The sequence below is a fragment of the Lepus europaeus genome, chromosome 2, assembly GCF_033115175.1.
Source record: "Lepus europaeus isolate LE1 chromosome 2, mLepTim1.pri, whole genome shotgun sequence".
NCBI lineage: Eukaryota > Metazoa > Chordata > Mammalia > Lagomorpha > Leporidae > Lepus > Lepus europaeus.
Window position 1 is genome coordinate 125,096,011 of NC_084828.1, and position 576,716 is coordinate 125,672,726.

The window sequence follows — 576,716 nt, forward strand, 5'->3', positions numbered from 1 at the left end:
TATTGAAGCCCTAAGCCCCAGTGTGACAACAATTGCAGAAAGGGCCTATAAAGAGGTAATAAATGTGAAGTGAGGTCATAAGGGTGAAGACCTAATCGAATAAAACTAAAGACAGAGGGAGAGACATTAGAGCTCTCCCTCCTTGCTCACAGAAGAGGTCAGCCATCTGCAAACCAGGAGAGGCCTTCTCAGAAACTGAATTTGCTGGTACCTTGATCAGAGACTTCTAATCTCTAGAACTGTGAAAGAATAAATCTCTGTTACTTAAGCCACCTAGTCTGTCTGTTGAGTGTTGTTATGGTGTCACAAACAGACTAACACACCCTCAACCATGGCTTGGATTCCACTCAGTGCTGGAGGCTTCCCACCTCCTGATAAGGGTGTAATCATATCAGAAAAGTGCTATCCATAAAACCAACACTGATCACTTTGAAAGTGAAAGACAGTCTCAGCAACACACATACCTGACAAAGAAGCAATACCAAGAATGTATAGAAGGAACCGGTGCTGTGGCACAGTGGGTTAAGCCTCGGCCTGCAGTGCCGGCATCCCATAAGGGCGCCAGTTCAAGACCTGGATGCTCCACTTCTAATCCAGCTCTCTGCTCTGGCCTGGGAAAACAGTGGAAGATGGTCCACATCCTTGAGCCCCTGCACCTGTGTGAGAGACACGAAAGAAGCTCCTGGCTCCTGATCAGCCAGCTCTGGCAGTTGCAGCCAACTGGGGAGTGACCCAGCGGTTGGAAGACCTCTCTTTCTCTCTGCTTCTTCTCTCTCTGTGTAACTCTGACTTCCAAATAAATAAATAAATCTTTAAAAAAAAAAAGAATGCACAGAAAATTCCTACAAAGTAGTAAGATTCAAAAGAAAAATGTGCAAAAGATATGTCAAATCAAGGAAGAGGAAGCAAGAATGGGAAATATAGTCTTGGAAAGATATTCAGTCTTCTCAAGGGAAAAATAAAAACTGAAACGATAGGAAGATACCTTGCTAAAAGGCTGGCGCTGTGGTATAGGTTAAGCCTCTGCCTCCAGTGCCAGTATCCAATATGGGTGCCAATTCGTGTCCCAGCTGCTCCTCTTCTCATCCAGCTCTCTGCTAATGGCCTGGGAAAGCAGTAGAAGATGGCCCATGTGCTTGGGCCCCTGCACCCATGAGGGAGACCTGGAAGAAGCTCCTGGCTTCAGATTGGCCCAGTTCCGGCCATTGCAGCCATTTGGGGAGTCAACCAGCAGATGGAAGACATCTCTCTCTGTCTTTCCCTCTATATGTAACTCTACCTCTCAAGTAAAAATAAAATAAATCTTAAAAAAAAAAAAAAGATACCTGTTACACACACTAGATTAACTGACAGAAGCAAGTGATGCAAAGGAAATAGATGGATGGAAATCCCTATGCTCCTATACACTTCTATGGAACTGTAAATTAGTACAGAAGATAGAAGATGATTTGATATTATCTTGCATGTCAATTTTACCCCTTGGTGAACACCCAAGATAAACTCCTACACATGTATACCAGGAGACATGCACAATTATCTTTATATTGGCATTGTACATGACAGCAAAGACTAGAGACCAGCCAGAGGACCAATTACAAGAAAAATGTATAATTGTGGTTTATTCATGTAATGTAACACTGCACAGCATTGAAAATGGATCACAGATGCATGCAACATGAATAAATAATAGGAAAATAAAGTTAGCTGAAAAAACTACATTTTACATGACTATATACAGTACAAAAACTACTTTATATGGCACAAAGTAAAAAGAATATGATTTAATGATATACATGTATGTGATAAAACTATTTCTTAAAAGGGTAAGTAAGGTAAGCAGAGGGCTTTGAACGCTGCTTGGGATGCCCACAACCCTTATCAGAATACCTAGATTCGATTCCCTGATCTACTCCTAATTCCAGCTCCCTAAAAGTGTGTACCCTGGCTCAAGTAGTTAGGCCTTTACTACCCACTAGAACACTGGGATTGAGTTCCTAGCTCCCGGCTTCAGCCTGGCCCAGCCCTGGCTACAGTGGGCATTTGGGAAATGAGTCAGCAGATGAGAGATCTCTGTTCATGTGTGTGTAACTGTCTGTCTCTCTGCCTTTCAAAGAAAAAAAAAAAAGGAAGAGGATAATAGATCCAAAATTTAAGATAATGTCTACTTTTGGTGGGGAAGGCAGAGATACAGAATGGGAGAGGACACAGTTGGGTTAAGAGACACTCGCAAAATTCTAGCTACTACAGTGAGCTGGGGATTCATCAGGGTTTATCATGCCATGTATCCTACATGTGGTATATTTTTGTGCAAAATATGGATATTGTGTACAAAAACCAAGTATCACTTTTTTTTTTTTGACAGGCAGAGTTAGACAGTGAGAGAGAGAGAGAGACAGAGATAAAGGTCTTCCTTCCATTGGTTCACCCCCGCAATGGCCACTACGGCCAGCGCTGCGCCAATCCGAAGCCAGGAGCCAGGTGCTTCCTCCTGGTCTCCCATGCGGGTGCAGGGCCCAAATACTTAGGCCATCCTCCACTGCCTTCCTGGGCCACAGCAGAGAGCTGAACTGGAAGAGGAGCAAGCGAGGCAGAATCCAGCGCCCCAACCAGAACTAGAACCCGAGGTGCCGGCACCGCAGGCGGAGGATTAACCTAGTGAGCTGTGGCACCGGCCTCGTCTCATCATATGACTCTTAAAACATGTCGGGTGTTAACTGTAACCTGAATTTTGATTGCTGAGGATATGAAGATCTACTTATAAGGTAGGAAGTTCTGATTTTGTTTGAAAATTCTTCTCTAAATGGTCATATTTTGCATGGATACTGGGTGACTATTTTCTGTGCTGAGAGGATTTTAGCTTATCTACTTTATATTTGTAAACTACTGCAGCCCATCACATATGACGGCATCTTGCACAGGTAAGCATGGAAGCATGTATGTACAGCACATGTGTGTTACTAGTATCAGGACATGTTATTTGATTAATGATTCACTCTGCTTTTTGCTTTTTCCACTGGATGAGTAGTTCTTAAAAATGTGATTTTTCAGGCCACTGGGAAGTTTGGAGATCCTTTTAAGAATTTCCTAAGGCCAAAACTATTTACAAAATAACACCAAAACATGAGCATTTTCACTGAGCTGACATTGTACGGATGGTGCAAAAGCAATGGTAGTAAAACTGCTGGTGCCTTGGCACAAGTCAGGATAGCGGCCAGCTTTGCTGGCATCCATTGCTTTCTTCACCACTATGCTCTTTCATATGTGTGTGTGTGCACAGGGGGAGGGGAACATAGGAATGAGTTTCATTTGTGAATGCCCTTGATGAAGTAATAAAAATGATGACATCTGGTTGTATCTCCTCCCTTGCATACAGGTCTCTTTAACGCCCTATAGGATGAAATGGGAACTACACATAGAGCCCTTCTCTGCACAGCCAAGTTCCTCGTTGTCCTGAGGAAAAGCACTCATGCAACTGACTTGCAGGCTGAACTGCTTTTCTCATGATGCCCGACAATTTTTACTCGGAAGAATGACTGACAGAGAAGCTAAGTTATTCAGAATTGGGTACTTGGTAGACATTTTCTCAAAAATGAACAAAGTGAACTTATCATTTCAAGAGAAACAACTGACAGTGTTTGTTGCTAATAATAAAAGTCAACCTTTGAAGCTGAAATTAGAATTTTTGAAAACTTGTAACCACTACCATGAACCTGACAGTTTTCCAATATTCAAAGCCTCTTCTGATGAGAATGATGGGGATATTAACAAGGGCAATTTTTTTATATTGTAAAATAAAATATGCCATATTTGGCAGGCCAACATTTTCCAAATAACTAATTATGTGACAAAACCATGCATGGGCAAAAGGTCAATTCAAATTGCAAAATAGACCAATGAATTTTAAAGTAACAGAAGAAAAAGGTCATTGATATGGTTTTAGACACTACATTGCAACCAACTTTAAGAAACTACCATTCCAAGGTTGATGTGGTATAATCCACAACTATATACAAAGACTGTAGAGATAATCTTTTCTCCATATCTATATATTTTTAAAGATTTTTTTATTTGAAAGGCAGAGTTACAGAGAGGCAGAGGCAGAGAGAGAGAGAGAGAGAAGTCTGCTAATTCGCTCCTCAAATGGCCGCAACAGCCAGAGCTAAGCTGGTCCAAAGCCAGGAGCCTAGAGCTTCCTCTGGGTCTCCCACAGGGGTGCAGGGGCCTAAGGATTTGGGCCATCTTCTGCTGCTTTCCCTGGCCACAGCAGAGAGCTGGATCAGAAGTGGAACAGCTGGGACTCTAGCCTATATGGGATGCCAACACTGCGGGTGGCAGCTTTACATGTTACGCCATAGCATAGGCCCCTCATCTCTACATTTCTTAGGATGATTTTTCTTTATATGAATCAGCAAAACATCACAATAAACTGAATGTGGACAAAATGAGAATCTGTGTTCTATTACTCTAGAAATCAAACAGCTTTGTAAAACAATACCATTCTTCTTGTTAAATTTCTTTTTGTTTTGGAAAACACTTTTAATAAACGATTTGCTCATGTTAACATTTAATGGGTTTATTTTTAAGTGAATAGCTACATGTTTTTATAACTCTCAATTTCAATTTCTAATAAATATTGCTAGATATAACCCACATAAATAACATCTCTTTGGAGCCCTCAATAATGTTTACGTGTAAATTGGTTCTGAGACTAAAAATGTTTGAGAACTGCTGATATAAAACAGTTTCTAGTCAAGTGGTTTATTTGATGTATTGAACTTGTTTATTCCCTGTAAGCTTGCAGTTCTTCAGGTGGAAAACAAAACCTTAAAATAATCTATTAACAAATTCCTGAGATCCCAGGAAGCCTCATTAAAAAAATATGAATTCATTACAAAAAGAAACACTACTTCCTTCATTGTTTTTAGAGATTGATCAAAATATGAAGCAGAGGGGTCAGTGCTGTGGTGTAGTGGGCTAAGCCTCCGCCAGCGGCACCATATGGACACTGGTTCGAGTCCTACCTGCTTCTCTTGCAATTTGGCTCTCTGCTTCTGGCCTGGGAAAGAAGTGTTTGGGCCCCTGCACCCATGTGGGAGACCCAGAGGAAGCTCCTGGCTCCTGGTTTTGGATTGGCTCAACTCTGGTCATTTCGGCCTTTTGGGGAGTGAACTATTGGATGGAAGACCTTTCTCTCTGTCTCTCCTTCTCTCTGGAACCCTACCTCTCAAACAAATAAATAAAAATATTTTAAAAAATGAAGCAGAATCAAAGTCTCTATGAACCATGTTGATTTTAAGCATCATGAGATGACTGAGGCATGGATGAGGCATTCAAATGTAGGTTGAATAAATTAATAAATCAGCTTTTGAAGGCATGAAATTTATCTTTTCAAACATTTGAAAAAGTTAAACTCTTGTTTTCCAAAAAGATCTCTAAGCCAAAAAAAAAAAAAAAATCATTCCCTGTGATCTGATATAGTTTTAAGAAAGAAGAAAAGTTCTTATAGGTGCTTGTACTCTCTCTGCTAAAGCGGCTCTGGTCTTGCTTTCAAAGAAGGATGTGTTGATGAGCTTATTTTCAATCTAAGCTTCATGAAGGACAAGGGCACACAAATGACTCTGCAGTGACCTGAGACATAGACCAGACTGATGGATGGCAAGAGGCATTTGCTCCTGTGTAGGGCAGGAAGTGAATGGGGATTGGGAGTAGGAGGTGTATGTTTAAGTCTTAATATTAGGATCGCCAGGGCAGACAGGTAAATCTGATATAGTGGAAAATGCTTCCAGGTCAGAGTCCCAAGATGGGAGTTCTCCATGCAACTGCAGCTTTAATCAGTTGTACAACCTTCCCATTTGCCCTATGGGATAAAAGTAATGAAAACTGTTTTCCCAGATCCTTACCAAATCTCTTCGTCTATGAATCTGAATAAACTAATGATAAGCCTCAAATAATCTTGAGTCCAGTAGCATTTCCTACTCCAATACAGGTCAGTTATTAAGTTATTAAGAACTATTGGCTTGTTGTATTACAGCGGTTAAGTTGCTGCTTGCCACACCAGCATCCACACCAAAGCACCAGTTTGAGTCTCAGCTGCTCTGCCTCTGATCCAGCTCCCTGCTGATGCACTTAGGAGAGCAGGTGACAGCCCAAGTGCTAGGTCCTCTGCTTATCATGTGGAGGACATAGATGGAGTTTCTTGCTCCTGCCATCAGCCTGCCTCAGTTGTTGTGGTTTTGGGGGGAGTGAACCCTGGGATTGGAAAATCTCTCTCAGTGTCTTCCTTCTCTTGTTGCTCTGCCTTTCATAGAACTAAGCAAATAAATCTTTAAAAAAAAATTAACTGGTTTTGTTTCTAAGCCTTTCCCTCCCAGTGACAATGACAGAGAGGTTCAATAGCTAAAGTCAGGTGGTAGAGAGACTGGGGCAGAGGGATAAGTGATTAGACCTGCAAAGCTGAGGGACAGAGATCAAAAGCATTTTAAACTTACAATTATTATCAAATTTCTATACTAAGTGAACGTCAACAGACTGCACCCGCCAATTTGACACCCAATCTTCCTTTTTTTTAGGAAGCCACATGGCCCCAGAAGACTGACAAATAACTGATTCATACAAAGAAAAACTGACTTCATGGGTTTTTCTCAACTATGGGGCTGCAAATGTATTTCAGATTGAAGCAGGCTGACCTTTGGAACTAAAGAAAGAAAAGGAACCAATTAACACAGGAACTCCTTTCTAGGACAAGAAGTTTTATGCTCCCTGGGGAGGGGCAGCAGGACAAGAGATTCAGGAAATGTCACCTTTATTGTGCAGAGGACTCTCAGGCAAGACTTAACACTATTTCTGAACTACCAGGTCAGTATGATGGATTTTATAAGCCCAGTTTCATTCTTGAAGCTAAAAACTGAACTAGGATTTTTTTTCCCCTCTGTGATTCAGGTTTTAACAATTGCAGCCTTGTTTTGTTCAGCTACATTATCTGTGGGTCTCTGTCCTCTGGCCAACTTCTTTTGAGGACTAATGCCAAGCTCTTATCTATCCATCATAGGAGTCATGACTGAGCTGCACTAGTCCAGCATCCTGTACCCTGGTACCAAGTGACCACTTTGGAACCTCCTAAGGAGAACAAATATCACTCACCACTCCTGAAAAGACCCAGAATCCTAGGAGCACGTGTACCTGATGACCACACTGTAGGTAATGCCTCCACAATTCCTTCTGCAGTAGCACACCAGAAAACAACTCCACACTCAGCCAGTCTGACTAGTTGGACTGTCAGTCCCAGGAAGAGGAAAGGAAGGGAGCTACAAAGCTCCCAGCTGGGACTGTGGTACAGTAGGTTAATCTTCGCCTGAAGTGCCAGCATCCATATGGGTGCCGGTTCTCAGTCCCGGCTGCTTCTCTTCCGATCCAGTTCTCTGCTATGGCCTGGGAAAGCAGTGGAGGATGGCCCAAGTCCTTGGGCCCCTGCACCCACGTTGGAGGCTCAGAAGAAGCTCCTGTTTCCTGGCTTCAGATGCAGATGCTCAGCTACGGCCATTGAGGCCATTTGGGGAGTGAACCAGAGGATGGAAGTTCTGTCTCTCCCTCTCACTGTCTGTAACTCTGCCTCTTAAATAAATAAATAAAATCTTAAAAAAAATAAAGCTTCTACAAACCACATGCTGCCTGTCTTTTGGTGGCATGAGACTTCTCCCTCGTGTTCTAACTCAGTCTGCTTCCTCAGCTCCCCTGCTCCTCTCTGGGCATCTCTTCTACTCTCCCTGGACCACCTTGCCCTGCTTACTTGCGACATTGCCTTGTACAGGACCAGCACTGCAGCTCAGTGTGTGCAGGGTCACAGGAAACAAAGGGAGTCCAGAGACTCAGGAGAGGCTACAGCCGAGGGGGCAATGTGTACATATACCTGCTACTTACCAGATCACTATTATGTGCCAGCATTGTATCACATGCTGCACCTAAAGGGAAACATTATTGTAGATCTCACAACAACCCTAAGAAGTAGGTACTATTTTCATCACATTACAAGCAAGGAAGAAAGGTTCAGACAGATTACATAGCTCATAACCAGAGAAGCTGGACCAATCACCCCACAGAACGTGCGGCCTGGTATCTCACGTTACTTCCTGACCTGCTTGCCCTGCACAGACTGCCTCTGGCCTTCCTTAATCCATCCCCAGTAAGGCTGGATGACAGAGTCCAGTTTCCCTTTTAAGCACTGATATCTGGTGAAAACTAAGAGTTTGCTGACCCAAAGGCAAGCAATTAAAAACACATATAAAGCACAGAACCCAGGATTCATTATTTGTTGAGTATCTGTGATAGGCCGGGCACTGTAACAGGTGTTGATGGAACACAACCAAGTTTGCAACTGAGTATGACATCATACAAACCTCTGCAAAGAAAGGCAGAACGCAATGAATACCTTAAGGCAAATTATGTCTTCTACAGGAAAGAAAAGAAAAGCCTCAGTGCTGTGACTTACAGCAACTGACACAGGCTTGTAGAAATAGGTGATGTCAGAGCTGGATTTTAAACTATCAGCTGACTTCCTATCACTTCTGGTAGAATATGGGGGGTGGGTAGGGTCACAACAGCCTTGATGGAGCATACTCTGGGCACCTCCACACGTGGCTCCAGAAGGAGGCCTGAAGTTTGAGGGATTCACTGGCTGGTTAGAAGACAGAGCTTAAAAAATAAATAGTAACGTCACCAGTAGAGCAGTCTGGTCATCACTCCTTGGACAATAAATGTTATTAATGAGTTTTGAGCAGAGGAATGAGGAAAACAGAAGTTTCTGTGAGTGTGTGATGTGTGAGGGGAGGAAGCAGGGGAAGAGAAACCCCCCGGCTGCTATTACAGTCAGAAAAGGGACAACTGAGGGCCTGGTGGAAGTGGTGGAAGCAGGGGATGGAAAGGAGCAGACTGCACACATCTCGGAAGGAAGAGCTATTTGCGAACAAACCGCAGTGCGTGTTCGCCACAGCCACTAAGATACCTGCGTCCCCTATCAGAGTGCCTGAGAGCCACACTTAGCTGCACTCCTGACTACAGCTTCCAGCTAATGCAGACCTTGGACAGCAGTGGTGATGGCTTAATAATCAGGTTCCCGACACCCACATGGGAGATCTGGATAGAGTTCCAGGCTCCTGACCGTGGCCTGGCCACAGCTATTGCAGGCATCTGGAGAGTGAACCAGCAGATGGAAGATGTCTCTTCCTTGCGAATAAATAACTAATATCCAATTTTTTTGAAAAACAAACAAAACCAAAACCAAACTGGATACGTGTGTGGGAGGGAGATGTAGGCTGGAGATGGTGAGAGAGCCAGAGTAACCAGATATGATATGCCCTCCCGTCCAGGCTGCAAGTCTGTTTGTCTGGAATCCAGCTCAGGGCTGGCAAAGAAAAACAGTTCCACCAATGGTTACTGCCACAAATGACTTCACGGTAGATGGGATAATATAAGTTAGATACCCCCTTATTGAATAACATAAATGCAGAATGTTTAAATATTATTTATTGTAAATCTCTCTTGCTCTTCTACCACTAAAACACAAAATTAATGCAGCCTGTGACTGTCTCACAATAAGCAGGCCAGTCGGCAGCATACCAGGACTCAAGATAAACCTCAAAAACACCATTAATCTTTATGAGTAATGAACTAAATTCCCCTGCTGCAACCAATGCTAAAAAAAAAATTAAAAGGAAAATACTGAGTTGTCATTGCATAACCTTTTCTAAAACTGCCTTTGTGGTAGAGTCCTATTTATAAGGTTCTGAAAGAATTCACATGAATTTTTAAATGAAACCTGAACTGCCGCTTAACCAGTTTAAACATAATCACCAAGGAAACTGTTCAGGACACCTGAAATTGGGACCACCTGCTCCTCTCAAGTCCTGAGGTACCTGGCTTTCCAAGCAGGGAGGCCCAGAGTCACCCAGTCGCATGAAGAGAGAAGACTGGGGGCTGGCACTGTGATGCAGTGGGCAAAGCCACCATCTGCCACGCCAGCATCCCATGTGTCCCAGCTGCTGCATTTCTAATCCAGCTCTCTGCCGATGTGCCTAAGGAAGGCGGCAGAAGACGATGCAACTGCTTGGGCCCTTGTACCCATGTGGAAGACCCAGAGGAAGCTCCTGGTTCCTGGCTTTGGATCAGCCCAGCTCCAGCAGTTGCGGCCATTTGGAGGGTAGAAGATCTCAGCCAATGGAAGACCTCTCTCTCTCCCTAAATCTGCCTTTCACAGAGAGAGAGAGAGAGAGAGAGAGAGAGAGAGAGAGAGAGAGACTGAACAAATCCCCAATGACTGTGTGCTATTCTTAGCATTGCACTCAGGGCTTTAACTCAAAAGGCTGAAGCTACACGTTGGGAAAAACAGAAGTGGCTTTCTGTTTAGAGATTTCAAGTGTAATCTCAAGTGCAGTAAGGGTACAGGTTGGGTCCCGCCCAAATTCAGTTTTCTCACTTAGTGTCTGACGTTTGGCATTCTATTAGACATATATTCCTTTGAAGTAAGCCTTGTCTTCTTCTTGCAGGTCTTTTTGTAAAAAGAAGAAACTTTTTAGGGGCTGGCATTGTGGTGTAGCAGGTAAGGCGGCACCTGTGGTGCCAGCATCCTATATGTGCGCTGGTTCAAGTACCAGCGGCTCCACTTTCAATCCAGCTCTCTGTTAGTGGCCTGGGAAAACCAGCGGAGAATGGCCCAAGTGCTTGGGTCCCTGCGCCCACATGGGAGACCTGGAGGAAACTCCTGGCTTCGGCCCGGCCCCAGCATCAGCTGCTACGGCTGTCTGCAGAGTAAACCAGTGGATGGAAGATATCTCTGTCTCTCCCTCTCTCTCTGTAACTCTTTCAAGTAAGTAAATAAATCTTAAAAAAAAAAAAAAGGTAAAAAAGCAAAAACTCCTTTAAATAGATAATGAACTTGATCACTCACGCCTCACTGTAAACAAGCTCTTTCATCCAGTTTTCACACTTTTGTGAACCAGGCTATGTTCACAAAGAAGTGTAAATACTGCCTTCAAAAAGTTCAGCTGGTTGTAGGAAATAAAATATAAAAAAGCTGTCATTCAACAGGTCATGAGAGCTCGCAAGGTTTAGTCCATTTGACAGGCATGGGGACAAACTGAGCTGATTAGAGGAAATAAAATATGAAAAAGAACTGTCACTCAACTCAACAGGTCATGGGAGCTTGGAAAGGTTTAGTTCAGTTGACAGGCATGGGGATGGCCTGATGCTTCCCTCCTTAAATTTGACTTGATGTCCATAAAAAGGGATAGGAGAGGGCCCTAGTGCTGGCATGCCATGGGGAGCAGTGGAGGCGAGAGCAAGACATGAAAGATCAAGGGGCATGAAGGGCCCACGAGTAGATTAATGTAGACTTAGAGGGGCAAGGTTAGGTTGCGGGACAAAAACTAGGCTTTGGAGGATCTTAAACACCATATAAAGACTCCTTCTAAAACACATTTTCATTTGAACTAATCTCCACATAATAGGAATGCAAAAAGTTTAGTGCAATTGATTGGACTCACTGTAGTTTCTAACAGATCTTATCTACAGCCAGAGAAGAGGGCTGGTGATTCTTTCAGAGAGTGGCTGTGCTGACATATGGCAGAGCTTCCCTGGCTCTTCTTGCACACCCCATGTCATACCTCCAACTGGTCACAACTCAAACCCTTGGCTGAATCAAAGCACTAGTTTGAGTCTTGCCTGCTCTGCTTCCGATCCAGCTCCCTGCTAATGCACCTGGGAAGGCAGCTGAAGATGGTCCTAGTGCTTGGGCCCCATGTGGGAGACCCAGATGGAACTCCTGGCTTCAGCATGACCCAGTCTGAGCTGTTGCAGCCATATAGGGGGAATGAATCAGCAGATGAAGTCCTCTGTCTTTTCTCTCTCACTCTGCCTTTCAAATAAATAAAAATTTAAAAAGGATGCATGCATAATATCCACAAAGTTCAAAGAAAGTTACCCCACCCCACTGTCAAAATCTTGAAATCTGGCAGAGTAAAAATTTATGACTTGTCCCAAGCACAATGAGGTTATTCATCCCATATCACCCATTTCAAATGTAGCATCAATCTGTTTTAAATAACAGATCATGCTTACACTAGCATCCCTCATATAAAGCATATTCTCATGTACAGATTTTCTTCATAATGTCCATGAAAAGCAATTTCTCATAGTCTTTCACTATCATCATTCCTACATTTTATGCAAGCTAGTGTGATCAGGAGATTGGGGCCTTGCCCAAGTTTACACAGCTCCGTGGAGTCAGTCAGAAATAAGTCAGGTTTTTTGGGTAGCAGACCAATGTTCTCCACAGAAGTAGAAAATATTACAAAGGTTGCCAACATTAGTCCTAACAACTAACAACCCTACCCTGTGTCACTAAACACTAATAAAAATATCATGGTAGATAACTTTTTAAAAAATTCAATTATTTCTTTTGAAAGCCAGAGTCGCAGAAAGACAGGGAGAGAGAGATCTTCCATCCACTGGCTCACTCCCCAGATAGCTGCTATAGCCACTGCTGGGCCAAGCCACAGGTGAAGAACCTGGCCAGAAAGGGATGAAAAGCATAAAAAAACACATCACTCAAAACGTTTCCCATTCAATACTGAGTTCTTAAGTTTCTCTTTTAAGAGAAAATCTGATAGAAAATAAACTAGAGGATTGGCATAATCCTCGAATTACAAGAAAATAAAAACACCCTCCATGTTATCTTTTCTCATTTAGAATGTCTGGGTACTTGTTACTAACTTTGGAAAATCTCAACAATGTTAACAGTCAGTGAGGAAAAGTACTGTTCTAATTCCTGAAACTGAATAATAGGAATGAGGAATAGTGCTAACTGCAATATCCTACTTTTGTGTTTGAAAATTCTGTTAAGATTGTTAACACACGATAAGGATGCATGTTAATTCTTTGTACTTCTCCCAAAATAAACTCTATTATAATTTAATTCACTACATACTCACCACAAAAAAGCTGTTTTCCAAAAGATGGAATTCTCTGCACATCCAAGTAATCCATAACCATTTTTCTCATTTTACTATCAGTCCACTTATTGTAATCAGACAAAGGCATATTGACAAAAGGCTCTCAGGTTCTCCACCATTTTATGAAGTCAAACTAAGTGAAAAAATTTAAGATTTGAAAGGCAGAGTGACAGAGAGGAGACAGAGATAGACAGCTCTCTTGGTTCAATCCCCAAATGCCCAGGCTGATGTCAGTAGCAAAGAAACTCCATTCAGGGTTCCCATGTGGGTGGGATTTAGGCACTTTCTGAGCCATCACCTGCAGCTTCCCAGGAGCACCAACAGGAAGCTGGATCAGAACTGCAGTCATCCCAAGCAGCTGCTTACCCCGCTGCACCACAATGCCCACCCCTAAGTAAAAATCTTGTTAGTTGAAAAAATTTTGGAAGGTTGCATATTATCTACAAAAACTGCAATACAAGGGTACTTTAATAACCTCATGGAAGGGTGAGGGTCTTCAGACACCCACATCCCAAACAAGTCTCTGGGACCAAGTGCTTCCTTCCAGTTCAGCTTCCTGCTAATGTGCATCCTGGAAGGCAGCAGATGGTGGCCCAAGAACTTGATCCCTGCCATGTGGGAGACTGAGATTGAGTTCTTTTTCCCAGCTTCCTCCTGGCCCAGCACGGGCTGCTGTAGGTATTTGGGGAGTCAACCAGCAGACGGAAGATCTCATTTGCCTTTCAGATAAATACTTGAAAAAAAAGTTCACTGAGATATGAGTGTTTGCCACAATGGTTAAGATGCCACTCAGGCTGCCTGAATGCATGAGCTGGAGTCCCAGATCTGTTTCAGATTTCAGCTTCCTGCTAATACTTACCCTGAGAGGTAGAAGGTTATGGCTCACGTAGATGCTCCCTGCCATTGACACTGGAGACCTGCATTGAGTTGTAGGATCCCGATTGCAGTCTGGTCTAGCCATTGCTGTTGGAGGCATTTGTTCTCTTCATCTAATAATTTTTTTTAAACAGAAAGCTCATGGAAAATATTTAAGGTAGATTTCAAAATTCCATTTTTCCATGAGGTTTTTGAAGTATACTCATATATACATATAGCCTTCTAATACGGAAAACAAGCATTTACTGACTCGAAGTTGATACACCATTTGATGACGGCGAGGTTCAGTGGGATTCCTACCTGTATTTCTTAGTATCTCATAAAAATCATTAAAATTATCTCATTAAGCTCATTAATTCACTAGTAATCTGTGAAAGTACAATTTAGTTGTGACATATACAGCTTTTGATATATTTTTATATATTTTTTAATTATTTTTTTGACAGAGTTAGACAGTGAGAGAGAGGTCTTCCTTTTTCTGCTGCTTCACCCCCCAAGTGGCTGCTATGGCCAGCGCATTGCGCCGATCCGAAGCCAGGAGCCAGGTGCTTCCTCCTGGTTTCCCTTGTGGGTGCAGGGCCCAAGGACCTGGGCCACTCTCCATTGCACTCCCAGGCCACAGCAGAGAGCTGGACTGGAAGAGGAGCAACTGGGACAGAATCTGGCGCCCCGACCGGGACTAGAACCCGGGGTGCCGGCACCACGGGCGGAGGATTAGCCTATTGAGCCGCGGCGCAGGCCTTGATATATTTTTTAAACATTTATTTATTTGAAAGGCAGAATTAACAGAGAGGCAGAGAGGTCTTCCATTCTAGCCAGCACTTCAACCAGCACCCATATGGGATGCTGGCACTGCAGTGCTGGCCCCTTTTGATACGTTTTTAAAAAGTAAAATGAGTTTGTAGTTCAAGATAAAAACCTCAGCAGTACTGTTCTTTTGACCTGTTAAAACAGTGAAAACTTTCCAATATTGTTGAACCAATTATTTAGTTTTCTCAGATAATAAGAGACAAAACCAGATCACTGATCTGAAAAACCAGAGCAATCTGGCTGTTATTACTGAATTTAGTTTCTGAACATGTTTATTTTCATTCTCTATATCTGGTGACTCACTAACACATTTACTTCACTGGGTTTGATCAACTCTGATAGTTCTAAACAATTAAAGGACCCAACTTACATGTCAATTTAACCAAAGAAATTCTGATGATTTGAGAAACTGAGGATTTGATAAATGAATATGCTAGAAATCCTGTTTGTATGCATCTATACACACAAGGCTAATTGTGGAAGTGCATCTGCACACACATCCACATACACTTAGCTAACACTGAGCAAAATGCTGACAGCCTCCTATGAATGTAAGGAAAAATGATTAACATCCTTCGTCTTTGTGCATGCTTCTCTGACTTCTGATAAACAGGCTGAGTGACAAATTATGAAAGTTGGGGCCAGTGCTGCGGCATAGTGGGTAAGGCTGCTGCCTGCCATACCAGCATCCCATATGGACACCAGTTTGAGTCCTGGCTGCTTCACTTCTGACCCAGCTCATTGCTAATGTGCCTGAGAAGGCAGCAGAGGATGGTCCAGGTATTTGGGCCACTGCACCCATGTGGGAGACTTGGATGGAGACCCTGACTCCACCCTGGCTGTTGTGGCCATTTGGGAAGTGAACCAGTGAAATGAAGATCTTTCCCTCTTTATGTAACTGCCTTCCAGATAAATTAATCTAAAAATATTAAATATTATGAAAGTCCTCACATCTTCCTTTCTGTAATATACTAAGGACAAGAGAGATCAATCATTTCATATTTAGCAAAGCCATTTTATGCCAACATTATGACATAAACTGGACACTGAAGTAATTCATCAACAATTACGCAATTTCACACTATTCCAATTAATAAGGCTTTTCTTGATAAAAAATACATTCATAAGCTTTATATTCACTTTATTTAATGTCAAGGTTGTAACAATGGTAATATATTCAAGACAAAAAAATTTTAAATCCCTATTTTCCAAAAGCATACACGCCACTTGCTATTACTCAAAGTTTAGGCTTACTTGAAAACTTAGAGGACACTGGAGATACTGACATTAATATATCCAAGAGCCAAACTCTTTAAAGTCTCATTATTTTCTAACCAAGAGCCTTTAATAAGGTCAAAAAATATCACAGGGATAACCAATATACAAAGATCCTAGTGAGTAAATCAAGATGGTGCTGCTCAAGTGATTTTAATGCAAGAAATCAGGTTGCACACAGGTGATCTCCAGTTATTAAAAAAAAAAAAAAAATGAAGTGATGGGATAGGTGTATCAGGTAAACCTGCTGTCCGCAGTGCTGGCATTCCATATGGGCGCCAGCTCAAGTTTCTGTTGCTCCACTTCCAATACAACACTCTGCTATGGCCTGGGAAAGCAGCATAAGATGGCTCTTGGGCCCCTGCACTCCTGGCTCCTGGCTTCAGGATTGGCCCAGCTCCAACTGTTGTAGCCATTTGGGGAGTGAACCAGCAGATAGAACTCTCTCTGCCTTTCAAATAAATAAATCTTAAAAAAAAAAAAAAATCAAATGACATGACTCTAGATTTCTCAGGTTGGCATCATAATAGTTCAATTTCCATTTCACTATCCGGCTAGAAATCAGAATTGGGAGATGACTACAGCACAGGGGTAGACTTCTCTGAGGGAAGAGTGGAGAGAAGGTTGGAAGACACACCTGGGCAGTGCTTGCACAGATATCAGCAAGTGCATTAACTATTATCCACCATCCTAAACAGTACAAATAGTACAAACACCATGGTGGAGGTGGAATCAGATCCAGAATCTGGTACCGGGATCCAAATTCATTTAGCTATGAGACCTTCAGCAAGACACTCTCCACAGCCTGCATTTCTCACCTATAGGATTAAGATTTTAAGCCCTAACTAGATAGGCCAGATACATCCCTCCATAAGAGTTTAGTCAGGCTGAGGGATATGAAATTATGTTTAGATTCTACCTCCAATTTCTAATTTTAATTAATTGGCCATGGTATGAGAAGTATAGTTTTTAACTCCTCAGGTAGTAATAATAGGTATCCAGGTTGAGAAACACTGACAAAAAGATCATAGTTTAGAAGAAAGCCTGGGCCTCTTCAGATAACACTAGGGTTGGGAGTAGGCATCTTGACTCTTGGGTATTCTAGATCTTTTGGGTTGTCACTAAGTGGAGTGTTCAGGAATGTAAGAGCCAACATCATCACCATTACTGCTGTCAAAGCCCTATGGTGAAGAGTAGCCTGGTTCCCTCTATCACCTCGTGTGGTTAACTACCTCAGCGAGGACAAAAGGGCTATTTGCCAACAAAAATCAGTCCCTGATTACATTCAGAATTCTGATGGGAATTCTGAAGAGTGAGGAAGAATATGGATAGTTGAGTGGAAAGGTGGGAGGAAGATTTCCAACATTAACCAAGAGAATGTCAGAAGAATTTCTCAAAGTGTTACTTCCAGAAATTACTCCAAGGAGATGATTACTACTTTGGAAGCGCATTTATCCATCATGGTCATTTACACAAAAAACTTTTTTTAAGCGTTAACTTGAAAGGCCTTAGAGCATTCTCTTCAATGTAGAAGCAGAAAGCCTGGATTCTGGCTCCAGCTCTGCCTGCAGTTAGCTCTACATAACTAACGATGGCTATAGCCAAAGCATATTCTCTGTCACACTTCCAAAGAGACTGCCACCAGAGACACTTTGATGGGTATTTTTCCAAGTGTCTTCTGACCACAGAACACTCTCAAGTGGTCAAATCACAATGATCTAAACCACCACTTCAGAGAAAGAATTAACATTTGATTCTACAATGCATTTTAATATACCCTTGATGGGTATTTTTAAGATCTTGGGGAAAAAAACCTTATTTCTCCATTCTGCCTCCTGCTTTTTTTTAGATTTTTTTTTAAAGATTTATTTATTGGCTGGCAATGCGGCTCAATAGGCTAATCCTCCACCTGCGGTGCCAGCACCCTGGGTTCTAGTCCTGGTTGGGGCACCGGATTCTGTCCCGGTTGCTCCTCTTCTAGTCCAGCTCTGTTGTGGCCCAGGAGTGCAGTTGGGGATGGCCCAGGTCCTTGGGCCCTGCCACCTGCTTGGGAGACCAGGAGGAAGCTCCTGGCTCCTGGCTTCGGATCAGCGCAGTGCGCTGGTCACAACGCACCAGCCGTAGTGGCCACTTGGGGGGTGAACCAACGGAAAAAAGGAAGACCTTTCTCTCTCTCTCTCACTGTCCTAACTCTGCCTGTCAAAAAAAAAAAAAAAAAAAAAAAAAAAGATTTACTTATTTGAAAGAGTTACACAGAGAGAGGAGAGGGAGAGAGAGAGGTCTTCCATCCGCTGGTTCACTCCCTAATTGGTCGCAATTGCCGGAGCTGCACCAATCCGAAGCCAGGAGCCAGGAGCTTCTTCTGGTTCTCCCATGCGGGTGCAGGGGCCCAAGGACCTGGGCCATCTTCCACTGCTTTCTCAGGCCATAGCAGAGAGCTGGGTTGGAAGTGGAGCAGCCAGGACTCAAACTGGCGCCCACATGGGATGACAGCAATTCAGGCCAGGGCATTAACCCACTGTGCAACAGCGCTGACCCCATCTGCTATGCTTTCTTGTTCTTATTAAAAATTTTGGACTGACCTAATGTTCAAAATTTAATTCAGTTCCATCAGCTTCTAAAGAACAAATGATTTTATCAAGTTCACACAGCTACCTACTCTTATGGTAAATATACTGATGGATACCCATGTCTACCTAATCTGAAGGTTTTCATTCTCTACAACTAAGAGTCAAGTTATTCATCAAAACAGGCTTTCAGCAGAAAAGCCCAAACACAGGGAGGATTTATGATGCTTACTTGACCACATGTGTGGAGTTATCTCAAGATTAGGGTGGGGGAAGTGGGAGAAAAAGATCAAAAACGGTGTAACCCCATATCTTGTATGTATCTAGGCTTGTCCCCAGAAATTATGCCAGGCTGTTATTTCTAACAGACCTGATCATCACAGATGGGGCTATTCAGGAAGGACTGGGTATCCAGTTCTTGAAAATTCTTTTGTCTGACATTCTTAAGTTTTCACTCATCTTCTTGCCTCCTATCTAATAGCTACACTGAAACACAACCTATTTAGATACAGAGGTGAGAATGAGAGGTCATGATCTACTCTGGATAACCAGTAATGGTTAGCTAGGTAGCCAACTTTCTAGTCTTGGCCAAAAGTAATCACCCCAGAGGCGTGTGCTGTGGTGTAGCAGCTAAGCCACTCTTTGGGAAGCCTGCAAGTACCTGGGTTAGAGTTCTGCCTCCACTTCTGATACAGCTTCCCGCCCTGGGAGGCAGCAGGCAATGGCCCAAATACCTGGGATCCCTGCCACCGCCAGGGTGGATTCATGGATGGAGTTCCAGGTTTCTGGGCTTTGGCTTGGTCCAGTCCTGGCTGTTGCAGGCATTTGGGGAGTAAACCAGCAATGAAAAATATCTTCCCCCACCCCTCCCATTCCTCATCATCTGCCTTTCAAATAAATAAACCTAAAAAATAACTATCCCATAAATGTAATTTTAGGCATTAGAATACACTTAATGAAAAAGACAATTGGGACTAAGGAAATCTGACATTTAATTCTGAAATTGCTTAGGTGACAGGTAAGCTGAGCTTGTTTCTGTAACTGTACAATACAAGTTCAACCTTAATTTTTCTCAGTGGCTCAGATGAAATGCTGCAGAAGTATACAGTAACACTATATGGTGCAAAGCAAAAAGCGTTGTGCAAAGAAAAACAGTACTAAATATTAGTAAATTTCTGAATTTCAGAAAATCTAGATTCTTTTAAAATTGTATCATGTGAAGGGATGTTTTACAGAAATAATTTGTTCAGTTATCACAATTACATAAAAAGGTATTTAACAGGCACATATCAGGAAAACACTCAGTTAATAAGCAATGTTTAACAACTGTTTTTCACTTCAAAATTTTTGAGCTTTGAACATACAGTACACCATGAATCTCCAAGACAAGTGAGTAGCACACATCAAATTAATGTATAACTATCTAAGCCCTTTTTTTTTTCAACGTGGACCATCTCAGTGGAGGGGTGTTCCATAGGACATACTTCAAGGAAAAGAGATCCCTATTCACTGTTCCTGGACTCCTACTGTTTGCTTGAATATAGAATCAGAAGACTTCAGCTAGAATTTTTCACATAAACATGTACTGACACAGGTTTGTAAGCATTTTATAGGTTGCCTACTCTAGCTCTAAAATAACATGGCTCTAAGCCAGATCACTAGCACATCCTCTTTCCAGAAGCCAATGGCAAGTACCTCCTCATCAGGACAGACAATGAACCCGTCTTCAAGTTTTGAAGAAGTGAGCCACTCCTTTGTCTTGGGTACAGACGTCTGTCACAATAGACAGAAACTCTGCCCTTTGCTGGTCCAGCAGCAGTTTTTTGTTCTCTGGACCAGTCAGAATGAAGACTTCTGCCGAGCATCATTTTGTTAACACTGAATCTCAGACAAAAATTTATATCCGATTAACAGAAAAGACCTTTTAAGCTAAGAAGTGGCAACTGTTATAAACAGGGGGCAACGGCAGCAAGTCCTCAAACATCTGGTTCATCAAATATTATGCATGCATGAAGAGTAGCCAGACTTCTGAGCAGCAGGTATTAAATCTGTCTACAGATGAGAGTAAAGGGTTCATTTATTCTTTAGTAGATGACACGAGCACTTTTCTTCTATTTGTAAACTGTGGGCATTTATCATGGCTTTTGTGGTCTCAGAGCTGCTCTTCTGACCAAACTAGAGATTAAAACTCTCCTCTCGAGATCCAGCTGCACCACACCAAGACATCAATGAAAGTCTCTTCTGAAGAGAGCGCTCTCTATGCATGACTGTAGAAGTTGGTTATACAAGGCTGGGAGGATATAGCACCCAACTAATGGATAAGATGACAACAAGTTAACGTGGCATCTACATGGGACACGGTTTGAAAACATTTTAAGACCATTCATAGATACTTGAGACTGTTCATACTTTCTTTCTCCATGGCTGTGATTTCATAAAACTCATACATTAACAAATTCCTGGTGTGTTGCTATCTTAAGTAGCTTACATTTTATTGTTCCTGCATCCTCAAAACTGGCTGCAGCAGCCCACCTATACCATTATCTGCTATGTTCATCTCTTTCTTACCCACTGCAGAAATCAGGTTACTTATTCAAAAACTCAGATTCTCCAAAAAAATATAGTCACTCTGGTAAATAATGGGCGTGTCTAACACCTCAGAGAAACTGGCAAGCACAAAAAGTCCACTATTCCCCATCCATCATTTGCCACCTTCCCCATCTTCACAGAGACAGCCATAGCAGCAATGAGTTTTACATTAAAAACAGACAGGCAAAGGCAAAAGCAGTATCAATCTGTCTGAACGTAGGCAATGGTGCTTGATTATTTACCCGTACAATCTCTTCAGTCCCTTTAGTTATCCCCAACTCAGCTCTTAAGCTGTAGATGTTTTCTGTAGATAACTCAGATGTGATACAGCTGCTCCATGAACTGTTTTCACAGCACTGCATGTCAGTAATAAGAATGGTGTCTAATCGATTCATACTGCACACGGTACTTTAATACAACAAGAAGTTTATTACTCCCACTCAGTAGTTCCCGGGGGCTTTGATGTTAAGTCATACATAATTCGAGAAATACCAGGAATCTTCTTAATCTCAGTGACCATCTTTAACACCACCTGTTATAAAAACAGAGATTATAAATAGAAGAACCAGGATACACTGCATGTCCAACAGGTTTATATATGTGATCTAAAATTAAGATATGGACTTTTTTCACTGTTGTCCTCCATGTATATGGATGGTTAATCTTATACAGTGAACCTGTTTATAACAGATATCAGTGACAACCTCAGTACTACTAAAAGTATGCTCCACAAACAGGTACTATTTTGCAAGTCATGCTTTTTGTTGGTCCACAAAAAGCGCTGAATAACACAGCAATTTAGCATTGCTGTGGCATCCAAGCATGATTCTTTATGTATGTTCAAGCCAATGCTTTACAAATTATTGTGGCTTGAACACTGGGCCACTAAAGTGGTGCAAAGCACAATAACAATCATTGTCAGACATACAGCAGAGGATGGCCATGACTGGCCAGCTATTAAGCAAATTGGAGCCTAAGGGAAAGTAAACTCTAAGCCACATAGCCCAACATAGCTATCTAAGCATATACAATCATAGCCTCATATTGGAGTAGTGGTCCAACTGATAAAAGTATCAGATTATCATTTGCTATTTATGTAGACAGCTTCTATGGAACACTGACAGATGGATAAAATGAGGAGGAAAAAGTGATAAAAAATGGAATCAGGATTAGTAGTATAGACAGAACATTAGGCAATTCATGTATACTTATTTCTAACAAACTCTTCTTTACTCCTAAGGTCTTCTTTATTGGGGAAAACTATAAATTAGAAGTTGGCAAGTTTAGATAAAATTGCAGACTACAGTGGTTACTTTCTACATAGTAATCAGAAATCTGGAGAGTATATTAAATTTAAGGCCCTTTCCTCATGCACTATATTAAATGGTTAATTATGTAGTTGCCAAAAAAAAAAAAAAATCTTATGAACAAAGAGCCAACTCCAGAAATATCATCAGTATTGTCATAGCTTATTCCATTCATTGTGTTATAAAATTTATGAAGTAGTGAAAAATGTATATCAGAAAAAAATTGAAAAACTACCTCCACAGGGATTTCACTGCCAGGCGTTGCAGGGACACCCGTCATAAAGTCACTAGTAATAAAGGTTCGAATAACCACAGATCTCTGGCATGAAGGCTGCTTCTGAAGTGGGTCCCGATCAAAATGCAGTGGTGTCAAAATCACTGGCATCTGGCTGATTTTCCCAGCATATCCTAGAGGAGGGAAGATGCAGAACCAATCACCACACCATGGAAAAGCACTCTAACTTGGTGCTATTAAATTAATATTAAATTAAATATCTCAGATCACATACAAATATACATCACATGCACTGATTTTAGCTACTATCACAGCATTCCAAGTGGACTCAATCACTAACAAGATTCTGAGTAATGCAGTGACATGATATATACAGGAAGAGTTGATACTCATTATTCACAATAGTTATGTTCTTCTATACTACAAATACTGAATCAGCAAATACCCATTTCTCCTAGGGAAAAAACAGGATTAGGAAGGCTTTGGTCACAACATTTTCATCAACTGATCATACATAACCTCCTTTTGTATGTGTTTCTGTTTAAAGACACCTTATTGAAATTTTGTCAATTCATTAACCCGAGTTCAGAACCAACAGCACTATAACTCATGTATGAATGAAGTCTATTGAACCCACAGATTTTCTCCATAAAGTACATCACAGCCTTCTTGCACTTGGGAATTCAGACAGCACACTTCAGTGCTATGCCTGAGGCCATTTAACATGGCAAAGTCATCAGGGAAAAGTATGAAAATGCAAAAAATATGACACCACGTAGACCACAAAAAGGATCCTTGTTTATAGAATGAGAGTTGAAAGAAGTCCAATCATCATCTTGCTGGACACTTCAGCTGCTTTGTGAGCAGACAACTGAAAACTCCTGCCGCTCTGCACAGGCTGACAAATGGCCACAAAGCTGAACATATTTTATTTGGAAGGCAGCACAAAGGAAGTATTCATTGAATTAAATAAAAACAAAAATATTTAAAAACCAAAAGCTATATTCATCTGCTAGGAATCTTAATGCCAATCCTCCAGAAACTAGTTATAACACGCAGGGATAAAGCCAACAAGCAACTTACCAGACTCCCTGAGAATGTTATGGGCCTCAAAATCAGCCTGGCGTAAAGTACTGAGCACCCCTGTTGTCAAAAAGGTGGGAGTAACATCTGTAGGAGGTTCTTTAACTGGTGGACCAAATATATAGACAACTCTAGAAGGAAAGAGGTAAAAGTTATACAGAAATGATACTTTAGTATAAGAGAGGCACACAGAATGGTAACATTCTTTTCATTTATTTTTTAGGCCTCTCTCCTATTCACCCAACTCTCCCAATGGGAAGGACAAAATTAAGATTACAGCAGGCTCTATGTATAGTCCTCAGAGTGAGTTCTCTGAAAGAGCAGTATCTCACAATGTACAAAACTAAAGTGGGTAGTACAGCCTTCCTTTAGTGTACCCCGAAATGCACATCCACCTAGAATCTGTGGGTGGAAACAAGGCCTTTGCAGATATAATCAAGATAAGATAAAGTCATACTGGATTTGAGGACTCTAATCCAGTGACTGGTGTATCTTCCCAACAAGAGAGAAATTTGGAAAAACATAGAGGAAAAAAGTACAGGTTAAAATGAAGTCAGACAAGAGTTACACTGATTGCCAACCATCTCCAGATGCGATAAAGAGGCAAGCAGGGATCCTCTCCAAGGGCCCTCAGAGAGTATGGCCCTGCTAACATTTTGATTTCAGACACCAAGAACTGTGGGAAAATAAATTTCAGTTGTTTTAAGGCTCCCCATTTTTGGTAATTTGTAATAGGTAACCCTAGGAAAGCAACAGATAGTTAAATAAATAGGTTTATTATGACAAGACTTCCGAAACTATAATCATCCTAATATGCACTGAAATCTCCAAGACTACAATGAATTTCCCAAATTTAGTATCCTTTGTCCACTTTGAGAAACAATGACCCTTGAAGTGAGCGGAAATCTCACTTCTACTTTATTAAAAATGCCACTGAAATAGGACTTAGTATCCTTCTACCTCTATCCCATGGAATGACTCACTACTGCTTTTAAGCAAACATTTATCTGTAAGATATGAAGAGGCACTGCAAATACTACTAAAAGTAGGGTTTGGAATATAACTTGAGGACATGAACATCAATTAAGAAAATTCTAACTTGAGATGAATTTTATCCCTGATTGGAGAGATCTGTTTCACAATCTTCACCCCAATAATAAGAGGGAGCCAGGGTAGATTTAGGAGTGCTACCTAGCTTTCTCCATTCTTACCTCCAGCCAGTAGACAACTGTCCCTTTTCCTTAACCATATTACTAGCAGGGCAAATAAGTCTTTCCTAGTAACTACCATGGTAAAGTTTAATGTTTTTTTCTTTCTTAATAAGTACTTGAAGTGAAATATATACAAAACAAAACAGCATTAGCTCAACACCAGCACTATCACCAATTACTTGATTGCCTCCTTCCAAACATACTGTAGCAGAGGAAGGTTCCTGTCCCAGGCATGGAAAGTAAGGCATGCTTCTTCTAAAGACACATGCAGTTCCTACAGCTCATAGATGATCCTTCACGAGATTATATAATGATTACTTCAACAGAATGCCATGCATCTGCTCTTTTTGCCTTTAAAACAAGAATGATTGCTAGGGAACAAATAGTCATGGCCACTGAAAAGGACATTTAACTGGAAGAGTCCCTCTCTGTACAAAGATTCTCTCAACTGTATTAAGAGGGAAAATGGGAAAAGTTCTAATTTCCAAAAGGTTCTGGGCAAAAACAAATCTTTCCACTAAGATTTTTGAAGAGCTTGCTAGGTTCATATTTTTAAATCCATCCTTTTTTGCTGGTTATTAGGCTTTGTTTTCTTTTTTGAGGAGGAAGTATGGGACGGGGGAATGAAAATGGAAGGCAAAAAAGAGGAAAATAATCATATAAAAGATCAGAAATAAAAATCTGAACAAAGGAAGTACCTTTTGGCTAAACTAAAGGAAATAAAACTAAGAATGTAAAATGAAAATCATGCTATTATATAATTAAAATTTAGTTAAACTTAAAGAAGGAAATTTTCTGTATGACATGCAAAGTTTATACAGTATTAACATTCTTCAGAAGATGAATCAAGAACCACTTTTCTAACAAAGACAATTATTTCCATCAAAAATGGGCAATTACAAATTGACCATTTTGTACAATATAATTTTTTTCCAGTACATGAAACATGCTTCTGCATTAGATCCACTAAGTCTTTTAATAGGCATGTTCTCATCAGTAAAAACTTGGTTTCCCTGTGTCTCCTTATCTCTAACTACACAGACTCTACTAGGTTAATAATAACAGATAGGTTTCTAATTTCTGCAGCACATGTGAATAAAATGAGATCTCAAGTAATTCTTTTTGGCTTTTTAACTGCTTAACAACCATTAAGAAAAACTGAAGAGGGTAAACAACTGTGAAAAAAGAATATTTAATTAGCAATCTGTTACTAAACAAGAAAGATTTTTTAACTGTATATGGGCCAACAGAATGAAGTATCAGGAAAAGAATATGAACCAGCTGTTATACCCAACAAAAGCAATTAATGAACAAGTTAAACTGGATTTGAAACTGTGTAAGTAACCTGTAAACACAGGTACTTTAATACTATCTGGCATCTACTTATTTCTTTGACTTTCTCTGGGAATACTTATTTAAATTTATCTCTATTTTGAATTCTATGATCTGTATAAATTTCTGTCAATCCTCAGGCATAAAACTTATTATAAAACTATTAGCTAACATAAGTCACTTATTTAAAATATATATTTCAAAGCTGTCTTTAATATTTTTATACCAGGGCCAGCATTATGGCCCAGTGGGCTAAGCTAACGTCTGTGATGCTAGCATCCCACATGAGTATCAGATCAAGTCCCAGCTGCTCCACTTCTGATCCAGCTCATAGCTAATGCGCCTGGGAAAGCAGAAGATGCCCCAAGTGCTTGGCCCACTGCCATCGACATCACAGACCTGGGTGGATCCAGGCTCCTGGCTTCAACCTGGCCCAGCCCCAGCTGTTGTGTCCATTTGAGTAGTGAACAAGATCTATCCCTCTAACTCTGCCTTTCAAGGAAAATAACCAAGTTTTAAAAAACAGATTGTGATGAAAGATCAAATACAAAATGATATTAAATATCTGATTAACTATGTTCAAAGTGTGTATCTGAACTGTAAATGGAGAGATTCACTCTTATAAAATATCATCTAATTATATCTACACTCAAGCCTTTGGGTCTCTCATTAACGGAAGAACTTAAAAAACAAATCCTTGGGGCCTGCGCTGGGGAATAACGGGTTAAAGCCCCAGCCTGCAGTGCCGGCATCTCATATGGGTGCCGGTTCAAGTCCCGGCTGCTTCTCTTCCAATCTAGCTCTCTGCTATGACCTAGTGAAAGCAGTAAAAGATGGCCCAAGTCCTTGGGCCCCTGCACCCACGTGGAAAATCCAGAAGAAGCTCCTAGCTCCTGGTTTTGGATCAGCTCAGCTCTGGGGGTTGTAGTCATTTGGCGAGTGAACAGCAGAATGGAGACCTGTCTCCTTCTCTCTGTAACTGTCTTTCAAATAAATAAGAAAACAAATCCTTGGGGCTGGCGTTATGGTGTAGTGAATAAAAACAACTGTGATGCCGGTATCACATATGGGCACCAGTTCATGTCCCAGCTGCCCCACTTCTAATCCAGCTCCCTGCTAATCGCATGAGGAAAGTCGCATAATATGGCCCAAGTGCTTGGGTCCTGGCTATCCATATGGGAGACCCAGATGAAGCTCCTGGTTCTTGGCTCTGGCCTGGCCCATCATTGGCCGTTATGACCATCTGGGTAGTCAACCAGCAGATTAAAGATCTCTATGTCCCTCCTTCTCTCTAACTCTTTCAAATAAATAAATAAATCTTAAAAATGAAAATTCTTTCCATTACACTCATACACCTCCCATTTCCTACAGACACACCTGTTAATATTGTGACACATGCGAGGTATAAGCCTTGCCAAGAAAATAAGAGATTCCCAGTCAGGCTCATCTTTACTGGAGATTCCACACACATAACTGTAGGAACGACAGTCACCCTGAAAACAGAAATATAATCAATTTTAAGTTTTACAGTAGTCCAAAGATAGACTGAAAAGATTTTATCCATAGTAAAACTATTAATAACCATTTTTAAACAAGAATATAAAGTTCAAATAGAAGTACATACACATACTAGATGCTTCTTCAATGATATAAACAAATCTCAGATCTAATTCAGTTCAGACATCATGAAAGTGTCTTAGAAATTTCAAGTATTCAACATATGTCATAGGTCCACTGAGATTGCATTCCAACTACCTGTCCAACAGTGGACAGCCAGAATGATTTAGCACTTATTTTGGCAGAAAAGATCTGCCCAAATTTATTGAGTTGACAAAAAAAAAATCCTTAAGTGGGAGACAAAAATAAGCATTTACTTATAAGTTTGTTTATATATGAGTTAAAAAACTTAATTTAAAATTGAGTGATGCATTAGATAACTATCTGAAGTCTATAATGTCAGATATAAGAACAGAGAATTAAAGTATTTGAATATTAATTTCATAGCATCTATAAAGATTTTAAATATATGTTTTTTAATACAGGAAATGATCCCACAGAAACACGAGTGCAGAAATGCCTACAATAATGAAAAGCTAGAAACTACTGCAGTGCCCATTAGTACAAGAATAATTAAGTTATGGTGTATGTGAAATATGAGAATATGAAACAAAAGTTAAGAATCAGCTACTGGGGCCGGAGCTGTGGCATAGCAGGTTAAAGCCCTGGCCTGAAGCGCTGGCATCACATATAGGCACTGGTTCTAGTCCCGGCTGCTCCTCTTCCGATCCAGCTCTCTGCTATGGCCTGGGAAAGCAGTAGAAGATGGCCCAAGTGCTTGGGCCCCTGCACCCATGTGGGAGACCAGGAAGAAGCTCCTGGCTCCTGGCTTCAGATCAGCCCAGTTCCAGCCACTGCAGCCATCTGGGGAGTGAACCAGCGGATCTGGAGGACCTCTCTCTCTCTTCCTCTGTGTGGCCATTTGAAAAGTGAACCAATGGAAGGAATGATCTGTTGCTCTGCCTTTCAAATAAATAAGTAAATAAATCTTTAAAGAGGAAGAAAGTTGAAGCAAGAGTTCTGTAACCAAAATAGCTGGCTCGATCATTTCCAGGAACTTAAATATTTTGGGCTTAGTTTAAAAGTAGAATTTACCACAGAATTACATGGGCTCAGATAAAGGAGGAATTTAAACTGACAGACTGATACATCTAGAAAAAAGAACACGCTTTTTAAGTTTTAGATGAATAATCTCTAAAACAGTAAAGTTAAATTCTTTCCACAAATAATTCTACACAGGGCATTAAACTAGTAACTGGCACTCATGCCATTTTGAGTTGGAATTACTGACACTTTTTCTAGCTTCTGTTTACCCACAAATCGTAAAAACAAACAAGAACTTTTCCTGTCCCCTACCTGCCCAACTTTTTCCCCCTAAAAAACTCATCTGGAGATCATATAAGAGAATTTAATGTAATCACTATATGGGCAGCACTTTAAAACACAACCGTATCATTCTCACATGTTTTTATATGAATTAGAAAGGCAGAATGATAAATATGAAATACTAGTTGTACTTCTTCACGAGTAAGAGAGAGAGGGCATTTTGAAGATAGGGAATACATGATCTAAATGGTGTGGTACATTCATCTGGGGGTTTCTCATATTTAAAAAATGCTAAAATCACATTATATTTCACACTTTGAAGTGTTAAATGAGCACATGAGTACTTGTACCTGCACTTCAAGCCAACTCCACAGCTAATGATTTTTTAAATTTTTACTTTTGATTAGAATTCACAGGTACTCCAAAACTATAAAGTCTAAGCCTGAATATTCCATTTATTTTGATTAATAGAGAACAGAGTTCATGTATTTCACAGAAACGTTTCTAAGATAATCATACTTCTCTCCCTCCTACAATTCCCCTTCCATTTTTCCTTTAATTTTTGTAATATAATTTTGATTTACTTTATAATCACAGGCTTAAAGAACAGTCTATGAAGTATTATTGCCTTTTTGCTTTTCAAAACATGGTGTACATATTCTTGTATTTCATTTTCCTAAATAATTACTATTTCAGTATTAGTACAAAGAGCAAACTGCAGAAACTATGTCACAGGTCAACAGATTCACATCTCACCTGTACACCCACGGTTTTAATTGGCAGCAAGAAGGCATTCAGCGAATGCAGACTTGTAATTTGCATCAGTTTCTCCTGATCCTCTTCTGTCGTGCAGGCTTTGACTCTTTGTAATAATGTATGAGGCTGAAAAAACCAAAGAGACATTTTTTCAGGTTCTATTCTCTTGGCATCTACTATAATTTTATGTATGTACAATATGACAGCAGCTGGATCACACTGGTACCTCTGTGACTTGCGTGTACTATATACTATTCCAGAAATTTATTCCCAGGAGGAAGGACTATGAGGAAGCTAAATCTCAGGATAAGAAATACAGATTAGCTTTACATACATCAAGGGTTTACCCTGTCACCAGCAGGTAACAACTTTACCTCTGTCAAATACTTTCTGCCATAAAGTCAGTTTTGTCTGGAATTAATATAGCTTCACTTAACTTTTTTTTTTTCAACTTTTATTTCCATTTCTTCTTGTGAGGATTATACATATGAAGAGATTACATTTTTCAGATACTGCTCTGTACAAAATAGATCCCAGTTTTCTAACTAGTCTGGCAATCTATGTATTAGAAATGTTAATTACTTTAATGATATGGCTGAATTTTATTCTTAACATTTTATTCTATCATTTCTATTTGTCCTACCTTTTATGTTTCTTTCTCCTTTCTTGCCATCTTTTGAATTAGTCATTTCTGCCAGCTCATTTATTTCCCTTTACTGGTTTTGAGTTAATCCTACCCCCCCATTTCTATTTTTTTTAGTAGTTCTTAAGGATTAATATGAATGCTTAACAAAATAAAATCAAGCTCTGCCCTTCTGGCAAACAGAAGTATCTTTGAATGCTTTTAAAGCTATATAGTGCTACATTTTTAAAATAAACATTAAAAAGTTGAGGTTATTTTTATTATTTTATATAGTGCATTTACCACCTTCTTTGCTTCCCATTCCTTTTTGTATCTCAGACATTTCTTCTGGGATTCTTTTGCTTCTTCCAAAGTCAGATCTTTAAAATAGTTCTCTGGGGAAGTGTCTGGCATAGCAGTTAAGACATCACTTGGGACACCCATGCCCCTATCAAAGCACTTGGGTTCAAGTCCCAGCTCCACTCTTGATTCCAGCTAATGGGCACCCTGGGAGGCAGCAGATAGTAGTTCAAGTGCATATGTTCCTGCCACTCATATAACGGGCTCAGGCTGAGTTCCCAGGTCCTGGTTTCCAAATGGCCCAGCCCTGGCTACTACTATCTTCTTTTTTTTTTCTTTTCTTTTTTTTTTTCCTTTTTTGACAGGCAGAGTTGGAGAGAGAGAGAGACAGAGAGAAAGGTCTTGCTTTTCCGTTGGTTCACCCCACAAATGGCCGCCACGGCCAGTGTGCTGCAGCTGGCGTGCTGTGCCGATGAAGCCAGGAGCCAGGTGCTTCCTCCTGGTCTCCCATGAGGGTGCAGGGGCCCAAGCACTTGGGCCATCCTCCACTGCCTTCCTGAGCCACAGCAGAGAGCTGGATTGGAAGAGGAGCAACCACGACAGAATCTGGCGCCCCAATCGGGACTAGAACCTGGGATGCTGGCACCGCAGGCGGAGGATTAGCCTAGTGAGCTGGCTACTACTATCTTAGGTATGTACATTTAGTTATTTATAGCAGATAATATTTGGTACCTTTGACTTTTTATTTACTTGAAAAGCACAGAGACAGAGAACTGCTATATGCTGATTCAATCTCCAAATACCCAGAAAAGCTCCAGGCTAAAGTCAAAGCTGGAAGCCAGGATCTCAATCAGGTCTCCCTCATGGGTGGCAGGAACTCAATCACTTGAGTCATGACCACTGTCTCCCAGAGTCTGAACAAGCAAGAAGCTGGAGTCAGCAGAGCAGGGTTTCAAACCCAGGCACTGTGATTTGGGACACAGGTGCCTTATCCAGTAGGCCAAAAGCCCACTCCTGGACAATTTCTAAACACCCATTTATTGTCTTTTCGGCTAATTTTAACTTCAGTTATTTCTAAAACTTAATTTTTTTCAAAATACCCAGTTTTAGTAGTTCCTTGTACCTTACTATTAATAGCTTTCTTTCCATATACTTTATAAATTGGTTTTACAGTATCTGATGTCTCTGAGGGTCTTATTTTTCTCATTATTTCCACTTTCATTTATGGTGCCACACACACAAAAATTACAGAACATATCTATCAGTTCTTATTAGTTAGAATTTACTCAACAGGAATTCTTTGGCCCTGATGAAGATTTCAGAGAGAATTTACCTCGCTTCTTTCCTGACTCCTAGAAGCACTACCAATACAGGTCTATTTTTAAATAAAATTCTCTGTTTTCAGATTATGAATTAAGACTTTTCATTCATCCTGAATTTGGAGCTAAAGTATTGCTCAGTGTGCACACCTCTAATCCAATTTCTAGCCCTTCATGGACCCAAGGCCTCATATTCAGACATCTACGCATGAATAGAATTGTTTGAGCCCTAGACCACATGGGATTAGTAGCTGCCCTCAAGAGTAGCAGATAGCTGTAGCTTTTTGAACTGCTGCTTTCAATTCATTCTTGACTCAAAGAATTCCTTTTACTTCCTCATAATATATATGAAAGAGTATTTTAAAATACTAAATAAATCATTTTATTTTAAAACTATTTTACTTAGTATATTATAATACTTTATTTAGTATTTTTAGGGATTTAGAATATCCACACTTATTTGGCTAAAAGAGGAAGTCTGTACTTTAAGAGTATCTGTAGAATACTTTTAAGTAGTCAATTCAAGGGTCACACTACTCTGAATTTTCAAATAACGAAACCCTAAAAAACTCATTAAGAATCTGTTTGAGTCCCTGTACTGATTAGCTACGTCAAATTATTACCTTTTTAACACTCGCAGAAAAATCAGCTACTATTTTCAAAATATTGTTGGTTTCAGGAAAGTCCTTACAAATGTAAGGCTCCTCAGCACATATTACTCTGATTGCCAGGCCAGGACCTAAAAAGAGGAACAACAGTATATTTTATATTTTACAGAAAAAAACACTTAATTTTAAAAAAGTCACTATTTCCAAAATATAAAGTTCTTCCAAAAATAAAAATCTGCCATGACAAATTTATAGAGTATCTAAATTCAAATGTAGCTATGTTTCTCATCCAACTCATTTCTGGAACGCTTCAATTCTCTCCAAATGAATATTATCTCCTATCTTTATAGTTCATGTATTAAGTATCACAAAATTCTCCAAAATGTATTTTTAAATTCACAACAAACATGCCAATCAATTTTAAATTTTGTATTAAGGGAATTTTCCAACATCACAAAGCTAAAGAGAAAAATATAACAAACCACAATTTATTCATTGTCCAGCCTCAACTATCAAGCTAATTTTAGGAAACGTAGCACACTGTTAAAAAAATAAAAAAAATTAATGGAATTGCTGAATTCTAAAAGATGTGCACTGGTACATCCATCTCATCAAATACTTTAAAAGTTGATAAAAACACAAAATACACATGGGTCTAAAAGCCACCAGATTCTACTGTTTTACTAAATCACTTGAAATGCCTGGTTATAAGCAAATTTTATCCATGTCCATTAATTACTAAACTTTAGAATAAACAGCTTATTTAAATCAGTAGCTTTTAAAGCAGCAAAATCCTTTTTTCCAATAAATCTTAAATGATGGAAAACCCAACGTAAAGAGCAAACTAAAAATTCAAGTGAATCTAGCCAAAGTGATGACCATGGACACAGGACCGGTTGGCCTCCTTTCTGTAAAGTACTTCTCTTGTACATTATATTCCACCCTTTGCCAGCATACAGGGTAGGGACTAAAGATTTAAAATACCAGATTTAAATACTAGGTTTGATAACACACACTAATCACCACACCAGTTATGTGTGTGTGAGTGTAAATATATGTGTGTGTGTATGTATATATATATATATATATATATATGTATATATATTTGTAACACTGTTTATAGTGTTAGCATAGTTAGTATAATATGATGGTTAGGAGTATAAACGCTGAGGCAGAGAGATATAATCCTGGCTCTACACCTTCTAGCCTGCGTAACTTTGGCAAACTAGCTAATGTCCCTTAGTTTCCTCATCTGCCAAGAGTGTAATACTGGTTTGTAAAGTGAGAATCAAATAAGACAATGCTTGAAGTATTCAGAAAAAAACCTAGTACATGACAAATACTCAAGAAATGTCATTATTTTGGTTTTTTATTAGAACATTCTCCCAAATCATCAACCAATCACTATAGGAGACAGCTAGAAACTAAGGCAAAAGACTTGCCCAAGTTCAAGAATCAGTGACAAAAACAGGTAAAGTCTCTTAGTCCTAGAGCCAGCACTGTGGTGCAACAGGCAAGGCTTCCACCTGAGACACTGGCATCCCATGTAAGTGCCACTTGGCTGCTCCACTTCAGATCCAGTTCCCTGTTAATGCACCTGGAAAGGCAGCAGAGAACAGCCCAAGAGCAGGAGCCTCTGCCACAAACATGAGAGAGAGGGATGAAGCCTGGCTTTGGCATGGCCCCACTCTGGTGGTTGTGGCCATCTGAAGAGTGAACGAGCAACTAGAAAATCTCTTTGTGTCTCTTCCTCTTTCTCTATCCCTGCCAAATAAAATTTTTTAAAAATCTTAATAAGAATAAAGTGGTTCACTCATTCAGATAAATTAGACATTGCATAAGGATTTTAGAAAACCAAATTTTAATCCTTACTTCTTTCATCATAGTACATTAACACCGATCAGACAAATCCCAGCTTTACCACCAAAAATTGTGGGCAATGTTATTAAAGTACTTCTATGCCTTGGTTTTATCATCTGGTGGTAACAACATATGCCAGACTCCCACAGATAATACTTAAATACAAATGCAATAGGAAATAAACATTTAATAAAATAAAATACATTAGATATTCCAAATGGTATGTTTGCATCTTAACCATTCATTCTTTTCTTTACCTTGACATATTTCGAGCTGACAAGTTATTTCAGAATTGTTTAAATTGATTTCTCTTAGACATGAAGGACTAAAAACATATCAAAACAACATTCAATTCTATTGTTTACCTGGAAATGGATGCCTTGAAACTAACTCTTCTGGAAGTCCAAGTTCTCTGCCTAAAATTCTCACCTCATCTTTATGAAAATCTTTCAAAGGTTCTATTACTTTTCCCTATAGGGAGGGAGGGGAAAAAAAACAATGAATACAAATTAGTAACAAAAACGACTTGGAAAACAAAGGGTAATAAACGAATGGTATTTCCTGATGTTTTCCTTGAATTGTAAATTTGTTTTTAAAAATGCAACTTTTAAAGTGTTACTCTTATGTGCTTGCAAGGAGTTGGATTAATATTTTAGTGGTATTCTCTGAAATATTTTAGATAGAAACCCTTTAAATCTGAGTAAGTCAGGGTAAACTAATGCACTATCAATGATCTAGTTCTCAACAGCATACAGAGCAAGCGCCATCTTATACTTATGAATAACTGAAGGAAAGGAGCTGGTGGGCTCCAAATATAAAGAAAAATAGGGAGGAAGAAATACTGTTTGATCAGTTTATGCCATATACATGTGTTAACGTAGCACACAACACCTCATAAAAATAGACAAGCATAATACATTAATCAAAAAATATTTACAGATCACGCAGTTAGGGAAAGATTTATAAACAGAATGTTTATAAAGAGCACTTACAACTCAGTAAGATAAATAAGACAGTTTTAACAATGAACAAAATTTCTCCAAGATAAACAAGCAGCCAATAAGCACATGAAAAGATGCTCAACATCATCAGCTATTAAGGAAATACATCATCAAAACCTAAGAGATATCTTCACATACAGAACTAAAATAAAGATAATTCACACACTACACCCTATAATTCAGATCCATCAAAGCAGCTATTATTTAAACAAAAAAAGATAGAAAAAGAAAATAACAAATTGTGGTGAAGGAAATACAGAAATTAGAACACTTGTGTTCTGGTGGTTGGACTAGAAAATGAAGCAACTTCTAAAGAAAACCCCATGGAGGCTCTTCACAAAAACGTAAGAACAGACCTGCAATATGGTCTAGCAATCCTCTTCTTTGTAAATATGCAAAAGAACGGAAAGCAGCATCTTGAATAGCTGTTTGCATTACACTAGCACATAGCAGCACCATTCACAATAGCCAAAAGGTGGAAGCAATCCAAATGTCCATCAGTAAGTAAATGAATAAATAAAATGTGATATATGTGATATATACATTCAAGAGTATGATTCAGTCATAAAAAGGAACGAAATTCTGTCACACACACTTCAAGGATGAACCCTGGAAACACTGTTAAGTAAAATCAATCAGTTGCAAAATGGTAATACTGTATTATTCCACTTATATGGGGGATTTAAAACAGTCACATATATAGAAATAAAAAATAGAATGGTGGTTGCCAGAAATTGCTATTAATAAGCAGAGGTTCAGTTTTGCAAGATGAACTATATACATGTAAAAATGGTTATAATGGGGGCTGGCATTGTGGCATGCAGCACCAGCATGCCATATGGGCATTGCTCCAAGTGGGCCCTGGCTGCTCTACTTCTGATCCAGCTCTCTGCTTATGGCCTGGCAAAGCAGTGAAGACAGCTCAAATACCTGGGCTCCTGCACCCATGTGGTAGACCTGGAAGAAGCTCCTGGCTTCAGACTGGCTCCGCTCGGGCCGTTGTGGCCATTTGGGGAGTGAACCAGCAGATGGAAGACCTCTCTCTCTCTGTAACTGCCTTTCAAATAAATAAAAATAAATCTTTAAAAAAATGGTTAAGAAGGTAAATTTTATGTTGTTTTTTAGCTCCCCACCACCCCCCCAAAAAAAAGAATGGTGAAAATTGGAATCCTCACACACTGCTGATGAGAATTTAATATGATGTGGTCACTTTGCCTACAGTCTGATAGTTCAAAGTGAAAAACAGAGTTCCCATAAGACCTAGCAGTACTACTCCTAAGGTATACAATGCAAACACACTTCCACAAAACTTTTAACCAGGTCTCATAGCAGCATTACTTATATCAGCCAATAACTGGAAACAACCTGCAGGTGGGAGGTCTACCAACTGATAAATATAAGTGGAATATCCATATAATGAAATATTGTTTGGCAGTCAAAAGGAATAAATAAGTGCTAAAACATGGGTGAACCTAGAAAAATTATGGTTAAGAGAAGCCAATCACTTTCTAAAATTCATACATTATGATTCTGTTCTACAGAAAAAAGTCCAGATTGGGTAATATAGACAAAAGATGAATTAGTGGTTGCTGGTTGGGCAGGGCTGGGAGGAAGGTGTGAGGTTCCCTACTCATGTAATGAAAACAGCTGCACAACCCTGTGAACGTTGGAAGGAAGAAGGAATAGACAGGGAAGAAGGTTCTCTGCGCATCTGCTTTATGGAAAAGTTCTCATCAGCTTTTACCTCTTCTCTCAGCTTTCTGATAAGTTCTGTGTCATTGTGATGGGTTTTGATCAGTTCAGCTTTGCCACTTGCAATGAGTGATGCACTTTCAATGAGATCAGGCCGTAAAGTACCTTGAGCAAGGAAAACCTCCTCTGGTTTCAGGTTCATTTCTCCAATCACTTCATTGGCAATCTGTAACCAAGAGGAGTAAAACAGCCTTCTAAGAGATAAATCTTTTTAAAAAGCAAAATTTTATACTTTCACTCAAATTTCTGAGTCCTCCTGCCAACACTGACCAGGACATGAAATCCACCAACCCCAAAATAAAAAAAAAAATTTTTTTTTGACAGGCAGAGTGCACAGTGAGAGAGAGAGAGAGACAGAGAGAAAGGTCTTCCTTTTTGCCGTTGGTTCACCCTCCAATGGCTGCTGCGGCCGGTGCATCGCACTGATCTGAAGCCAGGAGCCAGGTGCTTCCCCTGGTCTCCCATGGGGTACAGGGCCCAAGCACTTGGGCCATCCTCCACTGCCTTCCCGGGCCATAGCAGAGAGCTGGCCTGGAAGAGGGGCAACCGGGACAGAATCCGGCGCCCCAACTGGGACTAGAACCCGGTGTGCTGGCGCCGCAAGGCAGAGGATTAGCCTATTGAGCCGTGGCGCCGGTCCCAAAATAAAATTTTTAAGAACGCATGCTAGGGTCACGCTGCAACACAGCAGGTAAAGCCACTGCCTATAATGCTGGCACCCATGTGGGCACGTGTTCACACATGTTCAAGTCCTGGCTGCTCCACTTCAGATCCAGCTCCCTGACAATGCAACTGGGAAGGCAGCGGAACTTGGCCCAAGTGCTTGGGTCCCTGCACCCACATGGGAGACTGGCAGGAGGCTCGTGCCTCCTGATTTTGGACTGGCCTAACCCTGGCTGTTGTGGCCATTTTGGGGACTGAATCAGCAGATGGAAAATCTCTGTCTCTTCCTCTAATTTTGCCTTTCAAATAAATGGATAAATGTTTTTTTAAAAATGCTTTAACATCATTCAAAAAGCTATAGTAAGGGGCTGGCACTGTGGCGCAGCAGGTTAAAGCACTGGTGTGCAGCACCGACATCCCACATGCGCACCTTTTCGAGTCCTGGCTGCTCCACTTCCAATCCAGCTCTCTGCTATGGTCTGGGAGGGCAGTGGAAGATGGACCGAGTCCTTGGGCCCCTGCACCCACATGGGAGACACAGAAGAAACTCCTGCCTCCTGGCTTTGGATCAGCTCAGCTCTGGCCATTGCAGACATTTGGGGAGTGAACCAGAGGATGGAAGACCTCTCTCTCTCTCTCTCTAGCGCTACCTCTCTCTGTAACTCTTTCAAAAAAATAGAATAAATCTTTAAAAAAAAAAAAAAAAAGAAAGTACGGTGACCACTCTTTTTAAGAATTTGAGAGGCTGGTGCTGTGGCGCAGTAATATAATCCTCTGCCTGTGGCGCCAGCATCCCACGTGGGCTCTGGTTCGAGTCCTGGCTGCTCCACTTCCACTCCAGCTCTCTGCTACGGCCTGGTGGCCCAAGTCCTTGGGCCCCTGCATCGTGTGGAAGACCCAGAGGAACATCCAGGCTCCTGGCTTCGGATCGGCAGAGCTCTGGCTGTTGCAGTCAATTGGGGAGTGAACCAGCAGATGGGAAACCTTTCTGTCTATATATAACTCTACCTCTCAAATAAATAAATAAATAAAAATCTTCAAAAAAAAGAACTTGAAATGTAGTCACCGAGATGCTAAGTGAATTAAAGTTTAGTACCAACCGAAAATATCTATTCTTAGACAGAAAAAAAAAAAAACCTAGCAACAAATACACGTTTTCAAAAATAAAAGTTTCTACAAATTAGTATAGTAACAATACACAGTAGCATTTTCAGCTGCAAATTAAGAAATCAAAATTAGAACATTTAGTTATTTGATATAATGGTAAAAAAAAAATAAGAGATTCACAAACAGTTTGTAGAAAATGGAATTAAAGGACAAATCTATTTTGGTGCAAACATGTTTTAAATTCACACAATTTTTTCATATATGCATTCTGATCCAGCTCTCTGCTATGGTCTGGGAAAGCAGTAGAGGATGGCCCAAGTCCTTGGGCCCCTCCACCCACGCGGAGACCTGGGAGAAATTCCTAGCTTCAGATCGGCCCAGCTCCGGCTGTTCAAGCAATTTGGGAAGTGAACCAGCGGAAGGAAGACATATCTCTCTCTCTCCCTCTCTCCACCTCTGCCTCTCGGTAACTCTGCCTTTCAAATAAATAAATAAGTATTTAAAAATAAAAACTAAGGTATCAGAGCAGGTGTTTGGTCTAGCAATTAAGTGTGTTAAGATGACTGTCCCATGTCAGAGCACCTGGGTTCAACAACCGAGGTTCCAGCTTCCTGCTAATTCAGATCCTGGGAAGGCAGCAGTAAAGGCTCAAGTCCTTGGGTCTCTGCCACCCATGTGGGAGACCTAGACTGAGTTTCCAGGCTCCTGGCTTCAGTCCAGCCATATCTCAGCCCTGGATTTGAAGATTGGAACATCAGATGGCTCCCCCAGAACCTGCACCTGTCAAATAATTAAAAAGAAAGGTACCTTAACAAAAGTATCTCCAATGATTTTTCTTTTCTCCTCAGGACTTGTAGTCATATTCAATGTTTTGCTAATTCTTTTTCGAGGGGTTCTGTCTTCATCTGATATCGGTAGAGTAGTTGTTCCATTGTAGAAAGAATGAGCAGCATTTATTACTAGGGAAAAGGAGAAATATATTAAATTAATAGAAGATTTAAAAAAACAAGAACTCAACCTACAGAGAAAAAACCTAATGGATTCTTTGATCCATGTAAATCTGCCTACATATTCCAGAACTATCAATAAAGCATGAGTAACAGAGTTCAAGTACATACATTCATGGAATTTTGTTCTTCTGAGGATCCCAAGGCATTTAATAACCTAGGGCCAGGATATCAAGAACTATGCTCTGTTCAGTGCTCCACCAGAACACAAAAGCTAGAGCAAGAAGCAGTCTCAAGGTGGTCTAAAGCAGTGGTTCACCTGCATAGAATCAAAGTCCTCTGAACTGCACACTAATCAGTCTCTTGAAAAACTGATCCTGTATGGACATAGGTTTAGTGATACATGGTTGTCCTTTTATATTTGAGGATGAAGAAGTAAAAACCTAGATCTCTACTTAGTAGTAAGGCTACACTACTGCCAGATTTTACTGTAAGATGGTAAGGCATCTGGGTGTTTCACTGGGGAACCATTAGTGAATTTGTAAGTGTTTCCCTTAAGCTGGTCAATTACACCAAAGAAGACAACTCCAATCTCCTGCCAATCAGCTTTCTCACAGATGAACAGAGGAAGTGGTGGCGAGAACTCACCATTCAGTAAGAGATTTTCACTTAATTCTGTTCTTAATCTACAATCTTACCTCCACCCTCCAACTGTGTCTGATATTGCTAGGTCCAAGTTCAGAACCTCTCTGGTTTAACCCCTCTAGAGAATAAACCCCATAGTCTTCTGATGAGGAGGAAGAGCAGTTTGCTCCTGTGTTTAAAAAAGCACTGTGGCTTAGCGGGTAAAGCCATCACCTGCAGTGCTGGCATCCCATACGGGCGCTGGTTTGAATCCTGCCTGCTCCACTTCTAATCTAGCTCTCCGCTATGGGCTGGGAAAGCAGTAGAAAATGGCCCAAGACCTTGGGCCCCTGCACCCACAGAGGGGACAGGGAAGAAGCTCCTGGCTTCAGGTTGGCACAGCTCTGGCCATTGCAGCCGTCTGGGGAGTGAACAAGTGAATGGAAGACCTTTCCGTCTCTCTGCCTCTATGTAACTTTGCCTTTCAAGTAGATAAATAAATCTTTAAAAGGGTGGTGGTGGTGGTGGTAATCTCAGATTTTCTATCTGTTTTAGGCTCACCCTAGGAGCTATAAAAGGAACCCAATGATTCCAATTCCTAATTTTCCCCAGAAGTCTAAAGCATAGATTAGCTTATTTTTTGTTGGCTTCCTTCCCATTCCCAGCCCAAGGTTTTAAATTCCTCCACTCTATGTCAGTTAACAAGGTTTATGTGGGGTTGAAACTTTTACAACATGAACACTCCAACAAAATGTTGGAAGGTACAAACATGGATAAAAAACACAGTAACAAATATGATATTTTAAAAATATTAAGTTATACTGGGATAGCTAACAATAACTTAACCACAGACTTTTAATGATTTCAAATATATACCATTACATACAAACTAAATATATTCCATGATTCAACTTTTTATTTCTGATCCTAAAAAGCCAACAGTCACTCTCCAACAGGACCTGACAAAGAGCAAGCTGGAGTGGAAAGACAAACTACAAATACCTTACTTGCAAACATCATAAAACCATTCGGCCGTGTGAAGATACTTCTAAGTTCCTTCCTTGGACATATGAAGAGACCTGGCTAATGACAGACTCTGAACCTTTAATTTCATGAGCAAACCAGAGAAAATCCACCTTATCCATCTGTTTCCACCTTTTAACATTTTGTTGAAATCATCTGTCTGCTATCACCTCGTCTATTCCTGATCTTTGTAGCATTACACTTGACCTGTGCCTCTACTGTTATTTTAGCGAAGTTTCCCAGGGAGCAACAGACTGATGTTCACTTCATGTTTACTCACAAGTTTTCATCTTATATCTGCCTTTGGCATCAATTCTCATTAAAAATATGTACAATTTATATCATTAAATTATTAATCACACTATTTTTAGAAAGTATAAAAGACAGTTACAAATGGCTGGCACTGTGGCATGGTGGATAAACTGCCGCCTGCAACGCTGGCATCCCACATGGGCACCAGTTCATATCCCAGCTGCTCCACCTCTGATCCACCTTTCTAATGGCCTGGGAAAAGCAGGGGAAAATGGCCCAAGTGTTTGGGCCCCTGCCAATAACATGGGAGACCTGGAAGAAGCTCCTGGCTCCTGGCTTTGGCCTGGCCATTGTGGCCATATGTGGAGTCTGTGGAGTTAAGCAGTGCATGAAAGTTCTCTCTAACTCCTTCAAATCATACATCTTAAAACAAAACAAAAAAAATAGATACAAATGGACTAAGAAGTTTACTAGTGAGATGGGTGTTGTGGAGAAGTGAGTTAAACTGAAACCTGGAATGCCTACATTCCATATCACAGTGTGGGTTTGAGTGCAGGCTGCTCCCCTTTTGATCCAGCTACTTGCTAACATGCGGGGGAAGCAGCAGAAGATCTCAACTGCTTGAGTCCCAGCCACCCACATATGAGACCTGGATGGAGTTCCTGGCTTCAGCCTAGCCTAATCTGGCTGTTGTGGCCATTTGGGGAATGAACCAACAGACAGAATATAGATCAATTTTGATTCACTCTCTCTCTCCCCTGTACTCTCTCCTCCATGCTTCTCTGTCTCTCTGAAACTCTGCTTTGCAAATAAGTAAGTCTTTTAAAAAAGAAGAAAAACAGAAGTTTACTGGCCTTAAAAAAAAAATGTGACTAGAGACTCCTCACTCCCCCTTCTCTACACAAGCTTTTCTGTCTGCAAGATAATCTATATATCCATATCCACTGCAGGAAGTCTTGGGTATTGTCACCCATAGATAACATGAAATGGGGTAGGAAAAGACTGCCTAATCACCAGCAGAGAACAGAATATAATAATAATAACTGAAAATAACATCAATCTAAGTTTAACATTATTAGTAATCAGCGGTTTGAAAAACTACACTGAGACCCTTCTTGAACTAGAAGCAACTGTGATGTAAAAATAAAAAATTCCAACCACAAGCTTATGGGGTTAACTCTGTTAGATCTGACCGAACAACTGCTGATTAACAAATTAACTTTTCTAGGGTTCACCAATACCTTTGACCTGAATTCCAAGCTTTTTGAGGGCTTCCTCAACACTCTGGCTTTCTCGTTTTCTCATAAAGCCATTGTCAATGTGAACAGCAATGACTTGATCTTGGTTCAAAGCACGATTTAGCAAAGCTGTACAAACTGTTGAGTCTACTCCACCACTGAGTAAAACCTACAGGGTAAAATGAAATGGGAAAAAAAAATTGAGTAGAAAGCTAAAAAATATAAAACAGGCAGCTTGACTCAATACCGTAAGGCATTATTTATGTCACAGGTACGTAGCATATCCGAAAAACCACTATATAACAGGGCAATAAACAAAGTGTATGTTTTACCCAGTCAATATTTATGGGTTACACTGAGGAATCCAGTTCTGGGTCCCAACATTATTGACACAATTTTGTAGACTTCCAGATGATAAACTGCTTACCAAAACTTTTGACATGCCTACTCTCTCTTTGATCTCTCGAATGCACTCAAGTTCTCTGTTTTGCACAGTGAAGGTCCCACTGCATCCAGCTATATCATAAAGGAAATTCTTCAGTATTACTTTCCCATTTTCTGTAAGGCCAACTTCAGGGTGGAACTGTGCTCCATATAACTTTTTAGATTCATTTGCAATACCTTTACAAAGAAAATGATCACAAATTAAAATTTTTTCATGCTGAAAAAGACTCAACCAATACCCACAATTTCTTCCTCTGTAACTGTTGAAACTGCTACAGGCAGTTGGTTTTAGCTACAATGGAAGAATACATAATACAAATAAAAGCTCCACTGCCATAATATATCTTTTCAAATATCTCTTAATATAATAAGTAATGAGCTACAGAATGGTGCAGTTAAGTCCTACACAGAGATTATTTCACTCTCATTTTGGTTCTCAGTCCCATAAGGATTTCACATGCAATGTGCAGCTACCAATTTCCTACATGAAATGAATTTATATACCAAACTAAGTGTTTTCTTTCTTGGATGATATATTTTTTGCATAACATCATCTGTTTGACTAATGTGTTTCTGACAATTATTAAGCAGCAGTTGTTAGATGTTTTACATGTGCACATAAAAATATTTTCCCTATTTTATGGCTCTCAGATACAAAGTATAAAGAATCAGGCCTGGCAGGCTCCCAAACTCATAGTCATTGTTCACTATCAGGGTATCTCACATTTCTTTATTTGGCTTCCAGAATTCCATTCTCTTGATTCCATTCTTATTTTACTATCTGGTCCTTCTGAATCTTCCTCATCTTGCCCAGCTTTACATATGGAAGTCAGTCAGCATTTAGCCTTTAAATCAATTCTCTACACATTCCAAATGATCTGAAACTCTCCTGATCTCAAATGCTGGGCAATCCTCCTCCTCCAGCCCCATTTTCCCCTTTAGATAAAGTGCAGACATACACATAGCCACCTTCATGTTGATGTTTCATAAACTATTTTGAATTCAGTATGCAACACACAGTCCTACTCTGTCCCATCAGGTGAACAGAAACTTTGTCTTTCCAACTGTTCAGACCAGAAAACATGGGAGTTAAAACTTGATTCTACTTTTTCTTCCCACTTTGCATTCTATCCAAGAGTATTCTGTCTCTCCCTTCAAAAGGTATCAGAATCCAATCACTTCTACCATGCTGGTCCAGACAACACTGTCTCTCTACTGATTACTACAATACATTCCTAGCTCTTCTTCCTGCTTCAATCTTTGGTCTTGTTTCTTTTCTCTTCACTGGATCACACCTCTCTTTTGTCTGAAGTTTACAATGCCTCAAGGTTCCTGTGCTCTGGTCTCCAGTATACTCTCCCAGGCTTATACTGCTCTAATCATGACATTTCCTTGCTGTTCCTCTAAAACAGTGTCATGGCTTATTTCCTCTTCTCCCAAACACACAGATACAGTTCAGTGCTTTCTTTAAGTCCAGTGCCATTTTATAAGAATACATCTCCTGACTATCCCATATAAAATAGTAACAACTCTAAGCATAGCAGCGATTCTAATCAAACACCTGCCTAACTTTTTCTTTTCAATATAAACACTGACATGACATACCCTATATTTGTGTATTCTCTGCCTTCTGTGCTTCCAATATTAAAATGGGGATTTTGTCTATTTTGCTTTATTACTGTATCCTTGACACCTAGAACTTTGACGCAAAGCAGGTACAAAAATATATGCTGAATCAATAAAAATGCATAAGACCATCTACACTATTTATCTTTTATACAAAATAAAACCCTTTTGGTGTAAAATCCATTTTTGATAATTCCTATTACAAGAGCTAACACATTAGCCTGTTAAGTAACTGCAAGTAGGTTACTCAATTTAGTTTATCCATAATTTTTCTCCAACTTATTATTAGGTGTGGCATCTCAAAAACAGCTACACTGATAATCCTATCTTTTTCTTTAACTGATTTCTAGGACTAATATTTATATTATTATATTATTCAGTAATTCAGTAATTATATTAATTCAGTAAACAAATCAAAACCCCATCATTTCTCCAAAAAGTAGAGAACAAAAATTATTTAGAAGATGGATCAGCAAACTTTCTGCCAAATATAGAGAGTAAATATTTTAGGCTTTATGGGATACATACAGTCTCCCTGTGTTTTATCATAAACTTTAAATAACACAAGAACCATCCTTAGCTCTGGACATAAAAAACATACCACAGGATAATTTGACCCAAAGCTCAGTTTGCCAACCCTGGGTGAGAAAAATGTTTTGAGTGATCAGGCATTTCTCCAACAGACATGCCTATGTGTACCTAAGAAAGGCATAACAATAGGCAACTAAAAATAAATACTGGGGCCAGCACTGTGGTGTAGCAGGTAAAGCCACCACCTGCAGTGCCAGCATCCCATATGGGAGCCAGTTCCAGTTCTGGATGCTCCACTTCTGATCCAGCTCTCTGCTATGGCCTGGGAAAGCAGTAGAAGACGACCCAAGTGCTTGGGCTGGGCCCCTGCACCCGCGTGGGAGACCCAGAGGAAGCTTCTGGCTCCTGGTTTCGGATCAGCATAGCTCCAGCCTTTACGGCCAATTGGGAAGTGAACCAGCAGACAGGTTCGTTCTCTCTCTCTCTGCCTCTCCTTCTCTAACTCTGACTTTCAAATACATAAATAAATCTAAGATAAAGAAATAAATACCATAGTAGGAATATGGGCAGTTCTCAAATTTTTCCTGAGTTGTAAAAGCTGTATTTTATGTTTCAAAGCTTATATTAGGATGAACATTTTAAAAAGTATTTCAAAACAAGAGACCTCTAGATAATCCTTCTAAAATTAAGTTCCCTTAAAAGATGACCCTAACACATTAACAGTATCTTTCAAAAATATGAAAAATCAAAAAACCACATTCAAACACGTTTAATCTTCATATATATTTTAATGAACTTTGCAAAGATTTTAGTGTTCACCTGCTACAATGTTCCCAGAACGTGCCACAACCTTGAATCCATCAGCTACTTTGTCTACACTGTCTCCATGTGTAAGCAAAACAATTTCTTCCTTCTGAAGACCCCTAAGACATAAAAAAAATTAAACATAACACACAAATTTCCTAATTAAAAACATGATTGATGGGTTTTTCCCCTTTAGGAATACAAATTTGCCTTACAAATAAATGAAAAAATAGAAAAAAGTATGGAACAGTATAATACTACTAGAATTTAAATTTATTTTCTTATAAAAGTCAATAAAAGAATATTAAAGCTCAGAAACATAATCCATAAAAATTAAATAACAATATATTAAGCTGGTAGTAAAATTATACACAGAAAGAATAACTTCAAGAAATCACAAAATAATGTCAACACTGTATCTCTATTGTGATTTATCTTAAGAATCTTGCATTTTAAAGACCTTAACACTTCAATCACCAGTATTACATCTGTAGTTTTATGCCAGTATAATACTGAACTGTATATTGCAACTCCACATCAATGTACATTAGATATAGTCATACTGTAGGTTAAAATAATGTAATTAGTAATTGCAACTTTTTAGTTTAAGTGTAAGGAGACAGGATATCAAAGAAGTAAAAACTCTAATTTTTCACTTTAATTGTATACATAATGACTGTTTTCTCTTTCAATAATAGGCATTCTCTTTCACAAATAGCCACTGCTAACTCTGTTCACTGAAAAGTCCTAGAAACAGTGACAACCCAGTAGCGATGTGGACCTCTAGTGTCGAACAAATTAATAACATTTAATTAAGAAATGAGGAAGGGGAGCATTTACAGATTGAGAGACTTAGCCAGCATTAATCAAATGTAATATGTGGACTTTCTCTAGATGCTGATATGAACAATTCAACCATAAGAAGATTCTTTTACATAATTAGAACTTGACATTAAATAACTTTAAAGTTCAAAAACATACATTAAAAATAAAGAATAGATGAATGTTTGGTTAAGAGGTCAGGATACCACCTATGATGTCCCAGTTCCACTCCCGATTCCAGCTTCCTGCTAATGCACCCTGGGAGGCAGCAGGTGATAGATGGTCCAAGTAGTTGAGATATTTGAGATATTTGAATATAGATTCAATTCCTGGCTCCTGGCTTTGGCCCAGCCCAGCTCTAGTGGTTGCAGGCATTAAGGGAGTGAACTTTGTGCTCCCTTTCCTCTCTGCCTTTCAAATAAGATAAACTTTAAAAATAGGCCGGCGCCGCGGCTCACTAGGCTAATCCTCCACCTTGCGGCGCCGGCACACCGGATTCTGTCCCGGTTGCCCCTCTTCCAGGCCAGCTCTCTGCTGTGGCCAGGGAGTGCAGTGGAGGATGGCCCAAGTGCTTGGGTTCTGCACCCCATGGGAGACCAGGAGAAGCACCTGGCTCCTGCCATCGGATCAGCGCGGTGCGCCGGCCGCAGTGTGCCAACCACGGCGGCCATTGGAGGGTGAACCAAGGGCAAAAGGAAGACCTTTCTCTCTCTCTCTCTCACTGTCCACTCTGCCTGTCAAAAAAATAAATAAATTTAAAAAAAAATAAAATAAAATAAAGCCAGAAGGTACATTAATGCCAAAAAGATATTCTGGCATCTTGCTATTGTTATTATTGTTGTTTAAGAATAATGTAGGTTGTGAGGGAATCATAGAATTTTAAAACTAGAAAGACAAAGAAAAAAAAATCTTAACCAGATCACATAAGATTCCTGAAGCAATTCTCAAAGTCACTTGAAGAAAAGTGAATATAAGCATCAACACCTCTTCTCCATGATGAAGTGAAATAAACACTGGACTTCTAATGAACTTTAGCAATGAGTGGCTTCAGTTTTTAAAAATATTTTGAACAATTTTGGTTTATATTTTTATTAATCTTCCCTTGAAAAAAAATTTTTAAAAAAAGATCATCTACTTACTTTGGCCCTTCATCGATAGTAAGAACCAGTCACAGCCAGTTTTGTGTTAAAAAAAAAAAGAATTATACAAAGATATTTCAAAAGTTCATGAAAATAAGTTTGATGCAAAATATTTTAAGCCCATGTTTGCTTTCATAAGACAAATTTTCCATAAATTTTTTTTTAAAGATTTGCTTACTTATCTGAAAGAGTCACAAAGCGAGAAGGGGAGAGAGACAGAGAGATCTCTTATCCTCTGGTTCATTACCCAGATGGCCCCAATAGCCAGGGCTGGGCCAGGCCGAAGCCAAAAGTTTTATCCAAGTCTCCCACGTGCATGCAGGGGCCCAATCACTGGGCCATCTTTTGCTGTTTCTCCCAGGACATCAGCAGGGAGTTGGACTAGAGTAGAGCAGCCGTGACTGGAACTGGCACCCATATGGGATGCTGTTTTTGTCACAGGTGATGGCTTTACCTACTATACCACAATGCCAGACCCTCGTGAACATGCTGAAGACCCTTCGACTCTGCATTTTAGACAAAAATAAGTTCATGGGATGCATCTTGAAATTTCTGATCTATCCATTTTGGAATAAATCATTAAGAATTAATTTAGATACTAATCAATGGAGTTGTTATGTTATAGGGGAGTAGGTGGTTAGCCTTGTATTTACTACTTAACGTCTCACTCTCAAGTGTCTGGGTTCAATTCCCAACTCCTAATCCCAGCTTTCTGCAAATCCGGACCCTGGAAGATAGCCCAAGTAATTGGGGCTCCTGATACCTCTGTGAAAGACTCGGATGGGATTCCAGGTTCCTGGCTTCCTGTTGGTCTAGCCCCAGTCATTACAGCCATTTTGGGAGAGAACCTGTGGATGGAGGATCTGTCTCTCCCCCTTTCTACTTTTCAAATAAATAAATCTTAAAAGAAAAAGTAACTTCATGTACTCACTAATTCATAAACCCATATTTTTATAGGCATAATACAGTTAGGAGAAAAAGTGGTTTTAAAATGAAATTTAGGTTAAAAAACTCTACCATCAAGTGGACTTTACATAAAGCAAAGAAAATCCTCAAAAAACAAACAAATTAAGTGACTAAAAAACATAATACAGAGGCCAGCACTGTGGCATAGCAGGTAAAGCTGCCGCCTGCAGTGCCAGCGTCTTATATGGACACCATTTCGAGTCTCGGCTGCTCCAGTTCCAATCCAGCTCTCTGCTATGGCCTGAGAAAGCAGTGGAAGATAGCCCAAGTCCTTGGGCCCCTGCACCCACATGGGAGACCCAGAAGAAGCTCTTGGCTTCGAATCAGTGCAGCTCCAGCTGTTTTAGCCATCTGGGGGAGTGAATCAGTGGATGGAAGAGCCCCTCCCCCTCTCCTTCTCTCTCTGCCTCTGCCTATAACTACCTTTCATATAAAATAAATAAATCTTAAAGAAAATAATAATACAAACTTTAGGACATTTTAGTTTTTTCTCAGCAAAGCAAAAGATCAATGCTTCCAAAAAGCTAACAGTTTATGCATCAATTTTTAAACAGATTTGAGCTACAGAATCTTTTACCACCAGCAATAAAAATGCTTTCATTATATTAAAAAGACTGTACACCAAGATACAATTATACCTCAATGGAGAAAGAGAAAGAAGGGAATAATACACTCATTTAGTACTGATTACAGCAAAGGGATAGGTCACAAATATCCACGAAGAAGTTAGTAGGCAAACATTTATTCATGAATATTATACTCAAAGGACAGTTTGAAACATTACCCATTTGTCACATCTGGCACACTAATGTTTAAAAATTATACTCCAAACAGTGAAAAGGGAAACAATAAATGCTGGCATGAGAATGAGCAATTCCAACATTCCCACCAATGCACAGATGTTGTGCTTTTAGGTTACTATGTGGGTACCATCCTTATTCCTAAGGAGCATCACCACCATTCTCTGTCTTTGACATTTAAATGGAAGGCAAATTTGACAACTATACCTCTGGCCAATACTATGACCCTAATTTAGTTTATGAATTACAGAAATCTCCAGTTTTGATGCATAACAGTACCAACGTTAACCTCTTTATTAACCTAAAAAAATACCTGAATAATGAGCATGTATTATCCACACTAATGTTGAAGACTCCATCTTCTCTAACACTTTTTTTGTGCACAGTACCTCCAAATACCTTATTCATCATCTGTTCAAAGAGAAAATGAACTGATGTTAATATAAATCAGAAGAAAAAGTCTTTTTTGCTATGCTGATTTAATAGTTTATATTTCTGTTTTCAAAATACTATTAGATTTGCACCCAAAAATTAAGGGGAGTTTGACAAATGTAGTTAACTTGGTATTATGAACAGTTATGCAGCTATTAAGAGGTATGATGTTTTTAAAGACTTTATTTATTTGAGAGGCAGTTACAGACAGTGAAAGGGAGAGACAAAGGTCTCCAATCTGCTGATTCACTCCCCAAATGGCTGTAATGGCAGGAGCTGAGCCAATCTGAAGCCAGGAGCTTCTGCTGGGTATTCCATGCACAGGCCCAAGCACAGGCCCAAGCACTTGAGCCATCTCCACTGCTTTCCCAGGCCATAGCAGAGAGGTGGATCAGAAGAGGAGCAGCAGGGACTAGAACCAGCGCCCATATGGGATGCTGGCGCTGCAGGTGGAGAATTAACCCACTGCGCCATGGCACCAGCCCCAAGAGGTATGGTTATAAAACAAAACTGGATTAGAAATTTAAACCCAAGGGCCTATACTGTGGTGCACTGTGTTAAGTAGCTATTTATACTCCAGTATCTCACATGAGAGTGCTGGTTCAAGTCCTGGTTGCTGGACAGTAGCTAATGTGCCTGGGAAGGATGTTTCAAGTGCTTGGTTCCCTGCTACCCACATGGGAGACTCAGATGGAATTCTTGGCTCTCAGCTTTGGCCTAACCCAGTTCCAGCTGTTGCAGCCATTTGGGAGTGGTCCAGCTGATGGGAGGTCTCTGTCTCTCTCTCTGTCCTTCTGCCTTTATTTATATAAATAAATCATCTTAAAAAAAGAACACAAGAGAACCTTTAAAAAAGTATCTTTTAACCTAAGGTTATTTTATTGTAAACACTACATATTTTCCATTCAATCTATTCTAATTCACCTATTAAAAATATAGGTCTTACATTCTTAAGTACAAGTTTCAGAGGAGGATATCTGGCACAGCAGATGCTGCTTGGGATGCACACACCAAAGTGCCTAGGTTCAAATTCTGGTTTCACTCAGTCACACTTAGAAGCTTCCTTTTAGGAAATTTCACTAAGGGGCCAGTGCTGTGGCTCAGTAAGCTGAACTGCTGTCTGCAGCGCCAGCACCCAATATGGGCACCAGTTTGAGTCCCAAGTGTTCCACTTATCAGCTCCCTGCTAATGGCCTAGAAAAAGCAGAAGATGGTCCAAGTGTATGGGCCCCTGCTACCCACATGGGAGACCCAGAAGAAGTTCCTGACTTCAGCCTGGCCCAACCCTGGCCCTTCTGGAAACCTGGGGAGTACATCAGTGGATCAAAGAACCCCCACCACCCCTCACCCCCCCACACACTCTGCTCTGTAACACTTTCAAAATAAATAAGCCTTTAAAAATGTTTTGGGGCCAGCGCTATGGCGTAGCGGGTTAACACCCTGGCTTGAAGCACCAGTATCCCATATGGGCACTGGTTCGAAACCTGGCTGCTCCACTTCTGATCCATCTCTCTGCTATGGCCTGAGAAAGCAGTAGAAGATGGCCCAAGTCCTTGGGTCCCTGCACCTGTGTGGGAGACCAGGAGGAGGCTCTTCCTGGCTTCAGATTGGCGCAGCTCTGGCTGTTACGGCCAATTGGGTGTGAACCATCAGATGGAAGACGTCTCTCTCTGTGTAACTCTTTCAAGTAAAATAATAAATAAGTCTTTAAAATTTTTTTTTCAATCTACAATGTGATCCCACTGAATATCTACCCAGGTATGCAAATATAAAAATAAAATATGACTACATCAGTGTTGGCAGGAATCGAGAACAGAAGGCATGTACATATAAAACTTTAATAAATTAAAAGGAAGAAAATACCATTACCCAGTGAGGCTGTAAATGCACATAATGAGCAACTCAACATTTCTACTCCCAACTAACCTGCAGTATATACAACACCAAAAGTACAAAAACACTGATGGCAGTACTGTCTGTAATCTCAAAAATAAAAATAAAAAAAAAAACTACACAAACTTGGGATTGTAAAAATAATTTGTGCTATATTCAAATGACCAAGAGCAGAAATGAGTAACATGTTTAAATGTATTCACGTGAATGAAACTCAAACCTAAAAATAATTCAGGCAGTTTGATTCCATTTATATAAAGCCAAAAAACGGAATCAATAACAAAATTCTGAAAAAGTGGTGACCTTTGACAGGAAGAGAGGACTGTGAGAAGAAAGCTATAAAAGGAGTTTCAAAAGTTCTACCTACATTCCATTTCTTATGCTGAGTAGGGGTGGGAGATAAATCAGTAATAAGGGGAGCAATGAGCAGAACAGACCTTTCTTCTGATGTAGCTAGAATTACCAGGAAGCAATCAGAAAGACACACAGGAGAGGCCAATTAATGATAAAACGACTTATTATTTAGTATTTAAGACCACTAAATTACTGAAATTTCAGAAGGACTTGGGGGGGAGTAAATATCCACCCCTTTGGTGCTAAAATTATCATTCACTAACAATGGTAGTCTTTTGGACTCATCTATACTAATATTTTATGGAAGAACATTTTTTGGCCAAAGGACTATTCCATTTTCTGTTATGAAGGTTTAGATGATAATAAAGGCAATTTTTTATGAATTTAACATGAGCAGCTCTGGCTTTGGTTGTCATAAAATACCCCAGTTAATGACATAAAACTCTGGCCTTATAATTACATAGGGAATGTCTAAAAAAGGAAATTCTAAGCCACTCTCTCAAATTGAGAGCATTTTCCAGATGTATTTTATTGTGAGTGTAAAAAATAACACTGAGACTCTTCCTTAAGACTGTTATAATGACTCTCAGTATAATTAAATCAAATGGTTGTTAGTATAAGTAGCACTACATGATTAACACTAACTACTCTGGCAAAGAAAACCAATATGTTACGTGAATATACTTAATCCTAGGACAAAAGTATATTTAAAAAAGCCAGTCAATTTCCAATATTCAACTCAGGATGCAGGCACTTCTACGGTTGGTAGGGAGAATAATCATTTTTTTTCCAAGTCAAATTCATAATTACCAGTTAAAGCTTTTCAGAGAATAAGGGGGGAGGAGAGCCTTTTACTATAAAGTGCTTACTACCAAGAAAAGAAAATACTCACAGTTGTAGCTTTTGTACTTGACACATTTTTAATGACAAGTATTTCGTCTAATCAAAACCATAGCAAGTTATTAAAAGAAAACTAAATCTTGTACAGCTGCTGATCATCTTCCTTCTAATATTCTGTTTGTCTCAAGAATAAAAATAAAAACATTAAACATTCTTAAGCAAACACTTAACCTTTACTGAAAGCTCCAAAGCTAGAGAAAACAAATTGATCTGTTCACTTTCTACTTTAAATAGCTTCCCTTTGTGTGATATTCATATCAAAGAACACTTTCAAAAAGACTGGAAAAAGTGCCGTTTTGTCCACTTATTAAAATTGCAAAATTATCTTCAATCTAAGGAATTAAGGAATTAACTGAATCACTGGGAGAAATGAATATATTTTTATTATTGAGACTTATATGCAAGAAACTGAAAATTACCATATTTATCAATAATCAATGAGGGTCAGAATATCATGAGAAAATTAAGTATGATTATTTTAATTAACACCAACTCCACTTTGGTTAATTAGGTTCTCACAATTAGATTAACTCCATTTCTATCTTAACCTTGTTATCCCTTCCACATTAGTAGATGCAAAAGCCAATAGGCAAAAGGCAAAAGAGGTTAAGATAATTCACAATCTAAATAAATTAATTCAAAGTCATTTATGTTTATTTGTCTGTTCTTAGGAAAGAAGAAACCTGAGATGAAAACAGAACCCTACTTTCGACACTGGAAAAGACAAAAGACCGTAACATCAACTAATAATCTATTATTCAAGAACAGTTCCCTAAACTAACTCAGAAGACCTAGTTAAATAAGAGACATTGTTAAAAATTTTCTTCACCAGATAACCATTTTGCTGACCACCATCAGTGATAACGCTCTTTAAATGTTTCTATTTCTATTCCTATCTCGTTAGTAATTAATCTTACCCAATTAAAACATTTTTATAAGTGAGAATTTAGCATGTTACCGGCTCAGTGAATCTACCAATTCACTTTCCAACTGCCTGCAGTGGCAGAGGCTGGACCAGGGCCAAAGCTAGGGGGTGCAACTCAATCCAGGCCACCCACAGGGGTGGTAGGAATCCGATTACTTATGCCACAACCACTGCCTCCTAGGTCTACATGAAGAGCCACAGCCAGGAATCAAACCCAAACACTCTAATGTGGGATTGTAAGTGTCTTAATGAGTAGGCCAGATGCCCACCCCTAAGAATTTACTTTTTTCTTTTCTTTTCAAGATTGACTTATTTATTTGAAAGGCACAATTATACAGAGAGGGAGAAACAGAACTTTCCCTTTTTTTTTTTTTTTTTTTTTTTGGCCACCGCGGCTGGTGCGCTGCGGCCGGCGCACCGAGCTGATCCGAAGCCAGGAGCCAGGTGCTTCTCCTGGTCTCCCATGCGGGTGCAGGGCCCAAGCACTTGGGCCATCCTCCACTGCACTCCCTGGCCACAGCAGAGAGCTGGCCTGGAAGAGGGGCAACCGGGACAGAATCCGGTGCCCTGACTGGGACTAGAACCCAGTGTGCTGGTGCCATAAGGAGGAGGATTAGCCTATTGAGCCGCGGCGCCGGCTGAGAAACAGAACTTTTCCATCTGGTGGTTCACTCCCAAGACAGCCCCAACAACCAGGAATGGGCCAGGCCAAAGCCAAGAGCCTCTTCCTAGTCTCCCACACGGGTGGCAGCAGCCGAAGCACTTGGATCATCTGCTGCTGCTTTTCCTAGGCCATGAGCAGGGAGCTGGATTAGAAGTAGAGCAGCTGGGGGCCTGGCACCATGGCTCACTTGGTTAATCCTCTGCCTGCGGCACTGGCATCCCATATGGCCACAGAGATCTAGTTTCGGTTGCTCCTCTTCCAGTCCAGCTCGCTGCTATGGCCTGAGAAGGCAGTGGAGGATGGCACAAGAGCTTGGGCCCCTGTACCCGCGTGGGAGACCAGGAGGAAGCTCCTGGCTCCTGGCTTCAGATCAGTGCAGCGCCGGCAGTAGTGGCCATTTGGGGGGTGAACCTACGGAAGGAAGACCTTTCTCTCTGTCTCTAACTCTGCCTGTCAAATAAAAAAAAAAAAAAAAGGAGGAGGAAGGAGGAGGAGGGAGGAGGAGTGAGGAGGAGGAGGGAGGGGGACGGGGGAGGGGGACGGGGGAGGAGGGGGGAGGAGGGAGGAGGGGGGAGGAGGGAGAAGGGGGGGAGGAGGAGGAGGAGGAGGAGGAGGAGGAGGAAGAGAAGGAAGAGGAGGAAGAAGTAGAGCAGCTGGAACATGAACCAGTGGTCATATAGTATGCTGGTATCAAAGGTGACAGCTTACCTACTATGCCACAATGTTCACCCCCCCCAGTATTAACTTTCTATCGTTTAATAACAACATTCTGGGGCTGGTGCTATGGCATAGTGGGCTTCTCCACCTGCAGTGCTGGCATCCCATCTGGGTGCCACATTATGTCCCAGATGGTCCTCTTCCGATCCAGCTGCATATAGCCTGGGAAGGCAGTGGAAGACGGCCCAAGTGCTTGGGCCCCTGCACCTGCATGTGAGACCCAGAAGAAAGAAGCTCCTGGCTCCTGGCTTTGGAGCTTAAGCCACTGCCACCATTTGGGGAGTGAATCAGCAAATGGAAGACCTTTCTGTTTCTCCCTCTGTCAGTGATTCTACCTCTCAAATAAATAAAATCTTTTGAAAAAAAAAAAAAAATTCTACTCGTCTAATAAATCTACACTAAAGTAAATAGACCAAATTCCAGAATGTCACAACATCAAATGCTGACAAGCATATAGAACAACAGGAACTCTCATTTGCTGGTGAGAATGCAAAATGGTACAGCTACTTTGGAAGACAGTTCGGCAGCTTCTTACAAAATTAAACACACTCTTATCACAGGATACACTTATTGCTCATCTTAGAATTTACTCAAGAAGTTGAAAACTTAAATTTGCCCAAACACCTGCAAGATTATACACCTTTATCATATAAATGGCAAAACTTGAAAACCACCAAGATGCCCTTTAGTAGGTGAATGAATAAACTGTGGTATATCCACACAAAGGACTATTCAGTGATAAAAAGAAATGTACCATCAAGCCATGAAAAGACAGAGAATTCTTAAATGCAGATTACTAAGCAAAAGAAGCCACCCTGAAAAGGCTACATACTACATGACTTCAAATTGTATGATATTCTGGAAAAGGCAGAATTGTGGAGAAAGTGAAAAGATCAGTGGTTGCCAGAGGTTTGGGGGGAGAGATGGATACGCAGAGCACAGAGGATTTGTTGGGCAGTAAAAATTCTGTGTGTGACAACATAACACAAACTGCATGTCATTATACAGCTGTGCAAGCTCACAGAATGTACAACACCAAGCGAGAACCTTAACATAAATTATGCACTTTAGGTAGTAATGATGAGTTGTTACACATTCACCGATCCTAACAAATGTGCTACTCCTATATGCGATGTTGATAATTGGAGAAGCTATGCATGTGTGAGGATGGGGGAATATGGGGCAACTACTCTACACTTTCTTCTCAATTTTGTTGTGAAACTAAAACTGCTGAAAAAAAAAAAAACACTTAAAAAAAAGGAAAAGTAAGCAAAATGACAACAAAGCAGTCAAAACAGATTCTAAAACATTAACTCTGGTCCAAGTCCTGGGGCCCCTGCACCCACATGGGAGACCCAGAAGAAGCTCCTGGCTTCAGATCAGCTCAGCTATGGCCATGGCGGTCATTTGGGGAGTGAACCAGTGGATGGAAGACCTCTCTCTCTGCCTCTCCTTCTCTCTGTGTGTAACTCTGACTTTCAAATAAATAAATAAATAAATCTTTCAAAAAAAGGTAATTTGAAAGAAAAATATTTTTTTAAAAATTTACTCACAGGAAACAATACAAACCTTAAAAGCATTTTACCTATTTTCATTTTATTTGAAACTGAGAAAGAGAGGGTAGAAGAGTGGAGAACGAGAGCAAAAGCAAGAGTGAGATGATATAGTGCTTCCACCAACTGGTTTACTCCCTAAATGCCAGCAACAGTCATGGGTGGACCAGGACAAAGCCAAGAGCTTGGAACACAAATCTGGGTCTGCCATGTGAGTGACAGGGACCCAAGTACTTGAGCCACTATCTGCTGTCTCGAAGGGTGTGCACTAGCAGGACGCTGGATCAGAAGAACCAAGACTTAAATCAGGCATTCTAACACTGGATGTGGGCAGCCCAAGCAGCATCTTAACCCCTACGCCAAACACCTGCCCCTAAATAGGAACTTTGACGTCTTGATTTACAATACTCATCTATTACTCATTTTGAGACAACACCCAGGTAAATATATTTATTAATGAGAAACACAGCAGACATCATCTTAACCAAATGATCAAAATTAAGATCATTTTCCATGTTATAAATCAACACTGTGTGCTTCTTGGAAAGACACATTGAAGAGGAGCATAGCATCACTCTCAGGATACTCTTGCTAAAAATGTATAATCCAAAACTAGAAATGATGAAACATTACACAAAAATCGAGGGATAGTGTACAAAGGAACTGGTATGTGCTTTTAAAAAATACTGTCAAAATCAAGATCATAAAAGAAAAGAAAATAACCACCAAGGAACTGTTTTGCTTCAGAATAAAGGAGTCTAAAGAGATATGACAAATATTACACATGGTCCTGGACTGGAATCATGCCCTAGAAGTGACATCAAAGAGAAAAAGAATGGAATCTGTGGATGAGATGGTAACAACGTACCAGCATGAATGTCCTAGTTTTAATAGTTGTATTATGATTCTGTAGAAGAGCATCCGAGAACTTAAAATATAAAAGTAACAGGACATCACATCAAACTTCCTCAAATGGTTCAAAAATGTCAACAATTAGAAAACTGGGCAAAGGAATACAGAAGCTCTGTGTACCATAGGTTAAGTATCCCCAAATGCTTGGAACCAAAGTGTTTTAGATTTTGGAGTTTTTTTGGTGGGGATATGTGCATACTTTACCAGTTGAACACTCCTATCCAAACATCCAAAAACCTGAATATTCAAACTCCAAAACTCTTCAGCATAATGTCAACACTAAATGGAATCTGTGGATGAGATGGTAACAACCTACCATCTCAGATTTCAGAGCATTTTGGTTTTCAAATAAGGGATATTCAATCTGTATTTCTGCAACTTTTCTATAGATTTGTTGGACAATGTTTTGTTAAGAAGTTTACTTTTCTGATGGCAGATTCACTATCGGGTCAATTTGGCCACATTAGTGTACAATTCACACATAGCCGCAGTATATACAAACTATCTCAGCCAAGTAAATATCCTAAAGAGAGAAAATACTAAAAGAGTATGAGTCACAAACAATAAAATGTAAGTAAACTCTTCAAGCAACTTTTCAAGATATACCTGCATGCCATAGCAAATCCCAAGAACAGGCTTGCCAATAGTGAATATTGCTGGATCAAACCAGGGAGCGTCCTCGGCATACACAGAGTTGGGTCCTCCAGAGATTATAATAGCACTGTGGATTTAAAGAAGACAGTTATGAGCCACCTCTACTGCTCACGTTTTCACAAAGTCTATGTTCTCTCTTTGATACTCTGAGGGAAACAACACAGATTCAAAGATTTTGTTTTATCTTTGGTATACTGCAACAGATCTAGATTTTTATCATAGCCAGTTAATATCCTACAGAGCTTAATTATTTTCACTGTATTGTACTGCAATGTCCATCAACTCAGCATTCAATTGTTAGTAAACACAAAACTTCCAAATATATTTAAAAAAACAATGATACTATCTGTGAAAGCATGAATTTGTTATTATTTCCTCTTCAATGAAGTAAAGAAAAATTCTGAAAGGAAATGTAAAAAACACAGGTCCCCTTTGAGGACAAGAGTAACATCAGTCACAGAACAACTAAAGGCATTAGGAATACCCTGGATAGTTCAGAACAAAACACAAAGTATGGGGGCCAGCGTTGTGTCATAGCAGGTTAAGCTTCCACCTATAAAGAGGGCATCCCATATGGGTGCTGGTTTGAGACCTGCCTGCTCTACTTCTGATCCAGCTCCCTGCTAATGTGCCTAAGAAAGCAGTGCCAGATGGTCCAAGTCCTTAGGCTCCTTCACCCACATGGGAGACCTGGAAGAAAACTGTGGACACCCCTAGCCATTGCAATCATCTGGGGATTGAACCAGCACATGGAAGATCTTTCTCTCCTCTCTAACTCTGCCTTTCAAATAAATAAAAACTAAGTCTATGGGACTGGCACTGTGGCACAACGGGTGAAGTCGCCGCCTGCAATGCCGTCATCCCATATGGGCACTGGTTTGAATCCCAGCTGCTCCACTTCTGATCCAGCTCTCTGCTATCGACTGGGAAAGCAGTAGAAGATGGTCCAAATCCTTGAGCCCCTGTACTCACGTGGGAAGACCCGGAGGAAGCTCCTGGCTCCAGATCAGCACAGCTGCAGCCACTGCGGGAAGTTGGGGAGTGAACCAGTGCATGTAAGACCTCTCTCTCTGCCTCTCCTCTGTGTTTACTTTGACTTTCAAATAAATAAATCAATCTTAAAAAAAAAAAAAAAAAAGATAAAAATAGGGGCCGGCAATGTGGCGTAGCGGGTAAAGCCGCAGCCTGCAGTGCCGGCATCCCATATAGGTGCCGGTTCAAGTCCTGGCTGCTCCACTTCCAATCCAGCTCTCTTCTATGGCCTGGAAAAGCAGAAGACGGCCCAAGTCCTTGAGCTCCTGCACATGTGTGGGAGACCCGGAAGCAGCTCCTAGCTTCGGATCAGCACAGCTCTGGCCATTGTGGCCTCTGGGGAGTGAACCAGCAGATGGAACCCTCCTTCCCTTCCCCCACCCCGTCTGCCTCTCCTTCTCTCTCTGTGTAACTGATTTTCAAGTACATAAATAAATCTTTAAAAATAATAATAAATCAACACACACACACACACACACACACAGAATGCCACCTTTCAACTGTGTTCCAGCAGCTGCCACTTTGCTGTCTCCATCTGACCCAGCTCCAGCTGAAGGAGAACAGGTAAGGAAGGAGGTCTCTATACTATGGCTCTTTCACAGCAGACTGCCCACAAACTGCTGGTAAAGCATGCAAGAAACAACTGACTACAAAAGTTGCTTACCAGAGCACACCCTCTACTGGTGAGGTGAAGAAACTCATCATTACAGGCCTGGTACTGTGACACTTAGTGACATCAGGCAGCAAACTCTCTGCCTGGCATCTGGCACGGGAAATTGCTCAGAACCTCAAAACAGATCTGTATTTCCAGAGCACAATGATTGGTACCTTGCAGGAGGCAAGTGAGCCTCTCTGGTTGGCCTTTCTGAAGATATCAACCTGGGCACCATCTGTGCCACACGTGTAAAAATCATGCCAAAAGACATCCAGCTAGCAGGCAGCACACATAGACAACGTGCTTAAGAATCTACTGTGATGGGAAATATTTTATCTTCAAAAAATTTTTTTTTCTTATTAGTATTTCCAAAGTTAAGTTTTTTTTTTTTCCCACAGCATCAAAAGGTACCCAAGTTTATAGCTATGAGTAGAAAAATGGAGGACAGAAATCAGGTATTGGCCGTTTTTTCATTTTCATTTGTGTGTGGACTTTTAATATAAATGCAGGATCTTAAATGATTAAACGGTCAAAATGTGTCAGTGAAAAAGCTTTAGAAGTTCAACCATATAACAAATACAAATAAACCTGTTTAATTTTTCTGAATAATGCCAATTATTTAATTTCTTTAAAGCAAGCACATTTCTTATTGATGGCAATTAAATGGTATTTGTGTACATCTTAATCATACGGTAGATTCCATTCATTTACTAAACTTTTCTGAGTTGTCTTACATGCAAGTACATGTTTTTAATATTATCTGTCTTCTGCACTATTCCTTAAGTTTACTATTAAAATCATCAGGGAGCCAGTGTTGTGGTGAAGCAGCCTAAGCCACCACTTGCAATGCCAGCAACCTAAATCAGAGTGCTGGCTGAGTCCTGGCTGCTCTGCTTCCAATCTAGCTCCCTGCTAATTGTGCCTGGGGAAGCAGAAGACGGCTCAATGTTTGGGCCCCTATTACCCACATAGGAGACCTAGATGGAGTTCTAGGCCCCTGCTTTTGGCCTGGCACAGCCCTGGTTGCTGAGGGCATTTGGGAAGTGAATCACCAGATGGAAGTGTTTTTTCTCTGTCACCCTACCTAAAAATGAAAATATATTTTTCAAAAAAAACCCCATAAAATAAAATTCTATAAAACATACTGATAAAGACTTCCAGAATCTCAGTATATTTAGCTTTATAAAGGATAACACAGGATGGCCCAGCATTCTTCATTAATCTGCTAAACAACTCAAGGCTCTAAGATTCTTAGTTCTATTTTTAAAATGTGATGGACTTAGTGAAGGATAAAAGTCAAGCAGTACTTAAACCAATTATGAAAATTCTTATCTCCATAAATCTTGAGAAGAGCTAATCACTGAAGTCTGCTTCTCATAGTGCTATTCTGAAACTAATGTGTGCTGTTACAAGTGCTATTAGAAGGCCAAACAAACCCTAAGTTATCCCAAATATCAATTTTATGTATCAGGCAAATCAAAGTTCTAAAATCGGTGGGTTAAGATGTCTCTGATGTTACAAAGTTAACATTTATTCTAGAAGAAAGGTGGTCAAACAGGTACTTCAGCCAAAGAATTATGGTTAAAAAAGCCACAGTGCTATACAGTTCCTAATCTTCTCCATACTACAGAAAAGAAAAAAACCTCTAAAGAAATTGGACCTAGGAACTGTTTATGATCAACTAACAGGAAACACAGATTTCTATTGCCAAGTATGTGGTCACCCTAATCTAAAGTATGTTTACAAAGGATGTTTTGTTTTAGGAGGGGGAAAATGGCAGGGCTTAGGTCTGACACACAGCCATTCAGATTTCTCAGTTTATTAAATTAATTCTTGCTAGTACATCAACACAGCTGAATTAGATAAACTCAAAGAGCACATCTTTAAAATTTACCATTTAAAGGAGTGTGGTTTTTAATCTGTATCCTAAAACTGGGATAGAGATCAATTTAAATCTACCTGGGGCCTGTGCTGTGGCATAGTAAGCTGCTGCCTGTGGCGCCTACATCCCATATGGGCAAAGGTTGAAGTCCCAGCTGCTCCACTTCTGATCCAGCTCCCTGCTAAAATGCCTGGCAAGGCACTGGAGGATAGCCCAAGTGCTTGGGCCCCTGCACCTATATGGGAGACCTGGAAGAAGCTCCTGGCTTCAGAACTGTCCAGCTCCAGCTATTGTGGCCACTGGGGGAGTGAATCAACGGATGGAAGACTTCTGTCTGTAACACTGCCTCTCAAATAAATCTTAAAAGAAAAAAAAATGTAAACCTGCCTTTTTTGATTTTCACTGCACTCTACTTTAGAATGAAGAAATCACAGAGAGGCTAGCCCTGTGGCATAGTGGGTAAAGCTGCCACCTGCAGTGCTGGCAACCCATATGGGTACTGGTTTGAGTCCGGCTGTTCCACTTCCAATCCAGCTCCCTGCTAATGTGCCTGGGAAAGCAATGGAAGATGGCCCAAGTCTTTGGGCCCCTGCACCCACATCAGAGACCCAGATGAAGCTCCTGGCTTTGAATCAGCCCAGCTCCAGCCATTGCAACCATTTGGGAGTAAACCAGTGGATTGAAGACTTCCCTCTGCCTTTGCCCCTGCTTCTCTAACTCTGCCTTCCAAATAAATACACAGAACAATATGCACTGCACATGTCTATCAAGTCTTTACAAGTTCTTTTAACCATTTTCTCATTTGTAAAACAATTGTTTCAAAGAAAAGTAAAATATATTCTTGGAGATGCATGGCATGTCTATTAATATTTATGTGCCAGGGCCAGCACTGTGGTCCACTGTATTAAACTACCACTTCCAAAATAGGCATCCCATATCAGAGTGCTGATTGGAGACCTGGATACTCTGTTTCTGACCCAGACCCCAGCTAATGTGCCTGGGATGGCAGTGAAAGAATTGGGGCCCCTGCCACTGATGTGAGAAACTAGAATGGAGTTTCTGGCTCCTGGCCTAAGCATGGAACAGACCTGGCTATTGCAGTCATTTAGAAAGTAAACTAGTAGATGGATTTTCTATCTTCCTCTCCCACCATACCCTACCTTTGAAAGAAAATCTAAGAAAAAAAAAAAAATGGTGGTAGAGGGGTGTTCCTGTGCCAACTAAGGACAAACTGCAATTGTTTGCTTCTAGAAAAAAAAACACTCTAATAAAGAAGAATAATTCTATGTGAAAAAGGTACAGCAGGGGCTGGCATCATGGCATAGCAGGTTAAGTCACCACCTGTGCTACCTGCACCCCACACAGACATCGATTTGAATCCTGGCTGCTCCACTTCCTATCCAGCTCCCTGATGATGTACCTGGAAAAGAAGTGGAAGACTGCCCAAGGGCTTGGGCCCTGTGCCCACATGGGAGACCTGGAAGAAGCTCCTGGCTTCGGCTTGGACCAGTCCTGGCTGTTGAAGCCGTCTGGAGAGTGAACCAGAGAATGGAAAATCTCTCTCTTTGCTTCTAACACTGATTTTAAAATAAATATATAAATATATAAATCATGAAGAAAGGGAGGGAGGGAGGAAGAGGGGAGGGGAAGGGGAGGAAGAACAGCATTAACCAGAAATAGTTGTTAAGGTTTTTGGCACAGTGGTTAAGCTGGCTGCTTAGGATGTCCACATCCCATACAGGAGTTCTGGGTTTTTTGAGTCCTGGCTTTGCTTCTAGTTCCAGCTTCCTGATAATGCATACCCTATGAGGTAGCAGATAATGGATCAAGTACTTGGGTTCCTACTACTCACATGGGAGACCCAGACTGAGTTCTAGGCTCCTGGCTTCAGTCTGGCCTAGCCCCAGCTCCAGACGTTACAGGATTGTGGGGAGGCAGTGAGCAGATGGAAGATGTCTCTCTTTCTGCCTTTCAAATGAATAAACTTTAAATAAATAAGAAAATCTTTTTAAAAAGACATTGTACAGATGTTGGCTGTTTTTCTGACCAGTTCTAAGGGTATAAGCTATTGGAGTTAATCCTTATATTAAGACTTAGGAAATATTTTTCATACTTTAGAACCTAGCCTCTTGGAACAGGAAGCAAAACAGATTTGTTGTAAACAGATTTCTTCTCTTTTGGGTATTCTAGCTAATTTTATGTAATTCCCTTGGATTAAGCACTTTTAGGATGAATAAACAACCTTAACACCTGCATACAACTCTGGCCAACAAATATTCAGATAGGTTCTTCTAACTGTAAAGTTAAAATTAAGGTAATTTTTTTGAAAGAATTATTTTATTTATTTGAAAGACAGAGTTACAGAGAGAAGTAGAGCCAGAGAGAGAGGTCTTCCATTCCACTGGTTCACTCCCCAGATGACCACAACAGCCACAGCGGAGCTGATCTGAAGCCAGGAGTCAAGAGCTTCTTTTGGGTCTTCCATGCGGCTGCAGGGGCCCAAATCTTCTGCCACTTTCCCAGGTCATAGTAGAGAGTTGGTTCAGAAGCGGCACAGTTGGGACTCAAACCAGTACCCATATGGGATGGCAGTGCTGTAGGCTGAGCTTTAACCTGCTGCGCTACAGCACTGGCCCTGGTGATCTTCTTAACTGAAAGCTTAATCCCTCTTTTCCACCCCTCTCTTTCAAATCAGAACCATGGGAAACTTCTCAAAACCATTCTCTATCTTATTTCCATAGAAAAATGCAGTGTTTGGCTGGCGCCGTGGCTTAACAGGCTAATCCTCCGCCTTGTGGCGCTGGCACACCGGGTTCTAGTCCCGGTCGGGGCGCCGGATTCTATCCCGGTTGCCCCTCTTCCAGGCCAGCTCTCTGCTATGGCCCAGGAAGGCAGTGGAGGATGGCCCAAGTGCTTGGGCCCTGTACCCGCATGGGAGACCAGGAGAAGCACCTGGCTCCTGGCTTCGGATCAGCGCGATGCGCTGGCCGCAGCGGCCATTGGAAGGTGAACCAAGAGCAAAAAGGAAAACCTTTCTCTCTGTCTCTCTCACTATCCACTCTGCCTCTCAAAAAAAAAAAAAAAAAAAAAAGAAAGAAAAAAGAAAAATGCAGTGTTCAAGCAAATCAATAATAAAATATCCCACGACCCAAGCTCAATCTCTTCATAAAAACGATAATGAAAAGTCTACCGGAATCCTTGTTCTTTTATAGCAAACGCTGGTGTTTCCAAGGGGAAGATTTCAGACTGCACAAATAGTTCCCTCACTCTTCGGTCTATAACTTTCCCATACTGAGCACCAGCATCCAAAATGACAACAGCGCCTTCATGATGGTGACGGCCATCCTTAAGGTCTCCTCCAGCATTCTCCACCTGCAAATATTAATACAAAAGAAGATTAGGTCTATTTTTAAAAAATGGTGAACTGCTGCCAGCTCCAAAAAGGCACACAAATGAAAACTTATGATGTTCTGAGTTATCAATTCAAAACATTTAATTCTTTATTCAAAGAACAGCAGAGTTACAGAGGAGAGAGGAAGAGACAGAGGGATAGAAATCTTCCAATCCCTGGTTCACTCCCCCAAATGGCTGCAATGGCCAGGGCTGGGCCAGGTCGAAGCCAGGAACCAGGAGCCTCTTGCAGGTCTCCCACATGGGTGCAGGGGCCCAATGACTTGGGCCATCTTCTGCTGTGTTATCAGGCCATTAGCAAGGAGCTGGATTGGAAGCAGAGTAGACGAGACTTGAACCAGTATCCACGTAGGATGCCAATGTCACAGGCGGAAATTTTACCAGCTATACCATAACACTGGCTCCAAAGCATTTCTTTTAAAGGGAAGACTTTAATACATAGCCATACATGGGTACGTATAAACTTTTAAATTCAATAAAACTACCACTTATACACTATGTGATATAATCAACTAGATGTAGAAATAACTTATATGCATTATCTTTGTTTAACAAAAGACTTATGATTTATTTATTTGAAAGATCGTGGGGGAGTTGGGAGGAGGGGGGAATGGCAGTTATCTCCCATCCTTTGGGTTGACTCCCAGATGGCTGCAATAGCTGGGCTGGGCCACACCAAAGCCAGGAGCCTTGAACTCCATGTGGTCTCCCACATGGGTGGCAAAGGTCCAAACTTTGGCCATCTTTCACTGCTTTCCCAGGCAGGGAAATGGATCGGAAGCCCAACAGCCAGGATGAGAACCAGTGCTCGTACAGGAGTTGCTTAACCTGCTGTACCACAATGCCAGCCCCTACATGCATTATCTAGTACTATAATGAATATACAATCCAGCTATGCCAAGATACTGCCCTGGGGCTGGCGCCATGGCTCACTTGGCTAATCCTCCGCCTGCAGCGTCGGCATCCCATATGGGCGCCGCGTTCTAGTTCCGGCTGCTCCTCTTCCAGTCCAGCTCTCTGCTGTGGCACAGGAAGGCAGTGGAGGATGGCCCAAGTGCTTGGGACCCTGCACCCGTGTGGGAGACCAGGAGGAAGCTCCTGGCTCCTGATCGGTGCAGCCAGCGCCAGCCGGGGCGGCCATTTGGGGGGGTGAACCAACAGAAGGAAGACCTTTCTCTCTGTCAAAAAAAAAAAAAAAAAGATAACGTCCTGCTTTATATCTGACACTATTTTTACAGAACCTTTTTTTTTTTTTTTTTAGACAGGCAGATTGGATAGTAAGAGAGACAGAGAGAAAGGTCTTCCTTTTTGCCATTGGTTCACCCTCCAATGGCCGCTGCGGCCGGCGCATCGCGCTGATTCGAAGCCAGGAGCCAGGTGCTTCTCCTGGTCTCCCATGCGGGTGCAGAGAGCTGGCCTGGAAGAGGGGCAACCGGGATAGAATCCGGCGCCGCAACCAGGACTAGAACCCGGTGTGCCGGCGCTGCAAGGCGGAGGATTAGCTTGTTAAGCCACGGCACCGGCCCAGAACCTCCTTTTAATCTCAAAGTGTCCCAGTTTGGATAATAAGTTAGATGGTCACTCTATCTAACAATCACAGCATTTCCATGAGGGATGTCCTTAGGAGGAAGAAACTAAAAAGTTTTCTGCTAGGCTCTATAAGCACAGCCAGATTCACTTGTTTTTTCTGCATTATAGTTTGAATATCCCTGATGTGAAATGCTTGGGACCACAAGTATTTATGATTTCACATTTTTATGGGTTTTGCAGTACTTGCATAGACTTTACTATAGCCAACATGAAGTTTCAGATTTAGAAGCATTTTGTATTTTTGATACTCCACCTGAACCTGAGGAAAATTATATACATGCATCTAACTCATAACATCAGGATTCTCAAAAGATTTTTTAAATTTTATCTCTGTCAAGTATACACTGACAATATTTTTACAGAAAGTAACTTAGCAAAATGTAAAATTCTAATACATATGCTTAAATATTTATCTGCAACTGACTTCAAAAAATGCAGAAGTACCAATTTGAGTCCCAGATCTCTACTAATACACCTGAGAAAGTTGCAGAAGATGGTCCAAGTGCTTAGGCCCCTTCCACCCATGTGGGAGACCTGGATAGAGCTCCAGGCTTTGGTTTGGCCCAGCTCTGGCCCTAATGGCCAGTTAGGGACCTAATCAGCAGATGAAGATCTCCCCTCACCCCGCCCTGCCCTCCTCCCTTACTCTGTTTTTCAAATAAATTTAAAAATTTTTTTAAAAAATGCAAAAGTAGCTGGATATGAATAAGATTATCTATGTTCTAAAGTCACTGAAATTGGGGGAATGGAAGGTTAAAGGTCATTACAGTTGTCTAGTCTCTATTCTGGCAGGGGAGTGGGATGGAGTGGGGGGTGGAGGGGTGGTTTGTGTGTGTGTGTGTGTGTATTTTAAATTTTACATAATTTTTTTTTTTTTTAAGAACTTAATTGAGGGGCCGGCGCTGTGGCAAAGCACTGCCTGCAGTGCTGCCATCCCATATAGGCACGGGTTTGGTCCCAGCTGTTTCAGCTCTGTGCTATGGCCTGGGAAAGCAGTGGAAGATGGCCCAAGTCCTTGGGCCCCTGCACCCACATGGGAGACCCAGAAGAAGCTCCTTGCTCCTGGCTTCAGATTGGTCCAGTTCCGGCTGTTGTAGCCATCTGGAGAGTGAACCAGCAGATGGAAGATCTTTCAAATAAAAAAAAAAAAAATCTGCGTTTCAAATAAAGAAATCTTTAAAAAAAAAAAAACTTAATTGAGATGACAGACAAACTGAGATCCTGTCTGCTTGTTCATTCTCCAAATGCCCACAACAGCTGGGGCAGGCAGGGCCAAGACCAAAAGCCACATGCAATCCAGAATCTCACATGTGGGTGGGTGGAATGAATCCAACTACTTGAGCCATCTCTGCTGCCTCCCACAGTTCACATTAGGGAGTGGAGCGGGGTATCAAATGCAGGAACTATGATATGGGATGCCAGTGTCCCAAGTCACATCTTAACCAGTGGGCCTAATGCCCACACTCCAAAAAGCCTTAAAACCGGTATGTACCCTAAAAATCCACGTAGCAGAAACATACATAACATGATCCCACTTCATTTTGTGTAAAACTGTAATTGTGTACATGTATGTATGCAAAAAAAATATGGGATGATATACACCAAAATATTACATAGGTTGCATGTGAATGATGGAACCAGGGGTAATTTAAAAATTTTTTTCTTCCTGGGACAAGCTTTGTGGCATAGCAGGTAAAGCCACTGCCTTGTGACACTCACCAGCATCCCATATGGGCATTCATTTGTATCCTGGCTGCTCCACTTCTGATCTAGCTCCCTGCTAATGGCCTGGGAAAGCAGCAGAAGATGGTCCTAGTGTTTGGGCCCTTGCTCCCCACACGGAAGACCTGGAAGAAGCTCCTGGCTCCTGGCCTGGCCGTTGTGGCAATCTGAAGAGTGAATCAGCAGATGGAAGATCTCTCTCTATGTCTCTCCCTCTCTGTAACTCTTTCAAATAAATAAATAAATCTTAAAAAAAAAAAAAACAAAAACAAAACACACACTCAACATCCCTCCCAAACTCTGCCCTTCAAAGCAATCTTAAAATTTTTCCTTCTTCATGCTCTTTAGTATCTTCTAAATGTTTACAATAAACATTTTTGGGAGGTCTTCCCCCTTCAGCTGTAAAATTTGTACAAAAAAAGAAGCTTAAGTAAGTCTTTTAGCCACTTGTGTAACTGTTTCCACCCCTCTTCCCTTCTCTCCCCTACCATACCACCATCTCCTTTGTAAGTCACAGTCACCTACAGAAGATATTTATGTGAGGATCTAATAAGCCAAAAAGAATTACTCAGGTTCACAAAAATGGAAGATTTTAGTCATGTCAATATTCAACAATGCAGAACCATCAGAGACAAGCTTTATCCTTTTAGACCTTTACCCCTAGTGTATAAACACACATGCCCCTGATCTATTATAAAGTGTGTTTGAAAGACTACTATATTACTGTGTAAATTTCTCAAACTCAGCAGTCTTTACCATCAACACGATTTTTTTAACCAAATCTATCTACTTCATTTATTTACATTTTCCTTTTATATTTGAAAGGCGGACAGAAAGAGATCTTCCATCTGCTGGTTCGCTCCCCCAAATGCCTACGGCAGCCAGATGCAAGTCAGTGGCCAGTAACTCAATCCAAATTGGTGTTTGGGTCTCAGCTACTTGAGTCATCAGCAGCCTTCCAGGGCACACATCAGCACAAAACTAGAATTAGGAGCAGAGGAAGGACTTGAACCCAGCACTTCGACATGTTGATACAGGCATCACCAAGTGGGTTAATATAAGCTAGGCAAGAAGCTAGTGAGGGGAGAAAAGCTGAAAGAAATGTCAGCAATCTCCTTGTAGGAGCCAGGACTGCTAAAACTCCACTCCTCTTTCATGCTGATCCAACATGGCTACAGGCTTGCCACATGTACATCTCATGAGGCACCTGAGCCTCACTTCCTCATAATGCACGATTTTCTATGACAGACACGTGCTGAGCTCCCTGTGGAGAAGTGACGGTCACCACCTACACTGAAGCCCCACCCAAACTCCACACTATCTATACATTCCATTAGGGCAACACACCCTGGCCCAGAAAGGGGCAACTTGAACTTAGAAGGGCTCAGCAGCAGCAGCTGCCACTCTTTCATCATGGAACGAGTTTGCCCAAATTCAGGTCTGAATGTGTATTACCTGATTACCTGTTTAAATAAATCCTGTTTTCTTTTCTTTTTTTTTTCTTTTTTTTTTTTTTTTTTTGGACAGGCAGAGTGCACAGTGAGAGAGAAAGAGAGAGGAAGGTCTTTTTCCATGGGTTCGCCGCGCCTCCTGCTGGTCTCCCATGCGGGTGCAGGGCCCAAGCACTTGGGCCATCCTCCACTGCCTTCCCGGGCCACAGCAGAGAGCTGGACTGGAAGAGGGGCAACCGGGACAGAATCCAGCGCCCTGACCGGGAGTAGAACCCGGGGTGCCAGTGACGCAGGAGGATGATTAGCCTATTGAGCTGCGGCCAGCCATGTTCTCATTCTTGTACCTTATTTATGTCTCTGCTTTGAATTAGTCTCTTAAGTAGAGATAAAAGCTTGGTATAAACCCAACTGGGGAGGATGTTTCCCACAACAGTATCTTTTTTTAAAGATAAAGAGGGAGAGACAGAGAGACACCATCCATTTGGTAGTTCACTCCCCAAATGGCTGCAACACTTGGGGTTGGGCCAGGCCAAAGCCAGGAGCTTAGAACTCCATCTGGATCTCTTACATGGGTGACAGGAGCCCAAGTATTTGGGCCATCTTCCACTGCTTTCCCAGATTAGTAGGGAGCTGGATCAGAAGTAGAGAAACCAGGACTCAAATCTGTGCTCCAATGGGATGCCCATGTTGTTGCAGGCAGCAGCTTAACCTGCTGTACCAAACTGGCCCCCACAACAGGGTCTTAACTGCTGTGCCAAACACCTGCCCTTCACTTTTTTTTTTAACATCACAGGCAATGTTCTTGTTTCCCATAGCTATGATATGCATAAATTTCAAGTATCACGGTTTACACCAAGGTTTAGTTAACACCGATTCCCCAAGGTCATAGTTCAAATTTGAGTTATGTATTAATTATGAATAACTGCATAAAGAACAAACTTCACTAAAAGGATGATGTCTTTTTCACAAACTTCACAAACAAACCACTAAATGGATATCTTTAAAAAAGATACTGTTGTGGGAAACATCCTCCCCAGTTGGATTTATTCCAAGTTTTTTCTTTTTTTTTTTTTTTTTTTTGACAGGCAGAGTGGACAGTGAGAGAGAGACAGAGAGAAAGGTCTTCCTTTTGCCGTTGGTTCACCCTCCAATGGCCGCCGCGGTAGGCACGCTGCGGCCGGCGCACCACGCCAATCCGATGGCAGGAACCAGGTGCTTCTCCTGGTCTCCCATGGGCTGCAGGGCCCAAGGACTTGGGCCATCCTCCATTGCACTCCCTGGCCACAGCAGAGAGCTGGCCTGGAAGAGGGGCAACCGGGACAGGATCGGTGCCGCGACCGGGACTAGAACCCGGTGTGCCGGCGCCGCAAGGCGGAGGATTAGCCTAGTGAGCCGCGGCGCCGGCGGATTTAGTCCAAGTTTTTGTCTCTACTTAACAGACTAATTCAAAGCAGAGACATAAATAAGGTACAAGAATGAGAGCAGGATTTATTTAAACAGGTAATACACATTCAGACCTGAATGTGGGCCAGTTCTGCAGTCCACAAACCATCACTTTAACAGATTAACACCATGACCAGGGACCAATACAGTTCCTTACTTCAGAGTCTGCTGGTGCTGGTCACTATACTACAAATAGCTACGAACATAGTTGTGGTAGCTTTGTAAACCTAGAGGATATTTCACAAATATTGATTATCTCATGAGGAGATGGGCCAACAAAGATGAAAATACAGCAGGGAAATGAAAAATGATCATGCTGGAAGTGAAATTCAAGTCCTATGCAAATAGAAGGAATGGCAGACTGGCAATGTATATAGACACTGATGGGATTTGAGAGCCTCTAGATATGCAAACAGAGAAATTTAACATCAGCAAGTGGTTGTGATGAAAAGAATGAGGCCATAATAAAGGATGTAAATAGAGGAATATAATTCTCATTAAAGAAATTCTTGATATTTCATGAAGTTAAAAGTATGAAGGCAATGGAAGTCACTAACATACAGAAAAAAGTGAAGGAAAACACTGCTTAGAAACAATTTTTAACAAAAAAAAAAAAACACTTTAATTCAATACTAAGTTTTAAGTTTTACAACACTGAAGTTTTACCATTGTTTTACTTCTCTGCCTAACCCAAATTCTCTGTTATCCTGTTTTTCTACTTGCCCCTTAAAATTTCTTAACATAAAAAAAAAGTTGGAGGCCAGCACTGTGACACATGGTAAAGCTGTCACCTGCATTTCACGGCATCCCACACAGGCGCCAGTTCAAGTCCCAGCTGATCCACTTCCGATCCAGCTCTCTGCTATGGCCTGGGAAAGCAGTGGAAGACGGCCCAAATCCTTGGGCCCCTGCACACATATGGGAGACCCGGAAGAAGCTCCTGGCTTCGGATCAGCACAGCTCCGGCCATTGCAGCCTCTGGGAAGTGAACCAGAGGATGGAAGACCTCTCTCTCTCTCTGCCTCTCTGTAACTCTGCCTTTCAAATAAATAAATCTTAAAAAAAAAAAAAAAAAATTGGAAGTATGGTATAATGAATGTCACTTTTCATCTAAATTCAACTATCAGTAACATTGCTATATCTGCTCTATTTCCATTTAATATACTTTTTTGCCTTAACTATTGGAAAGTAAATTGTATACATTATGTTCCCCCACCCCAAAAACTTTTTACCGTGCATCTTCTGCAAACAGGGACATTCTCCGACATAACTACAATACCACTATCACATTCAAGAAATTGAACACTCATAGTTATCTATACACAAATTTCCCTAGTTGCTGTAAAAACAGTATTTTGGTTTATTAAAAAAAACTCCAGAATCCTAGCCATCATACTGCATACATGCTGCCATGTCACTGTCTCCTTTCGTCTAAACTGCTCACCTCCTTACTTAGCTTTTTGACTTTTTATGACACTGACAATTTTAAAAGTTCATACCAGCTTTTTGTAGAATGCCCCATAGCAAGGACCTCTTGGCTGTGTCATCATCAGACTCTAGATACAACACCTCACAATTCTACATTGGTGAAGTTACTATGCCTTTCTACTGTGGTACAATGGCAAGGGCACAATGTCCCTTTATTTCATTATTGATGATACTGAGTTTGATCCCTTGGATATCACGCCAGTGTGCTTAAAGGAAAAACAGTCCAACTCAAATCTTCCCTCTGCCTAATACCCTACACTGACTTCACCTTGGAATACAGTTAAGTCCAGAAGTAATTTCTAAGATTCATGTAGCCCAGGGCCTTTAGTCCAAACTTTTTAATTCTCTATGGTTCGGGGCCGGTGTTGTGGCAAAAGCCACAGCCTGAAGTGCCTGTGAGAGGAGTCAGGTTAATAGGCAGCCAGGTTGGTCCCAGTGGAAATTTAGGGTGCAAAATGCTTTCTTCCCCCAAAAGTTATCTTTACCCCTTGGCAAATATGACTACAGATCAGGTCTGTTGATGAGTTTTGTCCTTGCCGGGTAAGTGAACGTTGTCTCTCAAGTTTTTTTCTTCCCCAAAATTGTGCTTAAAAGTCCCAGTACCACAAACACCTTGGGGTTTTGCCTCTGTTGGAGCCCCCCTCCTAGCCACTCCAGCAAGAGGTCTCTGAGTTGAATAAACCTTGCTTTTAAATAAATTTTTTCTCTTTGCTTTGTCCACTTGGAATTCTTCTTCCATGTGAGACAAAGAACCCAGGTAATCTTTTCTCTGCCTAGGAAAGCAGTGGAAGATGTCCCAGGTCCTTGTGCCCCTGCACCCATGTGGGAGACCCAGAAAAAGCTCCTGGCTTCAAATCATTCCAGCTCCAGCCATTGTGGCCATTTGGGGAGTGAACCAACCAGAGGATGGAAGATCTCTTTCTCTCTGCCTCTGCCCCTCTGTAACTCTGCCTTTCAAATAAATAATTAAATCTTCTAAAAAAAATTCTCCATGGTTGTACAGTGATATGCTGTCCTCTGACTGAAATATCCCAAAAAGTGGGAGGAAAAAAAAATCTTCGAAATCACAGTATGTCTTAAAATCTCGGCTAGCCCAATGACTCAGCTATCACTGCCATGGTCATAGTTAACCATACTGAATTACAAACAGCTTGAGAAAAGCACTTCCTCAAGGAAGAGAGACTCCCAGGGTGTTTGGGGAATCAATCTCCTTCCCTCTCCCCCCCCCCCCCCTTTTTTTTTGTTAAGGCTTACTTACGTATTTTAAAGTTACACACACACACAGAGGAACAGACAGAAAAAGCCATTTTTCATCTGCTGATTTACTCCCCAAATGGCTGCAGTAGCCAGGGCTGGGCCAGGTCAAAGCCAGGAGCTCCATATGGGTCTCCCATATGGGTGGTAGGGGTCCAAGCACTTAAGTCATCTTTTGCTGCTTTCTCAGGCTTATTAGTAGGGAGCTGGATCCAGAGTAGAACAGCCTAGATTCGAACCAAAACTCATATGGGATGCTAGTATTACAATCTGCAGCTTAACCCACTGAGCCACAGTGCCTACCCTGGAGAATTTCTCTTAAAGCATAAAGATGTGCTAAGGCTTCAGGGAAAGAAATACAGGCAAGCTTAGCTAAGTCATCTGGAACAGACACTCCAGTTTCAATGATTCACCAAGTATGCCATTTCCCTATGCAGTCTATGAACAGTTGAGTAACATTACCCAGGAAAGTACAATGGCTTATTATTCCTACTGTTATGAATGGACAATTTTAATCCCTTAACATTGAATCAGCAAGACACTTAAAAACACATTAGAAGGACAAATGAATCCTGGTTATTATCTGAAAAACTTCTGTTGACATGGTCTGGTAAGATGAAGGAAGTGCTGGCGTCAAACTTGCAAAATGACTTGTCAGCAGCCTAGGGGAAAAAACCTAGAAATAACTGAACACTCTTTAAGAAATACTGAAATCACTGGAATTCTTCTATTCTTAAACTTCTTATGAATTGTTTTTCCTCTAGAAGGTAAAGGGAGATCCTCCTTCTGTCAGCTCACTCCTCTAATGTCTACAAGGGCCAAAGCTGGGCCAAGACCAAAGCCAGGAACTTAGGAGACAGGAACTCAGTATGGGTCTCCTACATTGGCAGCAAGGACTCAAGTACTTAAGTCATCACCTGCTGCCTCCTCGGGTGCACATTAACAGAAGCTGGAATTGGAAGCTGAGCTGGGACTTGAACCCAGGCCCTCTGATATGAGACATGAGCGTCCCAAGCAGTATCTCAACAGTTACATCAAACGTGTACCCCCATCAAAATTCTTAATGGCATAGAAGATGAGTAAACAGAGACAGTTCAACTGAAGTCAAAAAATTATTCAGAAGAGTGATACTAAACAGTAAGAAGGTTCAGAAATACCAAAACTAATTTATTTTACTTTTTAAAATTGATATATATGTAGGACCAGCGCTGTGGCTCAGATTAAAGCTGTAGACTGCAGCACCAGCATCCCCTACGGGTGCCCATTCAAGTCGTGGCTGCTCTACTTCTGATCTAATTCCCTGCCAATGTGCCTGGGAAAGCAATAGAAAATGGCCCAAGTGTTTGGGCCCCTGCACCCATGTGGGAGACTGCTGTTGTGGCCACTTGAGGAGTAAACCAGCAGATGGAAGATCTCTCTCTCTCTCTCTCTCTCTCTCTGTGTGTGTCTCTCCTCTCTCTCTTAACTCTGCCTTTCAAATAAATAATCTTAAAAAAAATTGAATACTATTAAAAATTTACATATGTGGTACAACTCTTAATAATGCTTAAATACATATAAATCTATTTTCATCTATAAGTATGTGTTATATATATAAAATTCCAAGAATAGAAAACATTTACACCATTGTTCAGTTATGTAACAGATATATAAAATGCCTTTAGGAGATGTTTATACCTAGGAAAATCTAGAATCATGAGACACCTCTAACACAATAATATACAATACCAGATCTACATTTAGTCATCTAAGCAATGCTAACCAATCATCAACTGTTTGATGCTGCCTAAATTATCACTACTTTCATTCCCTCAGTCTTAAAAGTTTACCTGTTTGTAGGTATCAAATACTTTAAACAAAAATTTTGATCACTTAGTCGGATTTCATTTTTTTCTTTTCTTTTTTCTTTTTTTTGACAGGCAGAGTGGACAGTGAGAGAGAGAGACAGAGAGATAGGTCTTCCTTTGCCGTTGGTTCACCCTCCAATGGCCGCCGCGGCTGGCGCGCTGCAGCCGGCACACTGCGCTGATCCGATGGCAGGAGCCAGGTGCTTATCCTGGTCTCCCATGGGGTGCAGGGCCCAAGCACTTGGGCCATCTTCCACTGCACTCCCGGGCCACAGCAGAGAGCTGGACTGGAAGAGGGGCAACTGGGACAGAATCTGGTGCCCCGACCGGGACTAGAACCTGGTGTGCCGGCGCCGCAAGGCGGAGGATTAGCCTATTGAGCCGTGGCGCCAGCCTTGATTTCATTTTTTTCTAACTCCTCTAATCTCCCTATGCAACACATGGCTTCTAGGGGAATTCCTTCAACAAAATACTGTTTTTAAGTTTTCACTGTTCAACACATTTGGGTGAATTACAGTTTTGTATTAGCCTTTCACTGCTCCTGGTGTGTAAGGTCATACACTGAGAAAACTTTTCCATAATGAGATTTCAAGCTCGAAGGTACTAATTAAATATTCCTATTTAGTTCTACATTTTAAGAGACAAACCCACCATCAAGCTCCATATTATTTCCAATTATTTCTCCTCCTTAACTGAACCAATATGTACATTTAATGAGAGTGTCATCTTTTAAGTAATCAATCACGTGTCTTAGTTTCTCAAGGTCATCCAAACTCTTTTCCATCTTATCTATAAGGTGCCAAAAGCTCTTTTCAAATTCATGTGGGCTCCATTACTGAGAATAATGAATACAGTCTGAATTACTATCAATTAATTAAAAAGCAGCTGTGGCACAGCAGGTTAAGCAGCAGCTTGGGATACCCACATCCTATGTGGAATGCCAGCTGAGTCCCAGCTACTCTACTTCTGATCCAGCTGCCTGCTAAGGCATCCTGGGAAGTGGTAGAATGATGGCTCAAGTACTTAGGCCCCTGACACCCACAAGGGAAACCTGGATGGAGCTTTGGGCTCCTGGCTTCAGCAAGCCCAGCCCTGCCTGTTGTGGCCATTTGGGGAGTGAAATGGCAGGTAGGAGATTCTCTCTCTCTCCACTTTCTAAGCACATGAAAACAAAAGCAGTTTGGCTTTGACTCAGATACTACTGCTAGCACCATTTGAAGAAAGTCAGATCTGCCTACATACACACCCTAACTATGGAATTAGCTGAGAAATTTTCTGTCTTCTCAGGTAAACTAAATACAGTTGTAACAGATGTAAATCTATACCTTATGAACACTGTGTGAGAAAATAAAATGACAAGGCCAGTGCCACAGCTCACTAGGCTAATCCTCAACCTGCAGCACCGGCACCCCAGGTTCTAGTCCCAGTTGGGGCGCCGGTTCTGTCCTGGTTGCTCCTCTTCCAGTCCAGCTCTCTATTGTGGCCAGGGAAGGCAGTGGAGGACGGCCCAAGTGCTTGGGCCCTGCACCCGCATGGGAGACCAGGAGGAGGTGCCTGGCTCCAGGCTTCAAATCGGCGCAGTGCACCGGTCGTGGCGGCCATTTGGGGGGGTGGGGTGAACCAACGGAAGGATGAGCTTTCTCTCTGTCTCTCTCTCTAACTCTGCCTGTCAAATAAATAAATAAATAAATAAATAAAATGACTATTTTGTCTAACTTGAGAAGAAATAAAGTTTGTCTAGGGCCACAGTTTCAAATCCAATTTTTAAATCTTTAGAAATCAACAACTGGTTTTCCCCCTGAATATCAATTATCCCAAAACATGTGTTTCCAGAAAGTGAAAGCAACATTATTTTGTTGACAAAATAAACACATGTAGCCAATCAAATTAAATAACTGAAAATTTTGCACTGCTGGTTAAAACTGAAGTACACTGTACTTTGTCTCATGATTGTTACATCCCTAAAGGCTTTACCACAGCTAACTTTTCTATTTAATAATAAGTAGCACTAGGCAACTAAGGAACAAGGTTACCACTGGGTAAATTGTAACCACTGTCAATCTGCTTATTTCTAGAAGTTGTAAACACACATACACAAACAAAAAGGGCTAAACATTCAGTAACAACTGCAGTCATACTATAAATTGTCAGAAGGGAAAAAGTTCAGTCTGATTACTTCTGCTCTGTTAAATTCCTCAGGTTTTTTTCTTATAGGAACCTTAGTTGTCCTGATTCTGCACTGCTACTGTGACTGATAATTGTTTTTGCACACATGTGTACAGCCTGTTCGCACAAACAAGGACCAAAGTTTCTTTGCAAAGAAGCGGAAAAATCCAGTATTATACAAAAACTTTCACTTTCTCTCTCATTTGTTACCATACTGTCAATGTTCTAAAGATGACCTCAAGATATGATATGCTTCCTATGCAGAGGTTAAAGATAATTAAAGAACTGTTTCCTAGACATACAGGTTGAATATCCCTTATCTGAAGTGACCGGATCTAAAACTGTTTTGGATTTCAGCCTTTTTTGGATTTTGGAATTTTTATGTACATTTAGATACCCTAAGGATGGGATCCAAGTCTAAACATGAAATTCATTTATGTTTTACACATACCTTACACACACAGCCTGAAGGTAGTTTTATATAGTATTTTTAGTACATTCGCATTTTGACTGTGACTTGTCACCTTAAGTCAAGTGTGGAATTTTCCACCTGTGGCATCAAGTAGATGCTCAACAAATTTCAATTTGAGGTTTTCAGATTATGGAGTGCTTGGGCCCCTGGGAGACCTGCATGAAGCTCCTGGTTTCTGATTGGCCCAGCTCCAGCTGTTGCAGCCATCTGAGGACTGAACCAGCAGATGGAAGATCTCTGTCTCTCCTTTCTCTCTCTTTGAAATAAATAAATAGGGGCTGGTGCTGTCGCATAATGGATAAAGCCTCCTCCTGCAGTGCCGGCATCCCGTATGGGTGCCTGTTCCAATCCCGGCTGCTCCTCTTCCAATCCAGCTCTCTGCTATGGCCTGGGGAAAGCAATGGAATATGGCCCAGGTCCTCGGGCCCCTGCACTCTGTGGGAAACCCAGAAGAAGCTCCTGGCTTTGGATTGGCACAGCTCTGGCCATTGCAGCCAACTAGGGAGTGAATCCGCAGATGGGAGACCTCTCTCTGCCTTTTCTTATCTGTGTGTTGCTGTGGATTCGTTCTGAGAGGAGGAGCGTGGTGGGGGCAAGAGGCACGGAGTCACCACACAGACCCCGGGAGTCGGGTGAAAGCGGGCCAGAGGCAAGCAGCCCATAGACTCGTTTACTTCAGTTGGTACAGCAGCTTAAATAGCCAAGGCAGCCAATCCGGTCAAGGGGCGGTCTATGCCCTAACCAATCACAGTCTGTTGCCAGGCAGGCTCCGTTGCCAGGTGGGTTTCGAAGCCATTCTTGAGTAAATGATGCTCGCTTGCCAGCGGCCATCTTGGCATGGCCTTCTCATTCCACCACATCTGTGTAACTCTTTCAAGTAAATAAATAAATCTTTAAATAAATAATAAATATTTTTTAAAATTTGTAAATATTTTTAAAAATCATTATGTCTTTCTGAAGACATTTCTACCCCCAACTAAAAAACTTTACCAAAGCATCCACAGCAGGTTCTGAATCAATGTATTTCATCAAAACATGCTAAATCCCATAAATATGTCAGAACTGTACCAAGTGGGGCCAGCACTACAGTATAGCAGGTAAAGCTGCCACCTGCCATGCCGGCATCCCATATGGGTGCTGGTTTGAGTCCTGGCTGCTCTACTTCTGATCCAGCTCTCTGCTATGGACTGGGAAAGCAGTGGAATATGGCCCAAGTCCTTGGGCCCTTGCACTGGCATGGGAGACCCAGAGAAAGCTCCTGGCTTCGACAGGCCCAACTCCAGCCGTTGTAGCCATTTGGAGAGTAAACTATAGGATGAAAGATTTTCTCTCTCTCTCTGCCTCTCAAATAAATAAATTTTTATTTTAAAAAAGAACTATACCAAATGGCTATAATCATAGTTAGTTTTTTGTGACCTTGTCTTTTTGATATACATTATACTTATTCTTTAACTTTAGATATTAAAATATAAATGCACACTCCTCTTTAAAAAAAAAAAAAAAGGATGTAACTAATGAACATATCAGAAAAGAGAAAACTACTTAGAGGCACTCTTAAGTAACATCTAAAGAGTCCCAGCTTGCTAACTCGAGATGTGCCACATTAAACAATATGGCTAAAAGACAAACTGACAGAAATTCTTAATATCTGAAACAGCTTTTATTGAAAATACTGCACACACTTGGGGCCAGCACTGTGATGTAGCAGGCTAAGCCACCACCCACAGCACCAGGATCCTGTATGGGCACTAGCCCTAGTCCCAGCTGTTCACTTCAAATCAAGCTCCCTGCTAATGACCTGGGAAAAGCCCTGGAAGATGCTTGGGCCCCTCACACCCAAATGGGAGACCTGGATGAAAATTCCTGGCTCTGGACTGGTCCAGCCCTGGCTGTTTCAGCTATCTGGGAAGTGAAGTCAGCAGATGGAAGAATGATCTCTGTCTCTCCCTCTCTCTGGAACTCTTTCAAAGAAATAGTTAACAACAACAAAAAGTACTACACACCAAGTTTTGCATTTTTTAAAAGCCCAACCTGTTAATGCCAGAACACTTCTGACTCAATTTTTCCATCAGTTTCACTGTCAAATTATCATTTAACTTAAAATTAGTTAAGACTGCTCATTTCTATGGGTACATATATTTGTTGTAAATAAAGTCAATCTAGGCCAGTGCCGTGGCTCACTAGGCTAATCTTCCGCCTGCAATGTCGGCACACCAGGTTCTAGTCCCAGTTGGGGTGCCGGATTCTGTCCTGGTTACTCCACTTCCAGTCCAGCTCTCTGCTGTGGCCCGGGAAGGCAGTGGAGGATGGCCCAAGTGCTTGGGCCCTGCACCAGCATGGGAGACCAGGAGGAAGCACCTGGCTCCTGGCTTCGGATCGCTGCACCAGCTGTAGTGGCCACTTGTGGGGTGAACTAACGGAAGGAAGACCTTTCTCTTTGTCTAACTCTGTCAAAAAAAATAAATAAAGTCAATCTAAAAGTAGTCTGTTTACTCACAAACTGTAAACTTTCCATTAAAATACAGCTGAATAGGGTTCTTTCAAAAATATCATTAAGAATAAAATACTACAATGCATTTTTTTAAACTTCATTTTACGCGGCCAGTGCTCTGCTGTAGCGGGTAAAACCGCCACCTGCAGTGCCCCCATCCCATATGAGCGCTGGTTCAAGTCCCGGCTGCTCCACTTCTGATCCAGCTCTCTGCTATGGCCTGGGATAGCAGTAGAAGATGGCCCAAGTCCCTGGCCTGCACCCACATGGGAGACCTGGAAGAAGCTCCTGGCTTCGGACTGGCGCAGCTGCAGTCGTTGAGGCCATGTGGGGAGTGAATTAGCACATGGAAAACCTCTCTATCTCTGCTTCTGCCTCTCTGTAACTCTGTCTTTTAAATAAATAAACCTTTAAAAAATAAATCTTATTTTACTACACCAAGGTTTATCTCTTCTAGGCATTAGGTAATTTATTATTATCACCTAAATACTGAAAACTGTAAACTATCAAAATCTATTAGGGGCTTATCCTCTGACCCACCAATTCAATTCCAGGTATCTATTGAAGAGAAATGAAAAATCTATGCCCACAAGAAATGGAAACAATTCAAATGGCCATCAATGTGAATGGATAAGCAAATTCTGGCATACAAATACACTGAAGTACCACTCAATAAAAGAGAACTACTGATACGCACAACATGGATAAACCAAAAAGTCTATGCTAAGCCAAAGATGCCAAAATCACTGTATGATTCCACTTACATAACGTTCAAAACCATGCAAATCTAATCCATGATTACTGAAATCATAATAGCTATTGCTGCTAAAGTACTGAATGCCAAGGGTCATAGGGAATTTCAAGAATGATGGAGTTCCTTATCTTGATTGGGGTGGTCAGGTATTTTTGTCAAAATTCAAACTGTAAATTTAAAAGATCTGTGTGCTGGAGCTGGCACCGTGACACAGTAGGCTAAACCTCTGCCGGTATCACTGGCATCCCACATGGATGCTGGTTCCTGTCCCAGCTGTTTCTCTTCTGATCCAGCTCCCTGCTACACCTGGGAAAACAGTGGAAGATAACCCAAGTCTTTGGGCCCCTGTACCTGTGGGGAAGACTGGGAGAAAGCTCCTGGCTCCTGGTTCAGCTCTGGCCATTGCAGCTATTTGGGAAGCGAACCAGCAGATGGAAGACTTCTCTTTCTCAGGCTGGGGCTGTGGAGTAGTGGGCAAACCATATGGGCACTGGCTGCTCCACTCCGATCCAGCTTTCTGCTATGGCCTGGGAAAGCAGTGGAAGATGGCCCAAGCCTTTGGGTCCCTGCACCTGCATGGGACACCTGGAAGAAGCTCCTGGCTCCAAATCAGCTCAAACTCGCCTTTGCAGCCATTCTACGGAGTCAACCAGCAAATGGAAGACTCCCCCACCCCGCCCTGTGCCTCTGCCTCTTTGTAACTCTGGCTTTCAAATAAATAAATTAAAAAAAAAAAATCATCTGTGTACTTCACTTCTGAAAACTTCATCTCAATAAAAACAGACAAGGGGCCGCCACCTGCAGTGCCAGCATCCTATATGGGTGCTGGTTCAAGTCCCGGCTGCTCCACTTCCAATCCAGCTCTCTGCTATGGCCTGGGATAGCAGTAGAAGATGGTCCAAGTCCCTGGGCCCCTGCACCCGCATAGGAGACCCAGAAGAAGCTCCTGGCTTCGGATCAGCCCAGCTCTGGCTATTGAGGCCATTTGGGGTGTGGACCAGTGGTTGGAAGACCTCTCTGTCCCTCCTTCTCTCTGTCTAACTCTTTCAAATAAATAAATAAATCTTGAAAATACAGACAGACAAAACACAATACCTACCCGTAAGCTTTCTCAAAATATCACCTGTGGCGTAGCAGGTAAAGCCACTGTAAAGTACTGGTAAAGCCTGTAGTGCCCCATCCCATATTGGCGCTGGTTCAAGTCCCAGCTGCTCCACTTCTGATCCAGCTCTCTGCTACAGCCAGGAAAACAGTGGAAGATGGCCCAAGTCTTGTGCCCCTGCAACCATGTGGGAGACCTGGAAGAAGCTCCTGGCTCTTGGGTTTGGGTCAGCCCAGCTCTGGCCACTGAGGCCATTTAGGGAGTGGATCAGTGGATGGAAGACTCTCTCTCTGCCCCTCTGTAATTCTGTCTCTCAAATTAATAATCTTTAAAAAAAAAAAAAAAAAAAAGCACCTATCTCCACAAACCAAAAGATACTGCCACAATGAGCTTCTACTACCCTCAGCCTTCAGAAGCACTGAACGGTTCAATGGTCAACCTCTGCCATGGTGTCAATAACAAGGCCAACACAAATCTAAGAGTCAGTCAGTTATCAAACCCCTTCTCTATCAGGTTACACTCACTTTTAACTGAAAAAATTAATCATTATCAGGTTATACTCACTTTTAACTGAAAAACTAATTATCTATTAAACCCTTATACTTTATCTTTAATAATTTTCAATGTAAGTCAAGCTACAGACACTCGAAGTATTCCAATTACCTTTAACTTCTCAGCCTACTGCCCTGTCATATAACCTATTTCACCCATTCAGACGTCAGAGCATAAAACACAATTCACAGTTCATTATAATAAAGCAGCAATATGAACAAAGTCACATCACAAACTGATTACCCAAAGCAAATACAGGAAAAATGAAATCATAACACTCTAATTAGGCCACCATTGTCCTAATATCAAAGATCAGAAGAAAACTACAAGTGAGTAGCTTACAAATACAAATGTAAAACTCCTTAACAAAACTGCTACAAATCAAATCAAGCAGCATAAAAATACTATTACACACAATGCCCAACTGAGATTTATTCCAGGAAATGCAAGGTCGGTTTCACACTCAAAAATCAATTCATATACCATTTATCAATAGAATAAAGTACAAAACCACATGATTATCTGAATAAATGCAGAAAAAGCACCTGACGATTCAACCTCTTTCATAATAGAAACATCCAATTAACTAGGAATAGAAAGGAACTTCCTCAGTTCAACAAAGGGTATCACAAAAAAACCCAGCTAATATCACTCTTAATGCTGCTTCCCTTGAGAGGAAGAATAAGGACTACTACTTGCAGACACTTCTACTCAAAATTACTCTAGAAGTATTAGCTGAGATAGTGTATTAATCAGCTTTTTTTTTTTTTTTTTTAAATCACTGTAATGAAATACCTGAGAGAGCTAGCTTTATAAAAATACAGGGTTTGGGGCCGGCACTGTGGCACAGTGGGTTAACGCCCTGGCCTGAAGCGCCAGCATCCCATCCGGGCGCAGGTTCGAGACCTGGTTGCTCCACTTCCGATCCAGCTCTCTGCTATGGCCTAGGAAAGCAGTAGATGGAAGTCTTTGGGCCCCTGCACCAACTTGGGAGACCCAAAAGACACTCCTGGCTCCTGATTGGTGCAACTCCAGCCATTGCGGCCAGCTGGGGAGTGAACCAATAGATGGAAGACCTCTCTCTCTGCCTCTCCTCTGTGTAACTCTTTCAAATAAAAATAAATCTTTAAGAAAAAAAAAAACCACGGTTAATTCCCCTAATAAATCATCTATAGTGTATAAGTGACTGAATGTATCTAAGTATACAGTGGGTCTTCAAAAGTCCTGTGGATAAAAGAAAAACAAAAATACATAATTTTATTTCTCAACACAAATTCCATCAACTGTTACCAGTCCTTAAGTCCCTGAACTGAGAATCTTGGAAATTTCATCATGTCAATACAGTTGTTACTTTAATCACTGAAGAAAAAACGAGCACCCTTAAAGTTTTAAGATTAGGAAACCAAATGAAGTCAAAAGGAGTCAACTCAGGACTATGATGTGGACACTTAATGATTTTCCATTAAAATTTTCATAAAATTGTCCCTGAGGAATGAGCAGGATCATTGCCCTGGTAAAGGACTGTCTGGTATCTGCTTCCCCCAGGCATTTTTCTGCCAAAGCTTTGGCCACCTTTATCAAAACACTCTGCTAATACAAAGATGATAGCATTCTTTGGCCCTCCAGGAAGTCAATAAGCAAAATGTTTTGAGCATTTCCCAAAACTGTGGCTCTGACCTTTGCTCTGGCCTGTTTTTGCTTTAACTGGACCATTTCTACCTCCTTGGTAGTCACTGCTTTGATTGTGCTTTGTCCCCAAGATTAGGCTGGTAAAGTCACCTTCCACCTCCTGTTGTAACTGTTCCAGGAAATACTTCAGGACCTTGACCCACTTGTTGAAATTTTCCACTGAAAGCTCTGCTCTTGACTGTAGTTGACGTAGATGCAAGTTCTGGTACATATTAGAGCGCACAGGTTGCTCAACTTTAATTTTTCAGCATTGTGTAAGCTGATCCAGTTAAGATGACTATATCGTTGTCTATCATTTCCACTGTTAGTTGTCAGTCATCTTCAATTAGGGCACAAGCAAGGTTAACCTTTTCTTTGAAAATTTACATGGATGGTCAGCTTCTGTGGGTTTTGCCTTCAACATAACTGTATCCCTTCTGAAAATGGGTTATCTATCCATTTGTAAACTCCAGATTTCTTTGAAGCATTGTCCCTATAAACTTTCCATAAAGCAGGTTGTTTTCATGTTATTCTGACAGGAACCATTCCCAAACTGATGTCTTAATTATTCTTTTTAAGAGAGTGAGAAAAAGAAAATTTTTTTAAAGAATAATTTTTTTGACAGGCAGAGTTAGACAGTGAGAGAGAGAGAGAGACAGAGAGAAAGGTCTTCCTTCCATTGGTTCACTCCCCAAATGGCCGCTACAGGAGGCACGCTGCACCAATCCGAAGCCAGGAGCCAGGTGCTTCTCCTGGTCTCCCATGGGGTGCAGGGCCCAAGGACTTGGGCCATCCTTCACTGCCTTCCCGGGCCACATCAGAGAGCTGGACTGCAAGAGGAGCAACCGGGACAGAACCGGTTCCCCAACCGGGACTAGAACCCAAGTGCCGGTGCCACAGGTGGAGGATTTGCCTAGTGAGCTGCAGCACCGGACAAGAATAATTTATTTTAAAGTCAGAGTTAGAGAGAATCAAGAGAGAGGGAGTGACAGAGAGCTCTTCCTTCTGCTGGTTTACTCCCCAAATGGCAGCACAGCCAGGACTGGGCCAAGGTGAAGCCAGGAGATTCTTTCAGGTCTCTAACATGGGTACAGGAACCCAAGAACTTGGGCCATCTTCCGCTGCTTTCCCAGGAGCATTAGCAGGGAGCTGGATTGGAACTGCTGCACTTGGGACTCAAAATAGTGCCTATATGGACGCCGGCTGGCAGTGCTGATGGCGGCTTAATCCACTACACACACCATCCCCTGTCTTAATTTCTGAATGCTTCAAATTAAATACTATCCAGACATGTTAACTAGTATGAGTTTATTTTGATGCAAAAAAAGAAATCCAAGCACAGCTCTCTTATAGCATATTTTCTATGAATTTACTGAAGACTCTTCATCCATTGTCTGTAATTATGTTTATCTATAATCCTATTAGTTTTGTTTCCTCTGGAGAACCCTAGTACACTTAATATAAACAGTATTACAACTCACCATAGCTTAAGAGTTACCTAAGAGTGACTGAGCAATTCTACTCCTACATGTTTACCCAAAAGAAATGAAAATGCATATCTAGACAAAAGTTTATACAGAAATGTTCATTAGCAGCATTATTCATAATACCCAAAGAGCAGAAACAAACCAATGTCCATTAACTGATGAGCAGATAAACAAAAAGTGTTTATCATGCAATGGACTATTATTTGGTACTAAAAGGGAATAAACTATTTACACAGGCTATTAACAGAAGTACATATTTTAAGATTCTAGCCATGAAATGCTCCCAAAATTCACACATTGAAACATAATCACCAATGTGATATTAGAAGGCAAGGCAAGGTCTTTGAGAGATAACATCTTGAGGGTGATGCCCACATGGATGGGATTCATGCACTTAGAAAGGAGACTCCAGGGGCCGCTGCCTGCAGTGCTGACATACAATATGGGCGCTGGTTCAAGTCTCGGCTGCTCCATTTCCAATCCAACTCTCTGCTATGGCCTGGGAAAGTAGTAGGAAATGACCCTAAGTCCTTGGGCCTCTGCACCCGTGTGGGATACTGGAAGAAGCTCCTGGCTCCCAGCTTCAATCAGTACAGCTCTGCCCATTGCAGCCATTTGGGAAGTGAACCAGCGGATGGAAGACCTCTCTCTCTGTAAATCTGCCAAGAAAGAAGGACAGAAGAAAAAAAGAAAAAAGAAAAAAGGAAGGAAAAATGGAGGGAGGGAGGGAGAAAGAAAAGCTCCAGGGGCGAGTATCTGGCATAGTTAAGAAGTCCACATTCCATTATCAGAGTACTTGGGTTCAAGTCCCAATTCCAGGTTCCTGCTGGATGCACATCCAGTAGTTGGGTCCCTGCTAGCCATTTGGGAGACCTTGACCGAGTGCCCAAAAATAGCCCAGCCCTAGCCAGTAAGGGTATTTGAGGGTGAACCTATAAACTGAAGCTTTCTCTCCCTCTCAAATGAGTAAATAAAAATTAAAGCCTCTCTTAAAAAAAAAAAAAAGAAAGAAAGAAAAGAAAAAAGAAAGCTGCCGCACCAAAGAGCTGCTTTGCTGCTTCTACCAAGGTGAGGACACAGGAAGTGGACTCTCACCAGACACTGAAGTTGCTAGCAACTTGACCTTGGATTTCCCCATTTCCAAAATTTTGAGAAATTTGTTGTTTATAAGCCTCCTTAGTTGAGGGACTATAGCATCCCCAACAAATTAAAACAACAGGCAAATTTGTAAGATGGAAAACTGACCTGTGGTTGCCTAGAGTAAAAGGGAGAGTCTGTGTGACAGCAAACCCTCCTCAATCTTGAATCTCGCTCCTCCATTTTGAGGACTGGTACCACTCTCCAGTCATAAGGTTTAAGCGTTACCACAGGCCTTGCTGATTGAGTCAGAAAGACCTGCAAGATGCCTGACAGGAGTACAGTAAGACAAGCTACTACCCTGGCTCCCTACTGATATGTAGGTGCATAACATCTTGCCCCTTCTGTTGCCCTGTGTAGGAAAACAACACCTTGCTGCAGCTTTGTCCAGATCGCCTGTCCACCCTGATCTGAAATCCCATATGTAAGACAGCCAACATACTCTATTCTTTTGTGAAGGCTCCTTCTTCATTTTTTGATCTCAGGATTCCTTCTGTTTTTTGGGGGGTGGCAGGAGAACAGGGGGCATTGCACACACTGCCAACATTCAGACAGAAATGTCTGGAGGAAAACTGAGCAATGATTACTAAGATACAGGGCTTCTTGGTAATAGCTACACAAATCTATGAATATATTAAGAACCACTGAATTGCATACTTTAAATTGGCTGCTATAAAATAAATATTTAAGAAAAATGAATGTTAGAAGACAGGTACTAGACAGTATTGAATAATTTCTTTTAACTTTCTTACCACCACCCCCAAACACAGCATTAAAAAAAAAAAAATCATTATCAATAACATCAGAACAACCTATCTATGAAGTATTTTTGTTCACCTAAAACTTCCCAAATTAATTAGGGGTTGTTCATCTAAAGTTTGATCAAAAAGGATCTTAGGAAGCAGGACTACTAAATTTACATTTAATGTGACCCAGAGGAATTACTGACAATTTCCCAAAATTACAGAAGTGGAAGTGATTTACATTTACACGGATCTCTGAGATCTGAAAAATGTTTCTGTTTTCTCGGTGACAAACAGGAGTTAAGTATCAGAGAATACTCTGTGACAAGGAGGCTCTAAACATTTGGGAAACATCCTTTGCAAATGTTACAGGAAATCAGGGCAGAGTGTTTTACCTTTTGGTCTGTTTCAACACTGTTAGTTTGACTTCAAAAAAGAAAAAAGGTAACTTGGAGACATTCAATTGAACAATTTTAGAATAACTCTTATTAGCATAGTTATTACCTCAGAAAAATAATTCTGATGTATGCAAATTAGGCATCAATTTTAGATACATGTCACTGGAGAAATCAGGTCCAAATTCAGAATGAATGCTAACTGGAGTGACCATATGGCCCTGTTTCCTGATTTACATCTGTTGTTCTGGTAGCCTACCTGGCCCAATACTTGTCTCAGATTTTTCATTTTCTAAACATTATTATGAATAATCACATTAAAGTAAGAAGGAATGGTGCGTTCGACTTTCTTTTTAGATTTCTATCTTCTGCCATGGCTTTGAATAGTGTTATGTGGGTTGCAGGTACAGTGAAGTTTTCACTTTAAATTTCAGAAGAGTCAGAAAGCTAAGCACTTTAAAAAAATCTTTCTTGACATAATGAAATACACTTCAACACTGGCAACCAGGGGTAGCTATCTTTACCCAGCACTGGGTGATGATGGGAGAAATGTCTCAAACTGCTGCTCCTGCCAGCCATCTGTTATACCTGCCAGTAGTGCCATAGTCACAGTTGGATGTGCCAGGCCATCATAAGCTAGTTCATTGGCAAACAAAAGATATTTGTGAAATACGTGTAGGAAAAAAGATGCTATGAGTTTTTGTGCATAATGTACAGAAGAGAACAATCAGAACACTCTTCCTTCAGGAGTACTGCCTTTTATTTATTTTCTAAATTACATAAATCCATAATTATTTAGTTTGCTAACTATCTGTTTTACAGCAATTACTATAAATTGTTTTTCATACTTGCTTTTATGCTAAAGTCCTACAGTTTAGATAAGAGTATATGGTCACTTATTATATCAAACACTTCACTCCCAATTCTATTGTAATGGACGATCTTAAGGAAGGTACAGATAAAGTATTTAAGTCCTCAAAACCATGAACCTGAAGCTATAACCAGGATTAACTGTCATGCTACTACTATAGTAAAGCTATGTTTTGTTTTGTTTTACCACTATGATTCTGGAGTAAACACAGAAACAACTCTATTACCAATAAACCCAGAAAAGGAACACTTCGCAGTTATGTATGTGCTCTATTCTGCATTATCCCACCCATGTGGGAGACCTAGATGGAGTTCCTGGCTCCTGGCCTTGGCCTGACCCAACCCAACCCAATATTGAGGCCATTTGGGGAGCAAACCAGTAGATGCAATCCAATCTCTCTCACTCTCCCCCTCTCCTCTTCCCTCCCTCTATCACTTTGCCTTTCAAATAAATTAATCTTTAAAAAATGTATTAACCCCAAAGCCTTCATTCATTTTAAGTGTCTAACATGAAAACAGAGTTTAAGCATCACAACAGGTAAAAATGTTATCTTTCTAGATAGCAAAGAATTATTAATTATTTCAAACAGCATCCTTTGGAATAGAATTTACTTTTTTATAAAAAAGGTAAGGGGCTGGTATTGTGGTAGAGCTGAGCCACCTGAGACACCATCCTATATGGGCATCAGTATGAGTCCCGGCTGCCCTACTTCTGATTCACTCCCTGCTAATGTGCAGCAGAAACTGTTCCAAGGACTTGGTGTCCTGTACCCACGTGGGAGACCAGGATGAGGCTCCTAGCTTCTGCCTGGGCCCAGCCTTGGCCATTGTGGCCATTTGGGGAGTGAATCAGGAGAAGGAAAATCGACTCTCTGTCTCTCTTAACTCTGCCTTTCAAATAAGTCCATGAATCTTTAAAAAAAAAACAAAGTACAAAAATTGACCAAAAAGTCAATTTGTGAGCTAAGTTCCCACTTCTCTGTTCTTTGCCCACTGAATAACGTGTGCTGTTGGTGCTCAAAAAAAGGTATCAAAAACATTTGAACAAGTGCAAGTCTGTATATTTCTAAAAGTTAAGACATTTTCCTAAAGCCAGTGTCATCCGAGGTCCCCAAAACTTCAAAAATCTTTCTAGTCTAAGAACACACAATAAAAACCATTTGCTTTTCCTGTAGCACCCCTTCCATTCTCAATGGAAAAAAATACTTTTGATTTCTGAAAAAAATTTACTAAGTCATCATATCATACATACTGATACAGATAAGTGTTTAATTCTCAATGTATCTTTAATAAAAAGCCCAAGTTATATTTCCATTCATCTCAAAATTTAAAATTTATAAATCCCAAATTTGAAATTAACATTTGAGGAATGGCCAGTTAAGATACCTGTGTCCCACACTATGCTGCCTGAGTTCAATTCTTGGCTGTAGCTCCTGACTCTAGCTGTCTGCCAATGCAGACACAGTCATGGGTCAAGTGACCAGGTTCCTGCGACCCACAAGGGAGACCCAGGTTGAGCTGCCAGTTACTGGCTCCAGCCCTGGCCAATGCAGGCAATTTGAGGAAGGAAAACCAGAGACTGGGGGCACACATGCTCGCTAGCTCGCTCTCTCCCTCCCTCCACCATTCTACCTCTCAATTCAAAATTTAAAAAATTTCAAAACTACAAATGTAACTAACATTAGGTACCACTGAAGATTTTATATCATTTGAGATCAATATGTGAATATTTATGAAACACCTTTAATCTAAGCAGTCCTCACATGTCAATAAAGGTGATGAGACAAATTATGACCTCTACCCTCTACTCCAACCCAAAGTTTGACACTTAGATGAGGCATCTTCAAAAAAAAAATTCATTTGAAAGGCAGTTACAGAGACTCAGGTACTTTCTCCTGGTCTCCCACATGGGAAGCAGGGATCCAAGTACCTGGGTCATCATCTATTGCCTTCCCAGGCACATCAGCAGGAAACCAGACAAGAAGTAGAATAGCCAGGGCTGGAATAAGTCCCTGCCACCAATGTGGGAGACCCTAATGGAGCTCCTGGCTTTGGCCTGGCCCAGCCCTGGTTGTTGCAGCCATTTGGGGAGTGAACCAGCAGATCAAAGATCTCTTGCTCTAACTCTGCCTTTCAAATAAATTCCTTAAAAAAAAAAAAAAAAAAAAAAAACACAAGTCAGCATTGTGGCCTAGCAGATAAAGGCGCTACCTGCAATGCCAGCATCCTACATGGGTGCTAGTCTGTCCTGGCTGCTCCACTTCCAATCCAGCTCCCTTCTAATGGCCTGGGAAAAGCAGTAGCAGATGACCCAAGTGTTTGGGCCCCTGCCACCCATATGGGAGACCCAAATGAAGCTCCTGGCTTTAGCTGTGGCCCAGTGCTGGCAGTTGCAGCCATATGGAGAGTGAATCAGATGATGGAAGATTTCTCTTTTTTGTAACTCTGGCTTTCAAAATACATAGATCTTTAAAAAAAAATTAAAAATATACACATACTAATTAAGATCCTCTTTAAAATTCCAAGTCAAGGGCAGGCATTTGGCACACTGGTTTAAATGCCACTTGGGATGCCCACATACCAAATCAGAGTGCCTGCCCAGATCAACTTCCTATTAAGTTTCTTAATGTGTCAAGGTGGTTGGGCACCTGCTACTGAGCTTCCAGACCCTGCCTTCATTCAGCCTGGTCCAGCCCAAGTCCAGCTGAGGCTGGCATTTGGGGAGTGAACCAGAGGATGAGAGATCTCTGGCTGCTTCTCTCGCTCCCTGCCTTTTAAATAAAATTTTAGAAAAGTAATAAAATTCCAAGTGAAGAAAAACAAAGATATTAGCCAGGGGAAAAAAATCTATCTTACATACGCCTGAGACAGATAAAATAATTTGGATACTGAATCTCAAATTTTGTGCTATCACTTGATTTCGTGAAAATACTCTTCTCAAGTGCAATGTATTTTTCACAGCCTGTCAATTACACCTGAGTCCATCTAATACCAGTTGTTCATCCACAACGTAAAGAGGAAATCTTTCCAGTGAGATGCAAGGCTGAAAGCTAATGATGGAAGAAAAAAATCACCAGCAATTCAACCAATATAGAGGAAACACCGAGGTTTACACTAGCTTCTGAGGTCAGAAACTCAAAGTTTGAGTGTCTTCATTCAGCTTTATAATGAAGATCCGCTGCTGCTCTGAGCCTCACAGGTGCCTCGGTTTGACTGTGTATCGGCTTCTTCATCATCTTGGCTCGTTAAACGCTTTTGGAACGATTACCAGGTACTAAGCAACCGTTCACATGGAGGACCCACTTTTTTGCATCCTTCTTGCAAGAGACTTAAAATTCTGCCTGAATGCGCTATTAGCAGTTATTAATCGCCATGGAACATCAATTTCCACCCCAAATCTGGAATTCCACACACCAGAATGAAAATTATTTTCGTAAACGCAGGCCATAAGCAGAGTACAAGAAATACATACTGCTTAAGTAAATGACAACAGAAAACGGCAGTTTCCAGCGGACAAAACTGACTTCGCGACGGTCGGAAAGAACTCCACACAAAATGAAACTTCACATGGAAGCGAAAGCGTAGGTGCCCAACTCAGAACCGGGATCGAAGGGGCGGCAGGGTCTGAAGGAAAAAGTGAGGTGGAGGCGAGGAGAAGCGCGGCGGCGGACCAGCGAGCTCGCCCGGCTCAGCAACTTTTCCGGCACGCCGGACTCCCGACCCCAAACCCTGGCGCTCGCGGCCCGGCCAGGGATCCCGACGGCGAGGACGCGGGTCCTCCAGCGACGCGGGAGAAAGCGGGATGCGGGCGGGACTGGACACACGGCCTTGCCCCGGCGGGGCGGGGGGAGGGGAACGAGGCGACCGACCGCGGGCCCCGACCCGAGGGTGACCCGCGGCGACAGGGATGCGGCCACGCGGGTCTCGCCGAAGGCAGCCTCGCCGCCGCGGACCCCCAGGCAGGCGTGGGAGAACCAAGCGGGCCGCATCGAGGGCAGGCGGGAAAGCGGGTGGCGGGAAGACGAGGGGCCGGCCCCGCCGGAACGCCGCACGCGGAGCCCCTGCCCTGCTCTGCTCTCGGCGGGCCCCAGGGCCCCCCAGGACAGGCCCCCGCCTCCCGACGCGCAGGGAGGGGGCCGCGAGAGCCCCCCTCGCCCGCACGCGGCTCGCCTCCCTACCCCCCACCCGCGGCCGCGCTCACTCGCCCGGCGCCCCGGAGCGGCGCGGGGGAGGCGGGGGCCGGCGGGGCGGCCGCGGGGAGCTGACGCCCTCCCCGACGCGCGGACCTCGACGCGCAGACAAAAATCAACAAAGCCCCGCCGCTCCGGAGCAGAAGACACGCCGCAGGCCCCGGCCGGAGACTCTCCGACGCTCCGCTGCCCGGGCCGCGGGGCTGCGCAGGGGGCACTGGGGACGGGGGCGGGCCCCGCGCGGTGGCTCCCCGGCCACGGAGCCTCGCCGCCTCCGGAAGCCGGTGCGGCAGGGACCCTCACACCGGAGACTGACCTTGGAGTCTCCGTTGCACAGAGCCATCGGGGCTAGGGCCTCGGCAGCGGCGGTGGCGGCGAGAGTCCGAGACGGGGCGGGAGGCTGCCCGAAGGGTCGGCGCCGCGAGCCGAGGCTGAGAGGGAGGCCTGCTCCAGAAGCAGCCGGGCGCTCAGGGGAGCCCGCCACGGGCTAAGCGCCGAATCCAGCGAGCAGTCACGGAGCGCGGGCCCCAACGCCGCGGGAGAAGAGACCAGCAGTGCGCACGCTGCCCCCGCCTCCTGCTTCCGCCCCGGCCAGCCACTGGGAGGAGCCAGAGCCGCATACAACCCCCGCGCCGCATCCAAACCCACCAGCCGGCGGGAGGCGGGGGCCGCTGGCCCTGGCTCCGCCCCTGGGCCCGCCCCCCACGGGGAGGAGCCCTCCCTCGAGAGGAGGAGCTAGTGGCGCAAGGCCCCGCCCCCGTCACCAGGACCTGCGCTCGGGAGAAGAAACGTTTCAGCTGTGCGCCTGCCTCTGGCCGGCTGTGCTGGGTAAGGGCCCGAGGCACCCACCTGGGCTACGCCACGCCTGCCCCCTGCACCACAGAGCTCCCTGGAAGGAGGGACCCGGGTTCCTGGCCCCACTCCCACCACTCAAGTCCACGGGGACCCAAATAGAAGCCCTAGCCGGCTCCCGGTGAAGGGGCTGCCGGCTTCTTTTGACCGCGGCATGGATGAGGCCCTGGGGAGGGGACCCTTTTAGCTGCAGTTGCAGCCTTATCTCAAGTTGCCAGGCGTATGCCTGCCAGGCTGCTTTCAAAAGTTTCCTGTTCCTGTCTCAAGGGTCGTCAATGTGTGGATTTGGATCAGTTAGGTCCCTCCACACTTCCGCAGCTCCTGCACAAGTTCGGCAGAGGGTGCTTCTTTCCAGAAAGGGAATTTGAGAGCAGCAATCTGGTGCACAACTGGGCTAGGAGACTGGTTGTGAGCTCTATTTGCAGGGCAAACATTGTTTTGTGTGTTTGTAATTGTTTATGGAGAAGGGACTGTAGTCACTCCAGGTTCCCTTTAGCACTTATCCAGAGAAATAATACATTAAATTTGGTCACCTGGGGGCCTAAGTCAGGATTATGGAATAAATAACACTTGAAACAACTGCCACAGAGCAAAGGTGTTTAACAAATATTCGGTTGTTATAACGCAGCCAATGTTTGCTGGGCTTATACCATGGATCAGGCTCTAGTTCAGGTATTAAGGAACTGGACTAAGATAACCTGACCTCCAAAAGCTTACCTTATTATAACCAGTCTCATGAAAGTAGTGATGTTAGATTGATGTTCTTATCCCCTTTTTACAATTGAAGAAACTAAGGCTCAAGGAAGTATACCTCTTAGTGTTGCTGATGATACAGGGTACCCAGTCCAGGAAAAGATGGACATTATTAGTAAGCTATTTACAGGAATAAAAGGCCCACAACCCCAGTAGGCCTCAGAGTATTTCACTTACTTTTCTCTGAACTGAAAAAAATGAACGCTTGCACTTTGCAAAGCTACGGATACTGGATTCTCTTTGGTAGGTCTGTGTGAGCTATCCAGAGAACAGTGTAGTAACCAATAGGAGAACCTCAACTTGCATAAACACCCACTCTAAATGGAATGGAATGTGATGTAATATACTGGCATTAAGGATTGGCTAAATCTCATTTACATAAGATAATGCCTAGTTTAAATATATTCTGGTAGCCACTTGCAATTATGGCTAAGATTTCAGTATGCAGAAGTGGGCATTTGGCCTACTGATTAAGATGCCTGTGTCTCATATCAAGTGCTTGGCTTTGAGCGCCCGTTCACTCTGGGGGGCAGCAGTGACAGCACAAGAAGTTGGATCCCTGCCACCTAGATTGGAATCCTGGATTGAGTTGCTGGCTTCCGGCTTCAGCCCTGCCCAGCCTCAGCAACAACAGGCATTTAGGGACCAGCAGATGGAAGATTTTTCTCTCTCTCTCTCTCTGCCTTTCAAATTAATAAATTTTTTTTATTTGACAAGTAGAGTTATAGACAGTGAGAGAGAGAGAGACAGAGAAAGGTCTTCCTTCCATTGGTTCACTCCCCAGTTGGCCGCTCTGGCTGGTGCTGCGCTGATCCGAAACCAGGAGCCACATTCTTCTTCCTGGTCTCCCATGCAGGTGCAGGGCCCAAGCACTTGGGCCATCCTCCACTGCCTTCCCGGGCCACAGCAGAGAGCTAGACTGGAAGAGGAGTAACTGGGACTAGAACCTGGTGCCCATATGGGATGCTGGCACCGCAGGCGGAGGATTAGCCAAGTGAGCCACGGTGCCAGCCCCATTAAATCTTTTTAAAAATAAACAAAAATACCCTGAATTGGCTCTGTGTTCAAACAGTGCTCTTCTGAGCTGCAGATTCATATGTCTGTATCTGCAATAAGATGACTAAGGTCTTGTTGGGCCCTAAACTCAACAGGTGCAAACAAAACTTTCTCTCACAAACTTCTGTGCCCAGTCTCACTGGCACCATACTGGGCAGGGGGAGGGACATTCAGTTTTTAACCAATACGCTATAGGTTTCTCATAAGCATTCTGTCAAGCAGAGGGAGTTTCTTTCTACTAAATCAAATGCTCCCTCTATAGCTAATGAAATGATTACAGAGTTTTCATTTTAGAGTTTAAGCTGTCAATGTAGTGAACTACATTGATTTTTTATTAATTTTATTAATATTAAGGTTGGGATCAACCTTAAGAGATCATGATGCAATTTGCTAAAATGCTGGTTTTGAATTTTTACATCTATGTTCATGAAGAATATTGATTTATAGCTTTCTTATGTCTTTAAGATTTATTTACTTATTTGAAAGAGTTACAGAGAGAGGAGAGATGGAGAAAGATCTTCTACCCACTGATTTACTCCCCAGATGGCTGCAATAGCCAGGGCTGGGCCAGGCTGAAGCCAGAAGCTAGGAGCTAGGATTTTCTTCTGGGTTTCCCATGTGGGTAGTAAGGACCCCAGACCTTGGGACCATTTTCCACTGCTTTTCTCAGGCCATTGGTAGGGAGCTGGATCAGAAGTGGAGCAGCCAGGACTCGAACTGACACCCATAGGGGCTGCTGGTGTCACAGGCAGTGGCTTTACTTGCTACGCCACTGTGCCACAACACCAGCCTCTCTCTCTCTCTCTTTTTTTTTTTTTTTTTTTTTTTTGACAGGCAGAGTGGACAGTGAGAGTGAGAGAGAGAGAGAGACAGAGAGAAAGGTCTTCCTTTTGCCGTTGGTTCACCCTCCAATGGCCGCTGAGGCCAGCGCATCGTGCTGATCCGAAGCCAGGAGCCAGGTGCTTCTCCTGGTCTCCCATGCGGGTACAGGGCCCAAGCACTTGGGCCATCCTCCACTGCACTCCCGGGCCACAGCAGAGAGCTGGCCTGGAAGAGGGGCAACCAGGACAGAATCCAGTGCCCCAACCGGGACTAGAACCCGGTTCTAGTGCAGTGCGCCGGCCGCAGCTGCCATTAGAGGGTGAACCAACAGCAAAGGAAGACCTTTCTCTCTGTCTCTCTCTCTCTCTCACTGTCCACTCTGCCTGTCAAAAAAAAAAAAAAAAAGAAAAGAAATTTGTCCTGAGGCCGGCGCTATACCGCAACAGGTCAAGCCTCCGTCTGTAGTGTCGGCATCCCAGTTGCTCTACTTCTGATCCGGCTCTCTGCTAAGGCCTGGGAAAGCAGCAGAAGATGGCCCAAATGTGTGGGCCCCTGCACCCACGTAGGAGACCTGGAAGAAACTCCTGGCTCCTGGATTTGGACCAGCCCAGCTCTGGCCATTGCAGTCATTTGGGGAATGAACCAGTAGATGGAAGACCTTTCTCTGTCTCTCCCTTTCTCTGCCTTTCAAGTAAATAAAAAAATCTTTAAAAAAAAAAAAAAGTGCTCTTTTCACCTAAGTTCTCAAACTGATATACACTGAGGTTGTTAATAGTCTCCCTCATTCTTTTTAATTTCTAGAACTTGTAGTGATATAAACTTTCTCATTCCTGATATGGGTGATTTCTGTTTTCTCCCTGTGCTTCTTTATCAGTCTGGCTAGAGGTTTACCAATTTTATTGACATTCTCAAAGAACTAGCTCTTGGTTTCACTTATTTTCTATTTGTCTGCTTTCTTATTAATTTTCACATTAACCTTTATTATTTCTTCTTCTTTATATTCAATTAGCTCTTCTTATTATAGTTTTTTAAAAAAATATTTATTTAATTTGAAAGACAGAATACAGACAGAGAGGGGGAGAGACAGGACAGAGATCATCAACTGATAGTTCACTCCCCAAATGGCTGCAACAGCCAATTCTGGAACAGGTCAAAGCCAGCACCCAGGAACTTCATTCAGGTCTCATGTGAATGTCAGGGGCCCAAGTACTTGGGCCACCCTCCGCAGCCTTCCCAGGCACATTAGCAGGGAGCTGTATTGGAAGTGGAGCAACCAGGACTCCAGCTCTCTGATACAGAGTGCTGGCCTTGCAGGTGGCAGCTTAACCTGCATGCCAGGACACTGGTCTCTATTGTAGATTCATAAGTTGGAATTGGAGATCATTGATTTGAGATCTTTCTTCTAATATAGGTATTTACCCCTACAAATTTCCCTCTAAGTACTACTTTATCAACATCCACAAATTCTGACTTATTGCCTTTTCATTTCCATTCAGTTTGAAATCATATCTGGTTTCCCCATTGATTTCTTCTTTGATCCATGGGTTATGTAGAAGCATGTTACTTTCCAAATATTTGAGGATTTTCCAGAAGTATGTATTATTAATTTAATTCTGCTGTGGTCAGAGTATGTTTCATATGACTTAAAGCCTTTTAAGTTTATTAAAACTTATTTTATGGCTCAGAATATAGTCTATCTTGGTGAATATTCTGAGTACACTTGAAAAGAATGTGTATTTATTGTGTGGAATGCTCTTTACATCGGAAATCGGTCAAGTTGTGTTGCTCAAGACTAATACATTCTTGCTGATTTTCTGTTCACTTTTCCCACCAGTTATCAAAAGAGAAGGCATTAAAATCTCCAACTATAATTGTTATTTGTCTCCTTATAATTCTATCAGTTTTTTCTTCGTGTATTTTGAAGGTCTGTTAATAAAGGGTCAAAAATGTTTACAACTGTCAACACAAGAAGTAAGTGTCTGAGATGGTAGATATATCAATTAGCCTGATAAGATCATTGCACATTGTACGCATAATCTGAAAATACCAGGAGCATGCACTGTAATGCAGCAGGATAAAGCTGCCGCCTGCAATGCTGGCATCCTATATGGGTGCCAGTTTGTGTCCTGGCTGTTACACTTCTGGTCCAGCTCCCTACTAAGGTACCTGGGAAAAAAGTAGAAGATGGCCCAAGTGCTTGGGCCCCTGTACCCACATGGGAGACCCAGAAGAAGCTCCTGGATCCTGGCTTCGGACCGGCCCAGCTCCGGCTATTGCAGTCATTTGGTTAATGAAGCAGTGGATGGAAGGTCTCTCTGTATCTCCCTCTCTCTATGTAACTCTGCCTTTCAGATAAACAAAATAAAATTAAATATGTACAATTATTTTCCATTTTCAAATTTTACAATGTTGAAAAAACATTTTAATAAAGAAAAAATACAAGTGTTTAGCACTGTTATTGATCAATTTATCATGAAATGATATAAACATGGAATTGATTAATTGATCACTTCATGAGGTATTCTTTATCTCTGGTAAAATTATTCCCTCTGGTATCTAATCTGTTCAAGATTAAAATAAACAGGCCGGTGCCGTGGCTTAACAGGCTAATCCTCCGCCTTGCAGCGCCGGCACACCGGGTTCTAGTCCCGGTCGGGGTGCCAGATTCTATCCCGGTTGCCCCTCTTCCAGGCCAGCTCTCTGCTATGGCCTGGGAAGGCAGTGGAGGATGGCCCAAGTCCTTGGGTCCTGCACCCGCATGGGAGACCAGGAGAAGCACCTGGCTCCTGGCTTCGGATCAGCGCGATGCGCCGGCCTCAGCGGCCATTGGAGGGTGAACCAACGGCAAAAAGGAAGACCTTCCTCTCTGTCTCTCTCTCTCACTATCCACTCTGCCTGTAAAAAAAAAAAAAAGATTAAAATAAACAGCCATGCCAGATTTTTTGACTAGTATAGACATGATGAATCTTTTGCATCCTTTTGGCCTGTTAGTGTTTTTATGTTGTTGTTTAAGATTTATTTATTTATTTGAAAGAGTTAGAAGAGATAGAGAAAAAGGTTTTCCATCCTCTGGCTCACTCCTCAAATGGCCGCAATAACCAGGGCTGTGCCAGGCCAAAGCCAGGAGCCAGGAACCTCTTCTGGGTCTCTCATGTGGGTGGCAGGGGCCCAGGGACAGCCATCTTCTCCTGCTTTCCCAGGCCATTAGCAGGGTGCTGAATGGGAAGTTGGATGGTGGCGCTGCAGGCAGCAGCTTAACCCTCTGTGCCATAGCACAGGCCCCAGAAACTTTGTTTAAACTGTTCTTGTGGGGAGTAGTATATAGTTGGGTATTGCTCTCTTTTGTCAAGTAGGTCAATTTCTTTTAATTGGAGTGTTTAGACTGCTTAAAGTGACTGTGGATGTATTAGGCTGGGTAATTTTATATGAAAAAGATGTTTATTTAGCTCACAGTTCTCAGTGTTCAAGTGTCTGCATCTGGTGAAAGGCTTCTTGCTGGCAGAGTCCCAGGGCAGCACAGGGCAGCACAGGGTAAAAGACAGGGCCTGCTCCTGTGTGTCTCTTCTGGCCTCTCTCCCTCTTCTTATAAAGCCACCAGTATTCAGCCATGGAGGCTTACTTTGATGACATCTAATTCTTTTTTTTTTTTTAAATATTTTATTTATTTATTTGAAAATTAGAGTTACACACAGTGAGGAGAGACAGAGGAAGGTCTTCCTTCCATTGGTTCACCCCCCAAATGGCCGCCACGGCTGGCGCGCTGTGCCAATCTGAAGCCAGGAGCCAGGTGCTTCCTCCATGCGGTTGCAGAGCCCAAGCACTTGGGCCATCCTCCACTGCCTTCCCGGGCCACTTCAGAGAGCTGGACTGCAAGAGGAGCAACCGGGACAGAACCGGCACCCCAAATGGGAATAGAACCCAGGGTGTTGGTGCCGCAGGTGGAGGATTAGCCAAGTGACCGCGGCGCCGGCCTATAATTTTTTTTAAGATTTACTTATCTAGGGGACGGCTGCAGCGCAGCGGGTTAACACCCTGGCCTGAAGCACCAGCATCCCATATGGGCGCCGCTTCTAGTCCCGGCTGCTCCTCTTCCGATCCAGCTCTCTGCTATGGCCTGGGAAAGCAGAAGATGGTCCAAGTCCTTAGACCCCTGCACCCACATGGGAGACCCAGAGGAAGCTCCTGGCTCTTGGCTTTGGATCTGTGCAGCTCCAGCTGTTGTGGCCAACTGGGGAGTGAACCATCAGATGGAAGACCTCTCTCTCTGCCTCTCCTCTGTGTGTGTGTAATTTATTTATTTGAAAGCTAAGGTTTCAGTGAAAGGAGAGGCAGAGGAGAGAGAGGAGAGAGAGACTCCATCTGCTGGTTCACTCCCCGAATAGCTGCAACAGTCAGGGCTGGGCCAGGTTGAAGCCAGGAGCCAGGAGCTTCTTTCAGGTCTCCCACATGGGTGCAGGAGCCCAAGCATTGGAGCCATCATATTCTGTCCCCCAGGGTACACATTAGCAGGAAGCTGGACCAAAAGCAGAGGCAGCACACAAACCCAGGCACTTTGATATGGGATTCAGGTATCCCAAGTGGCCCACCCCAGAATCTTTTTAATGGGTCTCCATCGATCTCAGGAAAATCTCTAAACTTCAAACAGTGCTATGGGGTACTTGGAGATTTGGTAGCCCTTGTTTAGCTTTCAGCCTAATTTCTTATCACTGCTCCCCTCACTCTACTCTCCAGCCACATTAAACTAATTTAGTCCCTTAAACATAACATGTTCTCACTTGATTCAGATCTTTTGCACACAAATATTTTCTGTCTGGAATGCTTTTTTAAAAAATTATAATATTTTAATTAATTAATTAATTTGAGAGGCAAAGAGACAAGGGGAAAGATAGAGAAATAGATCTTTCCTCCACTGGTTCACTCCCCATAATGCCCACAACAGCTGGAGCTGCGCCAGGCAGGAGCCAGGAACCAGGAGCCTAATCTGGGACTCCCACATGAGCAGTAGGGATCAAAGTACTTGAGTCATCACCTCTTGCTTCCCAGGGTATATGTGAATAGGAAACAGACTGAGATCACAGCCAGGACTCAAATCCAAGCATTTCCATAAGGTATGTGGGGTTCCTAAGCAGGCATCTTAACTGCTATGGCAAATATGGACCCTGTTCGAATATTTCTATCCCCAACCTCCAACTCTGAAGTCTTGGGCTGGATGTCACTCCTCATCAGTGGTCCTGTAATCCTTTCCCTTTTGTGAGTACTCACCACCCTCTGCTGTATTTTTGTGTTCACTTGTCTCTGTCCACTGAGGGGCGTGCATCACCCAGTAGCAATGAGCAAACCCAGCAGGCAGATACTGATTTCTAAATGCCATTCTCTAGTAAGAGAAACCAGGCCTTCTTGGAGAAATAGATTTCAGGACTGACAGCAGAGCAAAACGACTAGGAACATCTTTTATGCCATAAAGCAGAAATGTTCAAAACATGTTTTCAAAAAACATAAAAAAAAGTATAATGTTCAGAACATTATGGGACAATGTCAAAACATGGAAGTCAGCTTGAAAGAGCTTTTGCTGGGGCTGGAGCTGTCGTGTAGTAGACTAAGCCCCTGCCTGCAGTTCTGTCATCCCAAATGGGAACCGGTTCTAAAGTCTCAGCTGCTCCACTTCCTATCCAGCTCTCTGCTATGGCTTGGGAAAGCAATGGAAGGTGGCCCAAGTGCTTGGGCTCCTGCACTGGCATGGGAAACCCAGAAGAAGCTCATGGCTCCTGTCTTCAGATGGACTCATCTCCAGCCTTTGTGGCCACTTGGGGAGTGAACCAGTGGCAGAAGACCTTTCTCTCTGTCTCTCCCTCTCTCTGTCTGTGATGCTACTTTTCAAATAAATAAATAGATCTTTAAAAAATGGGGAAAAAAGTTTTTGCTGGCCAAATCTGGGACAATATATTAAAACAGCAATAGTGGGGCTGGTTTTGTGGCATAGGAGTAAAGCCACTGCCTACAATGCCAGCATGCCATATGGGCACCAGTTCATGTCCCAGCTGCTCCACTTTCAAACCAGCTCCCTGCTTAATCACCTGAGAAAAGCAATGGAAGATGGCCCAAGTGCTTATTGGGTCTCTGCTGTCCATGTGGGAGACCAGGATGAAGATCCTGATTCCTGGTTTGGACTGGCTCAGCCCTGGCCATTGCACCATTTGGGGAGTGAACCAGTGGATGGAAGTTCTCTGCCTCTTCCTCTGTCTCTGTAACTCTTTCAAACAAGTAAATAAGTTTGTTTTTTTTTTTTTTAATGAGAGTACACATTATAATCATGAATCAATTAGGACTCACTAGTCTATGCTGATATAAGTAAATGATGAAAGGAGAGATAAAAAAGCTACTCCTTTAATGGAATGTTAACTAATAAAAGTAGAAGGAATAATTGAATTAGAGAATGATCATTTTGCAGCCACCACAAAAAATAAGTCAAACAAGATACATCAATGGGTGGTATAAAATTTGTGGATCAAAGCTGGGTGACGAACATTATCTCAAAGTATCTTTCTACAAAATAATCATTAATTAAGCGAGAAAAAAAGTATAATAGAGACACCTGAAGATACCTCCTTACTCAAGTGAACAAGGTTAAAATAACCAGCAATGTAATAAATGGGCATCATGTGTCACCTGATGGATGTAGTTAGATGAGCACAGTGTAACTTCAATGGTATTCTGCCTAAAATGCACAACCTGAGTCCAATCATGAGTAAACAAACATCAGATAAACCCAAAAGGAAGCACATTCCACAGAATGATTGGTGTGTAATTGTCCCAGTTATGTACTGCTATGTAACAAATACTCCCAAGCCTAGTGACTTAAAAACAATGAAGGCCGGCGCCGTGCCTTAACAGGCTAATCCTCCGCCTTGCGGCGCCGGCACACCAGGGTCTAGTCCCGGTCGGGGCGCCGGATTCTATCCCAGTTGCCCCTCTTCCAGGCCAGCTCTCTGCTATGGCCAGGGAGGGCAGTGGAGGATGGCCCAAGTGCTTGGGCCCTGCACCCACATGGGAGACCAGGAGAAGCACCTGGCTCCTGGCTTTGGATCAGCGCGATGCGCCGGCCTCAGCGGCCATTGGAGGGTGAACCAGCGGCAAAAAGGAAGACCTTTCTCTCTGTCTCTCTCTCTCTCACTATCCACTCTGCCTGTCCAAAAAAAAAAAAAAAAAAAAAAAAAAGATGCTCCAATGTAGGATTCCCAAGTGCAATCTTAATCCCTACACCAAAAATCTGCTCTGCACTAACATATTTAAAATAAAGAGTCATGCAGGAGTGCAACTCACTATTAAATGGTTATACGCAAAAATAGCATAGGAACAGGTGTGTGATATCTATGTCCACATTGATACTGTCACTGACACTTATATCCATCTCTGTATCTATCTGTAGAGAGAGAAAGAGAATGGTGAGCGATAAAGAGAAAGAGAGAGAGAGGTAAAAGATAGTGACAAGTTGTAAAGTGGTTGGCAATTCATTGTAATTTTTGCAACTTTTTCCATAAATTTGATTTTTTAAAATAAAAAGTGTTTTGTGAAAGAAAAAAACAATGATGCTATTTATTTAGCTGTAATTTGGGCAGGATTCAGCAGGAACAGCTTTTTTCTGCCCTATTGTGTCAGCTGACATAGCCCAAAGCCCAACTCCATTAAGCCTCAGACTGGCTCAAAGGCTGGGAGCTGGAATCACCCGATGGTTTCCTCACTCTATATGACACCTGGATCAGGAGACTAAGACAGATGGGATCAGCCTTTGGTCATTTACACTCAATGTGGTGTACCACAGCTGCTTCAGGGCAACTGGATTTCCTGTATCTCAGCTCAAGATGGGGGGCGGGGGCAGCTCTGTGGTGCAGAGGTTAATCTTCCACCTGCGGGCGCCAGTATCCAATATGGGCGCCAGCCCTAGTCCCGGCTGCTCTTCTGATCCAGTTCTCTGCTGTGGCCTGGGAAAGCAGTGGAAGATGGCCCAAGTCCTTGGGCCCCTGCACCCGGATGGGAGACCCAGAGGAAGCTCCTGGCTTCAGATCAGCTCAGCTCTGGCTGTTGTGGCCATTTGAGGAGTGAACCAGAGGATGGAAGACCTTTCTCTCTGTCTCTCCCTCTCACTTTCTGTAACTCAAGTAAATAAATAAAATCTTAAAAAAAAAAAAAGAAGAAGATGGGTGGGCAGTGGACACCAGGTAGAAGCTACATGGCCTTTTCTAATCTTGCCTTAAAAGTTACACAGGTTTGCTTCCCTGCATTATATTCACTGCATGAATCACAAGATAGTCCAGATACCAGGAGATGGTTCTGGAAGAACATAGGGAACTTGAAATATGATGCGATGCTTGGAAAATACAATTAGTCACAGTAAACTTAAAAAATGTAGGTCATGGAAGATGGGGGGAGTGATTCCAGATCCAAGGAGACAAGAAGCTGGGTAAAATACATAATCCTAGACTGTATCCTTTTTATTTAAAGGATATCATTGGGACAACTGCAGAACTTCAATGGTGTTCTTTTTTTTTTTTTAATGATTTATTTATTTATTTATTTGACAGAGTTACAGACAGAGAGAGACAGAGAGAAGGGTCTTCCTTCCGTTGGTTCACTCCACAAATGGCCGCCACGGCCGGCGCTGTGCTGATGCGAAGCCAGGAGCCAGGTGCTTCCTCCTGGTCTCCCATGCAGGTGCAGGAGCCCAAACACTTGGGCCATCTTCCACTGTCCTCCCGGGCCACAGCAGAGAGCTGGACTGGAAGAGGAGCAACCGGGACTAGAACCCGGTACCTATGTGGGATGCTGGCGCCGCAGGCGGAGGATTAACCAAGTGAGCCATGGTGCCAGCCCCAATGGCATTCTTTAATTTTGCTATAAGTTTGGGATCATTTTAAAATTTAAAAATTAAATCATAAAAGTCTTTAAAAAAATCATATTCTTAAGCCTTTCAGGAAGCCACTAATGTTGTATAATAAGGTCCCATATATGATACAATCCATATTTTAATATCACATTTTATTAAAGCATAATGTCATTGAACATCATTATTATTGCTATATTTCATTGATTATCTAAATTATGTTCTCAAATTAAGTCTCCAGCTCTTAGAGTCAAACTGACATCCTTTGGATGAGAAATGACTCAGCCAAATCAAGTCCCTTCTCTATTTCTAGGTAAAAGAATAATACACATTTTGGTATGTTGCCTTTGAAAAGTTTCCAAACTTGGTGACGCATAAATTCTTTAATAGTAGTTGTAAGCCTTATTTAGCCCTTTATGTGTCAAGGCACTACTATAAATGCTTTACATATGTTAAGGCATTTAATTCTCACAATAGTCCTGCGAGATAGGTACTCTTATTGTCTCCTTGTCATTCTTTGAGAAGAGAGAGAGAGAGAGAAATTAACTAGCCAAGCGTCATAACAACAAAAAACCACAGCACTGAGATTCAAACCAGGTTGAGTGGCTCTGGTCTTTCATTGTTTGCTAAAAATTAAAAATATAGGGGCAGGCACTGAGGTGCAGCAGGTTAGGCCACCACTTGGGATGCTGTCAGCCCATATCAGAGTGCCCAGGACAGAGTCCCAGCTCCACTTCCACTCCAGGTTCCTGCTAGTGTGCATCCTGGGAGGCAGCCAGTGACGGCTCAAGTACTGGGTCCCTGTTACTCATGTGGGAGATTTGGATTGAGTTCCAGGCTCCTGGCTTTAGCCTGGCCCACCCCTGTTGACCTAATGGTTACAGGCATTTGGGGAGTGAACCAGAGGATTGGAAGAACTCTCTCTCTTATGAGATGTCTCTCTCTCTCTGCCTTTCAAATAATAAATCTTTAAAAAAGTTAAAAAAAGAAAACATATGAAAGTATATTGTGAAGATATGCAAAGAGAAGTCCAGGGTGGGACAAACAAGTTCACTGACATTGAATGCTCTTCCTTTTACACTCCCCAGTCTCCCACTCACACATTTATTATCCTTTCTTCAACTTCCTCTACCACTTAGCCGACTGGACACGACACACCTTCTTTCATCTGTCCATTGCCATTCTGCTATCTCTCTCTGCCCTTTAACTATTTACAACATATATATGAAACGATTTTGGTTGTGATTGTAAGTGCTTTACTTACACTGAATTAAAAATATATATGGACATCCTTTGTAAATTGTAAAGTGCTTTATAAAGTATTAGTAATTTTCAGAATATGATCTATTATCTAGCACATTAAGAGTATATGGAACTTTGAGTAATTTGTAAATTTTACAACCAATATGTGGTTGTAAAATTATTTGGTAAAGTACTATGAACTCTTATTTCTAAAACTATGCATTAACAGGAAGATGGATCAGAAGTGGAACAGCCAGTATTCAAACTGTCACTCCAATAGAGCATGCTGGTGTTGCAAGCAGTAGCTTAACCTATTGTGCTATAATACTGGCCCCTTTTGTTAATTTCTTGCTGTGCTTAACTTACAAATAAAATTTTATTATAGGGGGCCGGTGCTATTGCACAGCGGTTTAAAGCCCCAGCCTGCAGCGCTGGCATCCTATTTGAGTGCCGGTTTGAGTCATGGCTGCTCCACTTCCGATCCAGCTCCCTGCTAATGTGCCTGGGAGAGCAGTGGAGGATGGCCCAAGTCCTTGGATCCCTGTACCCACATGGAAGACCCAGAAGAAGCTCTGGTCTCCTGGCTTCGAATTGCCTCAGCTCAAGCTGTTGCGACCATCTTGGGAGAGAACTGATGGAAGACCTCTCTCTGTCTCTGCCTCTCTGTAACTCTTTCAAAAATAAAATAAATCTTAAAAAAAATCTTATCATAGATTTGTATATTTAGGAGAAATGTTGGATATATAGGATTTGGTACTATTCACAGTTTCAGGCATCTACTAAGGGTCTTGGAACACAGTCCCTACAGATAAGGGGGGACTACTGTTTCTGATATCCTGAAAAACATAAAGCTACAGGGAGAGAAAGCACATCAGTGAGCTTGGGAATGGGTGGAAAGACTGACTTCAAATGGGCTCAAGAGAAGTTTTTAGAGTCACAGAACTGCTCTGTTTCTTGACTGTTGTGGTTAGACATCTCTGCAACTATTAAAACTAGATCTGTACACTAAAAAGGATACATTTTATTGAATTCTAAATTTTACTTCAATAAATCTAATCATATCCCAACAAAAGCAATTTTTAAGTTCTTAGAAATATATAGATAATAACATTCAGAAGATAGTGAACTTCCTGGAAAACTAGTGATGAAATCTACAACCAGATATAAATAAAGGAAGGAGCCACTAGATGGTGGTATTGATTTTTATAATAGAGCCCAGGAAAAACTGGAAGCTGAGAGATCATAAACCTAGCAGTGGAGTTATTTTTTGGCAAATTTCCTGCATGTACATTGCTACACTGCCCCACCTTCTGCTGTCTAGCCTTTAGCCACCTTGGTTTCTGGGTTTTTGCTAAGGCAGATATCCTGGCCTTGGGCTGACTTAGGACACTAATATCCTTTACTGAAATTCTCCAGTAAACACAATGTAAGTTTACTAGGATTTCCAGGATTACTTAATGAACAGAAAACAAAGGAAAAATCAAAGAAATTATAAGAAAATTTCTCAAAGTTCAAGAAAGACTTGGAACTTTGTTCATAAATGCCCAATATGTATTACATAAAAATTAATAGAAAAACATACATGTATATAATATCATATATCATACATCCTGGTGAAAATTCTGAACTCCAAGAATAAAGCAAAATTTGACAAGCTTAAAAATGGAAGGAAAAAAAGGATACCTAAAAAAGAATGAAAGTCAAATTGATATTAAGTAACCATAATATAATGTTAAAATTATTTTTGATGTATATCCTATTTTTCATAACTATAGTCTTGTAACATGAAAATATCTATTAAAATATACAAGGATATCCTAGACGAAGGATCTCTGGGAGACCCCAGTGGAAAGAACGCCATCAAAGAAGGATGTGCTTTTCTCTGAAGGGAGGAGAGAACTTCCACTTTGCTTACGGCCATTCCAAATACTGATGGTCACAAAAGGCTTCCATAGCCTTGGCAGCTCATGGCAAGAGCCTTGGGTGATCACTGACGTCATAAATAAGAGTGTTAATTGTTAAATGAACAACAGAAGTCACTGTGCACTTTCTCCCCTCATGTAGGACCCCTGTCCTTAATGAGCTGTACTATGAGAATTAACTGCAAAGCTTGTTCTCAAACTGTACTTTATGTTGTGTGTGTGTAGGTGCAAACTGTTGAAATCTTTACTTAGCACAGAGTTGGTCCTCTGTATGGAAAGTTAAACTAAAAATGAACCATAATGAAGAATGAGATGGGAGAGAGTAGGATGTAAGACAGGAGATGGGGTGGGAGGGTGCATATGGGGAAAAGAACCACTATATTCCTAAAATTGTACCTATAAAAAGTGCATTCATTAAATAAAAGCTTTAAAAAAAACAAGGGTACTTCAAAAAGTTTATGCAAAATAGAATTTAAAAATAAGCATTTGTATAGTTCTTTTGAAATTTTCTTGAGATCTTCAAAAAGTTCATGAAAAATATATATAGTGAAAAAAACTATGCATGGATTTCAAAAGTTTTCTGCAACCAAATAAACATCTTTTCAATAAGTTTTTTCCACAAATTTTTCAAGTATGTGTGTGTATATTAATTTGGTACTGACAAAACAATCATCAAACTAAAAAGAACTTTAGTGGTCCTCAGTATAGGACTGAAGGCAACAAGGCCTCACCGGCAATCAGCAGGAGAGTTTTTTTGTTTGGCAATTTCACTTGCTTTACCAGAGCACGCCTGCTAAGGTTTGACTGTTTTGTCCTCTCCAAAACTCAATGCAACAGTGTTGGGAGACAGGGCCTAACTGGAGGTGTTTATGTCATGAGGGCTAAAACCAGGCCCTTGTTCATGCCTTAATCTTGAACTCCAGAACTGTGTTTTGGCCTCCAGAACTGCGAGAAATCATTTTTTTCTGTTTAAATTACTCAATCTGTGGTATTCTGTTACGGCAGTAAAAATGGACTAAGACAACATTGATCAGGAAAGGTCACTTTCTCAAAGAAAAGGGAGAATGTTATTAACGTCTGTTAATAACATTGGGGGGCCGGCTTGGGGGCCAGCACTGTGGTGCGGCGGGTTAAAGCCCTGACCTGCAGCGTCAGCATCCCGTAAGGGTGCTTTTAGAGTCCCAGCTGCTCCACTTCCAATCCAGCTCCCTGCTACTGTGCCTGGGAAAGCAGTGGAAGATGGCTCAAGTCCCTGGGTCCCTGCACCCATGTGAGAGATCTGGAAGCTCCTGGCTCCTGGCTTTGGATCAACCCAACTTCGGCCATTGAGGCCATCTGGGGAGTGAACCAGTGGATAGAAGACCTCTCCCTCTCTCTCTCTACCTCTCTCTGAAACTCTTTCAAATAAATAAAAATAAATCTTTACCAAAAAAAAAAAAAAAAAAAAGGAAAGAAAACAGAAGTTCGTAGGGCCAACACTGTGGTGCAGTGGGTTAAGTCTGTGACACCAGCATTCCATATGAGCACTGGTTGGAGTCTCAGCTACTCTGCTTCCACTCCAACCCTCTGTTAATGTTGCCTGGGAAAGGAACAAAAAGCTTGAGCCCCTGCCACCCATGTGGGAAACCAGGATGAAGTTATTAGCTCCTGGCTTCAGCCTGGCCCACTCCTGGCCATTGTGTCCATTTGGGGAGTGAAACTGCAGATAGATCTCTGTCTCTGTCTCCCTCTGTGTAACTCTACCTTTCAAATAAATAAATAAATCTTCGGGGGAAAAAAGAAGTTAGTAAGGGGCACTAGGTGTGCAAAAAGAGCAGCTATGCATGACATCAATCTGTGGTTCTATGCTGTACCAGTCTTGTTTTCCTAAGTGATAGTGACAGTTATGTCACATTTGCTGAGGGACACAGAGTACCTGTTGGAGATGGGCTCTGTCATGGATTGAATAAGACTCAGTTCCCCAAACTCATGCAAACCTTTAAACCCCAAAGTCTTATGTTAATGGTTATCAGATTAAGGGTGGAGATTTGTAAGGTGGGCCTGGTGAGAGGTCTTTAAGTCACTGAGGACATGCCCTTAGAAGGTAGCTTTCACAAAAGTATTGATTTTATATATATATATATAGGCATAATATACATACTTATTATATAATAAATATAGGTGGGCTTCCTAGTTGCTTCTGGCTGACCATATGATGGTTCCTCCACATCCACTGTTATAGCCAGCCTCCACCAAATGCCAGACTAAGGGGGCTAACTGATCCTGAATGTGAACCTCCAAACTGTGAGCCAAAATAAGCCTTTTCCTTCCCAAGAAGCTCATCTCAGGCCTTTTAGTTAATAAGAAGCTAACATAGGTTCCTGGGTTTGTACAGAAGTAATCAGAGGAGTACCATAAGGTCTTCTGACAAGTCAACAGCAATTTGGGCATGGCTTAGTGATGAAGTCTTGTCTCTGTTTCACCAGCAGAGACATCTGGACTCATCCTATGGCATCGACAGGGGTGGTTCAACTCAGGGCTGGAAGATACACTTCCAAGACAGTTCATACACATGGCTGGCAGTTTGTTGCTGTTGACTGGGAGCTCAGTGAGTGCTGAGAGCTGCAGGCCTTAGCTCCTCTCTGAACAGTCCTTCACTTAGTGCACAACACTCAGTTCCAAGAGTGAGTTCTCAAGAAACAGGGAGTAGGCTGGCGCCGCGGCTCACTAGGCTAATCCTCCGCCTTGCGGTGCCGGCACACCGGGTTCTAGTCCCGGTCGAGGCACCGGTCCTGTCCCGGTTGCCCCTCTTCCAGGCCAGCTCTCTGCTGTGGCCAGGGAATGCAGTGGAGGATGGCCCAAGTCCTTGGGCCCTGCACCCCATGGGAGACCGGAAGAAGCACCTGGCTCCTGCCATCGCCGGCCGCAGCGCGTCTACCACAGCGGCCATTGGAAGGTGAACCAACGGCAAAAGGAAGACCTTTCTCTCTGTCTCTCTCTCTCTCACTGTCCACTCTGCCTGTCAAAAAAAAAAAAGGAAACAGGGAGTAGAAGCTTCCAGGTTCTTAAGAGCTGGATATGCTAATTAACTCACCATTGCCTTAGCTGTATTCTATTAGTCAGCCACAAAGCTTAGATTCAAAAAAAGGGACAAGGACTCTACTGCTCAAAGGAATGAATGATGAAGAACTTGAAGGCCACGTTTTAAAACTGCCTCACCAGGTTCAGGGGAAATTTTTCAGTTATTTATGGATTCTCTACAAAGCTTTGAGAGTTCACATGTGGAATATACACGTGTGACTGGCTGGTTTACTCTGTGTAATATCTGGCACTATGACACATTGTCATTTACATCTTAAACCAATATTACTACAATATTGTGCCATAATCCACATCAGAATTTCATGACCTGTCCTTCACCCCCAACCTGCTTTTGGTAAAAATTCAGCTCGTTTGGGAGATGACCTGATCAAGATAGATTTGGATGCAGTATTAGTTGAATGTCAGCTCTGGACGACTATGTGGGGAGAAAGGCACAAAGAATGCAAACAATCTTAAGTTCTACAGGAGACACATGGAAACTGTTTTGAATTTCATTTTTAGTCAGGCTAGGCCTCACCAGAAAAATAAATTTCTTTTCTTTTTCTTTTTTTTGACAGGCAGAGTGGACAGTGAGAGAGAGAGAGAGACAGAGAGAAAGGTCTTCCCTTTTGCTGTTGGTTCACCCTCCAATGGCCGCTGCGGCCGGCGCATCGCGCTGATCCGAAGCCAGGAGCCAGGTGCTTCTCCTGGTCTCCCATGCGGGTGCAGGACCCAAGGACTTGGGCCATCCTCCACTGCCTTCCCGGGCCATAGCAGAGAGCTGGCCTGGAAGAGGGGCAACCGGGATAGAATCCGGCACCCCGACCGGGACTAGAACCCAGTGTGCCAGCGCCGCAAGGCGGAGGATTAGCCTGTTGAGCCACGGCGCCGGCCAAGAAAAATAAATTTCAAGGAAGGATCAGTTTAGTCCCGCTAATTAACCAAGTGGCCTTTTCCAAGAACATTCATCAGATATTTCATCTATTATACACTCTTGATTGTCCTGTACATAGTCGAACACAATTCTATGGTTTTACATCATTTTAGAGAACACATTTATGTTAGTCTGTGAGATCTCTTACTTTTTATTTGTGTCATAGTTTGATCACATGTTTTAGTTTAGAAACTTCTAACCATAGCAGAATCCTGTACTCTGAACTCCTCCTGGTAAGTTCACTAGACTCTTTTTTTTTTTTTTTTTTTTTTTAATTAGACAGAGTTAGTGACAGAGAGAGAGAGAGACAGAGAGAAAGGTCTTCCTTCCGTTGGTTCACCCCTCAAATGGCTGCTACAGCCGGCGCTGTGCCGGTCTGAAGCAAGGAGCCAGGTGCCTCCTCCTGGTCTCCCATGTGGGTTCAGGGGCCCAGGGACCTGGGCCATCCTCCACTGCCTTCCCGGGCCACAGCAGAGAGCTGGACTGGAAGAGGAGCAACCGGGACTAGAACCCGGTGCCCATATAGGATGCTGGCACCACAGGCAGAGAATTAACCAAGTGAGCCACAACGCCGGCCCCAGTTTTTTAGACTTTTAACAACAATGAGTTACTGAAATGTTTGTTCTGTATACTAAAAAGAGAGGATGACATGTCCAAAACACAGGTCATAGTTCACGTAATAAAGACATGAAGGCTATCAGGATATCAACAACAGTCTTTAGGGATCATGCTGAAGAGACACAGGCTTCTGGTTTATGCTAATCCATAAGCACCAATTACTGTGTGAGCTTAGTTGGTCTAGGTAGATGTAAATAAACTTTGCTGTAACTTCTATCTATCTTTACAAGAAGATAATTGGATTATAACTTATTTGAATAAGTCTATGTTCCTTCTCATCATTGATGTCCCTAGAATTTCTTTGAAGTTCTAAGCAATACCAGTAAAAGTAGCTAGTTATTGTCAGAGTCCAAAGATACACAGAGTAGGTGCACTGAGTAGATGTATAGCCATAACATGTATCACAGTTAATTATATCAATTATAATAATATACTACAGTTATAAAGTGGTATGTAATTATGTAATATACATAATTTAACCATAGTTAAAATTAACTATAACATAAGGTTTAGGGACTTGGTAACAAAAACAGATTTGTTAATTCAAAACAGTTATAGTGGGGCAAGAGCCTTTCATTGGTACCTCCACTTGAGTCAAGCCAGAATTGTACCATTTCCTCCATGAAAAGTTCCCAATTAAAAACGCTTAAGAGGGACCTGCATTGTGGCTCAGAGAGTTAAACCACCATCTGAGATGCCAGTATCCCACATGAACACCAGTTCAAGTCCCAGCTACTCCTTATCTGACCCAGCTCCCTGCTAATGAGCATAGGAAGGCAGTAGAGGATGGCCCAGGTATTTGAGCCTCTGCCACCCATGTGGGAGACCCAGATGGAGTTTTTGACTCCTAGCTTAGGCCTGTCCCACTTCTGGCCACTGTGGTCATTTTGGGAGTGATAGTGGATGGAAGATCTCTCTCTCCCTCTCAAATAAATGAAATCTTAAAAAAAAAACAAACAAACTGTAAGAGCAGGCACATGTGGCATCTTAAGCAGCTAAGTCACTTCTTGGAATGCCTACATTCTATGTCAGAATTCCTTGTTCAAGTCCTGGCTACTTTGCTTCCAGTCCAGCTTCCTGTTAATGCACACCCTGAAAAGCAGTCAGTGATTATTCAAGTACATGGGTCCCTCCCACCTCCCACCCACACGAGAAACTCAGACTGCATTCTGAGTTACTGGCTTTGGCCTGACTCAGCCCTGGCTGTTGCAGGCACTTGGGAAGTGAACCAGTAGAAGGAAGAGATCAGTATATCTCTCTGCTTTTCTAATATAATGAAAATAAATAGTTTTTTAAACTCTAATATACTATAAATGCTTTGATATTCCTCTCTTCAAGATGTAGAACTTAGGAGCAGAACTTTGGTGTAGCAGTTAAGATGCTAGTTAATATACATGTGTCCCATACTAAAGTACCTGGATTTATGTCCTACCTCTGCTACCAATTCTAGTATACTCCTAATGCAGACCCCGGGACACAACAGATGATGGCTCAAGTAGTTCATTCCCTGGCACCCACATGAGAGACCTGGATTGAGTTCCCAGCTTCCAGCCCCTATCACTGCAGGCATTTAAGGAGTAAAGCAGCAGATAGCGGCTCACTCGCTTGCATGCTCTGTTTCTGCCTCTCAAATCAATGAATTTAAAAAATTTGAGTTGGAATTTAATTATCTCCCCTTGGGTGAAGGCTGGACTTGCTTCTGATAAAAAGAATATGGTGGAAGTGATGGTGTGTCATTTTTTAGTATGTGTTATAAAAGCATTGCAACTTTCTTCTCTTTTTCTTGGAACACTCACTGCAGGGTAGACCAGATTATGTATCCGAAAAACACCTAAGTGGTTCCAGAGAGAGATTCACAAGGCAAAGAACTGAAGCCTCCCAACAACCAGGGGAGTTATCTTGGAATTGGATCCTCTGGCATCCAGCTTTAGATGCTAGCACATCTGGGAAGGCAAACAGCAGATGGCCCAAGTACTTGGGCCCCTGCCACTCATGTGGGAAACCCCAGCTCCAGCCCTGACCACTGTGGCCATTTAGAGAGTGAACCAGCAGAAGATATTGCTCTCTCTTTCCCTCTCTGTCTCTCTACCTTTCAAAAAAAAATAATTTTTTTAAAGTAAATGTACCAAACCTTATACCATTTAAAATATAAAACATGTTATTGGTAGTGTCTTAATCTGTTCAGGCTGTTCTAACAAAAATACCATAGGTCTAATGGCCTACCAACAACAGGTATGTATTTCTTATGCTTCTAGAGACTAAGAAGTCTAAGGTCAAAGTACTGGCAGATCTGGTATTTAATGAGGGCTTGTTGAGTAATTCATAGATGATGCCTTCAATGTCTTCAAATGATGGAAGGGGCAAAGGAGCTCTCCAGTCTCATTTAATAAGAATGATAATCCAGGCCCACCGCCTGCAGTGCTGGCATCCCATATGGGCACCGGTTAGAGTCCCAGCTGCTCCACTTCCGATTCAGCTCCCTGCTATGGCCTGGGAAAGCAATGGAAGATCGCCCAAGTCCTTGGGCCCCTGCACCTGCGTGGGAGACCTGGAAGAAGCTCCTGGCTTCAGATAGGCACAACTCCGGTTATTGCAGCCACTTGGGGAGTGAACCAGCAGATGGAAGACCTCCCTGAACCAGTGGAGGGAAGATCTCTCTCTCTCTCGGCCTCTCCTTTTCTCTCTGTGTAACTCTTTCAAATAAACAAAAATTTTAAAAGAATGCTAATCCTTCATGAGGGCTTCACCTCATGACCTAATCACTTCCCAAGAGGCCTCACCTCCAACAGTGTCAAAGGTTTCAGCAAAATTTTGAGGACTACAAACATTCAGTATATTGTATCCTCCTCCACCCTCCCTCCCACCTCAGCCAAATCATGTCCTTCTCACATGGAAAATACATTCATTCCACCCGAGCGGCCTGAAAGAGCTTGTTCCAGCATCAACTTTAAACAGATTTAAAGTCTCATCTAAACTTCATCTAAATCAGGTATGGGTAAGACTCAAGGTGTGATTCATCCTGACATAAATTCCTCTCCAGTTATGAACTGTAAAACCAAATACATGCTTCCAAAAAGAATTGTGAGTCAGGTGTAAGAGACATTCCCATTCTGCATGAAGGAACAGGAAAGAAAGGGGAGACAGGTCCCAGATAAGTCCAAAATATATGGCGAACTACAGGAAATTGTAAGGCTGGAGAATAATCCTCTTTGGTTTCATGTGCTGTCTTTTTTTTTTTTTAAGATTATTTATTTATTTGAAAGGCAGAGTTATAGAGAGAGGGAAGGGCAGAGTGAGAGTGAGAGAGAGAGAGAGAGAGAGAGCTCTTCCATCTACTGGTTCACTCCCCAAATGGGCGAAACAGCCAGAGTTGGGCTGATCCAAAGCCAGGAGCTAGCATCTTCTTCCAGGTCTCCCATGTGGGTGCGGGGGCCCAAAGGTTTGGGCCATCCTCAGCAGCCTTCCCAGACCATAGCAGAGAACTGAATGGGAAGTGGAGCAGCCAGGACTCCAAACAGTGCCAGGCTCTCTTGTGCTGTCTTCTAAGCTGCTGAGTCAAATGTCCAGCCTTCCGGACCACCTGGGGTGGAGGTGCTGCCCTGAACTTGTTCTCAGAAGAGCTCTTGCCTTCAGGGCTGGGCCAGGTAGTCCTGCTTCAAAGGCTCTGGGGGATGTCTTCTAGCCTATTGAAAACAAGGCAACAGGACCCGCTTTGGAAGCTAAGGGGGAAGTCTCATGATCTCTGAATTGGGTTCAGGGTTATTCTTTCCTGGTCTTGAAGAGCAGCACAAGTTCTCAGCCAATAGCTCTATGGTCCTGTAGTTAATGCATTTTTATGCATTACAAGTAATAGTATCTGTTCCCTAAGGTTATTTTCTCCCTTAACACTCAGTAATGCACAGACATTGAATTGAGTTAATGTGATAATTTTTTACCAATATTTGGCTCTGGTAACTTTTCCTGTTCTTTGTAAATTTTGGATCCAGACAAACACGGGTCCAGAGGTTTAACATTTATTAGGAAAACAATTTAATCACTAAAGGGCAATCATTCTTTTTTTTTTGGACAGGCAGAGTGGACAGTGAGAGAGAGAGAGAAACGTCTTCCTTTGCCGTTGGTTCACCCTCCAATGGCCGCCGTGGCTGGCGCGCTGTGGCCGGCGCACCGCACTGATCCGATGGCAGGAGCCAGGTGCTCATCCTGGTCTCCCATGGGGTGCAGGGCCCAAGCACCTGGGCCATCCTCCACTGCACTCCCTGGCCACAGCAGAGAGCTGGACTGGAAGAGGGGCAACTGGGACAGAATCCGGTGCCCCGACCGGGACTAGAGCCTGGTGTGCCGGCGCCGCAAGGCGGAGGATTAGCCTAGTGAGCCGCGGCACCGGCCTAAAGGGCAATCATTCTTACACACAGGAGATATTAGTATTTGGGAGAAGAGATTCTCTATTTAAAACAGTGATATGACATCCACATCATGCAATACTAATCCATAATAAAAAGGAAGAAGTGACATCTGTCACTAACACCTTAGATAGATCTAAAGAACTTTAAGGTAGGTGAAAAAAGCTGATCCCAAAGGTTACATAAGTCTATGATTCCATTTCTGTAACACTCTTGAAATGATTTAAGTATAGACACAGAGAACAGATTGGTGATTGCCAGAAAGAAGAGGAAGAAGGCGGACTGGCCCAACTCTAAATGTAAGGTACTATAGAGGGGCCGGGGGCCGTGGCTCAATAGGCTAATCCTCTGCCTTGTAGCGCCAGCACACCGGGTTCTAGTCCCGGTCGGGGCACCGGATTCTGTCCTGGTTGCCCCTCTTCCAGGCCAGCTCTCTGCTGTGGCCAGGGAGTGCAGTGGAGGATGGCCCAAGTGCTTGGGCCCTGCACCCGCATGGGAGACCAGGATAAGCACCTGGCTCCTGCCTTCGGATCAGCGCGGTGCGCCGGCTGCAGTGCGCCAGCCGCGGCGGCCATTGGAGGGTGAACCAACGGCAAAGGAAGACCTTTCTCTCTGTCTCTCTCACTGCCCACTCTGCCTGTCAAAAAAAAAAAAAAAAAAAAAGGCACTATAGAGGGCTAGTATAGTAAAAGGACACACACAGATACTAGTGCACAAAGAGACTGGTGAAATCTGAGGAAGCTCTGTACTCTAGGGAGTAATATTTTACAGATGCCAATTTCCTGGTTTTGATATTGTACTACAGTTATTTAAGATGTTAGCATTGGAGGAGTCAGGGTGAAGGGTACACAGGACTGCTACATCTGCAATTTCAATGAATGTATAATTATGTCAAAATAAAGTCTTCAAGAAAAAAACAAACATAGAAAATACAAACTCATTGAATACTTCCTTTTTTGGGGGAAAAAACCTACTGATGACTGTGCATGGTTACACAGGGTCCCTCTTTTAACTCTCACAACTCTCAGAAATAGATGTTATAGAGACAAGTCTTGTGTAAGACCCTCTTGGGATGCCCACATCCCATACCAGAGGACTGGTTCCAGTCCTGGCCCCCCCACCCTGTTGTGGCTCCCTGTGGAGTGAACCAGCGGATGGGAAAATCTTCTGGCCGGTGCCGTGGCTTAACAGGCTAATCCTCTGTCTTGCGGCGCCGGCACACTGGGTTCTAGTCCTGGTCGGGGCGCCGAATTCTATCCCGGTTGCCCCTCTTCCAGGCCAGCTCTCTGCTATGGCCCGGGAAGGCAGTGGAGGATGGCCCAAGTCTTTGGGCCCTGCACCCACATGGGAGACCAGGAGAAGCACCTGGCTCCTGGCTTCGGATCAGCACGATGTGCTGCCGCTGCGGCCATTGGAGGGTGAACCAACGGCAAAAAGGAAGACCTTTCTCTCTGTCTCTCTCTCTGTCCACTCTGCCTGTCAAAAAAAAAAAAAAAAGGAAAATCTTCTTAGCCCATCACTTTCTTTTTCAGATAAATACATCTTTACATTTGATCTTAGCGATTAGATGACTAAATCATTTTAAAAAAAGATGTTACAAATTCTATCTTTATATTCACCAAAATTGAGGCTCATGTTAAGTAATTTGTTCAAGGCACACATTTAGAACCATAGGTTGAATCCAGAACAATCTAAATCCCACTCATGGTATTCTGAATGAATCCTGATGTCACTGTTCTTTCCTGTATGCTATTTTTCTCTTTAACAAATATTAGGGGACTTTACAATTGTCATTTTCTCTCTTTTTTTTTACAGGCTTATTTATTTATTTGAAAGATGGAGTTACAGGGAGGCAGAAGAAGAGACAGAGAGAGAGAAAATCTTCCATCTGCTGGTTCATTCCCCAAATGGGCACAATGACCACAGCTGGGCTGATCCAAAGCCAGGAGCCAAAAACTTCCAGGTCTCCCATGTGGGTACAGGGGCCCAAGGACTTGGGCCATCTTCTGCTGTTTTCCCAGGCCATAACAGAGAGCTGGATAAGAAATGGAGCAGCTGGGACTTCAACTGCAGCCCATGTGGGAGGCCAGCACTGCAGGTGGGGGCTTCACCCAATAAGCCACTGAGCCACCCACTTTCTTTGCTTTAAAAAAAAACCCAAAAAATAAAAACAGGGGCTGGTGCTATGGCATAGGTTAAGCTGTGATGCCAGCATCCCTTTGAAGTGCCACTTCTAGTCTCAGATGCTCCGTTTCTGATCCAGCTCCCTGATAGTGTGCCTGGGAAAGCAGTGGAAGATGGCCCAAGTGCTTGGGCCCCTGCACTCACATAGGAGACCTGGAAGAAGCTCCTGGCTCCTGATCAGCCCAGCTTTGGCCTAGAGTGAACCAGTGGATAGAAGACCTCTCCCCCAACCCCCACCCCCGTCCTTAAGTCTGCCTCTCAGATAAGTAATCTTTAAAACAAACAAAAAGACTCTCAAATGTCTGTCCAGAAAAACAGGTAAGTACTTGGAGGAACCAGCTGCACAAGGAAATATAAATGTAAGGTCAGCCTATGCACAGAATAACAATCATAACTGTAAATTTTAAAGTGGAGGGAAAATATTATTGTTAGTAGTGATGTCTGATAACTATTTCCGTAATCTGAGGGTCAATAAAGTTCTTGGAAACCCTGTCTCTTGGGCACCATTGGAATATTTTTTTAAAGATTTATTTATTAGAAAGGCAGAAGCAAAGAGAAAGAGAGAGAGAGAAACAGCCCAAAAGGCTGCAACAGCCAGAGCTGGGCCGATCCGAAGCCAGCAGCCACCTGCTTCCTGCGGGTCTCCCCGGTGGGTGCAGGGGCCCAAGGACTTAGGCCATCTTGCACTACTTTCTCAGGTCATAGCAGAGAGCTGGATCGGAAGTTGAGCAGCCGGACTCCAACCGGCGCCCATATGGGATGCCGGCACCGCAGGCGGTGGCTTTATCCGCTACACCACAGCACCAATCCCGCATCATTTAAATACTAAATCTCATTGCTCAGGGTTTGCAGTTTCAAGGGCTTGCAACAATTTGTAAAGATTCCTAAAAAAGGAATCACTTAAAATGAATAAATGACACCATCAGAGTGGTGGTTTACAAGACGTTTCAAGCAACACAAAAACAGAGATATAATGAGTCTCAGAATTCATCCTAACCGCCCAACGTAACTGGATACCAAGGCTTCTCACACCCCACCGGAAAAAGGGACCGCAGAGAAACCTAGCCCCTCTTAGCCGTTTCATTCATCCCATCAATACGAATTCGTGGGGGACGGAATGCGTGCAACTTCTCCGCATAGCCAGGCCTTTTTCTATTCTTTCGGGGATACAAAATGACCTTGCCTCCTGATATGCAAACTTCGTAAATCTCATTCTCCTCTCCGTTTCTGCCTGGACCACGAAAGCAGCAGCATCACACAATTCCCAGCTTGCAGTATTAGGCACTGTCTCTCGCAGCATAATCACCGACTCTCCTGTCGGCACGCTTCCGGTTTCATAAGGCAAACGGTAAAATCCTCAGCTCGCCAAGCCAGCTTGGCGTTAAGCAAGGTCACGTGACAGCGCAGACCCAATGACCGAGGCCCACGCGCTCCAGACGGCCGCATGCGCTCACAGTGCCGGAGCGCGCGCGGCGCCCCGCCCCCGGCCTCACAGTGCGCCCGCGTTAACCCTCCCCGGAGATCTCGGCCACCGGGATTGCGGGTTCCCACAAAGCGTTGTTTCCGAACTCGACCACGGGAGCATGTCCTGATTGGCTTGCTCTGGAGGTGGGGAAGGGACCTATTTAAGAAACGGACCACTTCCTGAAGCGCGAGGCAGGAAGTTATCTGGTATCTCTGGAGTCCTGTGGAGGGAGAAGGGCTCTCTGCCGCATTGGTGGCGGCGAGAGCGGGAGGTGGGTTGGGAGGCGGGCCGCTCCGTCCCGCTGGCGTTAGGAGCCGTTTTCCAACGCAGCACCACGGCCCCCTTCTCCAGCACCGAGCCCGGCGCGGCTGCCCGGGGGGCTCCTTGCGGCTCCTTGACGCCGCCGCAGGGGGCGGCTACCCAGGCATCGCCTGGGCCACCAGCTAGGGGACTGGCAGCCGGTTTCAGCACCCTGGGCCACAGTAAGACGTGCCCTTGTTGTCCCGCGCATTGCCCTCCTTCTTTAAGCCACCGAGACCCTGGTCCAGAGCGACTGCCTTGGACCTGGGACTAGACGGATCCAAAACGCTCGGCCCCGGCCCCCCGCAGACGGGGCTCTGCATCGTCTCTGATATGTCACCCACCGTCTCCCACAAGGACAGCAGCCGGCAACGGCGGCCAGGCACTTTCAACCACTCTCTGGATATGAAGAGCGGTCCTCTGCCGCCGGGCGGCTGGGATGACAGCCATCTGGACTCGGTGGGCGGGGAAGGGGATCGAGAAGCTCTTCTGAGTGAAAGTGGCGTTGGGGACTTCTCAAAAGCCCCGCGGAACTGCCGGGCCGAGCTAAGCAGCATTTTGCTGCTGCTCTTTCTTTACGTGCTCCAGGGTATTCCCTTGGGTCTCGCGGGAAGCATCCCACTCATTTTGCAGAGCAAAAATGTCAGCTACACAGATCAAGCTTTCTTCAGTTTTGTCTTCTGGCCCTTCAGTCTCAAACTGCTCTGGGCCCCGATGGTCGACGCGGTCTACTTTAAGAACTTCGGTCGTCGCAAGTCCTGGCTCGTCCCTACGCAGTACATACTAGGATTCTTCATGATTTATTTATCCACTCAGGTGGACCGGATGCTCGGGAATACCGATGGCAGAACACCCGATGTGGTCGCTCTCACTGTGACGTTCTTTTTGTTTGAGTTCCTGGCCGCCACTCAGGACATCGCTGTGGATGGTTGGGCATTAACTATGTTATCCCGGGAAAACGTGGGTTATGCTTCTACGTGCAATTCAGTGGGCCAGACAGCGGGCTACTTTTTGGGCAATGTTTTGTTTTTGGCCCTTGAATCTGCCGACTTTTGTAACAAATATTTGCGATTTCAGCCTCAACCCAGGGGGATCGTTACCCTTTCAGGTAGTGTATTTGAATTATTCTGACGCCTTTTTACATGTATGAATCCTTTTGAAAGCATGTGATAGTGGAGGGAAGTTCACTACTTAATCCTCACAGGAGATCCTGTTATGCGAGGTGACTAGGGTGGCTTTCCCGTGTCGTTAAAGCCAAAGTGACTATATGGGTGCGGTTATATTTGATACTCTGCAGAGAACAGCAGGGGCAGCCCATCAGATAAGGAAATTCTGAGTCTAGGAATCCAGGGGTATTGGCTTAAAGCATAGATGCACTTTTTTTTTTTTTAAGCGGTTCATTTGGTTCCCATTTTCTCTTTCCTGTTTCGTTGAATTGAGATTTCTAACTTTATGGTTTCTGATCCATTTCTACTTCTGCTCTTATGGGCAAGAGTCCTCAACTAGCCCTGTGGTGAGTGGAACAGGGCTTATTCATTCAAGGATAATTGAGTTGGCTAAGTGACAGGAGTCTAAGGGCCTTCTATGAATACGGGCTCCACCCACAAAGTAGGAGGAGCCGAACGCTGTGAGTCCACAGTTCCCAGCCTTAACTGCCTGTGGGAGCCAGGCTCCACGTTGCAGGTAGCAATGTTCTGGAGTGATAGATTCCGTGAGGCTGAGATGTGGCATTTTCTGCCTCATTTTCACCATTTGAGAATGCACTAGGGAAAAGTACTACAATGTTCAGAGTGCCTGAAGCAATAATTGTGGAACCGAGTTTGGCAAATGATGCTTAAAGAAAGAAGGCTGTGGTCAAATTAGTAAGATGTTTCTTTAACTGGAATTTAAAGGAATTTAAAGTTTATCCTGTAAGAAGTTGGGTGTAATTTCTACAAAATTTCTTCTTCTTTTTTTTTTTTTTTTTTTTTTGCATGAGTTAAAAAATACCTGTAATAATTTCTGGGGGCTTTTGTGTGTATGTGTGTCACTTTCCTAACTAGAAACAGAAATAAAATGACCAATATTAAGAATAACAATATCAGGATATAGTACAGTTCTTAATTCTGTTAGTAGGTGATTTTGTTTGGAAATTTAAGTAATTAAAGTAATTTAAGTAATTAAACTTACTCTCACTTTTCCTACCTGTCTGCAGATTGCTAAGAGGGTAACAGTTAGCAAGACATTGGTATTGGTGGGGGAAATTATATGGGAGTGGGCTGGGAAGAGCATATCACGAATATACTACACACCTCCTGGAATCTTACACATCCTCACACACACCTAATCCCTGTCTGCTTCCTCAAATTGCTACTTATTATTACTGATGAAATAATGGTTATGCTTCTTCTTCAATTTGTGTGTCGGGGGAATGAGAGATAACTGCTTTGCAACTAGACAGATTTGTTTTTGAATATTCTGGTGCTGCACTCCTGCTTTCTGGATAATTCTCTGCCTAGAAATACTGTGTGACTGCATACTATGGATCCTTTGTTGCCGTTTTATGTCTGATTTTCATTTTATCCTGGGACTGCTGTTCCTATCACCAAGGATGATTAATGAGATGATGTGTTACTTAAGATATGAAACTCTCAAAGAAATCAAGATTGAAGAGGCCATGGTAATAACTTGCTAATTGGAAGTTAGAATTTTATCTTAACAATTATGTAAGAGTGATTGGTAAAACATTCCTGAGAATTCCATGATGAGCTCATGAGCTGTTATATTTTTACTCCTCTAGCCACAACTATTCCCCAGTGGATCAAAATTATGCCATTGGATTTTTATTTAGATTGACTTGTTATTTTGTATAGCTGTGAAAATACTTGTGGAATTTGAGCTTTGTTTTCCAGGAGATTCTAAAAATAGCTTACTTTTTAATTTAACTTTTTGTATCTATAATGAATTCTGGTTTTCATTCAAACATTGTAGTTAAGAATTAAAGAATTTTTGTGTCTTCATTTTTTTAAAAAAGTAATTTTTTCTCATTTATTTGAAAGTGAAGAAAGAGAGAGGTACACACACGAACAGATATCTTCCATCTGCTGGTGGTTCACTCCCCAGATGATTGTAATGGCCATGTCTGAACCAGGGGCCAGGAACTCCATAGAGTCTCCCACCTGGGTGGCAGGGGACCAAGCATTTGCGTCATCTTGTTCTGCCTTCCCTGGAGCAGGAAGCTGGACTGGAAGTAGAGTAGCCCGGATGTGAACCAGCCCTCCAATATGGAATGCCAGAGTCACAAGTGGCAGCTTAATCCATTACACCACAACACCAGCCCCTGGTTCTTACTGCACATACCACAGATATAGCCTTGTACTTTCTGGAACTTAGTAAAACTAAGAAAAAACAGTGATTTTTGAGGAACACAGTGAGTAACATATGCAGGAAGTAGAATTGTTTGGTATTTAAGGAAGACTAATTGCTAATGCAATGTTTAGAAAATCAGAATGTTAACAGACATAATTTTTAAAAATTCTCATATGTGTTCTGTGATTACTTTGTTTTGAGTGTAATAGAGATAAAAAATATTGAGAAAGAACAGTTTTTGACATTGAGAAAGCAGTACTGTAAATACTAAATTCAAAATGAACAGGAGGAGTAAGATAAGTAGAATCCCTTAGAAACAAAAACTTGATTGTGCTTAGATTGGATTTTTCATATTTTCAGGCAGTCCTGAATTTAGAAGTAAGCCTTTTCTGTTCTCAGAGCCTTTGTTTCAAGGATGTCTGATTGCAAAGAGAGACCTTTTAAGATGCAAGAAATGATTAAAGTAACCCAGAAGAATATAAAGATTAAAACAATTTTATTACTTTAAAGGATTATATATTTCTTAAAAAAAGATCGTATGTTTTTATTTATTCATTGTTATAGATGAGGCAAATGAGGTCAAGTGACTAGTTTAGGTAGATATATTTCTACAGCTTAGGTTTCCTGACTCCTTATATCATAATTTTCCTGTGGCTTTTAGGAAACCAGAAAAGCCTTGAGATCTAATTATAATATGTTTGATAGGGTTTTCTGCCTAAAAAAAAGTAGTACTGTGGCTGCTGAAGTCTTAAAAAAGCATCAGCTCACTCCTGAAATACCAGATTCTTAGAAGTGACACATTAAATATTTTTATTATTTTTTTGATGCGCGCGCACACACACACACACACAACTCTCATCCTCGGGCTCATTCCCCAGATAGCTGAGTCTGGGTCTGGAGCTGAAAGCCAGAAGCTGGAAACTCAGTACAGGGCCCCCAACATGGGTGGCAGGAACCCAAACACTTGAGTCATTACCACTGCTTCCTAGAATCTCTCTTTTTTTTTTTTTTTAGTAAATATAAATTTCCAAAGTACAGTTTATGGATTACAGTGGCTTTCCCCCCCTCATAATTTCCCTCCCACTCACACCCCTCCCATCTCCCACTCCCTTTCCCATAGACTCTCTCTTAAGAACTAGGGAAAAAAAAAAAAAAAGAATCAAAAGCTAGAGCCAGAAGTCAGATCCAGGCACTCTGATGTGGAATGTGACCATCCTAACTGCTAGGCCAAACACACCTCTCTATTTCAGTTTTGCAAATGACCTGTGTCATTCATTCTCAGGTGTGAATGCCTATTTGGTGCTAGTCCTGTGATAGCTGTAAAAATTTAAGGGAATTCTCTACTCTCAAAGAGCTTAATTGTCTCTAACAGGTATTTGCAAACCAAAATGACAAAGTGGGTAAATAGGTAATGTAAATGAGTCAGTTGAGTTGGTGCTCAACTGAAGGGATTGGAGGAGACAGTGATGACCTGGGAAACCTGTGCTCCAAGGCGAAAACTTCAACTAGATCTTTTCAGTATTGAACGGAAGCTAGAAATTCCTTACTTATTTCCCTATTTTTAAAAAGAAGCAGTATTTTAAAAATAAACTGTGGCACAGAGGGTTAAACTGCTGCCTGCAATGCCAGCATTCCATATCAGAGAGCCTGCTGAGTCTCAGCTGCTCTGCTTTTGGTCCAGTTTTGTTTTTTTTTTTTTTTTTTTGTAATGTATCCGGGAAAGCAGCAGAGGATGGCTCAAGTACTTGGGCCCTGGCTGGCATTGTGGGAGATCTGGTTGGAGTTCAGGCTCCTGGCTTCTGCCTGGCCCAGCCCTAGCCATTAAGCCATTTGAGGAATGAACCAGTGGATAGAAGATTCTCTCTCTCTTTCTCTCTCTCTCTCTCTCTCTCTCTCTCTCCCGCCCTTCCTCCCTCCCTCTCTCTCTCTCTCTCTCTCTCTCTGCCTTTCAAACAAATACAACATATCTTAAATAAATAAAAATAAGCATTCATTAGGTACATATATTTAGAATACAAGCAGCCTGTGACCTGGTATTTGAGACCCTCACTTTTTAGAAGCGATAGTAACAACCATTAGAAGCAATTGGGATAAGGGGCAGGATAGCCTCTTCAGAGAAGAGAGCTAAAGATATTAGTACTTATAAATCAGTTTGTTGATAAATAGGCATGCACATAGATGAGTTCATCAGAGAAAAAGAGGATATGTTCCTTTGAAAAAAATTGATGCTTTCAGTATCAGTTTTATCAAATTTGTGATGACAGTGAAAACAGGGGCTGCCGTTGTGTTGTGCTGTAGCAGGTAAAGCTGTCATCGTTTCATGTTCCAGCTGCTGGCCCGAGAAAAGCAGCAGAAGATGGCCCAAGTGCCTGGGCCCCTATACTCATGTGGAAAACCTGGAAGAAGCTCCTGGGTTCATCCTGGCCCATCTGGGCCTTAGCAGCCATCTGGGGAGTGCACAAGTGGATGGAAGGTCTCTAACTCTTTCAAATAAGTTAATTAATTGTTAGGAAAAAATGTGAAAACAGTACTATTTGTAAAACATTAATGCCTTTAACTAGGAAGAGAGTAGGACTATTGAGTCCTTTTTTTTTTTTTTTTTTTTGTTTTTGAAAGGCACAGTTACAGGGGGAGAAGAGAGAGAGAGATCAAGGTGGAGGTGGAGATGGAGATGGAGGTGGAGATCTTCCATCCTCTAGTTCATTCTCAAAGTAGCTGCAACAGCCGGGGCTGGACCAATCCAAAGCTAGGAGCCTGGAACTTCTTCTGGATCTCCCATAAGGGTGCAGAGGCCCAAGGACTTGGGCCATCCTCTGTTGTCTTCCCAGGCTCATTAGTAGCATGCTGGATAATGGAAGTAGAGCAGCCGATTCTTGAATTGTCACCCATATGGGATGGCAGCGTCACAAGCAGAGGCTTAACCTACTAGATAACATCATTCCACATGTCTTTGCCTTGCTTTCAGAAGCAGTACTCATTAATTATGTGACTAGAAACGCTTTTTGGAATTTGGGCAGGACTATTTGACCCATTTCTAGGCAGACCAATTATACAGGCTGTAATGTATTCTTTTTTTAAAAAAAAAAAGATTTTATTTATTTATTTGAGAGGTAGAGTTACAGATAGTGAGAGGGAGAGACAGAGAGGTCTTCCATCTGCTGGTTTACTCTCCAGATGTCTGCAACAGCTGGAGCTGAGCCTATATGAAACCAGGAGCCAGGAGCTTTTTCTGGATCTCCCACATGGATGCAGGGGTCCAAGCGCTTGGGCCATCTTCCACTGCTTTCCCAGGCCATAGCAGAGAGCTGGATCTGAAGAGGAGCAGCTGGGACTAGAACCGGTGCCCACATGGGATGCTGGTGCCACAGGCAGAAGGTTAACCTATTGTGCCACAGTGCCAGCCCCTATTATATATTCTTTAGCATCCATATTTAGACTTTAAAACATTACCTGACATCTTCAAAAAGATAAAACTGTAGTTGCTATTGACTGGTGGGGAGCGTGGAGGATAAGGTAGGCATCCCAAGCAGTAGCTTAACCCACTGCCACAACATGTTCACCAGAGACACATTTCTTTTTCCTAACACAATCTTAGAGCTGATTGCATTTTAAAATTTCTCATTAATTTAAAAAAATTATTTTAACATGATTATAGACTCACAGGAAACTGCAAAGAAATGTTCGGGGAAGTCTTGTGTACCATGCTATCAGCCTCCTTTTGTCAACATATTATACACATCTAGTATGATATCAAAACTGAGAAACTAATGTGGGAACAATCCATAGAGATTTTTACATTTTGCTAGTTAAATATATACTCATTTGTGTGCATGTGTGTTTGTAGTTCTGTGCAATTTCATCACCAGTGTAGCCTTGCATAACCAACACCACAGTCAGGGCTATTCAACTGTTCAAGCACCTTCAGATCGCTTTGCATTGGCATCTGTAATTATACCCATTTCCTCATCCCCATCCCTAAACCCTGGCTGACACAAGTCTGTGTTTTGTCTTTATAATTATCCCATTTCAGAAATATTACATAAATGAAATTATGCAGTATATCCTTTGGAGATTGGCTCTTTTCATTCAGCCTAATTTCTTTGAGGTTCATCCAAGTTGTTGCATGTATGAATGGTTTGTTCCTTTTTGATTGCTAAGATTTTTACATTTGTTAGATATACCATAATTTAACCAGACTTCTACTGAAGGAGATCTGTATGGCTTTCAGTTTTTAAAGCTTACTACTATGTGAAAATAAGTTTTCATTTTTTTGGCATTAATGCCCAAGAGTACAAATGCTCAGCTGTATGGTAAGCTGACTTTTGTTTTTTTTGTTTTTTTTTGTTTGTTTGTTTGTTTGTTTTTTGTGGTGTTTTTTTTTTTTTTTTTTTTTTTTTGACAGGCAGTGTGGACAGAGAGAGAGAGACAGAGAAAAAGGTCTTCCTTTTGCCATTAGTTTACCCTCCAATGGCTGCCGCGGCTGGCACGCTGTGGCTGGCACACCACACTGATCCGAAGGCAGGAGCCAGGTGCTTCTCCTGGTCTCCCATGCGGGTGCAGGGCCCAAGCACTTGGGCCATCCTCCACTGCACTCTCGGGCCATAGCAGAGAGCTGGCCTGGAAGAAGGGCAACCGGGACAGAATCCGGCGCCCCGACCGGGACTAGACCCCGGTGTGCCGGCGCCGCAAGGCGGAGGATTAGCCTATTGAGCCTCAGGGCCGGCCTGACTTTTAGTATTTAATGGAACTGTCTGTTTACCAGAATGACTTATCTTGCTACCAGCAATTGTTCCTCTTCTGTCCCTAGTATGGTGTTTGGAATAAAACAGTTATGTACATATATGGCACTTTGAATAAAACAGATATACACTTAAATGTAGATTTTTCTTTTCTTTTAGTTGAGAAGTTTTAAATAGAATTGTTTAGTATCATTGGAATTATGTCATTTCAGAAGTTAATTACAGATTTAAAACATTCTTAATTTCAGATTTTCTTTTTTTCTGGGGAACTGTATTTTTAATAACAACAACATTAGTTGCCCTTCTGAAAAAAGAAAACAAGGAAGTATCAGTTGTGAAAGAAGAAACACAAGGGATCACAGATACTTACAAGCTGCTTTTTTCAATTATAAAAATGCCAGCAGTTCTGACATTTTGCCTTCTGATTCTTACTGCAAAGGTAAGAGATTCATAAAGCAAATTACCATTGTTACTATTACCATATAGAACCCTTTTATGCCTTTTCATTTAAGTTCCTTTCCACTGTTGTTAGAATCTAACAGTGAAAAACATTATTTTCTGCTTATTAAATGTATTTTGAAAGGTGTAATATGTCAAATATAATTTCTAAGTTGAATGTTTTGAAATCTTGAAAAGATTATATCAGTTTAAATGTATAATTTTAGTTAATGACTAAAAAATAGTAGCTTTCTACTGTTACAGTAAATATACAGTAAATATACACTTAGTGTTGGGGTAGTAAAATTATTATCTCAGAATGTTGCGCTTACAAGAATATGGAAGTGTATTAGAAGTTTCTTTAAAAATGATTTTTTAAAATACTAAAAGGAAATATACCATAAAATAAATGAGCGTTACTGTTGACTTTTATTTCATGTTAATATATCCCATTTTTATAGTTCTAAAATATTTTTAGGATTTTATACTAGAACGAAGGTAAGTATATTTTGGTACAATGAACTGCATGTTAATGTTACAATATTCCAAAAATCTAAAGTCTTATAGGATATCTTATATATTTAAATACTTCATGCTTTTGTTTAATAGCTCTGAAGGGAACATAGTATCATTGTTTTCATTTTAAACTGAGCTTTTCCTTTTCTGAATGATTAGGAGAGAAAGTTCAGAAAAATACTGAAAGACTCAAGGAAGAAAATACCTAATTGCACATTTAGAAATAAACATCATTAATACTTTTGGTATATTTCCTTTATGTCCTTAATATGCATTTACACATGCATATGTATTTAAATAGATGCACATTAAGTAGATAATGCTGTATATAATTTTTAATTCCAAATATATTCCTATATCTTTAAATATTATTTGAAAGCATACTTTGAATTATTGGATCATAGGAAATATATAGTATATGCTGGCAAACAGCTTTCCAAAGTGATTGTTCCAATTTTTCCTACCACAAACAGTGCAAGAGAGTTCTAATTGCTTCACATCCTTGGAAACACATGTATTATTTTAGCTTTCCTGGTGGGTGTGTTGTGGCATCTTGTTAGGTTATAAACTGTACTTCCCTGATGACTGAAATACATGAGCATCTTTTTAAATTTTTTTAAGATTTGTTTATTTATTGGAAAAGCAGAGTTACAGAGGCAGAAGCAGAGAGAAAGAGGTCTTCCATCTGCTGGTTCACTCCCCAAATGGCCACAAGGAGCTCAGCTGATCAGGAGCCAGGAGCTTCTTCCAGGTCTCCCATGCAGGTGCAGGTGTTCAAGGACCTAGGCCATTCTCTATTGCCCTCCCAGGTCATAGCAGAGAGCTGGATTGGAAGTGGAACAGTTAAGACTTGAACCGGCGCCCATATGGGAAGCTTAGCACTGTAGGTGGCGACTTTACCTGCTATGCTACAGCGCTGGCCCTGATGAGCATCTTTTTATATGATTATTAGTCGAATATCCAGAGTTGCCTTTTTCTTTAAATTTATAATATGTATGTTTTGTTAGATATGTATATTAAAATATCTCTTACTACACAACTTTTAAGACAGTAAATTTTGAAGTCAATTTGTATGTCTCAGTTTTACAAAGACAGTAAATAAAATATAAGTGAAATTATTTTTTGGATTCAAGTGAAGTAGATGATTTCTGAAAAATTTTAATGGTAAAATTTGCTCCTTGATTCCATTCTAAGGAAGGAAATCATATAGTATTTCTCATTTTTTAAATACATATTTATGTGTTGTACTATCAGAACTCTCATATATCCTTTACCCAGATTCTCTAATTTTTAATAGCTCCACTTTCTGTCAAGTTGTTCTGTCTGTATATATTACATATTTCTGATGAATCTGTCAGAATAATTTGTACATATGTATTTTTATCCATAAATATTTTAAATATGTATACCCTAAGAAAAAGAGTTCCTTTTATAAACAATTGAGTTTTAAAAATCTGAGGCCAGTGTTGTGGCGTAGCAGGTTAAGACACAGTTTGCCACACCAGCATATCCCATATCAGAATTCCAGCTGGCATCCTGACTACTTTGCTTCTGATCCAGCTGTGTGCTGATGCACCTGGGAAGGCAGTGGAAAATGTCAGAAGTTCCTGGGCCTCTGCCACCCTGTGGGAGATCAGGGTGGAGTTTGTGGCTTCAGCCTGGCCCAACCCTGTCTGTTGTGGGTATTTGAGGAGTGAACCGGCAGGTGGAAGATCTCTTGGTAATCTGTCTCTCCTGTCTCTGTTGCTCTGCCTTTCAAGTACATATATCTTTAAAATGTATATAATAAATAATCTAGAAATTTTAAGTCGATGCAATGTTATTATCTAATCACAGTTCAATCCCAAATTTAACCAATCTTCCCACAACAGCCTTTATAACTTTTTCCTGCTTTGGGAGCCAGTCCAAGATCACACCATTGCATTTGTTATGAGTCTTTTTCTTTCATAACCTTGACATTTTTTGAAGAATACAGACCAATTATTAATTATTAATATAGAATGTCTTTCAGTTTAGGTTTGTCCCATGTTTGTTCATGTTTTGGTTCAAATCATGCATATAAAGCAGGAATACCATAGAAGTAATAATTTAATATCTTTAGTGAATTATGTCAGAAGTCATATCATGTCCCTTTATCTGTTGTTTTTAACTTGACTTTGTTAATCCGTTTTAAAGCTACCATTTTTGCTTTTGTAATTAAAAATTAATTTTTCAGGAGTTACTTTGAGTATCTTATTTTGCTTCAAACTTTTATCTACTACTTTTAGTATCCTTATACTTGTTTTGATTTTAAGTTCATCTAGGGGTCCCCATTGTGGTGCAGTGTTGTAAACTGCCACCTGTAAAGCTAACATCCCATATGAGCACTGGTTGGAGTACCTGCTGCTCTGCTTCCAATCCAGCTCCTCACTTAGGTGACTGGTAAAGCAGCAGCAGATGTCCCAAGTGCTTGGGACTCCTGCCAACCACATGGGAGACTCTGATGGAGTTTCAGGCTCTTGGCTTCCTCCCTGCCTAGTCCCTGCTGTTGTACCTACTTGGGGAGTAAACCAGCAGGTGGAAGATTCTTTCTCTCTCTCTCTCCCTCTCTCCCTCTCCCTCTCTCCCTGTCTCCCTCTCCCTCTCTTTCTCTCTCTCCCTCTCTCTCTCTTCCTCTCTCCCCCCTTCCCTCTCTTCCTCTCTCCCTCTCTCGCTCCCTCTCTTGCTCCCTCTCTCTCTTCCCCCCTCTCTCTCCTTCTCTGTCTCCCTCTCTCTCCCTCTCTCTCTCTCCCTCTCTCTTCCTCTCTTTCCCTCTCTCTCTCCCCCCCTCTCCCTCTCCCTCCTCCCCTCCATTCCCCCATCTGTAACTGACTTTCAAATTTAAAATGAAAATATAACTATCCCTTTTTTCAGACTGATTTTACTCACCCTGAAGATACAATGTTTTCCCAGAATTACTTTTTTTAAAATGATTATGCTACCATTTGCTAGGTAATAATGGCTTTTTAAAAAGACATTAATTTATCTATTTATAAGGCAGAAAGATCTTTCGCCTGATAGTTCATTCCTCAAATGCCCACAACAGCCAGATTGAAGCCAGGAGCTCCGTTTGTTTCTCCCATGTGGTTGAAAGGAACCTAAGTACTTGGGCCATCATCTGCTGTCTCCCAGGATGCATTAGCAGGAAGATGGATTGGTAGCAGAGGCAGGACTCAATCCCAGGCACTCCAGTATGGGATGCAGGTGTCATCCCAAGTGACTGCTTAACCCTTTGTACCACAGTGCCTGCCCCTAATAGTGGCTTTAAAAAAAAAAAAAAAAAAGTATTAATTTCAGAGGCAAAGAAAGAACTCCCGTCTACTAGTTTACTCCTAAAATGTTTGCAATAGCTAGAGCTGGGCCAGGCTAAAACCAGGAGTCAGGAAAGAGTCCTACATGAGTGGTAAAAAACCAATCACTTGAGCCATCACCACTGTCTCCCGGAGTCTGCATTAGCAGGAAGCTGAAGTCAGTTGTCAGAGCCAGGTATCTAACCCAGTACTCTGATATGGGATGTGAGCATCTTACCTTATGTCTTAACCACTAGGCTAAATGCCCACTCCCAGAATTACTTTTGAAGCTTTAGATGGCCTTAGGAAATTTTATTATGGTCTGTCCAGAACCATCAAAAATGTGTCTGTGTGTCAGTGATGCTTCATTTTAGCCAGATTTAGTTGAAGTCAACTGAAGGCTTTGTTTTAAACTTAATACAAATTGATAAATGTGGATGTTTGCCAATGTTTATTGTACTAACAGGTTTGACTTTTTTGAAGTAGAAATTTGTTAAGATACAACGAGACTGCTGATTCACTTTCCAAATGCCTAGAATAGCCAGAGCTGGATCAGGCTAAAGCCAGGATCCCAGAACTTAATCCAGGTTTCCTATGTGGGTGGCAGGAACACAAGTACTTGAGCCATCATCTTCTGCCTCCCAGGGTATCCATTGGCAAGGAACCAGGATTGAAAGTGAAGTAGCTGAACCTTGTACTAGGCAGGCACTCCAATATGGGATGCAGGCATCCCAAGCAGTGACATAACAGCTGCACCAAACATTGGCTCCTGAAGTGGAAATTTAGATGTAATTGAACCATCAGCAGTTTCCATGTATAGTAAATCTTTTTGTCTTACATTTTTTACTGAAAATTCTTACTAAGCCATAAAACAAAATGTGCCTTGGAGAGCTTGATTGTTGTATCGGATATAATAATATGATACTTGTATCTGTAATGAGGCAATAATGAAATTGAAGTTCTTGAAGAACTTATATATGTCTAGATAAATGTATTTCATAAGTCACAAGTTAAAATTCTCTTTAATTTTTATATTGCAGATCGGTTTCTCAGCAGCAGACGCAGTAACAGGACTAAAATTGGTGGAAGAGGGAGTACCCAAAGAACATTTAGCCTTATTGGCAGTTCCAATGGTTCCTTTGCAGATAATATTGCCTCTGATTATCAGCAAATACACTGCAGGTCCCCAACCACTAAACATATTTTACAAAGCCATGCCCTACAGGTAAAGATGAATAAAACCTTAATAAACAAGAAAAGTTAAAATAGGGACCATTCATTAGGATCACTAGAGTGTTAGATGGAAAAAGATTTGAAAAGTAACTTTAATTTCAAATCATTTATATATACTTTAAAAAAATTTTTTAAAGGTATATTTATTTGAAAGAGTTACACAGAGAGAGAAGGAGAGGCAGAGAGGGAGAGAGAGGTCTTCCATCTGCTGGTTCACTCCCAATTGGCTGCAATATCTGCAGCTGCACCAATCTGAAGCAAGGAGCCAGAAGCTTCTTCCAGGTCTCCCAAAAGGGCCCAAGGACTTAGGCCATCTTCTACTGCTTTCCCAGGCCATAGCAGAGAGCTGGGTCGGAAGTGGAGCAGCTGGGTCTCGAACCAGTGCCCAGATGGGAGGTTGGCACTGCAGGCTGCAGCTTCACCCACTACCCCAAAGTGCTGTCCCCCATATATACTTTTTTTGAAAAAAAATTATTTATTTATATTTTAAAGGCAGAGAGAGAAAGAGAAGTCTTTCATCTGCTTGTTCACTCCCCAAATGGCTGCAACAGCCAGAGCAAGGCTAATCAGAAGTCAGGGGCCAGGAGCTTCTTCCAGGTCTCAAGGGGCCCAAGCACTTGGGCCATTTTCCACTGCTTTCCCAGGCTATAGCAGAGAGCTGGATCTAAGTGGTGCATCCAGGACTTGAACTGATGCCCATATGGGATGCTGGCACTACAGGTGGCAGCTTTACCCACTATGCCAAAGCACTGGTCCCTATATATACTTTTTTTAAGCCTACTAACTAGTTTTAGGTATGAGGTTCTTTTGTATGGTAGGCACACAGATTTCTAGTTTTGTTATTTAACTAAAATGGGAGTCAACTCAATGTTCCTTTCTATTTCTATAGGCTGTTGCTTGGATTAGAATATGCACTGCTGGTTTGGTGGACTCCTAAAGTGGAGCATCAAGGGGGATTCCCCATATATTACTATATTACAGTGCTGCTGAGTTATGCTTTACATCAGGTAAGCTTACTCTGGCTACAGGAAAGGAAATCACACAAAGGAAATTATTTGAGGGGGAACTTTAAACCTGGTGGCTTTTGACTTAATCAGTTCTGTTAATGAAAAGAGAGTTTCTTGTTCATTTTTAAAAAACTTTTAAATTTATTTAATAAGAATTTGTTACAGTTCAAAATTGATTGGAAAGTTAACTAACCTATTGTTGCTAAGTATCCCTCAGTCTTTCCCAAGTTTGGGTTCTTCCATTCTAGAATTTCTAATGCCTTTTCTTTCTGAAAATGTTGAGATGTAATGATGGCTACTCGATTAGATGTCCTCCTATGCTTCTGGCTTAGATTCTGTGTTGAAAGTTCTGACTTACTGTTTGATTCTGGGAGCTGTGTGTTAAGCTGCTTTTCGTTCTTAAATATGCTTATAATACTTGAAAGAAGTAATCCCTACTTTGCTGCATCCTTACCTAAGCTGCTTGTGCAGAATGAAGTTTTTGTTCTGATACTAGTTATTCAAGCCTCCCTTGACTACTCATGGTAGATTTAATCTTTCATTTGTTTATGCCCCAGTGATACAGTATGTGTACTTCTATTTATAAAAATTATTGCATTTCATCATCATTATTTATTCCTTGCTTTCCCAGCCTAGAAAAAATTCTTCATTAGTACAGAGGGACTATATCTTATTCACCTTTGCTATGATCTTGAATCCTGGCTTGTAGTAGGTGATCAATAAAGGTTTGTTGAATTGGGTTCAGTGAAGATCATAAAAATTAATCTTTATGTTAACATATACTATTCTTCATTTAGACTATAGCTTTATAAGTCTAATCATACTAAAGATGTTTTGCGTTCTCCCTACAGGTTACATTGTACAGCATGTATGTTTCTATAATGGCTTTCAATGCAAAGGTTAGTGATCCACTTATTGGAGGAACATACATGACTCTTTTAAATACTGTGTCCAATCTGGGAGGAAACTGGCCTTCTACAGTTGCCCTTTGGCTGGTGGATCCCCTCACAGTAAAAGAGTGTGTAGGAGCATCAAATCAGAATTGTCGAACACCGGATGCTGTTGAGGTAAGTATGTTGTCATTTTAGATATCATAAAGCTAATGTTAAGATGCTAATTTTATTTTCCCTCTTGAAGTACTATATCTTAAACAAGTCATATCTGCTCAAAGTTTCTAGTGTACAAATTATATAATTTTTTTCTTTTCATCATAACTAAGGCTTATAATGCATTCATGTCAACGAGACTAGCTCACTTAAAGATGCTTATAAATAAAGGAAAGGCGATCTCTCTCTCCTCTACTTTGAGGACCACTGTCTCACATGGTAGGCACTCAATAAATGCATAAATGAAAAAGGAAAAATTCCATTGGTTATTTATATAACAATTGTAGTTAAAACTGAATGATGGGCTGGCGCCACGGCTCACTAGGCTAATCCTCCGCCTGCGGCACCGGTACCCCAGGTTCTAGTCCCGGTTGGGGCGCCAGAGTCTGTCCCAGTTGCTCCTCTTCCAGTCCAGCTCTCTGCTGTGGGCCGGGGGGGTGGGCAGTGGAGGATGGCCCAAGTGCTTGGGCCCTGCACCTGCATGAGAAACCAGGAGGAGGCACCTGGCTCCTGGCTTCAGATCGGCGCAGTGCCAGCCGGAGCGGCCATTTGGGGGGTGAACCAACGGAAGGAAGACCTTTCTCTCTGTCTCTCTCTCATTGTCTAATTCTATCTGTGAAATAATAAAAAAAAAAACTGAATGATGAGTGCTTTATTGACAAATTGTTTAAAGTAATATTAAGCTACTTCTAGAGTTGGTTCTAAGGTCCATTGGAAATTTCTTTACATTTCCAAATATGGAAGATTGCATCTTAAAAATGAGTATTGTTTACAGCAAGAATTGGAAATTATTTTTAATCCTTTTGGTAGCAATAGAGATTAAAATATATTAACATAATTTGCCCCTAGAAGTGAGTGAAATACTTAAACAAATGTTTTAAAACTTTAGCAAAGCATTAGTCCTTTAAATTGCAAAGTAGAAATGTGTTAATTGCTAAATTCTTTCATTTTGAAATTGTGAAACAGTTATAATTTCATTTTCACAGCTTTGCAAAAAACTTGGTGGCTCATGTGTTACAGCACTGGATGGTTATTACGTGGAATCCATTATTTGTGTTTTTATTGGATTTGGTTGGTGGTTCTTTCTTGGTCCAAAATTTAAAAAGTTACAGGATGAGGGACCATCTTCGTGGAAGTGCAAAAGGAGCAATTAATGCATGAACTACTGGACATTCTAGAAAGGTAACTGTAGTTTTAATTCAGAGAGCTATGGTAATCAGTGCACAGGAGTATAAAATATTATTTTAAACAAGGAATTTATTAATATAAAATGCCAAATGTTTGAAAAATAGAGACCTCTCTGTATATCTGATCACATTTTTTCCTTGCCTTGTCGATGTATTTAAAGTTTACTTAAGGTCTGGAAATTGGTTCTAAAGCAACTTTTCTGGCCTTGTTATTTGATTTATACTTTTTTAATTTACTGACCAAAGCACGTTTTAAGCTGTAATACAGTAGCCATGGTTGGTAACCATGCAGTCAAGTATTGGTATCAGTTCCTGTCATTGAGTTGTAATTCTAGCTTTGGTACTATACATTAAATGGAAGAGAGTTTGATAGTCAGTGCTAACTACAACTAGTCTGACCTTACTGACAGTTAAAATTCTATTTTGAATTGTAAATTGGTTAAATTTTATGTGGAATTTGCTGAGCAATGTAAACTAATGAAACATCATTTTAGTTATTTTTCTGACCATAGCCACAGTGTACAAATGCATTTGTGTTAAAAAAACAAAAACTATTTTAAATGTATTTCCTGCTTTTGTAAGCACTAAAGATTTATAAGAAGATTATTCAAACTATTTTTTATAAAATGAAAGTTATGATTTCTAATTTATTGATTCCCCTCCTCAATACTCTTTTTTGGAAGATATTATGATTTCTTGTTAACTTTTACCCTACAGCTTACATGTGTTTTTTTGTCATAACAGTGCTTCATGGCACACAGACAGCTAAAACGGGGATCAAATTTAGTGTTTTATGTATGTTCATGGCAGTTTTGGAAATAAAAATTAAGGTTATTCTGCAAGTAGTTTTTTTTTTTAATTTCTGTGGGAAAAAATAAAGCTTTCTGATTAAATTTAAATTAATAATACCGTAATTTTAAAAATGAATATTTTAAAGAGAGAAACAAAGACATTTTGTGCCTTTGACAAATCATATAATGGAGGGATGTTTCTTAATTAAGCACTTTACTAAGTGAAAAAGATCTCATGTTTGCGCCATGCCACATCAGGTACTGTATTTCCATTTATTAAAACACAGCCTTTTGGTTGTAAACTATAGTTTCCAGGAAAAATTGCTATCCCAGGAAAATTAAACTTTTGAGTACTTCAGCAATTTTCAGCATAGTATATATACCAGTGATAAGGTTTTTTTTGCATATTTTGCATTATTAATTACTCTAACTATTTAGAGATTACATAAATCCACCAGAAGTTAGAGAAAAGACTGTTATAAATCTTAATAATTTTGTCTTTGTGGGAAAATACATACTAATTCCTGATTTTGTTAATTTTATAACATAGGTTGGATTTTAGAGTGGGGTTTTTATAAGTAATGAAGGATAAAATGGGTGGGAGAAAATGGCGCACAGCATCTGAAGAAAGATAGGGGCTGTGGCCTCTAGAAGTCATGCACTGCCATTGGAAAACCTGTATTGGGCACCGATATCAGATCCTGAAGAATCACCTGGAGTAACACTCATCCTAGAGACAAGGAAACTACAGCAAACAAACCAGAGACTACAGTACTTTGTTACATGGTTTTCCACTATCATGTATTATAATCAAAATGTTTACTTGAATAAAGAGAAACCCACAAAACACTCATTTGTAAAATGAACTTTGACTTTTAATTTTTCAATTAGGAAGCTCAGATTGTTATCTTTTATTTCTTTAATTTCATCTTTTCACAAATCAAACATACTTTCAAATAGCTTTAAGCCTATATATCTTTAATGACATGAATTTTTTCATTTACAAAAAGGTTTATTTATTTGAAAGAATGACAGAGAGAGAGCGAGAGAGAGAAAGAAAAAGACCTTCCATTCAGTGGTTCACTCCCCAGATGGTCACAGAAGCCAGGAGGAGCTTCATCACTTCTCCCATGTGGGTGAAGGGGCCGGCATGGCGCCGGCCCGCAAAACATATTTTTAATTGAAGTCATTGGTAATTTGAGGACATGTTTGTAGTGCATGTCAAAAAAGACTTAGTATGGCCAGCGCCGTGGCTTAACAGGCTAATCCTCCACCTTGCGGCGCCAGCACACCGGGTTCTAGTCCCGGTCGGGGCACCGGATTCTATCCCGGTTGCCCCTCTTCCAGGCCAGCTCTCTGCTATGGCCCGCGAGTACAGTGGAGGATGGTCCAAGTGCTTGGGCCCTGCACCCGCATGGGAGACAAGGAGAAGCACCTGGCTCCTGGCTTCGGATCAGCGAGATGTGCAGGCCGCAGCGGCCATTGGAGGGTGAACCAATGGCAAAAAGGAAGACCTTTCTCTCTGTCTCTCTCACTATCCACTCTGTCTGTCAAAAAAAAAAAAAAAAAAAAAAAAAGACTTAGTAGCTGTGTTGCACACATTGATCACCAATGACATTTAAAAGTGATTTCCTTGGAAATCAATAGTACACTGTTTGTTGTTCTTGATTGATTAATCCTAATAAACTCTACCTTCAAATATGGACATTAATTCCTTCAGTAAATGCATTGTATATTTACTGGCTAATATTAGACTGAACATATATATATATATGTATATATATATTTATGTCAGTATCTCCATGTGCACATTGGGTACAAAATGTATATGTTTGAGTTTGAAAAGTTCTTACTAGATTAGCTAAGCCTCAATTCAAAAACTCCCTCTGGGGCCGGCCAGCATGGTTGGTAAAGTTGCTGCCTGCAGTGCGGGCATCCTATATGAGCCTGGTTTGAGTCCCAGCTGCTCCACTTCCAATCCAGCTCTCTGCTATGGCCTGGGAAAGTAGTGGAAGATGGCCCAAGTCCTTGGGCCCCTGCACCCATGTGGAAGACCTAGAAGAAGCTCCTAGCTCCTGGCTTCGGATCAACTCAGCTCTGGCCATTCTGGCCAATTGGTGAGTGAACCAGCGATGGAAGACCTCTCTCTCTCTCTCTCTGCCTCTCCTTTCTCTCTGTATAACTCTTGACTTTCAAATAAATAAATAAATCTTCTAAAACTCCCTCTGATGTAAATATTTTAGTTTTGCCTGATGAGTCATAAAGTTTGACACCTTCAATAGATTTTTCCAAAGTTCTTTTATATTAAACTTTATTGCAAAAGGTTTATTTATCCTAGACAGATGTCATTGCAGCCCTAAGACCTCTGAATTGTTTGCAAACCTTGAATGGCTATAATCCAAAGAAACATAAAAACTGCGGCATTGAATATAAGTTGCTCTGTGAATTGCATCATAAATCTGAAATAAGAGTTAAAATTACTTAAAGTATCCTGAAAACTATTAAAAGAGAAATCTATGATGAAAACTGGAAAATTGCTGCATTTGTAGTATTGACATTGAAGGAATTAGCGTACATAAGACATTACTGGTAATAGAGACTTAGGATAAATTATATTCCACAGAAGACAAATCTTAGTCATTAAACATTTTTTTTTTTTGCCTTGTTAACAGAAACCCAGAAAAATAAGTTTGCTTCACTTTACATTAAGTGGTCCATCACTACTTAATTTAACAGATGACCACATTTGTTTTTGTATTTTGGAGGATCATTTTTTTTTAGCAGTTGAATAAGTAAAGCTATATGATACAGACCTTACTAAAAGTGGAGAAACAGGGTCCAGCATTGTGGCACAGCAGGCTAAGTTGTAGCTTGCTATGCAGGCATCATGTATTGGAGTATGGGTTCAAGTCCCAGCTACTCTGCTTTTGATCCGGCTTCCTTAATGTGCCTAGGAAAGCAGTGGACGATGACACAGGTACTTGGGCCCCTGCCACCCATGTGGGAGACCAGGACGGAATCCCTAGCTCCTGGCATCTACCTGGCCCAGATCTGGCTTCTGTGGCCATTTGGGAAGTAAACCAATGGATAGAATATATTTCTCTCTCTCTCTGTCTCTCCCTATCTCTTTGTCACTCTGTCTTTTGAATGTTAAAAGAAGAAGGCTGGCGCTGTGGCTTAACAGGCTAATCCTCCGCCTTGCAGCACCGGCACACGGGGTTGTAGTCCGGTTGGGGCGCCAGATTCTATCCCGGTTGCCCCTCTTCCAGGCCAGCTCTCTGCTATGGCCCGGGAAGGCAGTGGATGATGGCCCAAGTGCTTGGGCCCTGCACCCGCATGGGAGACCAGGAGAAGCACCTGGCTCCTGGCTTCGGATCAGCGAGATGTGCAGGCCGCAGCGGCCATTGGAGGGTGAACCAATGGCAAAAAGGAAGACCTTTCTCTTTCTCTCTGTCTCTCTCTCACTATCCACTCTGCCTGTCAAAAAAAAAAAAAAAAAAAGAAATGGCTTATTGGAAACATTCCCTGCATTTTCTCAAAATGAATTTTACCTGAGTTTTAGAGAAAGAAAAACTTAGAAAACAATAACAGCTAACATTAATATATTTAATAAGAACCATTTTAGTTACAGAAGGGAAGGTGCTATTATTTTACGTTGTAACTGCTGAAACTTTATAACCAATATGTTTGGTACATAGCAAGCCTAATTTTAATTAACTTGATTTTCTGTAGAAGACTTAAGATACTTTATAGATCATATTCTTCCTACTTGAGTTTATAAATGGGTGATTTGACCATGGTACATTTAATGTGACTATTTGATTTGAGACAGAGCTGATCAAAATTACTATGCAAGTCTTCATTTTACTCCTGTAATGTGTTAGCAGGGAAGAGTGGGCATGGAGAGCATTTAGCTTTCTGGAATTCTGTTTTGGTGGATGCAGGCCCTATATCAGGGCAGACTATTGTAGAGGATCCATGCCCTGTCCCAGAAGTGACTAGAAACTTTTCATTTCACGATTGGATTATAAAGATTGCTTTTAACGAAGTTTGCTTTATTGTGAGGGAGAGAAGTGGACATTTTGTAGGAGAACATAGTTTATGTAGCAGAATGAAAACTATTTGATTAATTATGACATTTACTCTCTAAAAAAATTGACCCAAACATCATGTTAAAATATCAGCTGTATTGGGGGTTCCAAAATGGTGGAATAGAGACAATGGTATGATTTAGGCTGGCCAAAACTAATGTTTAACAAGTGGAGACAGTACACTCTCAGGGTAAAGCTGCAGTACACTCTCAGGGTAAAGCTGCAGGGGAATTGCAGTGGGAGATCCTGTGACAGCAGTAGAAACGGCCCAGACCTGTGCAGAAGAGTAGACACGCAGCAAAAGACCCAGCAGCTTGGATCCAGGGAGGAAGGCGCCTGCTCTGCCAAACGAGGTGAGAATCGGACTCCATGGGCCCACACCGCCGTCGATACAGTGGGAGGGAGAGCTTAGTGACTGTACCTCTTTGAGTCTGACCAGGATCCTGCAGCACAGTGGAGTGACTGCTCACCCAGAGGCGGGCAGGGGATGGGGGGGAGTGGCTTGTCTCTCTCCCTTGCTACAACAGAGACCTGCAGCCAGGGGTGGAAATGCTGGCTCCATTTTTGGACACGGGTAGATAGCAGCCACCCCACCTCGTGTGCATGCACCCAGCAATTATTGGGGTCACCTTCCACCCAGTAGGCAGGGGCAAGCAACCACAGCAGTTCAAGAGCAACCAAGGGAGATGGTCTCCACCACGCCAGCTGCACCCCCCAACAGAATGGGAGGGGAGAGGAAGCCCCATACCTACAGAAGGGAAGTGCTGCCTGCAGGACTCCCCTATGCTCCCAGCACAATTGTGAAGCAAGTGGGGCTGCGGCTGGCATGTATCTTGCACACGTGTGAACCACAGATCTTAGCAGAGAGAAAAACCTGCGTTCCCCACTGACATCGAGTTTGGTTGGGAGGACTGGACTCGATTTAGTTGGCTGGAACACACACGGACAGCAGCTCTGGGAACACCTTAGTTTCTTGCAGACAGGATGGGCTAGCAGGGCGGAGTGGCCCCACTGGCACTTCTTACCCTGAGAGCCCTGGGAGTTGAGACTAGGAAAACATGACTGCATGAGAGGAAGTTACTAAAAAGTAACCTGAGTGCCCTATCAGTAACATGCTCAACTTGACTAGCAACTCTTCTAATCTTGCATGGTCAAGTGTGCGTGTCTTTCAAAGCCATGGCACACTTGACTGCTATTAATGTGTATCCCCCTGCTAAGTGACCAGTGTCTACCTCCTCCAGGAGGGGCAGGGCAGGGTAAGCCTACAGCAGCAATGAGGGACCATAGGCCCGAGGCACCAACTTCTCACCCACTGCCCCCTCCATCCCCACTCAGAAGGAAACTTGCTCAGTTTTACAGCATATTGTTCACCTCCAATTTGGCTCCCTTGACCAGGACGTTTCCCTCCTTTAGAATAACTGACACCCACACACCCATATCATTTTTTTGTTTTTTGTTATTTTTCATTTAAATACAAAAATGCTGTTTTGCTTTGTGTTATAAATGGAGGACCAAGCAGTACGAACTTATGGTGGGGACACCCATCAGTGAAGAAGGCATTCAGCCTGGAGCGTGGGATGCACCCCAGCAAGAGATCAAGGCTCTGCTGCATCAGCAAGGCTCAGTCCTGGCAGTGGCGGGCAGTAAACCAGTGGGTGGAAGATCTCTGTCCCTGTCTCTTTCACTCTTTGTCTCTTTGCCTTTCAGATAAATACAAAATAAAAAAAATTTAAAAAGATTTTGTAGGCCAGCACCGTGGCTTAACAGGCTAATCCTCCGCCTTGCGGCGCTGGCACACCGGGTTCTAGTCCTGGTTGGGGCGCCAGATTCTATCCCGGTTGCCCCTCTTCCAGGCCAGCTCTCTGCTATGGCCCGGGAAGGCAGTGGATGATGGCCCAAGTCCTTGGGCCCTGCACCCGCATGGGAGACCAGGAGAAGCACCTGGCTCCTGGCTTCGGATCAGCGAGATGTGCAGGCCGCAGCGGCCATTGGAGGGTGAACCAATGGCAAAAAGGAAGACCTTTCTCTCTGTCTCTCTCTCACTATCCACTCTGCCTGTCAAAAAATAAATAAATAAATAAATATAAAAGATTTTGTAATGGAAAAGTAGAATGATCTAGCATGTCTTCGGATTGGACAGGGAGACCGATAGCAGAAAGGAGGTAACAGATAAAGGACACTGGAAAAGTAAATGGAGCATTATTAGGAAAATAATTTCCCATTAAGAAATTCATATTTTTTGTATTTACTAATTAAAGGTTTCAAAATATATTAATGCACAGATTTATTTATTTGTATTTGAAATAGTGATTTAGGATTTTGGTTATGGCATGTCTTTGTATTTCAATTTTCTCCAAAATAACTTGGGTTCTACCCTCAGTGGAAAATTATATAATAATTTTTCTGATGTGGCTCCTTGTCTAAAGGGAGGCCCTGTTGAGTGCTGAGACTGAGTCAGCTGGCTAAGTTGAATCCTGGCACAACACCCAGTTTACCACTTCTTGGCTAAGCAACCTTGGCTCTTGCTTTAATCATTCTGTGCATAGTTCTTCAAAACTGTGGTTAATAATAGTGCCTACCTCATAAGGTTGCTGTGAGGATCAAGGGAGTTAACATATGAAAAGCACTTAGAACAATGCCTGGCACATAGTAAGCAGGACCCAAGTATTAGCTGGTTATGCTTACTTTTTATTGGCTGTTCTGAGACTATATGCTCCTGGAAGACACCACTCATAATGTGTTATTAGGAACACAACATATTCTATTTTGATTTTTTAAAGATAGCGTTTGCATAAAATAAGATTTCATCAGTATATCTATGCTGTCCAATATAGTAGCCACCACCCATAGGTGATTATTTAAATTAAGACTGATGAAGTTAAAAATTCAGTTCCTGAGTCAGGCATTTGATAGAATCGTTAAGAGGCTGCGTGGGGGGACTGGCACTGTGGTGCAGGAGATTAAGCTGCTGCCTGCCACAGATGCATCCCATATGGGGGCTCCAGTCCTGGCTGCTCCACTGTCCACCCAGCTCCTGCTACTTCACCTGGGAAAGCAACAGAAAATGGCCCAGTACTTGGACCCCTGCCGCCCACGTGGGAGATCCGGAAGAAGTTCCTGGCTCCTGGCTTTGGGCTGGCCCAGCCTGCTGGCTGTTGCAGCCATTTGGGGAGTGAACCAGTGGATGGACGATGTCTCTCTCCTTCTCTGTGTCCTCTCTCTGTAACTCTTTCAAATAAATAAATAAATCTTAAAAATAAATGTTTCTCAAGATGTTTGAATCGCATATCAGGTGCTTGGTTTGACTCCTTGCTTGTTTCCTATCCAGGCTCCTACTAATGCATTCTGGGAAGCAATAGGTGTTCTTGGGTACCTGCCACCCACATGGGAGATGCAAATTGAGTTTTTTGGCTCCTGTCTTTGGTCTGACCCTGCCGCAGCTGTTGCAGACATTTAGGAAGTGAACCAGCAGGTGGAATATCTTTCCCTCTGTCACTCTTTCAAATAAATAAAAATAAGTAAATTTTTAAAGAACATTCAGCTCCTCAGTTGCACAAGCACATTTCAAGCAGGCAATGGACATAGTGGGCTATCGGCTACTGAACTGGACAGTGCAGATACAGATCACTCTATCACTGCGAAGTGGTCTAATAGGAGCTGGCAGAGAGCGGGGCCTCCTGCCCTTTCCCATGCAAATGGCTCTCTCTGGGACACTGTTAGAGGTTCCTTCTACTGTCCTTCGTGGTTCAGACACGCACAAACATGCTGGGCCAGGCCAAAGCCAGAGGCCAGGAACTGCTTCCAGGTCTCCCAATGTGGGTGACAGGGACCAAGGTATTTCGGCTATCATCTGTTGCCTTCCGGATGCATTAGCGGGCAGCTGTATCGGAAGAAAAGGAACCGGAGGAGCCAGGACTCAAACAGGAACTCTGGTAACGCAGTGTGGATGTCCCAAGCCGTGGCCTAACCACACGGCACCACAACACCTGCCCCAGATATTTATTGCGGTGCAAAAAAGACATTTTTTAAAAATACACATATAGTTTCTTCAGAACGCAGATTTCCCACGACTTTTTGAAGATCCCCTTATAGTTAATTAAAGGTTCAAAGAGTAGAGCATCTGAGACTAGTCTTCCTGAGCAACTCTGAAAGCTTTATAGCACAACTTAGACACCCGCAGTATGCACGGGATCACGTTTGGGAGCAGCTGGAAGGAATGCACCTTCTCTTCATCGACTTATAATCACCCCACCTGCAGGGCCGGCATTTCGCTGCCGCACAGCCATCTCCTCCGCCACGCAAAGCCCTGCATAAACGCGGAGAGACCACCGTTCAGCTGTCTGACACCTGGGACACGGAGGGCAGCCCACGGGTCAAGGGAGGCCGCGGGGTCACCGCCGGGCCACAGGGGAAGGGCGCCCCCTGGCGTCCGCCTGAGGAACGCGCCGCGCGCTCGCTCGATGCCGGGAACATGGCGGGACGTGGCCGGCCCGCGGAGCCTGTTTCGTCATCGCCAGACAGGGAGAAAACGGCGCCCAACGTGGTGGCGGGGATCTCTCAGTGGGCGGACGACCACCTGCGCCTCGTCCGGGTGAGCGGGCGGCGCGGCGCGAGCCTGCAAGTTCCGAGCCCCGCGGGCCTCAGGCCGGCCGTCTCGTCCAGGCCGGGCAGGGCAGCAGGGCCGCGGGGGCGTGGGCCCGGGATGGCGACGCGGCAGGGTCCGCGTGCGGGCCGGGCGGCGATCCGGCCTCATGGCGGCAGGGGCCGGACACCGCAGAGGACGGAGGCGGACTTGAAGCTAAGCGCGGGCCTGGCGGGAGGAGTGCGGCTCAGACCCCGGTGGGGAGTTGGGCCCAGCGGCAGCTGCCACTGGGCTGATTGACGGCGGCGATAAAAAAGATGCCCCTGTGGGGAAGGCGTTGGAGTAGATGGCTTGTTGGGGAAAAGTCTAGAGAACTTTTCGCTCAGGTGCACCACGGCGGCGCACGAATGTGAAGATGTTGGTTAGACTTGGACGCGGAGTTGTGGTTGCGGTTGTAGACAAAAGCGATGGAGTAAAAGGGCGATCAGAACTCGGTGCACCACTTTGGTACTGAGCTTCGGGAACCTTGAGTAGGATTTAAAAGCCGTGGGATTGAATGGCGTCTTGGAGCAGGTGCGAAAAGCTGCTGAAGACACCCTGGGCCCGAGACCTGGGGGATGGGAGGACAGGAAAGACTGATAAGGGAAGAAGAACCATCAAGAAAGCCAGGTGTCCTGGAAACCAAGCGAAGAAGACGCTTTTCAGGAGGACTGGTTAGCTTAAACATTCTGCTGAATGGGGCAGGCGTTGGCGCAGCCAGAGCGCCTGGTTGGAGCCCTGGCTCTTGCACTTTAGATGGCGCTTCCGCAAATGTGGTTCCTGGGAAGCAGCTGGCGATGGCTCCAATCCTTGGCTCCCTGCCACACATGTGGGAGACCCAGGTTGAGTCCCCAGCTCCTGGTTTTGGCCTGGCCCAGCCCTACCTGTTGTAGGCATTTGAGGGGTGAACCAGAGGATGGATCACTCTCTCCCTCTCCCACTCCCTGTCTTTCAAGTAGATGGGCAAAAATAAATAAACATTTTGAAAACTGACCTCATAAGAATTGTGAGAGGAAGGGGTCTAAGACAGCACGTGAACATATTATTCCAAATAAATCAATCACAATACCCACCCAAAGAATGTCCCCTTGTGTCTACTTTCAAACTTTTTTTTTTTTTTTTTGGACAGGCAGAGTTAGAGAGAGAGACAGAGAGAAAGGTCTTCCTTCCGTTGGTTTATCCCCTAAATGGTGCGCTGCGCGGATCCAAAGCCAGGAGCCAGGTGCTTCTCCTGGTCTCCCGTGCAGGTGCAGGGCCCAAGCACCTGGGCCATCCTCCACTGCCTTCCCCGGGCCACAACAGAGAGCTGGACTGGAAGAGGAGCAACTGGGACAGAATCTGGTGCCTCAACTGGGACTAGAACCCGGGGTGCCAGTGCCACAGGTGGAGGATTAGCCAAGTGAGCCACGGTGCTGGCCCAAACTCATTTCTTAAATACCTAGTTGTGTTTATTGAAGTAAAGTAGGTTAGACTATTACTCTTTTTAGAGGGAATTTCATGAATCTTTAATTTTTAATTAAATTCCTTTGAGTCTACTCCGTTTAAATGAAACATTTAAAGACATCTCTAAGGGGGCCAGTGCTGTGGCATAGCAGATTAAGCTGTTGGCCCGGCTGCTCCACTCCAATGCAGCTCCCTGCTATTGCACTTGGGAAAGCAGTGGAGAATGGCCCAAGTACTAGGGCCCTTGCACCCACGTGGGAGACCTGGATGAAGCCCCTAGTTCCTGGTGTCAGACTGGCCCAGCCCTGACTGTTGGGGACACTTGGGGAGTGAACCAGCGAATGGAAGACTATCTGCCTCTGCCTCTCCCTCTCTGTAACTCTGCCTTTCAAATAAATGAATAAATCTTTTAAAAAATTGAAAGAAGGTAAAATTAGTGAGTTGGTGGACACTTTTTGGAAGCAGTGGGCCTTTATTTGAAGAATGAGTTGTTTAAATAGATATAGGGAGGACAGTATTCTTTTCTAGTCCTTCTAATTAGTGCTTTCACTGTTGTGAATGATACTTAATGAGGATTAATCGTTAAATTTCTTTCCATAGAACATCAGCACTGTAATGGCTGTGGCTGGGCTAATGTTACTTCTAAGGAGTGTTCGACTGGTAAGTTGACAAATGAAAAAGACATTATAATAAACAACAGACAGTTAATTTATTCCCACTTCTAAAGATAATTTTTATCTCAAGAACTATATAATTTTGTTATTCATATGAGAAGCCTTTGAATAATATTTTAGAATAATGAGCATAGTATAAAATCCTGATTTAAAAGTAACACATCCATAAGATATTAAAGAAAGCAATTGTATTTCCATAATTACTTTTTTCATGCTTAGAGAGGAATTTGAAAAGTTTTAGTTTCTTAGAATGTTATAATCACTACACTCACATTTCAGATGTTGTGGAATACCTAAAAGATTATTTTCTATGGTGCATTTAGATCTGGCTCACAGTTGAATTATTCCCTTAACACTGAGTAGTTTATGCTTTTTGGGGGCCCCTTTTAATGTTTTTGATAGATATAGTAGATATGCATTTGATAATTCAAAATTTAAAAATGTATTTTTCACTTTTTAAATTTTGGTAAAATGCACATAACAAAATTTATCACGTAACAACTTTTAATTCTATATGTGGTTCTGTGATATTCAGTACATTCATGTTGTTGTTCAGCAAATACCACTGTCTGTCACCAGAACTCTTCATCTTGCAGAACTGAAACTATGCCCACCAAGGTAACTCCCTTCCCTGCCCCCACAGCCCCGACCACCATTATTCCACTTTCTGTCCCTTTGATTTTGGCCCCGTACCTGCTGATATGAGTGGAATCCTACCGCATTTGTCATTTTGTGACTGATTTATTTCGTAGAAGGATATTCTCAAGATTTACCCACATTATTGAATATATTGGGATTTCAGTTTTTTTGAATGCTTATAGTATGCCATTGTATGTGTAGCCCACATTTTATTTTTTGATGGACATCTGGGTTGCTTACACTTTTTTTTTTTTTTTTTTTTTTTTGGACAGGCAGAGTTAGACAGTGAGAGAGAGAGAGAGACAGAGAGAAAGGTTTTCCTTTTTTCTATTGGTTCACTCCCCAGACAGCTGCTATGGCTGGTGTGCTGCGGCTGGCGTGCTACGCCGATCCTAAGCCAGGAGCCAGGTGCTTCCTCCTGGATTCCCATGCAGGTGCAGGGCCCAAGCACTTGGGCCATCCTCCACTGCCCTCCTGGGCCACAGCAGAGAGCTGGACTGGAAGAGGAGCAACCGGGACAGAATCTGGTGCCTCAACTGGAACTAGAACCCAGGGTACCGTGGCGCTGGCCGCTTCCACATTTTTGTTACTATGAATAATGCTGCTGTGAACATGGATGTACAAATATTTCTCTGAGATTCTGCTTTCCGCTTTTTTGAGTGTATACCCAGAAGTGGAGTTTCTGAGTCATTGTTTCCTGTGGTGGCTGTACCATTTTGCATTCCTACCAATAGGGTGCCATAGTTCCAGTTTCTTCACATAATTCTTCACTGTAGAATTATAATACTAATGCTGGTGGTTTTTTTTTTTTTTTTTTTTAAGATTTATTTATTTGAGAGGTAGAGTCTCAGACAGAGAGAGGGAGAGACAGAAAGAAAGGTCTTCTGTCCGCTCTCCAAATGGCTGCAACAGCCAGAGCTGAATTGATTTGAAGCCATGAGCCAGGACCTTCTTCCAAGTCACCCACGTGGGTGCAGGGGCCCAAGGACTTGGGCCATCTTCACAGCTTTCCCAGGCCATAAACAAAGAGCTGGATCAGAAGAGGAGCAGCCGGGACACGAACTGGTGCCCATATGGGATGCCAGCGCTGCAGGCAGGGGCTTAGCCCGCTATGCAGCGGCACTAACCCTAACACTGTTATTTGCTATGTTTTGGATAGTCACTTTTTGATAGCCATCCTAATGAGGGTAAGATGATATTTCATTGTGGTTTTAATTTCTGTTTCTTTCATGATTAGTGATGCTGAGCATCTTTTTACATATTTATTGACCTTCTGTTCCTGTTCTTTAGAAAAGAAAAGAGTCTTTGGCTCATTTTTGAATCAGATCTGCTTTTTGGTTGTTGAGTTTTAGGAGTTCTTTCTGTATTTTCTATATGAATCCCTTATCCGATGTTTTAAAATTATTTATGTATTTACTTATTTGAGAGGGACAGAGGGAAAAGGAAGGGGAGGGTTGGGTGTCAGGAATCCAGCTATTTGAGGCTTTATTAGTGGGAAGCTTCAGTTAGGAGCCAGAACCAGGCATTGAACCCAGGCACTGGGACATGGAATGTAGGTATCTGAACTAGCCTCTTAACCTCTAGGCCAAGTGCCTGCCGTCCCCCATCACTCCCCCCCGCCTCATTAGATACTTGGGTTGCAAATATTTTTCCCCATTCTGTAGGCTGCCTTTTCTGTTGATGCACACGTTTTTAATTTTCATTAAGTCCAGTTTGCCTCTTTGCTTATTTTTGCCTATGCCTTTGGGGTAACATTGAAGAAATCATCACCAAATTAAATGTTGTGAAGCTTTTGCTCCATGTTTTCTTTATAGCTTTAGCTCTTATGTTTAGGTCTTTGATCCATTTTGAATTAATTTTTGTATATAGATAGATTAAGAAAAAAGAGAAAAGATTGAAATTATTAAAGTCAGAGATCAGAGTTAGGTCATTATTACCAGTTCTTTAGAAATAAAAGTAAAAACTGTAAGAGAGTACTGTGAACCCATTGTATATCAACAAACTGGATAACAGTTGAAATGAATAAATTTCTAGAAACACAAAACCTTTCAAGACGGAATAATGAAAAAATATAAAAATTCAAATGGACCTATAACTAGGGAAGAGGTTAAATCAATAATCAAAAATCCCCAGGCAGAGCAAGAGTGTGCACCTGGTGGCTTCACTGGTGAATTATGCCAAAGATTTTAAGAAATAACGTGAGTCCTTAAACTTTTTCTCTCAGCCCCAATTGCACCCTCTTTATTCCCAAGGCATTGACTTAGAGAAACCAAGTCATTTAGCCCATAAGACATTCCACATTCTGGATTGCTCTGCTACATTGCTCTCATTTATGAAAATATGCAGTTCAGGGGCAGCGCTGTGGCTCAGCAGGTTAAGCTGCTATCTGCAGCACTGGCATCCCATATGGGTGTCAGTTCATGTCCCAGCCACTTGATTTCTTTTTATTTTAAAGAATTATTTATTTCTTTGAAAGTCAGAGTTACACAGAGAGAGGAGAGGCAGAAAGAGAGAGAGGTCTTCCATCGGATGACTCACTCCCCAATTGGCTGCAATGGCCGGAGCTGCGCCGATCCAAAGCCAGGAGCCAGGAGCTTCTCCCAGGTCTCCCACAGGGGTGCAGGGACCCAAGGACTTGGGCCATCTTCTACTGCTTTCCCAGGCCACAGCAGAGAGCTGGATCGGAAGTGGAGCAGCTGAGTCTCGAACAGGCGCCCATATGCAATGCAAGCACTTCAGGCCAGGGTGTTAACCCATTGCGCCACAGTGCCGGCCCTACCACTTGACTTCTGATCCAGCTCCCTGCTAATGTGCCTGGAATGCAGCAGAGGATGGCGCCTGCTTGGGGCCCTGCATCCATGTGGGAGATACCTATGAAGCTCCTGGCTCCTGGCTTTGACCTGGTCCAACCCTGCTTGTTGAGGCCATTTGGAGAGTGGGCCAGTGGATGGAAGGTCCCTCTTCTCTCTGTCTCTTCCTCCCTCATTGTTAACTCCGACTTTCAAATAAATAAATATCTTTAAAATAAAAAGTTCAGTTGAACTCTACTGTCTTAGTAAGTTGGGTACTAGTTTATCCTTCTCTTATGTGAGAGAATCATTAGCCATGATTATTGATGAAGGTTGTAGTGTTGTTGTTGTGGAAGATACAGCTATAAAATGTTGCCTAACCTTAGGACCTCATCTGGGATATAGAGATTGAAGCAAATTCTAACTGTTGACTTCTTTTTTCCTTTCTTAACAAAAAATATTATCTTCTATAAGAGAAAAAGGAAGAAAATATTGTCAATTAAAAGTTATAATTTAATTTGACTCAGCTTTAAATTTTTTCAGCAGTATATGCATAAATAGATTGTATATATATAAAATAGAATATATCCATATAAAGAATAGGATTGTACATATGTAGAATGGGAAATAAAGACTGTTTAAACAGATTTGTGTGATGCAACTCACTGCCTTTTGACAGGTGGTGTCATATTTTGATATTGTAAGCTTTTAGAGGGTAGGAATTTGTTTAATGTCCTCCATGCAATCACTTGACATAGAAAAAGAGTGAATAGTGGTGAATAATGAGTTCTAAATAAGGTTTCTATAAATAGTTTGATTAAATCATGTTAAAATATTAGTATTAAGAAAAACATTTTTGATGGATATGTCATCTTGTTGAATGTTTACATAACATTTTGACATTTTAAATTTTAAATGAAAAAATAATTATAATTATTTTTCTCCTTGTAAATCTACAGACAGCAAAATTTACAAGCTCTTCAGATATTCCAGTAGAATTTATAAGAAAGAACGTTAAGCTACGTGGACGATTACGCCGAATAACTGAGAATGGTTTAGAAATTGAACATATTCCAATTGCTTTACCTATAATACCATCCTGGAGAAGTAAGTAAGATACAAAAACAATAAAACTAAATAACTATTGTAGCATTCCTTTTTTTTTAAAAAAAAGATTTATTTATTTTATTTGAAAGGCAGAGTTACAGAGAGGCAGAAAGAGAGAGAGAGAGAAAGAGAGAGAGAGAGAGAGAGAGGTGTCTTCCATCCACTGGTTCACTCCCGAGATGGCCACAGTCAGAGCTCAGGCAGTAAGGTTGCCCTCTGTGGTTGTCCAGCCTGTGTACTGCACAATTCCATGAGCAAGATTCAATAGAAATCTGACTCCTGATATTGAGCCATGCCACAGTACTAAAATTGCTATATATGCTTATTGCTATTAATGAGTTTCGCATCATATTATGTGTTTATATGTCATGGTGCATAGAATCAAAATTTCAGAGCCGAAGGAAACCTCAGAAGGCCTTGTTCCCCACCTTTTCTTCTCTTCTCTTCTCTTCTCTTCTCTTCTCTTCTCTTCTCTTCTCTTCTCTTCTCTTTTCTTTTTTAATTTATTCAATAATCTGAAAGTCAGAGTTACACAAAGAGAGGAGAGCCAGAGAGAGAGAGAGAGAGGGAGAGAGAGAGAGAGGTCTTCTATCCGCTGGTTCACTCCTCAATTGGTCGCAACGGCCAGAGCTGCACCAATCCAAAGCCAGGAGCCAGGAGCTTCTTCTGGTGGGCCCCCAACCTTTCTTTTCTATCTCACTTATTTTAGTGATATTTTCTATAGAGATTATGTGATAGAGATTATACATATGGGGAAAATTAATAATTGATGAAATCTGCCTTTCTAAAACAAAAAAATTTAAAAATTTTAAAAATCATGGTATAGAACAATATTTGTTGAAATTGGAAGATATTCCTGTAATATTATTAAATTAGAATATAGTTTTTACAATTTTATTGGTAGTAACAGCTGATGTTGTTAAAAGACATGTCTGTAGTTTTACATATATATGTATAGAAGTAAATCTTGACAGTTGGTTAAATCTTGTTCTTGGAACTTTACTGAAATTGTTGTTTGAAATTGTTGTTTGAAATTATTCAATTTGTTACATACTTGTATTGTTTTATAACTTGAATATAGAAATAAATGAACCAAAATTTAGAGAGTCTGGGTATTTATAAATAAGCACAGTATATTCAGGTGTTTTCTAAATGGCTTTGGAATTTGCTTTTGCAACATGCTGTTAAAGCTAAATTTTTTTCTACTATTTTTAGAGGAGCCATGTGGTACTTTGCTGGTTAAGTTGGCTGGGGTAGAACTCGCTGAGTCTGGGAAGATGTGGTTACAAAAGGAGCTGAAGCCTTCCCAGTTGCTGTGGTTCCAACTTCTTGGAAAGGAGAATTCGGCACTCTTCTGCTACCTGTTAGTGAATAGGGTAAGAGGTATAAAACGAGCGATATTTCATTATTTATTTGTAAGCACATTAAATCATAATGCCATATATTTATAATGGGCTCTGAATTTTTAAAATATTTTAAAACTGCTACTAATAGTGATTATATATCAAGAACCATGTTTTTATTATATAAACCTTGTTATGAAATTTTAGTTACATATGTAATATATATTTATTGTAGAAAAAAATAGAAATTGACAGGAAAACACTTCAGAAGCAGGCTTTTGGCCCGGCAGTGAAGACTCCCACATATCATATTGGAATGCCTGGATTTTGAGGCCAGACTCTGCTTTTGATTTTTTTTTTTTTTTGATTTTTTTTTTTTTAAAGATTTACTTATTTATTTGAAAGCCAGAGTTACACAGAGAGAGAAGGAGAGGCAGAGAGAGAGGTCCTCCATCTGCTGGTTTACTCCCCAATTGGCTGCAACAGCTGGAGCTGCGCCGATCCGAAGCTGGAAGCCAGGAACCCCTTCCGGTCTCCCAGGCGGGTACAGGGGCCTAAGGACTTGGGCCATCCTATACTGCTTTCCCAGGCCACAGCAGAGAGCTGAATCGGAAGTAGAGCAGCGGCCCCTTCAGCTTCTTTCTAAGGCATCGAATGAGGGCTCAAGTCCTAGGGTTCCTGACACCTACCCACATGGGCAATCCACATTGAGTTTCAGCCTCCTGGCTTTGCACTGGCCTAGCCTCTGCTGTTTTGGGTGGTGGAGAGTGAACCAATGGATAGAAGATCTCTCTCTGTCTCTGTATCTTTGCCTTTCAAATAAATATGGACATAAATAAATAAAAATTATTTTATAAAAATAAAAATGTGGGGCTGGCACTGTGGCATAGCAGGTAAAGCTGCTGCCTGCATCTCATATGGGCACCAGAAGCTGCTTTGCTTCTAATCTAGCTCTCTGCTATGGCCTGGGAAAGCAGTAGAGGATGGCCCACATGGGAGACCCGGAAGAAGCTCCTGGCTCCTGGTTTCAGATCAGCTCAGCTCTGGCCGTTGCAGCCATTTGGGGGAATGATCCAGTAGATGGAGGACCGATCTCTCTCTCCCTCTCTCTCTCTCTCTCTCTCTCTCTCTGCCTCTACCTCTCTGTAACTTTGCCTTTCAAGTAAACTTTTTAAAATTTAGAAAAAGAAAAAAGCTTTCAAATTATTAATGACTGGCATTGTTACTTTAAGAAATATTTTACACATGTGTTTATATATAGGTATATTATAACATACTTGTTATTAGAAATAGCTTGTTGCGTGCAGCTTTCAGCTGGGAACTTCAGAGAGCAAGGGTGTTTTTAGAAGGTAAATATTGCCCAGTCTTGCCAGGTGCTTTGTTAATAGGTATGTCATAGTGTGTAGTTTTTTAACTCTAAATTGAACCTTTTCCAGTCCTATTTATGTTCAGTGTGCGGTCAGCTGTCTGAAGGCGTTGCCTCTGAATGTTCTTACCTTTATGCTTGACCATAGCATTTGTATAACAAGGAGTGACAGTTTGCTCATTCACTGTCTTGAATGCTTAGATGTGCCTTTTTTCATCTTTCTTTCCATGACTGCAAGATAGGCTTACTTCACTTCAAGGCATATGTAGCTGTCACTGTTATAGTTATGAAGATTTCAACAACATGGAAAAATTTGTGACAATTTTTTTTGAAAAGCAGAATACAAAATTGTATCTGGATTGATTTATTTTATTTTATTTTTTTGTCAGGCAGAGTTAGACAGTGAGAGAGAGAGAGACAGAGAGTTATAGACAGTGAGAGAGAGACAGAGAGAAAGGTCTTCTTTCCGTTGGTTCACCCCCCTAATGGCTGCTATGGCCGGCGCTGCACCGATCCGAAGCCAGGAGCCAGGTACTTCCTCCTGGTCTCCCATGCGGGTGCAGGGACCCAAGCACTTGGGCCATCCTCTGCTGCCCTCCTGGGCCACAGAAGAGAGCTGGACTGGAAGAGGAGCAACTGGGACTAGTACCCGGTGCCCCACCCGGGACTAGAAGCTGGGGTGCCGGCGCCGCAGGTGGAGGATTAGCCAAGTGAGCCACAGTGCCGGCCTGGATTGATTTCTAACTTATGTTTGTGGGTGGCTACTGATAAGGAATGTAGAAAAATAAAAGGATTGAAATGTTATGACAGGATTATGAACAGTTTTTTTTTTTTTTTAAAGTCCTTATTATAAGGGCTGACATTCTGGTGCAGCAGGTTAAAGCCCAGACCTGCAGTGCCAGCATTCCATATTTGGCGCCAGTTCGAGTTCTGGCTGCTCCACTTCTGATCCAACTCCTTGCTGATGTGCCTAGGAAAGCAGTAGAAGATGGCCCAGGGGCCAGCACTATGGCCGGCACCACTGCCTGCAGTGCTGGCATCCCATATGGTTGCTGGTTTGAGTCCTGGCTGCTCCACTTTCAATCCAGCTCCCTACTGTGGCCTCGGAAAGCAGTAGAAAATGTCCCAAGTCCTTGGACCCCTGCACCCGCATGGGAGACCTGGAAGAAGCTCCTGGTTCCTGGCTTTGGATTGGCACAGCTCCTGCCGTTTCAGCCAGTTGGGGAGTGAACCAGCAGATGGAAGCCCTCTCTCTCTCTGCCTCTCCTTCTCTCTCTGTATAACTCTGATGTTCAAATAAATAAATAAATCTTTAAGAAAAAAAAAAGATGGCCCAGGTCCTTGGGCCCCTGCACCCATGTGGGAGACCTGAAAGAAGCTCCTAGCTTTGGAGTGGTCCAGCTCTGGCCATTGCAGCCCTGTTTGGGGAGTGAACCAGCAGATGGAAGACTTCTGTCTCTGTCTCTACCTCTCTCTGTAACTTTGTCTTTCCAATAAATAAAATAAATCTTTAAAAAAAAAGTCCTTATTATACAACACAGAAGACTCACTTTAAGGAGAAAACCTTATATTAAAACAATAAGGGCAGGGCCAGTGTTTTGGTTAGCAGGTTAAATGCCCCTTGTGTTGCCTGTGTCTCAGAGGAGCACTGACTTGAGTCCTGGCTGTTCCACTTCTGATCCAGTTCCCTGCTAATGCACATGGGAAAGCAGCAGAAGATGGCCCAGGTACTTGGGCTACTGCAACCCATGTGGGAGACCTGGGTGGAGTGCCAGGATCCTGGCTTTGGCCTGACCAAGCCCCAGCTGTTGTGGCCATTTGTAGAGTGAACCAGCAGATGAAAAATCCCTCTCTGTCTCTCCCTTCTGTAACTCTGCCTTATCAATCAATCATTCAGTCAATCAACAAATACATCTTTAAAAAAATACAAACCTTTAGGGGGCAGGCATTTGGCTTAGTGATTAAGACTGCCTGTGTCTCATATTGGAGTACCTGGGTTTGATACCTATTTCCGGCTCCTGATTCCAGCTTTCTGCTAATGCAGACCCTGGGAGACAGCAGTGATAGCTCAAGTACTTGGTTTCTTGTCACCTACATGGAAGACCTAGACTGAGTTCCAGGCTCTTGGCTCCAGCCCTGGCCCTGACCCTGGCCCTGGCCCAGTCCCAGATGTTATTGACATCTGGGGAGTAAACCAGTGAGTAGAGCTTTCCTTCTCTCTGTGTCCTCTGTTAAATTAAAAATATGTGTGTGTGCATTTATATATGTGTATATATATATATGAATTTTCTAATTCTCAAAAGCCTTTTGAAATATTAATAGAAAGCCTAATGAAATCTATTAGTTTTAAAACTTTAAATATGTCCAGATCATAATCAGTTCTCTCAAAAGTGATCTAAAGCAAACTGTTTAAAACATCTTACATTTTAATTAATACTACAAAATTATATAAAACATACCAAAAGCCTTATAAATATAAAATCTTCTCTTGTAAGTTGAGGAGTATAATTAACACAAGTGAAGATGATTATGTTGATGATGAAGATAACATATTTTGAGTGTTTTCTGTGTGCCAGACCCTGAGCTAAATGCTATGCTTATATTGTCTCACTTTTCCACAAGATCACCTAGAAAGTTAGTGTTGTCATTCCCACTAATAGTTGGGATTCTTAGGGAAGATGTGTTCCAACCAACTTGTCCTGATTCCTGGGCCCACACTTTATATATCTTTACGTTTTATTGCTTCCCAGGTGACAAAACTATAGCATATGCTTATTGTAATAATTTATTTCTCCAGTTTCAATTTTACTAAATGTGTGAGGTTGAATTTTAATTAATCTGACTTTGACTGAAGGGATTGAGATAATAAAATTTAGAAGATGAGAAAAATATGGTAAAACCTTTACAATTGTCATTAACTCTATCTTATCTTCTTTCCTGGAAGCCCCACACCATGTGTTCAGCTACATTTTATTGACCAGACCTTGGTAAATGCCTACCACTGAAATAAAAGCTGAGACATCAATCCTTTAGGTAGATCCAAGCAGACTTTGCCTTCATTCAGTAAGGAAGGATGTAAAAATGAGTATTGGATATTTATTGTTAAATATTTATCAAAAATTTTATTTTTGAAAACTGTATTATTTGAAAGGCAGAGAGAGACACAGAAATCTTCCATCCTCTGGTTTACTCCTCAAATACTCAGAACAGTCAGGGGTGAGCCAGGCCAACGACAGCACCCAGAAATTCCAGCTTGATCTCCCATGTGGGTGACAGGAACCTAACTACTTGGACCAATGTCTACTGTCTCTCAGGAGCATTATCAGGGAGCTGGATTGGAAGTAGAGTAACTGGGACTGGAACCAGGCACTGGGATATGGGATGCCAGGGTACCAAGCCACTGGTTAACTCACTGCATCACAGTTCCATGCACCAAAAAAACACTCTGTATATTTTATTGATTTTAAACTTCTTGGCTTTAGAGATGGATGAGTCTGGAGAATTTTGATATAAAAGAGTCAGTTGACTTTGAGCAAAAAAATCTTGGATTTAGCAATAGCAGTTTTAAGCTGTTGAAGTCCCTTTTGTTTTAAATTTTTGGCTTTTCTTTGGAGCACTAGAATTAAAGAATGATGCTTTTAAAGTAATTTAGATGCTATGGGTATAAGAATTTTCTTAAATAATTTTTTTTTAATTCTAGGGTAGATATTTTACTGTGAATCTAAATGAGGAAATTTTGAGAAGAGGCCTTGGCAAAACTGTTCTTGTTAAAGGGTTAAATCATAATTCTAAACTCTATTGGAGAATTCACAGGAGGTTACTTAAAGCTGAATTAACAGCCCTAAAAAAAGGAGAAGGAATATGGAAGGAAGAATCTGAAAAACAAAGTTATTTGGAAAAATTTAAAGACTCATGGAGAGAAATATGGAAAAAAGAAAGTTATTATGAAAAATTTAGAATGACTTATGAAATATGGAAAGAGAACATGAATAACTATTCCTTAATACTGAAGTTCAGAGAACTTATGAGTCATTTACACTTCCGTAGAAAAGGATGAAATATCCAAGAGGTTTACAGGTGACCTAAGCAGAAGAATAAACTCTGTAAATATATGTACATTCTTCATTGCCTTGAAATGAAAATTTCCCCAAATGATCGAAGCTATAGTCTAATGGTATTTACATATTTAAAAGATAATTATGATAAAATGTTATATAGAATTAATTTTAAGAAATTATGATTCATGTAATATACTTTTAGGAATATACAAAGTCACTGGGGTAAAGGATGTAAATATTGTGGTGCCAATATTTGGAAATAAGGTTTAACTGTTGGCCGTTTTGTTGTTTGAGTTATTTGTGACAGCTGTATTTAATTTTTGTGTAAGGAGAATATTTATTTATTTTTTCTGTCTTACCAGCTTTCATTATTCATAATAAAGGAATACCTACTACTTTATGACTGAGGCTACTCTTTGTCTCCCAGTGCTTCCTAACTGCGTGTGAATTTGGAGCATGGCTACAAGTGAAGGGCACAGAGACCATTCCTGGCCATAAAGAATGACTAACTTACCTGTTGCTAGCTGAGGGCAGAACCCAAGGGACCAGAAACAACTTGCTGAGGATGGCAGCAGGGAGAATAAAAAGACTGGGGTTGTCTTAGGTCATTGTTGAGATCTGAAATAGCCAGTATTGAACTGCCCTGTTTCCCAGTTAATTGCTATGTGAGACTGTGAATTTTTTTTAAAAAGATTTATTTATTTGAAAGACAGAGTTTACAGAGAGGGAGAGAAAGGGCCAGAGAGAGAAGTCTTTCATATGCTGGTTCACTCCCCAAGTGGCTGCAACGGCCAGGGCTGGGCCAGGCTGAAGCCAGGAGCGGGGAGCTTCAACTGGGTCTCCTGTGTGGATGCAGGGGCCTAAGGATTTGGGCTATCTTCCGCTGCTTACCCAGGCACATTATGGAGCTGGATTAGAAATGGAGCAGCCGGGATCAAACTGGTACCCATATGGAATGCCGACACTGCAGGCAGCAGCTAAACCTGCTATGCCACAGCGCTAGCTCTGATCATAAGTTTCGTAATTTTTAAAGGCAATTTGAGTTTGTTAAAGGATCTAATATACACACAAAGTTGCTTCTGAAATCATCCAGATGGTAATAACCGTTCATAAGGTCAGCAGTGATCCTCTAACATCCACAAAGTTTGCAGAATTTTTTATTTATTTATTTGAAAGACTGTTACAGAGAGAGAGAAAGAGACAGAGTGCTTCTGTCCACTGGTTCACTCTCCAAATGGCCTCAGCCTACCTGGGCCAGGTTGAAACCAGGATCCTGGAACTCCATCCAGTTCTCCCATGTGGGTGCCAGGGGCCCAAGTCCTTGGGCCATCATCTTCTGCCTTCCCAGGTGCATTAGCAGGGAGCTAGATCAGAAGTGGAACAGCTGAGACTAGAACTAGCGTTCGTATGGGTTACCAGCATTGCATGCAGTGACTTAACCCACTGTTCCACAATGCCAGCGCCCCCCCCATCCCCTATTCTAAGAAAAGTCAGACCTATTATTTGGTCCAGGTAGCTGACTCCTGTAAAAACAGTACATGGGCCTGCGCCGTGGCACAGAGGGTTAAAGCCCTGGCCTGAGGCACAAGCATCCCATATGGGCGCTGGTTCTAGTCCCGGCTGCTCCTCTTCTGATCCAGCTCTCTGCTATGGCCTGAGAAAGCAGTAGAAGATGGCCCAAGTCCTTGGGCCCCTGCACCCATGTGGGGGACCCAGAGGAAGCTCCTGGCTCTTGGTTTCGGATCAGCGCAGCTCCGGCCGTTGCAGTCCTCTGGGGAGTGAACCAGCGAATGGAAGACTCTCTCTGTCTCTACCTCTCTCTGTAACTTTGTCTTTCAAATAAATAAATAAATCTGTTTAAAAAAATCAACAGTACAAAGCGAGACATTTATTGTTGCTTCAGACCGCTTGTTGAAACATAAGAAAATGGATTCTGGCCAGCGCTGCGGCTCACTAAGCTAATCCTCCACCTGTGGTGCTGGTACCCTGGGTTCTAGTCCCAGTCGGGGCACCGGATTCTGTCCTGGTTGCTCCTCTTCCAGTCCAGCTCTCTTCTGTGGCCCGGGAAGGCAGTGGTGGATGGCCCAAGTGCTTGGGCCCTGCACCCGCATGGGAGACCAGGAGGAAGCACCTGGCTCCTGGCTTCGGATAGGCGCAGCGCGCCATTTGGGGGGTGAACCAATGGAAGGAAGACCTTTCTGTCTGTCTCTCTCTCTCACTAACTCTGCCTGTCAAAAAAAAAGAAAAGAAAAGAAAGAAAAAGAAAATGGATTCTACAGTCTTCAGAGATCAATGATTCTCCATCAGGGCTCAGATAGTCCAAAGGTTTTCTGTGTGAATGCGATTTTATTTCATCGCTTTTCTTTGTGGGTAGGATAGGAAGTTGCATCCTAGCTTTATGTCCTCTTTTTGATGCCTCACAGCTTTTTGTTTCATTTTAAGGGGATGTTTTATTTTGATTTGCAGAGAAGTTAACAAGGTACATTTAAGCTACTCTTGTGGCAAACTCTTGAGCTTTTTGTTCTTTTCCAATTTGGCCTTGTGAACCACAGAATTTGGACCCAGTTCCTTGCTTCCAGAGACATCAGATCTCTTCCTTAGTTCTCTTGGCCTCTAGGAGCTCAGCCAGGGCACGGTTGGCTTTGTGGTAAAGCCACACGAGAGTGGGGCTGACACAGGTCTTGCTGTGACCCCCTGTAACCTTCCTCTCCATGATGTACTAGGGAACTCTGCCCTCATGGACAAGGTGAGCAAGAAGAAATATAAATCAAGTAGACTCCTGTCATGCAATTACCACTTGCTGGCTATTCTTAGTCTCTGTTTACATAGTGGCAGTATTAATACCTAGTTGAAGGTCATGTGGTCTCTGAAGAAAACCCATTGGGCAGCAGCTTTCTTTTGGACCAACAACATCAGCTTTGTTGGTGTTGTCTCTGGTCATATATATACGGTGTATATATATATATATACACACACACACATACACATTTATAAAAGGTTTATTTTGAAAGGGTTACAGAGAGAGAGGGAGAGAGTGATTGAGAGAATCTTACCTCTGCTAGTTCACTCCCCAGATGGCTACAATGGCCAGCACTGGGCCAGGCTGAAGCCAGGAGCCAGGAGCTTCTTCAGGGTCTGCCATGTGGGTGCAGGGGCCCAGGTAGTTGGGCCATCTTCCACTGCTTTCCCAGGCCTTTAGCAGGGAGCTGGATTGGAAATGGAGCAGCCAGGACAAGAACCAGCTCTCATATGGGATGCCAGGACAAAAATCAGCTCCCACATGGGATGCTGGCATTGCAGGCAGCTGCTTTATCTGCTATGCCACAATTCTGGCCCCTCTGGTCTGTGTATATTTTTTGAGATTTATTTAATTTATTTGAAAGGCAGAGCTTCAGAGAGAGAGGGTGAGAGACAGAGAAAGATCTTACATCAGCCAGTTTACTTCCCAGATGGCCACAATTGTCCAGGGCTGGAGCAGGTCAAAGCCAGAACCTTGGAACTCCATCCTGTTTTCCCATCCAAGTACTTGGGCCATGTGCTGCTGCTTTCCTAGGTGTATTAGCAGGGAACTGGATCTAAAGTGGAACAGTCAGGACTTGAACCAGCGCTCATATGGGATGCTAGCTTCACAGGCGGCAGCTTAACCTGATGCCCCACGACACCGGCCCCTGGTCTGTATTCTAGATCCATTTGATTGAAGGTCCAGGGACAAGGTGAACTGGATAATTGCACAAAATCTCAGTCTTTGTCACTGGAGATGGTTAATAGGGCCAAGTGAAGAAGTCCCCTTTAGTCTGAATTTCTGAGCAAAGCGCAGGTTCTCATCTCTCAGAGGATTTACTGCTTGCTTGTATTGGGCTCAGAACACAGCCCAACAAAATACGGCCCTATGGCATACTGAGTATTTTAAGCTAAAGGAAATTGAGATAACATCAGAAGAAGGAAGGCCACTCTCTCCCCTGAAACGGACCATGAAAGAATTCACTCATTCCAGGGGGATCCTGCCCTATACCCAGAGGCCACAGAGAGGAACAAAGAGGCCTAGCTAAGCTCCTCCCAGTTTATTGCATTTAGACCTTTTGTCCTCCAGTCATACTTCTGTACAACTGTCCATAAAAATACAGCTTTCCCTGGGTCTTTGGGTTTTCATTTCTAAAGCCTCCATGCCATGTAAAAAATAGTTATGATGGCCGGCGCTGCGGCTCACTAGGCTAATCCTCCACCTGCGGTGCCGGCACCCCGGGTTCTAGTCCCGGTCGGGGCGCCAGATTCTGTCCTGGTTGCTCCTCTTTCAGTCAGCTCTCTGCTGTGGCCCGGGAATGCAGTGGAGGACGGTCCAAGTGCTTGGGCCCTGCACCTGCATCAGAGACCAGGATAAGCACCTGGCTCCTGGCTTTGGATCGGTGCAGCGTGCTGGCCGTAGCAGCCATTTGGGGGGGGGGGGGGGGGAGGGTGAACCAACGGAAGGAAGACCTTTCTCTCTGTCTCTCTTTCACTGTCTAACTGTGTCTGCCAAAAAAAAAAAAAATTAGTTATGCTTCGGTGGGTGTGTCAGCCATGGACCTTGCCCATGGGATACTACTTTTTCTCCTTTACAGTTTGTCTTTCAAACAGCAAGGTCCATGGCCAACTCTTTTCTCCTTGACTTTCTTTTAAACTTGTTTTCTCTTTAAAATATTTATTTGAAAGTTAGAATGGCAGAGATTGATAGTGTAGCATTAAAAGTCTGCCTTAAGGTGTGGCCGCAAAATTTAGCAGGGCTGAATCTGTGGGCAACAAAGCAGAGATAGAATCATCAGTAATCAGAAATAGTTAAGAATAGAACATCAGAGCCAGTGTTGTGGACTAGCTGGTTTAGCTGCCACCTGTAGCGCCAGCATCCCATATGGGTGCTGGTTCATGTCCCAGCTGCTCCACTTCTGATCCAGCTCCCTGCTGATGTGCCTGGGAAAGCAGAGGAAGATAGCCCAGGTCCTTGGGCTCCTGTACCCACGTGGGAGACCCAGATGAAGCTCCTGGCTCCCGGCTTTGGTCTAGCTCATCCCTGGCTGTTGTAGTTGTTTGAGGAATGAATGAGTGGATGGAAGATACCTCTTTCTCTCTCTCTAACTCTGCCTTTCAATAATAATTAAAAAATATTAAATAATAAAACATCACTCACTGAAAGACATTAATGCTTGAAGTCTAAGGGCTGGGGATTCCTGGAACAGCTTTTTCAGGGTCCCGATCGCGAGGTCAAAGCATCCTCTCAATGGTGAGGTTCCAGAAACTTTTCCTTCCAAGGCCCTTTAAAAATTGTTCAGAACAGAGGTAGCATTCATCCAAGAGTCATTGTGTGACTAGATAGGATGTCCATTCTCTGAAGAACTGGCTAGGGACCTGGAGGAACACATACCTGTCCTTGCTCCATATCTCAAATAAAACCAAAACTTGTGTAGGAAAGCCATGCCCACAAGAAAAACTGCATCTGTAGCTCTAGGATTTTGAGTATACTGCACAAACAAGGACATGGAAGATCTGATCTTTATTTTAATATTAATGCTTCAGAAAGAGATAGAGCAAAGATAGAGATAGAAGAAGAGAGGAAGGGGGAGAGAGAGAGATCTTGCATCTATTGATTCATTCCCCCAAATACCTGCAGCGGCCACAGCTGGGCCAGACTGAGGCCAGGAGCCAGGAACTACATCCGAGTGTCCTATGTGGGTGGCAGTGACCAAATTATATGTACCATCATTTGCTGCCTTCCAGGAGCATTCCCAGCTGCCACCTGGGTGGGAGACCTAGGATGGAGTTCCTGGCTCCAGGTTTCAGCTTGGCCCAGACCTGACTGTTGTGACCAATTGGCATGTGAGCTAGAGGAGGGAAAAATATCTCCTCCTTGTCCCCATTTCTCTCTCTCTCTCTCTCTCTCTCTCTCTCTCTCTCCTTCGCTTGCTCTGCCTTTTAAATAAATCTTTAAAAATGTTGACAGTGACACCAGCTTGATCATAATTAATAATAATGGTGAGCAAACTTTCAGAGAAGAATGGAAACTATGCCCACATATATGATCCACCACTGTCATTGTCTGGGTGCTGAACACACGTTTCAGCAACACTCAAAGAAAGTAGACAACCAAGGGCCCCCTTAACATCCTGCTTTCTGTTTGTTGTCTTGATGTTCTGGGGTTCCAGCTGTGAGGCAGGTATCCAAATGCTGCCTCTTCTCTAGCACATTTGGTTACAGTTACTGCTCCATGCAAGCTCTACTGGGGCTCTCTAATACACACCTACTTCCCTAGCTTGGGAGATTCTTACCTATTTCTCCCCCCACCTGCTTAATTCCCAAGGGAGCCTAGCCCTGCAGCCTGTTACTGCTGTTTCCTCACTCTGAGATGGCAAGGACACAAGAATTTGTACAAGGTGGTTGGCCTTAATCATTCCATCATTGGGAGGGGGCTGGGGTCATATTAGCAAGTCTGCTTAGATCTTGCCTCTTTCTGTGGTTTCAGTGCAATTTAGAGGAAGCTTGTGTATTCTTAAGCTAAGTGATGAGAGTGCTGGCTCTCCTCTAGGCACCTCCTCTATCTTCTTTCACTCTGTTTATCATACCCCTTTCTCCTTGCCTCAGGAAAATGAAGTGCTGGCAGGTCCAGCGGCTTAGCACATTTTGGGAAAGAGATGATCACTGGTTCCCATGTTGGTGAGTTACAAGGCTTCCTTGGTCTGGTAGACAAGGGAGTGAAGTGCTAATGTCAAACATTCGTCCCCTACCTGGCTGTGTGAATGAGAGAGGGAAGGGGTGGTTATCACTCCACAAACTCTTAACTTTCTCTCTATTCCTTACTCCCAGACCTCTTATATCTGAAGCTCATAAAACCTGGATTAGCTGGACTTTCCCCACCCCTAGGAAAGCCTGGCAGTTTAGTTTCTGAAGTGCTGTCTTCTTAAAACTTAGCTCCAGGGAAAATGATGGCCACGGACCCCAACAGTGCTGCTGTCTGATATCTATCTGATAACTCCCTGAATCTAGTAAAGGTTTCAATCAGTATCACACACCAACCTGGCTCACTTGCAAGGAGAATTGCTGCATCTGAGGCAGGCGGATAATGATGTGCAAGAGTTTTATTATTTTCTGAATCTCTCCAACATGATCTAGTCCCTCAACAAAATGCAGACTGCATGTTTGAGATAGGAGTTCTTCCCTTGGGTCAGCTAGCTCCATGCACTGTCAAGGGGCATTTGGTTGACAGTTTGTCCCCAGTCCAATAGTTGTAAATGCTAGATACCATTGACAGGAGCTTTCTATAAAGAGATTATGGGATTCAAGAAGCTAAGAAAGAGCAGCATTTCAGAAGTCTCAGGCACCAACTGAATCATCATTTCTTGGCTGCCATTGGAAGCGTTGGTATGGCTGGCATTGTGGCTCAGTGGGTTATACAGCCACTTGCATTGCTGGCATCTCATATTCAAGTGCTGGTTTGAGTTCTGCCAATGTGCCTGGGAAACAGCAGAAGATTGCCCAAGTACTTGGGCCCCTGACTCCCATGTGGGAGACCCAAATGGAGTTCCTGGCCCCTGGTTTCAACCTGGCCCAAACCTTGTCATTGGGCCTATTTGGGGAGTGAAACAGCAGGTGTGTTTCCCTCTCTCTCTCTCATTCTCTCCCACTCTCCGTCTGTCTCTCCTCTCTGTATCACTCTGCCTTTCAAATAAATAAATAAATAAATCTTTAAAAGAGATGGCAGATGTGGTTAAGGGAGCAGCTTCTGCTGCTCGGATAGCTGGAGAGGAATTGGGATCCCAGCTCTTCTCTGTGGATGGTGCTTCTCTAATCCCACGACCAAGGAAGATATTTCAGTGAAGGTAAAGCACAGTGAGAAGTAATGCAAACTTATGAAATGACAAAAAGCCCCTCAAGATTAAATTTTTATTTTATTTTATTTTTTTACAGGCAGAATGGATATATATAGAGAGAGACAGAGAGAAAGGTCTTCCTTTTTGCTGTTGGTTCACCCTTCAATGGCCGCTGCGGCCGGCGCATCTCACTGATCCAAAGCCAGGAGCCAGGTGCTTCTCCTGGTCTCCCATGCGGGTGCAGGGCCCAAGCACTTGGGCCATCCTCCACTGCACTCCCGGGCCACAGCAGAGAGCTGGCCTGGAAGAGGGGCAACCAGGACAGAATCCGGCACCCCAACCGGGATTAGAACCCGGTGTGCCGGCGCCGCAAGGTGGAGGATTAGTCTGTTAAGCCACGGCGCTGGCCCAAGATTAAATATTAAAATGATTAAGAACAGAAATTTGAAAGTAAAATAGTAAGAAGGCTTAAAAATGAACCAAGGATAGTGTCAGCACCCTGTATCCCTAAGTTCTGCATCTGTGGATACAACAAAAACCAGACTGAAAATATTTTTAAAAAATTGCAACTGGAGCTGGCACTGTGGCGTAGTAGGTAAAGCCACCGCCTGTTCGAGACTCGGCTATTCCACTTTTGATCCTGCTCTCTGTTATGGCCTGGGAAAGCAGTAGAAGATGGCCCAAGTGCTTGGACCCCTGCAACCCCTGTGGGAGACCTAGAAGAAGCTCCTGGCTCCTGGCTTTGGATTGGCTCAGCTCCAGCCATTGCAGTCATTTGGGGAATGAACCAGTGGATGGAGGATCTTTCTCTCTCTGCCTCTGCCTCTTTGTAACTCTGTCTTTCAAATAAATAAATAAATCTTTAAACAAACTTGCAACTGTACTGAACATGTACAGGCTTTTCTTGTCATTTATACACTAAACAATAAAAAAAATACAGTATAGCAACTATTTACATAGCATTTACATTGTATATGGTATGATAAGTAATGAAGAGACATTTAAAGTATATGGAGGGTGTGTATAGATTATATGTGAATACTATACCATTGTAGATAAGGGACTTGAGCATCTGCAGACTTTATTGTCTTTGAGAAGAACTGCAAATAAATCCTTCATGTACAATGAAGAGGGTCTCTGCCTCTCCCCAACCCTCTTCCCCTCCTCCTCCTCCTTCACCCCTCCTCCTCTTTTAAATTTAAGGGAGAGACAGATATTTGCTTCTTCTGGTTCACTCTCCAAATTCTGGAACAGCCATGGCTAGGCTAGGTGGAAGCTAAGAGCTGGGACTCAATCTGGGTTTCTCATTTGGGTAGCAGAGATTCAACTACCTGCTATCTCCCAGGGTGCACATTAGGAAGCTGGAATTGGGAGTGGAGCCAGAACTCAAACTCAGGCACTCTGATATGAGATGTGGGCATCCCAACATGTCTTAGCTGCTGTGCCAAACATTTGCCTCATATGGGTGTACTTCTATTTCAAAAAGGCAGTTTGGGAGCCAGCATTGTGGCACAGGCGTCAGCTTCTACCTGGAACACCCAACAGCCCATTTGAGTGCAGATTTGAGTCCTGGTGCTTCACTTCTTATCCAGCTCCCTGCTGATGCATCTGGAAAAGCAGTGGAAGATGGCACAAGTACTTGGGCCCCTGATACCCACATGGGAGACCCATACAGAGTTCCAGGCTCCTGACTTTAGCCTGGCCCAGTCTTGGCCATTGCAGTCATTTGGAAAGTGAACCTACAGATGGAAGATCTCTCTCTCTCTCTCTCTCTCTCTCTCTCTGTAACTCTGCCTTCCAAATAAATAAATATATAAATCTTTAAAAAAAAAAAAAAGATAAGACCGGCGCCGTAGCTCAGTAGGCTAATCCTCCACCTTGCGGTGCCGGCACACCGGGTTCTAGTCCCGGTTGGGGCACCGATCCTGTCCCGGTTGCCCCTCTTCCAGGCCAGCTCTCTGCTGTGGCCCGGGAGTGCAGTGGAAGATGGCCCAAGTTCTTGGGCCCTGAACCCGCATGGGAGACCAGGATAAGCACCTGGCTCCTGCCATCGGAACAGCGCGGTGCGCCGGCTGCAGCATGCCTACCGCGGCAGCCATTGGAGGGTAAACCAACGGCAAAAAGAAAGACCTTTCTCTCTGTCTCCCTCTACTGTCCACTCTGCCTGTCCAAAAAAAAAAAAAAAAAAAAAAAAAAGATGGCAGTTTGAGCTCATTCATTTAACTTCCATTTCACCATTTAAATTACATTGAAACACCAAATGAACATTAAAATTGAAAAAATTATATCAATGGTGGAAAACAAAGAAAAGTGCCATTGATTAGCTAAATATTTTAAAGTTTTGTAAATTGTGATGAAGAGGAATTGGATTGAGATACTGATGACTTAGAGCTCAGTATTCTTTTTCAGGAAAGAAGGTGAACTTTGTCTAGGAAGTAAAGGGATGGATTCCCAATAAAGTTCCAAAAGGTCCATCCCCTTGTAGGGAATCTAAGTGATATGAGTCCATCCCTTTTGGTTAGGTCCAGAGGTGGTTTGTCATGACCTGGAAGGCTAAGGTTGAACGTCAGTGCATCTAATGTGCAACGTGGAGGGAAACTAGGACGTCAGTAGTTCATAGCACATCTTATCTTGTTGGTCAGGAATAACAAGAACTCCTGGTCCTAGCAGTGTTTGTTCGTCAGTCTTGGTCAGTACTAATTCCTCAGTACTTCCCTCTGGAGATTGTCCTTGTCTTGCATAACCTCTTGAAAAATGGGCATTGGAGCAGATCCACCCTTTTTGTGCTAGACAACTGTGGAAGCCTACTTTTTGTCGATGTTATTTGGGAAACCTGGAGATGGCCATAGTTTTGAGCAAAGACCTTTATTTTTTCAGAGATTTGAAAAGACTTTGACATCTACCTGTTTAATGGGGACTCACTGACCTTGATTATGTTGTAAGTGCTACTGCTTACTTCTTTTTCATTAATTTTTTGATTTTAGTTTAGAGATAGAGAAACAGAGAGACAACTTGAGAACTCTCATTTGCCATTGTACCCCCTTCCTCCCCACTACTCAGCTGAATTAAAGCGAGGAGGCAGGAACTCAATCCAGATCTCCTGTGTGGGGGGCAAGAACCCAATTACTTGAGCTTTCACCTTTGCCTCCTAGGATCTGCATTGGCTGAAGGCTGAAATGGGATGTGAGCATCTTAAACACCAGCCCTTCCTTTTTCATTTTTTTAAAAAAAGATTTACTGATTTCTTTGAAGGGCAAAGAGACAGGGAGAGAGAGAAAGAGAGAGAGAGGCCTTCCATCTGCTGGTTCTCTCCTCAAATGGCCATAACGGCCAGAGCTGGGCCTATCCGATACAAGGAGCAAAGAGCTTCTTTCAGGTGTCCCACATGGGTGCAGGGGCCCATGGATTTAGGCCATCATCTGCTGCTTTCCCAGGTGCATTAGCAGGGGGCTGTATCAGAAGTTGAGCAGCCTGGATTCAAACCTCTTCCCATCTGTTGAGGCGGCTTAACCCGCTAAGCCACACCGCCAGCCCCCAGAGCATTGCTTCTCAACTGCAAGTTATGACCTATTAGTGAGATGTAAAGATGTGCATGGGTTGTAACCAGTAACTAAGAAAGAAAAAGACCAAGGAACAGAATAGAATAAAACATATCAGAGTGATTTGCACATGGCTAAGATAAGTCTTTTGTGTGTGTGTGTGTGTGTGTGTGTGGTTGGTTGGCTGACGGGTTAAGGTGCTGCTTGTAATGCCCTCATCTCATTTTGCAGTGCCTGGATTTGAGTCCTGGCTCAGCTTCCCATCCAGCCTCTTGCAAATGAGTTCCCTGCAGGGTAGCAGGTGATGGCTGGAGGAGCGGGATTTCCAGTGTTTGGGCCTGGCGTGCCCAAACCTGACACTTCCACCCCGGCAACAGACTGTGCCTCAGGCTCAGGGGTTATTGAAGGTGACCACGGAAGGCTCATTGTCCAGCACACTCTTCGGAAGGAGCCTGACGAATAGGTTTCTGTAACTATGGATGACAAGCAATCCAGACAGAAATGAGGTTTTAAAAAAATTGAGGTATTCGAATCATTGTGTTTTCTGCTGAACAGTTTGTGAATACTTAAATTCTGTGAAACTAGCAAAGGAAATTGGTAGTTAGCGCCCTCTTCTGTTCCTCTACAAATGTACACTTATTTCAGCACTTGTCATACTGTAATTATTTCTCTCTCTCTCTCCTCTTCCAAGGTGGAGTGAGTCCAGTAATTGAAACCATAATTATTGTATTTTGGATAATTTCTTCTCTACTGCATTTAGCCTAGTTTGTTGTTCATACTGGGGACCCCGTAAATATTTGTTAAATAAATCAGTGGAAGAAAGAATGAGGTAGACCATTACAGTTTTGCCTCCTCATATTGACCCAAACTATTTCTCCAGTCTAATTTCCCCCATACATCCCATGATGCTACCCAATGAAGAATAATTTTCCTTAAATGACCTGGAATAACATTTTATAATGCCTTTTAAGTTTAAAAGTAACATTTATTGGGCTGGCATTGTCTTACAAGGGAGTTAAAGCCACTACTTGTGACATTAGCATCCCATAGTGGAGGGCAGGCTGCTTCCCATCTAGCTCCCTGCTAACCGGCCTGGGAAAGCAGCAGAAGATGGCCCAAGAGCCCGAGACCAGGATTGAGTTCCTGGCTTTGGCCTGGCCCAGACCCCACTGTTGAAGCCATTTAGAGAATGAACCAGCAGTTGGAAGATCTTTTGTTCTCTCTTAGTCTCTCTCTCTCTCTCTGACACTCTGCCTTTCAAATAAACAAAATCTTAAAAAATAATAAAAATAGCACTTATTTTGGACAAATCAAGCTCTCTACATACATTTTTAGTTTTAATATACAAATAAATGAAACACTTTACTATGTTTGTGTGAGAAAACTTGACCATTTGGTTTCTGGTTAAAGACATGTCAGTAATGGAGAATGGACAACCCATTAGCATTCCAAATAGCAGAGACATAGAAGAGTTTTCTCTTTGGTGTAAATTGCATTTTTACTGTTCAAAGCTTTAACATTTGCATTTTCACTGTTTCACCAGCTTCTTTCCACATCTTTTTTTCTACAAAAGAAGTTTCTTGTCTTTATAAACTTTTCAATGTATATAAAAGTGGTTGTTTTATTAGATGACTGGTCCACAGTTGGATAGATTATGAAGATACACTTTTCTTTTAATTATATTATTGGATTTGGCAAAATGTTTAATGGTGGTATTGGAGTAGGATCCCAGTATCTGCCAAGACCGGAATGCGGAGCCTCACCGTTGAGATATGACCTCTTGGGCTCAATAAAGCACCTCAGTTACGGGGCTCAGGGCAGACTATCTTGTTAGCTGCAGATACAGGCTCTGTGGGAGGTCTTTCTGGAAACAAAACATGCAAAGCTGAGTTGTGAAGCTCTTAGGAGGAAGGAAAAAGGGCTCTGTCCTCCACTGACACTATTGTTGCCTCTGAAATACTTCATTCTCCCCAGTGCAGGAGAAGGCACAAAGAAACACGTTGGAGAAAAGCAGAAAATGGGAAAGGTTCACTTTAATTAGCATACTTTCTGCCTTTAAAACAGTATTCATTCTGTACTGGGAACTAAAGCTCCTGAGAAGTAGACCTGGGGTAAAGAAAATCTTAGCTGAATTGATGAACTTACTTTAGTCACAGCTGATTATTTTACCTTTGTCCATTCTTAGAGTGACATGTTCTGCCGAGGTTATTTGTAACATTTCCGTATAAAAGGAAAACAATCATATAGCCTCGTTATAATAAAAATACAAATAACTCAGTTAAAATACCTCTTTTAAAAATGTTAAGGAATGAAGAGTTAGAGTTTTGTCTTAAATTATTTTCCTCTGTGTGAATACATTTCAATATTTGTTCATTAGTATTTAAAAGCTTTAAGTTGGTTGCCAGTAAGCACAGTAAAAATAAATGACATTTCTCAGACCTCATTTTTGTTACATTCTGCTAAGGGCTTCCCATGCATTTGTCTTGTTTAATTTAGTTACTTTGGGGGCATGATTTATTTCAGTAGCCAAGATTATAGTACTTCCAAAATGTGTTAATTTATTAATATAAGTATGAATATTTCAATGAATTTCCCACATTCCTGGATAACATTGCCATGATATGAAAAATTGTTAAAGCTGGATGACTAATACATAAGGTCTCATACTCTGACTTTCTGTGTGTGTATGAAAACTCTCATGAGATTGGAAAACACAAAACACAACTCCTTCCATTGACAGCTCTCTTTTATGGTCCTTTTCCCCCTCTCTCCAGCTTAGCATGACCACTGGGGCACACAGGCCTTTCCAGCTGGGGAGGGAAGAGGTTGGCACTTACCCTTGGCTACTCCCATGCCCAGTTCTTCCTGATGGACTCAGGAGATTTATCTGTTGACCTCAGTTTTTATCTCTGCCATGCACATTTGAATCTGTACAAAGGTGTTTGTGTCCTTTGGTGGCTGCCTTGGGAAGGGTACTAAAGGGGATACTCATTCCCTTTTTATCTGCCAGAATCTTTTTCTATGTTCATGTGGTAAGAGCAGCCCCCTTCCTCTGGGGGACACATCCTCCCTGATTCCAAGTAGTTTTGATGGGACTGCCACTATCAGTATCCAGCTCTCTGACTACAAGACTGGGGTATATTACCAGAGTCTGGCCATACAGACATTCTACGTTTTGCCTACCATAATAATTGACCTGAGGACAGAGGGACACTTGACCAGAGTCTGTTCAATTAGTCTTTCCAACAATCTCGTTTACAGATGAGAAAAGCCAGCTTTTCCTCCTGGGATCACTCACAGAGATGATTGAAGCCTGGAGCAGTCCCTGGTGTGCTCCCCTTATTCCTGCCAGCCTATAGGAGATGCTGTCATGTAACAGGGTCAAAACACCCAGAAGAGTGGAGAGGGCAAGAGAAGGAGCGAAAGTGAGAAGGACAGAGAGTCTGCATGGCCAAACCTGAGACAGGTTTCAGAACCCTCTTCTAGGTCCATGTGTATATTTTCTTATAAAACAAAGAGCTCTGCTAAGTCAGTTGATCAAGAATCCGGAACCTTGGCTATCTGATCACACTAGAAATCTGATTGGGTCCCTTGTCCTCCACCCTCCACGCCCCGGGTGATGTCTGATGACCCTGGCCTGTCTTCAGCAGGAATCCTGTTAGGTGAGTTTAGCCACAGCAACCCTTACCCTTAGTAATTTTCCATCTGCTGACCCCCACCCTACTATTTGATTATAAATTCCCACTTGCCAGTGCTTTCTTTGGAGTTGAGCCCACCCTGTGTCCCCCACTGCAAGACCTTATGGCATTGGTACCTGTACCTACTGAGGTGGTCCTGGATAAAGTGTTCGTTTAACAAGTATCATTGAATTATTTGTTTCTTTAACAAGAGAGAAATGGCAATTCTGTATTGCTGGACTCAGTCATTTCTGAAGCCCTTGTCTTTGTTCTACCTTAAAGTGGGCAAATCAATGCATTGGCTTTTCTTCTCAAGCTGCTTTGATTAGGGGTTTTGTTATTTGTACTTAAAATCTTAACTGATGCAGACATTAGGACCTTAAGGACATGCACTACTGTCCTCACTACTTTACTTCTGGAATGCAATCTATATTGCAGCTAGGACTTGCTGCCTAGAGCAGTGTTGGGGATATGGCAACACCCAGGAAAGAGGAGTGACTCCTCCTCCTCCTTGATATGCTCTTTGATCATGGTTCACCAGAATTACTGATACTTTGATTAAAGCAGAGATACTACCATCTTCTTCACACTCTTGCTTGTGATTTTTTGCTGCTTAATTTGAGTATCTTAAATATGATGATTTTTGGGGCCAGCGCTATGGCATAGCTGGTAAAGCCACTGCCTGCCAAGCTGGCATTCCATATGGGTACTGGTTCAAGTCCCAGCTGCTCCATTTCTGATCCAGTTCTCTTTTGCTATGGCCTGGGAAAGCAGTAGAAGAAGGCCCAAGTCCTTGAGCCCCTGTACCCACGTGGGAGACCCATAAGAAGCTCCTGGCTCCTGGCTTCGGAACTAGTGGATGGAAGATCTCTCTCTCTCTGCCTCTCCTCTTTCTGTGTAACTCTGACTTTCAAATAAATAAATAAATCTTTTTAAAAAAATGATGGTTTTTGCAACAGAAAGCACCATTTCTGCACAGCTAGACACATCTCCAACAGATTCCTAGTGTAGTTTTCTAACCCCTAAAGATATGCAGCACAGCGGGCTCACCAGGCACATCAATCATCTTACCGCCTAACAGGCACCCCTTACAGGATTTTCTGTGATCCTGATGTCAGAGCGCATTCTGTATCAAGGCAGAGGTGATACATAGAAATCTGGCAGCTATTTAGAAGGGAGGCCAGGCAGTGATGTGCCAGTATAATTAATGAGAGTCATTGCTCAGGAAGTGAGGAGGGTGGGGGTGGGGAAGGATGTCTTTCAGCAGTCCATGGCATTTAAGAAAAATCGGTGCTCTCTTAGCCCTTTTACTGCTGGAAGGAGTTGTGCAAGGACGGCTGTAGAGGGCTTTCTTTACTGTACAGATGGAGGTCCCTGTGCTGTAGGAAGCAGAGAAAGAATCAGCCTTAGACTTTTCAGTGGGGTTTGAGCTACCAACACGGGTCCCTTATACTTGGAAAACTCTTAAGTCCTCTTTAAAAGATTGTTGCTTGCATGACCAAGAGACTGTGCAGACAAGCACTTTACTATATGGTTTGTTGCACCTGCCCAGAGAAGTTTTAATGTGGGTCTCATTTTCTGCAGTTTCCCTTTCACCAGTGGAGGAAGGGGGTATGATTTGTTTTGTTTTCCTATTGACTGGTCGGTAACCATGGAAGGATCTGTGTAACCTAGAGAGGCTGTTTACTACCCTCTGTCTAATTCTTTGTTGTTGTTCCCTCTGATTCTCTCAAGCAGGGAAAAATAGGTCTACTCTGTTTCCAAAAATTTAGCAATGTGACAACAATATTTTCTTGTTTTCAGTTAGTGCTTTTTCTCTGATTAATGATGGTTTTTTAAAAAAGACTCGGAGGGAGAAGCTGTATTAAAAGACTATACATATAATAAGGATACTTTAAAAAGCTCACGGGAAATGGAATTAAAAAATAAATTTTCTGTGGACAAAAGATTGGAAATTTGAGCATATGAGGAATCTTCAAAAAGTTCATGGAAAATTTATATTATGAAAAGGCTATGAATGGATTTTAAAATTTATTGCACCAAAAATAAGCTTATCACTTCCATTTTTTTCATGAACCTTTTGAAGTATCCTCATCCACATGTGTCCTAAACACTGAGGAACGTTTGCAATGATGATTCGCAGAAATGTCAGAATTGTTACCTTTGGGAAGAGGTGGGAATGGGGAGAGCCACAGACCTGTCTGAAAAGATTTATTTATAAAAGAAGGGTCGGGACAGGAGTATCATAATAGTATCTGTTCTGTTTCTGGTGGGTTTGAAATATTGTGAAATTGTAAAATTTAGAAGGCTGGAAAATTATGGAAATTGATTAAAATAAAGAATGCATAGCAAAGAAGTGTTGTTGTTATGAACTGTGCATATGAGTTTATTTCACTTGGTGCATCTGTGGTTTTTCAGATTCCAGAAAAACAAACAGGAGGTTGGGGGGTAGTGAAGGGGATTGCTGAGGGGTTATCTCGGTTGTTTTTGTTTTTTCCCCTTTCCTATTCACCATGGAGATTACCAGCAAAACAAATCTGTAAAATGAGCCCTGTCTACAAAACAAAAAGCAGTTTGAAGGCAGAGAGTTATCTACTTAATTTCGAATTGGGGGGTCTCTGTGTGGAGGGAGAGAGAGAGAGAGAGGGAGAGTGTAAGAGAGAGACACACAGATCTCCATGGAGTGTAAAGACCTTATATCTTTTTTCCTAAATTGATTCCTTCCTGGTACTCTGGCTGGAGGAAATTCAAGTGCCTGTTCTGTGACATTCTCTTTTTTTCTGAGAGTCCAGGGTTGCTTTTGCGGGATAAAGTTTCTTCTTGCCCATGGTGCTTTGCTGTGACATTGTAATTGCCTCTGGTGAATTGAAATAATACAAATGGGTTGTTTCTATGGTATCAGCTAAGTGGGATGAAAAGGTGAAACCCTAGATCTTGCGCTGAGAGGTCACGGTGCTGCCACCCCCTCCACTAAGTGTCCGTCAAAGCGGACGGGCAGCCGGGCTCCCGCTCTCCAATTCCAGGCACTCATTTGTAACTTCCCGAGCAAATTCACGCATGAGAAAAGAAAATGACTTTGGTTTATGTTGTCACTAAGCCCAGAAAATCCCTGCCAACCCCATGCTGCCAGCTTTTCTAAGACCTTCTCATTGGAGGAGAATTTTAAAACTGAAAGGTGAGTGAGGAGCAGCGTCCTCGGTCCCTCCCAGCCAGGCTTTGAACTAACAATAGGGCAGGTTGAATGAAGGCTGATAAATGCAAATCCCGGAATCCGCAAGTCGGATCACAGGGCGGCTGCGGAGGCGCTGCAAATCCTGCCCCAAGCCGGTTGCCGCTCACCGGGGCGCGCAGGAGATGCCACCGCGTCTCCAGCGCCGCAGCGCCCGCCCGGGCGGGACTCTGCGGGCCGCTCGCTCCTTGTGGTTGAGTGCTCGCGGGTTAACCCCAGCAGCAGCATTTGGACCTAGAGGCTGACGGTAGAGGCCAGGTGTTACCCGCTGCGCTCCCTCCTTGATTTCAGAGGCACGCTACCCACAGCAAATCGCCTTGATTCCACACCCCCTGAAAGATGCCATTTTTCTCGCAGAGTCAGCAAACCCGAAGGAACACCAAAATGGGTGGTTCGGGGGCTTTTCCAACAGGTTTCACTTTGGCGTAAGCTGCACGCTTCACTTCCAACTTTGTTTCCCCGATTCCTTTAAACCACCGCCATCGAGGACCCTCCTTCCCGAGCGGAGGGTGCAGGGGTTGGTCCTGCATCTGGGAACCTCTGAAACTTGCGGGGAGTTGCAACGAGGCGGGGGTGCAAAAAGAAAAAAGAAAAAAAAAAAAAAAAAAAAAAGGACTTCATTCTGTGCTCGTCCTGCCCCCGCCTGCCTGGGAGCCCCGCGGGAGGCTGCTGGCCGCAGGGCCCGCCCAGCCCCCGGCCCGGGGCCGGCGGAGGCGACGGACGCTCCCGTCCACGCTCCCTCGCTCCAGTTCCTGATTTCCTCGGGAGCTGCGGGCGGGGAGGGAGGGGGGCTCCGAGGCGAGCGTGAGGATTTGAATGAGAAAGCAGGTTGTGGCGGCGGCGCCCTGCACCGCCCCGCGCGTCTCCGGGTTTCTGCAGGCTGCGGGCGAGAAGTGCCCGTCGCGGGGCTTTACGGGCCCTTGGCACGGGTTTGGAGCCGGGCGGCCCAGGGGCCCGCTGGACGTGGGAGGTTGCGCCTGTGCCGAGGACTCCTTCAGCTGCCGAACCCCCAAAACTGAGGTCAGTGCTTTTTTGGGGGGGGAAAGAGGGTACGGAGAGCGGGGTGGGCAGGGGGATGAGGGCAGTTTGGCCGGCCCAGTGAGCTGGCGGCTGGGACACGCTCTGAGGAACCGCGAGCGCAATCGTGGGCATCGCTCGGTGCCCCGCGCGGGGAACTGCACCGCGGCTGCTCGTGGGGTCCCACAGCTCAGAACCACGGGGACAGGAACGTAACGGGGTCCGCGGTGGTGAGGGCTTTTTCCTCAGTGGAGGGTCCAGCAGCGCTGCAGGATGCTTCGCCCCTCGCGGAGTTCCCGGACCCTGCTCCGTCCACCTCACGGACGCCGCTGAGAGCGCAGGTCTGCGTTTCCCCGCCAGGGGAGCGCGGTATCCGTTACGCTTCAGGCGTCTCAGGGCTCCTCGTGCGCCCGGCGACCCCTCTCACAGTCCCCACGGGGAAGCCTCGGTGCGCGCCGCGCGAAGAGGATTTACACCATTGCGCTCTCCCGGGATAGACCAGGGGCACCCGAGCGGCGCCGGGCGACCCGCTCTGCGCTTGCGCAGAGGTTCCCATGGCGACAGCGTCGCGGGTGGAGACGCCACCCCGCGCGCCCCAACGCCGGGTCCCGGGCTGAGGGTCCCTGGCGCTCCCTTTTCCTCCTCCCTGGGACCTTTCTTCTTGTTTGTAACTAGAAATTAATTTTTGATCTCATTTGCATATTAGGAAGTCAGCATTAAAAAGTCGACTACATAGAAACAGCAGAATTTTTCTCTGCTGTGACCATTTTGATAGGCGCAAGTACGCGGTGAGAAATTGTTTAGTGGGGCAGCAATTACTACCACCCTCCCCTTTCGTAGAAATGGAGACGAATAAAACGTTCACTTCCTGGTGAGTTTTTAAAAATTCAGTCATGTGATTGCGCCTGAGCGTTGAGGACAGACCTGTGCCTCCTCTCCCCACGTGGAGAGTGGGGTGTGTGTACCCGGCAGCACCTGTGTCCCCTTAAGGGCACGCCGACGATAATGAGATGCACTCCTTAACGGACCGTGGTAAAGTGCCAGTGAAGAGAAACAAAGGCTTTCCCAGTGGAGCCCGCTGTTTTTCCGGTTTCCCCTATGTTTTGATGACTTCTGGGGCTAAGATCTTCTGCAGAGAATCTTTCCAGGAGCCTGAATACAAATTAGTTCTCTCAAGCCTTTTGTTGAGGGTCATTTTCTTTTCTGAAAATTGTGTTCTTGACAGCCCTATTCCGTCTTCTAAATCCCATTTGTTGACCCACAGGCTGGTGTTTGGCAAGAGTACACAACCTAGGGGGTATGTCCATAAAAGGAGCTGTGGCTTCTTGTTGCTTATTTTTCGTAGACTGCATCAATATTTGACAGCATATTAAATAAACATTGGTCAGAACTAAGGTAATCTCTAATAAAAGTTTAAAATGGAGCTACTTGGGAACGTGTGGCTAAAGTACCTTGGTTAATGTAACACGGGGGTCTTGTTTTGCTGCATCCAACTTTAAAACGATTTTCTTTGGAGAATAGCAAGTGTTCATTCGTAATGGAAGTTTTAAGCTAATATCCTTACGCCATACGAAAATGAAATCAGCATATTACTTCCCAAATAACCAGCAGATAAAGTGCTGTTAAAGTCCTTTCTCCCATCCCATTTGTCATAAATGCCTAGACGTTGTGCAATCCATCTAGTTTAAATATTTTTAAAAATTTAATTGTTTCCCCCCTCTTAAAAAATAGACTTTTAAATCTTCAGGTTCAGATACTTTGTGACCCTGTTTGGTAGCTTGTAACTGGCTCCAATTCCCTAATTCTCATTGACATGTGTTTCTGCTGGTTCAAGGAGATAAACTGCAGTTTTAGCAGATCACTGGATAATGAGATTGGGAATGCTTGGGGGAAGCCTGGGGGTGGAGTGGGGAGGGCAGTGGGAATGAGACAAAGGGAGGGGAGGTTGGTGGGCAGAGCCAGGATTTATAGTTGCACCAGATTTAAAGAAAACCTGTTAAAGTGACTGTTTCAGTTTGATACATTTTCCCATGTAATAGCTTCAATCAAGAATCTGTTTCTTAAATAATTATTGGGATATATTATAGAAATAGAATATAATAAAGGTGCTTCATGTTAGGTTGCCCTAATTGAAAATACTGTGGAAATTCTTAAATGTTTTCTCTCTAATTTGCTCAATCATTCAGGCATCGAAATGTTTATTGGGAACTTGTATATTTGGCATGGTGAATAAACCAATGAACTAAGAGTCCTGAGTTCTGATACCAATTCTAATGCTCTTTCAGGTCTTCAGGGTAAAGATACTTATCTTTGATACTCTTAAGAGAACAACTAATTCAGGGCTGATCAACCAGAATTTCAGATTCAGAAACAAATGCTCAAACTTTGGTTTAACACAACACAGTTTTTGAGCAATTTAGACAAACATTAATTTATAGGATAGGAAGCATTGAACTCATCCATCTATTCACATTTTGTAGTTGAGACTCAGACCTAAAACTTGTGGCCTTGGCAAGTGCAGTGCTGAGTTTGGGAGAAAAAATAGAACCCCTGTTATTCTCGGGTTTCTGAGATGAAGATAAGGTGAGTGATTCAGTGGTCCTTTGTTCTGGCTCCATGTTTCATGACATAATAAACCTCCTGCAGCTCCCTTCTAAGAATGCTGTGATCTGCATGCTTGGAGGATCATGACTATTATTTCTCTGAAGGAAAAAAAAAGAAGGGGTATTAAATTATGATAGAAGGATAAAAGAAATAACAATCGAGCATTTAAGCAGTTTAATTTTTGAGCTGGAATAACTCCTAGGCATTTTTTATTGAGTTCAAACTCTACTTAAACCCACTGCAGTCTTGACGCACCTTGGCATAACATTGACTAGGGTTGACGAGCATTTCCTCTTGTCATTCCTAGGACACTGGAGTGTAGGGAGATTCTGCTCATCTTGTCTTCACCATCTCTGAAGTCTGATGACAGTTAGAAGCTTGCTGAAGAGCATTCCCCGTTTGGTTATTACTCTTTGTCTAGGAAAATCAGACTCAGCTGTGAATTGTGGACCAAGTGGTGCAGAACTCATTACTTTGAACAATGCCTCCTCTGCCTGGGAAGCTTGTTCTGTCTTCTCACTAGCAGAGGCTTATTCCAGGCTGGCTTTGGTCACAAGGAAAATCATTTAGACACAGTTCAGTGGACACTCACTCACATCTCTTTGACACCCATGACCATTTTTGTTTAAGGAGAAATCCAGTATTGCTATGGTAGAGTATGCCAAATTAGAAGTGTTTTAAGAAGCCTGCAAAGAAGTTTACACAGCTTTGTGTTATTATCATCAAGGTCTCTCTTCTGTGCTTCAAAGAAGAAGGCAGGATAGACGTGAAAGGAACAACCTAGAGAACTTTTATAGCCAAGTTAAAAACGTCCTTACAAACTCTGTGATTTGGATTCATTAAACTAAATCCCTCTGCTTTAGTCATTAACTTAATACTCATTAAGTTACAGAACAGAAAAAGATGAATCAACCATATTTATTATATAATGAGGAAACTGGGCCTCAAGGTTGCTAAATGATTTTTTTTTAAGTCACACAGAAATGGCAGAACTGGGATGAAAATGTATTTCCTGATTTCTAATGATTTTGCTAGTTTCAGAAAATCTAGGCAGGACAGGCAGATATCGAGTCCTTCCTGTAGACTTGCTATTTGCAACTATCTGCAATTTCTATAGTTGTAGGAATGAAGTGGTCATATGTGAGCAATTTCATATGATTTAACCTGAGTGAACTTGACAGTGGGCGCCTTCTGATGATATATTTGGTTGCAAGCAAGTGTATGTCATAAGAACACATATGGTGCACGTATATAAATGCAAGAGTTCTTTTCCAGTTATTAGCTATTTTGCCTGAGGAATTTTGCTATGATCAGGATTTAATACAAGCAAGAATAGTTTTTCTGCTTATTTATTGTCCAGTAAGTATCTTAAAGATTTCTGGAGGAAGTGAATGCTGGGATGTTCCTAACGTGACTAGGCATTTGCTATGATTCTCTACAACTCACAGTAATCAAGGGAGGTCAGAATTATTATCCAACATTACTGACAGGGCTTGGAGAAGTTAATTTCTCGCTTAGGACCTAAGTGAGTACAGAACAGATTTGAATCTGAGCCAAGGTCTCTCTACCTCTGAGGTCTATTATATTATGTTGTCATTTAGTATTTTTCATAAATTTAGTCTTAAATTTCTGAGTTGCTTTTCAAATTCCTCATTTCCTGCAAAGTACAGACAGAAGTGTTTCTGATCAGCTTCTGGTGGGTGGGGAAGCTGTAACCTGTAGATGGAGTTTAGAAGGTTATAAATTGAGGCCTGGTTCCAGAAAACATTCATGACTTTGTTTATAAACTTTGCTGGGCTATTTGTTTAGAAGTGAGTTGTGTTTAGATTCTGTTCTGCAGAGGTTTGCTCCACATCAAAGTGGTCCACTTATCGCTTCTTGATTGTTGTAGCTCGCAGGGGGTCTAAGAGGACCTCTCAAGATTTTAATGTGTGTTTTCTGGCATCTCAAGACTTAGATATCGGTTTTACCTTGTATAAACTTTGCCCACCTATTTTTCTTGAAGTAATATTTTTTTTTGGTAAGATTTATTTATTTGAAAGTCAGAATTAGAGAGAGAAGGAGAGGCAGAGAGAGGTCTTCTATCTGCTGGTTCACGCCCCAATTGGCTTCAATGGCCAGAGCTGCACAAGCCAGGAGCCAGGAGCTTCTTCCAGATCTCCCATGTGGGTGCAGGGGCCCAAGGACTTGGGCCGTCCTCCACTGCTTTCCCAGGCCATAGCAGAGAGCTGGATCGGAAGTGGAGCAGCCAGGACTCGAACTGGTGCCCTTTTGGGATTCCAGCACTGCAGGTGGTGGCTTTACCCGCTATGCCACAGCGCCGGCCCCCTTGAAATAGTCTTAAGAGATTTACTGCTGGGATGAACCACACAGTGCCTTCTGGTAACGTAGTTGGGGCTCAGAACCATCTTGGACAGCTGCTGGAAATGTATGCAGTTGTGCCCAAAGGTGGAATTTTGGCACTCTTTAAACTGCTCTGTGGTGGTCCCGGGAAATTGTGATTGGATTGTACTTAGGTGGTTTCAGATTTGCAGTGTTTTTGAGCTCGTTTACCCACTGAGAAGCTAAGGCTCGGGAATGTCCATGCTCGCACAGCCAATTGGCGGCCACACTGGAACTCGAACCCATGCCAGCAGATGCCTGGTCTGGTGTTCTTAGTAGCATACTACACCTAAAAGCACACCTCCTTCTGGGACTTTTCTTTCTTCTTCACCTCTCTGACTCCAGAATAAAAGTAAAGGCAGAGGGTTTCACATAACTGGATGCTGGACTTCAAACTTGAAATCAGCCTCCATTCTGCACTCTGTACAGATCCTCTATAACTCTCTGGTTTTGGCTCTGTTTGAGTTTTCAGTGGTTTGTCCTATGAAGAGCTCTCTTTTCTCTGTAGCTGGTTCTTCTGAATTTTTTGAGGCTCTTAACAAATTTGTCCAGTCGTTCAGATGTCCATGCCTTACCTGTTTAATTGCCCGGGAAGGCTGAAGGATCTAGTTTAGCGCCGCAGTATGTGAGTTACTTATTAACTGATTGAAAGCACTGGAGGTTTCCCTTTCATCTTTCTTCACTTCCTTGTTACTAGTCCACGGGAACCAAAGATTTGAATTCAGCTTCCCGCTTCCCTCCCTCTTCATTTAGTTGAAGGCACCTGTGGACCTCAGGACAGCTCTCCATGGAGTGTTAATAAAACCTCTGCACAATTACCGGTGGTGAGATCTTGGAAGAGCAATAGAGGTTTGTCAGGGGCCACAATCCTGGACCAGAGTTAAGTGAGTTGATTGGTGATGCAGTTGTATGCAATTTAGTTCTCTAGACATTCTATTTCTTTGTACCAAACAGCTCTCTCTTAATTGTGAGTGAGAAGGGAGATATTGAAAAGAAAATTTACTTTAAAAAGAGATTTCTTTGTAGAAAAGGATTGTGTTCATATGGAGTTAGGATTATGCAAAGGTTCTTTCATTTTTTTTTATTTCAATATAAAGAGTTTTGGTTCCATATAATCATTTGTGTAAAAAGGAGGAGGTCTTGAGCGGGAAAGTCTATTCTTGTCTGCATATAGAGCCCCTTTGGAAGGCTGTGCAAGAAAATAATATTGGCTGCCTGGGGATGGGAGCCAGAGGTAAGCCATTCAATGTATATGCTTTTGTGCCTTTAGAATTTCGAAACTTTCAAGTTAATGAAATTAAAGGAAGAAGTGAAGAACACTTGGGTTTCAGTGATAAGAAATAAATAAATGTCTCCTGGCTCTTAAGTGATAGAAGAAAGAGACTGGGAGGCAATTTTAAAGAAAAGAAAAGCAATTCTCTTTGTGAGTCTCACCACAGTTCACGCTCAGCAATTTTATAAACGAGTGCTCTTTACAGTCTTCTGGGTTTTCATAACAGAGCTGGGAGGTTTTTGCAAGCTTTCATATTTTTCTTGCCTCTCTTGAAGCCTGGCTATTGGCTGCAGCCAGATCTAGTGGGCCAATGGGAAGCAGACCCGTTTGACTCAGGAGCAACTAACTTTGTCTCTCCCTGGCAGTGTGTTTGTGGAGTGAAGGCTGGAAAGTTTCTTCCTGTTTTTCCTTTCTGGTTTTTCTGCCCCCATAGAAATCATTGTCGTGGGATCACTCCTATTTTCCTGAACAGTGTCTGAATGTGAAGTCATAGGAGTCTTTTTCTTCCAAGTGGGAAAAGAAATAAAACCTTGTGTATGCCTGCTTTATGCTGGGCCACAGCTTTTGTTGTTTTAAATAGATTGTGAATTGTAAGTATTTTTCTGTTTACTGGGTAAGTCATTAAAATAGTGTTGGAAGAGGGTGAACAGAAACTGTGTACCAACTTCTGTTTCATTTGTAAAAAGAGAGAAATGTGAAATCTATTATCTGGTGTCCAAGTTTCAGTCAAAAGCAAAAGCTCAAATCCAGACCAGTTCTCAGCACATGGTAGAAGATTTCTCATCTCGAACTTGGCAAAGCAAATGGAAAGTATGTTTTCTCATGGAATTCTTATGGCAATGTTAATTTTTATTCTTTGGGAAAGAATAACCAAATAGATCAGACATATACCTGGATACAAATTTTAAAAACTTAAAAAGAGCATTTAGTGAAAATTCTCTGCCATATCTCTCTTCCTCAGCCTTTCAGTTCTTTCTAAGACCAATAGGGTTATTAATTTCTTGTGTATATTTTTATATATGTGTATGTGCAGATATGTCTTTTTTTTTTTTTAATCTTTTAAGAACTCAAATAGTAGGGGTCAGTGGTGCAACAGTTAAGCTGCCACTTACAACACCTGCTTCCTATCTCGGTATGTTTGGGTTCAAGTTCTAGCTCTGCTCTTATTCCCAGCTTCTTGGTAATGTGTAACCTTGAATGCAGCAGGTGATGGCTCAAGAGCTTGAGTCCCAGCCAACCCTAGATTGAGTTCAGAGCTTTTGGTTTTGGGCTGGCATGGCCTCAGACATTATAGGCATTTGGGGAGTGGACCAGGACTTTCAAATAAATAAGGCCAGCGCCGCGGCTCAATAGGCTAATCCTCCGCCTTGCGGCACCGGCACACTGGGTTCTAGTCCCGGTCGGGGTGCCGGATTCTGTCCCGGTTGCCCCTCTTCCAGGCCAGCTCTCTGCTGTGGCCCGGGAGTGCAGTGGAGGATGGCCCAAGTGCTTGGGCCCTGCGCTCGCATGGGAGACCAGGATAAGCACCTGGCTCCTGACTTTGGATCAGCGCGGTGTGCAGGCCGCATTGCGCCTGCCGTGGCGGCCATTGGAGGGTGAACCAACGGCAAAGGAAGACCTTTCTCTCTGTCTCTCTCTCTCTCACTGTCTACTCTGCCTGTCAAAAATAAAAAATAAATAAATAAAAAAACAAATAAAAATAAATAAATTTTGAAAATTAAAAAAATCAAATAATAGTATTTTAGCCACATGATTTGACATTTTGCATTTTTTTGGTAACAGTATATTTTGTGTATCATTCCATATCAGTGTAAAGAGCCTGCTTATTTATTTTTAAAATGTATCTTTTAAAATTGGCAAATAAAAATTGTGTTTATTGTTTAAAGCATGTTTTGAAATATATATACATTTGAAGTGATTAAATCGAGGTGATTAGAATATGTTTCACCTATACATCACCTCAGTGCTTATTATTATTATTTTAAAGATTTATTTATTCATTTAGAAAGAGAGAGGCAGGGGCAGAGAGAGAAAGAGAGAGATCTTCCATCCACTGGTTCACTCCCAAATGGCCACAACAGCTGGAGCTGGGCTGATTGGAAGCCAAGAGCCATTAGATTTTTCTGGGTCTCCCACGCAGGTACAGGGGCCAAAGGACTTGGGCCATCTTCTACTGCTTTCCCAGGCCATATCAGAGAGCTGGATTGGAAGTAGAGCTGCCGGGTTTCGAACTGGCACTTGTAGAGGATGCTGGCACTGCAGGCGGTGACCTTACCTGCTATACTACATACTTATTATTGAGGTATAGCATTAGGTTGCTTATTTGAGATCTTCTCCTTTTATTTATTTATTTTTAAGATTTTAATTTATTTGAGGTGAGGTAGAAGAAGGAAAAGATGGTGCCAGATGCTAGTTCTATTACCAAATGCCTGAAATGGCCTGTGCTGGATCAGGGCTAAAGCAACGAGCTGGAACTCAATCCAGGTCTCCCACGTGGTTGTCAGGAACCCAGCGACTTGAGTCATGCTGCCTCTCAAGGTCTGCATTAACTGGAAGCTAGATCAGTAGCTGGAGCTGGGACTGGTTCCCAGGCACTCTGGGGTGGGATGTGTGAATTTTAACTGGTGTCCTAACCACTAGGCTAAGTGCTCACTCCTTTGACCTCTTCATTTTTAATAATAATTTTTAATTTTTAAAAAATATTTATTTATTTGAAAGAGTTACAGAGGCAGAGAGAGAGAGAGAGAAAGAGAGAGAGAGAGAGAAAGAAAGAGAGGTTTTCCATCTGCTGGTTCACTCCCCAAATAGCCTCAATGACCAGAGCTGAGCCAATTCAAAGCTGGGAGCCTGGAGCATCTTCTTGGTCTCCCATGCAGGTGCAGGGGCCCAAGGACTTGGGCTATCCTCTACTGCTTTCCCAGGTCAAGGCAGAGAGCTGGATGGGAAGTGGAGCAGCTGGGACTTGAACTGGCACCCATATGATATACTGGCACTGCAGGCAGCGGCTTTACCTGCTATGCCACAGTGCCAGCCCCCACTAATTTTTAATTTTTTAAAAAATTTATAACAGCTAGTCTGGTGTGATTTGTTGGTAGATTTGCTACTAGAGTCCTTGTGCAGACTGGCCTGGTACCTGGGTCAGCAGGTGGGTAAGCCTGGCATCTGGGTCTTTGGGACTGGGTAGGGATCCTGGATCTACTGGGGTGGTAGGCCTGTTGATTATATTTGTGGGTATGGACCTAGAACATAGATCTACCAGAGTGAGCCTGGGACAGGTATCCACAGGGGCTGCCCTGAATCCTGGTATATAGGGATCTATGTAGAATGGGCCTTGAACCTGAATCTGCAGACTTGGCCCAGCATTGGAACTGGTCTGGTGCCTGAGTCCATGGGGGTCGACTGGTCCTGAGGCTGCCCTGAAGACTGACCCTGTGTGAACTGGCCTGGCATTGGGGCAGCCCTAAATCCTTGTGCTGCTTGGGCCAGTCCACAGCCTGGGGATGCTTGGGTCAGCCTGGAGGGCTCCAGACTTCAAGCCTGCCTAGAAGCTGAGTCTAACAGAGCTATCTGGAATCTAGCACTATGGAATCTAACCCAGTGACAGCGCAGGTCTGAAGGCTTAGTTGGGATAATGGCCTGGAATTTGGCACTGTGAGTGCTGTCAGTTCTGAATTTTTCTATAGTGGGCCTAGTGTTGGAGTCTGAGGCTTACTTCCCTCTCCTTGCCCGAGGATGAGGGTATCTTCCTTTATGCCATGCTGCCTGGGATTGTGGGAGGTGTGATGGTGGATAAAGTGAAACTGTTCTTCCTACCCTTTTCAGTGTGTCTTAATTTTTTTTTTTTTTTCTGGGCTACACACAGGGGCTTTGTCTCTGACTTGGCTCCCTTAGCTCTCATGTAGGTAATTCTATGTATGAATAGTTCAAATTGATTTGCTTTTAAAGATTATTTATTTGAAAGGCAGAGAGACAGGGAAAGACAGCTTGTTCACTGGTTCACTTCCCAAATGGCCACAATAGACAGGTCTAGACCAGGCTGAAGTCAGGAGCCAGGATCTTCATCCTGGTCTCCCACATAGTTGGTAGAGATCCAAGTACCTGGGCCATATTTTCCTCCCTTCTCAGGTACATTAGTAGGAAGGTGGATTGGAAGCAGAGTAGCAAGGACTTGAACCAGTACTCTCATATGGGATGCTGACATTGCAAGATATGGCTTACTTCACTATGGCAAAACATCAGCCCCCAGGTTAATTTATTTATGGAAGGATGAGCACTGAGAAGTTCTGTATTGCCCTCATGCTATTACTTTATCTTTTGGCTGCATATTTCCCATTTTATGGATGTATTGTAATTTAATCACATCAATCAAGTAGGTTGCTTTTTATCTTTTGCACACCATAATGTAGTGAATAACCTCATATATACCATTTTTCACATGTCCAAGTACAGCTATGGAATATATTTTTGAAGTGGGATTTCAGAGTCAACGATAATATGTTTATAGTTTTGGTAAGTATCATCAAATTGGCCCAATAGAGTTTTTTTTTTTTTTTTTGACAGGCAGAGTGGATAGTGAGAGAGAGAGAGAGAGAAAGGTCTTCCTTTTACCGTTGGTTCACCCTCCAATGGCCGCTGCGGCTGGTGCGCTGCGGCCGGTGCACCATGCTGATCCGAAGGCAGGAGCCAGGTGCTTCTCCTGGTCTCCCATGCGGGTGCAGGGCCCAAGCACTTGGGCCATCCTCCACTGCACTCCCGGGCCACAGCAGAGAGCTGGCCTGGAAGAGGCGCAACCGGGTCAGAATCCGGTGCCCCGACCGGGACTAGAACCCAGTGTGCCGGTGCCGCAAGGCAGAGGATTAGCCTATTGAGTCGCGGCGCCAGCTGTGCTCAATAGAGTTTTTACAGTTTTTACTTCTATGAGAGTGATAATTTCCCCACATGCTACAGTGTATCATCAAACTTTTAGACTTTTGCTTAACTGATAGATAAAAATCAGCATTTTGGTATAGATGAAATGTGCTTTTATCTCAGTAACTATGGGGTACTTTATAAATTTCAGTTTTGAGTGGAGCCTCAGAATAGAAGATGTCACTTCATTCTTTCTACTATAGATTAAAGATCAACTTTGAAGAAATGGGATAACAGTTTTTGAATACCGTCTGGTAGAATTGGTACAATTATTGGTACAATTATTTTTCCCAGAAGCCTTTTACAAAAGATATACAAACTTCATGCATTTCATAAACACAAATTTAGGAACATAGGATTCTTCCCACCCTATCCTCCCTCCTACCTGTGCTCTCACCCATCTTCCTCCTCCCTCTCCTATTCCATTCTTCTTTTTTACTAAGATCCATTTTTAATTAACTTTATATATATAAGATTAACCCTATACAAAGTAAAGAGTTCAACAAATAGTATTAAAAAAAACCACAAAAACTGTTCTGGGCTATTGCTGTGGTGCAGCAGGTAAAAGCCCTGGCCTGCAGCACCAGCATCCCATATGGGTACTGGTTCAATTCCTGGATGTTCCACTTCTGATCCAGCTCCCTGCTAATGCTCCAGGGAAAGCAGCAGAGGATGGTCCAAGTCCTTGGGCCCCTGCTTCTACATAGGAGAAATGGAAGGAGCTCCTGGCTCCTGCCTTCAGCTCAGCTCAGCTCCAGCTCTTGTGACCATTTAGGGAGTGAACCAGTGAATGGAAGACCTTTTTCTCTCTTTCTACCCTTCTCTGCAACTCTTTCAAATAAATAAATATTTTTTAAAAAAACCTTGTTCCTCAACAGTTGAGACAAGGACTGTTCAATGTCATTACAATTCAGAACGTCAATTTCACTTCTATAGATTACCTTCAGCGTATTCTATACGTTACCACAGATCAGGGAGAACATATGGTATTTGTCTTTTTGGGACTGGCTTATTTCACTAAGAATAATGGTTTACAGTGGCATCCATTTTGTTGTAAATGACAGGACTTCATTTTTTTTACTGTTGTACAGTATTCCATGGTATATATATCCCATAATTTTTTTATTCAGTCTTCAGTTGATAGACATCTTGGTTGATTCTGTATCTTAACTATTGTGAATTGAGCTGCAGTGAACACGGAGGTACAGATAACTCTTTCATGTGCTGATTTCATTCTCTTTGGTAAATTCACAGGAGTGGGATGGCTGGGTCATATGGTAGGTCTATATTCAGATTTATGAGGTATCTCCATACTGTTTTCCACAATGGCTGTGCCAGTTTACATTCCCACCAACAATGGATTAGGGTACCTTTTTCCCCACATCCTCACCAGCATTTGTTGTTTGTTGATTTCTGTATGAAAGCCATTCCTATGGGGGTGAGGTGAAACCTCATGGAGGTTTTGGTTTGCATTTCCCTAATGGCTAATGACCTTAGCATTTTTTAATGTGTCTGTTGGCCATCTGAATTTCCTCTTTTGAAAAGTGGCTATTCAAGTCCTTTGTCCATTTGTTAACTTGGTTGTTTTGTTTTGTTGTTGTTGAGTTTCTTGAGTTCTTTATGTATTCTAGATCTTAATCCTTTATCAGTTGCATAGTTTGCAAATATTTTCTCCCATTCTGTTGGTTGCCTCTTCACTTTGCTGTGCTTCATTTGCACTGCAGAAACTTCTCAATTTGATTTTATCCCATTTGTCAATTTTGGCTTTGATTGGCTGTGCCTCTGGGATCTTTTCCAAGAACTCTTTGCCTACGCCACTATCATGTAGAGTTTCCCCAGTGTTCTCTAGTAATTTGAAAGTATCAGGTCATAGATTTAGGTCTTTGATCCACTTTGAATGGATTTTTATGTAAGGTATAAGGTAGGGTCTTGTTTCATACTTCTGCATGTGGAGATCCAGTTTTTCCAGCACCGTTTGTGAAGAGTCTCTCTTTGCTCCAGGGATTGATTTTAGCTCTTTTGTCAAAGATAAGTTGATTGTAGATGCATGGATTGATCTCTGGAATTTCTATTCTGTTCCATTGGTCTACATATCTGTTTTTGTGCTGTTTTGATTATAACTTCCCTGTAGTATATCTTAAAATCTGGCATTGTGCCGCCTTGTTTTAGTTGATTTTTTCCAAGAGGATTCATTCTGAGAGGAGGAGCATGGTGGAGGCAAGAGGCGCGGAGTCACCATACAGACCTTGGGAGTTGGGTGAAAGCGGGCCTGAGGCGAGCAGCCTGCAGACTTATTTATTTCAGCTGCTACAGCTGCTTATATAGCCAAGGCAGCCAATCCGGTCAAGGGGCGGTCTATGCCCTAACCAATCACAGCCTTTTGCCAGGCAGTATCCGAAGCCATCCAATCACAGCCTGTTGCCAGGCAGGCTCCGTTGCCAGGTGGATTTCAAAGCCATTCCTGCTTGCTTGCCAGTGGCCATTTTGGCATGGCCTTCTCATTCCACCATACCGCCTCAGCTTTGTTTTTGTTGTATAAGATTGCTTCAGTTATTTGGGGTCTCCTGTCTTTCCATGTGAATTTCAGCATAATTTTTTTCTACATCTGAAAAAAATGTCTTTGGTATTTTGATTGGTATGACATTGAATCTGTAAATTGCTTTCAGTAGTATGGACATTTTGATGATATTGATTCTTCCAATCTATGAATATGGAAGATCTTTTTCCATTTTTTGGTATCTTCTATTTCTTTGTTTCATGTTTTATAATTCTCATTGTAGAGATCTTTGATATCTTTGGTAAAATTTATTCCAAGGTGTTTGATTTTTTTATAGCTATTGTGAATGGGATTGATCTTAAAAGTTGTTTCTCAGCTGTGGTACTGTCTGTATATACAAAGGCTATTGATTTTTGTGTGTTGATTTTATATCCTGCCACTTTACCAAACTCTTTTTTTAAAAATTTATTTGACAGGTAGAGAGATAGACAGTGAGAGAGAGAGAGAGAAAGAGAGAGAGAGAGGTCTTCCTTCCATTGGTTCACTCCCCAAATGGCTGCTACAGCTGGCACTGCACTGATCTGAAGCTAGGAGCCAGGTGTTTCTTCCTGGTCTCCCATGCTGGTGCAGGGGCCCAAGGACTTGGGCTATCTTCTACTGCTTTCCCAGGCCATAGCAGGGAGCTGAATCGGAAACGGAGCAGCGGGGACTAGAACCTGGCACCCTTACCAAACTCTTTTATGAGTTCTAATAGCCTCTTAGTGGAGTCTTTTGAATCCTCTCTATATAGAATAATGTCTTCTGCAACTAGGGATAGTTTGACTTCCTCCTTCCCAATGTGTATCCATTTGTTTTCTTTTTCTTGCCGAATGGGTCTAAAACTTCCAGGACTGTATTGGATAGCAATGGTGAGAGTGGGTGTTCTTCTCTGGTTCTGGATCTTAGGGGGAATGCTTCCAGCTTTTCCCCATTGAATAGGATGCTGGCTGTGGGTTTGTCATAAATGGCTTTGTTGTTTCAATAATTGTTCCTTCTATACCCAATTTGCTTAAGGTTTTCATCATGAAAGGATGTTTTATTTCATTTATTTTTATTGTTCTTCAGTTTGTTAATGTGATGTATCACATTTATTGATTTGCAGATGTTAAACCATCTCTGCATACCAGGGATAAATCCTACTTGGTCCAGGTGAATGATCTTTCTGATGTGTTGTTGGATTTGACTGGCTAGTATTTTGTTGAAAATTTTTGCATCTATGTTCATCAGAAAAATTTGTCTGTAGTTGCCTTTCTTTGTTGTATGTTTTTCAGGTTTAGGAATTAAGATGATGTTGGCTTCTTAGAAGGAGTTTGGGAGGGTTCCCTCCCTTTCAATCATTTTGAATAGCTTGAGAAGAAATGGAGTTAGTTCTTTAAATGTCTGGCCCTGGGCTTTTCTTTGCTGGGATGGTCCTTATTACTGATTCAGTTTCCATCTTGGTTCCATCTGTTTAGTTTTCTGTGTTGTCATGGCCCAATTGAGGTAGGTGGTATGTGTCCAAAAATCTGTCCATTTCTTCTAGGTTTCCTGATTTCTTGGCATACAGCTCTTTGTAGTAATTCCTGATGATTCTTTCTTATTTCTGTGGTATCTGTTGCTGTATTTCCTTTTTATCTCTAATTTTATTTATTTGGGTATTTTCCCTCTTATTTATTTATTTATTTTTGGTTAGTTGGGCAATAGTGTATCAATTTTGTTCATTTTTTTAAAGAAACAGTTCTTCATTTCACTGATCTTTTGTATTTTGTTTCAATTTTGTTTATTTCTTCTCTAATTTTGATTATTTCTTTTCTCCTAATAGTTTTGGGTTTGGTTTGCTGATGCTTTTCTAGGTCCTTGAGATGCATTGATAGGTCATTTAATTGGTGCTTTCCAATTTCTTGATGTAGGCACCAATTGGTATAAACTTTCCTTTTAAAACTGCTTTTGCTGTGTCCCATAAGTTTTGTTCTGATGTATTATCTTTATTTGTTTCCAGGAATTTTTTGATTTCTCTTTTGATTTCTCAATGATCCATTGTTCATTCAGGAACCTGTTGTTCAGTCTCCATGTGTTTGCATATGATCTAAATATTCTTGAATTGTTGAATTCCAGCTTCATTGTCGTCAGAGAAGATACATGATATGATTTCAAATTTTTTGTATTTGTTGAAACTTGTTTTATGGCCTAACGTGTGGTCAATCCTAGAGAAAGTTCCATGCACTGGTAAGAAGAATGTATATTCTGCAGCTGTAGGATGGAAAATTTTTTAGATTTCTGTTAGGTCTCTTTTGTCTGTAGTGTTAATTAACCCTGTTGTTTCCTTGCTGATTTTCTGTATGGTTGAAAGTGGGGTTTTGAAGTCCCCCATTACTATTGTATTGGAGTCTCTGTCTCCCTTTAGGTCCATTAACATTTCTTTTAGGGGCTGTCACTGTGGCCCTGGCCTGAAACACTGGCATCCCATATGGGTGCTGGTTCTAGTCCTGGCTGCTCCTCTTCTGATGCAGCTCTCTGCTATGGTCTGGGAAAGCAGTAGAGGATGGCCCTAGTCCTTGGGCCTCTGCACCCATGTGGGGGACCTGGAAGAGGCTCCTGGCTTCAGATTGGCACAGCTCTGGCTGTTGCGGCCATCTGGGGAGTGAACCAGCGGATAGAAGACCTCTCTCTCTGTCTCTACCTCTCTCTGTAACTCTGTCTTTCAAATAAATACATCTTTTAAAAAACACATTTCTTTTAAATAGCCAGGTACCTTGTAATTAGGTGCATATGTATTTATAATGGCCATATCTTTCTATTGAATTGCTCCCTTAATCATTATTTTGTGTCCTTCTTTGTCCCTTTTAATAGTTTTTGTGTTAAAGTCTGTTTTGTCTGATATTAGGATGGCTACACCAGCCCTTTTTTGGTTTCTGTTAGCATGGAATATCTTTTTCCATACTTTCAGTTTTAGACCATGAGTATCTTTGTTGGTAAGATGTGTTTCTTGTAGACAACAAATAGATGGTTCTTGTTTTTTAATCCATTCAGCCAGTCTGTATCTTTTAACTGGAGACTTGAGGTCATTTATATTCAAGATGACTGTTGATAAGTAACAACTTGGCCCTGCCATTTTCCCATACATATTCATGTTGTTTATTTTAGTTTTCCTTTGTCCTTTTACTGTGAGATTTTCTGCCTTCACTGTTTTTCATAGTGCAGACCATGTTTCTGTGTTTCTGTGTGTAGCACATCCTTAAGGATCTTTTGTAAGACTAGATGGATGGTAACAAATTCTTTCAATTTCTGTTTATTATGGAAAGTCTTTTTTTAACTTTAATTTATAAATGGGAGCTTTACAGGGTACAGTATTATGGGTTGACAGTTTGTTTTTTCTCTTAAGAGTTGGACTATATCTTGCTACTCTCTTATAGCCCTTAGGCTTTCTAATATTAAATCAGCTGTGAGTCTAATTGGGGGTCCTCTGAAAGTAATCTGGTGTTTCTCTTGTGTACATTTTAGAATATTTTCTTTATGTTTTACTATGGAAAGTTTGACTACAATGTGTTTGGTGAAGATCTTTTCTGGCCACGTCTATTAGGAGTTCTATGTGCTTCCTGTACTTGGATGTCCCTTTCTTTCTCCAAATTGGGGAAGTCTTCTGTAATTATTTCACTAAAAAGGCCTTGTAGTCCATTCTCTCTTTCCAGGCCTTCAGGAACTTCTAAGACCCATATGTTGGGTCATTTGATAGTAACCCATAGATCTCCAACACTGTTTTTAAGTTTTCTAATTTCTTCTTCTTTTTCTTTTCTTTTTTTTTTTTTTTTTTTGATCTGACTGAAAAATTTCAAAGATTTGTCCTCTAGCATGGATATTCTTTCTTCTGCCTCACCAAATTTACTGTTAAGGCTTTCCACTACATTTTTTATTTGATCTATTGAATTCTTAATTTCTAATATTTTGCTTTGATTTCTCTTTAAAATCTCAATTTCATAAGAAAAAATTTTATTCAAGTCATGTATGGTTTTCTTTAATTTGTGGATTTGCTTCTGATTGTTTTTAAGTAATCCTGTGATTAATTTTTTGAATTCCATTTCCATCATGTCATCAATCTATTTATTTTCATGTTCTGATATTAAAGTGTTGTGTTCCTTTGAGGGCATCATTTTGTCTTCCTTATTCTTGTTTCTTGAGTTTCTGCTTTTATTTTTATGCATTTGTGGAGTTTATTATTTTTTTCCTCTCATTGCTTTTTTTAAAAAAAGATTTATTTTATTTATTTGAAAGAGTTACAGAGAGAAAGAGAGAGTCAAAGAGAGAGGTCTCCCCCAAATGGTCACAATGGCCAGAGCTGAACTTATCTGAAGCCAGGATCCAGGAGTTTCTTATGGGTCTCCCATGTGGGTGCACAAGCCCAAGCGCTTGGGCCATCCTCTATGGCTTTCCCAGACCATAGCAGAGAGCTGGATCAGAAGAGGAGCTGCTGGAACTAGAACCGGCACCCATATGGGATGCCAGCATTGCAGGCCATAGTTTTAACCCACTGCGCCACAGTGCTGGCCCTTCCTCTCGTGGCTTTTATCTTTGAACTATGACTTTGTGGCTTAGTGGAATATCTGCACTTTCAGTGAATACCAAGAGGTGTGTGGTGGGTATGTCCAGGGAGCTTTGGTCAGTGCTCCAGGGTGGGGTGAGTATCCAGGGTAACACCCAAGTTGAGTGTGGTAGATCTCTTGTTAACAGAAGTGGGGGAATTGTCACCTCTGTGGGTGTGATCACCCCCTTATCTCCTCTCCTCCAAGCTGATCAGTGCCTGGGTAGTAGCCCCCAGTGTGTTCAGTACTCCTCCACAGTGCCATATGAACGGCACATTTGATGTGCACAGTTCTTACTATGAGCACGGTTCCTGCTGGAGTGGCTGCCTCAGGCAACCAAGGGGCTCAGCGCCTGTGGAGCTACATCCAGTGATTGCCCAGAAACCCAGCTATACCCTGTACCCTGACACAGTCACAGTGTTTTCACAGTGTTTGCACTCAAGCTGCCATGTTGCCCATACCAACAGGATGGAGAGTGTCCCTGCTAATTGCCTGGTTCACATACAAGAGCTGGAGGAACTGTTACCTGCTTGTGTCCAAAATGGTGCTAGCCCTCCCACAGCTGGCTGCAGGGCACTGATATTGATGGGGGGAGAGGGGGAGAGAGATACATAGCTTTTTCTTTTTTTCCCTCTGAGTTAGCAGTCACCCCGCTCCTCTGAGGGTTCTGGGCCAGACTCAGACAGTCCACTGGGTTCTCCCTCTGGTTGTATCAGCAGTGGCAGGGACCCGTGTGGTCTGACCTCCCTTTGCTCTCCAGTATGGGCACTTTCTCTGAACCCGGTCTGCTGGGTGTTTTGTTGTGCCCGTGGTCTTTGCTGCGTGTCTGCACCTTCCACCCAGGCGCAGACCATTTCCAGTGCTTTAGCAGGACCCCCATGCAGTTTTCCCTGCAACTTTCCCCTGAGAATGTACTTTCTCCGCTTTTTTTTTTTTTTTTAACTAATTTTGTCTAGCCTAGAGCAGACCACCGTGCTGCTATTCTGCCATCTTGGAACCCCTTCTGCTGTGTTTCAGGTTTAAAAATACTTTGAGGACAGTGTCATTCCTAGATTTCGACTAAGTGATTACTTCTTTACCCATTCTTCTTTTTTCTTTTCTAAATCGACTCTTTCAGATGGGGCTCAAGGTAGGATTTATCTCCCTTCACATTTTGTCTGCTGCTCTTTAAGCAAGATCTGATGCCTCCTGGTCATGTCCATTACTCTCTTAAGGTGACACATCCTGCTAAAGCGGTTCTCAGAAAGCCTTCTTACAGCTTCTTTTCTATTTCTGTGTTCATGTATTATATTGTCCTGCACTAACTCCGGGTTTATCAAATCCAGCAGCTTTGTAATGATGTTTTCTTCCCTCCCTCCCTCCCTCCCTCTCTCCCTCCCTTCCTTCCTTCTTTCCTTCGATTTATTTATTTGAAAGGCAGAGAGAGAGGGAGAGGGAGAGAGAGACTGTCTGTCTGCTGGTTTACTCCCCAGATGGCAGCAATGACCAGCACTAGGCCAGGCTGAAGCCAGGAGCTTCATCCAGGTCTCCCACATGGGTGTCAGGGGCCTAGGTACTTGGGCTATTTTCCACTGCTTTTCCTAGGTCATTAGTAGAATGCTGGATCAGAAGTGGATCAGCCAGGACATGAACCACAGTGCCCGCATGGGATGCCCGTGTCATAGGTGGCGGCTTTACTTGCTATGACATGATGCTGGCCCCCAATGCCATTTCTGAATACCATCTAGTCACTGACCTGGTACTGCTTGCCATTTTGACTAGAACTAAACTTTAATTATTAACTTTGCCAGCTTTATTTTAGTCTAAAATCTTTACAAAATTATTGTTTTTATTATCGCTCTTATCATAAAGAGGTGCCTATCCCACGATTTATATTCTGGATAACTTATGTTTAAGCACACATTTTTATTACATCACATTGTATTTAAACAACATCTTAGTATTATCACGGTAACTTTTTCTTTGGTGACTGAAAAACAGTTTTTGAGTATCCATCGTTCTTGTCTACTAAAATGTTCCATTTTCCTCTTTTCTGATCCTTTGATACCTAGCTCTGATCTCCCACCCTCCAGGAACCCTTTTCTGATTGCCTTGGTTTACTTTCATTAAACTCCTATGATATATGCTTCACTTGCTGTCTATCATCTACTTTGCCCTTTGCTGTGCCAGTTGGACGTAAGTCTTCTTGTTTCTGTACCCAGTTCTCCCATTTGGATCCTGAACATCTTCAAGACTGGGACTGAGTTTAGGCATCCTTCCTCCTCTCTGTGGGAGCATGGCCCAGAGCCTACATATAGGTTATTTCATTCATAAGTTGATTGGGAACAATTACAGTCTTTTGCACCTCATGTGCTCTGATTAGCAAAAGGGGGAAGTGTTTCTGCACTTACCCTTCTTTGAAAACGAGAGGAGGAGAGATGATGTTTGTAACTCTGTTCAGTTGCCCAGTCTCCTGATAGCTGCGTGGAAGGGATAGGGACAGCAGCTGAAGGTGAGAACCCAACACTTTCCCCGTAAGGAGCTCCCTTCATTCGCTGGGGAGTGGGGAAGTGGACAGAAGAGAGGGTCAGGTGAACTGGGGAAACTGGGATGCCTTTTCTGAGACTGAATTTTGGGAATCCTTATATATGAATGAATTAGAGGCAGAGCTGTTCTGAAGTCCATTTCTGATATTTAAAAGCTTTGGAAATTGGGGCCTGCATTCTGGCATAGTGGGGTAAGCTGCTACCTGCAATGCCAGCATACCGTATGAGTGCTGGTTAAGTCCAGGCTGCTCCACTTCTGATCCAGCTCCCTGCTAATGAACCAAGGAAAGTTGTTGAAGATGGCCCAAGTATTTGTGCCCCTGCTGCCCATGTGGAAGACCTGAATGGAGTTCTAGTGTCCTGACTTTGGCCTGACTCAGCCTTGACTGTTGTGGTCATTTGAGGAGTGAACCAGTGAATGCAAGATCTCTCTTTGTCTCTTTCTCTCTCTAACTCTGCCTGTCAAAGAAGTAAATAAACATTAAAGTAAATTAAAACATTGGTGCTTAATGAATGCCTGATTGTTTAGTCTGGAGAATTTGTGATCACAAAACCAGATTCAGTTCAGATATGCATCTGGAATCCAGTATAACTACATAGTAAAACCCCAAGCAGAAATTTTGGGTTATAGGTTTCCTCAAATTTGAAATGTTCCTGATACTGAGCAGAAGCCAAATTTTTTCCCTGTTTAGAGAAACTTGTTTTTTTATCTCTGGCTACAGATTCCCCACATTTGAAATTAGAAGACAAATGAATATCTCAAAGTGAAAAACAAACAGGACGAAATAACCGGGGGGAAAAAAAAAAACACCAAAATACTTTCAAAACACGAGATATGAGCTGTGGACTGGAAAGCATAAAGGTTAACCAAGGGTGGGTGTTTGGCCTTGTGGTTATTAAGCTAGTTAAGATGCCTGTGTGCCATACTGGAGTGCCTGGGTTCAATTCCTGGCTGCTGCTCCTGGTTCCAACATTCCTGCTAATGCAGACCCTGAGATGCAGCAGACGATGGCTCAAGTGACTGGGTTCCTGCCACTATGTGGGAGACCTAGATTGCGTTCTTCTTGGCCTTCAACTTTGGCCTGGCCCAGTCCCAGCTGTTGTAGGTATTTGGGAAGTGAAACAGGGGATAGGAGCTCTGTCTGGTGTCCCTTTCTCTCACTCTCAAACAAATGAATACATACACACATAAATACATAAGTCAATGAGTAACAAGAAAATTTGAGAAAGAACCAACAGAATTTGAAAAAATAATAATTGAAAATAACTCAATAGATTAAATAGAAGTTAAATCAAGACAAATAGGGAATCAACTAAAAGTAAAGAAAATTTTAATTATAGCTTGAGAAAATGGGAAGAGGCAACTTGAAAAGATAATGGCTGAGGATTTATTTTATTTTATTTTATTTTATTTTTTTATTTTTGACAGGCAGAGTGGACAATGAGAGAGAGAGATAGAGAGAAAGGTCTTCCTTTGCCATTGGTTCACCCTCCAATGGCTGCCGAGGCCAGCGCACTGCAGCCGGCGCACCGCGCTGATCCGATGGCAGGAGCCAGGTGCTTATCCTGGTCTCACATAGGGTGCAGGGCCCAAGCACTTGGGCCATCCTCCACTGCACTCCCGGGCCATTGCAGAGAGCTGGCCTGGAAGAGGGACAACCGGGACAGAATCCGGTGCCCCGACCGGGACTAGAACCTGGTGTGCCGGCGCCGCTAGGCAGAGGATTAGCCTGTTGAACCATGGCGCCGGCCAATGGCTGAGGATTTTTAAGAAGTAATAATATTTATGAAGGCATATGCATTAACACCTAAGTAAAAAGAAACCTACACATAAACTACATGTAATAGAATTATAGAACCTGAAAGAGAGGCTCTTAAGCTGCCTCTTACTCTGTGACCATGCCATCTTCAAGGATGGAACAGATTATCTTGACAATGTAACCACAGAAGGTAGAAGACAGTAGAGAATTATGTTTTGTAGATTGAGAGAAATTCAAGGTCAGTTTAGGATTGTATTTCCATTAAAATTATTTTTAAAAATAAGATCAGGGTGGGCATTTGGTACAGAGGTTAAGATGCCTCTTAGGATGTTTGCATTCCATAATAGAATGCCTGGGTTTGAGTCCTGGCTCCACTTACTTTTTTTTTTTTTTCCCCCAGAAACCTTTTATTTCAGGAATACAAACTTCATGGAATTCATAAATACAACTTCAGGAACATAGTGATTCTTCCCAGTGTATCTGCCCTCCCACCCACAATCCCACCTCCCTTCCTTCTCCCTGTCTTATTCCCATTATTTTTTTACTGAGATCTATTTTCAATTAATTTTATACAAGTATATTAACCCTATACTAAGTAAAGAGTTCAACAAATAGTATAAAAAAACACAAACAAACAAACAAAAAACCAAACCTGCTCCTCAACAGTTGTTGGCTCCACTTCTGATTCTAGCTTTCTGCTGGTAAGCACGCTAGGTGACAGCAGGTGGTGGCTTGCTTAAGTATTTTAGTCCCTGCCACCCACAAGGGAGACCCCGATTAAGTTCCAAGTTCCTGGCTTTGGCCTGGCACAGTCCTGCACGTTGTGGGCATTTGAGGAGTAAAGCAGCAGAAAGGTCTCCCTTCCCCTCTTCCTGCATTTTTACAAGAAGATTATTTGTTTCTTTGAAAGGCAGAGTGACAGAGCTTGAGACATAGAGATCTGCTATCCACTGGTTCATCCCCCAAATTTCAATAGCTGGCTCTTGGCACTCTACATTTTAAATAATTAAATCTTAAAAAATGCACGCTAAAATTTCTAAGGTAACTACTGAAAATTGGTAAAAAAAATATGGATAGCTTTCTTGGGAAAGATAAAGTGAGAAAAATAATAAAACTCAAGAAAAGTGAGGGAAGATAGAGAATAGGCAAGATAAACAACAATCACAATCTAAGATGTAGAAATAAGTCCTGCTGTATCAGTAATTATAATCTAGAGGAATGTAGTTGAAACATTCACCCACACACTATTTATGAGACATTTTAAGAATTAAGAATGTAGGTAGGTTAAAAGTAAAAATATAAGTGAATGATCAGAAGCCAAAGGAAAGTTGACAGCATAGTACTGACATTACACAATATAGACTTTAAATGATGCAGCATTTTTAGAGGTGAAGAAAGTCACATTGGTTAAAAAGGCTCAAGTTACCAGAAATTTAAAAAAAAGTTAAAATACATTTTTTAAAAAAGATCTATTTTATTTATTTGAAAGAGTTAGAGAGAGAGAGAGAGAGAGAGAGAGAGAGAGAGAGAGATCTTCCATCCACTGGTCTACTCCCCAGATGGCTGCAACATGCCCCAGATGGGGCAGGCCAAAGCCAGGAGCCAGGAGCTTCTTCCAGGTCTCCCACGAGGTTGGCTGGGACTCAAGCACTTGAGCCATCTGCTGCTGCTTTCTGAGACCTTTAGCAGGGAGCTGGATCTGGAGCAGCCAGATGAAGCATATCAGGTGGCAACTTTACCAGTTACACCATGATGCTGGCCTCTTCTATTATACATTTAATAACATCTCAATATGTATTGAACAAAAAGAGAGAGAGCTACAATGGAAAGCACATTTATTCTCTGTGAGATTTTAATATATACTTTCTCATTTAATATATACTTTCTCAGTACGTGATAAAATGGGGGACAATCAGTTAACACATACAAGATTTGAACAATACAACTAATAAGTTTGGGCTGATAAACATACAAAGACCATAGCATCTCAGAACTACAGAATACACATTCTTCCAAATACATATAGAACACTTATGAAAAGTGATGACCTTAAGCTATGTCATCAAGCAAGTCTTGGTTATCAAAGAATTGGTATCACATAGACTAGATCTGTGACCACAGGGTAATTAAAGTAGAAACTATAACAAGGAATAACTGTGAATAATTGAAGAAATATGTTTCAGAATAACCCTTTGGTCCAAGAAGAAATTATAATGGAATTCAGAAAATATTTTTAACTGAATAATAATGAAAATACCATGGATCAAAATTTAGGTTTTGGGGAAGCAGCTACATGCTCATATTAGAAAAGAAAAAGTCTGATAGAAAAAAAAAATAAAGCTGGAATAATTTTATAAATTTTATTATTTATTTGAAAGGCAACAGAAAACTAGGGAGAGACAGATCTTCCATCTGCTGGTTCACTCCCAAATGGCTGCAATAGCCAGAATTGGGCTACTTTGAAGCCAGGAGCCAGGAACTCTATCTTGGTCTCCCACATGGGTAGCAGGGGCCCAAGTACATGGGCCATCTTCTACTTTCCAAGATGCATTAGCAAAAAGCTGGGTCAGAAGCAGATCAACCACTACTTAAACTGGTACTCTGATATAGGATGCCAGCCAAGTGATGGGTTAACCCAGTGCACTACAACATTAGCTCCAATGCTATGGATTTTAAATAAAATAAATAAGTAGTTCAAAAATTTCTCCATGAAAGAAAATCCAAGTTCGATGGGCTTATCAGTAATTTTATGAAATATTCAAGGAAAATATTATTTTAAACTTGCATAAATTCTTGGAGGGAATAGAAACTCATTCTATGTAGCTATGATAGCCTTGCCATAAAACTCTGTTAAGAGGGGCAGGTGTTGTGGCATTGTGGTTAACTCACTGCTTGGGATGCCCGTGTCTCATTTGGGATGTGCCTGGGATTGAGTTCCACCTCTGGTTCTGATCCAACTTCCTGCTAATGTGCTTGGGAGGCAGCAGATAATGGGCAAAGTACTTGAGTACCTCCCACCATGTGGGAGGCCTGGATGGTGTACCTGGCCCCTAGATTCATCCTGGCCCAACTCTGGCTGTTGAAGACTTTGGAGAGTGGACCGGCAGAAGGAAGACCTCTTTATCTATCCCTGTCTCTCCCTCCTTCTCTGTCGCTCTGCCTTTCAAATAAATAGATACATAAAACTTAAAAAAAAAAAACTGTCAAGAGAAATATGATAAATAGACTTTAGAGTCCAACCTTAATTAGAAATATACATGTAAACATCATAAATAAAAAGTAAGCAACCCAAATCTAGTTAATGGATAAAAATGGTAATGTTATAATCAAAGTAGATTTATCTTGGAATTGATTTAACATTAGAAAATTTACATCCACAGACTAATGGAGAAATATGGTCATATCAGTAGATGCAGGGAAAAATGCCTTATAATGTCTAATATTGAATTATGCAAAAACATTCACAAAATTGGAACAGAAGAGCTTTTTTTAAAAGATTTATTTGAAAGGCAGAGTTAGAAAAAGGGAGGGAAAGAGAGAATGAAATTTTCCGTCCACTGGTTCACCCCCCAAAATGGTTACGACAGTTGGGAATGGTCTCAACCAATGTGAGGAACCCAGAACTCCATCTGGGTCCCCCATGAGGGAGGCAGGGACCCAAGCACTGGTCATCCTCTGCTGCCTTCCTAGGTACATTAGCAGGAGCTGGATTGGAAGTGGAGCAACTGGGACTTGAAGGGGGAGCTCATATGGGATGCTTGCATATCAGGGGGTTTGCTTAACCCACTGTGCCACATTGCTGAGCCCCGAAGGGAGCTTTGTTAATATGATAAAGGATATTTCCAAATAACCTTCAACAAACAATACACTCAATAGTAAAACATTAAAAGCATTCTTGTTAAGATCAAGGCCATTGTTCTGTGTAATATTGTTTTTCACAGGTTGGTGTCATGCTATATCCTATTTTTTCCACATGGCATTATATCATGAATATTTTCCATGTCACCTATAAATTCTTTATATACAGTTGTCAATATTTACCCAACAATCAGTGTGGCCACAATAGTTGGATATTTAGTTTTCTATTTTTTCTGAGTCATAAAAATATCTTGTTGTATTCATTTGGTCTGTGTCTTTATTTCTTCTGAATTTATCTCCAGCGGATAAGTTATTGGACCAAAAGGAATGGATATTGTAATGCTGATGGTAGCTCAAATAGTTCATGGAAAATAATATTTAAGAAAGTTTATTTTGCTGCAAAACATTTTTGAAATCCATGCATGATTTTTTCATAAAATACATTTTCCACGAGCTTTTGGAAGACCTCTTTTATGCATGGATTTAAAAAATTTGCACCGAAATCTTTTATTACCCTTTTTAATCTTCTCCTACCACTTTCCATGCACTTGTTGCAATAGCCTCATATAGTATTTTAGACAGCATGCACATGTCTTTGGAAGGTCGATTCAATCTCATCTCTACTGCAGGGCATTTTCAGCTTTTGATTGCTTTAAAGAAAAGAAAACACACCAGTAACTTGGGGTTTAGCGGTGTCTCCTGTGAGCCTTAAAAATTGAACAAAGTACCCTTTTATTTCTTTCCCTTTGTGTACATAGTTGGGAGGGGAATAGGCTGTGGAATTAGCCTGTTTGCAGAGCCTGTTAACAACCAGTTTGATGCTGCTTGGAGACCTGTGGAGAGTGGGGGAGGAGGCCTTGTTGGGGGAACCCATCAGCCTGGTGGCATGGGGTAGCTCTGGCCATAACTCAGCCTTCAGAACTGCTTTAGAAGCTGTCAGCTTTGGCCAAAGGGAAAGGAACCCAGGCCCCTTCCACCTCACCCTCTACTCTGGGTACTTCTCATAAAATTAATGAAGAAATGAGGGAGGAGCAAATTTCTTTAAAATTTTAGCTTTAAATTTGATTTAGTTTGAATTTTCTGCGTTTAGGGACTGTTGGGTACAGCATTTCTAAATGTACTGTGTTATATGTTAGAGGCTGTGAGGTACAGAATCTTGTGTGTGTTTAAAGATTAGTTATTTATTTGGAAGGCAGAGTTAGAGAGGGAGAAACAGAGGTCTTCCCCATCTACTGGTTAATTCTCCAAATGGCTGAAATAGCCAGGGCTGGGCCAGAATGAAGCCAGGAGCTTTGTCCAGGTCTCCCACGTGGATGGCAGGGCCCAAGCACTTGGGTCATCTTCTATTGCCTTCCCAAGCACATTAGCAGGGTCCTGGATAGAAGTGGAGCAGCTGGGACAGTAACCAGCACCCTGGCATTGCAGGTGGCAGCTTAATTTGCCATGCCACAACTTTGGCTACCACACCAATGTATTGTGTTAAGAGAGTTTTCCTTCAGCCCTCCTTTTTCTAAGTGCTTATCAGTTTTTATTGTTTATTTATTTATTTTATTTATTTATTTGAAAGTCAGAGTTACTCAGAGAGAAGAGAGGCTGAGACAGAGACAGAGAGAGAGGGAGGGAGGGAGGGAGGGAGGGAGGGAAGGAAGGAAGGAAGGAGGTCAGTCGGTCTTCCATCCGCTGATTCACTCCCCAATTGGCCTCAATGGCTGGAGCTGTGCTGATCTGAAGCCAGGAGACAGGAGCTTATTCTGGGTCTCCCACATGGGTGCAGGGGCCCAATGACTTGGGCTATCTTCTGCTGCTTTCCCAGGCCATAGCAGAGAGCTGGATCAGAAGAGGAGCAGCTGGGACTCAAACCAGCACCCATATGGGATGCCAGCACTGCAGGCGGCAGTGGCTTTACCTGCTATATTACAGTGCCAGCCTCAATTTTTAAATATTACTGTCAGAGTCTATTACTTTTGCCTTTTATCTCTCAGCAAGGCTTAAAGTGATGGAAAGTATCACTTCTGTATATAAATTAAATGCTGTATATGTGATGTCTGAGAGTTCATTTTGGGATTCCTTAGGGTTATTACAATTTATAGTTAAAGATGAATGGATGCTAATATTAGGGAGGAGTTGCCTATAATTCTTATCAATAGAATGCTGAATATTAAAGTTGGACAGGTTCTGAAAGAGTGTTTTATTCACTACCAGCCCCCTTTTTTGAAGCAACTGAAAGAGTTGTGGAGATTTATCAGAGATGCAACATTAGAGGTAGGACTGGCTACAAATCTGGCCTTTTTTGACTTACAGTTTTCCCATTGCCCCTTGTTATCATGCAACCATGTTGCATGAACTAGTGATTCTTTTTCCAATAGCGAGGTGAGTTTATGCATTAGGTTTTAATTTCTGACTATATCTTCTTCCCTGTTAGCAATCTGGAGAACACATGAGACCCGCAGACAGTTTTTACAATGATGTCTGGCTAGAAAACTTGGCCTTGGTATTTTTGAACTTGGTCCAAGTAGCTCACTCAAATTTCAGTTCAAAGCAGCCTCTCACCATTTGATACCCAAAGGACTGATACTCTACTCTGATCAACTTCAATCCATATACTCTCAAAGGTTCTTGGCTAAAGGAGCAAGGTAATTTTAAATCAATAACGTAAAAATCAATAATATTTTTTTCCATCTGTCTCTTCTCTTTGGTCTGTGGTGGAGTTGGGTTGAATGGTAGAATTTAAAGCTAAAATTTTAAAGAAATTTGCTCCTCCCTCATTTCTTCATTAATTTTATGAGAAGTACCCAGAGTAGAGGGTGAGATGGAAGGGGCCTGGGTTCCTTTCCCTTTGGCCAAAGCTGACAGCTTCTAAAGCAGTTCTGAAGGCTGAGTTATGGCCAGAGCTACCCCATGCCACCAGGCTGATGGGTTCCCCCAACAAGGCCTCCTCCCCCACTCTCCACAGGTCTCCAAGCAGCATCAAACTGGTTGTTAACAGGCTCTGCAAACAGGCTAATTCCACAGCCTAGCCCCCTCCCAACTATGTAGAGTCTTATCTATCGCGAATAATCCAATGCTAGGCCCTTTCCACGGAGTGGCAGAAGACGGGAAGGAAACAGCACTGGACAGGGAGTGCAGCCCTGGATTGGGAGGCAGAGATGTGGCTTTGCTGTTTCCTGTTACTCTGTTAAACTTAACAGTGTGTGATTCACAGGATTATTCTAAGGATCATTTCCACAAGGTCACAAATGGAAATACTGTGTAAACCATAAGGTGATTTACAAATAATATATTATTTAGAAAGTGGAAATGAATGGGAGTGGGAATGTTGGTTGTTACAGAAGAGGGGTGTCAGAAGAAAATGGGCTGTGGTGGTAATAGTCACAGTGCAGAAAAGGAGGAAGAAGAGATGGTAGTCAGTGATGTGGGCAATGGAAATATTAATTTCCAATACAGGTTCTTTTTTAAAATTATTTATTTGAAAGGTGTTAGAGGGGGGGAGACAGACAGACAGACAGACATCGTCCCTCTGTTGGATCATTCTTCAAATGGCTTCAATGGCCAGGACTGGGACAGGCCAAAGCCAGGAACCTGGAACTCTATCTGGGTCTCCCACGTAGGTGAAGACCCAAGTACTTAGGCCATCGTCCACTGCTGCTGCTTGACCAGGCATATTAGCTGAGAGATAGATTGGAAGTGGAGCAACTGGGACTAGAACCAGCGCTCATATGGGATGTTAGCATTGCAGGCAGTAGCTTTCACCTGCTGTGCTATGATACTGACCCTGCTACTCTAGGTTCTTGTCTCCCACAGAGGTAGAAACACTAAGCAGAGAATAGGATCATATGCAACTAGGAACAGAATTTATTTAACAATGAGAGACTAAACATACATTTACCCGCAAGTATGGGCCACCCCACACAGAAATATCCATCATAAGTGGGCCAAAGTGTTGCCCATAAAGGAGATAAAGGAGAAAATAAAAGAAAACTTCTAAGAGTGGGAGAAATCTGTCTGAGAGTGCTAATGGCTTGGGAGAGCAATGGAAGATGGCTCAAGTCCTTGGGCCCCTGCACCCTTGTGGGAGACCCGGAAGAAGCTCTTGGCTTCAAAATTTGTCCAACTCTGGCCGTTGCAGCCATTTGGGGAGTGAACCAGCAAATGGAAGATCTCTCTCTCACTCTCTGTAACTCTGCCTTTCAAATAAATAAGTAGATCTTTTAAAAAAGAGAGATAAAGTTGGACGGGTACAAGAGTTCCAGCTCACCTAAACTTTAACTAACTGCTTAGTTGCAGTTAGTAAGATGTGGTAGAGACATCTCTCTACTTTTTTTTTTTTTTTTTAAATTTTTGACAGGCAGAGTGGACAGTGAGAGAGAGAGACAGAGAGAAAGGTCTTCCTTTGCCGTTGGTTCACCCTCCAATGGCCGCCGCGGCTGGTGTGCTGCGGCCGGCGCACCGCGCTGATCCGAAGGCAGGAGCCAGGTGCTTCTCCTGGTCTCCCATGCGGGTGCAGGGCCCAAGCACCTGGGCCATCCTGCATTGCACTCCCGGGCCACAGCAGAAAGCTGGCCTCGAAGAGGGGCAACCGGGACAGAATCTGGTGTGCCGGTGCCGCTAGGCGGAGGATTAGCCTGTTAAGCCACGGCGCTGGCCGAGACATCTCTCTACTTAACTCCCTCTTACAACATACAACTGTCTTTAAAGATTTTCCTACTTCTTTTTTTGCTTTAGCACAGTATCATAACTGTGATTTCCATGTTTAAACTGGAATATTTTGCCATTTAAGGCATTTATTCAAGTGTCTTGTACAGATCTACAGTGCTTCATAAAGCTCATGTTTAAGCGGTAGTATATACTTGCCTTGCATTCAAAACAGCTGAAGAAATGCTAATGATGAAAATAAGGTTTTGGATTTGGCTCTGCTTAAGTAGATGTTTAAATGGTGTGGAGGAATCCTTTTAACCAGAACAAAGGACTTGAAGGCCACATATCCCTAGGGAAAGCCAAGTAACTATAGTCATGTTTTTGATCTCAGGGCCAGTTAAGAACTTGTCCAAGGTCTCCCCTCCCCCTGCCATGAGTAACTTGTTGAAACCAGAACAGAGAACTTGTGACTATGTGTTGCTAGGCTGACATATTTTACCAGTCATTTTGGTTGCAAGTGACAGAACCCTCAATTCAATATGGCTTTAAAAAAAAAAAGGAATATACTGGCTCACTCAACTACAAGTTTTAGGGGTCACACTAGAAGGACTTGGTTTCTCTTTATTTTTCTGGGTTAGAATCAATCTTTGACAGGTTTTTGCCTTGTATAGACAAGATTGAAGCCAAGAGCTTCGGGGCTTATATCTTCAGACTTCAAGTCCAATAGAAGAGGGAATTTCTTTTCTAATGGTTCAAACAGAAATTTGTGCCTGGGGGACCTGGTGTGGTGTAGTAGGTAGGTGGCCACTTGGAACCTCTGTGTCCCATATTGGAATGCCTGGTTCAAAACCCTGTTCCTCTGTTTCCAGTATAGCTTCCTGCTAATGCACATGCTGGGAGGCAGCAGATGATGTCTGTAACTCATATGGGAGACTTGGATTGAATCTGGGCTCCTGGCCTTGGCCTGTTACAGGCATTTGGAGAGTGAACCAGAAGATGGAAGATTTTTCTGTTTTTCTCTTTGTGTGTGTCTTTCAAATGAAAAAAAATTTTTTTATAGATTTATTTAATTGAAAGAGCTTATAGAGAGAAAGAGAGAGAGAGAGAGATATCTTCCATTCGCTGGTTTACTCCCCAGATGGCCACAATGGCTGGAGCTGGGCTGGTCCAAAGCCAGGAGCCAGGAGCTTCTTCTAGGTCTCCCACATGGGTGCAGGGGCCCAAGCACTTGAGCCATCTTCCTTCACTTTCCCAGGTGCATTAGCAGAGAGCTGCATCAGAACTGGCACCCATATGGGATGCCAGTGTCACAGTCAGCTGTTTAACCTGCTATGACACAGTGCCAGCTCCAGTAAATAAAAATTTAAGCAACATATTTAAAAGAAAAAAAATTGTGCCTGACGTGGCAGTAGTCTGAAATGGGCCATGTGCACCTGTTGCAATATGGTATTGAGAATGCAATTCTCTGATTTGCCAGACTAGGCCACGTGCCCACTTGAAACAGGTGATGGGGCTGATAGCACCAAAATCTCTTGAACAGAAAGTGGGTTGAATTTCCTAGAAGGAAAAGGGGAAATCAGCAGTTGTTTGCTACTGAGGAAGTTTTATTTAAGTAGGTGTAGGCGAGAAGTTTTTTTTTTTTTTTTTAAATTTATGTATTTATTTGAAAGGCACAATCCCAGAGAGAGAAAGAGAGAGGGAGAGATAGAGTTCTTATATCTGCTGGTTCGCTCCAAATGGCCGCAGAGGCTGGGGCTGGGCCAGTAGCCTGGAACTCCTTCCGGGTCTCCCATATGGGTCACAGGCACCCAAGCACTTGGACCATCTTCCACGGCTTTCCCAGGTACATTAGCAGGGGGCTGCATGAGAAGTGGTATAGCTGGAACTCTTGTAAGTGATGCCAGCATGGCAGGTGGCAGCTTAACCCACTGCTCCGCAATGCAGGCCCTGGAAGGATTTTGTTGTTTGTCGAGTTTTAAAATCTTGGCAAATAATTATTCCTCAAAATGTATTTCCTGTTTTTCTTAGTTAAAAGTGATGTGATACCATTGAATTTCTAACAGTTCTTTGTTAGTGGTGTCCTCCTGTCACACTTTCCTGTCTTGTAGTTTGACATTGTCAATTTTGGTCATGAAACCACAAATAAAAATGTAGAATGATTATAAAAATTGCTAACTACCTATAAAATAAGCAGAGGAGCATTTACACTTTTTAGATACTTTTTTTAAAAAAAAGATTTATTCATTCATTTGAAAGGTAGCGTTATAGAGAAAGGAGAGAGAAAGAGAGAGAGAGAGAGAGAGAGAGAGAGATCTTTCATCTGCTGGTTCACTCCCCAGGTGGCCACAATAGCCAGGACTGGGCCAGGCTAAAGCCAGGAATCAGGAGCTTCTTCTGTATCTCACACATGGCCCAACCCCTTGGGTCATCCTCCACTGTCTTCCCAGGCACATGAGCAGGGAAATGGATCAGAAGTGGAGCAGCCAGGATTTGAACCAGAGTCCATGTGGGATGCTGGTGTTGCAGTTCACAGCTTTAACCTATTGAGCCACAGCATTAGCTGACGATGCATGCTTTATATACCTCTTTTTAGTTATTGTTGCACTATAATGTTTGAAGTTTAGTGTCTTTGAGTACGGATCATTATAATTTCTTTTCTATACCATATTTATACTCTATAAAAGTATTTTACTGGCCGGCGCCGTGGCTTAACAGGCTAATCCTCTGCCTTGCGGCGCCGGCACACCGGGTTCTAGTCCCGGTTGGGGCGCCGGATTCTATCCCGGTTGCCCCTCTTCCAGGCCAGCTCTCTGCTATGGCCTGGGAAAGCAGTGGAGGATGGCCCAAGTCCTTGGGCCCTGCACCTGCATGGGAGACCAGGAGAAGCACCTGGCTCCTGGCTTCGGATCAGCGAGATGCGCCGGCCGCAGTGGCCATTGGAGGGTGAACCAATGGTAAAAAGGAAGACCTTTCTCTCTGTCTCTGTCTCTCTCTCTCTCACTATCCACTCTGCCTGTCCAAAAAAAAAAAAAAAAAAGTATTTTACTGATATGACTTGAGTGTCACAATATATTGGTAAGTTATTAGGTGAAAAAAGTAGACTACAAAATAGAAGGAACTAGTTTGTGTTAAATTGAAAGACCAAATGTCCATGTTAGGTACTCTGAGAAATGATATAATGATGAAAGTTTTTAAAGCTCTGTTGTGTATTTTAAGCTTCTAAAAATTAAATTGTGAAAGATAAATAAAACACAGATATATATAGCCTCACTTGTAATTTTACCCTCCATGGATGGAAGGAAGAATGGTATCTATATTAACCTTGTTCTGGAGGTAGATTTTAAAGCTGATTTTAATAATTAATTGGTTCCAGGGCCAGCCCTGTGACATAGCGGGTAAAACTGCTGCCTGCAGTGCTGGCATCCCATAAGGGCGCCAATTCCAGTCCTGGCTGCTCCATTTCCAATCCAGCTCTCTGCTGTGGCCTGGGAAAGCAGTAGAAGATTGTCCAAGTCCTTGGGCCCCTGCACCCATGTGGAAGACCCAGAAGAAGCTCCTGGATCCTGGCTTTGGATCAGCACAGGTCTGGCTATATGGCCAATTGGAGAGTGAACCAGCAGATGGAAGATTTCTCTCTCTCTCTCTTCTCTCTCTCTGCCTCTCCTTATTTCTGTGTAACTCTGACTTTCAAATGAATAAATAAATCTTAAAAATAAATTAACAAATAAATAAATCTTTAAAAAATAATTAATTGGTTCCCTTTGTGGTTTTTTTTTTTTAGTTACTGTAGTTATTACTTTGTTAAGTCATTTTAAGTATTAGCTATCTGTATTTTCTGTAAGGAACATACATCTACATGTTCTAACATAATGGCTGTAGAGTTTTAAATGTAACATGCATGTGTTATTTATACCTCTAGGGAGATAGAGCAAGCATTTTGTAATCCCCTAAAGAATGTTACAAAAACCAAACATCATTTCTTTTCCTGAATATTAACCAAACAGCTCCAGATGGGGTACAACAGAAGTATATCTCTAATCAAAAATAATCAGTGAAAGTTCACACAATTGGGGCCATGAAACTTTGAAAAGAACTCTGCTTTAGACTGGTGGAGATTTATCTGATAGTGAGCAGCATTACTTTGCACATCACATGTTCTTTTGGCCACACCAGGAATGAGTCCCACGGCCTCAGTTTAACCTGGCCACACTAGGAGAGGTTTGGCTTAGCTGATGTCTAAGTTCCCTTTTAAGCAGTGAGCTCTAGGCTATGACTCATCTAAATTTGCCTGAAGCTAAAATGAGGTTTGTGCATAATTCTTCCCTGTCCTCTGCCCTGTCCCATTACTCCTTTCGTAATCTCCTTTTCTGTTATCTGTAATCTCTAAATTTTGAAACCATTTGCTTGGGTTCTGGAGGCCAGAGTAAGTGCGTCCTTCTATCAGTCTCTGATTGGCAGGAATCCAGAAAACACAGCCTCTGATGATGTTCCTGAGGGCCTGCAGTGTGTGCAGAGGCCTGGGTCTGGCACTCAGGCGGTGTAAAGCTTCTTCCTATCCTTCAGCAACAAATATTGAAGGGGAGGCAAGATAGCCAAACAACCAAGCTAGGGTGGTACGTAGAGGCCAGCGGGTTTCTATTACGCATATCTCTGTGCTCCAGCTCAGCCACTGAAGCTCTCTAAGCCCTCTTTCCCCAGCAACATCCATCTGCCAGAGTTTCTTCAAGGAGTACAGCAACAGTTCATATAGGAGTTGTTCTGTTTGGCTGCGCTTTTGACCACGTGTAGAGCTTTAAAACCCACTAATGCCCCAGTCCCAAACCCAGAGATCCTGATGTGATTGACCTGAGTGTGGTTTGGGATTGTCATCAAGGTTGAGACTTACTGATGGAAGGCCTCATCTCGGTGCGTGGTACAGAGCAGGTACTCGCTAATTAGGAGCCAGGGATATGGGCATGTAGTGAATGAAATAATTTTGGTAACTTGGGACATTTCATGAAGGCAATGGCATTTCACCCCTTCTTTAAAGAAAAGGACACACAGTGAACAAAATGATTGAACAGCTGGAAAGTCTGGGCCACTGATGTGAACCAGTGCTCAAGTATCTCAGTATTACATACATCTCTGCACATTTGTGTTTTTGTCCTTCAAGGGTGGAAGGTTCTGACCCTGATTGCATATAGCCAAGGGTATTACCCATATTCATGATCTATTGCTGTGTAACACATTACCCTAAATCTTAGTCTCTTCAACACTAATTATTTACTATTTTCACTGTGGTCAGAAATACAGACAGCGCATGAAAGGCAAGGCTTGGTTCTGCCGTCAGAGTAGCTGAGTCTTGCATGGAGACGTGGGGTTAGCATCAGCCACATGTCCATTCATTCTCATGCTGTCTTAATCCATTTGGGCTGCTCTAACTAAATAACCCTCGACTGGTTTGGCTTACAAATGACACAAATATATTCCTCACAGTTCTGGAGCCTGGGAAGCCCAAGATCAAGGCAGACTTGGTGAGAGCCTCTTCTGCGTTACACCTGACTGACAGTGTCTCACTGTCCTCACGTGGTGGACAGAATGAGCGAGCTCCCTGGGGCTTCTTCTATAAGTCCACTAATGCCAATCATCATGACAGATCACAAACGCTCCACCTGCTGCTACCTTCACATAGGATTCTTCACATAGGATTCACATAGGATTCGCATTCTATGGAAGAATTTTAGTCAGGCACAAACATTCACACCACAGCATGTGTCTGTTTGATGTTGACTGAGGTCCTAAGCAGGAATGCTTACACCTGGGCTTACTTGCTGCGTGGTGGCTGGATTCCCAGGACAAGTATTCTGAGGGAGAAGCTATAGCCATTTTTATGACCTTTGTCAAGGGAGACATAGCATCAACTCCAGCTCAACAATTTCATTGTTAGAAATCAGTCCCAAGCTGGCGCCGTGGCTCAATAGGCTAATCCTCCGCCTTGCGGCGCCGGCACACCAGGTTCTAGTCCCGGTCGGGGCGCCGGATTCTGTCCTGGTTGCCCCTCTTCCAGGCCAGCTCTCTGCTGTGGCCCGGGAGTGCAGTGGAGGATGACCCAAGTGCTTGGGCCCTGCACCCACATGGGAGACCAGGAGAAGCACCTGGCTCCTGGCTTCGGATCAGCGCGGTGCACTGGCCGCGGCGGCCATTGGAGGGTGAACCAACAGCAAAAAGGAAGACCTTTCTCTCTGTCTCTCACTGTCCACTCTGCCTGTCAAAAAGAAAAAAAAAAAAAAAAAAAAGAAAGAAATCAGTCCCTGTCTCCAGTCTACTTTCAGGGGAAGATGAATCTAGATTCCACTTTTTGAAGGGCAGAAGGTGTAAGAATTTGCTGGATTTTTATTTTTTATTTTTTATTTTTTTGACAGGCAGAGTTAGTGAGAGAGAGAGACAGAGAGAAAGGTCTTCCTTTTTCCTTTGGTTCACCCCCCAAATGGCCGCTACGGCCAGTGCGCTGCACTTATCCGAAGCCAGGAGCCAGGTGCTTCCTCCTGGTCTCCCATGGGGTGCAGGGCCCAAGCACTTGGGCCATCCTCCACTGCACTCTCAGGCCACAGCAGAGAGCTGGACTGGAAGAGGAGCAACCAGGACAGAACTGGTGCCCCAACTGGGACTAGAACCCAGAGTACTGATGCCACAGGTGGAGGATTAGCCTAGTGAACCACAGCACCAGCCTCTGATATTTTTTAAAACTGCCGCATTATGTAACAAGCTTGTTGGTCCTTTTGGCCTGTCATGGCTGGAACCTTGGGCTTGGAATCTGAAATTAGGATTTCAAGTCCCATTTCTACCTTTTCCTAGCAGCACAGGTTAATCACTTACTCTCTGTAACACCTTAATAATGCCTGTCTCAGGAGATTAATGAGGATAATGGGCAAAATGAGCATCATGTAAGCACATGTCTTTATTAACTATGAACAGATGAAATTATGTCACCTTTTTTTTTTTTTCAAAAAATTTTATTTTTATTTGTAAGGCAGAGTTACAGAGAAAGAGAGAGGGCCCTAGGTCATCTTCTGATTCCACTATCACCTTCCTTGGATTGGGAATGAGCATAATAGAGTGACAGCTGAAACCACAAGATCACATTAGAAAGGAAGGATGAGCATGAATCCAGAGAGGGTTCTCTTTAATTCCATGTAACTTAAAATGTTTCTAATATAACAATAAATATACGTTTTTGTAGGAGATAGTTATTTTATAAAAATTATGTCTAATCCTTAGTAAAGTTTTTTTTAACACTGTAGAAGTCTTCAAAGTCACTTCCATTTTTGTGTATATAATATATAAGAGAAAGAATTACAGTGATACACACCCAACAAAAGTGGTCATTCCTGGAGAAGGACTTGAAATGAGGGAAGAAGGGACTTCTTTTTTTAAAAATATGTGCTGAATTTCAATGTTTGATTTTAAAAAAACTAGTGACAGGGCTGGCATTGTGGTATAGCTGCCACCTGTGCCACTGGTATCTGATAAGGGTGGGAGCTGGTTCGTGTCCTGGCTGCTCCACTTCTTATCCAGCTCCCTGCTAATGGCCTGGGAAAAGCAGCAGAGAATGGACTAAGTCCTTGGACCCCTGCACTGATATGGGAGACCTGGATGAAGCTCATGGCTCCTGGCTTCTGTCTTGCCTAGCCTGGGCCTTTGTGCTCATCTAAGGAGTGAACCAGCAGATGGAAGATATCTCCTTTTCTATGTGACTCAAATAAATAAATCTTAAAAAAAATTAATGAACATATCTAATTACATTATTTGTATAACTAAAAATACTTTATGGGGCCGGCGCCGTGGCTCACTTGGTTAATCCTCTGCCTGCGGCACTGGCATCCCATATGGGCACCGGGTTCTAGTCCCAGTTGCTCCTCTTCCAGGCCAGCTCTCTGCTGTGGCCCAGGAGTGCAGTGGAGGATGGCCCAAGTGCTTGGGCCTCTGCACCCGCATGGGAGACCAGGAAGAAGCATCTGGCTCCTGGCTTTGGATCGGCACAGCTCTGGCTGTAGTGGCCATTTAGGGAGTGAACCAATGGAAGGAAGACCTTTCTCTCTGTCTATAACTCTACCTGTCAAAAAAAAAAAAAAACTTTAAAAATATTTTATTGGGGTTGGCACTTTGGTGCAGCAGGTTAGGCCATGGCCTGCAGCACCAGCTGCATATGGGTGCCAGTTTGAGTCTTGGCTGCTCCACTTCTGAACCAGCTCCCTACTAATAAGCCTGGGAAAGCAGTGGAGGATGGCCCAAGTGTTTGGGCCCCAGCACCCAAGAGAAACCTGGAGGAAGCTCTTGGCTTCTGACATTGGCCTGGCTTAGCCCTGTCTTCGTAGCCATTTGGAAGTGGATAGAAGATCTTTCTCTGTCTCGCCCTCTCTCTCGGTAACTCTGCCTTTCAAACAAATAAATAAATTTTTTTTAAAAAAAATCTCATTTTATTTACTTGAAAGACAGACTGACAGATTGAGAGGGAGAGAGAGTTATCTTTGTCTGTTGGTATACTCCCCAAGTGCTCACGGCAGCCAGGACTAGCCCAGGACAAAGCCAGGAGTTAGGAACTCCATCCAGGTCTCTCATGTGAGTGGCAAGAACCCAGATACTCGGGCCATCATCATCTGCTGCCTCCCAGGTGCATTAGCAGGAAGCTGCATCTGAAGTGCAGTAGCCAGGATTCAAACCAGATACTATGGTCAGGGAAGCTGGTGTCTCAAGTGGCAGCTTAACTCATTGTGCTATAATGCCTGTGGTTTTTTTTTTTTTTTTTTTTTTTTTTTTTTAAGAGATCTTTGTGTATGTTGTATTGTCTGGGTGAGAATGCTGAGGGATTGTTTTCCTAATCTGTCTTTTTATCTGTTTTTTTTTTTTTTTTTGGTCATATTCTATAATCAGTTCCATACAGTGATGAGACTTCATAGGCCTTAGGGAGTGGGATAAGCAGCCAGACTTGGCTGGAGGGGATGAGGGGAGCCTAAGCTTGGAGCCAGAGAAAGGAGAGTGGGGTTAGGTAAGACCCCTACTGGGGAGGGCTACGGGTGAGTCTGGGCGCAGAACAAGCTCTGATGGAAGGTTTAGGAGCGTTAGGGTCACCACTCTGATCATATTTTCCCATTTAGTGACTGACTTCATCCTGGGATACTTCTACAAGACTCTAGACTGCTTTCATAGGACAGATGACAAATTATTTCCCACCTGTGGGTTTCACTTCATACCAGCCCTGCCTGGTTTTTCCAGGCTTTGTTTTGTGAACAGAAAGGAGCTTGGAATTCTGAAAAGTTGCTTTGGCCAAATCCTATGAACAAAGGGGGCCTTGTTCAGGGCAATGCACATCAGCCTTTGGAGGGGTTGAATTTGTCGGCTGCAATCTCTGCTTTTCAGGTTCTTGCTGTAGTTAGCACTGTTTCTCGGTGTCTGGGAGAGTCCTACCTAGGAGCAGCTCTGCCTGTTCACTCCAGTTCACTCACTTGAGGCCTGTGCCCAGCTCCATTTACACCAATAAGGTCAGCCTAAGTAGTGTCAGTTACTAGTGACCCTCAGGTGATACCCATAATGAGCCACTAAGAGGGAGACTCATTTTATTGCTGTGTTTGGCTGATCTGGGACCATATGGATGCTGTTGTGTTTCTAATCTAAGGTTTCTATGTGTTGATCTCTCAGTCCACCTGTGTGGTACCAACACAGAATTCAGGGATTAGGAATAAGAGTGTCCCTTGCATTAATCACCTCCCTTGTGCAACTGAAATTTTCTGAAAAAGTTAGTGGCATCGACTGGTTTGGGTCCAGGTTGGATAGGGATGAGGCTGTGACAGCTAAATCGGTTATGAAACTTGCTGTCTGATAGTAGGTTGACAAGGGTATGTCAAAAATATAGGGAAGAACGGCTCACTAGGCTAATCCTCCGCCTTGCGGCGCCGGCACACCGGGTTCTAGTCCCGGTCGGGGCACCGATCCTGTCCCGGTTGCCCCTCTTCCAGGCCAGCTCTCTGCTGTGGCCAGGGAGTGCAGTGGAGGATGGCCCAGGTACTTGGGCCCTGCACCCCATGGGAGACCAGGAGAAGCCCCTGGCTCCTGCCATCGGATCAGCGCGGTGCGCCGGCTGCAACGCGCTACCGCGGCGGCCATTGGAGGGTGAACCAACGGCAAAAGGAAGACCTTTCTCTCTGTCTCTCTCTCTCACTGTCCACTCTGCCTGTCAAAAAAAAAAATAAAAAAAAAATTTAAAAAAAAATATAGGGAAGAATGGAATTAAAAGGTAAGTTTAGTTTGGTGCAAAAACTTTTGAAATCCATAGTTTTTTTCATGATACACAATTTCATGAAAAACCTTTATATGCAGAGTTTTTGATTTGTTTTTAAGCACTTGAGCAGGTGTTTTGTGTAGTGATTAAGATACTGCTTAGGATGTGTGCATATCAGAATGCCTGGATGCTAGTCCTGGCTGCACTCCTGATTACATCTTCCTGCTTCCTGGGAAGTAGCAGGTGATTGCTAAAGTAATTGGGTCCTGGCCGGCGCCATGGCTCAACAGGCTAATCCTCCGCCTAGCGGCGCCTGCACACCGGGTTCTAGTCCCGGTCGGGGCGCCGGATTCTGTCCTGGTTGCCCCTCTTCCAGGCCAGCTCTCTGCTATGGCCCAGGAGTGCAGTGGAGGATGGCCCAAGTGCTTGGGCCCTGCACCCACATGGGAGACCAGGAGAAGCACCTGGCTCCTGCCTTGGGATCAGCGTGGTGCGCCGGCAGTAGCGTGCCGGCTGCGGCGGCCAATGGAGGGTAACCGGTGAACCAACGGCAAAGGAAGACCTTTCTCTCTGTCTCTGTCTCTCTCTCACTATCCACTCTGCCTGTCAAAAATAATAAAAAATAAAATAAATAAATAAAGTAGTTGGGTCCCTGCCACTCATATGGGGGTCCTGGGTTGAGTTCTGGGCTCCTGGTTTTGACCTAGTCCAACCCCAGCTATTATGGGCATTTGGGGAATGAACCAATAGGAGATTTCCTTCTATCTCTCCCTCTCTTTCCACCCTTCAAATAAATAAGTAAGCAAAAAAAATTTACAAAGACTGTATTTGGAAAAATGTTTCTTGCACCAAAATACAGTGATGTTTTAATCCCATTTTCCATGAATTCTTTGAGGAGGTACTCTTGTATTTCCACTTGAGACAGCAGTAACTTTGAGCCCTGGGAGGTGTTGTTTGAAATATTGCTGTTTGGCATGCTAAATGACATTCTACCCCCTGGGAAGACTTGTGGTGGGAAACTTCTGAGCGCCTGGGGGAGTGTAGCTCCCGGGTGTGGAGGTGTGGGGAAGCTGTGTGCCGTATGTGTTGCCCCATACTGCTGGACAGCCAGTGGCATTGTGCTCCCTGGGGGAGCGTGTGGCTGCCGTTCCTTCATTTTTGTCTCGTTCTGTTTCTCTTGACAGGGCAATTTGGTGTTGATGCTGTGCCAGAAACCGTCCAACAATGAGTTACTGGAACTTGGAGAAAAGGAACTGTGTGCAGTACCGCAGGCATTTTCTGGTAGATAACAGTGTGTTTCATGGTGAGCTCTCTATTGTATTTAAGTCATTGGAGCTTTTATTTTGTTTCTGACAGTACTTTTATCCCAGAATTCTGGATGCAAATGTAGTATAATTGTTGGATTGAACCAAGAGCTTGAGTTAGCTTGTTTCCAGTTAATTACTTAAGAAGTCCCTAGTACTCATTACAGATCCTTGTGAGCCACGTGCTACCTTCTTACGATGGCTTATTCACCAGTGCCTCCCCACTTCTACTATCTGATACACTCCAGTAATATTCCTTCCAGAAGTTTGCCATCATTTTGGGCTAGGCTCATGGTAAGAGTTCAGTTAATCAGAGGGTACTAAAAAAATGTTCATGAAAACTTGGCATTAAAAGATGGCTTTATTTTGTTGCAGAATATGGAAATCTAGGCATAGTGTTTTATCAAATACATGTTCTACAAAGTTTCTGAAGACACCTTGTATTTGTGGGTTGCTACTCAGTGCTTACCGCCAGTCTGATGTGCATCTTCCAAACTCAAATATGAAAGGAGACTTCTGTCACCTGTGTAGACACTTCCCAAAAAGTGTCCGGTCATTCTTATTGCTGTCCTCGGATGCCTTAAGGCCTATCTGTGTGTCAGCCCACATATAGAAACAGAGCGGAGTCGTCTACAGCACTTACCCATCGCTATCAGGATGGATTACTGAAGCTGTGAATCACAGAGTAATCAATATTAGTCACCTCCCTGGCAAACTAAGAGAAATTGCCTTTCCCCCGCTGACATCTGTTTGTTTTGTAGTATACAGACAGGGATAAGCTCTGTCAATCCTATCAGGGTACTGTGGAGTTGAATTTATTTAAGAGTCAAAGATTTATGTGGCATCAGATGTTTTGGAGTAATCTCTATCAGAAGCTTGTAGAATTGTAGAGGAAAGAGAGACTTCTTTGAGGAGCAGAGTGTAGTTTAACAGAATCCTATAATCTAAACAGCTGTCAATTTTCTAACATCTTTTTTTTTTTTTCTTTCCCAATTTGGTCACAGACTTAAAAAGTATTATTATTTTAATCTGAGTTTATGATAACAAGCTGAACCTTATTCACTGTATTAAGCACTTTAGAGTTTATAGTCTTGTTTCACCATTCATTACACCACCTTGCTATAGGGCCTTACCAGGTAGAAGGTGACTTCATTTTATAGGTGAAGAAATGGGAAGTAGAGATGAAATGAGTACCCACATTCATAGAACTAATTTTTACTATTTTTAAAATTTTTATTTATTTTTATTTGAAAGACAGAGTGAGAGAGACACAGAGACAGGGAGAGACCTTCCATCGCTGGCTTATTCCCTAAAGGCCTTCAACAGCAGGGGCTGGGTCAGGCTGAAGTTACAAGCCAGGAATTCCATCTGGATCTCCCACGTGGGTAACAGGGACCCAACTACATTGTTCTTCATGACTCCATCCCAGGGTCTGCACTGGCAGGAGGTTAGAATTGAAAGCTCAGTCAAGACTGGAACCAGGCCCTTTGGTACAGGATGTGAATGCCCCAGCTGGCCTCTTTTTTTTTTTTTTTTTTTTAATCCAGCTGGCCTCTTAACCACTGTGTCAAATGCCCATTCCCATAGCTAATTATTAGCAAGGTCAAAGTGAAAATTCACACCTTCACCTTTCCAGGTTGGCTTTCTTGAGTTGTGGTGGTGATGAAGGTACCAACTTGGCACAATGCACCAAGATTCTACTCAGGACCGCCAGGGGTCCTGTTCAAATCTTTGCTCTTTTACACAGTTTGCTGTGTGATATTTTCTGTTACAACTGTGAAAAAATAACAAACATGATAATTGAAGGAATATAGGAGTCAGATGATCCAGGTTTATTTTTCTGAGCTTCATTTTATGCCAATTTTGAAAATAGTTCATATCTCATTATATTGATTTTATTATTTTAGAATGTCTGTTAGCCAGAGATTTCAAAGGCTATGGTAATGTAAAAAATAAATATTTTATGTATTTTTAAAGTTGTTACTACCAACTAGTTTGTGAGTACTAGTATATTACAGAATCCTAAGTAAGGGCTGTCATATGAAACTTCTATACGTTTGCAATTGTCATCATTCATCTCATTTCATGGATGGGAAACTGAGGCTAATGATGATGTTCAAGAAGAAATCTGAAATTCAAATCTTGATCTGCATAGCTCCAACACCCCAACATTGCTTTTCTTCCAGGCTGCCATTTGCATTTTAACAGAAATACACACTCTGAGAGGTTAAGTTCTATTCCACAGTAGTTGCTCTGTGAGTAATTAGCAGTGTATGATCTGGAACAAGTTGCATAATCCTTTAGTAACATGGTTCTCTCCTTGGTGAAATGAGTATGCTGCCATTGAAGATTTTTGAGGTTCTTTCTAATTTTGACTTCTGAGGTCCCATTCGAGTATTTCTGAGAAATACAATTGTTATTTTGTGTGCTTCTTTTTCATTAAACACAAGATACACCAGGGGGCAGTATAATACTTAAAATATGAATTTTTTTTTTCATTCTATAACTTTTGAAAAGATTTAGAGGTGCTTAAATCCTCCCAATATTGAGAGGATTGAAGCCAACTCGAATTATGATTCTATTGTGAGAGTTAAGTATTTCTGATAGTGTAATATGTAGTTTTTGGTTTCTGTGTCTGAGGATGGTTTGTAGTTCAGGAAAGAATCATGTTCTCTGCTCTTCCTCTGCATCTTCAGAAGATTTATGTTTATGAAGATAGTAACCCCTTTAACTTAAGGGAGAGTTGGGATAAGTCTTGATATATATTAGGTCAAGGGAGACATAGCAATTTATTGAAGATTTAAGAACATTACAAAGAAGTTTGTTTATTCATTTAAAAAATTTATTTGACAGGCAGAGTTACAGACAGAGAAAGAATCAGAGGCACACAAATAGAGAAAGAAGAGAGAAGGAGCGAGAGCGAGAGCGAAATGACTTTCACCTGCTGATTCATTCCCCAAATGTTTGGGCCAAGCTAAAGCCTGGAGCCAACAACTCCATTTGAGTTTCCCAGGTGTGTGGCAGGCTCCAAGTACTTGAGCTGTTACCTGCTGCCTCCCAGGTGCCTTAACAGGAAGCTGGATAGGAAGCAGAGGTGGGAGTTGATCCCAGCCACTCAGATACAGATTTCAGTCATTGCAAGAAGCAGCTTAGCCACTGTATCATAATGTCTGCTCCTTGAACATTTCCAAGAGACCAGAAGTGACACATGCCTCAACTCAGAAATGTCAGGTTTCTTTTGAGAGGTCTTCTAGTGTGTGGCCTTGCCTTGTTTATGTTGATAACTCCTTACATAACCAGATCAACCTAAACCAAGAGAAACAAAACTATTTCATTATAAACAGAAAAGAACCATGTCCCCTGCACGAAGATAAGCTTTGGGAATATGTAGTGCAAATTGTGTGAGGCAGACTCTTTGCATGTGCAGACTTATGCTGTCTTCCTAGGGGGACTGAGGTGCATTCAAATGAGGACTCTATCAGCTAAAATGTTCAATAGAAGTAAAAGTAAAACATGTAGCATTTGTATGCACTGTCTCACAGTTCAGAGCCTCCTTGCTGCTGCTAGAGGCAGTCTATTCTCACTGGAAACAATTTAGAATAGTTTCTAAATTCTGCAGCACAATTCTGCAAACAAAAGAGAAAGTTGCTGTTAAATTCACTGTTCTTATTCTGCTTCTGTCCAGCCCTTTAACTGCGACTTCATCTTCACAGCGCTTCAGAGGCAGGAATGGAATGCCTGGAAAACTGGGAGATGATGCCTGCTGGCCAACACCTGGCTGAATTGACTTAGTTCTCTGGCGATGAGGGCGACTCTAGAAATTATTAATTTTTGTATTTCCTACTTTTCTGTCATTTACTCAGATTTTTGGGGGAACTTACTGAATCCAAAGGGATCTGTACCAATTACAGAATTCTAATTGCTGGGATTATCATCTATTGGCTTTTATCCTTCTGATTAATTTGTAATAGAGAAAAACCTTGGGAAAGGACTGTTTTGTATAATATGAAGTTTGCTTTAATGGCTTGGACTTTCAAGAATTATTCTGATTTGAAAATTGCCTGTATATCCTGAGTTGTTTCTCTTGGTTGTAGTGTATTGCAGTATTTTTCCCTGATCTGGGACATAATCTTGATTCGTAAGCCAATAATCAGTGTATTTACAATTAATATGTATAATTGCTTATAAGCTTTTCCTAACATTTTGTCTCCTTCATAGAACATACTTGGAGATCACTTAATGGTTGTTTTCATGCTCTGTTAGTTTTAGTTATCATCCCAAGTTCTTATTTTTTTCTTTTAAAGTTTTTTTTTAAAGATTTATTAATTTGTTTGAAAGTCAGAGTTAAAGAGAGAGCAAGAGGCAGAGATCTTCCATCTGCTGGTTCACTCCCCAGGTGGCTGCAATGGCCAGGGGCCAAAGCCAAAGTCAAGAGCCAGGAACTCAAGCAGCCAAATGCCTGCTTCTGTGTAGTATGTCTTTTCAAAACCTTCCCTTATATGCACTTTTTTAAAAATATATTTTTTAAAGATTTATTTATTTATTTGAAAGGCAGAGTTACAGAAAGGCAGAGGCAGAGACGGAGAGAGGGGGGGAGAGGGAGAGAGGTCTACCATCTGCTGGTTCACTCCCTAAATGGCTGAAGTGGCTGGAGCTGTGCTGATCTGAAGCTAGGAGGCTGGAGCTTCTTCCGGGTCTCCCACATGGGTGCAGATGCCCAAACACTGGGCCATCTTCCACTGCTTTCCCAGGTGCATTAACAGGGAGCTGAATTGCAAGTGGAGCCCATATGGGATGCCTGCACTGAAGGCTATGGCTTTACCTGCTACGCCACAGCGCTGGCCCCTTATATGCTCTTTTGCATTGGCTTTAACTACCTTTTAATGAAACAAATTGATGTAGTGAATTAATGAAAAGTGATTTATGTTTTATTCAATCTTCCCTTGCTGGCCAGGGGCCTAGTTGGAGATATGAGGGTAGAAATTTGACTACTAATTCTTAATGGAAAGTAGACTGGAATGAAAACCTGGAGACTAATTCAAATCCCAGATTTACTACGAGTTCTCCAGCTTCATGTCACTCCTGGGGTCCTCAAATTCCCTGCCTTTAAAATGAGGATTGTTGGGGGCTGGCTCTGTGGTGTAGAAGGTTAAGCCTCTGCCTGCTGTGCCGGTATCCCATATGGGCACCGGTTCAAGTCCTGGCTGCTTCACTTCCAATCTAGTTCCTTGTTAATGGCCTGGCAAAACAACTGAAGATGGCCCAGGTACTTGTTCCCCTGCACCCACGTGGGAGACCTGGAAGAAGCTCCTGGATCCTGGCTTAGGCCTGTCCCAGCTCCGGCAATTGTGGCCATTTGGGGAGTGAACCAGTGGATAGAAGTTCTCTCTCTCTCTCTCTTTCAAATAAATAAATATACATTTAGAAAATGTTTCGTTCATTTATAGCAATGAAATTATTAAAAAATGAGGATTACACCAGATTACAAAGTTCCCTGCTAGTGGTAGTGTTTGAGGTCTCTGTGTGGTCAAATGCTGAGATGGGCATGTAGGATATGGAAGTGTCCTAGAGGTCAGCAATATGGGAATGGAAGGCTGGCAAGAGAGCAGTGAGGAAAGGGGGTATGATTGCTTTAGTATTACATTGTGCTGGCAAAATGTCTCCATTTCTCTCTGGAGAGAAAGGAGTGCGTGTGCGTGTGTGTGTGTGTGTGTGTTTTCTGGGTTCCTGCTGATCCAGGAGAGACTGACACACAGGACAAGAGTAGATATACTCAGCACAAGTGTGGTTTTGTTCAGAACAGGGGAGTGCAGAAGTTCTCCGTCATTGGTGTTGCATCCTCGCTGAAGGGAAGAATGCCTGGTCCTGACTGATAAATATGAAAGCAGACGGGAATTATGAAGAAGTGAGTTAGGGTCCCAATTAGTTTAGGTCAGCTTCTTAGTAAGTTAGAACTTAGGCATGCAGTCTGTGTTAGAAATTCGGGGACATCATTAGCTTTTTATGTTAGAGTGGATTTTTTTAAGATTAAAAAATTTATTATTATAATAATATAATTATATATTATATATAACAATATGCATAATATGTAATATAATATATAATTATTATATTATAAGCAGAGGAAGAAAGCTTCTATCTGCTGGTTTATTCCCTAAATATCCACACTAGCCAGAGCTTGGAACTCAGTCCAGGTCTTCTGCATGGGTAGCAGGGGTCCAGTTGCTGGAGCCATCACCTCTGCTTTCCAATGCAGGACACAGTAATAGGGTGCTGGGCCCACAAAGTGGCATTCGTTTTTGTTTTTTAAGATTTATCTTACTGAAAATTGAAGTTACAAAGAAGCATGAATCTGCTTATTCACTCTCCAGATGGCTGCCATAGCCAGGCTGAAGCCAGGAGGTTCATCTGGGTCTCCCACAGTGGTAAAAGGGCCTGACTTCTGCTGCTTTTCCTGGGCTTTTAGGAAGGAGCTGAATAAGAATTGTAGCTGCCGGGACAAGTACTGGTCCCTATACGGGATGCCAGTGTCACCAGCAGCGGCTTTACCTGCTATGCCCCAACTCTGGCCCCAAGTTTCATTTCTTTGCTGAGTCCAAGCCTAGCTTTTCCAGCCAGTCACTTTATAAACAACCCTCTTCTAGGTCCAGAAAATTCCAGTACACATGGGATTACTGTTAACACAGTGATAGGGTTTTGTGAGCATCAATGAGATCAGAAAGATTATCTTTAGATTCTGGGAGGGGCATACTGCAGGGAAAGATGTCAATGATAGGTTGAGAGGACTTAAAAAAAAAAAAAGGAAAAAGTTTGAACTTAAGGGAGAAAATGTACTTGATTCATTTCAATTTTATAAGTTGTAATAGAATGAACTCTGAAAGCAGCAGTGCCCAGGAGATTTCTTTTTTAATCCTACTCTCAAGTCTCTCCATCCCTCAATGATGGCCATTTAGGCAGAAAGCATCGAAGTCAGGTGTCCTTTTAGGTCTGTGGTGTTCAGGTGCATCTTGCAAAGCTTAAAGAGGCAGGCAATGAAGATTTAGGCAAAGGGAGGCCTGGCCTCACCCATGTATGCCATTTTATAGGGGCTGCCCTCCTCCTGCTAGTGGGTGATTGGTTTCATATGAGACAAAGTTTTCCATAGCAGCAAAGTGCTGGCATTGAGGGCAGATGACATCCAAACTCTTTTCTAATGCTAATATTCATGAATTGCCAGTTCCCCTACTTTCCCAATGTGCCCTACTTTTTAACAAAAGCTAATAGGAAAATTGGTTGTGAATTAACAGACCAAATCGATTTATACCCTTTTCTTCCCCTGAGGCAAATCATAGTCATCGACTCTGGCTTTACCAAATTCAATATTTATATCTAGTTCAGAACACAAGGCAATAACCTTGAATGTGTGTTTGAGTGAGACGTAACTTGTTCTATAACCTTTTGGGAATGCAGACTATTCCTTGATTTCTTGGTGATAAAGAAAATTCCTGATGAAATCCTCAGGGGAATGCTAACTGTAATTTAAAATGAAAGTGCTTTCCTATTTTTATTTCTCCAGGGTGATGACATTCTACTTGTAAATGGCCAAATAAACATTTAAAAATCATATTTCCTGAGCCCCTATTGTGTGTATGATAATCCAAGTGCCCAGGGTGACAGACATGGCACTGCAAGGAGTGAAATTTGAAGATGCACCCTTCTCTCTATTGGTGAGCATGGAATATCAATGAAGGCAGACTTTTCCACTCTTCTCTTCTGAATATAATCACACTTGTTCTGAAAGCTTCCTAGCTGTTGGTCTCTCCAAGGTCAGGAGGAACCCCAAACCATCTCTAAACACACAACACACACACACACACACACTTTTGCATATATGCAACAATGCTCAATTGAGCATTCTCAACTAAGTGTAGCTTATGTGCAAATTTTGTTTTTCTCCAATGTATGCTTTTAGAAGTACTGTGTCCTGTTGCAGCAATTTGAGTAGACTATTGCTTTTGAGAGTCTAATCCATTTCATATCATTAATCTCAAACTCTTCTAAGTTCCATGTCCCCCCTCACCCCGAGAATGAACCTAGTGCAGCTGGTAGGGGCTGAGAGAAGGGGTTTATCTGCTATGCTTCTTTCCCTTGAAGAGGAATTCATGGCCCCGCTCCTCAGATTTTGGTATGAGGAAGAGGGATGGGGAGTGAAGGTGGTCCAGCCACACTGGGTACTTCTTTGCCTACCCATGGTGCTGAGGACTCTCTGGTTCCATCTGGATGTTTCATTTCACCCTGGCCGCTGCGTTACCAAGGATTTTTGAGAGAGAACCCGCTGTCTCCCTCCAGCCTCACTTCTTCTTTATCCCAGTTCCCTCTGGTAGGGCATGACTGCTGTTTCCCACATCTCTGTGTCTCTTCACCAGCAGCTCTGCAGACTGCCGAGGGCTGTGGAAGAACACATAGGGTATGAAGTAGCCCCTTCCTGGACTGACTGCAATGTCTCCTCATGCTGTCAGGTGGTGGTGGCCTCCTGAAGCTTCTGCTTTGAGAAATGTAGTCATTCTGTAGCTCTCTCTCCCCTGCTCTCTGAGGGTGAAGGGTGTTTTTTGGTTATCAGAATGCCACCTCTGTCGCCTTGGGCACTTGGGTTGTAATATGCACCAAAGCAGGGGCTCAGGGCATGTGATTAAAATTATTTATTTATTTATTTGAAAGGCAGAAATTGAGAGAAATATTCTACCTGCTAGTTCACTCTCCAAATCCCTGCAACAGCCAGGGCTGGACCAGGCTAAAAATAGAAGAAAGGAACTCCATCCAGGTCTCCCTTGTGGGTAGCAGGGACTCAGGCACTTCAGCCACCATCTGCTGCCTCCCAGAAGCATTAACAGGAAGCTGGATCAGAAATATGGAGTAGCTGGGCCTTGAACCAACACTCTGATATGGGATGCAGACATTCCAAGCAGTGGTTTAAACTTCTGCCACTATGCCCACCCTGGGATTGTGATTTTCAGTGGATGGAATCCCATCCCCCTAACACCCTGACAATTCTCCTTAGACTCCTCTAGAGCCACTTCAGGCAGTTCTCTGCCCACTACTGTTTTAGATTGGGGTGATTTAATCTCTCCAGAGAGATGGAGAGACAGAAGGATCCTACATTTACTGGCTCATTTCCCAAATACTCATAACTATTAGGACTGGGCCAGGTTGCAGCCAGGAGCCCAAAACTCTGTCTGCATCCCCCATGTGGATGGCAGGAAACCAAGCACCTGAGCCACCACCTGCTGCCTCACAAGCACACCACCAGGAAGCTGCATTGGAAGAGTGCAGTAGCTGGGATCCAAACAAGGCACTCGGATATGGGATGTGCTTATCCCAAGCAGTGGCTTAATTAACTGTTAATACTCATCTGTCTAAAGGTACTGGTTTTTTTTGTTTTTGTTTTTAAGGTATGCTGACTTCTTGCAAGGTTGTACAGCTGGATTGGTCAGAACCAAGCAACTATCTGGATTTTTAAAATCCATGTTGAAATATTTCAACCTCTTCCTTATTAGGAATCTAATTCAGAAGGACTCCTGTGATGCTTGTCATGCTTTCCTTGTTCCAGTCATTTACAATCTGTCATGGTGGAGGGCTGAAAGGTACTGTAGAGTGCCTTGCAGAATGGCAAATTAAGGGTCTGCATGTGTGGGAAGCCCAGGTGGATGAGAAAGAGCAATGCTCGTTTTTCGAAGCTTGCACGTTAATCGGGACACACCTATTACCTACCATGAAGTAAGATCCTTAGCTGGCCTTTTCCACTAGACTCTCAAATTCTTTTTTGTAAAGCAGTGGCCAGTGGGAGACATGCCAAACAGAAAGGCGCTTGATTGTGTTATTCCTTTGTGCTTGGGAATACCAATTTTCTAATTACTCAATTTGAAAGAAGAAATAATGTGTCTGATAAACAGTCAACTTCTTCAGATCTGCAGACTTCTCACGTTTTAAGTGGTTACTTAATGAGAATTATTTCCCCCTGGACCTGTGTTACAAATTTAAGCCTTTGTTCTTTAAGCTACATTTCCATAATTATAATTAATTTTCATCTGCTGTCTCATTTCCCCAATTGTCTTTCCCACTCCTGGCCTAATATATGCACTGAGATTGATACGAGGATGAAAATGTCTTCCTACCAGTAGATTCAGAGTTCTTCCAGGGCAATATACTTATTTAATTTAGCTATACAAAAGATCCAGAGTCTTTTATTGGACCTCAGTAATTATTATTAGTGATTGCATTTGTAATCACAACATCCTGTCTCTCATCTGTCAAAACAAATGTGAAAAACTGCAGTTTGTTGCTTCATACCATGTGAATAAAAAGTTATCCCAATAGACCTGTGACATATTTTGTATTTTCTTAGGGCTCCTTCCTTTTAGCATATATGTTTGGTGTTATTAAAAATGCAAATTGTTGGTTTCAAAGGAATATTCAGATTTTTCATTTCAAGCCCACAGCCTAGTGTGACATGGTTTCATCTGTGTACACAGCTTCAACTCCAGTCTATAATAATGTGCTGCTGACTCCAATCCTGCGTTCTTGACTTAGACTTTCCCTCAGTATTTCATACCCACATGTTCACCTGCCTACCTGATGTCCCACTGATGGCCCGAGCCCCAGACTCAACATGTCTGGAGCGCAGCTCCCTCCTCCCCTGCTAACCATCTACCCCACTAGCTTCACCTCCCTCCCTTCCTCTCTCTGTGCACCCCAGCTTCTCTGACCTTCATTCTTTCTTCACTTAGCTAACTTTCAATGCATCCCTCTGATCCCAGAGCAAAGGCCCCTTTTGCAAAGAAGCCTTTTCTGATTTCCCGGATGAGGTCAGCTCTGCCTTATGCTTTCTCATCACTTTGTGTTGCTGCCCCATTGCACATCAAAACTGTTGTCACAAAACAGTTTATTGTAAAAACAAGCTTAATTTCCATCCCTTCACCCTAAGTTGTAGGAGGACAGAGACTGTTGTGATTTCTATCTCCAGCACATAGTATAGTACTTCAACATAGCAGGTGCTCAACAAAATAATGCTGAATGGTTTATTGATAGGGGAGATAAAAGTCACTGATGTTTCATTACTTTGGCACTCTGTTGAGTTTGGGTTTTAATCTTTGCTGTGGAGTGCTTCAGTTCTCTGGCCACAGACTTCCTCCTTCCATGGCCTTCGCCATGGAGAACCCATCAAAGAACTGACACTGTGACACTATTCCTTCCTGAGATTGAGAAGGGTAAGAGGGCACTTCTGCTGAGAATTCAAGTGTGCCTTGGAAAAAATTACTATAACTATGTAAGGCCTCAAAATGCATAAGGACAAGCCCATTTTATTTACCAGAATTTCTTAGGCATTTTGAATTCATTTAGTAATACTTTCTATGTTGGTTCTACAGGGTATTTCAAAAGTTTGTGGGAAACAGTGAATTAAAATACTATGCATGTGTTTCAAAAAGTTTTTTGGCACCAAAGTAAACAACTTTGAATTCATTTTTAAATGAACGTTTAACAAATATGACTCACTTTTAAAGTATTTATTTTCAACTACTTGAAAGGCAGAGCAACAGAGAGAGAGACATATCTTTTGTCTGCTGGTTCACTTCCCAAATACCCACCACGTGTCAGCCAGGCTGAAGCCAAGAACCTGGAACTCCATGCAGGCCTCCATGTGGGTGGAGGGCTGAAGCACATGAGCCATCATCTGCTGTCTCTCAGGATGCATTAGCAGGAAGTTTAATCAGAAAGGGAGTAGCTAGGACTCGGCTGGCACTCCAACATGGGATGTGGGTGTTGCGAGCAGAGGGTTAACTTGCTGAACCTCAATGGCCAACTCTCACGAACCTTGTGAAGTACCCTTGTGTATGTGTGTATTTTTTCAGCTCTAAATTTGCAAGAGTATCTCATTAAAATAGTGCTGTTAGTAAAGACTGCTTAATTGGCAGTAATTGCATTAAAATTAAATGCAGGTTGCCTGCATTTGAAAATCTCCAGTGGTAGAAATGTTGGAGTCATTCTTAGTGCAGAGAGTGTGAAATGGACCTATGCTAACACCAAAGCACGTTTTCTCAGCAAGAAATGGACCTTTGCTAACACCAAAGCACGTTTTCTCAGCAAGAGAAGAGGCAGAAGGCCCGAGGGTACATGAGAAGAATAATCAGTGCAGGGCTTCTTTAAAAGTTAAGATGCACTTATATTTCAGCCTCACAAATTAAAAAAATAACAACCAGGCCTTTCATCTAAGAATCTCAGGCAATATGAGAATATATTCCTCTCTAAAAGGTAGCAAAATTTCTATGAGCAGTAAACATCAATTACAGAATAAATGTGGGATCTGGGAAAACTCAGCTGTCTAGTTTTGTTCTGTCTGTATATGTCTCTTGGTATGTGATTGATATGTGTTCTCAGAATTTCTCTTTTTCAAGAGTAGAAGATGGTTTATGCCCAGTTAAAAAGGGGAACAGTGGCATAGTAGGTAAACCTCTGCCTGCAGCTCTGGCATCCCATATGGGTGCTGGTTTGTGTCCCGGCTGTTTCTCTTCTGATCCAGCTCTCTGCTACAGCTTGGGGAAAGCAGTAGAGGATGGCCAAAGTGCTTGGCCCCTGCACCCTTGTGGGAGACCTGGAAGAAGCTCCTGGGTTCTGGCTTCAGATTGGCCTAGCTCTGGCCATTATGGCCATTATGGCCATTTGGGGAGTGAACCAGCAGGTGGAAGACCTTTCTGTCTGTCTCTCCCTCTTCTCTGTCTATAACTCTACCTCTCAAATAATAAATAAGAACAGTGGACACAGTTATTACTTAGGGTCCTCCTTTTACTCCTTGCTAATTTACTCGGTGCAAATCCACAAATGACCATCACTTGAAATTGTGCCAATGTCAGAATTTCATGTTGTTTTGTTTTCAAGTGCATCAGACTCTTATCTCCAGATGTGGAGATTTGTAATTAATTAATGCTTTAAGCCAATGAATCCCAGCCTGGACTGCACGTTGGAATCACCTGAGGATATTAAAACAAAACAAGATTGTTGCCTGGGTTGTAGCCTTGAAGTTCTGATTTTATTGGTCTGGTGTGTGGCCAGAGCACAGGGACATTTTTGGAACTCAGATCATTACTTTGAGCAGCTAATTAGACTCTGGTGGGTTGAAAACCCCAGACCTAAGGTGACCAGTATAAATTCTCTCAACATAACTATCAAATTCATGAGTTTAATAGTGAGTTTTTTCTGTAATAATAGCCTATGTTATACTGACTTAAAAAGTATGGGTAGGAGCAATCAATTAAGCATGTGGATATATCAGAATGTGTATAGATAAGACAGGCAAATACTGATGGTGAGACATGACTCAAGCTCAGTTATGTCATTTCTAGGGTGTAGGAGCCAGATGTCTTCATTTTATCTGTATGTATTTAAAGGGGTTTTTAAAAATTTTAATTTTTTATCTACTTGAAAGGTAGAGCAATGTGGAGGGGGAAGAGAAGGAGGGAAGAAGGGAAGGAGAGAGTGAGAATGAGTGAGAGAGAGAGAGAGGGAGAGGGAGGGAGGGAGGGAGAGAGAGAGAGAGAGAGAGAGAGAGAGAGATCTTCCATCGACTGGTTTACTTCCCAAGTACCTGTAACAGCCAGGGCTAGGCCACCTGGAAGTCAGCTTCCTCGAACTCCAATTTGATCTCATATGGGTGGCAGGAATCTAGCTACTGAAGTCGTCTGCTGCCTCCCAAGATACATTACCAGGGATGCTAGACTGGAAGTGGCATTCCAGTATGGGATGTAGGTTTCCCAAGTGGCAGCTTAGCCTACTATGCCACAGTGCCCATCCTGGTTTGCTTCTATTTTGTTGAGAACTTTTACATCTCTGTTCATCAAGGGTATTAGTGTGTAGTTTTCCTTTTTTGGGGTCCTTGTTTAGTTTTCATACCAGGTTTGTTATGATTTCAGAGAATGGGTTGGAAGTTTCCTCTTCTTCTTCTTCTTTTTTTTTATTTGACAGGTAGAGTTATAGACAGAGAGAGAGAGAGAGAGAGGTCTTCCTTTCATTGGATCACTCCCCAAATGGCTGCTACAGCCGGCGCTGTGCCAATCTGATCCGAAGCCAGGAGCCAGGTGCTTTTTCCTGGTCTCCCATATGGGTGCAGGGGCCCAAGGACTTGAGCCATCCTCTACTGCCCTCCCGGGCCACAGCAGAGAGCTGGACTGGAAGAACTGCAGCCGGGACTAGAACCCAGCACCCATATAGGATGCTGGTGCCTCAGGCGGAGGATTAACCAAGTGAGCCACGGCACTGACCCCTCTTCATTTTTTTTTTTTTTCGTTGAAAGAAAAGAGTTTTTAAAGACTATTTGCAGAGGGGTGAGTTATACTCATTTTTTTAAAAAAAAGATTTATGTATGTGTGTATGTGTGTATGTATGTATGTATTTGAAAGGCATAGTGGCAGAGAGAGTTCTTTAATCACTTGTTCACTCCTCAAATGACTGCAATGGCCAAGGGTGGGCCAGGTTGAAGCTAGGCGCTAGGAACTCCATCTAAGTCTCCCATGAGTGGCTGGGGCCCAAGTACTTGAGCCATTATCCATTGCTTTCCCAGATTCACTAGCAGGAAGCTGGATCTGAAGTGGAGCAGCTGAGACTTAAACTGGCACCCTGATATGGGATGCAGGCATCACAAGCACTGGCTTAAGCCGTTGTGCCATAGCACTGACCCCGTGCTCATCTTTAAGTAGTCCTTTTTCTCTTTTACTAACAGATTTTTTTTTCACATTCCTTTTAATGTCATCCTTTTTTATTTTTTTATTTTTTTATTATTTTGTTTTGACAGGCAGAGTTAGAGAGAGAGAGACAGACAGAAAGGTCTTCCTTTCTGTTGGTTCACCCCCAAATGGCCGCTACAGCTGGCGCACTGCTCCAATCCGAAGCCAGGAGCCAGGTGCTTCCTCCTGGTCTCCCATGTGGGTGCAGGGCCCAAGGACCTGGACCATCCTCCACTGCATTCCCGGGCCACAGCAGAGAGCTGGACTGGAAGAGGAGCAACCTGGACGGAATCCGGCGACCCAACCGGGACTAGAACCCAGGGTGCTGGCGCCGCAGGCAGAGGATTAGCCCAGTGAGCCGCGGTGCCAGCCTTTAATGTCATTCTGGCTTACTGCCCTTAAAACATAATATATTAGGGCCAGTGCTGTAAAGCCATGGCGTGGGTGCTGGCTCAAGGCCCAGCTGCTTCACTTCCAATCCTGCTCCCTGCTAGTGCACCTGGGAAAGCAGAGGAAGACAGCCCAAGTATTCAGATCCCTGTACCCATATGAGACCCGGAGAAGCTCCTGGCTCCTGGCTTCAGATCGGCCTGGCTCTGGCCATTGTGACCATTTGGTGAGTGAACCAGCAGATGGAAGATCTCTCTCTCTCTCTCTCTCTCTCGCTTGCTCTTGCTCTCTCTCTCTTGCTCTTCCTGTAACTCTGCCTTTCAAATAAATAACCTTTTAAAAAGTAATTTATCTTAACTTTACAGTTAATATATTTGTTACATGATACAAAGTTATTCTTTTGAGCAGTAACTGACTTCAAAGTGTCATCCATGGTCTCCTGATACCAAACAGTAACACTTTGGGAAGGTTCTTGACAAGACAGCAAAACATATTTAATAGTATTTTGTTTTGATTAACCTGTGATAAGGACTACATAGTTCACAGGAGGATAATTTAAAGAATCATTAAATGAATATGGTATGCTGGAATTGAGAGAACAGTGTGATCATTAAGAATATGCCAATTGTAACCTTGATATGTCTATTTTGCTCTTGTAGACATCTGGTCTACCTCCCTTATGCAGCTTGTGAGAAAACTGATGGTTGGGTCTCTGAGCTACTCCTTGAAGATACACAAATTATGAAGGAGCAATCTTGTCTTCTTAGGCCACTCTCATGTTGCAGATAGGATCTTATGGAGGAACACAAAGAGGACTTCTGGGTTGGTATTAAGATAGCTAAGTTGGGGCCGGTGTTGTGGCGCAGTAGGATAATCCTCTGCCTGTGGTGCCGGCATCCCATATGGGCGCCAGTTCTAGTCCAGGCTGCTCCTCTTTCTAATCCAGCTCTGCAATGGCCTAGGAAAGCAGTGGAAGATGGCCTAAGTACTTGAGCACCTGTTACCCGCATGGGAGACCTGGATGAAGTGCCTGGCCCAGTCCTGGCTATTGTGACCATCTGTGGAGTGAACCAGTGGATAGAATATCTCTCTGTCTCTTTTTCTCTCTCTCTCTTTTTCTCTCAAATAAAATGAAATCTTTAAAAAACAAAACAAAAAAACCTGAGCCTGTTTTAAAACATAAGAAGTTATGATTAAGGATATGAGCAATGCCCTGGTCTTCATGGCACATCAGAGCTAGCAAGGACTTAGGAAGCCATCTGAAGAAGGTTTCTGAGCAGTCATTATTTGGTTGGGAAGGCTTTTGTGAAATCTCTGAAAATGTGCTGGGCACTCTATGTATTGGTCATACACATTTGTGTGTCCTCCTGTGAGCAAAATCCTCAGCTTGTGTAACATTTCAAACAATTTTACTCCTTGCCCTTGACTAAAGCTACTCTCCTTTTTATTAGATGAGGCAGTGAGTGACTGGCGCATATTCCTACCAATCAGCTAGTGGCAAGGGTAAATTGAAAAGCCAACATTCTGCTATTCCAACTCAACTGGCCTGATGATCTAAGCTAACTACTATGAAATGCTAAGTGGATTTTCTGTGAGATAAATCTCACAAATCTCTGCATTTTCTGATTATCTGTGAGACAGAGCTCTCCCCACCTGTGACATCCAACTGCTTTTTGTGTCTCCATAGCTAATAGGTGATTGTTAGTTCTCTGTGGGGATCCAGGTGCTGACCTTTGCAGAAAGAGTACCATAATCCTTGTAGGATTTATTTCCAGTGATGATTTCACTATCTGGTAATTTATATCTAGTAAAGAATTAGCTCCCTGAATCCAAAGGACATTTAGATTATTGTTTATTTTTTGGTTAAAAGTTTTAAAGTTGCTGACTAGTGAACCCACGAATGAATATGGTCTTTAGTTGTGAAAGTTAGCTTTTTATTTTTAAATGTTTTATTCAGTTTCAACTTGAAAGGCAGGGAGGAAGGAAGGGAGGGAGGGAGGGGGAGAGAGAAAGAGAGAGAGAAAGAGAGAGAGAGAGAGAGAATGATTCGATCCACTGGCTCATTCCCTAAATGCCTACAACAGCTGGGGCTGAGTCAGGTGGAAGCCTGAAGCTAGGAACTCCAGCCTAGTCTTCCTCGTGGGTGGCAGAGACTCAGACAGTCATCTGCTACCTCCCAGGGTGCACTAGTTGGAAAGCTGGATTGTAAGCAGAGGAGCCAGGCTTTGATATGGGCTGTGGGCATTGCAAGTGGCAGTTTCACCTGGAGATTACTCTCAATAGCTGTCCCTCTGTGTGTATATACTCAAAAAGCATGTGTCCAGGTCCTGTGATTAGTATCAGTCAGTGGCAGGGTGATGGCTGCTTTTAAAGAACAACTTGGCTTCAATATCTCAACTTGCAGACAGTGTTATTGACCATCTTTCCTTATGTGCATGTTCTTGCTTGAGCCCCTAAGAACTCATTTCGTAAATATTCTCATATGCCACTTGCTCTGATCTCTAATTATATTTTTTGATCCCTTAACATTTCTGCTGAATTATATAAATCAGTGCAGACATTTAATATCTGGCAACTGTAGGTACCATGTTTCTGATATTAGTGATGTAAAATTTTCTCTTGGCCAGAGAACAAGTTCTGCATAAATCATAATACTAAATTATTTCTAAATTAGATTAAGTTATATAAAGTGATAAAATGTTATTGCTTTCCCATTTTATCATCTTTAGTATTCATGAGCACAATTCTTTCCCCTTTTCTCCAAGGTCTATAACAAAATTAGCCTTTGTAACCATTTTTGTGCTACTTGACTATGAGTGAGGAGGATTAATGAAGCAGAAAATAAAAATTAAAATACTTTTGATATTTTAATGCTAATCATTAATCTATACTTCAAAGTTATTTCATTGATATATAATGTCTTTTCTAGCTGCAGAGCTTTTTTAGATTTTTGAAATTCTTACAATTTTGATAACATCAAGGAGCAAGAAGTTTGGCAGCTAAAATCAATTTGGTTATTGGCAGAAGGATTATTATATGTGCTGTCAAGCGTTTCACTTCCCTATGTGTACAGGTGGTTTTTAAAAGTTAAAAAAAAAGAGCATCTAGATTATGCTTTCACCTCTAGGGGAAAATGTGTTTGCTGTGAGTATATTAGAGAGTTGGTTTTATTATAATAGTCATAGTTAGTTTTCTAATAAAAAACCCGAGTTTTTGTAAAGATTTTTGAGACCTCAAGGAGCTAAAGAAAATATTCAATGCAGCCAGTTTCTCAACCTCCACCTGGAGTGATTATTTTATAGAACAGGGAACATGGCTTAGCACCTGGCCTATGGGAGATGCCAAGGAAATATTTGGTGAATGAATTAGTAGCCACCCACTTTTGATCAGGGAGGACTCCGAGGCCTGAGAAGTTAAGCAGTGGACCTAAGGCAGGACTCAGCTACAACACTGAGTTGTGAGAACTGTGCCCCTGGACACTGGGGGTGCAGGAGGCAGTCCCTGCCAGGCCACACCACACCACACCTCATGCCTGTGTTCAGGACGTCATGTGGTCCCATGGTCTCTTTCTGAACAGAAAGGTTTGCTGATTTCCTGGTGCTGCTGTGATTGTCGGTCATTAATCCTTGCTATGGTGGCTCATTCCCCGAGTTTGAACAGGGATGTAGCTTATTTTTCTCCCTTACGCTTTGAGCAATTACCAACTTAGGTTCTGTGCTGGTAGTTTACTAATTAACAAGCTAGAGCTGCCCCTATGGATGCAGAGCTTACAACCTGGCCTCTGTTTGCTGCTACTCGCTAACTTCCCTCTTCTCCCTCCCAAGCTCACGGGACCTTTATGTTCTGCTAACACTCACCCCTTTGCTTTCACATTATGTGCTGGCATACCCACTTTCTTTTCTTTCTTTCTTTCTTTCTTTCTTTCTTTCTTTCTTTCTTTCTTTCTTTCTTTCTTTCTTTCTTTCTTTTTTTAGATTTATTTATTTATTTGAAAGTCAGAGTTACACAAAGAGAGAAGGAGAGGCAGAGAGAGAGTTGAGAAACTGGCTAGTTCACTCCCCAGTTGGCTGCAATGGCCAGAGCTGTGCCGATCCGAAGCCAGAAGCCAGGAGCTTCTTCTGGGTGTTCCACATGGGTGCAGGGCCCAAGGACTTGGACTTTCTTCCACTGCTTTCCCAGGTACATATCAAGGAGATGGATTGGAAGTGGAGCAGCTGCGACTTGAACTGGTGCCCATATGGGACGCTGGCACTGCAGGCAGAGGCTTAACCTATGCCACAGCACAGGTCCCAATCCTCTGTTTTTGAAAGATTTTCTTTTTCGGTTGGCCTCTCTAAGGAAAGGAAGTAACCATATGAAGGAAATGTTAAAGCTTCGTAAATGCTGCCAAGTTCTCTTCCCCCACTGTGTTTACCTATTTCTGGATTTTAATTGACTTGTCCTTTCTCTTTTTTTTTCCTAAGAAACTATAGTTTCCCTTGGTACCACAGGCTCACTCTTTGGAAAACTGTAGGAAGCGATAATTTACATCTCAAGGGAATCATCCATGAGTTGCTTCCAACTTCTCCATGGTTTACAGCATACAGGCTCACTGTGATCTTTCCTCAATTACTCTTACCTTTATCACAATTCCAGCAGCTGGTTTTGTGCATGCTCCCAGCTTCTGGTGCTCTTTTGCTGTTCTCAGATTTCTGTGTTTGGCTGGGTCTTCCTGATCTCAGAGCTTCCTAGTGCTCTGTTCTGGGCCCTGGCGCTACATCAGTGAATATGACATTCCCTGTGCCTGCCCTCAGGGAGCTTCCACTGTGTCCCTCCTCATGGTGTGTCAGGATGTCTTGCAGGAAGAACAAAAATAATCTCTCAGGACTGCTGGGGGAGAAACAATATTAGAACTGAGGTTGGGGGCTGGCGCTGTGGCTTGGCGGGTGAAACCGCCTGCAGTGTCGGCATCCCATGTAGGTGCCGGTTCAAGTCCCTGCTTCTCCCCTTCTGGTCCAGCTCTCTGCTGTGGCCTGGGAAAGCAGTAAAGGATGGCCCAAGTCCTTGGGCCTCTGTACTCCCGTGGGAGATCCAGAAGAAGCTCCTTGCTCCTGGCTTTGGATTGGTCCAGCTCTGGTCATTGTGACCATTTCAGGAAGTGAACCAACGGATAGAAGACCTCTCTCTCTTTGCCTCTCCCTCTCTGTCACTCTGCCTTTCAAATAATAAATAAATCTTTAAAAAAAAAAGAGGAACTGAGGTTGGCTTAGAGAAGGGACACTGCCAGAAATATTAATATGTAAAACAATGCACTGCTGAGGCTGTGGAGAGCAGCTCCCTTCTGTTTCATCAAGAGAGAAACAAAGAAGGGGCCGGCATTGTAGTCCAGCTGGTTAAGCCACCTGCATCCCATATGGGCACCAGTTGGAGTCCCAGATGCTCCACTTCTGATCCAGCTCCCTGCTATGGCCTGAGAAAGCAGTGGGAGATGGCCCAAGTTCCTACACCCCAGTCCCCACATGGGAGACCTGGAAGAAGCTCCCGGCTTCGATCTGGTCCAGCCCCAGTTGTTGAAGCCATTTGGGAAATGAACCAGCAGATGGAAGATTTCTCTCTGTTTCTTCTTCTCTCTCTGTAACACTGACTTTCAAATGAGTAAATAAATCTTCAAAGGAAAAAAAAAAGAAGCGAGTTAATTTTTCATTTCTGTAGGATAATTTAGGTGGACTGTTGTGGTAGTGCTGTGAGCTGTGACATACTGAAAACTATTACTGAGGAGTCAGTGCCATCTCTCTCCTTGGTTTTCTTCTACAAAAAGGGTTGATGTCTCTGTGTAGGTTATTTTAGGGCATCCTTCTCCCAAAGGCCATATTTTGTTGTTAGAATGTCCACCCCAGACCTGCTAGGTTAGAAATGCAGAGGAGTGTGTGTTCCTTCTCGGCCTTCCCGGGTTCCTGGCCATCCGGCTCCTGGCAGGTCTGTGTCCTCTTCGCAGGAGAGTCTGTGGTCAGCTTTGCAGAGGTACACAGCTCTGAAGCCCTGAAGCCTGCTGGGGCTGGGTGACCTCTTTGATCTAGAGCATTCTCAGAGTTTGGCCCTTCCTTAGTCAGACTGTGGCTATGGTGGTGGTCTGGAGAGATTTTTCGGACACATGGCTGCTCTCTCTTTGGCCTCACTTTCAAGGGTATTGACTTTGTGTTCAGGGGATCTGAGTTGTTCTCAACTCCCTATATACTCAGAAAAGCTTTTTTTAGGGGACTGGGGGTAGTGGGAAGTTATTTCATAATCTAGAATCCTCTTTTCTTCCTATGTCCCTCTTTATGGTTAACTCTGTGTTTGCATTTCTCATGGTGTCTCAGAATTCAGTATTACCAGGTTAGGAGTTTGCATTAAGACTACACGTGTGCCTCCTATTTGAGTGCACATAATGTAATTCCCATTTGACTGGCTGTAAACCAAGCCATGCGTGGGTAGATAATATCATTTACCTCTTATTAAACTCAGAGATGTCAGATTAAGGCATGGTAAAATGTCCCACATTAAGATATCAAATATAAGCAAGCATGGTTATTATGGAAGCAAACAGTCTTCCCTTAGCTGGAATGCTGGAGACTGCAAACACTTAAGGTTTATTCTAGTCTCTTACATTTCAGTTACCCGGCTCCTCCTCCCAAACAAGGGGGTAAAAGGGCTTCTTTCAGGGGAAAAGTACATCATGAGTGCTGTGGGGGAGTTTGATTATGGGACTACTTAAGTTTTGAGAATTTAATTAAAACTTTAGCCTTCAGGGTGGATATTTGTTTTAATACATGTCACTGTCAACAATCATTAGAGATTCTCATGTGCCTACCCATATCTGGCTAATTCCTCTCTATCAATGTTATAATTAACACTGAACACAACTGATGGTAGATATCCAAGCAGTTGATGCTGTTTTTTCTTTTTAAGTATATGGATATAAGTCCATGAACCTCAAATGTCACTTGAATTGCCACATTTCCTGAGTCTCTGCCAAAGGCAGGTAAAGTGCTTTATGTGTTCACTGGCTGCAAGTGCCTAGGTTTCCTAATGAACCTGTGGGTAAAAGTCTCAGTTGTTTCCATGAGGTCTCCGTTGTTTTCATGGTTTGCTCAGGCTGAAGGCGTGCTCTGAGAGGACCAAATGTTTAATTTCGAATTATACTGACATCTTCATCAAACTGACAGTGATATGCCTGTAAATGTTTATGCCAACCTTTACAATTTAAAGTGACATGACCAGTAAACAGTCAAGTCTTTCAGAAAGAGATATTGAGTCTTGAAAGGGAGATCAACAAATCATCAGTGAAATATTTCAGAGAGGCAGTTGAGCTAAAGAGTGGCTCATCTCTGTCCCATGGAACATAATACAATTAAATGTGGGTAATACACAGCTTATTTTGGGACTCAGATGCTTAAAAGTGTGTGGCAATTACTCTCCACTGATGCATGGCAGGTTTTTAATGTAAAGGAAGTCCAAATTGGTTCATTTGACAAGTATGGATGATTTGTAAGACATGTTCTGTATCATTATAGTTACAACTCACCAGTGATGAATAAACAGCCATGGTAAGTCTGCCATCTGAATAAAACTTTCATTTTAGCCATCCTCAGCATTTGCTTAGCAGGCCCTGGATGGAAACCTGCACCCCTACAGGTCTTCATCTGTTCTTGGCGCAAATTTTTGTAGTACAATGGGTTTGCAATTAAAGTGTTTTTTGTACTGTTGTCCTGTTCTCTATCAATTAATTCTTGCTGGCAATAATATGTTTAGCATGTTTTCATGACTTGAGGAAAGAGCCTTGTGTTTGGATTAGAAAGCTCAGTTTCAGGGGGTTCTCCACCCCTCCCTGCTTCCTGGTTTTCTGATCTTGGCTAAGTCATGGAGAGTTTCTGAGCCTAAGATTCCCCATCTGTGGAAGTGGGATGAACATGGTGCCTCACTGCCTGCATATAGTTGTTGTAATGTTCGTTTGTGGTACCTATTCTGGCAAGACTTTGTAAAAGTACAATATTCATAAAGGTATTTGTAAATATTTATAAAGTTACATTGCACAAGAGTGATGAGATGCTAATTCTTACTGCTCCTGAGCATTTAGGTGTACTGTATGGAATCTCCTAATTTTTCCTTTGAAGATGAACTCATAATAGCATTCTGTTAGTTCCTTCAGGCACAGCAAACGTTCCAACAATTTTTTGGGTCAGACCTGATAGGTTTCTGAGCATCATATAATTAGAATTTCCTTAAATGCATTAGTGATGAATAAGCCACAAGCATAAACTCTGCTGGTTTTGTTTGAATTGATGATATATGATCCATAGTCCCTTTTGTCCATTAAAGTTAAAATTTGCAATGACTGCCGCTTTAATTTACTAAGTGGAGTCCATCCATTGTAAATAGAAACTGAGAGCAGATTTCCAGTCCATTGCATGGATTATTGGGTAGACACGCAGAGGCTAAAGAATCTATCCCTTCAGTTAGCTCCTTTTTTATCCCTCTGATTTGCAAAGGTCAAGAAATGGGATGATGCTGCCCACTGCCTCAGAGCCAGATATTGTCAGCATAGCCAGGGATTTTGATAAAGGGTTGGTGCCCAGTGTCTCCAGAAAGATTTGGAACAGCTTGGAGCTATTTCAGGGGCTCAGACAAGACAGTGCTTCATGGGAGGCACCTTCTGTTTTAGGAAAGGAAATGTATTTGCTCATGCTGAGAACATTTCCCTGGAGCACCCACTTGGAAGCTCTTTGGGTTTGTACATATTTTGGAGGATTCTTGTTGACGTTTCGTATGTCTGTGCAGTCTTGTTTCATGAGGGACACTGAAGATTTTGAATTTCTTGTGTGGTTGAGTGCAGGAATTATGAGGCTTTCTGATGGAAAAAAGGGGATTAAATATTTGAATGACAATGCTCATTTTCTCATAGTACATTATCTGGTGAAAGTCATTGACTGTAGGACCTGACTGTGGGGATTCACGTCCAGTTTATAACTTACTCACAGTGCCATAACAGGGAAGTTGCTTAACCTCCCTCTGCCTCAGTTTCTGGGTCTGAAACTAGAGAAAAATCCTATTTCATTTACTCATGGGGCATTGTAAGCTTTAAATAGACATCTTCAATATTAGAAGCAGTGTCTGCAACATAGAAAATACTTCATAAGAGTGGGCATTTGGCATAGATATTAAGACAACCAGGTACCAAGTTGGAGTGCCTGGGTTTGAGTCCTGACTCGATTTGCAATTCAGCTTCCTGTGAATATGGATCCTGAGAGGTGGCAGGTGATTGCTCAAGTAGTTGGGTCATTGTCACCCATGTTGGAGATTTGGGTTAAATTCCTGACTTCCAGCTTTGGCCTAGCCTAACCCTGACCAAAGTGAGCATTTGGGGTGAACCAACAGATCAGCATTGTCACTCGCACTCTTGCTCCACTTCTCAAATGGTAACAATAAGCATAAGAAGAAAGAGCTTCATAAATGTTAGTAACCATCAAAGAAAGTTAACCATCATTATAGCATATCTTCTCTATAGCTGAGTACTGGTAAAGTAAGCTTTTTTTTTTTTTTTAAATTTGTTTGTTTATTTGAAAGGCCATTTGGTGAATGAAGCACTGGATGAAACATCTCTCTCCCCCCGCCCCTTTCAAATAATTAAATAAATCTTTTTTTTAAAAAAGCCAAAAACTCTATGAGGTTGTACTATTCCCAGATGAGGATATTTAGACTTAAAGGCTTAGAGACATGAGATTTAACAAATGAAAAAATGCAGGAAATATTCCAGGGGACATACCTATCCTAAGCAGTTATTGCTGCTTATATGAAATTCAAATGTAACTAGGTGTCATGTTTTATCTACAGCCCTCCCTGTAGCTTCCCCAAGATCATGCAGTAGGTACAGGAATAGACTGTGACTTAAACCTTGCTCTAGCCACCTTGAAATCCCTTGCTTTTTTACCTATTACCCTGTAATGTTTCTTTAAGAAATCAGAAGTAGAATTCAGATGTGAAAGATGAGGTAAATCTTCATAGATGAGGCTTAAAGTCCTCCACTCGTTAAACTTTGAGAAGCTGAGCTTGGAGGTACCTTTCTGTATCTGTTGCCTGATTGGTGAAGACAATTCCTTATTTGTTCTGATGATTCAAAATGGAGAAAGCTGATAGGGGTCTCTAAGGCATCTACTGTATGCCAAGCCCTGTGTTACAACTAATCTGGAAAATGCCCTATCTTTTCACATGAAGGTTCCAATTAAGAAGTTAAAGACTATAGGGCTGAACTGGCATTGAGGTGACCAATCAGAAACACCAAGGCCTCCCCAGATCCTGTTGGCCTGCTCCTGGCATTACCCATGGCCTTCTGTGGAGAGAAGACTGGGAGTGATTTAGGGAGACATGGCTATTCACCCAGTACCTTCTGGCAACCTTGGGATAGGTGTTTAGGTTTTGTGATTCTTTAGAATGGGCTGCATAAAAGGTTATTTGCTGCTTAATAAGGAATAGGTATTCCGGACTCTCAAAAATTCATGAGTGTTCCTTGGTGGTTAAGTGAATACTTAGGGGCTGAGCCTACTTTTTAAAAGCTTGACCGGCCGCCCTTTGAAGCAGTAAATACTCACCATGGGAGAGTGGATTGGCTCTCAAGGGTGTCCCAAAGCCATTGAAGATAAAGCTGCCCCGGGTTGTGCTGATGGGTTCTGTTCACATCATGCAGGACAGCCTTTTCAGGGAGTAGCCTGTGGAGCTTCAGCTGTAAGAGGCAAGAGGGGTGAAGACACTATTAGGAGGAAGGGATTCCCTGTGGGTGCAGTGAACAATGAACAGTTTGTCCCTGCCCCCTCACCTGACCCTTCCTTGTGTTGATACACAAGGTTGGGAGTCAGGGGTCTTTGGAAGGAGGGTTCAAATGTTCCATGAGAGCACATGGACCTCATTTTCCTGGTTTTTCTAAAGATGCCATATGCTTTGGCTCTGGGCAGCCACTGGAGGTAGGACTTTACGACTTGGTACCAATTTTGTTTTATGGAAACACGATTGTCTTTTTGAGTAAAATTATCTGGGAGTATTAAACATTTGAATCATTTAACAGAAATGGATAATTCTAAGATATCTCAAATTTTGGGGTTCCAATCTGTGTTCAAACTTTTGGTTAACTTCATGTTAAAAAATGAAGTCCCAGGGCTGGGATCGTGGAGTAGCAGGTTAAAGCCACCACCTGCAATGCCGGCATTCCATATGGGCGCTGGTTCAAATCCCAGCTGCTCCTCTTCTGATGCAGCTCCCAGCTAATGTGCCTGGGAAAGCAGCAAATGATGGTCCAAAGGCTTGGGCCCCTGCACTCACTTTGGAGATGAGGAAGAAGCTCCTGGTTCTGGCCCAGTCTAGCCCAGCCCTGGCCATTTTGGCCATTTGGGTAGTGAACCAGAGGTTGGAAGACTCTCTCTCTCTCTCTCTCTCTCTCTCTCTCTCTAACTCTGCCTTTCAAATAAATCTTTTAAAAAAGAAATTTCCCTTAAAAAATGAAGTCCCCTGCTTTTTTGGAGTGATGAACAGAATTTCACGGCAATAATTGTAATGATAATATATAATATCATGGTTCTAAGTAGTTTATATTAAATTCTTAAAGTAGAATAATATTTTGAAGTAAGACTGTTGTTATGCCCATTATACAGATAACAAAACTGAAGAGCAGAGAGTTTAAGTAACTTGCTGAAGATATCATAGCTAGTTGGAGGCAGAGTCAGGGTATGAACCCCAGATAGACTCCTAAACTCTGCATTGCTGTGGTTTACTTGTATGTGTGTATATGTCAGATTCAATGTGGCCAGAAGGATATTCTAATTATATAGACCCCCCCTACACCTTTGAACTGGAAATAGAAAAATTAATGGAAGTAGTTAAGAGGAAATACTGAGATTTGCAACTTAGGGGAAGGGATATGCAAATTGGAAAGCATGGGAATGGGGTAGAGTAGAGGGGTGGGTTAGCAGTCCAGGCTGGGCAGCTCTGATGGGAATGGAGGAAAGACACACTGGCAATTACAGAGTGGGAAATGTTGGGGAGTTCCAGGCACCACGGGTGGGTGGTCAGCAAGAAGCCAGGGAGCAGCACATGGCAATAAGGGTCAATAATTAGGAAGAGAATTTTCTGGGAGTCAATGCTCAGGTGGAGAGACCTAGTTACAACACTTAAATGCAAGACTAATTAAGCAGGACCGTAGTAAATTGCCCATAAATTATCTGTGTGTCTGTATACCTATCTTTTCAATGAAGTGGATGAAACTCTCAATAACGCTTAGATATACTGTAGGAAAATTGTACTATAGTCATGTGCTGCTTCATTCACTAAATCTTTCACATTTTTAAGACTCATTCATGCTATTTACCTTGCCCACAGGGAAGTGTTTTTTTTTTTTTTTTTTTTTAATCTGAGAAATAGCCTTCACTGCATCAAGTGTTTTAAGATTGTAACCTCATTCCTTCTAAGTTGGAAACCTTCCAGTCTTTTCTGTGTTCGTTGCTGTTTGTGTGGGGAATACGGATAAAAACCAAAACAAACAAACCAACAAAAACAAGGAAAGGCTTCCACAGAGAGTAAATATGCGTGACCCCTGACCACCACAGAAGTAGCCTGTAGTGCAGAAGACAGTGTGCAGCTTGTTTCTTAACACAGGGACGTTAGCTTCTGAGAGCATGTGTGTGTCTGTGTGTGCGCATCTGTGTGTCTCTCTGTGTGTGCCTGTTCGTTTCTGCATCCAGCTTGCGTCACGCCATGGTAATCAGTGTTTCTCAATGACTTCCGTAAGTGAGGAGGATTTCTTTGATGGTTAAAGACCTAAACTTCCGAGACATTAAATGTGCATGATGCCTGGAGGGCTTTCAGCGCTGCACTAAGCATGCATGTCTCATACCCAGAGTAGCCACAGCGCCTGCATTCCCACAATAGCGGCAGCCCTGAGCAGATGCTGCCAGAGTGCTTATTGGGCTGTGCTTTTCACTTTGGGACAAAGTTCTACAGTCATATCTCATGGATTGATTTTTCTCCACACTGTCAAGCCTGCATTGTGACGATCTCATCATGCCATAAAGGGCAGCATGAGTCCAGTTTTGGGGGCTGCTAAGGATTTCATTTTTGCCTTTCCCCCCTCTTTCTGGAGATGTGTATCAGAAAAAGGCTCTGCCTTTAGAGAGAAATTTTCCTGCTCTTGCCAATAATGTGTAACAGTATTAAATTTAATGGCAGACCTTGAAGTATATAAAAACTTAAGTCCAGAAAAAGGTAAGATTCATACTACTAATTTTAAGGTAAGTGTGTTAGTCCTAGTAAAAGATGGTAAGCATCTCTTATTTTATTTCCTGTTTAGTTAAATGGAAGACTTGTTTGAATTCTTGACAACGTATTTGGCATATTCTATTTAACATGAAAGGTAAAGATTTTTGATTAGGCAAAAGTGTTTTTTTCTTGTCTGTGTACTTTTATAGTGCTAGAATTTGCATGCTGACAAATTGAAAGTACATCATTATAATAAAGTGGTCAGTGAGGGAATCATTTGTGTTAGGCTGTAAGTCAAGGTTACAGACATGCCTAGACATTTCATTTGTCTGCCACTTGTAAACAGTGGATTTTAATGTAAACACTGTCAAGTTTGAGTAACGATGAATACAGCTGTATTTTAACTTTCTATGGTAATCTGGAGAGAATGATTCCCAATTTGTACCAATTAAAGACAGTCATAGGTAGTACAAATAATAGGCTTTATAAAATGAATGGCAGAAGTATTCAGCACAGATAAAATGGAGGCAGAATCCATGTGTCATGTCCTTAGAGACATTCAGCTCCAGTAGCATGGGAGAAATATTTCAAGGTATGAGTTAGATCAGAAATTTAAAATACATGGAGCTTGTTCTTGAATTCCGAGAAGTGTTCCTGCCTGGTCAGACAGAATAAATGTCAAGAAATGCCTTCTAAACTTATCTTCAGACTGAATTTTGTCTGTCATTTCAGATTATTCATGTGCATCTACTCAAATATAACTTGAGCACCTCAGTGCTTGATCTGAGGGCCTGTCTGGAGATTGTTGTTAGTTTATGCTATCAACTCCAATGTGCCGTGGTCATGGCACCAGCATTGATGCCTGCTTTTCATTCAAAATGCCAGTTGTACCATGGTTGAGATATCCCAAGTATACATGAATTTTATAAGCCTGGGAAGAAGCTTTTATACAGAAATAGGATAGGATTTGGTTTACTTGAGATGTAGTTTGTCAGAAGGATCTGCATTTAGAGTTTTGTCTTTTAATGTATTTATAAACTGTTTTGTATGCAGCATGTGGAAGTAAATGTAATTGCATAGTGTACTGTCAGGATTGTCTGGTATTACGTACCATGGGAGTAATGCTGAAAGCGACTTCTCTCATTTCACTTCATGATGTGGTCTTTAAGATAAAGTTAAAGTAAAGCTATATCTGAACCATTAGGTAACTTGAATGAATTATCTAGTCACAGAAGCTTTTAAAGCTGATAAGTATAAGGTGTATTATTTTTATAGTAGATATTTTCCCTCACAAATGGTTTTACTAGAGTTTATTAATTGAATACTTATTTCAGAGCTTACAAAGAAATATGAATATCACATATTTCATATTTTGTCTTCATAGAAATAGATTTTCTATTTAATGATTTACAGAGTGAGAAATTTCCTTTACTGGCTTTTTTGATATTAAAATTATCTTAGTCACCAGCAAGACTATTCTTCAAATCTTTCTTCTGAATTCTAGATTAATTTTAAGAGGAACATCTTAAATTATACAAACTATGAGTGTATAAAATTAATAAGTTCTGAATTCTACTGAATACTGAGTTCATTTTTAAAACAGTGATATAAATGGACATGGCTTCAATTGACTAGAATACGAAGTTGAGAAATGTGTACACGGGGACAGGAAGGCCAAAGAGAAGAAACTTGAGTTTTGGTGGCATATGCTTAGTCTTAAAATTGTATATTCAGTGTGAGTCTCATATTGGCATAGTAAGTGTAAAATTCATGTTTGCTCCTACATTTTGTACTTAGGTATATACTTAGGAAATTATTAGCCTTAGAATTTACTGTACAGACTAAACATTCTGCCTAGAATCAGAGAATTGCCTCAGTGATTCTTAAATCACTGAGTGAGAGAATGGAGGGATTGGAATCGCAACATAAAATCAGAAGTCAGAGCAAGTTTGAGACATGTAAGGCAAGTTGTTATAACCTCTTTTTATCTCTGAACCTCAACTTTCATTTTTAGTAACAAGAGGTAATGTTACTTCCTTGCTTATGTGGCAAGGCTGTTGTAAGAGTTACTGGTGTAAGTTCTCTGAAAGCATTTGTAAGATGGAGAAAGATCACAGAAATGTAAGATGGTCTAGTCACAGAAATGAGGTTGTTACATGTTTCACCTACTTTAATTGAAAAGAGATTATATTTGCTCTGGGGTGCCATTAAAAAGCATTTTGACCTAGAACTTTGGTACCATCTGCTACCAATTTTCCCCGTGGCTTAGTATAGCCTACAAGCCAGCAGTGTGCGTGCTGTGGATGAAAGCCTTATGGAAGGGCAGATGTCAATGCAGGAGTGAGTCCTACATTTCTAGAGCAGAAACAAACCAAAGCAATCTCAGTTTTTTTTTTGTTTTTTTTGTTTTTTGTTTTTATAAGGAGAAAAACAGGGATGGAGAAGCTGCACAGTTTTCTCACAGACGTGGAGCAGATCTGTGGCTGGCTGGGGTCCAGCCTTCCCATTCTCTGATCAGGATGACTGGACCAGCTCTTTTCAGTCCAACAGATTTTTGCTTTTTGGAGATGATAAACATTTCAATACTTGTGATTTTGCTCATTTTCTGTCATGAATTCTTCGTACAAGGCTGTTTTCTAGGGAGGAGAAAATGAAGAGCTGTTTGTGGAGTTCTCAGCCGCTCATAACTTATGGGTACAGTCAATAGAGGTATCTGTCTAGAGTGCTTTATCCACAGGTATTTTTTGGGGATATAAAAATGAATAAAGATGTTTACCTCTTTTCTGGTAATTCTTGGTCGAGTGCACAAGCATGCTTATATTACTGTGATTACAGAGATACTACAATAGAGGAGCAATCCAGTGGTATCTTGAGTGTGAAGAAGTCAGCAAAGGATTTCTGGATGTGACATTTGAACTAAGCCTTGAAGGATAGCAGGGTGTATATCAAGTGGATAAGTAAAGATTGGCGTTAAGAAGTAGGCAAGGGCCAGGTGTTACAAGAAAGCCCCAGTAATCCAGGTTAAGGAATTTGGACATTATTTTTTAGAAAAGGGCAACAGAAGGTTTTAAGCTAGGGAGAGATGAATCGGATTTGAGCTTAAGAAAGAGCTCTCTGACAACAGTGTAGGAACTGATGGCTGGAGCAAGGGGGACTGGCAGGCTGTTGCAGTCAATAGCTGAGGAAACACGGGCCTTAACTTGTATTTCTTAGCTAGGATGATCTGTCTTGAGCACTAGGCTTTGAAGTCCACATTCGTGTCTTTTGTCCCTGACCAAAGCCACCCTAAAATTCTCCCTGCATCTTCCTCTGTGTACATTTGTTACCCAGCCTTGTATTTGGGATAAATTAGCTGCAAGAAAGTAATTGCCTGATAGGAATTTAACATTTCCACTCTTAATAAGATTGTGACCTCTTGTCCACTAGACAGAATTGTTCCTGATTAGGAGTATCTCTGTTTCTCTACAGCAACACAGAATGATGTCCTCATGAAGCTCAGAGAAACCAACCTCAGTCCTCTTTAGGTTGCAGGATGTTGGTTTGGATGTTGTCATGTTGCTTCCATCATCAGTCCAAATATAACAGTAGAATAGGAAGTTCAATGGCCATTTATTGGTGTTAAGCTTTCGTGGATGTGGCTATTCCTCTGTTTAATGAGAAAGATGATACCCGCTATGCTGTGTACTTTATCTTGTTCCCCAGATCTATCAGTCTGTCTTTGAGCCATCAGTGAGTGCAAGTTCCTCCTTATTGTTCTTGATCAAAGATTTTTGCTCTTTTCAAGTATTTTCTATTTCAGATGAATTTTAGAACTTCCTGTCTGGTTTTTAAATAACCCAGTTGGGATTTTTGGTCAGAAAGCATTGCCTTTGCAATTCACTGAAGCGAACTGCCAACTTAAAGATGTTGAGTAGTCTCTTTTAGGAACTTCAGTAGGGTCATCTTGGCTTAGGTCTTCTCTCATGTCCTTCTCGTGTGTCAGTAAAGACCTGGAGTTTTCTCTACACAGATTTTCCCATTTCTATCCAGGTTTGTTTTTATTCTTTCTGTAGTGATTTCTATGATATTTTCCTAATTAAAAATTAGCAGTTGAAAATTAAACACGGTAGTACAAATGAACTAGTAACAAAATATATGGTTCCTTTTTCCTAAATAAGTTACTTTTAACTCCACCATTCTCCTTTTTATAGAGTTTTGGTGTTACTTTCTCCTCTCTAGATCATAGACTTAAAATTCCACTTACTTCTCAGTTTTTTATATCATCTGTAGCTATTGAGTTTTCTTACATAGTGGATGAGGAGTTAGCTCAGTTAAATGTGAGCAGTTCAAAATGTTCTTGGAGAAATGGAATTAAAAAAGCAAATTTTTCATGAACTTTTGGAAGACCCTTCATACTGTCCTCATGTCCCCTTCAGTTACTCTGTTGGTTACTTTTATAACTTTAACAATTGTCTTATATTTTTGTTTCCTGCTCTGCCAACTAGAAATACCCTAGCTACTAAGGTATTCCCTTTACCAATCCTTTCTCTTCTGTTTCTCCTAACCTTTCTCTCTTTCTTTTTTATCAGATTTATTTATTTTTTATTTGAGAGGCAGAGATTTATAAATATATGAATATATACATATATATATATACATACATATATATATATATATAGAGAGAGAGAGAGAGAGAGAGAGAGACAGACAGACAGACAGACACACCACAAATGGCTGCAACTGCTGGAGCTGGGCCAATCTGGAGCCAGGAACCTGGAGCTTCTTTCAGGTCTCCCAGGTGGATTTAGGGGCCCAAAGACTTGGACCATTTTCCACCGCTTTCCCAGGCACATTAGCAGGGAGCTGGCTCAGAAGTGGAGCAGCCGGTACTTGAACAGGCACCCACATGGGGTGCCGGCACTGCAGGTGACAGTTTAACCTGCTATGCCACAGTGCCAACCCCTCTTATAACCTCTTTCAGTGTAACAATTTTTCTATTCTTTTTCCATAGTCATATTTCTTCCTCCTATTTTTTCATTATGGGTTGATTTTAAAAGTTCAATATTAATAAACAAAATTTATACTACTGTGACAGTATAAATGTTCATCAGAGCAAAGCAACCACCAAAGTTATTTTAATTAAGGATGCTACTTTAGAAGATGACATCTGAGGAAGAGGATAGATTCTGGACATTTCTATAGCAAATTATGTGATTATATTTATTAGAAAAAATTAAATACTTAATATTAATTTTAACAACTAGTTATCTTCATCATAACCCTGTGACCTGGGTATGGTTGTTGTCTCATTTTTAGAGACAGGATCCTGAGAGAGAAAAGATCCTAACCTAGGTCAAACTGTAATTAGTTGCGCTGACATTTGAATCCTGTTTGCTGACTTTGGAGCCTGGACTTGAAGTCATTTTTTTTTTTTTTTAGTTTTAGTTATATTGCAACTTGTTGGAGGTAGTAAGATATATAGGCAGGAAGGGATTGATTTTCTTTCTTTTTTTAAATATTTAGTTTCATCTACTTAAAGGCAGAGAGTGAGAGTGAGACTCCCCAAATTACCCCCAAAACCAGGGCTGGGCCAGGCTAAACCCAGGAGCTTAGAACTCCATCCAGGTCTCTCACTGGGTAGCAGGGATCCAAGTACTGTAGTCATCACTTGCCGCTCCTCAGGAAGCTGGATTGGAAGCTGAGCTGCTGGGATTCGAACCTACACTCCATTATGGGATGCAGAAGTGGCAAGCAGCAGGTTAGCTCACTACACCACATTGATCCAGTATACTTCTTGTAAAAGATTATTCTCTACAAAGACATCTCCATTTAACTTCTTTAAAGCTGCATGTGTTTTTCCCCACCAGAGGGGTTTTTGCTAGCTGAGCGCTGACATTCCTTTGTATAAATGGGTCTGCTATTGAATCATCCTGAGCAGGAGAGAGAAAGGAGAATGGTGTGGTAAATTAAACAGGGTTTGGTATAGGGAAGCAGCGGCAAGAATGGTTGGGGTGGGGCCAGATCATGTAGGGAATTTGAGTGGGGTCTGAGGGATAAGGGGAGAAGATGGTAAACTTTGGAGTAGATGGGTGATCTAAAAGTGGTATTTTGGGAAAGAGTCTAGTAAGTGCTGAGAAGAATGGATTCAACAAAAGGCAAAGGCTCCTGCAGTCTACTTGAGAAATTGGTTCAGGCATATCAAGGCCATGAACCTGAGTCATTGAGGTTTTGACAAATGATCCATTACTGTCTCGGATTACCTGTCAACAGAACAGGAGCTACCATGAGCGAGCTAGAGTTACTTCCGCTGTCTCTGAAGAAGAGTAAGTTATTATGTCTACTGATCTGTTTAAAGACTGCATCATGGTTGTAAATGTGTGTAATGGAAGGCTTTTGTCTAATCCAGGGACCTGTTGCTTTTGCTCGTTCTTGAACATCTGTGTGAGTATTGTCTGGTTTTTTAGGGAGGCTGTACAAAGATGGAACTTCATTTGGGCTCTGAAACATCCCCCCGAATACCTACAAAAGGTAGACTTAAAAAAAGAAGAAAAGAAGAAGGGATGAAATAAAGTTTGAAAGGACAGTTTTCATACTCTTTTAAAAAAATCCTTATTATTATGTTTATTTAAGGTGGTTTTTTTTTTTTTTTGGTTTATTTATTTGAGAGGCAGAGTTAGAGAGAGAGAGAGAGAGAGAGAGAGAGAGAGAGAGAGAGATATCTTCTATCTGATGTTTCACTCTCTGAATATCTGCAATGGCCAGAGCTGGGCCGGTCAAAAGCCAGGAGCAGGAGCCAGGACCTTCTTCTGGGTCTCCCACAAGGGTGCAGGGGCCCAAGCACTTGGGCTGTCCTCTGCTGCTTTCCCAGCCATTAGTTAAGAGCTGGATTGGAAGTGGAACAGCCAGGACTCAAACTGGCACCCATTTGGAATGCTGGCACTGCAGGAGGATTCATATCCTTAAAATAATTTCTTTGCACATTTTCTCAATTTCTATGTTCACTTATCATTTGCCCCCCTCCTTTTTTTTTTTTTTAAAGATTATCTTATTTATTTGAAAGGCAGAGAGAGAGAGAGAGAGAGAGAGAGAGAGATCTATCTTCCATCTGCTGGTTCATTCTCCAAATGGCCACAACTGGGCCAGAAGCCATGGGCCAGGAGCTTCTTTCAGGTCTCACATGTGGGTTCAGGGGCCCAAACATTTGGGCCATCTTCCTCTACTTTCCCAGGTGCATTAGCAGTGAGCTATATCAGAAATAGAGCAGTTGGGACTTGGACCGGTGCCCATATGGGATGCCAGTGTTGCAGGTGGTGGCTTACCCCATTATGCCACAATGCCAGTCCTGTCCTGCCCCTTTCTTTAATTCTTTGTTTTATTTTGAATATTCACAGTTATAATCAATGTCTATTTAAAAAAATCAAAGCAATATTGACTTATATGAAGTATTAAGTGAAATCTCTTTGCCTTTGTCACTCTTCAGACATCCATGGTTGATACTTTGACATGTGGATCTGCATCCTTCCAGGGTTGAATGTATGTGCTTGTATATATGTGTGCATACACATATAACAGAAGGTAATCATGTCATTAGTACAGGTCTAATAAGAATTTTTATGTGGCCAATAAAGAAGAATGAAAAAAATTTAATCATCTATACTTTGTAGCTAAGTACCTTTCATACAGGGAATAGTCTCCTGATTTTTTTAAAAAATTATTTATTTATTTTTAAAGATTTTAGTTATTTACTTGAGAGGTAGAGTTACAGAGAAAGGGAGGGAGAGACAGAGAGAACAGTCTTCCAACCATTGGTTCACTCCCTAATTGGCGCAATGGCTGGAACTGAGCTGATCTGAAGCCAGGAGCCAGGACCTTCTTCCGGTTCTTCCACGCAGGTGCAGGAGCCCAAGCACTTGGGTCATCTTCAACTGCTTTCCCAGGCCATAGCAGAGAGCTGGATAGGAAGAGCCCAGGGCTTGAACTGTGCCCGTATGGGATTCCAGCACTGCATGTGGAGGGTGCAGCACTGGTCCCTCATCTCCTGATTTTAAGGTCTTAAGTTAATTTCAATTATTTCCTACCTTACTTATCTTCTTTCTTTGGTGTTCTTTTTATTTTATTTATTTATTTTTGACAGGCAGAGTTAGACAGTGAGAGAGAGAGAAACAGAGAGAAAGGTCTTCCTTTTTCCATTGGTTCACCCCCAAAATGGCCACTACGGCCGGTGCGCTGTGCCAATCCGAAGGCAGGAGCCAGGTGCTTCCTCCTGGTCTCCCATGCGGGTGCAGGGCCCAAGGACCTGGGCCATCCACTGCACTCCCGGGCCACAGCAGAGAGCTGGACTGGAAGAGGAGCAACCGGGACAGAATCCAGTGCCCCAACCAGGACTAGAACCTGGTGTGCTGATGCTGCAGGCAGAGGATTACTCATTTCTTTTCTCAGGTTCTCCTTGATTGTTTGAACAATGGAAAGCCCAGAAAACCAAGTAGGAAAATGAGAGAAGGAAGGCACGGAGAGCTTAATAAACAGAAATCTAAAAGTTTTGGCAAGGGAGAGGGATCATCTCTCAAGTTTTTACTTATTTATTTTATTTGTCTTATTTTGACTGTATGCTTGGCTAGTCATTTATTTGATCATGTTGTATAGTCATTGCCAACTTATTTCATATTCTCTCACTTTCTGTCTTCCATCTCAAATTTATGCCTTTTTCTTCTGAAGAGGTGGATGAAAGCAAGGTGTGCACAGGGGACAGAGGAGGAATCAACTGAACACAGAAGGAAGCGGTCCATCCTTTTCTTCGTGCTGCTTTGTGTTTCCCACTGTGGCACTCACACGCATTTGTTTGGTGTAATTTTCCTGTCACAAAGTCTTCCTCCCCACCCTCCTTAGACTTCTTTTCCTTGTTTTCTCAATTCATCTTGTGTTTTCATAGAAACAAAATGTAGAATGTGTTTGGTTTATAAAACCACACACAAGTCCATTCATATAAGCATCAATGGTTGATACCATTCTGCATTTAGCCTGAATTAGCCACGGGGCGTTGGAACCAGTCCTGCATGCTTTGTGGGATGTTTCTAAGGTGCTTTCAGTGATTTTTCTGTTTTGATCTCAGAAAAGTGTCACCGAGAACAAAACAAAGCAAAGCAAATATTGGCAGGTCTGGCAGGAGTCCTGAGGTTCATGGAGAAGAACAGACTGATGAAAGTTCTAAAATTGGTAAATGTTCCTGAAAATAGTGTTAACAGGTCTACACTAACACGCTTTGGAATTCACTCTTACTTGAAGTTGAGTTCTGTTTTGTTCACTGTATTTAAAAAGAGTGATGGGGAAATTGGCATATGATAAAGAATATCAATAGAATGGAAAATCAGTCCCTTTAGGAACAAGCCAGGATTAAGCGACTGGACATATTTCTAAGTTGAGTCACCTAGTTTTAATCTGGTTTCTAGTTATTTTCCTTCTTTTTTTAAGATTTATTTATTTATTTGAAAGTCAGAGTTACACAGAAAGAGGAGAGGCAGAGAAAGAGAGATAGATGTCTTCCATCCACTGGTTCATTCCCCAAATGACCATAATGGCCAGAGCTGCATCAATCCAAAGCCAGGAGCCAGGAGTTTCCCACGTGGGTGTAGGGGCCCAAGCACTTGGACCATCTTCTACTGCTTTCCCAGGCCATAGCAGAGAGCTGGATTGGAAGTGGAGTAGCCAGAATTTGAACCGGCACTTTGAAATGAGATGCCAGTGTTGTCACAGTGACTTAACCCCTGCCCTGTAATGCAGGCTCTCCATGCCATTGTTTTATTATGCTACTTCTTTATCCTGTTTTTATCTACTATTAACTTTTCTCACACTGTTTTAAATTACATTCCCTTCTTCAATTTCTCACCTACTTAATAGATAATTTATTTTCTTGTTTCTTTATTCATGTTGCTGGGACTTTCTCCCATTCACAGTTCTCTTTCATTATATCATTCCTTTGTGACCTGAGATGAGAGAAGAGGGACACTGAGGCAGGGAGAGCAGTGGAAGTTCTAAATCAGAACTTTCCCCAGCGCTTCGGTACTGTGAGGGAAAATATGGGATTTGGAATAAAATAACAGCAAAAGACAAAATTCTAGTAGTGGCTTAGCTTTCAGCTAATCCCTTGGCTAGTTTCTCTGGTGTGAATTTTCCTCACTCAAAAAATAAAGATTCTTTGCATTCTGAAGAGAAGAGAGGATAAAACGAGATGATGAGGTTCACAAGTCTTGACCAGTGGTTGTTACGCCCTCGTTCTGCCCATTTCCGGGCCTGTCTTCCACACACGGACCTCGTCTTGGCCTCAGCCTTCCTGTCCTGTCCTCTGAGGTTTGACAGCCTACTTCAATTTTCTGCTTGTGTTTTTCCTCCAAGCCTCCTTGTATGTTTACCCTTTTACCTGGCTATTATATAACCACCAACAAAAATAAGTCAAGCATATGGCAAAGGTGTGGGGAACAACTGCCAGGAGGCATAAGTTAAATCCTTACTGGATGTTTAATCAGTGCACAGCTCATTATTTAGGGGAAAAATGCAAAGACCTTACCCACGCAATTCTGGTCACCCCAGTTGACCCGCAGTACTTAATACTCCTCAAGGAGAATTAATATCTGGTCATTTATGCTGACTTCTTTCATGCTGTGTCTTTCAAATCCATAAGTCACTTTGCTTCTAGTCACTTAGTCCAATTGTATAAATTAACCACACTGTAACCTGTGTGTTATCTAATTAGATTTGATATCTAATAAATATATTAAATATTACATACTTAGGATCCTCCATAGACCAAATAAAGAGGATGTTTTTTAAAAAATTTGAGGAAGAGGGATAAAAAATTGCTTAACTGGGGTCGGTGCTGTGGCACAGTGGGTTAAAGCCCTGGCCTGAGCGCTGGCATACCACATGGGCACTGGTTCTAGTCCCGGCTGCTGTTCTTCCAATACAGCTCTCTGCTATGGCCTGGGAAAGCAGGAGAAGATGGCCCAAATCCTTGGGCCCCTGCACCTATGTGGGAGATCTGGAAGAAGCTCCTGTCTCCTGGCTTTGAATGGTGCAGCTCCAGCCATTGCAGCTATCTAGGTAGTGAACCAGAGGATGGAAGACCTCTCTGTTTCTACCTCTCTCTGTAACTCTGTCTTTCAAATACATAAAATAATATCTTTTTTAAAAATTGCTTAACCGTGTTTTCAAAAATTAAAAGATTAGAGTTTTTTTGGCCTTACTATATAGGCATAGGACCCTAAGAGAAAAACAAAAACAAAATGAAGACAGTGTCAGTGAAAGTTGGGAGAAAGGACCCTTTCACTGCTGGTGGGGGTCCAAAGTAGTATCATCTTTTGGGGGCAGTTGACAGTTAGACAAACACTTTGGCTCAGCAGTTTGGCTTCCAGAAATCCTATAAAAGAACTTTCACATTTGCTTAAAGATACATGTACAAGAAAGTTCGTTGCAATTATTCTTTGTAATAGCAAGAAAAAGGGAGCAAACTAAATGTATGGTAGACAACTGATTTTATTTTATTTTTTAAAAGATTTATTTATTTACTTGCAAGGCAGAGTGACATAAAAAGAGGGAAGACTAAGAGAGAGGTATCTTCCATCTGCTGTTTCACTCCCCAGATGTCCTCAACAGCCTAGACCAAAGCCAGGAGCCAGGAATTTCATCCAGGTTTCCCATGTGGGTGGCAGGAAACCAACTTAGGCTGTCAGCTGCTGTCTCTCAGAGGCGGTTGGATTGGAAACACAAAAGAGTAGCAAGCCCTTGAACCAGACACTGATATGGAATTTGGGCCTCCAAGTGATGGCCCAACTCACTGCACCACAACCCCTCCTGCAGACAACTGGTTTTTAAAAAATGGTAGCAAATCTATACCATGGGACAGTGCAGCGATTAACAGTGATGTGAAGATTTATGTTGATTGACATGAGAACATACTGGCAGTTATTTTCAATAGAAAATATTTTTATTGTCATTTTCCTTAGTCCTAAAGAAGAAGATTAAATAAGATTAGAAGTTTATGCCTTGAAATTTTAGCACTGGTTATCATTTACTATGGGATTAACGTGATTTAGTTTTTTCTTCATACTCTTTTATGATTGTAATTAGCATAAATTACATTTATAATCAGAAAAAAATCAAATCTCTTAAAAATTGGGGTATATAAAGAACAATCTTGGTGTCTCACAGTTCTACTCTGATTAGGCAGTTGCTGCCCTGAGACCCCGGGGGTGGTTGCCTTGCCCCCAACCTCTTTTTCAGGTTGGTTGTGCCAGTGGCAAATCTGATTGCTGTCTCTTGCTCTCTCCCAATCCTTTTTCCGCAGCACTGTGCACCAGTCCTTCCCCAGGCTGATCTTTGCTGCCTCTCCTTCCACTGCTTTGCTGGTTTGCCTGCCAAACCTTTAGAATAATTTCTTTTTTGCTTTGCCTGATGTATCCTCTGTCTGAAATACCATCTTCCTGCCTCATCAACCTGTTCCTGCCTCATCATCCTTTGCATCTTTGCTAACAGTTGAATGCAGACATTGGACCTGGACATGGGCTATAATTGTTAAGGTAATGCTAGCTGCATAACAGATAAAGGCACAGCTCAGTGGCTTAATTCAAGTTCCTTGCTCTTTTCACAATTGTGTACAGGTGTTGTGGTTGGGTGGCTCTCTTCCAAGTGGTGATTTGGGGATTAGGCTTTTTCTGTCCTGTGGCTTTGCTGTTGTCAACATGTGACTAACAAGGTTACCCTAGGAGGGTCTCCTTTCAGCCAGCTGGAAGGGGAAAAGAAAGCAGGGAATCATGTGTAGGAGGTCATTATGAGGAAAGCCCACATTTCACAGGCAAAACCCTGATCGCATTGCTTGCCTAACTGCAAAGGAGCTTGGGGAATGTAGTTTGGCTGTGTGCCCTGGAGGAAGAGGATGTGCATGTGGATGAACATAGAGTAATCTCTACCCGTTAGGCAGAACCCCACCTCCTAGCTCCACCCCTTGCTGGGTGATGACTTAAGAAAAGTAATGTATTTGAGCCTCAGTTTTCTGTTTTATAAAATGAGGAAAAGAACTACCAGCTTCAAAGAGTTGTTATGAAGATCAAATTTTGAATCAATGTACATAAAATAGCTTCATAAAAAAGGAATTTTCAACAAACATGAAACTGTTTTGTAATTTTAAAAAATTTACTTACTTGAAAGACAGAGACAAAGACAGACAGAACTCCCATCTTTTTCACCCTCCAAATGGATACGATGCCTGGGGCTGGGTGGCTGAAGTTGGGAGCCTGGAATTTAATCAAGATCTCCAAATGGATGGTGGGTACCCAAATCCATCCATCTTTCCTTCATTTCTTTGTTCCTTCCTTCCTTCAGATTTGTTTGTTTATTTGAAGGTAGAATTACAGAGAGAGAGGGAGAAACAGAGATCCTCCATCTGCTGATTCACTCCCCAGATGGCCACAATGACCAGGGCTGAGCCAGGCTGAAGCCAGGAACTTTTCATCCAGGGTTCAGGGGTGAGTGCAGGGGCTCAAGCACTTGGGCCATTTTCTGCTGCTTTCCTAGGCACATTAGCAGGGAACTGGATTGAAATGGAGCATCCAAGATTTGAACTGGTGTTCATGTGGGATGCAGGAATTGCAGGTGTTGGTTTAACCCACTGTACCACAATGCTGGCGCAGCAATTTCTTGAGCCATCACCCCTGCCTTCTAGGATCTGCATTAGTAGAAAGTTGGGGTGAGAAGTCAGAGCCAGGTATTGAGGCTGATGTGGGACTTGATGTCTTTTTTTTTTAATGATTTATTTTATATTTTTGAAAAACAGAGTTACAGAGAGAGGGAGAGGGAAAGGGAGGGAGGGAGGGAGAGAGAGAGAGAGAGAGAGAGAGAGGTCTTCCATCCTCTGATTCACTCCCCAAATGGCCACAATGGCTGGAGTTGAGCCAATCCAAAGCCAGAACCCTGGAGCTTCTTCTAGGTCTCCCCCATGGGTTCAGGGGCCCAAGGACTTGGACCATCCTCTGCTGCTTTCCCAGCCACATTAGCAGAGAGCTGGTTTGGAAGTGGAGCAGCCAGGACTTGAACTGGAGACCATATGGGATGCTGGCACTGCAGGCCAAGGCTTTAACTTGCTGCACCACTGCACTGGCCCCGGGACTTGAATATCTTGACTGCCAGACTAAATGCCTACTCCATGTTTTACATATTTTTGAAATCATACCTGCCTCATGGGCTAGGCCAGACATCTGCAAACTACATCCCGTGGACTCAGTGCACCTGAGTGGTTTTACAAATAAAGCTTTATTAGATCACAGCCATTTTCGCTAGTTCATGTATTTTCAATGCTGGTTTTGCACTGCATGCAAGGTTGAGTGTGTGCCTCAGAGACTGTATGAGCCACACAGCCAAAAACATTTACTGTCTGATGCTGCATAGCAACAGTTTGCTGACCTTTGGACCACACTGTCTGAGGTCTTAGTCATTTGCTATTTAGCACAATGTATGAGACATAGCAGGTGCTCAGGGATACTTTTTTTTTTTTAAGATTTATTTATTTATTTGAAAGGAAGAGTTATAGAGAGGCATAGTCAGAGAAAGAGAGAGAGAGGGGCGGAGGCCTTCCATTTGCTGGTTCACTCCCCAATGGCTGAAATGGATAGTGCTAGGCTGATCCTGAGCCTGGAGCCAGAAGCTTCTTCTGGGTCTCCCAAGTAGGTGCAGGGGTCCAAGGACTTGGGCCATCTTCTCCTGCTTTCCCAGGCCATAGCAGAGAGCTGGATCATTAGTGGAGCAGCTTGGGCTGACACCATGGCTGAATAGGCTAATCCTCTGCCTGCGGCGCCGGCACCCCGGGTTCTAGTCCCGGTTGGGGCACCGGATTCTGTCCGGTCGCTCCTCTTCCTGTCCAGCTCTCTGCTGTGGCCCGGGAAGGCAGTGGAGGATGGCCCAAGTGCTTGGGCCCTGCACCCGCATGGGAGACCAGGAGAAGCACCTGGCTCCTGGCTTCGGATCAGCGTGGTACGCCGGCCGCAGCGGCCATTGGGGGGTGAACCAATGGCAAAAGGAAGACCTTTCTCTCTGTCTCTCTCTCTCTCTCTCTCTCTCTCTCTCTCACTGTCCACTCTGCTTGTCAAAAATAAATAAATAAATAAAATTCTAAAAAAAAAAAAGAAGTGGAGCAGCTTGGACTGAACTGGTGCCCATATGGGAAGCCAGCACTGTAGGTGGCGACTTCACCCATTACATCACAGCACCGGCCCCACTCAGAGATTCTGTATTGAAGGGATGAAATATCTTTGTAGAGCTCTGTGGCTTAGAAATTGTGCAGCTAGAAGGTAATTTCAGCTGAAAGATGCTTTTCCTGTAGGGTAGATGAGTGCCATAGGTTCCTTTGCACTCTTGGAGCAGCCAAATAACCAAGATATTCAGGCGCCCTGAATTCACCTGTACTATGCTGCCTTGGCCAAGTTCTTTTCAAGACATAAACATGTGCCCCTTGTTACCACTATAATCTGTAAACTCATCAGACTGTTATCACCATCCAACTCATTATGATTGCTGAGCATTAAGTGACTGATAATTGCAGGGAGTAAAAAGCAAGAGTAAAAGACAGTTGGCTGGGAATGCTTTGGTGTTACAAGTGCACTATCTCATTCATGTTTGCTTCTGCTTGTTATGTAGCCTGAATTTTGCTGGTTTGAAGGCAGAACAGCCTGAGCAATAGTGGAGCAAACTTTATAGTAACTCTTTTCCTCTAGTGATTGGCAAATCAAGAGTTTATATCAACCAATCAGTACAAAGCCAGTGTTTAGCACCAGGAATTATTAACTTAGATAATAGAGAGGAAGTTAATTGAGGTAACATTTATTAATAGCATCATGCACTGCATTGGTGTGAGGGAGAGTAGAATAAATAACTCAGTGGGCTGGCATTGTGATGTAATGGATTAAGCTGCCCACCTGAGATGTCAGCTTCCCATATGGACTCCCGTTTGATTCCCAGCTGTTCCACTTCCAATCCAGCTCCCAGCTAATGGCCTGGGAAAAGCAGTGGAAGATGGCCCAAGTTCTTTGGCTCCTCCCACCCATTTGGGAGACCTGGATGAAGATCCTGGCTCCTGGCTTTGGCCTGGCCTGGCTCTGGCTGTTGTGACCATTTGAGGAATGAGGTAGCAGATGACATCTCTCTCCCTCTCCCCCTCCCTCTCCCACACACTCTGCTCCTTCACTGTCTCTGTAACTCTACCTTTCAAATACATAAATCTTAAGAAAAAAGAATAAATAAGTCATAGTTCCTGCTTGAGTTGCACACAACTCAAGATATAAAAGGACAAATTCCTCTAAACCTGAAAGATAGGGAAAATTATGCTGAAAGATATTATTTTTATCAGCATCAGTATCTGGAACAGCAATCTCTTCAATGGGAATCATCTGGACATTGAGTAGTCTGCCTAGCTTATTGAAAGTAAGTGAAAGGAGCAGAAGAGGAGGCAGGAGAAAAGGAAAGCAAAAGGTTTCAGCATCTAGTTAATGATAGAATTGGGTCAGGATTTACTTCTCCATGCATATTCTAAGTTACCCAAATCTAACCAAAGGCATTTGTCTAAATTGATTAAATCACAGGTTACAAAAGAGATGCTTTTGCTCCTATGTTTAGAGAATAGATTTTTGTAGCTTTCTCTTTTGTATTTTTATTTTGAACAATTAGATTTTAAAAGGATGCAGAAAATACACGATGTATATACAGGTATGTAGTCAGAAAGTATTTGTAGAATTTAGCTATTGAAAATGCCAGTGTGTATTGCTCTTAAGAAATTTGCAAAACAGGGATACTGTCTCATTCTACTTGGCATCCTTAAACTCTCCATCATGTTCTACATGGAGTTAGTGCTCAGTGGTTGTTTATTAACAAAACATTGGGGATTTTGCAACTGAAAGCAAAGATTAATACCTCTTTAAGTTATTGCGGAAAAATAGAGTAAAAGGATGAAGTACATGAGCATGGAAGACAAAGATCAATGGACAATTCAGAGTTCTCACTGGGACCAGGGATATATGGTTGCAAGGTATCTTCATTACCTTTGCCCTCTTGTTTTAGTCTCAGGCTTAAGTTTACTACCCCCTCTCTGCCCAACAGGGAATTCAAAGTTCATGGAAAATGACATTAAAAAATAAATTTATTTTGGTGAAAAAAATTGAAACCAAGCATAGTATTTTTTTTCATAATGATTGTTTTGAAGATCTCTCATATATGGAATACATGTAGCTCTAGTTTATTTTTATTTTTAAAATAAAACAGTTTTATTAATGTGATACTTGTAAAGCTTTTGGGATACAGAGTAATATTTCAACATACATATGCAGCATAAACTGATGAAATCAGACAATTAGCATTTCCATTTCCTTATTTTTTTCTTTATGTTTGGACTCTCCCAGCTCCTCTCTTCTAGTTCTTTATACAGAATGCAGTACATTATTGTGACCTATTCCTGCTGTGCTGTGGAACTCTAGAACCTGATGCTTCTATCTAAATGTTTGGGTACTTGCTAGCCAACCTCCCTCCAGCCCCTCCCCTGACTCTTCCCATCCCCTAGTACTCACTATTCGAAGATCAGATAGACTTAAAATCTTCCTTACATGGTGGAGATCATGTAGCAATTTCCTTTCTGTATCCGGAATTTCACTTAATATAATGCCCTCCTGTTCCACCTATTTTTCTGTGAATGTCAGGATTTCATTCTTTTATATGGCAGAATAATATTCTGTTGTGTGTAGACACCACATTTTCTTTATCCGTTCAGCCACAGATGGTCACCTGGGTTGATTCCATCTTGTGACTAGTGCTGCAGTGAACATGGAAATATCCCTTTGTTATGCTCATTTCATTTCCTTCAGATATTTATACCCAGGATGTCTGGGTAGGTAACCAAATCCAATGAAAGATCTATTTTTAATTTTTTGAGGAAACTCCATACTGTTCTCTCTGTAGCTGTACTAATTTTTATGCCCACAAACAGTGCCTCAGGGCTCCCTTGTCTCCACATCCTCCCTAGCATTTGTTTTATTTTGTCTTTCTCATAATTAGATGTATTTTTGGATTATCTAATTATGTGCTTATGGCTCTGTTCAGCCTGCCACCCCTCCATCTCTGTCTCTCCTCAGCTTGAGCGTCTTCATATGTTGAGCTTGAGGGTCTTCATTTCCTTAGCCATAAATCGAAGAGGTGTACAGGTTGTTTGAGAGTTTCACTGTTTGCCTCCTGTCAAGCATGGCAGATGACCGTATTTCCTTCTCTTCAGCAAGCCTGCTCTCCACAGGGCTTTATGTTCATAAGCTCCAGGCAGGCGGGGAGGGACGTGGGCTCCATGGACTGTTCTGCAGAGCACATCAGACCTTTGTTATTTGGTAAATTTCGTATGAAATTCAATTACCTCTGAAGTCACTCCAGGGGAGTCACTGATCCTAAGGTACAGAGGACAAGAAAAATTGTCATTTTTCTTTTCCAATAAGGATTTTTATTTTTTTTTGAAAAAGGGACATATTTGATTTTCTTTTGGTAATGTAAAATCCAAATGCGCAAAAGATGAGGCAAAACTCAAGAGACTGATATGGGTAAATGAATAGAAGAATTGTGGTACTCCCCTCCTCCCGCATCTCAGTAATTGAAGTAATTTAGGTAAAATTCAGGTGTAGCTGTGGTTACATTGCTTTCATATTAGGAAGTTAGGAGTACTCCTGTGCTGAGATTCTCATGGCTAGGGCTAGAAATAGTGCCGCCTTCCTTTAGTCTAGCGCTGTGTACACAGTGGGTTTCCAAGGGCTGTGAGCTACTGAAATGTCTTTATTGCAAAGGACCTACTACGGCTGACTGAAAACAGCCCGGGAGTTGAGTTGCGCTGCCATCCCAGTTTCAAATGCCTTCAGCTTCGGTGGTATTTTTAAGGATTTCAGAATATTCTCTTGAGAGCCAGTTTGCAGAGAGAACAGGTTAGGAAAGAGGCTGTTGACTTCTGAAAAGAAGGCAGTTCCCCTACAGACGCAGCATCCAAGTGTCCATGGGTTTGTTGTACTAGCAAAAGCCTGTGTTCAGCTTTGGGGACTGCCACAGAGAGTAGACAGCCTCCTTTAAAATCTATGTATGAAGGCCTTGTCCAAAGGCCTTCATTCCTTTTTTTTAAGCTTCATTTATTTATTTGAAAGGTAGAATTACAGACAGAGAGAAGGAGGGAGAGAGCAAGATATTGAGATTCCATCTACTGGTTCACTCCCCAAATGGCTGCAATGGCCAGGGCTGAGCCAGGCCAAAGCCAGGAGCTTTATTCAGGTCTCCCACATGGGTGCAGGGGCCTAGGTACTTGGGCCATCTTCCACTGCTTTTCCAGTCATATTAGCAGGGACCTGAATTGGAAGTGAGGCAGTCGGGGCTCAAACCAGCACCCATATAAGGATGCCAGCGCTGCAGGTCGGGGCTTTCACCTGTTGCACCACAGTGCCAGCCCCTAAGGTGCCTTCATTCCAGAAGACATCTGAGTTTCCCATTTGTGAGTTTAAGTGATGAATCTGAAGATGCTCTCCAAGTTAAGAAAGAGAAATAACATAGAGGGCACTGACAGTGAAATAAAGCAGAAGTTCCTGCACTCTCAAGATCGGCTGATTAGGAGTGAACAGACACCTTAACCCCTGGCATGTGATCAGGAGTAGTGAAGAACTAGTCTGAAGTTTGAGTTTGCAAAGGCTGCTTGTGTCTAGACACCAAATACCTTACTGTAGTGAGCTTGGAACTTAGCTACCCAGAGTCTGTCAGCCTGGAAGTCTGGGTTCCCAGCGACTGATGTGTTGTTACAGTGCCACATGTCTCCAAATGGTGGTGGTGTGACAGCTCAGGAGGGGGTCTTGGCTTTGTCTTTGTATGTGGTACTGCTTTTCCATCTTTGAGCTTTCTCTCATGTTAAGTAGTTAAGTTGGTTTTATGGTCTGCTGGGTAATTATGTTTTCTAAGTAAGATTAACTTCTAAATTACTAATGAGGGAGAAGCTATAATAGTGAACTGTGATTGTCTTTGGCTGACAGCCAGAGAGAAAGAATGCAATTAAATGTTTGACTACTTCTTTCTAAGTCTGAAGAGTGTACTTTTGGGTAGAATTATTTGACCGTTGGGTTAAGACAGACAAAAGTAGTTGCATCAGGGACAAGCATTTGGTACAGTTGTTAAGGTGCCCCTTGGAACACCAGCATCCCATATCAGAGTGCCTGGGTTTGAGTCCTGACTCTGCTTCTGGTTCCAGCTTCCTGCTAATGCACATCCAGGGAGCCAGCAGGTGAAAGCTCAAATAGTTGGGTCCCTAATGCCCACACGGGAGACCCAGCTACTGATTTGAGCCCCGGCTGTGGTGGGCATTTGTGGAATGAACCAATAAGTGGGAGGTCTCTGTCTCTCTGCTGTTGAAATAAACATAAAAAAGAGTTATATTAAAGATGAATAGAGATTGATTATAGAAACTTTTCTTTTTTTCCTCCCCAAAGATTTATTTTATTTATTTGAAAGGAAGAGTTAGAGAGAGAGACAGAGATCGTCCATCTGCTAGTTCACTTCCCAAATGGCCCCAATGGCTGGGGCTGGGCCAGGAGTTTTTTCTAGGTTTTCCATGTGGGAGCAGGGGCCCAAGCACTTAGGCCCTCTTCTGCTGCTTTCCCAGGCACATTAGCAGGGAGCTGGATCGGAAGTGGAGCAGCTGGGACAAACACTATCACCCATATAGGATGCTGGCACTGTAGGTGCGGCTTAACCCACTATACTAAAACACTGGCCCCAGAAACTTCTCTTTTTTTATTCAGGAAGCTGAGAGACATAGCAAGAGAGGGGAATGAAGAGAGAGAGAGATGATTGGAGAGAGAGCGCCCATCTACTGGGCCACTCTCCAAATGTCTGCAATGGCTGGGCCTGTATTAGGCTGCAACTGGGAGCTGAGAACTCAGTCCATGCCTCCCATGTGGGTGGCAGGAATCCGTGGGCTTTGGGCTATCACCACCATCTCCCAGAGCTCCATTACCAGGAAGCTGAAGTCAGGACCATAGCCACAGCTGGGCATTGAAACCAGTCACTGATATGGGTCCCAGGTGTCTTAATTGGTGACTTAACTATACCTCAGAATATTCTTTACTATTTAAATGATTTATTTTTAAAAAATTTACTTATTTGAAAGGCAGAGTGAGGGAGCAAGAGAGAAGGAGGATCTTCCATATGCCGTTTCATTCCCCAAATGGCTGTAATGGCTGGGGCTAAGTCAGGCTAAAACCAGACGCTTGGAACTCCATCCAGTCTCTCACAGTCTGTTGCTTTCCCAGGTGCATTAGAGGGAGCTAGTTTGGAAAAAGAGCAGCTGGGACCAGATAGGGGATGCATTGCAGGTGGCGGTTTAATCGGCTGTGCCACAAAGTTAGCCCCATGAATTATCTTTTATTGTTAGAACTTAAGGACAAAATTAGCACTCGATTGGGAATATCTTACTCTTTCTCAATAAGTATAGCTTCAGATTTGACAAAATAGCACATTATTATTATTATTATGCAAAACTATGAGTTTGTACTATTGTTTCCTCTAATCCTTTAGGGTGGTTCCTTTCTGGCCTTGGTGGTTTCTCACATCCATGTGCTAATTATACACAGAACTCAGCACCTTGTCTCCAGAGGTCTCTTCTAGGCAGCTGTCACCTCTCTAGGAACCTGTCCAGTGATGTGCAGTGGTCTTGGCCTCCCTGGTCTCCCAGCTTTGTCTTCTCAACTCAGAATCTATATGACTGGGTTTATCCTGGGCTCTCCCTCGCTGCCCTACAAGGGGAAAAAAACCTCTCCAGGCAGTAAGTGGGGGCAATAAGCAGGCTACTTGATTTCTCATCTCTTCAGGATCACTGTTTTTCATTGTCTGATAGCCAAAGTCTTGTTCTAGTTTTTCTCCCTCCCCTCCCCTCCCCCTCTCCCTTTTCTTACCTTCCTTGTGCTTCAGGTGGGTTACTCCATCTTAATTGGAAGTCTCTTCTGAACTATTCTTGCATATTTATTTTTCTTTGTACTTAATAATCAACTTGTTTAGCTACAGAAATATTTTTATATAGTTTTAGATATAAAAGTTTTCTCTCCTATTATATCTTCCAGCCTTTCACTATATGATTATATGAGGCTTATTTTTGCTAACATTTAATAATTCTTCTTTATTAATTTTTAAAACTTTGCATTATTTGAGAGGCAGAGAGAGAGAGAGTAATCCCATTCTCTGATTCACCCTACAAATGCCCACAATGGCCTGGGACTAGAGCTGAAGCTGAGGCCTGAGAACTCAATCCAGTTCTCCCATGTAGATGGCAGGGACCCAACTACTTGAGCCATCTTTTCTGCCTCCCAGAATCCTCATTTGCAAAAGTCTGGAATTGGGAGCACAGCCAGGACTCAAATCCAGACAATCTGATACGAGCTATACCAAGCAACAGCTTAACAACACCGACCCTACTCACTGTCTTAACTTTAATTTTGATTTTTATCTTTGATTATCTTGGATTTTACAGATATACTGTTTCATTATCTACAAATGGATATAATGATTATATTTACTTCCAGGCCGCATGCCTTTTTTTTCTTATCTGATTACATTGGCTAATGTTTTTTCTAATACACAACATTGATAGATAATCGTGAGCATCCTTGCATCATTCCTGACCTTAGTTGAATGTCTCTAGTGTTTTTCCATTAAGTCAGATGCTAACTTTTTCAGACGGGTGGATACACACATGTACACACCTCTATAGAAATACTTACTATTTTTTGTTTTTTGAAATCATTAATGGTGTTGAATTCTGTGGAAGGAGCTGAAAACCCTTTTAGTCACCTGGGAGATAACCATAGGATTTTTTTTCCTCGAATCAGTTAAAATGGTGAATTACATTAATGGATTGTCTAAAATGAAACATGCTTACACTCCTGGAAAAATTTGTTAATGTAGCATTATTTTATGTGTTATTTGTATATGCCTGTCTCTCTCTCTCACATAGCATGTGGCTATTTTCCATGCTGTCTTTTATGAAATAGAGCTTATGCATCAGTGTTTTATCTGCTTCATAAAAAAATGTGCAGCTTAAGTTTCATTTTCTCTGCTACAGAATAGGTTGAGGGGACTTTAAAACATCAGTGGAAAATAGGGCTAAAAGATAACTTTATTTTGATGCAAAAAGATGAAATTTATGCATAGTCTTTTCATAATATGCCTTTTCCCTGAATTTTTTGAAACTCCCCAGAGTAAGTAATGTAAGGTGATCTAAATTTTGAAGGTTTTGTAGAATTTCCCCTAATGTTGTAGGGTATAGTGCTTCTTTGCAGGGTTAGTTTTTACTTGCAGGAATAATTTTTTCTACTTGTTCTGTGGAAATTGATTTGTTTAAGTTTACTGTCAGTATTAGGGTCATATTGGAGAAATCTGTTTTTTAAGGAAAAAATATTTTTAAAGAAAAATATATGTTTTCTAGATTTTCAAAATTATTTGGTTGAGTTGATTAAAGATTGTCTTTTGGCATGTAATTTTTTAAAAAATAATTTTCATTTTATTTGAAAAGTACAGACATATACACAGACACACACACACACACACATCTTCCATTTGCTTGTTCAATCCTCAAGTGCTCACAACAGCCAGGACTGGGTCAGGCTGAAGCTAAGAGCCTGGAAATCACTCTGGTTGCAGGGACCCAAGCACTTGAGCCATCTCCTGCTACCTCTCAGGATGTGCATTAGCAGGAAATAGGGTTGGAAGTAGAGTAGCTGGAGCTTCATATTGGACATGGGCATCACAAGTAGTGACTTTAACTGCTGCATCAGGTGCCCACCCCAGGAGAGAGTGTGGTCTGTTTTCTACCTCCCCTAGGTTCCCACCACACCCTTCTTTTTTCTATGCAGTTGGTATCTGATGCTGTGGTTGGCTGCTTTGTATTACACTGCTTAATTTATTACTTACATGTAAATTGAAATTTGTAATGTTCTTTGACTGCTGGTATGTTCTGGATGTGGGGTATAGATGGTTTATTTGGTCTTCCTTGGTGGATTGTATAGAGATTCAAATTTAGGCAGCTACTATTATTTCTGAGGATTCTGAAAATGTGGGTTGACCCAATTAAATAAGGAAGTTGAACAGAGCAATAGTGAGGAAAGAGGAATATTTTAGATAGAGGAATCCAAGGAGCTGATGTTGGTACAGAAGCTTTAATAAGGTAAGGGAGTGAGCCCTGCAACACCTAAAGGAGGGTCTTCCAGGAAGGGGAAACAGCAAGTGCAGAGGCCCTGTGGCAGGGTCAGAGATGCTGTGTTTCACGAATAGCAAGGAGGCCAAGGCAGCAGAAGCAAAGTCAGTCATAGGAAGAATAGAAAGGTACAAAATTTAGTCAGAACTGATCAGAGATCAAATTTACTTCCCCCTCTCCCAACAAAGGTTAACTGGAAGGCATTGTGGAGTTTTAAGTGGGGTAGTGACAGGGTCCTCTTTAGAGAGATCTATTAGACTACCCCATGAAAAATGAACTTACGAGTTGAGAGAAGACAGGGAGAGTAGTTGTAATGTTATTGCCTGAAATGAGTGTGGTCTGGACTGGAATAGCAGTTGGGAAGGTTATGAGGGGAAGTCATACTTAAAAGATGTTTTGAGGGTTGACTTGATGTGACTTCCTGATTGGTTGGATGTGGAGTGTGAAAGAGCCATGCAGGATAAATAGGGAGACAATGATGCCTGAGAGAGGAGCCAGACAGTTTGCATGTGTGTGAGTGTGTGTGTGTGTGTGTGTTGTGGAGAGGTGTGAAGGGATATAGATTCTTCTCGGGCATGTAAAGACTGAAACGTCTGTTGGATTTGATAGAGGCTTCACTATTTCACTCTCGACTGCAGGAGAGAGGTTATGTCTTTATAGATAAACATTTTGGATAACTGTAGAGTGAGTAAAAGAAGAAGATCATAGGCTGAGTGTTGGGATTTTCCAGATACAGAGCCCAGGGACAGGAGAGTTATCAAGCAAAGTAAGCCACGGAGGACTGCCTAATGTGATGTAAGAAACACCAGGCTGATATGATGTCGCAGGAGCCAGGGAGGACAGCATTTTGCAGAGTGCAATTAACTGGGCCAAATGCTTCTGCAGGGTTGAGTACAATGAAGACTAAGAAATGATCTTGGATTTGGCAACATGGAGGCCATGGGCATGCATGAGCAGCATGATTCAGTGGAGGGGTGGAGACAAAAAACTAGGTGGAATTGATTAACGTGGGGGAGTGTACAGAGATGGCTGTTTTTGAGTTTTTCTTTAAAAAACCTGTAGATACATGGAGTAGATAGTTGAGAGGGATGTGCAGTCAAGGTGTGGAAATTTTAGGGGAATTAAAAAATATTTATTTGAAAGCTACAATGACAGAGAGGCAGAGGGGGTGAGATATATCTTTTTTTTTTTTTTAAAGATTTATTTATTTTACTTGAAAGAATTAGAGAGAGAGAGGAGAGAGAGAGAGAGAGAGAGAGAGAGAGAAAGAGAGGTCTTCCATCCGATGGTTCACTCCCCAATTGGCCACAATGGCCAGAGCTGCGCCGATCCAAAGCCAGGAGCCAAGAGCTTCCTCCTGGTCTCCCACTCGGGTGCAGGGGCCCAAGGACTTGAGCCATCTTCTACTGCTTTCTCAGGCCACAGCAGAGAGCTGGACAGGAAGTGGAACAGTCAGGTCTTGAACCAGCACCCATATGGGATGCCGGCGCTTCAGGCCAGGGCATTAACCCACTGTGCCACAGCACCGGCCCCAAGATATATCTCATTTACTGGTTTACTCTCCAAATAGCTACAACAGTCAGGGTTGGGCTAGGCCATTGCTGGGAGCCTAGACCTTTATCTGTGTCTCCCACATGGGTAGCAGGCCCCCCAGCCCTTGAGGTATCTTTTGCTGCCTTCCCTGGTGCATCAGCAAGAAGCTGGATAGGAAGCAGAGCATTCAGGACTTGAACTGTCATTCCCATATGGGCGGCTGGCATTGTACGTGTTGGTTTGACTTACTGCACCACAGTGCTGGCCCTAAAGGATTTTTTATAGCATATTTGAAGGCTGTTAGGAAAGCCAAATTGAGGATATAGGAGAGACAGGAAGCAGAATAACAGGGAACTTTAAAAAAGTTTGTAGAAAATGGAATTAAAAACAAAATTTAGTTTCTTTCTTTCTTTCTTTCTTTCTTTCTTTCTTTCTTTCTTTCTTTCTTTTTTTGACAGGCAGAGGAGTGGATAGTGAGAGAGAGAGAGAGACAGAGAGAAAGGTCTTCCTTTTTCCGTTGGTTCACCCTCCAGTGGCCGCTGCGGCCGGCACATCATGCTGATCCGAAGCCAGGAGCCAGGTGCTTCCTCCTGGTCTCCCATGTGGGTGGCAGGGCCCAAGCACTTGGGCCATCTTCCACTGCCTTCCCGGGCCATAGCAGAGAGCTGGCCTGGAAGAGGGGCAACCGGGATAGAATCCGGCGCCCCGACCGGGGCTAGAACCTGGTGTGCCGGCACCGCAAGGCAGAGGATTAGCCTGTTAAGCCATGGCGCTGGCCAAAATTTAGTTTCTTGTCCCACCTCATGCCCCTTCCCCTCCACTGAAACCTGTGCATAGAAGGGATCTTTAGGGAAGAGTTCAAGATGGCGGAATAGGAAGGGAGCACATTGATAGTACGTAAAGACACATGTTAATATAAGTGGAGATACTGCAGGGTCAAGGAAGAGTAGGGGAAGAAACAGCAGAGGAAACTCTTCCGGAACTAGTGATTCACAGTGGACCTGCGTGGAGAGCGTGGGAGCCCAAGTTCGGGACACCAGCGGCAGACTCAACGCACCAGCGCTGGAACGCGAGGTGAGCCGAACCTCAATAGCCCGAGACACCGGCGGGCAAGCGGAAAGAGGAGACTAGAGGGAACGAGGCTTGAAACTCCGTGGGGAAAAGTTCACCAGGCTAACTAGAAGAGAGAGAGGAAAAAAAAAAAGTGACCGATACGGACACGAGTTTCTCTCTCTCCGCTCACCTCTCAAAGGCGAGCAAGACAGAGCAGGCGCCATTTTGGACATACGTCATAAGCAGGGCGACCTCAGGTCTGCACCGGCCCTGAGCCTAGCAGAAAAACCTGACTCTGGGGGGAGGGTGAAATAACAGGAGATTGGGATCTAGCTTGGCAACCCAGTGGGAGACTGCAGGAGAGTTGGAGCCCACACTGAGGGCAGCACAGATTCCCTGTGTGGTCCTTGGGAAGGAGCTTCCAATCTCTGGCTCCTGTGGGTATATCATTTGCCTGCTAACTACCTCCAAGTACGTTCAGCTGTGTGGAATTACTTCCCTTTTGAATCAAAAAAAAAAAAAAAAAAAAAAGAAAGAGAGATTTACCACGCCTAACCTGGGAGTGTCATCTTTGACACACCCTCAACCCTGAGGAACCAAACACAGCTCTCAGTCCACACTCATCTCAAGCCTCTAAGGCTCCACCAAAAGCAGACAGTCCACTTAATATAGAGCCATAGTGTAACAAGAAAAAACACCACAGTGAAGAAACCAAATATCTCCAACATGCCAAACAACAAATGCAAAAATCGAGGTAACAAGAACAAGGAAGACACTATGACGCCCCCAAATGAAAAAGACACCCCAATGCAAGATTATGAAGATGATGAGATCGAAGAAATGCAAGAAGCAGATCTCAAACAATTGATAAGAACATTAAGAAGTTCTCAAAAACAAATTCTTGAACTACAGAAATCCTTCATGGACAAGATAGAAAATCTCTCTCGTGAAAGTGAAATATTAAGGAGGAATCAAAATGAAATGAAACAACTAGTGAAACAAGAAACTGAGATAGTGACGAGAAATCATAATGAAATGAAGAATTCAATAGATCAAATGACAAACACATTAGAGAGCCTTAAAAACAGAATGGGCGAAGCAGAAGAGAGAATATCAGACTTAGAAGACAGAGAACAGGAAAGGAAACAGGCAAACCAAAGAAAAGAAGAAGAAATTAGAAATCTAAAAAATATTGTCGGGAATCTACAGGATACTATTAAAAAACCCAACATTCGAGTTCTAGGAGTTCCTGAAGGCATGGAGAGGGAGAAAGGATTAGAAGGCATTTTCAGTGACATACTAGCAGAAAATTTCCCAGGTTTGGAGAAGGACAGAGGCATCTTAGTACAGGAAGCTTATAGAACCCCTAATAAACATGACCAAAAGAGATCCTCACCACGACATGTTGTAATCAAACTCACCACAGTGAAACATAAAGAAAAGATCCTAAAATGTGCAAGAGAGAAACGTCAGATTACTCTCAGAGGATCTCCAATTAGACTCACAGCAGACTTCTCATCAGAAACCGTACAAGCTAGAAGGGAATGGCGAGACATAGCCCAGGTACTAAGAGAGAAAAACTGCCAGCCCAGAATATTATATCCTGCAAAGCTCTCATTTGTGAATGAAGGTGAAATTAAGACTTTTCATAGCAAATAGAAACTGAAAGAATTTGTTGCCACTCATCCTGCCCTGCAAAAGATGCTTAAAGATGTGTTACACACAGAAACACAGAAACATGGTCACCAATATGAAAGAAGGTAAAGGAAGGAAACCTCACAGCAAAAGATCACAGGAAGCTCAATTTCTCTTTGACATAGAATTAAACTCTGATGCTCTGTAAAGCAATGTGTTAAAGTAATCTATTATGTTCTCTTGATGTCTGTTAAATTCTAATTGTTCAAAAACAGCTGAATTTTTATTAAGAGCTATGGGTTATTTAAATATGTGCTTATTTTCAAAGATTTGAATAATCACCTTGTAACAAGATCAAATTTGGTCTATGAGTTTATAATTTTAAACATGGCGACTTAAAGTCTTTTGTCATCCACAGTTATATATGATTTGCTGCTCATAAAACTAAAGCGTTGTTGGTTCTGTGTTTAGCTGTCCTCCTATAGGTTCCTATGGACTTTTTCCAGCCACTTCCATTGTATTCAGTACTTTGGGATAGCTCTGTAAACAGATGAAGCCAATAATGTATTAGCAGAACCAACTGAGAGAAAGTATGGTTAACTGAGGTTACTAAAAAAGCAATTCAAATCAATTGGCAATCTACAAAAAGAGTTAAAGATTTTAAAAGCTATTATTAAAAATGCTATATTGGTCTAGTATGCTATGTTATATGTCTGTACATATTGTATGTCCACATGGGGAAATTTTATTAAGAGTTTTATTTTAAATGGCTTATAGATAAGATTGTCCATAAATTTAAGCTGCTAAAATCAATCAAAGATACATTTTAATTTGTGTGACCTGAATCTGTGTATCATATGTTTTAAACTTGTTGGTAGAAAGAAACTAAAAACATTTTATATGGTTGTGCTTAAGTTTACTGGTTAAACAAACTACACCATGTTAGATATTTAAGAGGTGTTTTCAAATACATGATTCTTAAAATTTATAGAAGGCATTGGACCTTCTGGTAAATGTTTTCTTAAGTTGTTATCTAATGGTTGAAACTGTTTGCTAAGAATTCATGCGATATTGCTATTGTCAGTAAGTGATCTAGGACTTGCTCCCTCATTTTTCTATTCTAAGCCCAACTTGTTCTTTCATTTCTCTATTCTCTTCAAGGTAGGAAACTAATTCTATTATGAAGGAATCTGTAGGATGCACAATTTAATCTTTAGACCTTATAAAAGAGATGGCTAACATTTTTCTGTAATAGCATAGCCAAAATAAGAACTTAAATAATAATCTCATAGCTAGATTCACTTCGCCATCAGCAAAGTATACAGTAAGTAGAAAAAACCTCCCTTTCAGACCAAAGGGAAAGAAAGTTTTAAAGTGAGAATAGAATTTTGCTCATGGGCATTGTCTACCTTAGAAAAACTACTACAGAACATGCCTGTGGCTATAGACTTGTAGTTCAGGCCACCGAAGATTAGAGATGGGACACGGGCACTCCCTTGACTTGCATCCTCTGGTCTGCTTTAACACAAACCAGGAGGAAAAGAAAGCTCGGCATCAGAAGCAATGGGTGGCAGGCCTATTAATGGCTGATCTGTACAGTGATCTGCCCTCAAGGAGACCCAACAGGCCAGTCCACTGCAGTGGCTTTCAATGTGGTAAGCCTGGGCTTCAGCAGAAGTCAGCTTGTGAAGAGCCCTGGCAGCTCTGCCAAGAGTTGGATCACTGGAAATGGACCTGCCCTGGAGTCGAAGGATGCCCAGGTCAGAGCCACAGATCTTATTGGCTCTAAGCTGAAAAGCCCTTCACTCAGCCCAACTTCCAAAGTGACACTGCAGCTGAGGGTGTGGTCAAGTAGGGTCAGCAACATTGCAGGCAGAACTATAAATTTCTTGTTAGAGATGCCCCCTGCCTTTACCTGGCCAGCTCTCCTCCCAGCCCAGCCAAGTAATGAAAGTCAACAGAGTGCCTTCCCCTAGGAGGTTCACACCTCCCTTAGGATATACCCCATGTGAAGAGATAGGTAGGTCTGGGCCTCTTAACTTACAAGGCCTAAAGCCCACCAGATTATTATTAAGCCCCTTCTATCAGGTTCTATTTGCCTCTCAATCAGAAAACTTAATTGTAGCTTAGACAGCACCTTTCTTAGCTCCTCTAATAATGACTCTGTCCTTTGTTCTAGACCCTGTCTAGCGTACTTGGGCCTCATTCCTTTGTAATCATAACCTCTACTCTACCACCAATGGCTCTACTCCCAACCTGTGTGTACTGATGGTCCTCTTCCCCACTTCATGCTGTATAATTGTTCAAACCTGGTAAATGCCACTCTTAGGATCATTGGTTACTATCCTCACCCTGTCTTTTATGACCTTGTCTAAATATGATCAGAGTCGGCAAACTTGGAAGGCTTCCATAGCCTTGGCAACTCATGACGACAGCCTAGGGTGGTTACTGGCGCCATAAACTAGAGTGTCAATTTGTTGGGTCAACAACAGGAGCCACTGTGCACTTGCTCCTCATGTGGGATCTCTGTCCTTAATGTGCTGTACATTTTGATTTGATGCTATAACTAGTACTCAAACAGTATGTTTCACTTTGTGTGTCTATGTGAGTGCAAACTGTTGAAACCTTTATACTAAATTGATCTTCTGTATGTGAGGAGAATTGAAAATGAATCTTGATGCAAATGGAAGGGGAGAGGGAGCGGGAGAGGGGAGGGTTGCGGGTGGGAGGGAAGTTATGGGAGGGGGAAGCCACTGTAATCCATAAGCTGTACACTGGAAATTTATATTCATTAAATAAAAGTTAAAAAAAAAAAAAGAAGGGATCTTTAGGAATGTGTATTATGAAAAAGCTGTGCATGGATTCCAAAACTTTTTTCACCAAAATAAAAACAACTACTATTTCTATTACACTTCTTTCCCCTTCTCCTCTTCTTTTTCTCCTTCTTCTTATTCTTCTCCTCCTCCTCCTCTTCTTTTCTTCTTTGATGTGTAGAGCAAGTACTCCCATTCTCAGTTCACTCCCTAAATGGTTGCATTGGCTAGGTAGATCTGGGCAGGAATTCAAAGATCTCCAATTACTTGAGTCATCACTGCTGCCTCTTAGGGTTACATCTGTGGGAAGCTCGAGTTAAGAGTCAGAACTCTTACATCTGTGGGAAGCTAGAGTTAAGAGTCAGAATGGAGCAGCGAGGGGTGGGAGAGGTGGGGTGGGGGTAGCACTGTGGTACAGTGGGTTAAAGCCCTGGCCTGCAGTACAGGCACCCTATTTGAGCACTGGTTTGAGTCCAGGCTGCTACACTTCCAATCCAGCTCCCTGTTAATGTGCCTAGGAAAGTAGTGGAGGATGGCCCAAGTCCTTGGGCCCCTGCACCCACAGGGAGACCCTAAAGAAGCTCCTGGCTTCTGATTGGCTCAGCTCTGGCTGTTGTGGTCATTTGAGGAATGAACCAGCAGATGGAAGACTCTCTGGCTCTGTCCTTTTCTGTAACTTTCAAATAAATGAAATCTTTTTTCAAAAAAGAGTCATAACTTGGAATTGAACTCCCTTGTAGGATGTGGGCATCTTAACCACTAAACTAAATGCCTGCTCCCCAAATTTATCTGTTACTAACATTTTTTCATGACTTTTTAAAGTGCCTTGTATATGGGCATAGATAAAGATGGTAGGTGGGACGAGGAATTTCTCTACCTGTATGTCTTGTTGGTGATATTAAAAGTAAAATTATTTACTGAGAATAAGAAAGGTTTTAGAAATTTGAAGAGAAAATCTGTAGATGTTATTTTGGATATGATGGAATGAACTGACGAGGCACATTAGGACTCATTTGAGAAGTCAGGACATGAATTTAAAATGAGTCCTATTCCTGTGTTTTGAGTAGGCACAAAGAGTGTGGAGAATAGGAACTACTCTGGTTGAGGGAGAGTGGGGAGAAGGAGTGATGTAAACATGCGAGACCATGGATACAACTTTGCGTGAAAAGAGCCACAAGAAGGCGTAAAGCCAGTTAAAACAAGCCAATCATTTGAAGCTTCCAGTAGAGTCAAATAATTGGGATACCAGAGGAAAGGAGAGAAAACAAAACAAAACAAAACTGAGGTGGTAGTAGTCTAGTGGAAATCATAGGGTGAAGATTTGGGGAACTATACAGTTAATGGTAACATCATAACTAAAAGTCCAGGATGGGACCACTGAAGGGAGAAGCAGAGGTGGGTGAAGGACCAGAGAATTGTAAGTGAAGGGGTCCAAGAGCAGAATCACCAGAGTATGGTGTAGCATCCAATTTTAAATCAATGTCAACAGAAACAATGGCAGGGGTAGAAGTGGGGCTCCGTGCACAAATTGTCAGTGCCCGAGAGAGTGTGCCTGAGAGGTGATTTATACCTGCAGCTGGGTAACGAAGAAGAAAGGTAGCAGGTGTTGTAGTGGAGGGTGAGTGCTTTGTTTTTAGATGTGACAGGGAACAGTGGTCTGAAAGCAATGGTGAGGAAGACGAGTGAGAGGAAGCTTCTAAAGTTCATCCTGCATATAATAGCATTCTATAAATGGTAGATGATATGTAGCACTAGCCATTTGCTGATTAAGTGGTCTTGAAAATGCAGTGCTGTGGCCGGCACCGTGGCGCACTAGGTTAATCCTCCGCCTACAGCGCCGGCATCCCATATGGGCGCCAGTTCTAGTTCCAGTTGCTCCTCTTCCAGTCCAGCTCTCTGCTGTGGCCTTAGATAGTAGTGGAGGATGGCCCAAAGTGCTTGGGCCCCTGCACCTGTGTGGAAGATCAGGATGAAACTCCTGGCTTCGAATCGGCGCAGCTCTGGCCATTGTGGCCATTTGGAAAGTGAACCAACCGAAGGAAGACCTTTTGCTCTCTCTCTCTCTCACTGTCTGTAATTCTAGCTGTCAAATAAGTAAATAAAAAAATCTAAAAAGAAAAAAAAAAAGAAAATGCAGTGCTATGGAAAAGTGCAGGGGAAAGCTGGCCTGCTGTAACTGACTACGTAATTGTTTCAGCTCACTGTAGAGCATGCTGGTGGATAATAATCTTAGTCTAGCCAGCTATGTGATGCTAGCTTCTTTGTGTGTGTTAGATAAATGAGGCGGTAAAATGTTGATTACAGCAAGCTATGACATGATCCAATCTGGGAAGTTTAGTGCAGTATCTTTTAGTGTAAATGTTATAGCTGCTTGGGGCTCTAGAGGCATGAATGATTAGAGGACTGGCTTCCCACTGCCAGAAGTCTCTCGGAATGCTTGGCAAAATGAGAGGTAGGGTTATATGTAAAGTCAAATAAGTGCTAAAATCTAACTTGGACTTTGTTCTATCCTCTTGCTCCTTTAGGATGATTTCATCATTAGGTTTGCCAAGAAAGTCAAATTAATAAGCTTGCTTGGCATGGTTAACTGTACAGGCCCAAAGGCTCTGAGGCATAACTTACATGTTTTTGGAGATTCCTGGAGGGAGGAAAGCCTAGGAAGTTCGGACTTGAAAAATGGAAGCCAGTGGAGACCCAGGTTTCCTTTTAGTTTTGCCTAGATAAGAATTTATCATTTCTAGGGATTGATTTAGAAATAGAGTTTTCACCATTGAGTCTGTCAATGAAACTGGAAGGCAGGGGATTGATATCCTGTGTAGTAGCAGGTGGTAACTTCATATGGAAACAGAAAGTGATCCAGGAACAAAGTAAATACTGATGGAGGAGCTGAGTAGTGAGTAAGTTTATTTGTTGAGGGACATTAAACTCGTGAAGTTTTTTTTTCCTCTTTTTGAAAAATTTATGTTTTAATCAACCTATAATCATTACAATTTTAGTATATTGCTCCTGAAGCAAGCACATGTGTAGTATTTATAGGGTATAGTGTGACATTTCAGTACAGGTGTACATTGTGTACTGGCCAATTCAGGATAGTTGTGTCATCCATCTAAAACATTATTTATTTATTTATTTATTTTGGTGATGAGAACACTGAAAATGCTTTCTTCTAGGTGGTTTTGGTTATGTGACACAATACCATTGACTGTAGTCACCCTTCTGTATAACAGAGCACCACAACTTATTCCTCCCATCTGGTTATGACTTTGCACCGGAAACTAATCTGTCTCCCTCTCCACCCTTGCCATCAACCTCTGGCAACTACTCTTCTACTTTTTACTTCCAGCTTTTTTAGATCCCACCTATAAGGGACACCATGTGGTATTTGCCTGGCTTATTTCATTTAATATTGTCATCTCCAGTTGTCATAAATGTCCGTGTTGTCATAAATCACAGAATCTCATTTTTTCATGGATGAATAGTATTCCACAGTATGTATGTATATATATATATATACATATATATATATATACACATATATATATGTGTGTGTGTGTGTGTTTATCCATTTATACACTGATGGACACTAAGGGTGATTCCATGTCTTGGCTATTGTAAATAGTGCTATAATAAACATGGTCAAAGTTTTAAAAATATTAGTATATTCTTACTGGTTTTAAAAGTTCTATTTATTATTATCATTGGAAAATTTAATGTGTAGAAATATGTAGAATAAAGTGTAAAATTCCTCTTTTGTGTCATGGTTCTCCACACCCCTGCTCACTGTTCCCCTCTATATGACAGTTTGGTACATATATTTTTTAGCTGGTTGCAAGCATACTTTAACTTAAAAATGAAGATGTATCTTATACATTCTGTTTGGCTAATTGATTTTGTTTTTCCCCTTTATTTTGTGTGTGTGTATACACAGGTGTTTTTTCTTATTAAGATATGTATATGAGTATAAATATCATGAATATGAAAATATTTTCATACTGTCTTGTACCTATCTATGCCTCTTTAAAACTGCATTGTTTCTAATATAAAATAACAGATGCATTGTAATTGAAGAAGCTAGTTCTCAATTGAAGGATGGTTAAATTTTCTGCTCTGCAAATAATGCCGTAACATTCACTCATTAATTCACATCTTTGAATCTTTGTGCTGTGTTTTACTCAAAGAACTGAAATTCCAGGTTTGTGGAATACAAACATTTAAAGCATTTTAAAACATTTAATTAATCAATCAATTAATTAATTTGGAAGGCAGAGTAACTGAGAAGTAGGGAAAGAGGGAGAGGGAAGGGAGGAGGGAGGAAGGGGGAGACACAGAGTGACCTTCTGTTCAGTGGTTCACTCCGCAAATGCCTGCAACAACTGGGGCTGGGCCAGGTCAAAGTCAGGAGTCCGGAACTCCACCCAGGTCTCTCACATGGATGGCAGGGACTATCATCTGTTGCATTCCCCGGCACATCAGCGGGAAGCGGCATTGGCCTTGAGTCAGGTACTCCAATGTGAGATGCCAGCATCCTAAGCAATGGCTTAACCTGTCACACCACAAGGCTTACCTCTGAAACATTTGCATATTTGGTAGATGTTGCTAAGTTTCCCCCCAGGTCTAGGGGGGTGCCTGTTTACCTATGCTCTAGTCAAAATTGGATGATGTCAGCCTTTGAAATCCAGCCAACAATACAATCTCATTGTTTAAATCTGCATTTCTTTAAGAATTGGTAATGTTGAGCATCTTATGTTTGTTAGCAATTTCCTTTAGTATATTGTCTGTATCCTGTAATGATTTTTGAAATTATCTTTTTCTTATCGACTTGTCAGAGCTCACTGAATATGAGGTAAATGTAATGTCTGTCACATATGCTGTAACTGTGTTCATCCACTGTAATTTCTGACTTTTTTCATGGCAGGCTCTCTCATTTTCTCTGTAGTTTAAAGATGACTTAAAGGTATTTCTTGACTCCCAGGTGACATTTTCTTTGAGAGGACTGCAGCCACCTGGCCATAGCAAGTCTGCACCAGCCCAGCCGTGGGTCAGGTCTCTGGACCACTATCTGGCCGTTTGAATGCTTGTGTTTGCTCTTTGTACCATTAGATAGCTGTAAATGGGCAGGCCATGTGTTTTAGTAGTAAGAAGATGGATTAGCATTCAGAAGTTCTTCTTCCGCATTTTTCCTTCTATATGCTAATGGTGATGTTGGAAAGCTTCACTTCTGTAACAAGGCCTACACCTGTCACATCTCACAGGACTGCTGCAAAAGTCACATGATATAATGGAAATACAATGCTATAAACCGGGAGTAGCTCCACACATACTTTTATGAATGGATGGCATGGCAAGTAGGGGGCTGTTTGAAGAAGATCATAGGAAGTTGCAAAAGTCTGACCCCTCCCCACTGTGCCTCCCGTGTCATTCACTTTCCTGTCTTGTTAATTGTGCTTAATAGACTTTGAAGTTGCTTTGTTTCCTTTTACCACCATCTCAGTCCAAATCAGAGTCAGGTTGAAGATAGGTCAGCTGCCTACCCCAAAAGATGAGGCTAAAATGACTTGAAATGAGAAAAGGAGAAAATTGATTGAAGTCAATAGGGACTGGGGAAGTAAGACCCCTCCCCTCCACTGGCAGGGCTACTCTGCAATGTGATGTAAGGTTGTGAACTCTGCTACTGGGGGTATGCACAATTGCACACAACATGTAGTGGCCCTGCCTGGAGGGCACATGTCTATTCGATTGTTCCCAGGCTTTACCAAAAAGAGGGTAAGAAGTGCTGAGTTGCACAGCTCATTTTTTAAAATCAGGGTATTATTTGGGGGCCAAACCTGAATTACATAGGACAGCGGAGGAAAGCCAAGAGCTGCTACCCAGGGTATCCTTGCCTTACTTTCCTTGGGCAGCTCCAGCTATGTCATGTTGAGCAAATACTTCACAGTTGCTCATTGAACAAGGTCCCAAATCATGAGCTGACATGTCTCATTTCTCCCCAGGTTTTAAGTCACCCTTTGTGTACATGGGTTTTTTTTTCCAGTTGTTCTCAGCCCTCCTCTAGACCTTCCAGCCTTTCCTCCCAGGCAGCCAGGCTCATCTTTAGAAAAAGCCAACCTCAGCAGACGTCTCCTTGCTTGAAAGACTTCAGTGGATTTTTGTTACTCTTGGGATGAGAACCAAGTTCCTTAGCCTGGTGCATGAGGCCCTTTGCAGGTGGTGGTGTAGCACTCTTACAGTACCCAGCCTTCCTTCTGGGCTGCTCCACTCTGGCTTCTCCTCCGCTGGTGCTGCTCAGCCTCTGAGCTCAGGGGAAAAGCCACCCCAGAGAGAGGTCCTCCCCACAGCTGAGGCTTGCAAGCGCGTCCTCTGTCACTTGCCTTCTCCTTATATACTGCTGTACCTCTTTGTGGCACTTAATGACAAATATTATGAAACATTTTGTTGTCTAATTTCTTTCATGTAAATTGCTTTCTCTCTGTCATGTTCACTATTATTCTTAGCACTTAAGAATATGTCTTGCACATGACAGATGCTTTACTTGCTGAAAGACGGAATGGATGCCTACATGAATAACTGTTGACAACTAGGAAATTTAAATGTGATCAGCCTTTTGCTCTGCTGGAAGCTGGCCACTCATCAGGGGAGCTGGGCTTTTGCATGAGAGGAGAACTCTTTTTGTGGGAGGGACACCAAGACCAGAGCCAGAAATATACTGGGGTCATAACTGGTTCCCCCCTCCCAAAGACATCCTTTTATGTCTTCTTTTCCTTTTCAAGGTCACCCACACTTGTGCTGATGATTTTTCTCTCTTCTGGTTTGTTTCTTTGTCTTTAACCTAACTTGATGAATGTAGGAAGATTGGAGTTAGACATAATGGCATTTCCAGTACTACTGATTTTATTCCCTGAGATTGGGAAGAATTTAATTCTTGAACTCTGACCCTATGGATACAGTCCCCTTACTCCTAAGATTAAGGGATTTGAAGATGACTATTTCACTGAACAAACCGTGATTTCCTTCCATTTGATCTGAGTCAAATTTTAAATTCCCCTGAGCTTTTAATTGGAAAACATATACAAATGACCCCTTTCATTGCCTTCAGGTAAGGATGGGGAATTGGATGATAGAAATCGCTCTTTCCCAGAAGCCTGCCCAAGTCCCTCTCTTAATATACAATGGGGGCAGGAAATACTAGGAAAAGAGAAGAGTGTAGGTAAAGTGCCCAAGGTTTAAGAATCTATTAATAGGCTCAGAAATTCTTAGACAGTATTGGATTAGATATTCTATTGATCCTTGAAGCTGTGAGTTGAGTGCATAAAATAATTTAATGCTTACTCTGTCTTCAGTCATTTCTTTTTGTATTATCCCAGAGGCTTTAAAATTTTTACTTTCTAAAAGATTTAAAAAATTTATTTTTTAGAAGACTTTTGAGTGCTTAAGTTTTGGAGTGAGCATTGTGGATGGGATTAAATGCCTACAGTCACCAGTTACAACCTTATCTGGGGCCACTGCTCTGGCCTGGTAGGCTAAGCCTCCACCTGCGGTGCTGGCATCCCATCTGGGCACTGGTTCATGTCCCAGCTGCTCCTCTTTCAATTCAGCCCTCTGCTTATGGCCTGGGAAAGCAATAGAAGATGGCCTAAGTGTATGGGCTTATGCACTCAAGTCGGGGATCTGGAAGAAGCTCCTGGCTCTGGATTGACCCAGTTCCAGCAGTTGTGGCCATTTGGGCACTGAACCAGTGGATGGAAAATCTATCTCTCCCTCTCTGTCTGTAACTCTGCCTCTCAAATAAATAAATCTTAAAAAAAAAAAAAAACCTTTCTTTGTCGAAGAACATGTGGGCATTGCTTTACCAGGGGCTCTTGGACTCTTATTTTTTTGCAAAAATTCTTAATATACACCTGTTTTTCTTCTCTCTAGTCTCTCATATTGGCTATTTTGTTGATCTGCCAAGAAAATGCAATTTCCTGTTAATTATGTCTTTTGATTTATCTAAAAGATTCTGCAAGTTTGGGAGAAAGATTTAGGAAATGTGTCTTGGCTTGATAGTGCAGTTCCCAGGAATATTCTTATTAAAGTACTATTGAGTGAAGCAGTCAAGCATTTTCTATCCTGGGACCCCTAAAGTGTATGTAGGGACTTCCTTAAATTGTGCAGAGCAAAACACTTGTTCTTATGGTAGAAGAGCTCATTCATTTTCCTTATAGACTCTCAGGTTAAGAACACATGCATTTTTTATTAGCTAAGCTTTTATATCCGCAGCTTGCCGAACAGGAAGAACAAATGGGTTGGCCCTGCATGATACAGCATTTATACAAAATAGTTTTGCTGTCTGGGAAGAGTTAGGAATCAAGAATGAAGGTAGTGATTAATTCTCTACAGTTGCCACATGTCTTGGCTCTGTGTCAGTATTTGTTCTGGTGATGCATTCTATTTGTTAGTTTTGAGTCACTCAGGCTAGGTGATATCTGAAGGGTGGGGAATTGGGCTTTCTCTCTCAGTGAAAGGAGTGTCAAAGAACTTGTGGATATATTTTAAAGCCACAGTGAAAGGAAATTTTCTCTGTGTTTCATTGCTTCTCGGAGCCATAATATCAAAATCCAGCACAGCAAAATAAGAATCAAAGAGTGCCAAAGGCATGATGTATTTATGAGTTTACATATTCAGAATTACTGGAGTTTAATGGGTGTGAGCTTGGGGCAGAGACACATTATTTGGAAAATGAAGGTGGCTATTTAGGAAGGGTTGTGCTAGGATCGGTTTTTTCGACCATGTTAAAGAGTTCAGGTTCTCTAATTAGGCTGTGTTTTTGAAATTGTAGTGACTTCTAGGTCATTTGGAGGAGTGTCAAGATAAAAAGGTGGTGGTAGGAGATGCTATATCTAGGTCAGTTCTTTACTCAAGGATTTTTAGGTACTGTTATTTGGAGCTGATGGTGCAACTTCACATACTTTTAAACAATAAAATGGCCTTGAAAGATTTTAGCACGGGAATTTGGAGGTTACACATGTGCATTGGAAAGATCATTATTGCTGCTAAGAAGGGTAGAGGGTAAGGTAGGACCTTGGCACAAGCTAGTGTACATGTACAGGATGTCACTAGAGATAGTGATAGCTGGGATGAGGGATTCACTGAATCTCTGTTAGGACAGAGAGGGGAGATATTCAGGCGGGAGAAATGAGGCTGTGTATGGTCAGAGACTATTAGGTCTGTGGCTTGGGCCATGGGTGGGTGGTGATATCGAGGCATGAGACTAAAACAATAAAGGGTAGCCAATTTAATTTCCTCTGGGTAAATTCCAAGGAGTGGGATGGCTGGGTTGTATGGGAGGGTTATATTCAGGTTTCTGAGGAATCTCCAGACTGACGTCCATAGTGACTTTACCAGTTTGCATTTCCATCAACAGTGGGTTAGTGTCCCTTTTTCCCCACATCCTCGCCAGCATCTGTTGTTGGTAGATTTCTGTATGTGAGCCATTTTAAGCAGGGTGAGGTGAAACCTCATTGTGGTTTTGATTTGCATTTCCCTGATTGCTAGTGATCTTGAACATTTTGTCATGTGCCTGTTGGCCATTTGAATTTCCTCTTTTGAAAAATGTCTATTGAGGTGCTTGGCCCATCTCTTAAGTGGGTTGTTTGTTTTGTTGTTGTGGAGTTTCTTGATCTCTTTGTAGATTCTGGTTATTAATCCTTTATTTGTAGCATAGTTTGCAAATATTTTTTCCCATTCTGTTGGTTGCCTCTTCACTTTCCTGACTGTTTCTTTTGCAGTACACAAACTTCTCAGTTTGATGCAGTCCCAATAGTTAATTTTGGCTTTGACTGCCTGTGCCTCTGGGGTCTTTTATAAGAAGTCTTTGCCAGTGCCGATATCTTGCAGGGTTTCTTCAATGTTCTCTAATAATTTGATGGTGTTGGGTCGTAGATTTAGGTCTTTAATCCATGTTGAGTGGGTTTTTGTGTAAGGTGAAAGGTGGGGGTCTTGCTTCATGCTTCTGCACGTGGAAATCCAGTTTTCCTAGCACCATTTATTGAATAGACTGTCCTTGCTCCAGGAATTGGTTTTAGATCCTTAATCAAATATAAGTTGGCTGTAGATGTTTGGATTGATTTCTGGTGTTTCTATTCTGTTCCATTGGTCTCTCCATCTGTTTCTGTACCAGTACCATGCTGTTTTGATAACAACTGCCCTGTAGTATGTCCTGAAATTTGGTATTGTAATGCCTCTGGCTTTATTTTTGTGGTACAAGATTGCTTTAGCTATTCGAGGTCTCCTGCGTCTCCATATGAATTTCAGCATCATTTTTTCCAGATCTGAGAAGAATGTGTTTGGTATTTTGATTGGTATCGCATTGAATCTATAAATTGCTTTTGAGAGAATGGACATTTTGAGGATGTTGATTCTTCTAATCCATGAGCGTGGAAGATTTTTCCATTTTTTGGTATCCTCTTCTATTTCTTTCTTTAAGATTTTGTAATTCTCATCATAGAGATCTTTAACGTCCTTGGTTAAGTTTATTCTAAGGTATTTGATTGTTTTTGTGGCTATTGTGAATGAGATTGATCTTAGAAGTTCTTTCTCAGCTGTGGCATTGCCTGTGTATACAAAGGCTGCTGATTTTTGTGCATTGATTTTATATCCTGCTACTTTTCCAAACTCTTCGATGAGTTCCAATAGTCTCTTAGTAGAGTTCTTTGGATCCCCTAAATAAAGAATCATGTCGTCTGCAAAGAGGGATAGTTTGACTTCTTCCTTCCCAATTTGTATCCCTTTAATTTCTTTTTCTTGCCTAATGGCTCTGGCTAAAACTTCCAGAACTATATTGAATAGCAGTGGTGAGAGCGGGCATCCCTGTCTGGTATCAGATCTCAGTGGAAATGCTTCCAATTTTTCCCCATTCAATAGGATGCTGGCCATGGGTTTTTCATAAATTGCTTTGATTGTATTGAGGAATGTTCCTTCTATACCCAATTTGCTTAGAGTTTTCATCATGAAAGGGTGTTATATTTTATTGGATGCTTTCTCTGCATCTATTGAGATAATCATATGGTTTTTCTTCTGCAGTTTATTAATGTGGTGTATCACATTGATTGATTTGCGCACATTGAACCATCCCTGCATACCAGGGATAAATCCCACTTGGTCTGGGTGGATGATTTTTCTGATGTGTTGTTGTATTCTATTGGCCAAAATTTATTTGAGGATTTTTGCGTCTATGTTCATCAGGGATACTGGTGTGTAATTTTCTTTCAATGCTGCATCTTTCTCTGGCTTAGGGATTAAGGTGATGCTGGCTTCATAGAAAGAATTTGGGAGGATTCCCTCTTTTTCGATTGTTCTAATAGTTTGAGAAGAATTGGAGTTAGTTCTTCTCTAAATGTCTGGTAGAATTCAGCAGTGAATCCATCTGGTGCTAAGCTTTTCTATGTTGAGAGGGCCTTTATTACTATTTCAATTTCTTTCTCAGTTATGGGTCTATTTAGGTTTTTTATGTCTTCATGGTTCAATTTGGGTAGGTTGCATGTGTCCAGGAATCTATCCATTTCTGATTGATTTCCCTGTTTGCTGGCATACAACGCTTTGTAGTAATTTCTGATGATTCTTTTTATTTCTGGGGTGTCTGTTGTTACATTCCCTTTTTCATCTATGATTTTATTGATTTGAGTCTTTTCTTTTTTTAGTTAGTTGGGCCAATGGTGTGTCAATTTTATTTATTTTTTCAAAAAACCAGCTCTTTGGCTGAATTTTTGTGATTTTTTTTGTATTCAATCCTGTTAATTTCTTCTCTGATTTTAATTATTTCTCTTCTACTAGATTTGGGTCTGATTTGCTGCTGATTTTCTAGATCCTTGAGATGTGTTGAAAGCTCATTTATTTGGTACCTTTCCAATTTCTTGATGTAGGCACCTATTGCTATAAACTTTCCTCTTAACACTGCTTTGCCATATCCCATAGGTTTTGATATATTGTGCTGTTATCCTCATTTACTTCCAGAAAGTTTTTGACTTCTCTTTTGATTTCTTCTATGACCCAGTGTTCATTCAGGAGCATGTTGTTCAGTCTCCATGTGTTTGCATACTCTCTAGGGATTCCTGAGTTGCTAATTTCCAACTTCATTCCTTTATGGTCTGAGAAGCTGCATGGTATGATTCTAATTCTTTTAAATTTGCCGAGACTTGCTTTATGGCCTAGTATGTAGTCAATCCTAGGGAAGGTTCCATGCACTGCTGAGAAGAATGTAAAATCTTTAGATGTAGGATTGAAAGTTCTGTAGATATCTGTTAAATCCATTTGGGCAATAGTGTAGATTAAATCTGCTGTTTCCTTGTTGATCTTCTGTCCGGATGATTTGTCTATTTCTGAGAGTGGAGTATTGAAGTCCCCCAGTACTATTGTATTGGAATCTAAGTCTCCCTTTAAGTCCCTTAACATATCTTTTAAATAAACCGGTGTAAATAGGCAATTTTCAAATGTTGAAATACAAATGGCCAGTAGACACATGAAAAGATGCTCAGGATCATTGTCCATCAGGGAAATGAAAATAAAAACCACAATGAGGTTTTACCTTTACCCAGCTAGAATGGCTACATCCTAAAATAATAAAAAAAATGCTGATGAGGATGTGTTGAAAAAGATACTAATACACTGTTGGTGCGAATGTGAAATAGTATAGCTATTATAGAAGACAGTATGGAGATTCCTTAGAAATCTGAAAAATAGATCTACCTTATGATGCAGCCATTCCACTCCTGGGAATTTATTCAAAGGAGATGAAATCAGCGTATCAAAGAGTTATCTGTAGCCCTGTGTTTATTGCAGCTGAATTAACAATAGCTAAGGTATGGAATCAATACAGATGTCCATCAACTGAAACTGGATAAAGAAATTGTGATATACATACACATGCATATATACACACACACAATGGAATACTACTCAGCCATAAAAAGAATTAAATCCTATCTTTCACAACAAAATGGATGAAATCAGAGACCATTATGTTTAGTGAAATAAGCCAGTTCCCAAAAGACAAATATCATATTTGTTTTCTGGTAGCCAATATACACAGTACAAAAAATGTAATGTATATGAGTGAAATTGGCATTTTTGAGATTTGATTATTGTTTGCAGTCCTTGTCTAATCTCTTGAGGAACAGTGTTTTTTCTACTTGCTATTTGTTGACTTCCTTATTCAATGGAGTGTTAAGCTTGTAATTATAAAGTAAATTGAAAATATGTCATTGTAAAAATTAAAAGAAAAGTAAGAAAGGAAGGAGGAGTGAGGATGGGAGCTGGGGAGGGGGGAAGGAAAGATGAAAAATATTGTTGTCGTGTTAAAACTCTATACATGAAATATGTGAAAACAGAAAACTTCCTTCATGATAGTCATTTCTATGTTTGTCTTACCATAGCTGATTAAAACAGACCCTAGGTATTTCAAAAGGTGGTGCTGATGGAGAGTTGGGTTATAAACTATTGAGTTTTAAGTATCTGTGATACTGGGATATCTGCAAGAAGATATACTGGGTCTTCAAAAAGATCATGATCATGTGTATTATAAAAACACATGCATGGATTTTTTTGTACCAAAAACTTATCTTTTAATTACATTTTCCACAAATGTTTTGTAATACCCTCTTATTTTTTCACCATTCTATCTCATAGGTTGTTGTGTGGGAAACAGTTGAGATTGTGTATGAGAAGGGATTTTCAAAATTATGAAGTGCTATATAAATTGAAATAATTCTTATTTCATTATTTTGCTTAGAGTCTGAGGCTATGTACTGTTGTAGTCAGTAGGTATACCTCACTAAAAATAAGTGAGAAAGAAACTTTACCATGCCTTTTTGCCAATTGCTATTCAGAGAAATATTTATAGGAATTCTACTGGATGAATGTCCCTGCCACCATAATAGCTTAGATTTGATTTTTAAAAATGGAGCCTGCTTGTATCAACAAAAGAGGGAAATCTTAGGAAGAGAATATTTTTCTTTTGTTCTGGTGATTTATAGTATAAAATACTAAGCATGGCTTGGCATAAAACCAGGAGTTGAATTTCCTAGGAAATTCTTATCTTACTTTTTTCTCAAATAATTGTTTTGGGTGTGTTTTTGGCTAAATGGTTGAGATACTCTTTGAGATGCCCCTGTACCCTATCAGAGTTCATGGGTTCAAAGCCAGGCTCTGGCTCCTGACTCCTGTTAGTGTTAAACCTAGGAGGCAGCAGGTGATGACTGAAAGTTAGAGTTGCACAGGAAGAGAAGGAGAGACACAGAGAGAGAAAGAGGTCTTTCACCTGCTGGCTCACTCCCCAACTGGTCGCAATGGCTGGAGATGTGCCAATCCAAATCCAGGGGCCCCTGGACTTGTGCCTTCTTCTACTGCTTTCCCAGGCCACAGCAGAGAGCTGGATCAGAAGTGGAGCAGCCTGGATGTGAACCAGCACCCATTTAGGATGTTGGCACTGCAGGTGGCAGCTTTATCCACTATACCACAGTGCCAACCCCCTTAATTAACTTTAAGAAGAAGCACTTAGACATAACTGTAAATTATGTGACATAAGAATATCCTCTACTTAATACACCACAATGAAGTATATCTTTGAGATTATGTTTTACTATTTCTCTTCAGATTGTGTAAATATTTCGCCTTTTATTATTAACTTTCATAATACAACTCTTTGAGGACAGAGGTCCTGCATGAGAAGTTAGTGCACAGTGTCTCCTTTTGTCAGTTTAACAATTAATACTCTTATGTATGATGCCGGTGATCACCTGGGCCCTTGACATGAGCTGCCTAGGTTATGGAAACTTTTTGAATTCACAAAGTCCTTCAGTATTTAGACAAGGCCATAAGCAAAGTGGAAGTTCTCTCCTCCTTTCAGAGAAAAGCACATCTTTCTTTGATGACCACTTCATTCGACTAGGGTCTCACCCACAGAGATCCTTCATATAGGACACTTTTTGTCATGGTATCTTGGCTTTCCATGTCTGAAATTCTTTTATGGGTTTTCAGCCAGACAAGAATGCCTTAAGGGCTGATTTTGAGGTCAGAGTGCTACTTAAAGCAATTGACATTCAATGAATTTGCTGTATGGACTGCTTCCCATGTTGGAGCATTCGCTCTTTTTTAATTCTATCTATTATTACAAAACAGTTAATCTATCTATATGATCACTTAACACTTAATCATATCCATATAATCACTTTAACACTTGAAGTGCTATTTTAATCACAAGCTTAAGGGAATTTGGGGTCCCAAGGCAAGTTTTTAAACTGTACTCCTAGAAATAAGTCTGTAGGAATGTATGCAAGCTATACAACTTTGCTGTAACAAACTTCATGTATTTCATTATTACAGATTTAGAAACATGGTGATTCTTTCCACTGTGCCCACCCTCCCACTCATATTCACACCCTCCCCCTTTCTCCTTCCTCTCTTATTCCCAGTCTTCTTTTTTTTTTACTAAGATCTATTTTCAATTAACTTTATACACATAAGATTAACTCTATGTTAAGTAAGGAGTTCAATATATAGTATGAGAAAAAAAAACAACAACTGGTCCTCAACAGTCAAGACGAGGGCTGCTGCTCAAAGTTATTACTTCTCAAAATGTTAATTTTACTTCTACAGATTGCCTTTTTGGTGCTCTATTATTTCTCACAGATCAGGGAGAACATATGGTATTTGTCCCTTTGGGACTGGCTTATTTCAGTAAGTATGATGTCTTCCAGTTTCATCCATTTTGTTGCAGATGACCAGATTTCATTTTTTTGAACTCTTATGTAGTATTCCATAGTATACATATTCCATAATTTTTTAATCTATTCTCCAGCTGTTGGGCATTTGGGTTGATTCATTGTCTTAGCTATTGTGAATTGCACTGCAATAGACATGGAGGTACTGATAACTCTTTTGTAGCTGATTTCATTTCCCCGGGTAAATTCCCAGGAGTCAGATGGCTGTGTCCTATATTAGGTCTGTATTCAGATTTCTGAGGTATCTCCATACTGTCTTCCATAATGGCTTTACCTATTTACATTCCCACAAACAGTAGAATTTTCCCTCACATCCTCGCCAGCATTTGTTGTTTGTGGATTTCTGTATGAAAGCCAGGTTAACTGGGGTGAGGGAAACCTCATTGTGGTTTTGACTTGCATTATCCTGACAGCTAGTGATCCTGAGCATTTTTTCATGTGTCTGTTGACCATGTTCTGGCCATCTGGGGAATGTACCAGTGGATGGAAGACCTCTCCTTCTCTCTCTACCTCACTCTGTAACTCTGTCTTTCAAATAAATAAAATAAAAATATTAAAAAAAAGAAAAAAAAAAAAGAAAAATGCCTGTTTAAGTCCTTTGCCCACTTCTTAACTGGGTTGTTTTGTTCTTATGGAGTATCTTAATTTCTTTATGTATTTCAGTTATTAATCCTTTATCAGTTGTATAGTTTGTGAACAATTTCATTCTTTCAGTTACTTCTTCATTTGCTAAGTGTTTCTTTAGCAGTGCAGAAGCTTCTCAATTTGATGTAATCCCATTTGTCAATTTTGGCTTTCATTGCCTGTGCTTCTAGGGTCTTTTCTAAGAATTATTTGCCTATGCCGGTATCCTGCAGGGTTTCCCTAAGGTTCTCTAATACTTTTATTGTATCAGGTCATAGTTTAGGTCTTTAATCCATTTTGAATTGATTCTAGTGTAAGGTGTAAGGTAAGAGTCTTGCTTCATACTTCTGCATATGAGGATCCAGTTTTCCCAAAACCCTGTCCTTGCTCCAGGGATTAATTTTAGCTCCTTTGTCAAAGATATGTTGCTTGGCTTGCTTGATTTCTGGCAATTATATTATGTTCTATTGATTTATCCATTTGTTTTTGTACCAGTACCAGGGTGTTTTGACTATAACTACCTTATAGTATGTCTTGAAATCTAGCATTTTGATGCCTCCAGCTTTTGTTGTTGTTGTTGTCGTTGTTGTAAAGATTGTTTTAGCTCTTTGGGGCTTCTTGTGTTTCCATATGAATTTCAGAATCATTTTTTCTATATATGAGAACAATATCCTTGGTATTTTGATTGGTATCTCATTGAATCTGTAAATTGCTTTTGGTAGTGTGGACATTTTGATGATATTGATTCTTCCAACCCATGAACATGGAGAATTTTTCCCATTTTTTTTGTATTTCCTTCTATTTTTTTCTTTTATGTTTCATAATTCTCATTGTAGAGATCTTTGACATCCTTGGTTCAATTTATTCCAAAGTGTTTGATTTTTTTGGTATCTATTGTGAATGGGGTTGATCTTAGAAGTTCTTGCTCAGCCATGGCATTGTCTGTGTATACAAAGGCTGTTGATTTTTGTGTGTTGATTTTGTATTCTGCTGCTTTACCAATCTCTTTTATGAGCTCCATTAGTCTCTTAGGTGAGTCTTCTGGATCCCTATAAATAGAATCATGTTATCTGCAAATAGGAATAGTTTAACTTCCTCCTTCCCAAATTATAACCCTTTGATTTCTTTTTCTTGCCTAATGGCTGTAGCTAAAATTTCCAGGACTGTATTGAACAGAATTGGTGAGAGTGGGCATCCTTACTTGGTTCCGGATCTCAATGGGAATGCTTCCAACTTTTCCCCATTCAATAGGATGCTTGCTGTGGGTTTGTCATAAATTGCCTTTATTGTATTGAGGAATGTTCCTTTATACCCAATTTGCTTAGAGTTTTCATCATGAAAGGGTAATTTATTTTATTAAATGCTCTCTGCATCTATTGAAAGAATCATATGGTTTTTGTTCTTCAATTTGTTTATGTGATGTTCAGATTGCTTGATTTATAAATGTTGAACCATCCTTGCATCCCAGGGATAAATCCCACTTGGTCTGGGTTGCTGATCTTTCTGATGTGTTGTTGGATTCAATTGGCTAGTATTTTGCTGAGAATTTTTGCATCTGTGTCCATCAGGAAAACTGGTCTGTAGTTCTGTTTCTGTGTTGTACTTTTTCAGGTTTAGGATTTAAGGTGATGCTGTCTTAATAGAAGGAGGTTGGGAGAATTCCCTCCATTTCCATTGTTTTGATTAGCTTCAGAAGAGTTGGAGTTAGTTCTTCTGTAAATGTCTGGTAGAATTTAGCAGTGAATCCCTCCAGTCTGGGTTTTTCTTTTTGGGAAGATCTTTATTACTGTTTCAATTTCTGTGTTAGTTATTGGTCTGTTTAGGTATTCTTTGTCTTCATAGCTCAATTTAGGTAGGTTGTATGTGACCAGGAATTTCTCCATTTCTTTTACGTTTCCTAATTTTTTGGCACACAACTCTTTGTAGTAATTTTTGATGATTCTTCTTATTTCTGTGGTGTCTGTTGTTATATTTCCTTTTTCATCTCTAATTTTATTATTTGGTCTTCTTCCTTTTCTTTTTTGGTTAGGTGGCCAATGGTGTGTCAATTTTGTTGATTTTTTCAAAAAACCAGCTCTTCATTTTGCTGATCTCTTGTATTTTCTTTTTTTTTGTTTTGTTTTGATTTTTTTATTTTCTTCTCTAATTTTAATTATTTCCTTTTCTCCTACTTGTTTTGGGTTTAGTTTGATGGTTTTTTTTTTAGGTCCTTGAGATGCATTTATAGCTCATTTTCTTGGTTTCTTTGCAATTTATTGATGTAGGCACCGATTGCTTTAAACTTTCCTCTTAACACTGCTTTTACTGTATACTATAAGTTTTTATATGTTGTATTGTGATCTTCATTTGTTCCCAGAAATTTTTTGATTTCCCTTTTGATTTCTTCAGTGATCCACTGTTCATTCAGGAGCATGTTGTTCAGTTTCTCTGTATTTACATACGTTCCAGAGATTCCTGAGTTGTTGATTTCCAACTTCATTCCATTGTGGTCGGGGAAGATGCATGGTATTAATTCAATTTTTTTAAAATTTGCTGATACTTGCTTTATATCCTAGCATGTGGTCAATCCTAGAGAAAGGTCCATGCACTGGTAAGAAGAATGTGTATTCTGCAGCTGTAGGATGGAATAGTCTATAGATATCTATTAGGTTGATTTGGTCTGTAATGTTGATTAACTCTGTTTTTTCCTTGCTGATTTTCTGTTTGGTTGATCTGTCCATTGCTGAAAGTGGGGTATCGAAGTCTCCCATTACTATTGTATTCGAGTCTATGTCTCCCTTTAGATCCAGTAACATTTCTTTTTTTTTTTTTTCTTTTTTTTTTTCTTTTTTTTTTTCTTTTTGACAGGCAGAGTGGACAGTAGAGAGAGAGACAGAGAGAAAGGTCTTCCTTTTTGCCGTTGGTTCACCCTCCAATGGCCGCCGCGGTAGGCACGCTGTGGCCGGCGCACCGCGCTGTTCCGATGGCAGGAGCCAGGTGCTTCTCCTGGTCTCCCATGGGGTGCAGGACCCAAGCACTTGGGCCATCCTCCACTGCACTCCCTGGCCACAGCAGAGAGCTGGCCTGGAAGAGGGGCAACTGGGACAGGATCGGTGCCCCGACCGGGACTAGAACACAGTGTGCCGGCGCCGCAAGGCGGAGGATTAGCCTAGCGAGCCGCGGCGCCAGCCTGCTGCTTTTTATTTTTTAACTGGACTGAATATTATAGTTGTTTTTACTTGTTTCCCTGAAGTGTTATCTCCTTGAACAGGACAGTAGGAATCTTTGGTCTGTCTTCTACTTTTATTTCTAATTTCTTACCTCATTAAAGACCCAAACGTAAATTTAATGTCTAGGAGAGATGAAGAAAAAACCAAAATCCTCCACTGTTTGCTTGGAAGGTTAGTTAACATGGAAGATGATTGTTTAGAGTAACAGATTTGTCACAGAGATAAGGAATTTAGATAGTAATTCTTGGCCGGCGCTGTGGCTTAACAGGCTAATCCTCTGCCTTGTGGCGCCGGCACACTGGGTTCTAGTCCCGGTTGGGGCGCCGGATTCTATCCCGGTTGCCCCTCTTCCAGGCCAGCTCTCTGCTATGGCCCGGGAGTGCAGTGGAGGATGGCCCAAGTGCTTGGGCCCTGCACCCGCATGGGAGACCAGGAGAAGCACCTGGCTCCTGGCTTCGGATCAGCGAGATGCGCCAGCTGCAGCGGCCATTGGAGGGTGAACCAACAGCAAAAAGGAAGACCTTTCTCTCTGTATCTCTCTCACACTGTCCACTCTGCCTGTCAAAAAAAAAAAAAAAATAGTAATTCTTAAGCCATATTCCTGTGAAATGAAATTTGGTGAACTAAACTAAGGTAAATTAGTTAATAGAGTTTCCTCCAACACCCATTGTACAAACTGAGCAAATTTGACATGAGTGGATATATATTCTCATGCATTTTTTAATGTGTCTGATATCGCTTACACTTGAGTTCAGTTAACAAAGGACACCAACAATATTGGTATAGAAAACCCAAATAACTGATGGTACTTGTTTGCTTTGTTGATGTTTTGGCCAGTTGTCTACTATGTAACTGTCATCAGGGTATATGATGGTGTTATGAATATGTATGTTTCTTGAAGGGCCTAAGTTGTTTCTCAGAAAGAATGCTTTGATATGTTGTTTCTCTGCCTTCTAAGGCCTTGGTAGGTCATCCTGGTTTTGGGTGGGTTCCTGTGACACTCAATTGGTGGAAATGTATTTCAACTCTGTGTACCACAAAACTGTTCTGTTGAATGTCTTTGATGTCAGGTTATTTAAGACTACCATTTAATTGTACGATTTAAAAGCAAATTTTATTTTACATTTATTTTTTTACTTGAGAGTCAGACATGGAGGGATGGAGAGAGAGTGTGCTCATCTCTTGGTTCACTCCCTAAAGACCTATCACCACTGGGGCTGGGAAGGAATTCAACTGAGATGTGTTTAGAGGGGCAGGAACCCAATTGCTTGAGCCATTGCTGTTGCCTTCCCGAGTGTGCATTAGCAGGAAGCTATAGCCAGGTGCTGGAGTCAAATATTTGAACCCAGACACTCTGATATAAGATATGAGCATCTTTACTGGCATCTTATCTACTAATTCCATCTCCTATTTGTCTTTTTAAAAACTGGTCCTCTGTAGGGAATTTAGAAAGTAGTACAGGAATGATATATTACTTAGGGTTCTCAAGAGACACAGAGATCATAGGAGATGTATAGCCAATTCTTTATATATATGAGATAAAAATACATAAAAGAGAGATTTACTATAAAGAGTTGGCTCACAGGATTTTAGACACTGAAAAGTCCAATAATCTGTTGTCCATAAGCTGGAGACCTGGAAAGTCCATGTTACAAATTCTAGCCCAAGCCCGAAGGCCTAAAGTCTAGGAGCATTAATGATGTAAGTCCCATTTCAAGGGTAGGAGAGCAATGTCTCATTATCTTAAGTAGTCAGGCAGAGAGAGCCAATGAAACCTTTTCCTTTCATTCTATTCAGGCCCTCAGTACGCTGGATGAGGCCCATGCACATTGGGGAGGGCCATGTGCTTTATTCAGTCCACTAATTCAAATGCTGCTCCCTTCAAGAAACACCTTCAGAAACAGACCTACAAAAATATCTGACCAGTTATCTGAGCCTCTTGTGATCCAGCCAAGTGGACATCCAAACTGAATCATCACAAGCAGAGCCCCTTGGACTTCTTTTAATGAATGTGACTATGGAGCAGCATGCAAGAGTCCACAGCTTACCCTGATTTTTATTGTTGTTGTTTGCTTTTATTTTACTGAGAAATGTGTGTGTATGTGTGTGTTTTATACTAAAGTGATATCTGGGCCTTGGGAAGTAGTTCAGAGTGTTCATGCTGGGATCCTACTCCACCCTTTTTAGCTGTGTGACCTTGGGGAAATTATTTTGCTTATTTATGTTTTGGTATCTTCTGCTGTGACAAGGAGTAATAATAAATATTAATAAATTCTTCATAATGTTCCTTTGATGATTTGACAACTTTAAGTGTGCCAACCACAATGTATCATGCATTGTTGGGTACATTTTAAATGCTAAGTAAATGTGGCTATTTTTTTATTATCATGTTAATACTTTCACTATTATTTTTTACAAATGTATTTATTTATTTGAAAAGTGGAGTTAGAGGAAGAGGCAGAGAGAGAGAAGTCTTCCATACACTGCTTCATTCCTCAAATGGCTTCAACAGCCAGGGCTGGGCCAGACCAAAGTGAAGAGATTTACCTGGGTCTCCCATGTGGGTGCAGAGGCCCAACGACTTGGGCCATCCTCCTCTGCATTCCCAAACACATTAGCAGGGAGCTGGATTGGAAGTGAAGCAGCTGGGACTTGAACTGGTGTCTGTATGGGATGCCGGCACTGCAGGTGCCGGTTTAACCTGCTACGCCACAGCCCTGACCCCACCTTCACTATTCTTACAACTGGGAAAATTACTCTAGGCTCATTTTTTAGCAAGTCAAACTTCAGCAGCTGGTGAGTCTGAATTAGTGGTTTTATTTAGCTTTTTGGCTGATTAAACTGGATTAATTTCTGGCCTACTGTTTAATAACTTCTTTGCCAGAAGGGCAGTTAGGTTTCCTTGAGGGTTCAGCATGAATTTTAATGAGTAGAATCCAGGTGTTCTAGAATTGAGTTTTGATGAGGACTTCTCCCCTACCCCACATTTTGGCCACAAAGTAGAACAAGCACAGTTAAGGAATATTTGAGTTTATTATACAGTGAATGATATGAGACAATGTAACATTTATGACCACTTAAACCTAAGAAAAAAATCTATAAAGACAGGTTATAGGAAATACTTGAATTCTCAATATTTCAATTAAAAAGTTGTTTATTTCTGTGGTTTATTGTTTAGTTTTTTGTTTTTTGTTTGTTTGTTTGTCTGACAGGCGGAGTGGACAGTGAGAGAGACAGAGAGAAAGGTCTTCCATTTCTGTTGGTTTACCCCCCAATGGCCGCTGTGGCCGGTGTGCTATGGCTGGTGCACCGTGCTGATCCGAAGGCAGGAGCCAGGTGCTTCTCCTGGTCTCCCATGTGGGTGCAGGGCCCAAGCACTTGGGCCATCCTGCATTGCACTCCTGGGCCACAGCAGAGAGCTGGACTGGAAGAGGAGCAACCGGGACAGAATCTGGCACCCCGACTGGGACTAGAACCTGGTGTGCCGGCGCCGCAGGCAGAGGATTAGCCTATTGAGCCGCGGCGCCGGCTTATTGTTTAGTTTTAAAGTCAGTTTTAAACATGTATTCTACCAAGAAGCATTGTGGCACAAAGAACGGGCTTAGCTGCTGCCTGCGACAATTGTCATATCACAGGTTTGAGTCCTCATTGCTCCCATTCCAATCCAGCTCCCTGCTAAAGCACCTGGGAAAAGCAATGGAAGATGGCGCAAGTGCTTGAGCCCCTGCCATCCGGGGAGACCCAAATGGAGTTCCAGTCTCCTGCACTTCAGCCTGGCACACCCTCAGCCATTGCAATCATTTGGTGAGTGAATCATCAGATGGAAGATATTTTTCTCTCTCCGTCTCTCCCTCTGGCTCTGTTACTCTGCCTTCCAAATAAAATAAAATAAATAAAATAAATCTTTCAAAAAAAACACATGTACACACACGTACACACACACACAAGCACAACCATGTGTTCCAGGAGATACATCAGCTGTAGGACTCCAGTAGTTGTAGGGAGCTAAAGTTTCTTACTGCTGAGCCTTGACAGTCTCCATTTGCTCCATTTCACTTGAGCTAGTTCAATATTCAGTTCTAATCAGAAGTGTGGGAACTCCTAAGTCTTAAAGGATTTAGAAAGATTTTGTGAAATTAGCAAAATGTCTGCTACCAAGTATTGCCTTATGAATTCATTTGTAGGAATTTATTTTTAGAAGCTTAGGAAAGCACCTACAGTTTGGGAAGCCATGCTGGAGAATATACCAAGAAAATGGAAGTAGAGTGACCTTTTCCTGGGCAATTGTGAAATATCGCACTGTTAAATAATCCCTACAGATCTGATCTTTAGTCCTAATAATTTAATTGCATAATTACAGAGATTTAAGCTTAACAATAGAATAATTCATTGATGTTGAAGTGACAAAGAATGAGTTTTCATGTAATGTTTAGAGATACTCACATGCAATAAGCCCTTTGGAGGAGAAATAGCCTGTTTGTTATTCCAGTAAGGCAATGTTATACATAAGCACCAGACACTACTCTGGGACTGTAGGCTGTTGAATTACCACAGAAGCTTCCTAATTTCAATCTTGTGCCATCCCATCCATTCTCTATCCTCAGCGAGGGTGCTGTTTGTAAGGATGATTATTTCATCTTAGGTCATTCTTTATAATACCCTTCAGTGGTTCACAGAGCCCCCAAAAGGAAGTCATTACATTTTCGCCTATTTAATTTTTTTTTTTTTTTGACAGGCAGAGTGGATAGTGAGAGAGAGAGACAGAGAGAAAGGTCTTCCTTTTTGCCATTGGTTCACCCTCCAATGGCCGCTGTGGCCGGCGCATCTCGCTGATCTGAAGCCAGGAGCCAGGCGCCTCTCCTGGTCTCCCATGCAGGTGCAGGGCCCAAGGACTAGGGTCATCCTCCACTGCCCTCCTGGGCCATAGCAGAGAGCTGGCCTGGAATAGGGGCAACCGGGACAGAATCTTGCGCCTCGACTGGGACTAGAACCTGGTGTGCCGACGCCGCAAGGCGGAGGATTAGCCTGTTGAGCCACAGCGACGGCTCCATTTAATTGTTATTGCACCCTGCCATCTTATTACCCAGACACGTTGGATATTGAACCATCTCAAGAGGCTCAAGGATGGCCAAGTTTCACAAGAGATTGACGTAGGCACAGAGGTCATCCTTGCTGCTCCACTGTGATCTCCCTGGCTCTTCCTGCCAAGTGCCTCATTCCCTTTCTCAGCAGGCTGCCTTTGTATTCTCTGGCATGCTTGAACATTGTCACCCACTGCTCCTGGTTTAGATGTCTTCCCTGTATGTGATCATCATATAATACAGATTAGTTTGTGGGTCTCCAGCAAGTTCTTGGGAAAGTAAATCTGGAGGGCAAGATGAAGATTGGTTCTTGGATGTTTCTCTGAGCCCAAGGCATGGCCACTTGGGTAGCATTGGCTGTGAAAGCAGGCTGCCATTTGCAGAGGACAATGTTCAAAGTGCTCCTGAAAGCACTCAAGTAGCTCTTTCAGATATTCAAGCTTTGATGGATCCTCCTGAGACTTCTCCCATGCCGTGGCCAATTACTATAATCTAGGATGTCTTCAAATAGACTGGGGCTTTTTTGTCTTGGTACCAAGGATTGTGATTGCCATTTAGGTGTTTTATTTATGGGACACTAATGCAGCCAAGAACTACCAGATTGTTTATCTTGTGCATCTTTTATTCATTCATTTAACAAATGTTTATCAATTATCTAGATTATTTGAGGTATTTTAATATACAGATGCAAGAAATGCGATTGTAAAGTCTAGTTTACTTTTCTGGGAAATTAATATTGCATATGTAAGCTGCTTTTACTTATTTAGAATTATGATCCTTTATTCATTAATTTGGTCTCCCTGATCCTGTTCCAATATTATGGCAGGCAGTCAAGTCTTTTAATAATTTGCCTATAGAAATGCCTCTGATTTATTCATTGGATTTTACTCATTCTAGTTAGAAGTAACTAGGAGAATAGACATGGAAAAATAGGAATCTTCCTTAAGCAATGTTGCATGACATTACGAGCTGGACAATAATTAAATAACAAGAGATTGTTTTGTTAATCTGGGAAGCTGGCAGCTTTAACATTATGAACATGGCAGCTTGCTCAAATCATTTTTGAGTTGGAGGTAGCTCAAAGTTCAAGACTTCACAAATAAACACTCTCATGCAGAGGAACATCTGAAAAATCATAGCCTAAATCCAAAATGAGTTCACAGCTGGCTACTTCAGGAAGAAGAAGGATGAGCTTTGCTGGCAAAGTCAGTTATTCAGCTTGTCCAAAGTATATGTAGCAGAATCTTAAAGAAATGGGTCTTATCCCTCTCTTCTGCCAGGTTTAACTTTAGCTCTTTGTGGGAATGGAAATTTACTGGTGGGGGATATGTGCATGGTTGATGGTCTATAGCATCATATATTTAAAGTTCAATGATGGGAATTGTTGAGGATATTGTATCATTAAAATATTTCTTGGGGTGATAGTGTGTGAAAGCAGGCGACCTCTTACAAAGAGACCCTTAGGTAAACTTAACTGGCTGAATATTTGAAAGCACATTTTGTTGTAGCTAGAAGAGAGCATATTAGGATTTGTGTCCCTAAAATGGAATACTTAAAAAGAGTCATTTGAAGAGTTTGTCTTGATATTACTAATGTCAAATAAATAAGAAGAGAGTGTCAGCCACCAAAAAATGCCATCAGGTAATGCATTAATGCACAGAGTTACCTTTAATATCAAGTTCAAATTAGGGAATCAGTTTAGAATTCTCAGCTGTTGAGCCTCTCTCCTTGTGCCTTGGCTAATTCGCTCAGGGATGTCAGGGGACCCTTTTACAAGAAGGTGGTGTGTAAGTTGCATAAAAGCTCATTGAAGAACCCAATTTGAATTAATTTTTTTAAGATTTATTTATTTACTTGAAAAAGTTAGAGAGAGGGAATCTTCCATCCACTGGTTCACTCCTCAAATGGCTGGCAATGGCTAGAGCTGGGCCAGACCAAAGCCAGGAGCCAAAAGCTTCTTCCAGGTCTCCCCCATGGGTGCAGCAGCCCAGGTGCTTGGGCCATCTTTCATTGCTTTCCCAGGCACATTAGCAGGGAGCTGGATAGGGAGTAGAGGAGCCAGGACTTGAACCGGCACCCAAATGGGATGTTGACATTGCAGGCAGAAGCTTAACCTTCGACACCACAGCTTAACCTTCGACACTACAGCACCAGCTCCCAACTTGAATAAATCTTGAGATGAATGTTGTTTCTAATGTTGATTATTTGTAAGATTACTTTAAGTCCATTGAATAAACTCTGGAGTAAGTGAGAGGTTCTTTAGTGAAGAGAATGTGCTTCTGAAGTATGCTAATTGTGGCAAAAATGATGTCCTAAACTTCAATATTAACTATAGGTCTGTCCTATCCTTTGTAAGAGTGATGCCAGAATAAATATGATTTGATGTCTGAGAAAATATAAATAAGACGTGGGACTTCATACACAATATATTTTCTGTAGTAAAAGAGTGTAAGTGCTAATTGAATGTAATATTTTCCTATTTTGAAGGGAAAAATAATATGCATTTTGAATCTACTTCTTGTCAACAGTGGCATTTTGATCATCCTAAGGATTTTTCTCATCTCCTGTGAGGTAAAGACCTAACAAACTTTTCCAGCAGTGCTGGCCTGACTTAATTCATACAAAGCTTTCTTCTATATCCTGTAAATTTTTTTAAAAGATTATTTATTCAGGGCTGGCTCTGTGGTATAGAATGTTAAGCTTTATTTATTTATTCACTTGAAAGGCAGAGAGACAGGGCGAGAAAGACCTTCCATCCACTGGTTCATTCCCCCAAAAGACTGCATCTGCCAGGGTTGGGCCAGGCTGAAGCTAGGAACCTGGAACTGCAGCTAGGTCTCCCATGTGTGTGATCAGGACCAGGCATTTGAACCATCGTCTGATGCTTTCCAGGCACACAAGCAGGGAGCTGGATCAGAGGTGGAGTAGCGGGGACTCCAACCAGCACTCTGATATGGATCCCTGGGTTGCAAGTGGCGGCTTAATCTGCTGCACCACAATTCCAGCCCCTCTACTTCCTTTTTGCTGTGTTTGAGGGCTGGGCTTTTCTGGAACTGATTAACCCACAGGGGATGTGCCTCATTTATTACTGCTGGTTGGTTTTATTTTTTTAAATTATGTTTTGCATTCAGGTATACTTTACAAGATTGAGACTACACATTTACTTTGAAAAGTTTAGACCTTAATGAGGGTGGGGGCAGGTGTTTTGGAAAGCAGCTGAGATTTATTATGATAGTTAAAGATCAAATATAAACCATTCTATGTGTGTCACATAAAGAAAGACAAATTGCATGAGACAACCTGTCTGGAGAATGACTGTTTTATTTTTGTTTGTTTTCAATTTGCAATCTATCAGCGATGGATAGTTTTGTTGAATGCAATAAAAGTTAATTACTAAAAATAAAAAGACACAAAAATGCAAGCTCTAATTTTTAGTAGATTTAACAGATATGAAATTTTCAGATTGTTATTGAAATATCTGAATTCCTTCCATTTCTAAAATTATCTAACTTTGGACCCATTACAACAGGTTTGTAGATGACATGGGTCCTGGAATTACACTGTGAGACACCAAATCTCACTATTTAATTGAAGTTTAAGAAGTTCAGTCATACCTTGAAGTTCACTTCTAAGAAATTTTACTAAGGGGCCAGTGCTGTGGCGCAGTGAGTTAAACTGCTGTCTGCAGCCCCAGCTTGAGTCCTGGCTGCTTCACTTCTTATCAGCTCCCTGCTAATGTGCCTGGGAAAAGCAGTGGAAGACAGCCCCAGTGCTTGGGCCCCTGCATCCATGTGGGAGACCCAGAGGAAGTTCCCAGCTTTGGCCTGGCCCACCCTAGATATTGTGGCCCTTTGGGGGGTGAACCAGTGGCTGGAAGATATTTCTTTCTCTCTCTCTCTCAAACTCTGCCTTTCAAATAAAATAAATCTTAAAAAAAGGAATCTCCCCAAGTTGTATGTGGATTTTAATTTGTTATATTAATATTTTTCCTATCATCATCATCATCATCATCAATAACAACAAAATATTCAACATAGCTTCCTATTTTTTAAAAAATACAGCCTTAACAGGTTAACCTTACTCAGGAGACTGGGTTATCTGCCCAGTGCTGGCAAGTCTTTGTCAGGTGGACGATTCTAGTGTCCTGCTGAATGTCTGATGCAGATGACACAGTTCTGACCAATAAGATGGGAGGGAAGTTGGGGCACTTCTAAAAAAGGTTTTCTTTCCTCTTAAAAAAGCTACAATGAAATGATTTCAGGACATGACGCCCGGAGCTGCCACAGCCATCTGGCAACCTATCTGTTCAGGATGACTGGAATTGAAAGATGGAAGAAACTTGGATTTTCAATGGATCCTTGAGCTGCCAAATAAGCTAACATTTTTACTCCCTTCAACCTTTTTATTATAAGGGATAGAAAGTTCTTTATTGTGTAAGCAGTTTGTAGTTGATCTTTCTCTTAGTTGCCACCGAGAGCTTCTAAACCTTAATTTGCAATTAGTCCAGTGTATATGATATTTGAGTGAGTTCAGTTTGTAAGGAAGATCAGTAACTGGTTAAAGGGTTAACAATCAATTTCCAATGCAGTGCACTACCCTAGGGCACACCTTTTCATCTGGTGGCAGCAATTTGACACACAAGCAAGAAGCCTACGAGGAATAAACTGATCTCTGTAGGATTTACTGGGCAAACGAGATGTTTAAGAAACAGCACATGTCACAAAAGCAAGGTGGACTGCAGCAGAAAAGGCTGCTTTGTTTTGAAATACAGGTCATTTCTAACCTTTGGAGTGGAGTAGGTTAAATTTAGTTGGAATCTTTTGTTTCAAATGCTGAAGGAAAGAGCCCAAAGTACAAAGAGCCTCGAAGGAGGCTATAGGATTTGGATTATCAATAACCGCAGGAAGCCGGGATGGAGGATTGCTCATCCTGTTCCCCTCCTGGGCACTCTGTTCCTAGCCTTTAAAGTTTCCTGAAAGTTTACAGAGGAAGGGAGAGGGAAGCTGCATGACTTGACAGGACCTTGTGGTATAAGAAGAACTATTCCCAGGCGTTTGGGGGATTGGAGTGTGTGAGAAGTGGATGGGAAGGAAACAACAGATGGGGGCTAAATGAGGCCATATGCGTATGCATCTGGGAGATTTTAATGCTTAGAATTATGTAATAAATGGCACTTTAAGAGCCTGCTATTCCTATGTGTTGGGTATTGCCCTGAGCACTTTTTTCATATTCATTTAATTCTCAGCCTAGCCTGTGAGACGGATAACATTTCCATGAAAGAAGTGAGTCCAGGGATGTTAAGTAACTTGCCCAAGGTCCACAGTCTCTGTAGTCCATTCGCTTCCCATTGAACCACTCTTACCATAGGGAATATTTCAACTGTATAGACAAGTACAAGAATAGTATCAGAGTCCTCCAGGGTCCAGTGCTCCACTCTGACATTTAAAGAAGTGCAACAATCTAGGCATGGGTGGTGTGTGAGTCCCTCTCCTTGCTTTCAGTCCTCTCTTTTTGGAATCTTTCTTGCTGATATGGGGTTTGGTTTTGGTTAGAAGGGTTCAGTCTGTTTTCTCACGCCTTCCAGACCCTTACTTAAGCAGTGGTTCTAAGAGAGGCAGTTTTCTTCAGCTTCCCTTCTGGAGGCCAGGATCACACATTAAGTGTGCATCCTAGACAGTTAACCTACAACTTGTCTTCTACTTGGAGTGGATCCTTTCAGCCCTGATTTGATCCTCGTTTCCTGGCATGTACTCAACAACCAGTCCTGTTACCCATTGTTGTTCCCTGGGACCTGCAGTCCCATGGTTTCAGCCCCTCTCACCAGTGTGAGCTCTGTGGGCATGAGGGAAGGGTGACCAAATCCCCTTGTGATTGGGGAAAAGCAGCTCATAGGTGCTACCCTGGACAGTGCTCATTCCTTATTGGATGGTCTTCAGTGGTGGTGCAGTTGAGCATCATCCGCTCCTTGTACTGTCTCTTTCCTACTTGTAGAGACTACGGCCAGGCTCCTTGATTTACAACACAGTGCTCCATGACTCATCAAGCATCCTGTTTCCTCTGAGTTGTTTTGATTCCAAGAACTCATGTTGATGAATTTTTAGAGGAAGAATACATGAAATTATTATAATGTTTAAATTAGATTGATATTGCAATGTGAATTTTCTGTCCATCCAAGGATGGTAAGCCAGGGTTGGTGCCATGGCATAGTGGGTAGAGCTGCCACCTGCAGTGCCAGCATCCTTTAGGGACACTGGTTCAAGTCCCGGTTGTTCCACTTCTTTTTTTTTTTTTTTTTATTTGACCGGTAGAGTCATAGACAGTGAGAGAGAAAGAGAGAAAGGTCTTCCTTCTGTTGGTTCACCCCTCAAATGGCTGCCATGGCCTACGTGCTTCACCGATCTGAAGCCAGGAGCCAGGTGCTTCCTCCTGGTCTCCCATGCGGGTGCAGGGCCCAAGAACTTGGGCCATCCTCCACTGCCTTCCCGGGCCACAGCAGAGAGCTGGACTGGAAGAGGAGTAATTAGGACTAGAACCTGGCACCCATATGGGGTGCCGGCGCCACAAGGCAGAGGATTAACCAAGTGAACCATGGCGCCAGCCCCCGTTCCACTTCTTATCCAGCTTTCTGCTATGGCCTGGGAAAGCAGTAGAAGATGGCCCAAGTCCCTGGGCCCTGGCACCCACATGGGAGATCAGGAAGAAGCTTTTGCTCCTGGCTTCAGATTGGCACAGCTCTGGACATTGTGGCTAATTTGGAGAGTGAACCAGTGAATGGAAGACTTCTCTTTGTCTGCCTCTCCTCTCTGTAATTCTGACTTTCAAATAAATCTTTTTTTTTTTTTTTTTTTTTTTTTTGACAGGCTGAGTTAGATAGCGAGAGAGAGAGACAGAGAGAAAGGTCTTTCTTCTGTTGGTTCACCCTCAAATGGCTGCCACGGCCTGCGTGCTGCGCCGATCTGAAGCCAGGAGCCAGGTGCTTCCTCCTGGTCCCCCATGTGGGGGCAGGGCCCAAGCACTTGGGCCATCCTCCACTGCCTTCCTGGGTCACAGCAGAGAGCTGGACTGGAAGAGGAGCAACCGGGACAGAAATTGGCGCCCCAGCTGGGACTAGAACCCTGTGTGCCGGCGCCACAGGAGGAGGATTAGCCTGGTGAGCCTGGTGCCAATCTTTTTTTTTTTTTTAAAGGATGGTAAGCCGTGGGGCATTTGTCTTGGGCGTGGCTAATGAAACTGTCAGAACTACACAGAGTTGTTTGGAAAAGACATTGATTGCAGCCCATAACCTCTTTACTTGAGTAAAAACATGATGGAGTCCGTCATGCTTCACCATGATTCTCTACCATAATTTAGCCTTTGATTTATTCATCTACTATTTATTGAATATTTAACCTCTTGTCAGACATTGTTAGGTATGGGGAGTATTGCTCTAATAAAAAGCAGGTAAAAATTTTTACCCTCATGGTATTTACATCCTAGTGAGACAGATAATAAAACCAGTAAATTTACACAGATAATAAAATAAATATGAATACACAGATATTATATGCATAAATGTTATATAATAAATGCTGATAAAAAGATAAAATAGTTTAAAGGAAATGGGAAAGAATAACTTTTTTCAAGGAACATATTAACAGTGGGGGGGTATGGAGAGAGAGAGGGAGAAGGAAGGGGGCTGTCTGCACAGAAAGTAACTCTTGGTCCCTTCAGCAACAGGAGCTGTAGCCAGCTTTCTTCCCTCCGAAGTGACCCTGTCCTTGTTCTACGTTTCCTCCCTTTTCTCCCCTCCAGCCCCTTCAGTGGAACTGACCGTAGTGCAAAAGAGACCAACCTAGAGTTCTTCACACTCAGGGAAGGGAAAATGCAGGTCCTGGAGCAGGGTGACAGACCCCTGCCCTTGCTGGCAATGTGAGCAGCAGAAGCAAAGGCAGTCTTGCTCTTCTTGATGTGTGTGTCCAAGCAGGATGGGGCATGCAGGTCAGCCTAGGAATCTGGCAAGTTGGAAATGAGTTTGTTATTAATGTGAAGAATTCTAAAGGGGATTACTTCCCTACTATGACTGCCTCGAGCATCTGTAATGTTAAAATCACAGAGCGTGTGCAGACTGACCTCTTTAGTTTGCTAATAAAAGATTTCCTTAAATCAGGATGTATCTTTAAATAAACTTCCCCCTACTCCCCATTAACACACAAACTACCTCAGGATTTTTTTTCTTTTACAAGATATTCCTTGTTTCTTTAAAAGTCTATTAAACACTGTTAAATATCTTTGTGATCAATCATTTTAAAATGCTCACATGGGCATAACTTTGTAGGGACACAGTTCAGGCTCAGTCATCTCAGAATACAGAATGCAAGGCAGAAGACTCTTCTTTAAAGCTGTGTTTGGGGCTGGGAGATATGTACTCCCCAAAGACAAACTGCTTGACAGGTGATTTGATTCTGGATACAATGAGTTCTAGAAGGTTAATAGCTACTTGACTTAGTTTGCTGTGTATAATTCCAAATTCTGGGGTAAAGAAAGCTAATGATAAAGACAGATGTGTCTTTTTTTTTTTTTTTTGTGGAGATTAGGATATAGGGATTGGTGTTGCTAAAGTGGGTTGGAAGTGGGTACACTGCAATACAAATCTGCTGCTTTTTGGGGGGGTTTCCACTTGCAGATTTTTGATAGCTGGGACATTTCACTCAATGGGAACAGCTCTTTTCATGTATAGGAATTATCATTTGCTGACATGGGTCCATCAAACCACATCTGGCATCTGACTGAGGAATGACCACTTTGAAAAGGCTACAAAGAAGCAGTGGGTGAGATAAGCCATCCAGACGGTCTTAAGTGTATGACCTTAGACACCCACATTTCAAAAAAGAAAGAAGGGTACCCTGGTTGAAAATATGACTTCAGCTAAACCAACCTTGTTGATTATTTCTGTTTTCTTAGCTGAGTACTTCAGAAAAAGTCCTCTGGTCACTTGCTCCCAAGCAATAGACTGGTGTATACAGCCATTAGTAGTAATTGTTTCCTAATGGCCACAGGTACTTCTGCACCATTTATCAAAAGTTTCTATCATCATTGGAATAAAGCTGCCTCGCAAGGGGCAAATGTTTTTGAGATTTAAAGAAGATGTGGGGGGTGAGGGCTGGTGTTTGGGCATAATGAGTAAAAGCCACCGCCTGCAGCACCAGCATCCCATATGGATGCCGGTTCAAGTCCCAGCTGTTCCACTTCAGATCCAGCTCCCTGCTAATCTGCCTGGGCAAGCAGCGAAAGATGGCCCAAGTCCTTGGGCTCTTGTACCCATATGGGAGACCTGGCAGAAGCTTCTGGCTCCTGGTTTTAGCCTGGCCCAGCACTGGTCATTGCAGCCATTTGGGGAATGAACCAGTAGATGCAAGATCTCAGTCCTCTCTCTCTGTCTCTCCCTCTCTCACTGTAACTGACTTTCAAGTAAATAAATAAATCTTAAAAAAAAAAAGAATATATAGGGCTACTTGGTGCTTTTTTAACTTTCGGATCTGGGTTGTGGGATAAACTCTGATGTCTGAATTGCCCTGTTCTTCTGGAGGAAAAGGATTTCTGATTACAGTATTTATCAGCAATTTGAGGACTGAATCAGTTGCAAAATTTCAAAATAGCACACAGTCTGGGATATAATTGTCCTGTGAATAGACCTTGAGAGAAGCAGCCGTGTGGGATGATGTTTCTATATGCTGTTCACTCCTGTGCTGAATGCTGTGGCTATCTCTGCAGCAAGAACAGGGGTTCAGGCAAAGCCTGGACGTCTCCTGCCTCAACACTTTTTATGGAACTGAAGTTCTCCTGCTTCAAGTGCACACCTCATGTTTAAGCACAGCCTATCTTGGACTTGGCAGCGATCCTAGAGTGTATATGGGGGTTGATGCAGTCACTGTGCAAGAGCATCATGCCAGTTTTTGGGCTTTTGATTTATTGTTTGTTGAACACTTACTCTGGGCTCTTGAGAATCTACCAGAATTCACAGAATTATATTCTATATTATATCTTGTTGTAGCTCTGAGTCAGCAAAGGTGACTTACATGTGGACCTGTTTAATTTTTAATAATGCAGTTGGATCAGAATTTTAGAGTTTAGATAAATAATTACCAAGAATAAGAATTTGCTCTTAAAAATTAAGTAGTTTTTGTGGCAAGTGATAAAAAGATTTAAAAATTCTAAAATTTTTGTACATCATATTAAATCATTTTAATATTTTTCTTTTTTTTAAATACTTATTTGAAAGGCAAAATGACAGGGAAAGGCAGAGATCTTCCATCTGCTAGTTCACTTCCCAGATGCCTGCAATAGTCAAGGCTGGGCCAGGCTGAATCCAGGAGGCATAAACTTTCTTTGGGTCTCCCATGGTGGGAGTGGGAACCAAATGCTTAAACAATCATCTGCTGCCACTAGAGCAGTTACAGGAAGCTGGATCAAAAGCATGGAGCAGGAACTGGTGCTGTGGCATAGTGGGTAAAGCCACTGCCTGCAGTGCTGGCATCCCATATGGGCGCTGGTTCAAGTCCGGGCCGCTCCACTTCCAATCCAGCTTTCTGCTATGGCCTGGGAAAACAGTAGAAGATGGCCCAAGTCCTTGGGCCCCAGCTCCCATGTGGGAGACCTGGAGGAAGCTCCTGGCTTTGGATCAGACCAGTTTTGGCCATTGCAGCCAACTGGGAAGTGAACCAGCAGATAGAAGACTTCTCTCTCTCTCTGCCTCTCCTTCTCTCTCTGTATAACTCTGACTTTCAAATAAATAAATCTTTTTTATTTATTTATTTTTATTTTTGACAGAGTGGACAGTGAGAGAGAGAGAGACAGAGAGAAAGGTCTTCCTTTTCCGTTGGTTCACCCCCCAATGGCTGCTGTGGCCAGTGCACCGAGCTGATCCAAAGCCAGGAGCCAGGTGCTTCTTCTGGTCTCCCATGTAGGTGCAGGGCCCAAGGACTTGGGCCATCCTCTACTGCACTCCCGGGCCACAGCAGAGAGCTGGACTGGAAGAGGGGCAACCGGGACAGAACCAGCGCCCCAACCGGGACTAGAACCCTGTGTGCTGGCGCCGCAGGCGGAGGATTAGCCTATTGAGCCGTGGCACCTGCCTAAATAAATAAATCTTTAAAAAAAAAATCATGGAGCAGCTGGGACTCAGACTGGGCACCCTAGCGGGGGACTGGGTGTTCTAAGGGGCATTTTAACCTGCTGTGCCACAACACCTACCTCCTTTTAATTTCCCACCCTCTCTTTTTTTTCCCCATTCTTGGTTTGTAGGGGAAACTAGTATAGTAGATAGCTTAGAAAGTAAGAAAGTTTATTTTAAAAATATTACTAATTTATTGGAGAAAAAAGGAAAACAGGAGAAAATGTGACTCATCTGTGACCCAGTAATCCAGCAACAGCTGTAGTTGGCATTTTGGCATAAAGTCTTCAGGTCTTTTCTCCTTTTATCATGATATATAGAGATACACAGCTATAATGTTAGAGCCTTACTTCTATGTGGTTCTCTACAGTGCAGTAGTCAGAAAAGAGAAAATGTAGAGGGTGGATGCCAAAAGAGGCTGAATCACCAGGAAGCTGGAAGGGCCTGTAACAATAATGCTGCCTCATCTGTACTACGATCAGATCCCATGGGAAGCCCAAAGACCTGTGCGCTGGACTTTACCAATATTGAAATTTGGAGTTCCGGAGGATATTTTGACTGAATACTTTTTAAGAGTTATTTTATTTATTTGAAAGGCACAGTTACAGATACAGAGGGAGAGACAGAGAGAGAAAGTCTACCACCCACTGGTTCACTCCCCAAATAGCTGCAATGGCTGGAGCTGGGCGTATCTGAAGCCAGGAGCCAGGAGCTTATTCCAGGTCTCCCACGCAGGTGCAGAGGCCCAAGAACTTGAGCCATCTTCTGCTGCTTTTCCAGGCCAAAGCAGAGAGCTGGATCACAAGTAGAGCAGCTAGGACTCGACTCGGTGCCCATATGGGATGCTTTATCCACTACAGCACTGTGCCGGCCCCCTGTATAAGTTCTCTAACGAGCTTTCGACTTCACTGTTCTCTGATCTCATAAAACACTTTCAAATCAAGTTCCTCATTATTGGCAGAAGTAATAGCACACTGAGTAGCATTTCAGCTAATTGTTCTATTTTTCATCATTTGTGTTGATTCATCAACTCCTAGATGTAAATTCTAAAAATTACCCTTCCTGAGATAACCACAAATCAATCCTCAGTTTTTATTCATAAAATACTCTTTACATTTTAAATCGTTTTCCTGGGTAACTGGCAGGAGTTGTGGATCTCCTTTAGACCTCTTCATTGGAAACCATGTGCTCATTAAAAGAATGGACAAAAAAATGAATGGAGTCACTGCTGTGTGCCATGCACATAGGTAGTCATGGGAGACCAAAACATTCTGTCCTCAAGGAGCTTCTGCAATAGTGAGCAATGATAGAAGACAGGGAACTAGGAGGCCAGTTTAGATTGGGTAGAAGTTACTTAATTGTAGACCTGAGTTTACCAAGCAAATGCCTGAGGAGAAAGCACTCCAGGGAGAGGCACAAGATAGCACAGACTGCTGGGAGGTCGGTGGAGAGGAGTGGAAGGAGGAGCAGCGGCTCCTGGGCCGTGTAAAAGGCCTGACTTTTGGCAAATACCAGCTTGGAGAATGGGGGCCCTTGGCCTAGTGGTTAAACTACCTGCATCCCATATCAGAGTGCCTGGGTTTGAGTCCCAGATCTGCTGCTGATTCCAGCCTCCTGCTAATACACATCCAGGGAGCCACCTGCTCTAATATGGGATGCAGGCATCCGACCCAAAATCTTAACTGCTACACCAAAAGCCTGGGCCCCTCTAGTTTGTTTCTAGACAGTGGCAAACAATGTGGCAGTTGATAGTTATAAATGTATATCTATGTTTATCTATAGGTTTTTGCTTCATTATGTCTATAGGATAAATCTCTGGTATTGCAAGCTCAAAATATATATTTAGTTTAAATTTAGATATTGCCAAATTGGCTCAAATAATACTTTCTAATTCATAATGATAGTATTATCAGTCCCTCAATGGGTTTATCTCACAATAGTTTATTTTATAACAATTTTTCATGTCATGTGAAATATTTACTATGTCTTTAAAAATTTTTTTTTTTTATTTGAAAGGTTGAGAGGGAAAGAATGAGCTCCCTCCCATCCATAGATTCACTCCTTAAATGTGCATGGGCCAGGCCAAAACCAGGAGCTCAGTCCAGGTCTCCCACATGAGTGGCAGGGACCAAAGTACCTGAGCCATCACCAGCTGCTGCACAGGATGTGCATCAGCAGGAAGCTGGAATCAGGACTTGAATGAACCTTGGTTACTGGGTTGTGGAATGTGGGCATCCTGACACCTTTACACTGTGCCAGATGCCTGCCTCTGACTAAGTTTTTAACCATGAATAAGATTAAGCATTTTCTTCTTTGTTTTTATTGCTCACTTCTGTGAATTGTTCTTTTATATCCTTTTGCTTATTTTGAGTCAGATGGTTTGTTTTCTTCTTTTTACAGGCTTGTGGGAGCCCTTTTTATCATGGATAGTCATTCTTTCTTTTATGTATGTTGGCAAGCATTTTCTCCCAGCCTGTTGGTTGCTTTGCATTTTGTTTGTGGTTTATACGTGTGTTTCTAGATATTTTTGTATACTGTAAAACTTATTTTCCCTTAAGGCTTCTGTTCTTTGCCCATGTCATGTGGCATTGTAACCTGGAATAGATTATAAGAGGACAGACTTTGTTATATGGCATTGCTTATGTTTAAAATTGAATGGACTATAGTGGCTGAATTATATGTCCTGCATCCCATTGACTACCAATGTCACGTAAGACAGATGCTCCCAGTGCTGTTGAACTGATCCTCAGGCAATTTTTCCAGCATGCCTCCCTGCTTTCCCCTGGGAGGCACCCCATTCTTTTCTTTGTGTTCTTTCTTGCTGGCTCTTTTCTTCACCATCACCAGTCTTGCTTCCAGGTGCACCTTCCTGCCCCTACCTGTATTTAAATATTGCCCTACTCTCTCTTGATCTGTACCTAACACTCGTCCTGTCTTCCGTGACACTTTTTCCTGTCCCTTGTCACTTCTCTGTTTCCTATGCTTTACTTGAAATACCTCACCAATCAAAGAGTCATCTTAGATTCTTCTCTGTGTTGTTTACACTTGCTCAGTGAACAGCCTCCCACTGCCCAGAAAGTGTGAGAGTGTGTTGAATATTTCTGAATTCAGATACTCATGAAGTCTTACAACCAGGGAGTTATGGTTTTAATGCTGGTCTTCCCCCTCTCCCCAGGATTGACTACTTGGAAAGCTAGAGAGCACATCTGCTCTGATTATATATGCACCCTTTGCTCCTAAGAAGTTTTATGTTTTTTGGTTTTTCTCCCATTTTTAGATTTTTCTCCAATGTTTTTGAAATGGTTTGACGATCTGTAGTACACTGATTTGGGATAACAACTCCAATCAAAATAGGCTGTGATGAATGCACAGTTTCTCAGTGATGTTTTCTGTGGTATTTAGTTTCTTTTTTAAGGAAGCTTCAGATACTAGGACAAAGGTTTGGAGGAGAACAAAGGATCTTTGAAAAGTAAACCTGAGGGAATTCTTCCAGGCATATCCCTCGCCACAAGGAGATCTATTTTTATGATTTTTCTTTTTGAGGTGTTTTTTTTTTCTTTAAACAAAAACACCTGCTTCAGAAATGTGGTGCTTGCTTCAAATGCCACACAACTTGATTCCTAACTGGCTATGGCTGGAGGTGTCAGGCTGCTTCAGCATAGCAGGTGGTCTTGGGGACTTCAGTCCCTGGGAGACCATTGTTCTGAGCACAATTCAGGGTTTGGGGGAGGAGTGCGCTTTGTTTTCCAGAGAAAATGTGATCCCCTTTTAGGGAAGCTTATATTAGTACAATGGTTTGGAAGAGGATGAATGGTCTTTGAACTCCATTTTCTGTTATTTGACTCTTGGATGAAGAGCCTTAACAGCACACAACGATGCACAAAATTACCACAGATTGCATGGAGTCAATTAAGCTTGTTTTTGAAAATTTTTTATTGCTCTTTTTCACAAAAAAGGACCAGCACCATAACTTAACAGTAAATGAAATAAGTAGAGGCTCACATATAAGAATTGGTAACCAGTGGAGTGTATGAATTTGTTAGAGTGCAGAATAGATACTCCCTTTTAAAAATAAATGTAGGAGGTAAATGGAAACAATGTACAGTGACTTTAAGAAATAACTTGGATGGGGACGACCTTGTGGTGCATTGGGTAAAGATGCTGCCTGCAGTGCTGGCGTCCCATTGGAACGCCAGTTCATGTCCAACTGCTCCACTTCTGATCCAGCTTCCTGCTAATGGCCTGGGAAAAGCAGTGGAAGATGGAAGACGGCCCAAGTGCTTGGGCCCTGCCACCCACTGTGGGAGACCTGGATGAAGCTCCTGGCTCCTGGATTTGGCCTGGTACAGCACTGGCTGTTGTGACCATCTAGGGAGTGAACCAGCAGATAGAAGATCTCTTTTTTCTCTTTAGCATTCTCTCTTTCTCTTTTCCTCTCTTTCCTTCCCTCTCCATTTCACTCTCTTACTTTCAAAGTAAATAAATAAATCTTAAAAAAAAAAAAGAAATGTTATTCAACCTTAATGAATAGTTATTCCTCACTTAGTATATATAATGCAACGCATAATTATCATGTTATGCTATCTTTTTTAAAATTTTTAGTTTGTTTATTTGAGAGGCATTTGTTGATTCAACAGCCAGGGCTGGATCAGGTCAAAGCTGGGAGCTAGGAACTCACTCCACATCTCCCGTGTGAGTGGCAGGGGCCCAAGTACTCGAACCTGCTGCCTTGCAGGGTATGCATTAGCAGGGAGATGGAATCAGAAGCAGAGCCAGGACTCAAACCCAGGCACTCTGATAGAGGACATGGCATCCCAACAGGCATTTTAACCACTGTGCCAAATGTCTACTTCCTATAGTGGTTTCTTTTCAAAGGTATGACTCTGGGTAGGATGTGATAAGGTCAGATAAAATGATGATTGGTCTTTAGGGCTCAAAACTAAGAAAACATCTTTGTTCAACTAAGCAACTGTGTAAATTAGGACAGATCATATATTATGAGGTGCAGAGCAGCCTTCAAGGAGACAAGAGCTTACAGAAAAGCAGTAGGTAGTGTTTATACATCAGTGTTTAGTATCTTTCAACTTTGCTGTAACTGGGAAATTTCATACTTTATCGGTGGAGGGAAGACTTTTTGCTAATGTTCACATATGCAACTGAGCAGAAGGTCTTAACTTCTTTCATGTAAGTGCCTCCAAATCAAGCCTCATGCGGTGCCTGGGAAACTGTGAATGATTCCTCTTGATCATCTGCTTATCAGGTGAAGTGAGTGGCAATGGTGCTTAGAGCTGGGCTTAAATTTCCTAGGAGAATTTTAAAAATGCAGATTATCAGGTCAAGGGATTTCTGGAGATTCGGTCTAGAAGTCTGTATTTTGAAGAAAGCCAGGGAACCAACTGCTGCATTAGGAGAAGTTGGATTTGTCCAAGAAACTCATTTAAGTCAGTCTCTTAACAGCTGTGCACATTTTATTTACTAGTAATTCATTTTGACCCCGTCATTAGACAGTAAGCTCACATTTTGAAATTAATGGGGAACTTGGTGAACTTGTTAGTATTTAAAACATGCCCAGTAGAAACACTGGTATGCCTTGGCAGGGCAATTCTTGTAGAACCAGGAGAAAATATTGTTCCTGACTTTAATTGCTGATGCTGCTGAATAAAATGCCCCTGCCTCACTGAGAAATAGCCGGGAAGTTGGGGAGTGAGCAAAAAGTGAACTGACCTCCCAGTTACTTAGAAAAAGTATTGGGCTCTAATTTTTTAATGTGGTAAAGAAAGTTTTTATAATTCGTTTAAAATAATCACAGCTATCACACATTCTTTTTTTTTTATTTTTTTATTTTATTTTATTATTTTTTTTTTGACAGGCAGAGTGGACAGTGAGAGAGAGAGACAGAGAGAAAGGTCTTCCTTTTGCCGTTGGTTCACCCTCCAATGGCCGCCGCGGTAGGCGCGCTGCGGCCGGCGCGCTGCGGCCGGCGCACCGCGCTGATCCCATGGCAGGAGCCAGGTGCTTATCCTGGTCTCCCATGGGGTGCAGAGCCCAAGCACTTGGACCATCCTCCACTGCACTCCCGGGCCACAGCAGAGAGCTGGCCTGGAAGAGGGGCAACAGGGACAGGATCCGGTGCCCCGACTGGGACTAGAACCCGGTGTGCCGGCGCCGCAAGGCGGAGGATTAGCCTAGTGAGCCGGGGCGCTGGCTGCTATCACACATTCTAAGTGGGCAGAGAAAAAACATGTGCAGAGACATAGAACAAGGACAATAAAAAATGATCCAAGTATTCCCATGATGAATCTCAAAGGTGAAATTCTGTGTTCTCTGGAGTCCACTTTCATCTCCTCCCCATGCCCCACCCTGTCCTTATCGCTGTTATTTTTCTTGCATCCTGCCTCCTATTTTATTGCTAATTTTTACATACTCCTTATCTGTCTTGTCATTCCTATGAATTAGTAGTGCCATAATCCAAAACGTCTCTAAAAGCTAGACGTGGTGAGTTCTGACTCTGCATAGTTGGTGGAAAGGGTCTTCAGAGCCAGTAAGCCTGATTTCTTATTTTTTTAGATCAGAAGATTGGAGTCAAGACCGTTGAAAAGATTCGCCAGCGTTCAGCCAGTTAGTAGCCTAGAAAGGACCTATAGGAAAAGGAGGCTGCAATGGACTGAGGGACTTGGTTTCAAGCCCTGGCCCTGCCATTGCCCAGCTTCACGACCTCAGACAAGCCCTTCACATCTCTGATTTGGTTTCATCCACTCTGCAAGGAAGGGAAATTAATGATTTCTGCTTACTTCACCAAGCTGTTATGAGGAATAAGTGAGATGGTGTAAGTCAACTGTCTTTAAGATTTTATTTATTTGAGAGGTAGAGTTATAGAAAGAGAGAGAGGGGGAGAGAGAGAGAGAGAGAGAGAGAGAGAGAGAGAGAGAGAGAGAGAGAGAGAGATCTTCTGTTGGTTCACTCCCCAGATGGCTGCAACAGCCAGAGCTGCACTGATCCAAAGCCAGGAGCCAGGAGCTTCTTCTGGGTCTCCCGTGTGGGTGCAGGGGCCCAAGCATTTCGGCCATCTTCTACTGCTTTCCCAGCCTATAAGCAGAGAAGTGGTCTGAAGAGGAGCAGCTGGCACATGAACGGGCGACCATGTGGGATGCTGCAGGCAGAACCTTAGCCCATGCTACAGTGCCAGCCCCGAGTCAATTATCTTAACTCTGGACGTAGAATAGAATACTTGGGAAATATAAAAATGTAAGCAAGCACAGATTCTCAACCCACCCCAGAGATTCTTTAGTTGGTGTGTACTGGCCTTTGTGATCACCAAGTTTAAGGTCTCCAGCTGATTTTCATGCTCAGCTGAGGTGGAGAAGCCTTCTTAGATGACAATGCCCTCAATAACTAAAGACTAGTATTTAGTGTGGCTTGAGAATTCTGACCCCCAAATGTCCAAGACAGTGTCATGATGCTGAATCAATGATGGATCAGGCTCTGTTGGCGTTGTCTTCACTATTGCTTATTACAAATGATATTGTGGAATGGTGGTGGTGCTACCATTTCTGATCTCGTATCAAGGTAGAAAACTCTTCACATACTACATGGATCTAAATTTAGAATTTTTAATTAATTTATATCCCTCCTCCCTGAGAGATAAATAACATTAAATAAAACTGTATGTGAATGTATACATTCTACATTAAATATAAATATGCATGAAATAAATATTGTAAACATATATATTAAATAAAACTCTGTAAATATATGTGAATTCTTATTGGTATTACATTTATTTCCCCGGGCTAATAATAATGGAAGAGAAACAATTGTAAAATAGATCTCATGAAAACAGAATGTGTTATGTAGAATGCATTAATAAAACAGAAAACAGATACTGACATTTAACAAATTACTGATTAATTCCTTTCACCCTTTCTATGACCATGTACATATTAGGCTTGTAAACAAATTCCAAAATGTTACTGCCAACCAATTAGTTTTTAAATGCCTTTCAAATAATCTTATCTTCTCCACAGGAGTGATTTAAGTGAGGAAAAAAGAAATCAGTGAACTCCAGAATATTTGCTCTTCCCTGAAAATAATCTTGACTTAATAAAAGTGGAGCTCCCCATGGTTGTTTGTGAGCACATTTTTTCATAATCTGATATTGTTTGACTTGAAGGCCATACTACTGGCAAGGAATGGCTTTTCAAGTGAAGCCATTGTGAAGAGCTGTTATATTTTCTATAAAGATCATTTTAAAGACGCATCTATAGTAAGGCATCCTGATGTTAGTTTTTTTTAAAAAATATGATTCTAAAAGATTTATAGAACTGGAGTTTTGTCTTATTGAAAGATAAATAACATTTATGAAACATATGTTAGCTGTTTTATAAAGTCACAGAATTTAGAAGAAAAAGGATTTTGAAGTTTTATTTATTTATTTGTAAGGTGCAGAGAGCAAGAGAAAGAGCAAGAGCAAGAGAAAGACCTCGCTTCAGCTGGTTCACTTCTCAAATGCCTGTAATTGTTGGCACTGGGCTTTGGGGAGCCAGAAGCTCCATCCAGGTCTCTCATGTGGTTGGCAGAGAGACTCACTTTAGCCGTCAGGGCTTCCTCCTAGGGTCTGCATTGGCAGGAAGCTGGATAGTAGCGCATATGCACTGTGATATGGGACATCCTGGAAAAATTTTTTTTAGATTGAGGAGACCTTCTGAGGTTCACACAGCCGGTTAGTGATAGAACCTGATCCAGAACTTATTTTGCTCTCCTGCTTTGCCTCCCAGACTGGAGACAGACAGTCACCCAGCTGCAACGCCTGTAAACTAGATCTCTTAGCACCTACAATGTACCAAGCCCCCAAACAGGTTTCTGGCTTGAGTTGAGAATTAAACAAGCATACCCTTTACTTCTGCTCTGATGATTTTAGAAAAGTTTCCTTTTTGAGGAACATTACCTGCATTATTTGGTGCTTTATCCATGTAGAAATGAAATTGTTTTCAGAAGCTAATCCCTTTTAGTCACTCAGATTTACTCTAATCGGTGGAAGCTAGCAAGAAATCTATTTGCATTTTTTGTGTATCTCTTTGCTGACAAGCCTTTCCTATAAGGAACCTGAATTTTTTTTTTCCTCCTGCTATTGCAGAATTTGGTGATGAGTGTCATGGAATAGATGTGTTCACAAGGAATGCAAGTAACATTCTTGTGTGACCTTAACCTGGGCAAGGGTATGACTTTCTATGTGAAAATCTGTCTCATGGTGACATTGGGAGCAGAAGTGAGTTTGCTTTTTGGCCCTTTTAAAGGGTACAGCTAGGAAACACTCATATCACGAATGTGGAAATGCATGTGGCGATTATTTTCTGTATGGATATATATGAGAATACTTTTAAAAAATTCAAGAAAAATGGGCCTAAAAGATACATTTATTTTGGTGCAAAAATATTTTGAAATCCATGTATAATATTTTTCACAACATGCATTTCTCAGAAGACTCCTCATGTATTCTTTCTTTTTGTTCTCCTAGCCATTCTTACAGATTTAATTTGAATTTTAAATATGTGGGATAGTAAGAGAATTATGACTCCTTCATTGTCCTTTCTAATCTGTTCTCTGCCACTCATATAGGTAAAAGCTGCATGTTTTCTGGTTTATAATTTTGTTTTTTTGTAATGATAATCGCATATTTCTATGTTTTTAAAAATTTCCTATTTTTTTAAATCACACAAATGGCAACATACCTTATGCATTATTGTTTATACTTGGTCACACTAATATCTCCTAGAAATTACCCTGTATCAGTTCATGGAGATCTTCCTCATTATCTTTTATGCACACACACTACTCCATTGTATGTACTGCACACACACATACATATGTATCATTTTATTCAACCAATCTCCTGAATTATTAGGATCACTTTTACTCTAAGTGCCAGTGGAAAGGTTTAATGTGATTTATGCTAGGTGAACGAAGAAAAAGAAGGTAAGAAGCTACCTAATCACCAAGGGAACCACAAAAGGAGGATGCTAAGTGAGAGAAGCCAGGCACAAAAGACCACTTACTATATGATTTCATTCCTATGAGCTATCCCAGACTGGCCCAACCTGTGGAGACGAGTGCAGGTTAGTGTTTGTCCAGCACTCTGGTGAAATGGGGGAGTGCTTGCAAATGAGCCTGAGGTTTCTTTTATGTTCCAAAAACTAGATTGCCACACAACTCTGTAAATATATTGTTTTACATTTAAAATGATGAATTTTAGTACATATAAATTGCACCTCAATAAAGTTGTTTAACAAAAGTCAGCATTAGGTGACATATGTAATAGTCCTAACCCAATGTGATTATTACTGACTACAAGAATTAGACCTCTTCCATGTCCTGTGTACTTAGGGAATTCTTGTGAATCTCCCCCCAGGTGATACAAACTTTCCATTATGTGACTTCAAATCAGAAGTGTATTTTTAATAGCATTTTCTGCTTGAAGGACTTAGTGAACTGATAACCCCTAAGGAAATGTACTTATTTTAAACTGATTGAATCAGAAAGGATTGATTTAATCCTTTTAAACAGTTGAATTCTAAAGGACCTTGTAGACCATGCTGTTATGCCTTTCACTTTACAGATGAGACTCTGTTAAGAGTCTTAAAGCTCTAATTATGTAATGAAGTTAGGAATATAGTCTGCAGCTCATCTGTTCTGCTCCTTAAATATTTATGCTACTCTACTAGGCAGTCACTAAAATGATAATTATTAAGACTGTGAGGAAACATGGAAAGCTGTTTATAATGCAAATGAAAAAAGCAGAGTGCCAAATGACTTCAATACTGTGCTTTTAACACTAGTGCAACACATTTGTGTACGTTTGGGGATCTGACTCATAATAGACAAAACCAAACACAATGTGTGTGGTATGTGATGGACAGGTTGATATGTCTTAATATTCTTGGGTGTTGCTGCACTCCATGTAAATAAACTTGTTTTCTAAAAATACTAAACCGACCATAAAGGAGAATGTGGCATCCAAGGGACTGTACACGTCCGTGCAGCTGCCTGAATTGGTAACCTGACTTTGCAGCCTTTGCTGAAGAGCCCCAGTGCAGGAAGTGTGGGTGGTGAGGTTGTATCAATCAAAGCCGCTGAGACTCTCCCCTTGTTTGCCTTCAGTAAAGCCGTTTTTATCCTCTTTTATATAATCTACCAATCTACCATAGGTGGAGAATGAATTTTATAGAGGATTGTAACTGCTATTATCCATCTCTACTGGAGATAGAACATGAAAAAATTGGCTTATGCTGACATATAAGTGATTTGGATGAGACCAGAATATTTTGTCTCCATCACTGGTGATTTTTACCTACTGCATTACAAAGAGTAATCGACGGTGCTCCTTTCTCTGGTAACTTTATAACTACTCTCTAATTTGAGGACAGGAAAAGTGAGCAAGATGACTCTGAAGACTTCATTGCACTTGGTTTTGCAATCTGAGTGTGATGGAATGGCTTGTCTATATGACAAAAAGCAACCAGGGAGAAAGCATAAGGTAGCCACATAAACAATTTAAGTAGCATGTTGTTTCAAAGCTGGACTCTGCCAAGGATCCAGTAGTCAGGCATACTTATCCATTGCAACAGATGCTGCTGGTGTCTAGTGTAGAGATTCAGGTTGACACAACTACACACATTTTGGTTGTAATGGCTATCTTGTCCTTTAGGTAACCCTGAAGGTAATTCCAAACCTTATGGGATAAGCACACCTATTAAGATAACCTACTGGGCCTGTCTTGCAGGTCCAGACTCTGGAATGTCCCTTATCTGATGCCTGGAATACTAATATGTCTTGAGGACATAAAGGTGCACTGAAGTTAGCAGTGGACCACCTATGTCTGGCTTAATATGTGAACTCCTCACTACGAGGTGAAGCACGGAAAATCCCTGTGTCTTGTAACTGTGCAGACCACGCTTCTGCCTCCCCAATAAGTTACATTTTGTAGTCTTCAATTTGTCTGCCTCTTTCTTATGTCTCCCTGTGTCTTCCGCCTTTGGTGGCTTGTTATTCTATACCAAGTTTTCCTGAAACAGTGCAGTATATGACCATTTCATGTGTTCTATAAATACACTCCAGCTATTAGATTCCACTGTCTAAATGTTTGGATTTTTCTGGATGATGCTTGGTAAGTAGTAGGAAGTATTTATTATTCAAGTAAGTGATTAAATTTATTTTTTAAAAAAAGATTTGTTGATTTATTTTGAAAGTCAGAGTTACAGAGAGAAAGGAGGTAACAGAGAGAAGTCTTCCATCCACTAGTTCACTCCGCAGATGACTCTAACAGCTAGTGCTGGGCCAGGCCAAAGCCAGGAGTCAGAAGCCCCATGTGGGTAGCAGGGGCCCAAGCACTTGGGCCATCTTCTGCTGCTTTGTTCAGGCCATTAGCAGGGAGTGGATTGCAAGTGGAGCAGCCAGGATACAAACTGGTGCCCATGTGGGATGTAGGCATCACAGGCAGTGGCTTTTCACAGCACCGGCCCCAGTGGTTCTGCTTTTTATGTCACTGTGTCTTTCCTGCTAAAATGTAGTGATACGATGTGACATGATAGCAGTTCCCTTCCAGGGAAAGGTAAAGGGACTGGGCGAGGGAAATAAGGAACAATGGACAAAGAGGAGGATGCTGTGTGTGATGCTTAGGCAGTCCTGGTCGTTAGATCTCTGAAGGTAGAGTTAGTTCATTTTTCCACTTAAACAGATTGTTTTATTTTCTCTACTCAAAGGTACATCCTCCTGAATTATATATATATATTTTTAAAAAATATTTATTTATTTGTTTGAAAGGCAGATTGGTAGAAGGAAAGACAGAAAACCTTCCATGTGCTGGTTTACTCCCTAAATAGCCACAATGGCTGGGCCTGGACCAGACCAAAGCCAGGATCCAGGGATCTATACAGATCTCTTACGTGGGTATGCGGGTCCCAAGCTCTTGGGCCATCTTCTGCTGTTTTCTCAGGTGTGTTAGCAGGGAGCTGGATCAGAAGGAGAGTAGCCTGGACTTGAACCATCCCAAAGTGGGATGCCAGTATTTCAAACAGAGGCTTCACCTGCCACACCACAATACCAGGCCCTGCAATTATGTCTCTTACCCAGCCAGTCTTTTACTCCACAAACCTCTTATTGCCAGTGGATGAAAATCTTATTACCCCATCATCACCAACCCCACAGCCTTCTCTTACCTGACCCACAGACCCATATACACCATGAATTCCTTTATTAGTCACTGTTCCTAAGGTGGGGACAGTCTTTTCCATTTTCTCTTACCTTCTCCTGTAAGACAGGACGAGAAAAAAAAGAGAGGGAGGGAAGGAATATGAATATGCAAGCACTTTTCTACATTTGATCTTAGCCCAAAGGCCAAGAAGCGATGCAAGCACTTTTCTAATAAGGAAGTGAATCCCAGCATACTAAATTGAATTAATTCCCAAAGGCCCCACCTTCAAATGCCACCACTTTGAGGCATGAATTTTGACAATTCATTTCAACAATGAATTTTGGAGCAATCAACATTCAGTCTGTAAGAAATAGTTGCCACTTACAGGATTTAGGATATGCTAGGCAGTGTTTTTGGCACTTTATATGAATTAACTCATTCAGTGCTTACCACAGTTGAAGAGATAAATATTATCATCCCCATTTTATAGATAGGAACATGGAGGCACTAACAGATTTATTAACTTTCTGAAGCCATGATACCAGTAGCAGAGCTGAAATTCTACCCCAGGCTGGATGCAGACTATGTTTTCAACCACAACTGTGAAATGCCATTAAAAAAATATAGTTTTAGATGTTTCATTCCCTTAAAATTTAAACTCTAAGTTCAAAACCACGGTCCCCTTGTTGTAGGCTCCACCTCGTGATATAGCCCTGGGCCAGGTACAAGGAATTTCCCTATACACTTCTGTTATTTGCTGATTTGCCCTTCGTCAATGGTTAGTGAAGTTCTAAAAGGTTTTGGGGACTTTTTGGTTTCGCTGGCCAGTTTTGTCTAAAAGAGCACATCGGCGCTTTGTCTTCTATTCCCCCTCAGTTACTGATGTGAGATGGTCCACATGGCCATCAGGAATCCAAACCCAGAGATTTTATCACCGAAACAAATGATGTTCAGTGGGGGGTGGATTTACCAACTTGTGTGAAACCAAGCTCAAATTTTGTTCTGTGCCTGAAAGTAGACATTTTAAGCTTGTGTGTTTGTTTTCTTAAGCAATATTTTTATTACATGTGTGTTTGATATATATATCAGGTAAAATGAGGAAAGGTAACTTCTATGTCACTTTCCTTGCAGTATCAAATTCTGGAGTTATATTTAATTTATGCAGTTCTTCCTTGATCTCTTTAGGGGGAAGACAAGGCTGTTGGAATATATAGTGAGGCTAGTTATGCTTAAGTTATCTTTCCTGGGCACTGTGCACACAGCATTAAACTGTTGGATCAGTTTATCTTTTCTAGTAAAGACAAAGTGCTTAGCCAAAAAACAAAGCTGATGTCTAAAGTTGTTGAAGTTTGTGAACTGTTTCTTTTATCTGTTTTTCCTAGTAGCATACCATTTGTTAAGGTGTGATTACTTAGAGTTAGATGTTTTGAATACTCAAATGGTTATACATGTGCCTGTGTGTATTTGTGAACCAATAGCTATTTCTGGCTGATAGAATGACAAAAGATTGGAAGAGTATTATTGCATAGCTTGCAGGATGAGGTGGACAGTCACTGCCAGGAAGAATGAGAGCTGTGTCAACTGTGGCATCTTGGGGTGGCCATCCAGGAGCATCTCTCAAGTTTTAGTTGCTGAAATGACTCAATTGTGTTCATTCAATGATGTGTTTGGGATTCGTGTTTCTTGGGAGGGAGTCAGGTTTGCTCTAACCTTAAGTCGGAAACTCATTCCTTGGTGGGGGTAAAGGAGCCCACCAAAGGCACATGGAATGGGAGAAGGAGCATTTGCAAAGGGAAAGTGGTGCTGTCTTATTAAATATGGGGACACAGGCAAAACCAAGAGATGCTTACTACTGACAAGGTTCATCCCCAAACCAAGTGGATTTAGATGACAATTTTAACTTGGAAAATGAGTGATTTGCTGTTACCTGAATTCAGTTAAAAGTTACTTCTCTATATGACCAATATTAGCAGATTAATACATTAACAGATATTTTATGTTCATTATGAAAACTTGATGTTTTCTGATATGTTGTAAACAATGTTTACTTTCAAAATTATGTAACCATATAATAATTTAAATCCACTGCAACCATCATCCAACCTCAGCAATTGTCAGCATCTTGCCAATTTTTTTCTGTTGATTGCATTTTAAAGCCTTATTTATAAGATTTTTATAATTGGCTATATAAAAATTCACAAGATTTAACACATCTGAGGATTTGGTTTAAGAATATAAATCCAAGTGTTAAATGGTCATTAATCTTGTGCCAGAAAAACTGAACAAAATGTGCAGCATTAATGCATTATTTACCTGGAAGTAGAATTTTACTTTTATCAGTTAGGTTTTTTTTCTTTTTTGCTTAAGCACGTTGAAACAATTTCTTAATGGTTTTTATTTTTCAGGTTACCTCTTCCAAATTTGTCTACTAATCTTTGAGCTTTTAGGTAGGTCTGAACACTAATGCATGCACATTGTGTGAAGACTGACGGTGCTGTGCCCTGACTTCTTTTGCAGTTGAAAGATGCATGAGTGTAATGCAGTCTGGGACGCAGATGATCAAACTGAAGCGTGGAACCAAAGGACTCGTTCGGCTGTTTTACCTGGATGAGCACCGGACCCGCCTCCGATGGCGGCCCTCCAGGAAGAGTGAGAAGGCAAAAAGTAAAAACCATCTTTAAATTCTTTGTTTCACTTGATGTAGTAACACATGGTTATACTGGGTAGGCTCTGTGGAAGCTTTATATCAGTGGAACTTTCATATTTTTACAAGTCTGGGAGTCAGTTGGTTATGGACATTGTGAGACAGAATAAGTAGTGACCATCTTTGGGGAGCTTAAATCCATAGAAGTTTTCTTATCCATGAATACTAGAAATGCTAATATTTTTTCTGGATTGGAGATGCACTTTTCTAAAGTTGGGATATGAAGCCTCACAGACTGAGAACTTTTATTTTCCTATGAAGTGTGAGGGACATCGTAAATTCAATAGGCTTTGAAATGTATTACCATATTATGAGCACAGTTAGCTGGCTGATGAATTCATAGCACTGTTTTAATGATAACAAGTGAGATAGTTTTTGTCTGACTTCTAGGTAAAGCCTCTCCACACTGCATTAGTCAGGGTTACTCAGACAAACAGAACTAATAGGCTGTCTGTCTGTCTGCCTGCCTATCTGTTATTGGTCCTGTTCTCTATTGATTGGTCAGTTGGTTGATAGATAGGTTCATGAGGTGGCACTTATTAGAGAAATTGGCTAATGGGATTACAGAGGCTGAGAAGTCCCACAATAGGCCCTCTGCGGGAAGAATGTAGGAGCCTGTGGTGGAGCTCAGTCCGAGTGCGAAGGCCTGAGAGGGGTCACTGATCCAATTCCTGCCGTCTGAAGCAAATTCACCTTTCCTCTGCCCTTTTCTTCTGTCTGGGCCCTCAGCTGATTGGATGGCACCCACTCAGCTTGGGTGAGGGCAGAACTTCAGTCTGCCCACTCAAGGATCAGTTTCATATGGAGCCAGTCACAGACAGGGCCAGAAATAATGCTTTACCAGCTATCTGGTATCTCGTAATCCAATCAAGCTGCCACCTGAAATGAACTCTCATACACCCCTTCCACACTTAGCATCAAGTCCTTGTTGAGTTCCCTGTAACATCTCTCTCACCTGCTCCCTCAGTCCTGTTTTCTTGATAACTTCCTTGGTCCAGAGTCTCTTTACTCTTCTGGTGGCCCATTGCGAAGTCGCCTGACCAATATTCATTTTGCTAGCTTATTGTCTTTATTGGTAACAGAAGACCTCAATTAAATAAGACATACATGAAAAACAAATACTCAGAGACTGACATGGCCTAGACACATCTCCTGTTCTCTTTCTACAGTGCTCTTGGCTCTGTCTCCTGTGTGCACATTTTAATCAAGGCAGTAGCAACATGGCCTCAATTATTCTGATAGAATGGGAAAGAGGCAGCAAGGGACCTTCTTCTGGTGCTTCTTTTTTAGGAACCCAGAATTCCTTTCCTGACTCTTCCCCCAGAGCAGACTGTCCATATTTGCTTTATTGGAGCTAGGTTCCTTCCCCACATCTAAATTAGCCATAGACATAGGCATGGAGCCACCCTAATGACTTGGGGCCCCTAGAACTTGCCCCGGAATCGAGCATAGGCTCCTTTTCTTGTAGTCATCTGGGGAATAAGTTAACACCAGAAGACTATCAGCACCCTGCCATTAAGGTAACAGTGGGCAATCCATAGGCCAGAGACAGTTCAGCTTCCTGCTTCAAAATAAACCAGTAAACAGACAAAAGAATTTAAGTCTGAAGTTCTCCTTGGCCAAAGGAGGAGATACAAACCTCCAATGTTGCCCTCTATCTAAGTGTTACTAATGTCTGCCTGTTACTCCATCCTCTCATATCCTGGCCTTTGTGTTTCCAGCTTTACCTCCCACTGCTTAACCTCTTGAACTTCCTACTCCAGTATACATGGCCTGTTCAACATCCCTGGAGTGGGCCTCACAAGCCTATGTCTACTTACCTCTTTCTTTGGGATGCCACCTTGTGCCTGTCCACTTCTCCCAGCCCTGTTTTTTTTTTTAAGGATCTATATTTTTAATCTTATACATATAGAGATGCTATTTTAAAATATAAGCAACAGAAAACTTATTAATATGTTTTAAATTATTTTTGTATACAACATTTTAAAAATCTGGAATGCAATTTGATAGGGTAAGGATAACCACAAGTATCTAGCAGCTATTGGACAGCTTGAGCCTTTTGCCGAGGGTAAAGTCATGGCAACACAGCATCAAGGGCATGATATGCAGTGTTTCAGATTCCTTGGTCTGCTCCCAGATGTTCTCCCAGCCCTGTTTTTCTTCCACCACCATAGCATTCTCCATGGCCACTGGTATATTCAGCTGTGTTATTCAATTGCTGGTAAATTTTTTTGCCGCTATCTTCTCATGCATATTGCAGAGCATCAAATTCTATTTTAAGTTTTTAATGGTTTCCTTCCATAAATATGTAAATTATCAATTTGATGTATTCATTAGCCTGCCTTTCCTACCAGTTTTCTTGCCCTGATGGGCACCCCTATCATTTTACTAAAATCTCCACTCATCCTGACTCATTGCCTCGGGAGGCCATCATCAAGACTGTTCAGGAAGGTGAAATCTTAGGTGGAGCCAGTTTCCAGCAGGAAAGAGTAGGGCCCATGTTTCATCTTTTGCTTTAAAACTACAACTTGTAAACAATGAATTTTTATAGTTACTTTTTATATTTAACATTTTTTTGTTTTGTTTTTAATCTGTATAAAAGAATATGTTTGTCAGCCATATAGCTGTGAATGATTTCCCTCACAGTTCTCATCGACTCCATTTACAAAGTCACCGAAGGCCGGCAGTCTGAGATATTCCACAGACAGGCGGAGGGGAACTTTGACCCCAGCTGCTGCTTCACCATCTACCATGGCAACCACATGGAGTCCCTGGACCTCATCACCTCCAACCCCGAGGAGGCCCGCACCTGGATCACCGGCCTGAAGTACCTGATGGCTGGCATCAGTGACGAAGATTCCCTGGCCAAGAGGCAGAGGACTCACAACCAATATCCTCCCTAGACATCTGCTTTCGAGCTGTGTGAATGTGAAGTGAGCAGGAGGCTGTGCTTTGCTTATTCCCATAACTGTGAGGCTGAAAACCACTTTGCTTTCTGTGTCTTTATCCCTAGCACCCTTCTCACCCTCCTCACTCTCACTCTAAGTTACCCATTACCTAAAATACATGGAACCATAAGCTTGTGTGAGCTTGGGACCAGGATTCTTCTGAAGAGACCTCATTTGGTTCTGAGAGATATCCAAAGATAGACTAAAGTGTCCTAAGAGAGAGAGGTGCACATTAAATATTATTGTCTTTGTTTTTTTTAATTGTGTGGGTACTGATCAACTGTAAGCAGGAAGGGTTGGTGTGGGTTAGAGAAAATCTTACTCTTTTATGAAACCAGTTTAGTTCAACATGTGCTTTGTGAATTCCAGTTATGTACCAGGCACCAAGCTCCTTCCTGCCATTTCTCTCTCTTTTTGACTTACATTGTAGAAATTGTTGTGATTGATACTCAAGGGGAAATTATTTTTTACTTAATAATATTTGACCCCTCTAAAGAACTTGAGAAACTAGAATCTAAGTTACACCCTTGATTAAATCCATACTAGTGGATCTTCAGCACTGACAGGTTTATGATTAATGTGTTCAATATGAAGGTGCCTTTCCCACTGGCTTGAGCCGGGCATGTGGCATGGCCCTCTGGCCTCCATTCCCGTTTCTGTAAAATGAGGGTCTTGGGTTAGTTGACCTCATTGGTTCCCTTCTTCATGTTTTGAATGACCTTAAAATACATGGGTCCTTGTCAAGCAAGCCCTTGTCTAACTTTCTTTGTGTTTTTGGAATGTGTACCATAATATTTTTCCAGCCAGAATTGGTTTGTTGGAAAAGCCAGTTGTTTTCCTTCTCTCCTAGCACAATCATTGCAGGAGACTTCTGCAGTCCCAGATGTGTGGGGGTTTCTCTCCACCAGCAAGCAAGCAAGCAATCACTTTATCAGGGAATGCCTGCTGAGTGCTCTCGAATCCAATTCAGTTCTGACATTGTCTACCTGGACACACTATCAGGTCTCACATTGAGATTTTGGTCCCCAGCACTGCCCTGCCCCATGCCAATTGATTCCCAGGTAGCTTGACCTGTGCTTCTCAATGACTGGCTGTACATCAGGATTTGCACACCCACTCCTTGGATTTGATGAATTTGCTCAAGCAGTTCATGTAACTCAGAGAAGCACTTATGTTTTGTGGTTTATACAAAGGATACTACAAAGAACAGATGAAGAGATGCGAAGGATAAGGTATGGCAGAATGAGCATGGAGCTCCTTGCCCTCTATGGGTACACCACCCTCTAGGAAACTCTGTTGGGAAGCTCTCTGAGCCCTGTCCTTTTGGATTTTTCTAGAGATTGGATTACATGATAGACTGGTGATAACGATTACTAGTAGACCATGTAGGGATACCCAACAAGGCCTGTCTGTCCAGATTCTTCATCATTCTTTGCTTGCAGTTGTGGTATTGGGCCCCTTTGGAACGAGAAGGGCTTTATGACTGACTCACTTTCTTGTGTTTGAATGGCCTACCTTGGTGAGGCAGTTTTGAGACAAAAACTATGAAAAAAACTAAAGTATATATTATTTTATCACAGGTGGTAAGAAATTTGTACTGTTCTAGCTATAATCCTGCAGCCAGGATACTGTTGGAGCACAATGGAACTATTCAGTCCGTGAAAGGATTTTGACAGTGTGAAAACCAGAGTTGATGAGCCATGATGTTTTCATCAGTAATCTCAGCATGCAGATAAATGCAACTGGGATGCATAAACAAAGCACACACATAGAAACAAACTTTTGTGCTCTATTTGGTTAGTTTTATCCTTCAAAAAATTACTTATTTGAAATGCAGAGTGACAGAGAGAGAGAGAGGACAAAGAAACAAACAGACATACAGATATTTCCAATCTGCTGGCTCACTCTCCAAGTGCCTGCAGTAGCTGGGGCTGGACCAGGCCAAAGCCTAGAGCCAGGAACTCATTCCAGGACTCTCGTAAGGCTGGCAGAGACCCAACTACTTGAGCCATCACCTGTTGCAATCTAAGATATGTAGTTCTTAACTTTTTATCATGTGACAAAAAGAAAGAAAAACCACGCTTTTTGGGGCAAACAGTAGATACCACACTAACCATGTCTTAAGTGACAGAGAATATTTTCTCATGATTGACATCTGAGATGGGGCAGTTCAGATGCAGTTAATTGAGCAGCTCAGTGCAGTCCCCAGCCTGTTGGGACTGTCCTGCAGCTGGCTGCCTTTGTCAGGGAGAGCTACAGCAGCAGCAGGCAGCAGCTCCAAACAGTCCTACCCAGAGAGAGAAAATTTTGTTATCACAGATTTTTTTAAGATTTTGATTTTCATAGATTTAGATCTTTCATCCATTTTGAGTAGACTTTTGTATAAGGTGTAAGGTAGGGGTCTTGCTACATACTTCTGCATGTGGAGATCCAGTTTTCCTAGCATCATTTGTTGAAGAGACTATCTTTGCTCCAGAGACTGATTTTAGTTCCTTTGTCAAAGATAAATTTGTTGTAGATGTGTGGGTTGATTTCTGGAATTTTTATTCTGTTCCATTGGTCTATTCATCTGTTTTTGTACCAGTACCAGGCTGTTTTGATTATAACTACCCTTTTCTATGTCTTGAAACTTGGTATTGTGATGTCTCCAGCTTTGTTTTTGTTGTATAAGATTGTTTTACCTGTTAAGGGTCTCCTATGTTTCCATATGAATTTCAGCATCATTTTTTCTATATCTGACAAGAGTGTCTTTAGTATTTTGATTGGTACTGCTTGAATCTGTAAATTGCTTTCGGTAGTATGATATTTTGATGATACTGATTCTTCCAATCCATGAACACGGAAAATTCTTCCATTTTTTTGCATCTTCTTCTGTTTCTTTCTTTAATGTTTTGTAGTTCTTATTGTAGAGATCTTTGACATCCTTCGTTAAATTTATTCCTACATATGTGATTTTTTTGCAGCTACTGTGAATGGGATCGATCTTAGAAGTTGTTTCTCAGCCATGAAATTGTCTGTGCATACAAAGGGTGTTGATTTTTGTGTATTGATTTTATATCCTGCCACTTTACCAAACTCTTCTATGAGTTCCAATCATCTCTTAGTGGAGTATTTTGTATCCTCTCCATATAGAATCATGTCATCAGCAAATAAGGATAGTTTGACTTCCTCCTTTCCAATTTGTAACCCTTGGATATCTTTTTCTTGCCTAATGTCTCTAGCTAAAACTTCCAGAATTGTATAGAATAGCAATGGTGAGAGTGGGGCATTCTTATCTGGTTCCAGATTTCAGTAGGAATGCTTCTAACTTTTCCCCCATTCACTAGGATGCTGGCTGTGGGTTTCTCATAAATGCTTTGATTGTGCTGAGGAATGTTCCTTCTATACCCAATTTCCTTAAAGTTTTCATCATGAAAGTGTGTTGTATTTTGTCAAATGCTTTCTCTGCATATATTGAGATAATCATAAGGTTTTTGTTCTAGGTCCTTAAGATACATTGGTAACTCATTTAATTGGTGCCTTTCTAATTTCTTTATGTAGACACAACTTGCTATAAACTTTCCTCTTAACACTGCTTTTGCTGTGTCTCATAAGTTTTGATATGTTGCATATTTGTCGTCATTCATTTCCAGATAATTTTTGAGTTCTCTTTTGATTGTTTTCAATGACCCACTGTTCATTCTGGAGCATGTTGTCAATCTCCATGTGTTTACATATATTCTAGATATTCTTGAATTGTTGATTTCCAGCTTCATTCCATTGTAGTCCGAGAAGATGCATGGTATGATTTAAATTTTTTTGAATTTGCTTAGACTTGCTTTATGGCCTAACATGTGGTCTACCCTTGAGAAAGTTCCACACATTTGTGAGAAGAATGTGTATTCTGCATCTGTAGGATGTAAAGTTCTATATATATCTGTTAGGTCCATTTGTTCTACAGTGTCAATTAGCTCTGTTGTTTCCTTGCTGATTTTCTGTCTGGTTAATTTGTCCATTGCTGAAAGTGGAGTATTGAAGTCTCCTATTACTGTTCTTTATTATTTTTTTTGACAGGCAGAGTTAGACAGCGAGAGAGAGAGACAGAGAGACAGAGAGAAAGGTCTTCCTTCTGTTGGTTCACCCCCCCTCCCCCCAAGTGGCTGCTGCAGCTGGCACGCAACGCTGATCCGAAGCCAGGAACCACGTGCTTCCTCCTGGTCTTCCATGCGGGTGCAGGGCGCAAGGACTTGGGCCATCCTCCACTGCTTTCCTGGGCCACAGCAGAGAGCTGGACTGGAAGAGGAGCAACTGGGACAGAATCCAGTGACCCAACCGGGACTAGAACCCAGGGTGCCGGCGCCGCAGGTGAAGGATTAGCTTAGTGAGCCATGGCACCAGCCTCCAATTACTGTTGTATTGGAGTCTATGTCTCCCTTCAGATCCATTAATGTTTCTTTTAAATAGCCTGTAATTAGGTGTATATACGTTTAAAATAGTCACATCTTCCTGTTAAGTTGATCCCTTAATTATTATATAATGCCCTTTTTGTCTCTTTTAACAGTTTTTGTTTTAAGTGTTTTCTCTGATATTAGGATGGCTACCCCAGCTCTTTTTTGGTTTCTGCTAGCATGGAATATCTTTTTCCATCCTTTCACTTTCAGTCTGTGTTTATATTTGTTGGTGAGATGTGTTTCTTGTAGGGAGCAAATAGATGGGTTTTGTTTTTTAATCCATTCAAGCATTCTTTATCTTTTAACTGGAGAGTTTAGGCCATTTACATTCAAGGTAACTATAGATTTTCTTCCTTTACCTTCTTTCATAGTGATGACTATTTTTCTGTGTTTCCCTGTGTAGCACATCCTTAAGTATCTTTTTTTTTTTTGACAGGCAGAGTGGACAGTGAGAGAGAGAGACAGAGAGAAAGGTCTTCCTTTGCCATTGGTTCACCCTCCAATGGCCGCCGTGGCCAGCGTGCTGTGGCCGGCACACTGCACTGATCCGAAGCCAGGAGCCAGGTGCCTTTCCTGGTCTCCCATGGGGTGCAGGGCCCAAGCACTTGGGCCATCCTGCACTGCACTCCCAGGCCATAACAGAGAGCTGGCCTGGAAGAGGGGCAACCAGGACAGAATCCGGTGCCCCGACCGGGACTAGAACCCGGTGTGCCAGTGCCACAAGGCGGAGGATTAGCCTATTGAGCCACGGTGCCGGCCCCTTAAGCATCTTTTGCAAGGCTGGATTTTAATTTCTGTTTTTTATGGAAAGTCTTTATTTCACTTTTTTTTCATAAATGAGAGCTTTACAGCCTATAGAAGTCTAGATTGACAGTTTTTTTTTTTCCTGTTAAGACTTTGAATATATCTTGCCCTTCTCTCCTAGCTTATAGTATTTCTGATGAGAAGTCAGTTGTGAGGCTAATTGAAGATCCTCTGAAAGTAATCTTACATTTCTCTCATGCACATTTTAGAGTCTTTATGTTTTACTGTGGAGAGTTTGACTGCATTGTGTCATGGTGAAGATCTTTTCTGGTCATGTCTATTAGCATTTCTATGTGCTTCTCATACTTGGATTTCCCTGTCTTTCTCCAAATTTGAAGAGTTTTCTGTAATTATTTCACTAAAAAGTCCTTCTAATCCATTCTCTCTTTCCACACCTTCAGGAATTTCTATGTCCCATATGTTGGACTGTTTGATAGTAACCCATAAATCCACAACACTGTTTTTTGTTTTCTAATTTCTTTTTACTTTTTTGATCTGATTATAAAATTTCCAGATATTCTTTCTTCTGCCTCATGTGGCCTGTTGTTATGGCCTTCTAACTCATTTTTTATTTGATCTATTGAATTCTTCATTTCTAATATTTCATTTTGTTTTCTCCTTAAAATTTTAATTTCATGGGAGAAGTTTTCCTTCTTGTCATTTTTGGATTTCTTTAGTTCATGAATTTGCTTCTGATTACTTCTAAATAATCCTGTGATCAATTTTTTTATTTCCTTTTTGGAATTTCATCAGCCTCATCATCTTTACCTTCTAGTATTGAAGTGTTGTGTTCTTTTGGGGGTGTCATGTTATGTTCCATATTCTTGTTTCTTGAATTGCTGCATTTATTATTAGGCATTTGTGGTGATACTTGTTAGTCCCCCCCCCCCCCCCGTGATGGTTTTTATCTTTGAACTATGCATCTGTGGCTTAGTGGAGTACCCACTCTTTGTGAATACCCAGAGGCATGTGCTGGGTGTGGTCAGGGAGCTCTGTTTAGTTCACTAGTGTGAAGAGAGTGTCCAAAGTGACACCCAAGTTGGACATGGTAAATCTCTGTGGTTTTTTTTTTTTTTTTTTAAGATCAGAGTGGAGGTGTGTTCTGCTCTGTTGGCATATTCTCATGCTTACCTCCTCTCCTACAAGGAGACCAATGCCTGGGCACTGTCCCCATTGGGTACAGTTTTTATGTGCGCTGCTGTAAGAACCACATGAAGAATCTGTGCAGTCCTTGGTGTGAACACAGATCCTGTAGCAATGACCCTCACCAGGGTATCGAACCCTGAGCATGTGGAGCCACTCACAGTCACAGTTTTCTTTTTAACCTTTCCCTGAGATTGCACTCTTTTCACTTTTTTTTTTTTCCACTGTTTTCCCTAGACTAGAGCAGTGAGCTTCCTCCTTATTCTGCCATCTTGAAAACACTCTGGTCAGTAGTTTTTGAATGGTTCATTTGTACATGTTTAATGACACCTGTGAGATTTCATGTTTGAATTCATCAGCCTGGCAGCTTAAGAATTTTATGTTCAGAAACTACATTAACTGGAAAGCAGATGGACAATAGACTGCACAGAGGACCAGTCTTTTAAGAAATATTAAGGTAGAAGCAGTTGATATTTATGTCAGTGAAGGAGAAAGAAAGGAAGAGATTTACTGAATACTTTGTAAAAAGAAAGCTGAAGTAAAAAAAATTTAGGTAAGTTATGTCAACACACAAACAATTCTTATACATATTTGTCAGAATTTGATAGGGTTTTAGATAATATCTTAATAACAGGATGACATCCTTGATTGAACATTTAATTATATGGAGAGGAGCACATTTGGGATATTCATTATTAGATTTCATTTAGTTCTGAAAACTTTAACTATGAGTGAATAATGAGAATAATGAATCTTAAATGGCTCTATGAGGAAATCCACCCAGTCTAGAGCATAAGCTGAATTATTTCTTCAGTAGGGTGGTCCTGTTGGGCGGAGGTAGTTTCATATCTACTAGGAGCAATATGAGGGTATTTCAAAAGTCTGTGGAAAAATAGAATTTAAAGATGTTTATTTTGGTGAAAAAATTGAAATCATGAATTTTTTTCATTTCCTGTGAACTTTTTAAATGCTTCTTGTATCATGTCATAGGGGACTCAGACCTTGCTGTACTGCTTGGGGTCTAGCCCCAATTCTGCTATGTGCTTTTTAGGTTTGTGAATTACTTACACTCTCTTGCCTCAGCATCTTAATGTGTAATGTGGTGGTGGTGGTTGTCATGATGATGATGATGATGATGATGATGATGATGGTAGCAGCTTCTGAAGATCAAATAAATTGATATAGGTAATGTCCTTAAATCTCTGCCAAGCACATTTTAGCACTTTGTATATAGTAGCTATTGTTGTTATTTCTAAAGAGAGGTGAAGAGTGACAAATCTTTTGCTTTTCTGCTCAGACAGATTAAAGTCAGAAATCTCAGTGGTCCTGTAATGCAAAGATACGGATGCTGGTACCTGGCCTCAACATTTCCCTCTGGCCTTTGAATGTATTTATAGGGCTCCTTTCATGTAACAAGGGCAGAGTGGTATGATTGAAACTGAGAGCAAATAGTTTGCAAAGCCTAAAATATTTACAACGAAGCCCTTTACAGGAAGCATTTGCCCACTCTTGCACAAATAATACCATTTAATTTTTACAATCTCTTATAGTTTCTTGATACAAAATAATAGACTATTATTTTTCATTAATTGTATTCCTTGTTTCTGCCAAATGTCAGTTTCTCTGCTTACATTACCACATTCATGATTCTGAGTTACTGATTCAGGGCTAGTCTGGGCACTCATATCTTATTATGAAGAACAGCTCGACCATATCAGAACCCTTCTGGTCTGCCGGTGTACACTGTGTGTTCTGTTACTAGAAAGAATGGTTTCCCTTTTCATTGAATCTTAGATTTGGAAGGGTTTTCAAGGTTGTGTAGTTGTGCTGTCTGGCATTGTGCATAAACAGGAGCTCTAAGAGGTGACTCCAGGGACCCACTGTCACAGGGCTAGTTCAGCAGTAGCATTAGGGCCAGCATTGTTTCTTTGTCTGCAGAGTGTATTCATACTTAGGGTTGGGCTGTCACTGCCTCTTTGAAGACATCTTTGAGAGGCTTCAGTAAAGGATCATAGAATAAAGCAATGCAAATATTTGGACTTATTTAATCACTTATTTGAACTCTGGACAAATATTTTGTGGGGCACAGAGCAGTGTCTGCAGCCAAAAAAAGCAGAGTTCATGGAGTGAGTGCAGTGTTCTCAGAAAACAGGAAAAAAAAAAAATGAGACTCAAATACTTATTTGTAACTGGCCAAAAATCTTCCACTCTTGATACTTCAGTTATTTTTCCCCCAGCCCTGGGGCTCCTTTTAACTTCCAGGTATCATATATAATGAGGTCTTTTCTGAAGTCTGAGGAAAAATTGTACTTAAAAGAGCTGGGTTCTTACGTATATTTTAAAATGTTTTCAAGGAAACAAAGTGCGAAAGAAAATATTTATAATCTGAAAATCACCTTTAAAAACACTCTAGAAGGAAGATTTTACCTTTCTTAATTGTCCTTACTTTCTAACCTACAGTCTCCTACACTCATAATTTGAATCACGTAAGAAATGCAAATGTGCTTTGTAACCACTGGGAGTTAATATTTTGACTTAAAATGAAAATCTCTCAATTGATGTCACCTGTTTGATAAGCAAAGCTTATCCATTGACCTCTCCTGATATATTCCCAGTCTCCCATTTCTTGGTTTTAAATCTATGCTTTCCTCTTTGATTCTCTGGTTTCTTTCCATCACCTTCATTCTTTTCCTTTTACTTACGAACTTTGAAGTTCAGTTTGTTATTCTAAGCATGTACACTGTTCCTACCTTTTGTAGCCCCAACGCCTAACATCTGTGAACCACCCATTAAAAAAATCCTCTGCTAAAAGTTAACTGGGAACTTTCAACTTATTCATTTATTCTGCTTTTTGTTTTTAACTTGTAAAGCAACCTAAGGCTCATCATGTTGAAGGTCTTTTAAAAACTCAGTTTATACAATATAAATCCTTTATATATCTAAACTCAGCTCCTTACCCTGCCTCCTCCTAGTCTATCTGAGCTGTGAAGGCAACCCCTAGTATATGAGGCTTGTGCACTGGGTTATTGCCCATAACCTAGAAGTTTAGGACTCTTAGATAGGAATCCTGCAAATACTAACAGAAGGAACAAGGGACAGAGATAGGCTGTATGTGAGGAGACAAGAGTACTAGATCAGGTTGCAGAGTCCTGGCTTGCAGACTTGTTCTCTCACTAATTCTTACTAAATTTCTACTTTAACCTTGTAATCTGAACAAAGATTGAACTAGATGATCTAATTTTTTAAAGATTTATTTTATTTATTTGAAAGACAGAGTTACAGAGAGAAGTACAGACAGAGAGAGAGGTCTCCCATCCGCTGGTTCACTCTCCAGATGGCCGCAATGACCGGAGCTGTGCCAACCCAAAGGCAGGAGCCAGGAGATTCCTTCAGGTCTCCTACGCGGGTGCAGGGGCCCATTCTACTGCTTTCCCAGGCCATAGCAGAGAGCTGGATTGGAAGAGGAGCAGCCGAGATTAGAACCAGTACCCATATGGGATGCCGGCGCTTCAGGCTAGAGCTTTAACCCACTGCGCCACAGTGCCGCCCCCCTCCCCCTTTCTTGATGATCTAATTTTTTAAAATGTTAAGAACGAGATTGAGGAAACAGAATTGAAAAGATAATGTACCATGGTGTACCATGATACTAGATAAAAGTGCATAGGAGAAGATAAGGCCTAGATTTGTTATATTTGTTGTTTTATCACAGGGGAATCTTTATCAAGCTTCTTTGCAAGCTACAATGGTGGACCATTCCTGCTACATTCTGTGAATGAGAACCAATAAGGATTTTACAAGATCTGTGTTACAAACATGGCAGCATACCTGTGAAAAAACTGGTCAGCAAATGAGAAACAAGCAGAGATAATGTATAAACTCATATAAAAACATTTTATGTTTATGGACTTTACTGAAGGGTACATGATTTAAGATGTTATCTTGTTGGTAGGGGAATTGAGAAGAGTAATGAAACCCCCCCCTCCAGTTGATGAAATGCAGTGTTTTTGCAATAATAGGTTTTATATTTAATTTGGATAAGATGGGATTAGAAGGTTAACTAAAGAAGCTTTGACATTAATCTATTGTGACTCTCATTTCACAGTGGAGGGGCCCATTTATGTATACCCTTCTCCATGTTCTGTTTTGTTTTATTTTATTTTATTTTTTGCTGTAGTCCCTATAGCAGCTCACTAGGCCTTGTGGATTGCAGGGCTTCAAAGAATTACTTCTCAAGTTCTGTGTTGCTGATAAATGTGCTTGTGAGTATGCTTTGAGGGAGAAGTTTCTATTTTGATGAAAGCACAAGTATTTTCTTTGACTTTTCTGCACATGGGTGAAGCAGACTTTTGAGGAAGCTGATAAAAATGGTGATGGCTTACTGAATATTGAAGAGATACACCAACTAATGCATAAACTAAACGTCAATCTGCCCAGAAGAAAAGTTAGACAAATGTTTCAGGTATGTTTTCACAATTGCACAGGCTTATGGAAGGCTTACAGAGATTACTGATGCATTGAGCTACCCTGAAAAGCTGCTATGTTTTGTTGGAAGCTAATGTTCCTTGCTTTGCACTGTAATATTTTTCTTTGATAAAGAGAAACATTTTTTTTCAGCAAAGAAAAAATTCATAAACTTTCCACCCATCCACAGATTTTACCTTGTAAAATACTTTGCATATGTTGCTGTTTTCAGAGAGTAAGTATAAGCACTTTTCCCGACACTTAAAGGGTGGAGTAAACTCATTGAATCCTTTTGAGAGGACAGTCATGCCTCATGTGTTTTGAGAATCAGAATAAAGACTGATATTAAAAAGTAGTGCTTATCTGAGACCTCAAGGGCTCCCTATTTTGTTTCTGAGGAGTTTAGAGATTTAGAATCCAGGAGCCTTGGAAGTGCTAATCATTCATACCATTTAGGAAGCTTTTTCCAGAAACTTCATTTAACTGCTTCTTAGTATTAGATGAGATGCTGCTTCCCTGTTGGTCACTGAGGGAATCCTTGGGCCACACTTACTCTGCAGTATTTCACTGAGATTAAATTTAGTCCTCAAACTAAGGGCCAAAAGTGGAATATTAATTTATAAAAGCTTCAGATTTTAAAATAGATCTTAAGAATAATTCATGCTTTGGAATGTTTTTCTATTCCGAGTGACTAGATGGGTAATCATCTGTACCTATAAGTAAGCATACCAGGGCAATGTGATATGTAATGCTATGTGCATCATTTGTTTTCTACTTGTTGTTTGAGATGGTAAGTCCAGAAACAATAGGGTATGCTTTGCAACACTGAATGGAAGACAGTTTTTGTTCAGTTACAACTGTGCTCACTTTGAAAGAAGATCACCTATATGGATTGCTTGCTCATCATGTTTCCCCAGTAATTTATGATTTTCTAACAAATTCAGCTACTCAGTAGTAAGATACATGGTGAAAGACTTTCACTCAATTGTTACTAGAATCAAACATATTCAACTAGAAATCAAAATCCAAATAGATTGTCCAGACTTTTCTAGAGGGGAAATCAAGGAGGTGGCCGCGATGCTGATGACTTTGAGCATCAGAGCTACCTATGGAGAATGAGGATGGAGCCTCTCCTGGAGGGTGGGGGTGGGGGGCGGGAAATCACATTTGATTAAATCACAGAAACTGTTAAGAGTCGTAAATGTAACTTCTCTGTTTTGTTCTTGATGAGTCTTGTTCAAGATTTCTTTTTCATTAGTTTTTCCAAAAATCAGCTGTTTGTCTTCTTGCTTACATTCTTGTTATATCTATTTGTTTTCTATTTAATTGCTTTCTGCTTTTGTTTGTAATGTTTTTTCTTCTGTTTTCTGCAGCTTAAATTTTTTCCTGATTTTCTCATTGAGTTAGCAGCTTCTGTTTTTAATCTATATCACTTTCCAATAAATTTAAGACTTCAAGTTTCTCTTTAATTATCATGTTAACCTTATCATACGAGTCTTAATATGAATTGTATTGGTATTTGTTCACTTCTGTGTATTTCATTTTCTGTTGAGAAATGCATTAGTTCCATAGTTTTTTGTTTGAGTTTTCTTTGTTTTATAAAATTTATAAAGCTTAAAAATTTATAAAGTAAATGGTCAGATAAATTGATTTGCATAAGATTGATTTTGTTATACTTTGTTGAAACTTTCTTTTCTTGTGGTCTAATATGTGGTCAATTTTTATACCATTTCATGTATACTTAAATGTATGTTCACCATTTATAATTGGTCTACTAGCTTTTTAAATGTAAATATTTTCCAGTATGAAATTTCCCATTGCAAACCCACATACTGCCTTGTTTTTCTATGTCCTTTTCAGGAAGCTGACACAGATGAGAATCAAGGAACTCTGACATTTGAAGAATTTTGTGTTTTTTACAAAATGATGTCTTTGAGAAGGGACCTTTATTTGTTGCTCTTAAGCTACAGTGACAAGAAAGATCATCTAACTGTGGAAGAACTAGCTCAGTTTTTGAAGGTGGAGCAAAAGGTATCATTAGACTGTTGATTATTTAGTTAAAAAGATGGTATATGATGCATGGGTTTCTATTGGGGCTGCATGTAGATATAGTCAGTCTAGGAAAGAGGGTTAAATATCACAAGTCTGTAAAATGTTGTCTGCATGTGTCCATTAGCTTTTAAGTGAGGAAGTGACAAATTGAACGTGGTGTATACAATTTTTTGCCTTAAATAAACTGGGTATGGATATGCATATTTTTCCATAAAGAAATGGATATTAACTAATCTGTTTCTTTTATATTCAATGGTAATGATTATTGCCATTTATTCTAATACTATGATGTATTATCGTATTACTATAAATTTATACTTGATATGTTTATACTAGTGTAAATTAATATTATTTAAAAATTCATATCTATATTAATATACCTAGATATTTTACTATGATTCTCAATTGGCACTGTAGTAAATCATTGACAATTCTGACAGAGAATTACCATTTGATCATGTGAAAAGGCCAAGTAAATTAGGTCTTGCTTAGCAAAGGGAATCACTAAATATATTTAAAATAAGGCATTTAAATTTTAATACTATATAGGTTGAATTATTAACAAATTTAGTCTTTTATGCTGGTTTTAAAAATATCTCTAAAAATTCCATATGTTGCTCACTACAGTAAAGAAATAATGTTTTGTTAAAGTTTTTTGACCATTTATGCTAGACTTTTTTTAGGAAAGTCTTTGGTTTTACAAAAGTTCATGGGATTTACTTTTAATTTTCTTTAGATCTATGGACTCATAGTCTTAATATAAAGAGTTATTTATCTCCTTTATACATTTTAAATAAAAAGCATTTAGCTCTGTAGGAATTATAAAGGATCATCAAACATTTGGGCTATGTGGTATAATAATCAGCTGAAAAGATTATTTCTATAGCAGCTACATAAGTAATCAGCCAGCCTGTGTTAGAACATTTCTTTCTAACAATAGCTTCATTCATATATCATCAAATTCAACTTTTTAAAAAGTATAAAATTTCAGATTTTAGTATATTCACAGAATTGTGCAACTATAATGACTCATTCTAGTTTCAGTTTCCTCAGAAGAAACCCCATACCCATTAGCAGTCATTCCCTATTTCTGTTTCCCCAAGAACTTTGGCAACCAGTAATCTGCCTTCTGGCTCTAGTGATTTGTCTATTCTGGACATTTCATGTAGAGAAAAATCATATAATATTTGGCTTTTCTGATTGGCTTCTGCTATTTAGCATGTAATAGACTTCATTCCTTTTTATTGCTGAATATGCCGTTAGTGGATATACCACATTTTGTTAATCTGTCAGTTGATATTTATTATTTCCATCTTTTGGCTACTATGAATAATAATGCTATGAACATTCATGTACGTGTTTTAATGTGTGGGCTTATGTTTTCAATTCTATTGGGTATATACTCAAGTGAAATTGGTGGGCTATGTGGTTATAGCACTTCTTACAATCTGGATATGGATATTGAAAGAACATCATGTGAACCAGAAGAAACTTCTACTATGGAGCTTAATTGAGTAGAATATTGATCTGATATTCAAGTCTTAGAGGGAGATAAATTTGCACTAACTCTAGGAATATAGCTGACCAAGGATGGATTAGGTGACTTTGGCAATTGTGAATTTTCCTCCTTGGTGGTGTTTGCAAGTGTTGGAGATACTAAGGAAATTAAAGTATGGATGGATGCCTGCTTAGTAAAATTTTAGATTAATTTATTCCCTTGTATGAACATGTACTATATATACCATGGTATTGTGCTACGTTTTGGGATGGAAAAAAAATCTAAACTCAGAGAGCTCAAAATAGAAATATATATATATTTGATATTTTATAATTTTGAGGGTCTATGCTAATAGGAAAGAGAATGCTAAAAAAAAGAGAGGGAGAGGGCCAGCGCCATGGCTCACTAGGCTAATCCTCCACCTGTGGTGCCGGCACCCTGGGATCTAGTCCTGGTTGGGTGCTGGATTCTGTCCTTGTTGTTCCTCTTCCAGTCCAGCTCTCTGCTGTGGCCCAGGAAGGCAGTGGAGGATGGCCCAAGTGCTTGGGCCCTGCACCTGCGTGGGAGATCAGGAAGAAGCACCTGGCTCCTGGCTTTGGATCGGCGCAGTGCGCTGGCCATAGTGGCCATTTGGGGGGGTGAACCAATGGAAGGAAGACCTTTCTCTCTGTCTCTCTCTCACTGTCTAACTCTGCCTATCAAAAAAAAAAAAAAAAGAGAGAGAGAGAGGGAGAGAAGAGACAGAGAGAGAGAGAGAGATCCTCCATCATCTGACTCACTCTCCAAATGGCTACAAGAACTGAGGGTGGGCCAGGCTGAAGTCAGGAGCCTGGAACTCCATCTAGTTTTCCCATGTGGGTACAGGTGCCCAAGGACTTGAGGAATCTCTACCAATTTCCCAGGCACATTAACAGGGAGCTGGATTGGAAGTGGAGCAGCTGGGACTCGAACTGGCACCCATATGGGTTTCTGATTGTACAGGAAGAGGCTTAATCTGCCGCTCCACAGTGATGGCCAAACAGAATACTACTTAAGAGTTGCTAGGTTTTCTCTTTTTGCAGAATGAAATTATTATAATTTAAGTCATAATATAATACTTACATTATTTCTTCCTGGATATTTAAGTAATACATTGCTAATATATGTGTTTGTTTAGTTTTGGTATTGATTTGAATTAAATTGAAGTTTAAAAGTTATTTCCATTTGAGAGGCATTCAACTTTTCATTTTATTTCATTTTCTTCTACTTAACTCAGAAAATTGTCATTCACACTTGCTGTAACCTAAAACTCTTTGGCATTTGTAATCTGAGCTAGTATGTGCTGCTTGTAGATTCCTAAGGAGCAAAACATATCATAACATATCATAGATTTAAATTCTGCTCTTGGTTTAGGGAGACAAACACTTTTATACTATTTGAATGTAATTTTTGAATGTTTATTCATGTGTAGATTCATTTGATAATCAGATTCTTCAGCTGTTTGCTTTAGCAAGAATAAAAAAAGTAGAAAGTATTTGGTAAGTCAGATTTAGACATATGTTTTCTTTGAATTATTTACTTATTAATGAACCTTAAGATGAAATATTTTCATGGGTTTTGAAACATGTTGCCATAATAGAAAATAATTATATAACTATTTTAGCTTATAATTAAGAAATCAGTCAGTAAATTGTTATCTTTAAACAAGTCATTTTGGTATGAATGTGGTAATTATAGCGTTGGTATGATTCACATTTCTGTGGATAACAGGCATCAATATTTTTCCATGTCTTTGTTTTTTATTATATTTTGGGGGCTTTGACATACAGAAAGATTGTATGCATTCTGTAGTGTTTTTCTGTTGTGTTTAGTGTGTGTGTGTGCATGTTGTGTGTGTGTGTGAGAGAGAGAGGGTTGGGGGTCTTCCATCCACTGGTTCACTCCCTAAATGGCTGCAAGGGCTGGAGCTGCAGCTATCTGAAGCCAAGAGCTAGGAGCTTCTTCTGGGTCTCCCACGTGGGTGCAGGAGCCCAAGCAGTTGGGCCATCTTCTACTGCTTTCCAAGGCCATAGCAGAGAGCTAAATGGAGTGGAGCAGCCAGATTCAAACCTGTGCCCATATGGAATGCCGGCACTGGCAGTGGCTTTACCTGCTACGCCATAGCACTGGCCCCAAGAACTAGTTTTAATACCTTTCTTGATATCTCTTTCAAACTTCCCTATTTGAATGTATCAAGCCAGTTTTCTGATAATGAGCTTCTTTGCTTCTCTTCATCAGTGGTATTAATCACCCCTATTCAATCAGATTAGCACTTCATTTGGACTGAATGGATTTCTGTTTTTACTGGATGGTGTGGTAGAGTAGGACTGAGTAGAACTTAACAGCCTTATTTACTATGTGGTTTGATTACATTACCCTTTCATCCTTTACTTTTTGTGAGTATTAAAGTATTCTGGGTAGTAGTTGTTTCAGTCCAGTTTTTTTTTTTTTTTTGACAGGCAGAGTGGACAGTGAGAGAGAGAGAGACAGAGAGAAAGGTCTTCCTTTTGCCGTTGGTTCACCCTCTAATGGCCGCTGCGGTAGCGCGCTGCAGCCGGCGCACCGCGCTGTTCCGATGGCAGGAGCCAGGTGCTTCTCCTGGTCTCCCATGGGGTGCAGGGCCCAAGGACTTGGGCCATCCTCCACTGCACTCCCTGGCCACAGCAGAGAGCTGGCCTGGAAGAGGGGCAACCGGGACAGGATCGGTGCCCCGACCGGGACTAAAACCCGGTGTGCCGGCGCCGCAAGGCGGAGGATTAGCCTGTTGAGCCACGGCGCCGGCCTCAGTCCAGTTTTATTATCTAAATTAAAATGCCTGAGAGGAACTCATTTGGGAAAGAAAAGATTTATTTCAGCTTAGAGTTTGGAGGTTAGAATTCAAGATATGTGACCCCATAATCCAGCATCTGTGGTGGCTGGTCATGGCAGGAGCAGAAGGGAAATCACATGGCAGGGCAGGAAGCAGAATAAACCTAGACTGAACTTGAACTCAAATAATCAACCCCTCCAGAGAACCACTATCTGAGGACACTTCCTAAATGACCCAAAGACCACCTATAGGCCTCACCTCTCAGATGCCATCCTTAGATCAAGTCTAAGATTGCTTGTAACATTAAGACTTCAGAGTTTAAACAATTGTCTGAATTTTGGGGAGGGCAATCTTACTCAACCTATAATTCACTTTGCAAGACATGTGAGAATTAAATTAGATATAGCTAGAAACTCTTAATCCATTGCCCTGTTTATTAGCTGCTCAATGAATGGTCATACTCATTTAATAACACAGCTCTGGCTATTTCCGAGGAGGTATGTGAGAATGCAAGTGGACAGGTTTCTACATATGCGTTTGGTTGTAAAATTCTGTTGGAGAAGAAAAATATCATTTGCTTACCCATTGGAGGGTTCATGACTGAAATAACAAAAGGCAGCTTCTTTTTGTTTTTTACAAAGACATTTATTTATTTGAAACTTAGAGTTACAGAGAGAGGGAAAGACAGAGAGAAGGATCTTCCATCTGCTTGTTCACTCCCCAAATGTCCTCAGTGGTCAGGCTTGTGCTAGGCCAAATCTAGGAGCCAGGAGCTTCATCTGGGTCTCCCACTTGGGTGCAGGGGCCCAAGCACTTTTGTCATCACTTAATGCTTTTCCAGGCTCATTAGCAGGCAGCTGGGTTGGAAGTGGAGTAGCTGGGATTCAAACCAGTGTGCATATCATGGGTGGCGTCACAGGTGGCTGCTTAACCCACCACGCCACAATACCAGTCCCAACAGAACAGATTAACAAGAGAAAACTTATTTAGTAAGCTTTATGAGACACAGGGTAGTTTTTACAAGGAAGTGAAGACATGAAGAAGCAGGTAAACCTTTATATTATTGGTGGAGGTTTGACGAAGTACTGGAAATCATGGAGAAAATCACCGCTGACCACAAATGCTGTCAGTGATGCTGTGAAATCGAGTATCAGCCCAGGGATAGATTTTTATTTCACTGAAGCTCTCTGAGAGTTGAATTTATGTCTTTGACAGTTCCAATTGCTGTTTGATTAGGCCTTTAGTCCTTAAAATGTGGAGGTGCCAAGGGAAATTCTGTCTTTTATACCCATGAAGAAGAACAAGTTAAACCAGAGCCCATCTGGCTGAGGCTTCTCTTTCTTCTCTATCCACACACAGAGGTCACATATATTCACTGATCATATATATTCTGACATGCTAGGGCTAGTCTGAGGTTTTTTTGTTTCATTTTCTCCGTCACTGTATTTGCCAACTGATCATGAACATCTTTTCCCAAATCCTGTCCAGTGTGTTTTGTGATCAATCCCTTTTTAGGGTTTTGGTTCAGGAGTGATAACTTGATTTGGTTTACCCACCCTCTTTGGCAATCCCTCTTAGCAAAGGATTATCTTTTTATCTTTTTTGTTTCTTATGGATTGAGGAGGGACAGAGAGGCGGAGATGTTCAAGTGTCCTAATAGCGTGAAAAGCCTACTAGCTGCTAGCTAGCAGCAAAGACCACCTCTGCGGGAAAGTCAGAAGCAGGTTTGTATCTACGCGGAGGTTTCATCCACAGGACAGATGTGGATGGCCAGTTCCAGGGGGATTTTTTAGAACTTTGCTTTTCTCACACTAGAGGGCACTTTCCAGATTGTAACTTTACCTGATATAAATATACACATTATCCCTTTGTAGTCATTCTAGAAGTTGCCTCTATAGATTCTTTAGCCTTTCTGTTAAAATATCCTTGGTCCTTATGAGCCATTATAGGTATCATTTGTGCCACCTTTCTTTATTGCACTGCACTGAATGCAGAATGATTTGGTTAGAATTGTGGTCACTCTGATCTCTCTCTTATGAGAGAGAATTATAAACTCAGATTTAATTATGCCTTTCTGCCGGCGCCGTGGCTCAACAGGCTAATCCTCCGCCTTGCGGCGCCGGCACACCGGGTTCTAGTCCCGGTCGGGGCACCGATCCTGTCCCGGTTGCCCCTCTTCCAGGCCAGCTCTCTGCTGTGGCCAGGGAGTGCAGTGGAGGATGGCCCAAGTGTTTGGGCTCTGCACCCCATGGGAGACCAGGAGAAGCACCTGGCTCCTGCCATCGGAACAGCGCGGTGCGCTGGCCGCAGCGCGCTACCGCGGCGGCCATTAGAGGGTGAACCAACGGCAAAGGAAGACCTTTCTCTCTGTCTCTCTCTCTCTCTCACTGTCCACTCTGCCTGTCAAAAAAAAAAAAAAATTATGCCTTTCTGGTGCTAGTGTAGCTTTATTATTTTTCTTTCTTTTTTTTAGAACTTTGCTCATCAAAAAAATTTCCCTTAAGAGTTTTTTCTTGAATTTCTGTGTCATTTTTCCTGATTATTTGCAATTAAAGCAGTTGACAAGCCTTTCAGGATAGTTACATCTTCTACTATTTTTGCTGCCTCAAATATACTTCCCAAATGACATTGTCTGTGAAATAATCATATATTCAAATACTGTGAAATTTATAGTTTAATTTTAGGATGAATTAGAGGCAGCTACTTGTGCAGGCAAATGGTTGTTGTGGTGTCTTTTTCAGAAAGGTACAGCAAAGAGAGAGAACTATAGACCAATATCCGTGATGCACATTGATCTAAAAAAATCCTCAATAAAATACTAGCTAATTGAATCTAACAACATATCAGAAAGATCACTCACCCGAACCAAGTGGGATTTAACCCTGGTATGCAGGGGTGGTTCACCTATGCAAATCAATATGGTCTGGGAGAGAACTGAAAATAAGATTGGAGAGGGATGGACCAGAGGGGTCTGAGCTAAAGGATACTGAGAATGCTGTGCACAGCTGAGTGTGCCTATTATGCTGAAAACATGGGGATTGCAAGGATGGCTGCATAACTCCTGATCCTTATACGAATATCCCTTTGCAATATGACTCCTGCCATCAAGAAGTGCAGTCAGTAATCCTGCCTCCAGAATCTGGGCTGATTTAGTGACTTGCTATGTCTAATAAATTGTGGCAGAAAGGATGTACAAGTTTTGGAGCCCAGGCCTCGGAGAATGAAGATTTTGCTCTTGGCCTGTTGGAGCTGTAAGGGCAATCATGTGAGGAAATCAGACAGTTTCTTTGAGGAGGAAAGGCCAGGTAGAGAAAGAGACTAGCCAGCAGCCAGCACCAAACACACGCATGTAGAAGAGGCCATTTTGGACCATCTGGCTATAGTCCTGTGACCACAGGCCCATAATCAAAATGAGTAGCCCTGGGTAACAGGAGCAGATCAATTGTCCAACTGAACCCAGTCCCACTTACTATATTACACAACTGGGACCCAGTAAGCAGTTGTTTTAAGATTCTAAGTTTGGGGCTGATTTGCTTCATACAAAGAGAGAAAATGAGTACCAGGATGAAGTGAACATCTACACACTGAAGTGTGAGAACTTGGCCCTCTTCCAATATGTAGCTTCAAGCTTTTTTCTCTCCAGATAGGAGATTAGGAAATTTTTCTTAGGAGACTATGACTGTAATGGATTAAATAGTGGCCTCCAGGGACCAGTGCTATGGCATACTGGGTAAAGCCACTACTTGCGGGTCTGCCATCCCGTATGGGCAGTGGTTCAAGTCCCGGCTGCTGCACTTGGGGTCCAGCTCTCTGCTATGGCCTGGGAAAGCAGTAGAAGATGGCCCAAGTCCTTGGGCCCCTGCACCTGCATAGGAGACCCGGAAGAAGCTCCTGGCTCCTGGCTTCAGATCGGCACAGCTCTGGCCGTTGCAGCCAACTGGGAAGTGAACCAGCAGATGGAAGAATTCTCTCACTCTCACTCTCTCTCTCTCTTTCTGTCTCTCCTTCTCTCTCTGTGTAACTCTTTCAAATAAGTAAATAAATCTTAAAAAAAATAGTGGCCTCCAAAGATACAGCCATGTGCTAGTTCCTTAGTTACTCATGAATGTGACTAGGAAATAGGATCTTTGCAGATGTGACTGAGTTAAGGATGGTGAGATGTTGGTCACCCTGGTTTTAGGGTGGTGATGAGTGTTTTGGTAAGAAATACAAGAAATAGACACACCAAGAGAACAAGGCCTGGTGAGGTTGGAGGCAGAGATTGTATATATGTGGCCTCAAGCCAAGGAATGACAAGGGTTGTCTACATGCTGCAGAAACAAGGAAAGAGATAAGGGGTGGATTCTCCTTTAGAGCCTCCAGAGAAATCTAACCCCACGGAAGCCTTGATTTTGGACTTCTGACCCCAGAACTATGACAGAATAACTATCTGCTCTTGTAAGCCACTGTGCCCTAGGCAGTGAATATACCTATCCTGGGGGTAAAACTCTGAAGGTATTTTATTTATACATAGATCTAATAAAATAGTCCAGCCAGAGAATTCTACAGTGAAATTCACTAGTCAACATGAAAACAGAGATGCCAACCAATTTATTACTGGCTTGATTTTTAGTATATTTTTAAATAGACAATTTGAAAAATTCGTTTAAATAGCTAAATCCTAGCATATGTTTGAGGAAATCCTTTACTACAAATAGAAGCGAGAAACTTTGAGAAAATAAAGGCAATGCAGAGAAAAGGAAACTTGAGGTATGCCAATTAATGTCATCAGAATGTCAAGAAAAAAATTTTAGTGATAAAGCCAGAGCAAGATATTAAGAGGAAAGATTCAGAGGAAAAAATAAATTTTGAAAATTAGAGTAGTTGGGGCCGGTGCTGTGACACAATGGATTAACCCTGGCCTGAGGCTCCAGCATCCCATGTGGGCAGCGGTTCAAGACCCAGCTGCTCCACTTCTGATCCAGCTCTCTGCTAGGGCCTGGGAAAGCAGTGGAAGATGGCCCAAGTCCTTGGGCCCCTGAACCTGCATGAGAGACCTGGAAGAAGCTCCTGGCTCCTGGCCACAGGACATACAAAAAAGCACATGCAAGAAATAAATAATTTAATTCCTGGTACTCTTTCACAAAGTCAGGAAAAAAGCTGAGTAAAATTCTGAAATCTAGCCAGCCCAGAAGGAGGAGAACTTTAATAAGGAGAACAAAATAGAATTTGTGGATCATCTATTGCCTTTGGTTATGTGGAAAGAATACTGAGAGACTATTAGACTCTATGGGAAGACTTGTGATAGGTACATTAAAAATTAACCAGATGAATAGGAATTGCAGCAATTAACAAATCAGAAAAAAGTTCTATATAAAAATGCAATTATAGTGTGCAGTAGACTCAGCAGTGTTCAACAGTTGTACAGTTATAATAATGTAAGTATCAGATTTTTTAAAATAAAAATTATAATTATACTTGGAGGGCAGGCAGAGAGAGAAAGCATTTCTGGCCTCAAAGGCCTTCTAAAATAAATTTTGTTTTTCCTTTAATTTTTAAAAAAATTATTAATATAAAGAGAACAGATTTCATATATTTCATAGGTACAATTCCTTTTTAAACATATTTATTTATTTGTTTGAAAAAGTTACACAGAGAGAGAAGGAGAGGCAGAGAGAGAGGTCTAACATGCACTGGTTCACTCCCCAGTTGGCCACAATGGCTGGAGCTGCACCAATCTGAAGCCAGGAGCCAGTAGCTTCTGCTGGTTCTCTCACATGGGTTCAGGGGCCTAAGAACTTGGGCCATCTTCCACTGCTTTCCTAGGCCATAGCAGAGAACTGGATTGGAAGTGGAGCAGCCGGGACTTGAACTGGTACCCATATGGGATGCTGGCACTGCAGGCAGCCGCTTTGCCCACTATGCCACAGTGCCAGCCCCTCATAGGTACAATTCTAAGAAAATAACCATACTTCAATCCTTCTCCTTCTCCCTCCCTTAGCTCCCCTCCTTTCTTTTGTTTTCTTTTTGTTGTTGTTGTTTTCAATTTTTGCAAAAACGTGATTTCAATCCACTCCATGATCACAGGCTTAATGGACCACTAAATGTAATAGTCAACAAGTAAAATATAGAAAGACCACAGTTCTACAGGAGTATAGACAAGGGCTGAAAACAATAATCAAATCATAGGATGTCAATTTCATTCCTAGACATATTTTTGGATTCTATATTAATTATCACATACAAAAGGAAATATATATTTATCTTTTTGGGACTGGGTTGTTTTACTAACCATAATGGTTTCCAGTTGCATCCATTTTGTTGCAAAAGACAGGACTTCCTTTTTTTTATGGTTGAGTAGTACTCCATAGTGTAGATATAACACATTTGCTTTTTCTAGTCATCAGTTGATGGACTTCTTTGTTGATTCCATATTTTCCATATTGTGAATTGAGCTGCAATAAACATGGGGGTTCAGAAAACTCTTTCATATTTCTGATTTCATTTCATTTGAGTAAATCCCTAGGAGTGTGATGGCTGGGTCATATGGTAGATCTATTTTCAGATTTCTGAGGAATCACCCTACTGTCTTCCTTGGTTGTACTAGTTTAGTCTGGAAATCTGGTATTGTGATGCCTCCAGCTTTGCTTTTGTTGTTTAAGATTGCTTTAGCTATTCAGGGTCTCTTCTGTTTGCATTTTAATTTTAGCCTTGTTTTTTCTAGATCTGATAAATATGTCCTTGGTATCTTGATTGGGATCACATTGAATTTCTAAAGTGCTTTATGTAATATGGACATTTTGATTAATTAATTCTTCCAATGCATGAACATGGAAGATTTCTCCAATTTTTGTGTTGTCTTCTATTTGTTTCTTTAATGTTTTGTAATTCTCATTGTAGAGATCTTTCACATTCTTAGTTAAATTAATTCCAAGGTATTTAAAACTTCTTTTGTAGCTATTGTGAATGGTATTGATCTTACAGGTTCTTTCTCATTGTTGGTGTATACAAAGGCTACTGATTTTTGTGTGTTGATTTTATGTCTTGTAACTTTACCAAACTCTCTTGTGGTTCCCTATATATAGGTTCATGTCATCTGCAAAGAGGGATAATTTCATTTCCTTCTTTCTCATGTTATGCCTTTGATTTCTTTTTCTTGCCTAATGGATATGGGTAAAACTTCCAGAACTATATTGTATAACAATGGTAAATGTGGGCATCTTCATCATGTTCCGGATCTTAGTGGAAATACTTTTAAATTTTCCCCATTCAGTATGATGCTGGCTGTGTCTTTGTCATATGTTGCCTTGCTTGTGTTGAGGAATGTCCTTTCTTTACCCAATTGAGTTAATGTTTTTATCATGAAAAATGCTGTATTTTTATCAAATGCTTTCTCTGCATCTATTGAGAAAATCATATGGTATTTATTCTTTATTTTGTTAATGCGATGTATCACATTTATTGATTTGTTTATGTTGAACCATTCCCACATACCCAGGATAAATCCCACTTGGTCCTGGAGAGTGATCTTTGATGTGTTTTTAGATTCAATTAATTAGCATTTTGTTGAGAACTTTTACATCTATGTTCACTAGGGATATTTGTGAATAGTTCTCTTTCTTTATTGTATCTTTTTCTGGTTTTGGAATTAAAGTGATGCTGACCTCATAGAAGGAGTTTGGGAGGACTCCCTCCCTTTCAGTTGTTTTGTGTAGTTTGAAAAGAATTGGGATTAGTTCTTCTTAATGGTTTGGCAGAATTCAGCGGGGAAGCCATCTTGTCCAGGACTTTTCTTTTCTGGGGAGGGCCTTTATTACTGATTGAATTTCTGTCTTGATTATTGGATTATTTAGGTTTCTTGTGTCTTCATGGTTCAAATTTGGTAGACTGTGTATAGAATCCCTTAAAGATTTTCTAATTTGTTACCATATAGCTCTTTGTAGTAATTCTTGATGATTCTTTTTATTTCTGTTGTAGCTATTATAACTACATCTCCTTTTCCACTTCTGATTTTATTAATTTGGGTTTTCTCCCCCCTACACTCCTCCTTTTTGTTTAATTGGGCCAGTGGTGGTATATCAATTTTGTTTATTTTTTGAAAAGACCATCTCTTCATTTCATTGATCTTTTGTATCATTGTTTTGGCTCCAATTTTGTTTATTTTCTAATTTTAATTATTTCTTCCCTCCTATTTCTGGACTTAGTTTGTTGCTGTTTTTCTAGGTCCTTGAGATGCATTATTAGATAATTTATTTGTTGCCTTTCTAATTTCTTGATGTAGACACTAATTTCAATCAACTTCCCTCTTAACACTGCTATTGCTATGTTCCATAACTTTTGATATGTTGTATTGTCATCCTCATTCATTTATAGGAATTTTTTGATTTCCATTTCAATTTCTTTTATGATCCACTGTTCATTTAGGAGCCTGTTGTTCCATCTCCATGCATGTGCATGTTTTCTAGAGCTTCATAGTTGTTAATTTCCAGGTGTGTCACTCCATTGTGGTCAGAATTTGTTGAAACTTGCTTTATGGATAGCATATGGTCTATCCTAGAGAAAGCTCCATGCACTGATGAAATAATGTGTATTCTGGCCGGCACCATGGCTTAACAGGCTAATCCTCCGCCTTGTGGCGCTGGCACACCGGGTTCTTGTCCCGGTTGGGGCACCGGATTCTATCCCAGTTGTCCCTCTTCCAGGCCAGCTCTCTGCTATGGCCCCGGAAGTAAGTGGAGGATGGCCCAAGTGCTTGGCCCTGCACCCGCATGGGAGACCAAGGAGAAGCACCTGGCTCCTGGCTTCGGATCAGCGCGATGAGCCGTCCGCAGCGGCCATTGGAGGGTGAACCAACGGCAAAAAGGAAGACCTTTCTCTCTGTCTCTCTCTCTCACTATCCACTCTGCCTGTCCAAAAAAAAAAAAAAAATGTGTATTCTACAGATGTGGATGTTCTATAGATATCAATTATGTCCATTTGGACCATAGTGTAGACTAACTCTGTTGTTTCTTTGTTGATATTTTGGCTACTTGATCTGTCCACTGATGAAAGTGGGGTGTTGAATTCCCTCATTATTATTGTATTGGAGTCAGTGACCCCCTTTAGATCTGTTAACTTTTATTTTAAATAACCAGGCTCCCTAGCATCGGGTACATATACATTTATATTTACATTAAATATTTATTTATAAATAATTCATTATTATATATTTATATTAAAGATTTATTTATTTGTTTGAAAGGCAGAGTTATTGAGAGAGAGAAAGAGACTCAGAGAGATTTTCCATTTGCTGGTTTACTCCCCAAATGGCTGCAATGGCTGTGGCTAGGCCAGGTTGAAGCAATGAGCCAGGAGCTTCTTCCAGGTCTCCCACATGGATGCAGAGGTCCAAGCACTTTGGGCCATCCTTTGCTGCTTTCCCAGGCATATTTGCAGGTAGCTGGTTGGGAAGTGGAACAGCCAGACTCAAACCGACGTCCATATGAGATGCCTTAACCAGTGACGCCACAGTGCTGGCCCCAGGTGCATATACATTTATTGTAGTCATATTTTTCTGTTGCACTGACCCCTTAATTGTTACATAATGCCCTTCTTTGTCTGTTTTACCAGTTTTTGTGTTAAAGTTTATTTTGTCTGATATTAGGAGGGCTACTACTGCTCGTTTTTGCTTTGCATTAGCATGGAATACTTTTTCTGTCCTTTTACTTTCAGTCTGTGTGTATCTTTGTTGGTGTGGTGTATCTCTTGTAGGCAGCAAATAGATAGGTTTTGTTTTTCAATCCATTCAACCAGTCTGTATCTTAATTGGAATATTTAGAACATTTACATTCAGGATTATTATTCATAAGCATCAACTTGGTCCTGCCATTTTCCCATAAATATTCCCATTGTTTTGTATTTCCTTTTTATTTTTGCTGGAAAAATTTCTGCCTTCGCATTATTTCATGATGATGACTATCTTTCACTGTTTGTGTATGTAGTACATCCTTAAACATCATTTGTAACGCTGGATGAGTGGTTATGACATATTCTTTCAGTTTCTGTTTGTTTAGGAATGTGTTTATTGCACCTTCATTTATAAATGAGAGCTTTGCTGGGTATAGTATTCTAGGTTGATAGTTTTTTTTTTTTTTTTTTTTTTTCCCTTTAGGACTTGGACTATGTATCTCCATTCTCTCCTAGCCTGTAGGGTTCTGATGAGAAATCAGGTTTAAGTGCAATTGAGATGCTTTGAAAGTAAACTGGCGTTTTTCTCATGCACATTTTAGAATCTTCTACTTACATTTTACTTTTGAAAGTTCGACTTTAATGTTTTGTTATGAAGATATTTTCTGATCATGCCTATTAAGAGGTCTATGTGCTTCCTATACTTGGATGTTCCTATCTTTTTCCAATTTAGGGATGTTTGCTGCCATTATTTCACTGAATAGGTCTTTAAATCCATTCTGTCTTTCCACACTTTCAGGAAGTCCTAAGACACATGTGTTTGGTCTTTGGATAGCATCCCATGAATATTGAAACAGAAATTTCTTTTATTTTCTTTTCCTTTCTTTTTCTTTTCTTTCTTTTCTTTCACCCCCTCCCTCCCTCCCTCCTTTCTTTCTTCCTTCCTTCCTTCCTTTGAAATATTTTCAAAGGTTTATCTTCTAGATCAGAAACTTTTTCTTCTGCCTCACCAGTTTGTGTTACGGCTTTCTACTGTATTTTTATTTAACACACTGAATTCTTCATTTCTAATATTTCAGTGTGATTTCTCTTCAATATCTCTGTCTCTCAACAGAATTTTTCATGGGTTGTTTATGGATTTCTTTAAGTCATGTCTTTGCTTCTCAGTGTTTTTTGAGTAATCTTATGATCATTCTTTTGAGTAACTTTTCAGACATTTCATCAGTATCTTTGTCTTCACATTCTAATATTGAAGTGTTTTTGCATTCCTTTTGGTGAGTACTATTTTCTTCTTTGTTCATGCTTATTTTATTTCTACATTTATTTTTAGAATCTGTACAAACACTTGGTTTTTTCCTCTGAGGGCTTTTATCTTTGAAAAAATATGCCTCTGTAGCTTATGGGAGTGTCTGCTTCATCAGTGGATATCCAGAAGTGTATGCTGGGTGGGACCTGGGAGCTCTGGCTAGTGTTTGAGGGTGGAGCAAGAATCCAGGCTAACATCAAAGTTGGTCATGGTTGATCTCTATTGTCTGCAGCAAGGAGGATATGAGCATATTGGTTGGTGTTGTCACAGTGTCAGCCTGTCTCTGCCAAGGTGAGCAAACCCAGGGTGAGCCTACTGCCCCTAAGCACCTCACCCTTGCAGGCACATGAACTGCATCTAGGATCATTGTGAGTCTTGGAACCAGACACAGTGATTGCTCAAAGACCTACCTGCACCTATTGCATGCCCTATCACAGTCACAGAATTTCCATAATCACAGGGTGCAAGTCTCCCACAGTCATAGGGAGCACATGATCCACTCTCAGCCACATCTGCCCCCCCCAACACCCCCCATCCATGGAAGTAGCTGTGGGCTTTCCAGAGCCAGCTGCCTAACAGATAGTGATCGATCAGTGCTCTGCCTTAGCAAGTCGAGTCTGAGCACCTTACTAGGGGGGAGGTGTGTGTGTGTGTGTGTGTGTACTTCATGTGCCTGGTTTGCTATGATTTGTTAACTCCTCTGGCTTTGTTTTGAAATTTGCACTTTCTGGGAAAGTTTCACTAGAAAACTTATAGGAAGCTTAGAAATAGAAAGTAGTGTGAGGGACATGGATTGGCCTTATATGTGAGGACTAGTGAGTCTTCTGGATGAGATTAAAGAAACATAGCAAACAAGTAAAAGAGAATGGAGCCCAATCTTGAAAAATAAAATAAAAAATATAATCACAGATTTGAAAATTGCAGAAATTTAAGTTAGGAAATGATTCATGAAAATAGATCTTCGTAATAACTAAGTGTGGGGATGGGAGAGGGAGGAGGAAGAAGAGTTGGAGTGTGTGTGGGAGGGAGGACAGGGTGGGAATTATCATTATGTTCCTAAATCTGTTTATATGAAATACATGAAACTTGTATAACTTAAAGAAAATTTTAAAAAAGAAAAAAAAAGATAAATGATTCAGGAGGTTTAGTTATACTGAAAGCCAATCAGTTTTGAAAGTAAAAATTTAAGTTGTATATATAAAGAAAATCACTCAAAGGATAGCTATAATATAACAGAAATAAATTTGAATTTGACATGAAAGAGGTTCAAGTTTATTCTACCTCTTAAGGTTTTGTGACTTTGATGTCAATGTTTAACCTTTCTCAATGACAATTTTTCTATCTGTAAATAAAATGTATATATGTTTACAAGACTATTGTAAGAACTAGTGTAAGAACTATTTAAGATTAGTTGTCTAAAAGCTTTTTATCATAAACATTGACAATATTAAATAAATATTAGGAGCCATTATTAAAATATATCAGGTTTTATCTTAAACTGTTTTTAGTATCAATTGGCTGTAGTAGAAAGAAAAATCCTGTTTTGGAGATAGCAATTGGGTTATTTATTTCATAGCTAATAAAACTTTCTAATGAGAACCATAGGATATAGCCTGGATTAGAGAAATTGTTACTGTTTCACTCTATCAGCTATGCCAAATAGGAAGGAAAACAGGGTCTAAAAGGAAAACTAACCTATGTTGAACCTTCATTAATATGATAAACTTAAGAGAGATATAAAATTGTATAAAAGGCAGGAATTTGCTATTGGGAGATTAAATAAGAACAAGAGATGGGCTAAGGATGGGAAATGATTGACTCTTACATTTTTAGTTTTCTATACTATGAAGTTTCACTATATTTCATTGAGTCAATCCTTAATAGTTGAATTTTGTTAGAAAATGGTTTATTTCTTTCCCATTCTTATATGCTGTCTAGAAATGTGTGAGCTATATGGAATACTTGCTAATATTTTCAATAATTACTCATGTATTTTGCAGTTATAACTTTTTGCTGTCAATTTCTGCTTTGGATCTTGAATGAGTAAATTCTCTACTTACCTGGAAATGGCAACATCTCAGTGTGAACTTTGTGGTTGTCTTTGTTTGTTTGTTTGTTTGTTTTTGGATCTCATGGTATCCTCCTAGTTCACCTGAGTTCAACTTAAGGCCCCAATATTTCTAAACAAATGGTATTATAAACTGGATAGTTAGGGTGGGCATTGTGGTTCAGTGGGTTAAGCCACTGCTTGGGACCCCCGCATCCCATTTCTCTCACTTCCCTGCTTCCAGTACAACTTACTGCTAATGTACCTGGGAATCAGTAGATGATATCTCAAGTATTTGAGTTCCTGCTATCCATGTGGGAGACCCAGACTCTTGTCTGTTTTGCTATCTCTCTCTGTCACTCTCTTGCTCAAATAAATAATTAAATAAATAAACAAATCTATGTTTAAACCACTAAAAATTACAAAGTGAACTTAGTCTAACCTGGCACATAAAGTTGTTATCAGTTTGGCTTTTTATTTGGTGAGAAATTGCCTATCTTTAAGAATGCATGTGCTAATGCTCTCTAGCAAATGGCAGGCAAATTAATGAGCTGCTCAAAGCTTGTCTGGGTCAGTAGAGTTCCTTGGAGGTATCACAGTTTCATTTACGTATGGTATTTTCAGGTGGTGTCTTTTTAACATGGGCCTCTGAATAAAGGTGATAAAATTTTTAGCTATTATACAGTTTTTTATAGCATAACCTACTCTCTGAACCTGGCAAAAATCAAGGATATTTCGCTGGCAAAAAGCTTAACAGCTATTCAGTAGACTATTCAGAACAATCAGATTTCCCTAAAACCTAAGTGTTGAACCTAAGAGATAATGGAATCTTTGAGGAAATATGAGATGCTGGCTCACAAGATTAGCTTGCTCTATGATTATTCATTAGTGTATTAAATGTCAGGGTGTGGGGCTGAAGTGCTTACTGATAAAAATATAATTTTATGTTGTTAATAACAAAGCATTCCTGAAGAGTTTATTTTTTCCAGTGACATTAAGTATGTAATGTTCATGCAGCAACATTGAGACCAACTCAATAATAACAAGATATATTGCTTTTTGCACAGTATTCTTACAAATACTCATTCATTTAATCTGCATCACTACTCTGTTATACTTGAGTTCTTGTCATCCATATGGGAGACTCAGACTCTGTCTCTGTCTCTAAATCTATCTCTGTCACTCTCCTGCTCAAATAAATAAACAATTGAATAAATAAATAAATCTTTGTTTAAACTTGCTAAAAATTGCAAAATGAACTTAGTTTAAGCTGGCACATAAAGTTGTTATCAGTTTGTTTTTTTTATTTTGTGAGAAATTATGTATCTTTTAGAATGCATGTGCTAATACGCACTAGCAAATTGCAGACAAATTAATGAGCTGCTCAAAGCTTTTGGATCTCATGGGATTCTCCTAGTTTTCCTGAGTTCAATTTAAGGTTAGGTAGCCACAGGGAAGATAAGTAACTTACTTTAGGTCTCACTGTTAACGTGAGCTAGCTATTTGAACAAAAGCAGTCTAGCTCTGGAGATACTAGCCTTACCTAGTTTTTAATTTTAATTTTCTCTTGCTGACCTTAGTGTTTCTGAATCACCATGGCAGATTGCTCTGGTCATTTGATGAAAGGTTCTATAAATATATGTACACATATAGGTGGATTTCCATAGAAACATTCTGTTTTAGTAGGGAATTTTTTAAAGTAAAGATTTATTTATTTATTTCAAAGTCAGAGAGAGAGAGAGAGAGAGAAAATGTCTTCTGTTTTTCCATTTCTCCATATGGCCATAATAGCCAGGGCTGGGCCAGGTCAAAGCCAGGAGCCAGGAGCCTCATCTGGGTCTCCCATGTGGGAGGCAGGGGCAAAAATATTTGCACTATCTTCTGCTATTTTTCCCAGTCCCATTAACAGGGAATCGGATTGGAAGTGGAGGAGCAGCAACTTGAACCAGTGCACATATGGGATTGCAGCTGCTTAACCTGGTACACCATAGCACTGGCCCTGAATTGTTTTCTTTCTGTGTATATTTATGATCAGCAAACTCTAGTACTAGTGTAGGAAGCATTAATTTTACCATTAGCTACTAACTTAGAGTAAATGGACATTTGTCAATGATTGTGTTGATTATTGATTTTATAGTTTATTTACCACTTCCTGGAGAAAACTTATATAACAGTTAAAGGGCTGCTTTCGCTGATTAAATCTGAAAGATACATAGGAAGTTTGAGGTCATGATCATTCTTCAAAGACAAAGTAGCTCTGACACTAGTAGTCTCAAGCACTGCACAGTTAAGTAATTTGCACTGGATTGAGAATGCTTTAAGAATTGGCACCTTCTTTTTAAGTGTAGGGAAACATCATGAAATTAAAGATGCTCTACTAATGCTCTGTTTTACTTAGATGAATAACGTGACGACAGACTATTGTCTTGACATCATAAAGAAGTTTGAAGTTTCAGAAGAAAATAAGGTGAAAAATGTTCTTGGCATAGAAGGTAAAATAACTAATATTCTCAGTTTCTCATTTCTTGGATGTAGTTTGCTAAGCTAAATTCCAGCAAAAGTGTTTAGGGAAAGAATCAGGAGATACCCATGGAATTATAGATGACCAACCAAGCCTACAACACAGATGCCCTGATGTTGCTATGGCTGTTATTGTCACAGTGCCCCTGACATTTTCTATAGCAAGGAAATCTGCTGAACACCGATTTGTATGGTGGGTGCCAAGAAATATTTCGGCTCAACTGGCTAATATTTGGAAATAGCTTCATCCTGATCGATTTGTGAAGAGGAATTTAGTTCTAAAATCAGTAATCTGAAACTAGTGACTTAAAGAAATGTATTTCTTTAGAAATGTTAGCAATTGACTTGTTTTTCTCCCAGTTGGCACTACTGAAGGCACTGTTGGTATGACAAATATCATTAATATAACCACCTCATATTGTAGTTGAGGAAAGTGAGACTTGAATAAATTACGTAATTTGCCCACAGTTATATACTCAGAATCTAGCTTCTGGGGTATTATATACTTAAAAAACATAGCCATGCTTGTGTGTGTGTGTGTGTGTACATGTATCTAACATATATTTCAGATATGTAAGGAAATAAATTGCAAGCTGCTACCCAGGCAAAACAAATAATCTTGGTGGAAGATCACTAGGGCCCTGCTGCCGCCAACAGCATCCAAAGCCACGGCTGATCTTGACACGTTTGTCCATTGGCCTCCCATTTCCCTTCACTCTCATGATCAGCATGGACAAGGGAGTTTTACTATTATGTATTTACCTCCTGGAGTGAGGGTAATTAAAATTAAGAGGAATAATTTTCATCTATCATTAAAAATCATTTTAAAAGCAATCAGACAAGACAAACTAATTTGGGCCTTTTCTGTACTCATAAATTTTTTCCTTGGTGGGGCCCCAAAAGATGAAATTAAGCCTAGCTTCTAGGTTATGAGCATAAAGATGAGGATGAAGAAATTCTTAAGGCTCAGAGGATCTTTACAGATATAATTTTACCAAAGGATTCTTGAAGACTTGACACCATTTAACCTAATAATCATTTTACTTGTGAGTCATTCATGTATTTATTCATGTATTAATGAATGCCTCTTTAATGTCTGCATTGTGTTTTGAAAGACTGGAAAAACTGATGTTTCGTACATAATTTTTAAGTAATTTTCAAAGTTACAATGTATGCCAGTTGTTAACAGCATTCTCCCAAACCAATTTGATAGTCAAATAATCACACCCTGAATTTAGGCAGTGCTCAATTTTTGATGTATTACTTTAAGTACAGGATTGACTAAAGTGCTTTTTCAAATCAACTTAACAACCTATCAGTTGTGGTCAGAGTACCGCCATGAGCCACCCCTGAGGTCACACTTGATCCACTATCACTTGAGTATAGTTGTTACTAAATGGCTTTTTTGCCCTGAGTGAGCCCTCTCCCACCCAATCAAAATTCTTGAAAAGTACATTTATTTTTCTCTAGGTTATGTTTCAATGGTTGCTCCCCGGAAGAGCGCATTTCTATTTTTTGACACATCTACTTGACCTCAAGCAGATCTCTCATTGCCCCAGTTTTCCCAACAAAAGCTGTCCTTAAGATAAACGAGATGATTGCTTTGAGCATTCTTTGACTTCTTTGTCTCTGTTAGTCAATTAAGTGGATGTGCTTCAAAAGCTAAAGTGCTTCCTTTTTTCCTTCTTCCAAAGGCTTCACGAACTTCATGCGTAGTCCTGCTTGTGACGTGTTTAACCCGCTGCACCATGAGGTGTACCAGGACATGGATCAGCCCCTCTGCAACTACTACATTGCTTCTTCTCACAACACATACCTGACAGGGGACCAGCTCCTGTCTCAGTCCAAAGTGGATATGTACGCGCGGGTGCTGCAAGAAGGCTGTCGTTGTGTGGAAGGTATGTACTCTTTGTCCAAGTTCTAGTGTGTTCCTTTAATCAGTTAGACAAGTCTAATAAAAATAATAGAGAGTGCAGAAAATGCTCCCACACTGATTAGAACCATTTTTTCTACTCATTGGGAAACAATTCTTAACTCGTAATCCTCTCTGGCTCCTGTGTTGTGCAATAATGATTTAAGACAGTAATTTTGGAGTAGTTGTAGAGAATGCACACCGGCAGTAATTTCTAGTAAATGAATGGCCTAAGCAACTAAATAGTGAAGATGCTTATAAAATATTAACATAAATAAAAACCTTGCAGACAACAAAAGGTCTGGAAGATGGCATTCTGCTATCAGCCATTATTCAGCCCTTTGTTTCCTTACAAGTTTTGCACGTCTGACATGCTCAGAAACGCCAGGGTGACGCAGCCTCACTGGATTCACACTGATGGTTGCCTATCATTTCATCAGTAATACTTTCTTGGAGGTCAGATGTGGAAAACCTTTATTGGCTCCATAAAGAGGTAGTCAACTCTGGGCAGTTTTGCAACTTTGAAATCTCTGTTTCCTCTGAGTGATTTCTTTTGCTTTTTGGGTCCTTCCAGATACTGTTTTTTTCTTTTTTGGTTTACTTATCTAAAATCAGTGTCCTACCCAAGCCTAACTATGTTCCTACAATCATCTCCTTATAGTGAACCAAAACTTGTATTCCTCCAGCTTTGATCGGGGTATTAAGAGGGCAACTTATCAGTTAGCTTTGCCTAAAAGGTTGCCTTATCCATATATTTGCACAGACACAATGTACACAGCTGTGATGTAATTTTAAAGGCACATGATCTCCTTTATTCTCTCAGATATCTCCCTCATCAGCTTGCATCAGCAAATTCCTCCCCTAATATTTGGTTTAGAGTTGTTACCATTAGAATGAACTATAACTTTACAGTAAAAGTTGGAAGATTATTTTTGAAAAGTTTTGGTTGAGGAGAAGAAATTACACTTACCTGGGGAACTTGGTAAGGTTTGTACTTAATCTGTTTCCTATTGGCAAATTTCGTTGTCTTTGTGGATTTGAATATACTGTAGGAAGGAAAAAGAGAACTATTATGATTTCAGCACTTTTGTGAGCCAGGACCTTGTTAAGTACTTTCCATATATCCTCATTTAATTCTTTTAACACCATCAACGGATATAGAATGATCTCTTGAGAAGACACTTCAACTCAGAGTTATAGGTAAATGACTTAAGGTTTTATAGGTCAGAAGCTTAGAAGTTGCAATTTGAGTGCAAGTTGGTCACACTCTTCCACTCCACTGTTGTCCAAGAAGCCTGGGTGCTCTCTGGAGGCGCAAGCATTGACTGGCATGAGCAGCCCCAAAAGGGATTGAATGAAAGCTATCAGGTCACATAAGGACAGCTAGAGAACGTGAGAAGCAGGGCTGGTGTTGTGGCATAATGCATGAGCTGATGCCTACAATGCCAGCATCCCATATGGGGGTGGCTTGAGTCCCTGCTGCTCCACTTCTGATCCAGCTCTCTGCTAATGTGCCTGGGAAAACAGCAGAAGATGATGCAAGTGTGGGCCCCTGCACTCATGTGGGAGATCTGAAAGAGGCTCCAGACTTCTGTAGCCAGTTGCAACCATTTGGGGAGTGAGCCAGATAGATAGAAGTCCTCTCTCTCTGTCTCTCCATCTCCATCTATAACTCTGAAATAAAATAAATACTTTTTTTTAAAAAGTGAGAAGCACAGGGTAGAGGGGATGGTTGGCTTTTTTTAAGCTTTATTTATTTATTTATTTATTTGAAAGTCAGAGTTACACAGAGAGAGGAGAGGCAGAGAGAGAGAAAGGTCTTCCATCCTATGATTCACTCCCCAATTGGCCACAACGACTGGAGCTGCACCAAACCAAAGGCAGAAGCCAGGAGCTTCTTCCAGGTCTCCTATGTGGGTGCAGGGGCCCAAGGAATTGGACCATCTTCTACTGCTTTTGCAGGTCATAGCAGAGAGCTGGATCGGAAGTGGAGCAGCCGGGACTCGAACCAGTGCCCATATGGGATGCCAGCACTTCAGGTCAGGGTGTTAACCACTGCGCCACAGCACTGGCCCCTGGCTTTTTTTTTTTTTTTTTTTAAGATTTAATTGGTTTTTTGAAAGGCAGAGCAGAAAAGAGAGAGGGAGAGTTAGAGAGGGAGGGAAAGAGACAAAGAGAAGGGGATAGAGAGAGAGAGATCAATTATTCAATCTTCCATCTGTTGATTCACTCCCCAAACACCCACAACATTTGGGGACAGAGCCAGACTGAGGGCAGAAGCCCAGAACTCCATCAGCATCCGCCACGTGGGTGGCAGGAACCCAAGCACCTGGGCCTTCCTCTGCCTTCTCTGATACATCAGCAGGAAGCCTCATCTGAAGCAGAGCAGTGGCGACTTGAGCAAGTACTCTAGCCTGAGATTCATACCACAATACCCACCCTCAGGATGGCTTTGAAAGGAGGAATTGGCTTCCTTCCTAATTATGTCTACCACCACATACGTGATTCTGAAGGCTTAGAATTTGGTGATGTGATCTTTTATTGTCTCCTAGCAATTTTTGTCAGCCCTGTGATTGGAATGATTGGTTTACCTTTGGAACTTGGGCATGGAGGCAGCAATGTTTATATACTCACTGGCACTTCAATCTCAATGAACTTGTTTTTATTCTTAAACAACTCTGTCTAGGATTTAAAGAACTCGACTTATAGACTATAGCAGGTCATGAGTTGAAATTTTTGGTCCCACAGACAGTTTTCTGAATTAGCTTTTGCCAAGTGTTGCACGTAAGAAATGAAGAATAATGATTCTGGACAGTTTCTTCATGGTCCTGTGACCTGAAGAATCTCTCCAGTTTCAAGCTTCTGTTTTGTAATGTTGTGTTTTCCATCTCCATTAGTTCAGCTGTAGTCAGTCATGTCTTCGGTCAGGATGCAGAGGGTGTCTTGGGGAAGACTAATAAGACTTTTTGGTAAGGTGGGCTTGTCAGCAAATCAAATTGATAACATTTTGTACATGGCTTTTCATGCACTTGATTTTCAGCCTGAGTTGCTTAATAAATATGGATGTTCTGTTCAGGGATTTTCACTTTCATTATGGGACTGATGTTGCATCACTGTTGTAATCGGTTTACAACTTTTCCTGTTATCTCTGGGAGCACTACCAGGGTGGAACATTTTTAAGTTTCACTATGAAAAACCACCAGGTTAGCTTCTTGCACTCCCGACTGACCCACTTTTTTGTCACGGTGCTTTTTGGAAGCCTCTAGTGTGTGACCTGATTGAAACACAAGCCCCAGCTCTCTTGTGGCAAGAGGCATTGGTTGGGGGATTTCTACCTTGCCAATATTCCAAACACAGCATGTTCTTGCAGGAGACTTCACTGCCATTTGAACTTGGCTATGAATGCCTCAGGTTAAATGCCAGTGTTGTCAGGGAGTGTTGTTATTCTTACTTAACAGACAAGTAATGAAATTGGATATCCAATGTGACCATTAGGACAACCCAGCACCTTCAACTCTGGGTGCTCTTCCTGTATTAACAACAGAGCACCCTATTTTTCACAGTTGATGTAGTTCTAGGAATTGTTTGTATGTGGACGTGATAAACAATTCGGGCATGACATTGCTGTACCTACTGACATTAGTTCATTTATGAACTCTCATGCCCCTTTTCCACCAAAATGGATCTATAAGTCAGGGTAAAAATTGTTGAAATTTTATAGTTTTGAGATATCTGTGCATTCTTTCCAAGACTATATCCAGAGACAAATTAAAGGATTTTGGGGACATGGAAAATAATGGATTAATCTCTTCTGAGAAGATATCTTTGTTCCATTTGACATTATTTGCAGACCCAAAGGAACAGCATGGCAGTGTAGGATGGTATTCCAAAACCCTTGTTCTCAACAGCATCTTTATACTTTGTTTCCAGTGTCCTTGCAATATTAATCTCTCTCTTTTTTTTTAAAAAAAGATTTATTTATTTATTTGAAAATATGGTTGCAGAGAAGCAGAGGCAGAGGGAGAGAGGTCTTCCATCCACTGGTTTACTCCCCAGATGGCTGCAACGGCTGGAGCTGTGCCGATCCGAAGCCAGGAGCCAGGAACTTCTTTTGGGTCTCCCACTTGTGTGCAGGGGCCCAAGGACTTGGGCCATCTTCTACTGCTTTCCTAGGCCGTAGCAGAAAGCTGGACTTGAACCAGTGCCCATATGGGATGCCAACACTGCAGGTGGCAGCTTTACTTGCTATGCCACAGTGCTGGCCCTGCTGCAGTATTAATCTTAAACATTATTTTTCATCCCCCATTCCCAGTTATGTCCCTAGAGATATTTGAATAGTCAGTATTTAAAGGATCAGTACAGATAACTGTGTTAGGGTTGTTGAGGGAAACATGTAAAATATATAAAGAGAAAGATTGAGATTTATTGATTTTTAAGGCACTGGGTCCCATGATTTTGGGTTTTAGTAAGTCAGAAATGTGTAGAGCAAGCTTGGCAGGCTGGAGACTGACGTAAGAGTTGGTGTTGTCTTGAGTATGAATCCAAAGGGCAATAGGCTGGAGACTCAGGGCTTCTGTGTTGCAGTCTTAGGAGATTTTCTCCCTCCACCAGAAACCTCAGTCTTTGCTGTTGAAGCCATCATAGTCCACCCATGTTGATGTGTAAAATTAACATTACAGTCCTGTCATGGTTATGGTGAACATTTTAAAAGTTTTTGAAGAGCAGGCAGGCATTTCTCCTAACAGTTAAGACATTCATATCCCAGCTTGGAGTACCTGGGTTTGATAGGAGCCTCCAGGTCCTGACCCCAGCTTCCTGCTAATGCAGACCTTGGGAGGCAGCAGGTGATGACTCAAGTAATTTGGTTCCTGCCACCCATGTGGAAGACTTGGATTGAGTTTCCTGTTCCTGGCTGTAGCCTTGGTCCAGCCTCAGCTGTTCTTGGCGTTAGGAAGAGTGAATCAGAGGATAGGAGCTCTGTCTGTGTCTCTGTGTCTCAAATCACTGTTATAAAAGGAAATAGAGGTATCATCTCTTAGGGTATGCATATAGGAAAGGTGCTACTAAAACAGTGAAGATAAACAGTCCTGAACACTATGGTTTTAATTAAAGGCAGAGTTTCAATCTATATCCTTTTTGAGAAATTCAGGCTACAGAATTGTTTATGTTTAGCTCATATTGTATTTTTAAAAAGTTGATTAATTGCCAGTATTTAAAAACTTGGAAAATACTCTGGAATAAAATCTAAATCTTTTTACCTTTCTCAAAATATCTGGCATTGGCCCAGCATTGTGGTGTAGCCAGTGGGGCCATATGGGCTCTGGTTCAGATCCCAGCATTAGGGCAGCTCCTTAATGGTGGCCTGGGAGGGGCAGGGAGGATGGCCCGAGTGTTTGGGCTCCTGCTGCCCATGTGGGAGATCCAAAGGAAGCTGATGGCTCCTGGCTTTGGTCTGGCCTAGTCCTGGTTGTTGCAGTCTTCTGGGGAGTGAACCAGCATATGGAAGATCCCTCTCTCTTTGTAACTTTGATTTTCAGATAAATAGATAAATCATAAAAAAATATGGCATTAAATGTTCTTATTCCTCCTTAGTGATGATTGATACTGAGGAGTAGTTATATCATTTATATTCATGTTTCCTCTTGGGCTGCTGCACTCGTTTATGTTAACTGTTAGGCTCTTTGAATGTGTGGCCCCTACTGTAGGAAAGAGAGAAATGTGAGGGATCATGTGAACTGGCAAGGTTCTGTGGGGATCCCACTTTAGCCTTGATTGGGATTTAATTGACAGAACTAAATAAATCTAATGGAAACAAAGTGAATTTAATTGAATGGTTATGAAAAGTCCTGTTACTGACTGAGGAAGGGCTTTGTGACTTACTAGAAGACCTTTGAAAGCTGAAGAAGTGAGCATGGAGAAACAACCTGTTTAGAAACATATCTGTACATATTTAGTTGGATTTAGATCAATATCTAGCAGAGATTTTGGAAAACAAGGCTCATTATGAGCATGGCATCCTTGTTAATAATAAGCACTCAAAAGCAAATCATTTATTATCTTCAATTCCTTCTGATAAGAAATTATCAGAAGGATAATGTGGCATCTTTATAATATTTTAATAGGCACAATTTTAAATATTAACTGAAAAGTAATGTGTGTCTTGTAGTCCCAGAAATATTAATAAACACCAGAGATTTGGGGTTGTTGATTGAAGTTCTGTGTTTTGGCAGTTGACTGTTGGGATGGCCCAGATGGAGAGCCAGTTGTACACCATGGTTATACTCTCACTTCAAAAATTCTCTTCAGAGATGTTGTGGACACCATCAACAAGCATGCTTTTGTGAAGAATGAGTAAGTATAGCAACAGTTGGGAGGGAGTACAGCTGTCTGTTAGCACATGGAGCATTGCCTGGATTAACATGGCTATAAAGCCTATGCTCTTTCTTGGACTTTATATTTCCCTTTCTACTATCTTAGTTCTCTCCTTCCCACTCAGCAATATGTCATGGACAAATTATATGGGTTCCATCTTTTGTACATTTCCATGCTCCATTTATTCCTATCCCATTCATTCTCATCCTGTCTTCTTGAAGACAGAGTGACTTCTAAATTTCTATACCCTGGGTATACAGTATCCATAAAGTCTAGAAACATAAATAAATAGTTTTTGGTATTAGATTATAAAATGGTAAAATAATATTATCTAGATTTCCAGACTTGTTGGGTGGCCTGTGTATACTGAAGTTTGTGGCATCCTTGTGTTACTTGACTTCTCCTTGACATTCAATAATGTTGGCTATCTATTCCTTAATACTTTTCTTCTCTTCCCTTATAACATTTTCTCCTCCATTACTATCATGGCTTCTATCTCCTTTTTTTGGCCTATGATTTTCTATTCCATTTCCTAATACTTTAATAGTTATTAATCCCTAAGGTGTTGCCCTTGTTCTATTTCTTAGATGTTTAATTATATGTCTAAAACTTTATCTGTAAGTTCTAGACCTATACAGAAAAAAATCCTCGTCACATATTCATCTGAGTATGCCATAAGTGCAAGCAGCCACAACACTGAACAGAAGATGAGACTCCTGCCAGAATGGGATTTAACAACCCAAGCTGAACTCAGCATCTCACTCTGCCAAACCTCCAGTTGCCTTGTGCTCTGTTTCCTTTTGCTTAGGGGCAGTACTGCCTACCAGTGGCTGCAGCCAGAAATTGGGAGTTAGTCTAAATTCAGACAATATTTGTTGATTCTTCTTCTTAAATTGTCTTTGCACTCCATTACTGACCTTTCATTTTCCCTTTGGTTCATCTTCCACACTGATGCCAAAAATTTCTTTCTGAAATATAAGCATGGTGTTATATTCCTGTCTTAAGATCCTTCAAAAGTTCCCTATAGTACATGGCATGTCTTCTATGCCCTTCAAGACCTGGCCTTTTTTGCCTTCCAATGTCTTCTTCCATCGCAGCAGAACTTTAAGATTCTGCCTAATTATTCTGACTTTTGACTATTCCAGTGAGCCCCACTCTTTTGCAACTCCCTACCTCATGTGTGAAGTTCTCTTTGCCTGCAACCTTTTTTCCCATCATTCCACCTGCCACTTTTTGCATTATGTACAAGACTATTTAAGCATTGTCCCGCTAGCAAACTTACTGATGCCATCAGCTGATTTAAATTTTCTTTTTCTCTATATTTAACATCCTGAGCATATTTCTGTCATATAGCACCCTCTTAACAATTGTTGGTTACTTGCCTTCTTTGAAATATGTAATCCTGTGAACTGATTGAAAATAGCAGGCTATATTATGCATTTCTTATTCATTCTTTGTGGCCTAGCTGTTCCCTGTAATATTCTAGACATTTGTGAAAGAATTTTTGAATTAAAGAAACAAATAAAAATTGTAGTTGCATAAAATTAAATTTTAAGAAGTTAGTAGACTTTAAAATTTTAATACTTGGTCTCATTAATTAATAATGAGGCTAAAATGTTGTTCTAATAAGAGACACTTGCTGCATGGCAGGTTTAGTTTATGATGTTTTCTGTGTGGGGGAATTGTGAATACTGAATTCTGATTAGTTTTTATAACCCTGATTTAAATTAAGACAGTTAATAAGCTTGTTTAGTACATTTTAAAAGTTTGATCATTTTCTTTCTTAGACTTGGGTTTCAACTTCATGCCGTGCTTTCTCTACTTTGGTGAATTGATGGTTTGGGCCACATAATTGTTTTGTTGTAGGGAGCTGTCTTCTGCATTGTAGGATGATTGGTGTCATTCTGGGCTCTTTCAAGAGGTGTAGCCCATATTATGGAACCTGTTGTTATGAAAGCCTGGAAAAAGAATTTTTTCTTCAACATACATGTATTAGGCAATTCAAGTATTGGTTTTTTATTGTTTTATGGGAAGAATCCATTGTCTGTTATTTTTGAAGATATTTTGAAGAAAATTAGGAAAAACTTGACATTCTTACCAAATGCCAGTAACATTCTCTGTGACCACCAAAAATATCTTCAGACATTGAGAAATATCCATAGGGGGTACAAAATTATTCTTTTCTTTTTTGAGAAGCGCATCTTTACACTGAACATTATGACACTAGCAAGCTTTTTTTTTTCATTTGACAGGTAGAGTTATAGACAGTGAGAGAGAGAGACAGAGAGAAAGGTCTTCCTTCCGTGGGTTCACTCCCCAAATGGCTGTTATGGCCAGCGCTGCACCGAGCTGAAGCCAGGAACCAGGTGCTTCTTCCTGGTCTCCCATGCAGGTGCAGGGGCCCAAGCACTTGGGCCATCCTCCACTGCTCTCCTGGGTCACAGCAGAGAGCTGGACTGGAAGAAGAGCACCCGGGACTAGAACCCGGTGCCCATATGGGATGCTGGCACTGCAGGCAGAGGATTAACCAAGTGAGCCACGGTGCCGGCCCCACTAGCAAGCTTTTAATAAACAGATTGATAATTTGCAAGTTTGTGGTTAAAAATCCCCAATGTAATTGCAAGACACCTCAGGGTGGTAGTTTATTGTTGTTTTCTCTCCTCTAATACTCTTAGGTAAAACTCATGTTAGGAAAGAAACAACACACAGATTGTGGTGAGATAAGCAAACTGACTCCAATTACAAAAGTCATCTCTGATATTACCTCCAGCAGTAGGCCTTACTAATGAGCACAGAAGGTAGTTTCAAGAGGTGTAGCCCATATTATGGGACCTGTTTTTTTTTTTGACAGGAAGAGTGGACAGTAAGAGAGAGAGACAGAGAGAAAGGTCTTCCTTTTGCCGTTGGTTCACCCTCCAATGGCCGCCGCGGTTGGCGCGCTGCGGCCAGCGTGCCGTGCTGATCCGATGGCAGGAGCCAGGTGCTTCTCCTGGTCTCCCATGGGGTGCAGGACCCAAGCACTTGGGCCATCCTCCACTGCACTCCCTGGCCACAGCAGAGAGCTGGCCTGGAAGAGGGGCAACCGGGACAGAATCCGGTGCCCCGACCGGGACTAGAACCCTGTGTGCTGGCGCCGCAAGGCGGAGGATTAGCCTAGTGAGCCGCGGCGCCGGCCGGAATCTGTTCTTGTTATGAAAGCCTGGAAAAAGAATTTTTTCTTCCACATACATGTATTAGGCAATTCAGGTATTGGTTTTTATTGTTTTATGGGAAGAATCCATTGTCTGTTATTTCTGAAGATATATGATAGAAAATTAGGAAAAATTAATCAAATATGAATTTGAGAGAATGTCTTACTCTAAAGAAAAATCCAAGTTGACAGAGGAATAAAGTCACACGGTTGTCCCTGGTTTCCTATGTGCCTTGTCCACCAACTTGTCAGGCTGTCTTGGGGTAGTCACTTCATTGAGTCTCACATTCTCTGTACACAAACCTAAGATCTGGTGTGGAGTGAATGCTTGGCCTTTTTAAAAAATTGACAACTAACATATATTTCTATAAGGAAGTGATTTTGAAATGCCAGACACAGGGCAGTATATAATGCATAATTCTACCTTGCTATTTTCTTCTCACTGGTATTTGAGCTGTGAGCTGATTATATATATTTAGAGTAAATAACTACAGATAATGATATTTGTGGTTCTTAGATGTTTCTAGTCTTTAGACGAAATAAGACAAAATTATGTGAGTTTGCTGTCTTTAGGTTTCTCAGCTCTTTACAATTTTTCTCTTCCTTTTTAATTTTAAAAAATACATAATGTACCTACTAATTATTTTTCCTCTTGCAAAATATTAAACTAAATCATCCACATGGATTGATATTTTGTTCAGTCATTATGCTTACCAAAGTAAATTTGCTCAGAGGAATTTTTTAATGCATCTCTAATCTTTCTCATTTTGAATCATTTTAATCATTGCCACTATTGCAAATACTGTCACTAGGATTGTAAGTGCACAATGAATATGGAATTCTTTTGTGAATTCCTGTGAGCTGCCAGTACCTGAAGCCTCCGGAATGTGTTTCTGTTTTCCCAGGTTCCCGGTTATATTGTCTATTGAGAATCACTGCAGTATTCAGCAGCAAAGGAAGATTGCTCAGTACCTGAAAGGAATATTCCGAGACAAACTGGACCTGTCATCTGTAGACACAGGAGAGTGCAAGCAACTCCCAAGCCCTCAGAGTTTGAAAGGCAAAATCTTGGTGAAGGTAATTTTCTCAAGGAATGAATTGGAAGGCATTAATTATCAACTAAGCCTGCCCTCCGTTAAAGACTAAAGATTGGCTTAAAAAGAGATTAATAATTAGAATCTTCATGAAGGATTTTCTAGATCTGCCTATCCACCTTATACAATATATTATATTTATGCTCTCTAAGGAGGCTGCTTCCTATCTGAACAAATATTCTGGCTTTTGTTTTGTTGATGCAAGAATGTCAGTACTGTAAGCTAACTGTTTAATATGTTAGTTAGAACAGTTCATGCTGCCAGAGGAATGAGTATATAGCTGTGTGAGGTGCAGGTGAGGAGGAGGCTCTTTGTGTCCATTTTTGATAGCATTTTTTTCAGATTTCTTTTCTCCTATTTCAAGCTCCAATAACTGTCAAAAAAAAAAAAATAAGTCGTCATGGTTGATCAGTCTTGGTTATGTGAGTAAGAAGAGTTTGCTTCAGAGAGGAACAGAGGCACAGACATAGTGCCCCACAGGACTCCTGTACCTGCAAAGGAGCAGGAAGTGGACAGAATAGCGTTTCATAAACAGGTCCTCTGAATGCATATTATCAATGCAAAGAAGAGCCAAAAAATAGCTCCTTGAGTTTTCAGATCACTGGCTTTCTGATTTTAATTAATTCCAGTCAGTCTATGTGTTTGGTCCAAAACCACCTTGCATGTTTGGTTTGTTTTGAAATTAAGGACCTAAAGAAGAGCAATAGAGTATTAATATTCAAACTGGGTACTGTGGTTTGAATAAGGTTTTAAGGTTTGTCCCCCTGAGCTGATGCATGACTTTAATCTTCAAAGTCATATGTTATGGTATTTGGTGGGGTAGAAACTTAATCCAGCTATAGTGCTTGGATGTGGGCCTTTGGAAAGTAATAAAACCACTAGGATAGAGCACTCATGACTGCACCCTGGTGACTTTATAAGGAGAGCAAGGGAGGCCACACAGACACAGAAGTAAATTCTTCTGCCATGATATGAGGCAGTAAGGGGAGGCTCTTTCAAGGACCTGTGCCATGCAGTTTGGACTTCCATTCTCCAAGACTGTGAGTTTGGTAAACTCTTCTTTATAAAGTAACTTGCCTCAGGCATCTCATTATAGTAATCAAATATAGACTAACACACTGGTTTGTATTTTATTTAAAGGGGATGTATATAATTAACCATGTATCATATTGGAGAGAGTAGGAAAGTCAAAGAAATGATGTCATTTCTCATTTCAATGCAAGCTTTAATGGTGGGCAGCATGTGGTAAAAAATGTAAAATATTCTTGTTTAGAATTTGTCAAAGCCTGTTTTTGTATCATTTGAGTATAATGGATTCTGAGTCCATCTAAAAGGTGTTGTCAGCTTCAAGTAATACAAGAGGTAACATTAAGGCCAATTTACCTAAGTCACTCTAAATGCAAACTCTAATGGTAAAGCTGAGTTCCTGGTTAGACAACGAAATGCCACCATTGTAGTCCTGTAAATGTTTCCTATTTTCTAAATATTCTTTAGCCAGCAGTCAGTAGATTCAATACAGAATACGTTCATTTGAATAGAATCTTTCGCTTTTGGATGGTGGAACTTAAAGTGGGTACCTGATATGAATTGAGTCCCTTCTGCAAAACTGAGTTTGGGTCATTTGATACAGAATGTCCCAGGGCCTATGAGCACCAGTGTGAGTCAGAGACAGTGGGTCTGAGGCACTCACTGAAAAGGGTGCAGTAGTGTAGACTGAAAGATTGTCTGGTTCTGTGAAAAATTCATTATACAACTCTCAAGAAGATGGTGGAAAATGAAATTAAAATTATGACTGTATTTTAGTTCAAGGACACTTGAAATCATGTGTATTTTTTATAATATGTATATTCCATGTTTATGAAGAAAATTTGCACCAAAAGAAACTCATACTTTTAATTGCATTTTTCTAAGAAGGTTTTCAAGTACCGTAATATATAAAACTCCCCAAAACTAAAAAGTGGCTTATAAACAAAAATAATAAAAAACTGAAATGTTGCCCAGACTTATTAAAAGCAACTCTTATTGCATGATCCAAGGTTTCTACTTTTATAGATGTGAAGCACAGAGCAATTGCCATTCTTCTGGAGCCAGGCAGGCAGATAACTTGAAGCTGAGTGTTAGCCATACTTCCTTTTTTTTTTTTTTTTTTTAATTTATTTGACAGATAGAGTTATAGACAGTGAGAGAGAGACAGAGAGAAAGGTCTTCCTTTCGTTGGTTCACCCCCCAAATGGCCACCACAGCTGGCGCTGCACCGATCCGAAGCCAGGAGCCAGGGGCTTCTTCCTGGTCTCCCATATGGGTGCAGGGGCCCATGCACCTGGGCCATTCTCCACTGCCCTCCCGGGGCACATAAGAGTTGGACTAGAAGAGGAGCAACCAGGACTAGAACCCGGTGCCCATATGGGATGCTGGCGCCGCAGGTGGAGGATTAACTAAGTGAGCCACAGCACCAATCCCAGCCATACTTCCTTATACCATGTTTGAATTAATCTAATTCTAGAGTATAAATCAGGAAGAGACCACCTCCCACCCCTGCAATACCTGTTTCACTGTGTCACTTCTTGTTTATATCTACACTGTACTGTTGTTAAAAACCACAAAGATAAGATTTGCTGTTGTATTGCTTTTCTTACTATTTTCTATGCAAAGTGCTTTTGAGATCCAGGAATGGATAAAGCTGGTTGAGAATATGGCCGTCATGATGCAGGGTCTTTTAATAGAATCTTAAAAGGACTGAAAATGAGGGAGTTTCTTGCTTTCTCTTTTTATTCCCTCACCTTTGCACGTTGCCTGAAGGGGAATGAAAGCTTAGTGCTGCTACCCTGCCTCCTCACCACCCCCTGACATCATGGTGGCATTTCCCTTTCTGTCCTAAAGTATTGTGTAAGTCAGCTTTTCCTCACTGTGACGAAATGCCTGCTGCAGACTACAGATAAATAAAAAAGCTTTCTTTAGCTCACAGTGCAGGAGATTCAAATGCCTGGTGACTGGTGAGGGCCCAATGGCAGATGGTCAGTTGTTGTTGGCAGTTTTGGGAGCCTGCATTAAGGCAAGTTGTGAAATAATCTTTTTTTTTTAAATTTTTTTTTGAAGATTTGTTTATTTGAAAGGCAGAGAGAAAGAGAGAGAGAGAGAGAGAGAGAGAGAGAGAGAGAGAGAGAGAAGTCTTTCTTTCATCTTCTGGTTACTCCCCAAATGGCTGAAATGGCTGGAGCTGGGCTAGTCCGAAGCCAGGGGTCAGGAGCTTCCACATGGGTGCAGGGGCTAGAGTTCTTGGGCCATCCTCCACTTCCCTCCCAGCCACATTAGCAGGAAGCTGGATCAGAAGTGGAGCATCCAGGAATCAAACCAGTACCCATATGGGGTGCTGACACCACACGTGTTGGCTTTACCTGCTATACCACAACACCAGCCCCAAGTAGTCACATCTTAAGCCAAGAAGGAGAGAGAGGTGGTGGTAGAGATGGTGGCTTGCTCTTTGTGCAACAAACCTTGCTGGAGAACTGCTGGGCCACAAGAAAATTACTGATTCAAACCATAACAAGTTACAACCATTTGTATCACTTAAGGATTATCATTTCTTACTTGATGATGTTATTGTTCATGTTTGTTAGCTCTGTTCTGGACATTTGAAAACATTGCTGGTTTTGATTCTACTTCCAAAGAAGGGGGGTGGTTGTTTGACCTAGCAATTAATATACGAGCTTAAGATGTCCTGTCCCAAGTGGGATGCCTCGGATGAATGCCTGGCTCTGACTGCTGACTCTAGTTTCCTGCTAACACAGACCCTGGGAGGCAGCAAATGATGACTCAAGCAGTTAGTCCCCTGCCATACATGTGTAAGACCTCAACTGAGTTCATTGGTTTTGTTGTGGCATTTAGGGAGTGAGAGGACAATGGATGGGATCGCTGTCTGTGTATTTGTCTCTCCTTGTGTCTTTCAAATAGTTAAATAAGATTTTTAAGAAAAGAGGGAATTGCTTTTCCCTACATTGTGCGTGTCTTGTGTACAGGACCATCTTGGTGTCTGCCATTGTGTTCAAAAAACAGTTGACTGAATCAATAGCTAGGGATGAATAAATAAAAGAGGTTCATTTCTTGACTTCTCTCCATATCTGGCTATGTTTGGTCTCCACTTAATTGGATACCTGATGTTTGGTGGTGGCTTACTATCTTATTACTCTACAAATGGCCTCCAAAATAAAGGACAGTGAGTTCATTTTCTAGGAGTTTTCCATATCAGTAAGACCTAAAACAGTAGGTAGCAATAAATGCCTTAATTCTGAGATACCTTGGCATTAATGACATGCAAATTAGATCCAATCCAACCTTTAAACAAATAAATTACTTTTTTTAACTTTTATTTAATGAATATAAATTTCCGAAGCACATCTTATGGATTACAATGGCTTTTTCCCCCCATAACTTCCCTCCCACCCGCAACCCTCCCCTCTCCCACTCCCTCTTGTTAGCAGAAACACACACAAAGACAGATGCAGGCAGAAGAGAGCGCCCATCTACTTGCTCAGTCTCCAAATTCCTGCAACAACTGGACTGTCCTTGGTTGGAGACTTGAACCAATCCAGGTCTCCCATGTAGGCGGTGGGAGCACAATTACTTGAGCCATCACCACCACCTTCCAGGGTCTGCACCAGCAGAAAGCTGGAGTCAGAAGTGGAACTGGGTATTGAACCTGGGATGCAGGCATCTAATTGGGCATGTTAATTAGTAGGCTAAATGTCTGCTTCAGAGCCCACCTTTTCAATCATGTAAGTGGGGTAAGTCTTCAGAGTAGTGATTAAGACACTGCTTATGATGCCCATATCCCATTTAGAAGTGCCTGTGTTCAAGTCTCAGCTGCTCTGCTTCCAGTCTAGCTTTCTACCAGTGTGTACCCTGAGAAGCAACAGGTGATGGCTCAAATACTTGGGTCCATGCCACATATGTGGGAGACCTAGATTTGAGTTCCTGGATCCTGGTTTCAGCTTGACCAAACCCCACTGTTGCAGGCATTTGGGAAGTAAACCAGTGTATAGATGCTATCTGTCTGCTTGTCTGCCTTTTTCAAATAAAATGAAAAAACAATCTTATAAATGCTTCTCTATAAGTAGAAGAAAATATTCAAGAACCTAAATTGCATTGGATTATTACTACAGATTTTGTTTCACTACCTACATTATTTTATCTGCTTTAAAGCCATCATTGTAGTAAAGATCCAAAGTCAAGAGCTTTGAGTATTTAAGAAGATGCAAGGTGGCAGAAGCTGTGCAGTGGATTAAGTTACCCGTTGAGACTCTGCATTCCATATTGGAGTGTGGGTCCAGTCCCCACTACTCTGCTTCTCGTCCAGCTTCCTGCTAATGCACTTGTGAAGGAAGTAGATATTGCCTCAAATACTTGGGTCCTTGACACTCGTGTGGGAGGCCTGGATGGTGTTCCAGGCTCCTGGCTTCGCCCTGGTTGTTGCAGGCATTTGGGGAGTAAATCAGCAGATGGAAGATGCCCCCCCCCCCTTTGCCCCAAGTCACTTTGCCTTTCAAACAAGCAAATTAATACATCTTTTTTAAAAGTACAGGAAAAAGTAGCTCCTGGCTTTGACTTGGCCCAGCCCTGGCTGTTGTAGCCATCTGGGGAGTGAACCAATGGATAAAAGACCTCTTTCTCTCTTTCTCTCTCCATTTCTGTAACTCTGCCTTTCAAGTAAATAAAATAAATCTTTTTTAAAAAAAGTGCAGGAAAGTTGATAGGGAGATTTCTCTGAAATCTGGATTAAGCTTGTGGTCCTCTAGTGGGAAGAGATTCATAAGCGGGAGATGTAGAATGCTAAAGGGGTAATAACTGTATGAGGTGCAGGAGCCCTCAAAGTCATTGGAGCTCGACTTTAGAGATCAGCATGCATAGTAGGCTCGGATAACATTTCAAAATTTTTCGTCGTGTTGGGCTGTCAAGCACATGAACATCCTTCTGTGTTTAAGGAATTCTCCATCCCTTTGTTTTGTTTCGTTTTAAAGATTTATTTATTTGAAAGCCAGAACTACAGAGAGAGGGAGAGACAGAGACAGAGCAGAGATTTTAATCTGCTGGTTCACTGCCCAGATGGTCACAAAAGCCAGGGCTGGATCAGGTGGAAGCAAGGAGCAGGAGGTTCATCCAGTCTCCCATATGAGTGGCAGGAGCCCACTTGGGCAATGTTCTGCTTCTTTCCCCAGGCCATTAGCAGGGAGCTAGATCAGAAGTGAAGCAGCCAAGACATGAAGTGGTGCTCATATGAGTTACTGGTATCACAGGCAGCAGCTTTAGCTGCTATGCCACAACACCAGCCCTCAATCCATCCCTATATTTTAAGGAATACCCCATGGTAGCCAAAATGTTATACATTTGTTTTTATGGCCCTTCTTAGAGCTAGGGGGTAGGCATCCTATCAAGAAGCCATTGAAGCAGAAACTAGGAAAGGAGACCCAAGCTGAACCCATCCTTGAGCAGGGTGGAAGAAATGTTTAGGGCCCAAGGGCAGCATTTCTGGCAGTAGTTTCTGATGTCCATTGTGTGGAAGATAGAGTTGAAAGCCATGAGCTCTGGGCTTGGTTGTTTTGGCAATTGTATTTTCACTGAATTAGTTCTAACCCATGATTTTGGTTGGTGATTGCATTAGGAATCTTTGGTGCATTATAAATGACTCCCAAACTTAGTGGCCTTAAACAGCAAACACTGATTTTCTCATAGTGTCTGTCGGTCGGGAGCCTGGGTGTGGATTCACTGGGTCCTCTGCTCAGTGTCTCTCACATTGGTGGAATTTAGGTGTCAGTCAGGTCTTCTTTCAGTTCCATGCCATGTGGGTCTCTCCATTGCCTGGCTGGAGAGAGTGAGAGAAGAGAGAGCATGTGTGAGAGAGAATATATGAATATACTGAGAAAGTAGAGAGTAGGGAGGCAAGGAAGAAAGAAGGCACAGCCTTTCCTTGGCCTTGTCTCTGCCATCTCTGATAACTTTTGCTGGATTCTATTCATTAGAAGTGGGCCACGGGGTCCAGTCCACTCAAGGGGAAGGAATTAGAAAAAGACTTGACTACCAGGTGGTAGGAGACACTGAGTGCTATTTTAGAGTTTGCCCACCCCAGTGGCCTTGGCTGCTTAGCCTCAGAGCCTGGTTCTGTTTCACTCTCTACCCTCAAGGAGATTCCAGGAAAAATTGAACATCCTATTGTTATTCCTTTCTGCTTCCTGACGCTGATAGCTGCCCTAGAGGCCCTTACCAGGCCCCTGGTCCTCGCCCTCTGCTGCTCTTATTTATACTTTAATTTCTCCTGAGTACAAATTAGGGAAATGTAGGAAAGGAGAAATCAACTGTTACCCAGAGACAGTTACTAATTACTACAGTTGATCATATTTTCTCCTGGACTTTTGCTTGTGTTTTTATATATCACTGAGATCATGTTGTGTATATAATTCTATAGCTTGAATGTCTTACCATTTCATTGTAAGAGTTTTCTTTTGTCAAAAAGTCCTTGGTTTCAAACATGTGTTGGTGAGCCAAGAGAGGTCTAAGGGGAGGCATTATGGCACAGCTGGTGAAGCTTCACCTGGAATGCCCACATCCCATTTTGGAATGCCAGTTTGAGTCTTGGCCCCTCTGCTTCTGATCCAGCTCCCTGCTAATTCACTCTGGGAGGCAGAGGATGATGGCTTCAATGCTTGGGCTCCTGTCACCCATGTGGGAAACCCAGATGGAGTTCCAGGCTCCTAGCTTCAGGCTTGTGCAGACCCGGCTTTTGTAGGCATTTGGAAGTGAACCAGAGATTCAAAGATCTCTCTCTGTCTCCCTGGCCTCCCTCTACCCTTCAAGTAGCTGAAAATAAATAAACATTTGAAACATATGCTGATCATCTCTTTCAAAAGGAGTTTGGTTTGTTCCTGAGGGCAGAGAGTGGTTTCTGGATTCTCTGCGCAAGAAAGACTTTCTAAATGCCAACCAAGTGTTTAGGGCAATTTTAACCTGCTAAGGAGAACAAGCTGCTCTTAGGAGCCTTATCTTGTTGGGTGTTGTCTTAGTCTCTTTGAGCTGCTATAACAAAATGGTTTAGATGAGTAACTTGTAAACAAAAATGTCTTGCTCGGAGTCCTGGAGGCAGGAAGTCTGAGCTCAAGGTGCTGGCAGAGTTGGTGACTGGTGAGGGCCTGTTCTCATGGACCGCACCTGCTGTGTGTCTTCACGTGGTGGAAGGGGCAGGGGAGCTCAGTGGAGCCCTTGTGATGCCATAATTTCCCATTTCTTAATATAATCAAGTCCAGTGTTAGGTTCCAACAAAGGAATTTTGGGGGTACCAATATTCAGACCTTGGCTTGTTGTGATGAAGTAGATATTCTTGAAAAGAAGCCTTGTCTGATGTTTTAAAAATTGTGTTCCTAATTAACTGTATTTCATTGAAAGTAGTAAGACTACCTTTTTTTTCCATAGTCCCTTTCTCTCAAAATTTATTTATTAAAAATAAGAGTTTTGTTTATTTTATTTTTTATTTATTTTAAAATCAGAGAGGGAGGGAGAGAGAGAGATATATATATCTTCTGTCTGCTCGTTCACTCCCCAAATGGCTGCAAGGGACCAGGCTGTGCCAGCAGAAACCAGGAACCAGGAATTTCTTCTGGGTCTCCTACATGGGTGCAGGGGCCCAAGTACCTGGGCCATCTGTCTCTGCTTTCCTAGGCACATTAGCAGGGAGCTGGATTGGAAGTGGAGCAGCTGGATCTTGAACCAGCACCCATATAGGATGCTGCCATCGCAGGCTTCAGCTTTACCTGCTATACCACAATGCTGGTCTCTTCTTTCTCTCTTATTTTGCCCCTAATTTGTCCTCTGGTTGATCTGAGGAACTGATTAGCCAAGGGATAATCCATTTTATTTTCATTTTTTAAAAAATAGTTTTTAATTGTGATAAAATAAGCATAACAAAAAAAATCTATCTACCATTGTAACAGTTTTAAAGTATATAGTTCAGTAATATTAAATTCATTCACATTATTGTACAACCAATTTCTAAAACTCTTTTTTTCATCCTGCAAAACTCGACACTCACTCAACAAGTCCTTATTTCTGCCTACCCCAGCTCCTGGCTAGCATCGTTCTACTTTCTGTCTCTATGAATTTGATTATTTTATATTTCTCATATATGGAACCATAAAATACTTATCTTTCTGCGTCTGTCTGGTATTTACTTACTGTAATGTCTTCAGGGTTCATCTGTGTTATCAGAATTTCAGAAGACTGAGTAATAGTCCCTTGTGTGTATATACAATGTTTTGTTTATTCATCCATCAGTGGACATGTGGGTTACTTCCAATTTTTGCTTGTTATAAATTGATTTTCACTCTTAAATGGGCATGTTTTGTTCCATTTCAGGGCAAGAAGTTGCCGTATCACCTTGGTGATGATGCAGAGGAAGGGGAAGTCTCTGATGAGGACAGTGCAGATGAAATCGAAGACGAGTGCAAGTTCAAACTACATTATGTAAGTGAGAAACTTGGCCATATTTTTCACCCTCAATTTGCTGCCATAACAAAAGTGGGGTTCCAAATTGCTCACAGGTTGGAGTCCTCACAATGTTTGCTCTCACGTGGAAATGATAATTACTGCAAATTACTTTGTGTGCGGCACATAGCCACTCAGTTTGTTGAGTGAAATGTAGCAGGAATCCTGGACAAAGATGCAGGAACACCAAGGTTCGCAACAGGAAAACAGCTTTTATTCTTGCTGGCAGGTCCACAGGAGAGTTTGGTCTCCAAATTCCAGGCCCTGAACAAAGCAGGGCATTGTCTTATATACCCTAGCACAAACAACTCTAAGTTTTCTAATACATAATCAGTTATACAACTTTTGGTTGGATATCTTAGAGCTATAGCACTGCTTATAGAACCATCACATAAAGTCATACCTGTGTGCATATGAATGGCTGCATTTGACCTAGCTGCACTGTGGTATTTCTCAGAAAGCCCCTGCTACCCTACCGTTTCTGCCTTTAGCTTTTTTGTTTGTTTATTTTCTTCCTCGAGGAGAGGGGGTCCTACCATCCTGTGCCTTAGATTTGGAAGGAATGTTAGTGATTAATCCATCTGAACCCACCTCCCTCTCCAGAGAAAAGTTCTCTCCTGTTTCAGTTTGGTGAGAAATCAAATTGTGGTTGGGAATGTCATTTTATTTGCTGAAGTCAGCTAACTTTAGCATTGCCTCCCTGGTTTCAACTAACAGCCCTTCCGTGCTACCTGTCAAGGCTGGCTCGTGGAACTCCAGACGTACTTGGGCCTGCTTCTCTAGAATGCCCATCCCTCCCTATGGAAATGTGCCTTGGACCAGAGGTTTCTAAACCTCTCCAGGCATCACACTTTGGCTGAATCTTTAATAAGCATAAATACAGTGGCATAGATAGTTTGTCATGTGCTTGGAGCTTCAGACTCCTCTCCTAGATCAAGGAGCTGCCTTTTAAGAAAAGCTCCATTTTGCCAGATGAATCCAAGGAAATGCAAACCTAAAAAGTTTAAAGGGATGTGTCCCTGCTTCTGTAACTCACACAGTTGCCAAAATCGTATGGCGCCCAAGAGAAGCACACACGATCAATTGTTTGGTGCAGGGTTAGAACTTCATTTCTGCAATGGTGGTAGTCCTCTGAACATCAGGGTTATTAGTCTGCCCTCTGAAAGGGAAAACAAAAACAGAGACATTTTGTGCATTCTTCCTGTTCACCTCAGTGCCCTGGGTTCAGTGAGTCCACCGCTGACAGTCGGCTGTCTCAGAGAACACTAAGGGTGAGGCTGCAGAGGTAGCTGGCATCATTTTCAAAGGGGACAAGAGCTTAGTGCTAACTGAAGTCTCAGTAGCCACTTGTTTCTTGGTTTTAATGCATTTTAAAGGGGGTAAAGTGGAGAAGATTGAGCTTGAAGTGAAAAGGAGCCTTTGCTACCTGCCTTAGTCTTTTGCCTTTTGGTACTTTATATTAGCTCAATTAAATACCACTAATAGGCTACAGAAAATTAATCTAAACAGATTTACAGAGCTGAAAATAGTTAAGTATTTGAAATAGTTTCTCTTGTCCCTTTAGATGTAAGCATTTGCTCTTTTTGTGGTTAATTGCTTATGACTTTGAATACTTTAGATTTATTGTATAAACCAGATTTTTACCTCTGGTTTTCATCATTTTTTTACTTGTATCTCAGATCTCTTGGGTGCCATCTTCAGAGATACCATCTCGTTTGAAAGGGGAAACAGAGAGGTTCCACCAAGTTACTTGTGTAGGGAATGCTGTTGTTAGGGCAAATGAGTGGCAGAAATGGAACAACGGTCACATTGTAGTCACTTACACTGCGGGCTGAGTTGTTCCAGGTCTTAAATCCACCCACCTATATTATTTTTCTTGTAATGTCATGAACCTTCTAAATTTCTAAGGTAAATATCCATAACTATAAGCTTTCATTGAGAGTGAGCTACAGTGTTTTAGAAACAAATCATTAATTTCACCTGTGCGATGTCCAGCTGGGTTCCTGTCCTCTTCAGAGTCTGTTAGTTGATTTACATGATCCTATTCAAGTAGAACGATTAGAACACCATTCCTTAGACGTAAACGTGATCTTTCATTTACATTCTTTGACTTGAAAGCAGACAGCACCTTAACTGTAACGGCTTATAGATGCCTTTTTTTATACTTCGGGAGAGCAAATAAAGAAGCCATTGTTCTAGTGGAAAAATAGAAAGTTTTTACTCTACCTTTCAAACTTCTTACTCTGTTTTTGAGCTCTTCTGAGAAAAAGACAATTCTATGTTTAGAAAATCAAAGTGTTATCTATAATCAGTCAGCTTATAGTCCTATTGTCAGCGGAGAGTGCAAATGCCTTATCTGAGTGGCAAATTTAAATATGCCTGATTGGGAGCAGTCATGTAGTTTAGTGGGGTGCCTGGGTTCAATATCCAGTTCCAGCCTCAGACTCTAGCTTCCTTGTGATGCACACGCTGGGGGAAGAAGTGGTTTTCCTACTGCCCGTGCGGGAGAACCGAATTGTGTTTCCTAGTTTTGGCCTGGCACAGCCCTGTCCAATGCAAGCATTTGGGACGTAAACCATAAGATGGGAGCTCCCTTAGTCACCTAGCTCTTGCGTTTGCTCTCTCCCTCTCAAATAAATAAATGAAAATAAATATGCCTGATCATGCTTCTGCAAAAGGGTATCCTGTGTATAGCTTATGTGAATCAATAATTACCTTAGAGGAAGATCTTAACCACAGTTTTAAGTTAATAGAATGTGGTTGGATCTATATCTGAATTCTTGCAATAAATAAAGATTTTAACTGACAATTCATGGACACTGGAACCCAAATTTTCTTGAGCTATACAAGGTTCATTTGCAGATCCAATAACTTATGAAGCATCTCCTATTGGAGATGTCCTCACTGCTGTTGTAGGAGTTGGGGGGGGGGGTGTCAGTAAATCATACAGGCAGAAATCCTTGGCTTCCTAGAACTTACACATTAATGGAAGAGGAGCACAGACAAGAAAAAATGTGAATAAATGAATAAGTGAAATATATAGTGTTCTAGACACTGATAATTGTTAAAGGAAAAAGACATGTGTTTGTGTGTGTGTGTGTGTGTGTACGTACGTGCACGTGCCCCTTGTGGAGGATCTGTTGAAACTTTAGTTGTATGTCATGGGAAAGGATCATATAGAAGATACATTTAGGGGCCAGCATTGTGGCACAACAGGTTAGGCTGCCACCTGAAACACTAGCATCCCATATGGGCATCTATTAGAGTCTGCTACTCCACTTTCTATGTAGCTCCCTGCAAATGCACCTGGGAAAGCTGCAGAAGATAGCCCAAGTACTTGGGCCCTTGGCTTCCACCTGACCCAGCCCTGACTGTTGCAGCTGTTTGTGGAGTGAACCACCAGATGGAATATCTCTCTTTCTCTCTCCCACCACTCCCCACCCTGTAATTCTGCCTTTGAAATAAATAAATTAATTAAATCTTAAGAAAAAGAACATACAGTTAAGCAAAAACTGAAAGAAATGAAGTTAGCCATGCTGATATCTGGGAAAGAATGTTCCAGGCAGAGGAAACCCCAAGTGCAAAGGTCAGAAGCAGAATCTAGGGCTCAGGGGTTCCTGATGCTGGAAGCTGGGGAGAGGGCAGGGTTCCTCCTAATCTATGGCTGCTTCTAAAGAAGTAAAGTAAAATGTTGAAACCACACAGGAAGCTGTTTGCTTATATAATAAGTGATTTCAATTGTTGAATTTGTAGAACCCTCTAAGCTTCTGCCTTTTATTTTTCTGTGGCTTCAGCCATAGGGAACATCTGGCTTGTGATCTACAAAGCACAAGGCAAAGCCAGTGTGTGTTCAGTGACCCAAGCACCATCCAGCTCAAAGACACAGGGGCAATTTCCTTTCAGCCTCAGTACAGTAATCTAACTGATCTGATTCCGGAGCCAGCTCACCATTATTCATCTTTATGGGATCCTCTGATGCCAGTGTGCCTCATATTTCAACTGTACTGACTCTCTTCCTTTTCTGCTCAGTTACTCAAGGTCTTTTTTCTGCACTCTCTGATTCTGTGTTTAGTCAGCCTCCTAGGCACAAACATCAGCTTGCTTTTTCCTACGTGAAACCTGTCCCATAAACAGTAGGCCTTCCAGGGACTTCTAAATGAGCCCTGAACAGTAGTTACGTAGCAACTGTGTGTTACACACACACCCTGAAACTATTATTCAGTCTGTGTATGTATCTCTCACTAAACACTTTCACCATTTCCCTCTCATCTCACTGCTTTAGGTACAAGTTCATTGTCCTTCCTGAATCATTCATTTTATGCTTTTAGCCACTTTAAGAAGGATTATGAATCTGGTTGCTTTAAAACATATCGGTACTTAGAGAAGCTTCTTTCCAAAACAGAACACCCACAAGCTAGGCACACTGTTACATTCTGGCAGCAAGGCTGGGAATGGAGAGGGTCACTGGGAGATTCCAGTTGTTTCCAGTACCTAATACGACTTGAACAGAAGAATGTGCTGTAACTGAGCTGAGGGAACAGGCTGGGGACAGCATGGAACTAGAATAAATGCACTCCCATAGCTAACAGCAGCTGTTCTTCAGCCCAGACCTCCAGGTATGGGCTTGAAAAGCTATAAGGTATCCCCAAAATCAGTGAATATGTTATTCTTTCTGTCTCCAAACTCCTACCCAAAAGGGAAAATAAAGCATTGGGAGATATTCCAGGCTTTTGTTTATTTTTATTTTATTTGACAGGCAAAGAGACACACACATAAAAGAAAATCAGAGACAAACAAAAAGATCTCCATACACTGGTTCATTCCTTCAATGCTTGTTAATAGCCATGGCTTGGCCAAACTGAAACCAAGAGCCTGGAACTTCAGTGAGGTCTGCCACATGTGTGTCAGGTACCCAACTACTTAGGCCATCACCCAGTGCCTCTCAGGATGCCCACTAGTGGGAAGCTGGAATTGGGAACAGAGCTTTGACTGGAACCTAGGCACTCTAATACGGGTCGTGGGTGTCATAAGTGGCATCTTAACCACTACACTGGATGCCTTCCCTGTTGTGTTTTGTGTGTGTGTGCACATGTGTGTTTTAGAGCGAAGGTCCTCAACTTTAGCTGTACACTGAAATGACAGAGAAGCTTTCAAAAATCCCAGTGCCTGGTTCCAAGTCAGATTTTGTGATGTCATTGGTCTGATAGCTTCGCACGGACTTCAAAAATTTTTTTCATCAAAATAAGTTTATCATTTAATTTGTTTTTTGATGAACTTTCTGGAGTCTCGGCACACATTTGGCTCTGAGCTGTGGTCCTCGACACAGCTGCAGTGACTGGTAGATCTTGGGTTCAGATGTGTGTTTGAGCTTTCTATCAGTGGTACAATTGGCTTCCAAAACTGAAGGATAACAGAGTGAGGAACCCTCAGCCACACATTTTTTTTGGTCTCCATGACTGCTGATTTTCATGGGCTGTAAATCACAGAGAAGAAATAGATCAACAGGCAGAGATATCATGCCTTTGGCAACTCCCAGTGTTTAGAGGATGTGAAGTGAATAATTATAGCTTTTACATTAAGCTTTCATTATTTCACCAGCACCTGTGAGCCCTGGCTTAGTGCTTCTGACCTCATCCTGCTGACAAGTGCGGTGTTCTGGCAGAATGGCCACAGTTCAGCTGCTTACTGTCTCTGACTCCTTGTGAGGTCCTGAGCAAGGGAAGGAAATGGATGCTTATTTGGGGCATTCAGTTCAGCCCTGGCAAAGTGCTTTTACTCTTTCTCTTTTTATCCTCTCAAAAAAAAGCACTTCCTACTGGGCTGTGGGTCACTTGATCTCATGCACTGGTGGTTAGAGACCTGAAGTTCTTTTCTCAGATCTTTTTTTTTTTTTTTTAAATCTTAAGTGAAAACTACTGTTTCCCATACAGAGACTGTCATGATTCATTTCCCAGGTTTCATGACGGGAATATTGGTTGTTTATAATTTTAATGACCTGTGACTCTTTTAAAATTTACTTATGTAAGTGAAGTTGAACATCTTTTCATTTGATTATTATTTATAGCCCTTGCCTATCTTCCTGCTGAACTATGGTCTTTTCTACTGTTTGTTGAACTCTTTATTTTAGTGGAGCATTAAGCCTTTGACGATAATGTAAGTTTAAAATGTTATCTCAAAAATAGAAAGTCTTAGGTTTAAGCTCCACTTCAGCCATTTCAGAGACAGGTGTTTGGACCACTCCTGAGTCTTTCTGCCTCTGTGTCTTTATGAGTAGGACTTGGCTAACATTAGTGCTTTCTTTAAAGGGTGTAAGGGAGCTTAAAAGAAGGGTCGATATGACAGTGCTTTGTGGGCCTTAGCACAATACACAGTCTGTTGCTTCCCTTATGGTTCCCTGTGCCTCTTTATGTTCATGGGGTAACTAGTTCTTATTGATACTGTTGGTCTCTTCATGCACTGCTCACATTGTGCTGTCTTCCTACCCTTTGTCAGATGATCAACTATTTTTTTTTTGTTGGGTCATATTTATTCATATAGCAATTGAGCAAAAAGAATACACAAAATTAATGAATAGAGATCAAAATATAGACATACAGATATTAAATATGTTCTCCTTATATTCTGAAATCCTTAATCATATATGATGTAGGTACTCATTGTTTTAATACACTATGAACACAATTGAATTATGAGTTGACATTATTTACATCTTTGTATATATTATTCTAATTTTCATTTTTCTTTGTGCATGCCATTCAGTCTTCAGTCTCTGTTGTACATACATCTCAAAGCTTTGAGCATGATTTCTGTCATCTTTCCACAACTGGACTATTCCAGGCAATATTTTGTGTGATTTATATAACATGATTGATTGCATCCCAAATGAGTTAGTAATTTCTTTTTTTTTTAACTTTTATTTAATACATATAAATTTCCAAAGTACAACTTTTGGATTATAGCAGCTTTTCCCTCCATAACTTCTCTCCCACCTGCAACCCTCCCATTTCCTGCTCCCTCTCCCATCCCATTCACATCAAAATTCATTTTCAATTATCTTTATATACAGAAGATCAGTTTAGTATATACTAAGTAAAGATTTCAACAGTTTGCACAGAAACACGAAGTATAAAGTACTGTTTTGGTACTAGTTATCGCATTAATTCACATTGAACAACACATTAAGGACAGAGATCTTTTTTTTTTTATAGTGTCCTTTATTTTCTTTCTTTTTTTTAATTAAACTTTTATTTAATGAATATAAATTTCCAAAGTACAGCTTATGGGTTACAATGGCTTCCCCCTCCCAAAACTTCCCTCCCACCCACAACCCTCCCCTTTCCCGCTCCCTCTCCCCTTCCAATCACATCATGATTCATTTTCAATTCTCTTTATATACAGAAGATCAGTTTAGTATATATTAGGTAACAATTTCATCAGTTTGCCCCCATATAGCAACACAAAGTGAAAAAAATACTGTTGGAGTACTAGTTATAGCATTAAATAAGAGTGTACAGCACATTAAAGACAGAGATTCTACATAATAATATTTTTTTAAAAAAATTAATTAATTTTCTATGCCATTTCCAATTTAACACCAGGGTTTTTTTTTTTTTTTTCATTTCCAATTATCTTTATATACAGAAGATCGATTCAGTATATAATTAGTAAAGATCTCATCAGTTTGTACCCACGCAGAAACACAAAGTGTAAAAATACTGTTTCAGTACTAGTTATAGCATCACTGCACATTAGACAACACATTAAGGACAGATCCCACATGGGATGTAAGTACACAGTGACTCCTGTTGCTGACTTAACAATTTGACACTCCTGTTCATGGCATCAGTAATCTCCCTAGGCTCTAGTCATGAGTTGCCAGGGCTATGGAAGCCTTTAGAGTTCGCTGACTTTGATCTTATTCCGATAGGGTCATAGTCAAAGTGGAAGTTCTCTCCTCCCTTCAGAGAAAGGTACCTCCTTCTTTGATGGCCCTGTTCTTTCCACTGGGATCTCACTCGCAGAGATTTTTCATTTAGGTCATTTTTTTTTTTTTTTTGCCAGAGTGTCTTGACTTTTCATGCCTGAAATACTCTCAATGGCTTTTTAGCCAGATCCGAATGCCTTAAGGGCTGATTCTGAGGCCAGAGTGTTGTTTAGGACGTCTGCCATTCTATGAGTCTGCTGTGTATCCCACTTCCCATGTTGGATCTTTCCCTCCCTTTTTGATTCTATCAGTTAGTATTAGCAGACACTAGTCTTGTTTATGTGATCCCTTTGTCTCTTAATCCCATCACTATGATCAATTATGAATTGAAACTGATCACTTTGACTAGTGAGATGGCATTGGTACATGCCACCTTGATGGGATTGAATTGGAATCCCCTGGCATGTTTCTAAAGATGATCAACTCTTATTCACTGTAGTAGGTTGAATTGTGCCCATCAAAAGACAAATCCAAGTCTCAACCCTAGTACCTATAAATGTGACCTTGTCTGGAGACAGTGTCTTTGTAGATGTAATTATGTTCAAGATCCTTGATAAGCCTGGATTAAGCAGCTGGGCCCTATATCCAGTGAGATTGGGTGTGTTTAGTATAGTATGACCACAGATGTTGGTCCTATATCCAATGACAGTTGTCCTCACAAGAAGAGGAGAAGACTCAGAAAGAAGGGGGAGGCATGCAAGAGAAGACCATGAGAAGAACCAGGCAGAGATTAGAGTTTCACTGCCAGAAGCAGCTGCTTGGAACCAGCACCGGTTGGAAGAGGCAGGGAAGGCTCTTCCCTTAGCAACTTCTAAAGGAGAGCAGCACCTTAATTGCATTCTTTTGGCCTCCAGACTTTAAGAAAATGCATTTCTGTTGTTTGTAGCTTCCACATATGTGGTAATTTATTATAGAGGTCACAGGAAATTGATCTACCTAGTTTCTAAGACTTGGCTCAGGTGTCTTCTGTTCTTCAAGTCTTGAATTCCACAGGCAGGGTAAAGTTCCCTCCTGTGTGCACCCATGGCCCTCCTTATACTGGTCACTCTACTTGTACCTGTAGGTGTGGTTATCCACTGATATGTTGATATTCTCTGTGACACGGTGGGTTCTGTGACAGTGGGCTTGTTTCTTATTAATGTTTTTCACCTGGCACCTGACAGAACAGAAGGAGTTCAGTATGTACTTGTTTCTTGTACAATGCATTTTGCTCCAAATACTCATGTTTATTAAATCTCCCAGCATGCTAGACTAAGTACTTAATACCTGCAGTGGGGACCAGTGTGCCTGGCTTTTCATCTGCAGATACCCTTTCTCTTGAGTACACATTGCCAGGTTAATTGTATTTCCAAAGCACTACTTGACTTCTTATTTATCCAGAAAGTCTTTCAAGTTCCTCTATTCTTTTAAGTACTTTCTTTGCCACCACCCTGCTCCATCAACTCCTGCTCCCGATAGCTCACACATTCCTGTGTTTTCAGAACATGCCTTATTCATGTAAATTCTTCACTGGAACTGTGGATGACAAGAAATCCCTTAGCTTCTTCCCGGTTCCATGAGAGCCCCATCAATTCCTGTCTGTTCTGTGAGGCCACCTTGGCCACTTAGGTGAGAATGCCATGCTCCTTCTCAGAACCTCCGTTACACTGGGGTAGGGTGTTTGGGGATATCCTTTTCCTAGCATAAGGATGTCAATAGCCAGTTCTTCTCCATCTTTGCATGTCCATCAGGGCCTGAGGGTCTCCAGTGAAGTGCCTTATTGATTTGGTATATGTTAATGGATTAATGTGTGTGATATTAATACAGGGAAATTCTGTACCTATCCTGATGTAGATTCTTTCCTTCCTTTTTTACCCCATCCTCCCTCTCTCTCTCTTCCTTCCTTCTTTCCTTCCCTCCATTCTTCTCCTTGTAGCATTTATCTTGCTCTGCGCTTACAGAATTTTATGAAAATGAGTTATGTTGGAAATGTAACCATTCTGCAGGGTTCAAATATAATAACCTCCTGGAAATAAATTTGCAAGTGAGAGAGTCTTAAGCTTTTATGAAAAATGTAGGAATTGTTTTTGTGGAAGAGCACCCATTTCATTACCTTTGTGTGTGTTAATATATAGAAGGTTTTGGACATAAGTAAATGTGGAGGCAATGGAAGAGCAGAGAAGCGTACACAGAAGCTAAAGCCCAGTGGTGTCAGGCAGAACCAGGTGGCCAAACAGCTGTGCCAAGCAAACTTCAAGGAAACCTATGTTCCTTGGTTAGTTAAAAGTTTTATGACTTATTATCTGAATGTGTGTGTAACTCTGTTTTCTAAAACCCTTGAAATTAGTTGTGATCTTAAAATAATTTTGATGTACAGGTCAATCAGTGGGGTTGAACATAGGAAGGCAATTTCCTTTCATAACAATCCTCAAGCCTGGGAATTTCTGCAGCACTCACTTGCCCTCAGTAAAGGTGATTTTTAACAGTGTATTTTTGAGCAAATTTGGAAAATATACATATTTTTCTATGTATGTATAGAAAACTTTGGCTCCAGAAGTTTTCCTCATCTTTTCTTTATTAAAGCATGCTGTAGCGTAGTGGGAAATGCTTTGGAGTCCTGAGTTGGAATCCTGCCTCAGTTTTTTTGCTAGTTACATAACTTTTTTTTTTCTCATTAAACTGTTTTAAAGGGGCTTAAAACTCAGTGACAGATTTTTGGTCATTATTTCCTTTACAAAGTACTGATTTTAGAAACCAATAACTTAAAACTGTCAAGTATGAAAAAAATAAAAAAATAAAATCCCAAAACAAATGTTCCATAAAACATTCTCCTTTCCTCCTGAAGATTTTATGATGCATTGCTACCATTAATGAGCCTTTTACTTTTAAACTGAAATGACCAATTGAGACAAACAGTTCTGAGACAGTTCTGTGGTGGCAGAGATTAGGGCTATATTCATTTAGCCTTCTGACCTTTCTGGGAAGACTTGATGACCTTGCCAGCTCCTGTTTTGATCACAGCCAGAGCAACTGTCTGTCTCATATCACGAGCAGCACAATGACTCAGAGAGCTCTCAACACACCTGGGCCCTCCAGGAACTGTATCAAAGATGGCAGCAGCATCACCAGATTTCCAAGAATTTAGGGCCATCTCCCAGCTTCTTTCCAGAATGATGATCAGTCTTTTCCTTCAGCTCAAGAAACTTGCAAACAGTGTGAGCTGTGTGACAATCCAGTGCAGGGGCACAACTAGCACTGATTTGGCCTGGATGGTTCAGGACAGTCATTTGAGCAGTCAAGCCAGCTGCTTCTATTTGTAGGTCATTTTTGCTGTCACCAGCAACATTGCCTCAATGAACATCTCTGACAGACATGTTCTTGACATTGAAGTCCATATTAAACCCAGGGAGAGCTTCACTCATAGCTTCATAGTGTATTTCAATGGACTTTACTTCAGTTGTGATGTTGACTAGAGCAAAGGTTACCTTCATGACGAGTTTGAGACCATCAGTCTCTACTCATCCCACCGGGACAGTACTGATACCACCAACTTGTAGACACCCTGTTGGGGCAGATGCAGAAGCTTGTCAGTCAGTCTAGTTGGTGGGAGGATGCAATCCAGGGCTTCCAGCAGTGTGGTTCCACTGGCATTGCCATCTTTGTGGGTGACTTTCACTTGAACCACAGCATATTAGCACTTGACTCCAGCATGTTGTTACAGTTTGAACCACAAATTGGCACAAGTGCTACCATGTCAGGCTTGTGGTCAGTTTTTTTTTTTTTGTTTGTTTGTTTTGTTTTGTTTTGTTTTTTACAGGTAGAGTGGACAGTGAGAGAGAGAGAGGCAGAGAGAAAGGTCTTCCTTTACCGTTGGTTCACTCTCCAATGGCCGGCGTGCTGCAGCCAGCGCACTGCGCTGATCCGAAGCTAGTAGCCAGGTGCTTCTCCTGGTCTCCCATGCAGGTGCAGGGCCCAAGGACTTGGGCCATCCTCCTCTGCACTTCCGGGCCACAGCAGAGAGCTGGCCTGGAAGAGGGGCAACCGGGACAGAATCCGGCGCCCTGACCGGGACTAGAACCTGGTGTGCTGGCACCACAGGTGGAGGATTAGCCTATTGAGCCGTGGCGCCAGCCATGTGGTCAGTTTTATTAATGTATGTGCTGACTTCCTTAGCAATTTCATTGTATCTCTTCTGTTTGTAGGGTGGCTCAGTGGAGTCCATTTTGCTAATACCAACAATTGTTTCAAACCCAGTGTGTAAGCCAGAAGCGCACACTTAAGGGTCTGCCCTTTCTTGAGTTATCAGCTTCAAATTCATTGACATAGCAGCAACAACAGGGCAGCACAGTCAGCCTGAGATATGCCTGCATTCATGTTTTGATAAAGTCTCTGTGTCCTGAGGCATCAATGATAGTCACGTAATACTTGCTGGTCTCAAATTTCCCCAGGGAGAAGTTGATGGTGATACCATGCTCACACTTGACTGTCAGTTTACCCGAGACACAGCCATACTGAAGGAGCCTTTTCCCATCTCTGCAGCCTCTTTTCAAATTTTCCAATGGTCCTTTTATTGATGCCACCACATTTTGGGATCAGACAGCCAGGAGGGGTGGACTTGTTAGAATTTAAATGACTTATGATAACGATGTTGATAAGAGTCTTTTCCTTTCCCATGTTGGCTTTGATTTAGGGATGGTTTTCACAATACCTCTATTCTGGCAGCAAACCCATTGCCCAAAAGCAGCTTTGTAATTTTGAATAACTGTGTTAGTCAGCTTTTTATTGCTGTAATAAAGTACCTGGTGCAGCCTGCTTTATAAAGAAAATAGGTTTATATTGGCTCATAGTTCTGGAGAAGCAAGATCCTAACAGCATGATGCAGGCTTTGTAGAGGGCCTCCCTTGGCTACATCATGTCATGACAGAAACATGTGTGTCTGTGCATGTCTGGGTGGCTTCTTTACTCAAAAACCCACCAAGATTCAGCCACAGGGGCTCCACCCTACTGACCTAAACCAACCTAATTACTTTCCAGAGGCCTTGCCTATAAATACCATTAAACTTTGAGGACTAAACTGCATACATTTTGAGGGAACAATTAAGCATAGCAGCAACTTAGTTTCTCTAAGTGTCAAATTCTTCATCACTAAGAGAGAAAGGGTAATAAAACTGTATAAAGTTCTTGAGTGTTGAATGCAGTTACATGAAAATTAGCTGGCAGAATGAGTTCTTAATAAACAGTAATTATTGTTATTATAAGATTTGTTAGGGGCAGGACCAAAATGCTACAATGAGTACCACTGAGAGAGAATGAAATTGTAAAAGCAATGTTGGCTTGATTGAAGGGTATATTCTAATTGATTTTGAGTTTCTTAAGGGAAATCATTTGCATTACTTAATTCTTTCCAGAATAACGGGACCACTGAACATCAGGTGGAATCTTTCATAAGGAAAAAACTGGAGTCACTGTTAAAAGAATCTCAAATTCGAGACAAAGAAGATCCTGATAGTTTCACAGTGAGGGCTCTACTGAAGGCCACGCATGAAGGTTTAAATGCACACCTGAAGCAGGTACACGATGTCCTCCAACAAGAAAAACAAGGCACCTTGTATTTTGTTTCGAATCACTTGTCACCTGTGAAAATGTCTCTTACTTTCCTATCCTCATTTTGCTTGGAAAATGACAATCTCCTGCTGCAAAATGATGTGAGAAATAGTTAAAAACGTGGATTGTTCTGGGGTAGAATGACTCAAATACTGTATTATTTTTGAGCTGGGACCACCAGGACAGAGCCCAGCATCCAGGGATCTTCCCAGCACATGCTCTGGTGAGGGAAGAAGCTACACCCACCCACCTCTCCATGTTCAGCTTGCCTCCAGGCCCAATTGATTGTGTCTCCTGAATGTGCCTCCCAGCTCTCTATTTCTCTGTAGCTGTATTCTAATCTAGACAATTCTCAACTCTCACCGAGACTTCTTTGTTTCTCTTCAATCTCATCTTCACTCAGAAAAAAAGCATGATTTTTTAAAACATAAATATAATCCTGTCACTCTGGTGTTTGAAAATCTTCAGTGCCTTTGAGTCGAGGTTTGGATAAATGGCAAATTCTTCAACCATGACTTCCAGGCCCTGCATGGTAATATTCTTGCCTTTCTCTCCAGTGTCAGAGCTTCCCAGTGTCCTGCTCTATTGTCTCCCACATTATACCAACCTCAAAGATCTTTATTTGACACAATCTAGTATTCCATTTTCTCTGCCTGGAACATTCCAAGCCTACGTCTGCTAGCTAACTGCTGGCTGGTCTCTTAAATCAAGCTTCAATGTGATGGCCTTAATGAGTACTTCCTTGAACTCCCAGATTAGGTTGCTATCCCCTTTGTATTTTCCATGGCAGTCTATTATATATTCTCTTTTATGAAAGTTTTTTCTATATGTTTCCAAGTTTCTTGATTAATACCTGTATTTCCAACTGGACTGTAGATTCTATGAAGACAGGGACTATGTCAACCTTGATAATCACTGTTATCTTCATTTGTATAATGTCTGGAACTTTGTAAGACCTTTACAAATCATCATTAGATGAATGAATGGCTTGGATTTTTGCTGAGAAATTAACTCTAATTCATAATAAAAATATCATGAATGGGAGAGGAAGAAGAATATTTCTCATAAATGGATTGTTTGATGTTACAACCATAGGTCATCAAGGATATTTATTGTGTCCTGGAGGTGATCCATGTGGTTTTTGGGAAAGCTAGTAGCAGCCATCCATGCTCCTGTTGTTTGTCTTCCAGAGCTCAGGCATTCCCAGGCCACGTGAAAAATCACTTAGAAGCAGCACCTTGGTATTCAAGTGACCACTTAACATTGGTGATTGTTCCCAAGATCCAATAAAAATGTAACCAGTCATTCAACCACTGGGTTGTTCCTTAGATCTATTTGGTTTCCGAACATAGAAAACCTAATTCAAAATGACTTAAGTAATGAAGAAATATGTTGCATTAAGTAAGTGGCAAATTTGCAGAGTGGTCTTCAGGGTGGGCCTAATCAAGAGGTGCAGTGTTGTCAGAGACCTGCCTTTCTGCTGTCCCTCCATACCATTAGTGTCATCCCATGTCTGCTTCTCCTGCCTTGGTGGTTGCCAGATGATTGCCAACAAACCCAAGAGGTGCTTACTCCATGCCTGGAGATTGAGTCACTGTATCTGGCCCAACCAACAATTCAGAGTTCATACTTACCTCCAATTGGGCAACCTAGCTCATACACAAAACCTTAAATTAATCCTTCCTGAAACAATAATTAGGAAGGGTACAGGATAACACCAGTATACCAATGCCAGTAAGAACTTAACCTGGAACTGACGCCAAGGTCAGCTCCTTCCAAACTGCATATTAGAGGGGCAGATGGAATATTGGGGAGGCAACCAAAGGTGAGTTACAACATTACTGACTGCTCTGATAGTTTATTATTTCAGATGTTCTTAAAATGTCTACAAATAGTGATAAGTTTCTCCCCTTCTCCTCCTCCTCCAGCTATTTATTTTCAACCAACAAATACCTATAAAATCACATTTGGTTAGTCCACCTTCCTTTCTGCTTCTTGTCCTTAGTGAACTCTCGTTGGCTAGTCTGGGCCCCAGTCATTTCTTCTCATGCTCTTGGGGAAGAATTTTCCCCATTATAGATTAGTTCAGTTAGAAAGACAACTATAGATCTTGGTTATTTTTTAAGAAAACAAATTAAACCCATCTTTCTTTTGCTATTCTTTGAAGAGAGCCCAGTGATTTATTTCCCCACCAGGTAAAATGGTAAAGAAACCTCACATTTTATGGATGTTGTAGAGCAAAATGTATCCCCCTTTTCCTTTTCCTTTCTCTTTAATCTAGGTGACTGGAAGTGGGCATTAGGAGAGGGTAAAGTAAATGGAACCTCAATAGGCTGGGCTGTGAGGTGTCAGGGTTTTGGTCCAGTGGACAAGTAAAACAGGGCACTGTTGAGACAAGTGCATCGGTGACAGATGCAGATGCATGCTTGACCCAAAGCCGAGGATGTGGTGAGTGGGGTTCAGGGCAGCACATCACTCCAGCTGCTTTTTTCTAGATCATCATTGAGCAATGCGGTGTGGTATCTACTTTTACAGTTTCCTCTGGGCAACCTTGCAGAAAAACAAAAACAAATGCTCCTCCTGGCTTGAAGAACTGAGTGGACACAAGAGGGAATTCTTTAGCGTTCTCGGATCTGCTCCTTTCTTTGCATCTGAACTGCTGCTTCCTGGATCACCATAATGAGTCTTTACTTTGGCTTCTCCAGCCCTCAGCTGCCCTGCCCTCTCCAATCTCTCATTCATATCACTACCATAGTGATAGCTCAGAATGTGCATCCGGTCATGTCATTCCCCTGTTTTCAACCACCCAAAGTTGGCTCAGGGTGGGCATTTGGAGTAGTGGTTAAGTTGCTTGGGGTGCCTGTTTCCCATAGTGGAGTGCCCAGCTCTGCTCCAGATTCCAACTTCTTCCTAATTCCTACCCTGGCAAGCAGGAAGTGATAGCTTAAGTAGTTAGATCCCTACACCCATCTGGGAGACCTGGTTTAGGTTCATGGGTCTCTACTTCCACCTGGCCCAGTCCTAACAGTTGCAGGCATTTTGAGAGTTAACCAATTGATGAGATTTCTGCCTGTCCATTTGCCTCTCTCTCATTTGCTCTCATTCTCTCTTTCTGTCTCTCAAAAAATTCTTTGAAGGGGTAGGCATTTGGTCTGGCAGTTAAGACACTAATGAGAATACCTGTGTAGCAGATTGGAGTGCCTGGGTTCAGTATCTGCCTCTGGCTCCTTATTCCAGCTTCCTGCCAGTGTGGACCTGGGGTAGCAACAGTGATATCTCAGATAATTGGGTCCATGCCACCCACATGGGAGATCTGGATTGATTTCCTTGCTGTGGATATGACCATGGCCATTGTGGGTATCTACTTGGTTAACTAACACTTGGGAACTTGCTGTTTATCTATGTCTCTATCTCTGCTTCAAAAACAAATGAATGAATATTTAAAAAAAATCTATCAAAGTTGGCTCATAGTTTGAAAAAAAAAGTTCACATTCAGAAATGTAGCCCATGAGATCCTCTCTTTATGTTCAGGACCAAGCAATGACTCATCTGCCCAATGCATGTGTGTTCAGATACAGGCACAGGTCTGCTTCCTTTGTTTCCTGGAAGCTATCATGGTCTTACTACTTGGGCTTTGTACTTACTGCTTTCTTGGCCACAACATAATTCCCCATGTCACATAGATAATGTCTACTCATCTTCAGGCTTCTGCTTTTGCATCATATCCTCTTGGAAGTATTTTTTAATCCTCAAGTTAAGGTGGCCTCCACGTGCCCTAAACATTCCCCATTATCATCTTACCACAGTGGATTGTAACAGTTTGTCACCACCATTAGATGTAAGTCCTGTGAGGATAGTGTCTACATCACTCTTATTTGCTATGCTGTTGTTCTTGCCAGGTTCCTGGGACTATGTCTTATCCATGAATTCAGTGAAAGATACGGTGCAGATGCTCAGGGAGACATATAGGGGCCAGTGTGGTGGCACAGTTGGTTATGCCACTTCTTAAGACACCAGCATCTCTTATCAGAGTCCTGGTTGCAGTCCTAGCTGCTCTGCTTCTAATTCAGCTTCTTGCTAATGCACCTAGAAAGGTAGCAGAAGATAGCCTATGTACTTGGACCCCTGCCACGTATGTAGGAAACTAGGATGGAGTCCCTGGCTCCTGGATTTGCCCTGGCCCACCCTGGCTGTTGTGATCATTTGGGGGAGTGAACCAGGGGATGGAAGGTATCTATATATCTGTCTCTCACTCTACCTCTTTCTCTCTGTCACTCTACCTTTCAAATCAATCAATCAATCAATCAATCAATTTAAGAACTGGAGATAGGTATTTATTGACATCTATCTCTTGTATGGGGAGTAGCTGGGGAAGGAAAGGAAGCCAGAGAATAGACTTGGAGCTAAATAGACTCTTTGTCACTATTTTTGTAACTTTGGGTACATTATCTAATTTCACTATATTTCAGTTTTTCTTTTCTGTAAAGTTGAATTTTAATTATGCTTATCTCTGGGATGGTTGTATATATTAAATGAGAATATATATAGCACACTTATCATTATCCTTGAGATATAGTAGTTGCCTAATATATGGGGGACCTCATGCTTCAGTTTGCCTGAGATAGTTGTGCTTTGTTGTCTTGGAGTAATTACTATTAAAAGTGCCCCATATAATTTTTCAAAGGGTTCTATTTTAGACAGTAAATGACATGCTCCCTCTAACAATAGAGGTGGAAAGAGATTCATAGGTTAATTGGTTCATTTCTACCCCATTTCACAGATAAGAAAACTGAGACCAAGAGAAGAGGCTTGCCAATGGATATGTAGCTTCCCAGTGGCAGAATTGAGTCCCTAAGTTGCAGAGAAGTGTTACTTCCATGGTCATATCTGGTTATCTTTTTAATTCCAGAGTTTTTGAACAGTTAATGATCAGCATTAATAGTTCTTCAAAGGCAATGAACACACGTGAACTAGTCAATACTTAACTAACATCACCCTGTGAAGCCCTTACCTCTACTAATCCAGCAAATGCTGGACTTATCTTTTTCCAACCAGTTCCTGGACTCTTCCCACCCTCTGATGCCTAAATTATATCTTTGACTAGTGTTTATGGTCACTTGCACATGCCCTTCACAGCATTGTGATTTTAATTGGTTTTGCCTACCCACATTTATTCCAGTTATGTGGTTATCTATTTCTTCTTTTCTTATCTTGAGTCCTGGGTAGGTGGGGCCTGTTGATGTCTTTTTATATCATGTTATTGACAATGAACCACTTAAAATATTTTTAGGGATAAAAATTGAATGAATTTCTAAATCTTTAAGCAAGGTGCATTTTCTGGCCCCTAATAAGATATAAGCTTGAGCAAAGAATGTTGGCCAGGATCTCTAACCTGGAAAAGTAACCTGTGTGAGGAAAAACTCAGAGAACATTACCTCTTTCCAGTGCTCACCTCAGAGGGCATTATTTCAGTGGACAGACAATACTTTTTATAATTTACTTAAGTAAAGATAATCATATTGTTACAGATATCCTTGGATTTTTTAAAAATATTTATTTATTTATTTGAAAGGCAGGGTTACAGTGAGGCAGAGGCAGAGAGAGAGAAAGAGGTCTTCCATCCACTGGTTCACTCCTCAGATGGCCGTAATGGCCAGAGCTGTGCTGATCCGAAGCCAGGAGCCAGGAGCTTCTTCTGGGTCTCCCACATGGGTGCAGGGACCCAAGGACTTGGGCCATCCTCTACTGCTTTCCCAGGCCGTAGTAGAGAACTGGATCAGAAACAGAGCAGCCGAGACTCGAACTGGCGCCCATATGGGATGCCAGCACTGCAGGCTGTGACTTTACCCACTATGCCACAGTGCTAGCCCCTATCCTTGGATTTTTTTAAAAAAATGTTTTAAAACCCCAAATAGCCATGTTCAATCAATGTGATCACTTTCTTTCTTCAGCAGATTTGCCTTTTAACAACTTTTGGTCATTTTCTGATATTAAATCTCTTTTTACCTGGAAATGATTTATTCCCACTCCGGCATTGAAAGGACACAGCTTACATTGTGAACAGCCTGGTGATTAGGCACCATGAGGGCCAGCACAGCTGGGCGTTGCTGAGAGCCCTTGACCGCAGCTTTGGAAAGCTGCCAGCAGCAGCTACATCCTGGCTGGTGCCCAGGCATCCTTGCCAATGCGCCTCTGTCTCACCAGACCTGGTCGCCTTTTGGAGGATGGGAGGGGTGGAGCAGGAGGAAACAAGCAGGGTCTGCTTGCTTCTCACCTGGTGGTGAATTGAAGAAAAGATCCCTCTGCCATTCCAGCAAAGCTAAGGAAAAAACAAAAGCATGAAAGAGTAAGATTCATATCCTTTATTTACTCAGAATCCAGAAGTGAAGGAAAGTGGAAAGAAATCGCATGGACGATCCCTGATGACCAACTTTGGAAAACATAAGGTATGAATCAATAAAGTCTGAATCAACAGTGATAAATGTGCACAATGCGATGAAAGAGTCTGAAAGGTAAGAGAGTATCCCTGTGACTGTGCAATAGCTGAAGATTTCTTAAGTAGGACCCAGAAAAGGAAAAGATTGATATTTAAACTACTTTAAAATTTAAAAAATGTCACAAAGCTACATACTGGGAAAGCGTAGTTTAAATAAGTGTAGCTAACAAGGATTTTTGTGCTGAGTATGTAAATTATTCCTGTGAATAAATAAAAAGGCCAGACAACCTAATTTTTAAAAAAATGGGCAAAAGACTTAAACAGGCATTTCACAAAAGATGTCTAAATGGCTAAGAGGGTCATCCTTATCAACCATGTGGCAAATGCTGACTAAAATGATCACTAAATTACATATCCATGGGGCCTTCAGAAAGTTCATGGAAAGTGTGTATGTTGAAAAACCTATGCAAAGGGACTGGTGTTGGGATGTAGCAGGTATAGCCACTGCCTCTGATGCCGCCATCCCATATGAGCATCGGTTCATGTCCTGGTTGGTTCAGTTGTGATCCAGCTCCCTGCTAAAGGACTGGCGAAAGTAGCGAAAGATGGCCCAAGTGTTTGGGCCCCTGCTACCCATGTAGGAGACCTGGAAGAAGCTCTTGACTTAGGTCTTGCCCAGCCGTGGCCATTGCAGCCATTTGGGGAGTGAGTCAGCTGATGGAAGATTCCTCTCTATCTCTCCCTCTCTCTCTGTAACACTGATCTTCAAATAAATAAATATTTTTAAAAAATGCATGGATTTTGGCCAGTGCTGTGGCTCACTAGGCTAATCCTCCGCCTGCAGCACCAGCACTCTGGGTTCTAGTCCCAGTTGGGGCACTGCTTCTGTCCCGGTTGCTCCTCTTCCAGTCCAGCTCTCTGCTGTGGCCCGGGAAGGCAGTGGAGGATGGCCCAAGTGCTTGGGCCCTGCACCCGCATGGGAGACCAGGAAGAAGCACCTGGCTCCTGGCTTCGGAAAGCGCAGCGCGCCGGCCGTAGCGCCCATTTGGGGGGTGAACCAACGGAAGGAAGTCCTTTCTCTCTGTCTCTCTCTCACTGTCTAACTCTGCCTGTCAAAAAAAACGCATGGATTTCAAGATTTTTTGTACCAAAATAAACATTTTTAATTCAGGTTTTCTATGAGCTTTTTGAAATACCCTCACATATCCCCCACAATGATACATAAAAGATTACAAAAATCAAATGTGCTTGAGGATGTTGAGCACCTTGAACACTCACACTCTGCTTGTCAGTGTAGACATCTATGCAGCTACTTTTGCACACTGTTTCACAGAAGCTACTAGAGCTGCACTGTGTGCGATGATGTCACAGGTTCATCTACTTCTGGTATATGTCAAAAGACAGAAACAACAATATTTATAGTGACATTATTCATAATAGTCCAAATAGTAAAAGGTTCAAGTGCCAATCAACAACATAATGAATAAGAATTGTAAATTCACATAAGGAAATATTTAACAGCCATGAAAATGACAGTTACAACTACATGCAATAATATGATGATCTTTATTAACATGATACTAAGCAAAAGAAGCCAGATCCAAGAGAATACATATAGGTTGGTGCCATTTCTATGAAATTCAAAACCAGGTTAAAAAAGAAACCTATACAGTAAAAGTCATGAAAATCATTACCTTTTGGGAAGAAAGTGGTAATGGAATGAGATGGTCAGAAATCTTTGGGGAGAGCAGATAATATTCTATTTCTTCATGTGAGTGATTTCTCTTTCTGGAAACTCATCATTCTGTACATTGACAATAGGTGTACTTTTCTAAATGTGTGACAAGAAATCAATTATTGGGTGGTACACTTTACATTATGCATGAGTTTTCCACAAAGCCTTTTCTTCTGTTTTAAAGGAATGTTTTTTCTTGAATTTCATGCCCATTAGTGTGCTGATTTACTTAAAAAGTAGACAAATTAGTCTTTACAACAAAAAATTGAAAAGACAGTACTCAACTATAAAGACTGCTTAAGTAAACCATGTTTCATTCACATAATGTAGCTGTTAAAAGATGGTCATCCCGAAGAGCTCAATGTGCAAACCATTAAAGGAAAAAAGGTGGAAAATGTAGTATGTAGTTTGATAACCATTAGATATGTCAAAACTCTATGTGCAGAAAATGTATCATTTCTCCAACTGTTAGCTGTCATTGGTGATTTATTCATTTCTATTTTGTGTATTTTTTAAAAGATTTATTTATTTATTTGAAAAAAATTACACAGAGAGAGAAGGAGAGGCAGAGAGAGGGAGAGGTCTTCCATCCGATGGTTCACTACCCGATCGGTGGAAATGGCTGGAGTTTCGCCTATCCAAAGCCAGGAGCTAGGAGCTTCTTCCAGGTCTCCCATGTGGGTGCAAGAGCCTAAGGACTTGGACCATCTTCTACTGCTTTCCCACACCATGCAGGGAGATGGATCAGAAGTGAGCAGCTGCGACTTGAGCCGGCGCCCATATGGGATGCTACAGGCGACAGCTTTACTCACTACGCCACAGCACCAGCCCCTATTTTGTGTATTTTTATAATAAAAATGAACATACCTTCCAAAGTCAGTGTTTTAAAGAGGAGTGCTTCAACTACTGTAGAATTAGAATTTATCATATCTCAAGTCATAAGTAGCTGCCCATGAGACTATTTGATTAGTATAATAAATATTGATATTGTTTTAGATGAAAGTATTATGTGATTTTTAGAATGACTTTCTAGGCCATCTCATTTAATTACCACAACAGTAATCCTGTGAATAGCTGTTATTAGTGCACAAACATCAGAATGGGAGCTGATGTTTTTAGCTGATTTACCAGCTTGGAAAAAATCTGATTTGGAAGTGAGCTCCTCAGACACTAGGGCTCCTACACTGTGCACATAGAGATTCTCAATAAGTAATGCCCGAGAAGTTTCCAGACCAAATTTGTTTTTTTTTTTTAAACTTTTATTTAATGCATATAAATTTCCAAAGTACAGCTTATGGATTACAATGGCTTCCCCCCCATAACTTCCCTCCCACCTGCAACCCTCCCCTTTCCTGCTCCCTCTCCCCTTCCATTCACATCAAGATTCATTTTCAATTCTCTTTATATACAGAAGATCAGTTTAGTATATATTAAGTAAAGATTTCAACAGTTTGCACCCACATAGCAACACAAAGTGAAAAATACTGCTGGAGTACTAGTTATAGCATTAAATCACAATGTACAGCACATTAAGGACAGAGATCCTACATGATATTTTTTAAAAATTGATTAATTTTCTATGCAATGTCCAATTTAAAACCAAGTTTTTTTTTCATTTTCAATTATCTTTATATATAGAAGATCTATTCAGTATATACTAATTAAAGATTTCATCAGTTTGCACCCACACAGAAACACAAAGTGTAAAAATACTGTTTGAGTACTAGTTATAGCATTACTTCACATTGGACAGCACATTAAGGACAGATCCCACATGAGACGTAAGTACACAGTGACTCCTATTGTTGACTTAACAATTTGACACTCTTGTTTATGGCGTCAGTAATCTCCCTAGGCTCTAGTCATATGTTGCCAAGGCTGTGGAAGCCTTTAGGGTTTGCCGACTTCGATCTTATTCCGACAGGGTCATAGTCAAAGTGGAAGTTCTCTCCTCCCTTCAGAGAAAGGTACCTCCTTCTTTGATGGCCCTGTTCTTTCCACTGGGATCTCACTCACAGAGATCTTTCATTTAGGTCATTTCTTTTTTTTTTTTTTTTCCAGAGTGTCTTGGCTTTCCATGCATAAAACAGTCTCATGGGCTCTTTCGCCAGATCCGAATGCCTTAAGGGCTGATTCTGAGGCCAGAGTGCTATTTAGGACATCTGCCATTCTATGAGTCTGCTGTGTATCCCACTCCCCATGTTGGATTGTTCTTTCCCTTTTTGATTCTATCAGTTAGTATTCGCAGACACTAGTCCAGACCAAATTTGTACCCAGCTGTCAGTATGATAGAGTAAGTGTGTTTATATCAACACGTAGATTGTTCTTTATTCGTTGGGTTTAAGAAAATCTGGATTGTGATATGGTTCCATGGAAATGTGGTGGTGGAGTCTCTTCTCCATATTCCTTAGATGCTCAGATTACTCTGTCTAAAGCATCTATCTGTTTATGGAAGGTATATTTTTTTGGTGGTAAGGTTTCTGTAACTACTGGCATCCTCCTCCATCACTTGTATTGTTGGGGTATGTGTTGTTTAAATATCAGGGCTATTTCCAGAGAGGTGAGAGTGAAACCATATCCCCATGAGCTTTGTGTCTAATTAGTTATGGATCCAAATTAGTCCTGGAGCCTTTCAGCCTGTACCCTGTAGGTAGCCATGTTCATTCTGCTACTAGAAATGAAAATGGGTCATAATCTTAGGAGAGCAGTTTGATCAGATGGTCATCTAACTGCCTATGATCAAAGACAGGAATGGTAGTTACTCATTATTTAAAAAGGAATTACTGTATGTCTTTGCTCTCTTTCTTCTCTCTTTTATTAAAAAAAAAAGTATGCCTTTTATAATTCATTAATCAATTGTGAGCTTTTATAAAAAATGGCATTTCTGTCCTTATAATATTTAAATAGATACTGCAACTTTGACCGTACCCCTTGTACAGACCTTCAAAATGCATGACTAATAAAGCCTTCCAAGGCCTCAGTTTTATCTGGCTTAGAAGTCAGTTTCTGAATTTGAAACCCTCAGTTTTGCATTAATATTTTAATATAGTTATGGCCATAGGCATGCTTGTTATTAATGGTGAGGCAAACTGCCATATTTGGTAATTTCTTTTTCTTCCAAGTTATTGCCCTCGTGTGTGTATTTAAAGACGCAGTCCATTCTCCTGTATGTTGTGTATGTGCCTGATGCAGTGACTTTGTTATCAACCTTACTTGATTTTTCTGACAGAAAACCACAAAATCGCGGTCTAAATCTTACAGTACTGATGATGAGGAGGACCCACAGCAATATCCTAGCAAGGAGGGTGGTCAGCTGTACAGGTAAGAAAGCACCTCCCGGTTTCTTGCTGACTCCTGGGGCTTCTCCATCCTTGTCAGCTTGGTTGTTTTGATTGCACATGTCTAGAGAATTCGATGATAAGGTAAGGTGCTTGAGTGGAATGAGTGAAGATAAACTGGTTATCAGATGATAATACATGCTGGGAACTTAGCATTGTGTCTGGCCTATAGTGAGGTCTTGTTTTTTTTAAGATTTATTTTATTTATTTGAAAGGTAGAGCTACAGAGATTGAGAGGGAGACAGAAATACAGAGATCTTTTATCTGGTGGTTTAACCCCCACAATGGCCACCACTGCTAGAGCTAGGCCAGACCAAAACCAGGATTCAAAAGCTTCTTCCAGGTCTCCTGTGTGTCTGCCGGAGGCCCAGGCACTTGGACCATTTTCCACTGCTTTCCCACGAATAGTAACAGGGAGCTGGATCAGAAGAAGAGCAGCCAGGACGTACACCAGTGCCCATATGAGATGCTGGCCTCACATGTGGTGGCTTTACCTACAATGCCACAACTCCAGCTCCAATATTGAGTCTTTTAATAAATTCCAGCTGCAGCAGCTGACAAGTAAAAGATATCTTCAGGGAAGAGGGAGAAGATCACATGGACTAGCATAGAAGGCTGTCACAGGAGACTCAAGAAGAAAGGTGGGTGCTAAGTACACACTAGGAGCTGGGGATCTGAAATCAGCCAGACTTCAAATTCTTGTTCCTTCATTTACCAACTAGAACGTGGAGCAAGTTAGGCTTCTCATTCCTGTCTGTCCCTTATGGTCGTTGTATGATTAAAGGAAGTAAACTGACTTCCTAGCCCAATTAAATAATGGTCAAAATATTAGCTATTACTTTTATTAGCTTTTGCCAGTGCAGGCTCGTCCTGCGAGACCCACTTCTGGGATGGGGGGACGACGGGATTCTTAGACAAGAAGCGCCAGAGACAAGTTTCAGTGAATGTGTCTATTTATTAACAATCAGGCACACACTTTTAAAGGGCAGGCGGAGGTCGGGGGAGGGGAGTGTAGCTAGTTCAGGACAACACTAATTCTATAGGGTAAAGCTGATATTGGTGCCTCTATGCTTCTCCAATCAGCTTGAAGGTCAGGAAACCTCCATAGCCTTCCAGGTGGTCCTTGTGGATCTAGGGCCACACCTGGGAGCTGTTTACCTGATTGGCAATTACAAGGCCCTTCAACAGGAAGCTGAGGTGAAGAAAATGTGCCTGGGGTCCTGCCACCTGCCAGCAATCAGGTCGTGGGGTCCTTCCTGGGAGGCATGGTGTGCTGTGCCCTCTTAACCTCTTGCATGGGCTAGACAGGCAGTCTCCCAGGCACAGGATCACCCAATACCAGCAGTATGTATGATGAGTAAAATGACCATATTTTCAGAACCCAGATTCTGATACATTATCTGATATAGGAGTATATAGGAGTTTGTTAGAGATTATATACATCGTTAAGTCTCACAAAGGAATATGAATTCTATCACAGGTGGATATGTATACACATATATACATCCCTCTGTACCTTAATTTAAAAGATAATATTAAAGTTATTCCATTAATATTACATTTGAATTCCAACATGATATCTCTAAATAAAATTGTAACTAATTAGTAAGGGCACAGGAGATATATGTGGTACCTACATTTAGGGAATAGAAATTTGAATATATAATTATCGTAAAGGATAAAGAGGAAATATGATCACCTTCAAGGAGAACTCTGCTATGAATGTTCCTAAGTATAATTTTGAGAAAGGCTTACCTCTGAACATGTAGTCAGAGAGGGCATAGCATTTGAAGAAAGACACATTCTTAATGAGTACAAATGAGACATTATCACGAGTATCACATGAAACCATACTGTATGATGCTCTTCAGTCAATTATAGATTTTGCATAATAATGTTAGGGGCTTGAGCATCTATAATGATATCCTTTTAGTGCTTCATTGACCTAATCCATGCCCAAGACAAAGATTAAAAAATGTTGACTTTATGCAGAAATTCCCCATCCAAGTGCCTTGGAGCTTTATTTTTAGCTTCTGGCATAATCATGGTTTTGTGACCATTAGGCTTCACAAAACCATGTTGTCACCAGTGGCTATAGAATTTCCTATTTGATAAACGCTGAACATACATTCTTTCTTTCTTTTGATTTTTATACTTGTCTATGTTCATGCCTCTTTTCTTGGCAAAATGACCAGAAGGGCATTTTATCCTTGGTTCTTCTATTGAATGTTTTTAAGCACCAATAGGATAGGAATTTTTATCAGATCTGTTCTTTGTTGTATCTCCAATAGTTGCTCAATAAATTTACATTAAATCTTACTCCCTATTTCTAGAACATCATCATCACTCTCCCCTGCCCAAAAAAAAAAAAAAAAACAAAAACGAAAACAAACCACCACAACAAACTTCTGTACCCATTAGTAGTCACTTTCTATTCCCTTCGCTCTCAGTCTCTGACAACCATTAATTTACTTTCTGTCTCTAAGATTTGCATTTTCTGAACATTGTACATAAACAACCCTTGTATCTGATTTCTTCTACTTAGTATAATATTTTCAAGATTCATCCACATTGTACTGTCAGTGCTTCATTCCTTTTTATCACCAAATATTCTTGTATACATACACTGTGTTTTGTTTATCCATTCCTTAATTAAAGGACATTTTGCTATTTTTCTTTTTGAATAAGGATGCTATGATTATTCATGTGAAAGTTTTTATGTATATGAACATCTGGTTATATTTGTCTTGGGTATATATTTAAAAGTAAAATTCCTAGGTACCAGGATAACACTTTAACTTGTTGAAGAACTGCCCAACTATTTTCCATGTTTATATTCTCCAGCATTGTATGAGAACTCCAATTCTTATTCCTTTCAACACTTACACTTACTTTTGTGGATACAACCATCTTGTAGGTATGACATGGCAACCCACTGTAGTTTTGGTTTGCATTTCCTGAATGACTCCTGCTGTTGAATATCTTTTTATGTGCTTGGGCTACTTGTATATCTTCTTGGTGAGGAGTAGAGTTAGATGTTCACCTAGAGGAGAAGAGTGTCCATGTAATAATCTGAAGGACTTCACTAAGGAAAGAATAGTGAAAGATAGAATTTGTAGGTTTCTAGAAAGCATCCTTGGAGTGGTTTGTAGGAGAGGAAGAACTTAGGTTGAAGGACATAGAAAAAGCTTAAAGAGGAAAATAAAAATCAATTACACCTCTAAAAGATAATTAATGTAGAAATGTTGGGGTAATTTCATGTAGTTATATAATTCTTATGGTCCATATTGCATTGTTTCTGTGCTTTCTAGTATAAGTTCTCCCTGTAAAGGTGGCGTTGTTTTATGGTGAATTCCCTAGCTGGGTCACAGTGGGAATAGAATAGAACTCACATAAAACCCAGGAGAGGGGCCGGTGCTGTGGCACAGTGGGTTAAAGCCCCAGCCTGAAGTGCCGGCATCCCATATGGGCGACGGTTTGAGTCCCGGCTGCTCCTCTTCCAATCAGCTCTCTGCTATGGCCTGGGAAAGCAGTGGAGGATGGCCCCTGCATCCACGTGCGACACCAGGAACTCCCAGCACCTGGCTAATGGCTTCTGAATGGCTCAGCTCTGGCTGTTGCAGTCATCTGGGGAGTGAACCAATGGAAGACCTCTCTCTGGCTCTGCCGCTCTCTGTAATTCTGCCTCTCTGTCTTTCAAATAAATAAAATAATTCTTAAAAAAAAAACAGGAGAATTCAAAAACACATGAAAAGAGGCTGTGATTTCTGGCAGAGCAGAGAATAAAACTGCATTAGTAGGATGTTGTAGTGAAAAGAGTGCTGAACAAAGAAATTATAGTATCTGTGTACTATGAAATACTACTCAGCGGTAAAGAAAAAGAAATCCTATCTTTTGCAACAAAATAGATGCAGCTGGAAACCACTATACTTAGTGAAATAAGACCAGTTCCAGAAGACAAATGCCATGTTTTCCCTGATCTGTGGCAACTAATATAATACCTAAAATGTAATATATAGGAGTGAAATTGACATTTTGAGATTTGATGATTGTTTACAGCCCTTGTCTTGACTGTTGAGGAACAGTGTTTTTTTCCTCATACTATTTGTTGAACTCTTTACTTAATAAAGGGTTAATCTTACGAGTATAAAATAAACTAAAAATAGATCTTCATAAAAATTAAAAGAGGGAATAGCAGAGGGAGGAAGAATAAGAGTAGGTGTATGGGCAGGAGGGAGAGTATGGTAGGAAGTATCACTGTGTTCCTAAATATGTTTATATGAAATACATGAAATTTGCATAGCTATAATTAAAAAAAAGAAAATAGAAGAGATTGCTGAACTAGAAATCTTGCATGGGTTCTGGTTTCAATTCCATTAGAACCTGAGGTAGATCACTTAATCATTTTTTTAAATAGGGAATTTAAAATTACCAGAATTCCAAACCTCTTCCAGCTGTATAATGCCATGAGTTCTGGATGTGTTTCACAGGTTGGGTCGCAGAAGGAAAACCATGAAACTCTGCCGAGAACTCTCTGATTTGGTTGTGTACACAAACTCTGTGGCAGCCCAGGACATTGTAGATGATGGTAAGGATTGAGAGTTTTTCTTCTTCTGCTCTGGATAAACATTATTGACTTTTCGTTGTCAGTTGTTAATTAGTCCATGGTTAATCTGATCATTGCACATTTCTGTCACTATGAAGAATCCAATTTGAGAGTCAGGAAATTGACTGCTGGTATAATGTTGATCTCACATGGATGTATCTGTTGATTATGGTGGTTGATTGATAGGTTAGAGGTCAGAGAAATTTTCCACAAGGCTAAGGAGTACTTTATAATTATAAAAAGATAGATACAATGGCAAGATATCCCATAGTGCTTAGACTGTGGAGCTCTGGCCTCCTGAGACTTTGATATCCATTCCAAGTGTGGATGACCAGAGGAGAGAAGACATTAAAATTAACATCTTGAAAAGCTGCATATTTTCTCATTGGAAGACTTGATGAAAATAGTTTAAACCACAGACTGAGATTTTAACAAAAGGAACAGAAATTTCAGTAGCATAGATTCTTTTCACTGTTTTTCAACTATTATTTGCCATATTGAGCTGAGAAATTCTAGTCCCAGTGCTCCTTAGCAGCCATTAGGAGAGTGAACCAACAGAAGGAAGACCTTTCTCTGTCTCTCTCTCACTGTCTCTAACTCTCTCTGTGTCTCTTTCTCTCACTGTCTAACTCTGCCTGTTTAAAAAAAAAAAAAAAAGATTCTCAGCAAGCTGGTAACACAATCTTAAAATAACTGCCCACAGCTCAAAAATAAGTTCAAGGAATCATTGAATGAAGTTAAAGCTGTATTTGATTTAGGGAATGAAAATTTCCAAAAAATGCTTTTGGAAACCATTGTCCTTTCAGTTGATTGGGAAATTATAAACTTGAGTATTATTCAGCTCTTGAACTTTAACTGTTTGTGTATACGCCTCTGTGTGTGTGGCTGCAAAACAAGCAATAGCTAAAGAATGCATGACTTAATGCAAATTAACCACATTTTTAATTACTAGTCTATATGTGTCTAATTACGAAGCCCATCTTACTAATACTGTGGTGTTCATATTTATGTGGAGAGACAGACAAAACTGTTATTGATTACAGTCCTCTGTCTGAATTAGGCTTGTCAGATTATATTTTCTCTTGTCATGCTCAAGAAACTCCATGTCAACATCTGCAAATAAGATCAATTTTAATCTGTTTGACATACGTAAACTATGTGAATAAGTTATGTTAGTAAAATATATATGAGTATGTGTTTTTTAGGGAAATAATCTATCCTACAGAAATCATTAGATTAATAACTGTAATTCTCTAATTTCTTTGCCCCTACTCGTATTTATGATTACTCCCCATTTTGAACTCTGGAGTATCAGTGTTTGTAAGATCACCAGCATTTAACATCCGAGCCTGTCCAACCTAGGGGACAACAGAGAACTTGGGGGGACTGTGTACTGATAAACAGGTACAGTTTCAAAATTATTGAGGCCTACTTGGCTCATCAAGACTATAGTTTGACTCCTTGGTTTCATGGACCATATTAGTCAGACTGAGTTCAGACACACTCGGCTTGTTAGAGTTGAATGGGAATAAGGCTTTTGGAAACTTTGGATCTTTATCTAGGCAGGCCTTTTCCAGCAGGTCTAGAGGATATATGGGGATTTATTGGTCATTTTGGGTTTAGAGTAAGGATTTTAGGTGAAGGAATAGGAATGATAGGGGTATCGTAAATATGGTAAAAATGCTGAGAGTAGGGAAAAAGTGGAATATTAAATGTTAAATATTTGCATTCGGAGCTATTATGAATAACAATATGCCAACAAATTGGAAGATCTGGAAGAAATGGATAGATTTCTGGACACAAATAATTTACCAAAATTGAGGCATGAAGACATAGAAACCTGGAGCAGACCAACAAGCAAGGTTGAGATTGAGTTCATAATAAAGAATCTTCCAACAAAGAAAAACCCAGGACCAGGTGGCTTCACTGCTGAATTCTACCAAACTTTTAAGGAATAACCAATACCAGTTCTTCTCAAATTATTCCAAATAACTGAAAGGGAGGGAATATTTTCACACTCATTCTATGAGACAAGCATTTCCTTAATACCAAAATCATTAAGATACAACAAAAAGGAGAACTGTAGACCAATAACCCTGATGAATGCAGGTACAAAAATCCTCAACAAAATACTACAAATTTAATCCAACAACACATCAAAAACATCATCTACGCAGTAGGATGTACCCCTGGGATGCAGAAATGGGGTCAACATATGCAAATCAATAATATATCACATCAACAAAGTGAAGAATAAAAACTATAGGACTCCACCAAGAAACTATTAGAACTGTTAAAAGAATTCAGCAAAGTTACAGGATACAAAATCAAGACACAAAAATCAATAGCATTCTTATACTCCAACAGTGCTCTGTCTAATAAAGAAATTATAAGAACAATCCCATTCATAATAGCTACAAAAATTTAAATACCTTGAGATAAATTTAACTAAGGTTGGGAAAGATCTCTACAATGAAAATTACAACATATCAATGAAAGAAATAGGAAAATAAGACAACAATTAAAAAAAGGAAAATCTTCCATGTTCATGCATTGGAAGGATTAATATTTTCAAAACATCCCAACTACCAATAGCAATTCACAGATTCAATGCAATCCCCATAAAAATTCCAAAGACATTCTTCACAGAACCAGGGAAAAAGAATAATCATATGGAAGCCTGAAAGACCTTGAAAGGCCAAAGTAATCTTAAACAATAGGAACAAAGCAGGAGGCATCACAATACTACACATCATGACTTCCAAACTCGCAGCTTTCTTGATCCCTTCTGCAACTGTTCAAGCAGAAAATTGAGCATAGGCTTCACATACTTCCCGTATTTTTTTCCATGGTTGAGAAGCCTGGCTAGGTGGACAATTCTGAAACATAATTTCTTCATATGTTCTGTGGAATCCTCTTCCCCATTGTTATTCTTTTCTCCCATGCAGATTTTTATGGTTCCATGAATCTGTTCAAACAAACTTTAAGGTTTTCTTTTTCATAATTAATTCTTTTCCTTTATTTTCTGAGACCTTGAATTTTATTAGTTAATACATGTTTCACTCATGAGCCTTTTAGATGAATGTCTTCAAAGAATGTGCTGCATCAGGTATAAGTTATATAGATGGTTTTATTTATGCATGGTAGTCTGTATCTTTGGTAAAGATATTCTGCCCGAGTCATGCCCCTAGAAAATAATTTTTTCTGTCTGCCTTTGTCATGCTGTCCAGGAAGACATGATAAGTGGAATGATTGAATTATTGGGAGAACATTAGACCTAGAAATAGGCAGGTACCTTAGCAAGATGCACATCTCTAATTTGGCTTCAAAATGGCAAAGAGTCCTAAGAATAGTGTTTGTGGATATTTCTTGGTCAGGAGTTATTTCTAATTTGATTTGTTCAATTGAGTTAAGTTTGGTCTATACCTGCCTCTGTATATCTTTTAAATTGGCCTAAAGGTTTCTCTAGATGTAGTGAAATGTAACTCAACTTGATGTGTGAACAACTCTAACCTATAATTATAACAAGTAGCTGAGTTTTCTCTGATTGTGAATCAAATCTGCACATGGGATGGGACTCAGTCACTCTGAACCTATTTTGATTCCAAATGTTGCCTGATTCAGAACTCACTTGTTACTCAAATTCTGTTCCATTTAGTATGGCTGAAATTTTACACTTACAGGTTGAATCCACTCTTTGGTTCTGTTTTGTTACTTTTGATATAATCTGATGTTATAAATTGTTTTGTGAGTGGTGTTTTCTTTGCGGTAGTTCTCACTGTCCTTTCTTTGTTAAAAACTGCCAGGAACCACAGGGAACGTGTTATCATTCAGTGAAACGAGAGCACATCAGGTGGTTCAGCAGAAATCAGAGCAGTTCATGATTTATAACCAAAAGCAACTCACGAGGATTTATCCATCTGCCTACCGCATTGATTCCAGTAACTTCAACCCTCTGCCCTACTGGAATGCAGGTTGCCAGCTAGGTATGTATGCCTTGGGAGGGAGTGGTTCTTGGTGTATTTGACTCTGCCTGGCCATCTTGCCTAATTCTCTCAAACTTTCAACTCACACAGTGGCACTGAACTACCAGTCTGAAGGGCGAATGATGCAGTTAAATCGAGCCAAGTTCAAGACAAATGGCAACTGTGGCTATGTCCTTAAACCCCAGCAAATGTGTAAAGGTGTGCATTAATTTCATAGCCATGTCTCTGAATTCAGGTGACCTCTGTTAAAGGATAGTCCATGATACCCCAGTGTTCTGCAACATAATTTCTCTTTTTTAAAGATTGATTAAAGTGTTTGAGTGTAAATTACAACTCCTGTCACAACTATTCAATATTCGGGTAGCATGATGTGTAGAATGTTCTCTTCTGAAGTTATGCATGTCAAATGGGACTTGGATAGCAATGGAATGATGATTGCTTACCAATTAGATTGCTAAGATCTGAGCCCTACCTTTCAGAAATTGTCTTAGGAAGTGTGAGTTTGAGACTTGCTGATCAAGTTTAATTCTACCTGAAAATCATTTATCAAACCCTTTTTTTTTTAAAAACATTTTATTTACTTATTTTTTTGACAGGCAGAGTGGATAGTGAGAGAGAGACAGAGAGAAAGGTCTTCCTTTTTGCTGTTGGTTCACCCTCCAATGGCCGCCGCGGTTGGCGCATCTCGCTGATCCAAAGCCAGGAGCCAGGTGCTTCTCCTGGTCTCCCATGCTGGCGCAGGGCCCAAACACTTGGGCCATCCTCCACTGCCTTCCCGGGCCATAGCAGAGAGCTGGCCTGAAAGAGGGGCAACTGGGATAGAATCCGGTGCCCCAACCGGGACTAGAACCCGGTGTGCCGGCGCCGCAAGGCAGAGGATTAGCCTGTTAAGCCACGGCGCCGGCCTTTATCAAGCCCTTTTAGTCAGTGTAGTACTATTACAAAACAGTGTTTGGAAAAAAGAAAAGATGATAACTATCATATAAAATGATAGATTCATTTGGCTTTGCTCATTAAAATTCCCTCTACATTTTCCATATTGGATTTATAACACTAGGTTAAAAACAAGCATTGACAAATGTGTCTTCGGGGTTTTATGTTTTGTCTTTATTCTTGCTCTGCTACTTGTTTAATTCCAGATCTTCTTTCTGTTTGTTACAGTCAGTGCATACCTGAGAGAGTAGATGTTAGACAATTTCTTAAATCTGACATAACTGCTCCTCCTTTTATACTATTGGCATACAAACAAAATGTTCTTCTTCCTCTGTGCTATGGTTGACAATTGCATTGCTGAAACTTGCTTTAAATGGACCCATTCCTCTGGCCTTTGGGTGCATGGATTGTAATAAAAACCGTAACTATGGAAATGTCAACTGGTGCTGCCTTCTTTTCAAGACAAGTTGATAGTTTACAGGATGATTATTTTTTGCTTTAAGAAACTGGAGTAACTCAGTATTTGTTGTTTCTTTGTTTTACAAGCTTCAGCAGTGTGTATTTTCTTACCAACCTCTGTCTATGTGGCTAGGTACTTTCAACCCTTTCTCTGGTGACCCGCTTCCTGCTAACCCCAAAAAGCAGCTCATCCTGAAAGTGATCAGTGGACAGCAACTCCCCAAACCTCCAGACTCCATGTTTGGAGACAGAGGCGAGGTAAGCTGCATATGACTCACTGGCTACGTGGTTAATTAGAGGATTATTTTATGGTGTTTACAATTCATCAGAAATGTCTTCAGGGTGTGTGAACGACAAAATGAGCACTCATCTCTGCTCATTACACATTAACCAACTTATTGCAAACCATACCCAGTTTCTGCTGCTCTGCAATGCTGCTTATAATCTGGAGGCATGAAGAGCCGCTATTCAGTTCACAATTCAAGGCTGACGCAGGCAATGATGAAATCAGGGTACAAATAGTAATGTTATTGTTAATGGAAGCATTGCCAAGAACATACCTTAACTTACCATTCCCATCCCTTTACTTCGACAACCCTGATCCCTGCTGTACCCCAGCCACTTGCTCCCTGGCCACGACGCTGGTTCTTGTCATCACCTGCTGCACCTCTGTAGCATGGTTTTCAAATGGCTCCCTCTGGGGCCAGTGTTGTGGCACAGCGGGGTAAGCTGCTGCCTGCAACACTGACATTGGCATCCCATGGGAATGCCAGTTCAGGTTGTGGCAGGATTCATGTACTGAGATAAGACACCAAAGCCTCTTAACAGGATGTAGTCTTTATTATGCTGGCATAAAGCCCAGATGGAATTTTTTATCCAAAATCCTGAGCCCTGAACAAAGAAGCATCTTCCCTTGTATATGGTTTTAGCCTCTTGTCTCCCTTATGTTACCTGCATACATTTGATTGAATATTCTAATGTTACATGGCGGCCAAGGATTGATATACTACTGCGCATGTGAAGGTAGTTACTGAAGATTTTTTTTTTTTTTTTACACACATACTGAGCCGTAAGCTGTCTGGCAAGGGTTAACATCATTGCTGTGTACTAACAAGCAGAACCTGAAATAGTTACAGATAAGCAGATGGGGACTACAGTTGAGGCATTCATAGGCAAGCAGATAACAACCACATTTCATTCCCAGGAGATGCCTCCCTTTTTCTGCTTCTAACCTTGGGAAGGCCTCTACCACAACTTTAATCATGTCAGTTAGAAACAAGTTTAATTAAAAGACAAGGGCCTCTGCCGCAGTGTCCTGGGTGTTCCACTTCCGATCCAGCTAATGCACCTGGGAGAGCAGTGGTGGATGACCCAGCTGCTTGGGTCCCTGCTACTCGTGCGGCAGACCTGGAGAGAGTTCCAGGCTTCAGCCTGGCCCAGCCCTGGCCTCTGTGGCCACTTAGGAAGTGAACCAGCGGCTGGAAGTGAACTTAGGGACGATCTCTCTATGTGTCTCCCCTGCCTCCCTCCATCTCTGCTTTTCTCCTTCCCTGTGACTGCCTTTCAAATGAAATAAATGAAATCTTTAAAAAAAAAAAAAAACCTGATTCTCCCTCCCCGCCCCTTCCCTCTGGGAGCATAGCCTCTTTTTTTTATAGTGCTTTTATTCTGTTATTTCCATAATGCCCCTGGCCTTGGACTTCTACGCCTCCATTTTCATTCTCAGCAGCCTGCCTGTGCCCGCTGGGCCAGTCCCTCACACTGGGCTCTGTGCCACTAAGCCACCATTTCTGGGTGTTGATGCAGGAGACCACAGAGCTCTGCAGTTCGGTGTCATCACGCACTGCTTGTCTCAGCTCTCCAGTGCCCCAGGGTTCGGGCGGCCACCGGAGCTTTTCCATATCACTCTCTCCTGTTCCCCGCAGTGGCTGCTTCCAGCCTTCTCTCTGCTCTCCTCCTCATCAACAGATGGCCCAGTGTCCTCCTCCTCGGACAGCAGGTGCTTCAGATGGGACATTTGCTTCATTCTGTACTGCCAGCAGCCTAATCCAAGCCACTATCACCTTCTGTCTGCTCTCCTGTGATAGCCTCCCAGCTGAACTGGTGGCCCTGCCTCCCTTTCTGGCCCTGTATTCTCTTCTCCTCCCAGCAGCAGGGATAATTCTTTGGTGCCATCAGAGAGTTTATTCTTTTATCTTTTCTTTTTTGGCTGCAAAATTCGAACATGGGTAGCTTGATTGATTGTCATGCCACTCAGATCAAAACACAGCCAGCGCTGTGGTGCAGTGGGTTAAAGCCATGGCTTGTAGTGCTGTCATCCCATATGGGTTCAAGTCCTGGCTGCTCCACTTCCAATCCAGCTCCCTGCTAGTGTGGCTGGGAAAGCAGCAGAAGATGGCCCAAGTACTTGGGCTCCTGCACCCATGTAGGAGACTTAGAAGAAGCTCCTGGTTCCTGACTTCAGCCTGGCCCAACTGCCATTTGGGGAATGAACCAGTGGATAGAAGATCTCCCTCTCTCTTTCTATCTCTCCTTCTCTCTCTGTAACTCTTTCAAATAAATGAAAAAAAATTTTTTTAAAAAAAGATCCTGTCCAGAACTCCCAGAAGTCTACCTTCCATGCTTCCAGTCATATCTTTATTTCTTGTGTTTTTTCTCAACCTTTTTAATTTGAAAAATTCTGAACCTCAGAAAAGTAGCATAGAAAAATGAATCACCTACATTCACCAATTCAGTTATTAAATATTACAACACTTGCTTTTCTGTATGTATGTTTATGCAGAATTATTTGAGAGTCAGTTGTTGAAATGACCCCTGGCCCCTAAATACCTCTGTCTTTTTTTTTTTTTTTTTTTTTTTTTTTTCTTTTCCCCAAAGAAGGACTTAAAATTTATTTTTAACACCATACTACAATATGTTATCAAAATACAATTTAAAAAAATAGAAGATTTTCCAGCATGTCTGGCAAAGTATAAAAAATCAAATTTACAGTTATCATATTTACAATTCCTGTTTTCTTTTCCTGCTTCACCCTTTTGTAACTAAGAAAGTTAGAATGAAAGGGAATTTGTCTCTTTTTTTTCTCAAAGACCCATCTCTCACTGTTGAGTTTATCCACACCTGAATTCATACATCTCCTACATCATAATTACTTCCATGGTAGCCACTCATTACATCACAAACACAATGTGATAACTGAAGAAATCAGAGCTCCTGAGACTCCTATTTGATGCATATGTCCTGTATGATCTAAGGGGCTCCAAGGTAGGAACATAAGGAATCTTGCCTTGAGATTTTAGCAGATAAGTAACCCTTGAAATCTACTCTTGTATTTCAGTATTTATTGGATTTCAAAGCTTCTTGCAACCCAAGAGTCTTTGAATACGATCAAAGGTCCATGAAATTCTAAAACAGTACTACAGCACCTGTACCTAAAAGTTAACTAATAAAATCAATAGATTCTAGCCTAAAGACATAGATCTCACAGGTATTTCTAAGGGTCAAAATAGGAGCTCTTGAAATGGTTCCATAGTTTTATAGAAAACAATGTGTTCTTCAAAAGTCTTTTCCTCCTACCATTTCTTACTCAAAATAAATGATTTTCCCAAAGCCTCAAGCCAAGGTTAACAACTATTAGTAACACTAAACAGCAGCCAAAAGAAGAGTGGACACACCTCAGTCATGTGGCATCCACACCACAAAAGCTTCACCTGGAAGAGTAAAAAAACTTTATTATAAGACAGAGGTGCAACAAAAGAAAAAAAAAAAATAAAAAAAAAAAATAAAATTACATATTGAAAAAAAAAAAAAAAAAAAAAAAGAAAAGTGAATGTTGACATTCAAATACCTCTGTCTTAAGCACAAGGATCTCGTCCTATACAATCGCAGTGAGATCACTGCACTCACTAACATTAACACTGCTATGATAATATTGTCTATTGTAATCAAATCAGTTTCCTCCAATTATCTCCAAATTGTCCTTTTAACCTCTTTTCTTCTTTTTGGAGTCAACACCCAATGAATTTGTTGAACTCTTTTACTTAGTATGGGGTTAACTTTACAATAATTAAGTAAACTGAAAGTAGATGTTTGTAAAAATTAAGGATGGGAATGAGAGAGGGAGGAGGAAGGGTTGGAGCTTGGGCAGGAGCGGGGGTAGGGTCGAGAGTATCGTTCCGAAATCTATATATGTGAAATACAGGAAACTTGTATAGCTTAAATAAAATTTAAAAAACGAGAAAAAAAAAAACAACGCAATGAAGGATCTCATACTGCTTTTGGTTACCATTTGTTGATGGTCTTTTAAAATCTAGAACAGCTCTCTATCCCTGATGGTGTTGTGACATTGACTTTTTGTCTTGTTTTGTGTTTAACCTCAAGCCAGTTGTTTTTAGAATGTCCTTCAATTTGTATTTACCTGATTCTTTCTTCATGGTTAGAATCAGAATAAACATTTGTTAAGATTTACTTTATTTGTTTGAAAGGCAGAGATAGAAGAGGAGAGACTGGGAGGGAGAGAGACAGAGAAATAGAGGTCTTCCATCTGCTGCTTTACTCCCCAAATGGCTGCAGTGGTGCGGGCTGGGCCCGGCTGAAGCCAGGAGCCCAGAACCTCCACATGGGTCTCCTGCCTGAGTGGCAAGGACTTTGGTCATCTGTCAGTGCTTTCCAAGATGCATTTATTTTTTTTTCTCTTTTTATTTTTTTAACTTTTAATTAATAAATATAAATTTCCAAAGTACAGCTTTTGGATTACAGTGGCTTCCCCTGCCCCCATAATTTCCCTCCCATCTGCAACCCTCCCATCTCCCGCTCCCTCTCCCATTCCATTCACATCAAGATTCATTTTCAATTATCTTTATATACAGAAGATCAATTTAGTATATATTAAGTAAAGATTTCAACAGTTTACACCCACACAGAAACACAAAGTGAAAAGTACTGTTTGAGTACTAGTTATAGCATTAATTCACATTGTACAACACATTAAGGACAGAGATCCTACATGAGGAGTAAGTGCACAGTGACTCCTGTTGTTGACTTAACAATTGACACTCTTGTTTATGGTGTCAGTAATCACCCTAGGCTCTTGTCATGAGTTTCAAAGGCTATGGAAGCCTTTTGAGTTTGCCAACTCTGATCCAAGATGCATTTAGCATGGAGCTAGATAGGAAGTGGAGCAACTGGGTTTTGAACTGATGCTCATATGGGATGCCAGTGTCATGGGTGGTGCCTCAAATGTATCATTTTCTTTTTTTTTTTTTCAATCTGAAAGGTTTTATTATAAGAAACAATGACATCAGGTAAAAATGCAAATATTGTGCAATTATGGAAAAATTTTAAAAATATCTCCACAATTTCCCCCATAGGGCTACAGTACCTGCTACATAGCTGAGCACTAGACAAAGAATGCCGTGTTTAACTGCTTTCTAGAGGGAATTTCCTTCCTTCCTCACACCTATTTTTTTCTTTCTCTCATGCACCAATGAAATCAGCTTGATACTTGAACATCAACTTTGTGGGGAAACAGAAAACAAGGATAGAGAATAAACGATCATCTTTAATAATGCTGTCTCTTTTATTTATACAGATTATCGATCCTTTTGTTGAAGTTGAAATCATTGGATTACCAGTAGATTGTTGTAAAGATCAGACCCGTGTGGTGGATGACAATGGTAAGATGATAATCCGTGTCAGTCTCGATGAGGATGTTCCAGAACTAGCATTTGTACTGATACTGAATAATATGTCTATGCAGGGTAGCAACAAATCCCTAAAATCTATAACTGCCATTGAGTTAAGATGTTTTTAACACATTCACTGGAATTAATGTGACATGTTGTAATTGTAGTATAATCTAGACTCAGACTTTGAAGGATTGTGCAGGTTCAATAGTAGGGTATTCTCTTTTCCAGGAAGGACATCTCTGATTTTTCAGCCTATAATTATTTCAGTTAGCTTGAGGACTTTTATGGGACTAAGTAGTTGATACCTTCTGAATACAAACATTTAATAAAACTTATGTTGATTTTTTAGAAAGAAAGAACAGAGACTTAGGGAGTAATTGAATCTATTATCCATTTTTATAATTACTCAGAGGGAATTTTACCAAGGAATAAATATATTCTTGCCTTTTATTATTTAAGTTGAGTTACATAGCTTTCTATTCATTTTAGGTAGGTATATAGAGAGATCATCTTTCATGTGGTAAGTGCTTGCTGCATGAACAGCCACTGGGAAGCAGCAGCATGTAGTATAATTTGGTCCTGTCACTAACTGGTGACCTTAGGCACTTGCTTTCTATTGAATGTCACTTTTCTCAAGCATAGTTATACATACTGATATGTCCTACTTTAAAAATGAGCTTGTATGTTTGTATAATTTTTTAAAATTATGTATTCTTAAAAGTCAGTCATATGTATTTTTTCTTAATTAGAAAAAGAACAAAACTCAAAACCCTGCCCTGCCCTTCTCAGAAGATGAGTGTTAGAATTAGATAGGATGATATATGTACAATAGTGTTAACACACGCAAAACACCTTATAAAATCCTTGGTGTTGGTTATTACAACAGCAGACTCTTTGGTGGGTAAGAACATGATTCTACTGGGAAGGGCAATTTTCTTTATTGTTTTTACTCTTAGATCACTATTATAGATAATTTTTGAACTTACTAAAGCATTCTGAATACTGAAGAGCTTCCTCTACAATTCAACAGGGCAGCAAAGATTAATAGAATTGATATGATAATTTACAGGCAATTTTCTTACCAATTATTTTCTAGCATTGTGGTGAATTCTGAGGCTTTGTTTCAGTGAGGCGTCCTGAGTAGCTCAGTCATGTTCATGAGTTTAATAACCGTCACAAGCAATTTTCACCGTCTGCTTTGCAGATGTTGCTGCCAACTCATTTCCAGTCAGGCCTTTAGCTTTCCTGATTTTTCTTTTCCTCTTTCTCTGAGGCTTTAACCCTGTGTGGGAAGAAACATTGACATTCACAGTACACATGCCAGAAATAGCTTTGGTTCGATTCCTGGTGTGGGATCACGATCCCATTGGACGAGACTTTGTTGGACAAAGAACTGTGACCTTCAGCAGCTTGGTGCCTGGTAGGTTTAAGCTGGCCTTTTCTCTCTAGACTGACCATTCCTTTTAGAAGATTCAACATGTGAAATATGACTATTGTATATGATATGTAAAATATGTGTCACAAGATAAATGTAATTGCTGACAAGCTTTGTAAAATGGAAAGAGCTAAGGTCAAGTCTGATACTTAATTCTGTTGTACCCATGAGAAAGTCTAATGCAAGACAACTTCCTTTATTTTATCAGGCTACCGCCATGTCTATTTGGAAGGACTGGCAGAAGCATCCATATTTGTCCACATAACAATCAATGAAATCTATGGAAAGGTAAGAGAGATCACAGGGGTCAAAGTCACATACAATAAAGTCACTGATGGACTGAGTGCATAAAAGAAATGTATACTTCAGGAAACTTCTTTGTGGGCCCAGCCTGCTCTCCCAGTCCTGTGCCCACCCACCTGTGTTCTGTGTCCTCTCCAGGGTGTGTACTTATCCCTTCCATCCAGGTGCCCCTTGGCTTCATAGAATCAAGAAAACTATTACTCAGTCACTGTTCTGCTAAAACAGTAAAAATATAATTAAACTTCTTATAAATGATTTATTTATTTATTTGAAAGGCAGAAATAGAAGGAAAGGCAGAGAGAGAGAGACTCCATAGACACACATGTGCGCACACACACACACACAGAGAGAGAGAGAGAGAGAGAGAGAGAGAGATCTTCCATCAACTGATTCACTGTCCAAATGGCCACAATGGCCAGGCCTGGGACAAGCCAAAGCCAACAGCCAGGAGCTTCATCCAGGTCTCCCACATGGGTGGCAGGGAATAAAACACTTGGACCATCTTTTGCTGCCTTTCCACGCATATTAGCAGGCAGCTGGATCAGAAGTGGAACAGCTAGAACTTGAATTGATGCTCATATGGTGGCTTAATGCACTGTGTCATAATGCCAGCCTTTATAATTAAACTTTGAATTTCATTTTAATCCTTGATAAGACCCAACTGACTGCAGTGGGAAATGTAATATCTCAGAAGTTTGTTGAATTACCTGTATGAACTGGGCTCTGATCCCAGTCAGTTCTAGGCAAGATACATTCATTTGCTTCCATTGTTTTGAATTGAAGCCCTAAAAATTGTGAACATATTTAAAACTACTCACATGATTTAAAAGAAAGAGATCATAGAAAAGTATCATAGTTCTCTCCTAATGTTGTTGTCTTCATTGTAGAACACCCTTGATGTTTGCCAATCAGTAGGTAGTCCTTTAGTCATGCCAGGTCACTGGCGACTTGGCCACTGGCATGAATTCCTAGGACCAGATGTGAATCGGAGGGACTGTAGGAGCATGGGATGGAGTATAGCCATGTTCAGTGTTCTTTACCAGGAAGTCTGTAGTCTGGATCATCTCCTCCAGAAGTTTGTGTATATCCACACCTTAGCTTCCTCATCTGCAAATGTGGGGTAAAAATAGTACCTACCCCATGCATAAATAAATATAGATTATTCCTAGAATGCTGCCTGATGCATGAGAAATGCTCAAAAATGTTGGCTAATATTCATAGTTATGATATAATATATTCCTAAATTATATATAAACATATATTCCCATATATGCTTATCCTTAGGATCCTGGTTTCCAAGAGAAGTAAAGTTAATGACATTCTATGTTTAGTCATGGATTTCTGTTTGTGTTGCTTTTTGAGATCTTTCCTCTGACCTAAATAGACACAGATGTCAAAGTGATTTAAAAATGATTCTTAGATTCTAAGAATCCTGAACTAACTACGTAGTATCTTTAGCATATTGAAGGAAGCATTAAACTTCAGAATTTATTTCAATCTTGAGCCAGAAACGAATTAAAATATGAAGAAGAAAATGTTCTATAGAATTTGTTGTCTCTCTTAAGTAAATAACCATTTTTGGGTCATATTATTTATTAGCCTCAAGGTGTATTCACACTGAGATGCGTATACCATAATGTGGTGGTATTGAGTTGAACATGAATATAAGACTGAAATATTATTTTCAATGGGGAAAGAGGGATAAAGGAAATATATGCAATTTTACATGTGTGTTTACTTGTGTCACCTTCTTGAATGGGCCCAAGTTGTGTTTTGTTGTGTTTTTGTTTTTTCCCCTTTGCAGTGGAGCCCTTTAATCCTCAACCCCAGTTATACTATATTGCACTTTCTAGGAGCTACAAAGGTAGTTTCTCAGCATGGTGCTTTGCTCTTGCTGGCTATGTCTTCTTGAACCGTGATGGCAGCATGCATTCTGTTATCATACCATTTTTCCTGTTTGCCATTTGGAGACACGTATCTGTTGCTTTAAGGCTGAAGTTTTGACATTCTGTTAACTGTGGAAACTTTTCCTACTGCTTGTCACTCCTGGGTAGGAAACTTCTGGTGCAGCTTGGTTGGGTCAAGGGAAGACTGCCTTTCTCGAAGAGGAAGGCTAAGACGTGCATGGCATTGTGCAAACATGCTGCTGGTCCTTGGTTTCCATGTTCTTCAGTGGCTGTAGAATTTCATTTTGTTTCCACTTCTCATGGAACTGTCATTCCAAGGCCAATCCCAGGTAGGACAGCTTTTGCTTAACTTCTGGTTGGTCGTTTTGTGTCTTCAGAGCAGACAGCTCCAAGGGCTGAAGGGACTGTTCAATAAGAACCCCAGACACAGTTCTTCAGAAAACAATTCCCATTATATTCGGAAGCGATCAATTGGAGACAGAATTCTGCGCCGCACAGCCAGTGCTCCAGCCAAAGGCAGGAAGAAGAGCAAAATGGGCTCCCAAGAAATGGTAGAGATAAAGGATTCGGTGTCTGAGGCTGCCAGAGACCAAGATGGTGTCCTGAGGAGAACCACGCGGAGTCTGCAAGTGCGCCCTGTCTCCATGCCTGTGGACAGAACTCTTCTGGGGGCTTTGTCACTGCCTGTGTCTGAAACGGCCAAAGACACAGAGGGAAAAGACAACGCACTGGGTAAGTTGCTTTAGGCTTCTCTCAGGATAAACACTTCTAAGCTGCATGTCGGCTTCTGCTTCCCATTATGACGTGGAGGGCATTCTGTATTCAAAATTAACATGTCATGGAGAAGAAGTATTTTTGATTTCAAACTTTGAAGGAGGGTGGCTGAAGAGCTGTTTCCTCCTCCCTCGCCTCCTTAATGTTAACACCGAAGTCTGATGATGGTGGGGGGTGGGGGAGCCATGAGGCATTAGGACGCGACTGTGAGGCAGGCTGGAGAGCTGTGACACTTGACAAATAGGAATAGAAATACTGGTTTTCCAACCGGGTGCCATAATTACTGATTGTTGTGAGGTTGAATAGAATTATGTAGAATTGTTTTATTTTTCAAACATTGAGTTTGCTTTGTATTACTTTCTCCCACCATGGAACATATTTCCACTGTTGGAAATGTGCATGGGATAAAATAGCTAGGTGTTAAAAGCAAGTCACCTTCTTGACATGAACGACCTGCTTCCTCAAGAAGTGTTTCAGGCAAAGTGTTTCTGTGGGCTCAATTCCCTGACTGCTGGAGACTGGCAGGCAGGAGGCACTTCTGTGGCTCCTGACTGGTTGAAGGCTTCACAAACACAGGAGCCAGACACCACCTCCCTTTTCTTTAATCTGGACAAATTACTGACTCATATCAGGAACTCTAAAAGTTTTGGACTGCTTCGCAAGGTACCAAAGTGCTCCACTTCTGTCAAGGATTCCCTTTCTCCAATCCTATTCTAGGTCATTTGAGAGCTCAGAATGTATTTATCGGATGCCTCTGGAACAAGTGTGTCTTGATTAAGTCAGAATCATCTCAGACAGGTACAATGTGATACAGTGTTCCTTAAGAAAATTATTCCTTTATCAAATGACATAATTTTAATTACCAATTTTCCCACAAATACCAGTTTGCTAATATTGACTCTTCTGTTGTAAGATATTTGAGGGAGAAAAATCAATTCTTAAATGGTTTTTATGAAGGAGAAAAAAGGAGTTTAAAAGAATTTTGCTCAAGGGGGCCGGTGCTGTGGCTTGCTTGGCTAATCCTCTGCCTATGGCGCCGGCATCCCATATGGGCACCGGGTTTGAGTCCCAATTGCTCCTCTTCCAGTCCAACTCTCTGCTGTGGCCTGGGAGGGCAGTGGAGGATGGCCCGAGTGCTTGGGCCCCTGCACCCTCATGGGAGACCAGGAAGAAGCACCTGGTTCATGGCTTTGGGCTGGCGTGCGCCAGCTGTAGCTGCATTTGTGGAGTGAACCAACGGAAGGAAGACCTTTCTCTCTGTCTCTGTCTCTCACTGTCCATAACTCTACCTATTAAAATAAAATTTAAAAAAATGAATTTTGCTCAAAGCAGCATCAGAGAAGGGATGAAATATGCCCTTTAAACTTTATTTTAAAACTTTGCCTTTGGGGAAATTGAACCTATATTTAATAGAAAATGAAAATCATTAATCTTTTAATGCCAGAGTTAAGGTGTTGAGGCCATTAAGGTGAGTTAGAAATTTGGAAATAATATTTCTTTCCTACTTTTAAAAATTGTCACATATTTTACACATACATATACTTGTATATTAAATGGTAAATGTGCAGTAATACATAGTCATGCAATGATTCAAGTTATATTACAGGAGAAATAGCAAGCAGAGAAAAAAGTACAAGACAAACTTCCGGGCATTATGCTGTCCCGTTACAAAAGCTACAGTAGCTGTCTGAGTGATAACATCATAGGATAATTAATTATTTTTATTTATAATATTTGCAGTTGTAAAATTTTTTTGTGATGAAGAATTTTTCAGCTAGGAAAATATTTAACAAGTTACACAAATTCTTATTTCTTGTGTATCATAACTCTGAAAGCATTAAAAATATAAAATAATCTGATTAATAATAATTGAGCATCTAATATTGTGTTAGCACTGTATATGGTGAGATATCTGAAATTCCTGTGAGTTGTGTGTTTTTATAATTTTTCTGACTATGCCCTACATGTTACTGTCTCTTTTAGGGAAGAATTCAATATGAAATCTGTGTATTAAAAACAAAAAAGTGTTTATCAAAAAATTGGGTATAATCAGTGACATAGACTTGATGACCAGTGCTTTATATTTTAAAGTCAACAGATATTGATATTTTAATGTGCTTATTACACCTTCCAGTTGTTTCATCAATTTTGTTAAATCCTTTACCCAAATGTTTTTAAAAATGATATATTTATGTTTTTTTTAACTAGTCCATGTGTAATTTTGAAAGCTTACAGTCTTTTGCTTACAGGTACCACAATACTTTGTTTAACAGAGCTGTTTTGTTCTGTTTCTATTGCCATGCTTCTGTGTAGTACAAATCTGAATAGGAAACATCGTAAGGTAATCCTCACTATAAAAGTATGGTAACTCATTGACATTTTTGGACAATGAATATTACATCCTTAGCTGATGTAATAGATATTCAAAGGGAACCTCAGCGAAATTCCTATAAATATATTTTACCATTTATTCATCACACAGACACTTCGTTACGAACCTATGCAATCCATAATTATATTCTGTCACAGTGTAAAAAATTTGCATTCTCCATTTGTCTGTCTGAAGACAAACATGAGTGTTTGCAGGTCCTATTCAAAGTAAAACATGTCATCTAAAATATTGTTTGTTCCCTTCAGCAGAAGATAAAGATGACAGAAGAAAAGGGAAGGCAAGTGTAAAAGACCCACATTTTCCAAATTTCAACAAAAAGTTCTCCTCCTCCTCCAGTGCTCTCCACCATAAAGACACCAGCCACAGGGATGCTATGATTTCTCCTGCCAACATGTCACTCACAAGAGAACCATTGGGAGGACCAGGTCCTATGGGTGGAAGAAGCAAACCAAGTGTGACAAGTGATGGCCAGGAAAACCACCATCCCGATGAACCCCTCTCGCCACAGCGGCATTTGTCTGTTGGTCCTGCAGTTGACCTAACGCAAGATCTGCATGTGGTGAAAACCAAGGGCCAGGGGAGTGCTGAGGGCCTCGCGGAAGGGAAGAGCACACTGTCAGGAAGCATCCTTTCTCAGAGCAATCTGGAGATCAAGGGCATGGAAGGTAATTGGGAAAAGGGCAGAGCTGCACCATCCTTTTCTTTGTCAGATGTCTCCATACTCTGTTCTGACATCCCTGACTTACATTCCACTGCGATTCTGCAGGAGAGCGACATTTCCCATCTTATTGACAATGTCACTTTAACAGCCGAGAACGAGCCAGGCAGTTCTGTCTCAGCACTGATTGGCCAGTTTGACGAGACCAACAGTCAGGCTAACCTCACCGTTGTTTCTCATCTTCACGATACCAGTGTCACGTCCAGCCATCTGCCCGTGCCTGCCCTGGGCCTAAAAATGCCCTTGAAGCATGATGTTTCCAAGGAAAAACCCAAGCCGGCCTTCCTGTGTTCATCTCCTGAGCTGATCGTACTCTCAGATCCTGGGACCACTAAACATGCAGCGTACACGGTTGTTTGTGAAACTACCTGTACTCCCGTCTCAAAAGCCAAACTAGATGACAACCTTTCTGGTAAGGCCAAGACAAGGGCCACCGAAGATAACTTGCCTGGATCACCTACTACTTCTCATGGCTGGTTACCAAAAAGTCCCCCCAGCGGAGGAAACTGGCAAAGGGCCAAGGGCTGCAGCCCTGCCAGGTCCACTGACCTGACGCTGGAGGGTGTCATAGCAGATCCCACACTCTGTTTAAATTCTGGAGAGAGCAGCCTGGTGGAAATTGACAGCGAATCAGAAAATCTGTCTCTGACAACGTATGAACATAGGAGAGAGGACACAAGTCAACTTACTTCTCCTTTAAAATTGAAGTACAGTCAGGATGTGGTGGAACACTTTCAACGAGGTTTGAAAAATGGCTACTGTAAAGAGACCCTCCACCCTTCGGACCCTGAAATATTCAACAATGTTCAAGATGTTAAAAATCAAAATATTTCTTGTCTAGCCTATCAGGGTGCTGGTTTTGTGCATAAGCATTTCTCAAATTCAGATGCAAAAATGAACCAGATCCATGGGCCCCAGCAGCCTAGTGCTCAAGATATGCATGTCCCTGTACCCGAGCACTCAACACGTCCTCCGCTGCCTGCTTTGAAGCTGCCCAGTCCTTGCAAATCCAAAAGTCTGGGGGATTTAACCTCAGAGGACATTGCCTGTAATTTTGAGAGCAAGTACCAGTGTATTAGTAAGAGTTTTGTTACAACCGGCATCAGAGACAAGAAGGGCCTGACTGTGACAACAAAGTCACTGGAGCCTTTAGATGCTCTGACCGAGCAGCTTCGGAAGCTGGTGTCTTTTGATCAGGAAGACGGCTGCCAAGTGCTGTATTCAAAGCAGGACGCTCATCAGTTCCCCAGGGCACTGGTCAGAAAGTTGTCATCAAGAAGTCAGAGCAGGGTACGCAATATTGCCAGCCGTGCCAAGGAGAAACAGGAAGCCAGCAAGCAAAAAGTTGTGAACCCCAGCAATGGGGCACGGGTGGTTCTTAGAAACAAACCCTCAGCACCAGCCCCGGCCGGGAACCGCCACTCCACTGGCTCCTACATAGCAGGCTACCTGAGGCCGGAGAAAGGGGGCGGCCTCGAAGGCCGGGGCATGCCAGAGGGGGCGTGCACAGCCCTTCGCTATGGCTATGCGGACCAGTTTTGTTCTGATCATTCTGTTTTGCAGACTGAGCCAAGTGGTGATGATAAGCCAGAAATTTATTTTCTTTTGAGACTGTGAATTATACAGAGCTGCATTCTCAATGTTTACAAAGTATTCTGTACAATGTCAGAGGTTTCAGTTTTCAGTAAATATGGTCATTGGCTTTGAAATGATTTTCAGATGTATTTTTAAACCTGTATTTTGGTGTCCCTTTGACTTCATGTGTTCTCCCTGTTGATACGTTTATGTGTAGATTTGGTGATCTTTCTCCCCTGGGGTGTCGTAAACTGTACTGGAATGAAATATGTGCATGCCCTAGATGTGAAACTTCTCAGCAGCTTGGGTTTCAACGTTCCTACATTTCCCCAAGATGCTCTACTGTGTCCTCAGATCACAGCCACCAACGTCCTCGTATTTACTCTTAGGACGACAAAGGGATGAATTCTTGAGTTTAAGCTGCTGTCATTTTTCCTTCTGCATTTTTATAACACAGTTCAAAGTGGTTTAAAGTCATTATCTTGCCTTTTAAGATTTCTTCACCCTACCCAGACTGAGAATTTCAAAGGAGATTGGTAGCTGCTCCCCACACCCTACCTCCTCTTTTTTAGAATAGGCTGTGAGGGTATGAGGAAGAAAACAAATTTCTGTATATAAAGACAAAATTGTTTGTTTTGCATAAATTTTGTTACATATTTTTGCTAATAGCTTTATATGTAACAAGAATCCAGTTGCCAAGCTATTTGTTGTACTTTTGGATTTTCTGATAAATTACAGGATGCGCAAATAATGGCTGTCAGAATGAGAGACTTCCATTAGACCCTAACAATAATAGTGTCACAAATTGAAAACTTTCCCAACTCTTTCAAGAAAACAATATTTTCTCATAATAAAATCCAAGTAGATAGATAAGTAGAAGAAATCTTTTTTTCCCTTCAGGGAACCACATAACTAACTATATTTTAGTATTGACATGCTTTATTTTCACTGTGAATCCATTTTTTAAGTGCATGTTCAGATGTCCCTCTTTGCTTTTTTGTAACATTAACTGCAATGATGTTCTTCCTGGAATTCATGAAAATATAATTAAAGCAGATTTTTAAACACTTGGTGAATCTTTATGAGAGGTGGGGGTATAGTCGAAGTTCATACGATGGCTGTTGTTGTGTAAGGGGCCCAAGCACTTGGACATATCTTCCTTTCCATGTCTTTGCAGAAGAATAGAAAACTATTGCCGAGGACAGTTTTAAGCAGCAACTTGTGTTTCTGAGTGTTTTCATTATTCTTTAAAGAACATGTTTGGGAGGTAACTTGAAATCAAAAGTAATGAGTGCCTTTGCATTTGTTGTCAATATTGCAAGTTTAAGAATAATCCTTCCAGACTGGCCCTGGTGGTGGCAGTGACAGTGAGAGGGTGGGGAGCCATGTGGTGAATACAGGTGAGGTGCTGCATTGGGCAAATGAGGCCATCAGGAGCTTTGTGAAGTGGGTGAAGAAGGGGTAGGGGAACAGTCAGTTCTTGCTCCTGGTCTCCGACTCTGAGTTTTTCCCATTGGTTTGGGGGGAGAGGGGTCTTCCTCTGTTAGGATACTAGATGCTGGTTGGAGGCAGGAGTGTGATAGTGAAAGGAACAGAGACCCATTTCCATGCTCATGGTAAGCCCAGCATTTTAGTCACCTTGGGGGCTCTGAACCCCCAGAATTCTGTCCTTAGACTGGTTTCTTTTTTAAAGTATCCTTGTCTTAGAAGAGATTGAGGTACAGTTGTTGAAATTCAATTACAAAATAATAGAATTTAGCTACTTTTTATGATTTAGTGGGATCTCTGTTCTCAAAAAGTTTTCAACAAGAAAAAAAGGAAAAATCTAGGAGTTTACATTTGGTTGTCAGCCCTGTCCTAGAGTGATTTAGTCATAGCAAGTGGTTGTGGCCATGTGGAGGATCATCAAACCAGTCCTGCAGGTAACCCCTGTGTTTGTCATGCACACATGCAGTACTCTTGTACTCATGGGACATAGGAAGAGGGGAGAAAGCAACTCCATATTCATCCTGTGGAGTGGCCTAATGAGCTGGAGGAAGCAGTAAGGCTTAAATATTAATAAAAACTTTTGATGCTCAGAATAGACACTTAAGGATTTTACTTGTTCAGAGGATGAATAAGGGACTCACTCAGTCAAAGGAAGTCACAGAAGTGAAGTCTCCTTCAAGTTAACATGCTCTCTGGATTTTTTCTTTTGAGAGCCACAGAGACCAGGAAGCCCCCAGCCTCTGCAAAGCTGCCCAGAATAAGCCCTTTCAGGTTTCAAAGCTGTCTCATTTGATGCTTTTCTGAGAGGCCATGTGGCATGCGTCAAGGCTAAACAGTGGCAGGTAGCAGGGAGAATTGCTTGTGCAAAAGTAGTATGCACAGAAGACAGAAGCAAAGTGTGGTGTAGTGTCCCCCAAGGGTCCATGTGTTGGCGCCTTGGTTCCCAGGGTGGCAGTATTGGGAGTGATGGAATCTAGCAAGAGGTTATTCAATATTGCTGGGAGCATTGCCTTCAAAAGTCTTCTGATTAAGGCCTTTCTCATGCAACCCCTTAGTAGTACTTGCAAGTACTTGCAAAGAGGGTTATTTTGAAAGGAGAAAGCCTGGTCCCTCTCTCTGTTTTTTGCCTTATCATGTGATTCTTCCTCTGCATATGCTCCGGCCATCTTCCATGTGGCCTGTGCTGCAGCCTGATCTATGCTGTTTGGACTGTCAGACTCCAAAGCAGGGAGCTAAATAAACCTCTTTTCTTCTTTTTTTTTTTTTAAAGATTTTATTTATTTATTTTAGAGGTAGAGTTACAGACAGTGAGAGGGAGAAACAGAGAGAAAGGTCTTCCGTCCGTTGGTTCACTCCCCAGTAGCTGCAGTGGTTGGAGCTGCGCCAATCCGAAGCCAGGAGCCAGGAGCTTCTTCCTGGTCTCTCATGCTGGTGCAGGGGCCCAAGGATTTGGGCCATCTTCTACTGCTTTCCCAGGCCACAGCAGAGAGCTGGATTGGAAGAGGAGCAGCTGGGACTAGAACCAGCGCCCTTATGGGATGCTGGCACCCCAGGCGGAGGATTAACCTACTATGCCACCATGCCGGCCCCAACCTCTTTTCTTTATGAAGTTGTCTGCCTGGGGTATTTAGATGATGAAAGACTGACTAATACACAAAGCTTCTTATAAATCTGAGCAAGCCATAATTCCCACTTAAAACCCTTTATTGAGTCCCCATCACTTCTAGAATAAGGACCATAACCTTACATTCAAGGTCTTTCGTGACTTGATGCCTGTGTGTTTCTGTAGCTTGGTCTTTGAGATTTCCCTTCCTTTGCCCACTGCCTTCTTCATCCTGGAGGATCCCTATCTCTAGGGAGCCTTCCCTGAATATAATCTCTTCTTCTCTCATTGTATCTGATACGTCAAGGGTCACCCAATCTATGTGAGGCCTCCAGTGCTCCTGTGAAACCCTGGGTTCCACTCCATAGTATTCATCTGTTTGTGCCTCCTCCAAGAGACTTAGATCCCTTTGAGGGCCTGCCCTAAGGCCTGGCACTTAAGATGTACATGCAATAGACATTTGATAACTCTGTGAATTAGGAAAAATATGGGAGAAAATGGTGTGTCTAATGACATAGTTTATTGTATGTCTCAAAGGAGAAAGAAGCATATTACCTGATATTAAGATTTGTATGGTGATGACTGAGTTTATCTTTTTAAAAAAAATATTTAAGAGGACGATAGGGATCTCCATTTTCTGTTTCATTCCCCAAATTCCTGCAATGGCCAAGGCTGGACTAGGGTGAAGGTGGGAGTCAGGAACTCAGTCTGGGTCTCCCACATGAGTGTCAGGGACCCAGCTACTTGAGCCCCCAACATGGTCTGTGTTGGTGGAGCCAGAGCCGGGGAGTCAGGAGCCAGAGCCAAGGACTGAACCCAGGCACTCTGACATGGGAGGTAGGTGTCTTAACTGTTAGGCTAAACACTCGCCCCTGAGTTTATCTTTTTATGTTTCTTGGTTCTCATCTCCTTGTTTCTATCCAGCCAATCATTTCATTTCTCTTTTAATTTAGCATCTTCTTAATCATTTACTATGAACAGGAGACTGGTGTTTATATAGCATTCTGCAACATAAAGAGACTAATACATAGTCTATCATATTTTGTCCTTACAACAATTTTGTGAGATGATATTATTCCCATTTTGTAGATCCAAAAAGTGAGTCTCAATGAGCATATGATTTGCTCAGGATAATGAAGGGAAGGAAATAGCTGAGCAAAGTTATTTTAGCTCCTACATTAGTCATCTTACCCCTACACATCATCACTTTTTTGAAGAATTTAATGAATATTTAGTTAGCACTCAGCTGGGTGTTAGGATTATGGCATTAGGGATTCTTCTGTATGGAGCAACAAGCTGGTAGAGGTACTATATACCGATTTTGTTCCAGTTCATTAGAAACCTAGCATACACAGTAGCTGAAAATACAACTAAGATGAGAATTGCTATATACATGACATCTATGAATCACATTTTTTTTTCTGAAGTAACTAACATCTTAATCCAGGATCACTGAAAAAGCGCCAAAGGCAAAATCTAACATACTAATGTTTTATTGGGATATAGGGTAGCAAAAATGATGGTAAAAGAAAATTGAGGGGCTGGCGCCGTGGCTCAATAGGCTAATCCTCTGCCTGCGGCGCCAGCACACCGGGTTCTAGTCCCGGTTGGGGCACCGGATTCTGTCCCGGTTGCCCCTCTTCCAGGCCAGCTCTCTGCTGTGGCCCGGGAGTGCAGTGGAGGATGGCCCAAGTGCTTGGGCCCTGCACCCGCATGGGAGACCAGGAGAAGCCCCTGGCTCCTGGCTTCAGATCAGCGCAGTGCGCCGGCCACAGCAGCCATTGGAGGGTGAACCAACGGTAAAGGAAGACCTTTCTCTCTGTCTCTCTCTCTCACTGTCCACTCTGCCTGTCAAAAAAAAAAAAAAAAAAAAAAAAAAGAAAATTGAGGGAGAGAGGGAAGGGAAAATACAAAGGGGTAGATGGGCCGGCACCGTGGCTCACTTGGTTAATCCTCTACCTGTGGCGCCAGCATCTCATATGGGCGCTGGGTTCTAGTCCCGGTTTCTCCTCTTCCAGTCCAGCTCTCTGCTGTGGCCCAGGAGGGCAGTAGAGGATGGCCCAAGTGCTTGGGCCCCTGTACCCATGTGGGAGACCAGGAAGAAGCTCCTGGCTCCTGGCTTTGGATCGGCACAGCGCGCTGGCCGTAGCGGCCATTTGTGGAGTGAACCAACAGAATGAAGACCTGTCTGTCTGTCTGTCTCTCACTGTCTATAACTCTACCTGTCTAAAAAAAATACAAGGAAGTGCTGTGTTACTGAGATGACTAAAGGTTTACAACAAAACCATTCAGGTGCTTAGATTGGTAGTCTATCTCCAGAGAGGCCATATGCAAAGACTGTGTGCAAAGAGCAGTCCATTATAAGAAAGTATGTATGGATGAGAGATATATCTCCTGGGATCTTTCCCATCTGCTAACTTTTAGTGGTTAAATCTACTTCTTGTTTCCATGTTGTACTCTGCAATCCATCCAGGCAGCCAAGAGGGAGACAGAGCCCACAGGTTACAGTGTGTGATAATCTCTCCATGTCAGCTGGGGCTATACTTGCGGATTTCTGAGTATACAATGGCAATGACAGCAGTAACAGTGACTGGAAATAACAGATAAAAGATAAAAACAATGCAAATGGTTGACTTTGGGATGCAGATAGGCAAGGATAAGATGATATGGTGTGATATATAAACAGATACTGCATCTTGTGCACCAATCCGATTTTCTTGCATCCACTTGTAATGTTCTCCCGATCTTGTGTGAGAACAAGGTACTTCCTTATTTTCTCAAGGAGGGAGTGCAAGGCCAGCCCTTCCAGGCAGTGTTCAGTTTCAATCTCTTAAACTAGATTTAGAGAGGATTAGTAAACCAAGCCATAGCACCTACTGCTGTAACAGAGTGAGAGCCAACATTCATCATCTCCCTCGTCTGTCACCCACTCTAGTTTCCCACACCTTCAGTCAGTGTTCTGCTGCTCCAGTTGCTTGTTGTGTTGACACAGTCCCTCATCCCTGATGGATGGAAGCTGTCAGTTGTTCCCCTTTGTCAGACAGTAGTTGCTAGGGGAACTCATTTACAACTGTCACTGGGCACAGACTCACAAGAAGTGTCTCAGTGAGTCCCATATGCCAGGTGTACTCCTATTTGCCTCCATTGTGTAGCCACAACTCCAGATTCATCACAGTCAGGGTCAGTTAAACCAGTAAGTCCAATAATTCCTTTCTTTTCCTGTTTATCCACTGGCATGACGAGTTCTCAGTGGCTACAATTTCTGGTTCAGTGGAACGTTTCATATTTCCTAGGAAGTGAAACTCCCTAGCAGGACCTCTAACCTAGTAGATTTAAGGTTTTTGGGACATAAAGTACAAGTGATGTGTGTCATGGATTGATAGATGGTGATAGGCATTGGTCCTAGTTCCACTCTGGTTCCTGGAATCTCTGCTTTTCAGTCACACCGTGGCCACTTAACTCATAGGCCCATTGGGTAAGCAGTGGATTGACCAAGGAGAGAATCTGGCTGATATTTAGAAAACCAGATTTGCCTGTTGAGAGCCTCAGTGTGGCTATGCTTATTTTTCAGGATCACTCCTAAGAGGAACTGTGTTTTGGCAGTGACCCATTTCAGTGGCACCCCAAAATGTCATACCGAAGTGTGTTTGAACAGGGATCAAATCATCTTTCTTCATCAGTTAGGGAATTTCCCATGGTTCATAGGTGTGAGTTGAGGGAGTGGCACCAGTGCAAAGGAGGTGGTTATATGAAGGTCTAGGCCAGTTGGTCAGTTTTTTGTATGCCTTCTGTAATACTTGGGTCTTTTCCTAAATGCAGTATTTTCCTCTTGAAGAGGTTTGCTCCTATTCTTCTCAAAGTTTTCTGGGAGCTGCTCTTAACACCATATTCATAATGGGCAGCATCAATTGCAGTCACTTGGCCTACCATAGACTCTCAGATGTTAGCTTACAGGCTGTGGCCCTGCATGCTGAAGACCTCTGGCATCATAGACATTTCATTGATGTTACAGATCTCCTAATCACCAGGGACTTCCCACCTAACCTCTGACATGCACATAGCTGATCAGGACATTCAAGATGCTGGGCCTGTTACCCATATTAGGTCCAATTAGAAAAATGTCAATCAATGAAGAAAACCAGCAAGATGCATTGTGGAGTATCAAAATGATCAAAATCACTACAAGTATACAGTGAGACAGCATGAGTATTAACACAGACCCAGGGAAAGCCAGTGAAGGTTTCCTGCTGTCCTTGCAAATGTAAGAGTGCGCTGCTTTTGAGTTTCCCTACTGATGAGAACCAGGAATAAAGCATTCAACAAAATATTAGCCACAAACTCTCAGAAGTTAGGTTGATTTGCTCTAATAAAATTCGTATGTGGCAGAGTTGTAATAGGGTTATATTTATACTATGATCCACGGGCACCCACCATGATTCATATGATATTTTTCCTTTTATACAGAATCCAGACAGGTGGAATGACTAGCTATACTATGGGAATCACCACTTCTGACAGATGAAATGACTAGGTACACTATGGGGATCACCACCTCTGAATCTTTTAAGTCAAAGTTGGGACTAATTCCTACAAATGTTTTCAGGGAAGGGACTATGCTTCTGATTTAGTATCTTGGTGCACTACATTTTAAGGCATTAGTACTTTCTGTCATAATGTCCTTTAATTCAAAGGGCCAACTTCTTTTATTTCCCCAGAAACCTTTTATTTAAGGAATACAAACTTCATACTTTTCATAAACACAGCATTAGAAATATAGTGATTCTGTCCTCTATATCCATATTCCCACCTCTCTTCCTCCTCCCTCTTCTACCATTCTTATTTTATCCTAAGATCAATTTTCAATTAACTTTACATATGTTTAACTCTATACTAAGTAAAGAGTTAAACAAATCATATAAAAAAAAACTGTTCCTCAATAGTTGAGACAAGGGCTGTTCAAAGTCATTGCATCTCAAAGTGTTAATTTCATTTGTATAGATTACCTTGTAGGTGATCTATTAGTTATCACAGATCTGGGAGAAAACATGGCATTTGTCCTTTTGAGACTGGCTTATTTCACTAAGTATGATGTTTTCCAATTTCATCCATTTCATTGCAAACCACAGGATTTCATTTTTTTTAACATTCCCCCCCCCTTTTTTTTATAAAGCAAGAGTTGTATGGGATTGCATTAGTCCCAAAAGTCCAGGAGGGACTTTTCCCATTTCTTAACTGGGTTGTTTGTTTTGTTGTTGTTGAGTTTGTTGATCTCTTTATATATTCTGGTTACTAATCCTTTATCAGTTGCATAGTTTACAAATAATTTTTCCCATTCTGTCAGTTGCCTCTTTACTTAGCTGGATTTTTGTTTGTTTGTTTTTGGAGGGGGTGGCACAGAAACTTCTCAATTTGATGTAATCACACTTGTGGATATTGACTTTGGTTGCTTGTGCCTCTGGGGTCTTGTCCAAGAACTCTTTGCTATGCCAATGTCTTTCAGGATTTCCCCATTATTCTCTAATAATTTGATGGTACTGGGCCATGGATTTTGGTCTTTAATCCATTTTGAATAGACTTCTCTGTAAGGTGTAAGGGAGCGGTCTTGCTTCATACTTCTGCATGTGGAGATCTAATTTTCCCAGTACCCTTTGTTGAAGAGACTGTCCTTGCTCCAGGGATTGATTTCAGCTTCTCTGTGAAAGATAAGTTGGTTATAAATGCATGGATTGATTTATTGTGTTTCTATTCTGTTCCATTGGTCTATCCATCTGTTTTTGTGCCAGAACCATGCTGTTTTGACTATCAATGCCCTATACATGTCTTGAAATCTGGTATTGTGATACCTCCAGCTTTGTGTTGTTGTGTAAGATTGCTTTAGCTATTCAAGGTCTGCTGTATTTCCATATGAATTTCAGCATCATTTTTTCTATATCTGAGAAGAATGTCCTTGGTAGTTTGATTGATATTGCATGGTATCTGTAAATTGTTTTCGGTAGTATGGGCATTTTGATGATATCGGTTCTTCCAATCCATGAATATGAAATATTTTTCCATTTTTTGGTCGTCTTTTATTTCTTTCTTTAATGCTTTGTAAATCTCATCATAGAGATATTTGAAATCCTTTGGCAAATTTATTCCAAGGTATTTGGGTTTTTTTGGTAGCTATTGTGAATGGGATTTGTCTTAGAAGTTTTTTCTCAGCCATGGCATTGTCTGCGTATATATAGGCTATTGATTTGTGTGTGTTGATTTGATATCCTGCCACTTTACCAAACTCTTATATGAGTTCCAATGGTTTCTTAGTGGAGTATTTTGGATTCTGTATATATAGAATCATGCCACCTGCGATAGAGATAGTTTGGCTTCTTTCTTCCCAATTTGTATCTCTTTGACTTCATTACCTTGCTTCATGTTTAGCTCCGGCTAAAACATCTAGGTCTATATTGAATAGCAGTGATGAGAGTGGGCATCCTTGTCTGATTCCGGGTCTCAGTGGGAATACTTCCAAATTTTCCCCATTGAATAGGATGTTGGCCATGGGTTTTCATAAATTGCCTTGATTGTGTTGAGGAATGTTCCTTCTATACCCAATTTGCTTAAAGTTTTCATCATGAAAAGGTATTGTATGTTATCAAATGCTTTCTCTGCATCTATTGAAATAATCATGGTTTTCGTTCTTCAGTTTGTTAATGTGATGTATCACATTGTTTGATTTGCAAATGTTGAACCATCCCTGCATACTAGGGATAAACCCCACTTGGTCCAGGTGAATGATCTTTCTGATGTGTTGTTGGACTCCACTGGCTAGTATTTTGTTGAGGATTTTTGCATCTGTGTCCATCAGTGAAATTGGTCTGTAGTTCTCTTTGTCTGTTCTATCTTTTTCAGATTTAGGAATTAAGGTGATGCTGGTTTCATACAACAAATTTGGAAGGATTTCCTCCCTTTTAATTGTTTTGAGAAGAATTGGAATTAGTTCTTCTTTAATGTCTGGTAGAATTCAGCAGTAAAGCCATCTGATGGTCCTGGGCTTTTCTTTGTTGGAAGGGTATTTATTACTGACTCAATTTCTGTCTTGGTTATTGGTCTTTTTAGGTTTTCTATGTCTTCATGTCTCAATTTAGGTAGGTTGTGTGTGCCCAGGAACCTATCCATTTCTTTTAGGTTTCCTGATTTGTTGGCATACAGCTGTTTGTAGTAATTTCTGATGATTCTTTTTATTTCAATGGTGTTGTTACTTTTTATTCATCTCTAATTTTATTGATTTGTGTCTTCTGTCTCCTTTTTTGGTTAATTGTGCCAATGGTGTGTCAATTTTGTTTGTTTGTTCAAAAAAAAAGCTCTCATTTTGCTGATATTTTGTATTTTTTTTTTTTTAGATTCAATTCTCCCAGCCAGACTCAGGCATCTCCTCTTGGTTGGTTGATGGGTGCATGGATATGAGTTGGTGCAGCTGTTACATATATACAAAATGGTACCCACTGTCTCAGCTAGTTATGGGACACTGGTACTGGTTGGTCAGGGAGAGAGAAATGTGCCCCTCTTTTTTCCCCTCTAGGTTGGCAGGTACATTGTCTCCCAGAGGGCTCCAAGGCAGACCCACCACAATGCTGTTCTTGCAGCTTTATTGACAGTGGCTTGGGCTATTGCAGTCTGGTCTCACCTCATTCCAATGCTGGTGCTGAGGCTCTTGTCTGCTGGGGTCCTGAGTTGTGTGCATCCACACCTTCCATGTAGTTCCATAATTTCCCTCTAATTTGTGTGGAGTTTCTTCTGCCATTTTCTCCCTAACTCTTCCATGAGACTGCATTCTCTCCACTTTTTTTTTTTAAAAACTATCTTCCCCTAGACTAGAGCAGCAAGCTCCCTCCCTATTACACCACCTTGACTCCAAGACCGAGAATCCCAATTTCTTAATTTATATATCCCACAAGGTATCTGAGACTCAGAAAATAAAAGCAGATTAGATTTAGTTGTATTGGATTCATTATGAGATAGACTAAAACCCAAACCCCATTTACAATTTGGTCTCCATAAGGCTCCATTTCTAACTGAAAGTCCATGGGTGCTGTTGTTAATTTCCTGGTGTTAGTGTCTGCAGTAACTTTATTCTAAACATAGTTAGGTAGTCTTTCAGTATTCCCTGTTCTACTGTGCATCCTTATTCAGGTACATTTGAGCAAGAATAAAGAAAATATTTGCCAAGATTGAAGTTACGTTGAGAGGAACTAACTACCTCTTCAATCAATGGCCTATGGATCTGTAAACCGGTTAGCAACTGAAATAGAAATTTTCTATTGTAGTTTCTAGTATCACCTTCATGTAAATCATTACTCTCTATTATATTTTTCTATAATATTTGATCATAAGAATTAAAGTCCTGGTTCAGTGTGTCTCAAACTTTAGTGTGTATCTAAATTACCTATAGGAATAACTATTTAAAGCACATATCAGTTGTCACATCAGTTGTCAAATTCCTGCTTCCTGGGTCTTGGGTGGGGCTTAAGAATTTTCATTTTAACAAGTACCCAGATAATAAGAATGCTACTCATCTTAGGATCACTCTTTGATAACCACTGCTGTTTAAGTTACTTTTGGGGAAACCAACATCCATTAGTCATAGTAATAGATCTCTTTGGGCCAAGCCCAAATCAGTGCTCACTATGATAATTACACCTCCCTGGCTTCTGCCTTGCTAGAATCCTCATACCTCCACTAGTATTGGGGAGTCTGTGCTATGCAGAATACCCCGCTGTCAACCCTGGCTGGAGAGGAGAGTCAACAATGAGTCCCTCCAATGTTGGTGCTCTAATCATTAGTGACTTGTTTAGTGAAGGGACTGACTTCCAGGCCCACCTAGAAAATACAAGGGTACTTCAAAACATTCATGGAAAAAAGGAACTAAATTGCGAGTTTATTGTGGTACAAAAAACTTGAGATCCATGTGTTCTCATTGGGTATTCTCATAATACTCAATCTCCATGAACTTTTTGAAGACCCCTCTTAGGCAACATGTTCTATGCTTCATCCTCACAATCTGTTTCCTGAGCCTTCTGTACACGTCATTATTTTGCCAAGGAAGTTCCAGCATTCTCACCTCAATGTATTGAGCCATTGTGAATTCAAGGCTCCTAGGAGTCATTCCACCTATTAAGATTGATGTCCTTATTAGACTTAAAATTCCAGCTATGTATGAATTTTCCAGAAAAAAAATTCTCTCCTGTTCAGCCTTAATTCTGCTTCTCTAGTCTAATATTTCAATATCTACATACAGATATTTCTTTGGTTCTTGTTTGATACAGTCATGATTGTTGTACTGCCACCTGCCATAGAGTCACCCCTGATTTTCACAGTATACCTTAAAGCAGCTATTAGCTGCCTTGAATATACCAGGGAGTTTAAGGCAGCCATACATTATAGGGCCTTTAATTATCATCTGCCCATACTAATTGCTGTGAGAATTTAATATCCCAAGGCTTACTCTCAGTCCCCACTTTATCCTAATTAAGTACAAGTGACATCTTTATTTATTCTGATGCCAAGCATGCCAATGATTATTACTACCTCACCCTGGTACCAAGTGTTTCTGTTGGGTTCCTTGGAAAGACAGCCTAAGGGGATAGCTTTTGTGTTAACAAAGTTCAGTCCCAGGGAAGCAAGAGTAAAGGGAAAAGAAAAGAAAGGCAAAGAAGGAGGGAGAGAAAATAAAAGGAGTATTTCCAAGCTGTCCGTGGCTTCAAAACAATCATCTGTATTTTGTAAGTGAAGTCCAATGGGATAGTGGAGCATGTGCCAGGCACTTGGAGCCTCAACTCATGTGCAGTTCTCCTCTGACTGCATCCCACCCCTCCAGCCCCTCTCAAATTGCTGCATATGTGTGTAATACAAGAAATGCATTTTTAGAATCTGTGTAAACATTTGCTCTTTGTCCTTTTCCTGATTGTAAAGTTCTAGTTAAGTGTAATAAGCTCAGCCATTTGTTAGATGGCAATGCCTGAGCTTCCATCATGTGAGTATGATTTGCTATGGCATATGCTGCCTTTTAAACTCCTTTCTTCATGAAACTGCTGTCATCAGTGAACTACCCAACATCTGAATTTTCCAGAGGTTCATCTCATAGATCAGGCCTGCTAGAACAGACCGGCTCTATAGTCTCTAAACTCGAGTGAGCTAACTTTTTAATATCTTCAAATGGCAGGAGAGCAGCTGGATTGAGGACTTAGCATGCGTTGTGATCTAGAGCCCTGCAAATGTGCCTAGGAAAGCAGCAGCAAATGGCTCAAGTGCTTGGGCCCCTGCACCTACATGGGAGACCTGAATGGAATTCCAGGCTCCTGGCTCCATCCTGGCCCAGTCCCGGCCATTGTGGCCATTTGGGGTATGAACCAGCAGATGGAAGGCTCCCCCCTCACCTTCTCCCCCCCCCCCCACCCATAACTGTGTCTTTCAAATAAGCAAAATATAATCTTAAAAATAAGAAAATTAACTAGCACTCTTACCTGCAGTGTTAGTAGTCATCCGGGGCTCCTGGAATGAGATATTTGGGCTGTGGAAGCCTCCTGAGTTCTCAGGCCCCATCAGTCTTTCGACAAGATTTTGAGGGAATGGAGAGTCCTTTCCTCTCTTTGGATCTGAGTACAGTTTCTCTTCCAATCACTGCCTGTTTTATATTTGGGGTATGGACTGGGTTGATTCTTAAGGTATGTACACTCATTTTCCAGTGTCCTGGCTTCCCATATCTGAAACATTCTTCTGTGGGTCTTTCAGCCATACCAGAAGCTCCCTGGGTTGATTCTGAAATCACTGGGTACTGGGTATAGTGACTGCCATGCTATGAGCCTGCTGTCTGGAGTGCTTCCCACATTGAAATACCCTTTCTTTTTCAGTCCTGTCTCTGTTATTAAACACTTGAAATGCTATTTCTATCATCTGGCCTGTGGGATTCTATGGTCCCATAGCCAATGTCTAAAACTGTATCCTCAGAAGTGAATCCATAGGAATGGATGCAGAATTATCCACAGCTGAAAGTCTTCCTGTAACCTGAGGAGATAAAAATAGATAAGGCTCAGCATGAGCTCAGTTTTGTTCACCCATTCCCTTTGAAGCCCTGCATTAGGTAAGATCTGGCATTCCAAGATCATTTGGTTCCCTGTGATCTACCTCCCAGCTCCCTTCAGGGATCTCTGCATGTTGGTCTAGATCTGGGCTCCCCTCCCAGATCTGAGATGCAACTGCCCAGCACCCTGATTATATTGGGGAGCTTCTACCACTATGCCTAGCACTTTTGACCTCTGGGAGAAATTGCTGTGTCTTAGGCTCCATATGGGTCAAAATAGGCATTGAATCTATGTCCTAGAGTGATACCAGCGTCCAAGGATGCTGGAGCTTAGAAACCTAGCATTTGAGATTCTTGAAACTGATCCCTGCAGTGAGGGGTTGGGAGCTTGATCATGAGATATCAAGCCTCAGCTGGCTACCAGAAGCCACACCCATATTTAAGTGCATTTAAGTCAGCCTCCCCAGCAGCTCCAGCCTTCCAGAGTTGAGAGGCTTGCATCAACTACTTTTGAAATTATTGCCCATCAGGTCCTGGTGTGTCTGCAGAGTCCAGGATATGTGCTCATTGACATGGAAGACATAGTGCCACATCCTGTGCCTGGAGGGTGCAGGAGGGACATTATCTTCCACCAAAACAGGAAGTCCTGCCCCGGCAGCTGGGTATGTTAACCTCTGCAAGAGCAGGAGGTTTCTTCCACGATAACCAAGTGCAGTAACAAGGTAAAAGAAACTGGATCTCCTCTCCTCTCCTACCCCATCTTATTCTGACTTGGGATGGGCGAAGCAGAGAGGAGGGAAGAAAATGTGTTCAGAAGGCAAAATATTTAAGTGAACCACATGAAACTCAGCAGTAGTGGCTTAGCTCTAGGAGCCAGAAGCTTCCACAATGTGCATTAACTCTGGAAAAAAAAATCTGGCCAGAAGGTTGATGCCTACATGCTCCAGATGGGTGACCAAGAGCTTGCATTCTCTCTTCTTGCATTCTCTTGGCTTCTCCCTAGAGTTTCCAGCCTGCTGCTGGTCCCCAGCAATTTCCGGCAGCGAATAGGCTCAGTTTATTTATTTATTTTTTAAGATTTATTTACTTGAAAGAGTTACACATAAAGAGGAGAGGCAGGCCGGCACCGTAGCTTAACAGGCTAATCCTCCACCTTGCGGCGCCAGCACACTGGGTTCTGGTCCTGGTTGGGGCGCCGGATTCTTTCCTGGTTGCCCCTCTTCCAGGCCAGCTCTCTGCTATGGCCCGGGAAGGCAGTGGAGGATGGCCCAGGTCCTTGGGCCCTGCACCCGCATGGGAGACCAGGAGAAGCAGCTGGCTCCTGGCTTCGGATCAGCACGATGCGCCGGCTGCAGCGGCCATTGGAGGGTGAACCAACGGAAAAAGGAAGACCTTTCTCTCTGTCTCTCTCTCACTGTCCACTCTGCCTGTCAAAAAAAAATAAAAAAAAAAAATAAAGAGGAGAGGGGGAGAGAGAGAGAGAGAGAAAGAGAAAGAGAGAGAGAGAGAGGTCTTCCATCCAGTGGTTCACTTCCTAATTGGCTACAATGGCTGGACCTGCACCAATCTGAAGCCAGGAGCCAGGAACTTCTTCCAGGTCTCCCATGCAGGTGCAGGGGCCAAGGACTTAGGCCATCTTCTACTGCTTTCCAAGGCCATAGCAGAGAGCTGGATCAGAAGTGGAGCAGCCGGGACCCAAAACGGCGCCCATATGGGATGCTGGCACTGAAGGCGGTGGTTTTACCCACCATGCCACAGTGCTGGCCCCAGCTCAGTTCTGTGGTTTAGCTGCCTCTCAGTTGTCAAGATAAAACAAAGAAATATGTATATGTGCATTTTAAAGGCCCACCCACAATAAAGGTCTTAACTTTCAGAGAAGAGGCAAAAGCTCAGAGAAGGAAAAAGTGGGTGTTTACTCACTAACCACTGTTCCTAGATTTATAATCCTGCTGCAATTAATGCTCCTGGATGGCTTGCCACTTTATATTTTTAAAGATTTATTTTATTTATTTGAAAGACAGAGTTACAGAGAGAGGTAGAGACAAAGAGAGAGGTCTTCCATCCACTGGTTCACTCCCCAGATGGCCACAACAGCTGGAGATGTGCCAATCCGAAGCCAGGAGCCAGGAGTTTCTTCTGGGTCTCCCATGTGGCTGCAGGGACCCAGGGACTTGGACCACCTTTCACTGCTATCCCAGGCCATAGCAGAGAGCTGGATCAGAAGAGGAGCAGCCGGGACTAAACCTGGCACCCATATGGGATGCCTGTGCTTCAGGCCAGGGCTTTATCTGCTGTGCTGCAGCGCTGGCCCTGGTTCACCACTTTATGATAAGGGCCTAAGTATCTCAACCTTTACCCCATGTTCTTGCTCCACACAGATATAAGAATTCAAAGCAGAAGCATAAGTGCACAAGTGAGAACAGGATTTATTTAAAAGTGAAAGGACAGGATGTGGGAGGTGGTGTTGTGACATATCAGGATATGCTATCACCTGAATACTGGCATCCTATATGGGCACTGATTCAAGTCCTGGATGCTCCACTTCTGATCTAGCTCCCTGCTAATGTGCCTGTGAAAACAGCCAAAGATGGCCCAAGTGCTTGGGCTTCTGCATCTATGTGGGAGATCCAGAAGAAGCTCTTGGCTTCATTCTGGCCCAGCCCCAGCTATTACAATCATTTGAGGAGTGAAGCAGCTGATTGAAGACCTCTTTCTCTGTCCCCCACCCCATGCCCTGTAACTCAGCTTTTCAAATAATTAGTAAATCATTTAAAAAGTGAGAGAATGAACATACATTTATGCATGAGTATCGGGCTGCCCAGTACAGAGAAATACCTGGTCTGAGTGGGCCAGAGAGTTGCCTAATGAGGAGAGAGAGAGAGAAAGTCTGTGAAGGGTACCCATGCATAGTCAGGGCCAAAATAGGGCCTCTGTCCTGTTCTCAGTCTCTTTTATGAAGTAGGAGATACTACCTTCATTGAATAAACAAATGGGGTAAGATCTTAGCATGTGTAAAAACTTTCTGGGATTTTTAGGGCACCTACATGTGGAATTTAACTTCCATGTGGTTATCATGATGTCTCCTCCATCCAGGTCTCAGATGAAATAGGTACATCCTGGGAATGTGAGTTTTGAGATTGACAGGTGAACGGTTAAAGTTATAGTGCAGGATTAGCAAACATTCTAGCACACCTAGGCCTAACTAACTCCCTGTTTTCCCCATATCATTTTTACCCTTTAATCAAATGATGAGCCAAGTGAAGCGAAGATAGTTTTTGAATTAATCTGTTTGTCACAGTGCACACAAAAGCAGAATTAGAAAAACAAGCAAAAGAATACATGAAAAGATAGGGAAGAATAGGTAAAAGAAATTACTCAGGCACAGTGCTAAATAATGAAACAAACGCCATATGTCCATGGAGGAAGTTTTCCAAATAGTCTGGGAAAAACACACACCTTTGAGGTGATGCTCAATGCTTCTGCATGCGTCGATCCATCAACCCTCAAGTAAAGGGACTTTCACTCCAGCTGAGCCTGCAGGCATCAGTGCTTCTCAGAATTCATTATCACAAGGAACAGAGTCACAGTGAGATATATCTCAAGTGGCAGCTTGAAGGTACTAGTATTTATGCCCCAAACATGCATTATCGTAGCTTCCAGATGTCAGCCTTAGAGGGAAAAGTCTCATTCCCAAACTGTTTCATTTGCAAATCAGCACACAGTTGTTAATGTGACTATCAGTTTTTGTGAAGTTGTGGGCCTGCTTGCTATCAGTCAGCCACTTGGCTCAGTTATAGGTTGTGTTCAAAGAAGAAGCTCAGAATGGAGTTGTTGCTGTCAAAGAATAGTCATATAATCATAATCAAAATACCAATTTACTTAGATTCACAAGAATCATAAGACAACAAAACACACATCATAACAACCCCTAAATCAGGTTTGGTGCAAGAGTTAAATCCCCTGGGTTCAGGTGGCCCCAGTGCAATGGGTAGATTGTCTTACGTAGGCCTACTTTTTCATTTTGCACTGGGTTCCCAAACTATGTGGTCAGTATTGCCTCAAGGTGATAATGCTTGAACTGATTCTATTTTTTTATTGCAGTATTTATTATTATTTATTTTTAAAAATGTTTTCACCCACTTGAAAGCAGAACAATAGAGAGAGACAGACAGACACATATACACACAGGATCTTTCATCTGCTGGCCCATCCCACAAATTCCTGGGGTAGCTAGGGATGGGCTATGATGAAGCCAAGATTCTGGAATTCCGCTTGTGTTTTCCACTTAGGTGGCCGAGTTCCAAGCACTTGAGCCATCATCCTGCTTTCCAGGTTGCATTTGCAGGAAGCTGGATTGGAAGTGAAGATACTAGAACTTGAACTAGCACTTGATTGGGATGCAGGCATCCTAGGCAGCAGCTTAACCCACTGTACCACAATGCCACCCTGTGGACTGATTCTTGAAAGATTAGTAGAAATTTTTCAGATGAAAGAGAAAGAGTTCTCCTAAAAAGACGGAACAATATCAGCTACATGAAGCATTAAATGTCACCCCATGAGCAGAACACACTTCCCTCCAGCCTGAACATCTTGGAAAATTGTGGTTCTGCCTCCCAAAATAGGGAGAAATTATGAGTGGATTAGGGGAGAATTTGGGTTCTCTCTTGTCCATGATGATTTGAGATTCCCATGAGACCTCCTTTTGGGGAGTCTTGAGCAGTAGGCAGTTAAAGTCTGAACATAGGTTTGGGAATGACCCTCACAGGCGGCTTCACACCATGGCATCAGGGAAGGTTTCTCAGGCAGAGGCTGTAGATAGAGCAGACAGGGGAGCTAGGACACCACATTGTAGATGGTGAACAGGAGGGGATCAGTGTAGAAGGAAGATGCTCAGAACAGTGTCATGGGAGAAAAAGATGAATGCTTTTAAAAATATGCGTTCATTTATTGTATTTATTTGAAAGAGACAGGCAGAGATTTCCCATCTGCTAGTTCACTCCCCAAATGCCTGCAACATCAGGACTGGGACAGACCAAATCTGGGAGTGGGGTAGTCAATCTGGGTCTCTACAGTGGGTGACAGGGACCAAGCTACTTGACCTTCACTGTTGGCTCTCAGGATCTGTATTAATATGAAGCTAGAATCAGAGAAGAGCTGGGACTTGAACCAGGCACTCCATTATGGAAAGCCAGCATTCCAAACAGCATCTTAACCACCATGACAAATGCCTATCCCAAATGAATGTGTTTTAAGATCTCAGCATATTTTTTAAAATTTTAAGTAAATGTTGAAAGTTCAGGATATTCAGATAACCTATAGATTTTCAGCTTTTCTTGAACAATCTGCAGGTCTGACGACACCAGCCCCATTCTGCATGGTAGAACCAGTTGCTTGCACACACAGCATGCACCAGCTTCCTGTCCTCCATGCACTCACACTTGTTTCCTGGATTCTTACAACTTTATGTCCTCATTTCTTTTCAAGCTTTCATCACTGAATGTCCTGCAAGAGAGAACTACATCTCTGTTCAGTTTTTCCATCAAAGCTGGGAACAGAAAAGATAGCAATGTGTTTAAAAACAAGTTTGGAGACAGTGTATTGTTTTGTATTTTTTTTAAGATTTATTTATTTGAAAGGCAGAGTTAGAGTGACAGTGAGAGTGAGAGTGAGAGAGAGAGAGAAAGAGAGAGATCTTCCATCAGCTAGTTCATTCCCTAGATAGTTGCAATGGCCAGAGCTGCACTGACCTGAAGCCAGGAGTCAGGTGCTTTGTTTCCCACATAGGTGCCAAGGCCCAAAGAGTTGGGCCATCTTCCACTGCTTTCCCAGGTGCATGAGTAGGGAGCTGAATTGGTGAGTAGGGAGCTGGATTGGAAATGGAGTAGCTGCGACTCAAACTCGCGCCCATATGGGATGTCAATGTTGCAGGTGTTGACAATGCTAGCCCTGAGAGTGTGCTCTTTAAAGAAGTAAGGTCTATTTTGTGTATTTATGAAGAAAAAAATGCTCTTCAAAATAAAGAACTCTGTCTTCTTTACTCCATTATAACACAGTACCTCCCTGACTTCTGTAGGATTTTTAATTGACACTATACTAAGTTCATTTACAAGTAATGTTCCCAGAACAAATGTTTCTCAAATGTTTTCATCATGTTATTTTTATTCAGTTAACCTCAGAGAATTATGGATATTGGTATCCACATTTGCTGAACACAGAATACATGAATTGAGGACATTTTTTAGAATGCAAATTCACACGAGTATTTGTCCCTTGGCTTCCACTGTCTTTCCTCCCAGCTGGTAGTTGGAGCCAATACTAGTTCAAGTCAGTTTTTACTTAAAGACAATCTTATGATCAGTCCACACACAGTAGACCATCCTGGGAATGGTGGTATCTGTGGCAGAAGTCATTCAGTCTAGTCTCTTTGAGAGCCCTTGCCTCTGATGGATCTCAGCCAGCTCCAGTGATGAGGAGGGGAGTGGGTTCCATATCCCATGGTCTGCTCCTTCTCACCACTCCTGCCATACCATGCCTCCCCAGAGCCCAGCATGCCTAGTTCAGTGTCTTCTGGTGACAGGATCATCCTACTTCTGGGCACTAATCCTTGTCAGGTGGAACAGTTTTATAAATTAAGTCTCATCTCCTGGGAGAAGGAGATGCTAGTCAGTTTGTTAAGGTTTTTTCGCCTAAGAAAATCAAGGCAGTCTAGCCTTCCGATTAAAAGCTTCACATGTTGGACAAATTGTTTGCATTCAAATCCCCATTTGCTAAGTATATTTTACCACTATCTCTAAAATGGGAGTAACAGTAGATGTTTTCACATATTGTGAGAATTAACTTACACAGGTCTTGATAATAATGGTTGGCAAATAGGAAATGCTTAGCTTTTTGCTATTCTACCAGATCATTATTGTCTTATGGCACATGACTACATCTTTCCATGCATTTATTGGGTAACTACTGAGCCGATCAGCTTCTTCCTCTGTGGAGTACAATTCCACCATTTCAGACTTTTGTGACATGCATTATTTCCTGTATTCAACTTTTTCTACTTAACGGGAAAGAAATTTCATTCAGAACTTACAGATAGATGGTTGTGTATTAAGAGAAATAGAATATCTATATTTAACATGGAAACAAATATTTATTATTTATTTTCAGAAATTCATAGAAGAAAATCACTTATATTTCTAAATTCTTCAATTGTTTCTTGTTAAGATTTTTCTTAATACTTCCAGTATCTTCAGTCAGTACTTTACTCTGTATTCCTTTAACTTTATGCCTTGAATAATTAATCATTTTATGCTAGTTTGTGGGGTTTTTTTTAGCATTTACTTTTTATTTCCACTTAGCTTTCCACGGGGAGACTGTAGCTTGCTCTGAACAAAGTATGATTTCACGTGGTCTAGTCATTATTCTGAGTATATTTCACATTTCTCCTTCAATGTAGCCTCCATATCTGCTTGTTATTTCAGTGAAAGTTTGTATAATTTTTTAAATGTGTTGAACTTTTACAAAAGTTTTAACTTCATTTTGGAGTAATTGCACTTGCAAAATAGTTGGAAAAACAGCATGAGGAATTCCTGATCTCCCCCTTCACCTGTCTTCCCTAAGTGCTATTTTAAGTAATCATAGAAACAGGAGGCTAACATTTACATGGTGTTATTTGCTAATTTATTCTTTATTCAAAGTTATCAATTGTCTTACCAATACTTTTTTTCTGGACCAGACTGTAATCCAGATTAGGGGGCCAATTCCAGAAACCAATTACTCTCAGTAATAAAACAATTTGTTTAAGCCAGCAATTGCCAGAGAAACAGGACCAATAGGAGATAGATGATAGATAGATAGATAGAGTGAATATTAGTTTAGTACCTTAACTAAAATACCTGACAGGAACTACTTAGGAAAAAAGAAAGTCTATTTAAGATCATGGTTTTGGAGATTCACAGTCCAAGATAAGTAATCCAAATTGTTTGGTGTCTGATGAGCGCAATGGATGGTAAAACATGCATGGAGTAAGGGTCAATAGTGAGCCAGGAAGCAGAGAGGGAGCACACTCATCTTCTGTGTAACATTTCTCTCTTTTGTAAAGCCACCAGGATTCAACCCTGGCGCCCCATTTGATTCAGTCAGATCTAATCACTTTCCAATGGCCCCACCCTAAGACACCACAATTTGATTCACTCTTGACATAATCCTTTAGCATTAGTTGTTAACATAGGACTTTGGGGACCACATTTTTTCTGCTTTTTTTTTTATTAAAGATTTATTTATTTATTTGAAAGGCAGAGTTACAGAGAGGCAGAGGCAGGGAGAGAGAGTTCTTCATATGCAGGTTCATTCCCCAAATGGTTACAATGTCTGGAGCTGAGCTGATCTGAAGCCAGGAGCCAGGAGTTTCCTCAGAATTCCCTACTTGGGTGCAGGGACCCAAGGACTTGACCATCTTTTACTGCTTTTCCCAGGCCATAGCAGAGAGCTGGATTAGAAATGGAGCAGCCGGGACTTGAACCAGAGCCCTTATGGGATGTTGGCACTGTAGGCAGCAGCTTTACCTGATATGCCACAGCACTGCCCTCCAACCCATTTTTTTTTTTTAACAAATTGGCCTTTGAAGGACACCAGAGCTACTACCCAAACCATGAATTAGAATCATACCATGCAGCTTCTCAGACCACAAAGGAATGAAATTGGAAATTAGCAACTCGGGAATCCCTAGAACACGTGCAAACACATGGAGATTGAACAACATGCTCCTGAATGAACACTGGGTCATAGAAGAAATCAAAAGAGAAATCAAAAATTTTCTGGAAGTAGATGAGGATAACAGCACAACATACCAAAACCTATGTGATATAGCAAAAGCAGTGTTAAGAGGAAAGTTTATATCAATAGGTGCCTACATCAGGCCGGCGCCGTGGCTTAACAGGCTAATCCTCTGCCTTGCGGTGCCGGCACACCGGGTTCTAGTCCCAGTCGGGGCACCGGATTCTGTCCCGGTTGCCCCTCTTCCAGGCCAGCTCTCTGCTGTGGCCTGGGAGTGCAGTGGAGGATGGCCCAAGTTCTTGGGCCCTGCACCCCATGGGAGACCAGGAGAAGCACCTGGCTCCTGGCTTCGGATCAGCACGTTGCGCTGGCCGTAGCGCGCCTACCGCGGCGGCCATTGGAGGGTGAACCAACGGCAAAAAAAGGAAGACCTTTCTCTCTGTCTCCCTCTACTGTCCACTCTACCTGTCAAAAAAAATTAAAAAAAAAAATAAATTAAAAAAAAAAATAGGTGCCTACATCAAGAAATTGGAAAGGCACCAAATAAATGAGCTTTCAAGCATCTCAAGGATCTAGAAAAACGGCAGCAAACCAGACCCAAATCTAGTAGGAGGAGAGAAATAATCAAAATCAAAGAAGAAATCAACAGGATTGAATCCAAAAAAACATTACAAAAAATCAGCCAAACAAGGAGCTGGTTTTTTGAAAAAATAAACAAAATTGGTGATGCTGAAATTCATATGGAGACACAGGAGAGCTCAAATAGCTAAAGTAATCTTGTACAACAAAAACAAAGCCAGAGGCATCACAATAACAGATTTCAGGACATACTACAGGGCAGTTGTTATCAAAATAGCATGGTACTGGTACAGAAACAGATGGATAGACCAATGGAACAGAATAAAAACACCAGAAATCAATCCAAACATCTACAGCCAACTTATATTTGATCAAGGATCCAAAACTAATCCCTGTAGTAAGGACAGTCTATTCAATATATGGTGCTGGGAAAATTGGATTTCCACGTGCAAAAGTATGAAGCAAGACCCCTACCTTTCACCTTACACAAAAATCCACTCAACATGGAATAAAGACCTAAATCTATGACGCGACACCATCAAATTATTAGAGAACATTGGAGAAACCCTGCAAGATATAAGTACCAGCAAAGACTTTTTGGAAAAGACCCTGGAAGCACAGGCAGTCAAAACCAAAATTAACATTTGGGATTGCATCAAATTGAGAAGTTTCTGTACTTCGAAAGAAACAGTCAGGAAAGTGAAGAGGCAACCGACAGAATGGGAAAAAATATTTGCAAACTATGCAACAGATAGAGGGTTAATAACAAGAATTTACAAAGAGATCAAGAAAATCCACAACAACAGAACAAACAACCCACTTAAGAGATGGGCCAAGGACCTCAATAGACATTTTTCAAAAGAGGAAATCCAAATGGCCAACAGACACTTGAAAAAATGTTCAGGATCACTAGCAATCAGGGAAATGCAAATCAAAACCACAATGAGGTTTCACCTCACCCCAGTTAGAATGGCTCACATTCAGAAATCTACCAACAACAGATGCTGGAGAGGATGTAGGGAAAAAGGGACACTAACCCACTGTTGGTGGGAATGCAAACTGGTAAAGCCACTGTGGAAGTCAGTCTGGAGATTCCTCAGAAACCTGAATATAACCTTACCATACAACCCAACCATACCATTCCTTGGAATTTACCGAAAGGAAATTAAATTGGCAAATAAAAAAGCTGTCTGCACCTTAATGTTTATTGCAGCTCAATTCACAATAGCTAAGACCTGGAATCAACTCAAATGCCCATCAACAGTAGACTGGATAAAGAAATTATGGGACATGTACTCTATAGAATACTATACATCAGTAAAAAAAAAAAATTAAATCCGGTCATTTGCAACAAAATGAAGGAATCTGGAAAACATCATGCTGAGTGAATTAAGCCAGTCCCAAAGGGACAAATATCATATGTCCTCCCTGATCAGAGACAACTAACTGAGTACCTGAAAGTAAACCTGTTGAATTGAAATGGACACTATGAGAAACAGTGACTTGATCAGCCCTTGTCTTGACTGTTGATGTACAATTTAATACTTTATCCATTTTAATATTTTTTTTGTTTTACTTAATACTATTGGTTGAACTCTGTAATTAATACACAATTATTCTTAGGTGTTTAAATTTAACTGAAAAGTGATCCCTGTTAAATAAAAGAGTGGGAATAAGAGATGGAAGAGATGTACAATTTGGGACACGCTCAAATGGTGGAGTTATAAATGTGCCAGGGGATTCTAATACAATCCCATCAAGGTTGAATGTACCAATGCCATCTCACTAGTCCAAGTGATCAATTTCTTTATTTTTTATTTTTTTATTTTTTTTATTTTTGACAGGCAGAGTGGATAGTGAGAGAGAGACAGAGAGAAAGATCTTCCTTTTTGCCGTTGGTTCACCCTCCAATGGCCGCCGGGGTAGTGCGCTGCAGCCGGCGCACCGCGCTGATCCGATGGCAGGAGCCAGCTGCTTCTCCTGGTCTCCCATGGGGTGCAGGGCCCAAGGACTTGGGCCATCCTCCACTGCACTCCCTGGCCACAGCAGAGAGCTGGCCTGGAAGAGGGGCAACCGGGACAGGATCGGTACCCCAACCGGGACTAGAACCCGGTGTGCTGGTGCCGCAAGGCGGAGGATTAGCCTAGTGAGCCACGGCGCCGGCCCAAGTGATCAATTTCTGTTCACAATTGATCATACTGATAGGTCAAAGAGTCAAAGGGATCACATAAACAAGACTAATGTCTGCTAATACTAACTGATAGAATCAAAAAGGGAGAGAACGATCCAACATAGAAAGCGGGATACACAGCAGACTCAGAATGGCAGATGTCCTAAACAGCACTGTGGCCTTAGAATCAGCCCTTAAGGCATTCGGATCTGGCTGAAGAGCCCATGAAAGTATTTTAGGCATGGAAATCCAAGACACTCTGGCAAAAAAAAAAAAAAAAACCTAAATGAAAGATCTCTGAGAGTGAGATCCCAGTGGAAAGAATAGGTCATCAAAGAAGGAGGTACCTTTCTCTGAAGGGAGGAGAGAACCTCCACTTTGACTATGACCTTGTCTAAATAAGATCAAAGTCAGCAAACTCAAAAGGCTTCCACAGCCTCGGCAACTCATGACAAGAGCCTTGGATGATTACTGACGTGATAAACCAGAGTGTCAATTTGTTAAATCAACATCAGGAGTCACTGTGCACTTACTCCTCATGTAGGATCTCTGTCCTAATGTGTTGTTCAATGTGAATTAATGCTATAACTAGTACTCAAACAGTACTTTACACTTTGTGTTTCAGTGTGGGTGCAAACTGATGAAATCTTTACTTAATAAATACTAAATCGATATTCTGTATATAAAGATAATTGAAAATGAATCTTGATGTGAATGGAATGGGAGAGGGAGCAGGAGATGGGAGGGTTGCGGGTAGGAGGGAAGTTATGGGGGGGCAAAAACCATTGTAATCCATAAACTGTACTTTGGAAATTTATATTTATTAAATAAAAGTTTTTAAACAAAGGGCTTTAGGAATCCACAAGACAGAACTAAGCAGCAGACCATGTCTTATTCTGTTTTATGTTGTTGTAAAAAATATTCCTGAGGCTGGGAACTTCATACAGAAAAGAGGTTTATTTAGCTCATTATTTTGGAGACTGAAAGTCCAAGACCAGGTTGCCATATCTATTTAGCCACAGGTGAGGGCATTCTGGCTCCATCAACAGTATAGCAGGTAGCAGCATCACATAGTGAAAGAATAGGTGAGAGTGTTGAGAATTGTAAGCTGAAGAAAGACCAAAGGGAGGTATCAGGTTGCTTTATAACAGCCCCAAGGCACTAACCTTATCTCACAAGAGCTAGAATTCCCACAAGACAGCTCTGATTCACTCTGGAGGAGGGTGCCTCAGTGCTTTAGTTACCTCCTGCTAGGCCTCACCTCCTAACAATTCCACCACCTCCCAACACTGTCACATTGGGGACCAAGCACCCAGCGCATGAACCTTTAGAGGACAAACCACATCCCAACCATAGCATTCCTTGAACATAGTCCTTGTGTGCCTCTGTACGAGAACCAAACATCAAAGACAGAGCAAGTAATATCCCTTGACTGACATTCCAAAAGCATTGTTTTCATTTGGAGCTGACATTTTCTTGGTTTAGGTTTTCCCAGAGCAAACTCTGAAACCAGGATTCAAGAGCAGTTGGTTTATTTGGGAGCTGAACTCAAGAAACATTGGCAGGGCAATGAGGAGGGGAAGTAAGGTAGGGAGAGAAGTGATTAAAGGCTATGTTTCCAAAGCATTTCCCACTGTGGGAATTTAGAGCTTAATTTCACAGGGAGACAGGCTAGAACACACACTGAGTCATCTCAACTGAGGGGCTAGGAAGCTTGGATGGTTTTCAACCTTATGCCTTTATGTGATTTGTTGATGGCTTCTGGAGCATTAACTCTCAGGAACATTTGGCCATAACGAAATTCTCTGACATACCCTTGTCTGGTCATAGGACAAAAGGCCCTCATTTGAGAAGGAGTTTTGCTCCATACCTGGGAGAAAGAAATGCAACAGCAGAGAGGCCAAGAAGAAACTAGACAGACAGGCCTTGCTGGGTGTCCCTTCCCAGTATCTTATCTCAGATCAAATCCCTTGGTTCACATTTCTCTGTGACCACCCCGCTTTGTCAAACCCAAGCATAAAACTGACGTTTTACCGTGTCTTTGTGCCTTTATTATTTTTTTTCTAAGATTTTATTTACTTATTTGAGAGAAAGAGAGAGAGAGAGAGAGAGAGAGAAAGAGAGGTCTTCTATCCACTGGTTCACTCCCTAAATGGCCGAAACAGCTAAAGCTGGGCCAATCCAAAACCAGGAGCCAGGAGCTTCTTCCTGGTTCTCCCATGTGGGTACAGGGGCCCAAATGTTTGGGCCATCTTCCAATGCTTTCCCAGGCCATAGCAGAGAGCTGGATTGGAAGAGGAGCAGCCGGGACTAGAACCGGCTCCCATAAGGGATGCTGGCCCCCAGGTGAATGATTAACCTATTGTGCCACAACATCAGCCCCTGGGTCTTCATTTTGAAGGCTTCCATGTCATATAAAATTATGACTAAATAAATCTGTAAACCTTCCTTTTTTATAGCATTCTTGCCATGACCCTATGACAGAGGAAAAAGGGATTACCCTTTGTCCAGCCTATACTGCCTTTCCCTTATTTTCCAGGGATATCTTTTTGTAACAAAATGACTACAGTAATTCCAAATATCACTTCCTCTCACATATCCAAAAGCAGGAAGACAGAGTTGAGATCTCTAGCTCTTTGTCCATCAGGTGGATGTTTCTCTGTGTATGTCTCTCTCTCTCTCTCGTCTCTGTATCTTTACCAGGGAAAAGAATGATTCCTAGAAGCCTCCCACCAGACTTCCCATTGTTTCTCCCTGGTCAGAACGGTGTCACATGACTGCCCTTAAAAGCGAAGGAATATCGGACACTTCTAGACTCACAAGAAGAAAGTCATGCAGCTTAGAATCAGAGTGGGGGAATGGCTATTGGGTTGGGTCGATGTGATTCCCTGTGTCTGCCAGATATGGCAACATCATTTTCATATCCAAGTATCCACTTACAGAATATTAGCATCAAAAAACCATGCACTTGAAATACAACTCATAAGTCCCCACCTTCTGGGACTCTGAACCACACTCATTGATGACAGTTGTATTCAATTACAACATCCTGCTCATGGGAAAACTGAGTATTCCTGAAATCTGGGAACATTTTGTTTGGTTGATTAGATTAGAAATGATGTTGATTCTATTTGACAGAGCTTTTCAGAACTCATAATAATAGTAGATTACAAATAAATAGTAGACAGGGCCTGAGCAGGAAAATTTTCCCTCTTAAAAGACAAACTACAAGAATTATTTTTCAAAGAATCAAATTTGTGGACTCTAGAATCATGCCTTATTTGAGATTTTATTTACAATTAAAGAATAAAAGAGTAGCAGAGATTCCTGCTTCAAATGACAATTGCCTAACAGTTCTCAATGAAAATGCTTACAAAGAGGATAAAAAATCTTGCAGTGCCATCAAAAGATAAAACTTGAAAATGACTCTAGTAACTGGGAAGAAATTCAATAAATCTAAAGCAAATGAACTTGGACTGAGGAAAAAAATCCTATTCAGAGTTTCTCTCTAGAAACAGAGCATGCATATGTATATATATATATATATATATATATATATATATATATATAATGAATATATATATATAATGTACTTTATAATCCCTCTATCTGTCCAAGGGAGCCAAATTATCCACCAATAAAAAAAATGAACACTTGCTTCTCTAAGAAGGCTAGAAAAATACTTCCCCATCCCAACTTCTACTAGATTACTTTAATGATATCAGTATCTACCCCAGTCCCCTGCAGAGGAAAGTAGCACAGGAAGAGAAAAAGTCACAACTTCCAGGACGTAATGAGCCATCACTAATTTTGCACATTGTGAGAAGGGGATCAGAGAGAAAAAAATCCTGGTAGGCAGTTCATTTATGGGATTATCAAACCCCTGCATTCTAAGAAGTATGGGTAATCCTGCTCCATCTTGTTCTATTTTCTGTCCCCCAGTGCCTGAAAGACTAGCAGGTAGATGCTGAGACTTCTCCCTACCCTAATATGGGCATGAGCACATTTTAATCTCCATTCCAGGTTTTTGCCTCGCACAAAGGTAAGATTTCTAAGTTGAGACATTTACATAGGTACACAAGCAGGAACATGATTTATTTCACACTGAGAGAGAAAGCATACATTCATGCATAAGTGTGGGCTGCTCCACATGGTGAAATACCTGTCACGAATGGGTCAGAGGATTGCCCAATGCTAGAGGTGGGGGATGAGGGAAAGGAAAAAACACCCGGAGAACACCATCTGTGGTCCGTGGCAAAAGAAAGGACGCTCCCCTGTTCTCAGCTTCTTTTATAAGGTAGGGTCTGGTGTCTTTACATGCATAAAGCCACCTGGGACTTTTGTGATACCTCCATGAATTCCACATGGAGTTTAATTTTCATGGTATCTCCCCTGTCCTGGATCAAACAGGTACATCCTGTGTTTTGGTTGACAGATAAAGGATAATATTGCATGGTGAGGCTTGCAGGGACTTCCAGCTTCCTCGCTCAGACATAAACTAGCTACCCACTATATTATTTCCACTTTTCTCCTTTTTGTTCCTTAGGGCATTGGATATCAGAAACAAAAACCAAAAGTATGGCACTTTGCATTTGTAATACGTTCAGCTGAAAAAAAGCAGTCTTGGAACCAAGGTCTCTGACTTTCTCCTGTGTCTCCCTTTTCTTCCTTGAAGTACAGAAAGCTACTGTCTCTGAAGTTTCCTAACTACATGAAGGCCAGCCCCTCCAGAAGGCAAATTCATAAGACTAGAGTAGACATCACATCCAGAGCCCAGCCACCTTGGTCCCAGGTTACTCTGTCCTTTAGACCCATTCGTCTCCCCTAAAAATCATTTATTCTTCTTCTACATTGCATCCATCACCATAGTCTTCCCTCCCCTATGAAGAAGATATGTAAGTTTCTAAATCTCCTTAGCTTTCTGGGTATCCATTTTCTTGTCATGCTCCTATGCACATAGTAAATGCGCACAGGGCATCTTCTCTCCTGTTAATCTGTGAATTGTCAGTTTATTTCAGCAGATTCAATTATCAAAACTTCAAGGTGCAGAGAAGTTCCTTTCATCTCTACTATGGCAAATAGGAGTGTGTGGTGGGAGAGAGAGAAAAATGTCCTTTCATGCATATCTACCTATATGTTTGTTTTCAAGGCTTAAGTAAGTACTGACAATAAAACTTAAGGAAAAATGTAAGCTCATATGTATTTTAAAATTCTGGGAGGATAGAAGTTAGTTTTATAAAATTTCCAAAACTCATAAAAGTAAAAAATGGAACAAAAAACACACAACAAATTACAAAACAAAAGCATGACAGAAAAATATCAAAGACAAGTCAGATTGCAGAGATAAGTCTGGACAGAATGGAAGAAAACATTGCAAGCTATGAAACTGATAAAGGATTAATATCTAGAATCTACAAAGAGCTCAAGAAACTCAACAACAGCAAAACAAATGATCCAGTTAAGAAATGGGCAAAGGATGTGAACCAAAGTTTTTCTTTTTTTAAGATTTATTTATTTATTTGAAAGTCAGAGTTACACACAGAGAGAAAGAGAGGCAGAGAGAGAGAGAGAGAGAGAGAGAGAGAGAGAGGTCTTCCATCCTCTGGCTCACTCCTTAGTTGGTCGCAATGGCTGGAGCTGTGCCAATATGAAGCCAGGAGCCAGGAGCTTCTTCTGGGTTTCCCACACAGGTACAGGGGCCCAAGTACCTGGGCCATCTTCTACTGCTTTTCCAGGCCATAGCAGAGAGCTGGATCGGAAGTGGAGCAGCTGGGACTTGAATCAGCACCCATATGGGATGCCGGCACTGCAGGTGGCAGCTTTACCTGCTGTACCACAGGCCCAGCCCCCAACATTTTTCAAAAGGGGAATTTCAAATGGCCAACAGACACATGAAAAAATGCTCAGGATCACTGGCCATCAGGGAAATGCAAATCAAAACCACAATGAGGATTCACCTTACCCCAGAACGGTTGTCGTACAGAACATACAGAAATCAACTAACAACAAATGCTGGTGAGGATGTAGGGAAAACATACCTACTCCACTGTTGATTGGAATGCAAACTGGAGCAGCCATTGTGGAAAACAGTAAGGAAATACCTTAGAAAGCTGAGAACAGATCTACCATGTAAATTTACCCAGGGGAAATAAAATCAGCATATGGAAAAGTTACCTGTACCCTCATGTTCATTACAGCTCAATTGACAATAGCTAAGATATGGAGTCATCCAAGATTTCCATCAACTGATGACTAAATAAAGAAATTATGGCATATATACAACATGGAATACTATCAAGCAGTTAAAAAAATGAAATCCTGTCATTTGAAACAAAATGGACACAACTGGAAATCATTTGTACTAAGTGAAATAAACAAGTCCTAAAAAGACAAATAACCATATGTTTTCCCTGACCTGTGTTAACTAATAGAGTACCTAAAATGTAATGTATAGGAGTGAAGTTGACATTTTGAGATTCTTCTTTTTAACTTTTATTTAATAAATATAAATTTCCAAAGTACAGTTTATGGATTACAATGGTTTTTGCCCCCCATAACTTCCCTCCCACCCGCAACCCTCCCATCTCCTGCTCCCTCTCCCATTCCATTCACATCAAGATTCATTTTCAATTATCTTTATATACAGAAGATCAATTTAGTATATATTAAGTAAAGATTTCATTAGTTTGCACCCATACAGAAACACAAAGTGTAAAATACTGTTTGAGTACTAGTTATAGCATTAATTCACATTGTACAACACCTTAAGGACAGAGATCCTACATGAGGAGTAAGTGCACAGTGACTCCTGTTGTTGACTTAACAATTTGACACTCTTGTTTATGGCGTCAGTAATCTCCCTAGGCTCTTGTCATGAGTTGCCGAGGCTGTGGAAGCCTTTTGAGTTTGCTGACTTTGATCTTATTTAGACAAGGTCATAGTCAAAGTGGAAGTTCTCTCCTCCCTTCAGAGAAAGGTACCTCCTTCTTTGATGGCCCATTCTTTCTACTGGGATCTCACTTGCAGAGATCTTTCATTTAGGTCTTTTTTTTTTTTTTTCCAGAGTGTCTTGGCTTTCCATGCCTAAAATACTCTCATGGGCTCTTCAGCCAGATCCGAATGCCTTAAGGGCTGATTCTGAGGCCAGAGTGCTATTTAGGACATCTGCCATCCCAAGAGTTTGCTGTGTATCCCGATTTCCATGTTGGATCATTCTCTCCCTTTTTTATTCTATCAGTTAGTATTAGCAGACACTAGTCTTGTTCATGTGATCCCTTTGACTCTTTGACCTATCAGTATGATCAATTGTGAACAGAAATTGATCACTTGGACTAGTGAGATGGCATTGGTACATGCAACCTTGATGGGATTGTATTGGAATCCCCTGGCACATTGAGATCTATGATCGTTTACAGCCTTTATCTCAACTGTTAAGGAACAGTGTTTGTTTTGTTTTGTTTTTTTTCCCTCATACTATTTGTTGAACTCTTTTCTTAGTGTAGGGTTAATCTTATGTATAAAGTAAACTGAAATAGAGCTTTGTAAAAATTAAGAGTGGGAATACAAGCAAGAAGAGGAAGAAGGGTGAGAATATGTGTGGGAGGGAGGATAGAGTGGGAAGAATCACTGTGTTCCTAAATCTGTAAATCAGGAAATACATGGAATTTACATACCTTAAATAAATTAAAAAAATACTTGCAAGTGACTCTTGAACTGGATTCAAGTCAAAGGGTAGTATGCACATGAGATATGTAAAGCAAAATGACTGGGGCTGGTGGTGTGGCACAGTGCATTAGGCTTCTACCTGCAATGCTAGCATTCCTTATGAATACTGTGTCAAGTCCTGGATACTCTACTTCTGATTCAGATCCCTGCTAATGCACCTGGGAAAGCAGTGAAAGATGACCCAAGTACTTGGGCCCCTTCCATCTGCATTGAAGACCCAGATGGAGTTCCATGATCCTGATTTTGGCTTTACTCAGCTTGGCCATTGTGGCCCTTTGTGGGGGGAAACAGTGGAGGAAAGATCTCTCTCTCTCTCTCTCTCTCTCTCTTTCTGTATTCTTTGTGTGTGTGTCTCTTCTTGCCTTTCAAATACAAAAATGAAAAGAAATAACTAATTAAATATTTTTAAATGTCCAAAATGTCTAATAAAATTATTCACATTAATTACCTATGTAAAGGCAACATCATTTATAAAAGATTTACATTTTAGGATTACAGATGAATTTTATGTGGAAGTTATTCCTAATTGAACATAAAGTATTTTACAATTAACACAATTTACTTTTTAATGAGAAAAGAAAAAATTTAATAGATAGTGGCTCTTTTACTAATTATAAACCTCCATATTCAGTGTTGGCCCTTTCCCCATAAAAGTTTTAAAAGCAAACTCATAGAAAGGCAAATGTCCTAAACAGCACTCTGGCCTCAAAATCAGCCCTCAAGGCATTCAGATCTGGCTGAAGAGCCCATGAAAGTATTTTAGGCATGGAAAGCCAAGACACTCTGGCAAAACAAATAAACAAAAAACCTAAATGAAAGATCTCTGCAAGTGAGATCCCAGTAGAAAGAATGGGCCATCAAAGAAGGAGGTACCTTTCTCTGAAGGGAGGAGAGAACTTCCACTTTGACTATGACCTTGTCTAAATAAGATCAAAGTCAGCAAACTCAAAAGGCTTCCACAGCCTCGGCAACTCATGACAAGAGCCTAGGGAGATTACTGACGCCATAAACAAGAGTGTCAAATTGTTAAGTCAACAACAGGAGTCACTGTGCACTTACTCCTCATGTAGGATCTCTGTCCTTAAGGTGTTGTACAATGTGAATTAATGCTATAACTAGTACTCAAACAGTATTTTACACTTTGTGTTTCTGTATGGGTGCAAACTAATGAAATCTTTACTTAATATATGCTAAATTGATCTTCTGTATATAAAGATAATTGAAAATGAATCTTGATGTGAATGGAATGGGAGAGGGAGCAGGAGATGGGAGGGTTGCGGGTGGAAGGGAAGTTATGGAGGGGAAAAGCCACTGTAATTCATAAGCTGTATTTTGGAAATTTATATTTGTTAAATAAAAGTAAAAACAAAAAGGAAAATATATCCACTTTATGTTATGACCCAAATTATAATGTAAATAGTTAAAAGCAGCTGTTTAAAAAGAAATTTATAGCTCTAGATATCATTTTATTACATAACTTATTTCATAACAGTTTTGCTTATAGTGGAAACTATGTATTGTTTCTCAGAATGGAAATTGCATGAATGAGAGGTTGAATTTAGTGGGTAGGGATTTTAATTTTTCTTAATTTCTCACTACTATTACTAATACAAAATATGTAAGATACATTATTTTTCTTTTAGGAAAAAAACTTTTCCTAATTTGGTTAAAGTATAAATGACAGATACAAATGATATTTAACTTATATGTACAATGCTATGAGTATTTACCCAGGTGAGGGGAATAGCAACAGTGTACAACGGTTAATTTTAAGTGTCAAGGTGGCTGTGCTACAAATCCGAGATATGTGGTTAGACATTATTCTGGACGCTTCTGTGAGGGTGTTTTTAGATTATCATTTAAAATCATTGGTCTTTTAGTATGGCAGAGGATTCTAGCTCAATCAGTTGGAGATCTGAATAGAACAAAAGCCTGCCCCTCCCTGAGTGACAGAGTTCTGCAGAGGACCGTCTTCAGACTGCACTACAACATGAACTCTTCTCTGGGTCTCCAGCCAGCAGATTCTAGGCTTGCAAACCTCTATAATCATGTGAGCCAATTGTTTGAAATAAATCTGTTTTTAGAAACATAGAAAAAAAAGTTTTAAATATCCCTGAAATTCCATTAAACTGTAACCGATTAAACCTTGTGCTTAAATTATTTTTTACTTACAGATAATCCATGTAAAATATGTAAAGTGTGTAAATTACTGCAATCTTATGGTTCTTTATCCTGATATCAAGCATTTACCAAGAGGAGAGAAGACAAAAAAGGGACAGAAAGAAAAGACAACATTCTAAACTGTGTATTATATAGCTTTATAAAATACCTTATCCAGATAAATTAAGAGTTGGTAAACTGGAACATGTCCGCAGTATTATATGCATTGTAATGAGGTATAAACTGTGTGTAATTGTGGAAAAGCAATTATCCCTTTTTTACAGCATGAATGAATGTTTAGTCCCTTTCATTTCCCTTTTGTTGGTGGCCCCTCTCCTGCCTTCATCAAGAATGTGGCTCTAGAGAACAGGCATTTAGCCCAGCAATTAATACACTTCCCATATCAGAATACTTGGATTTGAATACGGATTCCTGTCTCTGGTTCCTGACTACAAATTTCTGCTAATGCAGACCCCAGAGGCAGCAACTGGGGCCTCAAGTACTTGTATTCCTTCCATCTGCTTGGGAGACTTTGGTTGAGTTATTGGCTCCAGGCTTTGGCACTGGTCCAGACCCAGTGGTAATGAGCATTGGGGGAGTGAAACAGTGGATGGGAGAGCTCTCTCTCCCCTCTTGTCTACTTCTCTTCCCTTCCCTTCCCTTCCCTCCCCTCCTCTCTTCTCCTTCTCAAATAAATGCTTCAAAACATTTATATAAAAAAGAATGCTATTCTAGGTCAATTGAAGCTGGATGAATAGGGGATTCTCAACATTCTCTCATCTTGTTTTGGAACATGAGGGAATAAGAATAACCACTATGTGCTGTACATACCATTTAAAGATGGTGGGATGAACTGTGTGGGGCAGCAAGTGCTGAGTACAAACACGTGTGGTCCACAGTGTTACTAACTGTTGGTTTACGAAGAGCTGTGTAAGCTGATAAGCCAGTGAACAATAAACCCCATTCAATTACTTCGAAGAAGTGAGTCAGTGACATTGATTTTTCACTCGGCTATCCCAGGGTATCTGGGCCAATCTCTGATTTCTGATAGCTGCTTGAAGAAAAGCCCAGATGAGGACAGAACCTGGTCATGGAACCTGGAGTAATCTGCTCATTTCAGTTTGAGATCCAATTTTCTTTCTCAGCACCTACTAAACCAGAAACTGAAATGGATACCCAGAACATTGAGTCACGATCCAAGAGGAGGTATTTTCTTACTTACTGAGTCATTCCATTTGCAAGGCCACCCACCAATTCACCAATTAGGGGTCTGAATTGTTTGCATAGCTGCCAAATACTGATGCATCATCTGTAACTTTGCAGAGGAAGAAAGTGATGCGAATTTGTTCAATTTAGTTCACAAGTTCATAAGTGCTAGTAATTGTGTGCATTAGGTTGACATGGGGAAAATAAGAGTTGTCAGCTGGAGTTGAGGAACCCAGAAGTAGAGATGCAGAGAGAGAAATGGGAGCTGCTCTTTGGGAACCAGATCAATTGTACTGTCAGTTTTCTTTTCTTTTGTTTTCTGTTCTTTTCTAAGATTTTATTCATTTACTTCAGAGGTAGAATTATAGACAGTGAGAGGGAGAGACAGAGAGAAAGGTCTTCCTTCCACTGGTTTACTCCCCAAATGGCCACAACAGCTAGAGCTGCGCTGATCCAGACAGGAGCCAGGAGCTTCTTCTGGGTGTGCTATGAGGTACAGGGGCCCAAGCACTTGGACCACCTTCTATGGCTTTTCCAGGCCACAGCAGAGAGCTGGATTAGAAGAGGAGCAGCCAGGACTAGAACCAGCGCCCATATGGGATGCTGGTGCCACAGACTAAAGATTAATGTACTGTGCCACAGTATCAGCCCCAATGTACTGTCAGTTTCTGAAGCTTGTACCTGAAGTGCCAGGCACAGCTATGCCCACCGTCAGGTCAAAGGCATCAAATAAATCCCTTGGGTATTTAGACAGAGTAATATTCATAGGGAGTGGGAAATAGGTTGGGAGACCACCTATGCCACATTTATGAAAAGAGATCCTATGCTCAAAAAAGCTACTATAAAAGGATACTAACTCCCTGTACCCCAAAGTTGATATTGGACATTAATAAGTTGCCTCAGTTGTTAAATATGACATATTTGCTACAGTACTCTCCACAGCCCTCAACATGCAGAATTGAGCTGATCTGAATATCTGAGTTCAGGTGACTTCACTTTTCCTGAAAACATTAGGTCTCCAAATACTTCAGGATTTTTCCCTAAATATTAAAGGAACAATGAGACAGGAGGAAAAATACTGCAATTGCCTGCTAGCATTGATTTTATCTTTGGATTTTTATTTGGAGAGACTCTCTAGAATTCTTTTTATGTATATAAAATAGAAAAAAGTATCAGCACTTAGAGAGGTTTTGAGAGGAGAAAAAAAAAATAGGATTTAGGTTTTATCAAACCTTGAAAGTTGAAAGCGAAAAGCAGTCTGGCTTCTCAAAAAGTCTGGGCCAAAGAGGCAGGTGTGATTCTGAACTTTCAAATCTGTATAAAACCAATGCTCCTTCTGAAAGCCTCAGTGCCTGTCTGGTTTGATTTCTCTGATGGTACTATTTGTTCAAAGGATAATGGAGGAAATTTTTTTTTTGGGGGGGGGGATAAACTTCTGCAATAGGTGAAAATTTTCAACTTTCACTAAGCCTTTCCTTAAAAATTACCATTACAGCAGCCCTCTCTGAGCTCTGAGCTGATATGCATAAAAGCGTGAATGATAGCTGTGTGGGTACAAAAGCAAGTTGGTGACTACCCATAAACAGGCAATGCAAAACAGAAATCTGTTGGCAAGTAGGCAACTTATTTCCTATGCAACTTTTGTCACTGTGCTGTTAATTCAATAGAGTCAGTAAATTTCTAAAACATTTCCATAATTATGCATGATTCTGTGAACAAAATAATTGAAAAACACCAAGAACATTTTTTCAATTACTCATTTGAACAGTAAACTTTATGATGCCAGAAATTATATTGACTATAAAAATAGTGAATATAAACATTTTTATAGATCATGTAGGTGAAGAGATTGGTGAATATATATAAAATTATATAAATATTTAGGTTTAAATAAACATGCAAGTATATTTATACTTAAGAGCTGTTAACTAAGTTATGGTTTTCTTATTTTTACTTCCCAGTTATATCTGAAAGGAGGAAAGGTGCGATGATATCCCTTGTCTATTCATATACACATAATCTTCTATGAACTCTCACGAAACTCTTCCAATAGGCAGATATCACTGCTTCCGTTTTTCAGATGAAAGACTTGAAGCTCAACCAGGACAAATGGTCTGGACAAGGTCAAGAGTGATGGGATCATGAAGGAGACCTTATAGTCAAATCTAGTTCTGCCCCACTCCAAAGTCCTGTCAACATCAGCTCCTAGAATGTGGTGTGTGTGTGTGTGTGTGTGTGTAGTTCTTTCTTTGAGCAGGATGCCATTACTCATATAGATGGGGGGGGGGGGCTGGGTGCCTCTTTCCCCCTTAGGTCTTTATCTTGGCAGGTTTACAAGAAAGTTATGACCATTCCCCACCTTTGCCTTGAAAGCTTTACAGAGGCTTAAAGCTGGAATGATTTTGTTGAATAAAAAAACCCCATCTTTATCAAGCGAGGCAAGTTTAAAATGCATTATTCTTCTGAATATATTCACATGTGGAACACTGAGAGAATTCAGTAGGAAGCTAAAAGGATTTGGGACTCTTACCCAGAAATGTTGATTTATATGCACATTATTTTGCCAACTGAGATTTGTAAATTATAATATTTCATTCAATCTTTTTCTTCTTAGTCATACAAAATATTCTGAAAACAACTAATTCCATTGCATCAAAGAGGAGGAATGGAGCTATGGAGAAATACTACAGGTCTGTTATGGTGGAGGTGGGGTGGGTGGAATATGAAATAACCTTTAGTAAAAATCCAAACTCAAATGGCTCAGATGATGAAGCTGATACTGTACTATTTAGCTTACTTCAATGACTGTCCTTTTCAGAGTCTCCTGTAGTCAGTAGTGGTAATCAAAACCTTTGAAATTTTGCTTGGTTTAAGTCTTTCCATCACAGGAAAAAATGTGTGAGTCTAACCATTCTTGCTCGTATTTGCTAAAGCATCAGAATTTATTTTGCCTGTCCATTTTGTGCTAAAATGCTTATGCTTATGAACATATTTAACAAGTTGCTTCTCAGTAGCTTTTTCTTCCTAATGGCCACTTACTTAGATAGAAACTGACGTTCTTTGGATTTGTAAGGGCCTTTCATCTACTATATCTTGCAAAGATGTGTTTAGTCATGACAGTACTAGACATGATTGAGAAAGCTTTTCTTGTTTCTCAGTTATGCTTCCCGTTCTTTGTTTTATGTCAGAAAGCAAAGAATGGAGCAGGCAATATCAGAAAGCTATGAAACCCAGAAAAATTTCCTAGGAATTCTAAATCAAATTAATTATTTTCTTTTAATATGCAATCCAAGGAGATGATTAACAATAATATGGAAAGAGCTTTGTAGCCCATTAACAAGCATCTGAGGGAGAAAATTATTTTTGGCTCCTGATGTGCCATTCATGAAGGAGTTCTACTGTGTTACTCATTTTCTGTTTTGGCATCTCTGTCTATTTCTCAAAACTCTTGCCAAATCTGCCCTCAGTTTCGAGGACAAAATCTAATTTCTTCTCAGAGTTTGCTACATTTTCCTAGGGTAGGTAGGTAGTTGGCTAATGGCAGCAGGTTAGTTTTAGAAGTCCTTGTTAGAGCAATTTAAGGGGCCAGAAAGTTCCTATTTCTGGAACAGTTTCCTAGGGGTTGCAAAACTAGATTGCTTCCCTCTCTGGAGTCCCCAAGCCATAGGTTGTACTTGACAATATTTTAAACTTGCATGATTTCTCCTCACTGGCCCATTACTTTAAGTAAAATATTTTACTTAAAGGGGAGTAATTACTCAAGTAAATGTGGAACACTTCGGTACCTGCCTCCTCATGTTTATTTGCTTGGAGTGAATCTACATCTATTCATCATATCAATAAAAACAACTAGGTTTTATATTCTCTCACTTTCTGGGTTCATACATTTTTATATGTTGCAGAGTTTCTCCTACAGAAGTGTTTAAATGATGTTTGTGTGTGCCAATGTTACCCTTTTACAAGCATAGATGATTTTCTTTTTCTTTTTTCCCTTTTTTTTAAAAATGCAGAGATTTATTAACCCAGCATCATTATGCAAACTGAAGCATAATAGAAAACAGAATTGAAAAGAGAGAAACAAGTGTTAGGAACATGAGTCATGACAGAAATCTCTAAAATACATGTGGAGTCCCAAAATTAGAGGAGAAAGGGAATTGGTAGAAAAAATAGTTGAAGAGATAATGGCTAAGAGTTTTTTTAAAATTTTTATTTATTTATTTGAGAGATAGTGTTACATACAGAGAAAAAGGTCTTCCATCCACTTGTCCACTCCCCAAAGGATCACAATGGCTGGAGCTGAGCCAATCTGAAGCCAGGAGCCAGGAGCTTCTTCTGGGTCTCCCATGTGGGTGCAGGGGCCCAAGCACTTGGGCCATCTTCTACTGCTTTCCTAGGCCATACCAGAGAGCTGGATCAAAAGAGAAGCAGATGGGACACGAACTGAGGCCTATATGGGATGCTGGTGCCACAGGCAGAGGCTTAGCCTACTATATCATAGTGCTGGCCCTGTGGCTAAGAGTCTTCAAAAATCACCAAATGGTATCAACTCACAGATTCAAGAAGTGACACAAACTCCAAATGACATAAAATTTTCAGATATTGTTCAATCACATAATAATATGTTTCAAAAGTATAAGCAAAGAAACGTCTTAAAAACAGAAAATTAGGACATCTCTTTCAAAGGATCAATAGTAAGACTGATGGCAGACTGCTCAATAAAAACAATAAAATTCAGGGCAATTGAGTGACTGTTTCAAAATTCTCAATGAAATATTTATGCCAACCTAGAGTTCTATATTGACCAGAGAAAATGAAAGTGTAGTAATTTTTTTTTTCAGGAAAAGAAACAAGAGTCAAGAATTGATTTCCAGAAAATTTTACTTATTAAACACTTAATATATGCTGAGAATTATGCTAAGCACTGTTTGCACATTATTTTCCTTAATTCTCATAATGAAACAATGAAGTAGATTACCATTCTGTATATGTGAAGTATTTTGGCTTGTGGTGTTTAAGTTTAAATAGTCATTAAGTTTAAATAGTCATTTGTGAATTCCTGATCTCAGAGTCCTTGATTTTAACTCTGTCACTATCATTTTGTCCAGAATATGATAATTCATACAGTTTGTGTCAGTGCATTGTTTGGCTGTTTGAGTGTCTTGAATCTCTCAGAGATTTGGGTACTGCTATGAGGATGTGTGTGTGTGTGTGTGTGTGTGTGTGTGTGTGTGAGAGAGAGAGAGAGAGAGAGAGAGAGAGAGAGACCTAGTTAGGTTTCAAGAACTATGACTATCATGGATATTTCATTAAATCTGATTTCTTTGATTGTTCATTCTTCCATTATTTTTTGAAGGCTCATGCTTTACCGATACTCTGCTGGTTTTAACAGATAATAAGTATGTTGGCCAGTGCCAGCTTACTAGGCTAATCCCCCGCCTGAGGAGCCGGTACCCCGGGTTCTAGTCCTGGTTGGGGTGCCGGACTCTGTCCCGGTCGTTCCTTTTCCAGTCCAGCTCTCTGCTGTGGCCCGGGAAGGCAGTGGAGGATGGCCCAAGTGCTTGGGCCCTGCATCTGCATGGGAGACCAGGAGGAAGCACCTGACTCCTGGCTTCGGATTGGCGCGGTGTGCCAGCCGTAGCGTAAACCAACGGAAGGAAGACCTTTCTCTCTGTCTCTCTCTCTCACTGTCTAACTCTGCCTATCAAAAAAAAAAAACAGATAATAAGTATGCTATATCAACATTTGGCCTTATTGGGCATTTATCAAAACCAGAGTATTATTTTTTTTCGTGAATTATATCATTATTCTAAGGCAAAGACAATATAATATGTAGTTATAGATAAGAAAACTCAGAGAGAATTGAGCTCTTTCTGTATTTTTGTCAAAGTTCCAAGCTAATAAGTAGAAGATTCATGGTTCAAACCTTAGCTTTCAGGCACTTGAGCCACGGTGCTTAATGTTACATGGAAGCACAAAGGAGGAACCCTAAAAGAATGAGAGAAATTTCAAGGTCACACCTAAGCTGAGTCTTAGGTTACTAAGGAACAAGGAATTCTTAAGTTATTCAAGGACAAAAGAGATGAAGCAAAACAGTATATGTTTAGTTCTAAATTGTGCAACAAAGTTGGAAAGTGCAATAAACTGGGGAACATCTTGGGGGAATCCATGCCATTTGGAGAAGGAAAATTTTCCATTTTCTGTCTCAGTGTTAGACTCATGATTACTAGGGAAAAAACATGAAGGCTCTGGCTGCTCCTAAGGAACAGGGTCAGAGCCCTGAGATGTGCATGGTAGGTGTGGAGCAGTCAAAGAAGATATTTGACTTGTCCTGTTCCATATTCACTGGAAGTGAGGCACATATGCCAAGATCTAAACACATAGTTTTACAAAAGAGTTTCACTCTGGCAAGCTGGAAAGAGATATAAGTGGTAAGCATGGGAAAATGCAAACTAAGGATGGGAAAAGTATGAATTATATGACTTTTCACTGTGATGTACTTGCTTTTTAGCTTTTAGCAATGATATTTCATTTTTAAACCTCATATAACTGCTAGTCTGATATGATGAAATAGTGTGGGTCACTTCACCTTAGAGAATTACTTCAGCATTGCAAAGCACTTCCTTTATTTTATTTTCTTCAAAGAAAAGATGAATTCTTGCCAAAAGCAAGGAAAGGTCATTAGAGTATTTAATTTTTCTTTGACTACATCTATCATTCACTTGAATTCTTTGAATGAGTTTTCCTTTAGTTTCATTTCGAATAGGATGAGATGGTTTTTCTCTAGGAACTAAAATTGAAGTAGATACTGGGAGTGAAGAGAGAAAAAGAGAGAGAAGCAGAATTGATTATGAGAGAATGGCATCTTACTACAGCTTCTTTTTGGAAAAAAATTCTCCTTTTCATCTACCTTTCAACACCTCAGAATAGAAGTTTCTGAGGAAGAGCTGTGGTAGTTCATGTAAGATGGGCTGTTGCCTTAGAACCTCCTCTGTTGGCAGCTGAGGCGTACAACTTCTGCTCATCTCCTAAAAGGCACAACATGCCACTTTATGGACATTAAGTAAATGAAGGGAATTTTTAATTGAAGAATTAATTTAAAATATTATCAATATACTAACAAATCAACTTTTTTTAAAAAAAGATTTATATATTTATTTGAAAGGCAGAGTTACAGAGAAACAGAGGTACAGAGAGAAAGAGAGAGAGAGAATCGATCTTCCATCCACTGGTTCACTCCCCAAGTGGTCACAATGGTCAGCACAGGTCCTGTATAAAGCCAGGAGCCAGGAGCTTCTTCCAGGTCTCCCACATGGGAGCAGGGGCCCAAGCACTTGGGCCATCCTCTGCTGTTTTCCAGGCACATCAACAGGGAGCTGTAGCAAAAGTGGAGCAGCCAGGAATTGAACCAGTGACCATCTGGAATGCTGGCACATCAGACTATGGCTTTACTCACTATGCCACAGCTCTGCCCCCAAACAAATCAATTTTAGCATTGTTTAACAACAGACTCATAGCTGAGATGACTTTTGTAACCTGTTTCTAGCTTAGCTTGCCAACTCCACTGCTAGAGTTTCTTCCTGTACTAAACATCCTAACATGGATTCTCATGTTTCAGTCATGCTCCCTGCACCCCAGGGCTTAAATCAGAAAGAATAGATCAGCTTGAAAGTACCCCAAGATGATTCTAACTGGACCCAAAGGGAAGCAACAGTAGTGGATCTGAGATGACTAGAAGAGCTGGAGAGGGTTGGAGGCCCAGCTCTGGACACTCAGTGTCTGAAGTGCTGTCTGCTTCTGCTTCTTGGTGACACGTGTGCCTGGGATGTGGAGACAGAGGTAAGGTGTTGTGCTAGCTGAAGTGGAGCACCCTGGACAGATTAGCTCACCAGAACAATTCTGCATAAATTCCTCAAGGTAGGCCTTTTGCAATGCCCCCACAGAAAGGCGTTTTTCAGGTGTAACCATATTAGCTGCAATCTAGAATACGAAGGCAGTAGTATATGCTATCTACACTTCCAGGCTCTGTACATGTGTGCAGCATGACATTCTGTCTCATCGGTGGGATCATTGTTTGACTAACAATGGTGATAATGTTTATGAGTGGAGAAGTGTTTACATTCTTTTTTTAAAATATTTATTTTATTTATTTGAAAGAGTTACAAAGAGGGGTAGAGACAAACAGAGAGGTCTTCCATCCTCTGGTTCACTCCCTAGATGGCCGCAACGGCCAGAAATGAGCCGATCTGAAGCCAGAAGCCAGGAGCTTCTTCCGGGTCTCCCACGTGGGTGCAGGGGCCCAAGGACTTGGGTCATCTTCTACTGCTTTCCCAGGCCATAGCAGAGAGCTGGATCGGAAGAGGAGTCAGGACTAGAATTGATGTCCCTATGGGATGCTGGCACCTCAGGCCAAGGCTTTAACCTGCTGCGTCACAGCACTGGCCCCAACTGTTTACTTTCAAACAAGAAGTAGGTCCTCCATCAGATAAGACAGTTGAAGAAGAAAGCTATGTCAAAGCTTAAGTACTCCAAACACTTGACATACAAAATCACCCTACCCCTTGAGGATCAAATTCTTTAAAATTGGTTGTAATATCACTGTGACTTTTCTAAATTATTAGTAAAAGCTTTGTATAATATCATCAGTGATTAAAATCCCCTATGCCATAATGATATATCCTTTCCAATTACAATTACAAAATATAACTTCTCCTATGATAGAAAAATTGCAATAGTTCCATGACCATGCCCTTGCAATTGCATTCTATTATGTGCAAACTTATCTCACATAAGCACAATAGAAACTCATGAAGTAGAAACAGAATGAGCTATAAACACTATATTATGTACAATTATTTTAATTTTCAATTTGTGAATTATTTGCTTACTTCTATACTTAATAAAATTAATGAATCATAGAAATTAGAGATATATAGAATAGACCATTATAATGTTGAAATTATAGATATATAGAATACAGACTTAAAACATAAAAAAATTCACCTACTGGAACTTGGTAAGCAAATAACATTACCCACAGGACTTCCAGTCCAAATATTACCCCTCATCAAAAGATGCTCCCCTTATGAACTGGGCCATCTTCAAATTTAACAACAGGCACTATTCCAGGAGTACAAATCAAGCAACATTAACATTAGAAAGACTTGGCGTTTGTTAAGGGCAGTGCTTTGACATTATAGTTTCTATTGCCTGTCAGTGACATGCCCCAATTAGATACAGAACTGAGAATTATTACTGTCTAATCAGTTAAATCTAACATCACTTAGAACTTCACAGCGGAATTTTCTTGTTCTACTTTTACCCCATCACCGCCACTCAAACACCCACCCAACTGCTTGAGCAATGGGATGTGGGCATCCTAACCATGAGGCCAAATGCCTGTTCCTGTGCATTTGAATCTTCATTGTATTTCCAATAATTCTGTTCCTGTCACCAAGACATTTTGTTAACAAGTGCATAATTAATCACATTCTAGCAGTGATTAGTCTAATTACTTTAAAAACTGCTAAAGTTAATTCACATCTATCCAAGAGAAACTTGATCTCTAATATTTATGTAACTTTTTTTATTTATTAAGATTGCAAACCTATTAGAGATGCTGTACTATTCCAGACATGCATCCCAATCACTCAAATCTCAGTATCTCTACAAATAGCATTCCTACTATAAGCAGGGGCAGTTATTACTGATTTCCTTTATAAAATTAAAATCTCATCTGACTTGCTCTACCCCAAGGAATATCTGTTTCACTTATCCATCTATTAGTAATCAACCAATAACCTTTGACACACAGCTTGCAGCAAACGTGACAGCAAATGTTGGTGATGGCTAATTAGTTCACCTAAATAAAGGACGAATATTAGTCCTATTTTGGTTCTCCCCATTGCATTTATTGTTTTAATACTTCAGATAGTTTTAGAGTTGCTTTAACTTACATATCTTTTTTTTTTGAAGAGTTATTTATTTATTTGAAAGTCAGTGTTACAGAGAAGGGAGGGGAGAGAAAGAGAGAGAGAGAGAGAGAGAGAGAGAGATCTTCCATCCACTGCTTTTACTCCCCAGATGACTAAAAAGGCCAGGGATGGTCGAGGCTGAAGCCAGGAGCCAGGAGCCAGGAGCTTCATCCAGGTCTCTTGTGTGGGTGGTAGTAGCCCAGCACTTGGGCTGTCTTTCACTGACTTTCCCAGGCCATTTGCAGGGATCTGGATCAGAAGTGGAACAGCCAGGACTCAAACTGGCACCTATATTGGATGTTGGCATTGCAGGCTGGTAGCCTATGCCACAATGTTGGTCCCTAATTTCCATGCCTTTACTCTCCAAGGAAATATATTTGAATGCACCAAATATAAACCTACTATATATGAAATACAAGCTCTGGGCAATTAATGGGAATGGTATTGATCTCATTACCTATTAATAATCCCAGGATTGATTATTCTATTTTAACTCATCAACACTATTAGTATTTTTTTTAAAGATTTATTTTTTGAAAGTCAGAGTTACACAGAGAGAGAAGGAAAAGCAGAGAGAGAGAGAGAGAGAGAGGTCCTCCATCTGCTGGCCCATTCCTCAGTTGGCCACAACAGCTGGAGCTGCACTGATCAGAAACCAGGAGCCAGGAGCTGCCTCAGGGTCCACGTGTGTACAGGAGCCCAAGGACTTGGGCCATCTTCCACTGCTTTTCCAGGCCATACTGGAGAGCTGGATTGGAAGTGGAGCATCCAGGTCCCTAAAAGGCACCCATAATGGGATGCCTGGATTGCAGACAGTGGCCTCACCAGCTGCTATGCCATAGTGCCAGCTTCAACACTATTAGTGTTATTAACAATACAATGACCATATACCAATGATGAGACATTGACCCAGAGTATATTTTCCATTGTCATAATGCATTAGTTATATAAAATCATTTTGCAGGATTTTTCTAAACTTGCTGCCACTCAAATTAACCTCTGTGCTGGAATAAGGGAGATGCTGTGGAACAGTAGGCAATTACTTATTATTTCTATTTGAAATGCTGTTATTTGACACTTCAATTCTTCTGCTTCTGGCACTATCACCAGAGCTTACCATTGTCTAAAGGTGGGAAATCACTAACAAATATTGTAACTCTATTTGTCACCATTGTTGTAAGTGTTTATAGTATCATGTAGGAGAGAAAAAACATTGTTCCTTCTATGCTCTCATATTCTATGCTGAAGCTCCTGTCACAAAAGAAAGATTACAAAGAGGAAAGTATCCCAATTTGTTTGAAGTGTGTGTTACATGACATAAGAACCCTCTTAAAAAAAGAAGACTTGAAGAGAAAGTTAAACTGGATAATTTTATAGTAAGTTTGATAAAGAATGCCGGGTTGTAGAGAAATGTGCTAGGACAAAGGGCATGAATAAACTAGAAGAGAGCAAAAGGTGTGCTTACTCAGATTCTTCTTAGCACCTGTGTCTTCAGGGCCAAGAATACTTCTTTCCTTTTGATATCAGCGAGGACATTTCTCACAGGAGGGACCTAGTTCAGGGGAAGATCAGAGAGTTTCTCCAGCCTGCTATTTTTCAAAGTTCTTTAGTTTGTAATGTTCAATACGTTGATGATGAGGCTCATCCATGGTATACCCCAAAATATGACACCTGCACATTTGAGAATCTCCTTCCCTACTTCTCCTCTAAAGCAGGTCAGAAGACCCTCATTTAAGAAATGCCCTTCGTCTATGTGGAGAAAAGGGGCACACTCATCCCTGAAAAAACAGGGACATACAGAAACATCTGAAAAGCAGGCCTTACTAAGTTTCCCCAGTTTGTTATCCTTAGATCATGCCTCCTTGGTCTAGGTATAATTTTTCACTTTTCCTCTACCCACTTTTCCATCAACCTGAATATAAAAATACATGTTTACCTGTTTCTTTGGGTTTCATTTTTGAAGAATTCCCTGTCATATTGCAGTGGGGTGGCTTGGTCTAAGTTCTTTTCTCCAATGCAAAATAAATTCAAGTTCAAATCACAGGTCAAGATATGCAGAGAAACAAGATTCATGCATACATGAAGTTGAAGTACATACTCAGGAAGGAGTGCAGGCATGCTCTAGAGACAACTGCACTCAACAAGTTTCTGTGACATCCTTTTATATGAACTGGAGACATGGGGCATGGTATCTGCAGTGGAATTAATTGAATATTCACTAAGGGTGAGATTTGGAGTGGGGCTTGGGTAACACCCATTTCCTTGCCCTTTTTTGGAAAACTCAGAGGTTTCATCACATCAGGTGCAGGATGGGAGTAGCAGTATCAGTCATATCATTTTATTATAATGACTTTACAATGACCTAACACTGTGGGGATACAGTTGGAAGCCATGTTGGTTATTTTAGGCCTGTGCCTGTTCCAACTGGTGAAACCAGAAAAGCGCAATGTTCTGCTGTGTGGAATTGCGAGTGACTTGGGCGGTGCAGGTGGAGCTGCAGTTCAGGCAGCCTGTGGGGAGAAGATGACAAATTCAGCTCCTTCTTGCTACTTACCTCCCTCTCACGTATTGCCCCATAGGAGATTTTCATCCCTTAATCTTTACGGGTGGTTGAAAGCAGAAGGTCTGTCTTCTGTACTTTCATTATACTGTGCCGGTGCCTTGTCTCTGCTTAGCCAGGGAACAAAAATCCCTTGTTAACAGATCTACAGGTTCTATTGGAAGAGCTAGACATTTGCCACCAGTCATCAGTAATAGCTGGAATCCTTGCATGACCATCATTTTTACCTGAAACTTTTGAATTGTGGAGGAGAATAAATTTGACAGTTAGGATTAATAAACATGAGCCAAAAAGAGTAAGATATATGTCAGAGAAGTGGGAGTACTTTTTGCTGCTTTCCATGTGGTCGAAGCTCAGGAATTTCTCCTATGTAAATCAGGAAGCTCTTAGTATAATTCACTTAAGAAAAGTATTACATTTTATACATCTGAATTTACCTAACAAAAATATGAAAAAAAAATCCAAAAGATTAACCACCATACGATCAATATGTGTTAAAGGGACTTAAAATCAGTCTAGGGGCCAGTGCTGTGGCGCAGTGGGTTAATGCCATGGCCTGAAGCGCTGGCATCCCATACGGGTGCCAGTTCGAGACCCGACTGCTCCACTTCTGATCCGGCTATCTGCTATGGCCTGGGAGGGCAGTGGAAGATGGCCCAAGTCCTTGGACCCCTGGACTCTCATGGGAGACCCGGAAGAAGCTCCTAGTTCATAGCTCCTGGCTCCTGGCTATGGATCTGTGCAGCTCTGGCCATTGTGGCCAACTGGGAAGTGAACCATCGGATGGAAGACTTCTCTCTCTCTCTCTGCCTCTCCTCTTTGTGTCACACTGACTTTCAAATAAATAAATAAATCTTTTTAAAAAAATCAGTCTGAACTGTGTATGAATGGATTTTTTAAGAACTACCACTTTAAATATTTTCATTCTGGTGATAACCAACAAAAGAGATAGGACACATTTAATTTCTGCAGAAATTAAAGAATCAGAAAAGGATCATTAGCAATTTCCACTGTACAATCCATTCTAACTTATAAGTAATAAGGCCAGGGGAAGACTTAGAAACATTGCAGTTACCCAGTGTTTTTCTCTATCCCGTCTATATTTATCTAGTTATCAACAATAGTGTCCAGGAGGTATTTTATAGGCATCAAATTTACTCAAAACTCAACAATTTCTAAATAAAAGCGCTATAATAGTGGAACTCAGAAATTTACAGGATTAGATAATCTTTGTCATTAAACAGTTTTGTTTTTAGCAACATTACTAAAAAGTCTGTGATGTTTTTCTGGCTATTACTGGGGTTGTAATCCTGATAGAGAGAGTGTGCAACTTAAAGGCAAAAGAGTTTCCTATAATCAAGTGATAGAAACTTCAATTTTGCTAATCTCTGACAGAGTTTACATTCTCATCTCTTGTAGCTATTTGAGTTTAAAGCACTTCATGAAGACCCTACCAAAATGCAAGTGCATATTATGTATTTGCATATATATGAACACAGTGACTAAAGCCCCAACCTAGTATTGTTTATAAAATGCTTGATTAGAATAATTTGAGTAGTCCTTAAAATGTAATATTTTTGTTGGCATACATAAAATTTTAGGACTTGGTGATAACTACACTCACATGAAAATACTTTAGTGGGAATTGGTTTTCCTGCTTTGCTGATTTTTGAAAAAAAGATTTTATTTTTTTGTATTTGAAAGGCAGAATGATAGGGAAGAAGAGACAGAGAGAAACAGATCTTGTATCTATTGGTTCACTCCTCAAATGGCCACAACAAGTAGGGCTGGGCCAGAGTGAAGCAAGGAGGAAGGCACTTCATCTGAATCTCCCACGTGGGTAGCAGAGGTCCAAGTATTTAGACTACAGCCACTGATTCCCAGGTGCATTAGCAAGAAGCTGAATTGGAAGCAGAGTAACCACTATTTGAGCTAGCACTCTGATATGGGATGCTGGCATTGCAAGCAGCAGTTTAAGCTGTTGTGCCACAATGCTGGCCCATTTGCTGCTTTGAAAAGTGAATGTACTATTCAAAGAAGAGATGTTTAAGCATGTGACATTTTATGCATGAGCAGTAGAATAAAATTAGTAAATTTCTGAAGTTCCTTCTGTATGTGGACATAAGCGCTTGGATCATCTTCTGCTGCTTTCCCAGGCCATTATCAAGCGTTGGATTGGAAGTGGAGCAGCTGACACAGCCATAGGGGATGTCGGTGCTGTAGGTGGCTTTACCCTGCTGTGCCACAGTGCCAGCCCCAGTGCTGTGTTTATGGTGAGTAGAGATCAAAGCTTCCACCATGGGATGGATGTTTGGTTTCAAGTCCCTTTTGCATTTCCAATCCCACTTTTCTGCTAATGTGCATACTGGGACAGCAGGTGATGGCTCAAATAGTTGGGTCCACAACACACACACGGGAGACTAGAATTGAGTTTCTGGCTCTAACTTTGACCCTACCCAATTCTGCCTGTTGTGGGCATTTGAGGAGTGAAACAGCAGATGGAAGTGCTTTCTCTGTCCCTCTCCATTGAATGAATTAATGAATAAAATAATGGCCAACATTGTGGTGCAGTGGGTTAACACACTGGTTATAATGTCGGCATCCCATATGAGAGACTATCAGTTTGAGTCATGGCTGCTCTCCTCATAATGTGCCTGAGAAAGCAGTAGATTATAGTCCAAGTACTTGTGTCCCTGCCACCCACATGGGAAACCAGAATGGAGTCCCTGGCTCCTGTATTCAGCCTGGCCCAGTTCTGGCTCCTGAGGGCATTTGAGGAGTGAATTAGCAGATGGAAAATCTCTTTTTCTCTCTGTCACTCTGCCTTTCAAATAAACAAATGAATCTAAATAAATAAATAAATAAATAAATAAAATAAAAAGTACACCAGAAGTAGTTACACAAAGTAATTTATTTGTAATAAAGAAGTCCATAGGAATATTATCCAGAGTCAAAACTCCCTGAGCGAGGGGAACAGATATCTATTATTATTAGAGAAGGAAATGGATTTGCAAGAGGGGAAAGTCAGGCTATCCCATGTAAGAGGTGTGTATTTGACTTTTTTTGGTTGGTCCTAAGTTGGATACAGGAACAAAACTTGAGGAAACTGTCATCTATTGACCAAGCCCTGCATATTCTAGGCTGATTATTACAGTGGTTGTTGTCTGGTTTCCTCGATTTTACCAGAGACAGTTGTCTGGCTTCCTAAACTTCTTAAGTCTGAGCTACAGCTAGCCAGCTGGCTTTCTGGACTGGATAAGATAGACAATGATTGGTTTCCTGGGCTGACTACTAAAGGTTGTGTGTTCAAGTTCTGTTTTGGATATGTAAACTGTCCCTACATTTTAGAATGCAGAGAATGAACAAACTTTCACACCTAGTTGCCTGATGGAACATGATAACTTCAGCTCTTAGGAACTTGCTTCCTAACTGGCTGCTCATGCCCCAAGGTCTAAGTTCACAATGCAGTTGAGAGACTGCAGGAAACTGCCCCATTCTTTGGGGGTGATTAGATGCCTCTCACACTATCTTAGATTGTAGCCTCCCTCATGAGATCTTCTTTGCCAAACTAAGAGGATGTACCTTGCAACAAATAACTGGAAAATTACCCTGAAACTTGCATGATGGAATTTGCTCCCTTTTCCAAAGGTAAGGAAACAAAGCCAAAGAGATCTTAAAGCCACCATCCAGGCTGCCTTGGCGTGTTACTAGTCTGTAGCAGGAGGGGAGAGGGAGGGGAGGGAATTCTTTGCAGAGGAGCAGGTGCTTAAGTGTGTTGCCAGCCATCAGCCTTCCCCTCCAGCTCCCCTTCGCGGTAGTGCTGGCAGTTACCAATGTGTGCTTTCAGAGAGGCCCTAGTCACCTGACACAGTGCCTCAAGTGTCAGCGATTTGAATAGCCATTGGTCTGCTGTGTCTTGGCCCCTCCCTCCTTATTACTTCTGAGTTACTTTGCTCTGCTAAAAGTTCAGGGTAGGAAACGATGTCCTCAAAGCAACACTGCTTCCTTCTGCAGTAGATGTGACTTAGAACTGACGTTCAGGATCTTTAAAGAGCGATTTTCTCTGCAAACTCTCGCGCATGGTGGCTAGTCTCAGCTCTCTGATGCCATCATTTTGCTGACATGAGCCTCCTTTTTGCCCTTACTTACACCAAGTTTTTCATACTCAGGTTTCCCCATGTGCCGCTCCCTCTGCTTATAAAAGTTATGTACTTCTCCACTTGGCTGGACCTTCTTATACTTCCTGGATTGAAACAAAGTATGCTCCTTTGCTTTTCACTTTTCTGGTGCTTTGCATTTTTCCTTTCTAATGCTTATCACAGTTCACATATTTAATTTTGTCTTTTTTTTTTTTTTTGACAGGCAGAGTGGATAGTGAGAGAGAGAGACAGAGAGAAAGGTCTTCCTTTTGCCGTTGGTTCACCCTCCAATGGCCGCTGCGGTAGCGCGCTGCAGCCGGCGCACCGCGCTGATCCGATGGCAGGAGCCAGGTGCTTCTCCTGGTCTCCCATGGGGTGCAGGGCCCAAGGACTTGGGCCATCCTCCACTGCACTCCCTGGCCACAGCAGAGAGCTGGCCTGGAAGAGGGACAACCGGGACAGGATCGGTGCCCCGACCGGGACTAGAACCCGGTGTGCCGGCGCCGCAAGGCGGAGGATTAGCCTAGTGAGCCCCGGTGCCGGCCTGTCATTATTTTTTAATGTCTGATTTGGCCATCAGACTGAACCTCCTGGAGACAAGGACAAAATATACTACCAGGTCCCCTAGTGCCTGACACAATAACTAGCTAATTAATTTTTGTTGAATGAATGAAAAGCACAAACTAACATTCTATGTCTGCTGTCTTCTGAATCCGATTCCCATGGAGTAATCTTACCCCTGACGTTGTATTTCTTTGTACCAATGCACTCTACTTAGGCCCTCCCAGATTGGTGTGTTTTCCACCTGAAAAATAACCTGCATTTTTCAGCCAGACATACAGCAGCCTGTAACCCTCCAGTTTTGCTCAGTCACTCACCAAACCTTCATTCACTTATTCTGCTGCATGTCTTCATTCCGTATGAGAGAAGGTGGCTTGGAACATTGGGGTTGCCTTGTCTTTTGCCACTTGAAAACAAGAGCTAGGCAGCACTTTATAAAGACTGAAGGAGTGACTGGTCCACTGTGGGTGACTTGTCCTGAGCCTAGGCTGCACGCAGGGCAGCTGTGGCCATGTATAGTCCTCACATACATGCTCTGGCTCTAGCAGAAGATGCTGTATCATCACTGTGAGCATGCATCTTGGGAGACTAGCGCTTTGGCTAGCAGGTGTACTGCCTGCTGTTTCTCAGAGCAGCTGCTCTCAAGATTGCTGCTCCAGGGCCTTCCATTTACATAGTACTATACGAGTGCCCTCCTGGAATTTGCAAAGCTGAGAGGACACTGTCGTGCATTCTTATTGGTGCATCACTCCAGCCCTTTATTGTGGATAAAAAATAAATTCAAACGTTGTCCCATGAATTTCTAGAATGAAGTTGTTTAAGTTTGGGCCATTAAATCAAATGAACAGTGACTTTATGGAGTGACAAGTATAAAATATCCCACAGGAAAGTCTTTTATTTTTTTCCCAAAATCATCTTTATTTAAAATTAAGGCCTGCACCATGAGGCCATTCCACCTGAGTACATACATCACCCAGTTCGTGGCTTTTCCCCACTCCCTTCCATTCTCTCAGCTCCTGGTTCACCAGCAAAAACCTCCCAGCTCGGCAGACCTCGCTCTGCCATCCTTGCTGACAGAAGCCAGGCATTTCTGCCATCTCTCAGGCAGAAGGGAGACGCAGTGCAGTGGTCAGAGCAGGATGAGGTGCAGTCCACGGGGAGGAACTGGTCACTTCTGCCCCAGACCGTCACTCATTCTGCTCCTTGCCTGGTCTTGAATGTGCAAGCTCCCAACACACCACTGAGAGGGTTTATGCCAGGTAATGTGGGCACCCCTAGACCAGCCTGAGCCAAGGGTGCTGACGGCCTTGTCCACAGGAGTGAGTTCCACCAGTCATGCAACAGGCCAGAGTGCCGTCAGCAGATTCACTCCCACCATCTCACAAGTTTGTCGCTGTGTTGGTGTACCTTGGATCCAGGCTACTGGGAATCTGCCTGGACAGGGTGTGGGGCATGAACAGCAGGGGAAGCCTGGCTCAGCGGGTCCTCGGTGTGGCTGCCCTTGGAAACATCCGAAAAGCAGTGCAGCGGGTTCCAGAAGGCCGAGTGGATCCCCTTGTACTCCCGGCGGAAGTTCTGGTTCAGGAACCGGTAGATGATGGCGTTAAGGCAGCTGTTGAAGTAAGCTAAGAAGTAGCTGGTGCCAAAAAAAGCCCCTCTGGGACCTGAGGAGCCATTTCTTCTGGGTTGATGGCCACAGTGAGGCCAATGCAGTTAAGTGGGGCCCAGCAGGTGGCGGAGATCACAAACACCGCGTACGTGGGTAGGAGGCTCCGTCCGGCGCTGGGTTTCAGCGCTGCTTGCTCTCCGACTTGGCCTTCTTGCGGCGCGGAGCACCGCACCCAGATGCGCAGGTAACAGAAGGTCACCACAGTGATGGGGAGGAGGAAGTGGATGACCACCACTACCGCTGTGTACCAGGCGCTGGCCGTCTGGATGAAGATGCAGGAGTAGATAAACGCGCAGGTCACCCTCCAGGGACCCCACAAAGAAGTTGGGCACCAAGGCCACCAGGGTGAGCAGCCAGACGAGGCCAATGTAGAGGGAGGCCTGCCAGTGCCCACAGAGCCGCTGGTAGGCCACGCTGTGGCAGCTGTTGCAGTAACAGGTGATAGCAATGGCAGTGATGTTAAAGACAGAGCCAATGACACTCAGGCCCATCACAAAGGCACTGGCCTTGCAATGTGCCTCTCCCAGGGCCCAGCCATCATGGAAGATTGGCCACAAGGATTAGCAGGTAGGCGTGTAAGGCCACCACCAGGTCAGCCAATGCCAGACTCACCAAGAATAGATTAATTACCTTCTAAGGTCAGGGCCCTCAATCTTCCTCCTGCCTTCCCACTACTGCCCCCTTTCTGTCATACTATGGTGTCACCTGCATTCTGAGCGTGCGGTTGCTGAGTACCGAGAGGATGACCAGAAGGTTGCCTACGACGTCCACCGTGGTGGTGACAATGAGCAGGGCAGATAGTGTTGGTGCCACCCAGGATGGTGGAGGATCCCGGAGGGCCGCGTGTTGCCAGCTCCCGACTAGCCCCGGGCGCACGGGCCGCCCTCCGGCTTGCAGCATTTGGCAAAGGAGCCCTTCTCCGGCATCATGCACCCTCCCGTGCCGCGCGCAGGCCGCCCAACAACCCGGCACGCAGTGCTGAACCTGGCACCCCAGCCGCCCCGGTCCCAGCCCCGCCCTCGCGGTCGAGGAAGGAGTCTAGGGTACAGGAAAGTCTTAATTTTCCAAGTCAATAAATCTGAAGATCAACAACCGACTGAAATGATATTAAAAGAAAGATAAAACTCTTGTCATGTTGATTTGTAAATCTGCAAGGAATTTTAAATGGTACTCTTGATTTCAGTATTGGGAGGGAGAAGAGGAGAGGGAGAGGGAGTGGGAGAGAAAGAAGGCGAAGAAGAAGGGGAAGAAGGGAAGAAGAATGAGCTTCAGCAACAGGAGGAGGAAGCACACACACACAGACACAGACACACAGACCCCCCCCACAGACCCCACACAGAGACACACATACACAGACACACACACACAGAGACCCCTCCCACAGACCCCACACACAGACAGCCACACATGAGGACACACACAGCCACACACACACACAGACACGTACAGACACACACAGACACACACAGAAACCCACCCACACAGACACAGAGACCCACACACACAGACCCCCACACACAGACACACACACACACACAGACACACAGCCACACACACAGAAACACACACAGAGACCCCCCCAGAGCCACACACACAGACACACACACACAGACAGCCACAGAAACAGACACACACAGAGAGACCCACACACACAGACACACACACAGAACACACACTCTTGCTTCCTCCAGGCAAGGCATGACATTTCTAGTTCATCTGGAATTTAGATCACATGGACAATTTGCATGATGTGGTCCCAGGGCTAATCAGGGTGAGGATATTATAGAGAAGATAGGCAGTGAAAGAGTGACGGTGCCTTATGTTGCTATATGTTTGTTGGACATCTTTTCCAATTGTACACAGAAAGGAAAATCTAGAAAACTAATCTCAAAATGTGTGTATTCAATGCATGGATGGTGACTTGGAAAAGGCTCCAAGGTTTGAATAAGACGAGTTGGGATCCAGCCAAATCTTCCCACTGAAGAAATAGATCACAGACAGGGAACATCAGTTACAAGACTCTTAGAGTAATACTAGATAAAGATTATGAGCGCTGAATCAAGGAATTACCACATAGTAGCACTGTGCCTTGGAGTCTGCCAGGACATGAGACACTTTTGGTTGACTACTTAATGTTCATTCCCAATTCACTGTCTTAACTTTAAGGTGCCCGAGAAAAACCAAATGCTCACTTCTCTAGCCTCCCTTGCAGTTTGATTTGTCTGTGTGCCTGGCTCTGTCCACTGAGACTTAAGAGAAAGTCAACTGGAGGGATTCTGGAAAAGATTTTACTTTCAAGTGGAGGAGAGATCAGAGCATCCTGGCAGCTGAGAACAGCAAAAACATTGCACCAGTTTTGCATGTCCCACTACATTAATCAATTCCATGTAATTTCTTAATAAACACTTTTGTAAAAAACATTTACTTTTTTTATTTACCTGCAAATGAGAGAGAGAGAGAGAGAGAGAGAGAGAGAGAGAGAGAGAGAGATCATCTGTATGCTCCCAGGGTGCACATTAGCAGGAAGCTGAATTGGAAGCAGAAGAAGTGGAACTCAAACATTCCAATGTGGAATGTAGACATGTTAAGTGGTGGTTTAATCACTGTGTCATAATACCTACCCAAGATTTAATTTCTTCATAATCTAAGATAATTTTAGTTTTTATTGTTAGTGCTACTTGCAATCCAATCCTTCCAAAGGGATACAGGACCTATTATAGTCCCCACTACTACAGGGAAGACTGCTGAGCAAAAGCATGGGTTTCATTTGGAATCAGGTAGACCTGGGTTCAAATCCTATGTCCAAATTTACTAACCACATGAACTTGCACAAGATAATATATGTATCTTGGAACATGAATTTGCTCATCTGTTAAATCAGAAAATTGGAAAAATTACTAATATCAGACTGTAAAAATAAAAGTGTGGTGATGTACTAAAAATTACAGAGAAGGAGGAAAAGGACTTATAGTTCATACTATAGGGAAAACCAATGAGGGTAGATACTCTCAGTAGTCCATAGATTGGGTTTGGTTGCCCCAGACATGAACAGGTGTGGTGCATTTTTAAAGGGCAAATGTGGAATTTATCCATGGCAGCTCTGCCCTTGCCAAGAGCCTACCCCAGAGCACGAAACCATCTGTAGTACGTTGAGGGGGGTAGAGGGTTCCTGCTGTTTTACTATATAATTAGCAGCTGCACCTTCCTGTTGCTGTCAGCTCTGAGGACTTGCTCTCTGTGGAGCCTCTGCAGCATAGGAAGCTTTGGCTGCATGGATACCATGGCAACGGCTACACTCCTAGCACTAGAGATGTGCTTGTTTTCCTAAGAGCCAGGAATTGGCCTTATGTTTCTAGGTAAAATGAGCTTGGTGTTCGCTAAATCCGTCCATAGACTTCCCTGTCTTGATTTTAGTCCATGATTACTAGACAAATAGATTACCTCCAATCGACTGGTCAGATAAACTCTAGTTGGAGACTGCAGGGCAGAAGTTCCTGGCCAGGGCTTCCCTGTGTAGACACTCATCTGATGGACTGTTCTGGATCTTGCAGAGAGGCCTCTTCTGAAGGGAAAGAAAGGTATCTGATGGGAGCTGGCGCTGTGGCGTGGTAGGCTGACTCCAATTACGGTGCCGGCATCCCATATGACGCTGGTCCGTGTCCCAGCTGCTCCTCTTCTGATCCAGCTCTCTGCTATGGCCTGGGAAAGCAGTAGAAGATGGCCTAAGTGCTTGGGACTCTGCACCCAAGTGGCAGACCTGGAAGAAGCTCCTGGCTCCTGGCTTCGAACCTTCCTGGCTTCAGCCATTGAGGCCATTTAGGGGTGAACCAGCAGATCAAAGACCTTTCTCTGTCTCTCCCTCTCTCTGTAACTCTGCCTCCCAAACAAACAAACAAACAAATAAATAAGAAATAAGAAAGGTATTTGACAATGTGCATGCAATTTCTTCTTAGCAAACAGATTCTCTTTGAGGCTATTAGCCAAATTTATGTTTTCTAGGAAACCAAATTCATCCTGCCAAGTAATAAGCACTCTAAAGTCTCAGATCTGGGGGATTTTTTAGCTCTTGAGAACACCTGGATTTCCAAAGTGCGTGCACAACTTTTTCCAGAGAGCTGTCATCACTGTCTGACCACCACTGGACCTCAGCGTGTTCACCTTCTGACTTTGAGAAGTCCCATTTGTTGTCCATTCCCTTGCAGTCTAGGCTACCAGGGCAGGAAGAAGCAAGAAAACGTGTGATGATGAAAGCTGACGGCATCAAGGCCAGCGCCCGTGCCTATGTAGAACCTTGAACACCCAGAGCTCCTTGAGGTTCTTCCCTTGTCAAAAAGGGAGATCTGGAGGACATAGGATTCTTTCTGTGGAGAATTCAATTATAGTAGTATCTTCTATTTAGAGAAATAATATGCACGTCCCTTTTGTTTGCTTTACCTCTGTGCCTAGCATTGTGAGTGAGAGAGTTGTGGGGTATCAGTTTAAGCCTAAACTGAGTTTATTTCTGGGGTTTAGAGCTTTCTAGGCATGCCCAATTATTGGTGGGACAAGACCACATAGGGTCTATTTGCACATAGACATGAGAAATCTCCTGAAGAACTTGTACCATGGGATACAAGGTCAGGACAAGATATGCCAAGCTTTTTGGTCTTAATCAAGTAGGGACGTTTTGCATTTTCTTTTCCTTCTGAAGTTTTAATAATTTTAGTCTGTGAATTGAACTGACAATAGAGTAACAGGAGAAAAATCGAACAAAAAGCTATACATGATTTCAATATTTTTTGCACCAAAATAAAATTATAATTAAAAAAATATTTATTTGAAAGGCATAGTTTCACAGAGAGAAGAAGAGGAGAGAGAAATATCTTCCATCTGCTGGTCTGCTCCCCAAATATCTGCAATGGCCAAAACTGAGACTGGCCAGAAACTCCATCTGGGTTTTCCACTTGAGTGGCAGGGGCCCAAGTGCTTGGACCATTTTCTGCTTCTTTCCCAGACACATCAGCAGGAAGCTGGATCAGAAGGAGAGTAGCCAAGACTTTGACCAGAACACTGATATGGATATTTGCATCATAAGTGCAACTTAACCCACTGTGCAAAAAGGCTGGCCCCCAAATAAACTTATCCTATAGTTCAACTGTTACATGAATTTCTGAAGTACCCTTATATCATTCTTAGTTACAGAAAGGAATAGAGGAATGAGGTTTTTGGAGGTTGGGGAGAGGAATTCACAAATGCCTTCCTAAGCAGAGAAAATCTCAGGCAATCCTGTCTACATCTTCCCCAGGCTGTCTTAGGTAGATAAGGGTGAGCTCAGGAGAGAAATCTTGTTTGCATCCATTGCTTGCTTTACTAATGCAAATATATGTGAATTTCTATTTAAAAAGATTTTCAGAGTAGTTCCTGGCTGTAGTTTCTGTAAATAACATTTTTAAAAATTATTATTATTTTTTTTATTTGAAAGGCAATTACAAAAAGAGAAGGATAGAGCTCCTCTCTCTGCTGGCTCACTCCCCAGATGGCCACGATGGCCAGGGCTGGGCCTAGCCCAAGCCAGGGGCCAGGAGCTTCTTCCAGGTTTTCCACAAGCATGCAAGGGCCCCACCACTTGATTGTCTTCTGCTGCTTTTCCGGGCCAATAGCAGGAAGCTGGATCAGAAGTGGAGAAGCCAGGACTTGAACCGGCACCCATAGGGTTGCCGGCACGGAAGGCCGTGCTTTAACCCACTGTGCCACAGCACCAGCCCCTGAATAACTGTCTTGAAATATGCCAAAGCAATGCCTTTCAGGCAATCACATTCTCAGGCCCCACAATCACAAAAGTGGAAGGATGACTTTGAGAACAGAAGCGTGTTAACTCCTCACTTGTCCTCCAGACAGCTAAGGCTATGGCAGAGTGCCTGCTAAATACATGAAACAGCAAGAACAAAAGACAAGACAAAGAAACTTTTTACACAAAAATCTCTGACATGTGGTTGGAGCAAGGTATTTGATCACTTTGGCTAGCACAGTGTGGATTCAGTCACACTTGAGGGTTAAGATGGTACCCAGAAGCAGAAGGAGGTAGTGGTAGGAAAAGTAGCTCAGCAGGGGTGACTGAAATAGTCTCCTGGCAAGACACCTTAGCTGGTGCAGGCCAAGAGACTCGTTCATTAGCAGGTGTGCCACTCTCCTAGAGGGCTCACACAAATGTGGGTGGGCGATTTCACAGTGCAGGAGGCCCTGGCAGAGTTGGGTAGTGCCAGCAAACCACAGCCAACTCAGTGATCCAGAGCTGCCAAGGCCCAGGGCAAAGCATTTGTATAAGTGTACAGTTATGACATAGTGTAAGTGCCATGACAGAAGGAATCGAAAGACACCAAGGGACCACAACACAGACACACTCAGATCCCACTGACAAGGTCAGGGGATGTTCCCGAGAACAGGTGATCCTACAAGGTGACTCCGTAAGGCAGTTATGAGGAAAGGGTCAGGAAGGGTCTTCTGAGCAGGGGGAAAGGATTATAAATGGCTCAGGAAGGAAGGAGTGTGGCTGAATGTGGGAATGGGAAGAGGTGGGAGGTGACAACCAGGCAGATGACAAATTGGGCAGGACCGTCTGTGACACGGTAAGGAGTTTGGACTTGCTCTTGAAGGCTGAGCTGAGAATTGTTGGTGGAGGGAGTGACATGATTAATTTTGCTTTTCAGAGAACTGAGACCAGCATGGTAATGAACAATGCTGGCTGGAGAGTTCTGCCAGGTTCTTCCCTCCATGAAAGGAAGAACTCAAAATGGAGGCATAAAGTTGTGCAGAGAAATGGGATATACTGAAAACAAAGGAAAAGTGCAGGTAAGCTTGAGCAAAAGAGAATGAACAAAGAGCCAAAACTCAAAAAGACACCAAACAAGGAAAGAAATACCCTCAACAAGGTTTGGGCCATCTTTTAATACCATTGGGAGGCACAGAGGGTAGTGTCTGGCATCAGACTTAATTGAATATTCAAATGAGGATGGAGTTTGTGGCAGAGATAGAGTATATCCCATTTTCATGCTTTTTTGGAAATATATGAAATATCATGGCATACACTGTATGATGGAATTAAGGGTGCCCCCCATTGTAATTTTATTAAAATGATATTATAATGACCTAAATATCATTTCGGGAACAGTTCCTGTAGCCATGTTGGAATTTCTAGTTGGTACTGGTTTTAAGTTCACAGCGATGTAGAAATTGTGGTTTCTGCTATGTGGAAAGTATGAATTGGGGGGCTTGCTGGTGCACAAAATGTAGGTTTGGTGCATTGCACAGAGAGAAAGGCTTGGGTGGTACACAGGAAGTGAAGGAAGTTTCAATGGTGCACAGAAAGGGAGTGTTGGGTGATACAGACAGGTTGTCAGGCAGGGGCCAGCCACAGGCAGGTTGCCCTGGAGCTGGCAATCAGAGGCCCATGCTGCTGCCTGGATGGACTGGGGATGTCAAACCTCAGCTCCTTTTGCTAGCTACCTACCTCCCATATCATTAGGAGAGGCTCAACAAAGTAATTGCAATTGATGTGACAAATGTTTCCCTAGAGAGGATCAGACTGCAGGAACATAAGGGAGTTTCCACAGGTATAAGGGGTATTGTGATGTTCTGGCAAAACAGAAAATTTCTGTGGAGCAAAGCTGCCTTGGGTTGGAATCCCTAGGCCTTCCTCTACTTAGCAGATTGTTCTCCATAAGATACATGTGCTGGCTGTCTGAGTTTGCCTTTTTTTCTATTTATAGAATGGGGATAATGCTGCCAAGCTCAAGGTGCTATGATGGTTGACTGTAACATGAGGTATGTAGAGAGCTGCTCACAAGGAGATTAAGACATCTGTGTTCCCTTTCCTGCATTTCTCATGGAGCACACAAGAAATTTGCTGTGATGTAGTTACCTACATCCAACTACTAATTATTCTTTTTAGAACAAATGTCATTCCCAGCTCTTCCCATTAGAATAATGCTATGGAGACATGACTCTCCCAAGAAGCTGAAAAAAGAGGCTGAAGCAATAAGTGGCTGTCATATTGTCTTGTGATTTTTGTGCCTACATGAATATAAATTTGATGAATTAAGGAGATACGCTCTCTAAAATGTGCTTTTTAGCAACCCCCGCTATCAGCATAATTTTAAGGAAGAGGAAATATTCAAAATAAACCATTTTATTTGAAACAAAAAGATGCACATGAAAATTGTAGCAGATAGTGCATATTGATTGATATTTTTTGATATTTTAACCAGGTACAACAATTTAACATACTTTTTATCAGAAGCCTCATTTTGTATTCATAGACTTTATGGAGAGTGGAGAGATCCTGCTGATAATGGAGCAGGGAGCACTTCAAGATCTAAGGAATCCAAAGCTGAATTCTTATTAAAAATATTCTCCAAGTTATTTCTTATGGAGGAACAGAGAAGGATAAAAATTGTGCTTTGAACAGTGGAAGCATGCATAAAAATCTCCTGGAGGGCTTGTTAAATTCCAGACTCCTGGGGGCCCAGCCCAAATTTTTGATTCAATGGGCCTAGGGTGGAACCTAGGAATGTTCATATCTAACAAGTCCGCAGGTGATGCTTGTACCAGTCTGCTCAAGCTCATAGCAAAGTGGCTTGTTGTGTGGGTGCCTTACACAAAAACCATTTATTTTCTCACTATTCTCAAGGCTGAGAAGTTTAAGCTACAGGTGTCAGCTAATTCAATTGTTGATCAGAATTCTTTTCCTTCTCATTTTGTCCTTCTATGCAGGGAGAGAAAGATAGTGGATAGAGAAGGTAGGAATAGAGATAGAAAGACAAAAAGAGATAATTAGATTGCACTCCAGTGTATTATTTTTTTATATTACCCATTTTATTTTGACTGTTTTATTTTGATTAGAAATTGATGCTTTTGTGAGGGAGTCAAAGAATTCTAGTCAGATGTAATGAATACTATTGAAAAGTATTTCCAAAATTTCACTTACAAAAATAGAAAATTTGCAGGAACTTAATCTAGAAATGCTTATGCTACTCAATGAAATTTGTTCCTCCCCAAAGAAACCTTTTATTTAAGGCATACAAAATTCATGAATTTCATAAGTTCAATTTTAGGAATACAGTGATTCTTCTCATTACACACCTGTCCTCCCAGCCCTCTTCCACCTCCCTCTCCCATTCCCAGTCCCATTCTCCACTAAGATCCATTTTTGATTAACTTTATACACAAAAGACCAACTCTATGCTAAGTAAAGAGTTCAATAATTTGCATGGAAAAAAATATTCCTCAACTGTTGAGACAAGCACTATTCAAAGTGATTGCATTTTGAAGTTAATTTCACCTTTTTTTTTGAAACTTAATTAACTTTAGAGAAGAACCCAAGAATGATACATCTTTTTTTTTTTTTTTTTGACAGGCAGAGTTAGTGAGAGAGAGAGACAGAGAGAAAGGTCTTCCTTCCATTGGTTCAACTCCAAATGGCCGATACAGCAGGCATGCTGCACTGATCCGAAGCCAGGAGCCAGGTGCTTCCTCCTGGTCTCCCATGCAGGTGCAGGGCCCAAGTACTTGGGCCATCCTCCACTGCCCTCCTGGGCCACAGCAGGGAGCTGGCCTGGAAGAGGAGCAACCGGGACAGAACCGGCACCCCAACCAGGACTAGAACCTGGGGTACCGGCAGCACAAGTGGAGGATTAGCCTAGTGAGCCGCAGGGCTGGCTGAATGATACATCTTTTGCAAGCACTTAGACATAGTTATAATACAACTCTGAGGATAGAAGTCCTGCATGGGAAGTTAGTGCACAGTGACTACTGTTGTTAACAATTAACACGATTATGTATGATGTCAGTGATCACCCGGGGCTCTTACATGAGCTGCCTAGGCTAAGGAAGCCTTTTGAATCCACAAACTGTCAGCAAAGTAGTTCTCTCTTTCTTTCAGAGGAAAGTACATCCTTCTTTGATAACCACTTTTTTTCTACTGGGATCTCACCCACTAAAGTCCTTCGTGTAGGACATTTTTTGCCACAGTGTCTTGGATTTCCATGCATGAAATGCTCTCATGGGCTTTTTAGCCAGACAGAAATGCTTCAAGGGCTGATTCTGAGGTCAGAGTGCTATTTAAATCTGTTGTCATTCCATGAGTCTGCTATGTGGACTGCTTCCCATGTTGGAGCATTCTCTCCTTTTTACTTCCATGTATTCTTATTACTGGGCACTAGGTCATATTTATATAATCCCTTTAACATTTAGTTCACTCTTTCCTAATTCTATATTATTATTATCAAACACTTAATCCTAAAATGGTATTTTTACCACCCAGTTTAAGGGGATTTGGAATCCTACAGCAAGTTTTTAAACTGCACCCTTAGAAGTAAGTCAATAGGAATGTATACAGAACTCTACAGCTTTACAGTTATAAATGTCATACATTTCATAATTACAACCTTAGGAACACGGTGATTCTTCCCACTGTGTCCACCCTCCCACCCATACTCTCAACCCCTCTCCCTCCTCCCTCTCTTATTCACACTTAAATTTTTTTACTGGGATCTATTTTCTATTGACTTTATATGCATGTTTTAAATCTATGTTAAATAAAAAGTTCACTAACAATATTTAAAAAAACCTTGTTTTTCAACAGTTAAGACAAGGGCTGTTCAAGTCATTTCTTCTCAAAATGTCAATTTCACTTTTACAGATTGCCTTTTAGATGTTCTATTAGTTATCATAGGCCAGGGAAAACATGTGGTATTTGTCTCTTTGGGACTGGCTTATTTCCCTAAGTATGATGTTTTCCAGGTTCATGCATTTTGTTGCAAATGAATGGAGTTCATTTTTTACTACTATATGGTATTTCATAGTATGCATACCCCATAATTTCTTTTGTCTTTAGTTTATGGGCATTTGGTTGATTCCATGTCTTACCTATTGTGAAGTGAGCTGCGATGAACACGGGGATACAGATAACTCTTTCATATGCTAATTTAATTTAACTTGGGTAAATTCTGAGGAGTGGAATGGCTGGCTTGTATGGTAGGCCTATAATCAGATTTTTGAGGTATCTTCATACTGTTCTCTATAGTGGCTTTAATAGTTTGCATTCCCAGCAACAGTGGATTAGTGTCCCTTTTTCTCCACATCCTTTGCCAGCATCTGTTGTTTGTTGATTTCTATATGATAGCCAGTCTAACAGGGGTGATGTGAAACCTCTTTGTGGTTTTGATTTGCATCTCCCTGATGGCTAGTGATCCTGAGCATTTTTTCATGTATCTGCTGTTCATTTGGATTTCCTCTTTTGAAAAATGTCTGTTTAATCCTTTGTCCATTTATTAACTGGATTGTTTGTTGTTGTTGTTGAGTTTCTTGGTCTCTTTATATTCTGGTTATTAAACCTTTATCAGTTGCATAGTTTGCAAATAATTTCTCCCATTCTGTAGGTTGTCTCTTCACTTTGCTGAATGTTTCTTTTGCATTGCAGAATTTTCTCAATTTGATGTAATCCCAGTTGTTAATTTTGGTTTTCCAAACATTTCTCTCTTCCATGCCTTCAAGATCTCCTAGAACCCATATGTTGGGTCATTTGATAGTATTCTGTAGATTCCCAACAGTGTTTTTTAATTTTCTAATTTCTTCTTGGTTTTTGTCTGACTGTATAATTTCCTGCGATTTGTCTTCTAAGTCAGATATTCTTTCTTCTGCTTCACTGATTCTGTTGTTAAGGCTTTCCACTGCATTTTTATTTCTTCTATTAAATTCTTCATTTCCAAGATTTCATTTTGCTTTCTCTTTAAGATCTCAATTTCTTGGGAGAAATTTTTTTCATGCCATGTATGGATTTCATTAATTCATGTATTTGCTTCTGATTACTTCTAAGTAATTCTATGATCAATTTTTTGAATTCCATTTCAATCTCATCATCTTGACCTTCTAGTATTTAAGTGTTGATTCTTTTAGGGGAGTCATGTTGTCTTCCTTATTCTTATTTCTTGAATTGGTGCATTTATTATTTGGCATTTGTGGAGATACCCATTGGTTTCCTTCCTTCCTTTCTTTCTTCTTTCTTTTTTTCTTTTTTTTTTTTTTTGTGCTGTGGTAGCTTTTATCTTTGGACCACATCTGTGTGGATTAGTAGAATGTCAGCTTTCAAGGAATACCTAGATGTCTGTGGTAGGTGTGGCCAGGGAACTGTTCATTGCTCCTGTGTGAAGGGAGTGTTAAGGTGACACCCAGGTTGGGTATGGGAAATCTCTCTCTCTCTCTCTCTCTCTCTCTCAAGCAGAGGAGAGTTAGTTCTGTTATGATGGCATAGACAGCTCATTTCCTTTCCTCAAAGGATACCAATGCCTGGGTGCTAGTCCCAGTGGGTATAGTATTCATCCACACTTCCACAAGGACCACACAAAGGGTCTGTGCAGTCCTCAGAGTAAGCAGATTCCTCAGCAATGCCCCTCACCAGGGAATAAGGGAGACCTGAGCATGTGGAGCCTCCCACAGTGACTACCCAAAGTCCCAGCCACACCCTGAGCTTTCCCACACAGCCTCAGTGTTTTCACAGTCCCAGCACACAAGCCTTCCACAGTCATGAGCACCCAGCCACCTCTCAGTTCTCTCTGCCAGACTCAGGAGTCTCTACTTGGCTGGTTTCTGGGTATGGACATGACTGCCTCAGCTGTTACATATGTCCAAAAATGTGCCTGCTCTCTATTGGCTTGTCACAGGATGCAATTGCAGGATGATCAGGGAGAGAGAAAAGTGCCCTCCTTTTTTTTTTCTCCTCTAGTTTGACAGGTACACTATCCCCTGCAGGGCTCCAAGCCCAATTCCCTCCAGGCTTTTCCTGAAGCTCTATCACCAGTGGCTTGGGCTGCTGCAGTCTGGTCTTACCTCACTTTTTTTTTTTTTGACAGGCAGAGTTAGAGAGAGAGACAGAGAGGAAAGTCTTCCTTCTGTTGGTTCACCCCCCAAATGGCTGCTACAGGCGGCGCGCTGTGCTGATCCGAAGCCAGGAGCCAGGTGCTTCCTCCTGGTCTCCCATGTGGGTGCAGGGCCCAAGGACTTGGGCCATCCTCCACTGCCTTCTAGGGCCACAGCAGAGAGCTGGACTGGAAGAGGAGCAATCAGGACAGAATCCGGCACCCCAACTGGGACTAGAACATGAGGTGCTGGCACCACAGGCGGAGGATTAGCCAAGTGAGCCGCGACGCCAACTGCCTCACTTTCTAAAGCTGGTGTGGAGGCTCTTGACTGTTGGGGTCCTGGTTTGTGCATGTCCACAGCCTCCACATAGGTCTGCTGTGTCCCTCCAACCTGTATCAAATTTTCTCTGCCATTTTCTTCCTAACTCTTCCCTGAGACTGCATTCTCACCACCTTTTTAAAACTCTGTCTTCTCCTAGACTAGCGTGGTAAACTCCCTCCCTACTCGAACATCTTAATACAGTCCTCCTTTTTTTTTTTCATAAAATACTTTATTTATTATTTAAGAGGTAGAATTACAGACAGAAAGAGAGAGAAAGAGAGAAAAATCTCCATCCACTGATTCACTCCCCAAATGGCCACAACAGCCAGAGCTGAACTGATCCTGACCCTAAAGTCAGGAGCCAGGAGCTTCTTCTGGGTCTACCACACGAATGCAGGGGTCCAAGCACTTGGGCCATCTTCTACTGTTTCTCTGGCCATAGAAGAGAGTTGGATTGGAAGAGGAGCAGCTGGGACTTGAACAGGCTCCCCTATGGGATGCCAGTGCCACAGGTGGGGGCTTAACCCACTACACCACAGAGCCAGCCCCCAGTGTCTCTTCTTATAAGGACATGAATTCTATTGTAAGGGGTCCTAACCTCATGACCTTATCTAACCCTAACTACTTCCCAAAAACCTCTTCTCAAAGTGTCACCACATTGGAGGTTAGGGCTTTAAACTGAATTTGAGGGAGGAGAGTTGGTATGTTGGCACATCAGGTTAAGTCCTGCTTGGGATGCCCACATGCCATATATGATTACCTGAGTTCAAGTCTGGCCTCTACTTATGATCCAGCTTTCTTTTGATATGCAGCCCGAGAGGCAGTAGCTGGTGGTTCAAGTGCTTGAGTCCCTGCCATCTGTGTGGGAGACCTGAATATAATCCCAGGCTCCATCCACTGGTTTACTTCACAAATGCTCAGTCTCAACTCTTGCAGGCATTTGTAGAGTAAACTAGTGATGGAAGATGTCTCTCCTTCTCTCTCTCTTTGTTCCGCTGCCTTTCAAATACATAAAATATTAAAAATACTTCTGGAATTCATAGGAGCCAGGCACCACTTTAGAAAAAATAAAATATGAATTTTGGGTGGTAACATAAACATTTAATATATAACATTTGCATCCTTAGTTCCCTAAAATCATGTCCTTCTCACATGCAAACTACATTCATTCCATCCCAATAGTCCCCTGACATGTTATCTCATTCCAGCATTAACTCTAAGTTTAAGGTCCAAAGACTTATTTAAATATTATGTAAGTCAGGGGAGACTTGAGGTATGATTCACCTTGAGGCAGAATTCTTCTCTAGTTGTGCACTAGGGATATCAGACAAGTTATATGATTCTAAAATTCGGTAGTGGAACAGGCCTAGGAAAGACATTGCCATTCTAAAAATGGAGAATTTAGAAGGAAGAAAGGTGATGGATTTCAAGTAAGTCTAAAACCCCATAAGATAAATTCCACTAGATTTTAAGGCTTGAGAATAATGCTCTTTGGTTTCATGCTCTGCCCTCCTGGTCTGCTTGGCAGGGTGGTTGTCCCTTCAACTCCACAAGGAACCACCTCCTTGGCAGTCTAAAAGGGACCTGCCCTCTGAAAAGAAGGAGAAAGCAGCTTTGTACCTGGGCCAGTGGTAGAAATGGTAGCCTTGATGATCTCTGAATCACTTTCATGGCCACTCCCTTTTCTTGAAGGACAAAGCATGTTTGTGCTTGATAGCTCTATTCCTGGTGTCTTGTCCTGTGGGATCCCAGAAGCCAAATGACATTATTTCGTTCTCCTGTTTTTTTTTTTTTTTTTGTCTTCTTCAGTCTTAGCTAGCAGTGTTTTTGCTGGTACAATTTCATCTACATTCTTGGATTCTGTTGAGATAACTGCTTATGTCTCTGGTTATACACGTGGTCTTCTTGAGTGGTTGTTCAACCACACCCTTAATGTTCTTTTCAGAGTAAGCTTTCTCAGTTTTTGTCATAGAAACAGGGGGTTTTCCAACTCTCCAAATATTGGATCTTTTAGTTTAACCAGTCTTTCTCCCATTTCTCTTCTTCCTGTCATATTTTACTGTAGGTAGTCAGGAAGAGCCAAGCCACTCTTTCAACACTTTGTTGGAAATCTCTTCAGCTAAATATCCAGTTTCGGCCGGCGCCGTGGCTTAACAGGCTAATCCTCCGCCTTGCGGCACCGGCACACCGGGTTCTAGTCCCGGTTGGGGCGCCGGATGCTATCCCAGTTGCTCCTCTTCCAGGCAGCTCTCTGCTATGGCCCGGGGAAGGCAGTGGAGGATGGCCCAAGTGCTTGGGCCCTGCACCTGCATGGGAGACCAGGAGAAGCACCTGGCTCCTGGCTTCGGATCAGCGAGATGCGCTGGCCGCAGCGGCCATTGGAGGGTGAACCAACGGCAAAAAGGAAGACCTTTCTCTCTCTCTCTCCTCTCTGCCTGTCAAAAAAAAAAAAAAAAAAACACATTTATTAAATATCCAGTTTCATCATATGTAACATGTACCTCCTACAAAACAGTAGATTCAGCCAAGTTCTTTACCATTTTATAATAAAGATTACCTTTCCTGTAGTTTCTAATAACCTATCCCTCATTTCTACCGGAGATCTCACCAGAGCAGCTTTTAGCATCCATATTTCTAATAGCATCCTGTTCTCAGCCATCCAGGCTTCTTTTGACAAGCCCTTTACAAATCTTCTAGCCTTTAGTCATTATTCAGTTCCAAAGTCACTTCTGCAGTTTTATGTATTTGTTACCTTAGCACCTCATTTCTCTGTACCCAAATCTGTATTAGACTGGACTTGCTTAACAAAATACCACTGGGAGGGTGAGTCAAATAACAGATTAATTTTCTCACAGTTCTCAAGAATGAGATGTTCAAGATCAAAGTGTTAGCTGATTTGGTTGCTGGTGCGGACTCTTTTCCTGGGGGGGGGTCTCACTGTGTCCTCATGTGTGGAGGTATGTGGGGAAAGGGACAGAGAGCTCTTTGATGTCCTTTTTCGTAAGGGCAATATTCTGTCATGAGTCCCCACCGTTATGACCTCATTGAACTCTAATTACTTTCCAAAGGCCCCCACCTTCAAATTTATCTCACTGGGAGCTATGAATTTTGTGAGGAACAATTTAGTCCAAAACAATATTGATGCTATTGCTAGCATCCACACATAGTTACAGAACTTAGTGGGTAGACTGTTAAAATTTATTTTATTGACTTCCTAAAAGCACTAAGTAGTTCTATGATTCTAAAAATGTAGTCAGAAAATACAGGCTTCCAAACTGCGTTACATTTGGACTTGACCATGTTGAGATCTGCTCTACATTCTCTCTCTCTTTCTCTCTCAAAAAATATTTTATGTGTTTATTTGAGAATCAGAGTTAGAGACAGAGAGAGGAAGAGACAGAGAGAAAGGTCTTCCATCTGCTGGTTCACTCCCCAAATGGCTGCAACTGCCAGAGCTGAGCCCATCCAAATCCAGGAGCCAGGAGCATCTTCCAGGTCTCTCATGCGGATACAGGGGCCCAAGCATTTGGGCCATCTTCCACTGATTTCCCAGGCCATAAGCAGAGAGTTGGATTGGAAAAGGAGCAGCCAGGACGTGAATCGGTGCCCATATGGGATGCTGGTGCTGCAGGTGGGAGGATTAACCTACTGCGCCACAGCACTGGCTCTTGGAGAGAAAGGAGTCAGATTGTGGAGAAGTGAGAGCCTGAAATTCTGAGGATTACTGAGAATTCCACATTTGAATCTGATAATTCATATCCTCCTAATGCTATATTTGTGAGGAGAGAGGATGGAATATTTTAAACTTATTTTTGCTTAGCCATGTTTTTAACTTTAAAATATTTATACCAATTTTATGTGGGTCTTCTTTTGTACTCTTGCCTTGGTCTCAGCAAATGTTATGATGATTCTGCTTAACCAATGATATATAAATAAAAAGTTACCCAAGGTCCCTTAACTTACCAAACAAGAATATATCTTTATGTGCTCCATGTGAATTCTACTGAAACTGTGGTCTGCAGATTGGAAGCACCACTACTGCAGAGGCCCCACCCCCAATGTGCTGACAGACTTGGGGTGGAACCCAAGTATGTGTGCTTAAACAAGCCCTCCAAATGATTCTGATGCCTGCTACAATTTGATCAGCATAGCACTATACCACAGCTTCTTAAATTTCAATGTGCATAAAAAAATCTCCCAGGTATATGGTTCAAATACAGTTTCTGATTCCAGGTTGAAACCAGAGATTCTGCAATTCTAACAAGCTCCCAGGTGATACCAACGCCACTGGTTTATTGTCTTTATTTAATTTTTTAAATCTCTATTGAAATATCATTGACATAACAATTCCATATATTTAAGGTGGATAATGATATTTTGATATACACATACATTGTGAAATGATCACCACAACCAAACTAATTAACATAACATAACATTTACATTATCTATACATGTAAGTGAATGGACATGGGAGTCATAGTTCTTATTTTAAGATCAAGCCTAGATCTCACCAACCTGTAGCTGTAATTAGAGTATGGAATTATGATAAGCTCTTTGCTGAACTTTCTGCTGTAATAGAGAGTACTCTGCCCTGCCCCTCCTCTACCATACACACACACACACACACAGAAACACACACAGATATAGTCCTGTAGAAGTAGCATATTTGCAGACCATGCTCCCTGGCAGTGGCAAAGGGAAAATGACATTACCTCAGAAAATAAAACCATTCAGTGGTGCCTTTGGCCAATGGGACCATTGCAGCCTCATAGAGATACTCAATCTGAGAACCCACGTGGATAAAGAACAAGATTAGGTGGCTTAAACAATAGAAATCATGTTTTCACAGATTACAAATTCAAGGTCAAAGTGTCAGCAGATTTGCTTTCTCTTGATGCAGTTGGTCACCATGCATCCTTGTATGGTCTTTCCTCTGTGTGTGGGCATCCCTGATGTCTCTACCTTCTGATAAGGGTACTAGTCATATTGGACTAGGGACCCACTAGGACCTCATTTAATCTTCTCTTTTTAAAGCCCTGTCTCCAAATAGAGTCACATTCTAATGTAATGAGAATTAGGGCTTCAAAATACGAATTTGGAGAAGATGCAGTTAAGTTCATAACAATATACCATTGTGTTGCATGCAGGAGACCCCTGTGTTGGGCTGGAGACTAAACGCCTTAGCTGTTAATGGAGTTCTTTTCTGGGGCCTTAGCCTGCCTGTTTACTATCTTTGACTATTCTTAGACTTCGTTTGCTATGTTTTTTTGAACCAGATACTGTGTTTACCCACTGTAGGAGCTTAGCTTCTTTTCTGCTCTGCATCCCAAGGTCCCACCCACAGTCCCTGGATACCTGCCTGTAGCCCCACCTCTTTGCTTCCCCTCTCCCCTGTCCTTGAAGGCAGCTCAGGATCTCCTGAGCACAGACAAGTTGTCTGAAGATTTGGTCAAGGTCTTAAGTTCCACGTCCAAGCAGCTGCAGTGCTGTAAATACACAGAATCTGTCTCCCACCTCAACTGCTTTTTCCAAACTGGTAGTAGCTGCCTACTAGTTAAGAATCATTTTCCTAGGACTAGTTATTCAAGTCCTAGGACTTGATTACGTGTACGGATTAGTTGAGTGATCCATAAGATCAAGGCAGATCTTAAGAGTCAAGGCAGCTAAATCAGAATAAGGGAAAGGGTTTCTTTAAATAAGTATTTCCCTCTCTTAATGGTTGTCCTGTTCTGTAACCCTCTTAGAAGAGGTTAAAGAGTGCCTTGCTTGCTACCATTAAAGAGTGAACTCTTTAACAATCTTTTGCTTTGAAGATAAAAAGACTGAATGAAGTCCCCTGAAAACAGAGTCTCCAAAGTGACATGTCAAACAATGACTGAATTTGGAGGAGTTCTCTGTTTTAGGAAAACTTTCATCCCTGGTCATGCATTTAGGATCTCAAAAAAGTACCTGGAGTAGCGAGCTAAACCAAGGCAACAAGATCAATTGCTCACATTCCTAAACTAAGCTTATTATAGTAATAGGTTTTATTTTCCAATGGGAGACATTTTTTTAAGATTTTATTTATTTATTTGAGAGGTAGTTACAGACAGTGAGAGGGAGAGACAGAGAGAAAGGTCCTTCTTCCGTTGGTTCACTCCCCAAATGGCCACACTGCTGGAGCTGCGTTGATCTGAAGCCAGGAACCAGGAGCTTGTTCTGGGTCTCCCATGCGGGTGCAGGGGTCCAAGCACTTGGGCTATCTTCTGCTGCTTTCCCAGGCCATAGCAGAGAGCTGGATTGGAAGAGGAGCAGCTGAGACTCAAACCGGCGCCAATATGGGATGCCAGTGCCGCAGGCAGAGGATTAACCTACTGCGCCACAGCACCGGCCCCTCAATGGAAGACTTTAGAAGTGACTAACCATGAAAACTTTCTTTTTTTTAAAATAGTGATTGGAAAAACTAATCTTTTGGACAATTTATTGTCCAGTGCCCTGAGTGTATGATCTTGTAATTCATGGACCTCAGTTCTCATTATTAGACCCAGATAGTGTTGCATAACCTCTTTGAGACAGACTGCCATGTTTCTGCTCAGCTCTCCTTGGTTGACCAAAGGGGAAGAAACCTGAAGAAAAATAAGGGGATCCTTCTAACTCTTATTTGCCAGTTGAGTGATCACAGGTGCTCTAGGAAGATACCCTAGGTAACTTCTAAAAAGGGTAGATGGAAGGATATCTTCCTACTAGATATAAAAGTGGTGTGTCAACCTCTAAACAGACATAGGAAATGGCCAACAGACACATGAAAAAATGTTCAGGATCACTAGCAATCAGGGAAATGCAAATCAAAACCACAGTGAGGTTTCACCTCACCCCAGTTAGAATGGCTCACATACAGAAATCTACCAACAACAGATGCTGGAGAGGATGTGGGGAAAAAGGGACACTAACCCACTGTTGGTGGGAATGCAAACTGGTAAAACAACTATGGAAGTCAGATTGGAGATTCCTCAGAAACCTGAATATAACCCTACCATACAACCGAACCATCACACTCCTTGGAATTTATCCAAAGGAAATTAATTTGGCAAATAAAAGAGCTGTCTGCAGCTCAATGTTTATTGTAGCTCAATTCACAATAGCTAAGACCTGGAATCAACCTAAATGCTCATCAACAGAAGACTGGATAAAGAAATTATGGGACATGTACTCTATAGAATACTATACAGCAGTAAAAAAAAAAAAAAGAAATCCAATCATTTGCAACCAAATGGAGGAATCTGGAAAGCATCATGCTGAGTGAAATAAGCCAGTCCCAAAGGGACAAATATCATATGTTCTCCCTGATCGGTGACAACTAACCAAGCACCTAAAAGGAAACCTGTTGAATTGAAATGGACACTATGAGAAACAATGACTTGATCAGCCCTTGTCCTGACTGTTGAGGAACAACTTAATACTTTATTCCTTTTAGTATTTTTTGTTCTACCTAATACTATTGGTTGAATTATTTAATTATCACACAATTATTCTTAGTTGTCTAAATTTAACTGAAAAGTGATCCCTGTTAAATATGAGTGGGAATAAGAGAAAGAGGAGATGTACAGTTCAGCATATGCTCAGTCGGACTTACCCCTAATGGTAGAGTTAAAAATGTGCCAGGGAATTCCAATTCAATCCCATCAAGGTGGCATGTATCAATGCCATCTCACCAGTCAAAGTGATCAGTTTCAGTTCATAATTGATCATAATGATAGGACTAAGAGTCAAAGAGATCACATAAACAAGACTAGTGTCTGCTAATACTAACTGATAGAATTATAAAGGAGAGAATGATCCAACATGGGAAGCAGGATACACAGCAGACTCATAGAATGGCAGATGTCCTAAACAGCACTCTGGCCTCAGAATCAGCCCTTAAGACATTTGGCTCTGGCTAAAAAGCCCATGAGAGTATTTCAGGCATGGAAAGCCAAGACACTCTGGCAAAAAAAAAAAAAAAAAAAAAGACCTAAATGAAAGAATCAGCCATCAAAGAAGGAGGTACCTTTCTCTGAAGGGAGGAGAGAACTTCCACTTTGACTATGGCCTTGTCTAAATAAGATCAGAGTTGGCAAACTCAAGAGGCTTCCATAGCCTTGGCAACTCATGACAAGAGCCTCGGGTGATTACTGATGCCATAAATAAGAATGTCAATTGTTAATCAACAACAGGACTCACTGTGCACTACTCCCTATGTAAGATCTCTGTCCTTAATGTGTTGTACTATGTGAATTAACGGTATAACTAGTACTCAAACAGTACTTTATACTTTGTGTTTCTGTGTGGGTGCAAACTGTTGAAATCTTTACTTAGTATATACTACGTTGATCTTCTGTATAGAAAGATAATTGAAAATGAATCTTGATGTGAATGGGATGGGAGAGGGATCAGGAGATGGGAAGGTTGCGGGTGCGAGGGAGGTTATGGGGGGAAAAGCCACTATAATTCAGAAGTTGTACTTTGTAAATTTATATTTATTAAATAAAAGTTAAATAAAAGAAATTTCACTACCCCAGATGGAATGGGATCTACATTGACAGTAAGGACTTCATCAATCTTGTTCATTAGTGCTTAGCACAGTGACTGGAACATAGTAGGTACTATGCAAGTATTATTTGAGTGAATGAATGAGTGGAAAAGTGAGTTTTCCAGCAGTAAAATTAAATTGCAGATTTAATTATAGAAAAATAAAAAATTTACCCTATTGGTCTTGCAACTTTTCCCTCTTGGCATTGAATTGAGTGTACCATTGCTAAATGAACATTCACCAACAAATTGTTTTTTCTTTCTAACCTGTAGCCACAAAGGCTAAAAATAATATTTAAATACCCCTAAGTCCTATATACATACACACTTATAAATAACACATAGGAATGTGTGTACATGTATATTTCTTTACATAGTGACATAGTATAAATACTGTGACATGGCATAGAGAAAACCCCATTTTAAATATGAAGAAGTCATTCCATTATACAAACACTTTCAAAAGATACAAAGTACAATAAGCTTACTATAATTATAATTGTTTTTTTAAAGAAATGAAAATTCTGTTTTCCCTGTTGTTTACAATTATCTGAGAACACTGCTTTTCAAAAATATTGAAGGATTAATTGAAACTACACAGAAAAAGATATTAATGAAGATACTTGTGTGGAGTATGTTTTAACATCCTAAGGAAATTGCTTCCTGGATCCGGTTTTAGAAAATACTGCTGACTAGGGTTCACTGATGACACAGAGCATGAAGCTGTTGATTCACAGAGGAGCTGACACTTAAAGACAAGCCTTAGAATATGAGCAAGTTCTTTGCCAGATGGCTAGTGGTGATGAAGACCCTGGTGGTGGGGTGGTGTCAGTGGAGATGGCGCTGGTGAAAGTGTTGGTGACAGTAGTGGTAGTGACAGATTTAATAGTGGCGAAAGAGCTTATATTGGGGGTCCTTCTAGTACTGGTACTTTCAGATAGTGGTGGCTATGGTGGTGAGGCCAGCACTCATTTAATTAGAGCACGTGGAAGTGTGAAGAAGAGACCTGGTCAGGGAACTGCACGTTGTTCAATATAACTGGTGCTGAAGAGCATGGAATGGGAAACCATGGATAATAAAAAAAAAAAAAAAAGGAAGACAGAGAAGAGCACAGTGTGCTAAGGGCTTTGTTCTTTGTCATAGGGGTCTCATAGGGGTTGTACACAGGAGCTGGAATGATGTGGTTTGGGTCAGAAATGTCACTCTGCCAGCAAAGGAGATATGTAATGGGTTTCATTGGAAACAGTGCTGTCATGGGTCATAAGGTAATTTCTCCTGAATCCTGATCTGCTTGAGGCCTCAGTTCTCATGCTGAGAAAGCAAAGGTACAACAAGTTAACTTAAAATTGGAGGAAGTGAAATACTTCCCAGGTTGGCCAGGAATGTCCATTTCCGCCTTTGTCTTGCTGAGTGTTGTCATCTCTGCATTTTTTTCTCTTTCCTCATCTAGGGTGTCCCAAACTTCACAGAGACACATTTTAACAGCTCCTTAATTCCAGTGCTACCTCATCATTGTGTACCAGTTGTGACATCTGCTTGAGGGTTTAATTTACCCCAAATAATATAATAACCGTCTTGAACCTTCTTTCCTCCTGAGCCAAGATTTAATCTTGGATAGTATAAGTCACTTCTGGAATTTTCTGACACATTCAGGATTTCCTTTCTTCTCTAGGATCTCATCCAAATTCTTTTGGTGGTAGATGGTGGAGTGGTTTATGTGGGTGAAATTGGTGTGTCATATCCTTGGCTGACATCCTCTATTCATATAAACCACCTTGTTTTCAATTAGCATTTGTCCTTGAATATCTACTAAGATAGTCAAATCTTCCAAATGGCTTCCAGTCAACACTCATGGCTGTAGCTCTTTAAAAACGACCATGAAATTCTTGTGGGCCTGCCTCTTCTGTATCATGTAAAAGTCATATGGGAAGAAAAAGGCACTGGCTGAGGGCAGGTAGGAAGTGTGCATTTGCCTTTCCTAGCCCTTTGCCTCTGATCTGCACTCAGCCACTTTGACCTATGCTGCTTCCCTGTGTTAGGAATGGTACAGTAGAGACCTCAAGGGCTCGCCCATATTCCTCTTGTCTCTCTTTCCAGGGATGCAGGAGGATTAGACTTTGGCAGAATTGTATGATTAGTTCTGGCCAAGGGCTGTAGCTGCAAGTAGCCTGTTACTTCTGGGCCAAAAAATGCAACTGTAGTTTTCAAGACACTCTAGTCCTTGGTCACAGCTGATGCTGTGACCAAGAAGGCTGTATATTTCCAATACAATAATGACAAGAATTATGGGACATCTCTTGGGTTGGGTTCCCCAGTTTTGCTGTGGAGAAGTGTCCCTGTTTCTCAAGTAATGAGAGCAACAAATAAATGTGACATTATGACTCAGGGATGTGGAGTTATTAATGATTTCAGCATTATCTTCCTTTTCCTGACTCACACTGATGACATGGGAATTTCTGTAGGATTCCAGATAGAAAAGGCCATCCAAGGGTGTGCATTTAGCTTAATGTTTAAGATGACCTCATCTTACTATCAAAGTACTTGTGTTCAGTACTGGGCTCCACTCCTGACTGCAGCTTCCGGCTTATGTGCACCCTGAGAGGCAGCAGCTGCTGGCCCACATAGCTGGGTTCTTGCTTCCTATGTGAGAGACTTGGATTAAGTTCCCAGAACTTGGCTTCAAACTCTCCAAGTCCCAGTTGTGTGGGCATTAGGGGAGAGAGCTAGCAGGTGGGTACTTCATCTCTCTCTCTCCTCCTCGCTTCCTTTTCTCAAATAAATAAATAAAAAGAAAATAAAAGAAATGGAAGGCCAGCCTCCTGTTTTTACCCTAGCTGCTTGGGAGTTCCTTAAAGAAATATGTCCTATTCTTTGACTTCAACTTGGATATTGGCTTAGGTGTTGAATAATCGTGGGCCCTCCATTAGTTGCATTGCTTTTTCCTTTATAGTTTCTTTGGTGATCTGAATGTTCAAGTTAATTGAAGCCTTTCTCTTTATGAATGAATAAGTGTCAGTTCATGTGCTTTTTTTTAATAGACTGATTTATTTTTTTGAAAGAGTTACACAGAGAGAGAAGGAGAGGCAGAGAGAGACAGAGAGATGTCTTCAATCCCCTGGTTCACTCCCCAGTTGGCCGCAATGGCCTGAGCTGTGCCAGTATGAAGCCAGGAGCCAGGAGCTTCTTCCAGGTCTCCCGCACGAGTGCAGGGGCCCAAGGACTTGGGCAATCTTGTACTGCTTTCCCAGGCCATATCAGAGAGCTGGATTGGAAGGGGAGCAGCCGGGACTCGAACCAGCGCCCACATGGGATGCCGGCACTGCAGGCGGTGGCTTGACCCACTACACCACAGTGCTGCCAGCCCCTCATGTGCTATTCCAGCTAGATCAGAAGAGTGAATTTTTACATTAGATTCACTTTTGTTAGTGTATAATACATGGTTAAATAACAGTTAATCAGGTATTGACAGTTATAAAGGTATTTTGAGTGTCAGGTGAGTAATATCTAAAATAAAGAAAAATACTAGAAGTAAAAATAAATTAAAAATAGAATAAAATACTAGAAGTAAAAAAACAAAACTATTATTGTTATGCTTTGTGGTCTGTGCCTTTTCCAGGCCTTTTCATGTACGAGGGAACTTCAAAACTTTGGTGATAAAAGGAATAATATAATGCACATTTTTTCTGACCTTTGGGAGCTCCCTCATGTGGTGACTTTTAGAGTTACAACAGCCCTGGGAGATAGACGTGCTGTTGACACTGCTTCTAGAGATGAAAGGCTCAGAAAGACCAAGTGGGAATTTGCTTACAGTTACACATCTTATGGTGCCAGAATCAGGATCTCTACCCAAGCCCCACTTACTCCAAAGGCCAAGATATGCGTAATAGCTAATTGAATAGACAAATTAGTTTATTCTTTGGCAGACATAGGTACATAAAGAGTCAAACAAAACCCACACAATTGATTACAATAAACTTGGTGTTATTCTGATGTATTTGTCCAGGAAACACTTTAAACAGAGACAATATACAGAAAAACAACTTGGCTTTTACTTAAAATGAACCAAACTCAGAGCACTATGCCTATCTTGCTGAAATATCTTGGAGAATTGTTTTATTCTAATCAAATTACATATTATTTAAACTCACCAACATGAGAAATAGCAAATTATCCTAGCATATAGCTGTTTCAATAAATACCCACTGATTAAGTGTGACAATAATTATTTTTTAAAAAGACACTGAAATGTTGAAATAATAGATTTTAGAAATATATTTGATAGAGAACTATTACTCAAATGAAAAATGCACATTAATAACAGCAAAAAAATTTTACTAATTCAAAATTATTATTCATCTTTAGCTCCTTTAGAAATAGAACCAAGTTAGTCCTTAACATCAGTCTGAGAGTCTAATGTAGGCAGAATGAGAAGAGCAAAGGAGATGAGCGCATGGCACTGGTTTGAACAGGGATTTATTTTAGCAGATTATTTATATTAATCAACAATACTCTCAATCCAGGAAACTAATCCTCCTAGGATATTCTCCTTTTGCTTTGATTTTTTCAGTGCTCTCTGAAAGCAAATTAAAAAAATGAATGCTTTTATTCGTAAAGCCACTTTAGCATATTAAATTATTGATATACAGTTGTATAGAAATCACACTGTTTCCATGGCATCCACCATTTGGGTCAGTGAAAATTAGATGAGCTTGTTACTGGAATTCAGTATTTTACTTCTTTGCATTGTGTATAAAATTTCTGTACCCATAACTTGCATGACAGTAATATTTTAGCCCTATACATTAATAACAATTAATAACAATTTTCTTATTTGTTGAGTTAATCCTAGTGAATAACTTCCAAAACAAACATGTGATTTTTATGGTGCTTATGTTCCTTCCTATTTGGGAGCAAGTGATTTACATTAATGTTAACATTCAAGCTAATGAAAGGACCCCAAGAAATATTAAGATGAATCTTTGATATTTCCACCAGTGGTGAGATTAAGGTGATTGTCACCTTTCATTGTTAAGACAAGTCCCTCCACTTTGCGCCTTAGCCACTGTTCCCACTCATTACCAAAGCTGAAGGAACTAGTTCTGGGAAAAGTGACCCCATTTCAGCTTACAAATACATCAACTGAAATAAAAAACTTTATGTACATGGAATAAAATGTATCAACTACTCAGTAATGGTATTATTCTCTAGGATGACAAGGATTTCTACCACATGTGCAGCTATTGTTCTTTGTAAGTGAGCAATGTATAACACACTGACAGCTAGGGGCAGAGTTGGATAGACCAAAGGACACTTTTCAAGGGCATGGGAGTCGTGTCAGAAATAGCCACTGCCTGCCTAATTAGGCTGCTCTTGACCATTTAATTTAGAATATTGAATCGTTATTATGGGAAAACAGCTGTGGTTGATGTGTGTCTCTGTTAGCAGGAGAAGTTGATTGGGGTCAAGAAAAAAATCTTTAGGGTTTTAAGTACTCAAGGTATTGTTTAGTCCTTGCTCTGCTGAGGAACCCGAGGTCCTCCAAGGTTAATTGACCTCCTGCAAAGTCACTCTGCCGCTGTGATCAGTGAAGCTAGGGCCAGGACAAGCCTCCTGCATTTCACCTCCCCTTTGTTTCCACTCCATCACCTGTCTCCCTGGATGTCTGCTTTTTTGTTTACTTTGCACAGTAAACAGATGGTTCCTCCCCACTTCTTATTTAACTTAATGGCCATAAAATCCTGGACCTTAGCCATGTTGCATTCCTCGCAAGAATGAACTTATGTCTTTCAATTCTTTCCACCAAATGGTGAGGCATTTTGATCCTCAGCTACCAAAAGCGATCATGAGAGCGTGATGGCTGTACTTCACACTTCGCTAAGTGTCTCCATTCCTCCTGGGCAGGGCATAGGACTGGATGTTGGACATGCAGACCTTTTCAGGCGCTAAGATGAGGTATGAGAGTACAGTGGGCTTATCTGAAGCCAGGAGAGGAGCAATTCTGAAGCTAAGAGAGAAAGTGGACTTTGGACCTTCAAACCTTCTGGAGAAAGAAACAAATTCTACAGGGATGGGCAGGTTCAGGGTGCGATATGGTTGTTCTTAGTTGTTAAATGGTGGATGCAAAGAATGAAACTCTACTTAGCAGTCAGAGACAACATTATATCTATGGGCATGCAATGTTCTATATATATGTATATATATATGTGTGTATATATATACACACACACACATACACGCATGCGCACAGAGTTTGGGGAAAAAGAAAACTGAATGACATACATATGTCTATATTATTTATATTAATTGAAATTACTTTCACATGTCTTTTTCAGGACACATATTGATGCAAGGATATATATTGTTATAGTTTGAATACCTGTTCTTCTGAACTCAGGAGTTCAGTACCCAAAGTCTTATGTTAATGGTACTAAGAAGGTGGAAACTTACTACAACTACAATTATGGTGTTAAGAAGTGGGGACTTTGAAAGGTGATTAGATTAAATTAGGCCATTGGGTGGAGCCCACATAACTGAATCCTGGTAGGTTTATAGGATATATAGGTATACATATAGACACATATCTTTTGTCATGTGATGCTCCTCTATGCTGTCTCAAGACTCTGCCCCTAGATTTTGCATCTCCAGACCATGAGGCCAAATAATCCTGCTTCCAAGCTGGCCTGCCTGGGGTATTTGGTTATAGTGATACGACGCTGACTAATACATGCATTTAACCCTTTAGAATTGACACCTTATGGCAGAGGGCAAGGAATTAATTGAGGGCGAGTTACAGTTGGTGATAATGCAGAAATACAACAACAGAAGGGCTTGCAAGGATGATAATGATGGAGCGCCTGAATCTAAAGACTGTTCTACTCAATGCCCTCCATCTGAAGTCCAAAAGGAAAACAGCAAAACCCAGTAAGGAGTGCACTAGTGCAGTGGATGGTGACGAGTAGAGAGATGCCCCGAGGGCTTCAGGTGAGCATCCTGTGCCCTCCCAGGGCCCTGTGGCAGGACAGTGGATTGAGATGGAGCTGAGTTATTCCACCAGACACCCATACACTCCCAGCACAAACTGATTTTCAAGTTCCTTTCTGCAAGCTTTCTATCCTAGTGAGTTATTTGTGAAAGGGGAATAATTTGATGCTTAAAAATATTAGAGTTGCTCAGTGAGTGCTCACCACCACGTCTGGTGTGTGGATCCAGTAACAGCAGAGCAGAAACAATTTGTGGAGAGCATCTACAACTTCTTGTTCCCCGAGAGAGCCCTTTGAGAAGCAAGACCACAAAATGCATGCCTCTCTCCAGGACTCTGCAGTAGTTTATTTGACTGTCTTCTCATTAATTTCACTGTTTCAGACTGGCTCCTCACCGCAGCAAAGCAGCTTGTCCAGAGATTCTGCAGGGGGTGAAGTAGTTGTCAGCCTTGGCCCATAGCTTTGCACAAGACTCGTTAGCCAATCATAAATGAGTCCCTCAGGGGACATAAGACCATCCCAGTAATTTGTTCTGACAAAAGCTGGATTAGACATTTCCAGGTCAATTGGTGCTCAGTGTGGCTCAATTAGACACACCCGAACCCACAGGCTTGCTACATTTTTGGAGGGCAAGCCAGCAAGAGAGGGAGAAGCCACCCAGCCAAGTTTCCAGGACTGGGAGACAGGAAATCACAAACACTGGTTTCCTTCCCTCTCTGACATTGAGACAGACCCTATATCTGTACTATTTGATAGAGTCAACTTGCTGAGGTATCTTAGGTGGGAACATGCTTATTTTGTGGATTTGCTTATTTTTATTTAAATATACTTAAAATTACCATAATTAGACACATTCTATCAAAGATGTTGTATCTCATCTTTCTTTTCTTTCAAAACTTAATTTGTGTTGTCTTTTCTATTTTATTTTTAGAAACTTTGTATTACTTATCCCATAGCATATATTATTGAATTTCTTAGAGTTTCATATATTCCAGTAATCATACCTGGTTTGGGTTAAATGAAATAGTTACATCATTTTAAATGCAGAGTAGTCCCTACTGCATTTTATCTTTTAAACACTGCTATGCTTTTAAGCTGGTGGCTTATTTTCCCTTAAAAACTCAACTGATTTTGTATTTCCCTGTGAGAGTTTCAAAGCAGATTTATTGTCTTGGGTTCTTTTGTGAAGAATTTCCAGCCATAATAGGAATGGCTGAACAAAGCTGACAAGCTGGATTCATTTTTTTTTCTGCTTACTTCATTGGCACAGCTTAATACCTGCTTACTGCTCTATAGCACACAAACAACTGAAATATTTTCCAAATTGTTTGCAGGTTTGAATAAGCTAACAAATTTCTGTACAAAATTTTAAAGAAGGATTGAGAACAACAACAGTGTTTTCCAACAGGGTTCCTGCTTGAAAGTTCACAAGTGAAATGAACAAATCAGTGTCTTACTGAACACCGAGTGTTGAAGATCAGCTTCCCCTTCATAAATATGCTAGAGCTGTTCTTGTTGTATTTCGTTTCCAGTTCTTGAGGATTTACATGAGATATTATTTCAGTGGTTACATATAAAAATAACCAGCAAGTTGGAGCTTGCCTCTCAAATAGAATATAAGCACAAAGTTAGCCATATAAACACATATATAATGCTTTGGAGATACAAAGAAACACATTATTAGTCCAATCTACACTGCTTAAAATGTCATAGGGCTTTTCCAAAAATAGGGGATGTTTCTGAACTAGGGTTGGAAGTTATTTCATTCTCTTCCTTGTAATTAGATGGCATTATTGGACTCTAGGCCACTTGCAGCACATCCCTTATCAGAGCTCTGGTCAGAGTTATGATAGCCTTGCTTCTCATCCAATGCACCTGGGAAGCAGGGGTGGATGGCACAAATGCTTAGGCCCCTGTCACCCATGTAGGGTGCCTGGAGGGAGTTTCAGTCTTCTGGCTTAGCCTGGCCCATCCCTGGCTTGTTGTGGCTATTGGAGGAGTGAACCAGTGATGGAAGACCTCTCTCTCTCTCTCTCTCTCCCCCTCTGCCTTTCAAATAAATGAAATAAATCTCAGAAAGTTAAATAAATTCCCATCTTCTGTAAAGGCTGAGGCCTGGTTTACTTTTTGTAATGCTGTTCAATTGCCAAGTTGCTCTCTTCTTATAAGGAAGTCTTACACGTGTTTGAAACCTTCACAATGGAAAATTCTTAATCTGTGAAGGTGGAAGCTGGGACCTGCCCTCCCTGAAGCTGGATTTCCAAGGCATCTGTGAGCCCTCAGCCTAATTCAGTTTTGGGGAGAACTGATGCTCTGTCTGCCGAGAAGACGGCAATGCTCGTTGAACACTCTAAGTGCTTTTATGTATTTGCCAGCCTTCTTCTTTTTTTTTTTTTTTTTTTTTTTTTTTTGACAGGCAGAGTGGACAGTGAGAGAGAGACAGAGAGAAAGGTCTTCCTTTTGCCTTTGGTTCACCCTCCAATGGCCGCCGCGGTAGGTGCGCTGCAGCTGGCGCACCGTGCTGATCCGATGGCAGGAGCCAGGTACTTCTCCTGGTCTCCCATGGGGTGCAGGGCCCAAGGACTTGGGCCATCCTCCACTGCACTCCTGGGCCACAGCAGAGAGCTGGCCTGGAAGAGGGACAACCAGGACAGGATCAGTGCCCCGACCGGGACTAGAACCCGGTGTGCCTGCGCTGCAAGGCGGAGGATTAGCCTAGTGAGCCATGGCGCCGGCAATGCCAGCCTTCTTGTAGGAAAGTTGAAGCCATGTGCCTGGCTTTAGTCAGCAGACTATGAGAAGAAAGGTCAGGTGTCTCCATTGCTAAGAGGTGTCTAGAAGGAGGTGTGAGCTCACTGCAGCCTCTCTTGCCCGCTACCTATGATGCAGGCAGCCCTCATCACTAAGTCACCATGTGGAGAAACCCTATCCTGAGAAATTGCTGGTCTGTAATGGACTTCTAAAATGCAGAGGAAGAAATTGCTATCATCTTAAGCCACAGTGATTAATTTGACTAATAGAGTGACCAACCAGAAGACTCTATTATTCGTGAGCTGAAAGCCAAAGAGAATGTAATCTGGCCTCTTTATGTTTCCTTTAATGTCGGATTTCCTTGAGTTCAGCCAGAAGATATTTTGGCTACTAAAGATTTGCTGAATAAATTGAATATCTTTGACTAAAATGCAATTTTTGGTTCATATATTAGTTTCAGTTATCAATATGATCTTATTACTCCAAAGTAAAATTGGCTATCAGAGGAGTGAGAAATTGAATTTTTTGTGAGGCTGCAGAGAAATGGAATAGATGATTAAGTTGAGGCAAAATAACTAAAACCTTGCAGGAGTTTCTCTTGCCTGTAAAAATTGACAATTTATTTTTGCTTTTAATAAAATGCAAGCCTGGGACATTAAAAAGATTCTTACCTACCATCCATTTATTCCTATAAGTGGTAACAAGAGTTTACTTTAGTTTTTTGTGTCTTCTGTCCGTGGAATAAGGACCCTGTCTCTTCCTGATGATTCAGACCAACAAATGCAGACATTCTTCCCACACTTCGCCTTTCTAATGTCCACCACAGCGCTTCATTCATTCCCTGTCTCCAAGGAGCTCTCTCTGTTGTTTATTTGTTTCCCTCACTAAAGTAAGTTCCTTGAGAGAAAGTTGTTTCTTTGGTTGTGTTTTCCGTGCCTAGTAGAGTGCCAACCATATGGTAGGCACCAAATAAATATTTAGCGAATCAGTAGTAGACTCTAATTATAGCCCCTGTTCTTTTGAAAAAGTCTTACATAAGTGTGTAAAGGATAAGGGAGAAATCCCAATAGCTAGAGCCTGTTTTCACTGTTTACTTCCTATTTTACTCATGAAGTACATAGAGCAGTTCTAGTATTTTTCTCCTTCAGGGATGACAAGATGTTCCATTCACTGTTGGAATTAATTAGTTTTACTTTGAATAGTTGCAAGTCCTGGACAATAAATTCTATTTTTTAAATTTTTAAAAAATTTTATAGAAATCTTCTATTTAATAAATGTAAATTTCCAAAGTACAACTTTTGGATTATAACGGTTCTTTCCCCCCATACCCAAACAAAATCTTTTTTTTTATATACAGAAGATCAATTTAGTATATACTAAGTAAAGATTTCAATGGTTTGCACCCAGACAGAAACACAAAGTGTAAAGTACTGTTTGAGTACTAGTTATGCTGTTAATTCACATAGTACAACACATTAAGGACAGAGATCCTACATGGGGAGTAAGTGCACAGTGACTCCTGTTGTTGACTTAACAATTGACACTCTTATTTATGGCGTCAGTAATCACCTGAGGCTCTTGTCATGAGCTGCCAAGGGTATGGAAGCCTCTTGAGTTTGCCAGCTCCAATTTTATTTAGGTCATAGTCAAAGTGGAAGCCAAACAAATTCTTAAGATTGAAAATCATCAACATATTGTTAGTTTTTCTTGTGTGGCATGTGCTATTCTAAATTCTTCATTTGAACGATCTTATTTAATCTTTGCAACATCTCATTATATAGGCACTGTTGTTTTCTTGATTTCTAGATTAGGAAATTTTCGCAAAGAGGCTAAGTTGCTGAGGTTCACTCAGGTTACAATTTCAGAATTGAGAAAGTTCTTCAATATTCTCTTTAAAGCATTGCTGCTAGGGCAGTGTTGTATTTTTCTTTGAACACTTTCAATGCCAAACAACTCAGCATCCATTAAAATAGACCATCTTTTTTTTTTTTTTAAAGATTTATTTATTTGATGAGGCAGGCGCTGTGGCTTAGAGGGTAAAGCTGTCGCCTGCAGTGCTGGCGTCCTGTATGAGAACCTGTTCAAGTTCTGCTGCTCCACTTCTGATCCAGCTCTCTGCTGCAGCCTGGGAAAGCAGTGGAAGATGGCCCAGGGCCTTGGGCTCCTGCAACTATGTGGGAGACCAGGAGGAAACTCCTGGCTCCTGGCTTCCAATCGGCTCAGCTCTGGCCATTGCGGTCATCTGGGGAGTGAACCAGCTGATGGAAGACCTCTCTCTCTCTCTGCCTCCTCCTCTACCTCTCTGTAACTCTGCCTTTCAAATAAATAAGTAAATAAATAAATAATTTTTTTTTGACAGGCAGGGTGGACAGTGAGAGAGAGAGACAGAGAGAAAGGTCTTCCTTTTTCTGTTGGTTCACCCCTCAATGGCCGCTGGGGCCGGCGCGCTGCGGCCGGCATACCATGCTGCTCCGAAGTCAGGAGCCAGGTGCTTCTCCTGGTCTCCCATGTGGGTACAGGGCCCAAGGTCTTGGGCCATGCTCCACTGCACTCCCAGGCCACAGCAGAGAGCTGGACTGGAAGAGGAGCAACCGATCTGGCACCCCAACCGGGACTAGAACCCGGGGTGCCGGCACCGCAGGCGGAGGATTAGCCTATTGAGCCATGGCCCTGGCTATAAATAAATATTTTAAAAATGATTTATTTATTTGAATGGCAGACATACAGAAAGGGAGGAGAGAGAGGAGGAGAGGGAGAGGGAGAGGGAAAAGGAGAGGGACAGGGGGAGAGAGAGGTGGAGAAAAAGAGAGAGGGAGAGGGAGAGGGAGAGGGAGAGGGAGAGGGAGAGGGAGAGAGAGAGAGAGAGAGAGAGAGAGAGAGAGAGAGAGAGAAATCTTCCATCTGCTGGCTTCCATCTGCTGGTTCACTCCTCAAATGGCTGCACAACTAGGGCTGGACCAGGCATAAGCCAGGTTACTGGGGCTTCTTCCCACATTGGTGCAGGGTCCCAGGTACTTGGACCATCTGCTGCTTTCCCAGGCACGTTAGCGGGGAGTTGGATCAGAAGTGGAGCAATTGGGGATTCAGACTTGAACCAGTGCCCATATGGGAGGCCGGCACTGCAGGCAGAAGCTTAACCTTTTACTCCACAGTGCCAGCCAGAGTAGACCATCTTATCTTCTAACAGAGTTCAGATTTCTGTCAAGCTTCTCCCGATGTCGAGCTAAAACCTTTACCCCTGTGTTCTTGTTTCTTCTGTTTGGTGCACTAAACAATTCCAGTCCTTCTTCCTCCTGACAGTCCTGACCCAGGATGTCCCCTCTCATGGGCCCCTAGGTGTCTCCTTCTCCAGGCTGTGCATCTCTAGTTCTCTTCTGCCTGGCTGAGTCACGGTTTGCATGAATTCGTACTGATCTCTGCCTTCGGAACTTACTCCATGTTCCTCTGCAAAGTCTATCTTTCATTTCAAAGCTCTTTTGAATTAAACTTCTCCATTGAACCATACAAATTACATTATATACTCCTCTTAAAGTACTTTAATTCTAGCTTTAATAGTACCTGAGTGTATTTCTTTTATTTGCCAGTTTGATGCCTTAGTTGGGCTTTTTTAGATTAAAAGATGCAGAGGCAAAATGAAGTTTGAGAGATGGGGATTTGCAGCAAGGTTGTAGAGAAAGTCAGGGAAACTTTGGCTACACCAAAGCCACAGCAGGAGCTCTGGAGCCCCACAGGAATTTCTGTAGGGGTTCCCATGAAAGCTGGCAGCTGTGTCCTCTTTTTAGGCTACCTGATCACTATGGAGGCTCAGAGATTCTCTGCCTTAAGCTCCTTTCCTTTTCCTTTTCCTTTTTATTTATTTAAGAGGTAGAGTTACAAACAGAGAGAGGCAGAGAGAAAGGTCTTCCATCGACTGGTTCACTCCCCAAACAGCCGGAGCTGGGCTGATCTGAAGCCAGGAGCCAGGAGTTTCTTCTGGGTCTCCCACATGGGCTCAAGGGCCGAAGGACTTGAACCATCTTCTTCTGCTTTCCCAGGCTGCAGCACAGAGCTAGATCAGAAGAGGAGCAGCTGGGACTAGAACCAACACCCATATGGGAAGCTGGCACTGCCAGCGGAGGCTTAGGTTATTATGCCACAGCACTGGCCAGCTCCCTCTTTCTGACGGCTCAATCTTCTCCCCTAATCTGAGCTTCTGTTGCTTCAGAGCTTCTATTTCCTGCTCCCTATCTGTGCATTTTCTTTCAGGTTTAGATGAAAACATTTAGATCAGAAAAGGTGTCAGTTACTCTCTGCCTCCTTACCTTGAGTTTGGAAATAAATGCTCTGTGAAAGTTTCAGATAAATTTTAGTTAAACAAGACGACTATGCTCTGAAGGTATCTAAAGATATATCTAAAGATCTGAGGTAAAATATTGTACCTATAGTTAACAGTAACAGATCAAACAAACACTAGAAATATATATATATGTATATATATTTTTGACAGGCAAAGTGGACAGTGAGAGAGAGACAGAGAGAAAAGTCTTCCTTTGTTGTTGGTTCACCCCCCCAAGGGCCACTACGGCCGGCGCACCACGCTGATCCGAAGCCAGGAGCCAGGTGCTTCTCCTGGTCTCCCATGCAGGTGCAGGGCCCAAGGACTTGGGCCATCCTCCACTGCACTCCTGGGCTACAGCAGAGAGCTGGCCTGGAAGAGGAGCAACCGGGACAGGATCGGTGCCCCGACTGGGACTAGAACCCGGTGTGCCGGCGCCGCAAGGCGGAGGATTAGCCTAGTGAGCCGCGGCGCCGGCTGACGAGAAATCTTTAAGAAACTCATAGAAAATGTGTATTATGGAAAAACTATGCATGAACATATAAAATAAACTCACACTAACTTGTAACATCTGAACAGGATCTAGTTTGAAGCACTGAGGGTAAAAAATTAGTTTGAGAAGAGCCCCTATAATGGTGTTGTGGTATAGTGAGTTAAGCCACTATGGCAGTGCTGGTTCAAGTCCTGGCTGCTCTGCTTCCAATCCAACTCCCTATTAATGCACCTGGGAAGGTTGGGCTCCTGGCTTCAGACAGGGCTGGACCAGGATATCTGGGAAATTAAACATCAGGTGGAAGATCGTAATCCCTTTCTCTATCTTTCCATCTCTCTCTCACTCTTTCCTTCAAATAAATAAATATATCATAAAAACAACAGAGCATCTATCAGAGCAACATGAATTTTGCTATAGTTGCAGCAAGACAAACGTCAAATTGAATGATGAAACTTGGGTGGAAGAATGGTGAAATCATTGATTCTTTATAAAAAGTTTATCGGGACAATATGCCCAAAGAAATCAACAGTTTACAAATGAATATAACTTTTTAAAAGATTTATTTATTTATTTGAAAGTCAGAGTTAAACAGAGAAGGAGAGGCAGAGAGAGAGAGAGAGAGAGGTCGAGGTCTTCCATCCTTTGGTTTACTCTCCAGTTGGCCACACGGACCAGAGACGTGCTGATCCGAAGCTAGGAGCTAGGAGCTTCTTCCGGGTCTCCCACGTGGGTACAAGGACAAGGACTTGGGCCATTTTGTACTGCTTTCCCAGGCCATAGCAGAGAGCTGGATCAGAAGTGGAGCATCTGGGACTTGAACCCGTGCTCATATAGGATGCTGGCATTGCAGGCCGTGGCTTTACCTGCTGTACCACAGTACCATCCCCTACACTTGATCTTAGCCAAAAGGCCGAGAAGCGATAGTAGTAGCCCCTATTACTGGTTTTAAGAAGGAATTAGATGATGTTGAAGATGAGGGATGCAGAAACAGAACATCCACATCCAATTGTGAAACAAATAATAAAATTAATCTTGTTCATGCCCTAATTGAAGAGAATCAATAATTAACAGTAAAAATAACCCAAATCATAGACTTTTCAAGTACTCCAGCTTATTTAATTCTGACTGAAAAATTAAAATGAAGCAAAGTTTCTGCTCAATGGGTACCAAAACTGTTGCACCTGGATCAAATGCAGACAAGAGCAAGGCTTTCAAGGGAAGTTTTCAAGTGGGAGCAAAACCCTGACACATTGCTTTGAAGAATTCTAGCAGGAAATGAAACACGGCTTTACCAGTATGAACCTGAAGACAAAGTACAATCGAATCAATGGCTCCCAAGAGGTGGAAGAGGCTCGCTCATAACTAAGGGAAAGTGCAAGAAACATAGAGACACTTTTTTGGGACACTCAAGGCATTTTGCTTGTTGACTTTCTGGAGGGCCAGAGAATGATGACATCTGCTATTAGCAGCAAGTTTTGAGAAAGTTTACCAAAGCTATAGCAGAAAAATGCCCAGAACAGATTCTTCAGAGTCCTTTCCCATGACGATAATGTTCCCACTCATTCCACTTATCCAGCAAAGATAAGTCTGTGAGAGGTACGATGTGAAATCATTAGGCATACCCCAGCAGTCTTAACTCTCTCTGACTTTTTATATTTCCCAATCTTAAAATGTCTTTCAAAGACACCCATTGTTCTTCAACTAACATGGAAAGAATACTGCATTGACATGGTTGAATTCCTAGGACTCTTGTATTTTTATGGATGGACTAATTGGCTGGTATTATTTACAAATGTGTTTTGATATTGATGAAGCTTATGTTGAAAAATAAAATTTATGTCTTTTGTTTTTATATTTTAAATGCATTTCTACCAACTTTCAGATCTTCCTCTGTATTAAGAAAACAGGGACTGATGTTTGCCTCTGGTTAAAACTGGGCTTCATATTGGAGCTGAATTGATACCACCTTCTCCTGATTCCAGCTTCCTGCTATTGTACAACCCAGGAGGTAGCTGGTGATGACTCAAGTAATTGGGTCCCTGTACCCATGTAGGATACCTGGATTAAATCTCTGGATCCCTGCCTTTGCCCTGCCCATTGTGGTCATTTGTTTTGCTCAACACAACAGATAGGGAATCTTTCTGTGTGTCTCTGTATCTCAAATCAATAAAAAATTTAAAAATAGAGTAAAAGCAAGAGGGGGCATTTGGAGTAATGGTTAATACACTGCTTGGGATGCCTGCACCCCATATTGGCTCTGTTTCTGATTCTAACTTCTTGCTGATGTGCACCCAGGAGGCACCAGGTAATGGGTCAAATTGTTGGATCCTTGCCACCTCCTTTGGAAGACCTAGATTGAGTTCCTGCCTCTTGAACTCAGCCTTGCTCAGCCCCATTTACTGTGGGCACTTGAAGAGTGAAGCAATAGATGGGAGATCTGTCTCTTGCCTTTCAAATAAATAAATAAATAAAATTTCAAAAAAGAATGAATAGATAAGTATAAATAAATCTAGAAAAAATTCTATTTATTCACCCCATGTTGATTATTTTCATGCTTTACAAATATCAAACCTTTTCAAAATAAATTCTTGGCACTTTGGTCACTAGATATGAGCTTTATCTGTTTATTTGGTGAGCAGAATGTTTTTATTCTTTAATGATTGCCAGCTCTTTTTTTCTTTTCTTAATGCTGTTCTCTCAATTTTTCTAAGCAATGCAAAACTGATGGCTCAATTAGGTCACCACTATGCCTGTTTGGTAGGGTTCTCAAGCAGGGCTGCTTCCTAGGCAGTTCTTCAATCTGGAACACATTCTTGGCCGAACCAGCTGGTAATGGTATTAACAAGGTGGCAGGATTATATGGTACCAGCTGGCTAACTGATGAGTGTGGAAAGAACCCCAGAGCAGGTGATGGGCCTGGTAGACAGCGTGCAGGGCCATGGAGTTCCTGCATCCTCACGCAACCCTGAAGGACTTGTACTGTGACAAGCTGCATCATGATAAATCCTTCCACTCTGGAATGTGTGACACCCTCAGTGGTATCCACACTAACTCATGCCACCAGCATTTCCAGTGGGCCCTGGTCTTCACAGAGCATAGCTCTAGCGAAGTGCCTGGCTCTGAACAGTCCACTGCAGGGTATGCACTTTTGACTAAGGAGTGGGAGCCACTTGGTCCTCCCCTGGAGGAGACTTGCTCATCCTGTTGACTCATCTCCATGTGTGCGAGGGAGAGTGCCAATAGGGAACTTTGGAGGGTGCTGGGATTTCTATGACTTTATGTTGATGAAGGATTTCATTGACAGCAATTTAGATTCATCCATCTATTTTTTGGCTCTATTCTTATTATGCTTTTTTTCCAGAGAGATGAAATTGCAGTGTAGAAATACATTTGCACAAATACTCCATGTGAAAACATACATTAAAATACAGCCTGTCCCTTGCGAGCTACCTAAGGTACTCTAGTCTACCTAGTGCTCTCTCATGCTTGTCCAAAGAGCACCTTTGGTGGCCACATTCTGCCTAGCCTTGGGGCCTTCTATTCTCATTGCACTATGCCCATGACAGCTGATGTTTGTAGCAGGATAGCCTGTCAAATGGTCGAGCTGCAAGGAGCTGCTTTCCAAGGGGGTGGAAGAGGCTGGCAGATTGGGGAGGAAAAGAAAGTTGTTTTTATTTTCACGCCTGGGAGTAATTGCATGGAAAGGCGATGCCCTGGGCATTTTCCCACCAGCAGCAGATGTCATTGCTTGAGGGGAAGAAACACAGCCTCCCCTCCCCTCCCGACTTCTCTTTTCCCAGTGAAGCCCAAGGCAATCAAATTAAATCAAGCATTAGTCCTTTTTACACTGAAAACACTCTTGAGTTTGAAGTACGGATTCAAATGCCTCTTAAAGAGAGCACCCGAGGGGCTCTGAACGCTGCCAGACACAGGGGAGCGGGAAGGCGAGTGGGAAGTGTGGATGCCTTTCACAGAGATAACACCCCAAAATCTGGGAGTCCTTTCTTGCTTCTATGCAACAGGAAACCAGCCACATACATATGCAAGTCAGGTTTTCCTCTCTCTCCTGAAACTGGCTTTTGTGTTTGGTCCGATGCGCTGTCTAGAGTACAGAGATCTCAGTAGGCTCTGGACAGTGGTACTTCCATTGTGGAGACACCCTGGAGCCCCCTGGGTATTTAGCTACGCCATTCAGATCTGTAGCTGTGTCCTGTGATGTCTTGGAGATGCTTGATTTAGGGCTTCATCAGGACTGGGGAAGCTACTGTTCTGTGAGGAGACAGGGGGAGATCATGAAGAACTGCACAGGAAAAGGGGACCTGCCTGAAGTTAAATGCTGACGGCTTGCTTCACGGCAGCTGCCTCTGACAGAGATGAACCTCTTAAAGGCTGAGCTAGTTCCTCGCTTCTGTACCACAGGACACAAGCCACATACATATCCCATTCAAGTTTTCTTCACCTTCCTGAAGGTGTGGCTTTTTTTTTTTTTTTTTTTGAGTGTGGCTGGATTCCCTGAGGATCATAACCAGATTTAGAAGGTCTCTATTTGGCTCCTCACAGTCTTGTAGTGGTCCAAGATGCCTCATGTTCCCTTAGTCAATGCTGGACATCTGTCCATCCACTTACTTGCATTTCCATTCAACAAATGAAGATAGATCCTGTATTACACGCCCATGCAGTACCATGTGCTGGATGAAGAAGCAGGATTAAGCAAGGGATGTTATCCAAGATGGGGCTTCCACACATGGCTGAGCTCCAGGATCTTGGAAGCTTTAGAAGCTCAGTATCCGCATTCCTCTCCAGATGTATTGCCCCTGAATTTCCCATTGTGAGGCCTGGGACTCTATTTTAGATTCCCCAGGTGACTTTGTTGTTCACATGAGTTTGAGAACCACTTTTGGGAAGAAAGTCCCAGTCACGAGGTGACAGAGAGCTAGTAGATAAATTGCAAGTACTGTGTGAAGCTGAGAACAGGTTTTCCAGAATCTCACCCAAGTGTGAGCTTCTGGAGGAGGAAACATGTCAGCAAACTCCTGGAGGATGAGTGGTTTCCCAAGCAAGACATTGGTGCAAGGATTTCTAGTCACAGGGAACAGCACTCACAAAAACACTGAGGTGTTCAGAGAATGGCAGGGAATTGAATGTTGATGCAAGATAGGGTACCCCTAGAATGTACCAGCAATGAGTATGGTATTGGGGCACACAAGAGGAAGAGCATGTCTGAGAGGAAAGTCAATGGCTGGAGTTTGGGGTATTTATAAGATGTTCCAACCCCAGGGAAACCCCAGGGCTCTAAAACTCTAGGGGAAATCTGGGAACCTTCTATGGACATGGCTTTTCGAGGACCTCCATGTGCACAGGGTCCTCTCAAGGCTGACTCTGCCGTAGGTACAAGCTGTGATGTGAGATGTTTTTACGATTGACCTCTTCTGATCTCCTCAGCTGGGCAGAGCTACGGATATCTCTGCCTAGATATGCTGCAAAACAAAGACCTGGTGCTAGGACACAGAACCCACTTGCCCACTTACTTATTCAACAAAGACTTCCTGAGCATCTGCTGTATCCTGGGCATTTCGCATGGCTAGGTGGAGAAAGGTCTCCTCCTTGCAGAAAGTGTCCTCAGGCTCCTCTGGACTCGTCTCAAGTAGGCCGTGACTGTTGGGTTTCCATGTTGATCTCTGCATTGTCTTCTGTTTAGCAGGAATTGTGCTAAGTCAGTTAACCAGACATCCCTACCCTAGATAGCTTTTCACCCTCAGTGTCTGATCAGATGCCTCATCTTCTGGGTGTTGTCTCATCACCACGACCTATCTTTAGCAAGAATCCCATTAGGTTAACTCTTCTACTCTTGATGATTCCTCTTAGTAATTTTATATCCACTGCCACCTCCTTCCCCTGGGATATGAAGTCCTACTTATCCTTGCTATATTCGTAGTTAAGTCCTACCTCTTCCCTCATTGCAAAGCCACATTGCAATGGTCCCTATGCCTAGCCCCATGGTGCTGAATAAAGTCTGCCTTATTATCCCTAACAAGTGTCGAGAATGATTTTTTCTTTGACAATGGATATGAAGTTGAGTGAAGGAGCTCCTTGAGTCTGTGTCTACTTCTGCCAATGATGCTATTTTTAAAGCTTTATGTCTCTTCCTGTATTTTTCTTTCTCTATGAGCAAAGCAGGGCAAATACTCTGCCACCTTTCATCAAAGAATGTGCTGTGGGTTGAATAAACTCAAATAAGCAAAGAAAAACAGAAGAATCCCTTTTTATTTTGTTTTTCAACAAAGCATTTTAATGCATTTGGGATATAAGTCATTCCCCAGGAGAGCTGCATTTGAGAACAATTGGTTGAACAAAATGCCTAGTTCTGAATTATCTTTTGGGGTGACAAACGCTTTTTGTGAGTGATGATAATAAAAAAAATAATAAATATGCACTGGAATATGCCTTGTGTTAAAAGAGGGAAAGAAAATATCAGACATTTTTTATGCCATGTCTGGTCTCTATACAAAACCCCGTCAGCTTCATGCTGTTTTTAGTCAATTTCACAGTAGGGAAGAGAGACAGGCTGCTGGCTTAGGAGAAACAAGTTCAAAGTAGGTAACAAAATTGTTGAAGGCATTTCCTCAAAAGGGAGCAGCTAAATGTGTAAAAATAAAAAGCACATAGAGAGGTATGAGTGCAAGAGTATGGGTGGAGGGGGATGGTACTGTGAAGTACAGAGCCCAGGGAGGCTTATGATGCCAGGTTTTTGAAGAATAACAGGGGACTTTAAACCACAAAATCGACTGTTAGTTAGCAGCCTGTAGGGACAGGCACTGTGGCTCAGTGGTTAAGCTGCCACTTGGCATGGCAGCATCTCCTATCAGGATGCAGTTCTGAGTACCATATCCATTTCCTATCCAGCTTCCTGCTCTTGTGCACTGAGGGCAGCAGCCGATGATGGCTCAAGTACCTGGGTGCCTGCCACCCACACAGAAGACCCAGATGGAGTCCTGATTCCTGGTTTCTGGCTTTGGCCTAGACCAGCCCCAGCTGTTGCAAGCATTTGGGAAGTGAACCAGCATATGGAAGATATCTCTCTTTCCCTGTCTCTGTTGTTCTGCCTTCCAAACAAATATAAATAAATCAATTAATTCAAAAGTTGGCAATGTGCAAATCTTCCTGTCTTTCCAGAATTAGAAGCTTTTTCCAAGTAACCTCCTTGGGTTGAGGGCAATATCTGCTGAACAAGAAAACCTGGAACCGTATCATTACTTTGTACCTATGGCAGGTGTCAATGAGTATTTATTGGATGAGTAATTTGCATGTATTTTGTGAATTTTAATAGTAACAAATGCTCTAAGGTAATGATGTGGTTCTGCTGTATTACCATTCTCCCACAGGTCATACTATTGCTATGTAATAGCCTACACAGGTGGGCAGAGGCAATTGCTTGGATTTGGCAAAGGACAGCATGCGGTCTGAGAACATGGCAGAATTCAGAGAACAGAACTATGAGATGCATGGTGGTGGTGGAAGGCGTCAAGGTATCTGTGGGAGAGTCATTTTTCCTGAGGCTGTGTTGCACAAAGGGAGGAGAACAGGAGAGGTTAGCACTGTTGGTAAATGACAACAGGACTCTTTCCTGACCACCAGGTGTGAAAGGCCCCTGCGGCTGGGAGTCCCCTACTGATCCACACCTCAGATGCATGCAGGGTGTTGTGCTTTCCCATCAATAGTGACACTGTCTAGCAGTCAGTTGAAATTTATGGTTAAAATAATTACTGTACAATATCAGTAAGAAAAGAAATTCTATAGGGAAGCTAATGCATAATGTTTATTGTACTAACAACCCAGCTATTTTTATTTTCTGTATTCCTTTCCAGCCATTTACCGTAGGTGTGTGTCAGCTTCTCAACTGGTCAGGCCGACCATTTGGGTGACATGTGGCACAGCTGTCACTGCATGTCTTCTTGTCCTGTTTATTAGGGTGTCCTACATTCTCAGTGCTGTGCACAGATGTCAAAACGTTTGTGGCCTCCATTTGGTCCCTGTTTTACTTGTGTTATGAAATCCTGGCAAACTTCCAGCTCCAGGCCTTGCTTTTCTCTGACAAGGCTTATATCATTCGTGTATAAAAATGTATATTTATACATTTGAAGACATGTGTAAAAATTATATAAAGGCACATAAGTAAACTTTTGTCATTTACATATAGAATTCAGTGTTTCTCAGGGATGTATGATATGAGTCAGCAGCTCCTTCTTCCTAGCATATGAACAGAAAATTCCGTCTAATCTTCCTGTACAGTCACACCTCGCTTAATGTCAGGAATACATCCGAGAAATGCATCATTAGGTATTTTCATCATTATGCAAACATCATAGGGTGTGCTTATACAAACCTAGGTGGTACAGGTCAATCACCTGACATACTTCATTTAAATATTTTCTTAAAAAATATTTATGAAAAGCAGAGAGAGATCTCCCATCCATTGATTCACTCCCCAAATAACTGCAATGGTTGGGGCTGGGCCAGTCCAAAGCTGGGAGCTGGGAATTCCATCCAGGTCTCCCATGTGGGTGGCAGAAACCCAAGTACTTGAGCATTACTGTTGCTTCCCGGGGTGCACATTTGCAGGAAATTGGAAACAGGAGGATATCACACCCAGGCACTCCAGTGTGAGGTGCAGGTGTCCTAACCAGTGTCTTTAACTGTGAAGTCGACTTCTGCCCTGGGATAGGGCTTCCTGAGGAAATAAGATAAGGTGAACATATGGTATAAGAGGCTGATGGCAGCATCACACAGAATATTGTTTCACAGTAAACCTCTTTTTTAAGTAGAAGGATTATACGCCAAGGTTACAATTAAAAGTATAGCAAATAGGGGCATAGTGAGTAAAGCTTCCACTTACAGTGCCGGCATCCCATATGGCCACCAGTTTGAGTCCCGGCTGCTCGACTTCTGATTCAGCTCTCTGCTATGGCCTGGGAAAGCAGTAGAAGATGGCCCAATGCTTGGAGCCCTGCACCCATGTGGGAGACCCAGGAGAAGCTCCTGGCTTTGGACTGGCCTTGCTTTGGTTTTTTTTTTTTTTTTAACTTTTGACAGGCAGAGTGGACAGTGAGAGAGAGAGAGAGAGAGAAAGGTCTTCCTTTTGCTGTTGGTTCACCCTCCAATGGCCGCCGCGGTAGCGCGCTGTGGCCGGCGCACCGCGCTGTTCCGATGGCAGGAGCCAGGTGCTTCTCCTGGTCTCCCATGGGGTGCAGGGCCCAAGCACCTGGGCCATCCTCCACTGCACTCCCTGGCCACAGCAGAGAGCTGGCCTGGAAGAGGGACAACCGGGACAGGATCGGTGCCCCGACCGGGACTAGAACCCGGTGTGCCGGCGCCGCAAGGCGGAGGATTAGCCTAGTGAGCCGCGGCGCCGGCCTGCTTTGGGTTTTACACAGATAAGATGGTAAGTTGAACATGTCTGTAGCTTACTAGACTGGGATAGGCCATCATATGGTTCTCTTGAAAAATTTTCATTTTGTTGATGGGCATGTACATCAGGACCGAGTGGTGATCACCCCTGCCGTGGGCCCGTTTGTGGAATTTTCCCTGGAGTTCTGTGCAGACAGAAATGGGCGTAAGAGCATCACGTGACTGAAGCGCTCTGGGATTTATTCAGGCACGTTGAGTTGCTGTGTGTGGTATTTACAACCAGCTGTATGGACTGGCCTGGCCACCTCTCTACTTGTGCTGTTGTGTTTAAGAAATTTGTGGGAAAGAGCCTCTTTTTCCTCCAGATATTAAAAGACTGTGTGAAGTCTGGCATTTATTTGAAGAGCATGTTAAATTAAGCAGGCAAAGTCCGGGTAGATAAAACTCCTTTGTATTCCCTGGGTGGGCACAGTGCGAGCTCACCTCAGATAGTGGCAAGTGGGTCTTGTAGAGCCCTGGAAGACTACGGCGGCAGCAGGTGCTCCATAACTGAGAATAGCAGTGTGGAGCCACGGCCTCCAGGAAAACCCAAGAGAACAGAAGTGTTGGTAAAGCTGGGAAGTCATTGCCCAAGAAGCCAGACACCTCCAGAACAGAGCCACACCTCTTGCTGGTGGCAAAACGACAGCAGATTCAGACACTTGCTTTTACTCCCTCTAGGGTGGCAGGGGAGGAGGAGAAGAATTGGACTGGTCAGCAGAAACGCCACGGGCAGTCTCACTCCAAAGGCACTCCACACACAGAAGATTCACCTTCACCTCTTCCCTCACTTCCCTCATACTCTGGATTTTAAAAATAGACCAACTTGAAAGCAAAATAAATACATATTTAAGTTAAGTATTCAGATAAACATAGGCAAGTAAATAGACTCAAAATGTCCAGTGTCCTGGGTTTCATGGATGAGAATTTTAAATTTAAGAATATTTTCTTGAGGTGAAGAAAAAAGGTGATAATGAGACTACATGAATTGTTTATTTTTCTGACTTCACAGCCTATTCATCTGCCCAGTTAATGACAGAGTCCCCTGTGTCAGCTTCCTAGGGTTGCCATTACAAAGGAACAAACCACATGGCTTAAACAACAGAGGTTTGTTTTCTTATAGCTCTGGAGTCTACAAGCCCAAGGTCAGGGTGCTGACAGTATTTGTTCCTCCTGAGGCCTCTCTCCTTGGCTTGGATGGCTATCTTCTCTGTGTTTTCACGTGGTCTTCCCTCTGAGTGTGTCTAGGTACCAATATCCTTTTCTCTCTCTCTCTCTTTTTTTTTTTTAAGATTTTTTTTTATGTAGTTGAAAGGCAGAGTTAGAGAGAGAGAGAGAGGCAAAGAGATTCACTCCCCAAATGGCCACAAAGGCCAGGGCACGGCCAGGCTGAAGCCAGGAACCAGGAGCTTCATCCAGGTCTCCCATGTGGGTGCAGGGGCCCAAGTACTTGGCCCATCCTCCGTGGCTTTCCAAGGCACATTAATAGGGAGCTGAATTGGAAGTGGAGCAGCTGGGACTCAAACTGGTGCCCACATGTACCCGCTATGCCACAACACTGGCTCCAATATCCTCTTCTTGTAGAGACATCAGTCCTATTGGATTGAGGTCCATCATAATGACTTTGTTTTAATTTAACTCTCTCTTTAAAGACCTATTTCCAAATGCAGTCACATTCTAAGGTACTGGGGCTTAGGACTTCAAATAGGAATTTTTGGAAGCTGGAAAGTACATAAATATATGTAAATAAATAAGATAGTGCACTGTGCACTATCAGAACACCATTGAACCTACAATATACATTAATTTCTGTTAGTGGAACTGAAAGTCATCTACATAGCTAAAGTTTATAGAAAGATGTAATGCTTTTGATTTAAGTAAGAACTGATAATTTTACCTTTGTGGAACTCCTAGACTGAATACTTTATGAGTTAATTTAGTAATCAATTATAAAGGCCATTCACATTTAAGTCATAAAAATTGTATTCTAAATGTTGGTTAGAATATTTGTTATAAAAGTGCAATAGGCTTTGGATTGTGTGAAAAATGAAGAACCTGATCCAGAGCCTGCAGTGAGCAAGAAGGGAGTGGAGTGTAGAGGTGAGGGAGTGAAGGTTTGGTCTGAACGTTTGCTTCTCCCCCAAATTCATATGTTGAAACCTAACCCCCAAAGCAGTAGTACAAAAAGGGGGAGCTGTTGGAAGGACCCTATGATCATGATTGGGATTAGTGTCCTTATAGAGGAGGCTGAAGGGGGCCCACAGACCCTCCTGCCATGTGGGACACATCAAGAGGTAGTCTCATCTATGAAGCGTAGACCCAGCCTCACCAGACCCCAAATCTGCTGGCACTGTGATCTTGGACTTCCCAGCTTACAAAACTGTTGGAAGCAATTTTTAGGGGCCAATGCTGTGACATAGCAGATAAAGCCTCTACTTGCAGCATCAACATCCCATATGAGCGCTGGTTTTGGTCCTGGTTGCTCCATTTCAATCCAACTCACTGCTCATGGCCTGGGAAAGCAGCAGAAGATGGTCCAAGTGCTTGGGCCCCTGCACCCACATAGGAGACCTGAATGAAGCTTCTAGCTGCTGGCTTTGGCTTAGCCCAGCTCTGGCTGTTGTGGCCATTTGGAGAGTGAACAAGTGAATGGAAAATCTGTCCCTTTCCATCTCTCCCTCTCTGTAACTCTGCCTTTCAAATATATTCTAAAAAAATTAAATTAAAAAAGCAAATTCCTTTATCCACAAATTATCAGTCTAAGATATTCTGTCATCACAGTCCACCTGGTCTCATCATACCTTTCTTGTACTCACACTAAGATGCCATTTCTGTGTTTCTAGTAGTTTGAAGGTCTAAGAAAAGATTTACAGATCCACCAGTCTTAGCGAGAGAACCTCATTTGCTTTTACTCATGAAGCAGTTTCAGTGTAAATTTGGATTACTGGTCTAGTGTTTTTTTTTTTTTTATCATAGATTAGATTCCTTTCCCTGGAATACAATAATTTTCTTCTTCAGTATCTATTAAATTATTCCTTATTCCTCACACAGATGGAAGGAAGAATAAATGGACATCATTTCTGAATGCTACAATTGGAAAGTTGTTTAAAAGACACCATTGGGCACTGCTGAAATGCCTGAAATTCTTCAATTCAGCAACTATCTGTTGAGTACCTTGCTAAATGCTGGGCACTGTGTTAGGTGATAACAAAGGATGAGGAACTCATGACTCTACATTAGGAAGCTCACATTTTGGTAGAATTGATGCTCGAACATCTTACTGTTATACAATGTCAAGGGTATTGTAATAGAGATATACACAAAGCACTGAGAAATCTCAAAAAAGGAAGTAACTAACCTGGAGGAGTTGGTCATGGGACAGATTAGAATGCAGAACAGGTGCCACATGAGCAAGGACTTGATTTGTAAGTGGGGAAGACGTGACAGGAAGGTGACAACATAAATGATAGTAAAAAAGCTTAGAGTGCATGTGATCAGTATGAGTTGCCATAATGGAGAGTAGAAGCAGCTTAAATGCATAACACCTAAGTACATTACCGAATAGTAGTCATTCAATGGACTATTGTGTAACCCTTTAAGGTGATGTTTACAAGAGATTAAAATGTCTTAATGCAAGAATGCTTATGCTGTAGTGTTAAGGGAAAAATAATAGAATGAATACAATTGTTTATATGGAATATTTCATATTTTATATGGGTAAAGTCTAGAAAATAATCATATATAATATTGCTTTTGCTGCTTTATATTTTTTGAACTCAGGGTTTTTGGAGTTTGTATTATTTTAGTAGAAAAATATCAAGTAGAAATCCAAAGGAAGTATAGAGCATATTCCTGAATGAAGACCAGAAGGGCTGGCGCTAAGGCCTGGGGAAATAGAAATGAGGCAGGTAGGACTGTATTGCTGTAGTTACTTATTTGTCTTGTAGGTAACAGGACTTTCATTAGCTCTAGTTTTGTATGAACACTGAATAATCCTGTTAAAATAGAAAAAAAGGACGAGTAAGGGGTAAAATCTTCAGCTTCATCATGTTAATCCTTTACTTTGATGTGCATGGGGGTTGCAAAGTGCTGGATCCATACAAATGTGGACTTGGTTTTCCAGGGATTCTGCTCCCTGTTGATAAGATTCACAGCGTGGAGTTCCCCTCCAGGCTTGCAATGGATTGCTGTTGCTTGTAGGGAACACTGGCAGAGGTGCTTGGATTTTGTTTATTTATAGATGTTTTTCTATTTTTCTCTCTGTGTATAATTCTATGGGCACAAACTCAATATGCATATATTCATCCTGTGAATACAATGACTTCAGGCGAGGAACTGTGTATTAATGGTTAGGGACATAGACACTTACGTTTTATGTATTTATTTTTAAGTTTTCATTAATGTATTAGTTTTAAGAGAGACAGAGAGAGGAAGAGAGAGAGAAATCCCCCCAAAGCCTGTAATAACTAGGTTCAGGTCAAAGCCAGAAGCCAGATCTCAAACTAGTAGTATGAAGCTAGAAGTAGGAGCGCAGGTTTGACTTGAACCCAAACCCTCCAACATGCAATGCTGGCATCTGAACCACTGTGCTAGTGGTCACCCCAACACCCATGTTTTGAAGGGGAAAAAAATCACAAAGATTTGAGAAGAATTTGGCCACTGTAGGGTTCTAGTACAGAAAACGCTGGGAATCTGTGGGTTACTGAGGTGGCTCTTAGCTTTGAGACCCAAGACAGAGAAAAGTGAAGGGATCCTAAACACCACACACACATATACCAACCCCACACGTGCTGCCTACTTTCCATCTTTTTCCAGGATTGTAACTGAAAACTCTAAGCCAGCCATGTTGCTAATAGCTTATCCAACTTTCTTGTCTAACAGCTTGTCTAACTTGTTCAATTTTATTCAACACAGGGCAAGAAAAAACAATTGAAGGATAACAAATTCCTGCTGTGATGAGAGGCTGTCTTTGTTTACAGCAAGCATCTCCTAGACTTGGGCAGGGTACGGTCTCCAAGAACCTCTGCTGCTCCAGCTCTTTCCCTCAGGGAAAGGCCCGGATGTAGAGTTACCCTCCCACGCTGCCTAGCTTCTACCCTCTGTCCACAAGTGTGTGAGATCACGGGCTTCCCCGAGAGTAGAGCACCACGGCGTAGCAGGGAGAGAGGAGTCAGAGCGAGAGCTTTGAACGCTCCAGCCAGGACGCTTCCTGGGGCTGCGGTGGTGTGCACCTACCTACGGCGTCATATTGCCCAGCACTATCTACGGTCAGACTCCGAGAAGAAAAATGACATACATTGCTGTGGTTACTCGATTCTTTTTAAAAAACTTTGCATAGGGCTTCTTCTTCTTCTTTTTTTTTTTTTTTTTTTTTTTTTTCCTTTTTCTTGACAGGCAGAGTGGATAGTGAGAGAGAGAGAGACAGAGAGAAAGGTCTTCCTTTTTGCCGTTGGTTCACCCTCCAATGGCCGCTGTGGCCGGCGCATCGCACTGATCCAAAGCCAGGAGCCAGGTGCCTCTCCTGGTCTCCCATGCGGGTGCAGGGCCCTAGGACCTGGGCCATCCTCCACTGCCTTCCCGGGCCATAGCAGAGAGCTGGCCTGGAAGAGAGGCAATCGGGATAGAATCCGGCGCGCCAACCGGGACTAGAACCCGGTGTGCCAGCGCCGCAAGGCAGAGGATTAGCCTGTTAAGCCACAGCGCCGGCAGCATAGGGCTTCTTTTATCACTGAATGGAAAATTGGACACCAAGAGTTCAAAGGCCGGCACTGTGGTGTAGTAGGTTAAGCTTCCACCTGAAGCGCCGGCATCTCATATGGACTCCAGTTCCAGTCTGGGGTGCTCCACTTTTGATCCAGCTCCCTGCTAATGGCCTGTGAAAGCAATGGAGGATGGCCAAAGTGGTTGGGCCCCTGTGGAAGCTCCAGAGGAAGCTCCTGGCTCCTGGCTTCCAATTGGCATGGTTTCGGCTGTTGTGGCCATCTGGGGAATGAACCAGAGAATGGAAGACTTCTCTCTCTGTCTCTCCATCTCTCTGTCTTTAACTCTGCCTCTCAAATAAATAAATCAATCTTAAAAAAGAGGGGCTGATTAACCAAAATCTATTATTGAGTCTGTGGCTGAACTGGAGCTAAAACCCAGGTTCTTCAAGTAGCCCAGACTGGGATTAAAATGCTGCCACATCTTGCTTCACCTGCTGTTCCCATTTATATTGCTAACATGATCACTATCCTCATTCTGTCCTTTTTTCTTTTTAAAATTAATTAATTCGTTTAAAAACTTTTTAAGGTGAACAAATTTTATGTCTTTCATTTATTCAGATTTAGAAGCATACTGATACATCCCACTCTATCCTCTCTCCTGCCCACACTCCCACCCTTCCTTCTCCTCCTTCCTCTCTCTCTCTCTTTCTTTTTTAAAGATTTATTTATTTATTTGAAAGTCAGAGTTACACAGAGAGAAGAGAGAGAGAAGGAGAGACAGAGAGAAACAGAGCGAGGTCTTCTAACCGTTGGTTCACTCCCCAATTGGCCGCAACGGCTGGAGCTGCGCCAATCCGAAGCCAAGAGCCAACAGCTTCTTCTGGGTCTCCCATGCGGGTGCAGGAGCCCAAGGACTTGGTCCATCTTCCACTGCTTTCCCAGGCCATAGCAGAGGGCTGAATCAGAACTGGAGTGGCCAGGAATCGAACCAGTGCCCACATGGGATGACGGTACTGCCGGCGGTGGCTTCACCCGCTACACCACAGCGCTGGGTCTCCTTTCTCTCTTAATTTTTATAATGATATATTTTCATTTTACAATGGAATTTTACACTTTACAATGATGTATTTTACTTTATACTCATAAGATTAACACTACACTAAGCAAAGAGTTCTAAAAATAGAAGAAAAAACACTACTCCTCATCAGCAGAGACAAGGGCTGTAAATAGCCATCCAATCTCAAAATGTCAATTTCACTCCTATACATTACCTTTTTTGGTACTCTGTTAGTTGCCACAGATCAGGGAAAATATATGGTATTTGACTTTTTGGGACTGGATTATCTCATTAAGTGTGGTTTCCAAGAGATCTGGTGATACTCTTTCTTTTAGCTTTTGTTGGATGTCCTAACTGAGCAGCCTAAAGCTGAAATGTGAAAAGTGCCTTTCCCCAGACAGAACACATAGTGAAGATGGAAATTTCTATGACCTGAATCTCCTAACCCAGACTAATCTCTCTCTTTTTGCATATGAAATTAACCTGGCAAGATTTAAAAATCTGAAGACAAATAAATATTCATCAGTTTCCTTCTTCCATCCTGCATCCCTACAGAGTGTGGGGATGACCCTGGGTGTGCTCTTGGCCCTGGATCTGGCATATGAAAGTTCTCTGCAGTGTGCATGTGAAGGAATGTACATGTGTGTGAAGTATGTGTGTATGTGTGTGTGCATGCGCCTGAGGGTGTGACTATGTGTGATTGTGTGGGCCAGTACATGTAAGTGCATGAATGCCTATGTGAATCCATATACATTTTTGTGCAAATAGGAGTTGATGAATTTACTTCAAAATTTATCAAAAAAAAAAAAAGTCCAACTTCTATAGTCCTGACTATGATCCAAACCTATTCTCAGTGTTTTTCAGATGTGAAATTATATTCATATTGACAATGCAGCCTCGAAGATTGGGGATTTTAATAGGTTGAATGCATATCAACTGTGTTTATAGATGTTTGATAATATCAGGAAAATGTTTGCCTTTGTTCCTTGACTGCTTCAAGTTTTCATGTGTATAAGTTCCAGGGCACATATTAAAGGTCAAGATTTTACTTTCAAATATAGCAAAGACTTTATTTATTAGAAAGGTATTAATTCTATGCTTGTCTTCCTCACTGTTATTATTTTTAAAATTTGAATTTATTTATTTTCATCTTATTTGAAAGGGAGAGGGAGAAAATGAAAACGAGAGAGAGAGAGAAAGAGACATTTCCTGGTTCACTTACCTGAACGCCTGCAACAGATAGGGATGGGCCATGCCAAAGCCGGGAGCCTGGACTTCCATCCTATTCTCCCACATGTGGCAGGGAACCAAGTACTTGAGCCATCACTTGCTGCCTCCCAGGGTGAGCATTAGCAGGAATTTGGATCGGATGTTTATAGCAGCTCAATTCACAATAGTTAAGATATTGAATTAATCTAGATATCCATCAACTGATGACTGGATAAAGAAATTATGGTATATATACATGATAGAATACTAAGCCACAAAAACGAATGGAATCTTGTCTTTTGCAACACAATGGATGCAATTAGAGACTATTATGCTTAGTGAAATAAACCAGTCTCCAAAAGACAAATATCATATGTTCTCTCTGATTTGTGGTAACGAATATAAGAGAATACAAAAGTAATATATATGAGTGAAATTGACATTTTGAGATTTGAGATTTGATTATTGTTTATAGCCCTTGTCTATGCTCCTGAGGAACAGCAATTTTCTACTTGCTACTTGTTGAATTCTTTATTTAGTGGAGGATTAAGCTTGTGATTACAAAATTATGAAAAATCCCATTGCAAAATTTAAAGGAAAATAAGAAGGGAAGAAGGGAAGGTAGTGTAGGAAGTATCTTTATGCTCTTAAAACTGTATATATGAAATACATGAAATTAATGAAGTAATTTTTTAAAAAAGGAAGTAGAGGAGACAGGACTCAAACCAGGCACTCCAATAGGGGTTGAGGGCAAAGAACCACCAGATTAAAGCAGTCTGGAAGCTCACCCACTTCAACATTTTCTAGTTAAATGAGTCAATAAATTCCCTTACAATTTAAGCTGATTGTTATGGGTTAAATAGGATGAGGCTTTCCAAACTCATACAGGTGTTTGAAGATCTCTCTCTCTCTCTCTCTCTCTCTCTCTCTTTCTCTCTCTCTCTCTCTGTGTCTTTATCTCTTCTCTCTTTAACTTTCCTTTCAAATAAATAAATAAATCTTAAAATAGTTAATGGCTTAATATTAATGCTTGATGGATTAGGGTTGGAGGCTTATTCTAATTATGACAGCTAGGAAGCAGGGCCAGTGGGAGATCTTTGGGTCACTGGGGGCTTGCCTTTGGAAGGTAGTTCTCAAAAGAGGGTTGCTTATTGAAGCTGAGTTCAGTCCAGCTTCCCTCTCTGCTTCCTGGCTTACCATGTGATTGCTCCTCTGCACTTGGTCCACCATTGCTAGGCTCCACTGGACTCCAGACCAATGAGGTGCCTGATCCTGAGCTGTGAACCTCTCAAATGTAACCTGAAATGACCCTTTTCCTACCCAAGAAGTCCCTCTTGGGCACTTTAGATAAAGTAATGGCAAGCTGACTATCACACAGGGTAGGCTGGGTTTTCTGTTATTTGTAACACACAGGGTCTAAACAGGTGAGTCATGCACATGATCCTTAGCAGCAGTGGTAACTAAGCCAGCCTTAGACCTGGCTGGGAACTGCTAGTCTTTCAAGGGGTCTGAGAATTCACATACGCATAGGACTTACCTCAATTCCCCAAATACCAACCATACATCAACTTTCCTGTGGTGGTGGTTCAAATTCCTTTTGAAGTTATAGGGAAATCATTGCCCTAAACACTTCAGTACTTTACAATGGACATTTTCAAAATCTGGCCCCAGGTATGCCTCCCATTGCATTTCTACACACACTTTGCTGTTCTCTGCCATGTCGTATTTTCTTTCCCCAGTGTTTGCTCAGGGTGGTCCCTTTCTACCTGCATCCTCTTACTTCCTTTGACTACCTTGGTGGGCTCTGCTGGACTCGGCTCAAATGTCATTTCTCCTGCTTTCTTACCCTCTCCAGGGAGAGTCAACTTCTCCATAGTGCATTCCTCATGCTATTTCATTAGCATTTTCATGCAGCTGTATTAATGTATGTGGTTGATTTAGTAGGCAGCCTTAAACTGATGATGTATTAACATGAAATTGTTTCATTTTCTAGATTCACTCTCCAAATGTGCTACTTTAACTCTCCCTTTTCTGTCTCTGTCTCAATTACCTCTCTCATTTATCCCAATACTCTTTGTCATCGTCTTAATAACTGTGTTGAGTTAACAGAATAGTGCAGGCCAGGTAATCTATAAACAATAGAAATGCACTGGGGCCGACACTGTGGTATAGTTGGTGGGGCTGCCACCTGCAGTTCCAGCATGCCATGTGGGCACCGGTTCGAGGCCCAGCTGTTCCACTTCCATTCCAGCTCTCTGTTGTGGCCTGGGAAGGCAGTGAAAGATGGCCCAAGTCCTTGGGCCCCTGCACCTTCGTGGGAGACCCAGAAGAGGTTCCTGGCTCCTGGCTTTGGATTGGCATAGCTCTGGCCATTGCGGCCAACTGGGGAGTGCACCAGCGGATGGAGGACCTCTCTCTCTCTGCCTCTCCTTTTCTGTATATGTAACTGACTTTCAAATAAAATAAATAATTATTTAAAAAGAGAGAGAAATGCATTGCTCACAGTTCTGCAAGCTGAGAACTCCGGGATCACGACAGCAGCAGGTTTGGTGTCTGATGAGGACTGCCCTCTTTACTGGAAGGTAGTGCCTTGATGGCGTGTCCTCTGGAGGGGACGGACTCTCTGTTCTTACCTGGCAGAGGGAAGAGAAGGCAAAATGTGAGCAATGCTTGTTTCTTCCAGCCTATTTATGGAGGCACTAATCTACTAATAGGGGCAGAGTCTTCATGAGTTAATCATTTCCACAAAGAAAGCCCCCCTTTGTTTCTGCCTTAATGTCACCAAAATGGCGATAAAGTTTCCACATGAGTTTTGGAGGGAATGCAGATATTTAAATGTGCAGTCATTCCTGTCATTAAAAGAAAAAAATCTGTCTAATTTGGTTCAGTGTAAACTCCAATTCCCCCAGCCCCAACCCCTCCATGCTTAACTCTGACTGAGAAACCTGCAGGGCTGGGGTCATGATTTTCTTGTTCTTTCCTTCTTCACCTTGTTCTTCTTCCAGCTCCCACAGATGAAGGCACTCAGCTTCATCTGGTCCCTCCTTCACTGACAGATGTGTCTCCCTCTGGACTCAGCAGAAAACTCATAATTTCAATGCCTCTCTAGATGGGGTGTCCTTCTAGATAGAAGCCACATAGGAAGCCCCAGTATCTTTTGTCTTTTCCCTGAGTGCCTCTTCATGTGGAGTCTTGAGAACTTGGAGGGGCTCTTCCACACCGTCAAAAGGCTCTTAGGAACCTGGCATTATTCTGTCTACTGTCACCATCTTTGGAGACATCTAAGTGGAAAGCATATTCTAGTCTTAGCCCATTTCCATGCACACATTCATAGACTCTTTAAAGCTTTCATATTTTTTCATGATCTTATAGAAGCCACAGGGCTCAGATGAGACATAAATTCATAAGACAATCAGTCACAAATGTGAGGGTGTTTCAATCATTAAGACAGATAATGCATTGACTCCAGGCACTGTGTTAGGAATATAAAAACAAATGGAATACTGATTCAAATTAGCCAAGTCTGGTGGGGGAGATAGATGCATGATCATTATCATATATTATGACACAGTGAATAAAATCAGTGCTAGAAATATTGCAAGGCTCAGAGGAAGCCTTGGAGAATGGGGGTGGTGGTGGCATGGAGAAGGTAGTAATTGATCCAAGGTTTGAAGGATGGAATGAATTTTCCTAATGTACAAGAGAAGTAAACATCCCAGGCAATGGGTAATAGAGAAGTATGCACATCTAAGGGTAGAACAAGAAGATGAACACCGGGAGAAAAACACTCAAATATCAAAGTTCAATGATCATTCATGACTGTTTGAGATCCATGACCTTCTTATCTTCACAAATGAACTTTCCAAAAGTGAAAGAAAGGAAGAAAATGACATTCCAATCTGTAGTTTAGGAAGATATACCTGTGACAGACGTCTCCCTTCATGCCATATAGATCACTTCTAGGTCACTACTGTGCCAGGTGGGTCTTTCTGGAGCTTCACTGGTCACACCCCAGGGGTCTAGATGAATCCTACAATGTTACATGACAGGAACTCAGTAATGTAGAAAGAGGCAACGTACTGAAGTCACTGTGTGAGAAAGAATGTTCAGGCTTCTAGGCAGCAGGAAGTCTGCAAGTGGCATACTGGAGCATTATGGGAATTATTTGGGAGTTCCAGGTCTATGGGATGTTCTAGTCTCTTTGTGAAGAGAACAAATCCACTGCAAGAGTGGTAAGCTGAGTTTGGGTGCACTCCTTTGGCTGGGAGAAGGGAAGCCAATGTCTTGTGTGTTTTATCTCCTGGGCCAGAGACAGTCAATGCAGGCTTTTTTCCATGGAGTGGGCTTTTTGTGAGATTGATGCAGACATCTCTGTACTGCTTGGTTCCTGTTACCCATGATTCATTCTTTGGCTGAGTAACTGCAATGTCCCCATCCCCTGGTTCCTTGCCTGGGTGATCCACTTCACAGACTCTTATTGCATGGGTTCCCTTCACCAATGAACTTCTACCCTGAAAAGGATACCTTACCTTCTGCAGCATCCATCCGTCAGGCCCTTGGAATACTCACACTTCCTTGGGGAAAGTGCAGGTGGCCCTACTGCTGCCTTCTCTGCCCAATCCGCCATTACTTCAAGGTGAAGAAGTGGGCCCTGGGCTCTGAGTTCATGCACCAAACTCAAGAGAACACACTATCAGCTCCAGTGCTCCTGCCCCATGCTCCTCTTGGAAAGGGTGAGTCTCTGAGACCACACAGGCAAGCAGATGGATGCCAGGCACCCCTGCCCCTGCTGGCATCCTAAAACTCTTCAAGAGAGCTCTGAGAGCAAACTGGTTTTTGATTCGAGAAAGGGATGCTGCCAAAGCTCCCTTCCTATGGCTCTTTACTCACAGGATTTAGCTTTGTAAGTCTGCTCTTTTCCTCACACGGCACAAGAGGGTCAGTGAAGCCTTGTGCACCTTTTAGTGATTCTCATGGAACGTTTCCCGCAGTTCCTCTTCAGGAAGTGGGGGCCTTATCACTAACTGTCCTCAGGAGTGTGATGTAAATAAAAAATTCTGAGACAGAGGAATCCTATTCAATATCTTATTGCATGCCTCAAGACTGAAGATAAAAGTTAAGACCCTCATTGTGAAAATATCTTAATTGATTATTTATAGATGCATATTTCATAAATTAATAACCACTATGCATGTTTCCAATCAGCGATAAAAATCACATTTTCATAGGCACTTTGTTGAGTGAAAAGCAGAATTTTAAATTCAAATGGTTCAGGCAGATAATATGAATGAGTTGGAACAGGTCGTGAGTCAGACAATAGAGAGTGGGGGGGAATATGATGCAGTTAGAACTGCTCCATTCTGTCCCAAAAGGGCAACTGCCATCCTGTTTCAGAGATTTTGTTTATTGATGAAACCTGGGCCTGATATAAGAAGATGGTTAAGAGAAGCTGCAAATCTAGATTTTAGTGTAAAGTTTCCTACATTTTACACGATGACAACTAATTTAGCTAAAAAAACATACTGGATAACAGCAAGGAATGACTGATAACAGGCAACGTTTAGTATCTCCACCCATGGTTACCACCTCTGGGAAAGCACTCAGTGAATATTAGGTGTTCTGATGAAGGAGGTGTTGAATGCTGTTTCAGTATGTTCTACACGGCCATCTGACGCAGTAACTGACACAAAAATGACCTTCTCGTCCCACTCGCCCAAGCCGGCCTTTGCTGCAAGGCTGTCCCCGCAGGCTGTAGGGAGTGGAGTTTGCCTTCCCGTCTGCTGTGCTCCCAGACACGCCCAGCACTGCCTTCACAAGGAGGTGGCAGAGCTGGACAGCTCTCTTCACTTGCACCTGCCTGTCCTTCCACCCAGGAAGGGAGGGTGTATGGGGGAAGAGCATGAGAATACATGGCCTGTTACCAAATGGGGTCCTAGAAACAAACGAATGAATGGGATAGGATGGGCCTGCTTGTATTCAGATCCTACTTATTTTTTATCAGATGATTTAGAAATTCCATCTGCTTCATTCATTTTCAGGCGAATGCTATGGAAATGCTTTTTGTAAATACCTCTTAGGCCAAGAAGCTTTTGTTCAGGCTTCAGGAAGAATCAGCAATGAAATGCTCTGAGAAGTTTTGTCCCTGAATCAATTTATGTGACAGAGTTCGAATAATTGCTTGTGTGATAGGCAGCAAAAGACTTGAGGCTGTGGTTCCAGATGAAGGCTCTTTGTAAAATGCGAACATCCAGACTGTCAACTAGAGAGCTTCTAGCAGTTCTGCTTGCTGAGGCCCTTCCTCGTCATCCTGGAGTCTGTCCCATTGGGAGGGACAGGGGAAGCCAAGCTTTCCTGAATGTATTTGTGTTTTTATTTTTTAACAATGAATTCTATTTCATTATTTTTGAGTGGTCACCACTGTGGCGAACTGAGTAAATCTGTCACCTGTATTGTTGACATCTCACATGGGCACAGGTTCAAGTCCTGGCTGTTCTGCTTCCAATCCCTTTCCCTCATAAGAGTCTGGGAAAAGCAGCAGAAGGTGACCCAAGTGCTTGGGCCCCTGCCACCCATATGGGAGACCCAGATGAAGCTCCTGGCTCCTGGATTTAGCCTGGCCCACTCCTGGCCTTTATAGCCAATTGGGGAGTGAACCAGCAGATGGAAGAGCACTGTCTTTCTTTTTCTCCTCTCCTCTCCCCTCCCCTCCCCCATCTCTCCCCTTCCCTCCCTTCCCTCCCTTCCCTCCTCTCTTCTCTCCTCTCTCCTCTCTTTCTTCTTTCTCTTTCTCTCTAACTATGACTTTCAAAATAAGAAAGTAGATTTTTTTAAAAAAGAATTTTTGACAAAATTATTTATACATTTGACAAACAGATCTCTCATCCATTGATTTACTCCTTAAATATCCACCACAGCTGAAGTTGAGCCAGATGGAAGTCAAGAGTCCAGAACTCTATCCAGTTCTCTCACATGGGTATTAGGGTCCAAAGTACTTGAGCCATGAGCTGCTGACTCTGAGGTTGCACATTATTAGGAAGCTGGATTGGAAGTGAAGTGGGGACAGGAGGACATATATTCTGATATGGGATGTATGCTTCCCATGTGACATCTTAACCTGCGTACAAAATGCCTAACCCTGTATTTGTTACATATGAACATCTTTACTTGGTAAAGAGGTGGGGGGCTGCTTCCTAGAGCTTTCTATTTTTGCTTTCTATTTTCTATCTTGTCTATCATTTCCCTTCTTCCATATCCTTTGTCATGTGTTCATGTGCACAATAAGTGCGCGCACACACACAGCCCAAAGCATTTGTAAATTCCTGCATTCTCACTTTGCTTCCAGGCTGGTACCAGGAGGGAGCTCTCTTTCTCTCTTTGGCAGTTCTAGTAGTGGCTTGGGAAAGATGAGAACAAAAGAAAGCATACAGACCTCAGCAAAATCACAATTCTCCACTGGGTTTAAAGTTGATCTGTTAGAGTCCTTTCATTTGTTTAAAAATAACTTTTCATGGGGAGTAATGCCTTCAGTTATGCTTTAACTCTGAGTATGTAGTAATTTTTAAGGTTATTCTGTCGGCTCATTCAGTTGATAGTTTTGAACTTCTAGGTACTGTTTGAGGCAGCGGGAACAAAACAAAGACAAAATCCTTACCATTGTAATGGATGCAAATGAGCTAGGACAAGAACAGTGAGGTTGTAGTCATTAGGTGAGTAGAAAGATTAGACACAAGACCAACATAGTTTATATTAAATGCTTTTTAAATTTTAATCTATTGATTTGAGAGAGACAGAATGAAGTCCCATCCACTGACCCACTCCCCAGATACCCACAGCCACCCAGCAGGGGCCAGTAACTCAATCCCGGCCTCCCACATTGGAGGCAGAAGCTCAGTCCCTCGGGCCATCACTGCTGCCTCCGCGCATTAGCAGGAAGCTGGAGTTGGGAGCAGAGCCTGCAACCAAACCCATACACTCTGATGGGGAATGAAGGCATCTTCTTTTTTAAAAAGAGATATATTTTATTTATTTGAAAAGCAGAGTTGAGAGAGAGAGAGAGAGAAAGAGAGAGACTTCCAAGTTCAGTCCCCAAATGGCTAAAACAATTGGGGTTAGGCCAGGCTGTATCCAGGAGCTAAGACCTTCTTCCAGGTGTCCCATGTGGCTGCAGGGGCCCAAGCACTTGGGCTATCCTCTGCTGCTTCCCAGGTGCATTAACAAGGTGCTGGGTCAGAAGTGAAGCGCCCAGGACTGGAACTGGTGCCCGTATGAGAAGCCAATGCTGCAGGTGGCAGCTTAACCCACTGTGTCACAATGTTGGTACTGGATGCAGGCATTTTAACTGCTAGGCCAAATGCCTGTCTTGGCTTATAATGTAAGTGCAGAAACACTATCATTTTTGGCAACAAAGCTTGGTTTCTTGTTAAAAAATCATTACGTTGAAGGATAGTGTGCTGGTCAGCTTTTCATTACTTTCACTATAATACCAAGGAGATTTTGAGGAAAGAAGGCTGAATTTGGGCTCACAGTTTTGGAGGTACATGGTCCAAGATCAGGTGGTCCATCAGTATGGGTAGAATGCATGGAAAGAGAGGATCACATGCAAGCCAGGAAGCATGGAAACACCAGGGCACACTCTGCATCTTGCCTCTGTGGTCTCCTGATCATGCCATCAAGACTCAGTCATGGAGCTCTACCTGGTAACTGAATTCAATACAATCACTTACAAAGACTTCACTTTCAGACCTCATAATTAAATTCCATTCTTAATCCATTCTGAGGGTCAAGTCCTTAACACATGGGCCTTTGGGCGGGGGGAGGGGGACACCCACATTAATCTCCAAACCACAACAAACAGAAAATTAACGAACAAAGACTTGGAACGCTTTTCTATCATTTACTAGCCTGGCCACCTGGGGAGGGTTCCTTTTCCCCTTAGTAGCTTTGGTGGTAAATCAGTTTATCAAGCTGTCGCTAATAGCTAGATTGGACTGTGGTAGAATTTTAACAACATGCTCTTGGGCATAAGCAGGTTGTCCTCTGTGAGACCTTACAGAGAAGATTTTGGGAGATTGCAACTCTCCATCTCTTAGCAGCTGGATGAGATCTTGGCACAAGGTGTGTCTCTGGGGAGGCTGTGTCATTAGGGTTCTGCATAACATGTGAGTGAATCTGATTTGGTTCAGCTCCGGACAGGCACTTAAGAGACCCAGTTTATTGCTCACATTCATTAACTAGCCATGCAACACTGGTAAAGCCCTGTACTTTTGTGGGGTGGGGACGGGCTCCAAGTTCCAAGCAAGCAGCCAGCAAGCAATCTCTGCTGCTTGGGCCACTGGCAAGTTGGAGACAAGAAGGGAGAGGGCACCCAACCGTCTGGAGTAAGAGGCTGTCTTCTTCTCTAGACACTGGGCACCTCACCATGTAGCAGCCTGCTTTGCCTTCCTTCAAGGGTTGGCAGTCTCCATGTTAGGACAGTTTCAGATACTTTCTGGAAAGATATGAGAAATAGAGAATGTGCCTTGGTGAAGATGTAAGTATCAGATTAAGGTCCCTGGCAGGGACCACTTCCATGAAGTCCTGCATTTTATAGGTAAGGATGCAGGCAGTGACTGCATCTCACTGGACTCAACCCCAAAAGGATTGGCATGGTGTTCACCTCTTCTCTACACCCACTGTGACTTTCTACATAGTCTATTACCACGGTATATCTTTTATTAGCAAAGTTGAATTTATCCCAAAATATGTGTAGCTAAAATAATGATGCAGGCTAGGAGTTTGTCTCAGTGGTTGAGATGCCAGTTCGAATGCCTGCATCACACATAAAAGGAACTGGGTTCAATCCTTGGCTCTGGCTCCTGAATTCGGTTTCATGCTGGTGCAGATCCCATGTGATGGTGGCTCATATTAGTCCCTGTCAATTGGATGGGCAACTTGGATTGAGTTTCTAGCACCTGGGTTCAGTCCCAGCCTAGCCCTGGCCCTTGTGAGCATTTGGGGAATGAACCAACTGATAGTTCTCTCTCTCTCTAAGAAAAATTTTAAAAATACAGTCCAAAAAATAAACAACAACAAAAAAAAAAGACTATGAGCTTTCTCATGCATTGAAAATTTGTTATGCTCCACACCCTCCTCCAGCATTTGACTCTGGGGAGGATAAGCACTTCCTGTCTCTCCATTGGGAAGGCCTGGCTTCTCTCCTGGACACTACATTCCTTCAAATGACAACTCTTTCCCCTCTTCCTCTGTTATTTTAAGTTTAGGGTGGCATGTGGTTGGAGGTCAGGTTGGTTCTGAGGTCCCTTTGTAGACCTTCAGGCCTCTTTACCAACTGCATCTGTAGGCATATAATTGTTGGTTCTCTGAGCCAAGAAAGTGTCTTTGTCTTAAGATTAGTGCCTTTTATCTCCTCTTCGGGTCCTTGTCACAATTCTGGGAAAAGCAGAAAAATCCCACTTGACATTTTGTATTAGATCCAGATTGTTCTGCTTCTGCTTTACAGCTCAAACAGTGACCCCTGGTGGTTTCAGGCAAATGTGCACGCAGTCCAGACTCCAGACTCCTGAGAACACTACTAACACACAGTGCAGGAGCACAGGTAGTTCAGCAGTAATGAGCAGGTAGGTCCAATTTTGTCTAAAACTTCTATTAATGTACAGTTGAATTTTTCTTCAAGAAAGATTTTTAGTTCTGAATAGAAATTCCCAGAAAGTGGTTTGCATTATTTCACTGTAATTTTAGCTAATTTAAAGAGTAAACTGAAAGCCGAACATTTGTTTATTTTAACTAATTATTCACAAAGTCTGCAGCTAGGTAAACTGAGGCTTGTCCCAAGGTCATCTGGTAGGGTCCATCCATGGCTGAGCTAGAGCCAGATTTCAGTGCTTTGGATTCTTAAGCTGGAGTCCACCCTCTGGGGACCAGCCATCCTCCATTCTTCATCCTAAAGCCTGCACAAATTATCCTGAACCCCTACCCCTGAATTCAGTGGTTTAACTGCACAGCAAATTTACTCTAACTTGAGTCTGAGCATAACATACCTCCATATTATGTACCATGTTATGTAAGGCACCAGGTGGTGCCTTACAGGTGGCATCCTGTAAGGTTTACTAAATGGTGGGATGATCATTTTGGTGTGTCTACCCAGAACACCAAAATCAATTGTCAAAATACTCCTTTTGCAGTGATGCAATATCTATTAAAAAATGTAGGATCATTGAATAATGGAACTCAATGAATTTCAACAGAAAACAGGTTGATTTTTGGTAGAGTCAAAAGTGGAGCACTTTTAGTACTCACAGAGGAGAAATTGTTTCCAGTCTTTGATATGCAAAGGGTTTAACTGCAGGATCACTTTTGACTGTGTATTGGGATTTTGTTTGGGCAAACACTAATTTATATATTTAATGACAAAAATGTTCATCAATATGAGTCTCTGGATTTGCAATGGATTGAATGTTTATGTGCCCTTCAAGTTCATATGTTGAAACTCCAACTACCATGGTGATGGTATTAGGAGGTGGGCCTTTGGGATGTGATTAGATTAGGAGGGCGGAGCCCTATCTAGTTGGTCAGAGGCCAAGGGAACTCATTCACGGCAGTACCATGTGAAGACACAAGGAGAAGGTGCTGGCTATGAGGAAGCAGGCCCTCACCTGGCTTTAGATTTGCCAGTGACTTAATCTTGGCATACTAAGCTCAAGAACTGTGAAATACACACACACACATTTATGATAATATCTACTATTTTAAAATATATATGTATTTATTTTATTTATTTAAGTGGAAGAGAGACACAGAGACAGACAGAGAGACAGAGAGAACTTCCCATTCCCCCAATCCTGCAGGCAAAGCTGAGCTAGGAATTTAATCTTATTTGAGTCATTACTTGGTGCCTCCCAGGGTCTGCATTAGCAGGAAGTTGGAATAAAGAGCAGAGTTAGGATTTGAACCCAAGCATTCTGATATAGGATGTGGGCATCCCAACTGGCATCTTAAGTGCTGGGCCAAACACCCTCCCTGGAAAAGAATTTTTGTTGTTTCTAAACTATCTATATTATGATATATTTATAGCAAACTGAATGAACAAAGACAGGCTTCATTAACTTTTAATAGAGATAAAAATAACTCTCTTTTTGCTTTGGGGAAAATAGGCAGATTGATTGGAGGAAATAATTTTCCTAATTGGATCTGCATAAAGTATAATTAATAATTTTGTTAAAAAACATTTGTTGTGACAAGGAAAGGATGGAAGAGATTTATGCATTTATCAAACATGTCAAAGACCCAGAGATAGCTAATATCTTTGTGACCCTAATTTCCTAAATTCTAAGAGGCTGCATGTTCAGGGAAATCAGACTGCTTATTTTGAAGTAGCATCAGCCCATTACAGCTCAGCCAGTGAGCTGGTGAAGAATAAGTAATGACCCATACAAGCACTCGGATGTGAATCTTGTAGGGACAGTGTGACCATCTTGATGCTTCCAAGTTCTAAAACTATATACAAGTCACTGCTTTAATGCCCTGCTTTGTGAGGTCCCTAAATAATTCTTCTAAAGATAATATATGATGGGTAGATAGAGCTGGCCTTGTGGACGGCTCATGTACACGTCATTTCAAGATACTGTCCTTCAACGTGCCTGGCTGGTACTCAAAGTGCCATAGTTGTAGATTCATTTTTTATCTATAGCGTATGTTTGCTCAGTGCTGTCTTCCACAGCCATAGAACTGTGCATCTTCCACAGGAAGGCAGAAGTGCAATTGAACACAGTGGGTAGAGCATGAGCTTTCCAAAGAGACCTGAACTAGTCTGCTTGGGAGCCCGTAGCAGAGTACCAGCCACAGGGTGGCTTCAACAACAGAAATCTGTTTTCCTGCGTTCTGGAGGCCAGAACTCCAAGATCAACATGCCGGCAAGTTTGGCGTCTGGTGAGGGCTCTCTTCTGACTTGCATATGGCTCTAAAGGGGAAAAAACCATATCTCCATGCACACCAATGCGAACACCTAAGATGTGTGACTTTTCCACACTAAGCAGTTTTCCAGGTGCTCTACAATTTTACTCTGGTGCACTGAAATGTTACTCCATTAAATCACAGAAGGCTGCTAAAAGGAAAAGCAAAGTGATCTTCCTCTCATACACCAAATGTGTGTTTTCCACATCAAGTAGTTTTAAAGGCCAGTGGGGTGTGCCGGAATTAAACTCAATTGTGGCACTAACTACCAGCAGTTGGTGCAGACCACACAGGTGAAGTGTGTAGCAGTAAAAGGAGTTCTCCATCCTCTCTGATGTTTCAACTTTGCTGAAAGACATTGACAATAGACAGATTAACAAGAGAAATGGCAAACAAATTTATTAACGTACACATGCGCACGGGAAGCATGAAACTCAAAGAAGGACCAAATGGTTGAGACTTAAATATTCTCTTCATAAAGCAGTGAGAAATTGGGGTGTTGTAAGCGATTGTACAGAGGCAGTAAATAATTTTTAGGAGAAATAAATGGACCTGTAGAAATTGATAGCCAAAGACCCTATAGGATGGCAGTCCCTCCCTGTGCAAAGAGGACTGAAGGTTTAACTAAGCCGGGGTTTACAGTCTAGAGGGTAAAAGCAATCAGAAGCCACCAAGGAAAACACCTCAAGCAAATATTCACCTGAAAAGTGAGTTCCTGTCCTAAACAACAAAGCATAGCATCTTGCTCACCAAAGCCCCGATTGGACAAGAAACAGACTCTGCAGTTGCTCTCCCCTGATAACAGCTGCAGTCCCCAGAGCAGCTCTGGTCTTCTAGAGAGACTGTGCACTAATGACCAGACTGCCCTAGGAACCATCTTTGGATATCAATCCCAAATTTGCCCGTGCAACATATGGAGCTGTTTGAGTTCACTTGTGCCTCAGGAGTTGGACTTCACTGTGTCAAAGATTCAAGTTTCTGGAACATCTATGAATGGGTCAACTTCCCTTTTCCTGACTCCCTTGTAAGCTTCGCTCTTTGTCCCAGAAGGGAGGCCTGTTAGGTTCTGTTCTGAAATTGTTTCTTCTATCCAAAGGATGTTTTACTGGAAAGCAAAACTCTCCTTTTTGCTTTCAGCTCTTCTAAGATTGGTGGTGGACAGGCCCGAAGCACAGACAATAGCTTGAGACAAGAGAGGTGGCTGCAAGTTCTGGGAGAACTGTAGTGAGAGCAAAGGTTGCCATATTTTGCAGATAAGGCCCCTGAGACTCGTCCTCAGAAGCATGTGGCACCAGACCACGAGGGCTGCCCAGTACCCAGGTCCTTGACTTCTCTTCCAGAAGGAATTCAGCAGTGAGTTGGAGAATGGCAGATGGGTAACAATCAGTGAGGGTTTCATTGAGAAAGCAGACACACACTCCACAGACAGAGGGGGCCTACTCGGAGGAGAGCGGCCCCATCTCTGAACTGGATTTAACATAGCATGAATCTTTTAATGAAAGGGAGGTGCATTCTAATAAGTGGGGAGGACTATTCGTGTGTTTTCTGGGAAGTGGGTGCGGATTTCCTAAAATCCAGCTCCATCCCCTTTTCATTCCTTATATGGCTGACATTCCCTGTGGCAGCAGCTGGGAGGTGTCATTTACCACACTAATGTATTACAATGAGCACAGAATGAGCTGTAGGTTGATTCAAGTCAGCCTTGACCCCTAAATCTGTGTGAACCTGGTCCATGCAGGGGATCTGTTGATCTTCAGAGCAGTGGAACCAAACCCGCATCCTGTAGGCCTTGAGATAACAGGAATTATTATCTCCATGGGGCTCCACTGCTTTCTCATCTCCTTGCCTCAGATGGACTCGGATGGTATATTTAGTGTACATAGTTTGAGGCATTTTACTCTTCTTTTCTGTAATGTGTTCTTTCCTGATCATTGAGATTTTTGGGAAGGCATTCAAGACATTTACATCTCTTTTGAAGGACTTCCTTCAAGCAGATAAGGGAACTCCAGAGTGACTGAGGGAGGCCAGCGGTGGAGCATTGGAGACAATAGCTCCTATTATCTCAGCATATGGATGCTGTTCCCCTTGCTGTAAAGATCAACAGACCCACAGCCTGGACCAGGTTATATCAGTTCAGCCGGCCAAGACTGACCTGGATTGACCTACAGCTTATTCTATGCTCACTGTAACACATTAGGTTGGTAAATGACACATAGGAAACATCAGACCAGAGAAGGAACACAACTGGGCAGCAGCCCGATTCCAGGAAACCTGCACCTACTTCCCCAAAAAAACCATGAATATTTCTCCTCCTTACTAGAAAGCACCTCCCCTTTTATTAAAAGGCCCAAATTATGTTAAATGCTGTTCAGAGGCAGAGCCACTACTTCTGAGTAGATCCTACTCTGTCTAAGGGGGTGTGTGGCCATGCTTTCTCAATAAAACACTCACTGCAGCCCTTGCTGTCCAGCACAAAAAAACATCTCTTTCTATTTTTGGGAGAGGGGAGAGAAGCAAGGGAAATTCAGAGACCTTGACTCTAAGGCAGCTTCCCAGGCTTTCCAATTGTTATGGGATAAGACAGCTAGCTGAGCCGGAGGTCACAGATCATAGAGCCCTGCCCCATGAATTCTATAGAATTTGTCAGAACATCCACTTTCCCTGGATGCCTTATTCTCATCTGGAATCTAAGGAAAAGAAGCTATGTCAATATATATAGTAAGCTCCTCATGGAATTTTATGTAGGTGTCATAAACTTTCCAGGTGACCACATTACCTCATCAAAGGAGGTGCTGGGAGGTGCTTGCTCTCTTTCATCGGAGACAGGGATGAGAGAAGGTGTTGAGGGTGCTCACTTGCTCTCTGCTTCCCTTTCCCCAGCCCCTTTTCTCTCTGGTCCATTCCACATTTCAGCTATGCCCCCAAGTGGTGTGTGTGTGTGTGTGTGTGTGTTTGCTTACTTTCTTACCTTTTAAATAAACTTTTATCACTTTGTGCATCATATATGTGCCTGTACTTTTACAATATTTTTGAATAAAAGCCAAAGACCTGGATTAAAATTGAACTCACTTCTTTCATATCAGTTTCCTTTAAAGCACTCCAAAACTCAAAGTGTCATGCTTAGGGGTCTCGTTTCTGAGAATCCATCTAAGCTTAATCTGACAATGCTGCCCCTCACTTATGATGTCAATCACAAGTTGGGGGTTCCTAGGTTACCCACACTTCTGTCCAACTTGGCTATAAATTGGAATTTCCTTGACCTCCTTCTTGTGTTCCAAAATTTTCTAGACTATTTCACAGAACTTACATTTACTGGTTTACTATAAAAGAGATTACAAAGCATGCAAACAGGCAGGTGAAGGTGTACCTGAGGTCTGGAAGGGTCTGGAGCTTCTGCCCAGGTGGAGTTGGGATGTGCCAGCCTTCCAACACATGGATACACCTATCCACCCAGAAGCTCTTGGAATCCCATTGTTTCCGGTCTTTATGAAAGTTTCATTACCCAGGCATGATTGACTAAGAATTGGCCATGGTTGACTAACACAATCTCAATCCTTCTCTCCTCTCCAGAGGTTGGGGGCAGGCCCTGAAGGTACCTACCAGCTAACTGCATGGTTAGTTTCCCTGGCAACCAGGCCCCATTCTTTTTTTTTTTTTTTAACTTTTATTTCATGAATATAAATTTCCAGTGTACAGCTTATGGATTACAATGGCTTCCCCCTCCCATAACTTCCCTCCCACCCGCAACCCTCCCCTCTCCCGCTCCCTCTCCCCTTCCATTCACATCAAGATTCATTTTCAATTCTCTTTATATACAGAAGATCAATTTAGTATAAAGATTTCAACAGTTTGCACCTACATAGAAACACAAAGTGAAACATACTGTTTGAGTACTAGTTATAGCATTAAATCAAAATGTACAGCACATTAAGGACAGAGATCCCACATGAGGAGCAAGTGCACAGTGGCTCCTGTTGTTGACCCAACAAATTGACACTCTAGTTTATGGTGCCAGTAACCACCCTAGGCTGTCGTCATGAGTTGCCAAGGCTATGGAAGCCTTCCAAGTTTGCCGACTCTGATCATATTTAGACAAGGTCATAAAAGACAGAGTGAGGATAGTAACCAATGATCCTAAGAGTGGCATTTACCAGGTTTGAACAATTATACAGCATGAAGTGGGGAAGAGGACCATCAGTACACACAGGTTGGGAGTAGAGCCATTGGTGGTAGAGTAGAGGTTATGATTACAAAGGAATGAGGCCCAAGTGTGCTAGACAGGGTCTAGAAATAAGGACAGAGTCATTATTAGAGGAGCTAAGAAAGGTGCTGTCTAAGCTACAATTAAGTTTTCTGATTGAGAGGCAAATAGAACCTGATAGAAGGGGCTTGATAATAATCTGGTGGGCTTTAGGCCTTGTAAGTTAAGAGGCCCAGACCTATCTATCTCTTCACATGGGGTACATCCTAAGGGAGGTGTGAACCTCCTAGGGGAAGGCACTCTGTTGACTTTCACTACTTGGCTAACCAGGCCCCATTCTCCAAGGATCACCTCCTGGGTATAAAGGCAGGGAAAGTGAAAAGGGCTTATGAATAACAAAAGATACTTCTCTCACAGGACTCACTCAGGAAGTGCCAAGGATTTTAGAAGCTCTGCGCTAGGAACCAGGGACAAGAATTAAACGTAATGTTTCTTATGTCACAGCTCCACCACTGTCTTCACTTGGCCTTTCCTCCATGACTGTGGGAGGTGGGGATGAAGGTCTGGCACCTCTTCCTCTTCTTCTGAAACACCAGTCCCACAGAGTAGGGGCTCATCTAATCTTTATTACCTCCCCAAGGTCAGCATCTCCAGATAGCATCATCCTCGGGTTAAGGTTTCAACAGAGCAATTTTGGGGTAGACACAGTTCAGTCCCCAACATCCATGCAGAGTTCCCATGTGAATCATTTTGTACCTGATACGGGCTCTGTTAGTAAAATGGTGCCATCTTATCTGAGGCGCCTTCTAAGCTCTAGACACCATCTCAGGCATGGTAAGCTTTGGCCCTAAGCCCAGCCTCACTTACTAGAAGTCAGATGACCAAAAGGTCCAACCACAAGCGTCAACTCCACTCCCACCCTGATGGGATTCGTTGCTCCCACTTCCCTACCCCTGCAAGACTATAACAGGACCTGCTTCTCTTCACATGAGCTCTCAACCCCCCTTTTCTCTCCCTTTTTGCCCCTCTTGCCCTCTCCCTCCAGCCTGTCAGATTTCCCCCACCCGACAATAAACCTTTCCTTTAACTCCAGTGTTTGGTGTGTTTTGTGGTGGTCTTTCAGGCCTAGGTACCTTCATTTTTATTCTAGGGTCTTGACCCCAGAGATATGAGAATTCTAAGCAGAGGCATAGTGCAGAGCACAAGTGAGAACAGGATTTACTTTTTTTTTTGACAGGCAGAGTGGATAGTGAGAGAGAGAGACAAAGAGCAAGGTCTTCCTTTTTGCCGTTGGTTCACCCTCCAATGGCCGCTGCGGCTGGCTCATCTCGCTGATCCGAAGCCAGGAGCCAGGTGCTTCTCCTGGTCTCCCATGCGGGTGCAGGGCCCAAGCACCTGGGCCATCCTCCACTGCCTTCCCGGGCCATAGCAGAGAGCTGGCCTGGAAGAGGGGCAACCGGTACAGAATCCGGTGCCCCGACAGGGACTAGAACACGGTGTGCCGGCGCTGCAAGGCGGAGGATTAGCCTGTTAAGCCACGGCGCCGGCAGGATTTACTTTAAATTGAGGGAGCAAACATACATTCACATGTGAGTGTGGGCTGCCTCACATGGAGAAATGCCTGTCACGACTGGGCCAGAGAGTTGCCTGTGAAGAGAAGGAGACAGGCAGAGAGGAGCAGTAACCCCATGCAAGCTCAGGGGCAAAAGACCTCTCTCTTCCACTCTCAGTCTCTTATGTCTTCATTGAATAAATAAGCAGCATGGGGTCTTGCAATGCATGAAGCTTTCTGGGGTTTTCATGCACCTCCACATGGAATTTAACTTTCATGTGATCATCATGGCCTCTCCCCCTTCCTGGTTCCCAAGGAGACCACATGGTTCCTTGGAATGTGGGTTTTTAGATTGTCAAGTGAAGGGTTAAAATTACAATGCAGGATGGACAAAGATTTCAGCTCACCTAGACGGAGCGAGTGAGCACACATGTGAGACAGATCTTCCGACTGCTGATTCAGTCCCCAAATGTTTCCTGCAGCTAGGGCTGAGCCAGGCTGAAGTCAGCAGCCAGGAAACTTGGGCCATCATCTGCTGTCTCCCAGGTACATAAGGAAGCATCTGGATTTGAAGGTGGAGGTGGGTCTGGATCCCTGATCCCAGGCGCTCTGCTATGTGATATGTGTGTCCCAATTGGCAGCTTAACTTACTGTGCCCCAATGCCTGCCACTGTTTTTTTTTTAAAGCTATTTATTTACTTATTTTCATTTTATTTGCAGAGAGACAGAGCATACCATGTAAAGACGGAAGCAGATTGGAGTGTTGTGTCTATACAATAAAGAATGTCAAGGACTGTTGGTAACCTCCAGAAGCTAAAAGCACCTGGTGCAGAATACAAGGTTTCCCTTCCTTACCCACAGCCAGGTTCACAGCTATAACAAAAGGCAGATTAACAAGCTTAAACATACAAACTTGTAAATTTACATAGCATAGATAGGTAAAGTTGTGTGTTTTCCATGCTTAGGTTTAATTGAGAAGTGGATCGTTGTAGAGAAGTGTGACAAGTGTGATTGGACAGAAAGGATGACCTAAGGATATTAATTTGGCGGGCGGGGCAGGAGGGCCTAGAGAGACCTGCTGGTTCTCTTCCCCCGTCCCTGCGTCTTCAGAGGAAGATGCTCCTTTCCTCTCGGTACTAGGAGGACACTCTGGAAAGATGCCCCGTATGACCCGCTTCCAGGGAGGAGAATGGAAGGTGAGACGTGCTCTCCTGTTCCTGCTGCTCTCTCAGATGCCAGGGTGACAGATTTTGGGGCAGTGTGTCTTGAACCCTATCAAGAGCATGTAGCAGATTATCCACAAAGCCTCAAGAAGGAAGCAGTTCTGTTGACACCCTGGTCTCAGCCTAGTGGCCTCCAGAATTGTAGGATAAAAAGTTTTCAATTAGGCCGGCGCCGTGGCTCAACAGGCTAATCCTCCGCCTTGCGGCGCCGGCACACCAGGTTCTAGTCCCGGTCGGGGCACCGATCCTGTCCCGGTTGCCCCTCTTCCAGGCCAGCTCTCTGCTGTGGCCAGGGAGTGCAGTGGAGGATGGCCCAAGTCCTTGGGCCCTGCACCCCATGGGAGACCAGGATAAGCACCTGGCTCCTGCCATCGGAACAGCGCGGTGCGCCGGCCGCAGCGCGCTACCGCGGCGGCCATTAGAGGGTGAACCAACGGCAAAGGAAGACCTTTCTGTCTCTCTCTCTCTCACTGTCCACTCTGCCTGTCAAAAAAAAAAAAAAAAAAAAAAAGTTTTCAATTACTCGGTTTGTAGTAATACAGAGTGTACAAGGCCCCCCGGAGATTAGTACGCCGATAATTACCCAAATAGTTTCCTAATAGTTGAAAAGCTATTTGCTTTCTGGGAACTTTCCATCTTTCTTCAATTCAGTTGTCATGAATATGACAAGGCTTATTTTCACCCCAGATTCACTTCCTGCCTTAGACATTCATTGGTTTATTTAGGTATAGGTGTGCCACCTAGTGTCATAACCTGAGAAATGCAGTTTATCTGGGGAAATGGCTAAAGGATTTGAGTAGTCTACTTACTTTCTGAAAAATATTAGATGGGAAAACCCACAACGGAATCTTGGCTAAATATCCATGTTAGTAGCGGGAATCATTCAAATAGTTTCTTCAAATCATGTCTAAGTTTTAAAAAGACGGGTAAAAGGAGTGGGAGTTTGGCGCAGTTAGGATGCTGCTTGGGATGCCTGTATCACGATTTGGAGTCCTAGGTTCAAGTTCCAGTCCTTCCTGCTGAAGCACCTACTGAGAGACAGCTGGCTAGAACTCAAGTGCTTGGCTCCCTGCCAGACATCCTCATGGGAGACCAGGATTGAGTTCTCAACTCTTGGCTTCAGCCTGCCCAGCACTGACTATTTTGGGTATTTGGGGGGTGAACTAGTGGATGGAAGATCTCTATCTGTCCCTCTCTGCCTTTCAAATACAAATGAAAGCAAAATAAATAAAAATTTAAAAAGAAAAGGGTAAAATTAAAACATTATTTTTATGCCAGACTTAAAATTGAACTAACCTATTTTGCATTATATATATAATTAAGGGAATATGGGGCAGTTTGCATTAAAAATACACAATTCTGGTGGGAATATTTTATAATCTTATTGTGGACTAAAGACTACACAGCTTCCCCGCTCCAGACCAATGCTGTAAAATGGATTTTTTTTTTTGTTCTGTTTGCAGAGAAGCAAACAGAAAGCCAGTTAGTTGAACACTCAGAATCCGCATAGCTAAAGAGTAACACTACTAGAATGGGCACTGTGGTGCAGAGGTTAAGCCAGCAATTGTGGTTTCCACATCCCATATTCAAGTGCTGATTTGAGTTCTGGCTGTTCCATTTCCATTCTAGCTCCCTGTAAATGCTCTTGGGAAGGCAGCAGAAGATGTCCCAAGTATTTGGGCCACTGCCACCCATGTGGGAGACCCAGATGGATTTCTGGGCTAGTGGCTTTGGCCTGTCCCAGCCTCAGCTGTTGTGGCCATTTAGGAAGTAAAACAGCGGAAGATATATCTCTTTCTTTCATTCTTTCACTTTCTCTCTCTCTGCCTTTCTAATAAATAAATAAATAAATCTTTAAACAATAATAGTACTACCAAAACTGAACCCAGTACTGTCTACCTCGTATCTGGCCACTGAGCTGCAACCTGTTGGTCTTTGTCTCATGATGCTGCTTATTTAAATGGCTTCAGAGTGAAATCGTGGTATCATAGCTTGGTCACGAATGTGCAGTTGTGGTAGGAGCATAGATCTCCTAAAGCATTGTGTAGACTAGACATAGTCATGTGTATTTTACATGTATTGTCAGAAAAGTAATCCTGTGAAAAAACACTTAAGAGTTTTATTTTTCTGGAAAAAGATTAAAGAAGATTGTAAGGCTCCGATAATTAAAGTTTACTACCTAAATTGAGGCAAATAACTTCCTAGATAAATATTTAAAGAAAAAGAACATAAATAATGAGAAGAATCATTTGCATGTGTAGTTTTGAATGAATAAATGATATAAACATCTTCTATGCTCATTTGTTTACTTGTCATTGACTGGCTGCATCCTTGGATGAATTAGTATTCAGGCGTAATTTGAAGAATGATGTGTGTGTTGGGGGGGTGGGATGGGATATATTTGAATACTTTATTAATTAAAATAAAAGCCAAAGTACATCAGTATTTTAGAATTTAGTAGTTATAGAAATTTCTTTCTTTTTTTATTTTCTTTTTTTATTTTTTGACAGGCAGAGTGGACAGTGAGCGAGAGAGACAGAGAGAAAGGTCTTACTTTGCCGTTGGTTCACCCTCCAAGGGCCGCCGTGGCTGGCGCTGCGACCGGTGCACCGCGCTGTTTCTAAAAAGATTTGTTTTATTTATTTGAAAGGCAGAGTGTCAGAAAGGGAAAGACAGTTGGAGAGAGAGAGAGAGAGCAAGGGAGTGAGAAAAAGAGAAATCTTTCATTTGCTGGTTCACTCCCCAATGGGTTGCAATGGTGTGGGTTGGGCCAGATAAAACTCAAGAACAAGAACTCCACCCGGGTCTCCCATGTGCTTGGTAGGGGACCAAGTACTTGCGCCATCCTCTGCCGCCTTTTTAGGTGCATCAGCAGTGAGTTGAGTCAGAAGTGGAGCAGCTGAGTTTCAAACAAGAGCTCTGACATGGGATGTCTGTATCACGGCAGTGGCTTAACTTACTGTGCCACAATGCCAACCCTTACAAATTTCTGAGTAAGAAGAATTGAGGGAAAAAAATTTTTTGTCTGTTTGTTTTTTGAA

The 576,716-nt window shown here is 41.7% G+C and overlaps 4 protein-coding genes and 2 pseudogenes across 7 annotated transcripts; 3 read left to right on the forward strand and 3 right to left on the reverse strand.

Moving 5' to 3' along the window:
- Window positions 1–19,503: 19,503 nt before the first annotated feature.
- GMPS (guanine monophosphate synthase) lies at window positions 19,504–123,224 on the reverse strand. 2 transcript variants are annotated; one of them, XM_062212643.1, is made up of 16 exons: window positions 123,084–123,224; window positions 66,137–66,318; window positions 59,330–59,444; window positions 50,687–50,784; window positions 46,662–46,765; window positions 43,669–43,862; window positions 43,245–43,410; window positions 39,965–40,116; window positions 37,380–37,553; window positions 35,000–35,105; window positions 32,790–32,905; window positions 29,926–30,051; window positions 27,664–27,779; window positions 23,744–23,874; window positions 22,661–22,833; window positions 19,504–21,650 (listed from the first exon to the last, which is right to left on the reverse strand). In XM_062212643.1, the coding sequence occupies exons 1-16, from the start codon at window positions 123,198–123,200 to the stop codon at window positions 21,549–21,551; spliced, it is 2,172 nt and encodes a 723-aa protein (XP_062068627.1). In that variant the 5' UTR covers window positions 123,201–123,224; the 3' UTR covers window positions 19,504–21,548. The 2 variants fall into 2 exon arrangements, with proteins under 2 accessions (XP_062068627.1, XP_062068634.1); XM_062212650.1 differs by lacking the exon at window positions 123,084–123,224 and adding an exon at window positions 95,496–95,727.
- Window positions 123,225–123,547: 323 nt separating this feature from the next.
- Window positions 123,548–142,187, forward strand: SLC33A1 (solute carrier family 33 member 1). 3 transcript variants are annotated; one of them, XM_062212672.1, is made up of 7 exons: window positions 123,557–124,773; window positions 132,001–132,191; window positions 137,055–137,239; window positions 138,137–138,254; window positions 139,106–139,321; window positions 140,347–140,542; window positions 141,889–142,187. In XM_062212672.1, the coding sequence occupies exons 1-6, from the start codon at window positions 123,999–124,001 to the stop codon at window positions 140,512–140,514; spliced, it is 1,653 nt and encodes a 550-aa protein (XP_062068656.1). In that variant the 5' UTR covers window positions 123,557–123,998; the 3' UTR covers window positions 140,515–140,542; window positions 141,889–142,187. The 3 variants fall into 3 exon arrangements, with proteins under 3 accessions (XP_062068664.1, XP_062068656.1, XP_062068646.1); XM_062212662.1 differs by having other exon boundaries at window positions 123,558–124,773; window positions 140,347–142,187; XM_062212680.1 differs by lacking the exons at window positions 132,001–132,191; window positions 138,137–138,254 and having other exon boundaries at window positions 123,548–124,773; window positions 140,347–142,187.
- Window positions 142,188–149,889: 7,702 nt separating this feature from the next.
- C2H3orf33 (chromosome 2 C3orf33 homolog) lies at window positions 149,890–163,854 on the forward strand. Its single transcript, XM_062212693.1, has 5 exons — window positions 149,890–150,020; window positions 152,094–152,153; window positions 156,555–156,702; window positions 157,918–158,078; window positions 163,112–163,854. The coding sequence occupies exons 1-5, from the start codon at window positions 149,901–149,903 to the stop codon at window positions 163,466–163,468; spliced, it is 846 nt and encodes a 281-aa protein (XP_062068677.1). The 5' UTR covers window positions 149,890–149,900; the 3' UTR covers window positions 163,469–163,854.
- PLCH1 (phospholipase C eta 1) lies at window positions 158,026–445,328 on the forward strand. The gene is made up of 24 exons (XM_062212704.1): window positions 158,026–158,078; window positions 225,243–225,361; window positions 336,568–336,714; window positions 339,401–339,644; window positions 350,409–350,538; window positions 352,401–352,571; window positions 372,314–372,407; window positions 374,130–374,333; window positions 380,578–380,698; window positions 384,815–384,986; window positions 394,400–394,507; window positions 407,900–408,061; window positions 414,470–414,541; window positions 419,496–419,587; window positions 424,095–424,192; window positions 428,017–428,196; window positions 428,287–428,394; window positions 429,722–429,846; window positions 435,179–435,263; window positions 436,549–436,695; window positions 436,919–436,998; window positions 438,818–438,877; window positions 439,298–439,652; window positions 442,332–445,328. Exons 2-24 carry the CDS (start codon window positions 225,283–225,285, stop codon window positions 444,419–444,421), a joined length of 5,124 nt encoding a protein of 1,707 aa, XP_062068688.1. The 5' UTR covers window positions 158,026–158,078; window positions 225,243–225,282; the 3' UTR covers window positions 444,422–445,328.
- LOC133749230 (elongation factor 1-alpha 1-like) lies at window positions 405,448–407,165 on the reverse strand (annotated as a pseudogene).
- A 54,457-nt stretch (window positions 445,329–499,785) lies between the features above and the next one.
- On the reverse strand, window positions 499,786–500,961 carry LOC133751664 (melatonin receptor type 1B-like; annotated as a pseudogene).
- Window positions 500,962–576,716: the final 75,755 nt, after the last annotated feature.

Bases quoted from the DNA above. Each gene is read 5' to 3' on its own strand.
- GMPS (XM_062212643.1), bottom strand. From the start codon at position 123,200: ATGCTGCGAGAGACAGTGCCTAATACTGCAAGCTGGGAATTGTGTGAT. The intron at 30,052-32,789 runs GTAATAATTTGA...TGGTTTTTTCAG, and splicing joins TTTCTGCGAGTGTTAAAAAG to CCTCATACATTATTACAAAG. The intron at 22,834-23,743 runs GTAAGTTGCTTG...TCCCTCCTCTAG, and splicing joins TAACATTCTCAGGGAGTCTG to GATATGCTGGGAAAATCAGC.
- SLC33A1 (XM_062212672.1), top strand. From the start codon at position 123,999: ATGTCACCCACCGTCTCCCACAAGGACAGCAGCCGGCAACGGCGGCCA. The intron at 124,774-132,000 runs GTAGTGTATTTG...TCTTAATTTCAG, and splicing joins GGGGATCGTTACCCTTTCAG to ATTTTCTTTTTTTCTGGGGA. The intron at 139,322-140,346 runs GTAAGTATGTTG...TCATTTTCACAG, and splicing joins GAACACCGGATGCTGTTGAG to CTTTGCAAAAAACTTGGTGG.
- C2H3orf33 (XM_062212693.1), top strand. From the start codon at position 149,901: ATGGCGGGACGTGGCCGGCCCGCGGAGCCTGTTTCGTCATCGCCAGAC. The intron at 152,154-156,554 runs GTAAGTTGACAA...GTAAATCTACAG, and splicing joins TTCTAAGGAGTGTTCGACTG to ACAGCAAAATTTACAAGCTC. The intron at 156,703-157,917 runs GTAAGTAAGATA...TACTATTTTTAG, and splicing joins TATAATACCATCCTGGAGAA to AGGAGCCATGTGGTACTTTG.
- PLCH1 (XM_062212704.1), top strand. From the start codon at position 225,283: ATGAGTTACTGGAACTTGGAGAAAAGGAACTGTGTGCAGTACCGCAGG. The intron at 424,193-428,016 runs GTAAGGATTGAG...AAAAACTGCCAG, and splicing joins CCAGGACATTGTAGATGATG to GAACCACAGGGAACGTGTTA. The intron at 428,197-428,286 runs GTATGTATGCCT...CAACTCACACAG, and splicing joins GAATGCAGGTTGCCAGCTAG to TGGCACTGAACTACCAGTCT.